The sequence below is a fragment of the Saccopteryx bilineata genome, chromosome 3 (genome assembly GCF_036850765.1).
Source record: "Saccopteryx bilineata isolate mSacBil1 chromosome 3, mSacBil1_pri_phased_curated, whole genome shotgun sequence".
In the NCBI taxonomy this organism is placed as follows: domain Eukaryota; kingdom Metazoa; phylum Chordata; class Mammalia; order Chiroptera; family Emballonuridae; genus Saccopteryx; species Saccopteryx bilineata.
Window position 1 is genome coordinate 234,208,506 of NC_089492.1, and position 475,941 is coordinate 234,684,446.

At 38.5% G+C, this 475,941-nt stretch overlaps 6 protein-coding genes and 4 pseudogenes across 18 annotated transcripts; 8 read left to right on the forward strand and 2 right to left on the reverse strand.

Moving 5' to 3' along the window:
• The first annotated feature begins 14,742 nt into the window (after positions 1-14,742).
• Positions 14,743-55,890, forward strand: C3H1orf141 (chromosome 3 C1orf141 homolog). Its single transcript, XM_066266542.1, is given in 5 exon segments — positions 14,743-14,845; positions 48,519-48,588; positions 50,587-50,776; positions 55,316-55,505; positions 55,508-55,890. Coding segments are annotated over 5 exon segments (936 nt in total).
• On the forward strand, positions 51,241-52,973 carry LOC136329024 (ornithine decarboxylase-like; annotated as a pseudogene).
• A 57,931-nt stretch (positions 55,891-113,821) lies between the features above and the next one.
• On the forward strand, positions 113,822-204,595 carry SLC35D1 (solute carrier family 35 member D1). Of its 3 annotated transcripts, XR_010730440.1 has the most exons (14): positions 113,960-114,202; positions 114,947-114,980; positions 115,078-115,164; positions 115,865-115,932; positions 118,427-118,498; positions 119,113-119,181; positions 126,909-127,011; positions 132,715-132,807; positions 160,501-160,568; positions 161,734-161,812; positions 165,590-165,672; positions 178,931-180,628; positions 187,185-187,266; positions 204,506-204,595. XR_010730440.1 is itself a non-coding variant. In XM_066268937.1 (12 exons), exons 1-12 carry the CDS (start codon positions 114,000-114,002, stop codon positions 179,037-179,039), a joined length of 1,068 nt encoding a protein of 355 aa, XP_066125034.1. In that variant the 5' UTR covers positions 113,822-113,999; the 3' UTR covers positions 179,040-184,453. The 3 variants fall into 3 exon arrangements, 2 of the variants coding, with proteins under 2 accessions (XP_066125034.1, XP_066125035.1); XM_066268937.1 differs by lacking the exons at positions 187,185-187,266; positions 204,506-204,595 and having other exon boundaries at positions 113,822-114,202; positions 178,931-184,453; XM_066268938.1 differs by lacking the exons at positions 178,931-180,628; positions 187,185-187,266; positions 204,506-204,595 and adding an exon at positions 166,426-167,279 and having other exon boundaries at positions 113,822-114,202.
• On the forward strand, positions 193,019-193,700 carry LOC136331066 (large ribosomal subunit protein uL13 pseudogene; annotated as a pseudogene).
• Positions 200,017-258,947, reverse strand: MIER1 (MIER1 transcriptional regulator). Of its 11 annotated transcripts, none has more exons than XM_066268926.1 (16): positions 258,608-258,947; positions 257,363-257,463; positions 254,599-254,633; positions 243,006-243,030; positions 242,836-242,872; positions 237,770-237,915; positions 224,791-224,949; positions 223,229-223,361; positions 221,290-221,354; positions 219,068-219,140; positions 215,599-215,750; positions 214,151-214,232; positions 212,478-212,572; positions 209,276-209,403; positions 203,930-204,069; positions 200,017-201,543 (listed from the first exon to the last, which is right to left on the reverse strand). In XM_066268926.1, the coding sequence occupies exons 1-16, from the start codon at positions 258,900-258,902 to the stop codon at positions 201,239-201,241; spliced, it is 1,971 nt and encodes a 656-aa protein (XP_066125023.1). In that variant the 5' UTR covers positions 258,903-258,947; the 3' UTR covers positions 200,017-201,238. The 11 variants fall into 11 exon arrangements, with proteins under 11 accessions (XP_066125023.1, XP_066125022.1, XP_066125025.1 ...); XM_066268925.1 differs by having other exon boundaries at positions 254,599-254,672; XM_066268928.1 differs by lacking the exon at positions 258,608-258,947 and adding an exon at positions 258,154-258,253 and having other exon boundaries at positions 254,599-254,675.
• On the forward strand, positions 258,829-423,065 carry DNAI4 (dynein axonemal intermediate chain 4). Its single transcript, XM_066268924.1, is given in 18 exon segments — positions 258,829-258,926; positions 258,929-259,040; positions 277,236-277,416; positions 301,208-301,392; positions 302,718-302,830; positions 322,776-322,932; positions 326,375-326,514; positions 336,842-336,997; positions 343,193-343,387; positions 351,580-351,785; positions 377,365-377,451; positions 378,857-379,008; positions 388,633-388,790; positions 389,089-389,210; positions 404,707-404,805; positions 405,442-405,668; positions 407,986-408,142; positions 422,187-423,065. Coding segments are annotated over 18 exon segments (2,553 nt in total). The 5' UTR covers positions 258,829-258,871; the 3' UTR covers positions 422,238-423,065.
• LOC136332480 (U1 spliceosomal RNA) lies at positions 300,737-300,890 on the forward strand (annotated as a pseudogene).
• LOC136329025 (actin-related protein 3 pseudogene) lies at positions 395,284-396,948 on the forward strand (annotated as a pseudogene).
• Positions 423,066-427,727: 4,662 nt separating the features above from the next.
• Positions 427,728-433,701, forward strand: INSL5 (insulin like 5). Its single transcript, XM_066266544.1, is given in 4 exon segments — positions 427,728-427,788; positions 430,341-430,451; positions 430,454-430,534; positions 433,511-433,701. Coding segments are annotated over 4 exon segments (444 nt in total).
• Positions 433,702-444,700: 10,999 nt separating this feature from the next.
• Positions 444,701-466,242, reverse strand: DYNLT5 (dynein light chain Tctex-type family member 5). Its single transcript, XM_066264985.1, has 4 exons — positions 466,124-466,242; positions 455,671-455,762; positions 446,595-446,719; positions 444,701-444,904 (listed from the first exon to the last, which is right to left on the reverse strand). The coding sequence occupies exons 1-4, from the start codon at positions 466,240-466,242 to the stop codon at positions 444,701-444,703; spliced, it is 540 nt and encodes a 179-aa protein (XP_066121082.1).
• Positions 466,243-475,941: the final 9,699 nt, after the last annotated feature.

Consider the following 475,941-nt stretch of genomic DNA (forward strand, 5'->3'; position numbering starts at 1 on the left):
AGTTAGGAAGAGAATAAAGAAGAGACCACATCAGAACAATCAAATCAGCAGGAGAAAACAGCAGGAAGTAAAAGGGGAGTTTGAGAGAGTATCAATCCCTTTAGAATTAATAACAATTTATTAATATTTACTTTTACATGAAGTTCAGAGATAATAGTATTTGATACAAACTTTAAATCTAGTAAAAAAGATTTTAAGTAAATCATTAAAAGTAGCTTAAGAGGAAATGTTTAGAACCATGGATATTCGTGTTTAGAATGCATAAACATGGTTATACTTATCAGCATATAATAATTTTTGTCAGTATTTTGGTTAGGAAAACAGCAACTCTCTTAATAAAAAGAAAAAACTTGCTGTTTCTATAGGGAATGCCATGTAAAAAAAAATCAGACCTCAGGGTCTGCAAAAAGTAAAGAGACATACAAAGTACAAAAGTGGCTTAAGTATTAATTCAGTAGTTTTACTGCACTGTAATAGTATTCATGAATCTGTAAGAGATGAAAAGATGGGCAGAAGTTGGGGACAAGGAAACATTAGAGAAAGAATCTTTCTGAAAACTTACAATATAGTAACAGTAATTTAATCTCCAACTGGAAAAGGACACATTTTGAGGAACCTATTTTGCAGTCATTATCATGAAATATGTGTTGTCATTCCAAGTCATCATTATTGTAATTATTTTTTTCAACCACCTGAACATTAATATACTGCCATCAAGTGGTAGCCCGTTTATAAAAGTAAGAGAATATATTTTTCTCTACCTTTACTCTTTTGAAACTACAGTACTTTTTTCTGAAACTTCATTTTATTCTACTGAAGTTACACGCACACACATTCCCACATACACATACACAAGATTATTTATTGGTTCCAGTTATGTCCGACCTGTATCCCCTCAGTACACTCTTGAAGTCACTTGCAGCTTCATGGAATTTCTTTTTATGCCAAGGGCACTTTACCTCAAGCACTTGTGTCTCTCTCTGTCTGGAGAGTTTCTCTGGTCTCAGAATTGTGCTCAGCCCATTTGTGCAGCAGGATTATAATGGCCCAGAATAACCAAATAATAAGGAATGAGAGCTGTGGATAAATATTCTTGCATCCTCACCATTGAAGGGACAATTTTACAGTGAGTTCTATGTCAATTCTATCAACTCTCAGAGTGACCCAGGGGAACTGAGCCCCCGTTGTCCACAGCAGTAACCCACTCGCGAATGCATCGACTCTCCTGTTTTCCTTGCTTCAATTCATCACACTGCCTGCGATTGCCTACTTACTAAATTTCTTGTGCCAAACTCCTTGTTTTTGCTTGGTCTGCTTTTGGGAGAAGTCAAATAAGAGAGTAGAAGCCTTTATAATGATCTTTATATTTTCATTATCAATTCACTTTTATTTTTACTTTTAATGCAAATAGCCTTCCCTGTATTATATTGTAAGTCATGCTACATTTCCAAACAATCTGAGCATTATTATTTATCTCTTAGCAGACTGAAAAATTTGTCTTGGTCACAAATAGGATATTCACTCTGCCTAGGTATAGTCTTTGATTTTGTTATGCTGTGAGTGGGCTGTAGAAAGATCCTGACTTTTAAATGAAAAAAAAATTAACCTCCCACTACCTAAGTTACTTCCTAAGTGTCAGTTTCTTCATCTATAACATAGGGATAATCATGCCTACCTCTTAAGCCTATGGGAAGAATTAAATGAGGTTATGCCATGAACACAGAGTCTAGTCAAAAGTAGTTCATTTTTAAATAAAATAACATATATAAAATCTAGCAAAATACCTCACATGTGTCTTAGTTCTTTTCTCCTATACTTTCTTTTGAAGTTTTACCTTCTTCCTCCAAATAAAACCAAAATATAAAAAAAGAAAGGAAGAAAAAAAAAGAAATAAAATAAGAAAAAGACACATTCGTTATTTTGTTTGATTTTTTTTGTTGTTAAGCTATATTATTTGTACCATAAAACCCTTCATAACCATTTTTCCTTATTTATAAATAAATTACTTATTTGCTTCTTAATACTTTCTCCAATCTATTCAATTTATTTTTATTTATTTATTTCTCTCCTTCTTTTTTTCCTCCTACCTTTCCAGAAACACTTTTCCACCCAATTTTGCCTGTTTTTTCACTAATCCAATCCGACTATAATATTTTTCTAATTTAGTTTTAGAGTACTTATGAACAGTTTAAAATAATAAGACAGATTTCTTAAAATTTTTCTTTAAAGTAACAGAATCCCTTGCTAAATATTTTTGAATAAAAGATCATATATGTTAAAAGCATGCTAAACTGGTTTTCTTTAGTGGTTTTAGAAAAGATGACAAAATGAATTTGGAATTATAATAATATTTCCAACTCTAAGTAAATCTAAGCAGGAATTCTATGTTCAGTTCAGCATTAAAGATCCTACTTTGATTCAGCTAAAAGTATCCTCACTAGTTTTGAACAATAAAAATGTTTACATCTGATTTTATGAATAAGTGTCTATTATTTTCACTCTAAGATATAATCTAGATTTCGAAGTCTTGAGGTCAAAGTTAGTATGTTTTACTCATTTCAGATTTTTCTTACTTTAAAATGAAAACAGAGTGCTGTTATATTTATAAAATATCTTCAAGAGAAGACCAGATGGAAAGGTTCTAGCTCTTTTTTTTTTTTTTTTTTTTTTTTTTTTTTTTTTACAGAGGCAGAGATAGACAGGGACAGACAGACAGGAATGGAGAGAGATGAGAAGCATCAATCATCAGTTTCTCGTTGCGCGTTGCAACTTCTTAGTTGTTCATTGATTGCTTTCTCACATGTGCCTTGACCGTGGGCCTTCAGCAGACCGAGTAACCCCCTGCTGGAGCCAGCGACCTTGGGTCCAAGCTGGTGAGCTCTTTGCTCAAGCCAGATGAGTCTGCGCTCAAGCTGGCGACCTCGGGGTCTCGAATCTGGGTCCTTCCGCATCCCAGTCCGACGCTCTATTCACTGCGCCACCACCTGGTCAGGCGGAAAGGTTCTAGCTCTTATTCACACTAAAGTCCAGCTGGAGGTCAATATTACCTTATTGTTTATAGAATTATGAGAAAGACTGTTGATCCATTCCGAACTCCAGATTCTATGACTTAGTCTTCTCTGACCACAGAAGAACCCTACATTCTAGAAGAGAGCATTTTCCTGCAACTGTAAGTACATATATGAGTGCTTCAGACATTTCTCTCCTACCCCAGTTATTGTAACAGTTGAAAAGAGAATAATGAGATCTATTGTATTTACTTGAGCATAAACTAATATTTTGGATGAGTTTCCAGTATGGAAACATAGTAATGTTTACCAGGGTAGTCTCCCTAAATAGGAAGTCTACACTTGTAGGGTTTATAGGACAATGAGTTTTAGTTTATGTACACCGAACTCAGAATAAGAATTTAATAAAAAATTGAGAAAAACTATGAGAAAATTAGAGAAGGAAAGGAAAGAAGAAAATCAAATACATGGTGCAGAAGATACTGAATTGTATTAAAATAAAAGACACTAACTTGCTGAATAAATTCTCATTGTTTCTCAAGTTCCAAGGATTTAGAGTAATTGAAGAACCAGACTGTGAAAGAAGAAAGTAAGCCATCAGATATATGGGCACCACTGGTGATGGCATGGTGGCAAGTATGGCAGAATAAAAAGAAATGATACACAGATGACAAACGTGCATTTTGCAACACTTATAATCTCACATATCTTATCCCTAACTGGTAAGTATATCATTACTTATACTGTATTTATTTCTTTTATTTACCAAACATTTATATGTCATTTACATTCACTTAATTAAGCCTCATAACAACCCCATGAAGTACTTTTATTATTCTCATTTTATAGATTGAGCAACAAAAATGTTCAGCAATTAGCTCATGGTCACACAGCTGATAAGTAGCAGACTCAAGGAATCATACCCAGGTATCCTGACTTCAGAGGTTATGTTCTTAATATATAGAAACAAATAAAAAGAGGCAGCCAAAATGGGGGGACTAAAAAACATGCCCCACCCTGGGCAGTTGGCTCAGTAGTAGAGCATCAGACTGGCCTGTGGATGTCCCAGGTTCGATTCCTGGTCAGAGCACACAGGAGAAGCAACCATCTGCTCCTCCACCCTTCTCCTTCCCTCTTCTCCCTCTCCCTCTCTCTTCTCCTCCCACAGGCATGGCTCGATTGGTTTGAGCATATCAGCCCTGGGCACTGAGGATGGCTCCATGGAGCCTCTGCCTCAGGTGCTAAAAATAGCTGGGTTGTGAGCATGGCCCAAGATGGGCATAGCATTAGCCCCAGACAGGGGTTGCTAGGTGGATCCCAGTGGGGGTGCATGCGGGAGCCTGTCTATCTCCCCTCCTCTCATTTGGAAAAGAAGTAAAAGGGAAAACTCAACAGGATCAAGAACATAGATTTGGTTTGAGTTCTTCCTCCCTGTGCCTCAGCCTAGAAAGTGCCTCCTCACTTGTTTCCCTTTTTTCAAGGATTGCAGTCCAGCTCTGCTTGTTTTCTAATGCCTGTTTAAACTATTTTCATTTATTTTGTCTGGTTTTCTGGTTGTTTGAAGCAGGAAGGCAGTTCCAATAGTGTTTAATCTAATATCATTGGCAAAAGAAAAAGTTCCCACATCCTTTGACTTGCTTTCAAATTTTTTATCTCTTTATTCCTCTGTGCTGTGCTCTGAGAGAATTTTTTAGAGAAAGTTTTTGGCTCCTTAACTCGCTTTTCAGCTATATCCTTTCCCCTCTCCAGTCTATTTATCCAAATATTTGAACAAAATTTTCTTTTGATTGCTTTTTTAACTCGAGTACTGGCTCATGCTACTAGACAAATGGTATGTTTCATCATATATGTGGTGACAGGAAAAGGAATAAGTTGTAGAAATTGGTCTTCCATGGTTCCAGTAACTCTATGTATTAATAATGTCTTTGCTAAATATACAGGTTGTTCTTAAATTCTGAATTTTAGAATTAGGAGGGAGCCTTCATCATTATCTAGTCCAATATCATCATTTCATAAGTAGGAAAAGAGTATCTGGGTCACACAGCAATGGCATAAACAAGTTGGTATATAACAAGGCCCCCAACTTATAATCTGTATTATTTTACCATTATTGACTACCACATAAATTGTGTGTGTGTGTGTGCATGTGTGTGTATAAAGTGAGTTAATTTTGTCCTTTCCACACAGGATTTTCTTATATGGAAAGTACTTTTTCACAATGTTATACTTTGGCTTTGTTGCAGAAAAACAGTCTTCAGTGTTACGTGAAGGAAAAGACTTTTTTACGCCCCTTACATTTGATTTTCAGTCGGAATCTGAAAAGGCTTTTACTGTTACACCCACATCTATACAGCATCAAAGAGCACAAAAGACAAGTCACATGGTATTAAGAAAACAAAAAGGTAACCATCATAACTACTTCAACTTTCAACATGGAGTTTTAAAAAATTAGTTTAAATTTGTCTTGGATTATGCAGTTTATAATAAATGTCAGCTTTGTCAAACATAGGTATATTTTATAATGGTTGTGAGTTATAACCTATTAAATAAGCATTCAGAATATTCCAGGTTTATAAAATATTTTTTATAATATTTCACTTTCACACACGTTAATTGCAGATAGTGATTACAGTTTTGAACTTTTTAAGAAAATCCTTTTTTTGAGCTATATTGTATATTGCTGCAAATTAATGTCAAGATTTATTTCAAACTTTAACCAATGTACTGCTGTCAACTGATGGTTGTTGGCACCAATTCAATACCAACAGGAATCCCCGATTTGGGGTGCAGTGAAGAAGAAGATTTTATTCAGTGCAACCAACTCAATTGTGATACAGCACAGCTGTGAGAATAGCAAGACTATGGAACAGTTCCATAGTGTTACAGCTCAATTCTGGTCCTTTGAGACATCTTCAGTGATTCAGCTCCAGCTGGGGAAACACAGTCTTTAGATTTTGGTGAAATGGGAAAGTACACTCTGGGAGCCAGGGGCGAGCTGACTTACATAGAGAGAAGTGCCCATCCCTGGTCCTGATTGGTCTTTGTTCATGCAAATAAAGGCTCCAAATCCTCAAAGTTTGATTGGCCCAAAAGCACTGTCTTGAATAGTCAAAAAGGAACCACTCCGACTAGCTGGTGAGAATGCTAATGGAAATCTAACTGTGCAGCTCTGATAGGACAGAGAAAGTCTCAGTCCTATTGGTTGAAATACAATTCCAGGAACTTCTTTATGAAAGCTGATTCAGATGGCAGGAGCACAGTGCCGGTAGGCAGGCGGTTCAGTGCAGGCTCTCCCTGAAGTACAGTTTGTGTGAGAGGCCCCTGTACAGAAAGAGCTGCTAGGTTCTGTTCTTTTAAATCTGAGCCCAGTCAGCCACTGAGAGCTTTTCTTAGTAGATATCCTTTTTCTCAGGGTGATACTGAAAAAAAAGAAGCCCACCTAGAAAATTAAGTAAGTTTTCTTGTGTATTTGCAAGGAATAGTCTGAATATGTCTCACTTGGCCTTTCTCTGGCATTGTATACATATGTAGTGCTATATAATTTTTCTGGGCATCAGAAATGTAGAGGAGAGCTCAGACAAAAGTAATACTAAAATGTAGAACCAATAGAACCTCTTTGAGCTTCTCTTTTCTCTTTGTTCTTGGCCTCTTAATTTCTTACTGCTTTTAGGGAGCTCTCAGATGTCTTCTAGCAAATGTTTAACATTTTGTCCACCTTTTGTATATAGTTGCTCTCAGGAGGTCAGCTGGTCCAAACCACTTCATCTTCTATTCTCAGAAGTGGAACATAGATTGCTATTTAATATTATACTAGATTTCACTCATACTTGAATAATTCTCATTCTGATACAACTTATTGTATTTTCTAGGACTCTAAACCAAGTTTAAACAAAAAATCCTTGCAGATAATATTTGTTTATCTTTGTTACACTAACTCTGCTATCATATACTACTGTAATTTTCATTTATTGATTTTCTTCTGTAAATGTGTACCGACTGACAATTGTACCTAGGAGATACGACAGCAATAGTGAAATATATTTGTGGTATTTAGATAAGTAAACAAGCAAACACTAGTTACTACAGAAAGATTCCTAATGGGAGGATCAGCAAAATTTCCTAGAGGATTTGGCACCTCAGGTGAGACCTAGAGAGTTAGTGGAGAGGCAACAGTATTTAAAAAAGGGAAATCTGTTCCGGGCCAAGGCAGCACTATAAACAAAGAGCCAGACAGAGGCAAAAGAAAGTCCAGCTAATTTAAGGAATCTAAAATAGTTCAGTGTTGCTAGACTTGAATGGGATATGAAGTAGAGACTGGAGAGGGAGCTAACGATGTGAGGCTAAAGAAGGAAGTAAAGATCAGATTGCCAAAGGCCCTATGAACCAAGGAAGGAACTTTAGACAATCTCCTAAACCAGTCAGGAGCCACTGAAAGGTTTAAACAGGGCAATGCTTTTTCAGATTTAGATTTTAGAAATATCATTAAGCAGCAAAAGAGGTCATTAAAAATTATGAGGGCTCCTCAGAAAACCTGACCCTTTACTAAATTCATATTATCTCCAAAAACTGCCTGTTCCAGGAAGCACCCCATCTTGCAGTGTGTCCTTTTCTAGTCATAACCAAATGACTGCTTAAATAACATAAGACAAAAAGTTTCTATCTTTATGTCAAGAATAATATGCTGGTTATTTGTCAAGTCCAAGTCCAGAGGCAAGGGACAGAAGGCTGGAAAGGGCTGGAAGCTGGAAAAATATGTGCAGAGCTTTAGGCAAATAGGACATCCTTTATTGGCAGCTGCAGCCAGTGCAACATGGAGATGGCAACAGCAGCAGCCTGACACAGTGCACAGGCGTTTTATAGTAAAGTCACACAAAAGTAGCACCAAGCCATGATTACAAAAAGTGGGAGTAACATTATCTGTTATATAAGGCAGGTGCACATGCGTACCCCTCCCGACCTGCTTCCCTTAGTCATGCATGTCTGGATCTTATGTAGAGGACCTGTCCATGCTGACTACATCTTATGCAGGCTGTTTACCAATTCTGGGGCGACCAGTTTCCCACACTCCACCCTTAAACAGTCTGCACTTGGGAGGGTACGTGGGCCCAGAGTGCTGCTCTTTGAGCCCATAGGCCACAGCAGCAGTATAGGGAGCAGCAGTCTACTACTTGGAGGCCAGTCACAAGAGCCAGGAAGACTGTCAACATTAGGTTATTCCACCACAACTGAAGATGGTCGTGGGAAAGGTACTGCATAGCTTGTATCTCAGTATCTATTTCTTGCAGAGCTTCAGTTACATTTCTTTGATTATCTGGTATATTTATATAACACTCTACATGGAGGATAGCACACTTACCTCCTTGGGCAGCTTCAGCATATCCAAGGTCACCCTATTTTCCAATACCACCTTACACATCTGAGTGGTCTCATACATCATCAGAGTGAGGACCAGTCGGTTTGGGCTGTGTGCTCAGCTAAGGCCGTCACCTCTAAATCTACTTTAATAGCCCCCACTCTGGGGAAGAAGACAGCTAGGATAAAACCACCAAGCAGTATTTTTCTCTATATGCCAGCAGTGGTACACCATGTTCCAACTGAGTGGGATTTCTGTCAAGGCCTCCAGGACATGCCCTGCAAAACAGGGTCTTCCCCAAGTACACCTCGCAGTCCAACTGGCAGGGAGATATGGCCATCCGTGCCCTCCATAAACCCACGTGTAACCTGGGGGTACCATGTTCACTGGTTCGTGCTGGTGTGCTTTCAACCATTCCACCACTGGCCAGTTTTTGTTACAAGGGTGATATTAGCACATAGCTCTTTGGGAATCCATCCAGCCATGCGGTATCCTGCCTCCCATTACTGCTCTATGCAATGGGGAGCCTTTGCATGGAGTTCTATTCACTCTCCCAGAAGCCAACCACCCCCGTTCCAGATTGCATATCCTAAAAACAGCGCATAATGTGGTAGTCGCACTGTAGCATTGTTTCAATGGCGTGCCGCGTCTCGAGCCACTTGGACGGGTCTTGAGCAGCTAGCCAGGACCAGATGTCCATGGTTGCTGGTTGGATAAGCCATGGGAATCCACCGATGGCACCAGTAGGCAGTTCAGTGCACACTCAGCAATTAGACACATTGTACACTTGCACATAGATGTGCTCGCAAGTCATGATGCTTTTAACAAAATCATTTTGGCCAGAAAGACAATAAGGAAACAGATACCATTCCAGGCAGATTGTGCCCCTCAGGCAGGATGCAAGCTACTTTCTCATCATGAGATAAGATGGTAGGAGGCAGGGGAGGATGTCCTGGTTGGTGATACCACACCAGCTTCCCCTCAGGGATTCCTGTTGTGGAAGCAGGGAACAAAACTGGTGTACAGGGGATGGGCCAAACAGTGGCAGTGACCATGCTCTTCAGTAAGGTACCCTTCCTGTGCTGTGAGGCAGAAACTGTCAGCATCAGAGGCCAAGTGACAAGAGTGGGGAAGACTTGTTACTGATACTGTAGCCCCATCCCGCAGGGAGTTACTAGGCAATCCAAGGAGCATCAGACTCAATGTCTATCTATGGCCATGACTATAGGGCAGGGGTCGGGAACCTATGGCTCACGAGCCAGATGTAGCTTTTCTGATGGCTGCATCTGGCTCGCAGACAAATCTTTAATTTAAAAAATAACGTTAAAAATATAAAACATTCTCATGTATTGCAATCCATTCATTTCCTACCACTCATGTTCATGGTTGCTGGTAGCTGGAGCAAATCACAGCTGTCCTCCGGGACAACACCAAATTTTTATTGGATAATGCGTAACGTATACAGGTCGTTGTGAGGTCAGGAAGTAAACTTCCCCCCTTTTAATCAAGCAGTCAGCTAGATAATTGCAGAAACCCTTTTGACGAAGAAGATGGCTAAAAGAAAAAAAGATGAGGAGTATCATACTTTTCAGCAGGAATGGACAGAGGAATTCGCCTTTGTGGAGAGAGCAGTTTCTGCAGTGTCTAATATGCAATGATAAAATTGCATCAATGAAACAGTCAAATATAAAGTGGCACTTCGACACACACCATACTACATTTGCATCGAAATATCCAGCGGGGACAGCAGGAAGAAAGTATGTCAAGAGCTACTGTGCAGAGTGCAAGCTAGTCAGCAGCAACTCTGTGTTTGGACCCAACAAGGTGACTGGAATTTGGCTAGTTTTGCTGGTGCTTTAGCAATTGTGAGAAATGGAAAGCCATTCATAGATGGGGAGTATGCCAAAACATTCATGCTTGATGTTGCCAATGAACTTTTTGATGACTTTTCGGATAAAGACAGGATAATCAAATGAATAAAAGACATGCCTCTGTTGGCAAGAACTGTTTACAATCGTATCATCATGATGGAAAACCAAATTGAGGCAACACAAGTGAGGGACATAAATGCAGCACCATTCTTTTCTCTTGCTTTAAGTGAGTCAACAGACATAAGCCATTTATCCCAGTTCAGCGTGATTGCAAGGTATGCTGTCAGTGACACACTACATTAGGAAAGTCTTGCTGTTTTGCCTATGAAAGAGACAACAAGAGGGGAGGATTTATTCAAGTCTTTCACTGAGCTCGCTAAATAAAAAAAATCTACCAATGGATAAACTTATTTCGGTGTGTACTGATGGTGCTCCGAGCATGGTGGGGAAAAGCAGAAGATTCATAGTGCTTATTCCTGAACATGAAAAGAGACCCATCCTAAGTTTTCACTGCATCCTACATCAGGAGGCGCTTTGTGCTCAGATGTGTGGCAAGCAGCTTGGTGAGGTGATGTCTCTGGTCATTCGGGTGGTCAACTTTATTGTTGCCCGAGCTTTAAATGATCATCAGTTTAAAACACTGCTGGATGAATTTGGGAATAATTATCCTGGTTTACTTCTGCACAGTAATGTGCATTGGTTGTCAAGAGGGAAGGTGCTCAGCCGTTTCGTGGCTTGTCTGAGCAAAATCCAGACTTTTTTTGAAATGAAAAACGTCAAGCATCCTGAGTTAGCTAACACTGAGTGGCTCCTGAAGTTCTACTATCTCGTGGATGCCACTGAACATCTGAACCAGCTCAATGTGAAAATGCAAGATGTTGGAAATACAGTCTTATCCCTTCAACAAGCAGTGTTTGCATTTGAAAACAAGCTGGAACTCTTCATTAAAACAAGTTGTTTACTACACTTTAAAAAACTGGGAGAGTTTAAAGATGCATGTACAGCAAGTGACCCTGCTCAACATCTTGATCTCCAGCAGCTAGCGGGCTTCACATCTAATCTCCTGCAGTCATTCAAAGCGTGCTTTGGAGAATTTCATGAGTGCACTCATCTTTTTAAGTTCATCACCCATCCACATGAGTGTGCAGTGGATAGCGCTGACCTGAGTTACATCCCTGGTGTCTCTGTCAGAGATTTTGAGCTATAAGCTGCTAACCTGAAGGCCTCAGACATGTGGGTGAATAAGTTCAAGTCACTGAATGAAGATTTGGAAAGACTTGCACGACAGCAAGCAGAGTTGGTGAGCAAACACAAGTGGGGAGAAATGAAAAAACTTCAACCCCCCGACCAGCTGATTGTCAAAACTTGGAACGCGCTTCCTGTCACATACCACACACTGCAGAATGTAAGTATTGCTGTACTGACAATGTTTGGCTCTACGTATGCATGTGAGCAGTCTTTCTCATATCTAAAGAATGTTAATACCAACCTACGATCACATTTAATGGATGGAAGTCTCAACGTCTGCATGAAGCTTAACCTCACCATGTATCAACCAGACTACAAAGCCATCAGCAAAACCATGCAGAACCAGAAGTCACATTAGTGGTAAGAAGTACTTTATTAGCACTGGTTAGCAACAGCATAACAACATTATTAAAAAGAATTCAGAGATTTATTGTACTTTAAAAGTGTCGGTCTTACATAAAATGCACACATTTACTTGTATTTAGTGTTAAACATATTGTATGGCTCTCACGGAATTACATTTTAAAATATGTGGCGTTCATGGCTCTCTCAGCCAAAAAGGTTCCCGACCCCTGCTATAGGGCCTCCCCTCCCTCTTCCAAAGGGAAGGGGGCTGGCTGAAGCAGGGCACCTACAGGGCCGTTTCTTGACTTTAACAATTCATCCTCTGTACTTACTTTCAAATGCAGAGCTTGGGGTTGCCAAGCATCCTGTCTATTGGGAACAATCCTGTATGTCTGGGCTGCTTGTTGAGGAGGTGCACAGTGGAAATCTAAGCACTGTGCCACACTTTCAGGCTGGGGAGATCATGCCCCAATTGTAACTTTTCCTTCAACAATCCATTATACCGTTCAATCATTTCTGCTGCTTGGGGCATATAGGGGACATGGAGCTGCAAGGTCACATCTATCTCCTCAGCCCAGGCTCATACCAAACACCCATCATAGTGGGTTCCTTGGTCATTAGCAATGCTCAAGAGACATTCAGGGCACACAGGTGTACCAAAGCCCATATAGTTGTCTCCTGTATGGCCTTCTTGGCAGGGTACACAAATAGGAAGCCAGTGGCAGTGTCTATGGCTGTCAAGGCATAAACATGGCCTTCTTCTGTGGGCAGGTATCTTATAAAATTTACCTGCCAATGTTACAAAGGCATTACCCCCACAGGCTACTTGCCTCCTCTTGGGCCACAACCCAAACCTCTTGGGGTGTATCCATGCACAGGCTGGGCACTGTCGTGCTGCCTGCGGCACACCCAAAGGGGCCACCTCGAGTCCCCAAAGGTGGGTTACATTCAATATGGTTCTGGGACCAGCATGCCCCAGGCACCAATGCAACCGCATGGAGTGTCTGTTGTGGGGAAGCAGAGACTAAGTACCTGTGCTGGGGCATCGGCTTCATCGTTTCCTCGTTTTAGGAGGGGACGATGCCCACTCAAGTGGTAAATAAACACCTGTTTTGTGGGGCCCAGAGCCCACAATTCCAGCCATATAGCCTGTCCCCAGACTGGGAAGTGCCCCACAAGTCACTCCTATTGCTCCCACTGTAGTAGCCACAATGTAAGATCCTGGTACACAGCCCAGCAGTCCATACCAGTATGCAGGAGCCCACTTTCCTTAGTGATAACTATCCACACTGCTCGTAGCTCATCCCACTGGCTGCTTTGCCCTGCCCCTGATTTGATCCACATTTCATCCATGTCCAAGTGGACAGCCACTTTGGTCCAGCTGCCAGGATTCCCATGGCTAGATCCATCTGTATACCAGGCATCTGGTGATAAGGGAGACATCCCTTCATGATAGGGACTGGGGGTGACATCACCTTACACAGCTTGCAACAATTCTGCAAAGGTAATGGGGCCCAACACTTGTTGTAGCTCCCAAGTAAGAAGGTTAGTATTCAGGACAGCAATTTGTTTCAGACAAGCACCCTACTTAGCCAGAGTAGGGGCTTGTGCTATGCCCGACTTGGGCGTGGACAGCCATGAGCATACCCATCCGGCTATGGGGTAGGCAGTGCAGACTTGCCTCTGCCCCAGCAGAGGATTCATAGGCCTGGATTCATAGGCCTGCAAGGTGCACAGACAGCTGTTAGCTGTTTCTCCACCAAGGAGTAGCGAATCTCAGCACCTTTCCATAACTGGGACCAGAAGCCTATCAGGGTGTGCCATTGCCCGGTCTTCTGCCATAGGCGTCATCCAAACCCGTAAGGCAGGGGTCCCCAAACTTTTTACACAGGGGGCCAGTTCACTTTTTCACAGGGGGTGTCTTATAAAACACCCAGAGGCAGTGGTGGGCTTCTCACAGTAGGCCCACTGCTGATGTCACAGGCCAGATCACCACTATCCGATGCCTGTATACAGCACTGGAGGCGGTGCTGGGCCTGTGACACTGTATACCGCTGTCTGGGATATCAGAGGCTGCAGCGCTGGCTGTGATGGGCCTGTCACACCTTGCACAGGCCCATCACCGCCACCACTATGCCGGGCAGCAGTATACACAGTGCAGAATCCCCTCCCCCAGATCGCTGCTCACCGTGCTGACGTCTTCCATTGTGCAGCCACATAATCCTTTGCGCGGCGCCTCGTTCTCGTTCAGTTACTCTCAGAACAAGGTGCCACGCAGAGGATTATGTGGCTGTACAATAAAAGATGTCAGCATGGTGAGCAGCTATCTGGGAAGTGGAGGGAGGAGGTTCTGTACTGTATATACTGCTGCCTGTATAGCGATGGTGGTGATGGGCCTGTGCAAGGTGTGACACTGTTCACAGCCAGCGCTGCTGCCTCCACTATCCCAGACAGCGGTATACAGTGTCACAGACCCAGCACCGCCTCCAGTGCTGTATTCAGGGATGGCGGTGATCAGCCTGTGACACTGTGTATACAGTGTCCTGGACATCTGCAGCTTCAGCGGTGGGCCTCTTCTGTGGGAAGCCCACAGCTGCATGTTTCCCTATTATAAAACACCTCCTAAAAATAAGACAGCCCCTGTCTTTTGGGGGTAAAATTAATATAAGACAGGGTCTTATAATAGGGGAAACATGGAGTGTAGTAATGTGGGGGGAGACTTTTGGGCAAAGGGAGGTTATAGGGGCCATTATGTTGTTGTACATTTGGGGGAGTATGGGGGCCATTATACTGTGTAGTAATGGTTATAGTGCTTTGCCTGCCTTCCTACTTCTGTTGTTATTTCACACTGCTTCGGGTGATGTGGGGCGCCGCAGCCGCAGACCTTATGTGCGTCATATGATGCACTTCCGAAGCCATGAGGCGTGCATCCCACGTCACCGGAAGTAGTATTGTATGCGACCGATGCCGGGCTTTGCTCCTCTCACTGACCACCAATGAAAGAGGTGCCCCTTCCAAAAGTGCGGCGGGGGCGTATAAATGGCCTCAGGGGGCTGCATGCGGCCTGCAGGCCGCAGTTTGGGGACCCCTGCCTTAGGGGTTACAGTAGGCCAGATGGATATGCTGCCCAGGTTTACTTGTAGCTGAGATTTCCTTTCACAGTAGAAATTTTCAGTCCACCTGCACATTAGTATCACCTGGGGAGCTTTAAAATAATTGGATTCTACTTCAATCAGTTTGGAGTAAGGCCCAGGCTTTACTATTTTTAAGATATCCCACATGATTCTTATATAAAGCTATGGCTGAACACCATTAAAATTCATAGGGCTTCTTTGTCAGTTACTCTCAGAGACATCTTGTCTATGTTATTATTAGTATTAGCTCAGAATTTCTGCATTTTTCTTGGATAAATGGAACTTGATCAAGGTGATGGCCTTTACCACCTGGAAATACCTTCCTAGGATAATTTTTCTGATAAGCAGAGTTTTATAATCATTCAAAAAAATCTCTCAATCCTTTGCCTTTAATTTGTATATAGTCTTTAAGATTTCTCAATAAACATCAAACCTACTCTTCTCTGCAACTGCTTTTAATTGGACCTTTTACAAAAGAACTATTTTCTTTTAACAAAAGTTTCTTTTAAAATTACCTGTAATAAGGAATTTTAAAAAGAGAGATGAAGTACCTCATCAGTGATGGAGAAGGGATAAAGCGTCCACCTAGGACACTAAGGTCCCAGGTTCGAAACCCCAAGGTCACCAGCTTGAGTAGGGGATCATTAACATGATCCCAAAGTCACTGACGAGAGTCCAGGGTCACTGTCTTGAGCAAGGGGTCACTGGCTTGGTTTGAGTCCCCAATCAAGGCACCTATGAGAAGCAATCAATGAACAACTAAGGTGATGCAACTATGAGTTAATGCTTCTCATATCCCTTCCTGTCTCTCTTTTTCTCTTGCTCTCTCTGCAAAAAAATAAAATTAAATTAAAAATTAAAAAACAGCCCTGGCCGGTTGGCTCAGTGGTAGAGTGTCGGCCTGGCGTGCGGAAGTCCCGGGTTCGATTCCCAGCCAGGGCACACAGAAGAAGCGCCCATCTGCTTCTCCACCCCTCCTCCTCTCCTTCCTCTCTGTCTCTCTCTTCCCCTCCCGCAGCCAAGGCTCCATTGGAGCAAAGATAGCCCGGGCGCTGGGGATGGCTCCTTGGCCTCTGCCCCAGGCGCTAGAGTGGCTCTGGTCACGACAAAGCGACATCCCGGAGGGGCAGAGCATCGCCCCCTGGTGGGCAGAGCGTTGCCCCTGGTGGGCGTGCCGGGTGGATCCCGGTCAGGCGCATGCAGGAGTCTGTCTGACTGTCTCTCCCTGTTTCCAGCTTCAGAAAAATACAAAAAAAAAAAAAAAATTAGGCCCTGGCCGGTTGGCTCAGCGGTAGAGCGTCGGCCTGGCGTGTGGGGGACCGGGTTTGATTCCCGGCCAGGGCACATAGGAGAGGCACCCATTTGCTTCTCCGCCCCTACCCCCTCTTTCCTCTCTGTCTCTCTCTTCCCCTCCCGCAGCCAAGGCTCCATTGGAGCAAAGATGGCCCGGGCGCTGGGGATGGCTCCTTGGCCTCTGCCCCAGGAGCTAGAGTGGCTCTGGTCATGGCAGAGCGACCCCCCCAGAGGGGCAGAGCATCGCCCCCTGGTGGGCAGAGCTTCGCCTCTGGTGGGCGTGCCGGGTGGATCCCGGTCGGGCACATGCAGGAGTCTGACTGTCTCTCCCCGTTTCCAGCTTCAAAAAGAAAAAAAAAAAAATTAAAAAACAAAAAGAGAGATGAAGTGATTGCATTCAGTACTGGATTATCATGTGAAAATGGCAATTAATATTTTTTTAGATTAATAGAAGCTTCTCATTAGAGAAATTTTTTTCTAAAGATATATTCACACTGAGACCTGTCAAAAGACTATTCCTTTTAGAAAAATTTTTATGGCAGAAGGATAAACTTACATACAAAAAAGATAATTAAATACAAATAGAGAACACAGTTGCAGCCTATAGTGAAATCTAATTGGCCAAATTCCTTCTCCCTTTAGTTCAATACATGTCTTATACTTTGTGTGACATTATCCTGGGTTAGATTAAGAGAGTGGTGTTTACAAAGAAGTTGCAGGTTTGTATACTAGCTTTGCTTCCCAGTAGCTGTGTCCTTGGACAAGTTGTATAGCTTCTTTGTACCTTGGTCTCTTCATCTTTATAGTGGAAATAATAATAATATGTATCCCATAAAGTTATTGTGAGAGTTAAATGAATTAATATTATATATGTGAAAAGTTTAAAAATTGCCCATAGAAGTAGGCACTCAAAACAATGACAAATCCCAACACCAAAAAAATATAAGCTGATTCTTGCAAGATACAATCATATATCTAATCATTAAAAACAAGATAGTAGTGAGATACTTTTGTGCCATGTTTAGATATGACAATCATTTTTAAAATCTTAGGTAAAGTGTAACTTTTGGGAACAGAAAAGATAGAGAAGAGATTTATGTTAGTGGACAAAGAGATTCATGCCTTTCCTGCCACCACCCACACAATTTCTGTTACATGGACACAGGCTCCTTTAAGGCCCCATGAGGATTCGGGGAAAGTAACAGCCTCATCTCCAACTCTCTGGGGTGAGTTTCACTATTGAACTAACTACTTCCTCTTCTCTGCAGCTAGAACAGGACTCCTATTTATTGCTCATACCTGGAGAAATCTGAGACTCTAGGGCAGGGCTTCTGAGCAGTGCCTGCTCACTTGAGAGCTTTTGAAAAATGTGCTAAACCTCACCCTAGAGATCATGATTGAACTTGTGGGGTGGGGGCACTCTGGGATTAGACATCTTCCAAAGCACTCCCAGATAATTTAGAATTATACAGTTAGACATTTTGAGAACCATCTCTAGAATCCTCTTCATTTTCACCCCCTCACTCAAGAACCTTCCTATTATAGCTTGTTTGCCACTGGTCCATGGCAGAAACATCTCATCTCTCATTATCTGTTACTTGAGTCTCAAATTGCTTGACTTTAAAGTGCTGAAGGAACACACACTCACTGAAATGACTAGTCAAGAAGAAATCACAGGGGGACTCGTGTGAAGGTGGAAGATAAACACAATCAGGAGAGATGAAGTGGGGAAAACAGCTGTGTTAGTCTTGCTCGCTTGTACTTGGCCTGATTAGCGCATGAGCACATGGCCGCGCCATGTATGTATAGTCTATGTAAGGCTACGGGTGCTTGCCCTCAGGGTGGATGGCAGATGAAGGATTGCCTGCCTGCCTCTGTGTGGGGCCATTTTGTTGTTTGTTTACCTAAAAAGCAATTTCCCCCTGCCCGTTTGCTCGTCCACCTTCGTGAGACTTTATTAAATGGGAATGGCCTAACGCTTTCCAGCTCCACAGTTTCTCTACCATCTGCCCAAACCCAATGTGAACCTGCCTGGCCTCAGCCACTGGCATTACAGATGTCTCCTAAAGAGACACATTTATGAGAAAACAGAAGAGAAGTTTAGAAAATATGTATCTTGAAGACAGAAATAATGAGGGGGAAAGGGACTTAAAAAGCATTTCTGAATCTAAAACTGAGTTGGGATATTAAAAATAGAATAGAGTTGTAAACTGGATTGATAATCTAGAAGGTCAAATAAAGGCACAGTCTTACAAAAATACCTCCAAAAAAGAAGATCAGATTGAAAAGACACATAGTTTTCAGAATAGTCAATATACAGTGTGTCCATAAAGTCACAGTGCACTTTTGATCGGTCACAGGAAAGCAACAAAAGGCGATAAAAATGGGAAATCTGCACCAAGTAAAAGGAAAACCCTCCCAGTTTCTGTAGGATGATCTGGCAGCATGTGCGCATGCGCAGATGATGACGTAACACCGTGTATGCAGCGGAGCAGCCCACGGCCATGCCAGTCGAGATGTGGACGGTAAAGAGGAAAGTTCAGTGTGTTCTGTGGCTCGCTAAATTCAAATCTGTGACCAAAGTGCAACGTGAATATCAGCACGTTTATGACGAAGCACCACCACATAGGAATAACATTACTCGGTGGGATAAGCAGTTGAAGGAAACCAGCAGTTTGGTGGAGAAACCCCGTACTGGTAGGCCATCAGTCAGTGACGAGTCTGTAGAGGCTATACGGGATAGCTACCTAAGGAGCCCTAAAAAATCTGTGCGTGAGCCCACATCGAACTGCACTGAATAGGTATGAAACTGGGAGAATTTTCCTTTTATTTGGTGCAGATTTCACATTTCTATCATCTTTTGTTGCTTTCCTGTGACCGATCAAAAGTGCATCATGACTTTATGGACACACTGTATAAATATATAATTCATAACTCAGGAGAGCCTGAAGCAGATGTAAAAATAAAATCAAAGAAATATTAGAAAAAACACTCTTTTTTGTAGACAGACATAAATATTCAGATCAAAAGTGTTACCAGGCCCTGGCCGGTTGGCTCAGTGGTAGAGCGTCGGCCTGGCGTGGGGGGGACCCAGGTTCGATTCCCGGCCAGGGCACATGGGAGAAGCGCCCATTTGCTTCTCCACCCCCCACTCCCTCCTTCCTCTCTGTCTCGCTCTTCCCCTCCCGCAGCCAAGGCTCCATTGGAGCAGAGATGGCCTGGGCGCTGAGGATGGCTCCTTGGCCTCTGCCCCAGGCGCTAGAGTGGCTCTGGTCGCGGCAGAGCGTCGCCCCGGAGGGGCAGAGCATCGCCCCTGGTGGGCGTGCCGGGTGGATCCCGGTCAGGTGCATGCGGGAGTCTGTCTGACTGTCTCTCCCCGTTTCCAGCTTCAGAAAAAAAAAAAAAAAAAAAAGTGTTACCAAGTGCTAGACTTATGGCAAAATTAATGCCAAAGGCAGGAAAAAAAAAACATTGGTTGATTACAAAGGAAAAAAATCAAGTGAGTTTTATACGTCTTACCTTTATCTTTAAGGCAAGAAAACAGCAAACTATTTTCAACTTTCAAACAGGAATTCTCTATTTGGATGAATCATTATTTATATACAAAAATAATTTTTTGGACATGAAAGACTTTAGAATGTAATCTGTCTACGTATTCTTTCTGTGGTGCTTACTTGAAGAAATATTTTATCCAAATTAAAATTAAATATGAATAATGTAAAGATACAAACTAGTTATCTTTATTACACAACGAATGTATTTGAAATGCTCTATGTTGCCATAAGAAAGCTCAGGACTTCCATCTCGTTGTGGCTGCCCTATGAAAACATAAAACATTCCAGAGAATTACCAGGAAGGAATTCAGCAGATCTCCAGTTAGGAAGAGATAGCAGCCGCCACGTTTCCATCTGAGCTGTACCTTTATCTTGAGTCCCTTCCTTTTGTGTGCTGGAGCCAGTTAATGGTCCACCCCAGGAGCATGCAGCAGCTTCTCTTTCATTCCAGCACATGCCATTTCAAAACTAGAGCCTTTACCTATATTTCCTTTATCTCAACTACAATAGGATATTATTTCACAGGGATTTTTTTCAAAATATCAGACCAAAAATGGGGAAGTTGCTGAGGAATGAACCACAGTAACTTTTACCACTCAGTTCACAAGGAGGGAAATGAATTTTATAAAATATAAGTAGTACAAAATTAATATAATTTATTTAAAAAACAGATTTATAAATTTATGCTAGTGAATTAACCCACAAAATTAATAATTTTAAGTTTTGTTTCTCATATTTTATAAGAACCTTGTGCTAGGAACACAATTTTTATTCCTAGGCTCTTATCCTTCTCATTCGCTCTTTCTACTGTTGGGAGAAAATTCTCCATAGGTCTCTTGCGGTTCTGTACATCTTGGGAGCAGAAGCACTGGTTTCCTTTTCTTCTGTCTTTTCAAGGACTTTTGTGTAGCAGTCTTGGAATTCAGAAATAGTGCCATCCTCTGAGCAAGAGCAAACATATTACCATTCATTTAAAAAATCTGAGTTCCCTAAACTTAGAATTCCATTCCTTTAATATAACCCATTGTGTGTGCAGGTGTAATCTGGCCCCAGGTTTATTGCTTTGAGGAATAGAGGCTCAGAGAATGAGCATAGAAGGTGTTGCTGCTATTGCTGTGAATAATAAATAGTCCCCGGTCTCTGACCCAGGAGTCTCATATCATCTGCCAGCATTGATGAAACTTTGACAGGCTAACTTGTAAGCTTATAAGTAAGGTCAAATCTCAGACCTTTCACAATTCTTTATTCCTACTTTTAGGGAAGAAGCCTGAGGATAGAATAACAGAAACTCGGACCCTCCTTGTGAACTGAGTGGTAAAAGTTACTGTGGTTCATTCCTCAGTGAGTAATAGAACACCCTCATTCAGCTCCCTGTGTGCTTTGGAATCTATATACCTATTTTATCTATCCTCTAAATCTATCTGCTTCTAGGCTTCAGGAATTAAAGTTTAGTTAGATCTCAACTAAGTTCACAAAAATTAATTCACACAATAAATATTTTTTTAAAAGAAAGCAACATGACAAGAGACTATGTGAACTAAGAATATCATAATCAAATGAGAAAAGAGTTTATCCTCAATCTTGTAAAACAAATATCTGGCACTTAATTCAATTTACTTCCTATAAATCATGTTAAAAGTGTATTTATTGAAGGACCAAAAAAAAAAACACCCAAAACTTGTCACTTCTTAGTACCTTCACCAAGCTTTGGCTGTTCTTCCATAAGCATACTGAGTCTGTAAAACCATTTTTGCAAAATTAGTATGTCTGACACTTCCCAGAAGAATGTCAAAATGATCATAATTTGAGAAACTGAAGAGAAAAAACAAGCCACATAAAGGCACCACATTAGTAATGAGGAAGAAGCTATAACTATGGTATAGAAGAAATTAAAATAGTCATAATGAGTATTTTGTATAACTATGCTGTTTGAAAAATGAGTGGGAAAACATAAAAGGGAAAAAATGTCTCAACAGGAAAAGAAAGCTTTAAAGATCAATAACTAAAAAATTTTGAGAAAGTAGACAAAGAACTGTCTTTTATAAAAGTACCACATTGAAGCCATGTCAGATGCATTTCTTTAAAAATTTAAAGAAATTTTTAAATGGTTTCTGAGCATAGACAAAGATAAAATAGTTCCAATTTTTTTAAATTAGAACAAACATTTCTCCCAAGAAGACATACAAATGACCAACAAATATATGAAAAAATGCACATCTTCACAAGCTATTTGAGAAATGCAAATCAAAACTACAATGAGATACCACCTCATACCTGTTAGATTGGTTGTTATCAACAATAACAACTGTTAAACTGTGGAGAACAAGGAACCCTCATTTACTGCTGGTGGGAATGCAAATTAGTACAACCATTATGGAAGAAAGTATAGTAGTTCCTCAAAATATTAAGAATAGAATTACCATATGACCCAGCAACCCCTCTACTGGGTATCTACCCCAAACACTCGAAAACAGTGGTACATAAAGACACATGCACCCCCATGTTCAATAAACATGTGGTACATATATACTGTGGAATACTACTCAGCCATAAGAAATGATGATGTGGTACATATATACTGTGGAATACTACTCAGCCATAAGAAATGATGACATAGGATCATTTACAACATGAATTGACCTTGAGAACATTACACTAAGTGAAATAGGTAAACCAGAAAAAGCTAAAAACTGTATGATTTCACACATAGGTGGGATACAAAACTGAGACTCATGGACATAGATAGATAAGAGTGCAGTGGTCACCAGGGGGAGGGAGGGAGAGAGTTGGAGGAAGGGTATAAAGAGGGACAAATGTAAGGTGACAGGAAATGATTTGACTTTGGGTGATGGGTATACAACATAATCAACTGTTCAAATGCTGTAATCTTGTTGATCAATGTCATCCTGTTAAATTTAATTTCCTAAAAAAAAAAAAAAAAAAAAGATACATTTGATTCTCAAGTCTGATATCAAGAATTATAAAACCACCTGACCAGGCAGTGGCACAGTGAATAGAGCATCAACCTGGGATGCTGAGGACCCAGGTCCAAAACCCTGAGGTTGCTGGCTTGAGTCCAAAGGTTATTGGCTTGAAGCCCAAGGTCGCTGGCTCAAGCAAGGGGTCACTGGCTCAGCTGGAGCCCACCCACCCCCTCAGTCAAAGCATGTATGAGAAAGCAGTCAATAAACAACTAAGGTGGCTCAACTACAAGTTGATGTTTCTCATCTCTCTCCCTTACTATCTGTATGTCCCTGTCTCTGTCTGTCTCCTTCACTAAAAATAAATAAATAAATAAATAAACAAATAAATAAAACCAATGATGAATCTCACTTATAAATACAAAGTTTTTAAAAATCTATAATAAAATATTAGCTTAACTGTTTCATTTGCCTATTCTTAACTTAGAAACATATAACATAAAATAGTTCTATATTTCTCTAATCTCTTTTTTTTTTTTTACAGAGACAGAGAGAGAGTCAGAGAGAGGGATAGACAGGGACAGACAGACAGGAACGGAGAGATGAGAAGCATCAATCATCAGTTTTTTGTTGTGACACCTTAGTTGTTCATTGATTGCCCTCTCACATGTTCCCTGCCCGCAGCCTTCAGCAGACTGAGTAACCCCTTGCTCTAGCCAGTGACTTTGGGTCCAAGCTGGTGAGCTTTGCTCAAACCAGATGAGCCCGCGCTCAAGCTGGCGACCTCGGGGTCTCGAACCTGGGTCCTTTGCATCACAATCCGATGCTCTATCCACTGCGCCACTGCCTGGTCAGGCTATTTCTCTAATTTCAATGATAATTTTTGGTTATTAAAAGTCTGTCCAATTTAGTATTCTGATCTCACATACTAGTCAAGGCTTTCCCTTCTCCCATCAAACCAGGATAGTGACATTGTAAAAGCTGAAATGGAAAAGGCATATGGCCAGCAATTTTCTTCTTCCTGTGCCCCCAAGAAAGGTGGTTGTCGTCTTCCTCTGGCATGCCTTCTCCTCCTCCATCTTCTAATCTTTTCCCCCATGGTATGGGAACAGTGGTGTGCTAGAGTCAGCACCTACCAAATCTTTGGAGCCAATTGTTGAATATTCAGGAATTTTTTGAGATGGTTATTAAACACAGTTATTAAAAATTAAATTTTGTAGGGTTCGATTCCCGGCCAGGGCACACAGGAGAAGTGCCCATTTGCTTCTCCACCCCTCCGCCGCGCCTTCCTCTCTGTCTCTCTCTTCCCCTCCCGCAGCCAAGGCTCCATTGGAGCAAAGATGGCCCGGGCGCTGGGGATGGCTCTGTGGCCTCTGCCTCAGGCGCTAGAGTGGCTCTGGTCACAACATGGCGACGCCCAGGATGGGCAGAGCATCACCCCCTGGTGGACAGAGTGTCGCCCGTGGTGGGTGTGCCGGGTGGATCCCGGTCAGGCGCATGCAGGAGTCTGTCTGACTGTCTCTCCCTGTTTCCAGCTTCAGAAAAATGCAAAAAAAAAAAAAAAAAATTAAATTGTGTAAACTAAAAATTCAATGACATATAGAAAACAAAAACGATATTCAAAACTTATTACTTCCTAATTATTTTATTACATTTGACTGTCATCTATGGTCTTGAAATTACTTACATCTAAAGTACCCATGTGGTGGAACTATTTATGTAATTACATGCTATTCCACGTTTCATCCCAGTGTTATATTCATTGGTAGCTTGAAATCAACCTTGAGAATATATTCAACACAGAAATTGGAAAATACTACAAATCAATTTTGTATGTGTTGTTTGTCTAGATTTAAGAAAGTTAAGGAGAAAATGTTAGTGATGAAGATTAAACCTAAAAGTATGTCTCTTGCCTATAGCCACTATACTGTAAATAGCAAAAAAGAAAACTCAAGAAATACTCTTCTTATATTCAAAATTATTATCTGGTTCAGCAGGAAGTGGCTTATGTCATGAATGAATATGTGAAGGTCCAGCATATGTCTTCATTGTTTAGTTTCATGTTGTTCCTTATTGTAAATGAAAATACCAACCAACATTGGAGAAAGGTTATTAAATATTTACCTGCACTCTCAGTGGTGGGATTCAAATAATTTAAAGTAGTTCCCTGCCCTAATGACAATTTTAAGTATAAAAAAAGATATACTAAAAGGTAGTTTATTATTTCATGAATTTAATACTTAAATAAGAACAAAGAAGAGGTACACAAAACTAGATTATGTTATAAGAAAAAGTTTTAAAATATTAATGAAAAAATATTAAATAATATCTGGCAAAAAAAAACAATAAAACTGTTACTTAAGATATTTCCATATTGTTTCTTGATTGGCACCCTCACTTCCTACTGAAGTAACAAACGCAAGGAAATTAAAATGTATTTCATCAAAGGTATAATGAGTTTTATGAAATGAATAAATAAATATCACAAGCATAGGTCCATCAAACTTTTTTCACCTATGGATGGAATGAACATTATTAGGGGCGCTTAGAATACGCTGTTGCACAGATGAATGTTAAAAAAAGAGTAAGGAATGTAAATTTGTGATTTCCATGTGGAACTGGTGTGAACCAGCTAAATCCCAGCACTGAGCACTCCCTCTTATTGTGGACCGTTAATGGCAAAAAGCCATTATAGATTCAAGGCTTAGCAAAAGGCTAAGTTCTCCCCCCTCCATTTCCATATTTGGCTTTGATGCTGAGTATTTGCACCCACTCCACTTGCTTCCTTGGGTTGCAGGAAGCAATATACATGCCCTTCCTCTGACTCTTTGTTTGTTTCAGATGTTTGTAAATTTCACTAATGTATCCTGTTTTTGCCTTGGGAGAGTTCCTGTCTTAGCCTTTGATGTGAAACTTTGTATCAGGGTCCTTGATTTGCATAGGTCTATATAATAAAGTGAACTGGGGCTATGAGGCACTCAGATACTGCCAGGCAGTTTGAGGAGTCCTCCCGGTCCCATCGGTTTTGTTCTGACAAAGTGTGTTTCCTTAATTCCGCACCGTTATTTGGAGCTGCACTGGTCCGCGGCACCCTCTCCCCATAGGGATAAGAGAGGAGGAAGAGGAAGAAACAAAATTATTTATCTGGCTCCTATTACCATCCTCGCTCCCATTGTCATTTTCAGGCCAACTCTAGTCGTAAAGAACCTAGTTGGTGAAATGAGTGAAGGTGGTCAAAAGATACAAACTTCCAGTTATAGAATAAATATCCTGGGAACGTAAAACACAATGTGGTGACTATGGTTAAAAATACTCTATTTCATCAGAAATTATAAGATTATAAGAACGTTCAAGAAAAATATTTCATAACAATTTGTTCATTCAACAAATATTTATGGCAAATGTACTATGTGCTGATCATGGTTCTAGGTGCTGGGAAATACCACAGAGAACAGAACAAAGACCACCCTCAATTTACACTGCTCACAAAAATTAGGGGAACGTGCAGATACACCAGTACTTTCAGCCTTTTGTACGGTGCATCTTCACCAATGAAATAAAAGTTGGTTTTGCATCTCATTAGCATAATTGAACAACTTTCTTTGACTTGTCCTTTGCTTTTCTGATGTTTTTGTTTAATAAAAAATAATTAAATGCTTTTTTTTATCACTTCATACTCATTTTTGAAATATCCCCTAATTTTTGTGAGTAGTATACATTCTAAGATAAGGTGGGGAAATAGATAATAAACTAAATGAAAAAGAATACATAATATAAATCCACTAGTTATAAATGCTATGAAGAAAAATATAATAAACTAAAGAAATTAAGACCAATGCAGGGGATGGAGGTGGAGTGAAACTACCTTTCTGAATAGGTGGACATTTAAGCAGAGACTGATGTCTCTCTGACTTAAGGGAGTAAAACTTGTCAGTACCTGGGGAAGAGCATTACAGGCAGAGGTAAGAGCAAGGGCCAAAGTCCTTAAGTTGGAATTTAAGTTCCTTTCCTTCAACCAAACAGTCAGAAAATTTACTGTACTTCCACAGGGAGGTGAGAGGTGAATGGGGTTGCACAGAGAGAGGCCGGAGGGACAGTCGATGGAAGTTCCTTCTCTTAGAAATATGAGGTATGGGGGATTTTTTATCTTGCAGTGAGCATTTTACATTTTATTTCAGATTGACAGAAAACAATTGAAGAAAAATTACAATCACATTTCCATTTCACAGGTATCACCATAGTTGCATTGAAAATAGACTGCTAAGGGCAAGAGTGATAGCAGAAAGAGCAGACAGAGGTTAGAGGCATACAGTAGTTCAGATGACAGATGAAGGCGGCTTGGACTAGGGTGGAAATAATGAAAAAAGAAGTGGTTGAATTTGGAATGTACAAGTGGAACCTCGTCTATCGGGGGTTAGGTTCCAGAACCCCCATGATAGGAGAAAATCTGTGAAATAGAGACCTTATATTTATTTAATTATATATATATATATATATAATAAGGCTTTATAAACCGTCCCCACACTCTTATAAACACTTCCTAACCTCTTAAACACTTTTTACAATCTTAAACCTATGTAATTTTGACAACATATAAAATTCTATATGGGTGCTCACCAGTGACTATACTACACGTATTTTATTTTGATTTAATATTTTTAATATGTTTTAATTAATATTTTTATATTGTTTTTAATTATTTAGGCTAGAAAATGCTTATATTACCTCAAAAATAATTAAAATAATAAATATATAAAAATACCTATATACGGCCTGACCTGTGATGGCACAGTGGATAAAGCGTCGACCTGGAAATGCTGAGGTCACCGGTTCGAAACCCTGGGCTTGCCTAGTCAAGGCACATATGGGAGTTGATGCTTCCAGCTCCTCCCCACCTTCTCTCTCTGTCTCTCTCTCCTCTCTCTCCCCCTTTCTGTCTCTCTCTCTCCCTTTCTCCTCTCTAAAATGAATAAATAAAAAAATTTAAAAAAATGCCTATATACTGCAAAATCCTGCAATATAGCAAAAAATCTGAGATACAAAATTAGATATATACAATTTACAAATCCGCAATACAGTGAGACCGTGAAAAGTGAACTGCAATATGGTGAGGGGTGACTGTATTTCAAAGAAAGATCTAGTGAGGTTTGCTGAAAGATTGGGAATGAAAATGAGAGAAAGACATCAAAGATGACTGCAATTTTTGGCCCAAGTCTCCAGTTGAATGGCGAAAAAGAAGCCTGGGTGAGGAGCAGATTGGTAAAGAGGTGGAAGCAGAAATTTGGTTTTAAATATGTAAAGTTCGAGATGGCTATAATACATCTAAGCAGAAGTCAGTAGTGGTGTTTGGGTATATAAATCTGGAACTTAAGGAAGAGTTTGGGTCTAGACTATAGAGCTGGGGACCCATTAATATTTAAAGGTGTGAAACTGAGTGATATCAAATAAAGGTGAGTGAGCACCAAATTATGGGTTAAATTCATTTAGAGGTCAGAAATATTATAAATTATATACCATTAACTTTCTTACATACTATCAATAGTCAGTAAGAACTTAGTAGAGAAAATTTTCTGATTACAATAACTAAAGCAGGTCACTGTGACCTGGTATCTGAATTCACCCTAACTGAACCCATTCCATCACTGTGACTCAAGTCTGGCAATGTTCTCAGCATCTCATTTAACAATTTTCCAGCATAGTTCTCTAAAAGAGTTCATCAACTCTTGAACAAAAGTTTCCTGAAGTGCCCTCAATTTTATGACAAGAGCTGTTTCCTGTCTCTCTATTCTTCAAGTGAATATCACTAATATTTTCATCTCCTGCTTATTCAGTCCCAATCTTTTACACTTTCTGCTATAATATCTGAATGCAACAATTTCCAAATTTATATAACTGGGACTTTACCACATTTCTTCAAATTTATTTTTTAGGTAGTTTTTAAATTTTTCTGATTATATTAATTACATTAATTTTATTTCTTCCAGCTATACCTTCTTCAAAAGTGAGCTTGAACCTAGAAAGAATGATTTTGAAAAGTTAAATTTAAGACCACACTCTGTGCCAAAAAATATAAAAAATCAAGAAAGTAAGTCAAAAGGTAATGCTTTGTGTAATATAGTTATTTCTCCTTTGATTTATTAAAGTGCTTTATTATATACTTTAGTTCGTATTAATTTGTATCTTAAAGGTTCTTGATAAATTGAAGTCTCTGTTGAAAACATTTGCTTGAAATTACATGGGTTATAACTTAAGTCTGAAAGATTTTAGTGAGCTATAGGAAGAATTTCTTAAGAGGAAAAGATGTTAAGTATCAGAATGGATAATTTATACAATTCATAAATTAAGAATATATTTTTGTTTATTTATTTTTCTAGTAAGAAAATCTCTGAGTTTCCTTTCAGTTCAACCCTAAGAGTTTCCTTGTTATTATTCTTTTTTTAATCAATCAAGTGAGGACATCTTGCTTTATAGATACTTACTTTACAAGAACATTAATTTCTGTAGTTTAAGTAACCATTGATATCTGGTAGAGCAAGTTTTCCCACTGTGTTCTTCAAGAATATTGTGTTTATTTTTTATTTTTCATTATGATTTCTTCTTTGACCCATTGGTTATTTAGAAACGTATGTCTTAATTCAAAACATATAAGGCTTTTCTAATTATCTTTTCATTACTGCTTTTTAGCACAATTACACTGTGGTTTGAAGATACACTCTATATGATTTTGGTCCTATAATTAGTTAACATTTGCATTATTATCCATTACATGGTCAACTGTTATAAATGCTCTATATGTGCTTCAAAATAGTATATATTCTATAGTTGTTGTGTGCAGTATTCTATACATGTCTTTTAGATCAAATCTGTTCATTGTGTTTTTCAACTCTTCTATATCCTTACTGATTTTTCTGCTCACTTATATGTCAGTTACTGAGAAATTTTAGACTTACTTATTCTTATTTGTAGTGTTGTCAAATTTTGTTTTACAGATTCTTAGTATAGTTTAGGCCATGTTACTAATTGCATAAAATTTCAGAATTATTATATATCTAGTGAACTGAACCCTTTTCATTATGAAGTCATTTTCATCTTATCCAATATTAAGATAGTTTGTAGTTACACAGCTTTCTTTTGGCTAACATTTTTATAATATATCTTTCTCCATCATTTTACTACAACCTTTCTATAATATTATGATCTAGGCCCTGGCCAGTTGGCTCAGCGGTAGAGCGTCGGCCTGGCGTGCAGGGGTCCCGGGTTTGATTCCCGGCCAGGGCACACAGGAGAGGTGCCCATCTGCTTCTCCACCCCTCCCCCTCTCCTTCCTCTCTGTCTCTCTCTTCCTCTCCTGCAGCGAGGCTCCATTGGAGCAGAGATGGCCCGGGCGCTGGGGATGGCTCCTTGGCCTCTGACCCAGACAGTAGAGTGGCTCTGGTCACGACAGAGCGACGCCCCAGAGGGGCAGAGCATCGCCCCCTGGTGGGCAGAGCGTCGCCCCTGGTGGGCGTGCCGGGTGGATCCCAGTTGGGCGCATGCGGGAGTCTGTCTAACTGTCTCTCCCTGTTTCCAGTTTCGGAGAGGTACAAAAAAAAAAATTATGATCTAGATTTATCTCATAAAAATCAAGTTGCTAAATTTTAATATCTACTCAGATAATCTTTGTCTTTGAAGTGGAACATTTGGTCCATTTATACTTAATGTAATTAGTGAAGACTTTAGATTTATATCTTCCATCTTATTTTGTTCTTTCTTTCTCTCCTGTCGATTCTCTGCTTCTTTTTCTGTCCTTGTGTGTCTTCTTTAAGATTGGAAAATTTCAGACTTTTTTCCTTTAGTAATTTGGAAGTTATATTCTACCTTAGAAATGAAATTACAATATGTATCCCAAAATCTAATGTTACCTTCCTCTGGGCAATAAAAGGATATTAGAATGCTTTATTTTACTCTCATACTGAGTTTTATATTATTACCAAGTCTAAAGTCTCATTTAATATCATCTAAATTGAATATAGGTGAGTCTCAATGTATGGTTCATACTGAAGCAAAATTTGTCTCCAGCTGTGAACTTGTGAAATCAAACAAATTATGTGCTTCCAAAATGCAAAAATGAGACAGGCATAGGATAAACATTCCCATTCCACAAATGAAAATAGGAACAAAAGAATGGGTGATGGATTCCAAGCAAGTCTAAAACCTAGTAAGGCAAACTTCATGGGATCTTAAGGCTCAAGAATAATCCTCTTTGGCTAGATGCTGTCTTCTGGGTCCACTGGGGTAGAGATCTTGCCACCACAGCTCTGTAGGGGTAGAGTCAAAACCTCACCCCTAGAACTCTGCTGGGCAGGGGTCCCATTCCTACAACTATTATGCCCAATAATAGTCATGCCCCCAAGGCTTCAGGCTGTCCACCCTAAGATTTTAGGTAGAAGCTATCAGGATATTTGAAACTGAGACAATGGCCTCAACTTTTGAAACTAAAAAGGCAGGCCCTGGCCAGTTGGCTCAGTGGTAGAGTGTCAGCCTGGCGTGCGGGAGTCCCAGGTTCGATTCCCGGCCAGGGCACACAGGAGAGGCGCCCATCTGCTTCTCCACCCCTCCCCCTCTCCTTTCTCTCTGTCTCTCTCTTCCCCTCCCGTAGCCAAGGCTCCATTGGAGCAAAGTTGGCCCTGGGCACTGAGAATGGCTCCATGGCCTCTGCCTCAGGCACTAGAACGGCCCTGGTTGCAACAGAGCATCGCCCCCTGGTGGGCATGCCAGGTGGGTCCCAGTCAGGTGCGTGCATCTGTCTGACTGCCTCCCCGTTTCCAACTTCAGAAAAATACAAAAAAAATAAAAATTAAAAATAAAAAGGCAGTCCTAATAGTCTCAAAACTGCCTTCACAGTCATTCTTCCCTTGTCTTGAATGATGGCACTTGTTTGCAACAAAAGTTCTACAGTTCCATTCTATAAAACCCAAAAAGTCCAATAGCCTTCCTTCATTTTATCCCATCTCCATCCTCTTCTGTTCAAACTGGCAGTAGCTGAGGTGGCTGATTAGGTCTGTGGTTCACACCCACACCAGTCTTCTTGTCAAATGGTCAGCCCATCATACCCCTAGTGTTCTCTTTTGAACATACTTTCTAATCTTTTGTATAATGGACAGGCTGAGAACTTTCCAAATTTTAAGAGAACTTTCTGGTTCTTTTTTATTAGCAATTTTGTCTTCAATCCATTTCTTACTTCTCACATTTATAATCAATAAAGAATGACCAAACAGCTCCTTTAATACTTTGTTTGAAAATCTTAGCTAAATATCCACTTTTATTGCTCATGAGTCCTACCTTTCAAAAAATAGTAGTAAACAAACACAATTCAGTCAAGTTCTTTGTTGCTTTATAACAAACATAGCCTTTTCTCCATTGTCCGATAGCATGTTCCTCATTTCAGACTGAGACCTCATCAGAATGGACTTTATCATTCATATTTCTACCAACATTTCTGCACATAATTATTTATGTATCCTCTAAGGAGATGAAAGCTTTCTCAATAGCTCTCGTCTTTCTTTCTTAGTTCTCACTAGAATTGCCTTTAAAATCCCTTTATGGCGGCCCTGGCTGGTTGGCTCAGCGGTAGAGCGTCAGCCTAGCATGCAGGAGTCCCGGGTTCGATTCCCGGCCAGGGCACACAGGAAAAGCACCCATCTGCTTCTCCACCCCTCCCCCTCTCCTTCCCCCTCTCCTTCCTCTCTGTCTCTCTCTTCCCCTCCCGCAGCCGAGGCTCCATTGGAGCAAAGATGGCCCGGGCGCTGGGGATGGCTCTGTGGCCTCTGCCTCAGGCACTAGAATGGCTCTGGATGCAACAGAGCAACCCCCCAGAGGGGCAGAACATCGCCCCCTGGTAGGCATGCCGGTGGATCCTGGTCGGGCGCATGCAGGAGTCTGTCTGACTGCCTCCCCGTTTCCAGCTTCGGAAAAATGAAAAAAAAAAAATCCCTTTATGGCCATACTAACCTTTTCTAGCACACACATCAAAACTCTTCCAGCCTCTACCTATTACCCAGTTCCAAAGTTACTTCCATATTTTCGGGTATTTGTCCAAACAGCACCCCACTTCTTGGTACCAATTTCTTTCTTAGTGCATGCTGCTATAACAATCTACTAGAGCCTGGGTGGCTTAAACAACAAATATTTATTCCTCACAGTTCCAGAGCCTGGTAGTCAGAACTCAGGGTGCCAGTATGATCAGGTTCTGGTGAAGGCCATCTTCCTGGTTAGCAGACAGCCACCTTTCCTGCTGTGCCCTCCTCACAGAGCAAGGAGAGAGAAATAGGCTCTTTCCTGTCTCTTCTTATTAAGAGCATTACTCCCATCTTGGGGGGCTCCACCCTCATGACCTCGTCTAAACCTAGTTGCCTCCCAAAGGCCAACTTCCAAATACTATCACATTGAGGATTAGAGCTTCAACATATAAATTTGGGAGGGACAAGAACATTCAGTACATAGCAGCTATCTCATCTAAATTATACCTCCCTGTTTTGTTCTCACTCACCAAAATCTGTTTATTCTGTCATAGCATGTATCTTGATCTATAATTAGTCACTCCTTTGTTTCTTGTTTATTTTCTCTATTACCCACTAAAATGTAAGCATCATTGGGCAGGAATTACAATTGCAGAGTCTAACACCAGTGCCTGGCATATTGTAGGTGATCAACAAATAACTATTAATTGAATGAATACCACACACAGTATTAAATTTGCTACATTTCTTTTTTCTTTTTATTTAATTTCATTAAATTCTCATAGCATCTTTATTAAGATAAGTACTATCATTTCCACTTAACAAATGAGAAAACTAGGCTCAGAGGGGTGAAATAATTTTGCTAAGGCTACATAATTCACACACACACAAAGTAGGTTTTGGTCCCAGGCTCTCTAAAAATCCAAAGTCTGTGTGCCTGACCCTACATTTTGCCTACTTTAAGAAAATACATTAAATGATAATCCAGATGAATAAAACTCATAATTGGAAAATGGAGTTTTAATCAGGTTGAGGGAACTATATCTCTTTTAAAGGAATTCATGAAAAGATTTCTTTGACTATCAACTATGATTCTATTTTATTTAGAAATTTATTATTTCCCAACATACAGCTTTCTCGTAAGTAATTGAAAGTTATATTCTGTTAATAGAAATTCACTTTTAAAGCAAATTATTCTAGAATATACTTAGTTCTCAAAATGCAAAAGCAATTTTATGTAAGCAAATAAGATTATCAGACTACATGTCTAAAAAGTTTACTTCATGTAGAGAAAATAATCCATTGAGTTGTTAAAAGTAGTCTAATAATATGATAATATTATTTATGTTTGGATTTTTTTCTTTAGAACCAGTAGAAGTAAATCTAAAATCAAGATCTAAAATATCTTTTCTTTATCTTAAGGATACAGATGAGGTAGGTTTAATTTGTACACTTATAATTACTTACTAGTCATTCAGATTAACCCAAATCATTTTATATATGCTTCTACTAATTCCAAATTACAATGAATTTTAGGATTCAAAGCATAAGGTTTTAAAGTGATTTCCTCTCTGTTGTTATGGAAAATTTTATGTATGGAGAGAATAATATATTATTTGTTGGACAGTTCACACAATAGAAATTATTTTTCAAATTTGATAAGGACTAGCAATTTTCATAAAGTTAATTAAGTCAAGGCATCATAAACTATACATGCATAAGTTAAATATTTTATTTTAATATAAAATATGAAAATATACATCTATTTCTCAATCTTTTGATGTGTAGCCAAGACCATTTTTGAGCATGCTATAGTTATTTAAATTCTATAATTACAATAACAACTACCATAACAGACCATTTAGGACCAACACTATTGAGTCTTGAATCACCTGAGCACAGGTTCATGGGCATACTGAAAAGTAGCTGACTAGCCTTGAACATTGAGCATGCCTTTATATTATTCACTGGGTTTTATCTAGGAGCCCAGAGACAAAAATTAATTCAGAGAATCAGCAAAATAAAGTCATTTAAGAAAATCTCTTAAGAATTAATTTGTTATTAACCTGAATTATTGCCAATATGAATCATGAAACATAAAGAAATACATATTTTGGACCATAATTAATAACATGCTATAATTTTTGTTGCATATTCTGGCTTTTACACATTTTTTTTTCAAAATTATTTTTGTATTTTTTTTTTTGTATTTTTCTGAAGCTGGAAACGGGGAGAGACAGTCAGACAGACTCCCGCATGCGCCCAACCGGGATCCACCCGGCACGCCCACCAGGGGCGCGCTCTGCCCACCAGGGGGCAATGCTCTGCCCCGCCACAACCAGAGCCACTCTAGCGCCTGGGGCAGAGGCCAAGGAGCCATCCCCAGTGCCGGGGCCATCTTTGCTCCAATGGAGCCTTGGCTGCGGGAGGAGAAGAGAGAGACAGAGAGGAAGGGGGGCGGGGTGGAGAAGCAAATGGGCGCTTCTCCTATGTGCCCTGGCCGGGAATCGAACCCGGATCCCCCACACGCCAGGACGACGCTCTACCGCTGAGCCAACCGGCCAGGGCCCTTTTACACTTTTTAAAAATATTGACAGGATCCACTGTCCAGGGTATTAGTTTTGTCCTCATCTACATGGTTTATTTGGATTAATGTTTAATAAAAATCTCCCAAGAAATATTAAAACATCACATTAAGTTTACTCATCACAATAAATTTACTAGCATCTTATATTTAACATATAACATTTTAAATTGTAAAAAGTAATTTATAAAAAGTAAATTAAAATATGCATATGATTTTAAAAATTAAATAATACAGAAAGACTAATAAGGGCACAAAGTCCTTCCATTCTATACTTTCTATTTCAATTTTTCCTGCAGCAACCATGCTTAACCTTTTGAATTTTAATTCCTCTTATGAGTGACTTTATAATTCTAAAAATATGAACTTCTACTACTGTTTCTTATTTATCATTTTAAACATTAAATACTAAGGAATCAATAACAGAGATTTGAATTAGCTTATTTACATTGCTTTACATCTCACTTCTCTCCCTTTTTTATCTACTGGATAGCTACTTTTTTTGTTCTATTGTTAACATTTGTACCTTGAAAAAATATATCTTTGTTTTTTTTATCAACTTGATCACTAACTCCTGATTCCTGATGAAGATCTTAGCAGTCTTATTCTTTCTTCCAGTCTTTTTTCATAGATCAAGCATATCTTTACTTTCACTTTATTTTTAGGTCGATGATTATAGTCAGTTTGTAACTCTAGTAAGCCTTTTTGTTACATCTGCAGGTTTATTCTAAAACTTAAATTCTACAGAGACCATTTATGTTATTACAACAGTATAAATATTTATTGTAGAACAAAGTGATATGCTAGAATTATGTTTCTTTTCAATGAGTACAACGTAAAAAAAAAGACTCTCTTTTCTTATTCTTCATCAGTTACTCAAAAATAATGCCATATATTAATTCTCCTCATATTTAGATACTGTCTTGTATATGTACTTTTCTGGAATTTCTAATTGCCTTTTTGTTATTGTAGTGAATGGTAATAATGGTAAACATTTATATAGTACTTAGGTGTGCCAAGCAAATACATACATATATATGTACAGACATTGCACCGCTGTTCTGTACCATTCAGTGTTGCCAATGAAAAGTTCTCAGTCTTTTGTAAGTAAACTTATTTTTTTCTCTGGCAAGTTTTAGCATCTTCTCTTATGTCATTTTGAAATATTTTGAGGATATGACTAAATGGTAATTTTACTTCTATTCATTCTGTTCAGTGCTCATTAGACTATACCCTAAAGCTAAATATCTTTCTTTAGATCTAAAACATATTGTTATATTATTTCTCTTCACACTGATTACTAATAGTCAGATATTAAACTTCTTGAATTGTTTCTCTATATTGCTTTTCTCTATTTTTTGTCTCTTTAAAATTTTTCTCCTTATGGAAAATTTTCTTAACTTTTTTCTTCTGGCATTTTGCTGCATTTTTGTTCAATAATCATAATTTAAATTTCCAATTTTCTTTCTTGTTCTAGCTTAGTTTTTATTTCTTTCCATAAAATCCTGTTACTTTTTTTTTTTTTATTCTTCCGAAGTGAGAAGCGGGGTAGAGGCAGACAGACAGATTCCTGCATGTGCCTGACAGGGATTCACCCCACATCCCCACCAGGGGGCAGTGCTAGGCCCATCTGGGGCATTGCTCCGCTGCAATTGGAGCCATTCTAGCACCTGAGGCGGAGGCCAACCTTGCTCCAATGGAGCCTTGGCTGCGGGAGGGGAAGAGAGAGATAGAGAGAAAGGAGAGCGGAAAGGGTGGAGAAGCAGATGGGTGCTTCTCCTGTGTGCCCTGGCTGGGAATCCAACCCAGAACTTCCACATGCTGGGCTGACACTCTACTGCTGAGCCAACCAACCAGAGCCATCAATTTTTTTCTGAGGATATTAGAGTTCATTTTTTTAAGTTACTTTCTGTTTTTTGAATTATCTGTTTCTTCTGGTATACATGTTATTTTGTCTGTCATGAGATGCATCTTTGAACTGGCTGATTTTTTTTAATCATATTTGATAATTCTTCATTTGTTCATAGTTAAGAATGAAGACATAGCTTAATTTTTCTATGAAACTGCCATTAATTTTACAAACCAGTCTTTTTTCACAATTGAAAGCTGTCTTGTGTCTATGGCAGAATTCTTAACCAGGAAGCTTTACGATAGGGTAAGAACATAGAGGCAGCAGCTTGCCTGTCAGTCATCTATCTATTCAGATGTTAACATGAGAAGAGTTTCACTCTGAGAAGCTAAACCCACACTAGCAGGAAGTTTATTAAGAGAAGGGTACCTCTCTTAGCCTGGGATTAATTAAATACCATTTCCTATAACCCCATGGCATAGGGTAACTAGGAGATGGGAGAAGTGGCAATGGTTCAGAAATTCCATAGACAGAATTTCAATTAATCTATCTCTTGACTTTTGTTCTCATTCCTATGATCAGTATCTGCCAATTCTAAGCCTGGAGTTTTACCAGAAAGATAGAAAGATAACATGATATATTTTTGGTTGCTACACTGCAGTATTTAAAGCTTCAATTAACTTCCCATCTTTTCGAAATCTGAAACTGCTCATGGACTATCCTTTTTCTATTTCTTTCTCTATCTCTCTCTCTACTGTAGCCCTATCTTCTATATATAAACCTTGTTCAAGGCTCTCACTGACCCCTCAACAATGAATATTTAGGAAAAACTGTAGGTAGTCAAGCTAAGGATAAATGAACTTAACTAAAATTTGAGCTGCTGCTCAAGAGACGGAGTTTGTATTTTGAGCCCAAATTAATTGACTGCTAAAAACTAAACAATTAAGTATGCACTCTTTGTACAAATACAGTAATTCCAGAATCTCCATATTATAACAGTGTTAATGTTCAGGATAACTCCAACTTGACAAAGAACCAAGAAAATTAAATCTCATCTCAAAAGAGTAGACAAATGAGAACAAATTTGAAATGACCCAAATGTTAGAATTAATAGATTTTTAAGGCAGCTATTATAACTATGCTCAATTAAAAAATATGTTCACAGTGAATAAAAAGGGTGTTGATCTTATCAGAGAAATAGAAACTATATTTTAATACAAGGGTCCCCAAACTACAGCCCGCGGGCCACATGCGGCCCCCTGAGGCCATTTATCCGCCCCCCCGCCGCACTTCCGGAAGGGGCACCTCTTTCATTGGTGGTCAGTAAGAGGAAAGCGCGGTGTGGCTCATGTACAGTACTTGTTACGGCTAGCAGTGACAAATATGGAACTGGACATTGACCATCTCATTAGCCAAAAGCAGGCCCATAGTTCCCATTGAAATCCTGGTCAGTTTGTTTATTTAAATTTACTTATTCTTTATTTTAAATATTGTATTTGTTCCCATTTTGTTTTTTTACCTTAAAATAAGATATGTGCAGTGTGCAAAAGGATTTGTTCATAGTTTTTTTTTTATAGTCCGGCCCTCCAACGGTCTGAGGGACAGTGAACTGGGCCCCTGTGTAAAAAGTTTGGGAACCCCTGGTTTAATATATAGAAGTTCTAGAACTGAACGTATACTATACCTGAAATAAAAAACCTTCACTTGTTGAGCTTAAAGCAAGATGGAGATAAAGTGTCAGGGAACTTTAAGATAGATCATTAAAAATTAACTAATATAAAAAAATGCAAAATATTTTTTAAATTAAAAGGGATACAAACTGTATAAGTTTATTAACCAATCTCACCCCAATAAATTCAATAATTTTTTAATGTATTAAAAGTGGTGAACACAAAATGCAATATACAGATGATGTATCATAGAATCGTATACCTGAAACTTGTATATTTTGTTAACCAACGTCATCCCAATAAATTCTATAAAAATTTAAAAAATAAAGGTCTGCCGTGTGTATGAGTCTCCCCAAAAGAGAGGTAGAGTAATTTAGAAAAACAGTGTTCAGAAGTTTCCTTCTTTGAGGAAAGACATAAATTTATAAATTCCAGAAGCTTAGTGAACCCTAAGCAGTATAAATATGAAGAGAACCATACTTAGGCAAATAGTCAAACTACTGAAAACCAAAGGTAAGAACATCTTGAAAGCAAGCTGAGGAAAACAAGTTACATAAAGAACAATTAAAAATAGCCCTCACAGTTTATCAGAAACTATGAGGTCAGACCAATGAATTCCAGTAGGCATTGTAACATTTTAATACTATTTTGAAAGCAAAAAAAAAAAAATTTTTTTTTTAATTATCAGCCATAATTTTGTGTCACAATATTATTATTAAAATATTTTCAGGTAAAAATAAGCTGAGATAATTTGTTGCCAGCAGACCTCTGTTACAAAATATACTTAAGAAAGTTCTTTGGGCCTGACCAGGCAGTGGCACGGTGGATAGAGCATTGGACTGATATGCAGAGCACCCAGGTTCGAGACCCTGAGGTCGCCAGCTTGAGCGCGGGCTCATCTGGTTTGAGCAAAAATCCCACCAGCTTGAACCCAAGGTCGCTGGCTCCAGCAAGGGGTTACTCGGTCTGCTGAAGGCCCCCGGTCAAGGCACATATGAGAAAGCAATCAATGAACAACTAAGGTGTTGCAACGCGCAGTGAAAAAAGCTAATGATTGATGCTTCTCATCTCTCTCTGTTCCTGTCTGTCCCTGTCTATCCCTCTCTCTCTCTCTGAAAAAAAAAAAAAAAAAGTTCTTTGGGCCCAAGGAAAATGATAGAGATTCTTATCAATGGTAGTTGTTGAATTTATCAAATGTATTTTAAATGTTGCAGCTATGGAAATAATACTTTTCTTTTTTAACCTATTGAGTGATGAATTATAATAACTTCTCTGTTAGGAACCTTTAATTTATTGATAATTTTATTTGGCCATTATGAATTGTTTGCATAGTGTTGAACAGTAATATATTTTGAATTTGTGAAAACTTATCACTTTCTGTTACATCATCATTTCATACTTTGATGTCAAGATTATGCAGACTTATAAAAAGAACTGAAAAGTTGTTTATTTTTTCATTTAATTAATGTTACATTGCATAAGAAATATTTGTTGCAAAAATGTTTGAGCCTGACCCGGCAGTGGTGCAGTGGATAGAGCATCGAACTGGGATGCGGAGGACCCAGATTCGAGACCCCGAGGTCACCAGCTTGAGCATGGGTTCATCTGGTTTGAGCAAAGCTCACCAGCTTGAGCCCAAGGTCATTGGCTTGAGCAAAGGGTCACTCAGTCTGCTGTAGTCCCCTGGTCAAGGCACATATGAGAAAGCAATCAGCAAACAACTAAGTTGCCGCAACAAAGAATTGATGTTTCTCATCTCTCTCCCTTCCTAGGTTTGAAAGAAAGAAAGAAAAGAAAAATTAGTAAAAGTATGAGCATAGACAAATTTTAAAATTTCTATAGGGATAAATCATTGGCCTAATGCAGGGGTTGGGAACCTATGGCTCGCAAGCCAGATGTGGCTCTTTTGATGGCTGCATCTGGCTCACAGACAAATCTTTAATTAAAAAAATAATAACGTTAAAAATATAAAACATTCTCATGTATCACAATCCATTCATTTCCTACCACTTGTGTTCATGGTTGCAGGTGGCTGGAGCCAATCACAGCTGACCTCTGGGACAACACCAAATTTTTATTGGATAATGCATAACGTACACGGGTCGTTGTATGGCTCTCAAGGAATTACATTTTAAAATATGTGGTGTTCATGGTTCTCTCAGCCAAAAAGGTTCCCGACCGCTGGACTAATGTATGGACATCCCCTTTTGATCCCCAGTCAGGGCACACAAAAGAAGCAACTATCTGCTATCTGCTTCTCTTTCCCTCCTTCTCTCCCCTTCTCTCTCTCTTCCCCGTCCATAACCAGTGGCTTGATTTTTGAACGTGGCCCCAGCCACTGAGGATAGTTCGGTTAGTTTCAGCTTCGGCCCCAGGCAGGGGTTGCCAGGTGGATCCTGGTCAGGGCGCATGTGGGAGTCTGTCTCTTTATTTCCCCTCCTCTAACTTAAAAAAAATTTCTATAGAATTGTTTCCTTATCTATAAATTGGTAATAACACCAATCTCATAGGATTTTTTTAGAATTAAATAAACATTATATTTTAAAGTATTTAAAGAATTACACAGGTATTAATTATCATAATTAGATATTCCAAGTGTGAATTATCAAGTATAAATGATCAATACACACATGGAAAGAAATGACTTCTAAAATATTTTTCCATTTTTTTCCTGATGTTTAGGCAGAATATGCAAAGCCCTTACATGATCCATATTCACAGCACAGACAAGTATGTAGAAGAACATTGGGTTTGGGTTCTACAATCTCATATCCTATACCCAGTATTCAATCTAAAGCTTATCAAGAGGAAAAAGATACTACTTCATTTACAGGTATACACACTGTGTGTTTATGTTGAAATAACTGAAAATTAACTGCATTTAGACATAAGCATTAAGAAAATCTTTAACCAAGGCGTATCAGAACCTGATCATATTATCATATTATTCCACTACTTAATAACAACTGAAGACTCGCTATTTTAAAAATTGTAAACAGGTAGTGACACGGTGGATAGAGTGTCAGACTGGGATGCAGAGAACCCAGGTTCAAAATCCCGAGGTCCTCGACTTGAGGGCGGGCTCACCAGATTGAGTGTGGGGTTGCTGGCTTGAGCATGGGATCATAGACATGACCCCATGGTTACTGGCTTGAACCCAAAGGTCACTGGCTTGAAGCCCAAGGTAGCTGGCTTGAGCAAGGGGTCACTCGCTGTGCTATAGTTTCCGGTCAAGGCACATATGAGAAAGCAATGGATACACATATGAGAAAGCTAAGAAGCTGCAACAATGAATCGATGCTTGTCATCTCTTTCCCTTCCTGCCTGTCTGTCCCTCTCTCTGTCCCTGTTACTAAAAAAAAAAAAAAAAAAAGTCCAGATTGCTTAGTATGATATATAAGACCTTTACAGTCTTCCATTATGTCTTTACCCATACTGATTCTAGTTATAGTGAACCGTCTGTTCCAACTACCCTATGATTTGAACCATTCTGTTCTCTATGTTCAAAACATATTTCTCCACTTGATAGATTCTTATTCATCTTTAATAGTTGGAGCACTTGTAGTAGCAATTAAAAGAAAATATGATTACATGTGGCTTAAACAATAAAGATATTTATAATCTCAAATGAGACGTATCTCAGTAAAGCAATTTTATGGCTGGTTATTTCAGAAGTTTAATGATGCCATCAGATATTTACTTCCTCCATCTTCCTCAGTTGTCCCTTTACCAAGTAGCTTATCCTCCCAGCCCTGCTGTAAGATACATTGACTACTAGTTAAGCTAACTTGTATGGGTAACAACAGCCACTGAAAAAGAGAAAAGCTCTTTGGTTCCTTTGTAAAAATGAAGAAAAGTTTCCCTAAAGCCCTTTGTGTCTCCTTGGGTAGAATAGTTTCATGCACTCATATCTAAACCAATAAATCTTTATTGGCTTAGATCAGTTTTTCCAACTTTTAACATGACTCACAGTAAGAACTACTTTTTATATTACAATCTAATATATATTTGGAGCAGAAGATTTAGATTCATGGAGCCCTAATTATTTGTCATTCTCTCTGTAAGTTGAACTTGATTGTAGTATTTTAACTTTTGGTATAGTTATTACTAAAGATCCATGTGATACACTCTATTCTATTTCACTGTTTAAAATGTTGGTCAGGAGATGCTAAGTTGATGTAATGTCTAAACTGATGAGTTGTAGCTCACATTTTGATAAGTATAGTCTTAGATCATTCAAGATTCACTTCATTGAGTTAGGAAAGAGCCCAGAATCACCTGAAGGACATAGTTGCTTGGAGAAAGATGAACTGTGCAGAGTCATGTTAGCAAAGCAAGGGGGAAAAGGACTCTTAAATAGGCAATTCTTTTTTTAACACATTATTCTTTAAGATTCCACTTAAGGGCCCTGGCCGGTTGGCTCAGTGGTGGAGCGTCGGCCTGGCGTGCAGAAGTCCCAGGTTCGATTCCCGGCCAGGGCACACAGGAGAAGCGCCCATCTGCTTCTCCACCCCTCCCCCTCTCCTTCCTCTCTGTCTCTCTCTTCCCCTCCCGCAGCCAAGGCTCCATTGGAGCAAAGATGGCCCGGGCGCTGGGGATGGCTCCTTGGCCTCTGCCCCAGGCGATGGAGTGGCTCTGGTCGCAATGAAGCGACGACCCGGAGGGGCAGAGCATCGCCCCCTGGTGGGCAGAGCGTCGCCCCCTGGTGGGCGTGCCGGGTGGATCCCGGTCAGGCGCATGTGGGGGTCTGTCTGTCTCTCCCCGTTTCCAGCTTCAGAAAAATACAAAAAAAAAAAAAGATTCCACTTAAGTGTCACATCTTCTTTAAGGTATTCCCTGTTAGCAGTGACAGACTTGTCTACCCTTTAGGCAAAGCAAAATTCCCTTTATAAAATTTCTTGAGTCCCTCTATATATGAGGCATTATAATTCTTTTCTCAAAGTCCCAAACTAAGACTTTTGGGAAAGTTGGCAATATAAACACAAAAATGAGAAAAATAAAGAAGAAAAGTTTATTAAATTAAAATTAGAACATTTTATCCCAAACTCAGAGAACATCTGTTTTGTATCATGATATGAAGTAGAGAAGTCAGTGCACAATTCCATTTCCTAGGAGAAAGAAAAAATATTCAAAAAGTCAGTAGAAGATATTCTAAAAACAGCTCCCCCCACACACATATTTGAAGGAAAGGGGCTTGTTATCAGTGATGGGTCTCAGAAAGATGTGAAATCGTCCCTTTGGGATTCCTTTTCTTATTGCAAATCAACAACATTCCAAGTCGTGTGTTTTGTCCAAACCAGTGTTTGGAGAGTGAAATAATGACCTAGTGATTTTTCCCACCTGGTTTCCTAGTATTGCTTGAGCTGTACTCAGGGGGAAAGACCTAACTCGGAGGAGCAAGGTCTTGAAAAGATGGTTAACATAGAAGAGACAAGATACAATTTCGTAGAAACCATCTTTCCAAGTGCAAATAGCCACAAAGATAACTATGTAAAGAGAAACGTATGACGCCATCCAACAGCCCAAGAGTTATGAGACCTTTCTTTTACTACATTTCTCCTCAAATTGAATCACTGGAACCCAAGTGACACCTCATATGTAAATGGACAGAGTATGTACCATCATCACCACGTTAGAGTCATGAAGAGGTTTCACAAAACATACAGTGCAGGGAAACAAATTTCCCCACGATTTTTCGTGGCTCCAGCTCCCTCACCAGCCTACTCAGTCAGGCAGCTGAATGCTTGAACCCAAAGCATAAGCTAACACCTGAGTTTACGTGTTAATTTACAAGGGAGAATTTAACACTTTTCAGGTAAACAGGGAGATCATCCAAAGAAAATTTACCCTTTTTTTTGGACTAATATCAGGCCTAGTTTTTAAGTCATAAATTGTTATAATTAAATATGTCACATGATTTATCAAATTCTGTGCTCATTGTCTCCTGAATTCTGTCATCTGGGTTTACTTTTATTTTTCCTACATGACAACCTTTAATAGTTTTTTTTTAATTAACATTTTTAGAGAGAGAAACATTGATTTCTTATTCCACTTTTTTATGCATTGATTGGTTGATTCTTTAAAAAAAAAATTTTTTTTAAGAGAAAGAAACATCAATTTGCTGACCCACCCATCTAAGCATCCATTGGTTGATTCTTGTATTTGGCCTGATGAGAATTGAACCTGTAGCTTTTGCTGTAGGGACGATAGCCTAGCCACCTGAGCTACCTCGCCAGGGCCTAATAGTTCTTTTAATAATGATCTGTTAGTCGTTAACTTTTTTTTTCTTTTTTTCTTTTTTTCTTTTTTTTTTTTTTTTTGTATTTTTCTGAAGCTGGAAACGAGGAGAGACAGTCAGACAGACTCCCACATGCGCCCTACCGGGATCCACCGGGCATGCGCTCCAGGGGCGATGCTCTGCCCCTCCGTGGCGTCGGTCTGCCGGGACCAGAGCCACTCTAGCGCCTGGGGCAGAGGCCAAGGAGCCATCTCCAGCGCCCGGCCATCTTTGCTCCAATGGAGCCTCAGCTGCGGGAGGGGAAGAGAGAGACAGAGAGGAAGGGGGGGGGGGATGGAGAAGCAAATGGGCGCTTCTCCTATGTGCCCTGGCCGGGAATAGAACCCGGGTGCCCCGCACGCCAGGCCGACGCTCTACCGCTGAGCCAACCGGCCAGGGCCAGTCGTTAACTCTTTTGATTCTTGTATATCTGGAAGTGTCTTGTCACTTTTGAATGATAGTTAAGTTGATGCTAATTTCTAGGTTGAAAATTATTTTCTCTTAACACTTTAAAGATAAACTCATTATCTTCTGGACTCATTTATAGATTAGCACTTTGCTCTGGTCTAATTCTCATTCCTTTATAGAATGACAAAGTCATCCCTTTTCTTTCTGGTAGTTTAAGTATTTTCCTGCTCATTCTTTATTATCTGCACTTCTACTCTAATATATCTGAGTATAGATTTATTCTTATCAATGATCCTTAATTTGTGAAATAGACTTCTATTAATTAAAATTATTATTACTATCTCCTCAAATATAGGTTCTTCACCATTTCTTTTATTTTTTTCTTCCAGAACTATTAAACAAATGTTGAAGCCCTTCAGTCTGTCTTTCATGTTCTCTAACTATTCTTTCACATTTTTAAATTTATTTATCTGTGCATTCTTAGTGAATTCCTTGGTTTTCTTCCAATTCATTAAGTCTCCCTTGGCTATGTAATCTAGAGATATTTTTTATTTCCAAGATTTTTGGCTTTTATATTGAACTTTTTTTTTCCTTTTGCCTGTTTTTCACATCCTCTTTTATATAAATAATTTTTATTTATGTCTTTGAAGTTTCTAAACATACCATACTTTATCAAATTTAAGATGTCACCAATTGACACTGTTAATTAAGCTATGACAGAGAATGCTTTAGGATTGAGATGTGGAAGGAATTTTAGAGTTGTTTTAGATTCTTCAGTTTAATTTTATTGCTGAATTTACCTTGTACTTGTTGACTTTGTTGGCTATTTTTCTTAGTTTTATATTTTTATGTTTTTTAGAATTTTATAAGGTTCTCTCTTCACCCAACACTTACTGCACCCTACTCCTTTCTTACCGGAACTTTTGTAGTTGCTGCCACTCAGACCTGATGACCCTCAAGCCAAACCATATTTTAGAATTGCAAATGGGCCCATCTGTTAGAGAAGTACCGGGATATGGCAGATTCAGTTATGATGCTTTGGTGTGATTTGACTTAATGCCTGGATACCCAGTTGGCAGTCGAAGGATTGATTTTTAATTTCTTATCACAATCAGGTTACTGCAACCCAGCCCCTTGTTTTAAGTAGTGGCCCTGTCTTTCTGCCACTTACCTTTTCTATTTGTATAAATAGCATCTCTCCAGTTTCCAAGGCCAAAAACCTAGAAGTCAATCATTGCTTTCTCTTTTTCCCCTTATACTCCATATTCAATCCACCAGTCAATGCACCTGGCTCTTCCTCCAAAATATAACCTGAAGCCCACTGCTTCCTCTGCTAAGTCCTGGTCTAAGCCACCAACATGTCTTATCCTCTCATTAATTACTCCATTGCTACTCTTGTCATCCATAATCCCCCTTCCTTCCACAGACTACCCATCTTTGAGCAGTGACCTTTCTAAAGAATAATTTAAACTACTTTGTTATTCAATTTAATACTCTTCAAATAATCTCAATTATAACCAGAATAATATAATATCTTAACTCTTCACTATGGCTTATGTGGTCTTAGATGATTTGGTCCCTGCTATCTGCCTCATCTCATCTTACTCAACCCTCCCCTCCTTCACTACACTCCAGCAGCACTGACCTTCCCATTCCTTCCACATTCCAAGCTGGTTTCACAGAGACCTTTACACATGCTGTTTCCTCTGCCTAGTAGGCCGCTCCTCGGATGGCTGTTCATCTGGCTGCCTCCATCTCTTTCTCAGACTCCTTAGAGAGGTCTTTTATAGCCACCCTAGGTGAAGACCATGTTTATGTTTTCATAATACCTACAAATAGTTGAAATTATTTTAGATAATTATGTATGTATTGATTGATTTACTTGCCAGATTTCCCCATGTTTAAGATGTTCCCATGTATAAGATGCACTTTAATTTTGGGGCCCAGAATTTGAGAGAAAAAAAAAGTATTACATAAAGTTATTGAAATCAAGTTTTATTTGTCATAAAATTCATACAACTCCTCATCACTGTCAAAACTCCCATCCATTAGCTTGTCCTCATCTGTGTCTGATATCACTGTCTTCATATATTGCTTCATCCTCAGTTCCATCTATGGCATTTGAAATGCCACACTTCTCAAATTATTTGACAACCACTGTATAAGATGCATACAGTTTTTAGACCCCCAAGTTTTTTTTTTAAAGTGTATCTTGTACATGGCTAAACACAGTATTTATTAACTATCTCCTCCCTGTAGAACAGAGTTTCCCACCCAATACACTGTGGTAACCTGCTCAACTCGAAGGGGATATAGGTGTGCTATAGGTGTGCTGAAATGCTGATCCTTTAGCCTTCAAGACTGCTGGGTTGGCCACATGGTAGCCTAACTACCGGTGCACTCAAGTGATTATCCTGGTGCCTTATACAAAGGATATTAGTTAAACTGTTTGTCATGATGTGGAAATGGTTGTGAAGCACTATATTTACTACTTGAGGACAGGAAAAAAAGCTGAATTTATTGCTAAGAACATGTATGACTGGGGACATTTTTAGGGAGGCAAAGAAATGGTGGATTGGCTATCAAGCATATTTGAAAGAGTTACCTTGAACACCTTCTTTTTGCCAGTTAGCCAGCTCTGTTTGACATTTGCTAACTAACCTCCCTCTATACCAACATGGTTTAACTATCAGAGGCTTCCTACTGGCTGATAAGACTTTACATGTTGGAGATATTTGCAAATTTGGGAATGCCTTCCACAAAAATCTTCAGGACCAGTTTTATGTTTATCTGTCTTAGGTAAACATTAGATTGTTGATCATGTGATTGGATCCAAGATAGCCTTTCTCCAGTTCTATCTTGTTCACTTAAGAAGTTTTTACTGAGTAGCTACTACAGATTAGATACTATACCAGGTTATTTTATATTATAAAATATTTTATATAAGATATTTTTTAATGCCATGATATATATGTGCCTTTTATAATAATCTTTTATAATTTCAGCTCAAACTGAAAAAAAGCTTAAGGACTCATTTGATATGATTGGTGACTTAGAAGATTATGTAAATAAAAGGTAATTTATTTAAAAAGTTTAAATATTTTATTCTGGCCTGACCTGTGGTGGCGCAGTGGATAAAGCATCGACCTGGAAATGCTGAGGTCGCTGGTTTGAAACCCTGGGTTGCCTGGTCAAGGCACATATGGGAGTTGATGCTTCCTGCTCCTCCCCCCTTCTCTCTCTCTGTCTCTCCTCCCTCTCTGTCTCTCCCTCTCCTCTCTAAAATGAATAAATAAAAAAAAATAAATAAATAAAAATAAATATTTTATTCTGGCCTGACCACTGGTGGTGGCATAGTAGATAAAGTGTCAAACTGAGACACTGAGGTCCCAGGTTCAAAACCCTGAGGTCTCCAGATTCAGTGCGAGCTCATCCAGCTTGAGTGCAGACTCACCAGCTAGAGCATGGAGTTGCTGGCTTGAGCATAGGATTATAGACATGACCCCATGGTCACTGGCTTGAGCTCAAAGGTTGCTGGCCCTAAGGTCACTGGCTTGAGCTCAAAGATTACTGTCTTGAAGACTGAGGTCGCTGGCTTGATCCCAAGGTCGCTAGCTTGAGCAAGGGGTCACTGACTCAGCATGAGCCCCCCGTCAAGGCATATATGAAAAGCAATCAATGAACAACTAAGAGTGCTGTAGCAACGAGTTGATGCTTCTCATCTCTCTCCCTTCCTGTCTGTCTCTGTCTCTCTGTCTCGCTCACAAGTCAAAAAAAAAAATTCTGCACAATGAATTTTTCTAATAGAGAGAGTTTTGTCTTTTATTTTCTAGCAGACCAGAATGAATTTATTCTGGCTTATTACTTTTTAAATCCATATTATAATACAATGGCTGATCCTAGACTTCTCAGCTACTCAGCATTATATTCGGACCTTAAACATATGTTCTGTTTGTTGCAAGTTTACAGTCAAATGTAGAGAAAGATATAGAAACATGAATGGAGAGAATACAATTGTGTTTTTTTAGTAGAGACATAAATTTCATTACACTACAGTGGGGTTTTGTAGATTTTTATTTTTTGTATAAAGATTTTTATTTTTTGTATAAAGTTATGATCTTTCTCATGAGATCCTTAAACTCTGTGTAATGAAAAAAAATCATATTAATCCAGGATGTTTTAAAATGTGTTTGAAGCAATAATATTTAGTCCTTTTAGATTTATCTCATTCCTTATATTTCTTTCTGAGATAGTATCTGAATAGATGAGCGAAGGGCTCACTATACTTTGTGACATTAAGGAAAGGTACTTGACCAAGGTTTTTTTGTCAATATCCTTGTACTGCTCGTCTCATTCTCCTTCTGTGACTGCTGCTATTTGTGGTTTGTGTACATTTGGTCTATACTCTCTGAATTTAGATAGGGTCCACTCTTAACTCTCATTAGTATGGTAAGGCTCTCTGAGTCTCTGCCATGCCTCCATATGCCCTTAGACTGTCCATCACTTATGCCAAGCCTATGCTATGGCTTACCTCCCCCTTGCGATGGCAGGCCTCTTGGCAAGCCTAAACTCAGTGTCCACACTGCATGTGATCCAAGGGAGATCTGGAAAGAAAATAATATATCTCTGCCTAACCACACCATTCCATCCTGTTAACAAAGTTGTGGCCACCCCCTGTTGACAGGAAGCTGCCCTGCAAAGTACTTTTCTCCCAGAATCTCAACAAAGGATATGAAAATACCTCTCCACCTTTGGTGGTCTCCTCAACCTACAAATAGTCCTTCTCCCCACTCAAAAACCAAAGAGTCATACAGATTACTGTCTTGCTTCCACCACCACCTTCGCTGTTTCCTGCTCCCAATGCCACTCCCCTACACGCCCCACAACCCTGCCCTCTTCCTCCCTCCACTCTCCAAACAAAGCAGGAAGGCTTGTCTTGTCAGGTTGAAAGTTTATGGTAGAGGGTTTAGGGGAGATGTTGGCAGTGACTTTAAGAAATGGAGAGGCAGACAAAAATTGATGAGCTGAAATCAGCCCCATAGACATTTATGCTGAACTTGTGTTCATTTTCAGAAGAAAAACTCCTCCACAGGTGAATGATATTCATACAAAAGAAAATAAATCGGTCAGAAATGATCAAGGACGTGAGCATTGTTCAGTAGGAAAGAGAAGCTTGCTCCCTTTATGCTTTGAGGATGAACTGAAAAAGCCAAATGCCAAGATAATCAGCATTAGTTCAACAAAGACAGAAACTTCTCACACGGTAATAAGAATATCTACTACTGTTCAGTAAATATTGTGGGAATATCATATTCCAGTGACCAGAATCTTTGATAAATCTTTCTTTTGGTTTCACACACTTAAAGTTTTAATGCTCTTTTTAGAACCGCCACCCCCAAACTGGGGATTTCTTTGCATCAGTTGAACACTTTGTGTTTTCTTTATGAAGAAGGCTTTATCAAATTTTGTTGATTATTAATAAATATAAAATAAAACTGGTATTTTAGAAAATAGATCCTGTATCACTTTTCTATCAATCTACTTTATCTATTTCAACCAGAAAATACAATTATTAAAAGCTATTTTGGGTCAGTCCGTTCAGCCTCTGCCATCGCCCTGTGCCAGCGCTGCGGTGCCACCTCGGGCCGGCGGTCCTGCGCGCTCGGCTGCGGCGGCGTCCTCATGGGGTCTGCGTGAGGCGCCCTCACGCGCGGAGGACAGACACTTCTGCTGCCCGGAGACAGCAAGCACCCATCTTCCACAGGACTTGGAATTCTTAGAGGACTGCCTTTGTGAAAAGCTGGCAATCATTTCTTTAAATTCCATCTTAGTTTTCCTGCCAGAAACCATGAACAGCTTCAGTAATGAAGAGTTTGACTGCCTTTTCCTTGATGAGGGCTCTACTGCCAAGGACAATTTAGACCAAAAAATTAACGAAGTTTCTTCTTCCGATGCCTTCTATGTTACGGACCTGGGAGACATTCTAAAAAAACATCTGAAATGGTTAAAAGCTCTTCCTCAGATCACCCCCTTTTATGCGGTCAAATGCAATGACAGCAGGACCATAGTGAAGACCCTCGCTGGCATCGGGACAGGGTTCGACTGTGCCAGCAAGACTGAAATACAGTCTGACCTGTGGTGGCGCAGTGGATAAAGCGTCGACCTGGAAACACTGAGGTCGCCGGTTCGAAACCCTGGGCTTGCCTGGTCAAGGCACATATGGGAGTTAATGCTTCCTGCTCCTCCCCCTTCTCTCTCTCTCTCTCTCTCCCCCTCTCTCTCTCCTCTCTAAAATGAATAAATAAATAAATAAAAGAATATATATATATATATAAGTCTTAAAAAAAAAAGACTGAAATACAATAGGTGCAGAGTCTTGGGGTGCCTCCAGAGAGGATTATCTATGCAAATCCATGTAAACAAGTGTCTCGGATTAAATATGCTGCCAATAATGGAGTCCGGATGATGACTTTTGATAGTGAAGTCGAGCTGATGAAAGTTGCCAGGGCACATCCAAAGGCAAAGTTGGTTTTGCGGATTGCCACCGATGATTCCAAAGCAGTCTGTCGTCTCAGTGTTTAATTTGGTGCCACACTCAAAACTAGCAGGCTTCTTTTGGAATGGGCAAAAGAGCTAAATATTGATGTCATCGGTGTCAGCTTCCACGTGGAAGGGGCTGTACTGACCCCGAGACCTTTGTGCAGGCCGTCTCGGATGCCCGCTGCGTCTTTGACATGGGAGCTGAGGTTGGTTTCAACATGTATCTGCTTGATATCGGTGGTGGCTTTCCTGGATCTGAGGATGTAAAGCTTAAATTTGAAGAGATCACCAGTGTCATCAACCCAACCTTGGACAAGTACTTTCCGTCAGACTCAGGAGTGACAGTCATTGCCGAGCCAGGCAGATACTATGTCACATCAGCCTTCACGCTTGCAGTTAACATCATTGCCAAAAAGTTGATGTTAAAGGAGCAAACAGGCTCTGATGATGAGGAAGAGTCGAACAAGAAAACCTTTATGTATTACGTGAATGATGGCGTGTATGGGTCGTTTAATTGCATCCTCTATGATCATGCCCACGTGAAACCCCTTCTGCAGAAGAGGCCCAAACCGGATGAGAGGTACTACTAGTCCAGCATATGGGGACCGACCTGTGACGGCCTGGACCGCATCGTCGAGCGCTGTGGCTTGCCTGAGATGCACGTGGGGGACTGGATGCTCTTTGAGAACATGGGGGCTTACACCGTGACTGCCGCTTCCACCTTCAATGGCTTCCAGAGGCCGACCATCCACTACGTGATGTCGGGACCCATGTAGCAACTGATGCAGCAAGTCCAGAAGCAGGACGGCGGCCCCGGTGTGGAGGAGCAGAACATCGGTGCTCTGCCAGTGTCCTGCACCTGGGAGAGTGGGATCAAGCGCCACCCGGCGGCCTGTGCCTCAGCCCGCATCTATGTGTAGAGGCTATTCCCGTAGCTGTCACTGTGTGTGGAGCTTAAATTAAAGGATACGGGGGCACCATTTAACTTAATTATTGCTAGTTTTGAAATGGCATAAGTAGGGTGGGCACAGATGGAACAGTATGGAAGGCTAGGACACCGGGGTCACACTTATCCGTGTTCCTATGGAAACTATTTAAATATTTGTTTTATATGGATTTTTATTCAATTTTCAAACATGCTACTAAAGAGTGCCCCTCAGCTGCCGAGCAAGCATTTGTAGCTTGTACGTGGGCAGAATGGGCCAGAAGCTCCGTGTTGTGACCTGTTTTAAAAATAAAGTACCTTGAAAATTTAAAAAAAAAAAAAAAAAAAAAAGCTATTTTGTAGCCCACAGAGTATCTTAGAAGGCTGGAAAGATAATTAAGCTTAATAGTTATTCAAATTATAGCCTCACCTCCACTGGGGCCTGTATTATTGTCACAGAGAGCAGTTAACAACTCTGATTCTGGGCAGGGGACACTATTTCTAAGACCATTGCCACTGCTGCCCTTCAAAGCTAGACATACCTACCACCGTCCTCACTAGAATAGTTTCACAGTGCCTGTTGTTTCACAGTGCTTGCTTTTTCTGAACTAAAGTCTTGTCTTAGGTCAGGGGTCCCCAAACTATGGCCCCCTGAGGCCATTTATCCGCCCCCGCCGCACTTCCGGAAAGGGCACCTCTTTCATTGGTGGACATTGACCATCTCATTAGCCAAAAGCAGGCCCATAGTTCCTATTGAAATACTGGTCAGTTTGTTGATTTAAATTTACTTGTTCTTTATTTTAAATATTGTATTTGTTCCCATTTTGTTTTTTTACTTTAAAATAAGATATGTGCAGTGTGCATAGGGATTTGTTCATAGTTTTTTTTATAGTCTGGCCCTCCAATGGTCTGAGGGACAGTGAACTGGCCCCCTGTGTAAAAAGTTTGGGGACATCTGTCTTAGGTAGTTTATCTTATTAGCAGAATCCCAGGTCACATGCCTATGCCCTAACCTCAAGGGAGGCTGATAAAACCAGTTTCTGTGTCTCCCTAAGGGTGCATAGACTTGAAGGATGAAAAATTCCCTAATGTATTGGACAAACCAAAAATATGACAAATCTCCACTACTGTGGCTAAGTGGATAACTTTGGCATTGTCAATGGATTGCAAAACTAGATCTTTTGTCATTTGGGGGGGAAATCATAGGCATTAATATGTCTTTCAAACTAAGCACACTACTATACAATTAGATGGATCCTGTTTCTTATTATATTAATTGTATTTTTAAAGGAAAAGTATCAATCATTGAGTCAAAGTTTACAAACTAAATATTTGACAGCTGTTTTGTTTGTTAGTTTTTTTGAAGTGAGAGGAGGGGAGATAATGAGACAGACTCCTGCATGTGCCATGACCAGCAACCCTGTCTGTGGCCAATGCTTGAATCAACTGAGCTATTTTTAGTGCCTTAGACTGATGCTTGGACCAACTAAGCTATCTTCAGTGCCCAGGGCTCAAACAAATTGAACCACTGACTATGGGAGGGGAAGAGGGAAAAAGAGGCAGAGAGGGAGAGAGAAGCAGATGGTCACTTCTCTTATGTGCCCTGACTATGAATCAAACTGGGAATATGTCAGGCCCACACTCTACCCACTGAGCCAACCAGCTAGGGCCCAGTTTTTTTTTGGGGGGGGGGTTAGTTGTTTTTTTTTTATCTAGAATGGAAATGTGAAGAAGAGTTTGATGAATAGGTTACACATACAGATTTTGCTACTACTGTGATAAAAAATAATCTATTTTTAAGTCAATCTACTTTGGCTACTTTATTTTGCAAATATATGTTAAGCACTTTTTATATGCTAAGTGTTGGGACACAATAACAAATATATTCATTATACAGACAATTTTAGATTTTTTGAATTATGTATTAGGACATCCAGATTTTGTAATTTGGGTTTGTACTCAGGTCTCTTCTGACCTTTGACTTAATCCATATTTTGTTATGCTTCCTATTTCTGGACATGTAAACCTAAAAAATGTCAGAAAGATGTTTTATTCTACCAATATCCAACTTTATTTCTAAAAGAATTTTAGCCAAATTTCAGATTTTAACCCTAATATCTTGATAGAATATTGAAAAGAGAAGGAAGTATATCATATACAAGTATTTGCTTTGTGTGTGTGTGTGTGTGTGTGTTTGAATACCACTATTGTTCATAGTAAAAACTTCTATGTAATCACTTTTATAACACTTTATTATTTTATGTTTGTGTTTTAAAATATATGTAGCCTTCTTGCCTCAATAGATTAATGACTAAGTGCTCTTTTTTTAATCCATAGAAACAAAATGACACAAATCCCATCATTTTCCATGATACTGGATATGTACAAATGTTACTTTTGACAAAATATAGACTTCCTGCCCAACCGATGGAAAACAGAAACATTTACCCGTATAAAAAAACAAATTTTGTTTTAGAAAAAAATTGTGAAATTCTCAAATCTTTAATTAGTGGTCAATTTATTACTTCTTCCAAAGAACTATCCCTGTAGCATGGAGGAAAGATATACAAGCAATATCTTTTGAAATGGGTCATAGAGTTCTGGAGGATAAACTAAAGAAGAAAACTAGTATGAAGACATCCCAAAACATATCTTGGAATAAAGTCTATCATTTCTCAGAGCCTTTTTCCAGACTAACAAAAAAATTTGTAGATTTCCTTGATAAAACTGAGATTCAAGAAGTGAGTGCTCAAACCAGTAAATTTGAAAGAATGTGGTCTACAGTAAAGCCAACAAGCAAATTCACCACCTCACCTGTCAAATATTGTTCAAAGTCTTTAAAAAACTGTACTGAAAGTCCGTACATTACATACTGTGATACCACTGGAAGATTTGTTACATTTTCCGCATGAAAATTAAATGCCGCCCAAAATGTTGTTTACAGAAATACTTGGGTAACAAGAGCAAATAACAAAATTTCAAGATCATAGAAGAAATTATCTAAATAGCAATGTTCTGATGAGTAGTATAAGAAAGCAAAGCACATAAAAATATAGAAATTGGAATTACAAGTCAATAGTACTCTATTTAAGAAAAAAACAAAGTTTTTATAAAATAAGAAGACAAATTAGGAAGTAATTATCAACAAGAGGAACTAGTTTCTGAATTTCTATTATCTCAATTAGATTTCTCAATCACCAGCATTCTTACCGTTAAGTTTGCTTCAGATCAAGAATGTCATAGACTGATTCTGGAAATTCACTATTGAAAGTCAAATTACATCAATAACCTTGCTCTAGAATTGAATATAAAATAAGACAAATGTACCATTACCCTAATACATGTGGAATTAAAAGTATCAGCATTTTGGATAATCATTGAAAAATAGTATTTTACATTAACAATTCATGCAATTAAAAAGGCTTTGAAAAATTTCATGTAGTTTTTTGGTATTATATATTAGAATTTCATTACTATAAAATACCTTTTTTCATCTATAACTTTGACTTTTTTTTAAATTGTTAAATAATTGAAAAGAATAACTTATCCTTCATAAGCTAAATAACTCTGGTAGTATAAAGCCAGTAACCATGGCCACCATCACAGCTGCCTGGCCCATGCAGGTTCGCATTTGATTCGGACAGATGGTAATGAAACAATGGAGCCAAGAACTGGTGGGCCATTACCTTTAATCCTAGCTTGCACGTGATGGGCAAGTAAAACACACAATGGGCTCCAAAACCCACTCATTCAGTGCTCACAAAGCTACTGACTTATCTGAGTTTCCTAGAATCAAAGGTTTCTAGCTCACCAGCCTTATTCACCTCTGTTTCCCATCTCCTCTTTGCACAAACTCTGCACAAACTGGCTTCTCCTTTAGCATTCTGCCATCTTGACTGCTTCTCTGGGCCTCCTCCATGTGGCCCTTTTTCTGCTCTTTTTTCTCTGCTAATCTCAGGAACCAAGAGTGAAAGCAAGCTCCTGGTCTGCCCCCATTTTATAGTGTAGAAATCAAAACTTTTAATCCAATATACAAACAAGGAAGTCTCTGATGCAAAGTCACTTATCTGAGGCATAATGGGATTCCTCATGAGAGTGCACCATCCCACATCATGGAATCAGTCAAGGGTGTGGGGAAAAGCTTAGTCTTAAAACTAAGCCTTAAGCTATAACCACCCTGCCTGCTTACAGTCTGTCCCCCACACCCAATGCAAACTATAAGCGAGCAAACATATATCATAGTTAAAAACTTATTTGACCAACAGGTAGCAAATTCTATTAAGCATTGACCATTTTAAGTATTTTATTACAATGCTATTTCACTCTTTCTCATTAACTTTTTATTAACCCTAACAGTATAAAGGCAGAACTCAACATAGAAACAAGTTCATTTTAGGCCCTGGCCAGTTGGCTTAGTGGTAGAGCGTCGGCCTGGCGTGCAGAAGTCCCGGGTTCGATTCCCAGCCAGGGCACACAGGAGAGGCGCCCATCTGCTTCTCCACCCCTCCCCCTCTCCTTCCTCTCTGTCTCTCTCTTCCCCTCCCACAGCCGAGGCTCCATTGGAGCAAAGATGGCCCGGGCGCTGGGGATGGCTCCTTGGCCTCTCTGCCCCAGGCGCTAGAGTGGCTCTGGTCGCAACAGAGCGATGCCCTGGAGGGGCAGAGCATTGCCCCCTGGTGGGCAGAGTGTCGCCCCCTGGTGGGCGTGCTGGGTGGATCCCGGTCGGGTGCATGCGGGAGACTGTCTGACTGTCTCTCCCCGTTTCCAGCTTCAGAAAAATACAAAAAAATAAAAATAAAAAAATAAATTAAAAAAAAAAGAACAAGTTCATTTTAAAAGTTTACTTGTGATCCATTTTTTAAAGGATTTTTAAAATCTTAACTGTTAGTGCTTGAGGAGAAGTGGGTGTAATGAAAAGTATTTTAGTTAGGGGTGTAATAAGGTACAAAAAAAGCTGCAAAATTAATATTGATATTTTAAGAGGAAAGGTCAGGCTTTCCTGTCCCATCCTTCCTTTAGGGAGGGGAGGGAGAAGGATGTAGAAGTTTCTGGCTTGGAAGAACAATGGACCATTTAGGGGTTTTTTTGTTTTTTTAATTTTATTTTATTTATTTTATTTTTTTTTAATAAATTTTTATTTTAATGGGGTGACATCAATAAATCAGGGTACATACATTCAAAGAAAACATTTCCAGGTTATCTTGTCATTTAGTTCTGTTGCATACCCATCACCCGAAGAGAGATCGTCCTCCGCCACCCTCCATCCAGTTCTCTCTGTACCCCTCCCCCTCCCCCTCTCCCTCCTTCCCTTCCCCCACCCCCATAGCCACCACACTCCTGTCCATGCCTCTTAGTCTCGCTTTTATGTCCCACCAATGTATGAAATCCTGCAATTCCTGTTTTTTTCTGATTCGCTTATTTCACCCCGCACAATGCTACCAAGACTCCACCATTCCTCTATAAGAGATCCAATGTCACCATTTCTCCTAGCTGAATAATATACCATGGTGTATATGTGCCCCATCTTCTTCATCCAGTCCTCAATTTTTTTTTTTACAGTGATTAAAAGCCTTTAAGCAAACTCTTGGCCAATACAGCAAGAATCCCTAAAAGAGTAGTGTCCTTAACATGTTCCCCAAGTCCAAGTTGGCCCCATCACCATGCCAAATCCCTGAAAAATGCAACCCAACCACAGTTCAGTCTGTTAGGAGCTGTCACAGGGAGCAGGAGTCCAGGAAATTTCCCCACAGGAAAAGTCCACATGGCACTGGAATTGTCACCATTCTATACTTTGCAGCTCATGTCCAAGTCCCAATGACCACTGCTTCTAGCTGGTAATGATTCAGGTAGACTGGAAAAAGCCATTTGCAGCAAGCGTGGATATGGAGCTTCTGTTCTCCTCTGCCTGGAGAGTTGAGACCAGGTTGCTTTTCCCTGGAGCTCTGCGACTGTGGCCTGGTAAAGAGAACCTTGGGATACACTAAGCAGTCTCTGTGTGGCTTCTTCAGTGTTCCTTGGTTGAAGAGTCCTTTTAGTTTAGTCCAAAGTTGGTTTTTCCAGCTGATAGTTCATAAAATTAGTTTGTAATCCACTTTGGTTCTGGGAGGTAGATGCTGGTACGTCTGCCTACTCCAGCGCCATCTTGTCTCTCCTGGACCATTTAGTTTTAAATCTAAAATAAAGATTATTGAGCAACTTTCTCTCTTTCAATGGGAGACAGAATTTATATACCACCCTACATTGATTGTAGTTCCTCCCCCTTTCCTGGAACCTTGAGAGTAACATATCTCTGAGCAAAGGAAAGAAGATGAACCCTAAAAGATTGTAAACATCTTTAATTGTGTTACCTTGAAAGTCTTAATGTTTCTATGTATCCTCTAAACAAATGTTGTAAGCTTGTGCCATGATGTCATGCTCTCCCAGCCCGTGTGTGATCAAGGGTATATAATCAGCCCTGAGATATTTTTGGCGCATATGATTTGGGTCTGCAACTGCCCCGTGTCAGCCATATGCAGCTGGCATATTTAATAAATCTCCTTTAATAAAACTTCAAAATTCATCTGGACTTGGTGCCTCTACGAAAACCCGTGGAATTGAGGTATGGGTACTTTACAATAGGGGGAGGTTTTGGGGGTCACCTGAAACTTTCAAAGGTGAGGGGATAAACATGTCCAGGTTCCTTTGTTTCTACTTCAGACTGGAGGTTTTTTCCCTTATTGTGGGTCATCAATGCTACTCTTGGGTGTCCCTTCAGGAGCAGAGACAACTTTTGGCTCTCAACTAGAATAACAAGGAGAGAAAATGGGAGATAGGAGGGGGTGAGGGGTGTAACTGGAGATTCTAAAGGAAGCAAGAGCAAGAGAAAAGGGCTTCAAGACAAGGCAGGGGCTCAGGTATATTGGAGGTAGGGGAGAGAATACAAGCTTTCCTGGCTGTTTATGTTTTCCTGGTTAGTGGCTGGGGAGAAGCAACAGTAGCTCCAAGTCAGAAAGTCATCTTTCTCTTTGTCCAACAAACAGGGATCAACCCTCTTGTCTCTTTACCTGCTGTAATTTCTTCTCCCTTTATCTGCACCCCACCCCCATTTTCCTTCTCTCTAGCTCTCTACAAAGCAAGACAGTTTCCCTAGCTATCCTGCTGGCTCAGAAGATGGTGGAGTGCTGAGTGAGAAGCCAATTTGTGCAGAGTTTGTGCAGGGAGAAGGAAGGAGATGGGGAACAGAGATGAATAAGGCTGGTGAGCTAGAAACCTTTGATTCTAGGAAACTCGGATAAGTCAGTAGCTTTGTGAGCACTGAATGAGTGGGTTTTGGAGCCCAGTGTGTGTTTTTACTTGCCCGCCAGGCACAAGCTAAGATTAAAGATGATGGCTCACCAGTTCTTGGCTCCATTGTTTCTTTATGTAAAGCCAGTAGCCACAGCCACCATCACAGCTGCCTGGCCCATGCAGGTTCACATTGGTTTCGGACAGTCGGTAAAGAAACAACAGAGCCAAGAACTGATGGGCCATCATTTTTAATCCTAGCTTGCACCCGGCAGGCAAGTAAAAACACACACTGGGCTCTAAAACCCACTCATTCAGTGCTCACAAAGCTACTGACCTATCCAAGTTTCCTAGAATCAAAGGTTTCTAGCTCACCAGACTTATTCACCTCTGTTCCCCATCTCCTTCCTTCTCCCTGCACAAACTCTGCACAAACTGGCTTCTCACTTAGCACTCCACCATCTTGGCTGCATCTCCTGGTCTCTTCCACATGGCCTTTCTCTGCTCTCCTCTCTGCTCTCTAACGCTAATCTCAGGAACCAAGAGAGAGAGCAAGCTCCCGGTCTGCCCCACTTATAGTGGAGAAACCAAAACCTTTAATCCAATATGCAAACAAGGAAGTCTCTGATACAAAGTCACTTATCTGAGGCATAATGGGATTCCTCATGAGAGTGCACCACCCCACATCAAAAAGGGTGGGAAAGGCTTAGTCCTAAAACCAAGCCCCAGGCTACAAGGATCCTGCCTGCTCACAGCCTGCCCCCAACACACATTAATATAATCACGCCCATCTCAAGAAGGACAACTAATATCACCTGGGCGACGGGTTTTCACGTGGGCAGTGCCATCTTTAACAAAGTGAGCATAATATACTTTATCTGCCCAACAGCACTTAAAGAGATTCAAGTGTAACTCCCCCCTAACACACACATACACACACACACACACTATGCTATTTTCTATAAAACACTGGTTATTTTATTTTTATTTTGTGACAGAGACAGAGAGAGAGACAGATAGGGACACACAGGAAGGAAGAGGGATGAGAAGCATCAATTCTTTATTGCAGCACCTTAGTTGTTCATTGACTGCTTTCTCATATGTGCCTTGACTGTGGGGGAGGGGCTACAGCAGACTGAGTGACAACTTACTCAAGCCAGTGACCTTGGGCTCAAGCTGGTGAGCCTTGCTCAAACCAAATGAGCCTGTGTTCAAGCCAGCAACCTCGGGGTTTCAAACCTGGATCCTCCATATCCTAATCTGATGCTCTATCCACTGCGCCACTGGCTGGTCAGTCTGTTTGGTTATTTTTGTTATTACTCTCAAGCATAATCTTAATTGATAGAAGAAATAACTACTAATTTAATAGAAAAATATTAAAAATTCCAAATTAAAAGGGAAATGAGATTAATAAGAAAAGATAAAGAAAATGAAAAAACAAAATAATTCATAAAAATATTTAAATCAAGTATGTATTGTTATACTATATTTGAATTGGTTGAATTTTCCCATTAAGGGATAGAGACTCCCAGACTGAGTTAAAAAATAACACTTTGACTATATTCAGTTTATAAGAAACATAATTAAAGCAATAAAGGAAGATTGAATATAAAGGAGTGGGGAAGGAGATATCAAACTAATAAAACCAAAAGAAATTGGAGTGGCATTGCTAATGTCAGATAACCTAAAATTTAGTGTTAGAAACAATAAATAAGACAAAGAATACCTGACCTGTGGTGGCGCAGTGGATAAAGCATCAACCTCTAATGCTGAGATTGCCAGTTCAAAACCCTGGGCTTGCCTGGTCAAGGCACATATGGGAGTTGATGCTTCCTGCTCCTCCCCCACTTCTCTCTCTCTCTCCTGTTTCTAAAATGAATAAATAAAATCTAAAAAAATAACTAAAAAAAAAGACTTTAAAAAAAGACAAAGAATTATTTATGCTTTATCTAATAATGAAAGTACAATTTATGAAAAAGATACAACATCTTTGGTGTACTATTCATTTACCAAACAAAGTGGCTAATTAAAAAAAGCAGATTATTGGAAATCCCAGAAGAATGTAATAGAAATAAATTATAATGAAAAACCTCAATTCATCTCTTTCAAAGTTAAACAGGTAAAATAAAACAAAAGGATGGATATAGAATAATTATATAATGCAATTAATGAAGTTTATATAATGGATATAAACCCTTGTTTCTTTGAAACAGAGGTAATATATTTTGGGGTTTGTCTACAAAAATTGATTATGTTTGAAGCTACCCCAAAACAATTATTAAACAAATAAATGTAGAGATTTTTTAAATAACCTAATAAAATTAAAAATAAAAACAAAGCAAAATCCTAATATGTTTACTATTTGAAAATGAAAGGATGAAGAAGAAATTAACTTTGCCTGGCACGGGTCCCATGTGGGGATTTTAGTATTTTATTATTTTTCTCACTTAAAGTACGGTTATAGTAAAATGTGCTTTCATTAAAACACACATACCTTCTAGTTTTCAAAAATATTTTTTGTCTCAATATTGCCTAACCTGTAAAAGTATTTGACATATAAATGTATAACTTGTGAGGTAAAATGTCGTTTTAATGTTTACGTTGTTTTATATCAAACTTTGGGTTGTTGGGTTTTTTTGCTTTTTTGGGGCAGGCTTGTGTGTGAGACTGTTAACACATCCCTTTAGTTGATAGCACAATAATATGTAAATCCATATAATACCTATTATAAAAGATATACTATAAAATGCTTTGTTTCCCATTTCGAGCTCATGGAATATGATATGTTAAAATTGATAATATTTAGGTACTTTAGTAATCCGTAGTTTTTTTTTACTTCTGCAGTTTTGGGGGCAGTATGGCTGCTAGAGAATTTCTCAGTGTTAGAGATATAGAAGAACTACTCGGAAATGACGAACTTTTTGACAAATTAGAACAAGAAACCATTGATATAGTTGAACTGCTTCCCAATGTGGATGCAGTATCAGATTGTGAAGAACTTGATGAAAATATTTTAGAAGACACTCTCCTGCAAGATGTTCCCAGTCAATTAGAAGTACATTCTAGTGCCTTTGAAGACATTCCATCATCTACGCAATAATCAAAATGTAAAATATTGCCAAAGAGTGACTAGAAAAAAACAAGACATAAGCTTTTCCAGCAGAACATTACAGTACAATAATGTATCTGAACTGAAATAAAAAATGAACATTTGAAAAATAAACCACCTGTTGACATATTTGAAGAACTTTTTGATGAAGAGTTGTTAAACTACATAGTAACTCAAAGTATAAGGTACGCAAGACAAAACAATAGACATAATTTTGACCTTTCCACAAATTGTCTTAGAAGGTTTATTGGAATACTTTTGTTTTCTGGATACCATTCCTTACCAGAGGAACAATTATACTGGTGTGAGAATGAAGATCTGAATCTTACCTGTGTTAGAAACTGTATGCCAAAGCACAGGTTTTTGGAAATAAAAAGAAATTTGCATTTCTACGACAATAGTTCCGTAATTGTCATGGTAAAGAAAGATAAGCTATTTAAAATTTGACCTGTAATTAGCAAATTAAATTTAATTTTTTTTAACCTTATTTTTTTTTTTGACAGAGACAGAGAGATAGTCAGAGAGAGGGACAGACAGGGACAGACAGACAGGAATGGAGAGATGATAAGCATCAATCATTAGTTTTTCATTCTGCATTGCAACACCTTAGTTGTTCATTGATTGCTTTCTCATATGTGCCTTGACTGCGGGCCTTCAGCAGACCAAGTAACCCCTTGCTTGAGCCAGCGACCCTGGTTCCAAGCTGGTGAGCTTTTTTGCTCAAACCAGATGAGCCCGCGCTTAAGCTGGAGACCTCGGGGTCTCAAACCTGGGTCCTTGGCATCCCAGTCCAATGCTCTATCCACTGCGCCACCGCCCGGTCAGGCTAAATTTAAATTTTAAAATGTTTGGAATATTTGCTCAAAAGTTTTCAGTTGATGAGCAAATTGTAAGATACATATTATGGGCACCACTTTTTGAAACAATTTATAAGAGAAAAGACAATCAGGTTTGGTTTCAAACAATGGGCCATGTGCTGCTCTGAATCTGGGTATTGCTTTCATATGAATATTTGTGAAGGAAAATGTGAAAAAAAATAAGTTGTGAGTGGTGTAGAAGCCTCTGTAATAATGAAGATGACTTCTTTTCTGCAGTATCCATCAGAATATGAAGTATTTTTTGATAACTTCTTTACCAGTTTTGAATATTGAGATTGAAAGAACATAATATAAAGGCGACTGGAACAACATGGCCTAATAGGATGAATAAGTGTCCCTTGAAATCTGATAGCATTATGAAAAAAGAACATGGAGCATACGATTGCTGTTATGATAAAAATAATGACATTTTTGCATTGATTTGGAATGACAATAACTGTGTCAAAGTTATGTCAAATTATTTAGGAGTACAACCTTTAGAAAAAGTGAAAAGATATTATAAGAAAGAAAAGAAAGAATGTTGAGTGGATAGACCACACATTGTAAGGCAATATAACAAATATATGGATGGTGTTGACAAGCTGGACTGGAATGTCCAAAAGTATCACATTAAACTGAGGACAGAAGTGGTATTTTCCTCTTTTTACAAATGCCATTGACATTGCTGTTGTTACCGCCATGCTCTTTATAATGCTTTGAATGAAAACATCTCATTATTAGACTTCAGATGCAATATTGCAAGAACACGTATAAAAAGACTCATTGCATTCAATCCTAAAGTCACCAGAAGACCCAGTTCAAGCATGACAAAGAGAAGCCGTGTACCTGAAGGTGTTAGATTTCATCCCGATGGACATGCATTGGCAAGGACCAGTGAGGGAAAGCAAAGGAAATGTGCCATATGTGGCACAAATGTGCACAAGCAGTGTAGAAAATGTGACGTAGGACTACCTGTCGAATGCTTTCCTGTTTGGCATAGAGCCTGAGTTTGTCTTGTGTGTGTAATACTGGTTCTGCTTTCAAAAATTTGTGACCAGGCATTTCATGAGCCTCAAATGGGTATCAATAAAAATGTTGACAACCAATTGATTTTTTTTTTCAAATACAGACCCTAAATTCCGTTACCTACTTCCATTTTCAAACAAAATACACCAAAAAAATCAGAAATATAAATTTGGCAGTTAACTCAAAATATAAAGTGGGCCACTGTCTATTTTCTGTTCCTGAGTCCAAGTCCTTATGCTGTCTCACTATAAGCAACACAGCTGGAAGCTTATCCTTATGTCATGTGGACAAAAAAAGGGGCCAAGTGCTAAAGCTGACAAGCTGAGGGAGGCCTGCATGGCAGAACTTACAAACTCAGAGACTTAAACTAACCACATAGGATGATCTGAAATTAAAACCTCAACTAGGCCCTGGCCGGTTGGCTCAGTGGTAGAGCATCGGCCTGGCATGCAGAAGTCCCGGGTTCAATTCCCGGCCAGGGCACACAGGAGAAGCGCCCATCTGCTTCTCCACCCCTCCCCCTCTCCTTCCTCTCTGTCTCTCTCTTCCCCTCCCGCAGCCAAGGCTCCATTGGAGCAAAGATGGCCTTGCGCTGGGGATGGCTCCTGGGCCTCTGCCCCAGGCGCTAGAGTGGCTCTGGTCGCAACAGAGCCACGCCCCGGAGGGGCAGAGCATTGCCCCCTGGTGGGCAGAGCGTCACCCCCTGGTGGGCGTGCCGGGTGGATCCCGGTCGGGCGCATGCGGGAGTCTGTCTGACTGTCTCTCCCTGTTTCCAGCTTCAGAAAAATACAAAAAAAAAAACAAAAACCAACAAACCTCAACTAAAAGCAAGTCATGGTGAGTAGTCAGTCCTAGGCCAATATCTTCCTTGAGAAAGGTTCATCTTTACCTTAACTAAACCTGTCTGTTGTCTTTTTGTATGTATGACAAACCTTTGGAATGTCAAAGCAATCTCCTTTTATTCAGACATAATCTCTCACCAGAACAGGAGGCCGCAGAACCTGATTGTTATCTTGTTCTCTTGCATACCATCTCTATGTGTTCTAAATGTTAATTGTTAATTGTTGGGCCAATGAGTTTGTAAATTTTGTATTTTTTGAGCTTGCTCACTTTTATTGTTAAAAATGGTGCTGGGCAGCGCCAGGTATGTAATCTGTGAAATTGCAAATTACCTTACTGCTTGGGAAGGGCCATTGTTTTGCTAATGTTTGCTGGGAGAGGAGGAAGCCATGTTTTTGCAGTTTGTGCAGAGAGAAGGAGATGGGGAACAGGGTGAGGGTTTTTGTGAGCTCTGCTGAGACTGGTGGGGCCTTTGATTCTAGGAAAAACCGGAGAAGATTCTCCTGGTTGTGGAACTGGAGACTGTCAGTAGCTTTGTGAGCTCTGAGTAAAAGGGAAGTGCACTTGTGTGTTTGCTCATTGGCCAGTACGAGACTTGAATAAAGGAATGGCCCACCATTTTTTGGCTCCACTGTTCCTTTACCATCTGCCCGAATCCAGTGTGAACCTGCATCATGAGGGCAGTGACTACTGGCCATACATTAACTATCCTGTACCCATCAATGTAAAATAAGTATGTGTTTATCCGATATCATTTTTTATCCAATCTCAGAGATTTCCCTGCTTTGCTTTTTCCCATCTCTCTAATCTGTCACCAATGGATTTCATGTAACCACCTTTCATCTTCCCCTTTCATTCTGATGTATAAAATAAGTGGTAAACTGCCATCTTCCGAAGCATTTACTCAATCCATTGAGATTTTGCTTTCCAGAAATTGTTGTCAGTTTGGCTCAATTAAACTCATAAAAATTCTTACAGGTTTGGACATTTCTTAGATTGTCAGTTATGCTAGCACACCTGATTTAAATCTATACCTGAGTACCACAAGATGTGGATATGCCTACCAGGAGTCTACAGCCAGGTAATCACATTTTAAAAGAGCAAACCTAAATTTCTCCTAATTTTTGGCACATATGACCCAGCAAAATCTCTCCTTTAACTCCACTACTCTTAGTAACTGAGGTGTCCCTTCCAAGTACCACCACCAGGTCTCCCATTTACTACATATTTGTATCAGCATTCCGCTATCTTGGCTGCCTCTCTTCTGCAATGCTGATGGCAGGAACTGAGAGAGAAAGCCCCTGGTCTGCTTTATTTTATAGTGTAGAAAATTAAAGCCTTTAAGCCAATATACAAATAAGAAAGTCTCCTATACAAAGTCACTTATCTGAGGCATAAATGGAATTCCTTATAAGAGTGCACCACCCCACTCTTGCTGGCTTACAGCCTGTCTCCTACACCCAATGCAAACTATAAGCAAGCAAACATATATATCATATTTACAAACTTATTTGACCGGCATGTGCCTTGAACAGGGGACTCCAACCAAGCCAGTGACCCCTTGCTCAAGTCAGCCACCTTGGGCTCAAGCCAGCGACCATGGGGTCATGTCTATGATCCCACACTCAAGTTGGTGACCCCACACTCAAGCTGGTGAGCCTGTGCTCAAGCCAGTAACCTTGGGGTTTCACACCTGGGACCTCAGCATCCCAGGTAAACACTTTATCCACTGTGCCACCACTAGTCAGTCAGAACTTATTTTTAAAACATCCTGAGCCATTTTCATGTCTTGCTAATTGTCTAAGTTAGTCCAGTAATGATCCTGGATCAAGTGTAATAAAATCAAGTAAGAAGTTACAGGTTTTTAAATTACTGTAATGAAGAACTTCCTGATAATGTGTGCTGAATATCTGCCAAATGATTCTCAAGTTTACTCCTCAACCCAGTTGATTTCTGTAAATTACATGAATGGACTCTGTAAAGCCAGTAGCCAGGGCCACCATCACAGCTGCCTGGCCCATGCAGGTTCGCATTGGATTCAGACAGTCGGCAAAGAAACAGAGCCAAAAACTGGTGGGCCATCATTTTTAATTATAGCTTGCACCCGGCAGGCAAGTAAAAACACACACTGGGCTCTAAAACCCACTCACATTCAGTGCTCACAAAGCTACTGACTTATCCGAGTTTCCCAGAATCAAAGGTTTCTAGCTCACCAGACTTATTCACCTCTGTTCCCCATCTCCTTCCTTCTCTCTGCACAAACTCTGCACAAACTGGCTTCTCACTCAGCACTCCACCATCTTGGTTGCTTCTCCTGGCCTCCTCCACATGGCCTTTCTCTGCTCTCCTCTCTGCTCTCTAACGCTAATCTCAGGAACCAAGAGAGAGAGCAAGCTCCCAGTCTGCCCCACTTTATAGTGCAGAAACTAAAACCTTTAATACAATATACAAAATAGAGAAGTCTCTAATACAAAGTCACTTATCTGAGGCATAATGGGATTCCTCATGAGAGTGCACCACCCCACATCAAAAAGGGTGGGAAAGGCTTAGTCCTAGAACCAAGCCCCAGGCTACAAGGATCCTGCCTGCCCACAGCCCGCCCCCAACACACATTAATATCACCTGGGCGACAGGCTTCCACGTGGGCAACACCATCTTTAACAAAGTGAGCATAATATATTTTTTCTGCCCAACAGACTCTCCTAAACCAAGGTTGAGAGTAGAGTGAGGCCAGAGAGGCACATAGGGCCTGACATTCCAGGAGGCACTCACTCTCGGGCACACCCTGCACTGCAGGCCTCTGACACTGCCTCCTCATGTATTATGCCCTAGGCACCCATCTTGCCTCACTGTTATCCCAGCTGTGTTAACCCTGGACTTTTCATTGACTTTAGCCAATGGAAGGCACTATAGGAAAAACAGGGCAAAAGAAAAGTGAAGTTCCAGGGTATTTATTAACATCCCAGCTTCCTCCCTACAGTGTCACCATGGACTGGCATGCTCCTCTCTCCATCACCATCCCTCTGTGAAAGATCAGAATGAGCCACCCTAAGATGTGCTTCTGTGGTATTAGAATTGTTTTGAGGTACATAAAGGCAATTTTAGCTTCAGGCTTAAGAGACACTTCTGCCCCTCCTTTGACTTCCTGAAAGAACTTGAACCAGGGGCCTTGCCCATAATAAGAGATTATCACAGATAACTTCCTAAACCTTTGACCTATCTAGAGAGTAGGTTAAACTTCTCTTTACTAAATGTCTGTTTTTATTGTCCTGCAATGACCCTTTGAAGACCCCAGGGCACCGTACTTCATCCTTAGCTCAGGATGTTTTATATACCTTAATCCCCCTTTCTGTTTCTGAACCTCTTCCAGCATGTGGGATCTCTTGACTCTCTTATGTATGCAGGTTCCCATTCATATGTATATATGTATTAAATCTGGTTACTTTCTCTTGCTAATCTGTCTCATGGCTGTTTGATTTTTAGACTAGCCAAAGGAAACTTGAGGGTAAAGCTTGTTCTTCCCCATTACCTCTAATCCCTTCTTCCCTTTAGCCCTATAGGCCTAGTGAGGTGTTGGGCAGATAAAATGTATTATGCTCACTTTGTTAAAGATGCCGTTGCCCAGGTGATATTAATGTGTGTCTTTGTGGGCAGTTAGAATCCTTGTAGCCTGGGGCTTGGTTTTGGGATTAAGCCTTTCCCACCCGTTTTGATGTGGGGCAGTACAATCCAATCATGCCTCAGAGAAGTGTCTGTATTAGAGACTTCCCTATTTTGTATATTGGATTAAGAGTTTGGATTGCTACACTATAAAATGGGGACGAGGCGGAGACTTGCGCTCTTGGTTCCTGAGATTATCATTAGAAGAGAGAGCAGAGGAGAGCAGAGAAAGGCCACGTGGAGGAGGCCAGGAGAAGCAGCCAAGATGGCGGAGTGCTGAGTGAGATGCCAGTTTGTGTAGAGTTTGTATCTGGCATAAGGAAGGAGATGGGGAACAGAGGTGAATAAGGCTGGTGAGCTAGAAACCTTTGATTCTAGGAAACTCAGATAAGTCAGTGGCTTTGTGAGCACTGAATGTGACTGGGTTTTGGAGCCCAGTGTATGTTTTTACTTGCCCGCCGGGTGCAAGCTAGAATTAAAGACTATGGCCCATCAGTTTGTGGCTCCGTTGTTTCTTTGCCGACTGTCCGAATCCAATGCGAACCTGCATGGGCCGGCTGCTCTGATGGTGGCCCTGGCCCTGCCTTCTGGTTTTACATGAGGTTACTGGTTCTGAGGCATTACATTATCCCTTGTGGTTTCCTTACACTGAGCTGTTACTTATAGCCACCTATTGTTACCAGACCAAGCCAGGTTCAGGGCAGCTCACCGCATTCAGCCAATCAAAAGAGACAAACTGGACTGAGTATATAAATAAGAGTGTCTTTAATTCAGAAATACTGGTAACCTGGAAGGCAGGGGAGTCCTGTACACAAAGCTGCCTTAACACTCTCCTGGTCCTGGCAGCTTTTACATGGTTCAGGGGGAAAAAAGTAAAAGTCCATGCAGTTAGTCACTACCTGTAAGGTATTTTCCTTTCCGAGGAAGAAAGTGTTGGAATCTATGGAGTCCGAGAAGACCAGAGTAACAGGCTTTATTGAAAGGAAGAAAGGAACCCTGCCGGGCACTTCTCCCGAGGAGAAGAGTGCTGGTTACAGACTAGGGGCGAGTTATATAGTGTTTGGGAGTGCCTGAGGGGATACTGAGGCAAAAGTTCTGGTATGTTCCCTTTTTTTTTTTTTTTGTATTTTCTGAAGCTGGAAACAGGGAGAGACAGTCAGACAGACTCCCGCATGCGCCCGACCGGGATCCACCTGGCACGCCCACCAGGGGTGAAGCTCTGCCCACCAGGGGGCGATGCTCTGCCCCTCCGGGGCGTCACTCTGCTACGACCAGAGCCACTCTAGCGCCTGGGGCAGAGGCCAAGGAGCCATCCCCAGCGCCCGGGCCATCTTTGCTCCAATGGAGCCTTGGCTGCGGGAGGGGAAGAGAGAGACAGAGAGGAAGGGGGGGTGGAGAAGCAAATGGGCGCTTCTCCTGTATGCCCTGGCCGGGAATCGAACCCGGGTCCCCCGCACGCCAGGCCGACGCTCTACCACTGAGCCAACCGGCCAGGGCCTGTTCCCTTTTACGGTTTGAGGATTTTGGCTTTCTGGAATGCTCCTTCTTGGGGCAGATTGACCAGTTTCTTGGAATTCCTCTGTCTCAGGGGCGATAGTCTAGTAAGGGTGAGGTTTGACAGATAAGCGAAACATCAAGAGGGCACTTTGGAATTCCTGTATGTAAAGCCAGAAGCCACGGCCAGGGCCAGCATCACAGCAGCCCAGCCCATGCAGGTTCGCATTGGATTTGGACAGTCAGTAAAGAAACAACGGAGCCAAAAACTGATGGGCTGTCATCTTTAATTATAGCTTGCACCCAGCGGGCAAGTAAAAACACACACTGGGCTCCAAAACCCAGTCACATTCAGTGCTCACAAAGCCACTGACTTATCTGAGTTTCCTAGAATCAAAGGTTTCTAGCTCACCAGCCTTATTCTCCTCAGTTCTCCATCTCCTTCCTTATCCCAGATATAAACTCTGCACAAACTGGCATCTCACTCAGCACTCCGCCATCTTGGCTGCTTCTCCTGGCCATATGGTCTCTTTCTGCTCTCTGCTCTGCTCCCTCTGCTCTCTCATGCTAATCATCCCAGGAACCAAGAGCGCAAGTTCCCGCTTCGTGCCCATTTTATAGTGTAGAAATCCAAACCCTTAATCCATTATACAAAATAGGGAAGTCTCTAATACAAAGTCACTTCTCTGAGGCATAATTGGATTGTACCACCCCACATCAAAACGGGTGGGAAAGGCTTAATCCCAAAACCAAGCCCCAGGCTACAAGGATTCTGCCTGCCCACAGAGACACACATTAATATCATCTGGGCAACGGCCTCCACGTGGGCAGTGCCACTTTAACAAAGTGAGCATAATACATTTTATCTGCCCAACACTGTATCTATCATTTCTCAACTCTGTGGTTACATATAAAAGAAAGGCAGTTATTAATTTTATAATATATGGTGAGGGGTGGCAAAGAGAAAGAGGAGAAAAAATTGGAAAATTATTGCTTCTTCTGGAGAGAACTCAAGAAGGGAACCTTGCCAAGTTCCCCATCCAGTTCAGAAGGTCATCAATTTCCATGCTGTAAGGTCTGAGCCAGGCAATGTCCTCGAAAACGTGAGTGAGGAAGTAAAAAAATTTTGCGAGGTAATAATTGTGAATTGCTTGCTGCAAGTGCCAAATGGACAGAGTGACATGGTGATAAATGGTCTCCTGGATGAGCCTCATGAGACGTGCTGGTCTGGTTCCTCTCGAATGGGAGGACATGTGGAGATTTTTAGAGACAGGAAACCTGTTGGTGTAAGTTTTAGAAGGACTGAATATGTGTGGTTTAAAAGGAAGGGGGTTTGGAGAACATTCAGGAGGGAACTTCTCGGGCTGAGGGGCAGCTTCTTCCTGCTGTCATCTCTACCTATTTGATATTTCCTTCGTGAAGTTCTCCTTAAGGTATTGGGGAATAGGAGTGTAGGAGCATTTGATTGTAGGTAATTCTAGAGATTTCTCTCATTCGAGCCTGTAGGAACTTGATAAAGAAGGGGGCAAGTATTTGTAGATCAGGAATGCAGAGATAAGGAGGGTGGTATAGCGGGGGGTGAAAGGTCTTCCATGGTAAAGTTAGAAATATTCTTTCCTGGCAGCCCTGGAGAGAGCAGTTAGTTTGAGCTAAAGAAAATATTTCATGTCTGTTTGTAGGCTCTTCTTCAGCCAAGAAGACCCAGCGATCTTGTCCCCTTACTATGTGAAGGGTAAAAAGACTGAGAAGCATTAAGAGGTGAATGCTATTCATTTTCCTAGTCTTCAAGGATACGGGAGAGCTTTAGTGTTAGGGGACCTGTAGGGGTTGAAAGATAGGAGTTAGGAGGTTTGCTGATATAGGGTTTCAGGTTTTTCTGTTTCGTGAGAGCAAGTTTCCGGGTTGGTGTGTAGGGTTAGGTAGATTTTTCCACTTTTCTGATTGGCAAAGGTCTGCAGGCGGTTCTGTAAGAAACTAGTGAACAAACATGAGAGGCAGGGTCCAAAAGTTAGAAAAATAAATAGGAGAGTGAGTGGACTAATGAAAGGCAATAGTCAAGACACCCAGTTTGTGTGAAACCACTAATTTTATTACTCGGTTTGTTTCTTATGAATTCGCTGGGCTTCAGTGAGAGAGAGAGAGAGAATAAGATAGGGCAGTGGCCATTCCCCCTGCCCCTAGACCTACTTCTGTAAAGATTCCTAAGGCAACAAGAAGAAGGATTCCCTGTACAGCTCGTTTGGTCCTGAGATTGACGGATAGTGTACTAGGAACTGGAAGAGGCTCATGGGGGTTAGGTTGATATTTGGGGTGAGATAGATTAGGGTACAGGTTTCTGTCCAGTTAGTAGGGAGACATATATAGGTGTTGGTTGCACACAAGTACAAAGCCCCTGATTGGGTGAGGCAGGTTGAGAGGTGAATAGAGAATAGAAGGACAAGGGGTCAGTTTTGTTTCTTTGTTTCTGAGCTCCAGGTGGTCAGGGTGGAGGAAAGAGTCATCCCAATAAGTGGGGAGATTAGAGGATTGTTAGGGTGACTGATTAAACATTCTTTGAAAGCCAGTTTTCTGACTGTACAAATTCTTTTTTCTCTGTACAAACTTCCTACAATCTGGACAAACCTTCTACAACTTATATAAACCTTCAGCTTTCATGCATTTTCTTACCCAGAAATACCTGGCCTTCATAACAACTTGCTTTTCCCTTTTTCTTTCAAAAGCATTTCCAAACCTTATACCTTCTATTATCAAAACCATACAATTCCTTTTAGTCAGAACTCTTGATTTAAAAATCTTTAACTTTTAGTGACAGGTAAGTTGACTTTCTTTTTCCCTATTTTCTCTTTTCCCAAAGTATGATTAAAAGACTTCTTAGTTTCTTTATGTATTCACCACACATAAACCAACCAGCTTCAGGTTTGTGGTTGGAGTAAGGCATGCTATTTTTCTACTTTAGCAGCAGTGGAAGTTGTCAGGATCACGTTGTGGTGACCTGTCCATGTGATAGTCAGTCCTTGGGTGATGTAATGCTGGGAGTGCCTCTTGGACAGTCTTTGAACAGTTTGCTGAGTGATCTGTAAATCCTGAAAGTATGTAGGAAAAGGGTGGTTACATTTCTACACTTTGCAGTTAGAGTTTAAGTCCTAGTGGCCACTGCTTCTAGCTGGAATTAGCAGCAGGTCCCGGCCTACAATAGGTATGGGGCATTGAAACAGAATAAATAAAGGAGATGCTATACATTAAATAAAGTAACAAAATCAGACTGTCAATACCCACAGTAGAGATCTTCGAAGGATAGATAAAACTCAAATATTCAAGCGAGGCATAGTAGATGGCCCTTGTGTCTACAAGAAACGAGATCAGTTTATCTGCTACTTGGAAGAAATACCTTAGGCTCCTGAACAATGTCCTTGGGTCTTCGGTGGCAATTCCCAGCATGCTGAGCAGGGTCAGGTCACAGGTAGCTGGAGCAGGGCTAGAAGAGACTGAACCCTCCCTCCATGGAGCAAGGGGGCAGCTTACCTTCTCGTGTCCCTCTTTGCACAGCAGAAGTGTGTCCCTTGATGGGGTCAGGAAGCCTGAAAGGCTTCAACTCAATGACCTTTCTTTCCACTCTGGAGCAGGGCCCTGATGGAATCCTATGAAGCCCTTTAGGGTGCTGGAGCCTTTAGAGCAGTGTTTCCCAACCCTTTTTGTGCCACGCCCCACCTTAACCTTTCTAAAATTTTTATGTCCCCCCCTATGTAACATACATAATTTTTAACATTAAAAAATTGATTTGTTGGCCCTGGCCAGTTGGCTCAGTGGTAGAGCGTCGGCCTGGCGTGCGGGGGACCTGGGTTCGATTCCCGGCCAGGGCACACAGGAGAAGCGCCCATTTGCTTCTCCACCCCCCCCTTCCTCTCTGTCTCTCTCTTCCCCTCCCGCAGCCAAGGCTCCATTGGAGCAAAGATGGCCCGGGCGCTGGGGATGGCTCCTTGGCCTCTGCCCCAGGCGCTAGAGTGGCTCTAGTCACGGCAGAGCGACGCCCCGGAGGGGCAGAGCATCGCCCCCTGGTGGGCAGAGCGTCGCCCCCTGGTGGGCGTGCCGGGTGGATCCCGGTCGGGTGCATGCGGGAGTCTGTCTGACTGTCTCTCCCCGTTTCCAGCTTCAGAAAAATACAAAAAAAAAATTGATTTGTTCACTTAATAAACATAAATGATAGGTTCTAGGAAGAAATCACTATGAAATTGTTAACAAAACACAGTAAGTAAAATTTCAAAACATATAATGAAAAACAGAAATTTAAATTCCAAATAATTTTAATACAGATTTTTCTCTATTAATTTATTATTTTAATTTAGTGTAATCCTTGTGCTTGATGCTTGCTACACAGAAATTTTATATTAGGTTCCAATTTGGTTAGCTTTTGTCTCAAGTCTCCACGTTGTGTTATATCCAGCCGATTTCTTTTTTTTACCAGTAAATTATTTACAGCACTAAATCCACATTCAGTGTGGATGGAAATGAAGATGGAAACGGTAGCAATAGTTTTCTTGCACATTTGGTTGAATTTGGGTATTTGATTTCTGTTTCCTCACAAAGCCATGCCATCGCTCCTTTGATATTAAATAAAGCTTTAACTGACTCATCATTTTGCAATTCTGCGAGTTCTTCTTGATACTGCATATTTGATATATCAGACAAATCCACCAACATTGGCTGCATCATCCATGTTGGGAAATCAATTTGTTTTAAATCAGAAAATCTTTCTTTTAAATCAGCCAGTAGAATATTCAAATGATTGACAATAACAAGTAAAGCGGTATCAGTTACTTCACATTTTTGGAGCCAATGAAACTGTTTAAAGTTTTTGTTGTTAATATGTTTCTAACATAACTCAATATTGGTAATGAAACCAAATATCTTTTCTTTTGCATCGACAAGAGTTTTATTTGTTCCTTGAAGTTGCTTATTTAATATATTTAGTTTTTCAAAGATATCGGCTAAATAACTCACAAATGCTTTACCATCTATTGTTAACAGATACTTCATTTCAGGTTTGTCACTTAAAAAATCACTAAGAGTATCAAACAGTTCCATAAATCTTTTCAAACAGTTTCCTTTAGATAGCCATCTTACTTCAGTATGAAGTAAAAGTCTCACATGGTCTTCATTTTGTTCTTCACAAAATAGCTTGAAAAGACACTCACATTTGGCACTAGCTTTAATAGCATTAACACACTTTATTACTGTATGTAATACTTCATTCAGAACAGGCGAGATGTTTTTAGCTACCAAGTTTTCCCTATGAATAACACAATGCACAAGAATCATTTCTGGATTCGCATCTTTCATCAATTTTAAGCAGCCATTTTTCTTGCCCATCATATTGGGAGCACCATCTGCAGCACAAGATGTTATATTTTTCATTGGTATATCATTGACATCTAAGTAGTTTTTTAGCTTATTATATATATCTTTGGAGGTAGTAGTGCTTTCTAATCTTTTACAGAACAATATTTCTTCAGCAAAATGTCCTTTATCAATATATCTTACGTAAGTTATCAATACTGCCTCACTGTCTCTCAAAGTTGATTCATCCATTTGCAAGGAAAATTGATTCATCCATTTGCAAGGAAAATTGATTCATCCATTCGCAAGGAGAATTTTCTTGTTTTCAGCTTTTCAATAAGTTGTTTTTCAATATCCTCACTCATTTCGTCTATTCTTCTGCTAACAGTATTGTCACTGAGTGGCATAGCTTTTACATCTTTGTCATCTTTTTCAAGAATCGTTTTAAGAAATGCTGATATTGATGGTTTTATTAAATTCTCTCCTATAGTGTGATTTTCTCCAGTTTTAGTGATGAATAAAGAAATTTGATAATTAGCCTCAAGAACACGATTATTAGTTGAAGTATGAGCAGTATATAGAGACTTTAATGTTCTTTTTTCAAAATTTTTCTTTAAAGTTTTAAAGTAACTCAAATCTGAATTAATATGAGCACTATGTTTCGCCTTCAAATGCGCCTCAAGACGACCTCATTTCATTGATTCGTTGGTCAAGCATTGCTGGCATAAAAGGCAAAAAGGAATCTGCTCATCGTGAACAGCGGGTATGAACCCAAATTTTAAATATTCCTCCGAATATTGACGAGTTTTTTTCTTGCTTGCACCACTCATTTTACTATGGGCTATAAGAAATAAAAATAAGATCAATTAAAAACTAATATTAAAATATGTGTTAAAATATGTTCAATGTGACATAGAGTAAACGTATACTAAAAATTCATATTTATTTAAATGTATATAACACATTTACTACACTACCGCCGCAAATCAAAAGGTATCTATATTTTTTCCACTTGACAAAATTTTCTGGAAAGTTATGCTTCTAAAATTAAAATTGTCGTGCATGCACTATTATAGCCCCAATAATATTTATAAAATATTAGTGCTTTCTAGCCCCGATGCAAGAAGTACTTAATAAAGAGTTTAATATTGATAAAATAAAATCAAATACTTACCAATTATATCTATACAATATATATGTATATTTATTAAATCAACGAGCTTTTACAACAGTTTTGACTGACACATTTCAAATTAACACCAACTGAATGATGTGAAACACTACAGAAGTTGTGATGGGCCAATTAGGTGAGAATAACTGCGTTGTTTAGCGAGTTTTTAAAACATCCGGGGTTCCCCGTGGCAGATGGCATGCTCCACGGTGAACCCAGGACGAAGTTTACTTGAGGACGCCAATCACCCAGTTGATATTTTGGTCTTGTCAAACGAAATTATACTTAATAATTATTTACCGCAATTATTTAAGAATTGCATTTTTTGTTAAATTTGGCACCGATATCTAGCATTGCATTTAAATGGCCCGGGGCGAAATAGTTAAAGTCGTGTCGAGTCCATTTTCAAATTGCCCCCCTTAACTATCGAATTGCCCCCCTGTGGGGCGTGGGCCCCACGTTGGGAAACACCACTTTAGGGCATATGCCAAAAGCTGGTATTTCCTGACTTCTTTTGGGCCTTATTTGCCTTTTCTGTTATTTCCTTGGTCATTATAGACCTTAAAAGCCATGCTCAGAAGATCTCACTGAGGGGCTTGACTAAGAGTAAAATTGGGAATTCAGTGTTTAAAGAAACCTATTAGACCAAGGAAAGAAAAGATTTGATCTGTGGTGGAAGGTGGTTGGAGACTTTGGAAGGTCTGAGTTTGATCTAGGGTGAGAATTCATGTGTTGGGGGTTAAGGCGATGCCTAGACAGACTACGGACTGAGAATGAAGTTGAGCCTTAGCAGAAAAGCATGATATCCCTTCATGGTGAGGAAGTTAAGAAGGGTGGCGGTCTGTCTCCTCGAGGCAGACAGGGAGGGGCTGTAGAGGAGTAGGTTATTTACATATTGTTAGAGAGTACTAGTTTTGAGATTGCATGCTGCTAAATCCTGAGCTAGTGCCTGCCCAAACAGGTGTGGGCTGTTTTGATCCCCTGGGGTAAGACAGTCCATGTAAATTGCTGGGCTGCATTAGTGTCCAGGTCAGTTTAAATAAAGGTAAACAGAAAGTAATAGTCAGGGTGTAGAGGAATGGTAAAGAAGGCATTCTTGAGGTCTAGCATTGTGAAATGAGTGGTGTTTGAGGGAATGTGTGACAGTAACTTGTAGAGATTAGGGACTACTGGATGGAGGAGAACTATCGCCTCATTGACTAGATGTAAGGCTTGTAAGAGGCCATAAGCCCCTGAAGGTTTTTGAACAGGAAGGGTGGGGGTATTGCAGGGAGAGTCCGTGGGGATGAGTAAGCCTGGTTTAAGAGGTGGGTAATTATTGGTTTAAGGCAGGGGTCCCCAAAATTTTTACACAGGGGGCCAGTTCACTGTCCCTCAGACCATTGGAGGGCCAGACTATAAAAAAAACTATGAACAAATCCCTATGCACACTGCACAGATCTTATTTTAAAGTAAAAAAAACAAAACGGGAACAAATACAATATTTAAAATAAAGAACAAGTAAATTTAAATCAACCAACTGACCAGTATTTCAATGGGAACTATGCTCCTCTCACTGACCACCAATGAAAGAGGTGCCCCTTCGGGAAGTGTGGCGAGGGCCAGATAAATGGCCTCAGGGGGCCGCATGTGGCCCGCGGGCCGTAGTTTGGGGACCCCTGATTTAAGGCCTTAGAAACAGACACAGACAAAGAGACAAAACAGATTACTTACTCCAGGGGTCCCCAAACTTTTTACACAGGGGACCAGTTCACTGTCTCTCAGACCGTTGAAGGGCCGGACTATAAAAAAAACTATGAACAAATCCCTATGCACACTGCACATATCTTATTTTAAAGTAAAAAACAAAACAAAATGGGAACAAATACAATATTTAAAATAAAGAACAAGTAAATTTAAATCAACCAACTGACCAGTATTTCAATGGGAACTATGCTCCTCTCACTGACCACCAATGAAAGAGGTGCCCCTTCGGGAAGTGCGGCGAGGGCCAGATAAATGGCCTCAGGGGACCTCATGCAGCCTGTGGGCCATAGTTTGGGGACCCCTGACTTACTCACACAGCTTAATAGACAATTCTGGTTTTATAAGTTTTTCAAGATGGCAGGGAGTTGCGAGCATAGAGGAGAGGAAGAGAGAAAGCAGACGGATGGACAGCATAAGTAGCTAGATGGAAAAGAAGGAGGGTCAGAATCTGCAAGAGGCCTGATGAGGCGGTGGCGCAGTAGATAGAGTGTTGGACTGGGATGCAGAGGACCCAGGTTCAAGACCCCGAGGTTGCTACCTTGAGCATGGGCTCATCTGGTTTGAGCAAAAACCCCACCAGCTTGAACCAAAGGTCGCTGGCTCCAGCAAGGGGTTACTCGGTCTCCTGAAGGCCCGGAGTCAAGGCACACATGAGAAAGCAATCAATGAACAGCTAAGGTGTTGCAATGTACAATGAAAAACTAATGATTGATGCTTCTCATCTAGCTCTGTTCCTGTCTGTCTGTCCCTGTCTATCCCTCTCTCTGACTCACTCTCTGTCTCTGTAAAAAAAAAAAAAAAAAAAAGAATCTGCAAGAGGAGGAGGAGAAAAAGGACAGTAAAGAACTGGTATGGCACCACGTGGTCAGAGGAGTCAAAAAAGATTTAGAACTCTGAGGAGAATGGAGGGGGTGAGGAGGAAAGAGGCACAGTCACAGTTTGTAAGGAGGGAGGAGGGGTCAGAGAAGAGACAGGCACCACAGCCAGAGCCACAGCTTCTAAGGAGGGGTTTAAGAACACAGTGGAGAAGGGAGGGGACCCTGGCCAGCAGGGGAGGAGTAAGAGAGAATGGTATTTGAACAGGATTTTGCGAAGAGGGGGGAGGAGGCTTTTGGAGGGAAAAGACCTGAGCAAAAGAGATTTGCAGAGGGACCAGAGAATGGTCCCAAGAGAGGGGTGCCCCGGGGGTCAGGCACGAGGGAGAGAGAGTTGAGAGTCCGTGGAGAAGGAAAGATTAGAGCGGAGGTTTCAGGTGAGGTTTCTTTAGCCAAAAATGGCCTGCATGTAGAACAGAAGGCACAGAAATTAAGAACAGGAGAGAAGGAAGAAGAAAAGCCCACACATAAGGAATCTCTGATGCCCTCCCCATCCAGTGGCAGAAATTATCAAGATCTCTTAGGATATTGTAATCGAATGTCCCATTTTCAGGCCAATGGGAGTCATTGTCTAGTCTGTACTGATGCCATGCTGTGTTACAGAAGAAGATTAATTTCTTCAGTTTGAGGTCTGAGAGACCGAGTTTGATGAGGTTTTTTATGAAATATCCTAGAGGGGTCTGGTCAGAAGGCTTAGACTCTGAAGAGCCATGGAGACAGGTGAGCAAGAGGGGGCATCCCGCCTTTTGTCACTGTCCCAAGAGGAGAGAATCTCTATGTGGGGGAGTCGTCCCTGATAGAGGTCGTCACCACCTGTCAGGGAGCTCCGAGGACGAGAAGTCCGAGAGAGTGGAGACGTTTGGCTAGGCGCCTAATCTTCCGTGCAGTCCACTGAGACTGAAAGTCAAACCCCTCAAAATGTGAGGCGTGTCAGAGAAAATCGTCTGACCAGGAAGGGGTGTTTTTAGAGAGAAATTTAGAGGCCAACTGGGGAAGGGGAAGGGAGAAACTCCTTACCTATTTCTGGTCCAGCAGGGGCTCAGGACAGGGTTAGACTGCCGGCCAATCAACCTACAATTACACATCCAAACAGAATCAGGGAGTAAGCCCGGGACGAGCTGCCATTGCCCATTGCTTCCCTGGTTGTAAGTTTGAATGGCAAAGAGGGATCATCCAGGCAGTTAGTACCCTGTCCGGGGTTTTGGCACCAAATGTTAGAATTCATGGAAGTCCGAGAAGACCAGAGTAACAGGCTTTATTGAAAGGAACAAAGGAACCCTGTCAGGCACTTCTCCAGGGAGAAGAGTACCAGTTACAGACTAGGGGCGAATTATATAGAGTTTGGGAGAGCCTGAGCGGATACTGAGGCAAAAGTTCTGGTATGTTCCCTTTTACAGTTTGAGGATTTCAGCTTTCTGGAATGCTCCTTCTTGGGGCAGGTTGACCAGCTTCTTGGAATTCCTCTGTCTCAGAGGCAATAGTCCAGTAAGGGTGAGGTCTGACAGATAGGCGGAACATCAAGAGGGCAGTTTGGAATTCCTGTATCTATCAGAAAGAAAGGCACAGCCACAAAATGTAGAATAGCAAAAGCTTTATTTAGTAGAGCACATCCCAGACGCAGTTCTCTGATCTGCAAGACAGGCCAGAGAAGTCACACAGATTCTCCCATTTGGGGGTAATTTATAAGGTTGGTAGGGTGAAGGTGAGTTGATATGACATGGCGAAATTTCATTGGCTGACAGACAGTCATTCCTTTTTAAAGGGCTTCTGGGAAGTTTCTTTTGGTGCGCATGGGTGTGGGCAGTTCCCTCTGGAGTTCTAGTTCCCTCACAGGTCTCAATTATAGGAGTGGATGGGCCCCCTTTTTTCTCCTCCTCATACCACTCCTGACATGCAGTTTGGATGGAGTCCCTTTTTCACACTACTTCACATTCTTTCTTTCCTTGGTCTAATAGGCTTCTTTAGATGCTGGATTCCCAATTTTGCTCTCTTAGCCAAACCCCTCTACGAGGCTGCAACACAGACTCCCATGGGACATCTTACATCCCCAACACTGTCAAAAGGGCTTTCTCTACCCTTCGAGACACCTTCATCTCCTCTCCCCCTCCAACCAGGAGACAGGGCTCTTCTGAGGGAGCTCTAGCCTGGCTCCCTACAGCCCAGGGAGATGGGACCCTATACAGCAGTACTGACTACTCCCACTGCAGCCAAGCTCCTTGGTACCATGTCTCTTGCCTCAAGCTTGCCCCCATACAGGACTGCTGGCAGTCGGAACCACTGGCCCCACCTGTCTCTGGTTCACCAAAGGTTGGGCCCTGCAGATCCTTCGGTTGCTCCTATCCCTCCCACTGGGAACCTGCCACCAGAGTGAGTTAAAATTAAATCAGGGAGCAATGCTGTTCAATGAGACTGGCCTGATGGAAGAAAACATCAATGTCCTCAACCGTCCACAAGAGAAACTGCGCAAGGACCTCTCCTCCTACAACCTGCTTAACTCCTGGTGGCAGCCACCCATCCTCACCTGGGCTGCCCCTGTCCTAGGTCCTCTTCTAATTATCAGCATATTACTCATATTTGCTCCTCTTTTTTAGATTCTTACAGGGCCACATCTGCGAGGTTTCTCGAGTCACGGTCAAACAGATGTTCCTACACCCATATACACGACTCCCCTCAGAGCCACTACTTTCAGACTTTCCCTCTCCATGACACCCCTAACCAGCAGGAAGTAGCCAGTTGAATAGCAGCGCCCCTATCTAACATAAAAGGTCAGAATGTGAGGTCAGTTGGCAATGGGGGAAGGTCACGTGGGGAACTAGGCCTGTGAACTTTGGCTGGAACAGCCCATACCCATGTGCACCAAAAGAAACTTCCTGGAAGCCCTTTGAAAAGGAATGACTTTCTGTCAGCCAGTGAAATTTTGCCACATTATATCAACTTGCCTTCACCCTACCAACTCTATAATTACCTCCAAATGGGAGAATCTGTTCGACTTCTCTGGCCTGTCTTGTGGACCATGATAGATATGTAAATTCCAAACTGCCCTCTTGATGTTCCACTTCTCTGTCAGACCTCACCCTTACTGGACTATCGCCCCTGGGACAGAGGAATTCCAAAAAGCTGAGAAGCTGCCCCAAGGAGGGGCTCCGGACACACCAGGACTTTTGATTCAACACCCACATGCTCCAAGCCTCTAAGGAGGAGCATTCCGGACATACCAGAACTTTTGCCTCAGTATCCCCTCAGGCTCTCCCAAACACTATATAACTTGCCCATAGTCTGTAACTGGTACTCTTCTCCCCAGGAGAAGTGCCCAGCGGGGTTCCTTTCTTCCTTTCAATAAAGCCTGTTACTCTGGTCTTTCGGACTCCCATGGATTCCAACATTTGGTGCTGAAACCTGGGACAGGGTACTAACTGCCTGGACGATCCCTCTTTGCCTTCCAAACTTACAACCAGGGAAGCAATGGGCTTACTCCCTGATTCTGTTTGAACATGTAATTGTAGGTTGATTGGCTGGCAGTCTAACCCTGTCCTGAACCCCTGCTGGACCAGAAAGGTAAGGAGTTTCTCCCTTCCCCTTCCCCGGTTGGCCTCTAAATTTCTCTCTAAAAACACCCCTTCCTGGTTGGACAGTTTTCTCTGACACGCCTCACATTTTGAGGGGTTTGACTTTCAGTCTCAGTGGACTGCATGGAAGACTAGGCACCTAGCCAAACCTCTCCACTCTCTTGGACTTCTCGTCCTCGAAGCTCCCTGACAGGTGGTGACGACCTCTATCAGGGATGACTCCTGTTGGGCAGATAAAATGTATTATGCTCACTTTGTTAAAGATGACGCTGCCCACGTGGAGGTCGTTGCCCAGGTGATATTAATGTGTGTCTCTGTGGGCTGTGGGCAGGCAGGATCCTTGTAGCCTGGGGCTTGGTTTTAGGATTAAGCCTTTCCCACCTGTTTTGATGTGGGGTGGTACAATCCCATCATGCCCCAGACAAGTGACTCTGTATTAGAAACTTCCCTATTTTGTATATTGGATTAAAGGTTATGAATCTACACTATAACATGGGGGCAGAACAGGAGCTTGCTCTCTTGGTTCCTGAGATTAGCATTAGAGGAGAGAGCAGAGAGGAGAGCAGAGAAAGGCCACCTGGAAGAAGCCAGGAGAAGCAGCCAAGATGGTGGAGTGTTGAGTGAGAAGCCAGTTTGTGCAGAGTTTGTGCAGAGAGAAGAAAGGAGATGGGGAACAGAGGTGAATAAGTCTGGTGAGCTAGAAACCTTTGATTCTAGGAAACTTGGATAAGTCAGTAGCTTTGTGAGCACTGAATGTGAGTGGGTTTTGGAGCCCAGTGTGTGTTTTTACTTGCCTGCTGGGTGCAAGCTAGGATTAAAAATGATGGCTCATCAGTTTTTGGCTCCATTACCAAACTCCATTCAGACAGTTACCGACTGTCTGAATCCAATGTGAACCTGCATGGGCCAGGCTGCTGTGATGGTGGCCCTGGCCACTGGCTTTACAACTCCCCCACACAGAGATTCTCTCCTCTTGGGACAGTGACAAAAGGCGGGGACGCCCCCTCTTGCACACCTGCCTCCACTATGGGCTCTTCAGAGTCTAAGCCTTCCGACCAGACACCTCTAGGATGTCTCATAAAAAACCTCACCAAACTCGGTCTCTCAGACCTCAAACCGAAGAAATTAATCTTCTTCTGTAACACGGCATGGCCTCCGTACAGACTAGACAATGACTCCCATTAGCCTGAAAACGGGACATTTGATTACAATATCCTAAGAGATCTTGACAATTTCTGCCACCAGATGGGGAGGGCATCAGAGATTCCTTATGTGCAGGTTTTCTTTTCCCTTCGCTCCTGTCCTTAACTTCTGTGCCTTCTGTTCTACACACAGGCTGTTTTTGGCCAAAGAAACCTCACCTAAAACTTCTGCTCCTAATCTTTCCTTCTCTGCAAACTCTCAACTCTCTCCCTCATGCCTGACCCCCGGGGCACCCCTCTCTCAGGACCCCTCTCTACTCCCTCAGCAAATCTTTTTTGCTGGAGTCTCTTCACTCCAGAAAGCCCTTCCCTTCACTAAATCCTGTTTTCTCATTCACCAGTCTCTCTTTCTCTCCCCCTGCCGGCTGGGGGCCTCTCCCTTCTCCACTGTTTTCTTCGTCACCTCCCCCCTCCTTAGAAGCTGTGGCTCTGGCTGCAGTGCCTGTCTCATCTCTGACCTCTCTTCCCTCCTTACAAACTGCAGTAATGTCTGTCTCCTCTCCAACCCTTCCTTTCTCCTTACAAACTGTGACTGTGCCTCTTACCTCCTCGCCCTCTTCTCTCTCCTCAGAGCTCTAAATCCTTTTGACTCCTCTGACCATGTGGTGCCACACCAATACTTTAACCTCCTTCTCCTCCTCCTCCTGCAGATTCTGACCCTCCTTCTTTCCATCCAGCTGCTCACACTGTCCATCCGTCTGCTTTCTCTCTTCCTCCCCTCTATGCTGGCAACTCCCTGCCATCTTGAAAAAAGCAGAATTGTATATTAAGCTATGTGAGTAAGTAATCCGTCTTGTCTCTTTGTTTGTTAGAAAATATCTCTAGTATAATTTGAATTGAAACAAGTAAAGCACGCTCATTTAAATTTCTTAATTTATAATATGTGAAGTCTTTGTTTAATGTGTAACTGTGTCTGTTTCTAAGGCCTTAAACCAATAATTACCCACCTCTTAAACCAGGCTTACTCATACCCATGGACTCTCCCTGCAATACCCCCACCCTTCCTGTTCAAAAACCTTCAGGGGCTTATCACCTCCTACAAGCCTTACACCTAATCAATGAGGCAGTAATTCCCCTCCATTCAGTAGTCCCTAAACTCTACAAGTTACTGTCACACATTTTCTCAAACACAACTCACTTCAGCATTCTAGACCTCAAGAATGCCTTCTTTACCATTCCTCTACACCCTGACTCTTACTTTTTGTTTGCATTTACCTTTATTTAAACTGACCCGGACACTAAAGCAGCCCAGCAACTTACATGGACTATTTTATCCCAAGAGATCAGAAACAGCCCACACCTGTTTGGGCAGGCACTAGCTCAGGATTTAACAGCATGCAATCTCAAAACTAGTACTCTCTTACAATATGTAGATAATCTACTCCTCTGCAGCCCCTCCCTGCCTGCCTCAAGGAGAAACATTACCACCCTTCTTAACTTCCTCGCTATGAAGTGATATTGTGTCTTCTCTCCTAAGGTTCAACTTCATTCTCAGTCCCTAGTCTATCTAGGCATCGCCTTAACCCCCAACATGTGTAGCCTCACCCTAGATCAGCAGTTCTCAACCTGTGGGTCGCCACCCTGGCAGGGGTCGAACGACTAAAACACAGGGGTCGCTTAAAGCCATCGGAAAATACATATTTATTATACAATACATTTTAAAATAAAATATGTATTTCTGATGGCTTTAGGCGACCCCTGTGTTTTGGTGGTTCGACCCCCTCCGGGGTCATGACCCACAGGTTGAGAACCACTGCCCTAGATCAAACTCAGACCCTCCACAGTCTCCAACCACCTACCACCACAGATCAAATCTTTTCTTTCCTTGGTCTAATAGGCTTCTTTTTTTTTTTTTTTTTTACCTTTTCTTTTTTTAATTTAATTAATTGTGTTTGCATAGATTCCAGGGTTGCCCCGAATGCATCCCCCCCTACTTATTCCCCTCAACGTCTCCCTTGTCCCTCTCCCTACAGCGCCCTCCCCCTTCCCTTCAGGTTTATCCCATCCTCTCACCCCCTTTCCCTCTGTCCTCTTTTCCTCTGGTCCCTTTGATTCCTCCTCTGTCTCAATTCTGTTCCTCAGTTCTCATTATTCCTTGGATTCCTTAAATGAGTGAGGTCATATGATATTTTTCTTTCTCTGCCTGGCTTATTTCACTCAACAAAATAGTTTCCTGGTCCATCCATGTTGTTGCAAAAGGTAGTATTTCCTTTTTTTTCATGGCCCCATAGTATTCCATTGTATATATGTACCACTGCTTTTTAATCCACTCGTCCACTGATGGACACTTGAGCTGTTTCCAGATCTTTGCTATTGTGAACAATGCTGCTATAAACATGGGGGTGCATATCTTTCTTTCAGTCACTTATATGGTGTCCTTGGGATATATTCCTATAAGTGGGTTGGCTGGGTCAAAGGGCAGTTCCATTTCTAATTTTTTGAGGAATCTCCATACTGTTTGCCACAGAGACTGCACCAGTCTGCATTCCCACCAGCAGTGCAGGAGGGTTCCCCTTTCTCCACATCCTTGACAGCACTTATTCTGTGTTGTTTTATTAATGAGCGCCATTCTGACTGGTGTGAGGTGGTATCTCATTGTGGTTTTAATTTGCATTTCTCTAATGATTAGTGATGTTGAATATTTTTTCATTTGTCTATTGGCCATCTGTATGTCCTCTTTGGAGAAGTGTCTATTCATTTCTTGTGCCCATTTTTTGATTGGATTGTTTGTCTTCCTGGTGTTGAGTTTTACAAGTTCTTTATAAATTTTGGTTATTAATCTTTTATCAGATGTATCATCGAATATGTTCTCCCATTGTGTGGTTTGTCTTTTTATTCTGTTCATATTGTCTTTAGCTGTGCAAAAGTTTTTTAGTTTGATATAGTCCCATTTGTTTATCCTGTCTTTTATTTCATTTGCCTGTGGAGATAATTCAGCAAAGATATTGCTGTGATAGATGTTGGTGAGCTTACTGCCTAAGTTTTCTTCTAGAATACTTATGGTTTCACGATTTACATTTAAGTCCTTTATGCATTTTGAGTTTATTTTTGTGCATGGTGTAAGTTGGTGGTCTAGTTTCATTTTTTTGCAGGTAGCTGTCCAGTTTTCCCAACATCATTTGTTAAACAGACTGTCTTTACTCCACTGTATGCTCTTACCTCCTTTGTCAAATATCAATTGTCCATAAAGATGTGAGTTTATTTCTGGGTTCTCTGTTCTGTTCCATTGATCTATATGCCTGTTCTTATGCCAGTACCAGGCTGTATTGAGTACAATGGCCTTGTAGCATAACTTGGTATCAGGAAGTGTGATACCTCCCGCTTTATATTTCTTTTTCAAGATTGCTGAGGCTATTTGTGTTCTTTTTTGGTTCCATATAAATTTTTGGAATATATGATCTATATCTTTGAAGTATGTCATTGGTATTTTAATTGGTATTGCATTGAATTTATAAATTGCTTTGGGTAATGATGTTTATTCTTCCTAACCCTGAGCATGGTATATGCTTCCACTTGTTTGTGTCTTCCTTGATTTCTTTCTTTCTTTTTATAAATAAATTTTTATTTTATTGGTGTGACATCAATAAATCAGGGTACATATATTCAAAGAAAACATGTCCAGGTTATCTTGTCATTCAATTCTGTTGCATACCCATCGCCCATAGTCAGATTGTCCTCAGTCACCTTCTATCTAGTTTTCTTTGTGCCCCAATTTTATTCTTTTAACTATGTTCCACTGCTTTTTTTTTTTTCTTTCTTTCTTCTTGAGGCAGGTCCTTTAACATTTTTTTTCTTTTTCCTTTTTTTTTTTTTTTAATTAAATTTAATGCAGTGACATTGATAAATTATGGTACATATGTTGAGAGAAAATATCTCTAGATTATTTTGACATTTGATTGTGCTGTATACCCCTCCCGCAAAGTTAAATTGTCTTCTGTCACCTTCTATCTGGTTTTCTTTGTGCCCCTCCCCTCCCCTAACCCCTCTCTCCTTCTTCACCCCATCCCCCTCTCCCAACCCCCCGCCCCTGTTGCCATCACATTCTTGTTCATGTCTCTGAGTCTCATTTTTATGTCCCTTCTATGTATGGATTCATCTTAGTTTTTTTTCTGATTTACTTATTTCACTCCGTATAATGTTGTCAAGGTCCATCCATGTTATTGTAAATGATCCGATGTCATCATTTCTTATGGCTGAGTAGTATTCCATAGTATATATGTACCAAAGTTTTTTAATCCACTCGTCCTCTGACGGACACTTGGGCTGTTTCCAGATCTTCGCTATTGTGAACAATGCTGCCACAAACATGCGGGTGCATTTCTCCTTGTCGAGCCATTCTATGGTGTCCTTGGGGTATATTCCTAAAAGTGGGATAGCTGGGTCAAAAGGCAGTTCGATTTTCAGTTTTTTGAGGAATCTCCATACTGTTTTCCACAGTGGCTGCACCAGTCTGCATTCCCACCAGCAGTGCAGGAGGGTTCCCTTTTCTCCACATCCTCGCCAGCACTTATTCTGTGTTGTTTTGTTGATAAGCGCCATTCTGACTGGTGTAAGGTGATATCTCATTGTGGTTTTAATTTGCGTTTCTCTAATGATTAGTGATGTTGAGCATTTTTTCATATGCCTATTGGCCATCTGTATGTCCTCTTTGGAGAAGTGTCTATTCATCTCTTTTGCCCATTTTTGGAATGGGTTGTTTGTCTTCCTGGTGTTGAGTTTTACAAGTTCTTTATAAATTTTGGTTATTAACCCCTTATCAGACGTATTGTCAAATGTGTTCTCCCATTGTGTAGTTTGTCTTTTTATTCTGTTCTTGTTGTCTTTAGCTGTGCAAAAGCTTTTTAGTTTGATATAGTCCCATTTGTTTATCCTGTCTTTTATTTCACTTCCCTGTGGAGATAAATCAGCAAATATATTGCTGCGAGAGATGTCCGGGAGCTTACTGCCTATGTTTTCTTCTAAGATGCTTATGGTTTCACGGCCTACATTCAAGTCTTTTATTCATTTTGAGTTTATTTTTGTGAGTGGTGTAAGCTGGTGATCTAGTTTCATTTTTTTGCAGGTAGCTGTCCAATTTTCCCAACACCATTTGTTAAAGAGGCTGTCTTTACTCCATTGTATTTCCTTACCTCCTTTGTCAAATATCAGTTGTCCATAGAACTGTGGGTTTATTTCTGGGTTCTCTGTTCTGTTCCATTGATCTATATGCCTGTTCTTATGCCAGTACCAGGCTGTTTTGAGTACAATGGCCTTGTAGTATAACTTGATATCAGGAAGTGTGATACCTCCCACTTTATTCTTCTTTTTTAAGATTGCTGAGGCTATTCGTGTCCTCTTTTGGTTCCATATAAATTTTTGGAATATGTGTTCTATATCTTTGAAGTATGTCATTGGTATTTTAATTGGTATTGCATTGAATTTATAGATTGCTTTGGGTAATATAGACATTTTAATGATGTTTATTCTTCCTAACCATGAGCACGGTATATGCTTCCACTTGTTTGTATCTTCCTTGATTTCTTTTATCAATGTTTTGTAATTTTCCGAGTACAAGTCTTTAGTCTCCTTGGTTAAGTTTACTCCTAGGTACTTTATTTTTTTGGTTGTAATTGTGAAGGGGATTGTTTCCTTAATTTCTCTTTCTGACTGTTCATTGTTGGTGTATAAAAATGCTTCTGATTTCTGAGTATTGATTTTATATCCTGCCACTTTGCTGAATTTACTTATCAGGTCCAGTAGTTTTTTGACTGAGACTTTAGGGTTTTCTATGTACAATATCATATCATCTGCAAATAATGATAGTTTTACTTTTTCTTTTCCAACTTGAATGCCTTTTATTTCTTCTTCTTGTCTGATTGCTGTGGCTAGGACTTCCAGGACTATGTTAAATAAGAGTGGTGAAAGGGGGCACCCCTGCCTTGTTCCTGATCTTAAGGGTATTGCTTTTAATTTTTTCCCATTGAGTATGATGTTGGCTGTGGGTTTCTCATAGATGGCTTTTATCATGTTGAGGTATGTTCCCTGTATTCCCACTTTGGTGAGAGTTTTGATCATGAATGGGTGCTGGATTTTATCAAATGCTTTTTCTGCATCTATTGAAATTATCATATGGTTTTTCTCCTTCTTTTTGTTTATGTGATGAATCACATTGATTGATTTACGAATATTGTACCAGCCTTGCCTCCCCAGAATAAATCCCACTTGATCATGGTGTATGATTTTTTCTATATATTGTTGGATCCGGTTTGCTAATATTCTGTTGAGGATTTTAGCATCTGTATTCATCAGAGATATTGGCCTATAATTTTCTTTCTTTGTATTGTCTTTGCCTGGTTTTGGAATCAGAATTATGCTCGCCTCATAAAAGGAGCTTGGAAGTCTTCCTTCCTCTTGAATTTTTTGAAATAGTTTGAGAAGGATAGGAGTTAGTTCTTCTTTGAATATTTGGTAGAATTCCGTTGTGAAGCCATCGGGCCCCGGACTTTTCTTTGTTGGGAGTTTTTTGATAACCGTTTCGATCTCATTTGTTGTAATCGGTCTGTTTAGGTTTTCTGATTCTTCCAGATTGATTTTTGGAAGATTGTATGTTTCAAGGAATTTGTCCATTTCATCTAGGTTGTCTAGTTTTTTGGCATACAGTTCTTCATAGTATTTTCTTACAATATTTTGTATTTCTGTTGTGTCAGTTGTTATTTCTCCTCTCTCATTTCTAATTTTATTTATTTGAGTCCTCTCTCTCTTTTTCTTGGTGAGTCTACTTAAAGGTTCATCAATCTTGTTTACCTTTTCAAAGAACCAGCTCCTAGTTTCATTGATCCTCTGTATTGTTTCTTTAGCCTCTATGTCATTTATTTCTGCTCTGATCTTTATTATTTCCTTCCTTCTACTACATTTGGGTTTTACTTGCTGTTCTTTTTCTAATTCTTTTAGATGCAGGGTTAAGTTGTTTATTTGAATTTTTTCTAGCTTCTGAAAGTGTGCCTGTAGTGCTATGAACTTCCCTCTCAGCACTGCTTTTGCTGTGTCCCATAAATTTTGAGTTGTTGTATGCTCATTGTCATTCGTTTCTAGGAATTTCTTTATTTCTTCTTTGATCTCATTCTTAATCCATTCATTATTTAACACCCTGCTATTTAGTTTCCATGTGTTTGAGAATTTTTGAGCTTTTCTGCTGTGATTCATTTCTAGTTTCATGCCGTTGTGATCGGAGAAAGTGCTTGATATGATTTCAGTCTTCTTAAATTTGTTGAGAGCACTTTTGTGCCCTAACATGTGGTCTATCCTAGAGAATGTACCATGAGCACTTGAAAAGAATGTATATTCTGCTGCTTTAGGGTGAAAGGTTCTGAAGATATCTATTAAATCGAGTTGATCTAGTGTTTCCAATAAGTCTGCTGTTTCTTTGTTAATTTTCTTTCTTGAGGATCTATCTAGTGATGTTAGTGGGGTATTGAAATCCCCTACTATTATAGTATTGCTATTGATCTCGCCCTTTAAATCCATCAAAGTCTGTTTTATATATTTGGGTGCTCCTATATTAGGTGCATAGATATTTATAATAGTTATATCTTCCTGTTGGATTACTCCCTTTATCATTATGTAGTGGCCTTCTTTATCTCTTACTATATCCTTTGTTTTAAAGTCCAATTTGTCTGATATAAGTACTGGTACCCCAGCTTTTTTCTCATTTCCGTTTGCATGAAACGTTTTTTTCCATCCTTTTACCTTCAATCTGTGTGTGTCTTTTGTTCTAAGGTGTGTCTCTTGTAGACAACATATGTATGAGTCCTGTTTTCTTATCCACGCAGCTACCCTATGTCTTTTGATTGGATCATTTAATCCATTTACATTTAAGGTTATTATTGATATGTAGTTGTTTATTGCCATTTTCTTCTTTAAAGGTGTATTCCTTTTTTTTTTTTTCTTTCTGTATTCTTTTCCCACTTTATCTGTTTACACCAGGCCCCTTAATATTTCCTGCAGCATTGGTTTGGTTGTAATGAATTCCTTGAGTTGTTTTTTGTCTGGGAAGCTTTTTATTTCTCCTTCGAATTTAAACAATAGCCTTGCTGGATAAAGTAGTCTTGGTTGTAGGTTCTTGTTCTGCATTACTTTGAATATTTCTTGCCATTCCCTTCTGGCCTCAAGTGTTTCTGTTGAGAAGTCAGATGTCATCCTTATGGGGGCTCCTTTGTAGGTGATAACTTTTCTTTCTCTTGCAGCTTTTAATATTTTCTCTTTATCGCTTAGCTTTGGTATTTTAATTATGATGTGTCTTGGTGTAGGTTTCTTTGAGTTTCTCTTTAATGGAGTCCTTTGTGCTTCTTGGATTTGTGAGAGTTTCTCTTGCATTAATTTAGGGAAGTTTTCAGCTATGATATGATTGAACAAAGTCTCTATCCCTTTTTCTTTTTCTTCTTTTTCAGGAACCCCTATGATGCGGATGTTATTTCTCTTCATGTTGTCACAGAGCTCTCTAAGAGTTTCCTCTGACTTTTTGAGTCTTTTTTCTCTTTTCTTCTCTGTTTTCATGCCTTCATTCCAGTTGTCCTCTAACTCGCTGATTCGATCCTCTGCTCTATCTATCCTGTTTTTAATTCCTTCCATTGTGGTCTTTATTTCTGATATTGTATTTGTCATCTCCAACTGATTCTTTTTTATACTTGCTTTTTCTTTGTTTAGGTTTTCAAACTGTCCCTCCATTGTTGTTCTAAGATCCCTAAGCATCCTTACAATCATTATTTTGAACTCCGCATCTGGAAGTTTGATTATTTCCATATCACTCAGTTCATCTCTCAAAGGTGTCTCTTGTGGTTTCATTTGGATTGCACTCCTTTGTCTTCTCATTTTCTTTTTTTTTTCTTTTTTATTTTTTTATTTTATTTGTAGAGTTGGTTGAATCTAGGCTTGGTGTTGTCTGCCTCCAGTTTTCAGTTGTGTTATTTTTAGGTCTTTGTGGGTTGGTATCAGCTATTACTTGTAATCCACTTTCGGATTTGGGCAGCTTTGAAGTCTTGATTTGTTTGTTTTCTTAACAGGTGATAGTCTTGTTAACTGATCTCAGCAGGGGGCTTCCTTGAAACTGTAACCAGGAATGCTGTGGGTGTAACCTGAGATGCTGAAGGTCTCTTCCACCAACTAATCTCACTGGGGGCAGGGTTTTTTCTCAGCTTCAGTAGGGGGAGGTGTATCTCAGATCTCCATGGAGACCTGAGTTACTGCCCCTCCTCCCCACTTCTTGTTTTCAGCTGTGTCTTGTTGCGCTGATTGGAGCTGGATAGATGTCCGGAGATCTCTGATCCGGAAGCACTTCAGCTCTGTTTTGTGAAAGGTTCAGTCCCTCCCCCAGCTATGGCCGCCTCCAGCACGAAGAGTCAGCTTTTTTATTTCGTTTCTTGCATACCTTAGCCCCTCACAGTCTGTCCCTCTCCCTGTCCTTTCCACTTCGGAGATAAGCTGGTCTTTTCAACCCACCTTGCTCCCTGGTCGCCAGGTAAGTGGCTGTGAGCAGTAGTTTCTGCTCTTTTTCCTCTGTGAAATCCTCTCTGGGCTCTCAGCCTCACCCCCCCCTTCCGTTCCTGTAAGCAGAGGAGATTCAGGCACTCCTTACCAGGATTATTGTGGCTTCCTCTTTGCTCCTTGGTTTTTGAGAGCTGTTCTTGCAGTTCAGTGTTGGTTTTTCATGCTGATTTTTTCTAAATTGATTTGTATTCCAGTTTGGTGTTGAGAGCTGGGTGTCTGGGCATCCGCCTACTCCGCTGCCATCTCTCTTTTCTCTAATAGGCTTCTTTAAACACTGAATTCCCAATTTTGCTCTTAGTCAAGCCCCTCAGTGAGATCTTCTGAGCATGGCTTTTAAGATCTATAATGACCAAGGAAGTAACAGAAAAGGCAAATAAGGCCCAAAAGAAGTCAGGAAATACCAGCTTTTGGCATATGCTCTAAAGGCTCCAGCACCCTAAAGGGCTTCATAGGATTCCATCAGGGCCCTGCTCCAGAGTGGAAAGAAAGGTCATTGAGTTGAAGCCTTTCAGGCTTCCCGACCCCATCCAGGGACACACTTCTGCTGTGGAAAGAGGGACACGAGAAGGTAAGCTGCCCCCTTACTCCATGGAGGGAGGTTCAGTCTCTTCTAGCCCTGCTCCAGCTACCTGTGACCTGACCCTGTCCAGCTTGCTGGGAATTGCCACTGAAGGTCCAAGGACATTGTTCACAAGCCTAAAGTATTTCTTCCAAGTAGCAGATAAACTAATCTCATTTCTTGTAAACACAAGGGCCATCTACCATGCCTCACTTGAATATTTCAGTTTTGTTTATCCCTTGAAGATCTCTACTGTGGGTATTGACAGTCTGATTTTATTGCTTTATTTAATGTATAGCATCTCCTTTGTTCCTCTTGTCTCAATGCCCATGCCTATTGTAGGCTGGGACCTGCTGCTAATTCCAGCTAGAAGCAGTGGCCACTAGGACTTAAACTTTAACTGCAAAGTGTAGAAATGTAACCACCCTTTTCCTAAGTACTTGCAGGATTTACAGGTCACTCAGCAAACTGTTCAAAGTCTGTCCAAGAGGCGTTTACAGCATTACATCACCCAAGGACTGACTTTCACATGGACAGGTCCACACACCATGATCCTGACAACTCCCACTGCTGCTAAAATAGAAAAACCGCATGCCTTACTCCAACCACAAACCTGAATCTGGTTTGTCTACATATGGCAAATATATGAAAAAACTAAGGACTCTTTTAGTCAGGCTTTGGAAAAGGAAAACTAGGGGAAAAATGTCAACTTAAGTTTCACTAAAGGTTGAAAAATTTTAAATCAAGAGTTCTGTCTAGAAAGGAATTGTATGTTTTTGATAATAGAAGGTATAAGGTATGAAAATACTTTTGAAAGAAAAAGGAAAAGCAAGTTGTTATGAAGGCCAGTTATTTCTGGATAAAAAAGTGCATGAAAGCTGAAGGTTTATGTAGGTTGTAGAAGGTTTGTGCAGGTTTTAGGAAGTTTGTACAGAGAAAAAAGAATTTGTACAGTCAGAAAACTGGCTTTCAAAGAATGTTTAATCAGTCACCCTAGCTAACAATCCTCTACTCTCCCCACTTATTGGGATGACTCTTTCCTCCACCCTGACCATCTGGAGCTCAGAAACAAAGAAACAAAACTGACCCCTTGTCCTTCTATTCTCTATTCACCTCTCAGCCTGCCTCACCCAGTCAGGTGCTTTCTACTCGTGTGGGACCATGAGTATATGTATCTCCCTACTAATTGGACAGAAACTTGTACCCTAATCTATCTCACCCCAAATATCAACCTAATCCCACCCCATGAGCCTCTTTCAATTCCTAGTACACTACCCGTCAATTTAAGGACCAAACGAGCTGTACAGGGAATCCTTCTTCTTGTTGCCTTATGAATCTCTACAGAAGTAGGTCTAGGGGCAGGGGGACTGGCCGCTTCCCTGTCTTATTTCTCTCTCTCTCTCTCTCTCTCTCTCTCTGAAGCCTAGCAAATTTGTATACATGGACTCAGTAGTTGCACACAAACTGGGCATCTTGACTATTACCCTTCATTAGTCCACTCACTCTCCTATTTATTTTTCTAACTTTTGGACACTGCCTCTTTGTTCACTAGTTTCTTACAGAACTGCATGCAGACCATCGCAAATCAGAAAATTGGAAAAGTCTACCTAACCCTACACACTAACCCAGAAACCTGCCCTCGTGAAACAGAAAAATCTGAAACCCTATATCAGCAAACCTCCTAACTCCTATCTTTCAACCCCTACAGATCCCCTAACCCTAAAGCTCTCCCGTGTTCCTGAAGAACTAGGAGAATGAATAACATTCACCTCTTAATGCTTCTCAGTCTTTTTACCCTTCACATAGTAAGGGGACAAGATCGCTGGGTCTTCTTGGCTGAAGAAGAGCCTACAAATGGACATGAAAACATTTCTTTTAGCTCAAGCTAACTGCTCTCTCCAGGGCTGCCAGGAAAAAATATTTCTAACTTTACCATGAAAGACCTTTCATCCTCCGCTATACAACCCTCCTTATCTCTGCATTCCTGATCTCCAAATACTTGCCTCTTTCTTTATTAAGTTTCTACAGGCTTGAATGAGAGAAATCGCTAGAAATACCTACAATCAAATGCTCCTACACTCCTATTCCCCAATACTCCAAGGAGAACTTCACGAGGGAAATATCAAATAGGTAGGGATGACAGCAGGAAGAAACCGCCCCTCAGCCCAAGAAGTTCCCTCCTGAATGTTCTCCAAACCCCCTTCCTTTTAAACCACACGTATTCAGTCCTTCTAAAAACTTATACCAACAGGTTTCCTGTCTCTAATAATCTCCACATGTCCCCCCATTCGAGAGGAACCAGACCAGCATGTCTCATGAGGCTCATCCAGGAGACCATGTATATCACCATGTCACCCTGTTCAATCAGCACTTGCAGCAAGCAATTCAAAATTATTACCTCACAAAATTTTTTTACTTCCTCAGGTTTTCGGAGACATCGCCTGGTTCAAACCTTACAGCATGGATATTGACGACCTCCTTTACTGGATGAGGGACTTGGTTTGCCAAGATTCCCTTCTTGAGTTCTCTTCAGAAGAAGCAATAATTTTCCAATTTTTTCTCCTCTTTCTCCTTACCCCTTACCATATATTATAAAATTAATAACTGCCTTTCTTTTATATGTAACCACAGAGTTGAGAAATGATAGATATGTAAATTCCAAACTGCCCTTTTGATGTTCTGCTTATCTGTCAGACTTCACCCTTACTGGACTATCGCCCCTGGGACAGAGGAATTCCAAAAAGCTGTAAGCCACCCCAAGGAGGGGCTCCGGACATACCAGGACTTTTGATTCAACACCCACATGCTCCAAGCCCCCAAGGAAGAGCATTCCAGATATACCAGGACTTTTGCCTCAGTATCCCCTCAGGCTCTCCCAAACACTATATAACTCACCCCTAGTCTGCAACCAGAGCTCTTCTCCCCCAGGAGAAGTGCCCAGCAGGGTTCCTTTCTTCCTTTCAATAAATCCTGTGTTACTCTGGTCTTTCAGACTCCCATGGATTCCAACAGACCAGAGAACCTCCTCTGGGATGCACTCTACTAAATAAAGCTTTTGTCATTCCACACTTCGTGGCTATGCCCTTCTTTCTTCCTAGGCAGAGAAAAATACCTTACACTAACAATGTACAGGAAGTGGGGATTCAGCTGTAGAAACATCTCCTCTGCAAATTCTTCTGATGTAGCACAGGCCTAATCAGCGTGGTCCTATCTGGTGTCCTTAGTAGGTCTTCAAGACAGCCAGGGTCAGGTATGTAGGTCATGTCAGGAATTGCTGGGACCTGACCTTTCTAGACCATCTATCTGCCTCTAGAAATTATCTGTGAAAAAACAACAACAAAAGAAACTCCCTATTTACTGGGTTTTAATTCATTTATAGGCCTTCACTTTTCACAGTAAATCCTGTGGTTAGGCTTTTACAACAACTATTGTCATTTAAACTCCCCTAATTGTCAGGTCCCTCCCCAATGTAAGCTTTCCTCAACATTCTTGCAAAGGTAAACTTTTTGTTCACATTTCAAAGAAAGGCCAGAAAACCATTAAGAGAGACTAGCAAGCAGATTAACTATTTCTTTACCCTTACATATCTCCTATTCATTATAACTAAAAGGCTACTTATTACTGAAGCCAAATTTCTCACTTTTGAGCTCTCCATCACTATTAAATTCTCCTCAAATTATCCAGCCAAAAGAATATTAAGTGAATTTGCCAATAAATGTAAAACTGGTGAATATATTATAGGGCAAATTGAAAAATTTAGGAGTATCTTTTCTACCAAAATAAAATAAATTTATTTTCATTTCTAGGGACAAGGGTCATTTACATTACAATCAGTTTTCTATAAGGTAACCTCTTCTAAATAAGAAGTCAATCAAAAGTATACATCCCTATAGAATTCATCAGTGCATCAGAGATTCATTCAATAATTCCTAGCATTCTACTCAAAGAACATCCAGTAGTCATCTTTCTTATTTCTACCACTGGATTATTTATTTATTTATTTATTTATTTATTTATTTATTGTGACAGATGAAGAGAGGGATAGATAAGCACAGGCAGACAGAAAGGGAGAGAGATGAGAAGCATTAATTCTTCGTTGCTCATTGGTTGTTTGTTCAATGATTGCTTTCTTATATGTGCCTTAACCAGGGGATGCAGCCAGCAACCTTGGGCTCAAGCCAGCGACCTTTGGGCTCAAGCCAGTGACCATGGGTTCATTCATGTCTATGATCCCATGGTCAAGCTAGCGACCTCACACTCAAGCTGGATGAGCCCATGCTCAAGCTGGCAACTTCTGGGTTTCAAACCTGGGTCCTCTGTGTCCCAGTCTGATGCTCTATCCACTGTGCTACTGCCTGGTCAGGCTGGATAATTTATTATTATTATTATTATTATTATTATTATTATGTATTGGTTTCAGGTGTACAGCTTAGTGGTTACATAGCATTCCCCTTGATATTTCCAGTACCTCAACTGGCACAACACACAGTTATCACAATATTATTGACTATATTTCTTATGTTTTACTTACTTCCCTCTGACTATTTTGTAGTGATCAATTTTGGGTTTTTGGTATCTTCACCTCTTCCACCCCATCCTCCAACCCCACCTACCCTCTGGCAACAACCAGTTCTCTCTCCATATCTGTGAGTCTATTCCAATTCTGTTTGTTCATTATTTTGTTCTTTAGATATAAAGTGAAATCATGTGGTATTTGTCTTTCTCTGACATTTCACTGAGCAAAATACACTCTAGTTTCATTCATGCTGTTGCAAATGGTGAGATTTTATTCCTTTTTATGGCAAAGTAATATTCCATTGTATTTATATGCCACAACTTTTCTCTTCTTTATAAGAGAAAGTCTATTTAGAAAGTTACACAAGTAGTAGAAGTGAGCCAACTGTGTTGTGTAGGCTCAGAAAACAAGTTACAGAAGCAAAAGAAGGGCCCTTGGAGCTTAGGAGAGAGTGAAGGTAATGCATCAGGAGGAAGAAGAAGAGGAAGGGATAGGCATGATGAGCATGCTCCTGAGAGATAGAGTGTTGAACCACAACATTTTTATTCACTCACCTATTGGTGGGCACTCAGGGAGCTTCCATAACTTGGCTATTGTAAATAATGTTGCAATAAACACAGGGGTGAATGTATTCTTTGTGTGTGGGGTGTGTGTGTGTGTGTTTGTGTGTGTGTGTGTGTGTGTGTGTGTGTGTGTGTGTGTGTGTGAGAGAGAGAGAGAGAGAGAGTAAGACAGGCAGGGAGAGAGATGAGAAGCATCAACTTGTAGTTGCATCGCTTTTTAGCTTGTTTCTTTGATTGTTTCTCATACATGCCTTGACCAGGAGACTCTCGCCAAACTAGCAATCCCTTGCTCAAGCCAGTGTCCTTGAGCTGCTCCAGCCAGTGACCATGAGTTTATGTCAATGATCCCATGCTCAAGCCAGTGACCTTGGGGTTTTGAACCTGGGACCTCAGCATCCCAGGTTGACACTCTATCCATTGTACTATCACCAGTCAGGTGCATATATTCTTTTGAATTAGTGTCTTTGGTTTCTTTGGATAAATCCCCAGAAGTAGAATCACTGGATCATAAGGCAGCTCCATTTTTAATCTTTTTTTTTTTTTTTATTTTTTTTTTTATTTTTTTCATTTTTCTGAAGCTGGAAACGGGGAGAGACAGTCAGACAGACTCCCGCATGCGCCCGACCGGGATCCACCCGGCACGCCCACCAGGGGCGACGCTCTGCCCAGCAGGGGGCGACGCTCTGCCCATCCTGGGCGTCGCCATGCTGCGACCAGAGCCACTCCAGCGCCTGAGGCAGAGGCCACAGAGCCATCCCCAGCGCCCGGGCCATCTTTGCTCCAATGGAGCCTCGGCTGCGGGAGGGGAAGAGAGAGACAGAGAGGAAAGCGCGGCGGAGGGGTGGAGAAGCAAATGGGCGCCTCCCCCGTGTGCCCTGGCCGGGAATCGAACCCGGGTCCCCCGCACGCCAGGCCGACGCTCCACCGCTGAGCCAACCGGCCAGGGCCCATTTTTAATCTTTTGAGGAAACTCCATACTGTTTCCATAGAAGTTGCACTAATCTGCACTTTCCACCAACAGTACACTAGAGTTCTCTTTTCTCCACATCCTTGCCAACATTGGCATTTGTGGATTTATTGAAAAATCCTAGAAGTTGCCCTGGCTGAATAGCTCAATTGATTAGAACATTGTTCAGAAGTGTGGAGGTTGCAGGTTTGATCCCCAGTCAGGGCACACACAGGGGCAGGTTGATGTTCCTATCTTTCTCTCTCCCTCTTTCCTTTCCTCTCTCTCTAAGTCAATACAACAAACATTAAAACATTTTTAAAGAAAAATAAAAATTCTAGAAGAAAACATAGGCAGTAAAATCTTGGACTTCCTCCTAGCAATAATTCTGATATATCTCCTCAAGCAAGGGAAACAAAAGAAAAAGTAAACAAACAGGATTACACCAAACTAAGAAGTTTTTGATAGAAGGTGATGAAAGACAATTTGACTTTGGGTGAGAGGTATGCAACATAATCAAATATCAAAATAATCTGGATATGTTTTCTCTGAACATATGTACCCTGATTTATCAATGTCACTGCATTAAAATTAATAAAAATAAGATAAAAAAGAAAAATATCAATACTTGTTTGATTGAACCTAATTAAATTCCACCCTAAAGGTAAAAATAAATAAATTCCCCTTCCTGATTTCTTCATTTTTGTCTCTGCTTCTAGTTGTATCAATAAATACCCGTAAGGACTGGGGATCAGGGCCGTCTCATGAAACCTGGATAGGGGTTTGTGAGGCGGTCTCCCCCAGGTTCCTCAGTGCACTCCATATGGTCTCCAAGTAGTTACTGTCTCTGTGACAAGAGATTAATAGCCAAAATTTATAAAGAACTCTTACTATTCAACACCAAAACACAAACAATCCAATATGAAAATGGGAAGAGATTTTAAAAAAATTTTATTGAATTTACTGAGGTGACATTAGTTAATAAAATCATATAGGTTTCAGGTGTACAATTCTATAATACATTATCTGTATATTATATTGTGTGTTCACCACCCCAAGTCAAGTCTCCTTCCATCACCATGTACTTAACTTTATCTCTTCTACGTCTCCGCAACCCCCTTTTCCTCTGGTAATTACCATACTGTTGTCTGTCTCTATGAGGTTTTTTCTTTTGCTTAATCCCTCAACTTTTTCATCTAGACCCCCAAAACTCCTCCCCTCTGACAGCTGCCAGTCTGTTCTCTGTATTTATAAGTCTGTTTCTATTTTGTTTGTAGAGGATCTGAACAGACACTTTTCCAAAGAGGACATACATGTGGCCATTAGACATATGAAATGAAGCTGAATGTCACTAATTATTAGAGAAATGCAAATTAAAACCACAATGAGTTATTACCTCACACCTGTCAGAATGGCTACTGAATAATTTTTAAAAACATTTCTCTCTTCCTGGAAGCCATTCAGATACTTCAAGATATCAGAGAAGTCTCATTTTTCTCTAGGAGTCCGGTGTCCAGGACTAAACACAGGTGTGGTATGAGCAGGAAGGTATTTTATTTCAGAGCCAAAAGAGAAAATCAAAACCAGTCATTATTAAACCTAAGGGGATATTATTAAATGTAAATCCTACTTACTACTGATTTCACTCTAAAGAAAACCTTCACTGTGTATGATCTCTGCTCAGAAAAGAGGTAAGACACTGCATTTATAGCTATAGCAGTGGGATCACAATAAGAAAGAGACAAAGAGCAGATCAGACCAGTGGTCACAATGTGGATTCCAAAGTGGCATTTAGTTTGTCAACATACCTAATTTATTTTATTTTATCCCAACTTAAGTGCAGACTTCTATGTCAACCAGAAACTAAACAGGATTCTCTGTTTCAGAGATGAACTACACGTCCTTAGTGGTAATAATTGGTAATTAATGCTTCTAAAGACAATTCTATTTCATTCTCTTGTCTTATTTTTTTCTCTCTCAACATCCTTACTAGCTTGCTTTTCTCCTCTTTTCTTTCATTGATTTGTTTAGGATCTCATAGTTAAAAAGGATCTTGAAAATCTTCTAGGCCAGAGCTGTCAAGTAAAATGCTCAACAATGATAGAAAGTTCTATATTTGTGTTGTTCAACATAGTAACTGCTAGCTACATATGGTTATTAAAACACGTAAGCCTGACCAGGCGGTGGTGCAGGGGATAGAGCATCGGACTGGGATGCAGAGGACCCAGGTTCAAGACTCCAAGGTCGCTAGCTTGAGCACAGGCTCATCTGGTTTGAGCAAAGCTCACCAGCTTGGACCCAAGGTCGCTGGCTCAGGCAAGGGGTTACTTGGTCTGCTGAAGCTGTACAGTCAAGGCACATATGAGAAAGCACTCAATGAACAACTAAAGTGCCACAATGAAAAACTGATGATTGATGATGCTGCATCTTTCTCCTTTCCTGTCTGTCAGTCTGTCTGTCTCTCTCTCTCTCTCTCTCTCTCTCTGTCTCTGTAAAAAAACAAAACAAAACAAAACAAAAAAACAAAAAAAAACCCAAAACACTTAAAATGTTTCTAGGACAGTATTTCTCAGACTCAGCACTATTGATATTTTGGGGCTGGATAGTCTTTATTGTTGTCAACATTGCTGAGAAAATTCGTCCACCATGCTGAGTAGGTCCATGCACAGTCATTCCATTGTACTTTGACCTCATCCTCTCAGCTCCCCACAATCTTCTTACTCAACTCCTGTTCGCTTCCCTCCACACATTCCATGGTGGCTGTTCCAAACTCTCCCATTATGCTCAAACTTATGACTTCACCCTGCCCGCCATTTCCAAGAATAAGAGGAAAGCAAAACCAGTTGCAGCTATAATGTGATTATTTCATGTAATCCTGGAGTTTACTTAAAATTTCCCGTTGCTATGTGGGTGACAATACTGATTATCTCTAAATTCCTCCATTCTGTGAGAAATTCAAAGTGGGTTACTTATATCTGGATATAATAGAGGGAATTCAGTGTAATGAAAAGAACATTGGGTGGAATTATGAGAGGCCAGGGTTCTATAATCAGTTCAATGAATAATAACACATATGGTTCATTTGGTAAGACTTGCAACCTGGCTAGTCTTAGATTCCTCATCTGCATATCACAGAAAACTTCTAATAATTTTTTTCTTAATATTTTAACATTTTTTAAAAGATTTTATTTATTCATTATAGAGAGGGGAGAGAGAGAGAGAGAAGGGGGGAGGAGCAGGAAGCATCAACTCCCATATGTGCCTTGACCAGGCAAGTCCAGGGTTTTGAACCGGCAACCTCAGCGTTTCCAGGTTGACGCTTTATCCACTGTGCCACCACAGGTCAGGCTTTTTCTTAATATTTTAGATAATCTTTCCAGGTCTAGACTTTTAAGGTTCTACCTTCCTCTTTATGGTTCAACTTTTAATCAAAAAATATTTGAGTACCAACTATGTGCCATCATTGTGCTAGTTGCTGGTAGTGTAACAGTGACTAGAACAGACTTAGCTTATGCCCATGTTTGATTTTTTTTTTTTAGATTTTTAAAGAATTTATTCATTTTAGAGAGGAAAGAGAGAGAGAGAGAGAGAGAGAGAGAGAGAGAAGGGGGGAGGAGCAGGAAACATCAACTTCAATATGTGCCTTGACCAGGCAAGCCCAGAGTTTTGAACCAGCTACCTCAGCATTCCAGGTTGAAGCTTTATCCAGTGCACCACCACAGGTCAGGCCCCCTAATTTAATTTGATTGAGAAGCTGACTATCAATGCTCCATCTTGGGAAAGCTCAGCTTTAGGGAGAGCAATCAATCTAAGTAATAAGGTTGTATTATTCTTTACTTAGGCTAACCCATAGGGCAGTGGTTCTCAAAGTTCACCAGGGCATACTGGTGTACCCCAGAAGATTTCCAGGTGCACCCTATGGTATTCCAGAGAAATATGTGCCTATTGGGGACCAAAAAACCAACAGGGTTCTTAGAGTTTAGATTTTTGCAGGACAGAGATGTGGGGAATTGGCTCTAAGCTGACAGTCTGCCCAACCCCCCACCTCACTTGCCTGATTAGGTTGCAAAAGGCTGTTAAGCTGTGGTGCTGGATTGTTTACACTACCCCCCATGTTCCCTGGAAAGACTGGAGGCAAGTTTCTTCTATCCTTTGTTTGGTGTAAAGTTAAGATGATTTGTATGGTGGGGATTTTCTGCATTCAACACAATTAAGAGTAAAAAGAGAGGAATTCTTCAATGTATTGACAAGGAAATGAGAGTTTGCCTTTCAAATATTGATATATGCCTAAACATTGAAGAAATCGCTAGGACACATCAGGCTCATGTTTCTCATAAACACAAGAATGAAAAATCTTAACACATTTGCCCCGGGACCTGCCAAATTTACTAAATCTTACCAAGAATGTATCTCTATATATAAAAAGATAACTTTTTTGTCATTTTTTAATTTTTTAACCCCCCTTTTTTTTTACGAATTCTAAAAAGCGTAACTCAAAAAATGTGACATAAAAATGTTTTTAATGTCAGAATAAATTTAATTTTGTAGTATTTATTTCATTTAATTACCATAAAAGCATGCTTGGGCTTTATATATTTTTTCTTTAATATTTAACTTTTATAACATATTTCTCAGAAATTTATATATACTGCATCTACAATTATTTGTAGAATTTTAAATGTGCCCCAACTTCAAACTATTTGAGAACCCCTGCCATAGGGTATCAGGAGGGTGAGCCTAGGCTTTCTCCCAGTTCATGATTTCTCTCATGTAGCTATGTTGACTGCTTAGTAGAACCAGAGATTGTATGCAAAAAATTTAGTAACAAGCACAGTACAGCACGTAACTGAAGCAGGATATTACTCCTACATTTACTTCTTTGGTTTCTGGTTTGTGTGGGGATTCCAGAGGAGGGGTTAGGGTGACCATGGCAGTAGGTTGAGTCTTAGAGGACCACGGAATGTACTGTTTACCAGCATTTATAGAAATATTCCTTTTAAAAAGAATCACCAGACAAATACAATTATTAGCAGAGAATTTGCGTCTCATCAATACTTAGTCAAAACAGAAGATGTCTCTAATTTGCAAATAATATAACATATACTATTATAAATGAAATCTACATTATTTTATGTTTTGATGGTAATAAAGTAGAACTTATCAGAATTTATGTGTTTTTATGGCACATTTGTAGCAGGACTACAGTGAGTTTGGGTGTGAGGATGCATGTTTTATAAATCCCACTTATTAACAATAAAAGCAAACTGGTCAAACCATTCTAGAAGAAAGACTGAGTTATTTTTCTACTACTTCTATCAAAAATATATTATAATCCCTCTGGTGATGTGATGGTGTTGCTCTTATATCAGTCAAGGGCAAAGCAGACATGCAGTCCTTAGTTCATCCTACCTTGATGCCTGTGTTGTTGGCCAGAGCTGTGTCATTCCTGGGGTATATATATATAAATATATATACCCCAGGCATGACATATAAATTAATATGGGTAATATATATAATAAAGTTATCACATACAGAAGCTGTAAAAAATATGCAGCCAGAAATATAAAAAAATTGTAACAATGACTGACACTTAATAAAAATATATCAATTTTCTGTTATTAGATTTCAAATATTTGTTATTTCTATTTCTTTTTTTATATTAAATAGATATCCATTTTTGTGCCTCATTTTACATTCTTAATTTTGCACTTTTTAAAAGAGGGGTCACAAAAGTTTCATAAAACTTGGATCCACTCTTGCTTATGGAGCTAATATAGACTAGAAGAGGAGGTGCCAGCAAAGCGGAATGAAAAGGGGCATCCAGAGAACCAGGAGAGGTTCAAGAGAGTGTGGTGTCCGAGGACTGAAGGGAAGAGCATGCAGCTAAGGGAAGGGAGAGGATGAGCAAGCAAGGGAAGGACTGAGAGTATCTTCTGGGTTTATTTCCATGAAGGCTGTTAGTGATTTAGGGCTTTGCAGCTTCAGTGTAGCAGAGGCGATAAAATTACTGTAGTTTGGTGTAAGCTGAAGAGTGATTGAGGGGTGGTTACAGAGAGGGAAGAGCTATGGTGAATAGGTAGATGGTAAGGCCATCTGAGATAGAAGATTCAAAGCAGTTGTGTTAGGATGAAGTTCAATTGTAAATATACTGAGTTTAAAATGTCTTTGTATTTTCAAAATGCCTAATTTGATGCCTGGTATGGTAATATTTGTGAATGGGTTATGATTGACTATGATTTTAATAGATTGCTGTTCCTACATCCTGGTTATTCTTTTTCCCAGGGTTGATAAACACCGAAATTGGTGACTGAAGGAGGCAATGGCATTGCAAAAATATCTCTTAAGAGAAAGTATGTCTACCTAACCCAAATGAGGAACACAGACCAGGGCTAAATCTATTCAGTCATTAGAGCTGTAGGACTCAGGTTATGCCCATACTCCCTCTTGGATCTTGTTTACCTGCTTATTAGTTGCTTCACTATACATACTTCCTATATAGGTAAGGATGAAATGGGATAATACATTTCAGTTGTAGCACATTGCCAGATTCACCATCAGTGATCAATATGTTCATTCCTTCCAGCCTACCACAGGGAAGTGTGAGGCACTGCAAAAAAGCTCCAAGTTCCTTTCATGCTTTTTGCTTCTCTTTTCAGGTTTTTTTTTTTTTTGACAGAGACAGAGAGTCAGAGAGAAGGGCAGATAGGGACAGACAGGAAGAGAGAGATAAAAGGCATCAATTCTTCGTTGCAGCACCTTCGTTGTTCATTGATTGCTTTCTCATATGTGCCTTGACAAGGGGGCTACAGCAGACCGAGTGACCCCTTGCTTAATCCAGTGACCTTTGGCTTCAAGCCAGCGACCATGGAATCATGTCTATAAACCCACGCTCAAGCCAGCGACCCCGCGCTCAAGCTGGTGAGCCCATGCTCAAGCCAGATGAGCCGATGCTCAAGATGGCAACCTCGGAGTTTCACACCTGGGTCCTCCGTGTCCTAGTCCAATGTTCTATCCACTGCATCACAGCCTGCTCAGGCTCTTTTCAGACTCTTTATAGCCTTGTTCAAATAGAAAACACAGAGAATCTTTGTTCCCTGGCTATGATGTAATCAGTGATGCAACACAGCAGACAGTTGGGGGTATGATATAGCCTGGTAGTGAAACAGAAATTAGTGAATGAAGGTGAACACTCAAAAAGGCCTACATTAATTCCAGTATAAGAAGATCAAATGAGCCAAGGGAAAGTGAGTAGTATAGGGAAAAGAAATGTCATGTTAACAAAAGTGCAGAATCCATTTCCCTCACAGAGAAACATGATAGCTAAAGCAATGTTTTGATAAAAGGACATGATTTTTCTGCTAATAATTTTTCCACCTAGTAAAATGTACAATATATAGCAACATTTCCAAATAGATTTGTGAAGCAACGAGAACATTTAAATCCAGTCTTTACAATTTTATACAACTTTTTAAGATATGGTTCAATCTTTATTCAATTTTATCAAATTATATATAAATCCCCCACATATAATTCTGTGATCAATAACACTGAGGTTAAGAAACAGGTCTGAGTACTTAAAATACCTAAAAGTCTAAATACCTAAATAAATACCCTAGTAGGGTATGGGTACTTATTGAGAATGCTTGACTGTTAGACTTAGCATTTTACTGAAGGTCCACAAATTATTACTGTATTGAGAAAATCCAATACAGTTCTTGGCCTATGGTAGATCTTAAATATTTGTTAACCAGTAATGTAATCATGCTGAGAAAAACAGTGGTTGCTTGGATTAGTACTTTTAGGAGATTTATTTTCATTTTATTTTTGCATGATTACAATTGATATATCACAGAAATCTATACCTAGCAGTTAATACTCCCCAGGGCAGCACTTGAACTATTATCTGGCCTCTCCTAAGTCATCTCCATTGTTGCCATGTGACTTTATAAAAGGTTTTATGTTCATAGTGTTAGTGGGAAAATAAAATTGGTACAACTTCCTTGGAGATCAATTTGTTAATTTTATTAATTAAAAAATGTAGCCTTTAATTAAGTAATTCCACTTCTAGAAACTTATACCTGTACAAAGTTGAATGGACAAGATAATCAAGGCTGTACTGTTTATGAACTGAAAAACTGGCAACAACCTAAATGTCCATAGAAAGGGTTACATGAATTATGGTGCATGTGGCTGAGAGAAGTCTCTGCAGCCTTTTTTAAAAAGAATGAGGTAGAGTTTCTATATTGCCACAGAAAGGCCTTCAAGGAATACTAAGTGAAAAAAGGTTGAATGATAATACTTAATAGTAATTATTATTAACACTTGTAAAGTGCGTACTATGTTTTAAGTCCTTTACCATTACTAAAGCCCATTTAATTCTCACCACCACCCCCAAGTGCATACTATTGTTGTCCCCATTTTACAGATGAAGAAACTGAAGTACAGTAATATCAAGTAACTTGCCCAAGGTCACAAAATTAGTGTAAGAGGTAGTGTCTAGTTCGAGAATCAGTGTTCTTATCTAGTTCTTTCCATGTCTGTTAAAAAAATATATAAATTATATGTGTAAATATTTATGTGTATATGTATATATTCATATATGCTTAGAAAACAGCTCTAAGCAGAGCCTCCAAACTATTAGCAATTGCTTTCTCTGAGAGGGGTTTAGAGTGAGAGAGGAAGAGGGGAAGATGCTTATGTCATATGTCTTTTTAACTTGTTTGCTTTTGATATAAGGGACATTAGTATTTTCTTCACAAAGGATGTTGCCCAAGATACAACTTTCTAGATATTTTTCTTCTACTGCTAGCAGTTAAGAAAGAAATATGGCCTGACCAGGCAGTGGTGCAGTGGATAGAGCATTGGACTGCGATGCCAAGGACCCAGGTTCAAGACCCAGAGGTCGTCAGCTTGAGTGCGGGCTCATCTGGTTTGAGCAAAAGCTCACCAGCTTGGACCCAAGGTTGCTGGCTCCAGCAAAGGGTTATTCGGTCTGCTGAAGGCCCGCGGTCAAGGCACATATGAGAAAGCAATCAATGAACAAGTAAGGTGTTGCAACAAAAAACTAAGATTGATGCTTCTCACCTCTCTCTATTCTTGTCTGTCTGTCTCTATCTATTCCTCTCTGACTCTCTCTCTGTCCCTGTAAAAAAAAAAAAAAAGGAAAGAAATATGGCCACTTTCCTGTTAAAAAGTAATACCATTCATGGGTTCACTTAATGAAAACCTCTAAACTGTCCTAGGTGTCCCTGCCTCCCCCAGTTCTCAAGAAGTTCACTGTCTAGTGGAACAGACTGATATGTAAACATGCAATTTCAGAGCCTCTATAAAGGGGATGCACAAAGATCCCTGAGGTGCAAGGGGCACAAAGGAGACCTGCCAGTTCTGTGGAGAGCAGTGTGAAGGAAGGAACCCAGAGAGGAGGTAATGTTTGGCCTAAATACTGATAGGAAAGTTAAGAGTTCTTCAAGACACAGGGTAGTGGGGAGAGAGAAAAAGCAAGCATCCCAGATGGAAGGACTAATGGGACTAAATACACAGAAGTAAAAACAGTGGAGCCCTCACTGTTCTCAGAGGATGGACATAGTTTGACACAGCTGCAGCTTAGGAAGAGAAATACGAGGGGTGCCTCTGGAGAACTGGGCAGGAGCCACACCACCTAAGCCCTGTGAGTCATGCTAAGAAATTCATCCTGTGTGCCAACTGTTCCTAAGGAAAATTAGAAGAAACAGAATAAGTCAAAAGATGCATGGAAGAACGTTCTGACATATGACACATGTGGAAGAACTTGAAAAGATGCTAAATGAAATAAGTTAGATACAAAAGGACAAATACTGTTGGATTTCACTTATATGAGGTTACCTAGAATAGTCGAATTCATAGACACTGAAAGAAGAGTAGTTTCTAGATGATGGGGGGAAGTTACTGTTTAGTGGTTACATAATTTCAGTTTGAGGTGATGAAAAAGTTCCAGAGATAGGCAATGGCGAGAGTTGCACAATAATGTCAGTGTACTTAATGCTACTGAACTGTACATTCAAAAAATCTTAAAATAATAAATTTTATATTTTACCATAATAAAAACAGGTTAAAATGGTAAATTTATGTTATGTATATTTTTACCATATTTGGAAAAATAGGTAAAACGATATAGACAGCCTGGCCTGTGGTGGTGCAGTGGATAGAGCATTGACTTGGAATGCTGAGGCCGCTGGTTCTAAATCCTGGGCTTGCCGGGTCAAGGCATATACGAGAAAAAAAAATCAATGAAAAACTAAAGTTAAGCAACTATGAGTTGATGCCTCTCTCTCTCTCTCTCTCTTTCTTTCCTCTCTATAAAAGTCAATAAATAAAATCTTTTAAAAAGATATAAAATAGTTACAGAAATAATTCGAAGTTCTTTTTCTTTCTTTTATTTTTTTTTAGAGACAGAGAGAGAGTCAGAGTGAGGGATAAACAGGGGCAGACAGACAGGAAAGGAGATGAGAAGCATCAATCATTAGTTTTTCGTTGCGACACCTTAGTTGTTCATTGATTGCTTTCTCATATGTGCCTTGACCATAGGCCTTCAGCAGACCGAGTAACCCCTTGCTTGAGCCAGGGACCTTGGGTCCAAGCTGGTGAATTTTTGCTCAAACCAGATGAGCCCGCGCTCAAGTTGGCAACCTCGGGGTCTAGAACCTGGGTCTTCCGCATCCCAGTCTGACGCTTTATCCACTGCGCCACTGCCTGGTCAGGCTCCTTTTCTTTCTTGACATTAAAATTAGATATGTGTAAGGCCAGTGGTTGTGGCCACGCAGGTTCACACTGGATTCAGGTGGATGGTTAAGGAACCGTGGAGCTGGAGGATGGTGGGCCATTCTGCTTATTTAAGTCACACAAGCCAACGAGCAAGCAGGCAAGGAAAACTGCTTCTTTCTCTCTCTCTAAACTCACAAGCCAGACGGGAGGTGGGGGGGGGGGGCTTGCAGGGCAAAAAATAGCAAACAATGACCCCTCCCAAGAAGACAGGCAATTGGCAAATCAAAATTTGCCACCCTGAAGGCAAGCACCTGCAGCCTTACATAGACTATACACACACGCACTGCCCTGTGCTTATGTACAAATTTAGGCAAAGTGCAAGTGAGCAAACCTAACACGCTGGTTTGCCCAACATGTCATTTCTTTGCTTAAGCTGATAATGATGATAATAATGATTTGTTTCTGTTATATAATAATGACTACCGCCCTGGCCGGTTGGCTCAGCGGTAGAGCGTCGGCCTAGCGTGCGGAGGACCTGGGTTCGATTCCTGGCCAGGGCACACAGGAGAAGCGCCCATTTGCTTCTCCACCCCTCCGCCGCGCCTTACTCTCTGTCTCTCTCTTCCCCTTCCGCAGCCAAGGCTCCATTGGAGCAAAAGATGGCCCGGGCGCTGGGGATGGCTCTGTGGCCTCTGCCTCAGGCGCTAGAGTGGCTCTGGTCGCAACATGGCGACGCCCAGGATGGGCAGAGCATCGCCCCCTGGTGGGCAGAGCGTCGCCCCATGGTGGGCGTGCCGGGTGGATCCCGGTCGGGCGCATGCGGGAGTCTGTCTCTCCCTGTTTCCAGCTTCAGAAAAATGCAAATAAATAAATAAATAAATAAATAAATATAATAATGACTACCATTTCCTGAAAACTAGCTTTGTGCCAACTTTACATTCACAGAGATGAGGAGATGCAAACTCAGAGAGCTCAATTCACTGGCCCAAGAGAACACCGGCAGGAGAGAGGGGGACATTTCTAGGAAACCCGAATTGGAAGTCAGCTCCCAACACCTTGCTCTCTCACCAGTCCACAAGATACTTGATTATCTTGCTACATTTTTGGACATATCAATGTATTTCTTTAAATGTCCTCCCTTGATTGGCAAAGAATGTATGGTTGATGTTTTCTGAATTCAGAAAACATAAAAAGTCTGAGGTATAGTTGATAAAGCGACCTGGAATGCTGAGGTTGTGGGTTCAAAACCCTCTGGGCTACTGGTCAAGGCACATAAGAGAAGCAACTACATAAGCTGATGCTTCCCTCTCCTCTCTGTAAAATCAATACATAAAAATCTTAAAAAAAAAAAAAAAGCCTGAGGTAATGCAGAATGAAAAGATGAGTATTTACTTTTTATCCACACCTGATACCTTTGAGGGGCACTGACCTTCTGCAAGAGACCAAAAGAGCCTTCAAAATGAGTCTAGACGCACACAACACAACCTGTGAACTACTCGGCCAGCCACTTGTTACTAGCGGTGGGGAGTCTGCATTGTGGTGGTGGCAGCTGAACCGGCTGCTAGCGGGGCCACCGCCAGCCTCCCCGAGCCCAGGTGCACGGCCGCGGGGGCGACCCCGCGCGGGGTGGCGGTGCAGCCTGGCGTTCCGGTGTCCCCGAGTGGCTCCCCCTCGGTTTGCTCGCCCTGTCGCCCCGCACCCCGGGTTGCTGCTGCTACCGTTCCTCCCGGCCCTCTCCAAGCCTCCCCCAGGCCTCCCCCCGCACCGCCCGAGCCTCTGACTCCGCGTTACACAATGCGGGAGCAAAGTCCCAGGGGTGTGAACCCGGCGTTCCTGCCCCTGGGCGGGGACGGGCGGCGGCCGTGCGGGGAGCCGAGGCGGAGAGGGCGCAGCCATTCCAGTCCGTCAGCCGAGGCCCCGCGAGTCCCCACGAGTCCCCGCAGCTGCTCCCGCAAGACTCCTGCGCCGCTTGGCCCCGCCGCCAGCCCGCCCGCCGCTCCCCTCCCAGGCCGCCGCCGCCGCCGCCGCCGCCATGGCGGAAGTTCATAGACGTCAGCATGCCCGGGTTAAAGGAGAAACCCCAGCGAAATCCTCCACACACAGACATGAGGAGGAGCTGGGGATGGCGTCGGCCGAAACGCTGACCGTGTTCCTGAAGCTGCTGGCCGCTGGCTTTTACGGCGTGAGCTCCTTCCTCATCGTGGTGGTCAACAAGAGCGTGCTCACCAACTATAGGTAGGGCCGCGGCGGCGGCGACCGAGGCCCCGAGCGGAGCGGGCGGCGGCGGCGGCAGCGCGGGGCGCCGGCTCCCTGAACTTTGGCTGCCAAAGTTCAAGCTGAACAAAGTTGCCGGTTTTCGGGAAGGGCGGGCGGCCGGCCTGCGGGGTGGGTCCCGCTCCCGCGCGCGCTCGGGCCGCGTTGGGAAAGCGCCTGCCTGCCGTGCACGGGCTGCAGCGCCCTGGAACCCCTGCCCACGCGAGCGTGGAGCGGAGTTGCTTCGTGACTTGTTGGTCCCCGTGCGTGCCTGGCCGGGGGCAGAGCGAGGGCTGTCCTCCCTCCGCCGCTGGGCCAGGGGCCGGGGCTTCAGGGTGCCCCGAATTCGCTGACAGCCTCCCATTTAAAATGAGCCCAGTGCTGTCACTGGAACCCCAAGACAGAAGTATTTCTGCTTTAAAGGTGTGAAACCGTTGAAGAGACCGATGTCTTTATTTCCTTCAAAAACAAACCCAAAAAATCCGTTGCAAGCAGCGGACGAAATTGTGGAAACGGGCAAGATGAGGCAAGTGGCCGCCCGAGGCTACAGAATCAGCGGTGTTGTCTGACCACCCTCGCGTTTTTCTCACACGGGTCACCACTTGGATTAAGGGCTGACGTTGGTGTGCTTTTGTATCAGGTTGCCGATATGCACATTGAAATCACAGGAGCTAAGTTTGTTTTTCTCTGACCCTGTTTATATTTTTCTCTCTACCGTTCTTGTAGATTTCCTTCCTCGCTCTGTGTTGGACTTGGCCAGGTCAGTTGGAATCTTCAGCATTACGTGGTTTATGTCGTTTGAACATCTGAGTGTGTCTTTATATATAGAACAGTGATTCTGTGTTCTCTGTTTACAGATGGTGGCTACAGTGGCAGTTCTCTGGGTGGGAAAGACCCTCAGAGTAGTCAAGTTTCCTGACCTTGACAGTAATGTACCTCGAAAGGTAAATAAATAAATAAAGTAATACTTTATTTTCTGAAAAGAATTCATTGTATATTTTTATAAGAGCCTTGCATATTTAAAAATTGCTGCCTTGATGTCACCCAATCCAAAGTGGATATAGTGAAGGTAAAGAATAAATGTTGTAATATGTATTTTTCTTAAAAGTTCTACAATATCTTTAAAATTAAGGTGAAAGGGCCCCAGAAATAAAATGTTTTGTTTTAATTAATGAATACTTTTGGGGGAAGTACTACAGTTTTGCATTTTCTATATTTGTCTATTCTAGCCAGTGTGTTCTTCATTCATTATTCTTCAGGTTTATTTTCTTATTCTTCTCTGCATTTGCTTGATTCCATGTGAAGATAAAATGTATTTCCTTTTTCTGCTGACATTAGAGCTGTGGGCTAATACATTATCATATTTTAAAGTAAATGAAGTGTATGTCCCAAATGTTTGATCATATTCATCTTTGTTTCTTTCCCCCAACTCCATGCTTCCTTCTCTCTTTCTGCCATAGTAGTGCTGTTTATGCAGGAATAATGTTTGGGCACTATTTGGGGGCCAAAATTGTTTATGAGAACTAATCTTATGTTTCAAAAGAAAAGAATTTAATCATATAAACAAAAACTGTTTCTGTTTGAAAGGCCCTATTTTAGCTATCTTTATTATTGAGTTTTGTTATCCCTTTTTAAATTTTCTAGACGTTTCCACTACCTCTACTATATTTTGGGAACCAAATCACGGGACTGTTCAGCACAAAGAAACTGAAGTATGGATAACTTTATTTTACTAGTGAGGTTAATATAATGTATTCTTAAAGTTGTATTTGAATGTCAAATAATTAACACATTGTTATTGATTTTTGAAGTAAATGGAAGGACCAGAAAGCTTCTGATACTAAATAATGAAGATTACACTAAAGGTTTTTAATTTAGTTTAAATTCTTTAAAGAAAAAGAGAATTTTTATGTATTTTGGGGTTTTTCTCAGTTTGATGAGTCTTAAAATATTATAAATACTGTGATAGGAGATTTTCATTTTTTTCCAGATATATAGTAGTGAAGGATATAGGCTAGGCTTTTGGGATTTATATTCTTAATATAATTAATTAATATTATATTTTTTGGCAAATTCACAAGCAGCATTAGAGGGTGGGTATGAGAACTATTGTAGTTTTTCTTTTAACGTGAGGTAGTTAAAATAACATCAGATGGAACCCTGAATTAAATAAGATTAATATTTTACTCATGGGTATATGTAAAGCCAGTAGCCACGGCCACCATCAAAGCTGCCTGGCCCATGTAGGTTTAGGTTAACATTTAATTTGGACAGATTGTGAAGAAACAGTGGAGCCAAAACCTGGTGGTCTATTTTCCTTTATTCTAGACTCACACTCCGCAAGCGAGTAAAAACACAGCGGGAAGACACTTCCCTATCCATTCAGGGCTCCCAAAGCCACTGACTCATCCGAGTTTTCCTAGAATCAAAGGCCCTCACCAGTCTTATTCACCTCTGTTCCCCATCTCCTTTTCCTGCACAAACTGGCTTCTCCTTCACCATTCCGCCATTTTAGCTGCCTCCTCCATGTGGCCTCCCTGCCCTGCCTCCATGGGCTCTTCCTCTCTACAAGAACCTGGTCACTCTCTCAAAATGGCCTCCTAGCTCCACCTTTTAAAACCTTTTGGCGTGAAAGCCCCTCCCCCAACACACATTAGCATAACCAAGCCCCTTCCCAAGCAAGAAGGACAATGAGCTGTATCACTTGAGAGCATCACCACGTGCGTGAGAGCAGCAGCCATCTTTAACAGAGTGAGCAAAAAAAAACTTATCTGCCTGACAGTATATAACTGTAGAGGTAGCATATTCACTTGTATTTATTTATTTATCTATTTTAGAGAGAGAGAGAGAGAGAGATAGGAAGAGAAAGAGATGAGAAGCAACAACTCATAGTTGCATCATTTTAGTTGTTCATTGATTGCTTCTCATACGTATCTTGACTGAGGGCTCAAGCTGAGCTAGTGACCCCTTGCTCAAGCCAGTGATCTTGGGCTCACATCAGCAACCTTGGCTCAAGCCAGCGATCATAGAACATGTCAGTGATCCCATGTTGCAGCTGGCAACCCTGTGCTCAAGCTAGTGGCCTTGGGGTTTCTAACCTGGGATCTCAGCATCCCAGGTATGTGCTCTAGCCTCTGTGCAACCACTGGTCAGGCAGTATATTTGCTTTTAGAAAGAAGTGATAACTCTCTACTCCATGACAACACTGTCTTATTATCCTCTAATCTCCCAATTTTAGCTTCTCCTCTTAAGGAATATAGTACGTATTAGGTGTGATATTAAAATCATACACACAAGGAGACCATTTAACAGAAACCCTTGGCTTCACCATTTCCACATGAGCTAACCCTCTGGCACACTTATTGGATGATTGTAAAACAGAATGGGGAGAGCTCTGAGAATCAAAATGTTTTTCATTTCATCTTTTCTTGAGACTCAAGAAACTTGACAGAATGACAATGACGATATCTGGAGAGGGTTCCATGAAAGGCAGATTTATCATGGGTGGGACATTCTTTTCCATCTCATTACCTACTTGGAAGGAAATGCAGACCTGCTGCAAAAACTGCTTAACAGAGTTTGCTCTTTCATTTGTTGTCATTCAGCCATTCATTCATTAACACCCTGTCTTTGCTGTGCAGCTAATCATAAGGTACTTTGCAGTGTGATGAATATATTTAGAAATAACTATATTACAAGAGGCTATACATTTGATCAGTGCAGGCAAAGTACTCTGGGAATTTAAAGGAAGACAAAATTACTTCCACAGAAGGACAATTAAGGAATGTCTCATGGAGTAAGATTATTGTAGAGGCCAGTAAAGAAAGGAGAAAGAGGTCTTTTTCTCTTAAATACTAACATGGTTACTCTTCAGGGTGTATGTATACGTTGTAAGTAAAATTTTAAAAGTGGCTGTTAGTAGTCTTTGATAATAATAGATGTGTGAGCTCTACCATTTTAGAGTTAGTTTGGTGTTTCTCACTTCTAGTAGTTTTGGAAAAACAACTCTTTCAGGCTTTCAAATAAGAATTATTTCTATAGAGAAATAAGTGCTTAATTCAATCATGGCTAAATCATACAATTTTCATAATGGAAGGAAAAGAATTAGCATTATTTTAAAATACTAATTTGGAGAATCTTTTAAAACAGTTAAATAAATTGTTAAACCTTATTTTACGTAATTATCTTTTTTTGTTTGTTTTGCAGCTTGCCAATGTTTACAGTTTTGAGAAGGTTCTCCATCCTGTTTACAATGTTTGCTGAAGGAGTTTTACTCAAGTGAGCTAAATTTATATTTAGTCTTTAACAAACTTTAATCACTTTGAAAAGGTACCCAGTATAATAATTATTTAATAAAAATATTAAAATTGTCTTGCTTCTACTTTATCTTTTGGAAAGTTCAAGCAACTTTATCCCTTTGCTATCGGAATTGATTGTATACGGGAGTAGTAGTGGGGAAGATTATGAATTGGAATTAGAAACCCGTTTAAACAAGAGATATACTTTTAAGAATTCTTGTGTCTACTGCTGCCACTGGGTGAAGCCAGGTCAGAAACATCAGTCTAGGTTTTAAATAATGGTTCTGTCTTGGCTACCTTTACTACAATGTGTGTGACCTTTTTCTATTAAAAGAAATTTCGATTTGCTGAAATTCAGACTCAATAATAACAAATAATAAAGAAAAAAAGTGAGTGTACTTATTTATGTAACAAAGTAAGTTTTTGCATCATCAAAGGAGTCTTTTAAGTATCCAGTTCCTTAGAAACATTTGAAATATGACCATAGCTGCTTTCAAAGAAAAAAATCTCATTTTTGCCTGTTACTCATTTATAAAATAAATCTTTGTGAATAAAGCCACATGTATATATTTAAATTTTTTTTTTTTTTTGTAGGAAGACTTTTTCTTGGAGTATTAAGATGACTGTATTCGCAATGATTATTGGAGCCTTTGTAGCTGCCAGGTAAGACATGGGCCTACATAAACCTATGAGCACTTTAGAAATTACCAATAATTATTGATAATGATTAATTACCAATAAAGATATTTTTATAGGCTAAATAAGAATCATATCTCTTTCTTCCTTTCTATTTTATTTTATTTTTTTTATTAAATTTAATGCAGTGACATTGATAAATCAGGGTACATATGTTGAGAGAAAATATCTCTAGATTATTTTGACATTTGATTGTGCTGTATACCCCTCCCGCAAAGTTAAATTGTCTTCTGTCACCTTCTGTCTGGTTTTCTTTGTGCCCCTCCCCTCCCCTACCCCCTCTCTCCTTCTTCACCCCATCCCCGCTCCCCCAACCCCCCCCTGCCCCTGTTGCCATCACATTCTTGTTCATGTCTCTGAGTCTCATTTTTATGTCCCTTCTATGTATGGATTCATCTTAGTTTTTTTTCTGATTTACTTATTTCACTCCGTATAATGTTGTCAAGGTCCATCCGTGTTATTGTAAATGATCCGATGTCATCATTTCTTATGGCTGAGTAGTACTCCATAGTATATATGTACCAAAGCTTTTTAATCCACTCGTCCTCTGACGGACACTTGGGCTGTTTCCAGATCTTCGCTATTGTGAACAATGCTGCCACAAACATGCGGGTGCATTTCTCCTTGTCGAGCCGTTCTATGGTGTCCTTGGGGTATATTCCTAAAAGTAGGATAGCTGGGTCAAAAGGCAGTTCGATTTTCAGTTTTTTGAGGAATCTCCATACTGTTTTCCACAATGGCTGCACCAGTCTGCATTCCCACCAGCAGTGCAGGAGGGTTCCCTTTTCTCCACATCCTCGCCAGCACTTATTCTGTGTTGTTTTGTTGATAAGTGCCATTCTGACTGGTGTGAGGTGATATCTCATTGTGGTTTTAATTTGCATTTCTCTAATGATTAATGATGTTGAGCATTTCTTTATATGCCTATTGGCCATCTGTATGTCCTCTTTGGAGAAGTGTCTATTCATCTCTTTTGCCCATTTTTGGATTGGGTTGTTTGTCTTCCTGGTGTTGAGTTTTACAAGTTCTTTATAAATTTTGGTTATTAACCCCTTATCAGACGTATTGTCAAATATGTTCTCCCATTGTGTAGTTTGTCTTTTTATTCTGTTCTTGTTGTCTTTAGCTGTGCAAAAGCTTTTTAGTTTGATATAGTCCCATTTGTTTATCCTGTCTTTTATTTCACTTCCCTGTGGAGATAAATCAGCAAATATATTGCTGCGAGAGATGTCCGGGAGCTTACTGCCTATGTTTTCTTCTAAGATGCTTATGGTTTCACGGCCTACATTCAAGTCTTTTATTCATTTTGAGTTTATTTTTGTGAGTGGTGTAAGCTGGTGATCTAGTTTCATTTTTTTGCAGGTAGCTGTCCAGTTTTCCCAACACCATTTGTTGAAGAGGCTGTCTTTACTCCATTGTATTTCCTTACCTCCTTTGTCAAATATCAGTTGTCCATAGAACTGTGGGTTTATTTCTGGGTTCTCTGTTCTGTTCCATTGATCTATATGCCTGTTCTTATGTCAGTACCAGGCTGTTTTGAGTACAATGGCCTTGTAGTATAACTTGATATCAGGAAGTGTGATACCTCCCACTTTATTCTTCTTTTTTAAGATTGCTGAGGCTATTCGTGTCCTCTTTTGGTTCCATATAAATTTTTGGAATATGTGTTCTATATCTTTGAAGTATATCATTGGTATTTTAATTGCTATTGCATTGAATTTATAGATTGCTTTGGGTAATATAGACATTTTAATGATGTTTATTCTTCCTAACCATGAGCACGGTATATGCTTCCACTTGTTTGTATCTTCCTTGATTTCTTTTATCAATGCTTTGTAATTTTCCAAGTACAAGTCTTTAGTCTCCTTGGTTAAGTTTACTCCTAGGTACTTTATTTTTTTGGTTGTAATTGTGAAGGGGATTGTTTCCTTAATTTCTCTTTCTGACTGTTCATTGTTGGTGTATAAAAATGCTTCTGATTTCTGAGTATTGAGTTTATATCCTGCCACTTTGCTGAATTTATTTATCAGGTCCAGTAGTTTTCTGACTGAGACTTTAGGGTTTTCTATATACAATAGCATATCATCTGCAAATAATGATAGTTTTACTTTTTCTTTTTCAACTTGAATGCCTTTTTTTTCTTCTTCTTGTCTGATTGCTGTGGCTAGGACTTCCAGGACTATGTTAAATAAGAGTGGTGAAAGGGGGCACCCCTGCCTTGTTCCTGATCTTAAGGGTATTGCTTTTAATTTTTTCCCATTGAGTATGATGTTGGCTGTGGGTTTCTCATAGATGGCTTTTATCATGTTGAGGTATGTTCCCTGTATTCCCACTTTGGTGAGAGTTTTGATCATGAATGGGTGCTGGATTTTATCAAATGCTTTTTCTGCATCTATTGAAATTATCATATGGTTTTTCTCCTTCTTTTTGTTTATGTGATGAATCACATTGATTGATTTACGAATATTGTACCAGCCTTGCCTCCCCAGAATAAATCCCACTTGATCATGGTGTATGATTTTTTCCATATATTGTTGGATCCGGTTTGCTAATATTCTGTTGAGGATTTTAGCATCTATATTCATCAGAGATATTGGCCTATAATTTTCTTTCTTTGTGTTGTCTTTGCCTGGTTTTGGAATCAGAATTATGCTCGCCTCATAAAAGGAGCTTGGAAGTCTTCCTTCCTCTTGAATTTTTTGAAATAGTTTGAGAAGGATAGGAGTTAATTCTTCTTTAAATATTTGGTAGAATTCCGTTGTGAAGCCGTCGGGCCTCAGACTTTTCTTTGTTGGGAGTTTTTTGATAACCGTTTCAATCTCATTTGTTGTAATCGGTCTGTTTAGGTTTTCTGATTCTTCCAGATTGATTTTTGGAAGATTGTATGTTTCAAGGAATTTGTCCATTTCATCTAGGTTGTCTAGTTTTTTGGCATACAGTTCTTCATAGTATTTTCTTACGATATTTTGTATTTCTGTTGTGTCAGTTGTTATTTCTCCTCTCTCATTTCTAATTTTATTTATTTGAGTCCTCTCTCTCTTTTTCTTGGTGAGTCTACTTAAAGGTTCATCAATCTTGTTTACCTTTTCAAAGAACCAGCTCCTAGTTTCATTGATCCTCTGTATTGTTTCTTTAGCCTCTATGTCATTTATTTCTGCTCTGATCTTTATTATTTCCTTCCTTGTACTACATTTGGGCTTTACTTGCTGTTCTTTTTCTAATTCTTTTAGATGCAGGGTTAAGTTGTTTATTTGAGCTTTTTCTAGCTTCTGAAAGTGTGCCTGTAGTGCTATGAACTTCCCTCTCAGCACTGCTTTCGCTGTGTCCCATAAATTTTGAGTTGTTGTATGCTCATTGTCATTCGTTTCTAGGAATTTTTAAATTTCTTCTTTGATTTCATTCTTAATCTATTCATTATTTAACACCCTGCTATTTAGTTTCCATGTGTTTGAGAATTTTTGAGCTTTTCTGCTGTGATTCATTTCTAGTTTCATGCCGTTGTGATCGGAGAAAGTGCTTGATATGATTTCAGTCTTCTTAAATTTGTTGAGAGCACTTTTGTGCCCTAACATGTGGTCTATCCTAGAGAATGTACCATGAGCACTTGAAAAGAATGTATATTCTGCTGCTTTAGGGTGAAAGGTTCTGAAGATATCTATTAAATCGAGTTGATCTAGTGTTTCCAATAAGTCTGCTGTTTCTTTGTTAATTTTCTTTCTTGAGGATCTATCTAGTGATGTTAGTGGGGTATTGAAATCCCCTACTATTATAGTATTGCTGTTGATCTCGCCCTTTAAATCCATCAAAGTCTGTTTTATATATTTGGGTGCTCCTATATTAGGTGCATAGATATTTATAATAGTTATATCTTCCTGTTGGATTACTCCCTTTATCATTATGTAGTGGCCTTCTTTATCTCTTACTATATCCTTTGTTTTAAAGTCCAATTTGTCTGATATAAGTATTGGTACCCCAGCTTTTTTTTCATTTCCGTTTGCATGAAACGTTTTTTTCCATCCTTTTACCTTCAATCTATGTGTGTCTTTTGTTCTAAGGTGTGTCTCTTGTAGACAACATATGTATGGGTCCTGTTTTCTTATCCACGCAGCTACCCTATGTCTTTTGATTGGATCATTTAATCCATTTACATTTAAGGTTATTATTGATATGTAGTTGTTTATTGCCATTTTCTTCTTTAAAGGTGTATTCCTTTTTTTTTTTTTCTGTATTCTTTTCCCACTTTATCTGTTTACACCAGGCCCCTTAATATTTCCTGCAGCATTGGTTTGGTTGTAATGAATTCCTTGAGTTGTTTTTTGTCTGGGAAGCTTTTTATTTCTCCTTCGATTTTAAATGATAGCCTTGCTGGATAAAGTAGTCTTGGTTGTAGGTTCTTGTTCTGCATTACTTTGAATATTTCTTGCCATTCCCTTCTGGCCTCAAGTGTTTCTGTTGAGAATCAGATGTCATCCTTATAGGGGCTCCTTTGTAGGTGCTAACTTTTTTTTCTCTTGCAGCTTTTAATATTTTCTCTTTATCGCTTAGCTTTGGTATTTTAATTATGATGTGTCTTGGTGTAGGTTTCTTTGAGTTTCTCTTTAATGGAGTCCTCTGTGCTTCTTGGATTTGTGAGAGTTTCTCTTGCATTAATTTAGGGAAGTTTTCAGCTATGATATGATTGAACAAAGTCTCTATCCCTTTTTCTTTTTCTTCTTTTTCAGGATCCCCTGTGATGCGGATGTTATTTCTCTTCATGTTGTCACAGAGCTCTCTAAGAGTTTCCTCTGACTTTTTGAGTCTTTTTTCTCTTTTCTTCTCTGCTTTTATGCCTTCATTCCAGTTGTCCTCTAACTCGCTGATTCGATCCTCTGCTCTATCTATCCTGTTTTTAATTCCTTCCATTGTGGTCTTTATTTCTGATATTGTATTTGTCATCTCCAACTGATTCTTTTTTATACTTGCTATTTCTTTATTTAGGTTTTCAAACTCCCCTCCATTGTTGTTCTAAGATCCCTAAGCATCCTTACAATCATTATTTTGAACTCCGCATCTCGAAGTTTGATTATTTCCATATCACTCAGTTCATCTCTCGAAGGTGTCTCTTGTGGTTTCATTTGGATTGCACTCCTTTGTCTTCTCATCTTCTTTTGTTTTGTTTGTTTTATTTGTAGAGTTGGTTGAGTCTAGGCTTGGTGCTGTCTGCCTCCAGTTTTCAGTTGTGTTATTTCTAGGTCTTCTTGGGTTGGTATCAGCTATTATTTGTCCCTTTCTATTTTTTTTAAGCAAGAGTGGGGGGGGAGAGAAAGAGACAGGAAGGGAGAGAGATGATAAGCAACGATTTGTAGTTGCATCACTTTAGTTGTGCACTGATCACTTCTCATACATGCCTTGACTGGGGTGTTCCAGATGAGGCTCTGACCTCTGGGCTCAAGATGGCAACCCTGCACTCAAGCTGGTAAGACTATGCTCGAGCTGGATGAGCCCGCACTCAAGCCAGTGACCTTGGTGTTTTGAACTTGGGACCTCAGCATCCCAGGTCAATGCTCTATCCACTGTGCCATCACCAGATAGGCAAGAATTATATCTTTGAAAAGTATCCAAAAGTTAAATCTTTTTGGGGTTGTTAAGATCAAGTCTGGCAAAAGCAGATTCTTGGGATTCTTAAATGTTAAATTCATATAATTTAGGATTAAAATACTATCTTCTGATTGAGCACATACCTTGTGCTACACAGTGTTTGAAATTTTATAAATATTGGTTATGTATTCACAAGTCTGAAAGGTATGGATATAATTTTTCTATTTTATAGTTGAAGAAACCAAAACCTAAATCCAGTAACTTGTTCAAGGCTACACTGCTAGCAAAGAGCAGAGCTGGCTAGATTTGAATCTGTGTCTGACTCCAGAGCGAATAGACTCTGAACAGGCAAATGATAATGAATTATTTGCTTTGTGGAATAATAAGTAATAGAACTGCTTTATTTGGCCTCATTTAAGATATTTCACAAATGCCATAACTTAGATGGTCTATTAAATTATTAAAGCTTTTCTCATTGTTTTTAAGTTTTAGTTTTCAAGTAGATGAAGAAACTATATGTCCAAAGACTCAGGAAATTAAAATGATGGCTAGGAGCTTTCTATAACATATTACTTAGCCCAGGGCATGAATGAATATATGGGCTTGCTAATACCACAAATTTTGCCTGACATATATTTTTCATGTGGGAGTTACAGTGTACTTCTTGGATTGGCTCATTTACCTTTATCATACACCTGTGGTATAAATGGGGGGTAGGGAGGGGAATATATATCAAATTCTATTCTACTCTGAATCTCCAAATGAAATTTTATTGTTAAAAAGGGGAGGGACAATAAAACAATTGGTTACTAGAATCTTAATAGCTGGCTGCTTTTCCCTCTAGATATTGCCTCCTTGGAGAAAAATTCCACATGAAAATCCTGCCTCTTTTTTTTACCCTGAGCTGCCCTGCTGGTCTCTGAAGCATTTTTTTGAGGCTGGTGGGATCCAAAATTGAACCAAACAATAGGGGTTCCTCAGGGCTAACTCTGGCCTGCAAAGTTCCTGAGGAGGCTTGTTATCTGGATCATCCTTGTCTAATTAGAACCTTTACTTGGGAAAGAGATTGGGAGGAAGGGAGTCTGAAGGGGGGGGTTATCAGATTGCTTGAAAGAGGGTGTGTGCATTAGGCTAGTTCTGCCTGACATTGCAGTGGCATAGAGCTCCTCAGTAGTCTTGTTCCATGTAGTAGTAGTTTAGATGCAGATATGTAGCATCTTTGCATAATGTAGGACTACTGTTTAGCTATGGTGCTCAAATACGAAGGCATACTGTTTTATTTATTCTGCTTAATAAATTCTTATCTTGCCTGACCTGTGGTGGCGCAGTGGATAAAGCGTTGACCTGGAATGCTGAGTTTGCCGGTTCAAAACAAAACCCTGGGCTTGCCCGGTCAAGGCACATATGGGAGTTGATGCTTCCTGCTTCTCTCCCCTTCTCTCTCCTCTTCTCTCTCTCTCACACACACTCTCTCTGCTCTTGAAAATAAATAAATAAAAACTCAAAAATAAATTCTTATCTCTGTTAAATACTGGAAAACTTCAGTTTCTCTAATGCCACTAGTTATTACCACATAAGTGCATTAAGCAATCCTTTCAGTGTTTGAGTTCCTCCTGTGTGTTTTTGGACACTGTTGTAGCTTGATCTCAGTTAGAACTAATCATGATCCACAATCCACACTCCAGAAATTCCACCTAGTGGCCCAACCACCTGTGCAAGATAGTCCTACGTTGTGCATGAACCTTTGGACAATGACATGTTAACAACTCATCCATTTGTTTTCCTTACCTTGAAATTGAGCTCTGATGTCATCTGCCTGCTTCAGATGTATTATAATAGTGAATTTGGTTTTTTGTGTTGTTATCTGACTTTGAATTCAGAACAGTTTATTGCTAATGAACTTAAGTGTTAGTGGGTCTCATTCCTGAAGACTCTGTTGAATATAAAATTGCAATTTGTAACTAAAAATCAAGAAATACTAGTCATTGATAAAATGCCTAGTAGTCATATACCTGGACAAGATATGTTCTTGCAAATACTGTATTCAGATCTATTTAAAATTAAATGCATGTTCTTTAAATGTAAGTTGTTATTTAAGTGTTGTTTATGTTTTGCAGCTCTGACTTGGCATTTGATCTGGAAGGATATGTTTTTATTTTGATAAATGATGTCCTGACAGCAGCAAATGGTGCATACGTAAAACAAAAATTAGATTCAAAGGTAGGTAGCAATCTAAAGTTTCTTTAAGAGATATTGACCAATGTTGGGAATGATAAAGTCAGTTCATCAGGGAAAAAGTGGGGAATAAAGAAAAATACTTAGGGGATGGGAAACAAATGGGATCTCTGAGGGTAGAGAAAAGTGTCATAAATGTTCATGGCTTATCTAGAGGACTTGTTGAGGGACCTGGACAAGAAATATCTGGAATCCTTTCAGCAGATTTGAAAAGTGTTGTTGGAAGATGCTACAGAAGAATGGACTTTGTGTATTTGACCTAAAAATAATGGGAAACTTGAGTGATGGACTTTGTGTATTTGACGTACAAATAATGGGAAACTTGAGTGAACATTAGGATCTGTCTCTCTCAGGGGCAACACTGAGTTCCCTGGCCTAGATCTCATTCACGTGAACATACCTAGCTCCTTTCTCTTAACTTGCAGCATGTGCACAAAGGCTTTAAAGATATTTGTTGTTAGTTTGTTTACTATATAGTTTGAATATAGACACTCTGAATTTTATTTTTAGATCAAGTCAGATCATTAGAAGACTGAGTATTTGAGCTACATCGCTTTACTGCATTATGGTATATGATTCCATTATGATAAGAAGCTATATGGAACTGAGCTTTGCATATCATAGGGTTGTTATTGAAGGAGTTGTCCTTTCTTTCACAGTATATCCTATATGAGGACCCACATGAGATATTTATAATAGATGTCATCATAGTTTTTCCTGAGTAGCCAGGGTATTTTATCTCATTGTAACTGACCATGGCTTTATCTTATTTCCCTATCCATGTTTTCTCTTTAGTCAGATGATTTTATCTGCTTAATTTGTAGTCTTCTCTTTATATGTACAGTGTTTCTGAAATTATTTCAGCTCCTTTTTTGGAGTTCAGATTTTAAATACCAGTGCCCTACCTACCCTATAGTAGGATATATACTCAACCCTATAGTGTTGAGTTTGTATTGGGGCTTTGCCTTCTCCAGAAAGAACCATAAAACATGTGGCCATCCCAATAGCTCTCTTTTTCAGAGAATGTTTATTTTTAAATTTCTTGAAGAACTGGGAAGAGTGTATATCTGTTTCCAACAAATTTTCTTTTTATTTTTTTATTTTTTTTATTTTTTTATTTATTTATTTTTTCCAACAAATTTTCTTTAAACATACCTTTTCTGTCTGTTCTCCATGTACTTGCCTTGACAAATCCATGTGATGAGTGCTTTTTTGTGTGTGTGGCAGAGACAAAGAAAGTCAGAGAGAGGGACAGATAGGGACAGACAGATAGGAAGGGAGAGAGATGAGAAATATCAGTTCTTCACTGTGGCTCCTTAGTTGTTCATTGATTGATTTCTTGTATGTGCCTTAACGGGAAGGGAGCTACAGCAGACCGAGTGACCACTTGCTCGAGCCAGTGACCTTAGGCTCAAGCTGGTTAGCCTTGCTCAAACCAGATGAGCCCACGCTCAAGCTGACGACCTTGTGGTCTCGAACCTGGGTCCTCTGCATCCCAGTCTGACACTCTATCCACTGCGCCACCGCCTGGTCAGGCTATGATGAGTGCATTTTAATGGAAGCTACTATTTAAAATTTTTATCTTTTTGAAATAGCTCAAGAAAAGGGGGTAGTTAGAGATTTAGTTTTTGCTTTATTTCCTTCAGCCTATTTGCTATTCTGGAAAATAGGTACATGGGAATAATAACATTTCATTTGTCCAGCAGCTTAGCTGTCTATAACAGTACTAATAGAGTTTTTCTGTGAGGATGAAAATTGTCTATATTTCTGCTGTGTATTAACTAGCCACATGTGGCTTTCTGGCATTTAATAAGCGGCTGGTACAAGTGAAGAACTGAATGAGTAGTTTAGTGTACAGGGGTCCTCGAGTTACGACACAATTCCTATGACAGTGATGTAACCTGAATTTTGGTGTAAGTCAAAACACTCTAGCCTAAGCCACTTACATATTCTAACACAGTTTTAAAATCATAGTCTAGAACATAAAACACAACTAAGCCACAGAAAAAGGAAAAGGACATAAATATACTGTACTGTACTGTAGTAACAAAAAATGAGTGTTAAAAAATTCCTGTGGTTGGCTTGCGCACTGGAAGGGGCATTGCAATGTGGGAGAGAGTGACCTATTGGGAGGAGGAAGCTGGAGAGGCAGGAGAACCTGCAGAAGGTGCTGGAGATACTGGGTCAGGTGAATCAGGATTGCCTAAGGAACAGGCAGGAAATGATGGAGATGATTCTACCTGTACTACAGGTGTTTCATCTCGAGAAGCAGCTGACGTAGAGGGTACAGGATCTGTTGCAGACCTCTCTACCTTCTTGAAGAGTTAGTTGTTCCAGGCTAGTCTGGAAGGTTGATGACTTTTTCTAACCAAACTAGTTTGCCCATGTAGTCCATAAGTACGACACTAATGGCATGAGCCGAAACACGTCTCAATTTTTTTAAAGTTTTTTTAGGAGTGTTGTAAACTTGTAACATCGTATGTCAAGACTGTCAAAACCCGAGGATCCCCTGTAATTATAATTAAATTGAAATAGTCTAGAGTATAATCCTAGTACCTAAAAAAAAGCAAAAAGGGCCCTGGCCAGTTGGCTAAGTGGTAGAGCATCGGCCCGGTGTGCAGGAGTCCTGGGTTCAATTCCCAGCCAGGGCACACAAGAGAAATGCCCATCTGCTTCTCCACCCCTCCCCTCTCCTTCCTGTCTCTCTCTTCCCCTCCCGCAGCCAAGGCTCCATTGGAGCAAAGGTGGCCCAGGTGCTGAGGATGGCTCCATGGCCTCTGCCTCAGGAGCTAGTATGGCTCTGGATGCAACAGAGCATCGCCCCCTGGTGGGCGTGCCGGGTGGATCCCGGTCGAGCACATGTGGGAGTCTGTCTGACTGCCTCCCCGTTTCCAACTTCAGAAAAATACAACCCCCCCCCCAAAAAAAAGCAAAAAGGATTTCTGAGTATTTTATTCCCAGGAAAACCCTTTAGTTTCTTACTCAGAAATGACGTGACTTATTTGTATGAGACCTTTAAGCATATTGATCTGATTTTCATAATTCAAGAATTAGGAGCAACAAACTATATAGAAGATGGAATTCTATTTAGAGGCAGAGAGAGGCCTACCAGCAGTATAAAACGTCAGCTAACAACAAGAGAAATAAACAGGAAAACTATAAAATTTAGATGGAATTACTCAGAAGTGATTTAGGGGCTATTAAGTGGCATTAAGGGAAACACTGTATAAGAACACAATACAAATAATGCATGTTTACGATGATGTCCTAAATAAAAGTTTAGTTGATGTACTCTCTAAGAAGGCAGGGAAAAAGATACTCAAAACAGTTAAAATGTGACAAGAAAAACAACATTTTGGCACTTAAGTTTTTGGCGTTTGTCACTTGTCTGGATGGGTGTGTGTGTGTGTTGTGTGGTGTATAGGCATTCTCTTTAAGAGATGAGTAATGCTCATGTCTCTGGCTGACTGGGTACCTGTTGTATAAGGTTGTTTTGTCCTATGGCTTTTTAAATTGAATTTATTGGGGTTTCATTGGTTAATACAATTATGTAGGTTTCAGTCTACAGTTCTATAATATTGTACTGTGTGTTCACCCCAAGTCAGGTCTCCTTCTATCACCATTTATCCCTGCTTTGTTCTCTTCTATATTCCCCAACACCTTTTCCCTCTTGTAGCCCTGTTGTCTGTGTCTGAGTTTTTATTTTTCTTTGCTTAACCTGTTCCTGTGGCTTTTTTCTTGTTTCCTTAGAAATGAGATGTACCTTTTCATGGATGCTTGTGGTAGCCATAAACAATCAGTTTTTTGGTTTACCCGAGAGGCAATATAGTCACCCTGAGAAGCTTTTATTTATTTGATTAGTTAGTTTTTCAAATACAAGCAGAAGTTTATTTGGAAAGTCACAGAGGTAGAAAAAGTGAACCACGCAAAGACTGAGCCAGCTGGGCTGCGTGGGCTCAGGAAACAAGTTACAGAGGCAAAAGAAGGGCCCTTGGAGGTTAGGAGAGAGAACGCAAGGACATATGCGCCTGAGGGCTGGGGTGGGGGGGGGCTTGGGTGTGCTAGAGAGCAAGAGAAAAAGAGAGAAAGACCAACACTGAGAAGCCTTTAATAAATCAGGAGTTTTATTACCTATAATTTCAGGACTGCTTGTAATAATGGTCCTTTGAGCATGAGTCATGTGGCATAAAACTTAGTGTGACATTTCAGACATGAATGCAGCTATTGAATTTAACTTTAAAGAAATCATACAACTAATACATATTTATAATAGAAGGAGTAGAAAACAGATAAGCAAGAGGAAAAATATAAAACTTCCTTAAATCCATCATCAAGCACTATTTTGATAGATCTCCTTTAGTGTTTGTCAGACTTAACTAGGTGTAAAATTTTAAAAGAGCAGTGATACGTACTGTTATAACCTATATTTTTCATCTGGTACTGTTTTATGAACACCTTTCAATATTATTAAACATTTTTAATGGCTGCATACTATTTCATTGTATGATTGTATTGTGGTCTAATCAACTAGTTTTCTACTGTTGGATATTTGTTTCGAGTTTTTCAAAGCTTCTTTTGAGAAGGTAGTTTGTCTTTTTACATAATTCTGTGATCTTTCAATCTCAGAAGTTAGGTAAATATCATGTTCTTATCCTCGCTTCTCCTTCATCCCTGTCTCCCCTGCGCCCCCAAACTCTGGCCTACTTTTTCAGGTGACCCTGCTTCCTGATGAATAATGCCCCAGCAGTGTGTGAGTCAAACATAGGCCCAGAGTTCTCATAGGGTCTCTGTGTTTTGAAGATATATGTGATCCTTCATTGCTCCCCAGTTGCTAAGGTTACAACTAGTCATACTATGTTTTGGGAATTTTAGATGTAGTAATCCTTATTTTTAATATACTACGCATGTCCATTTTCAGAAATGCTTCACTTGGAAATTGTCTGTGTTGATGTAGGTGTGAGTCTCTGTGTCTGGATTTGTCTGTCCATCTCTCTTAAATAGCACTCTTGTTCTGAAAATCCCAGGGCCCTGACCGGTGGGCTCAGTGGATAGAGTGTCAGCCCAGAGTATGGACATCCCAGGTTCGATTCCCAGTCAGGGCACACAGCAGAAGGGACCATCCTCTCTCCTCCTACCTCTCCCCCTTCTCTCTTCTCCTCCTGTAGCCAGTGGCTCGATTGGTTTGAGCCCCAGACCTGGGTGCTAAAAATAGCTTGTTTTGTTCAAGCATTGTCCCTAGAAAGGGATTGCCAGTGGATCCCGGTCAGGGTGCATGCTGGAATCTATCTCACTATTTCCCCTCCTCTCATTTAAAAAGAAAAGAAAAAAGAAAAGAAAAGCCCAAGACTAGATGACTTGATACAATTCTGGAAAGGAGGGGCTTTAGGAATGTATTTCTATAGAGATGTATTTGTTCAAAATGAACAGTTGATGTCATTTTTATTTCTGTGATCTTAAACACTCAAGGAATTTATTTTGGATAAATTAAAAACCTTACAACTGTTTTTGTTTTTCTTTTGAAAGCTTAGGCTATTTCTTTGTTTGAAAACTTCTGACCTGCCTAGTTTTCTGGGTACACTGTGGGGTGGTATGTGTGTGAGTGTGTATAATGGAGGTTATACTTTGCATAGGGTGTTGTATATCTCTTTGCTAACACCAAATGAAACACTTAATTATTTACTCTCCTAGGAGCTGGGGAAATATGGTCTGCTCTATTACAATGCACTGTTCATGATTCTGCCCACCCTGGCCATTGCATATTTTACAGGAGATGCACAAAAGGTAGGACTTTCTGCCTATGGTTTAATGGCTTATGTTTTTTAATTGTGTTGTTATTTATAACCAAGATAAACTGAGGAGTTGTTAAGTAATATGCTTATTAAGTGACCAAAAACTGAGGGTCACTCAGTTTTAGTTTGCTAATGTCACGCTAACCTTTTTTTCTTGGCGTAAGTATTGGATAGTACTAATGTGGCTCAAAATAGCTCTGGCTGTCAACAGAAAAATAGTGTTTCTTATGGGTCAGAAGGATAGAGGAAGGGGATTTTACATTCCTACTAAACTACAAAATAGGAATAGTAGCAAACTATCCATGGAAAACAAAAAATCTTGAAATACGTAGTGGAATTCCTTAAGCTTAAACAAAATTCTAGGCATCTCTAGAAGCTCTCTGTTTTGATGTAAAATTTGTCATCCTTTTTTTTTTTGAAGTTTTTATTTTTATTTTTTTTTCAGAGACAGAGAGAGAGTCAGAGAGAGGGATAGATAAGGACAGACAGACAGGACAGACAATCAATGAACAACTAAGGTGTCGCATCAATCATTAATTTTTTTTTTTTTTTTTTTTGTATTCTTCTGAAGCTGGAAACGGGGAGAGACAGACAGACTCCCGCATGTGCCTGAACGGGATCCACCCGGCACGCCCACCAGGGGCAACGCTCTGCCCACCAGGGGGCGGTGCTCTGCCCCTCCGGGGCGTCGCTTTGTTGCGACCAGAGCCACTCTAGCACCTGGGGCAGAGGCCAAGGAGCCATCCACAGCGCCTGGGCCATCTTTGCTCCAATGGAGCCTCGGCTGCGGGAGGGGAAAAGAGAGACAGAGAGGAAGGAGAGGAGGAGGGGTGGAGAAGCAGATGGGCGCTTCTCCTGTGTGCCCTGGCCGGGAATTGAACCCGGGACCTCTGCACGCCAGGCCGACGCTCTACCACTGAGCCAATGCCAGGGCCTCAATCATCAATTTTTCGTTGTGACACCTTAACCGTTCATTGATTGCTTTCTCATATGTGCCTTAACCGTGGGCCTCCGGCAGACCGACTAACCTCTTGCTCAAGTCAGTGACCTTGGGTCCAAGCTGGTGAGCTTTTCGCTCATACCAGATAAGCCCACGCTCAAGCTGGACCTCGGGGTCTCGAACCTGGGTCCTCCATATCCCAGTCCGACGCTGTATCCACTGCGCCACTGCCTGGTCAGGCAAAAAAAAAAAATTGTCATCCTGGCTTAAATCCCCAGCTGTTTTTTCCCCCCAGGAGATATTTAACATTAGCTGGTGATTTAACCATATAAATAACAAGTAATATAATAGTTGACTCATTTTCTGTGAATGTTTACCTAAATAAATCCAGAATAGAGTAACAAAATAAATCCGGACAAGAATTTTTCTCTAAACAAGCCCATCTTCATAGTCAAAAAAATTGATAACATCTTGTTAGAATTCACAACATTTTGCAAAGTACGTAAGTGGAAATCTAGAATTCTGCTAAGGTTTTCTGTACCAGGATCCCTCCTAATGATTCCCTAGCCAGTAGTTTTTTACAATAAATGTGTTGGTTGTTTAATAGCAGTGACAATTCCCACAGATCAGTGAGAGCTGAAATAAAGAAAAGGTTTTTGAAAGTAATTACACTTAAAAAATTATTCTGAAATAAAAGGTAGACTACTGCCTGCTTATAAAGCTATTTTTATATTTTTTTTCATCAAGAACATTCTTAAAAAAAGAAAACTGGCATAGACATCTTGCACATGTGTGACCTGGCTGCCAGCAATCCTATAAATGACACCAGAGAAGAAAATGGAGCTAATGTTCTGACTAATAAAGAGTGTTGAGTATTTTGTGACTGTGAAAAAAATGGGAAGAAAAACCAGCATTTATTGAGTCCTTATTATGTGCTTGTCACTTTACTTATGTGATACAATGTCCTCCTAACAGCTTTAGGAAGTTTGAATTATCTCCATTTTGCCAATGTGAAAATGAAGACTCAGAGAGACTGAGTAACTAGCTCAGTGTCACATTTTTTGTGGGTCAGAGTCAGGATTTAAACCCAAGCTTAATTCCAAATGCCACGGTCCCTCCACAATGTTCTGCCTTCCTCTAGCAGCCTGGCAGATGCAACCCTCAATCTTCAGCTTTGGGGCAAGAATGTAATGTAAAATAACCAGGCCCCTCTTGGCAACACAGACAATTCCAAATCTTGGGGCCAACCTGTGCATGAGAAAGTTGGAAGGATTAATGTGGCCAGGTTATTCTACAGACTTGGCAAAGATGGAATTTTCATTAACTTAAAACTTGGACTAGTAGCTACTTGAAAGGAGAAGCTTCTTTCTAGAGTGATTATCATTTAACTGGAAGTTATATGCATAACTCACGCATATTTCATAGTTCAGTATCACATTTAATTTGAAATGCTTCAGTATAATTAAGAATGTTAGCTCATTGTGGAAAAATTACTTTGCCACCTATATTAAAATATAGTTTAAATTTTCTTTTATTCTTTTTTAAGCACAAGAGTGGAATTTGAGTAATGTTTCATTCCCCTAAAGAAAATGCCAGGCAAAAGTCAAGAAAGGTTTATTTTAGAAGAATAATGTTTTTAAGAATGACAGAGTTCATCTAAGTACTTCCAAGTTGTGATGATAAGCTAATTATGGAAGCAGAACTCATTGTTTTATAATCAGATCCCATCTGTATTTTGGGTCTGACATGCTTGTTAATTCTCATTATTAAAGCAATGTGGTTCTTATAACACATTTATTGGGGTATAGGTGGACACACTAGCTGGCAGTCCTACAGTCTTGTGATCTTTTTGTTAACACCTCTCCTTAACCTGTTTTCCCTCTAATTTCTCAAATACTTAAGTGTTTTTGTGTCTCACAGTGTTAGGTTCAGGTGATAAGAAAAAACATGAATTATGTGGTATTCTTGTCTTTTTTTTTTGTATTCTTGTCTTTGAAGACTGACTCTTTAGTCACCTTGTGGAACAGACCTATCTTCTTCATCAGAGCAATAAACTATTACAGGTTTTGTGGGAGAAGTGTTTTCAGTGCATTGTGGGGTATACAATGGAAGAATTTCAAGTCTGTCTACTTTTTGGGGATGGAATGCCTCATGGAGTTTTGCCTACACACAAAATTAAAATATAAGTGATACGAATAATCAGTGTTGTTTTAGTAGGTGATGAGTTGAATTTGAAACTTATAAAGCGAGAATTCTAAGTTTGATTCTGTTCCTGAATTTCTGAGACAAGTCATTACAATTTCATTTTAAGTTCAATTCAGATTCGTATTTCTGAGTATCTTCTTTGTGCTATTAGGACTGTATAAGAAATTAACATACACAAGGAAGACATTTTTTATGGCTACAGAGGTGTTGTAATATCTAGCACCAAAGTGCATGCCCATCAGTCAGTACTATAAGTTTTCAGATTAGGAAGAAATTTATGTGGGTTGAATACCAAGATTGGCTGTTTAAAGGAGATAGGGCTTGGTTTTCTTATCTACCAAAAGCAACAATTAATGCTAACCTTTTAGGGGTTGTTGTTGAGATATAACTTAGAAAGGTGGTTGAATGGTTTGCTTTTATTAACCAGCAAAGAAACTAGGTGGAAAACATAGACAGCATAATATGTCTTAGAGGCTCATAGTATTCACAAACATAGACAGCGTAATATGTATAAGAGGCTCATAGTATTGACAAGTGGGTGCAATTTATTTCTTCTACTGGAAAATTCAGCTTCACAGTAGTCAGTGGGCTGTTAGAAGTCTGGCAGAAAGAGTTCACATTATAGAGTGTGATATGGGGCAGGATTTCTGTTAAGTTTTCTAGTAAGTCGGGTTGCTTTTCAGTGTGTATCTTTTAGACTTGTGTTTTTTCTCCAAAATATGTATACCTGTAAGTGGAAAGACATTCATTGATGTGCATATATATTTCAAAGAGTAGGTATTTTTTTATGTGACGGTTTATATTTAAGTAAAGCTGTTTCTATATTAACAATTTGGGCCTACTTCTGGCCTTTAGTAATAATTTACCTATAAAGGTGTGATGCTTTGTACCTGACAAGATGCTCCCAATAAATTATTTTCCCTTATCCTCGTATATCTGTGAGGTAGGTTCTTATCTGATTTATAGGTTAAAGACATGCTTAAGATTTCACAGTGGCAGAGCTTAGAACTAAAACCTGTCTGTCTGACTCCAAACGAACCCCTTGCTGTTTGCCTGCCCTTATCTGTGCTCCCTCCCTGACTTAGTGTTTTCCCCCATTTGGGACTTTATTACAGAATAAGCTACTGAATGTGAGAAACACCTCAGAGTAGTATTAGAAGTGGAGTCTCTGCAGCTTGGCCTTGTTGTTTATAAATAATTATATTTCTTTTATTCACCAAATATTTATTGAGTACTTATTATATGTCAGGGGTTGCTCTTTTTTTTTTTTTTTTTAGTGAATGGAGGGGGGGACAGACAGGGACAGACAGGAAGGGAGAGAGATGAGAAGCATCAACACATAGTTGGGGTACTTTAGTTGTTCATTGATTGCTTTCTCATATATGCCTTGACCAGGGCGGGGGGGGGGGAGTGGGAGGACTCCAGCTTAGTCAGTAACCCCTTGTGCAAGCCAGCGACCTTGGGCTTCAAGCCAGAGACCTTGGCTCAAGCCAGCGACCATGGGATCATGTTTATGATCCCATGCTGAAGCCAGCAACCCCATGCTCAAGCTGATGATGTCGAGTTTTGAATCTGGGTCCTCAGTGTCCCAGTTTGACACTCTATTCACTGTGCCACCGCCTGGTCAGGCTCAGTTTGTTTGTTTTTTAAAGGACATGTTGCTGTTTTAAAGGAACTTACATTCCAGTGCAGTGAGAAAGACTAAGCATAATTGTATAAAGAGCTGTGAAGAGAAATAAAATGAGGAGAGTGATTGGAGTCCTGTTTTGGATAAGAGTTTGGGAATGCATCTCCATATGTTTCATTTGAGCAGACACACAATAGGATGGAGAGACCAATTTTTGTGGCTCTTTGGAAGGAATAATCTAAATCAAGGGAAGAGCAGGTTCTAAGTGCTGAGGTGGGAATGCTTAGCTTTTCACACGACATTTTCTGAATAAGTAAACATCAGGAAAAGTCAAGGTGGGCCTTGAAAGGTGGAGGAAGAGAAACAAAAGGTGCATTCCACATGTAATACTGTAGATGAGCTTAGGCACCAAACTCTTCAGTATGGTTAGAAGGAAGAAATCAAAGACTGGAGACTTTATTTATTTATTTAATTTTTTTTTTTTAAGTTTATTGTGTTAACTTGGTTTCAAGTTTCCCACTAAACATAATACCCTCACCCTACATCATGCCCCCCTTACCCCATGCAAAGTCTTTTCCTATTCCCCCTTTGCCCCCTTTGCTACCCCACCTCTGGTACTTGCTACCCTGTTTCCTGTATTTATATGTTATGTATATATTTTCACTAATCCCTTCACCTTCTTTGATCCCCCTCATCCCCCTTCCCTCTGACAGCTGTCCCTCTGCTCCCTGTGACCCTGCCTCTGTTTCTGTTTTGTTCCTCAGTTTATTGTGTTCATTAAATTCCACATATATGTGAGGTCATATGATATTTGTCTTTCTCCCTGGCTTATTTTACTTAGCATAATAATCTTCAGGTCTATCCATTGCCATTGCAAAAAGTAAGATTTCCTTCTTTTTCATGGCCACCTAGTATTACATTGCATATATGTACCACAGCTTTTTTATCCACTAGTCCACTCTTGGACACTTGGGCTGTTTCCAGATCTTAGCCACTGTAAACTATGCTGCAGTAAACATGGGGGTGCATTTCTTCTTTTGAATCAGTGATTTGGTATTCTAAGGATATATTCCTAAAAGTGGGATAGCTGGGTCAAAAGGCAGCTCCACTTTTAATTTTTGAGGAAATGCTATATTGTTTTCCACAGTGGCTACACAAGTCTGCATTTCCACCACCAGTGCAGTAGGGTTTTTCTTTCTCCACACTCTCGCCAGTACTTATTGTGTGTTGATTTGATTTGTTAATTAGAGACATTCTGACAGATGTGAGGTGGTATCTCATTGTGGTTTTAATTTGCATTTCTCTTATGATTAGTGACATTGAACATTTTTTCATATGCCTGTTGGACCACTGTATGTCCTCTTTGGAGAAGTGTCTATTCAGGTCCTTTGCCCATTTTTTTAATTGGCTTGTTTACCTTCCTGGTGTTGAGTTTTAGAAGTACTTTATAAATTTTGGTTATTAACCCCTTATCAGACTTACCAGTGAATATATTCTCTCATTGAGTGGGTTGTAAAACTGGAGACTTTAGAAGAGACCATAGCATCTGGGTCAAGCCTCTTATTTCACATATGGCGAAACTGGAGCCAGAGAGGTCCTGGGACTAGAATCCAGGTTTCCTGACTCTGTGACTGACGAGAGCTCTCACTCTTCCCACCAAACTGCACCCTGCTTCCTTGGGTGCAGGGTTAAATACAGGAATTTGAATTTTACTCTGCAGATAGTGACATTCCTAAAAGTAAGTGGTAGAGGGGAGAGAATTTGGGGCCAGAAGGCAGAAGACCAGCAATCTCTTAATTCTTTCCCTGACCATGGTTTGACTTTGGATAAGACCCTTCTTTTTTCTTGTTCTACTTTGTTATGTGTAAACTGACTAGGTCAGATAAAATAAGTTGGTTGGTTCTCTAGATAGGAACCTTTCCTGGACTGAGAGAGTTTCTGAGAAGTAGGATGCTTGCTTGCCAGTGTGAAGATGAGACTGCTACTCTGAGAGCAGGTGTGAGCCCAGCTGCTACCTGACTCCCTATAACCAGCGCTTGTAAACTGTTCTTGCCTGTTGGGCTCTTTCCTGTCTTTCCTTACCCAGATCTATTTGCATGGAAGCTCTTTGTGTATTGAATTGGAAAATCTCCAAGATAAGTTGTTAAATTAAAAGCATGGCATAGCCTGACCGGGCGGTGGTGCAGTGGATAGAGCATCAGAATGGGATGTGGAAGACCCAGGTTCGAGACCCCGAGGTCGCCAGCTTGAGTGAGGGCTCATCTGGTTTGAGCAAAAGCTCACCAGCTTGAGCCCAAGGTCGCTGGCTCAAGCAAAGGGTTACTTGGTCTGCTGAAGGCCCACAGTCAAGGCATGTATGAGAAAGCAATCAATGAACAATTAAAGTGTTGCAGTGCGCAACGAAAAACTAATAATTGATGCTTCTCATCTCTCCATTCCTGTCTGTCTGTCCCTGTCTATCCCTCCCTCTGGCTCTTTCTCTGTCTCTGTTAAAAAAAAAAAAAGCAAAAAAAAAAAAAGCATGGCATAAAACAGTGTATGTGATATGCTACCTTTTGACTAGAATAAAAAGGGAACAGTAAGGATATATATACACATACATTTTATTTTCTATTTAAGTAAAGAAACTGAGAGGATACACATGAAACCAATAAGATAACCACTGGTAGTGTGTGTGTATGAGAGAGAGAGAGAGAAAGAGAAAAATAAAGAGAAAGAGAAAGAGAATACAAATCGATTCCAAGATGGCAGTGGTATAGGCAGACACATGGACTGCCACCTCCCGGGATCAAACTGGATTACAAATTAATTTATGAACAATCATCATGAAAACCAACTTTGGACTAAAAGAACTGGACTCAAAAAACAAGGAGCACAGAAGAAATCACACTGAGCCTAGTAGGAAGTGCGGGGACATGATCGGAGCTCCCCCGCTCCCAGGAGTGAGTGGAGGCTGAAGGTCCAGAGAGTTTCTTATTGAGAGGAGAGAGACCCTGAGAGGTGGGGGTCCTCAGTCCCAGAACCGGAGCCCCAGCCTAGAAACCCAGGGACAGAAGGAGACATCTTGACAGCATTGAGTGAGGAAAAAAAGCGGGATTTCTTTCTGTGAGAAATGGCTGGCAAAGAAGTTGCAGCCTTAAAGGGCCAGCACAGAAAATATTGCTCACTGCCACTTGCCTGGGGCTCCAAGGTTGAGAGAACTGGTCTTGCATGAGGAGAGTGGGGAGATCAAGGCATGGGGACTCAAACAGTGACAGGGAGAAGAATATCTGGGCTGAGTCATTCTCCAGTGCATAAGCAGCCATAGCTGGGGGGTGGCGTCACTCCTTCTGTCCAGCACAAACCTAGTATGGAACCAGTTGACCCACCTCCAAGCTCTCCAATTAGCATGATAGGCCATTTGAAAATGAGAAAGTAAAGGGGAGGAGCAATGACTCAGGTTCTCAGGGAGACCTGAGCTACACCTCTCCCTTCTGATATGGAGAATGCTCTCCGCCCCCAGAGAGAAACTGGGCTGACCACACCTTCTGGTTCTCAGAGGTCACACCCACCGCATTCCTGGATAGAGTTTTAACTGGGGCCTCAGAACAAGATACACCCAATACCCCCATCCTAAATACAGAAGCTCTCAGCTGGGCTCAGCAAACACAGAAGCTCCCTACTGGGCTCAGCAAACAAACAGCAGGGAAATTAAGACTTTTAAGCAACTCTACTAGTTAAGGAGAATTAAAATCTGAGCAACCAGCAGAGGCTGAGGGGAAAAGACCTGGAGGATAAGCTGCATTCCGTATACCAACCTCAGACCCACAACCCTAACAAGCTTGCAAACCGCACACAGAAAAAATGGGAAGACAGAGGAATGTAATACATATGAATCAACAAGAAAAATCCCCAGGAAAAGAACTGAATGAGATGGAAGTAACCAAATTACTGGATGCAGAGTTTAAAATAATGATTGTTAAGATAATTAAGGATCTCAGAGCTACAATGGATTAACTTAATGAGCACCTAAATAAAGAAATTGCAAGCATCAAAAAGGACACTGAAATCATAATAAAAGAATCAATCAGAAATGACAATTACAAGGTCAGAAATGAAGACTATGCTAGAAGAAATCAATAGCAGGCTGGATGAAGAAGAGGAGCGAATCAGTGAATTAGAGGACAAGATAAATAAAAACACAGAGGACTACCACCGAGTTAAGAAAACTGAGAAGAAAACAAACAAATCAAGACTTCAAAGAGGCTCTACTACAAAAGCTAAATCTGACAGTGGATTACAAACAACAGCTGATGACAACCCAAGAAGATCTAGAAATAACACAACTGAAAATTGGCGGCACACAACACCAAACCTAGACTCAGCTAGCTCTACAGACAACACACCCAAACAATAAGGGTATACACAGAAATAATGGGAAGACAGAGAAGTGCAATCCAAATGAATCAACAAGAGAAACCCCCAGAAAATGAACTGAGTGATATGGAAATAAGTAAACTACTGGATGCAGAGTTTAAAATAATGATTATTAGAATGCTGAAAGATCTTAGAACAACAATGGGATGGACACAGTGAGCACATAAATAAAGAGATTATAAGCATCATAAAAGACATTGAAATAATAAAGAAGAACCAATTATAAATTACAATTACAATATCAGAAATGAAGACTACACTAGAAGCAATTAAAAGCAGGCTAGATGAAGCAGAGGATTGAATCAGTGAGTTAGAAGACAAGATAAACAAAAACACAGAAGCAGAGCAGCAAAAAGAAAAGAGGCTCAAAGTCTGAGGAAACTATAAAAAAAACTCTGTGACAATATGGAGAGAAATAACTTCCACATCATAGGGGTTCCTGAAGGAGAAGAGAAAGAACAAGGGATAGAGAACCTGTTTGAAGAGATCATAGCTGAAAACTTTCCTAAATTAATGAAAGAAAAAGTCACACAAGTTCAAGAAGCACAGAGAATCTTGGTAAAGAGAAACCCAATGAGGCCTGCATCAACACACATCATAATTAAAATACCAAAGTTAAGAGATAAAGAAAAAATTCTAAAAGCAGCAAGAGAAAAGAAGTCAATTAACCTATGGAGGAGCCCCCATAAGGATGACATCACATCTGACTTTTCGATCTTTTTTTTTTTTTTAATTTTATTTATTCATTTTTAGAGAGGAGAGAGAGAGACAGAGAGAAGGGAGGAGGAGCTGGAAGCATCAACTCCCATATGTGCCTTGACCAGGCAAGCCCAGGGTTTTGAACCAGCGACCTCAGCATTTCCAGGTCGATGCTTTATCCACTGCGCCACCACAGGTCAGCATCTGACTTTTCAACAGAAACACTTAAGACTGGAAAGGAATGGCAAGAAATATTCAAAAAAATGCAAAAGAAGAGCCTACAACCAATATTTATTTATCCAGCAAGATTATCATTTAAAATAGAAGGAGAAATAAAAAGCTTCCTAGAGGAAAAAAAAACAACCTCAAAAGAATTCATTATAACCAAACCAACACTGCAGGAAATGTTAAGGGGCTTGCTGTAAAAAGAGGATTATAGACTTAAACAATAAAATGGCAATAAACAGCTACATATCAATAATAACCTTAAATGTAAATGGACTAAATGCTCCAATCAAAAGATATAGGGTAGCTGCATGGATAAGAAAACAGGACCCATATATATGCTGTCTACAAGAGATCCACCTCACAACAAAAGACTCACATAGGCTGAAAGTGAAGGGATGGAAAAAAATCTTCCAAGCAAACAGAAAGGAAAAAAAAGCTGGGGTAGCAATACTCATATCTGAAAAAATAAACTTTAAAACAAAGGCCATAGTAAGAGATGAAGAAGGTCACTACATAATGATAAAAGGAGCATTACAGCAGGAAGATATAACTATTATAAATATATGTGTGCCTAATATAGGAGCACCTAAATATCTAAAACCATTTTTGATGGACAAAAAGGGCGAGATCAACAGCAATACTATAATAGTAGAGAATTTTAATATCCCACTAACATCAATGGATAGAACCTTCAGACAGAAAATTAACAAAAGAAACAGTGGTTTTAAATGACACACTAGATCAACTGGATTAATAAATATCTTCAGAACCTTTCACCCTAAAGAAGCAGAATATACATTCTTTTCAAGTGCTCACGATACATTCTCTAGGATAGACCACATGTTAGAACACAAAACAAGTTTTAATAAATTTAAGAAGATTAAAATCATATGAATAACCTTCTCTAATCACAACAGCATGAAACTAGAAATCAACTACAATAGAAAAACTGAAAAACACATGTTTTTCAGTGTCATATGTTCACATGTCAATGTGAACATGTCTATTCACATGTCAATCAGTGTGATTTATCACATAAAAGGAAGGATAAAAACCACATGATAATATCAATAGATGATAATATCAAAGGAAATATCATGATAATATCAAAGGAAAAAGCCTTTGATAAAGTCCAGCACCCATTTATGATCAAAACTCTCAACAAAGTGGGAATACAGGGAACATACCTCAAACACTTGGAGACTAAATAGCATGCTATGAAATAATGAGTGGGTTAACAATGAGAGTAAGGAAGAAATCAAATACTTCCTTGAAACAAATGAAAATGAATATACAATAGCTCAATCTATGGGATACAGCAAAAGCAGTCCTGAGAAGGAAGTTAATAGCAGTACAGGCATACTTCAAGAAGCAAGAAAAGTTCAAATTAACAACTTAACTCTGCACCTAAAAGAACTAGAAAAAGAATAGCAAGAAAAGCCCAGAGGAAGAAGGCAAAAAAACAAAAACAAAACCCAAACAAAACAAAAAAACCCCAATACAGAAGATTAGCGAAACCAAGAGCTGGTTCTTTGAAAAGGTAAACAAAATTGATGAACCTTTAACCAGATTCACCAAGAAAAGAAGAGAGAGGGCTCAAATAAATAAAATTAGAAATGAGAGTGGAGAAGTAACAACTGACACAGCACAAATTCAAAGGATTGTAAGAAAATACTATGAAAAGTTATATGCCCCAAAATGGGACAATCTAGATGAAATGGATAAATTCCTTGAAAAATATGATCATTCAAAAATTAATCTGGAGGAATCAGAAAACCAAAACAGACCAATTACACCAATAGAGATGGAAACAGTTATAAAGAAACTCCCAACAAACAAAAGTCCTGTGCCAGATGGCTTCACAGGTGTATTTTACCAAGTATTCAAAGAAGAATTAACTCCTATCCTTCCAAGCTATTTCAAAAAATTCAAGAGGAGGGAAAACTGCCAAACTCCTTTTATGAGGCAAACATAATCCTCATTCCAAAACCAGGCAAAGACAGTATAAAGAAAGAAAACTATAGGCCAATATTCCTGATGAACTTAGATGCTGAAATTCTCAACAAAATATTAGCAAATCGGATATAGCAATACATGAAAAAAATCACACATTATAATCGTGGGATTTATTCTAGGGAGACAAGGCTGGTACAATATTCACATGTCAATCAATGTGATTTATCACATAAACAAAAGGAAGGATAAAAACCACATGATAATATCAATACATGCAGAAAAAGCCTTTGATAAAGTCCAGCACCCATTTATGATCAAAACTCTCAACAAAGTGGAAATAAAGGGAATATACCTCAACATAATAAAGGCCATCTATGCAGACCTACAGCCAACATCATACTTAATGGGCAAAAATTAAAAGCAATCCCCTTAAGATCAGGAACAAGGCAGGGGTGCCCCCTTTCACCACTCTTATTCAACATAGTTCTGGAAATTCTAGCTACAGCAATCAGACAAGAAGAAGAAATAAAAGGCATCCAAATTGGAAAAGAAGTAGTAAAACTTTCATTATTTGCTCATGACTTGATACTGTACATAGAAAATTCTAAAGTCTCAGTCAAAAAACTACTGGAACTGATAAATGAATTCAGCAAGGTGGCAGGATATAAAATCCATATTCAGAAATCCGTGGCATTTATATACATCAACAATGAACTGTCAGAAAGAGAAATTAAGAAAACAATCCCCTTCACTATTGCAACCAAAAAAATAAAGTACCTAGGAGTACATTTAACCAAGGAGGTTAAAGACCTGTACTCGGAAGATTGTAAAATATTGATAAAAGAAATCAAGGAAGATACAAACAAGTGGAAGCATATAACGTGTTCATGGATAGGAAGAATAAATATCATTAAAATGTCTATGCTACCCAAAGCAATGTATAGATTCAAAGCAGTTCTTATTAAAATACCAATGCCATACTTTAAAGATATAGAACAAATATTCCAAAAATTTATATGGAACCAAAAAAGACCACGAATAGCCTCAGCAATCCTGAAAAAGAAAAATAAAGTGGGAGGTATCACACTTCCTGACATCAAGTTATACTACAAGGCCATTGTACTCAAAACAGCCTGGTACTGGCAGAAGAACAGGCATATAGATCAATGGAACAGAACAGAGAACCCAGAAATAAACCCACACCTTTATGGTCAAATGATATTTGACAAAGGAGGTAAGAGCATACAGTGGAGTAAAGACAGACTCTTTAACAAATAGTGCTGGGAAAATTGGACTAATATATTGAAAAAAATGAAACTAAATGAATGTAAGTCGTGAAACCATGAACATCTTGGAAGAAAACGTAGGCCATAAGCTCTCCGACATCTCTCGCAGCAATATAATTGCTGATATAACTCCACGGGCAAGTGAAATAAGGACAGAATGAACAAATGGGACTGTATCAAAGTAAAAAGCTTTTGTACAGTGAAAGACAACATGAACTAAATAAAAAGACAACTCACACAATGGAGAGCATTATTGCCAACACATCCAATAAGGGGTTAGTAACCAAAATCTACAAAGAACTTGTAAAACTCAACACCAGGAAAGTAAACAATCCAATGAAAAATTAGGCAAAGGAACTGAATAGACACTTCTCCAAAGAGGACATAGGTATGGCCAATAGGCATATGAAAAAATGTTCAACATTACTAATCATTAGAGAAATGCAAATTAAAACCACAATGAGATATCACCTCACACCAGTCAGAATGGTGCTCATCAACAAAACAACACATAATAAGTGCTGACAAGGGTGTGGAGAAAAGGGAACCCTCCTGCACTGCTGGTGGGAATGCAGACTGGTGCAGCCACTGTGGAAAACAGTATGGAGATACCTCAAAAAATTAAAAATGGAACTAACTGGCTTTTGACCCAGCTATCCCACTTTTAGGAATATATCCTAAGAATAACAAATCACTGATTCAAAAGAAGAAATGCACCCCCATGTTTATTGCAGCATTGTTTACAATAGCCAAGATCTGGAAATAGCCCAAGTGTCCATCAGTGGACTAGTGGAGTAAAAAGCTGTGGTACATATACACAAGGGAAGACTACACAGCCGTGAAAAAGAAGGAAATCTTACCCTTTGTGACAACATGGGTGGACCTGGAGTCTATTATACTAAGTGTAATAAGCCTGGCAGCGAAAGAAAAATATCATATGACCTCACTCATATGAGGAATCCAATGAACAGTGAACTGCAAAATGGAAGAGAGGCAGAGAAGGGGTCAAAGAGTCCAGAGGGAAAGCGGGCAGAGGGAAAGGGAATGAAAGAAGGGGAACGAAGAAAAGAATGACATTAGTGAAAGTATATACACATAACACAGAGAGATAGAGGGCAGGATTGTAAATCGGGGAGGGAAGGAGGAAGGCGGTGGGGGGAGGGGGCAAAGGGGGTATCAAGGAGAACAAGGGGGGGAGGGAGGAAGATATATTCAGGGGGTACACTTGTAATTATGTAAACACAACAAATTAAAATCAATAAAAACAAAAACAAAAAGAATACAAGGTGGTGTGGGGGAGTGTGAAACTTTCCTCTACCCTGCAAGCTTCTTTCAGTTAGTCTCATAATTAAATCTATATGAGACATTAACAAGAGAAAACAACCTATTTAATTGTATATGTACTTATGGGAACCCCACATACATGTGAGGTTCAGGGACAGAAAGATAATATGAGATATATATGACATTCTGATCCAAGGATGAGAAAAGGCACTTTGGGGCTTCAGAGGAAGGTTATTGCAGGGTGATAAGAACAGATGTTTAGTAATTAGAAGTTTGACTTACATTATAGATAAGTCAAAAAGGTTGTCTCTGATAAGCTCGTATTATGGGCAAGGCCCTTAATTTAAATTCTTCCAGGTAGTTGGGGGTGGGGGGCAGAAGTTTCTCTTGAGCTTGCTGGGTATCAGTTACCTTTAGTGTGAGATAAACTGTATACCACAGAGGTACATCTTTGCGTGACTGTTCTGACCCCCTACAGATGTAACAGGAATGGGAGGGAGACTTTATTATTTATTCTTTATATATATTTTATTGTAGAACCATATAGATATATTTTAAATTTTATTTTAGAAGAGTAACAATAGAGCTTGACCAGGTGGTGGCACAGTGGAAAGAGGATTGGACTGGGATGCAGAGAACCCGGGTTTGAAACCCTGAGGTTGCTGGCTTGAGTGCGGTGTCACTGGCTTGAGCCCAAAGGTCGCTGGCTTGAGCCCAAGGTCGCTGGCTTGAGCAAGGGGTTACTTGCTCTGCTATAGCCCCCCAGTCAAGGCACATATGAGAAAGCAATTAATGAACAACTAAGGAGCCTCAATGAAGAATTGATGCTTTTCATCTTTCTCCCTTCCTGTCTATCCCTCTCTCTCTCTCTGTGTTTGTTTCTGTCACACAAAAAAAGTAATAGAAAAGGATAAAGTTTTTTTCTTTTTATAAATAATGACTATCCAGTAATGAATCCTAAATTTTAAAATAACTGGGAGAAGTGGGAGAAATTAACTTATTATTCAGAGTTGCAGACTCAACCTGGGATGCAAATTGAAGCAAAATCAGATCCAAAATATTTTTCTCCAAATCCCGCTGTTAACCTTACTTAGGCAGAGGAAGGAAAACTTCTGTTAGGACAGGAATCCAATAAGAGGGCTCTGAAACGTCAGCTCCCAGGGAAGCAGGAGATATACAGAGCAGTTGATGGGCTGACATAGCCTTTAAGCAAGAATTAAAGGCCAAGGAAGAAAAAAATCACCATAAAACCAAAAGGGAAGATCCAATTGCACAGCTCATCTCAGTGAGCAAATAAGTCATTGGCAAAGCATTCTGAGAAACCAGACTCATGTGTGTGTGTGTGTGTGTGTGTGTGTGTGTGTGTGTGTGAGAGAGAGAGAGAGAGAGAGAGAGAGAGAGAGAGAGAGAGAGAGAGCGCGCGCGCGAAAGAGTTTATTTAAGATTCTCAAAGTCCTGGTTTTACCAGAAACCAAGGAACCAACATTTCAGCACTTAGTTTTTTAAAACAAATGTTTTCTAACTTGAAAAGATTCTTCTTAAAAAACAAACAGAGTTTGTGTTTGTGTATCATGCAAAAGCCAGCTTACTGTTAATAAAAGATATCTAGTTAACTAGATACAGGCAGAGCAAGCAATTGACTCATGGTTTTCCAAAGTGTCAGAACAGACTGACTGTGTTTAAACTTGTTAGTTGCTTTCTCCGAAAGGGAGCGTCTGCTGCACAAAGCCAGTGATTCACAGCGTCCCAGGAATTGGAGCCTGGCCTTCTGACAGCACACCCTGCTAGGTGTTCTCATGCAGGGATGAAGGAACAGACCTCTTGCTGTAGACCTCACAAGGCCAGTACTGTAGGCACTGGTACATTGTATAATGTCTTCATTTATATCACTGGTTAAATTACATGGCTTAGATGAGTTTTACGGAAAAACTTGCTGCACAGATTGTCTACCTAGAGGTGTCTCTGAATAAGCATTGCTAACTAAATAATGAAGGATTTTAGGCTCTTGGTTTAACCTCTCCAGAGTTCGTCTTTCCTGTGTCACTCTGTGGACCACAAAGACTGATTTTTAAACTCTGAATTTTGCTTTCCACATGGAGACAGTTTCCTTCTGCTTTCTGGACCTTAGTATTCCCATGCATGAACCAAGAAGGTTGGATCAGTAATTTTTTAGTTGTGAATGACTAGATCTTTCTCTTTGTCTGTGTATTGTTTGATTGGCAAAGTAATGTTTTTAGCCACTCCTACCCTTGAGGGTGTTCCCTTTTCAAATAAAAGTGAGTCGTTGGTAAGGTGGAGTGTGCAGCTTCGGCCTGATACGTAGGTTTTCCATAGGTGGTAGAGTCTAGTGAGTGGAGGTAGTGAAGATACCTGGGTTCCGAGTCCTTTCTGAGCTAGGAGCAGGAGGTGAGCAGAAGTATGGCAAACGTTTCAATAGTAGAGAACCCGGTAAGTAACCTAGGCCCCCTTTCCCGAGGTGGGGAGGGAACTGTGCGGGTCATTTCTACCACTGACATTATCTTCTGTCCTATCAGTTTACGTTCTAGGATAAAGATTCAGTTTTTTTTCTACAGTGTTTTGGGAAAAGAATTTGCAGTATCATTCACCTACCTTTTTTCTTTACTATGAAGTTCAAAGACTAAGTGGTGTGTTTGTTTTTAGACTTTATCCTAAGTAGGGATGTATCCAACATATAAGAAAATGTCTCAGTCATGATTTGGAGTTTATTTCACATCTCAGATAAATTGACCACTCTTTGCTTAACAGGTTTTCCTGGGAGTGAGAATAGGTGCATCTGTGACTGAAGCACACATTGAAATTATTTCATGCTTTCCTCTAGATTGAGAGTGGTGAACTGGTGCTGTTATCCATGCTCTTTGCAGATATTGCCACATAGTCATAGCACTTTTGGCTAAGCCTGCACATAGCCTCAGAGTTCACCATACAGTGATTCAGACAGTCAGAATCAGTCCATTAGAGCTGGTTCATCAAACAAATCTGAGTGTACCCCTGGACTAAATTTTATTGTTACTCATTATGTAGTGTTAGTGCCTAATCTTACTTAGATACTGTATCCTTTTCTTTCTTAATTTTCTTAACTGAAACAACTAAAGAACACATCATTTTTCATTAAACATTTTTCCAAATATTTTTATTTAAGAGTTTCATTAAAACCGAATGCCTTCCTTAAAGGCTTTAATCACTGTAAAAAAAAATGGAGGACTGGATGGAGAAGATGTGGCACATGTACACTGTGGTGTACTACTCAGCCATAAGAAATGGTGACATCGGATCATTTGTGGCAAAATGGTGGGATCTTGATGGCATTGTATGGAGTGAGATGAGTGAATCGGAAGGGACCAAGGACTGCATGGTTCCATACATTGATGGGACATAAAAACGAGACTAAGAGACATGGACGGGAGTGTGGTGGTTAGGGGGGGAGGGGAGGAGGGAGAAGGGAAAGAGGAGGAGGAGGGGCACAAAGAAAACTAGATAAAAGGTGACGGAGGACACTCTGACTTTGGGTGATGGGTATGCAACATAATTGAATGACAAGATAACCTGGAGATGTTTTCTTTGAATATATGTACCTTGATTTATTGATGTCACCCCATTAAAATTAATAAAAATTTAATAATAAAAAAACCAAATAAACAAAAAACCGAATGCCTAGTTTTAGGAAATCCATATAATCCCTTTGCTCATTGGTTATGCTACATTCTTTTCATGCCTGTGGTGGGTATTGGCCTGTGCTATTACATTACACCACCAGTACCTAGAACCAGAGACTTGGTTCAAAACAGAAGGAAAGCCTAAGAAAGCATCCTTGTGTATTCAGTCTGTAATCACAGACACCACAGCCAGTCCTGAGGATTGCAGGCCTTGTGGCAGAGAGCCCATCTAGTTCTACGGCCCACAGAATGAACAAGCAGGTTGTTTTCATCAGTCTTCCCTAGAGGCAGAAATTTTGTTTTAAATGTCTTTTTTTTTTTTTTCCTGATTAACAATGTACATGCTCACTGTGTCTTCTGTCTTCAGGAGAAGAAAAATTCGCTTGCACATCTCTCACTGAGAAATAATAATGGTGGAAGTTAAAGTCAATAATAATCTTTTCTCCCATCCAAGTACTAACCAGGCCCAACCCTGCTTAGCTTCCAAGATCAGACGAGATCGGGTGCGTTCAGGGTGGTATGGCCATAGACAATAATTTCTGTATGTAAATTTTGTATACATTTAAAGTGTCTGCATTTCATTTTTTCACTTGATTCTTATAAGAGGCAGATAGAACAGACTGATTTCTATATTTGTAATATAGGTAGTGGCTTAGAGAGGTTAAAATGACTTTATAATGGCCTTGCAGAAAATTAATGGCAGAGTTAGAATTAGAACTCCCACCTTTTGGCTGAGTGATCCAATAGCAATAGCCATCTGGGAGAAAAAATTCAGAGCATAGTGCCTCACCTTTGGTTTCCCTGGTAGTGTGCAGGGGGAAGGATGATAGGTATAAGCTGTGCAGGCACTTATTAGCTGGATAATTTCAGGAAAGTTACTGAGACATAATAGGCGCTTAATAGACAATAGCTTTTACTGTTTTTTTTTAAATGATATTTCTACATAGGGAGAGTAGACTCCATTGTACTGTTAGCATCATATTTATTCTACAGCTGCACTTTCAAATGGCTGTTGCTTGCTCCATTGTGGCCAGAGAGCCTTTCCTGTGGCAAAGCAGAGGATGCAGTGGGCTGCTTGTGCCATAGATTGGCTTTCTCCAGACTGGCTGAGTTTTGGGGTTTTTTTTGTTTTTTGTTTTTTGTATTTCTCTGAAGCTAGAAACGGGGAGAGACAGTCAGACAGACTCCCACATGCGCCCGACCGGGATCCACCTGGCATGCCCACCAGGGGGCGATGCTCTGCCCCTCCGGGGCATCGCTCTGTTGCGACTAGAGCCACTCTAGCGCCTGGGGCAGAGGTCAAGGAGCCATCCCCAGCACCCGGGCCATCTTTGCTCTAATGGAGCCTCGCTGCAGGAGGGGAAGAGAGAGACAGAGAGGAAGAAGAAGGGGAGGGATGGAGAAGCAGGTGGGCGCTTCTCCTGTGTGCCCTGGCCGGGAATCGAACCCGGGACTTCTGCACACCCGGCCGACGCTCTACCACTGAGCCAACTGGCCAGGGCCCAGACTGGCTGAGTTTTTAGGGAAGAAAAAAATCCCATGAGAATTATTTTTCTATTTTTGTATTTTACATAAATGGAATCATGTCCATGAGATTTATTTTAATATTCTGTAGATGTAGTTATTATGTTCCCAAAGAGGACTGTGCAGTGCATATTCGGGGCATGTTTCTGAATAAAATGTAATGCTCAGTGTAGAGAACCGTGGGCTTGGAGCATACAGACCAGGTCCACCGTGTATTAGCTGTACTACCTAAAAGAATCACTTGTCGGCCCTGGCCGGTTGGCTCAGTGGTGGAGCGTCAGCCTGGCGTGCAGGAGTCCCGGTTCGATTCCCAGCCAGGGCACACAGGAGAAGCGCCCATCTGCTTCTCCACCCCTCCCCCTCTCCTTCCTCTCTGTCTCTCTATTGGAGCAGCGTTTGCCCGGGCACTGAGGATGGCTCTGTGGCCCCTGCCTCAGGCACTAAAATGGCTCTGATTGCGGCAGAGCGACGCCCCAAGATGAGAAGAGCATCACCCCCTGGTGGGCGTGCCGGGTGGATCCCGGTCGGGCGCATGCGGGAGTCTGTCTGACTGCCTCCCTGTTTCCAACTTCAGAGAAATACAAAAAAGAAAAAAAAAAAAAGAATCACTTGTCTTCTGGGTATGATAAGACTTGGCCTTTTTACCTGACAGGGTTGTCATGGGAATTAGATGACATGATGTATGCAGAAGCACTTTGTAAACTATAAAGCTCTCCACAAATACAAGGCATTATGTTTTTATTGCCACAGTTTGTTCCTTTATTATCAGCAAACCTGACTAAATCATCCTCAGCCTAGTGCTCCAGGGCCTACCGTGGGGCCTGGCACATGGTTAGTACTTAGTAGATATCAAATTGAACATTTAGATTAAAGGAGATACTTAGAGCTAAAGGAGAAGAGCTCAGAGGTATGAAGAGATTTATTTGAGGTCTTTGCTAAGTAACCGATCACTTTCCACTCCTAGGTCACTGATAGAAATAAAATAAAAGTAATGTTATATATGATAACTGGCATCATTTATTAAACTGGACTGCCTTCATGTAAGGCATCAAATCCATATTGTTTTTAATTCTGATAACTCTGCAAGATAGGCCTTATTCTTCTTTTCTCTGTATAGAAACTAAGATTCGGAGTCATCATGGTCCAGCACACCAACTTATTCTTTACTGACTTTGGGGTAAAAGAGTAGCTTATCCAGGAAGGGGAGGATAATTTAGAGTTGTGGAAAGTTATTAGGACTGAGATTTCCCTTATGTGATTCACCTTGTGTGTAATATGGTCTCTGCTTACCAAGCTGATCTAACACTCATGTTAGAACTGGAAGAAGCCTTTATGTGCCCCCAGTTTAACCCCCCTCACAAGCTGAGTGAGCTGTGATGAAGCAGTACCCACAAGCTACTGGGTTCCTGAATCCTGTGTGCTGCTTTTTTAGGTACAGTAACTTTTCCTGCAAGATGCTTATAATCCTCCCAAGATACTTCCAATGCCTACTTGATGGTTGCTAGGTTATTCCTTTTCTAAGAAAAAAAATATTAAACTTAGTGGAAAATATAATGAGTTCTATGCCAGTAAAATGACATTTTACCATTATAAGAAAACTTAAAATTGTATAGATTTAAATGAAGCTTGAAATTTATTTAGTAGCATGTACAAGTAGGTATGAAGGTATATTAAAAAGCAAAATTCAGTTCATCTGCCTGTAAAAAATGATGCTGAGTCACAGCTCATTTTCTCAAATATACATGAACTACCGTAGTATTTGTGCCTAATACTTACAGATGCTTGGAGCTATGCAGAAATGTTTTCAAGGAATTAATAGTCTTGCTTTCAATTTTTCAGTTGCTATCAATTTTTGAAATTGATAGACTTGTTGATAGAGGCTGATTTCCCGAGTCCTAGGCTGTGCTTTATTGTGCTTTAATGGTTGCGTTTACAGGTAAGAAAGAGCCTAGTATGAGACTGTATATATGAATTCTTTCATTTAGTCTTCATTCATCCAAAATAGTTACTGAATCCTTACCATTTGCTGAGTGCTTTGTTAAGCACTGTGATACAGAGATAAAACATCAAGGCATTTATGGCATCTGGAAAGTCATGTATATACAGATTGTCAAATACAAACACATGTATAATCATGCGGTGATAAAAGAAGCTCACAGTGTTCTGGACAGTTTGGCAGGAAAGACATTAATGTAAAATTTAGGTTTTGTGCTGAGCTTCCCAGTGGAAGCATCATTTGAGATAGATCTATAATTTAAATAAATAATGAAACGTGCTCTTATGTTTTAGCTAATAACAGGGACAGGATTTACCTTGCTACCTTAACCTACTAAAAAACCAAACATTTGAAAAATGTTTTTCAGACATTGAACAACAGGTAATGAAGGATTGTTGAGGGACAAAGAATGAGAAAAGAAAGATTTTTAAAAAAGACCCAAATGGAACATTTAGTGGTGAAAAATATAATGATCTAAATTGAAAAATAAAACAAAAGGTATTAAGCAGCAGATTAGGCACAACAGAAGAAATTTATCAATGAATTATAGAAATAGCAATAGAAACTTTCCAAGATAGATAAAACACATTAACTTTTATAGTTATGAATGTTTATGAATCGAAAGATGTTATATTGTTAATTTGCCAATTCTCCTCAGACTGATCTATAGATTCAATACAGCCCCAATCCCATAGAAGTTTTTGTAGATATTGATAAGCCCATTTTAAAATTTATGTGGAATTTCAAAGGACTTAGAATAGTCAGATCAAGTTTGAAAAAGAAAAAATGTTGGTGGATTTATTCTACTTATTTCAAGATTTCTTGTAAAGCTATAGTAATCAAGACAGTGCGGTATTGGATTATGGGTAGATATAGATTGATGAAACAGAATAAAGAATCAGGAAATAGAATATTTCTATTTGATCAATTGTTTTTGTGCCATGTACCAAAATAAATCTATAAAGAAAAGATAATCTTTTCAAAAATGTTGCTGGACCAGCTTGACATCTATATACCAGAAAAATTAACCTTGACCCTTACCTCAAGAAATACACAAAATTAACTTGAAAGTATTGTGAGTTGCAATGTGACCTTTCTCCCCCCACTTCATATCCTGTAGTCTTATCTCCAGTACCTCACAATGTGATCTTATTTGGAAATAGGATCATTGCAGATTTAAATAGTTAAGATGAAATCATACTGGAGTAGGATGGATTCCTAATTCAGTGTCACTCGTGTCCTTATAAAAAAGGCAAATTTGGATCCAAACAGTCACATAGGGAGAATGCCATGTGAACATTGAAGGCAGACGTCAGAGTGATGCCTCTCCAAGCTAAGGAACATCAAAGATGACCAGCAAATCACTGACACTAGGGGTGAGAGATGGGGCAGATTCTCTTGCTGCTTTCAGAAGAAACCAACCCAAGGCATCTAACATGTAGATTGCTAGTTTTTTGTTTTTTGTATTTTTCTGAAGTGAGAAGTGGGAAGGCAGACAGACTCCCACATGTGGCTGACCAGGATCCAGCCAGCATACCCACCAGGGGGCGATTCTTTGGCCATCTGGGGCGTTGCTCCATTGCAACTGGAGCCATTCTAGTGCCTGAGGTAGAGGCCATGGAGCCATCCTCAGTGCCTGGGACCAACTTTGCTCCAATGGAGCCTTGGCTGCGGGAGGGGAAGAGAGAGACAGAGAGAGGAGAGGGAGAAGGGTGGAGAAGTAGATGGGCACTTCTCCTGTGTGCCCTGGTCAGGAATCGAACCCAGGACTTCCACACGCCAGGCTGGCACTCTGCCACTGAGCCAACTGGCCAGGGCCTAACATATAAAATTGTAAGAAAATACATTTCTGTTGTTCAAGTCCCTCCGTTTGTGGTACTTTGTTACAACAGCCTTAGCCAATTACTACAAAAAGGATCATAGACTTAAATATAGAGCTAAAATAATAAAACTAGAAGAATATGTAGGAGAAAATCTATGTGACTGGATTAAACTCAGATTTAGTTAAAAAAAGTGATAAAAAGCAGGAATTATGAAAGACAAAATTGATGTTAAACTATAATCAAAGTTAATTTTTTTTCTAAAGGATACTATGAAGAAAATGAAAAAGCAGGCTACAAACTGTGAGAAAATATTTGTATAATCATATATGTTTAAGGACTTATATCCAGAATATATTTTTAAAAACTTCTTACAACTCAATAAAAAGAAGGCAAATAAGCCTGATATCTGGTGGCGCAGTAGATGAAGCCTTGACCTGGAACACTGAGGTCATTGGTTTGAAACCCTGGCTTCCCTGGTCAAGGCACAAATGGAAGTTGATGCTTCCTGCTCCTCCCCCCTTCTATCTCTCTCTCTTTCTCTTTCTCTTTTCCTCTTTCTCTCACCTCTCTAAAATGAATTTTTAAAAAGGCAAATAACTTGAATAAAATTTGGAAAAGATTTGAACAGACACTGTAGAGAATCAGTAATGTTGGCAAATAGGGGTATTAAAAGATGTTCAACCCCATCAGTCATTAGGGAAATACAAATTAAAATGACAAGATACTATTTACTTACTAAACTCGGCTCAAGCAGTTCCAAATGTTGGTGAGAATACAGAACAATGGGAACTCATACAGTGCTTGTAGGAATACAGAATGGTGTATCTACTCTGGAAAACAGTTTGTCAGTTCCTTATAAAGTAAAAGATATATTTACTGTAAGAAACAGCCATTCCATTTTTAGATGTTTACCCAAGAGAAATAAAAACATGTCCACAGAGACTTGTATTCAAAGGTTCATTACAGCTTTATTCAAAACAAGTAGTCATGGAAACAACCCAAATAAATGTCCATTGACTGGATAAACAAACTGTGGTATAGCCATAAGATGGAATACTAATCAGGAATACAAACAAATGAATTACTGTTACACTTAACAGTGTGAATGAATCTCTGAAGCATTATGGTATATGAAAGAAACCACACATAAAAGAGTAGATACATACTGTACAGTCCCATCTATATGAAATTGTTGAACAGCAAAGCTCTGGTAACAGAAGGCAGATCTGAGGCTGCCAGAACCTGTAAGTGGGGGAAGGGATTGACTGTAAAGGGGCAGGAGAGATCTTTCTAGGGTGGTAAATATTTCTTTTTCCAGCTTCATTGAGATATAATTGACATGTCGATTTAAGGTGTGCAGCATATTGATTTGATACACTTCTATATTGCAAAATGATTACTATGGTAGCAGGAGTTAGTACTTCTATCACTTATCACTTCTCATAATTAACATTTCTTTTTGTGGTGTGAACATTTAAGAGCTCTCTTGGCAGTTTTCAGGTATACAATACAGTGTTGTTAACTCTAATACCACTCTGTACATTCGATCCTCAGAACCTATATATCTTACAACTGGAAGTTCATACTCCTTGACCAACATCTATTCCCATACCCCAGTCCCTGGCAATTCTGCTCTGTGTTTCTCTGAGTTTGGCTTTTTCAGATTCCACATATGAGTGAGATCTGACTTAAATTTCACTTTGCATAATGCAAAATGGCAGGATTTCCTTTTTATCATGGTTAAATAATATTCCTCTGTGTGTGTGTGTGTGTGTACACATCTTTATCCATTCATCTGTAGATGTATACTTTCGTTTCCATATTTTAGCTATTGTGAATAATGCTGCAGTGAACATGGGAGTGTAGGTATCTCTTCAAAAATCCTAATTTCATTTCCTTTGGATAAATACCCAGAGTGGAATTGCTAGATCACATGGTCATTGTAGTTTTAATTTTTTGAGGAACCTCCGTACTGTTTTCCATCAAGGCTGTACAATTTACATTCCTACCAACCATGCACAGGGATTCCTTTTTTTCACCCTTGCCAGCAGGTATGAGGTGACAATCTTACTGTGATTTTGGTTTGCATTTTCCTGATGATTAGTGATATGGAACACCTTTTCGTCTCTATCTGTTGTCCATTTATATGTCTTCTTTGGAAAAATGTCTATTTAGTTTCTCTGATCATTTTTTTTTCTTCTTTTTTTTTTTCTGAAGCTGGAAACGGGGAGAGACAGTCAGACAGACTCCCGCATGCGCCCGACCGGGATCCACCTGGCACGCCCACCAGGGGCGATGCTCTGCCCCTCCGGGGCGTCGCTCTGCCGCGACCAGAGCCACTCTAGCGCCTGGGGCAGAGGCCAAGGAGCCATCCCCAGCGCCCGGGCCATCTTTGCTCCAATGGAGCCTTGGCTGCAGGAGGGGAAGAGAGAGACAGAGAGGAAGGAGGGGGGAGTGGAGAAGCAAATGGACGCTTCTCCTATGTGCCCTGGCCGGGAATCGAACCCTGGTCCCCCGCACGCCAGGCCGACGCTCTACCGCTGAGCCAACCGGCCAGGGCTCTCTGATCATTTTTTAATTGGGTTATTTTTTGGTTCTTGAGTTGTATGAGTTACTTATAGATTTTGTATATTAACCCCTTGTTAGATATGTGGTTTTCAAATATTTTTTTCACATTCAGTAGGTTGCCTTCTCATTTTGTTGATTATTTCTTTAACTGTGCAGCAGCTGTTTAATTTGATGCGTTTCTTTTTTATTTCTGTTTTTGTCATATTCAAAATATTATTATCAAGACCAGTGTCATGGACCTTTTCTTCCTATGTTCTCCTCTAAGAGTTTTATAGTTTGGGGATAAAATTTCTTTATCAAAATTGTAATAGTGGTTACATGAGTATATATGTTTTTCAAGACTCATTTAACTTTACATTTAAAATTGGTGAATTTTATATTTGTATATCATGCCTCAACAAAGAAAGAGACATAGACTAACTGAATGCCTACTATCTGTCCAAATGCTGTGTGAGGAATATGATCAGATGAATATGATGGGGTCCTCTTTCCAGGCAGCTCACAGTTGGTAGAGTTGCTGTAAAGACACAGTTCAGAGAATAAGAGCCCTATTGAAAAGTGTATCTGCTGAGGCACAAAGGAAATTCTTGATTAGGAAAAGTCCCACAAAGGAGGTACTTGACTTCGGTGGGATGGGTGAACAGAAGCCATATAAGTGTTAAGGGCAAGGGCATTCCAGGCAAGGTCATGTGAGTGTGAAACTACCTGTTATATTTTGTAACCACATGGAGCCTGGTATTGCTGGAGCCTTGGAGCTGTGAGATATATATATCAAAGTCGCAAGAGGTGATGCTGGACAGGTTGGCAAAGAGGTAAAAGATGAAATGTTTCTCATATTAGCTTATCAAATTCATGTTGCAAGAGAAATTATGTACTCGAGAGAGAAACCCACCCTCTTAGATGAAAGATGAGATGATCATTGCACCCATTCATATCTCTGTTTTCCATTGCTTTTGGCTTAAAATCTAAACAAGAACCTTGCTTTTACAATTAACTTTAAAATAGTAATTCTCTCTGGACAGAACTCAGTGGAATTTGTGTAACTAAGGCTGTGTACCTGAGCTTTCCCATATTATAAGGAAGAAATATGTATTAATGTTTGAGAAAGCCTTTAATACTAGCCATCTAGGAGAACTGCTGAGATTTGCTTCACATGGCTTGTGCCTTCAACCAAATACCACTTTCTTTGTACCAACAGAGAGATTTACAAAATCTCCCTCACATTTTGGAAAGGAAAAAAACCTCTGAAACTGCTTATTGGTTCAACTCTCTCTCTCTATATATATGAAATTCTTGATCATCATTCTCTGTCTTTGGAAGGATGTAGGGAAATTGTGTGTGTGTGTGTGTGTGTGTGTGTGTGTGTGTGTGTGTGGTGGGCACAAGTGCACAGGATTTTGATTAACAAATGGTACAACTGATTTTACTCTAAAATCTACTGCCTTGTCCTTTATTACAGGCAATGGACTTTGAAGGCTGGGCCGACATGCTCTTTCTTCTGCAGTTCACCCTCTCCTGTGTGATGGGGTAAGCCTTTGCTGCCTTGTGAGCAGATAGTTTCCCTAGAGAAATGTGTTCAGGGGTCCTTCTGCATCATCCCTCAGTGTCCTGTTCTGTCTCTTGAGTGTGTCAGCCTGGGTCTAGGATAATGACACCTCCAGATTCAGGTGATTTCACAGCCCTTGGGAATGTGCCCTCAGGGCTACTAAATTGATCCTAAAGTCATGCTTGGAAGTCTGGAGAAAAACTAATATTTACCCTAGAACATAGTATGTGATAAGCACCATTGTATTTCAGCATTATTTTTCACCTTATATTTCATGCATTAATTTTATTTCTACATTGACCATTTGGGAGATATTGTTGTCCCTTTACCTATTGGAAAGCAGGCTCAGAACTCAGGTAGATTGTCTAAGTTTGAACAATTAGTCGATGGCTGTAGCAATCCTTGAATTTGCGACTGTTTGACTCCTCGCTACCAGGTTGTCTTCCTCTGAAAAGACTATGTGGAAGGCTAGAGGGTATCTCCGAATGTGCCCCTTCTCTTCACCTCCATATTTTCCTAATGTATATTTTCCCTTAACTAATTGGTTCAGTTGATATTTGTCACTGGTTCTGGAACAGGCTGGGTACATAGTGAGCTCCAAAATAAAGTTGACATGGTATCTTAGTACTGAATATTTTGTACACAACTCAGAAGCCTCATTTTAAGTCTGGGAGTTCCACCTGCTGCCATTTAGTTGTTAGTGAACCTATTATATCCCCCCACCCCACCTAAATAGTTTCTATTTGATTTTCTTCCATCCTGAAGAATCCCTGTTGCCTTCACCCTGGTCCAGAAATTGTATTGCCGTAATGGGAGGTGCACATCTGAGCCAGAGTCCGTGAATCTGGATTAAGTGAATTAGTAGGAATATGATCTAAACAGAATACTCATGGTTATGAACGATGGCTTCAAGGTTTTAGTGAAGATAGCTGGAGAACATACCTGGTCAGTAAATTGACATTTATTTTTAATGAAATTTTTTAAAATCTGAAGGGATAGTTTAAGCAGCAGTGAAGTAGGGACAGTTCAGTCAGTGACTAGAATGTACTAGAATGGCCACCACTAACTGTTGTTCTTGGCTAGTGATTATCATAAAATAAACAACAGGATCTTATTTATAAGACATCTCTTCCTGCTTCATTACAGGTTTATCTTGATGTACGCCACAGTACTCTGCACTCAGTATAATTCTGCTCTTACAACTACAATAGTTGGCTGTATTAAGGTGAGTTGAAAAACAACTGTTACCTTTTGGGTATCTGCTTTACTTGAAGATTGTTCCTCTAAAATAAGTCTGGCTATGGCCTTAAACCAAACCCCATAATACATGTTTCCTCACATATGTATGTATATGTGTATGTATACATACTGCTCACAAAAATTAGGGGATATTTCAAAATGAATATGAAGCCTGACCAGGCAATGGCACAGTGGATAGAGTGTTGGACTGGGATGCGGTCGACACAGATTCGAAACACCGAGGTCGCTGTGTTGAGCGTGGGCTCATCTGGTTTGAGCAAGGTTTACCAGCTTGAGTACAGGGTCACCGGCTTGAGCAAGGGGTCACTTGGTCTGCTGTAACCCCCGGTCAAGGCACATATGAGAGGGAGTTTTCCTATGAGTGAGCCAAACCATAAATGGCCCACTTTTAAAAGCTGGGTCTGACAATTCCAGTGATGTCATTTCCTCCTAGTTCATTTTATTTGAGGGAGCCTCATTTGTCTTTAGCCAGGAGAGCCAAGTTGACTCGAATATTGAGCTGAAGTTGGTGGCTTGAAGCCTGAGGCCATTTTGGTCTGATTTTGTAATTTTGATGCCTTAAGATCCAGAGGCCACAGCATGCCTGAATTCCAAATGAATTAGCAAGGTAGACTTTCTTTCTAGAAAAGCTAAAAGAGAGAGGAAGATCTTAGATCACCTGGGGAGGGAGTACAGTTGCCTTTGGGATGTTCCTTATGGTGCCCCATTTGTCAAAAAGCGAGGGAAGTGGTTGCAGAGATGAAGTTTTTACTGCTGGGCTATGTTTCTCTCTGTAGCCCCAATGGAGTAGTGTCCGTGTTCTTTATTTTAGAAACTAGATTTGGGTTAAAACTTAAGAAGATCTGTGACTTCAGATCATGGAATTGGAGAGTTTGGTGTGAATAGAATTCTAAATTAAGCTATAACAATCAGTTGTGTGAGTTCCCATGAAGTCTAGAGACAGTTAATCTACATCCTAAGGTCTAGTTGGCTGACATGGATTTAGCCCCACAAATTAGCTCTCAGTTCTGGTTCAGTTTTGTAAAGTAAGTGCTTTAAGAGCGAAGTGGAGGGCTTGCACCTTCAGAATAAGAAGAGCAGGATCAGGACAGTTGGCACCATGTTTTAAGCCAAGGAGAAGGATGGTACAGGAAAGGCTATGTTTAATTTTAATAATGAAACCCACTTGCTTAGAATTTCTTAGCATATGTTATCATTATCAGCATAGAGTACAAATGCAGTCATGCTCCCAGCATAGAGTACAGGACTTTTCTTTTGATATTTCCTTCTGTGGACTCATCCAAAGGGATGAGCTGTTAGAGTGTGTGATTAGTTCACAGTTGCTGTTGCTTCTTTCTGCCCTGTGGTACCTCTGGTGCAGGACGAGAGGGCACAAATGCCCTTGCTTTCTCGGATTCTCACGTGTGACATGGAGCTTCTGTCCTTAGCCTCTCAGTTCATACCCTTTTAGCTCAGTCATTGTTTGTCAGGGGCTTTTAGCTGTCTTTTGTGCTTGAGGATCCTAAAGCCATAAACCTTTGTCAGCATCCCTTGTTTCATTTAACTATGGTGGGAAAATTGCTTAGAATAACTAATTAAAAATGGAAATTCCTAGGGCCCACCTCAGATATACTGAACCAGAATGTTTAAAGTAGAGCCTGGAAATTTTTAACAAGGTATCCAGATGATTCTCAGGTGTGACTAAATTTTGAAAATTACTTTTGAGCTACCATACTCTTCTGTGCTTCCTGGCTAGTTCCACTTTGGGGACATTGGTGAAACCTTTTTTCAGTTGCTCTATTGTATGCTTACAGTTTTTTTGACTTTTGGTTGGTTTTGCACAATGAGGCTTGGGTTCTGTTTTTTTCCCTTCCTGAAGTTTCTTGGGTAGTTTATGCAAATGAGTCTACCTTCTCCCTGGATCTCTGAGTCTCTGCATTCTAAGAGAGGTCCTGTTACACATTTTTCCAAGTTACTTACCCCTACATGGTATTTCATTCCCCTCCACCCCCAACCAAATATAGTAATTAAAAATATCTGGTCTAAGGTAACTTGCTCTCTCCATCCTTAGACTGAGAAGAGGCTGACAGACATTACTCTGAATGCTCAAACTGCAGTTCATTATAAAAGTAATTTTGAAGTTTTTTTTGGGCCTCTTAAAACACTCTATCACTTTACTTTCTGCTTCAGAGGCCTAACCTAGGGGAGCCCTGTTACTAAAAATACTTGTGGCATCAACAATTTACAGCAGTTGTAAAGGCAGAAAGGGAGGCCACGACTGATAAATGTGAAAGAATGGAAGTTAGGGAAGAACTGAATAATAACTTCGGAAAATTTTATTTCACTTTTGTGGTCTGAGTTTAATGAAAGGGGAGCCACATAAACAGAAGCTGTTTAAGGGAATTAGGAGAGGTGATTTTAGGTATAGTACTTTGAGATCACTTTGTGTGTGTGTGTAAGATTTTATTTATTGATATCCAGAGAGAGGAGTAGGGAAGGAGTGGGAAGCATCAACTCATAGTAGTTGCTTCTCGAATGTACCTTGACCCAGAAAGGCCAGGGTTTCCGACCTGGCGACCTCAGCATTCCAGGTGTACGTGGTCAGGCTACCATGTGTTTATTGAAGACACTGAGGAAGGTTCCTTTAAAAACTGCCATGTTGGTGAACTCCCCATCATTCCCTTTATCCTTTTCAAAAAGGAGGGAAAGATTCTTGCATGTAAGCAGGCTTTTCTTCTCTACTCTCCCCTCACAACTCAATAGTTATCTCAATGGGAAGAAAACCATTTTTTTCTGAGATTGTTAAATGTGCCCTAGTGTTTTCTACCCTTAGTAACAGCAGTGTTCCTTTATTCACATTTATAATGTCAACCCAGACCACAGAGCAGAGAAAATGTGATAATCTTGTTAGTACAGTATGTCCATAAAGTCATGGTGCACTTTTGACCGGTCACAGGAAAGCAACAAAAGACGATAGAAATGTGAAATCTGCACCAAATAAAGAAAAACCCTCCCAGTTTCTGTAGGATGATGTGGCAGCATGTGCACATGTGCAGATGATGACATAACACCGTGTATACAGCGGAGCAGCCCACGGCCATGCCAGTTGAGATGTGGACGGTACAGAGGAAAGTTCAGTGTGTTCTGTGGCTCGCTAAATTCGAATCCGTGACCAAAGTGCAACATGAATATCGGCGCATTTATAACGAAGCGCCACCACATAGGGATAACATTACTCGGTGGGATAAGCAGTTGAAGGAAACCGGCAGTTTGGTGGGGAAACCCCGTTCTGGTAGACCATCAGTCAGTGACGAGTCTGTAGAGGCTATACGGGATAGCTACCTAAGGAGCCCTAAAGAATCTGTGCGTGAGCCCACATCGAACTGCATTGAATATGTATGAAACTGGGAAAGTTTTCCTTTTATTTGGTGCAGATTTCACATTTCTATCGTCTTTTGTTGCTTTCCTGTGACCGGTCAAAAGTGCAACATGATTTTACGGGCACAGTGTATTTTTCAGTATTGTTGAGAATCTTTAGCTTCTGGAGAGATAGATTGGGAAGAGTCTAATGTCATTCATTGTTTCCTTCTTAGTGTTCTCATACTAAAAGCATTTTAAGATTGGTGGATTGTTGTTATTGTTTGTTTATTCATTTTTGCATTTTAAGGATAGATATTTGGGTCATAGCATAAATGAATTTATATGAATATTTAAAAGGCTCTTTTAAACCTATATAACAGTGTATTCCCTTTTTGGTTTTTAGAATATATTAATAACTTATATTGGAATGGTCTTTGGTGGAGATTATATTTTCACATGGACAAACTTCATTGGCTTAAATATCAGGTAGGTAAAAATATTTAAATGTAACCATTTGACAAATGGGATTTGGATAATTAAATAGTGTCACAGTAAGGTTGGGCTATTTAATGGTGAATTTTTCATTTATTATATAATCTTTAATGGAGTGCCTACAATATATTATGTATTTAACATCTTTAGATAGTGTGTTTTAAGAAAGGGGTAGTATGCTCAGTTAAACAAGTATTAGATTGTTTTAAGATGATTCTCTGTCTCAGCCATATTCAAGTAAAGTATTTTTGTGGACTTTTAAGCAATTACAGAATAAAAGTTGTCTCAATGATTTTTTTATACTGCTTTCCCAAGAAATCATCTGTGATAAAAGTTAATGCTTCTGTTTTCTGAATAAAAAAGTAAAATTGAGTGTCTTTCCTAAAGAAAAAAGAAGGGGAGAGAAAATGGTTCCATGGTTCCATATCTTATGCATAATAGTTGAGGAATCTTCTCTGGAAGTTGAACTCCTTTTACTTAGCTCTTCAAAGAATAGACCTTTACTTAGTCTGGTAGATGGCATTGCGGTGTTCTCCAGAAAATGCAGGGCTGACGAATACCAGCTCTGTTAGAAATGCCTTATGTGTATCTGACTTTGGCCATATCACTGCAGTTCTTTAGACTTTATCTTCATCAATAATGAGGGTGACTTGTATGAAAGATCTTTTTTCAGCTCAAGAATTTTGAATCTTAGGGTTTTAAATCTATTTATATTCTTAAAAATTCTCAAATTTGTATTTTTGCCAGACCTCTGTCCTGAACTCAGACTTGTATATCTAACAGCCCACTTGACATCTCCAGCTGACGTGTCCAAACAACTCCCTGTAGTTTCTCCAGAGTATGTTCCACCCCGAGCCTCTGCATCTCAGTTGATATAGATGCCATCTTTCTAGCCTTTCACTTCACTTAGAAATCTTGGAGTCATCTTTGACTCTCCAATCTTATACCCAGTGACTAGTATGTTAGCATATTTTGTTGGCTTTACTTTCAGAATATATTCAGAAAAGGATTACTTCTCACCATCTGCATTCTCCCATCATCTAAGCCACCAATATCTCTTGCCTAGATTACTGCCTAGTCTCGTCCCTGGTTTGACTCTACCTGCAACACTGTACCACCAGATATTGCATTTCTTAACTCCTTTATACCTACACATTTTTGCTCAAGTGTTACCTCCTTAAAATGTCCACCCTATTTTTTTAAACAGGGACATTCAATATATGAACCACCCTCCACCCCCAAACTCCCCGTGTCCCTTTGCAGTGAACCTCTGCACTGACAAATGTCTGTTTTCTATCCCTGTAGTCCAGAATGTCATACAGTGATACATAACACATAGCTTTTGGTCTGACTTCTTTTGTTTAACATTTTCTGTGCTACAGTTGAGATTTTGTTATTGCATTTATCAGTGGTTTGTACCTTTTAATTGTTGAGTAGTATTCTATTATGAATATAATCACAGTTTATCCCTTCACCAACTGAAAGACAAGTTCCAATTTTTAGCTGGTTTTTATTAGCTGCTAATACATTTGCTTATTAGTTTGTGTGTAAATAAAATTTTTTATTTTACCTGGGGTAAATACCAAGGAATGGATGGAATTCCTGGGTTAAATGTAAGTGGATGGGATGACATCAGAGTAATGGGGCTAGGGAGCGATACCGATAAATCTCCCCAAAAACTCAACAAGATCTTCAACCAGAAACAGAAAAACCTATCCTTGAAGCCTCCAGATGTTCCGCAATACACCCGAAGGTATGGTCGAGCGAAAAATTGGCTAAATAATCAAACCCCGAAGGAAATAGGGAGTAAGAAATGCTCCGCCTTCCTCACTAACCTAAATAGGGCTGTTTTCACTGGGAACTGAGAGTATAGGAACTAAGGCGGGCAAAGGGGGTGAATAGATCCAGGCCGCGACACAAACGGCCAAACTAGGCTGTGGCATGGAGATCCAAGCTGAGGAAAAACTGTGCTTGTGGCAACTCAGTCAATATAAGCTAGCGCTCGCGCCAAACCCATACAAAGAAAGACAAGTGGGGCAGCCATTCGCCCTGATCTCCTGGTCGGCGCGCGCAGATAGTGGGTGAGAGATTCCTCCTAGAGCCCCGGGAGTGGGCGCCCGTGTTACCCCCACAGAGAGGCAGAGTCAGAGGCCTTTGTGTGGGTCAAAAGCAGAATCTCCAGACCACCCCAGTGCCCTGAAAAAGCCGCGCATGGGGAGGGAACAAGAGCTAATTCCAACACTGGAACTTTTCCGTGCGGGAGGGGGTCTCACTCGAGTGAGAGATGGCCGGCCTGATATCCTGGTCTGCGCTCATGGAGAGTGGGCAAGAGATTCCTCCTAGAGCCCCGGGAGTGGGCGCCCGTATTACCTGACAGAGAGGCAGAGTTAGGGGCCTTTGTGTGGGCCGAAAGCAGAATCTCAGGCCACCCCAGTGCCCTGAAAAAGCCATGCACTGGGAGGGAGCAAGAGCTAATTCCAGTGCTGGAACTTTTCTGTGTGGGCGGGGGTCTCATTCAGAGTAAGAGACGGCCTGCTCCATATCCCGGACTGCATGCACAGATAGTGAGTGAGAGATTCCTCCGAGTGCCCCAGGAATGGGCACCCGCCCGGGTTACCAGACAGAGGGGCAGAGTCAGAGGTCTTTGTGTGGGCGGAAGCCCCGCCTGATTATGCTAGCAACTCTGACTGATTGAGCCTTACCCAGAGCCCTGTGCTGAGTGGGAATAGAGTGGGGATTTGCCAGCTCTTTGAGCCTCTTACTATCCAGGCAGAGGCAGCAGCAACCCCATAGCTGGATTATCAGGCTACTAATTCAGGAAGGAAAGACTAGGAGAGAGGCTCCGGGAACACGGACTCTCTCACTGTCGGAGCCCACAAATGCTAATGAGCCTCAACTGCCAACGAGACTGAAGCCCAATATGTGACATCACCATAGAGCAGCGGTTCTCAACCTGTGGGTCGCGGCCCCAGCAGGGGTCCAACAACCAAAACACAGGGGTTGCCTAAAGCCATTGGAAAATACATATTTATTATACAATACATTTTTAAATAAAACATGTATTTTCTGATGGCTTTAGGCGACCCCTGTGTTTTGGTCGTTCAACCCCGCCGGGGCTGCGACCCACAGGTTGAGTACCGCTGCCATAGAGACTTATCAACTGCACACCTCTATCTGAGCGTGCCACAGGGGCAGAACCAAGGTACAGAGTCACCAACCAGGAAGAGGGAGAGGAAAGAAAAAGCAAGAAGGTAACCTCTCAAAATCAAGAATAATCCACAGACTTTATAACCTATCCCATTTTATTATATTTGTTCGTTTGTTTCTCTTATCTTCATGTCTTATTTTTTTCCTCTTCCAATTTGGTTGTTTAATTCTCTGCCGGTCTTACTCTCTCCTCTCCTACCCATAAGTGTTACATCTCCCATTATCTTTTCTTTCTTCTTCCTTTCTCTCTATGAGGGTTGCACTCCAAAACCCATAACTCTCTCTCTCTCCTTTTTTTCTTTTTTCTTCTTTTAGTGGTTCCCTCCTTTTTCTCTCTTTCTTTTCTCCCTCTATATTAGTTTCTTCCTTTCTCCTTTACGTCTCCTCTCATTCAATCCTCAATAATGAACAAATTATCTTATCTGGGACTCAAACTTATGTTTGTGGCGTTTTGGGGGGCTTTTACTTCGCTTTTTTAACTCACTAGCAGTGCTCCCAACCCTGACTCTCCATTTTATCTAGTTTTTGTTCCACTAAATACAATAGTAATTTTTTAATTCCTCCCCCATTTTCCTGTTTCCCTCTTATTCCTCTTATCATATCTCTTAGTCAGCCAACACCTAAAAGCAAATCATTTTATTCTTGACCCAAATTTTTTCCTTATTTGCATTTTGTGGGTCCATACCCCCTTCTTTTACCCCTTTATTACTTCTCCCCAACTCAGGCCCTCCATTATAGGCATTGTTTGTTCTATTTAGCACAATATAATTCACAGTTCACCACAAGATTTTCTCAAGAAGGAGGGAAGATGAGAGGAGAGGAAAAAAGGAGGGAGGGGGAAATAATTTTTTTTAAAAATTTTTTAAAAAATTCTTTTCCATTTTTTATTTTTATTTTTTAACTTTTTATTCCTTATTAAATCTCATTAATACTATCAACAAAACCACCACCCTCAGATGCCATTAAGGAAGAGAAAATCGAATATCATGGATACAAAAGAAAGAGAGGTAACACAGATAGATGAGGAAAAATCTATGGAGAAAAAATTTAATATATTGGAAACCTTGGAGCTAAATGACAGAGAATTTAAAATAGATATCCTAAAAATACTTAAGAGATATACAAGAAAATACAGAAAGGCAATTTAGGGAGCTCAGAAAACAACTCAATGAACACAAAGAATATATTACCAAGGAAATTGAAACTATAAAAACAAATCAAACAGAGATGAAAAACTCGATTCATGAGCTGAAAAACGAGGTAACAAGCTTAGCTAATAGAACAGGCCAGATTGAAGGTAGAATTAGTGAAATAGAAGACAAGCAACTTGAGGCACAACAGAGAGAAGAAGAAAGAGACTCAAAAATTAAAAAAAATGAGATAGCCCTACAGGAATTATCTGACTCCATCAAAAAGAATAACATAAGAATAATAGGTATATCAGAGGGAGAAGATAGAGAAAATGGAATGGAGAACATATTCAAACAAATAATAGATGAGAACTTCCCAAGCCTATGGAAAGAATTAAAGCCTCAAATTCAAGAAGCAAACAGAACTCTGACTTTTCTTAACCCCAACAAACCTACTCCAAGGCACATCATAATGAAATTGGCACAAACCAATGACAAAGAAAAAATTCTCAAGGCAGCCAGGGAAAAGAAGAATACAGCATATAAAGGAAGGCCCATTAGATTACCATCAGATTTCTCAACAGAAACTCTACAAGCTAGAAGAGAGTGGACCCTATATTTAAAGTCCTGAAAGAGAGGAACTTTAAGGCATGAATACTATACCCATCAAAGCTATCCTTCAAATAGGAAGGAGAAATAAAAACATTCACAGATACAGAAAAGATGAGGGAATTTATCATCAGAAAACCTCCACTCCAGGAATTACTAAAGAGGGTTCTCCAATCAGATACAAAGAAAAAAAACAACAACAAAACCACAAGTAAAAGCCCCAGGAAGAACACAATAAAACCAAATTTAAACTGTGACAACAACAAAAAAAAAGGGGGGGGGAGAGGATGCAGATTAACAATAGCAAAAGTACTCACAAGATAGTGCACTACAATGAACAGGGTAGGAACCCTTTTCATTACTTAATGGTAACCACCATTGAAAAAAACCACTACAGAAGCACATGATTTAAAAAAGATAGCAACAGAGGAAAGATGTATGGAATACAACCAAATAAAAACAAAAGATAGAAAAACGAAAGAGAAGGATCAAACAAGACACAAAACTAACAGAAAGCAATCTATAAAATGTCAATAGGGAACTCACAAGTGTCAATAATTACACTAAATGTAAATGGATTAAACTCACCAATAAAAAGGCACAGAGTAGCAGAACGGATTAAAAAAGAAAATCCAACTGTATGCTGCCTACAAGAAACTCATCTAAGCAACAAGGATAGAAACAAATTCAAAGTGAAAGGCTGGAAAACAATACTCCAAGCAAATAACATCCAAAAAAAAGCAGGCGTAGCAATACTCATATCTGTAATGCTGACTACAAGACAGCAAAAGTACTCAGAGACAAAAATGCCCATTTCATAATGGCTAAGGGGACACTGAATCAAGAAGACATAACAATTGTTAATATATATGCACCAAACCAAGGAGCACCAAAATATATAAGACAGCTACTTATTGACCTTAAAACAAAAACTGACAAAAATACAATCATACTTGGAGACCTCAATACACTGTTGACGGCTCTAGATCGGTCATCCAAAGAGAGAATCAACAAAGATATAGTGGCCTTAAAGAAAACACTAGAGCACCTGAGATATGATAGACATCTACAGGACATTTCATCCCAAAGTGACTGAGTATACATTTTTCTCCAGTGTACATGGAACATATGTACCCTGATTTATTGATGTCACCCTAGTAAAATTAATAAAAAAATATAAAAAGAAAAAGAAAAGTAAATTTAAAAAATGTAAGGGGATGTTTATAAGAAATTTCCAAACTATTTATGAACGTGTTTGTACCATTTAGGTTATCATAAGACTCCTAGGCAGATAGAATGGTTCACATCCTGGCCAGAATTCTGTGACTAACGAACTTCTATTTTTAAAGTATGTGTACAGACTAACACTTATCTTAGTATAGAAAAGACATAAATAAATACCTGGGAAGGCAACATATAGGGAGCTAGCAGAGGATGGCCACCTTTATAGTGTCATCTCATTTACTCTTCCCTTAGTTTACATGATAATGATATAGAGGTTCAGAGACAAAATAACTTGCCCAAAGTCACACAGCTACCATAGTAAGAGTCAGGCCTGAGATTCTAACCCTGATCAGATATTAAAAATATGCCTCATAATTTAACCATGTGAGGGCACATAGCATAAGAGATTAAAATGGCCCCTCATTGTTTTGAGCATTTCCAGAATTTTCTTACTTCCTGCCTGGTCTTCCTTTATTTTCCTCTCTTCCTCTTCAGGCATGGTAAGAATCAGAATCGTTGAACCCTTTCTGTACATATATTAACGGAAGTGATTACTTAGTGCATGCAAAGCCATAGACTAATTTTTGTCTTCTGACAATTTGTAATCTTAGCTGGGAAGATTTATTCATAAACAAATGTACGGTAGGTACCATTGTTTTAGACAGTGGAGATAAAGCTGCTGTCAACACTGATCAAAACCCTTGCCCTTCATGGAGTTTTCCTTCTAGTGGAAGAGAAAATGAATGAAGAGATAAATGAGTAAACTATTTGCTGATGATAAATGTTAGCTGTGACAAATAGTACTGTAGACAAATAAAGCAGGGAAGGGGGGACAGGAGTTATTTCAGGGGGTGGGGACACTTACTGAGGAAGTTATGTTTTGTGTAAAGACCTGAAAAATGGAGGGAGGGAGCCACATTGATTTCTGGAGGGAAGAGCAAGTGACAAAGCCCTGAAGTGGGAGAGTGTCTGGTGTGTTCAAGGAGCAACGAGGAGGACAGTGTGGCAGAATGTAATGAATGAAATGAGTTGGAGGGAGGGGCATGTTAGGGACTACTTTTAAGAGATATGAAGATGTTGGAGGATTTTGAATAGAGACACATGTGTGGTTTAGTTGTAATAAGATTTGATTATTCTGGCCACTGTATTGAGATTAGACTGAAAAAGGAGGAAAAGTGTGAAATGATTATGTTACTAGTAATGGCTTTCATTTATATAAGAATCATATGGCAGTTATAATATTAAGCATTTATATAGCAATGATGAGGCACTTTTTACATTCTTTCAAAAGAGTTTTAACAGCTATAAACAGTAATAAAGATTGTGGTAGTCTCATAATCTAAAGTCAAACAGAGAATTGCTTGGGAAACTTCATAGAGGAAAGCATACTTATGCTAGGCCTTGACCAATAGGTAGGATTTAGAGAGCTGGAAAAAAAGAAGGGTGGGTATTCCAGCCATTAAGTTGGTATGAGCAAAAGCATGGAGCTGGAATTACAGATGTTAGATGGGAGCTGGGGAGGATGGACAGTAGGTACTCTGGGATGGTTAGAGTAAGAGGGATTTCACGAGGGAATTTTGGGAAAGCAAATTGGTGCCTGAGTGTGAGGTGTCTTGAATATCTCATAAGACTAACCATGAATACCTAACTAGAAAACACAGAGTTACTAACAAACTACATATAGTAGAGGGTAGGTCAAGGCTTGCTTACTCACAGTACAGTTAAGACCTAGTTGGGATGACCCTTACTATACTTGGGACTCCTTGATTTTCTGGGTGAATGAGTGTGCAGCAATGAAGATGAGAAGGAGCAACAGCCAAAACTCCTTGCTTTTTGTCAGGTTTAGCCCCTGGTGTGCCTTGGCATTTGATTTTTTATCCCTGTTGAATGTCTAATGTATGCTAATTAAGTGATTTGTTGTCCTATTATATAATTTCAAGTATATAATTTAGTTACAGTATATCATTTAACATATATAATGTGTATGTGTATATATAGCATTCTTATATAAATTATATAATTTAATTCTCACTTTAATCCTCTTAAGAGTGGTATTCTAGTCACCATTTTACACACGAGGGAACTTAGGCTCTGAGAGGTTAAGGAACTTGTCCTGCACCACAGAGTTTTGAAAGTCCACAGTTATATGCTTTTACTCAACACTGTGTCACCTTGTGTTTCTGTCCAGATGAGAAAGCTCTGGCTGGGGATAAATACAGAGGCAGCACAGCTGTGCCTTATTTGGCTGGTGAGAAAGATGAGGGAAGACTCTTCAAGCAGCTGCTGTGTGGGAATCAGGATGGTGTGTCTCTGGCTTCTGCAGGAAGAATGTACCCAGAGGTTGCAGGTGGCAGGAAGTATGTGTGTCAGAAAATAGCAGTAGAAGTCAAACTGTCTTGGTTCATAGGGTTGGAAGTAGATTGACATTTTACACATAGAAGGCAGAGTCTGAGAGGCAGAGCTACCTGGCTGGACATATGAACACACATGTTAGCTCTTAGGAGAGATAGAGACAGCCTGGACCTTAAGACCCTTGTCCCCTGTCCATGAAATTGCTTTATTAAAGGCATTTTTCGTAGACTGTCTGTGGCTGGTGAGTACGTGCATGGTTACAGATCTAGGAGAGGCAGGTTGTTTGTGTGGCTTTGGGAGATCAGAAGTGGATCAGAGCAGATGCGGGGCACTGTCCAGCCCTCTCCAGTCATTGTGCTGTCCTAACTGGGCCCTGTCGGCAGGGCAACTGTCCCCTTGTCTTCCTCGTCTCGTTACCTCCTGGCTGTGTCTGCTACAGCACGTCTCAGTGATCAATAGTTGGTAGTACTGTATGATCTGAGTGTTAGGTGGATGGAGAATGGCTTGAGGTTTTAAAAAATGAATGTGTAGAAATATCGAATATATAAATACCAATTCCAAAGTACCAGCAGTTATCCAATTTCATGTGAATGTTAATGGAGTCAGTAGCTTAATGAGAAGTTCTTGTTTGAAGTAGTAGAAGATCTAGTTCACCATTATTTGATAATGATGTATAAACATTTAGATATAGGTCCCCCCCAAAACAGATATCTGGCCTTTTCCTTTCTGTTCTCCATCCTCCTCCCCCTCCTCCCAGATCCCCTCCATTCCCAAAGCCGCTAGGCAGCAGCTTCACAGTGTTCCCTGAATGGCACAGGTTTGACTGTGTGGGTCCACTTATATGCAGATTTTTTCAATAAATATGTACAGTACCATAAATGTACTGGCTTTGCCTTTTCCTTTTTTTAAAAGAGATTTTATTTTTATCAACTTTAAAGAGAGGAGAGAGAAAGGGTGGAGGGAGAGGGAAACTTCAGTTCGTAGTAGTTACTTCTCGTATGTGCCTTGACCGAGCAAGCTGGGCGTTTCCAACCAGCGACCTCAGTGTTCCAGGTCGACACTTTATCTGCCGAGCCACTACCGGTCAGGTACCTTATTTTCTTACTAATATTTTTTCCCTCTAGCTTACTTTATTGTAAGAATATAGTGTAATGTATGTAACACAAAGAATACGTGTTCATCGACTGTGTATGTTATCGTAAGGCTGCCAATCAACACCAGTAGGCTGTCAGTAATGCCTTCAGCCGTGTGGGTGTTGGTGCCCACCCTCACATTTTTCAAGGGCCAGGGTAGATTCCTTTCCAAATCAACTCATCGCTGCTCAGCACAGTATCCTTGTTGATAGATATTCACTTCTCAAGTGATTCAGGAAAGACCATGTCTGAAAACTCAAATACCTAATAATGATCAAGTTAGGAATAACAACGAGATGAAAACTCTTGTATTGCCTCTTGTTGGACTTATGAGAATCTGAACAGCCTGTGCTCTTTATTTTCCAGAGTTTAGAACAGTAATCTTCTGTGTTTAGTTTTGCTCTGGTTATATGGTGACAGTGTGTCCTCTTACATCAGGTTAAATCTTACTGTAGCACCCTGTCTTTTGTTAACAATGCCTTTCACCTCTGGTTGGTGGGTGCGTATCAGAGCTAACAGTAGGGAGTATTTCCTGATTACTTAACTATATGTGTGCCAGGGTTAGGGCTTTGTTCTTTAGGCATGCTAGCTCACTTTAGCCTCACACAAGCCTAGATAGATAGTATTATTCTTATTTTATTAATACAGAAATAGAATCTCAGAGAAACTAACAAATTTGCCCAGGGGTACAGAGCTAAACAGTTTATTCAAGATTTAAACCAAGTCCTACCTCCAGAGCCCATGTTTTTCATTACAGTAACCGCACAGTGTAGAGTAGGGCTCGGGAACCTATGGCTCGCGAGCCAGATGTGGCTCTTTTGATAGCTGCATCTGGCTCACAGACAAATCTTTAATACAAAAATAATAACATTAAAAATGTATTACAATCCATTCATTTCCTACCGCTCATGTTCATGGTTGCAGGTGGCTGGAGCCAATCACAGCTGTCCTTCGGCACATCACCAAATTTTTATTGGATAATGCATAACATACGTGGGTCATTGTATGGCTCTCATGGAATTACATTTTAAAATATGTGGTGTTTATGGCTCTCTCAGCCAAAAAGGTTCCCGACCCCTGGTGTAGAGTCTAGGATCATCATAAGAACTAAGCCTGGAGTAAATTTCAGGACATTCCTTGTTTTTATCCTGCATTGCTCCATTAATATGAGCATCAAAGATTATCTTGATGGGAAAGATGATGAGAGCATTGTTATGTTTTAGGTTGTTGCGGGAATGGGAAACTGGAGGAGGATAGGATGACAGAAAGATGGAGCAGCCCTTCCACTTTGCTGGGATTGAGGCAAAGGATATTTGACTATTGTGTAGATGTACAGTGAGCCTCAAGGGTATCTAGCTTTAGTCCAGAAGGCTGCAGTAAGCCATCTCCTCGGGTCTTAGCCCAGCTGCCAGGGAAAATCATCTACTTGATGCTTGAGAAAAATAAGAAAAGTTTCCAGAAGAGTCAATGAGATCAAATTCTTTAAAAAAAAAAGAAGCAACAAAAAAGCCACCAGCTGAAGAAGATGAAACTCTGAATCCTGGCCCAAGGATTGGTACAATGAGGTTTCTTACTTTGTATGAGGCCATAACTGATACTCTGTTCATCAATTATTTCCTGTGCACTACAAAGTACCAGGACTATACAGGGGGCTCTGTAACTAAGAGTGAGGCCTTGGGAAATTTATAGGCTGATAGAAACAAAATAAGGACAGGCACCTGCAATATCAAGTGGAGCAGGGGCCATGAGGGAGTAAGCCGTTTCAGTAGAAGATATCAGACTGACCTCGGTTTTATTCTGGCTCACCATTAGGATGATGAACAGGTCATCTTTTTTACTCTGGAACTCAGTGTTTTTCATCTACAGAGATACTGTAGCTCGCAGGAATATTGTAACAGCAGATGTATGTAAAATACTCGACAAGTATTGGTAGACTTTAATAAATGGCCACCACTTGAAGATTAAGTCTGCAAGTGCCTGATCTTCCTTATTTGCAGGAGCTAGGTATCTCGCACCTTGCTGTAGCTGGTCTGGGGCTTGGGCTGAGACACCAAAGCCCAGGGAAAATGGAACTCATTTCAAATAAGCAGCAAGTTTATGAGTCAAGTGGTCAAGCAGAAGGTAGGGGCCCAGGGCAGGGACATCTGATGGTAGAACCCAGGCCAGGCTCCAGCTTAGTATCCAAGGGAGTCATGGTAGCGGGCTCGGGAGGAGCAGGTCAGGGCAGTCTGGAGTATCCGCTCTCTGAGCTCCTCCACCTTCCTTTCAGGTCAGCAGTTAGGGCAGGAAGTGGTATATCCGTGTGGCTTTGAGGTCCCCACAGAGACTAGACAAGAGTAATCACTGTCCCAAAAGAGTGGCCCTTCTGGTAGTAGGTGTGTGAAGGGCACCCGCCAGGGAAGCAGAGGCTCAGAGCTCAGGTCGTGGGTTTTTCACTGTGAGCATCGAGAGAAACCAGCTTGTACATCTTCCAGATCTGCATGCTCACTTATTAATTGGGATGGTTTTCATTTTTATTAGAGATAACATTTGTTTTGAATGATTATTTTTAGAAATGTAGAAAATACAAATAAATCACCTATAATCTTACCATCCAGATGTAACCATTGTTAATATTCTTGTTGTGTTACTTCGAGACTTTATTCTGGTGCATATCAATATACATATTCTTGTTCATTTGAATAAAATGGGATTAGATAATACTTAATGCTTTGTGAGATTGTTTTTTCATTTAAGATGTCATTGCCTGTTTTTAGCTTCTATCATTTTAATGGATGCATGGTATTGTATTGCATGGAATTTATACAATTCCTCACTGTGGGACATTTACCCTTTAATTTTTGGCTCTTATAAATTTTGTGGGAAACAATTTGTCAGTAAGTCTAAGAAGATATGCACAATTCATCAATGAAGTAGATTACTAGGTCAAAAGATAAGCAGAATTCTAAAGGTTTTTTTTTGTATTTTTCTGAAGTTGGAAACGGGGAGGCAGTCAGATTCCCGCATGAACCTGACCAAGATCCAGCCGGCATGCCCACCAGGGGGCGATGCTCTGCCCATCCGGAGTGTCGCTTTGCCACAATCAGAGCCACTCTAGAGCCTCAGGCAGAGGCCACAGAGCCATCCTCAGCGCCCAGGCAAACTTTGCTCCAATGGAGCCTTGGCTGCGGGAGGGGAAGAGAGAGAGAGGAAGGAGAGGAAGGAGAGGGGTGGAGAAGCAGATGGGCACTTCTCCTGTGTGCCCTGACCGGGAATCGAACCCGGGACCCCCATACGCCAGGCCGATGCTCTACCACTTAGCTAACTGGCCAGGGCCAGATTCTAAAGGTTTTTTATTTCAACAAATTGCCCTTCAGAAAACTTGTGTAAAATTGGCACTCCTACTGACAAGTATGTGCAAACATTCATTTTCCCAAAGCGTCAACAGCAGTGGATAATCCCATGAGAGGGGATTGTCACTAGTTCTGTAGATGAAATTGCTATAGCTGTTCTAATTTTATGTGCCGTTGATTTATACAGGTAGCCTCATCCTCACACCAGTCCCCTTAGGTTTGCCATTCGTTCCTTCCTCCCTGATGGTGGTTTTCTGTTGTGCAGCATTGCTGGGAGCCTGGTGTATTCCTACATCACTTTCTCTGAAGAGCAGCTGAGCAAACAGTCGGAGGCTAGTAACAAGCTGGACATTAAGGGAAAAGGAGCAGTATGACCAGAGGATTGCTTCGACGACGTAGACCCAAGATTTTGATCAACTTGGAACACTGGCAATTCTTACACAGATACTGAGGTATCTTGATTATGGAGAAAATACCATTACTTTGCACTTATACAATCTAAGGATTGATTGCTGCCTTTTAAAATTTTATGAAAGAAACTTATAATTGACTTTATTTTAAATATGCCATTGGAATTAATTTATATCAAACTGGAAAACGCACCGGGCTTTTTAATTTATTTTTCTTCTGTGCCGACAGTGAAACATCAGTGTTTTGAAAACATTCTACTCCGTAGTTTGATATCCAGGTGTCCCTGAGAGCTGCATCTGTCCGTGCTTCCACCGGAGCCTCCTCATTCAAGTCACTGCTTCATCCAGAGGCAGTGTTAGCCTGCCTTCTGCTGGAAGTGCAGCAGAGTGTCTGAAACTTCTCTCCGTAGAGTGTTAGTTTGTAACAATTGCATTTTCTTTATAAAGTTGTCATCACTGCATTTGTCAAACACGACGACTTTGGCACTAAAAACAAATAAGCGGGGCTTTGAAGTGCATTGCTTTCCATGTTGGCCTTCCTGAGAACTCATGGGCCAGTGGAGGGCATTCCCTGAGTATGTGCTGTGCCCTCTTTGCTGTGTAGGATGGGGGTAGTGCCCTGAGGGAGGAAGTCGGCCTTTTACTCATGGACTTATCTGTCTGACCCATTTATTCAACTAAAATGTATTTAGTATGTTAACATGTGCCAGGCATTGTGTGGTACAGAGATGTTTTTTTGGAAGTAGCTGAACGATCTTACTGCTGCCCTGGTGACAGAGTGAGACAAAGAACTTCTATTGGTCCATTCAGAAGAGGTATCAACACGTCTCAGAACTTTTTCACTTTTCAGCAACTGCAAACCTGTAAATGGGGGTAGAAGCACCTGCCCTGCCTAATCCACAAGTGTGAAACCAGGTGCTCAGTGTGACGTCAGACGTATGTGAAGCGCTGCATTTTGTGAACCATGCGGCTCAGCCCTTCCCTGAGTGAGAATGGCAGGCAGGACATGTGACTGCTGTGTATTTCCACGTACTTCCCCTTTCTGGGTCTGATACTCCTTTACCCCTCTGAATCATGACAATATATGACTTGGTCTTATTTTTCTGAATGTGTTGGCATGAGGGGAAGGGCTGGTTAGCTGTTTCTGTGTCATCAAGGTTTGGCCTTCCTCTGGCCTCAGTGTCAGTGTCGGCGTCACCTTCCTTTCTCTGTGAGGGCGTAGGCATACCTCTCTCCTGTGCTCACTCCCGCCTACGTTCTATGTCCTTTGGCTCAATTGGTGAGGACTCCAGCTCCTCCCAAGACCAGTGCTGCATCCTGGAAGAGCATCTCTGAATGGGCATTGTCTGAATTGCCTCTTTGGGTGGGACAGGGTGTGAAATTAAACACAGTCCTTGACTGGGCTTAGACATATCCATTGACTTTGGGGAGGAGTGCTCGCTCAGAGCAGCTGTGCAATGGGTGTACAGGAGGCTGGGAACCTTTGCACTGGCACATACACTACCTTCTAGTTCATGGAGTTTAGAATCCACTGGGCTCCTCTGACCTAAACAGTGAGTATTTCTGGGCCTCAACAGGGGACCTGGAAGGGTTTGATTTGTTTGTAATTTTGAAGAATTATATTGAAATTATTTTCATATTTATGCTTTTCTGTTATTTTGCTTTGCCTTTATTAAAGCCTGGCCAGTGGTGCTGGGTCCCAAGAATTAGCCTCACAGCCAACTTTTAAGTTATAAGCTCCATGTAAGAGGTCCTAAGGCTCACGTTTTTACAGTATCAGCTGATCTGAGGAAGTTCAGTGGGAGAATAGGACATTATCTTGTGTAAGATGGTTCTATTGTCTGTCTTTACTGATGAGAAAACAAGATTCAAAGAAAGCAGGTGATTTGCTAGTAAGTCTAATTTATGTTCTTTCCATTAAACCATGCTGCCCTTAACAGCCCTTCTCGGGGAGTAAGGGAATGGGAATGCTAGCTGGGGCAGCTTGAGCTCTTTCAGGGAGGCAAATGGCTGGTTGAACTTGGAGTCAGAGAGGAATAGGCTGTGCAAATCGGGGAGAATGATGGATCATTCTATAAGCCACAGCTTTTCTCTGCCTTCCCGCTGGCCTCGGTGGATATGCACACCTGGCTGTGACTGTTGCCTGCCGCTGCTTGGATATGCCCGTGTACAGTGGAGAGCATTGTGAGAGCTGATTGCAGCAGTTCCGTTCCATTAGCTTCACGAAGGAAGGAATTTTGACATTAGAAATAAATTGTGTTGTAGAATTTCTCATCATGAAAGGTCTTTGGATGTGTTTAGAGGTGTTGAACTAGCACTCTGCCAGGAGTTGAACTGCTTCTTGGGGTCAGGTTCCCTTGAAGGTCTATCCTCTCTCCAGATTTATCTGAGAAACTCATGTAGAGTTAGAGCTTCACTAAGTGCACATGATCTCAGGGCCCACAGCTTATGCTGAACTTTGATCGACTAGACGTACTATGACAACTTAGAGCTTCTGCCCTGTGCATGTTGATTCCTGGGTGCCCCCCTTTGACGCCACCAACATTCCAAGAGAAGAGGAAACAGCCTGGGGAAGCTGGAGATTGAATAAACTTGCCAACCATTTTTTGAGTTTGTTTTATGTTCAGGCTTGTACATTAGAAATTTAGTAACACTAGAAATCTACCTATCCTATAGCATCACCCAGAATGTCTGGATTTTGCCCCAAGGTTGATCTCTTACAAGGTCCAAAGTTCTTTGACGTATTTATTACCTCCTGGGAGGAAAAAGAGGCAAGAGAGAGTTAAATCCTTAATTTGACTTGTGATACAGACGAGCTGTGGCTGGCGAGAATTCTGAAAGCCAAATTCTATGACTTATGGCTTCTCTTTTTGAGTTAATGAGAACTGGTTTACTTTTAGTCAGTGCTAGATTGATTCGGATAATCCTGATTGACGAGCCTACACCTTGTCAACATGTCAGGTAATTTTTCATCACCTCCAATGACTGTTGATTATGAGTCAACCATTTGTAGGATCCAACTTGCATGTAGATTAAGTTTTCTGTAGTCCTGTTGTATGAGGAATCTGTGGAAAGTTTAGGTCAGTAAAGCTGATACAAGATCTCATGGAAGGAATAATAATTTTACATTTGACAGGTTTGGAATCATACCTAGGAATTTGGGCCTGCCTTTGATTTTATTTTCATGGCCTCATTCAGTGAGCAAAGATTTACTGAGCATCTCTATTGTGCCAGGCATTATGCTAAGTGTTTTGTTTTAGGTGGCAAAATTATACTCAAACTGAGATTGTTTTGCTTGTATTTTACTCACTCATATATTCACTGTGGGAATTATAATAATTTCCTAAGCCAGTAACAATATAACATATTCTAAAGCAATGACAGATTAATTACATTATTGTTCCAGGCATGGGAAGATGAAAGAAATAAAGTCACATTTGGTTGAGCTGTACCTTTTCTACAAGTTTGGTTCTTGGGAGAGACAGCTTAATCCACAGGGAGCTAGCTGCCTCCCAGCGGCCAGCACGGAGCAGGAACTCACCTGTTGCTAGAGCAGTTTGCTAGGGAATGATGGCACTGCTATTGGTGGGCAAGATGTCCTTCTCAGAGAGGCTGCTGCAGCCTTTTGTCACTTCTGTAAGAGTCACCATTACCATGGCGGGGCTACTGTTCAAAGGGCTTGGGAGAGCTGTTTAGGTCAGCAAAGGGTCGCCTTGCCCAGATAGAACTCAGAGACCTCGTTAACCTCTTCACAAACATTTAGATAGTCTAAATGTCCCCTTGCCACAGTTATTTCCTGGTTGGATTTTTTTTATTGATAAGCTTCTAGGAACACCCCTCAGCCACTGAGGTGATGTCATCACAATACATTTTACTTCACTTTTATATCAAAACAACTTGATTGTTGTCATACACAAGTAGATTTGAAATCGTATCAAACCGATGCACAACACTAAGCTCTGGGGAGACTGAGATGAAGAGGAGGATATGGTTCTCATAGTTCTTTACAAGACCTAACTGAAAACAGGTGAAAGGAGTCTGGGATTTGAGTGACAGCTGCCAGCAGTTACCAGTATTCCCAATTAGGGCTGCCCCACCAATAAAGCTGAGCTTTTTTGTTGTTGTTGTTAACCTAAGAGGACTTCTATAATTCACACTAATCTTTTGGTTCTGAGATGTGCCAGGCCATTAGAATTCCAGGACTGCCCGGAGTTCCTCCTCCCTCTACTGTAGGGATTTTTGCTTCCCCATAACTGTGTATTATCCGTTCCTCCTTATCAGCAAAGTTGTAATTTTCAAAATAAATGAGGTATTGGGTGCTAAACTAGCAAAATGCCTAACAGGCATCCCCAAACTACGGCCCCGCTGGCCGCATGAGGCCCCCTGAGGCCATTTATCCGGCCCCCGCCGCACTTCTGGAAGGGGCACCTCTTTCATTGGTGGTCAGTGAGAGGAGCACTGTATGTGGTGGCCCTCCATCGGTCTGAGGGACAGTGAACTGACCCTCTGTGTAAAAAGTTTGGGGACCATACTAGTCACGTGGCAGGTTTTGTTACTGTCATTTTATGGTGAGGCTTTAGGCGAAACAAGTTGCTTAATATACGCTTCTCAAGTGCTAGAGGCCTGGACAGTGCACATTTCTTGAAAGCTGGGCCCCTGTACTTTGCTTCCCGAATGTTTAAATAACAGTTTTGTTCAGTCTTCTTTTAATACCTACTGGATATAATTGTGGCATTGTGTGATGCTGGTGAGCTACCTGCTTTTAAAAAAGGATGAAATCACTCGTATTATGATGGTAAATTTAAAAAAACAAAAATTATTTTATCTTAAAGGATGATAATTGCACTTCGGGATGGTGATTCAGTTAAAATTTTCCCTTTCTGTCACCTAAGGGAGCTTCTGTGTGGGCCCGTCAGTCCCCTCCCCTTCTCGGAAATGCGTCGACAGCATGCTGCCTCTGTCTGGGTTCTCAGCTGGTGTCTGTGAACCTCTGGCTCCATCACTGACCTTGCCTTCTAGTTCTAGTTAGGGTGCCACCGCATCATGGGAGGAGGAGATAGTCTATGGTGGGTTTTTTGGTTTGTTTTTAAACTTTCTTTTTTGAAAATCTACTGGTTAGATTTACTGTCTCACAAAAATGTTTGTAGAGATGATTTTGTTCATAAATGTTGCTTTCTCATGCTGATGATCAACTGATTTTTGTCTACAAATGTTGGCCTATTATAGTATTTTTTTAATATAGATTCTATTTACCAAATGACCATTTTAGTGTTTTTAAGAGGTATTGAGGATTGAGATATGTAAATCAGGTGACATAAACATGATAATTATGTACCTAAATATTTTTGTAAAGTTGTCAAATAAATGGTTTTTCCTGACACATGTATCTCCCACATTATGTTTTTCCTTTCATCCATTGATGGGTGCTTGGGTTGGTTCTACCTTTTGGCTGTTGTGAATAATGCTGCTAAATGTGGGTGTCTTAGTCAATCTGTAATCGTGCAGAAACCTTATTTTCCTTAATCTGGCCTTTTGATTTTTCTCCTTTGACTCAAACTGGCCTCACCTAGCACCCTGACTCACCCACCTCCTTCTCCCTCGCTTATTAAACCCTTAGGACAGTGAGGTTCTGGTCAGCATCCTTGTCTTAGAGACAAGGTCCTGGGCCTATTGACTTTTGACAGTTTTCAATCAAACTAAACATAATATCTTGGCCTCAGTTGTGTTTTAGCTCTGGATCCAGGAAAGCAGAACAATCCCAGAGAATAAATCCTTGCAAAACTGGGCAGAACAACTCCATGGCTGACATCAGGACTAATACAGTGATCTGACCTCCTACCTTATCACCAACTAGTCAGTAGAGACCACGACCCTGACTCTATTAGTCATCATCCTCATTACCTAGTTACCTCTCAAAGGCCCCATTTCCAAATACCATCACATTGAGGGTTAGGGTTTTAACATACGAATTTGGAGGGGATACAAAATCCATAGTACAATGATACCTTGAGATACAAATTTAATTCGTTCTGTAACCAAGCTCGTAAGTCAGTCAACACGTATCTCACACTGCCCATACTGGACCTGTACTCCTGCATCACGATTGGTATCTCGGAATTTCGCTTGGATCTCCAACAAAAATACGGACTGAATCGCAGCTCATATCTTAAAAAAAAATTTGTATGTCAGTCCATTCTTATCTCAAGGAACCACTATAAAAGCTATGCAAATATGCTTTGAATTCTTTTGGAATTGCCGGGCCATATGGTAAGTCTATTTTTAATTTTTTGAGGAACTGCCATACTGTCTTCTATTGTGGCTGTACCAGTTTACATTCCCATCAGTGGTGCACAAGTGTGTTCGTTTCTCCACATCCTTGTCACCACTTGTTTTATTAATAATAATCATACTAGCCTGACCAGGTGGTGGTGCAGTGGATAGAGCGTTGGACTGGGATGCGGAGGACCCAGGTTCGAGACGCCGAAGGTCACCAGCTTGAGCGTGGGCTCATCTAGTTTGAGCAGAGCTCACCAGCTGGGCCCAAGATCGCTGGCTCGAGTAAGGGGTTACTCAGTCTGCTGTAGCCCCTGGTCAAGGCACATATGAGAAAGCAATCAATGAACAACTTAGGTGTCACAACAAAAAAATTGATGATTGATGCTTCTCATCTCTCTCCGTTCCTGTCTGTCTGTCCCTATCTATCCCTCTCTCTGTCTCTGTAAATAAAAAAAAAAAAAAAGAAATGGACGTGTTTAAAAAAAATAATAATCATACTGGTGGGTGTGAGGTGATATCTCAGTGTGATTTTGATTTGTATTTCCTTAATGATTTGTGGTGTTGAACATCTTTTCATGTGCTCATTGTCCATTGATATTGTTTCTTTGGAGAAATGTCTATTTGAGTTCATTTTTTAAAATGGATTTTTTGTTGTTGTGAGAGTTCTTTATATATTCTGAGTTTTAGCCCCTTTTCAAAGATATTATTTGCAAATATTTCTTCCCATTCTGAAGGTTTCCTTTGCACTCATATTATGTCCTTTGATGCACAGTTTAACATTTTAATGTAGGGCAGTTTATCAGTTTTTATTTTTGTTGACAATGCTTTTGGTATCATATCCAAAAGATAATTGTCAAATCCATTGAGGTTTTATTCTACCAAATTTTATAATTTTAGGTCTTACATTTAGGTCCTGCAGCCATTTTCAGTTAGTTTTTGTATGTGGTGTGAGGTAAGGGCCCAACTCCATTCATTTGCATGTGAATATCCAGTTTTCCTGACACCAGCTGTTGAAGAGACTGCCCTTAAGGTATGTGTTTTAATCAGCTTTTAATGCTTTCATTTAGCTCTTTGCTGGTTTCTTGTCTTGCTTGGCTTTTGCACTCAGGGTTGTTGTACTGAGGACACCACAAAAGAGGCACTTTTGAGAGAGGCAGAGCACAGAGCTAGTTTGTATGTCCACGGCAGGGGAGCCAGACTTCATTCCTGCAGCTCTCCTCACATGTATTGCTCATCCCTCCAGCCAGCCAGCCAGCCAGCCAGCCAGACTGAGCTAAGTCTGCTGGCAGGGCCAGCACCCTGCCTGGGTCAGAGGCCCAGGCACAGCCATGTTTTACACATGAAGCTCAGTGAAATAGTTGTCCAATGTGGCTGTGAAACCCACATTCAAATCCTAATCCGTAAAAGACCTTTGCTCTTCGCCACCATACAAGATTCTTGTTTCTTCTGGTCTGCTTATAATAGACTTGGTGGTATCAAGGTCACCACAATATGACTGTCAAATGGATTTAAAACTTAGGGCTGAACTGTTTGGTGGCTGATTAGATCTGAGGAGGCAAAGCAGCCAGGCTTTTCCAGCTGTGCTGATAGTGCCCTCTCTTGTGGTAACAGCTGCCACTGGAGGTAAACAATGGAAAGCAGTTTGCTTTCCAAGAAAGAAAAGCGCTGTTACTTCCTGAGGGCTACTATGTGCTTACATAGTTAGACCTTTTCATGCCTTTTCACCGTACAATACTTTAAATGGTGGCTTAAGCAAGTCTAAGAGATTCTTCCAGCTTGCCCTAATAATAAATTTAAATGTGTACTGATTCCCAAATGCTTTTTTTCCCAAAGAATTCCAGCTAACATGCTTATAATTAGAAGAATGCAGTCTGAGATCATCAGGAATGCCTCCTCACATCTGCTTATCCTTAAGGTAATTTGTTAAATGAATATTTTTTGAGGACAGTATCTACAAATGATGAGAGATTCATGAAACTATCTGAGATGTATATAAAGAATGTATGGGAGGAAGTCTTAATCTGCCTGTGAAAAGTAGTGGAAAAATTCTCTTGGAAAAATGGCATTTGAGCTGATTCTTTTTTTTAAATTTATTTTTATTGACTTTTTAGAGAGGGGAAGATGGGTGAGAGAAAAGTCAGAGAGGGAAAGAGAGATTTATTGTTCTACTTATTTATGCATTCAGTAGTTGATTCTTGTATGTGCCCTGGCTGAGGATTGAAACCACAGCCTTGTCCCTTGGAATACTGGGATGATGCTCTTACCAACTGAGCTAACCAGCCAGGGTTGAGCTGATTCTTTAAGGACAATTGGGATTCAATTAAGATATTGGAGCCCTGGAATGCTACAGGGCTGTTATATCTGCTTCTGTCTGGAATTCACTCCCCCTTCATGCCTCTGTAAGTTCACACCCTCATCTCTGTGGGCCTTCCCTGAGCAGCCTGGCTGAAATGACCCCACCACATTGTTCCCTGCCCATGCTTTGTCTCCATCGTACTAGTCTCCTCTGATCAGATTTAAGCTTTAGGAAGGCAGAGATGTTGGTCAGTTTTGTTTACTCTCGTATCCCTGGGTACATTGTAGGTACACAACAAATACTTCCTGAATGAATAGTGAGTAGCCGATTAATAGCTACATTTTTTTAGTACAGCAAGGCAGAAACATGGCCTCGTCCTCATTTTAGAGCACGCCAGCTGCTGATTTGAATTGTATCCTGTATGTTTGGTGTTGACAAATTCAAACCTTACAGATTTGACCATGCAGGGGCCAGGCAGGTCAAAAATATGAATCTGAATGAAAGTAATCAATATATACAATAGTAACTGGTAGGACTTGTGGTACTAACCTACTTAAGTATTCAACTTAAAAGATATCTGCCAGCTAGATTTGATCCGCTGGCTACAAGTATGCCTAAATCGAGGACCGGCTATGGAGCAGATTTGCATTATAGCAAGACCACTGAGGATGCCATGCAGATTACAGTCGGGTGGGGGTTGGAGCAGAGTAGGACTGTCCAGAGAACTATATCAGCTAGAGAAGGCAGTTGGACAGTCCTGGTGAGAAATACTGGGGTTCTAAATGGTGGTTGTGAAAACAACCGAGAAACAAGATTTGAATTATTTGAAGAGATAGAATTAACAGGATATAATAAAATGTTTCTACTTATTTATAAGTAAAGCTGTGATGAATTATTATAAAAAAATAAATGTAATATCTTCAGAAGGCCATTTGAACCTCAGAAAACCAAATATGAACATTTTAAGGTATTTAATTTAGGTTTCCAAGTGTTTTCCAAAAATACTGGAAGTGTAGCAGTGCGATGCACTGCCTGCTCTGCCACAGTACAAATGATCTGCAGAGCGTCTGCTACATGCTAGATGGACACTTCTTAGCACCCCACATATGGATTGGAACCCTCTAAACCAGGGGTCCCCAAACTACGGCCTGCGGGCCGCATGCAGCCCCCTGAGGCCATTTATCCGGCCCCCACCGCACTTCCAGAAGAGGCACCTCTTTCACTGGTGGTCAGTGAGAGGAGCATAGTTCCCATTGAAATACTGGTCAGTTTGTTGATTTAAATTTACTTGTTCTTTATTTTAAATATTGTATTTGTTCCCGTTTTGTTTTTTTTCTTTAAAATAAGATATGTGCAATGTGCATAGGGATTTGTTCATAGTTTTTTTTATAGTCTGGCCCTCCAATGGTATGAGGGACAGTGAACTGGCCCCCTGTGTAAAAAGTTTGGGGACCCCTGCTCTAAACAATCCTTTAAAGTAAGGCCTGTTATTATCCTTATTTTAGTGATAAGGAGACAGGCACAGGAAGGCTCCATTCTTGGACAGTGGTAACTATGAGACAGTCTTTGCTTTACAGAATATATAAGGCCTACCTTTTCCTCGAGTTCATGGAGCTGCCTAGAACTGGCACTACGGTGTAATGTCTAAGTACAGAAGAAATGCCAAATTACTGTTATTCTTTTAGATCAAATTAGAGTAGTCTCCATCCTGCCACCTAGCAGGAAATTCATTCCCAGTCCTCAAGTTACACAAGATTCAAGGGAATTGACTGTAGCCTGAGAACACAAGGTTACCTTCTTGTGCTCAGCCCCTTCCAGTCATTTCCGGACATCTGAGTAACTCGGGAATTCTTTGAAGGCAGATGGCACAGTGACAGTTTCTCCTACTGGGAAGTTCCAGCACCTGGAGTCCAGCCTGTCTACACCTGCGCAGGCTTTCCTCTGATGTCTGGCTCGAGACTTGCATTCAGCTTTTCTCAGAACCTACCGACTTGACCCCTGACTCCCAGAGTTTAGGGGGCTTTTCTCCTTTCTAGAACTCAGACTTGTGGAAAACGCTAGCATTGGTTGTTTATAAGTAGCATCCGTGCCCTGGCCGGTTGGCTCAGCGGTAGAGCGTCGGCCTGGCGTGCGGGGGACCCGGGTTCAATTCCCGGCCAGGGCACATAGGAGAGGCGCCCATTTGCTTCTCCACCCCCACCCCCTCCTTCCTCTCTGTCTCTCTCTTCCCCTCCCGCAGCCAAGGCTCCACTGGAGCAAAGATGGCCCGGGCGCTAGAGTGGCTCTCTGGTCTCTGCAGAGCGACGCCCTGGAGGGGTAGAGCATCGCCCCCTGGTGGGCAGAGCGTCCCCCCTCCCTGGTGGGCAGAGCGTCTCAGGGGCGTGCCGGGTGGATCCCGGTCGGGCGCATGCGGGAGTCTGTCTGACTGTCTCTCCCCGTTTCCAGCTTCAGAAAAAAAAAAAAAAAAAAAGAAACAAACTACCAGCAAGAATATATCCAATAAAGTTATCCTTTAGCTATGAGCAAGAAATAAAGCCTTTCCCAGCCAAAAGCTCGGAGAATTTACCACCACAGGACCTGCACTTCAAGCATTTTTGAAAAGAACTCTTCTACCTGACACAAAAGACAAAAGTATACAGAACTTTAAGGAAGGTGATACATAAGAGGACAAAAGCAGGAAATTGCAACTCTATTTAAAGAGGATATTAAACAATTGTAATATAAAGGTTAAAGGGAAAAAGCATTAACGATAACAGCTACTAAAATTTGGTAAAAATTGCACAGCATGTAAAAGGATTAATTTGTAACAACAAAAAATATAAAAGGGAAGAAAATGACTGAACTTGTTTACGGAAATGAAAATAAGATGCCATCAAAATAAAAATTACTGTTATCTATGAAACATACCAACATCATGGTAATCACAAAACAAGTCTAAAGCTGAGGAGCTGAGGCATGAAATAAAAAAAGAGGAAATGAGAGGAAAGAAAGCATAGAAAAACTATAAAATAGCACAAAAGAACACAAGGATAAATAATAAAATACACAGCAACCAGTAAATAAAAGATGAAATGGCTGCAGTAAGTCCTTATATGATACAAATCATCCTAAATGTACAGGAATGGAACACATCAATCAACAGGCAGAGTTGTTGTATGGATAAAAATAAGACCCAAATACATGCTTCCTTCAGGAGACCCATCTTTGCTCCAAAGAGGCATATCACCTCAAAGTGAAGTATCAATAGATGATATTCCAAGCAAATGATATACAGAGAAAAGCGGTATAACCATACTTACGTAAGACAAAATAGATTTCAATACAAAAAAGGTAACTAGAGACAAAGACGAACATTTTGTTAATGATTCAGGGAACAATTCCAGTTCATTCAAAAGACATACATTAATTAATATATATGCACCCAACCTAAGGGCACCAAAAAACATAGCTATTAACAGACCTAAAGTAAGAAACCAACAGTATTACAATACAATAATAGTAGGAGACTTTAATAGCCTGCTTGTACCAATGCTTCTATCATCTATATGGAAAGTCAGCAAGGAAACATCAGCCTTAAATGACACACATGGACATAATTATAAAACTTCACATCCCAAAATGACAGACTACACATTCTTCTCAAGTGCACATGGAACATTCAAGGATAGACCCACATGTTGGGATATAAAACAACTCTCAATAAATTTAAGATTAAAATCATACCAAGCAAATTTTCTGATAACAGCATAAAACTGGAAATCAACTACAAGAAGTTGAAAAAGAATCACAAGTACGTGTCTAAACAACATGCTAAAACAAGCAAGTACTGAGCCAAAGAAGAAATGGCTAAAAAAGATCAGATATAGAGAGACGTATATACAAATAAGACATACCAAAATTTGGGGGATACAGCAACATAGGCCTACCTCAAAAAACCAAAAATCTCAAAATGACTATCATTACACCTTAACTAGAAAAAGAACAAATGAAGCCCAAAGTCAGTGGAAGGAAAAAATAAAAATCAGAAGTGAAATAAATGAAATAGAAAATAAATAAAAATTAATAAAAGAGCTGGGTTCTTGAAAAAGATAAAATTGAGAAACCTCTAGCTAGTCTCACTAAAGAGAGAGATTCAAAATCATAAATAAGTTATAACAGATACCACAGAAATGCAAAGGATTATACAAGAATACTATGAAAGACTATACTCCACAAAATTAACACAGAAGAAATGGACAAATCCTGAAATATATAACCTTCCTAAACAGAATCACAAAAAACCCCGGGAAAACCTGAATTGACCAATCCCTAGTAAGGCACTTAAAACAGTCAAACTAACAAAATATCAGAATGGGAAATGAAAAAAATCCATTTATAATCTCAACAAAAAGAATAAAACACCTATGAATAAACTTAAAGGAAATAAAGGACCCATACACTGAAAAATAGAAGACATTGTTGAAAGAAACTAAGAAGACACAAAGAAATGGAGAGATATTCTATGTTCATGAATTGCAAGAATTAGTATTATTAAAATGTCCCTATCCAAATTCTAATGCCATTTTTCACAAATAGAAAAATTCTGAAATTTGTATGGAACCACAGAAGACCCTGAGTAGCCTAACCAATCCCGAGAAATAAAGAAAAATGCCAAGGTAACACACTCCTTGATACCTAACTGCACTACACAGCTATAGTAATTAACAGTATGGTATTGGCAGAAAAACAGACACAGACCAGTGAAACAGAATCGAGAGCCCAATAATAAGCCAATACACTACACCTATGGGCAGCTAATTTATGACAAAGAAGCTATGAATATACAATAAAGGAAAGTCTCTTCAATACATAACTGAAAATACTCCTAATCCAGGAAGGAAACAAACATCCAGGTCCAGGAAGCGCAGAGTTCCAAACAGATGAAACCAGAGGCCCACACAAGATGTAATGTAATTAAAATGACAAGAGTTAATGATAATAAGACAATCCTGAAGACAGAAGTCACAAAGAAGGGAAACCCCGTTAAGGCTATGAGCTATAATTTCTCAATAACTTTGCAGACTAGCAGAGTGGCAGGAAGTATGTTAAGTGCAGAAAGAAAGGAACCTACAACACAGAATACTGTATCAGGCAAGGTTTATCATTCAGAATTGAAGGAGAGATTAAGTTTCCCAGGAAAATAAAAATTAAAGGAGTTCACCACCACTAAACTGTCTTTATAAGAAATATTAAAGGGCCCTCCTTATACAAAAAAAGAGTATAACCAGAAATAACAGAGGAAGAAAAAAAAAATCTCATTGCTAAAGGCAAAGAGAAAATATACAATAAACAGTGAAGAAAGCACTTAAAAAGCTAACATGAAGGTTAAAAGACAAAAGTAGGAAAATGAGCTTTTCCAGGTGGCTGCCGAAGATGGCGGAGGGTCAGGTCCTGGTGCTTGATGGCCGAGGCCATCTGCTGGGCCGCCTGGCGGCCATCGTGGCCAAGCAGGTACTGCTGGGCCGAAAGGTGGTGGTTGTACGCTGTGAGGGCATCAACATTTCTGGCAATTTCTACAGAAACAAGTTAAAGTACCTGGCCTTCCTCCGCAAGCGGATGAACACCAACCCCGCCCGCGGGCCCTACCACTTCCGAGCCCCCAGCCGCATCTTCTGGCGGACCGTGCGAGGCATGCTGCCCCACAAGACCAAGCGAGGCCAGGCTGCCCTGGACCGCCTCAAGGTGTTCGATGGGATCCCTCCACCCTATGACAAGAAAAAGCGAATGGTGGTGCCTGCAGCTCTCAAAGTTGTGCGTCTGAAGCCTACACGGAAGTTTGCCTATCTAGGGCGCCTGGCTCACGAGGTTGGTTGGAAATACCAGGCAGTCACAGCCACTCTGGAGGAGAAGAGGAAGGAGAAGGCCAAAATCCATTACCGGAAGAAAAAGCAGCTTACGAGACTACGGAAACAGGCTGAAAAAAACGTAGAGAAAAAAATTGACAGATACACAGAGGTCCTCAAGACTCATGGACTCCTGGTCTGAGCCCAATAAAATTGACTGTTAATTCCTCATGCTTGGCCTGGCCTGCCCTTCCTCCATCGCCGCCTTAGGATGTGGGGGGCCCCCAGGGGCTGTCCCGGGGCCACAGGAATCCCGGGCCTTAGAAGACTGGGAACACAGGAGGGGCTTTAGTCACTGCTGTTTGAGAAAGGCCTTTTAAAAAGTTTCAGTGCCTCATAAGAGCTGCACGGTGTAATCTGCCTGCCACCCTACTCTTTCATGAGGGTTTTAGGAAATCAGCAATTGGAACAGGTCATTCTGTTTTAGTATTTACAAATAAGCTGGAAAACTTGGATTAACTCCCCACATGATCAGACACTATTCTCTGCAGCTGTTAGAATGGGAGCAAACATGGGGAGACACAATGACCCTGGTGTTTGTTGTGCAGGGGTGTTCACAGATGCATACTGGGACACAGCCAGTGAGTCACAGGCATTGCACTTACAAGTTCCTGTACCTTGTGATCAGAAATGAATAAATTATTTTTAAAGAAAAAAAAAAAAAAAAAGTAGGAAAATGAACTATAACTACAATAAATAGTCTGGGGACATACAAAATTAAGAGATATAAACAAGATAGCTTAAAACAGGCTGCTATTGATAAATATAAATGAACCTCATGAAACCACAAACTTAAAACTAAAAAAAGGGGGGGAGGAGAGAGAAAGGAACCCAATCAAAACACTGAAGAAAACCAGGAAATCAAGAGAATTCCACATATAAGTAAAATCATGTGGTATCTGTCTTTCTCTGACTGGCTTTAGTTCACTTAGCATAATGATCTCCATGTCCATCCATGCTGTTGCACAAGGTAAGTGTAAAAATAAATGTACCACTGCTTTTTTTTTCATTCACTCACCTAATGATGGGCATTTGGACTGCTTTCAAATCTTGGCTATTGTAAATAATGCTGTAATAGGGGAACTCAAGAGTTAGAAATTCAACTTTAGTAATATAATAGTAGCTTTTACGGTAGTTATAATCGATAGGATTAATGCAAGTAAAGAGCTTTGTTCCGGGAGCTGGACACATGTCCGGCCTACATGACCTCACGAGGCTGCAAGCAATCCAGCTTTGCGCCCCAGGCTCAGGAGATCCACAAACAAGATGGTATCTAAGCACCAGTGCTCCCAGGACAGAATGTCTGCTGACAAGGACACAGATAAAGTATTGGTCAACAGATGAAGAAACATTAGAACAGGGGTGGGGAAACTTTTTGGCTGAGAGAGCCATGAACGCCACCTTATTTTAAAATGTAATTCCGTGAGAGCCATACGACCCCATGTACGTTAGGCATTACTCAATAAAAATTTGTTGTTGTCCTGGAGGACAGCTGTGATTGGCTCCAGCCACCCGCAACCATGAACTTGAGCAGTAAGAAATGAATGGATTGTAATACATGAGAATGTTTTATAACGTTTTTTTTAATTAAAGATTTGTCTGCGAGACAGATGCAGCCATCAAAAGAGCCACATCTGGCTTGCGAGCCATAAGTTCCCAACCCCTACACTAGAAGAATCCCTGGACTGCAAATTTTATCTAACTTTTCCCTAAATTCCGAACCCCTTACCTGCTCCTTTCTTCCTTGTATAAAAAAGGTTGGCTGAGGTGTTAAGGCGGTTTTTAGATACAGAACCTCATCTTTACAGATCACCAGCCCTTTGAATAAAGGAACTGTAGAGTCAATCCTCTCTACTTATGTGGCTGAGTGGTGACAGGTAGCACAAATATGGATATTTCCAGTTTCACAATGAGCATGGGGTACATATATTCTTTCAAATTAGTGTTTAGGATTTCTTTGGATATATTCCCAAAAGTGGGAATTGTTAGGTCATAAGGTAGTTCCATTTTTAATATTTTTGTGGAATCTAATGAACAAAATTAACAAAACAGAAACAGAGGCCCTGGCCGGTTGGCTCAGTGGTAGAGCGTTGGCCTGGCGTGCAGAAGTCCCAGGTTCGATTCCCAGCCAGGGCACACAGGAGAAGCACCCATCTACTTCTCCACCCCTCCCCTTCTCCTTCCTCTCTGTCTCTCTCTTCCCCTCCCACAGCTGAGGCTCCATTGGAGCAAAGATGGCCCGGGCACTGGGGATGGCTCCTTGGCCTCTGCCCCAGGTGCTGGAGTGGCTCTGGTTGCAACAGAGCGACACCCAGGAGGGGCAGAGCATCGCCCCCTGGTGGGCAGAGCGTCGCCCCCTGGTGGGCGTGCCGGGTGGATCCCGGTTGGGCGCATGCGAAGAGTCTGTCTCTCCCTGTTTCTAGCTTCAGAAAAATACAAAAAAAAAAAAAAAACAAACACAAAAAACAGAAACAGACTCATAGCTACAAAGAACAGACCGACAGCTGACAGAGAAGATGGGATTGTGGGGCTGAGTGAAAAAGGTGAAGGGATTAAGCAAAGGAAAAAAAACTCAGACAACAGTATGGGAATTACTAAAGAAGGGATAGTCATGAAAGGAGACTTGACTTGGGGTGTGAAACAAACAATACAATACACAGGTGACGTATTATAGGATTGTGCACCTGAAACCTATATAATTTTATTAACCAATGTCGCCCCAATAAATTCTATACAAAAATAAGAGATCAAGAGAAGGATCAGAAGGGGGAAAAAAACAAAAAACAATTAGCAAAATGGCAATAAGCACACCTATCAATAATCACTTTAAATGTCAAAGGACTAAATGCTCCAATCAAAACACGTGGGGTAGAAGGACAGATTAAAAAAGAAAATGAACAAACAAAAAGAACAAGACTTATCTATATACTGCCTACAAGAGACTCACTTAGGTTGAAAGACATACACAGACTGAAAATGAAGGGATGGAAAAAGATATTTCAAGCAAAAAGAAATGAAATGGTGGGGTAGCAATACATATATTAGACAAAATAGACTTTTATACAAAGAATGTAGAGACAAAAGGATATTCCATAAAGGGGCCAATCCAAGATTTAACAACTGTAATGATCTATATACCTAATACACATACACACACACATATCTCTAAAGAAAACAAAAACATTCATTTGAAAAGATATCTACACTCATGTTCACTGTAGCAGTATTTACAATAGCAAGACGTAGAATCAACCTAGACGTCCATCAATAGATGAATGGATCAGTATGTATATACAGTATATTATACAATAGGAAAAATACAATCTTGCCTTTTGTGACATGGATGGACCTAGAGGGTATTATGCTAAGTGAAATAAGTCACTGAGAAACACATGAACTGTACGATTTTACTTGTATGCAGAATCTAAAAAAACCAAAACACAAACAAAAAACAAATCTGATGCCCTTCTTTGATCTCTTTCCATAATGAAAAAACCCACCCCTGATCCAGGGTCTAGGTTTGCCTTTTTCTATTTAAAAAGTTTATGTATATTCCTATTAATCCAAAGTCCATTTTCTTTCAGAGGGAAAAGAGCAAAACCATTTATTTTAGAACTACCTGAATTCACTCGACAAATTCTAGTTGGTATGCAGAAAGACACAGCCAATTCTCCAGTCAGCCATTCATGTTAAGGATAATGAGAATAGCAAAAAGTTAATTTAAAAACCACACTAAATCTGCATTAAGCCTCACCTCTCCCAAACTTAAGGAAATCAGGCGACTCCCTGACCAGGCAGACTGACAAGAGAAAAAGGGCAAGTCCTGAATCCAACAGCTGTTATGTATAATCAGCCCTGCAGTACATGTGAAAAATAAATAAATGGTCTTTCTTAGGGAAAACGTGTATTTATTTCATGGTTTAACAACAGCAATATTAAGTTAAAAGAAAATCTTACCTGGAATTGTATGGCAAAAAGTCTAGTGACTTCCCCGTGACTGGTGCCTTTTGCCTCTCTACATTGAGCCTTCACTTCAACCATAGCGCTTACCTTCTTGGAGAGAACATGCCACATGTCCGAGGCCACAGGCCAAGCACAACAGCTAGCACAAGTATACTTGTATAAGGTATATGCAAACATGATGAAAACTTGTCACCACTGACATTAAATGTGAAGAAGCCTTTAGCATGAATTTGGACAAAGGAGAATTAGTTAAGCTTACTCAGAGCAAGCAAAATGACGTTTTAAGTGTAATATACATCCTATATAGAAGCTAATATAAAACATCCTTGTTCAGAAAAGGAAAGTTTCACACATGTTAAAAATCACCAGCACAGTACTAAAGGTATATATAATAAATGAGGTTACAGAAAATTGGTATTAGAAAATAAAGAGGCTAAGCCAAATACATTAAATTGGCCCATAACTTGGAGGGATGACCCTTTAACATTTTGCAAAGGATAAATTTGAGTATTAAAGGTCTGTGCTGATTTTATTATGAAAATTTGAAATAATCTGTAGAGTCAAGTGATACAGAAAGGTCATTTTTAGGAAGACAGAATAAAAGGTTAAAATTTGGAAATTCCTTTCTCTCCCCATAATATCATATGGTTCTCCACACTGCCACTTTTCATGAGTATGGTGTAACCCTCATTTCTGATTTGGTTTTAACAGTGATATAGAGCCCTTGGGGTCACTAGCACATATTTTGCCTACTGAAATTCACACACTTATTCAGAGTACCCACTCTTAATTTTTCATTAAGAGCAAAGCAAATAAAATATTTTATTTGCAGTGATTATCTGCACTGCAAAAGAAGGGAACACATTTTTAATTATATAGTTCAAAGAGAAACAGGTGAATAGAGAGGTCCACAACCTCTAAAAAAAAAGACAAGAACACATCCTCCAAGATGAGGTAGAAGGGACCAGGAGCCACTGATACACTACTTCATGGACTATGTCTAGGAGTAGACAGAACAGATTGTATATACAGTATTTTGTATTGTAAACAAAGTGCATCACACAAACTTAAGACCTACAATTAAAACCTAGTGAATCAATCTAATGAAAATCATTCACACAGCATTATATAGGCACATATGTTTAAAAAATATTTTAATAAGCATATTCAGAATGGCAGACGGAATTATTTTACAGTGCAAAATTACTATGCATAAATTTAAAAACATCTAACTCATAATTTTAAATGCCTATTTAAATATTATTTCAAATACATTTTAAAGCTCAACAGATTTATGTTGAACTGAGTTACAGATTCTGAACTCTATTTGAAAACACATCATAGAACAGAATACCATTCCAAATGAAAATCATAGTGCTTTGCTGGGGGTGGGAGACACTAAGTAACTATTAACAAAGGCTTCTTTTCCCAATGCAATTTGTCAAGAGTTCAAGAGTTATGAAATGTACTAAATATTAAGCAAATTAAATTCATGATATTACTTAAAAATTTTATAGTGCAATGACTTAACAAGTTATAATTGCTGCATTATGAAGAGCAAAGTACTGGGTGAAATACCTGTATAAACACAAAATATAATTAAATATTTCTTTATGAAAAGCTGAGCATTATGTATTATAATAGTGGAATGACATTCATTAGGCATACTTTAAAAAGATAAGATTAAGAAAAGATTTCCTAATATGTATACACATGCTGTATCTGCAAATGTGCCTGAGAATTTACTAAAATTGCTCCTGCAATATTAGTATGCAAGAACTTTCACAAACCTGCAAATAAAATGTATCTTTTATATAAGGTGAAAATGGTGTCTCAAAAACTGTAACAATTTAAAAAAGTAAAGCATTACTATTCTAGTCTTTGACAAAGAGCTAGGATACTTTGGATTTATTTTAATAACATCTGATTTAGAAAATGGATTGTGACCATCTGTTAAAGCTGCCATTCTGGATAAATTAATGTTCTAGGTAAAACAAACAAACAAACAAAATTCATGCTTCTCAACACTTCCACCATAAACTTGTATTTACTTGGATTTGTATGTAACAGTGAATGTACATTATATGAAGTCAAGTGTTGTAAAGTGGCTTATAACACTGTTCAGGGGAAAATTTGTTCACACTGGTGGAGGAAGCAGTCTGAACATATGTTAATAGTAATACTTCATGGGAATAAGGCCTAAACCATATTATCTCATTGCAAACCTCTACTCAATTGCATTAGACAGTTGAGCCATTAAAAACAAGATCACAGAAGATTTCAAAAAGGCATCGGCTCTTGAACTGATGGCTGAAAAGAAATTGGTAGAAGTATCTGGGGTATGCCTGTGATAAAAACAATAGTTAATAACCTTTTATAAAAGTTTGGATATAGGATGGTCTATCAGCTGTATAAAACTACATTTTTTTAAACAATTTTGCACTAAAAATAAAATGACACTCTTGCAAGGCTATGCAAATGGATGATCCTATTTATAATCACAGAACAATAGTTACTGTATATCTTTTCTTTTTCATTTTGGAAATACACTATTAAATCTGGGACACTAGATTTTAACTGGAAAAGTCTAAAAACTTATCTAATTTCATCAATTTTCAATATTGTTGCCTGCCAACTCCTTGTGTGTACCAATTACCTAAATATCACTTGACCTTTTCCCCAGTTTATTTAATGAAAAAATGGGAAATTTCATAATGCATATAAAAATAACTGAACAGGATTCTGGTCAGCATGATACATTTATGCATTTAAGCCAACATTAAACTTTTGTCTTGCTTCAAAAATAATTTTGAAAATTATAGCAAATACAAACTATGCAATCTAAGTATCATGCTTAATTTCAGAATTCTCACACCATTTGTCCATAAGTAGAAATTTGAAAAAAAAAATTTTTTTCACAATCCTTCATGAATGCTTTTACCACCTGGATAAGAAACATGACTTAGTAACTACACAACACTTAAAAATTCATTAGAAAAACCATAGCAAAATAAAATGAAAGCTGACAGACTCAGAATATCAATTCCTCTCATAAAAGTTTACCAACTGTACAAGTTAAGAAAATTATACAAGCTTTTGTATTAAGAAAAGGACAGCTCAGTCAAGACATATGTACTGTAAAAATCTTTCAAAGGCTACAAAGAATCTGGAAAAATACAGAATGTATTTCTTAAGCCCAGATAAGAATATGGAAAGACATCATTGATGTCAACAATTTTACATATACAAACCTGACTTGGTTTATTTTTAAACTTCTATATATAAAAAAATCATGCTAGCATAACTTTCAGGATTCATAAGGGTTTCCTTAATAATAATACTCAATTTGTATGGAGAGAAAAATGTCTGAAAGATATTTTAATAAATTTGAAAAAAAAATGGTGTGCAACAGAAAACTAAGGTTTTCTTCTCTGCCATGAAACTAAGCAAAAAGTACCCTGTAGTAAAATTTTTGAATACATCCAATTAGAAGGTACAGGTATATCTTAAGTTCACGTAAATATACTAAACTATGTGTTATATATCTTTAAAAGGGTCTTTATAGTTTAAAGTAAAAATTCTGCAAAAGGCAGAATTATGAAATTTTATTTACTAAAGTTAGAACTCAATTCGACTTTCAAATTTGGCCAATTGTTTTAAGAAAATCAAGTTTTAAGGTAACCCATCAATCCTGAAAATTTTAGTCACACCAGGATTACTCCAAAGAAAGTAAAATAAGTTTAAGTTCAGTCATCTGTGTTTTCAAGTTCTTCAAATTTTCCATGTGAGATTGTTTCTTGGAAAAATTCAGAAGAACCTGGACTTTCTTTTCCATTGCTGTTTATCCTTCGCCTTTTGGCAGGTCTCTCACTTTTTTCATCAATATGGGCAAGTTTTGGATCATTGGCAAGGTTATCTGTTTCATAACCATTACTATCCATATCTGTATGAAGTGGTTTCTTAGTTCCACCTGTTGGTCCATTAACATGTAACCCTTCAACTTTTACTTCTTCTTTGTTTAATACTTCACCTGGTCCATTAGATGACACCCCTAAGTTGGAAGAAACATAAACTGCTAATATTAAAGAGTTATATTTGTAAACTATTACAAGACAGCATATCATCAAGGAAGTGAGGTATCGAATCTGTGTATGGTCTAAATTCTGGCTCTATTTACCTAGAAGTTGTGTGACCTTAGGTAAGTTAGTTACATTGTCTGTATCTCAGTTTCATCACATATACAATGAGAGTAATAATTTACCTTACAGGGCTATTGTGAACATTAAATAAGCTAATAAATGTAAAAAAGTGAAGAACAGAATTTGGCATATATTAAGAGCATGTTGATACTATGTGATAACAACTAAGCACTGGATCCCGCAGTCAAACTAAGTTTAATGGAAGCAAAGATATGCATAAGTTATTCAGATTTAGCAAACAGCTATAACTTTCTAAAACCATATAAAAAATTATATTTTTTTCTTTAAGAGTTTGAGCTTTATACCACCATACAAACTTAAGATGACATGACTTTTTTATTCTTAAGGGAAAAATCTCTGGCTATTACTGTGCTTTAAGGGTAAAGATCATATACTACATTTACCTAAATGGATTTTTAAATACTCTCTCATGTTAAAAATTAATGCTTGTACTGTCTTAAGTGTACACTTAAAAATGCTGAGAGTAAACATAAATTCCTCCATAATAGGTGAGAAAACAACAATTAGTCTAATAAAAGTAACAGTAAAAAGGTCATGTTCAACTTAACTGCAAACTGAAGGAGAAATTTTTGGGATACTAAATGTGCCACTAAAGATAAATATTCAATCTAAAGGATGAGCCTTAGATATTACATTCTGGTCCAAGAAAATATTCTATTTTCCCCAATTCAAAAGTACATTCAAATCATGAATGCACATGGTGATTATTATCACAATACTGAAGAAATGGTTTTGCTGTAGTAAGCCCAAAGAATTGGTGAAACTGTGACTAGGTCAAAAATAACCGTAAGATTTCAAGAAAACTAATCAAGTCTCATTACAAAAGAAATAAGATTGGGTTGGAAAGTTCCTTCCTTTCTTTGAGAAACCCGAGAAACTTGATTTTCAGGTAGCTGATGTCAATGGCTTCTGGGCTACTGAGTAATTTATAGGTAACTTATGAAACTCTTCTAGGCTAACTGCATGTTCTCATCAAACGGTTCAAGACAAGAAAGGAAATAATTTGGTATTATGAGCAAACAGGAAAAGACAGGACAGAAACAGAACCAAGTAGGTTTCTATACCTAGTCTCAAGGCCAGTTTCAGCTGTTTATTGCACTTCAGAATGGATGTGGCTAGCTAGCATTAGACATCGTGTTAATGAAACATTCTGGACCAGGAAATGGCTACTGGGCCCTAATTTTTGTTAGGCTTGTTCTTAGAAAGAAAGTAGTGAGGGAATAGAAAGGGGTCAACAGATGAACAAAGTACAGTATATTCATTACAGCAGTGCCAGTGTGAGGTCAAAGGTCAGAACAAAGGTAAAATTTTCCTTAGTATTTCTCTTCTAGTTTCTGGCATGAGGAGGTTAGCTCTCCACTGGCCCTCCCATAATGTTGTTACATCAGAATGTAGGTGGGTGGACAGAGCTTATTTCTAATTCACCAGTTTTTTCCTAGAGGAGTTAAGAACTTACTACTTTCTCCCTGGCAATTGTCTAAGGAAAATCACTTTTGTTAATTAGACGTCAAAATAATTCTCTAATTAGGTCTTTCTGATCAGCACAATGATCTTTGATCCACTGTATATCTTAAATAAAAACATAATCTGAACCTCAATCATACTGATATGCCTTTGTTTTTTTCATGGATAAAAATAGAAAATGTTTCTATAGAATATAAATGCCTTTGCATTAATAGAACAGGCATCAATATTCTGATATCTGCTGTATCTTTTCTTATCCTTCAAGGTTATTATGCTATCAGAGAGAAAAATATTCAAAACTGTGCCTTTATTATCTACTTTTTATCTATATGTATATGATTAATATACCTTCCTGATTAAGTGTTATAAGCGCCCAAAGTATTTAAAAAATATCTGTATTTCTGATGTAAAATGGCTAGAGTTTTGGTCTAAGAGTTAATAAGAATACTTATGTTCAGGCATCACAACGATAAGAAAATAGATGCTACTCAAGAATAAATTCTTACAAGAAATGGTCACTGTTGACAGTACAATTTATTAAACTTACTTTTGAGTGGGAATTCAATGGGAAGTCTTCCCAATTAATTTGATTTCTGTGTGTATTATAGTATGTATGTATATATGCATGCTGATATGTTTGCTTCATCCGGTATTTAAATTATTACTTTAACTTCTGCTTTGGAAGTTTAATAGACACCAAACTGAAGACTCCAGGCTACAGAAGGAAACAGAAGTGCTTCTCTGGTTGCTTACCATTTTGATTAGTATTGCTTAGAGTACCATCTTCTTTCTCAGACTGGCTATTGCTACTGTTTGAAGCAGTTGGGGGAGGGGATGGTGCTCGACTGGAAGCAGCACTTTCACTTTCATCTAGAAGCCGATCCATGTAATCCCTTAAAATTAAGTAAAATTATAATTATTTTCTCATTAAAAAAGCTGAACATTAGTATTAAGTGAGGTTAAATTTAGAAGGCTTTATTAATATCAAGTATCCTAATTTTCACTTATAGTCATTCCAGTGCCTTATCTGACACACCAGGATCTGAACATTTACATGCAAAGCTTCTTTTGGTTACATGTTTGTAGGAAGAATGCATAAGAGCTTTAAATTAGCTAACTTTAGAGACCTATTGGCAGTTTTAAAACTTTTAAAATTGTAGGCAAGTGCTCAGAGTTGCCCAACTAAAACCAGAGGATCTACAAGTGAAGAGACAAAGATTATGTCAGTCAGGAGTACAAAAGAATTTCTGGTCAGACTGACATTTTTAAGCTCCTAAATATGGCCCTGGTCCGGCGGCTCAGTGAATAATGGTGTCCTGATGTACACAGGTTGCAGGTCTGATCGCCAGTCAGGGCGCATATGAGAAGCAACTAAATGGAACAAGCACAACTAAATGGAACAAGTTCAAGCTTCTCTGTCTTCTCAAATCAATGGAAAATTTTAAATAAATAAATAAATCTCCTAAAGACTATTTGATGACTATGGCAAAACCTGAAAAGACAGACTAGGTCCTAACAATAAATCACCTCCCTAAATCTTCCTGGATACCTTCTATATTTCCTTTCTGCTAGATCTGAGCTATTAAGCTCACTAAATTTCTGGGCTTCTCTGCCAGATTTATCTGCCCGTATATCCTGAGATGTGAGTTCACTTCTTCCTGCAAGTCACTCCTGAACTTTATGGCACGGGAAGATAGTTGTGTAAGTGACACTGGTTTGGGGTTAGATAGATGATCTGGGCTAAATACTTATCTCTCTCAGGTATAGTGTCTTTATCTATAAAATGCATGTAATCATACACGACTTATCTAACTTAGTGTTCTTGTATAAGATATGTACAGGAAAGTACTTTGTAAACTCTAAAGTGCCATTAAGGCATAAGAATGAAGGGCAGCAAACTATGGCCTGTGGGTGGGCCACCGGTTTTTGTGAATATTATTTTACTGGGAACATAGCAATAACCAACCGTTTCCATAATGTATATGACTGTTTTTGCACACCATCAACAGAGCTGAGTAGTTGCTACAAAACCTAAAGCCCACAAAGCCTAAACTATTTATTTACTCTCTAGCTGTTTTACATAAAAAGTCTGCCAACACCTGCACTGGAATAATAACTCCATGAAGCAGGGACTTTTGTTTGTTTTGTTTACCACTGCACTTCTGGTGCCTAAGCTGTGCACAGCACAGAGTAGAAGCTTAATAAAAACTTAAATACGCCTGACCAGGTGGTGGTGCAGTGGATAGAGCGTCAGACTGGGATGTGGAGGACCCAGGTTCGAGACCCTGAGGTCACCAGCTTGAGCGCGGGCTCATCTGGTTTGAGGAAAAGCTCATCAGCTTGGACCCAAGGTCACTGCCTCAAGCAAGGGGTCACTCAGTCTGCTGAAGGCCTGCAGTCAAGGCATATATGAGAAAGCAATCAATGAACAACTAAGGTGTCGCAATGTGCAACAAAAAACTAATGATTGATGTTTCTCATCCCTCCATTCCTGTCTGTCTGTCCCTGTCTATTCCTTTCTGACTCTCTTGTCTCTGTAAAAACAAAAACAAAACAAAGAAAAACTTAAATACATATTTTAAAATTCCCTCAGAGTAAGTATAATAGAAATATTAAGTCAAATGTTTTAGAACTTTGTGAATAGGATAAAGAAGGTGGATAAACAGAAATCAGAGTAAGGGCTCAGGACTTTGTACAGAGTCTGTGTTAAAAGTCCATAAAAAGATGATCAACTATAGCTGTAATCTCAAACTTCATGATCACACTGTCCCTTGGGTGACATGGATATAAAAATATGGAGATGTGTATACCTGACCTCAAGAAGCTTCCAACAATCTGAGGTATAAAACTAATACTTATCACAGAAACATATGATAATAAGCTAATCAATTTAACATTCTAGGTCTATTTTCCTCATCTTTAAATGAAAGGAGTTAAATTTAATGACCTTTTAAGACCTCTTCATTTTTATGCCATTCATCATAATTACAGAACAATTATGAAACAAATTTGATGCACACAGAAACAGAAATGCACATGTTGAATGCCAAAGGGAATTCAGAAGCTAAGGCTAACAGAAAAAGATGATGCATAATGAGGAATTGTTGAAAATGTTTGGTATAGTGGGAACTGATAATGGAGGATGCTAAAATCTAAGCAAATGAAACTAGAGTTGACTAGATAGCAAAATTATTTTAAATTTCTGAATACATGGGTGATATTGTGAAAGAATTATTGTTATTATTACTTCTTTTTTTTTATTTATTTATTCATTTTAGAGAGGAGAGAGAGAGAGAGAGAGGAGAGAGAGACAGGGGGGAGGAGCTGGAAGCATCAACTCCCATATGTGCCTGACCAAGCAAGCCCAGGGTTTCGAACCGGCGACCTCAGCATTTCCAGGTTGACGCTTTATCCACTGCGCCACCACAGGTCAGGCCTATTATTACTTCTTAATGATTAATGGCATCCAGAACGCTGAAGGAAAAAAAGTCAAACAATCCAGGAGGGTGAAGCAGCATTCAGGTAACTGAAGTTATGCTGAGTTAATTTTTACTTAAAAAAAAATAATAAATGCAGAACTGTTACAGCAAAATCTCCAATTTGCATATGGCTATGAAATATTCTAGGTAGTGAAGAATCCGTATTAGATAAAACCTTTGAAAGGCTATTTATAGGCAGAAAGCAGCAAATGTAGTTCATTCTACTGAACAAATGCAAGATAACAATGTAACAAAAATGAACAAATAATAGAAAAATGGGCTTTAACTATGGATTTTGACTAAAAAGAAAGATAAAAATTTAAATTTTTGTCTAAAGGCATTAACTTAATGTTTTGTGCAGTCACTCAGAATGCAACCATTAACAGAATGTAAACTAGAAAATAAGTTTGGAAGCAAACTACAAAAATATCTCCATGCTCACAAAAAAGCACAATTTCCCCCTATCTGGAAAATAATGTACAATTAGGCCATGGCTTTTAAAGAAGATGTAACACAGGTAAAAAGAGATAAGTATGAGTAAAAAATCATACTTGTTTAAAAAAAAAACTTTATGAAAGACTCAAAAGGGACATAACTGAAGCTTACAAAACTGTATCCTGCCTTGTGGGGGGTGTGGGTGGAGGACACACATTTGTTCACCTCATACCATTATACCAGGGACCACTGTTAACTCTTAAAGCCTAAGAAAAGAGAAGGTCTCTTTCCCTTCCTGTCTGTTACTGTCTGTCCCTCTGTCTCTGTTCAAAAAAAAACAAAAAAAACTGTTTTTCCCTACAGAATAGCTTGAGACCATTTTAAGATACATTCTGAAAACTACACAGCTATACCTAGTTTTACATCATTATGCCTCAACACAGTGTATAATCCAGAAAAAACTTATTAATGTGTAACATTAAACAATTAGATAAAATCTGGAATACTGTTATTATGAAATTCCACTCTAGCTATTGTGAGCTTTAAATAATGGAGGATGAGGCACAGTCCAAGGTATCCATGACTTGCAGGGGAAATCAAAGTACAATCAAATATACATACAAACACATCTTTCAAAGGCAGTTATTTGGCCAGCCTTAAGAACTTTCCTGGGGTCTGACCAAGTGGTGGCGCAATGGATAGAGCATTGGCCTGGGATGCTAAAGACTCAGTTTGAAACCTTGAGGTCGCTGGCCTGAGCACAGGGCTCAGAGATATGATCCCATGGTCACTGGCTCAAGCCTAAAAGTCACTGGCTTGAAGCCCAAGGTCGCTGCTTGGCTAGAGCTCCTTGGTCAAGACACATATGAGAAAGTAATCATTGAACAACTAAGGTGCTGTAACTACAAGTTGATGATTCTCATCTCTCCTGTTCCGTCTGTCTGTCTCACGTAAAAAGACAAAAAAAACAAAAAAACTTTACTGGTGAACACTGACCAAATGATGTCATATTTTACGTTATTTTTATTCCATAAATATTAGGGAATAATCAGGAATAGTATATTAAAATTAAGTCCACTATACCAAGTCCTCAATATTTTAGAGCAACTCATGTGAGAGGACAGACTCCATACTCCATGTCAGTGATTTTCAACTAGAGTGCAACAGTAATTTTTAAAACATGCAAAACATGACTATTTAGTCAGGGACACTAACCTCTTTTCCCTTAGCTTGTCAAATAAAAAAATGACAACAGCCAAAACAATAAAAATTCAGTGTGAATGACTCAAAATTACACATTAATTTTCTGGTCAGATCAGCAAGAAGTATTTCTTGGTATGTTGCAGAATTTTAGTAATTAGTTTATATGTGCCATGAAATAAAAAAGGTTGAAAATCACTGTTCTATGTACTTAAATAATGAATTACTAGTGGCAGTAGGGACAGTTTTTTATTCTAAAGCTAGAATAACTAAGGGCTAAGAGAATTTGGTGCACAAAAACTGAAGTAGACACATAAGGCACTGTGCATAAAGAGTGGCTATAATACCTATACTCCCTCTATTACTGGTAATAAGCTAAAATTGCATTACTAATTATTAAAATTATTTCTGTTAAAGAAAAGGTGTCAGGATATCTAGAAAATAGTAAGTCACCATGCACATTTTCTTTCCTCTATAAAAAAAACTTTGTAACAAAAAGAAAATGCAATTTGACCTGTTGTATTATATCCCAATTGCATTCCCTTTTATATCATCTATACTCAAATCTTATTTTGGTTGAAAAGTAGATTAGACAAGGAAAAATATTAATTTCCCTTCCTCTTTATAAGACCCTATAGTTTTAGGAAAGATAGTCTCTCTTTTCTATTCTCACTGCTCTCAGAGTTATTAAACTGTGTATACTTATACTGATGAAACAGAATTTAACACAAACATGCTTTCACAGTTGTTCTGATCCATTTTCTCTCAGGAATCTTACTGAAAACATATACTCTAACATTTGCTTTGATATATCTGATGCCTCAAATAATATGAACTGTAGTTTACAATGTTTTATAAGAAAATGAAAAGTGTAAATGTCTTATAGATATGTTAATGGATAAATTTAAACTAAACTCAATTTATTTTCTCAACAAAATTTAGAAAAGCTTAGTAAAAACAAGACCCAAAGAAAATATAAACTCACGTTACACCAGGATGAAGATTATATTTCTTTTTTCCAAATCGTGTTTGCTGAGCAAAGAAATCGTAACGTTCAGATTTTTTCCACATATAATAGAATGCTACACATTCACCAACGGACCTTGTTCGAACCTATAAGAAACAAATGTTTTTAAGAATTATCTCCTCCTTAAAGGAGTTATTTCATAAAAATATCTATCTGAAGTCTGAAAACAAATTTAGGTGGTGTGTAAGTAATATATAATATATAATACTACGTATAAAATACAACACTGCAACAGCTGTGTTAATAATTCCTTCTAAAGTCCCCTTAAGAGAAATAAAACACTGGCAAAGGGTCTTCAGATAATTAACATTATGCTCTTAAAAGATATCGTCTTAATACTATAAAAATAAGTACTTCCTTTATTGAAAGTATCTGTAAGTGGCATTTCAATTAAAATTAATGTTATATATATAAACAGTTTGTAAACACTTTCCCAACAGTAATCCAGACTCAATTATTTTACTTTCTAGAAAGGCTGAGAACAGTCCACAGTGAGTTAAAAGCTATCATAATAATGCTAATGCTTTGTTTACTAAGTTACTCTAGTGATGACTGTGTTTGTTAACCTACTTGTGTAACTGAATGGGTTCCCCCTTACATAATGTTCAACACCTGTGGGATTGGCAAATGATGTTGAGACAAAATTTCGTTTTGCTACTTGCCTTAGAAAGCTGCAGGGTTGATGTACAGAACAAAACACTGGGAGTTTAAAATTTTAAAAAAAAGGTAATTGCAGGAGTGTATGGGCTGCAAAACAATGTTACTTGAACACATAAATTTCTACCTTGAAGTAGGTATCTTGTGGGATTGATTGCATACACCTAAGGTCACCTGACACATTTTTGTCTTCCCCCACTGCTTCACTTTACAACTTTGGCCTATGTTGCTCTAAGACTGAAAGCTATCAAGATACAAAAATATAAATCATCTTTCATGGTATTTTTTTCCTCCTTTAGAATTTTATTTCAAACAGATATAAGCCAAGTCAATTGTACTTCTTCTGATAGAAAAACTGACAAGACATTTTGTGGCATGCAAAGTTAACAATATTATGAAAAATCCTCACTAAAATAAATCTGCATAACTGATTATGATCCAAACTTCAATTCCAGGTGTAAAAACAAAGTCTTAATATTATCACTGGACCATTCAGCTCCTTCTTAAAGAATACTGTCTTTCTTCCCTTTGTGTTCACTAGAGTAACCAGTACATATAAGTCAGCTGACTTCCATACACTGAAATACCACCGCCCCAAATATTTATATAAATAAAGGTCTTATAGTCAATACTATCGTAAGACATTTTTTGCTAATAGTTTCAAATCACCTAATAACTTCTTATACCTTAAAAATGGGGGGGGGGGGTTCTGGAACTGTGCTGCTGCTTCTAGTTATACCAGCTTATCATTCCAGGGTTCTCCTCCACATGTATCAAGCATGGTTTGGTCAAGAGAATTTAAGCAGGAATAATAGAAAACTGTTATCCAAAATGCTGCCCCTTCAACCACAAAGCTATTATTTTTTACAATCAAGAGACATACGTGACCATTCATTAGCCTAATGTATTCCTTTCATAGAGTATTATTCATTATATTAAAGGTATCAATTTGAACAAAACATTAATGGATATAAATTTAATTTTGAAAATAATGCTAAGAGACTCAAAATTTTTCTTAGTTCTGTCTGATGTCGTATTACCAAAATACAAGATAATTATGAGCAAATTAAGAAAAATGAACTCAGGATTTGTAAGCAACTATTTACGAAACATAAAATAGCTCTTGTTAAACGTGTTAAAATCAAGCAGACACCATCCAATCACAGCCAAAGGTATATATGATATATAATATATAAAAGGAGGATGTAGTGACAGACTATTTAGAGCCTCAGACATAAGCCCAGATACTTTTAACATCATTCTAGAAACTATCACACTCAACTCAGCTACCATCTTTAAGGAAACATGTAAAGCCAAGTTTTGTCATTTATAAAAGTGTAATATTTAAAAGCCTGGAAATTACTTAATTTCCTACATTTAAACTCTCCTTTTGCCTGTCCTAGTTCCCCTTAGGAACAACACGTTTTCCTAATTTATATAAATGTGTAGTTACTATTATAAGTCTTACCTGATTTCGGTTGCAAGAGAATTAAACCTAAAGATAAATCAGCAAGTAATTATAAACTTCTTTTGGGTATACACTGATATTGTATGATTGATATTACCAATATGAAATAATGATCATGTAAAATAAAACTGTCGGCCCTGGCTGGTTGGCTCAGTGATAGAGTGTTGGCCGAGCGCGCAGGAGTCCCGGGTTCGATTCCCAGCCAGGGCACACAGGAGAAGCGCCCAACTGCTTCTCCACCCCTCCCCCTCTCCTTCCTCTCTCTCTCTCTTCCCCTCCCGCAGCCAAAGCTCCACTGGAGCAAAGTTGGCCCGGGCGCTGAGGATGGCTTTATGGCCTCTGCCTCAGGCGCTAGAATGACTCTGGTCGCAAAAGAGCGACGCCCCAGATGGCAGAGCATCGCCCCCTGGTGGGCGTGCCGGGTGGATCCCGGTTGGGCGCATGCGGGAGTCTGTCTGACTGCCTCTGTTTCCAACTTCAGAAAAATACAAAAAAATAAAAATAAATAAAACTGTCAAATTATAAAATTATAATAATGTATGATAAAGCTGAGTTGTTGAGATATTCTTATGGAAAATTAAATCCTAATTAAAACTAAATTAAATGCTAAGTATGATTTTAGACCACTCAGGAATTAAGCAAATGTAAAAAATATTTTAGTTGTAAATAATGTCATGTTAAAAATAGATTAAAGTTTCAAAATTATTTTAAAGACTTTTCTAAAAAAATCTGTCACAGGTTGTGGAAAACAGCTTTAAATAATTACACTGTACACTCACATTCTACCTAGGAGTTGATGAACATAATTGCAACTGAGTCCAATACAATAAGGCTTCTAGTATGTACTGAAAACAGTCACTTGGCAAATAAATGTCAGGAAGTCTAGGCATGCTTATTATATATAATAACTCCCTAAATACTGATATATTAAAATCTCATTATAAAACTTCACATTAAAAAATAATTAAGATATAAGATGATCTGGGTTATTAACTAAATTTCTTTTTGTAAGAGAGAGAATGTGTCATTACTTACTTTATTAGCCTGAATCAAATGAAAATCCTTTCCATAGGCCTTCAGCCCTTGTTCAAAATTTCTACACTCTTCCTCTGTCCAAATAGATAATTCCTCTGACAAAATGGGGGAAAAAAACCTGTTAAGCAATATTCCCCTAAATGTTGTATATAGCAAACAAAACTATGAAAAAATTTAACTTTCCAGTCACAATGAAGGAAGTATTTCACCCCCAAACTCTATTACAGAAGGCTGCAAACGTAAAGTGGTAAAAACTTTATTAATAAAATTCTGGATACCTTCTCTCTCCAGCCTTAACTTGAGCCATTCTCTCCTTATTCTTCATGATCTAACTAAACTAGCCACTTTTCAATTCTTTAAATTTATGCTCGTTCTTCAGAATTTGTGCATACTGTTCCTTTTGCCTAGATTTCCTGCCACCTACATCCCAGCAAAAATATCACTTCGTTCTTTTTTTTAATTCAGTGAGAGGAGGGGAGGCAGAGACAGATTCCTGTATACGCCCTGACCAGGATCTACCCTATTAGCCCACTAGGGGGAGATGCTCTGCCCATCTGGGGTGTTGTTCTGTTGCTCAGCAACTGAGTTCTTCTTAGCCCCTGAGGCAGAGGCTGCAGGGCCATCCTCAGCACTCAGGGCCAATTCGCTCCAATGGAGCCATGGCTGCAAGGGAGGTGGGGGGAGAAGTGAGAGGAGGAGGGATGGAGAAGCAGATGGTAGCTTCTCCTGTGTTCCCTGACCTGGAATTGATCCCAGGACATCCACCTGCCGGCCGACACTCTACCGCTAAGCCAGCTGGCCAGGGCCATCACTTCATTCTAAAAGCTTTCCTTAACAGCCTCACCCTGTTAAGTCCTACTTGAATTAAGTTTGAAATGTACCCTCTAATTCTCCATTAAGAACTCATAACTATTTTTTAGCTCCCCTACCTAATCTCATAAGTACTATGAGGGCCGAGACTTTGTTTATAGTAGAACTTAGTAGACCTTCCAATTTTTGTTGAATAATTGACTCTCTTATTTGTTACATAATATAGACAGCACTTGTACTGAAGAAGGGGGCAGTTTAGAGTAAAAAAAACACCCAAAACCCAGATTTTATTTATGATTATTTATGAATAATGTTTGCCTTGACTAAATTACTTCACTTCAGAGACCTCAGTCTTATCAATTTTAAAATGAAGGTAGCATCCATTATATAAATATATATTACTTAGCTCATAGGGTTATCACCACCAAGATCAAATAAGAAAATATTTATAAAAATGCATTGAAATTCAAAGATATTATGCATTTTTACTTAAATGGCCTTATTTTCCCTAAAATAGAAAAGGACAGCTTTAATCCTACTTTCCCATAATGCTTTGTATAAGGGTTGGCAAAAGTAAATTTACAGTTATATGTGAAGGTTTTCTTATATTATCATAACCTACATTTCTTTTTCCATACAAACAGCTGTAAACTACTTTTTGCTCACCCCTGTATAACGCCTGTGTTATACATAAGTTATTAAACAAGTTATTTGTTTTTCAACCAAATTTACAGAATTCAGAAACTTCAGTACTATTAAATGTAGAATATAGTTGGTAGACTGGTAAGTTTACCTAGCTATATTCTGCTAGGTAAATTTCTGCTATATCATGAAAACAAATAAAATTTAGTATTTATGCTTACCTCTAGCTGCTTTTACATTAAATCTTAATCTTCTCAATGCTTCTTCTGTGTCAAAATTGCATTTAACCAATTCATATAATGCCTAGAAAAATAAAAGGCTTCAATATGTGACCTGGACTATGAACAGTTTAAAGTACAATTTTTCTTTTTTTTTTTTTTTTTTTCCATTTTTCTGAAGCTGGAAACAGGGAGAGACAGACTCCCGCATGCGCCCGACCGGGATCCACCCGGCACGCCCACCAGGGGCGACGCTCTGCCCACCAGGGGGCGATGCTCTGCCCATTCTGGGCGTCGCCATGTTGTGACCAGAGCCACTCTAGCGCCTGGGGCAGAGGCCACAGAGCCATCCCGAGCGCCCGGGCCATCTTTGCTCCAATGGAGCCTTGGCTGCGGGAGGGGAAGAGAGAGACAGAGAAGAAAGCGCGGCGGAGGGGTGGAGAAGCAAATGGGCGCTTCTCCTGTGTGCCCTGGCCAGGAATCGAACCCGGGTCCTCCGCACGCTAGGCCAACGCTCTACCGCTGAGCCAACCAGCCAGGGCCTAAAGTACAATTTCTTTTTTTTTTTTTTTTTTTTTTAAAGTACAATTTCTTAAGAGTAAAAGTTTTTCCAGAATTCAGTGTTTTCCTCCTCCTGGAGGACAAATAATTCTAGTGAATGCAGCATATAGAAACAAGCAAAAACTCAATCCTGATAATTAACTGCTCCTCTGTAGAAACAGGATAAACAAACACTCTAACTTGGTAGCCACAATATCACAGAAATTTAGAAATAAAAAATTATTTTACAAAGACCACAAAAATTCCTTCTTGTTAACCTTGGGGTTCCTCTTCTAAAATAATTTTAGGTGCTGGCCAGGCAGCTCATTTGGTTCAACGTTAGAGCATCATCTTCATACACCAAAATTGTAGGTTTGATTCCAAGTTGAGGCATACACAAGAATCAACCAATGAATGTGTAAATGTGTAAATAAGAGGAACAACAAATCAACATGTCTATCTCCTTCAAACAATCGATAAATAAATGATAAAAAAATAAGGTAACTTTAAACAAATTAGAAAAGAAAAACATTGATTAAAAAAGTAAAAAAAAAATGTTATCATTAGGGTCTTGGTAGGAACTGGTCTACCATGTACATAATAACATTAAAACAGAGGTGTATTCCCAACAAAATGACATCCAGATTCTCAGGGATATCCAAAGGAATATTTTTCAAAAAGCCTAATAAATATATACAGGCAAACTAAAATATCAAGATTCTTGTTAGTCTGAGCTGCAGTCATACCCATGTAAGTATGCTAACACTGGGTAACTTATGCTGACTATAATAGCAGAGTCCGCTGATAACTATAGGAATTTTAGTGGACAGAAGAACAACATTGAATCTGACATCAACAATAAGATTAATTTATTTTGGGGAAATTATAACAGTTATTTCTCATTCTTGTACCTGTTCATTGTCTTTTATGTGAGATCCTTCAGGAATTGCTTCTACACCTTTCTCATCACCTGTTCTTCTAGATGCATCCTTAAGAAATACAATGACTTTATCTTCTGGTAAATACTCAGGGTCCCACAGGAGCTGATCATCATTTTCATATGCTAAATTAGTAAAACACAATATTTTTAAATGCCAAAATTTGATAGAATTTATGTTAAAACATATCATTAAACAAATAACTCATACTTCTGAGCTAAAATGTTAAAAACTGAAAGGTCAATTGGTCCTACTACTTGCCTGACTTTGGCAGTATTCATAGCCTGAGTAAGCAATCTGACCAGAGAAGCACCACTTATGCCCCTTTCAAACCCTGTCTGACTTAGCTAGTTTACCAGATTTGAGGCTGGCTTGGTTTGAACAGCACCACCACCACTTACTACCTGTAACGACTTTGGGCAAATTGCTTGCCTTTTCTCTGCCTCACCTGTGAAATGGCAATAGCAGCCCTGTCACATAGGGTTATAAGGACTTAAATTACTTTAAAACAATTCTACAGATTTTAACATTCAACAGATATTCAATATTTTTGGAAAGGGGTGTCTAAAAAATTGCTTACCCAAATGTTAACACTGCTTATTTCTTGGTGGTGAGATTTAGGGCAATATTTTTTCTTAAGTCTTTATATTTTTCTATGATGCTTGAAAATGTATTATAATGAACATAATTTTATTATAATAAATATAATTTTCATAACAAGTCACTTTTTTTTTTTTTTTGTATTTTTCTGAAGCTGGAAACAGGGAGAGACAGACAGACTCCCGCATGCACCCGACCGGGATCCACCTGGCACGCCCACCAGGAGGCGTCGCTTTGCTGCGACCAGAGCCACTCTAGCGCCTGGGGCAGTGGCCAAGGAGCCATCCCCAGCGTCTGGGCCATCTTTGCTCCAATGGAGCCTCGCTGCGGGAGGGGTAGAGAGAGACAGAGAGGAAAGAGAGGGGGAGAGGGGGAGGGGTGGAGAAGCAGATGGGCGCTTCTCCTGTGTGCCCTGGCCGGGAATCGAACCCAGGACCGCTGCACGCCAGGCGACGCTCTACCACTGAGCCAACCGGCCAGGGCCAACAAGTCACTCTTTTTTAAAAAAGCATTTAGGTTTTATCAGAATTTCCATTATAGTAAGATTAAAGCCTTAGATCTCATCAAAATTAAAGAAGTGAAAGGAAAGGAAGAGCACCTACGATGAGAGAGCCATGCAGAATTCTCAATGACAGGAAGATGAAAACCCAGACAAAATTAGAACCAACAGTCATAAGATAAACTATCACGTGTGTGGCATCACAGTAGCTAGGGGAAGAAAACTGTTTCAAGGAGTGACAGACTGGTTAAATGCTGTTAAGTGACTAGGTTGAACACTAAGAAAAAGATATGCTGGATTAACTAATAAGGAGGGAGACGGTTCAAGAACATTCTATGCTGAAGCCCATACTACAGAGGACTGAAGAGTAAATGGAAGGTGAAGAAATAAAGGGGAAACTCTTGGATAGTTTGGTTGTGAGCAAGGACAGGGCAGTAGCTAAAGAGAAAGAATAGCTGAAGAAGATTTATGGTTTGTTTTGATTTTAGAGACCTATGAGATCTTATCTTTTTTTTGAAGATTTTATTTATTTTACAGAGAGGAGAGAGATAGACAGAGAGGGGAGGAGGAGGAGGAGCAGAAAGCATCAACTCCCATATGTGCCTTGACCAGGCGAGCTCAGGGTTCTGAACCAGTGACCTCAATGTTCCAGGTTGATGCTTTATCCACTGCACCATCACAGGTTAGGCAAGACTTTATCATTTTAATGATAACTAACATTGTCAAAGTTCCTTTTGTTAGGAAAAAGAAATTAACAACTAATTAAATATTTCCTATGTACCACGTAATGTTTCCCTATATTTATATATTTTAATATAAAGGATAATTTTTAGAAACTCTTTCTTCATAAATCTCATTTCTTTTTAAATTTGCTAGTAGAATCCTAGTCAAACTAAATTGTAAATACTTGAATCCCGTGTTCTCCCAGTTAGCTAACCCCATATAAAGCCTATGAAACCAGCACAAACTTCCTGGGAGATAACTTCTGAAATCACTCTAGAAGTCCCAGCTAGCCATAGGATACAAAAATATCCTTATTTAAGCTGAGTACACAAGTATCTCCACATGGCACCAAATGACAAGCCAGACCCCTAGAACTCTTCCTTCCCCTCTTTCTCTTTCAAATCAACAAGAAAATTAAAAAAAATTAATAAAATGGAATAAATGTCTAACTTTCAACTGTTTATTTGGAGAGAAAAAAACTCAATGGTGAATATATTGATATACTAACCAATATATAACCTATCTAAAGCATAACATTGAAAATTCCATTACATTCAGTAAGAACTTTTTTTAAAAATTACAAAAATTCAGTACAAAAGCTAGTGAATCATTTACTTTTGCATACAATTATAATGTATTCACAAAACATATGCATAGAACTTCAACATATAACGAGGTCACTCCATACTGATACCTTTAATTTCCTATATGTTGCAGTTATCAGTTATTAACTTGAAAGTGAGTGAAAGCAGTTACAAGTGTGTTAAAACATTTTTACTGTCACTAGAAGCTACCAGCCTGTAGTGTTCCTTTAATTGTGTCTACCTACTGCTTGCTCACAAAGCAGGTGCACAATAAGATTATAAAGTAAATTTCTGGAGGGAATGCTTAAAAGAAAACAAACAAAAGATACCTACAACTCCAAATGGACCTGCATAAGTAAGCTGAAATGTGAAGAAGAAAACTGAAATAGAAGATTTCTAGCACTGAATGTCGTCACATTACACCCACATATTCTTTCCAGAACTCACCTAAAGTGAGTAATCTGAAATAGACTTTCAAAAATATAATTCTCAAGTATTTTATGTTATTGAAAATTTAAGCATTTATGACTTACTTTAGGACTTTAAGTTAAAATGATGAAAAAAAATCATGTAAAATGTAAGTACAAGTTGTTTTCTGAAATTATTTTAAATATACAAATATCAAAGTAATCAATTTTAAGAATGTTAAGTTTCAGAAGCAAAAAAGTTTTTTATATTAGTTGTTTACTCAAGTTTTTTTTTTGGATTTGTCCAACAGCTTCCACTGACATAACTTTCAAATTCTAAATTATACAGGCTCTGAAAGGTTATATTCAGCATATTTAAAATATGAAAACAAAATAAAAGGTTGGGATGGTTTAAGTCACTTAATACCAAAATAAGAATTCACTTTTTTTACTTGACTTGTATAAACAAAACTGGAAAACAGAAAACATATATCTTCTTATAGAAAAAATGCAGGCCCTCTTTCATAATTCAATAGAGTAACAAACTGTCATGTTCTTATCCTATTACAAAATAGCAGTTTATCACTTCAGAAGAATGAATTCAGCTATTAACTTTATTAAGAACCCACCTTTTTCGTTTTCTTTGTATCTACAAATACCAACTGGAATCTCTGCTTGAAACATGGAGCCCACCATAATCTCCTATTTTAAAAATAATGTAAAACATTAGTAAGATCTAGTAACAGATTTTATACCCATTTTCTAGCATTACCATCTTCTTGGGTACACTGTTCGTAGTCTCTGTCACACAATTCAGATGCAATAATTACCTACCTCAGAGAAGTATTGTGAGAATGAATGAGTTAATAATAGATAGGAGCTTGGTTATGATTGGATGAAAATATTAGTAATAACAATGGGGTGAAATGAAACACAATGAATATAAACTCCACTTCAAAATATGGAGAAAAAGAATTCTTACTATTCAGTTAGTAAGATAATCGCAAACACTAAAAAAACAGGAAGTCAAACAATAAGTAAGCAATGAACAGCTGAAGTGAAGCAACTATGAGTTGATACTTCTCTCTCTACACCCTCCTCACTCTGTAAAATCAATAAATTCTTTTAAAAAAGTCTATGTGGTATAAAAATCAGAAAAAAACTGGATTAAGAACCCTTTCCTCAAACAGGTCACACAAATATATAGTAACTTCTATGATCCTTGTTTTTTGTCTTCAGACCCATCCATCACTTATTCACCACTCACTCAAGTTAATTAACACATATGCTGTACTGGGCTAACCTTCCTAATCCAAGCTGATGTCTCTCCTTTTTTTTTCTTCTTTTCCAAGTGAGAGGAGGGAAGATAGAGAGACAGACCCCCACATATGCCCCAACCGCGATCCACCAGGTAACCCTCATCTGAGGCCAATGCTTTGCCAATCTGGGGCCATGCACACAATCAAGCTATTATTAGCTCCTGATGTAGAGGCTCCATGGAACCATCCTCAGTGCCTGGGGCCAATGCACTCAAACCAATCAAGCCATGGCTATGGGAGAGGAAGAGAGGAAGAGGGGAAGAGAGTGAGAGAGAGGAAGAGATGAGAGAAAGAGAGAGAGAGAAGAGAGAGAAGGAGGGGGAGGGAGGAAGGGTAGAGAAGCAGATGGTTGCTTCTCCTGTGTGCCCTAACCAGGAATTGAATGCAGGAAATCTATACACCAGGACAACACTGTACCACTGAGCTAACAGGCCAGGGCTGATGTCTTTCTTTTCTAAACATCTTTTTGGAAACCCTTAACAGATTGCTCTGGCTAAAACTCAAAATTCTTGGGTAGCACAGTCTAAGTTTACATGAATACTTCACTCTTCCTAATAGAAACTAAATATAATGTTCCCTTATTTTAATCAGCAAGGGGGTCAGCTCCTTTTTAAGGTTTCCCAGGCACCCCAGACCAAACAACTTTAAACAAACAAAAAGAACCCATGGGGAAAGCGCAACAGTATTAACTAAAAAAATTAAACAATTATGACTTTAGTGCAGAAAACCCACTCAATTTGATGTTCTGGGCTATTCTGTTTTAAAAGAAATGATTGTTTATGCACTAAATTTAAAATCAAATGTAGAAGAAACAACAGCAAAAACTCAATGACGTTTTTAAGAGGAAAATCAGGTGACCTAAGAAGAATGACATTATTTTTGATTCACTCTGAACAATTTTACATATTTTGATACATTTCCAACAGTCAACTGCTTTGCAATAGCTTAAAATTAATTCAATTTAACAGTATGATTAAACAATGTTAAACAATTCTATAATTTAAAACTTATGTCAATATATTATCTTTAGATTCATTTTAGAAATTAACTTATTTAATTATGCAGTTTTAGAGAAGCCAAATCCATTTCTTAACACATTATATTTGGAGTTGTAAATATCAACATTAATATAGGATGAAAAATTTATAATTAAACAGAATTTACTTAAAATATACCAAAAGCCTCCACAACTGCTTCTCTAAGGTTTTTCTGATTTGATTTGTTTGTTTTTTAAGTCACATGTGATACTTTGTACCAAACAAATCTAATTTAGGATTAGTTCAGGAATTTGGATTTCCAATTTGGTGAGTGCCAGCTTACACAAGAAGGCCAATTCTTTCTATACCATTATTTTATTTAATAAAAAGATAAACACCTGAATATATGAGTAAATCTGAACATCTATGCAACATTTAAACATCACAAAGACTTACTTAAACTTTATCAACTTACGTAGTTAGTAAAAAAATAATTATACTTAGCTTTTTAAATATTATTTTATCTAAGTTTTTGGAAAATATGGCTCTAACTACCTTTTTCCAGTCTTCTGATGGAATATAATCTTCATCTTCTTCAGATTCTTCTTCTATTTCACTATCTAGAATAAGTAAGACAATACTATAAAATGATTGCTTATACTGTTCATATCTGTGAATTATTTTTATATCTGCCATCATAATAGTTAAATATGCCCAAAGGTATTTCCAGAGTTAGTCCAAGATATTTCTAATCAACTACTACTCTATCAGTTAAAAAACAAAAAAAGCCCATAAATCTAGGATAATCCTAATCTGACAACTGTATTCTCATAAAATGTCTACAAAAACTTCAGAAACAAAATTTAGACTCAAAATAATCTTTTTCTAAACCTAATTCTTCTACCAACAGCCTTGTGATAAAATATATGATCTCATTTCTTCCTTTTAAAACAAGAATCCAGACAAACAGTGGTTTCTGAACTGTGCTTGTTGGAATACAGAATCTTATAGCATCACTTTTGATGGAATCACATGAAGAAAGGGTATAATGAAAGCCCAACCTGTTTCATTAAGAGCTGGCAAGCTAATATGTTTACATTTTGGAGCATGAACATATTTATGGAAAGGGGTGGGAAATCTGAAAAGTTTTAGATTCTCAGCATCTTCTCAACTCTAAAATGGCACACAAATAGGGTAACATTACATATAGAAATTAATTCTTCCTATAGAGAAACTAAGGTAGGCAGTATATGTATAGATTCTATGCATCCATCACCACTGAAATACCAGATTCGATACTATTTCAAAAGGCACACTTTTAGCACCCCACTTTGACAATGGATCTGCTCTCTGTTTAACTAATTAAGGTATTAATATTACATTTCCCCAAACTTAAAATTAACACTATTATTTCAGTAACAAACCTCTTCTTGCATTGATACATTTTCCAATTGGACCGTATCTTAGATCAAAAGTCAATAAAATTATTATTAACAGTAATACGTTCATTGATAAACTGTGTAACAAAAATCATTCATAAAAGCAATAGCCATGTTCAATCAAACATTTCCAAGAGGTTATCGTTATTCAAAGCGTTTTTCTTCCTTTTAAAGTATAGAAATTTAGACCAAAAATTTAAACTAATAACACTAATGGTTGACTTTTTATCAAAAAGCTGACTTCTAGACTAAAAATACTGTTTAGAATGAAACACAGTGGAGCAGATGAAGCATGCAATATTCAAGCTAGGATACATTAAATGTTGTTCCAACTACTGGTCATCTCTGACTAGATCATAATTATAGAAAAGTTAGGAGACTGCTTTCTGTATATAATGTTTTCCTATCTCAAGAGTCAACCACTTCTTCAAACCCAGGAGGCATTGATTACAGAAAGCAATGCTTATCAATATATCTAAAAAAGGCTAAGAGGCAAACAAAGTAGAAAATGAAAACTGAGAAAAAGACTAGGAGAAATTCAAAATAGGTGACCATGAAACAAACTAAATTTAAGAAAGAGTCAGAAAGAAAAAAAAAGCAACACATTCAAAATCAAGTAGTATAGTGTGACATAATTACTGTAGAATACTCATGTACAACAGGGCTCAGCTTTGCTAACCTAATAACCTAGAATTATGGTCGGCAAACTCATTAGTCAACAGAGCCAAATACCAACAGTACAACGATTGAAATTTCTTTTGAGAGCCAAATTTTTTACACGTAAACTTTATAGGTAGGTACATTCCTTATCGAGGCAGCGTCCGCATGTGGTATTTTGTGGAAGAGCCACACTCAAGGGGTCAAACAGCTGCATGTGGCTTGCAAGCCACAGTTTGCAGACCAGGGATCCTAGAACAATAGCCCATTACTGTTGAGTGAGATTTCAGAGTAAATAAATTGAAACAGAGCAATAGAAAAAAAAAAAGATTAGAATTTTAAGCCAGGTATTAAATAGTAAAAATTATACTCAAATTATAGCAACCAGTAATACTTACTTGTATCAAAATATTTACATCGACGTGGACGGATTATTTCTTGTGCATCTTGAGAAGCCACAGATTGTGATGGATCCTCATTGGAAGACTGAGTTTCATCCTCTTGACCTGATGAATCCTTTATATTCTCTTCCTGTAAAATCATAAATTAAATTGCTTTAAAATGTAAAAAGGATTGTTGGAGATAAAAGATATTCCAAATACAACTAGAAGACTAAAATAAACACACTAACTGTAGCATGGTCAAATCCTAGAACAGGAAAATGAACATTATTGAAAAAACTGATGAAATCTGAATGTACTGTCATTTAATTAGACAGTATAGTACCAGTGTTGATTTCTTATTTTTGACAAATATACCATGGTTATGTAAGATGTTAACGGAAAAGTTTTCAGTGAAGAGCACACAGGAAGTTTCTGTACTATATTAGAACTTCTTTTGTAAATCTAAAATTATTTCAAAACAAATAAAAATAAATAACTGCTGACTAGTCTTTATTACTTAAAAACACAGAGCTTTTTAAAAGCTGATACAAATTTAGAATAGCCACTCAAAAAAAAATCTGAATGACATAGATGAAACTATCTTCCTTCAAGAGTAAATTACAGGGGACTTCCAATTTTTATTATATATAATCTGTATCTTAATTTTAATTTTTTAATTATTATTATTTTTAAAGTGAGAGGAGGGGTGATAGTGAGACCAACTCCCATATGCACCCCAACTGGGATTCACTAGGCAAGCTGTCTGGGGCCAATGCTCAAGTCAATAGAGCTATTTTTAGCACCTGAGGCTGACAGGCTCAGACCAACCATGTTATCCTCAGCACCTGGGGCCAACGCTCAAATCAGTTGAGCCACTGGTTGCCAGAGGGGAATAGGGTGAGGAGTGGGAGAAGAAAGGGTGAAAGAAGGTGGAGAGAGGGAGAGGAAAAGAGCATGGTTGCTTCTTTTGTGTGCCCTGACCAGGAATTAGACCTGGGACATCCATATGCCAGGCCAATGTTCTAACCACTGATCAAACCAGCCAGGGAAATATCTTATTTTTTATCATTTAAATGTATTACTCTTAAAATAAAAAAGAATAAGTCCTGGCCGTCTGGCTCAACAGTAAAGCATCAGCCTGGCATGTGGATCTGCCAGGTTTGATTCCTGGTCAGGGCACACAGGAGAAGTAACCATCTGCTTCTCCACCTCTCACCCTCCTTTTTCTCTCTCTTCCCCTCTTGCAGCCATAGCTTGATTAATTCGAGTGCATTGGCCCCAGGCACTGAGGATGACTCTGTGGAGCCTCCACCTCAGGCACTAAAAATAGCTCAGTTGTAAGCATGGCTCCAAACGGGCAAAGCATCGCCCCCACATGGGCATTGCCAGGTGGATTCTGGTCCGGAGCATGAGGGAGTCTGTCTCTCTATCTCCCTCCTCTCCTTTGGAAAAGAAGAAAAAAAATCAAAAAGAATAAAGACAGATTATAAAAAAAAAGTCAAAATGAAAATATTCAAAAATTATAACTGACAATAAAGACTGTAATTATAATTTTAAAAATATATGTATAAGCTTACTTTATTTTCTCCACTACAGCCACTGTTATCATCGTTATCAGCATCTTCATCATCTTCACCTTCTTCTTCTTCCTCCTCTTCCTCATCTTCTTCAGGTAGTCGACTAGTACTATCATAACCATAAAGGCTAAGAAGTTCATGAATTGGCATGTCGCCCTCCTAAATAAACCAAAATAAAAAAGTTAATTTCGGAATATTTTATATTACTATATTTCAAATATCTGTCATTCCACACAGCATTCTTAGACCTGTATCAAGAATTCTCAAATCAAAGAATGTGAAACTGAAAATAATTTTGAAAGCTTGAAGAAATTTTTAGTCTTTTAAGAATATAGGAGATTGATCAATTGAAATTGCTAACAGATAATGTACACCATCAGTTAAAACTATGTATGGATGTTCACACTTAAGAGTACCATACAGCCTGACCTGTGGTGGCACAATGGATAAAGCATCGACTTAGAAATGCTGAGGTCGCCGGCTCGAAACCCTGGGCTTGCCTGGTCAAGGCACATATGGGAGTTGATGCTTCCAGCTCCTCCCCCACTTCTCTCTCTGTCTCTCCTCTCTCTCTCTCCCTCTCCTCTCTAAAATGAATTAAAAAAAAAAAAAAGAGTACCATACATAATTTGGGAATAGGGAAATAGAATAATTAGAAAAGAAACAGACTAAGTTAACACTCAGAAGAGAGATAAAATTTATAGCCCACCCAGCCCAGATACATTATAACAGCAATGATATAATACAGGGAATGACACTGAATTGCATTACTCATATATTCTTTTCTGGGGTTATCTATAACTATAAATAAAGCCATCTTATGCAATCCTTACTATCTACCTTACAAAACTGGTAATATCCCCGTTTTACAGGTAAGAAAACTAAGGATGACAAATTAAGCCATTTCTCCAAAAATCACGTAAGTTACAACTAATGTAGCTATATTTCAAGATTAGTTCCAAAAGTCTATACCCTTATCAGTATACCATGCTGTCTTAGCCAGGGACCTCCCCCGAAACCAGAAAAACGTATCTTGGAGGTGAAATGAAAAATATATCCATATGTAGTGAACAATTTCCTGCAGAAGGTCCTCAATCTAATCAGTAATCTACATGAATGATTACTGGCATGAAGTATCAGGGAAACATGACAGAATTCTTATTACAAAAAGAAAATTTAATCCAATCACCTGATCTCTCTCTCTCTCTCTCTCTCTCTCTCACACACACACACCTCAACAGAGTCAGTTTAGAAAGTAGCGAAAGGGCAATCCTGAAACAAGGCATGTTTTATATTTCTCCAGCAGTCTAGCCCATGTGTTAAATACATTGTTGTAGAGGAGATGAGTACAATGAATTGAATGAGATAACCTGATGACACTAACCACTTAGATCATACAATTAACTCCCACCACTCCAAATTCATGTGCAAGAACTGAATTTTAAAGTCTTCCTATAGAAAGAAATACAAAGAGCCTGGTCTGCTGGCACAATGGATAAATCAACAACCTGGAATGCGAAGTCACAGGTTTGAAACCCTGGGCTTGCCTGGTCAAGTCACATATGAGAAGCAACTATTATAAGTTGCTCTACCCACTCCCCCTTCTCTCTCTCTTTCCTCTAAAATTCAATAAATAAAATCTTAAAAAAAAAAAATAGCAAGAAAATGCTTCTTGCCTGACCAGGTGGTGGCACAGTGGATAGCGTCAGACTGGGATGCAGAGGACCCAGGTTTGAGACCCCGAGGTCACCAACTTGAGCATGGGTTCATCTGGTTTGAGCAAAAGCTCACCAGCTTGGACCCAAAGTCGCTGGCTCGAGCAAGGGGTTACTCGGTCTGCTGAAGGCCCGCGGTCAAGGCACATATGAGAAAGCAATCAATGAACAACTAAGGTGTTGCAATGAAAAACTGATGATTGATGCTTCTCAGCTCTCCGTTCCTGTCTGTCTGTCCCTATCTATCCCTCTCTCTGATTCTCTCTCTGTCCCTGTAAAAAAAAAAAAGAAAATGCTACTTAACACTCCCACTTCATATTATAAATGTATGTTTTAGTTGTAAGTTAGTTTGTTAATGTCTCTGAAAGAGAACAGACACTGAAAGCCCTAAGACCTGCAGCAGCCACAGCTTGAGAAGTGGTAACTATGTCAGGTAAGGTATATTATCCTCCTCAGCTGAATGACCAGCTGGCATATTTAACTGTCATCTCATATTGCATACTCATAGTGTAATATATCAGTGTTTGAGGAGTTTGAGGATTTAGTCTTTGCAACATGCAAGGTCCATGTACACAGGGTGTGGTACGAGACAGAAACTGGAAAAATTTGGAGCCAAGATTTGAGCAGTAAAACAGAACTTCAAAATCAATAAAAAAGTAGAATAAGAAAAAGACAAAGAAAAGATGGATTTTATACAAAATAACAACAAACGGATGCCATAAAGTATCTTTGATGTGCCAGGCATTTCAGAGAGAAAACAAAAAAGCACAGTGAAAATACCACACAATCTTATTAGATTTTTAAAAGTACTGGATGGGAGAGTTTGCTACTTTTATTTATAGAAAAAATTTCAGAAAAACAAGCAAGAGACATCTGTACCTAAAGACACTTTACTATAATACCCAGGCCTCCTAAGCCCAGCTCACCCTTTCCATAAACTCATTTTGCACCACACATCAGAAGCAGGTTTTAACAAATGAAGTCACTACTACCAACAAGAGCCACTGAAGTCATTTGTATGAATAATGGCCAAATCAGGAAAAACACTTTAGTGTAAGTTTGTGACTAACATTTACATGGACTTTAAAAATTAATGAAAAGCTTGCCTGACCTGTGGTGACATAGTAGATAAAGCCCCGACCTGGACTATTGAGGTTGCTGGTTCGGAACCCTGGGCTTGCCTGGTGAAGGCATATGGGAGTTTGATGCTTCCTGCTCCTCCCCCCTTCTGTCTCTTTCCTCTCTCTAAAATCAATAAAATAAATACATTTAAAAAAAATTAATGATAAATTTGTTTCCTATTTCTTTCATCTTTAAAATTATCCTAATATATGTTAGTATGGCTTCTGCTTTTTTACAACCAAGTTAACTGATACTTTGTGTGAGAGATCTCACAAAACATGCAAAGTACCAAATAAATGTCCTCAAGCTCTCTACTCCTTGGTCTGTCAATTCAAGGGCAACAGAATCACCTTGAGAGTTTATGTCAACAGACTGTTGAGTCTATCGTTTCTGATCTTGGAATGCTGAGATACGGGCCTGAGTATGTGCATTCTTTTTTTCTTTTTTGTAAGTGCCAGGTGATACAGATACAGCTGGTATAAGGTCATCTTAAGAACCACTTATCACACAGTTCTAAGATAAAATACCTGCAAATCAGCCTTTCTAGTGTGAGGTAATAAAGCTCGATCATTATCTCTGATAAAGTTTATCACTGCCATCTAGCTCAGTTATGTGTTAAAAGAATAGGTATCATACTATCTGCACAGAAAAAATTTTTATTTTTTATACCACTGTCAGGAATGTGGAATGTCTGACATCCTCGGTTAGGTTAAGATTTTTCCCTCTTGGATACATATTTGAGAAGTGTGACTCACTATATTTATTTCTTAAAAGAAAAAGAATTAGCAAAACCCTCAATATTCACTAGGCAGAGAACAGAGGAGAGTCAAAAGTGATTGATCACAGTGCATGTGGAGAGCTGCTTTAATTTGAAAAAACAGCAATAGAACTGGCGACAGAAAAAAGTCAAATAAGTCAGAAAAAACTATACAAGGACAGTAACAAAAATGAATAAGTAGGATACTGTCGTTAGAGCAGAGGATATTGGAAATAACTAAAAAGGAATGTTAGGGCTGGTATTTATAACTGTTTTCCCTAGTTTTACTTAATTTCTAATAAAAAAAGAAAACATTCTGTCATATTCTACTTTGGACTCAGTTTGAGAGTAGCTGTTGAGCAGTGACTGACATTACAGCAGGGCTGAGGGAAAATCATTCATACAACAAAATGTTCAAGATGGACTTAAGCAGGGAGTGATTTAGTTTGCCAGGGAAGAAGATCTAAGTTGGAATCCACTGCTGTAAGTGATGCATAGTATAATCAAAACCTAAACTAGGTAAATGAGTGGCTGTGATAAAGAAAAAACTCAGAGTCCTTGCAGATTCCCGATCAGGACACACAGGAGAAGCAACCATCAGCTTCTCTACCCCTACCCATCTGCCTCTCTCTCTCTCTCTCTCTCTCTCTTTCTGTCCTCCTCCCCTCCCATAGCCATGGCTCGATAGGATAGGAGCGGTTTGGCCCTGGGTGCTGAGGATGACTCCAAGGCCTCCACCTCAGGTGCTAAAAAATGGCTCCACTTGCAAAGGAGCAAGGGCCCCAGATCGTCACTCCTTAGTGTGCAGAGCATCGCCCCCTAGTGGGCTTACTGGGTGGATCCTGGTCTGGACACGTGGGAGTCTGGCTCTGCCTCCGTCCTCTCACTTAAAAAAAAGGAAAAAAGAGCCTGACTAGGCGGTGGTGCAGTGGATAGAGCATCGGACTTGGATGCAGAGGACCCAGGTTCAAGACCCTGAGGTCGCCAGCTTAAGCGCAGGCTCATCTGGTTTGAGCAGAGCTCACCAGCTTGGACCCAAGGTCGCTGGCTCGAGCAAGGGGTTCCTTGGTCTGCTGAAGGCCCGTGGTCAAGGCACATATGAGAAAGCAATCAATGAACAACTAAGATGTTGCAACAAAAAACTGATGATTGATGCTTCTCATCTCTCTCCTTTCCTGTCTGTCCTTATCTATCCCTCTCTCTGACTCTCTCTGAATCTGTCAAAAAAAAAAAAGAAAAGAAAAGAAAAAGAGTCCTTCTAGAAAGAATCAACAGGATTTAACCATGGGTGAATCAAGAAGTCCTGGAGACACTTAATCCATGGTTCTAGACATATCTTGAATCCAGATACATATTCATATGACATTTTTTAATTAAGTGAGAGGTGGGAGGCAGGAGGCAGACTCCCGCATGCACCCCAACTGGGATCCACTTGGCAATCCCCTTTCAGAGCGATGCTCTGCCCATCAGGGGCCGCTGCTCCACTGCTTGGCATCCGAGTTATTTCAGCACCTGAGGCAAGGCCATAGAGCTATCCTCAGTGCCAGGGGACAAATTGCTCAAACCATTCCAGCCATGGCTGCAGGAGAGAAGAAGGGAAGAAGGGAAAGAGAAAGAGAGGGAGTGATAGAGGGAGAGAGGGAGGGAGAAAAAGAGAAAGAGAAAGAGAGAGAAGGGAGAGGTGAAGGGGTAGAGAAGCAGATGGTCGCTTCTCCTGTGTGCCCTGACTGGAAATCAAACCTCGGACATACACATAATGGGCCAACACTCTACCAGTGAACCAACTGGCCAGGGCCTATATGACTACCAAAAAATAATAAAAACAAGTTCTTTAAAAAGTTCTAATAAATGTCTTAAATGTTTATTCTCAATGTTAGTTCTAGGTGGGTTCTATCATGTATAAATAAAATAATCCTAGCCTATTCCATAAAGAAAATGCTTAATATAAAAACAAAGCATACAGTGGCATTATGCTTCTGTTTAGATATTAACTTTTCCCTTAATTATATCTATCTATCTATCTATCTATCTATATATATATATATATATTTTTTTTTTTTTTTGATGACAGAGAGGGACAGATAGGGACATAAAGACAGGAAGGGAGAGAGATAAGAAGCATCAAGTCTTCTCTGTGGTACCTTAGTTGTTCACTGATTGCTTTCTCTTATGTGCCTTGACTGGGGGGCTACAGCAGAGCGAGTGACCCCTTGCTGAAGCCAGTGACCTTGGGTTTCAACCCAGCAACCCCACACTCAAGCTGGCGAGCTGGCGCTTAAGCCAGAAACGCCAGGGTTTCGAACCTTGGTTCTCTGCATCCCAGTCCGATGCTCTATGCACTACACCACCACTTTGTCAGGTGACTTTTCCCTTAACTTCTGTCATCCAATATCAAGTTAGTAAGCAAGAGTCAAAGCAACAACTAAGTAAGCAATAATCATGACCCACTATGTAATACAACATTCTGTTTGAAAGTAGTATAAAAAGTATCTTATTCGATCTAAAGTGTAAAGTAAAGATCTTACAGCAACCACTGGGCTAAAACTACAATCAAAATCAAAATCAATCTTGCAGAGGAATCCTCTTTTTCAAATTCAAATAAGTGTTCCTACTGTGTACTAACTGAAATACTTAAAGATTTAGCAAGTAGTATGTAAGAATCGTTTATTGTCTGCTCCCATCCTTTCTATTTTTATATTCTTCTCACAGTAATATTCTTTTCTCCATTCCAAGCATGTACTTTGATTGAAAGCTCGCCTCCTAGATCACATAGCACCTGATCCAACTGAAATCACTGCATTCTCTAATATAGGTTTGGAATGGGAACATGACCCAAGGTTGGCTATAGTTTGTTTCCAGGTTTTTACCAACAACAAAGAAATAAATAGACTATCTCAAGCAGTAAATCTGGGAGACCTGGGATTTGACAGCATATTAAGAAAACTAGTCTAAAAAAAAGCCATCACCATGTAGAAAAGCAGAGACATAAAACATATTTTGATGGCACCCGAGTTCCAGAGGCCTAGATATTCCCCTGTAAAACTATGAGTTTTAAGAGTGCATTTGAAAATCAGAAGTAACCTGCGTAGTCCTATTCCCAGCAAGCAAAAGCCTATTTACTATGGAAGTAACTCTGACACCCTTATTAAGATCACCACAACAAATTCTAACCTGTATAACTAATTCTAACAAAACATTTAAATGCTAAACTTATATAACTAAAATATAAATACGTTTTATATTGGTAAGCTTCATGCAAATAAATGCAGAAGCACATATCAGTGCTTTCTTTATGAAAAGCTAGTTTTCACTTCAAATTTTAGAATTCAAATTCTATGAACTTGGCCCTGGCCGGTTGGCTCAGCAGATCATCAGCTCAGTGTGTGGACATCCTGAATTCGATTACCAGCCAGGGCACACAGGAGAAGTGACCTCCACACCCAGTCTTCCTCTCCCGCAGCCATGGCTCAAATGGTTAGAACAAGCTGGCCCTGGGCACTGGAGGTGGCTCCATAACTACGCTTCAAGTGCTAAAATAGTTTGGTTGCCAAGCAACAGAGCAGCAGCCCTGGATGGGCAAAGCATCTCTAGGTAGGGGGTTTGCCTAGTGGATCCTGGTCAGAGCACATGTGGGAGTCTGTCTCTGCCTCCTGTCCTTTTACTTAAAAAAAAAAATCCAACAAACTTAAAACCACAGGCTAAAAAAAAAAAAAAAACACAGGCTATGCAGTTACTGATTACTAATAAATGAATCAACTGTTAGAATTCTGCCACAATTACATCAAAAGTCCATTGTTTTATGCAACAAAAGTGCCAGGAAAAACCACTTATCAATTCCTAACATATCTTTTGCTTCTATAAAAGCAAATCAGGACAAAATCTTGCTCAATTTTTTAACTTTTTTTTAAACTTATTGATCTTAGAGAGAAGGAGAGACACACAGAAACCTCTGTTTCTGTATGTGACCTGACTGAGGATTGAACTGGCAACCTTTGCATATTGAGACTACGCTCTAACCAACTGAGCTATCCAGCCAGGGCTTGCTTTACTTTTTAAATAAAAACAGAAACCAATTTGGTTTGGTTCATACCTGAAGAGTTTATAACTACAGTAAATCCAACACACTGGCCCTGAACTAGATTAGCTATAGGTTACAGATGAACACACTGCTAATTCTGTGCTACATAACCCTATCTGTTCTGAGAAAAGTTAGTATCTGAGAAGGTATAAGACTATATTGTTGAAAAGAATGAGAAAAGATTGTCTGTCTCTTCCCTTCTATGTCCCCTATAGATAATTCTATTTTAATTATTTTTTCCCTAAGGAATGGTCATTTGAAAGCAAACTTGGGGGGCTGTTAGGAAATGGGGAAGGAGGAAGAATAAAGGAGAAACAGGAAAAGACAATCACACGCCCAAAATTTTTAGCAAAGACTATTAATAACTTTGCACTAAATTAAATGTAGCCTATTTTCTGAAATAGAAAATAATAACTATTCCATCTCATAATCTGTTATAACCTGTACTTATCTCCTCTTGAGCAATTACTTAGTTACTTGGGTAATACAGAATGTGAAATGATAGAAATGATAAAATTTCCTCCTTCTATCTAATGGATGGGTTATTCAGAAATAAGAAAATATACCTAAAGTGATAGAAATTTTTGTATATAGAGGCAAATAACTAGAAATAACTGCCTTTCCATTTCATGAATATATGAAGTGACTGTGATTACTAAGTCATTTGTTTCTTTTGATAAGCAAATTATCTATGTCTTTTGAATGGCTTTCCAGCCTCTTCCATAGTTATGACTTCAGGTTCTTTTTTTTTTCTTTTTTTGTATTTTTCTGAAGCTGGAAATGGGGAGAGACAGTCAGACAGACTCCCGCATGCGCCCGACCCGGGATCCACCTGGCACGCCCACCAGGGGCGATGCTCTGCCCACCAGGGGGCGATGCTCTGCCCCTCCAGGGCGTCACTCTGTTACGACCAGAGCCACTCTAGCGCCTGGGGCAGAGGCCAAGGAGCCATCCCCAGCGCCCGGGTCATCTTTGCTCCAATGGAGCCTCAGCTGCGGGAGGGGAAGAGAGAGACAGAGAGGAAGGAGAGGGGGAGGGGTGGAGAAGCAGATGGGCGCTTCTCCTGTGTGCCCTGGCTGGGAATCGAACCCGGGACTTCTACACACCAGGCCGACGCTCTACCACTGAGCCAACTGGCCAGGGCCTGACTTCAGGTTCTTAATATGCTTTTTAACCTATTCTTGAAAAGTTTTCAAAACTATAGTCATAATAATGTTTCGGTCAATGGTGGACCACACACGCAATGGTAATACACCACATAGCCTAGGTGTGTGCTAGGTTATACCCTCTAGGTTTGTGTAAGTGTACTAATTGTGTTCACATACGACCAAAATGCCAAATGACACATTTCTCAGAGCATGTATCTGTTGCTAAGTGGTACATGACCATATACATCACTGCCACTAAGACTAACTATGTTCTTTGGTTTAAATAATATATTGAATTGCTTTGGCACTGTGGAATAAGCCAGCTTTAATCACTAAATAATCTAAAGTGAAACCATCTGACCAGATTTCACTAAATATTAATATGACTTCTTTTCCAGCTCTTTACATGTATATTTTAAAAGTTTCAAACTAAAATTCTGAAACACAGATTAGTCTTCATTACTATAAATACATAAGAATTCACTTTTTTCTATTATATTATGTATCCAAATGCTTCAAGACTGGCACTATGTCTTATTTATTTCTTATGTTCTTTTTACCATGGACCACAGCAGATCATATATGGAATAATTTTAACTTGACCATACCTGATTGATTTATCTATTCATTCAAAACTTTGAGTGACCACTCTTGCTAAGTAATATAAAGTACATTGATTGGTGAATAAAACAGACATGGTCTGTCCTCTCATGGAACTAAAATAGGAGATAGACAATAAATTAAATAAATATAATTACAAATAGTATTAAAAAGCACTGAAATAAGTACAGTGGTTAAAAAAAAAAACAACTAATCAAGGGGCAGGTAAGACCATTTTGAAGAGACAACATTAAGTTCAGACTTAAAAGAATAAGGAGCCAAGGTGGATAGCATATTCCAGAATGGGAATAAGCTGAAAGCCTTGAAGCAGGAAGAAACCAGCACATCAAAAAAAGCACTTAGTGGCTATGGAGTAGCCTGACAGGGGCAGTGTAATACAGGGACGAAGAACCGTACTATGTAGGTGGCCTTGCTGGCCAGGTCAAGGAGCCTGGATTTTCTTCTGGAATAATAGGAAGCCATTGAAAAGTTTTAAACTGGAGGTTAAAATAAACTAATATTTTGAAGAAAAAGACCAGTGTGGCTGCTGTGTAAATATACTGGCGAAGAGTGGCAAGAGGGGAAATGGAGAAAGTAGTTAGGAGGCTACTGCAACAGTCTAGGCTAGAAATAATGGTGACTTGGGTTAGAAAGTGGCAGCAGAAATGAAGAGTTAATTAAGAGATATTTTTGTAGATAGAAATGATAGGCTTATTTGTTTAGGATGGGTATCCAGAATGAAGATGTTCTCTGGTTTCTGACTTAGGCAACAAGGTATACAGTAATACCATTTTTTTTACTGAGACGAAGAAAGGGAAGAAACAGTAGAGAAGGAGAACATCAATCAACAGTCCTATTTTGGACATGTAAAATTTAAAGATGTTTATTGAGATACTGAACCAGAAATATCAAATAGATGGTTATACAAAACTGAAGCAGAGAATATGTTAATATTAGAAAAATAAACTAAGAAACTCAGCCTACAAAGACCATGAGAATAGATCAGACCCTGTAATAGTTTTGGTAACTTCCAAATTTTATGTGCATATAGATTTAAGCCCCAAACACTCTCCCCTTCCCCACAAGATTCTGCCTCAGTATGCCTAGGGCAGTGGTTCTCAAAGTGTGCGCCAAGGGTATACTGGTGCACCATAGAAAATATCCAGGTGCGCCCTATGGTATTCCAGAGAAATATGTGCCTGTTGAGGCCCAAAAAACCAACAGGGTTTTTGGAGTTGAGATTTTTTGGGGACAGAGCTGGGGAAAATTGGCTGTAAGCTAACAGTCTGCCCAACACCCCCACCTCATTTGCCTGATTAGGTTGCAAAAGGCTGTTAAGCTGTGGTGCTAGATTGTTTACACCAGTGGTCCAACCTTTATTGGGCCACAGACCGGTTTAGTGTCAGAAAATATTTTCACGGACTGGCCTTTAGGGTGTGACAAATAAATGCACAAAATAAAATTATGTGACCGGCATAAAAACTGTGGTATTTTTAAATATAATTGTCGAACTTATGAGACAAGCATCAAAGAGTGAGTCTTAGACGGATGTAACAGAGGGAATCTGGTCATTTTAAAAAATAAAACATGGTTCAGACTTAAATATAAATAAAACGGAAATAATGTAAGTTATTTATTCTTTCTCTGTGGACCAGCACCGGTCTGTGGCCTGGGGATTAGGGACCACTGGTTTACACTACCCCCATGTTCCCCGGAAAGACTGGAGGCAAGTTTCTTCTATCCTTTGTTTGGTATAAAGTTAAGATGATATGTATGGTGAGGGTTTTGAATTGATGATTAAACATAAGGAATTGTCTTTTGAAGCCTTTTGGATTTCGATAAAAGAAGAATATTTGGCAATATCTAAAAAAGCTTTGAACATTTTACTACAATTTTCAAGATCCTATTTACATGAATTAGAATTTTCTACCCTCAACACAATAAAGAGTAAAAAGAGAGGAATTCTTCAATGTATTGACAAGGAAATGAGAGTTTGCCTTTCAAATATATGCCCAAACATTGAAGAAATTGCTAGGACACATCAGGCTCATGTTTCTCATAAACACAAGAATAAAAAAACTTAACACATTCACACTGGGACTCGCCAATTTACTAAATCTTACTAAGAATGTATCTATATATATATATAAAAAAATAACTTTTTTTTACCCCTTTTTTACAAATTCTAAAAAGCATAACTCAAAAAATGTAACATAAAAATGATTTTTAATGTCAGAGAAATTTAATTTTGTCATATTTATTTCATTTAATTACCATAAAAGCACACTTGGACTTTATATATTTTTTCTTTAATATTTGACTTAATTATTATAGCATATTTCTCAGAAATTTGTATATAGTGCGCCTACAATTATTTGTAGGATTTTAAATGCATCTCTACTTCAAGAAGTTTGAGAACCACTGGCCTAGGGAGAGGCAAAGAAATCCACATTTTCCAGTTAAGTCCAAGAGTGATTGTGAAGCAGCTGACCCTCACCCTACATTCTGAAAGGCACTTATCTAGAAACGAAAGAAAAGAAAGTCCAGAACTAAAAATTGGAAAATTACAAATTTAAACCCTGGATAAAGGAAGATGAGTCTACAGAGGATACTGAATAGAAAGAAATAGGAAAAACTGGACAGTAGGTTATTTCAGAATTTAAGTACAAGAAAGGAGTGGTAAATTGGGTCAAACACCACTGACAACAGAGAGAAAACTGACCAATGGAAATAATAAAATTATTGGTCCTCTGGATAGGAAGGGGCAGAGACAATCTACAGCACTTTATGGCATAAACAAGAAATGAGAAAGATGACAACTCTTTAATTTTGGCTGTGATGGGGAGTAAAAATAAAAAGTACAGTAACTGGGAGGACATATGGTATGTAAGAAGAAAATTAGGATCCTTACCATCCATTTTGACCCGATACATGGGGTGTCTTAAAAAACTATTTGAGGCCCTGGCCGGTTAGCTCAGTGGTAGAGCATTGGCCTGGCGTGCGGGAGTCCCGGGTTCGATTCCTGGCCAGGGCACACAGGAGAAGCGCCCATCTGCTTCTCCACCCCTCCCCCTCTCCTTCCTCTCTGTCTCTCTCTTCCCCTCCCGCAGCCAAGGCTCCATTGAAGCAAAGTTTGCCCGGGCGCTGAGGATGGCTCTGTGGCCTCTGCCTCAGGCGCTAGAATGGCTCTGATTGCGGCAGATCGGCGCCCCAGATGGGCAGAGCGTCGCCCCCTGGTGGGCGTGCCAGGTGGATCCCAGTCGGGCGCATGCGGGAGTCTGTCTGACAGCCTCCCCATTTCCAACTTCAGAAAAATACAAAAACAAAACAAAACAAAAACTATTTGAACTTTTTTACATAATAAAGTTACCTTAAAAAAAAAAAGGCCATTCATTTCAAACTTTAAACATCCCACCTATGACCACACAGAATTTTCAGTATCATTTGTATATACCATCCCCTTTCTCCCAAACACAGGTAGAGAACCAAAATTTCAAGTATTTCTTCTCTCCACAATAAACTTACAAAAGCTCATCCTCTAGTTCTTACTGTTATTTACCCTTGCAAGATCCTCTATTTCAGAACTGAAGTTTGTTTCTCCTTCCATCATTTCCTCTTCTTCTAATGTTCGTTCATCATCAAAATCATGAACCAGCATGTCAGCTGATGGATCAAATTCATGGTCATCGGATGTTGCTGAACCTCCTGGTAAAGAATATTTTTAAAAGTTTGGTAAATCAAATTAAGTGTATCTTAATACTAATATACTATATATGCTATATGAAGCACCAAAGCTATGCAAATCAATTACTGTTTATTGTTTTTAGAAATTCTTGCCCTTACACATAACCCGCTCCCCAAATCTTCTCTAAGGGATTTAAGGGATTATTTTTTGCCTGTCTCATCTCTATACAGTTACAACTACAAAACTGGGGAGTGGGAGGTACAGATTTTAAAAGGTATATACAGCATTTAAAACATTAAAACATCTAAACATAAAACTTGAGTTGTGAAAAATCAATGGACATATCAAATAAAAATTATCTTTTGTGGGGAAAAAGTCACAATTCTTAATCATTTGATTGATATTTAATAGAACCAATGAGTATGAACCCTTATGGCCTCTGAGGAAAATATAGTCTTATGAAATAGTCATTTGAATATATAGTCTAATGAAAATAAAGCCACAGCTGAACATTATTCTTCTATTAACATTTCCATGAAAATTTATTCTTATAGGTAACTGTCCTTAAGTTACTTAGATGACTTTTATATGAAATAACACAAAATATAAAAACAAAATGTATTAAAATTGTATACAGAACTCATCAGCAGAATTAAAAATAAACTAGTAGGTAACTGATGTGTAAGCAAATCTATTTTTAGCCTGGTGGTTGAGGAATACTGCTGTACTCAATAGGTCAGCCCTTTAATAATAGACTACAAATGCTGGGCATACATATTGTGAAAACTAATTCCACATCTGGCTATTGTCAAACATGGATTTGTGTTAGCAGAAGCATTGTTTACTAATAAACAAATGAATTAATTATTTAACATTAAAAGGTCAATTTAAGTTTAAACTCCTAAAAGTATTAATAGATGCACCTACCCTTCCATTTCACTCCAATATAAATACCAATAAGTAAAACAAGGTGATATACATTGCTCATTTGTTGAAATACAGATTAGAGGGGGAAGGAAATGCCAAAAGCTCTGGGTTAATGTTACCTCCCACAATTTTTAGAATAAGAACCATATTTTGAATGCTTACTATGTACCAAATACTATGCACTGCACATAAATTATTTCAGTTAATCTTCAAAAAATTCTATGAAGAACAAAAAGGAAAACTTGAGGCTCAGAGAGTTAAGTAGCTTGTTTAAACTCCTAGAGCCAGTAGGTGGCAAGGTGGAATTTGAATCCTGGGCCTGCTAATTCCAATGCAGTGTACTCTTACTGCCCTTTGTTGAGTCACAGCCTCAGAAAGAGTAGGTATCCTGCCTCAAAGAATACTTGAAGAGAGCCTATATTTACTATGATGAGTGAAACAGCAAGTCAGGTCAGAGGGCAAAGCACTTAGAAGTTATTGTATTCTCTGAGAAACAATAACATTGATATTAAACATAAAATAATTAAGTATTTAATTGCTAAATTAGGTATCCTACAGTATAATACAAAGGAGTTAACAAATTATCAAAGTTTTAGAATGACTTACAAAATAAAACCATTAAGAAAAGTATACTATCTTGATTTCTTTTGGGAATTAAGAAAACCATAGCATGATTTACCAGGACATTAATACTGACTGAGGGACTTGCAGTTTGAGAACCACAAATTTAGTTGTAGTTTTGTCCCAATCGTCATCCCTTCTGAATGTTTCATGAAAAAATGCTCCCAAAACTTTTCAGTTTGCCTAGCAATCTTCTATGACACTTAATAATTATGTATTCCTATAAATGATACTATACTTTTCTTATTCCTGATATACAGAAAGATCCTAACACACCTTGAATGACCACTTTGTATTACTATTATCCTAATTATAATATAATTCCTATTGGATGCAAATATTGTCAAAATAACCATACTTAATTCCTACATACCCTCTTTTACCAATTAAAAAAAAATCAAACTCACATAATTATAAAGACCAAATCATGACTCTTATATGACTTAACTGAAGTCCCCAATTTTGTCATTATATGCAAAGCCAATTACATTTAAAGCCTTGTCAATTCCCCCTCCCTACATGAAATAATGTGAACTATTTTTCCTTTTTCACTCTAATTCCTTTCCCCACAGACACTGTACTGTTTTTTTTGTGTGTGTTTTTTTTTTTTACAGAGACAGAGATAGACAGGATAGAGATATCCCTCAGAGAGAGGGATAGACAGGAGCAGACAGACAGGAACGGAGAGAGATGAGAAGCATCAATCATTAGTTTTTCGTTGTGCACTGCGATACCTTAGCTGTTCATGGATTGCTTTCTCATATGTGCCTTGACCGTGGGCCTTCAGCAGACAGAGTAACCCCTTGCTCGAGCCAGCGACCTTGGGTCCAAGCTGGCGAGCTTTTCCTCAAACCAGATGAGCCTGTGCTCAAGCTAGTGACCTCGGGGTCTCGAACCTGGTCCTCGGCATCCCAGTCCGACGCTCTATCCACTGCGCCACCGCCTGGTCAGGCCACTGCACTGTTTTTATAAACTTTCAATTTTCTTGCCTTAATCTGACTTCTTTGTTTTACCTGGTTTCTTTTTATTTTGTTCTTTGGGATTAAATAATCATTCTATTTTTTTATTTTAGTTACTAAGGCCCATCATTAGGCTGCCTCCTACAAGGAAAAAGTCTCAAAAATAAAGTGATTTGGCATAGGAAGTCTGATGCTTTGTGTAAATAAATAGTATCTCTCAGTTAAAGCCAGTTATCAGCACTTTGTCATAAAATTACATCCTACTGCAAAACTATTAAAAGGTACTTTACATTATTTCAAACATTCAAAATATAAATTCAGTTTATATCATGTGCACTCATTAAATTATTACCTTCCCTCTCTAAACCCCCAGTTCTAATGGCTACTAATCTTATAGGTTAAACCTTGTATCATGCCACCACACTGGTTTAGAATGATGGAGTCTATCGACAAACTACTTAACCTAGGTCATGTGACTGTTACTAGAATAAATTCCGAAGTGTAAATGTTACAAAGGACAGAGCCTTTCACAAGAAAAAACAGAATCATATATTTTTTTACATGAAGCCTCCATTCCTTATTTTGCCCAACTTTTTATTATATGTTAACATCTTTTATATTAATATCTTTTAAGAACAATAAACATTCCCTTGGGCTGAAGCCTAATATTAAAAACACTATCTCCAAAGATCTTCCTTAGTCTCAAAACAATTAAAAAAAACACACCCCAAGATTCAATCTGTTTGTATAAGCATTCAGCAAGTAGTAAAGGGCATCAAAGACATTTGTATTCTCCAAGCTCTACTATTCTTCCAGTTCAGCCTAGACTGATTCAAATGCAAAGGCAACTGAGAAAGCTGTTTGTTAATATCATTTTTGGAGAAATTATTTTTATGTACCTATGTATTACCTGATGAATGCCTCAAAAATTTATGTAACATTATCTAAAACTCAGTCTATCTGCAAAGTCACAATATTAATAAAACCAACTAGAGCCTATTTTTTTCAATGAAAGTGATTTCTATGTTTAAAAGAAAAGAAATTAAGAACAATTCCAAGTCCTATGCTTGAAAGAAAAAGAAATTAGGAACAATTTCAAGCCCTACAAAGGATATGGTAATCTATCAATATTTTTATCTGAGGTCAAACTAATTTCAACCTCAACTATCCATAACATATTTATAAACCAGGAAGTTGAAATAAATAGGACAAAATCAACTGTCAATTTAGCATACTAGTCATTTAGAAGGAATTTGGAAGTATTCTAATCCAAACCCCCTACTTAATGCATTACCCTACACAGAGTGCAACGATATGTGTTCATGAAAGAACCTCGATCAATTAAAATAAACCTAACATTACGCAAGCATTTTTATAAACTTTCTAAAATTTAAAACACAAAAAGGTTACTGCTTCAATAATCTGGAAAATTCAGTAATACATCATAACTAAATATTATGCGAGACGCTTTCAAATAAAGTATAACAATGCCTCAGAAAGCTCTCTCTCTCTCTTCTTTGTAGTGGGTTGTCCCTTAATTCAAGTACTCCAATGACTTGGACACCAAGTCAGAAATACTGGTACCAAATTCTTTCCTGCCTGCTGTTTAGCTCCAACCAATTGTTGCCACACAGAAATGCTATACTCAGTGGAGCTGGAACCTGTGATTGGTCAGGAGAAGCCTAAATATAAATTTTTATATAAAACATTCAAAATTTTAAGATCACTATATTGGCCAAACAAAAACATTTATTTGTGGCCCAGATTTGGTCCAAAGATCACAACTCATTAGTTAGGAAAAAATATATATGTATTGTATTGGAAGAATACAAAAATCCAGAGATATATGGTCAGTGGATAAAAACTGATCCTATTCAAATGTAAAAATAACCTCCTTAATTTACAGTATTAAATATTCATTTGTTGAATGTTTTCCTTATTTTATTTTTCCTTCCTTCACAAAATGTTTAAACAATTTCTCTCTCAAATACAATGCTTTCAATGTCCTGTACAAGAAAATATTTCTAAGCTATTAGAATTCCTTTTTTAACTAAGAGACATTGATAAGAGTGTGGTGGTTAAGGGGGGGAGGGGGGAATGGGAGAGGGAAAGGGGGAGGGGGAGGGGCACAAAGAAAACAAGATAGAAGGTGACAGAGGACAATCTGACTTTGGGTGATGGGTATGCATCATAATTGAACGACAAGATACCCTGGACTTGTTATCTTTGAATATATGTATCCTGATTTATTGATGTCACCCCATTAAAAAAATAAAATTATTTAAAAAAAAAAAAAAAAAAGAATTCCTTTTTTAAAAACTTCATATATACTTCAAGTCTAATAACAATTAAGAACTATAAGAGATACACGTAGAAATTAAAAAAACAGAGAACCCACAAACAGTCACGAGGTTGAACTCATAGCAGCCTCACCTGTACTTTCATGGGCAGTCAAATATTTCATCCATTTCTTTTTCCCCAGAGAAAAGAAGCATTCAGAAGAAAAGTAAGTCAGATGATAGTCTAAGGCCTCTACCCTTGATGCAACTAATAGAACAAATGTTAGTCAAATAGAGATTATAAAAAATATAGAAAATACTTACCTGGACTTGAAGACTCAACAGATGGCTAAGGAGGGGAGAAAAGAAGAAAAATTAGCATTTTTGTGTAGTAATCTTTACAAACATTACAGAAATTATTCAATTACTAATGACACCAAAAATTAGTGTTTTAATATCTGAATTGTATAAAACAAAACTTCCCATAGAATCCTTTCTCTATTTGTTTAAACATATAAGAAAATTCAAAACACTCCTGAGTCTAGAAACAAAGACAACAATATAGAATTGAATCAGATTTTTAAAGGCAAATAGAGGTCTAATAACATGTTGTCGAAGAGATATATTTTAATTTTGAAATTTTCTGAAATAGGCTCGCCTATCAATAATGGAAGCTATGTACAAGGTTTTTTATCAAGCTGATCTCTGTCTTAAAATGTGTATGAGAATGGAGGCGGAAACAATTTAAGACATTATTTTAGCTAAAAATTAGACTGCAAGCAAGCAAAAGGAAAAATTAAAATGTTACATAAGCATCAAACAGTATATTAAGGTTAACTTTACTAACCAACAATACACTTGTAATTTATCACAAAATTAGCAACCTTTCATGCTAAGTCTAGAGAGGTTATTTATCTGATAGAAAACCACAAAGACTCTAAATTATAACACTCCTATTGTACCATTCAACCTGTCATAAATTTAATCACATATATCTGGAAAACTTAAAGATAAAACTGTTAGCAACTTATTTCAGTAGTATCACCACTTGAGAGTTTGTGGCTGTGTTCTATCTCACCTCAATTATAATCAAGTCATGTATAAACATAAAATCCTGCAAGATAAATTCAGTAACAAATTCAAAAGATGCTTCAAATGACAAACTTTACAACTAAAACCTTGCCTATTCATTCAGAGCTATTTCATGCCCAGTAGATGGCAGAGACACTGCAAGGGCAAAAGCACTTGCAAAGAGAAAGCATATATTCTAGTATTTTCTTTCCTTCTTTCTTTTAGGTAATAGCACTGAAACGCAAGAACAAAATAGAAATGAGGAATGTGCCCAATACTTCAAAAGCTGGGCATCTAAGACAAATTTTTGTAAGGTGTTAAAACTCGATTTTGAAAACTGTCCAGCGTATGTTATTGTAAAGTATACACTCCAAATTCCATGTGGTGACTTGGATTCTTTTGAGGCACACTTTTTAAACGGTCTTATTTTTTTCCTTTTAATTCTTACAAGAGAATGGTTCTTGCCTACAGTATTGTCTTGTTCTAACAAAAGACTGACACTATTTAGCATTGTATATTTTCAAGTGCCACCATCTTTAAGTCACTCTATCACAACCATCAGAACAGTGCTACTTATTGAGTTCCTCTAATGGGAAGCTGAAGAATAGAATGAGAGAATAGAATTGAGGTAGCCATAAAAAGGGTGTCTAGTTTACTTAGCATCTTTCAGACAGAGCTACACATTTCTGGCTGAAAATGAATTTAACCACTACACAAATTATTACTCAGCAAATCAATATTTAAAAGAATTAACCTGCTTTTATGTCATGTAATTATACTTTATTTCCCAAGTGTAAGCTCAACCTCTGTCCAAGGCTACAGCAATGTTCACGACTATCTTCATCTGGTCCCAGGTTCACTATCCATAGAGTAAGTAGCCTTACAATGCTGTTTTTCCTTTTAAGTAAACTTTTGAAACAGGTATATATTGCATAAAAAAGAAAAATCAGCATTTCTTTCAATTAGGAGCTTAAAATAAATGGTTTTCTGAGAATTTAATTTCTTTTGAGCATTCCAATAATTATTCCACTGAATGGTCTTCCATTAAAAAGACTTTCTGATTAAAAATGTTATTCTGAATAATAAATGGTACATTTTCACTGATGTTAGATATTGGTAATAACAGAGATATACTGAATTGTGAATAGTGTCTGTACACTTCAGTTTGTAAAAGGCCTCAAATAGCACTAAATGCCAATAAATACCATACTGATTGTTGTCTTTATTAGTAAATGGTTATCAGTTCAAGGTTCTGAAAAAGGCCACAAGTTATTTCCCATTCACTAAGATATCAAATGTCTCAAGGACTGGTAGCATTTGTGAGTATAGCTGGCATAAAGTAGAAAACCTAGTATTCAAAGACAGCATTAATGATTGTATTATGTCAGACGTATGGAATGTTTCAAAACCATAACTTGACTGATGGTATATCTAGATTAGGACAGGGGGAAGGGAAGTAGGGATGGTTTGTCTACATACACATTTTTAGTGTTCTATATTCAAAATGAAATTCCACTGTATTGGTGTGGGGAGTGTGGGAATGACATCAGTTTCTTGAAAGTAATCATATCTAATTGAATAAAACAGGATCAATAACCAATGTCAACCAAATAAATTTAATTTTTTTAAAAAAAGAAACTGTGATTGATTATTCTAAAAAATAAATAAAGAGGAGCTGCTAGAAAACTGGCATTTTGGGAACAGTTTATATTGTAAAACATTACTTTTGCCCAACCAACAAACAAAATGATTACCCTTCAAAACATGAGTTTAATATCATAATACACGATATTTCAGTATGGAATGCAGGCATTCTTTAGGCATTCAAAACAGCAAAACTAGTTTACATTTACAATATATATGGTAGTATATATTTTCAAGTGCATAAAGTTACTTGATCATTACCATAAACCTGGCAATAACACCTTCCCTGCCTACCTCATTTTATTACATTAGCAAACCCAGGGAGACAAAGTGAATTTGATCAAGGTTCTGTGGTAAGTGAAGAAGGTGGAACCCCTCCCACTCTCGCCTCTCACTATTCTCCTACAGCCATGGCTCGATTGGAGCAAGTTGGCCCCAGAAACTGAGGATGGCTCCATGGCCTCAGCCTCAGGCAGTAAGAGTTCAGTTGCTGAGCAATGGAGCAACACCCCAGGTGGGCAGAGCATTGCCTCCCTAGTGGGCTTGCCAGGTGGATTCCAGTTCGGGGTGCATGCGGAGGTCTGTCTCTGACTCTCCTCCTCTCACTGAATAAAAAGAAAAAAAATTCTCTTCATTTCCTTTCTTCTTTACCCTTACTTTCTTTTTCTTTTTAAAATGGTTTTCATCTGTTCAAAGAAGGTTAAAATGTGACTATAAATTGTCATTTGTTATGTCAGACTATTATCTAGTCTTCTTAGGAACTGGAACCTGTACCTCTAACCAATACCCTCTAGAAAAACTGCAACAATCTATCATTAATGACTACAGTGAACTGGAAAGGGGAAATGTGGAAAAAATAAAATAAAACTAAAGCCGTATAGCCGGGATCGGGAACCTATGGCTCATGAGCCAGATGTGGCTCTTTTGATGGCTGCTTCTGGCTCACAGACAAATCTTTAATTAAAAAAGTAATAAGGCCCTGGCCGGTTGGCTCAGTGGTAGAGCGTCGGCCTGGCATGCAGAAGTCCCGGGTTCAATTCCCGGCCAGGGCACACAGGAGAAGCGCCCATTTGCTTCTCCTCCCCTCCCCCTCTCCTTCCTCTCTGTCTCTCTCTTCCCCTCCCGCAGCCAAGGCTCCACTGGAGCAAAGATGGCCCAGGCGCCGGGGATGGCTCCTTGGCCTCTGCCCCAGGTGCTAGAGTGGCTCTGGTCTCGACAGAGCGACGCCCGGAGGGGCAGAGCATTGCCCCCTGGTGGGCGTGCCGGGTGGATCCCGGTCGGGCGCATGAGGGAGTCTGTCTGACTGTCTCTCCCGTTTCCAGCTTCAGAAAAATACAAAAAAAAAAAGTAATAACGTTAAAAATATAAAACATTCTCATGTATTACAATCCATTCATTTCCTACCACTCATGTTCATGGTTGCAGGTGGCTGGAGCCAATCACAGCTGTCCTCCGGGACAACACCAAATTTTTATTGGATAAAGCCTAATGTACATGGGTCGTTGTATGGCTCTCACGGAATTACATTTTAAAATATGTGGCGTTTATGGCTCTCTCAGCCAAAAATGTTTCCAACCCCTGCGGGAGTTACAGGTACTCACTTGTAACAATATTTTAGAAAAAGCTCAAATTATAAAATGTAAGCAGTAAAGTTTTTACATTGGGGATTAAAATGTATTTTAAAATACACTCATATATTATGGTAAAAATGAGTTAGTTTAACTCCTATGGAAATCATGTTGGCAAAATAAACTTACCTACTGATATACTTAATAAAAAACACCAAGATGTATAATAATGGTCATTACCACATAGTTGTTCATAGCAAGCTGAGAAATTTTTTTTAATAAAGTCCATCATTTAGTTAGAAATGGAAATACAGTTCTTCCAAGTAATGAAACACTATTACTCCATTAATAAGAATGAGACAGATGTGTTTGTATTGATTGAATACATACATACAAACAAAAGTGTAGAGGAAGAGAGTAAATTGGGCTAGATAGAATACACATAAATTTTCCCCCCCAAAAGGATACACAAGAATCTATTAACAATAGTTGCCAGTAGGGAATGGGTTGGGGAGAAAAGGCTCCCCCCCCTCACACTTCGTAACCTTTCTGTACTGTTGGAATTTCTAACTACTTGCAAGCATTACTACTAGTTTAATAAAGTCAGTAGGAGATCATCTTCTGGAATTATGAGACAGTTTCACTTTCTTTCTTTACTCTTCGATTAAAAAAAAACTCATAGTTCTTGCCACTATTTTTTCCTGTACAAGTCTATAAATTTGAAAAATAACCTCATTTTCATTTAGGTACAAATACAATTGTTTGAGATGGAAAACAACACCAGACATACACATATACCATACTATGAGTAGGCTAAATAGAATTTAAAAAATAAACTCTATTAACTTTTACAGCAATTTTTATACCTTGACCTGCACAATTTAGTCAATCAAGTTGTTAATAGTTATAACAAGTATTCAATGTCTCAGATCTGTTAACATATTTTTTTATTTTTCTAGAACACGGTGAGAAATATCCCATACACCAGAAAACTATCAACTGGAAGAGAGTAAAAAATCAATTATGTAGAATGTTACCATTATTAATAAATAAGATAGTAAAACTACAAAGTAATCATTAGATTCTTTAATTCTAGGCAATCAAAAGCATGTTTTCATTGAGTATAACTATCTAAATTAATTTTCCCCCTCAAACCAAGTCCACCACTACCATCACCTACTTAGTAATGTAAACACTAAATCAATAAATCGGAGAATCTTACACAGATGGGCATGAGGATAGGAGCCAACGAGCTAAGGGCTCTATTCCACAGTGGAAAAGGCAGGGAGGACTATCTATGCCCAGGGCTCATCCATCCTTCTTCCTCCATACAAAACAAATCACTTAACTTTGCTGTAACCCTGAGGAATTCTAGAGCATAAAAAGGTTAAGTAATTCTTGGAGTAAAAATTAGCAAATTTACTACAGTAGTAATAATTTAGAGGATGAAGTGCTATGAATTTAGAAGCCTATGCTCCAGTCTTAACTATGTCACAAACTGGTTCTAGCCTTAATTGTGCCACAGACTAACTGCATGACCTATGACAAATTACATAAACTCTTTCCTTAGTTTCATTTTCTCTAAGATTTACATTTCTTCAAGTTTAGTTCAAATTCCTTTGTGATCTACGCTCTTTAACTTTTATTATGAATTTCTCAGAAGACATACTACTACTTAAGGAGCACTTAACTAAATAAATGGGATATGTTTAACAGACTCTTCTAAATGTATTTTTTTTTTATCTAGGACTACCGGATCTCAATTTGCAAAAAAGCTTTCTGGGGGTGCTTCTTTATGAATTTCACATCTACATAAGTATAATTATAACAGTCATTCTTCTAAGCCATAGAATAAGTCAAACAGAATGGGTCCCAAGCAAAAAATGATACTTTAACTAAAATGAATTTAGGGACTTAATCTGAACTTCAAACAAGAAATTTCTATATAGCTAATTACTTTTCATAAAGGCATGCTAAGTTTCAATGGCAATGTTTTATTTCAGAAAATTAGTCTCACAAGAATCCCCTAAAACTTATTCACTCTATATGTTCCCAACCAACCTTTCCTATCTCATCAAGGACTTTGACTATTACTTCTTCTAAATTAAGCTTTTAAGACATCTCATGCATTGGTACTCTTGATTACTTTTGATAAATCCTTACTAGCTCTGAAGTATATAAATACTAAAAATAAATTTCATTACCAGTATGGAGATTTAAAACCTAAACTCACTGTAGTGAAACAAGTTTTGTTTACAATAGGAATTAATACTATCAAGTATAGCGTCAAGATGATGAATCCCCTTTACTTAAAAACCAAAACCCCTGGCCTGACCAGACGGTGGCGCAGTGGACAGAGCCTTGGACTGGGATGCGGAGGACCCAGGTTTGAGACCCCAAGGTCGCCAGCTTGAGCGTGGGCTCATTTGGTTTGAGCAAAAATTCACCAGCTTGGACCCAAGGTTGCTGGCTTGAGCAAGAAGTTACTCGGTCTGCTGAAAGCCCATGGTCAAGGCACATATGAGAAAGCAATCGATGTACAACTAAGGCGTCGCAATGAAAAACTGATGATTGATGCTTCTCATCTCTCCGTTCCTGTCTGTCTGTCCCTGTCTATCCCTCTCTCTGACTCTGTAAAAAACAAAAAAAAACAAAAAAAAACAAAATATACCCAAAAGATGTTAAGCAAGAAGTTTTTATTATTTTCAAGATTTTACTTATTAATTTTGGAGAGAATAGAGAGAAAGAAAGGTGGAGGGAGAAGGAAGCATCAACTCATAATTGCTTCTCATAATGTGCCTTGACAAGGCAAGTCCTGGGTTTGAAACCAGTGACCTCAGCATTCCAGGTCCACACTCTATCCCCTGTGCCACTACAGGTCAGGCACAAGTAGTATGTTTTTAAAAGAAACGAATGGATAGACGCGATAGTGAATATACAGATCATGTGTAATTTTTAGATATATTAGAATAAACACAGAAAGGAAAGTCCATTCAATTTTCTTCTCTTTATATAACAGCAATATTGCCGAGGTGAAAAGATAAAGCCACAGTGTAGCGCAAGACCTTTTTTTCCTCCCTAAAGAAAAAGTACCTTTTGTGTTTACAAATTCTGAAATAAAAGACAAAATTCCTTCCCAAAGGTCTCTATACCACATTCCTGATAAAATCCAAAGAATTAACTATAGTATTTCTTTCTTATTCTTTCTCACCGCTTTTGAAAAACTGTGACTGCCCGGTAATTTCCTTCCTTAAGTGTGACTAGAAGAGCCTCCTTTTATAAAGTTGATAAATAACTTTAAGGGCAATGAAAAATATTACCAAAAAGTATTTAAAAAGGTAGCATGTGTCATTTCTTCCAAGCATATTAAATGTTTTTAATGTTAACACAATTTGAAGAATCATTAAATAAATACTTCCTATTATGGATTGAGATGATCAAACCAAGTACCAAAAAGGGTATATTTTATTTATATCTAAAGTAATTTGTATTCAAGAATTAAATATTTTTTCCAGAAAAATAAATAAATATATAAATAAAAAGCCCAGAGTCATTCTACTATGTAGGAAATAAGAACAAAAAAATCCCAGGAAGCACAATACTTACATTTTTCTATGGAGACATACTATACTTTTTCAATAACCGGTTTTCCCTCAGATTTATCGAATAAATGCATACTGTTGCCTTGTGCTGTTATTTTACCAGTTAGCTTCAATCCCCTAGTCTTCTTAACTAGAGGTATAAATTAGGTAGCATTTGAACTATATATTTTACCAACTGTACCATAAATGAATCTCCTGAAAGCTCACACAAAAGCAAGGAAAAGTAATTTAAAAACCAAGCATTTCTCCTTCATCTAATTTCTTAAAATCATCTTAATTATTAAAATATTGAAATCAGAAAAGTTATAAATTAATTTTACTTTTCACCTCTTCACCTGTTTTAGATTTCTTTTTGTAGGACACAGATGAAGGTCACTCCACTCTTCTTTCAAATTCATATAAAGAAAACCATCTACAAGTAATTGAAGAATATAAAAGATAAATTTTTAAAACTACCACATCACTAAATAAATGTGCTGGGGAAAAAATTAAAGGTTTTTCTTTTTGATATTGAACCATACATGCATTCCTACAGAACTAGAGTTCCATTCTTCAAGTGATGCAATTTTTAAGAAAGCTAAAATATACAACTGAAAATACTAGGCAAGAATTAGTGACTCAAAACACAGCTCTTTCTCTCTTACATTAATGCAACCATTTTAATTTCTGAAACAATAAAATGTTAATGTATTTCCATTTACACAGTGAGTTTTCATTGTGCTGGGCAATTACAATTTCTGGGTGAAGTTTTGTTAAACTTAAGTTTCACCATATTAAGCTATTGTCCTTCAACAATACTTGCTTTCAAGTATGACAACAGAACTTGAAGCTAAAACCACTGTGAGCTGCACCAGTAGGGAAGAAATCACACCACCTCTGACAGACCCATTGCTGCTTATCCAGTAGATGTATTCACTGAAAGGGTGATCCGCTAAAGACTATTTGATAAACTATATGTAAAGCCAGCTACATACAGCCTCTTCCCCTTCTTATACATGACAGAAAGAAACACTTAAGACTCACCAGGACTAAAATTCCTTCGGCTGAATGGAATAAATCCAATCATATTTAAGTAAAAATAGAAAGTACTATGTTTTCTCCAATTCATGTAAAATTGAAATACAATTCTTTAACCACAAAGAGCAAAGAAATGAAGGAAATAATCTAAGACTAAATTTAGTTTTAGATCAGAAATATTAAATGTTTAAAAAAAGAATATTGGCAGCCAACAGTCTTGCTACAGTAAAATTTCATCTTCTTTTAATAGCAATACTCCAGAACATATATATAAGGCCAATTTCCAAAAGGCAAGCAGAAGGAGGACCCAAAGAGCCACTTCACAAAACATTTAACCGTTAAATCCCTCCACGCAACAGGTACACAAAAAGGCCCCTAAATAAATATTTTCTATAATTTAATCATGTTTCTGTATCCCAAGGTTTAAAAAGAAGATATTATGGTTTTAATGATAGTACTCACCACTGACTTCATTTAGCAAATAAGGACAAAAATGCTGAAGGTAAAAAGAATTACCTACTTCCTGAATCTGTTTTTGGGTGCTCTGAAACCGCCAAAATGGTAATTCACACAAGAGAAACGTTTATCATTCATTAAGGGCGGCTCTACTCAAAGAAAACATAAATATCTAAAGTTGTCCAGTCTTAAACCCTAAAAGCTAAAGACTAACAAAATTCTTTTGAGGGTTTAAATCAGACGCCAAAATTTATCTTCAGTTCATACACTAAATTCAAATTAATCAAAAGTGTTGCTTGCCCACCAACTTGGGGCGCAAACATGTAATAAATATCACTGAAAGAGACTTTGGAAACTCGTTTAATTAAAAAAGTGTAAAGTAAAATTCTTCCCCAAGGAAGGAAAAAAAATTAGAAGACAAGGATAGGCTAGATTTGGAAAGGGGGAATAGGGGAGGGAATGCCAGGAAAGTGGAGGGGGAGGGAAGGGGATGGGGGTAGAAAGTAACTCTGTTGAAATGTAGAGAGAAAAACAGGTTCTACCCTGGGGGCAGGGGACAGAGCAGTTCGGAGAAATGGTGACACTCCCGCAACCTAAGGGGCTGGATTGCGAAAGGCCAGGCTCAGTCCTCTAAGTTCATTTTATCACATCATCAGGCAAATTACAGAGTTACTCAAAGGCCATCCTGCCCCTTACGTTCTCCCCACCAGCACAGACTGGATGTCAGCAGCGAGCGGGTAGGGGGTGGACGGCGGGCGCAACAGCATTTCGTTAGGGAGAAGAAACTTCGCAAGAGCAAGCAGCGGCTCCTCTCCCGGCCCCGACACCGGGCCGGTGAAGTTGCGCCACGGGCGCCCCTGCTCGGTGGCCGCCCCGAACCCTGTCCCTCTCCGCACGGCCCCTGTCCCTCCCCGCACGCAGCACTCGACCCTTCAAACTGTCCCCGAAGTCCAACTACGCCTCCGCTCCTTCCTACTCCCGCACCCATCCCAACTAAGTTCCAGGAGAAGCTTCCGCCCGGAGCGCGGCCTGTTCCGGACAACAGGTGGGCAGCGGCGCCGGCAGGGCTGGGCCTCTCCTAGCCAGGCCCACTCCACTCCTCCCTGGCCCGGGCCGTGGGCACCCGGCTCCCGGACGGGGAGGGGAGCTCGCTCCCTTACCTCCGCCATATTTGTCGTACTGATGGGTCACATCTCCACGGCGGCCGCAGCTGGGTCACGGCCAGAACCCGGATGTGAGACTCGGCAACGGGACTCCAGTCGCCGCTGCCGCCACCGCCTATCTGCTCCTGCCTCTGCTGCCTCGGCGAGAACGCGCAGGAGCCGCCCCAGCGCGCCCACCACACCCCGCTCCGCCCCCTCGCGGCGACCCGACTGAGTCGGACTGGAGGGAAAAGGCCGGTGCGTGCGCGCGCTGGAACAGGGACAGCACACTGCCCGTGGGGCCCTACCCCGGTGCAGCGCGAGCGGGGAGGAGTCAAGGTGGGCGTGGAGGGAGGTAGGCTGGGCAGCCAGGCGAGCCTCCCCGGCCCTAGGAGATCTACGACTCCAGCCCGGAGAGAGGGCTCCTCTAGGGACTAGAGAAGTCAAAGAAGAGTGCCAAACCGCGGCTTGCATTCACATCGCAGGGCAAAAGATATGTTATATTTTACATGTAGGCCTTTTTAAAAGTGCATTTGCTGGAAAACAGATGTTGCTGTGATGCGATACGACAAGTAGTCCGCTTTGAAAGCAGTTATCCCTTGATAAAATATTCCTCTCTCGGTTGATTTGTGATGGGAAATGTAAAATTCGGGATCTCAAAACTTTAGCGGTCTGGGCAGAGAATGAGAAAAGGGATTGTGTTAGGTAGTCTACCATCCTCCAATCTCGTTTGCTTTTCCTCACACACCTGAGATGCTAGTAGCAACATAAGTGTGTAATGGTTGAATATTGCACTAGCGAAAAATTTTAAATGTGAAATATTCAAAAGCTGCGCTCTGACAGACATAATCTCTGATTTGACTGCATGGAGGGAGAACTTGCTTATTTGCAATGCCTGCAATTGGAAAGTTTATTGTAATGTATTCGTTTAGAACTGTCAAATGGGCCTTAATGCCAACTCTGATGATTGCCAGAGCCAATGACTGCAAAATAACAAACATGTTTACCTCCATTACCAAGGCAGATACTGGCTAATGCAAAGGTGATATTAAAACATGTATTAACATATTTTACTAAACCAGGAGTTTAAACGTCTTATTTCAAAAAGACAGTTTTTCTCTCAAATGTTCAAGGGTTCCTCTAGATGCAATTTTAAAAATAAGTACCAAAATCAACCAGTTAATACGAAAATTCATTCTCTCCAAATAATGTAATGGCAGCACTACAATATATTGCATAAATGTGCACACATAAAATTTTTCATTAATACTTAAAATGTAGTATGGGGAAGGCTGTTTTCTTAATAGTCTAGAGACTTTGTTAAGCAGTTCCCTGTTACTAAAGATTCAACATTAACATGTCCAATAATTGTGCATTTACAGGTATATGAAGTAGCTGCTAAGTGAAAGGACATTACCTGGTAATCTGACAGGAAAAGAGTCCACAGACAGTCTGTAAACCAATTAAACATAAACATCTGATGCACATTTTCTACTGAAAGAAAAGCAAGGGAAAGAAGAGAAAGGAAAACTTTAAGGTTCCCAAATCTACAAACAATTTTTACCATTAACTATACTGTACAGTATTTTCATTTTACTTTTTAGAATACTTATATAAAAGTGTTCTTCAGGATTCCTTGGAGGAATACATATTTTAGCATACTTATATAGCTTCTAAGTTACCCTGTTGAATTACCTTAGTCCTTAGGACTCAAAATAAAAATGGATTTTTAAAGTCAGTTCATATTCACATAATTTTCACTTTGAGATGCTTGATGGAAACAGCTAAAGGTAAAGACAATGGATGTGCAAAGACTTAAAATGGGTAAAGATAAAAATATTGTAATAAGGGGCCTCGAGGTAGAAACTCAGGCTTTATAATACTGTGGGTATAAAGGAGAATTTTTCATTTAAATATGAAAGCTAATATATGAAATTTATGAGGCTGGTTACCAAAAGGAAAACTTTAAAGTGTTGTCAAAAATGCAAGGTTCAGAAATAATTTGCTTAAGCCCACTCAATCTTTGATTCTTCAGTTAAACCATCAACAGAAATCTCAACTGTGATAAAAAAAAAAAAAAAAGTGGGGATCACAGCCTCCTACCAAATGGATTCTGAAATTGTCAGGAAAATCAAAGTCTGAATCCATCTGACTGATAAATGATCTTTATTAATACTGTGTATTAATTTTACTAATTTTAAGTGGCTTTATGGGTACAGAGGAAAAAAACTGCCTCTACATTTTTCTACTTCCCATTTTATAAAGATAGATTCAGTGAATTTTTTTAGAGAGTCTAAAAGTAAAGAGAAACAGCTCCAATATTGTAAGTCATCAGTAATACATGACTACTGAATTCAGTACAGTTCTACTCCCATTTTATTCTAGTTATATACTCATTTTTACAAATTTTAGGAGCCACCTTAAATAAAGTGAAATCTTTTTCAAAACTTTTGCTTATTTCATTGGTATCAAATATGTAAAAATTTAAGTTTTCATTAGCCAAAGAATCTTACCTTAGAGGCCTTTTGTCAATATCTCCTCTATCTAGGTAGGAATCCCTCACTATGTTTCCCCACTCAGTACCAGGCTTTTCTGCCTATGTTTAAACACCTCCAGTGACTCACTGTGTCATGAAGAAGCTGCTCTTTTCAAAAAAATTAAAGCTCTAATCTTTGGAACATCCTTTTTATTAAACAAGTGTCTACCTCCTTGTACTTTCATCCATTACCCTGAGTTCTTAGCCCTTTGGATTAATACAACATGTCTTCTTGGTATTCAAATGCAAAGTCAATATTTATATTTGGATTAAGAAAAAAGTAATATTGAAAGCCTACTGATACTAGAAGAGCTAAAAGCAGGACATGACAGAGTTAAAGGCATGAAAAAAATTCACCATTATCTATGAATTGTGTAACATTATGGTTTATAATGTTTATTACTGTGATATTCAAAATGGTAGTTAATGTTATTTGTAGAATTATGTTTAAAGTTAAACTAAAAAGTGTGGTTAATTCCAATTTTATGTGAGGTTTGTGGCTAATATCCCAAAACAAACAAATGAATCACTATACAAAGCCTGAATAAATGCCTCTTTAGCTCCCATTCCTCACCTAAAGGCTTCCTTATTTTTAGTGAAACTAACATTAAATTTTACCACATTAAGCTACTCAAAACTGCTATTGGAAAATTATTTTCAAGGAATTTACTGACTGCTCCATTAAAAAGTAATTAAACAATTTTATGGAAGCTAAAATACACATGCACAAGAACCACTCAGAGTAATTATTGTGTTGTTAACAAAAGCATTTGAAGGTCACAATTTTACTTTAGCCAATACCTTAAACTAACCAATAAGTAAACGTCTTTGGCAATCTACATATCCTAACATATTCAGTACCAACACCTGATTCAATATAAGTAATATATATCCATACCGTATAATGTACTGTTATGCAACTAAAAAAGGTACCTCTCAAAATGCACAAAGAAAACGCTTGTAACAGCTTAGACTCTGGGGCTGTTTGAATGAAACAGATTAATACAGCACATTCAAAACCTAAAAACATTCTATGTCTAACAATTTTCAGAGTCCCTGAGCCCCTTGGAAATTTTTGTACTATTTCCTAAAATTTCTGTTTAAAAGTGACAGCTTACACACAATGTGCAGGTCAAGATTTATGGATAACTACTAATTTGGTTGAAAATACTTCAATACCAAAAAAGTTCACCTATTTAAAAATGACACTTAAGATAAATTGAGAGTTTACCTTTACTTTAGTAGGCAGGATGCAGGTTACAAAGCAGTAATGCATTATATCTGAAACCCTTTCAACTATACGACAATCAGCATCATTATCTTTACGTTAGTTTGATTTTTATTGTTAACGCCATTCCAAAACACTCATGTAGCCTTTTAGTTCTTCAAAGAACAGTTTAGGTTTTCCTTTTCGTAACTTTTGCATAAAGAATTTTATCCAGTGGCCCTATTTTATCACATTAGCACACTGATATTTTTATACTTCTTATATTGTTGACATGTTATTTTTATCTCACCCAAACTTTGGAAATTATTGGCCCATGAGCAGTTCTCAAACACTGGAACATGTAAGAACAGTATATTTATATTACTTGAGGGAGTTTGGATTTTCCCTCCCTTAATGTCCAAGTGTGCCCCTGCCTACCAGCATCACATCCGTCTTGTCTGCATTGAACCTCAACCAGTTGGTTCTTAACCACGTCCGAAACTCAGCCAGGCACTGGGAGAATCGAGCCACCACACCATCTGGATCAAAGAAAGAGAGCCTCAGTAGTTAACTAGACCAAAGGTGATTATACCACAAGCTCACCATTCATCCTGTCTCTATTTAAAAAAAAAAAAAAAAAAAAAAAAGCCAGGAATTAGGACAAGGATCCCATGACAATTTTTGAAAACATTAACGAATTTGACTCATGCGATTTTTAACCAATAGAAAAGAATAAAAGCGACCTAGTGAATAGGTCAACTCATTCCACCCATGAATGAAGAAAGAGGGTTCAGTCAACTCCAGGTCATCTTGGCTAAACGGCCTCAGGAGACCAGTCAGTTTTGTACCTGCATAAGTTTTTCTGCAAAATTAAGAATTTTAGCGTTGAGAAAGCTTAGGGATGACTGGGCCCAGAGAGGGATAGTGATACGCTCAAGGTCACAGAGCAAGCAATGGTTTTCAACCGCGGGTTGGCTGACAGGTGCAAGTACACCAGAAATTTCGTACCCGTCCGCGGACTGGCTGTTGAAAAACACTGAGCTACAACAGGCCGCAGATCTTGACACTAAAGCTGGAAGAACAAGGCCATTCAAAGGGAGACATCTGTCCCCAAGAATCCTCCCACCAGCTGAGGGGACCTTGTTCCCTCACAATAATGCCCTCTTCGAATTTCTTTTCCCTCCTATACTCCCTCCAAAAACAGCCGGTTTGCCCAGGACCCTGCTCACCACAAGGGCTGCAGTGCGAGCAGGGGGCTCCCCAGGGCTAGGACAGAACCCCGAGAATCAGGGCGAAAGAGGCGGAGCCACAAGGGGCAGGTCAGCTGAGCTCCACCCCGACCGGGATCCGAGGCCGACAGAAAAAAGGGGCGGAGGCTAAAAAGACTAGGCGAACTCACTCCGCAAAGGATTCCGAGAGCGCCGCAGCCAACGCCAAAGCAAAACGGGGGGGGGGGGGGGGGGGGGGGGCTGCGCAGGCGCCTTGGGTGGCCGGCGCCACTCTGGGAGGGGAAGCCAGCCCAGAGCGTTCTCTCGCGGCCCCTCCCCGGAAGTTAAGGATTTTCCGGGCGGTGCTCAGGGTGGGGGAGGGGAAGGAGAGGAAAGGGGACCGAGGACACCTCGAGAGCCCCTCATCCCGAAGAGGACTAGGAGAGGATAGGTGGTCTACGGACGCTGCACTTACAGCCGCTGCCGCTGCTGCCGCCGCCACCTTCGCTGCTGCCGCCACCGCCTGAAGAAGCCCCATCCATCCGCCTGCAGCCGGGGAGACTCGGAGCCTGGGAGGGGCCTGGGGCCGGGGCCGCCCGCCCCCTTCTTCTAGTCGTCTCCCCAAGCTTCCTCTTGCTCCACCAACCCTCTGCCCTCCCCTCCGCCTCCGCCCTCCTCCTGTGCCGCCAGCCGCCAGCCAACCGCGCGGCCGCTTGTTGAGCCTGGGCTCCCCGTCTCCATGACGCCCGGCAAACATTCCGGTGCTTCATCCCTAGCCGCTAACGCCTGGGATTGGGGTACAGGGACTCCAGAAGCAGGCAGGGAAAGAGGTGGTCGACCACTTCCCAGCCAGTCGCCACCATGCCCATCTCTCCATTAGGCAGCCGCAAGCAGCCGAACCTCGGAATGTAAGTTCCGGCGCTAAAACCTTAATCTTACACCCTTGGGTTGGGAAGGGAACCCTATGGGAGCCTATCTCTTGGTGCTTCTGGGTTCAGTCAGCGGTCCTCGAAGCTTCCAGGCAGTAGTGTTTCTCCTTCCTTAGCGTCCTACAGCCTTTTCAACCCCCTGCTGTGCTTGCTCTATGAGAAGACCCACTGCGTTGAAAACCAGCTCCCTAGCACTCCTTCGTTCTTTTTTTTCGGTCTGCAATCTCAAGCTAGTTGCGTCCATGCTATGCTATATGTTCGATCCTCTCAACTTCTGTGAACCCCAAACTAAACATTACTTCGCTCTGCAGTGGCAGTTATTTTTATGCCTCCTCCTCATACTATCTTGCCTTAAAACTTTCCTGCTTACAACCTTCCACTCCGTGATGGGATTAAAGTAATTTAACAACCGGTTCTCTGCCCTAATGACCATTTTAAGTATAAAAAACCTGACAAAACCAATAAAACCGTTGTTTAAAGTATTTCTGTATTGCTTCTTGATTGGCGTCCTCACTTGTAGTTTTCTTCGCTCTTACCGGACGGAGAATCACGGCTGTGTGATTTATCCTTAACCATCTTTTCACTGTAGGAGTAGGATCCCATTCTTTTACCTGTGGACGGAATGAACATTGCTATGGGTGATTAGAATATCCTGTTGCTCAGATGAACTTTAAAAAAGAGTGAGGAATGTAAATTTGTGATTTCCACATTGTGTGGCTGCCCAGGCTCCCTTGGAGAGAACCCTAATTACAAGTGCCATTTTAATAACTAGTCTCACATATAACCTAAAGTGTTCCTTTAGTGCTGCCCCAGCAATGCTGCTGAAGTTCCCTAATTAGATCACTCTCCCATACCGCCAGACCATTTTTCTTCTCTCTTCTCAAACTTTGACATCTCTCCAATCTCTTCCAGCTAAGCTAATTTTTCTTTAGCAGAACTTGTTGAAAGTTCTTGGGAGAGAAACTTTCGTCATCTTTTGATGGCCCCCAAATTAATGGGCTTTCTTGTCTACCTTTCTGCAGCATTTGACAACATTGATTTTTCAACCTCCTTAATCCTAACTTGACTGGCTTAATTACTACTGGTCTAAATCCCTCTTTTTATCTCCATTATTTTGTCTTTGGCCCTTACTAGTTTCACTAGGTTTGTCTCTCTAGGTTTTTATTTTGGGACTCAGTTCATTTATTATTATCCCCATGCAAAGATTCTCAGATCAGAATCTCCAGCTCTCACTTTGGTTCCTTGGAAATTCTCATTACTCCTGCATTTTGAACTACTACCAGACAACTCTACCAGGATCACTGGTATTTAAGTTGAGCAAGTCTACAATTTACTTATTGTGCTTTAGAAGTAAAGGCTAATTTAATCATCACCCTAACTCTATGGGGTAGATACTATTATTAACTTTAATTTAGAAAGAAGCACATTAAGACATGTGTCCAAGAACGCATAGCTTTTGAGTTATTAGAGTGTTTGGACATTTAAATTGACCTCTTTGAATTTAAGTTTTCTCAGTTGTAAAACATGGCTATGAAAGTATCACAAGTTATTATAAGATTTGAATTAGAAAATATAGGTGGAAGTTATTTGACGTTTAAATTTTGAGTGGCATTATCAGTTACCAAGTCCTTTCAGTTCTGTATCTATTGTTTTAAGGGTTCCTTGGATGTTTTAGTCAGCCATAATAAGACACATAGGGCAAGGAAATGACTGTTATGAAGGAAGAATTTTTTTTAAATACTCTAAATCCCTAGAGACAGGAGTTCTGCCATGCCATGCCACATAGGGAACCACACAGGGATGCACCAGGGCCAGTCAGGACATTAACAAGCAAAGGGGAATCATGGCAGGAAACTTTACTGTGGGTTCTATGGGGAGAAACAGGCCAAACAGAATAATCAAGTTTAGGATTGTGGTGTTTGAATAATTTCAAAACGCTCTGGACATAGGATAGGGGCTATTCCTAGTAGTCTGGTTTCTGTCCTTGGGGTGATTAGAGCAGGTGGGCAGTGGCCCAGAGAGTGAGTGATATTAAAAGAGGTGGTTGAGGGTATGGGCTCTGGATGATTGGTTTGTGTTAAGAAAAGTGTGCTGTGGGTGAGCCCCTTACTATGTATAGGAGTTGATTAGCCTTGGGAGGGGCAGTCCTTGTAGGGTCAACCAGTCCCTAGATGTCCAAGAATCAAAATACAAGATACACTTAATAAATGTCACACCTTACATTTGTTTTACATTTCTTTTTTAACATTTTTTAAATTTTTATTTTATTTTTATTTATTCATTTTTTAGAAAGGAGAGGGAGAGAGAGAGAAGAGAGAGAGAGAAGGGGGGAGGAGCAGGAAGCATCAACTCGCATATGTGCCTTGACCAGGCAAGCCCAAGGTTTCGAACCGGCGACCTCAGCATTTTCAGGTCGACACTTTATCCACTGCGCCACCACAGGTCAGGCCTGTTTTACATTTCTAGATTTGCCACCCCAGGTTAATTAAACCTTGTTTATTTTTCACCTGGACTACTATTCCCATAGCATCTTAACTAATGGCCTTCTTGCTTCTAGTGTGTTCTATATACAGCAAAATATTTCTGAAACATAGTTTTGATTGCTTTTCAGCTCAGAAACCTCTTTCTTGTGTAATAAATTTCAAAGACAGCCTGGCTATTTCATTTTTTCAAAGCTTAACTTTTTTCTCAGGCATTTAATTGAATCATTAAGGATTCCCTATATATACCACATGCTTTTCTACCTTTATTGTTCACAGTGACCTTTGCTCAGGGTGCATTTCCTCTCCTGCTTCAATATGCCTGTCCTCCCTTCCCTCCATGTGCACCAAACACAAACGCGCATAAACATTCACATCCTATTTATTCACTTCTTTTGGATTCACCCTACATTCAATCAAGGCCTAACTTAGATGTCACCTTCATGATTTCTCTGCTCACTCTTCTCACCCAAAGTAATCTTTATCACAACTCTCCTGTGTACCTCTTTTGAGGCAAATGTAATTTTGTACTTGCATTATAATCATATTAATGTTTTATCTTTTTTATTAGATGATAAACTCTTTAGGGACCATATCTGATTTATATTCTATGTCAGCATGTAGCACAGAGCCTGCATACAGTAAGTGTTTTATAACTGTTGAATGAATGGAAGGAAATGATTTGGTTTAGATTGGAATTCTCTTTATCCTTTTAAAATGAGAAGAGGCTAATAGAGAATTTTTTTCAGCCACTTCTACTTTTCTTCTTGTAGTTATTTATTTTATAGTGAGATTTATGTATATATAGGATGCTTTTAATGTCATTTGATTTTTTTCATAGAGATGATCATCAGGTATTCATTCTACAGATACCGATTGAATGCCTTATATTTCTGTTACTACCCTAGATGCTGAAGACATGAAAATAAACAAAAAAGCCTGACCTGTGGTGGCGCAGTGGATAAAGCGTCAACCCAGAATGCTGAGGTTGGCCTGGGTTTACCTGGTCAAGGCACATATGGGAGTTGATACTTCTTGCTCCTCCCCCCCATCTTTCTCTCTCTCTTTCTCTCACCCTCCCTTTCTCTCTCTTTCTCTGCTCTCTCTCTCCTTTCTAAAATAAATAAGTAAGAAAGAAAAAAAAGAGCAAACAAAAAAAATTAGGTCCCTCTTTAGGAAACTAGAATGTAGAGCTATTGACTTCTGTATGTTAATTTTGTATCCTGCGACCTTACTGTATTGGCTTATTGTTTCTAATAGTCTTTTTGTGGATTCTTTGGGGTTTTCGATGTATAGGATCATATCATCTGCAAAAAGTGATACCTTTACTTCTTCTTTTCCGATATGGATGCCTTTTATTTGTTTGTCTTGTCTGATTGCTCTGGCTAGAACCTCTAGTACCACATTAAATAAGAGTGGAGAGAGTGGACAATCCTGTCTTGTTCCTGATTTAAGGGGGAAAGCCTTCAGTTTAGTGCCATTTAATATGATGTTAGCTGATGGTTTATCATATATGGCCTTTATCATGTTGAGATATTTTCCTTCTATACCCATTTTGTTGAGAGTCTTAAACATAAAATTGTGTTGTATTTTATCGAAAGCCTTTTCTGCATCTATTGAAAAGATCATGTGGTTTTAGTTCTTTGTTTTGTTGATATGGTGTATTACGTTAACCGTTTTACGTATGTTGAACCATCCTTGAGATTCTGGGATGAATCCCACTTGATCATGATGTGTTATTTTTTTAATATGTTGTTGTATTCGATTTGCTAGTATTTTGTTTAGTATTTTAGCATCTGTATTCATTAGAGATATTGGTCTGTAGTTTTCTTTTTTTGTGCCATCCTTGCCTGGTTTTGGTATGAGGGTTATGTTGGCCTCATAAAATGTGTTTGGAAGTATTGCTTCTTCTTCAATTTTTTGGAAGACTTTCAGTAGAATAGGAACCAAGTCTTCTTTGAATGTTTGATAAAATTCGCTGGTATAGCCGTCAGGCCTGGACTTTTATTTTTGGGGAGGTTTTTAATGGTTTTTTCTATTTCTTCTCTACTGATAGGTCTGTTTAGGCTTTCTGCTTCTTCGTGACTCAGTCTAGGAAGGTTGTATTGTTCTAGGAATTTATCCATTTCTTCTAGGTTGTTGAATTTAGTGGCATAAAGTTTTTCATAGTATTCTACAATAATTCTTTGTATATCTACGGTGTCCGTGGTGATTTCTCCTCTTTCATTTTGGATTTTGTTTATATGAGTTCTTTCTCTTTTTTCCTTGGTAAGTCTTGCCAAGGGTTTGTCAATTTTGTTGATCTTTTCAAAGAACCAGCTCCTTGTTCTATTAATTTTTTCTATAGTTTTTCTGTTCTCTAATTCATTTATTTCTGCTCTGATTTTTATTATCTCCTTTCTTCGGCTGGTTTTGGGTTGTCTTTGTTCTTCTTTTTCTAGTTCCTTAAGGTGGGAAGTTAAGTGGTTCACTTGGGCTCTCTCTTGTTTGTTCATATATGCCTGAAGTGATATGAACTTCCCTCTTATCACTGCTTTTGCTGCATCCCATAGATTCTGATATGTCGTATTGTCATTTTCATTAGTCTGTATATATCTTTTGATCTCTGCACTTATTTCTTCTTTGACCCATTCATTTTTTAAAAGTATGTTGTTTAGTTTCCACATTTTTGTGGGATTTTTTTCCTCTTTTTTGCAGTTGAATTCTAGTTTCAAGGCTTTATGATCAGAAAATATGCTTGGTACTTCAATTTTTCTGAATTTGCTGATGTTGTTTTTGTGGCCCAACATATGGTCAATTCTTGAGAATGATCCATGTACACTGGAGAAAAATGTATACTCAGTCACTTTGGGATGAAATGTCCTGTAGATGTCTATTATATCCAGGTGCTCTAGTGTTTTCTTTAAGGCCACTATATCTTTGTTGATTCTCTGTTTGGATGACCGATCTAGAGCCGTCAGTGGTGTATTGAGGTCTCCAAGTATGATTGTATTTTTGTCAGTTTTTATTTTAAGATCAATAAGTAGCTGTCTTATATATTTTGGTGCTCCTTGGTTTGGTGCATATATATTACGAATTGTTATGTCTTCTTGATTCAGTGTCCCCTTAGACATTATGAAATGGCCATTTTTGTCTCTGAGTACTTTTCCTGTCTTGTAGTCAGCATTATCCGATATGAGTATTGCTACACCTGCTTTTTTTTGGATGTTATTTGCTTGGAGTATTGTTTTCCAGCCTTTCACTTTGAATTTGTTTTTATCCTTGTTACTTAGATGAGTTTCCTGTAGGCAGCATACAGTTGGATTTTCTTTTCTAATCCATTCTGTGACTCTGTGCCTTTTTATTGGTGAGTTTAATCCGTTTACATTTAGTGTAATTATTGACACTTGTGAGTTCCCTATTGCCATTTTATATCTTGCTTTCGGTTAGTTTTGTGTCTTGTTTGATCCTTCTCTTTCATTTTTCTATCTTTAGTTTTTATTTGGTTGTATTCCATACATCTTTACTCTGTTGCTATCTCTTTTATCTCATGTGCTTCTGTGGTGGTTTTTTCAATGGTGGTTACCTTTGAGTAATGAAAAGGGTCCCTACCCTGTCCATTGTAGTGAACTATTTTGTGAGTACTTTTGCACTCCATCGTCCTTTGCTACTGTTAATCTCCATCTTCTCCCCCTCTTTCTTTTTGTTGTTGTCACAGTTTAAATTTGGTTTTATTGTGTTCTTCTTGGAGCTTTTACTTGTGGCTCTGTTTTTTTTTTTTTTGTTCTTTGTATCTGATTGGAGAACCCCCTTTAGTAATTCCTGGAGTGGGGGTTTTCTGATTATAAATTCCCTCATCTTTTCTGTATCTGTGAATGTTTTTATTTCTCCTTCATATTTGAAGGATAGCTTTGATGGGTATAGTATTCGTGGCTGAAAGTTCCTCTCTTTCAGGACTTTAAATATTGGGGTCCACTCTCTTCTAGCTTGTAGAGTTTCTGCTGAGAAATCTGATGGTAATCTAATGGGCCTTCCTTTATATGTTGTATTATTCTTTTCCCTGGCTGCCTTGAGAATTTTTTCTTTGCTGTTGGTTTGTGTCAATTTCATTATGATATGCCTTGGAGTAGGTTTGTTGGGGTTAAGAAAACTCGGAATTCTGTTTGCTTCTTGAATTTGAGGCTTTAATTCTTTCCACAGGCTTGGGAAGTTCTCATCTATTATTTGTTTGAGTATGTTCTCCATTCCATTTTCTCTCTCTTCTCCCTCTGATATACCTATTATTCTTATGTTATTCTTTTTGATGGAGTCAGATAATTCTTGTAGGGCTATCTCATTTTTTTTAATTTTTGAGTCTCTTTCTTCTTCTCTCTGTTGTGCCTCAAGTTGCTTGTCTTCTATTTCACTAATCCTCTCTTCTATCTGACCTGTTCTATTAGCTAAGCTTGTTACTTCGTTTTTCAGCTCGTGAATTGAGTTTTTCATTTCTGTTTGATTTGTTTTTATAGTTTCAATTTCCTTGGACATATATTCTTTGTGTTATTGAGTTGTTTTCTGAGCTCCCTAAATTGCCTTTCTGTGTTTTCTTGTATATCTCGGAGGAATTTTAGGATTTCTATCTTGAATTCTCTGTCATTTAGCTCAAAGGTTTCCAATATATTAAATTTTTTCTCCATAGATTTTTCCTCATCTAGCTGTGTTACCTCTCTTTCTTTTGTATCCATGATATTCGATTTTCTCTTCCTTAATGGCATCTGAGGGTGGTTTTGTTGATAGTATTAATGAGATCTAATAAAGAATAAAAAGTTAAAAGAATAAAAAATCAAAAAGTTGTTTTTTTAAAAAAAAATAATGAAATAAAGAAAAATAAAATAAAATAAAAATTTTTAAAAAAGGAAATTATTCCCCCTCTCCTTTTTTCCTCTCCTCTCCTCTCCCCTCTTTCTTGAGAAAATCTTGTGGTGAACTGTGAATTATAACAAACAATGCCTGTAATGGAGGGCCTGAATTGGGGAAAAGTAATAAAGGGGCAAAAAAAAGAAAAAAAAAAAGAAAAAAGAAGGGAGTATGGACCCACAAAAATCAAATAAGGAAAAAATTTGGGTCAAGAATAAAATGATTTGCTTTTAGGTGTTGGTTGTCTAAGAGTTATGATGAGAGGAATAAGAGGAAAACAAAAATGGGGGGACAAATAAAAAAATTACTATTGTATTTAGTGGAACAAGAACTAGATAAAATGGAGAGCCAGGGATGGGAGCACTGCTAGTGGTTTAAAAGGTGAAGTAAAAAACCCCCAAAATGCCACAAACATAAGTTTGAGTCCCAGATAAGATAATTTGTTCATTATTGAGGTTTGAATGAGAGGAGATGTAAAGGAGAAAGGAAGAAACTAATATAGAGGGAGAAAAGAAAGAGAGAGAGAGAAAAAAAGAGGGAACCACTAAAAGAAGAAAAAAGTAAAAAGAGGAGAGAGAGAGAGAGAGAGTTAAGGGTTTTGGAGTTCAACCCTCATAGAGAGAAAGGAAGAGGAGAGAAAAGATAATGGGAGATGTAACACTTATGGGTAGTGTAGTTCAAGGAGAGGAGAGAGTAATACCGGCAGAGAGTTAATCGGCCAAATTGGAGGAGGAAAAAAAAATATCAAGAATGAAGATAAGAGAAACAAATGAACAAATATAATAAAATGGGATAGGTTATAAAGTCTGCAGATTATTCTTGATTTTGAGAGGTTATCTTCTTGCTTATTCTTTTCTCTCCCTCTTCCTGGTCGGTGACTCTGTACCCCGGGTTCTGCCCCTTTGGCACGCTCAGGTAGAGGTTTGCAGTTGATAAGTCTCTATGGCAATGTCATGTATTGTGCTTTAGTCTCGTTGGCAGTCGAGGTTCATTAGCATTTATAGGCTCTGACAGTGAGAGAGTCCGTGTTCCTGGAGCCTTTCTCCTAGTCTTTCCTTCCTCAATTAGTAGCCTGATAATCCAGCTATGGGGTTGCTGTTGCCTCTGCCTGGATAGTAAGAGGCTCAAAGAGCTGGCAACTCCCCACTCTATTTCCACTCAGCACAGGGCTCTGGGTAAGGCTCAGTCAGTCAGAGCTGCTAGCATAATCAGGCGGGGTTTCCGCCCTCTCAAAGACCTCTGGCTCTGCCACTCTGTCCGGTAACACAGGCGGGCGCCCACTTCTGGGGCACTTGGAGGAAACTCTCGCTCACTATCTGCGCGTGCAGACCAGGATATCCGGCCAGCAGTCTCACGCTCTGAGTGAAACCCCCAACTGCATGGAAAAGTTGCAGCGTTGGAATTGGCTCTCGCTCCGTCCCCGTGCGCGGCTTTTTCAAGGTGCTGGGGCGGCCCGAGGTTCCGCTTTGGCCCACACAAAGGCCCCTGACTCTGCCCCTCTGTGCGATAACACGGGCGCGCACTGCCGAGGCACTCGGAGGAATCTCTCGCTCACTATCTGCGTGCACAGACCAGGATATGAGGCTGGCCGCGTTTCCCTCTGAGTGCAACCCCCACCAGCATGGAAAATTTCCACCATTGGAATTAGTTCTTGCTCCCTCCCGTGCGCAGCTTTCCTAGGGCGCTGGGGCTGCCCAGAGATTCTGCTTTCGGGCCACAGAAAGGCCTCTGACTCTGCCTCTCTGTGGGGTAACATGGGCACCCACTCCCAGGGCTTAGGAAGAAATCTCTCGCCCACTAACTGCGCGTGCGCCGACCAGGAGATCGGGTAAAATGGCTGCCCCGCTTGTATTTCTTTGGGTTTGGCTCGAGTGTTAGCTTGTATTGCCTGGGTTGCCACAGGATCAGTTTTTCCTCGGCTTGGATCTCCGTGCCACAGCCTGGTTCGGCCGTTTGTGCCACGGCCTGGATCTATTCACCCCCTTTGCCCGCCTCAGTTTCTATATTCACAGTTACCAGAGAAAGCCGCCCTGTTTAGGTTAGTGAGGAAGGCGGAGCATTTCTTACTCCCTTTTTCCTTCGGGGTTTGGTTATATATTTAGCCAATTTTTCGCTCGACCATACCTTCGGGTGTATTGCGAAGCATCTGGAGGCTCCAAGTATAGGTTTTTCTGTTTCTGGTTGAAGATCTTGTTGAGTTTTGGGGGAGATTTATCGGTATCGCTTCCTACCCCGCCATTACTCTGACGTCCATGTAATATCATTTAATAATTCATTTCTGTTTAGGTTCCTATAGGGAATAAAAGATGAAGAACTACTTTATGAGTAAATGTAAAATGTTTTCATTATGCATCTGTTCAGTTTGAGGTATCTAGTAGACATTTACCTAAGGCTACCAGTAGGCTGGTAAATATTTGAGTATTAAGATTGAGAGAATATTTTGAGTTGGATATGATGATTTGGGGATTATTCATTTGTTGAATACATATTTATTAAGTAGGTACAATGTATTGGGTACTATTTTAGGCATTAGGGATATAGCAAGGAACAAAATAGCCCAACTCACTAACTACAACCATGGAAATTTGATTCTAAAGGTGGGGGAGGGTAGCAAATTCATAAGATAAATAAAAGGTACATTAGAAAGAAGTACTAAGGTAGAAAAATAAAGCATAGGGATATAAAATATTTGAGAGGATTGTTTGACATTTTAGATAGGGGAACACTAAGAATGTAGTTTACGTAAAGGCCTGAAGAAGGTGATTATGCTAAGTATGTACATGTATGGGAAAGAGAATTTCAGGCAAAGGAATAGCAAATGTCAAGGCTCTGATAGGGAAATGTCAAGGATGCCAATGTGGCTGGAGCAGAGTAAACAAGAGAAAAAGTACAGAACATGAAATCATACTTAACTGGATGCATGTAGGACTTTTTAGGTAAGATTAAGAACTTGGGCTTTTACTCTAAATGCTATGAGAAATGAATAGAGGATTTTAAGCAGAGTAGTGATATGATTGAACTTGTGTTTTAAAGCATTGCTCTGGTTGTGTGGAGAAAAGACGTCAGGGAATTGAGGTTAAGTAACAAGATATATTAGAAGGCTACTGAAATATTCTAAGAAAAGTAGGATAATGTTTGGGCCAAGATGTTGGCAAAAAGTGGGTGACAAATGGGTGGATTCTGGATCTACTTTGAAGTCTTTTTCACCAGAGCAACTAGAAAAATAGTATCTTTAACAAAAATGGGAATACTGCAACAAGAGTATATTTGCTGCACAGGGTGAGGGTAAGATAATGAAGAGCTCGGTTGTGGACATGCTAATTTTTAGTCAGAGATGTTAAGACAGATGAATATATTTGCCTAGTGGTCTAGATATATATTTGGGAGGCATATAGACGGCAATTAAATCATGGCCTTGAAATGAGTTCCTATGCTATGAATGTGGATAGAAATGAAAAAAATCCAAGGATGAAAAAAAGAGAAGGAAAACCAGATAAGGAACATATCCTGCAATCAAAGTAAAAGGAATGAACAGATGGATAAATTCTGCTGATAAGAAGGAGACATTGAACTGACCGTTGGAATTAATAATGTGGAGGTAGGTGACTCCACCTTGGTAAGAATCTTTTTGGTGGAATAAGGGCAAAAACCTAATCAGATCAGGTTCAAGAGAGTAGATAAAGAGAGATTCGAAACAATAAGCATAGACATTTTTACCCCACTGAGTTGTTGTAATTAAAGGAAAGATGAAATGAGATGGTAGCTGCAGAGGTAGATGCAGTCAAGAGAAGTTTTTTGTTTGTTTAGGACAGGAAAAATAACATCATGTTTAGCTGCTGAAAGGAATAATCCAGTAGAGAAAGAAAAGCTTATAGAGAAAATTACTAGAACAATGTCCTTGTAAGTGCAAAAAGAATGTGGAATCTAGTGCACTTGTAAAGGAATTAACCTAAGCTAGATTCATAGATAATTCTTTCAGCCTAACAAGGAGAGGAACAGAGACAATAGGTACAGATACATGTAGTTACATAGATGTGAAACTGGGAGTACTTAGAAATTACCTGATTGCTTCGATTTTCTCTTAATAAGCTGAAGGAAAAAATGGGAGAGGAGATGTTGATCTTCAAAGAGGGAGAAGTATAAAATAGTAACCTTAGAAGGTGTAAAAAATGAATCCCCAAAATGCAATATGATCACTGACACATTAAGGACTCATTTTAAATTAATCCATAATTTAAAGTGAGGCCTATTATAATGTTTGGATATTTTATCTCTGGCTTCATTTAGCTGCTCAGGATGAGTTAAAATATGATATGTCAATAGAAAATTTGAGGTATAATAAGGCAGCAAGTCAGGAGACATCACAATTGAAAAAATAGTGTTTTGGTTTTTTTTTTGTGTGTGTGTGTTTTTATGAATCACACTAAGAATATTAAAACCATCATATATACAATGTACAAATTTATAATCACCCAAAATGAATCTGTTAAGCTTATGAACATTTGGTATCTCTAACAGCAAGAGTTAAAATATTCAAATTGTGAAAAAATAGTTTTAGACTCGGAGTTCCCAGAGGAGGGGCATCTCAATACCACAGAAGCCCAATTAGAGAAACACTGGGGTCGGCCACCTGACAGGGAGAGACGGGTGAGCTGTGGGCAATAGTTTTTATTATGGTTTTGGTGAAATATGTGATGTAGGGTAAGCAGATTTAGTATTGGCTACCTTTAATAATTTCAGTGGATTCTAAGAATAGGGTCCAGTCTTAATTATCTGGTGCCTGCTTATAGAGTGATTAGGGAAAGTGTATAGTGGAATAGAGTGTGAGAGCCTGATAAAGGAAGTAGTTGAGGATGTGGACTTTGGATCAGTTGGTCTGTATTAGAGAATTCTGGCCCTGGGGTGAGGGGCAACAAGGGAGACAGGAAGCCAAAGCAAGATGACTTGGGTATATCAGGTTATTCAGAACAAGGCATGTTGGGCCAGTGCATATAGGGAGATGTTAAAACATTAAGTTTATAGATGCTAGAAACATGGTTAATATACAGGTGCATGCTCAAAGTAAGCAAATAATTGGAATCAAAGGTTTTGTCAGAAATTAGTGTATTTAAAGAAGAGAAGGTGGGATGAGAGTAGTATAATATAAGTAAGGAATGATTATAATTAACTATGGATTATGTTAATTAAAGAAGCTTAAGAGAGAAGAGATTGCATGAGAGGGATGGGTAAGAGTAAAACATGGTACATTCAAGGGTTTGAAGGTCATAATAGAGTTAAAGGATGTTTGAAGTTGGGGTTTAAGAGGGTGTATGAGCTGGAAAAATAGGAAGTGTTGACCTTGCTATGACCATAGGAATAAGTAGCTTAATAGCAAGTAGGATAATATCATTTATGTGAAAAGACTTTAGAAGCCATAGTATTAGGATTACCTTCATAGATATTGAAATATTCAAGAATTATGTCAAGAACAGTATTGGAGTCAGTAATTCAGGAACTAAAGGGGATGCCCTAACCCAGTGGTTCTCAAACTTTTGAAGTCGGGGCGCATTTAAAAATCCTACACATAATTGTAGGTGCACTATATACAAATGTCTGAGAAATATGTTATAATAATTAAGTCAAATATTAAAGAAAAAATATGAAGTCCAAGCGTGCTTTTATGGTAAATGAAATAAATACGACAAAATTACATTTATTCTGACATTAAAAAACATTTTTATGTTACATTTTTTGAGTTATGCTTCTTAGAATTTGTAAAAAAGAGGGGCTAAAAAATAAAAAAAGACAAAAAAGTTATCTTTATATATATCTATATCTATATAGATACATTCTTAATAAGATTTAGTAAATTTGGCAGGTCCTGGCACGAATGTGTTAAATTTTTTCATTCTTGTGTTTATGAGAAACATGAGCCTGATGTGTCCTAGTGGTTTCTTCAATGTTTGGGCATATATTTGAAAGGCAAACTCTCAGTTCCTCATTAATACATTGAAGAATTCCTGTCTTTTTACTTTTAATTGTGTTGAGGGTAGAAAATCCTAATTCACATAAATAGGAGGTTGAAAATTGTAGTAAAATGTTCAAAGATTTTTTAGATATTGCCACATATTCTTGTATCAAAATCCAAAAGGCTTCAAGAGACAATTCCTTATGTTTAATCATCAATCCATGATCAGTGGATACAGCTGCCAGTTCTTCTTCTGTTAATGTTAAACCAAAATCACTTGAAGCTTCCATGAATGGGTTTGTAATGCAATCATATTGTTCAGTGTTAAGTGATGGAAAATTCTATAAATTAAATTCTTCCCATCAACCTTCAAGTCCTAATTTATTTACACTTAACTTTTGCTCACTTCCAGAATCAGATTCTTCAATATCATACTTCTTTTTGAGAAATCTATCCATTTTATTTGGGTGTATTTATCTAAAAATAATATAATGATACATTGATAATAAATATAATAATGATGTGTTAACAAAAAGCGATATTTCCGTAATGAAATGGTATAATAGAGTAACTATATTTTTATGTCTGAGCACATGCCGCAAACCAGCGCTGCTAGTAATTCCAGGTCCCAAGTGGGAATGGAGCGGAATTAAGAAAATACGCAAAATTAAGAAAATAAGGGGTCAGGAGGGCCCTGTAATTGCTGCTGGAAAGAACAAAGTGCGCCCAAAAACCACATTTTGCTTTATTTATAGGGCAAAGTGGGCCATTAGCAAATCAATGAGATCTTTGATGATCGTTTCCAAGGCAACCCGAGAATTTTACCAAGTGCAGAAAACCCCCACCATACATATCATCTTAACTTTACACCAAACAAAGGATAGAAGAAACTTTCCTCCAGTCTTTCTGGGGAACATGGGGAGTAGTATAAACAATCTAGCATCACAGCTTAACAGCCTTTTGCAACCTAATCAGGCAAGTGAGGTGGGGGGGTTGGGCAGACTGTCATCTTACAGCCAATTCCCCACACCTCTGTCCCCCAAAAATCTAAACTCCAAAAACCCTGTTGGTTTTTTGGTCCCCAACAGGCACATATTTCTCTGGAATACCATAGGGCACACCAGTGCGCCCTGGAGTACACTTTGAGAACCACTGCCCTAGCCAGTTGCTAGTTTGATCCCTGGCTGTGGAACAACAAATCTCTCTCTCTTTTTCTTTTTCTGTTTTTCTCTCCCTTTCTCTAAAAATCAATAAGTTAAAAACGTACAAAAAAAATCTTTAAGGAATGGGAGAAGGAAATAGTGCTGGTAAATTACTGTAAGAAAGTGGAATATAAGTAATCATTGAATCCATGGGTTTTGTTACATTTACTCAGAAATAGTGTTTATAGCGTGAAAAGAGATAACTGATGCTTGAGCCTAAGTGTAATCCTCAAAAGAGGAAACTAATGAAGGAAAAATAGAATGGGAAATCTGGATTTTGTAAGGATGGGAAGACAAGTGTCAAAGAGAAAGAAAGTAAGAGTTGAAGATAATGTTAAAAGAGTGATTCCATTGATGAATTGTATATTCTGGGTTAAGTAGAGGATGAAATCTAAAAGGTACTAGTTGGTAGAAAATGGGTCAAGTGATTGGAGGTTGAAGATTAAGAGACAGTGATCTCCAGAAACCAATTTGAGAAGTTAATGTTAAAAAGGGGGAATGGTCAGCTGTCAGATGCTGTGAGATAAGTATTAAAAAGAGTCCCTTGGATTTGACAATTTGAAGGAATAGGCAATTTTAATGAAAATAGTTTCTATGCATTAAGAAAGGAAAGGGTGGAACTGGATTGTAGTGAATAATAAATAAGAGGAGTAAGGAATTAGTATTATTGTCTGATTTTTTATATTTTTTTTTGTATTTTTCTGAAGCTGGAAACGGGGAGAGACAGTCAGACAGACTCCCGCATGCGCCCGACCGGGATCCACCCGGCACGCCCACCAGGGGCGAGGCTCTGCCCACCAGGGGGCTATGCTCTGCCCCTCTGGGGGGTCGCTCTGCCACGACCAGAGCCACTCTAGCGCCTGGGGCAGAGGCCAAGGAGCCATCCCCAGCGCCCGGGCCATCTTTGCTCCAATGGAGCCTTGGCTGTGGGAGGGGAAGAGAGAGACAGAGAGGAAGGAGGGGGGGGGGGGGAATGGAGAAGCAAATGGGCGCTTCTCCTATGTGCCCTGGCCGGGAATTGAACCCGGGTCCCCCGCACGCCAGGCCGACGCTCTACGGCTGAGCCAACCGGCCAGGGCTTGTCTGATATTTTTAAGAAGTTTGACTGTGAAAGGAAGGAAAAATAATAATCTACAGTGGAAAACAGCAAAAGGAAAGATTTTTAGAGGATGACTGGAACTTACGATAATTATATGCTCAAGAGGAAAAGATAGGAAATAAGATGTAGGTGGTGCAATTATTGATGGAAAAGTATAGTAAGAGAAAATAGTACATATAAAGTACTAGAAAAGTTTCAAAGCATGGGTAGAAAGATAGTGTTAGATAAGATTGGCAACTATTTAACTAAAAGAGAAGGAGATAAAGATAGGTTTATATGAGTTTGTAGGATGTGGAATAAGAATATTATGAAGTGAGAAATAATGTAAGGAGTCTACCTGATTGATCTTTTTTATTTTCTTAGAGATGTTAGAGGTAAAGTCATTTAGAGACTGAAGGGGAGAGCATAAGGTAGAATACTTAAAAGGAATGTCACATGAATGGAATTCACTTATTCATTTACTTAACAAATACTTATTTTGTGCCTACAATGTGCTGGGCACTGCCCTGGGTACTAGGCAGTTGTGGGATGCAGCCAGTTCGCACTGGTTAGGCAGAACCAATACCTAAGTTTTGTTGAGTTCATGAACCAGTTGTTAAAATGGCACTTGTAATCAGGGTTCTCTCTAAGGTGGACGCCTGGCAGCCAAACAATGTGGAAATCACAAATTTACATTCCTTACTGTTTTTAACATTCATCTGTGCAACAGCGTATTCTAAGTACCCGTAGTAATGTTCAGTCCATCGATGGTGAAAAAAGTTTGATGGAATATTTATTTATTCATTTCGTAAAACTCATTACACCTTTGATGAAATACTACATTTTAATTCTCTTGCGTTTGTTACTTCAGTAAACAAACATGATATAAAGAGAAAAAGTGCTAAACAACCAGGGTGTGACAAGCTGTCACTGGAAATATCTTAAATAACAGTTTTATTGTGTTTTGTCAAGTATTATTTATATTTTTTCATTGATATTTTAAAACTCTTTCTTATAACAATCTAGTTTTATGTACCTGTTTTATTCTTATTTAAGTATTAAATGCATGAAATAATAAACTACTTTTCGGTGTATCTTTTTTTATACTTAAAACTGTCATTAGAGCAGAGAACTGGTTGTTAAATTATTTGAATCCCACCACTGGTATTAGGGATATAGCAGTGAACAAGACAAAATTCTTGCCCTAGACATGCTCATATTTTAGTAGAGGAGTCAACAAGCGTCATGTAGTAATAAATGCTATGAATGAAATAAGAAAATTAGATTGATGTCATTTAAAAATATTTTATTCTTGCCTGACCAGGCGGTGGTGCAGTGGATAGAGCCTCGGACTGGGATGCGGAGGACTCAGGTTCAAGACCACGAGGTCACCAGCTTGAGCGTGGGCTCATCTAGTTTGAGCAAAGCTCACCAGCTTGGACCCAAGGTCACTGGCTCAAGCAAGGGGTTACTCGGTCTGCTGAAGGCCCAAGGTCAAGGCACATATGAGAAAGCAATCAATGAACAACTAAGGTGTTGCAATGTGCAACGAAAAACTGATTGATGCTTCTCATCTCTCCGTTCCTGTCTGTCTGTCCCTGTCTGTCCCTCTCTCTGACTCTCTCTGTCTCTGTGAAAAAAATAAATAAAAAAAATAAAAATATTTTATTCTTGTCAGATCTTTTATAATTTGAAAGTAAAACTTTTAAAAAGTATTTTCTTTGGAAATACAATGGCAGATCATTCTTTTATAGGTATGCACAGTACAATCAGAGTACTGTGAATGGATAGGTAGGTTTTTGTCTTAAGGAATTTACAGAGTAGGTCCAAAAGGAAAATCTTATATTTTCTTCAGGATATAAACATTTTGATTATAAAATGTTTATAAAAATTATGACACAGTGGGTAAAGTGTCAACCCGGAACACTGAGATTGCTGGTTTGAAACCCTGGGCTTGCCTGGTCAAAGCACTAATGAGAAGCAACTACTACAGAAGATATTTCCCACTCCTCTCTTTCTCTCTAAAAGAAAAAAAAAAAAATTATGTAATTGTTCAGAAAATGATAGTCTTTCCCAGGTTTATACTCATGCTTCAATCTGCCTGTGTGACTGCATTCTACACTCATTTGTACTTACTACATACATGCCAGGCACTTCCTAACCATATATAAGTTAATTCTTTTAATCTTCAAATAACCTATGACTTAGATACTATTATTATCCTCATTATATAGGTAAGTAAACAGACCCAGAGAAAACAGCATAGACTTGGATCTGACTGCCTGGGTTTCAATTTCAGCTCCAGTGGAAATATTTTCCTTTAAACTTCTGTGATTTCATATAAGTAATAGTAATAGAACTTATTAGAGTAAGTAATAGTAACCTCTTAGAGTTGTGTGGAAAAGTTGATATAATGCATGTAAACATACTAGAACTACGCTTACACATAATGAGCTCTTAAGTGGCTATTATTATTTATTATTTATATGTTTAGATTGTTTCCATGTTTCTAAATAAAAGCCTGTTTTCATATTGTTGGTTAGTTTTTCTTCAGTTGTGGATCCTCTGTATTGTTTTCTTTTCCTGGTATAGGAACACGGGCGTACTGCCAAGGAAGTCTGTTAGCTTTACTGGCCCACCAAGAGGGATTCAAGTGAAAGGATATGCTGGTGCAAACCAGAGTAGAATGGGGATGTCAAGAAACATGGTGATTCTACCAGAGATGAAAACAACAGAGAAAATGAATAGTCCCATCACAAAGTCAGTCATACAGGTAGTATTCTTTAGAATTCTGAGTTTATTTGAAAATGACACTTTGAAGAACTTGATGAGATGTTAAAAATAGAAAATATAATGCTTTGAAATAATCATTTCTAATATCGATATATTAATTTTATTACTCTACCACATAACATATCTTATAGCATAATACTGACAGTTGGCTCCTATAATTCATTATTGGTAACTATAGTAGAGTGGAATGAGAAAAGTCTACTCATGACCTTAAGAACTAGTTGGTTATAATATTAATTATAACTAATCTAGCTGTAATAGGTATAGTATAGCTATCATCCCCTCTTTGTAGTGTGTTCTAGAAAATTTAAAATCGCCCAGCCAGGTAGCTCAGTTGGTTAGAGCATTGTACCAAAGCACAAAGCTTGCCAGTTCAAACCCTGGTCAGGGCACATACAGAACAGCTCCATGTTTTTGTCTGTCTCTTCCCTGCCTCTCTCACTGAAATTAATAAATAATTTTTTTTAAAGAAAATATTATAAAATGAATTGTTAGCCCTGGCCAGTGGCTCAGTGGATAGAGCATTGGCCTGGCTTATGGACATCTTGGGTTTGATTCCTGGTCAGGGCATAAAGGAAGAGCGACCATCTGCTTCTCTTTCCCTCCTCTCACCCTTCTCTTCCTCTTTCTCTGCCGCAGCCAGGGGCTGGATTTGAGCATGGCCCTGAGTGCTGAGGATAACTCAGTTGGCCTGAGCACATCAGCCTCAGGTGCTAAAAATAGCTTGGTATTTGGTACTCAATCATTGGACCTAGACAGGGTTGCCAGGTGGATTCTGGTCAGGGTGCATGTGGAAGTCTGTCTCACTATCTCCCCTCATCTCACACACACACAAAAAAATTGTCATAAAATTACCTTATCTCATTAATGAACTTATAATTAAGAATTAACTTTTTGGATGTTGAGAGTATTATGCTAAGCGAAATAAGTAAATGAGAAAAAGCTAAGAACTATATGATTTCACACATAAGTGGGATATAAAACTGAATCTCATGAACATAGACAAGGTGAAGTAGTTACCAGAAGGAGGGGGGTAGGGAGAGGGGAGCAAAGGGTGCCAAGTATATGGTGACGGAAGGTGTTTTGACTTTGATGGGCACACAATGCAATGAATAATTTACATGCTATGGAGATGTTTACCTAAAACCTATGTGTTCCTAATGGACTAATGTCACCCCATTAATTTCTTCCAAAAAACAAAAAAGAAAGCTAAAAACAAAAAAGATAAGTTTAAAAAAAGAATTGACTTTTTAAAACTTTTAAAGTATAACATATACTTTGTTATAAAAGCCTATTATACAGAAAAGTTTATAGAATATAAATTTGAATGGGCTAGGCAATGATTTTTTTGATATACCAAAAACACAGTCTATTAAACATAAAACTGGTAAACTGGACTTTATCAAAATTGAAACTTCTGGTCTTTCAAAGACACAGCTAAGAAAATGGACAGAAAAGCCACTTTATGGGAAAAGTTATTTACAAAGCATATATCTGATAAAGTACTTGTATCCAAAAAATATAAACAGTGGTGCGAAAACTATATTAAGACTACCCAATTTTGAAAACAAGTGAATCATTTGAACAAACTTCACTAAAGTACATATTCCCATGGCAAATGAGCACATTAAAGAGGATTAGTATTTGTCATTTGGGAAATGTAAAACTGTGAGATACTGCTACACACTTATTGGAATGGCTAAAATTAAAAGTCTGATCATGCCAAATGTTGGCACATATGTGAAGGAACTAGAACTCTTATATACTGCAAAATGAAAAGCAATATGGCAGTTTATTTAATGTTAAATATTGATATATAGCTCCTGTAGCATCCAGCCATTCCACTTCTAGGTATTTACCCAAGAGAAAAAAAAGTATAGGTTTATACAAAGACCACTACATGAATGTTCATAGCAATTTTACTTATACTATCCAAAAATGGAAATACTTCTCTATAGTTTTAGTAAATGACTATATTAATATTTGCATGTGTATTACATGTACTGTTAGCTAGCTCAGGCTTCTATGACAATGTACCATGGAGTGGGTGGCTTATAAAAAAAATTATATCTCTGTTCTAGAGGCTAAAAGTCTCAAATTAGGGTGCCAACATGATCTGGTTCAAAGAGGATCCTCTTTCAGGTTGCATACTGCCAACTTCTCATTGTATCTTCGTATAGAAGAAAGAGATTTAGCTAGTTCTCTTGGCCTCTTCTTACAAGGGCACTAATGTCATTCATGAGAGCTCCAACTTTATTTCCGAATTGCCTCTCAAAGGTTCTATATTCTAATACCATCTCATTGAGATTAGGGTTCCAATATGTGAATTTTGGGAGTATACAGATACTCAGCTCATAACAATTATATACATATTATATAAACATTTATATACATTATGTATATATTATACCTACATATATATATATGACCTATATATATATATATGACACATACCTATTACATAGTATTTGCAACACTATGAGAAAGGGATAATCATGACCGAGTAGGGATAATGCATGCAAGGTTATTCCAACATCTAAAAATTATTACCATCTGCCATATTAATAGCCTGGAAAGAAAAGAGAGGAAAAACCTAAAAAATAAGCATTTAGAAAAAAATTGCACATCAAAATTACAACTAAACTACAGACTAACCATTATTTAGAACTGCCTGAAATCTAGCTGAATGAAAGTCCTACAGCTAGGGATTTAAAGAAGCCACATCAAGACTGGTAGGAGGGAGTGGAATCACAAAATAGGCTGATTCACACACCCACATGTGGCAATTTAAAATAAGGAGGATATCTTGGCTACAGAGGTCCCCCTTGAAGAGTAAGAGGTCCCAGCCCAGGGTTCCAGTGCCAGGAAGAGAAATCCCTATAACTTCTGGCAGTAAAAACCAGTGGGATTGGCCTGACCTGTGGTGGCACAGTGGATAAAGTGTCGACCTGGAATGCTGAGGTCACCGGTTCAAAACCCTGCACTTCTCTGGTCAAGGCACATATGGGAGTTGATGCTTCCTGCTCCTCCCCCCTTTCTCTCTCTCTCTCTCCTCTCTAAAAATGAATAAATAAATAAAAATTAAAAAAAAAAACCAGTGGGATTGTGGCTGAATGAGACAGCTGGGGGAGTCCTAGGCAGATCCTCTTAAAGGGCCCATACACAGACTTACTCAGACTCACTCTCTCTGAGCTTCAGCACTGGGGCAGCAGCTTAAAAGGAACCAGGGACATATGGGAAGTTACTAGATTGTCTGACATTAGAGCGAGAACTAGGGTGGTTGCTTTGCTTTTTGCCTAATAAAAGTGATGGCAGAGGCCATTGTTTTACTTCTGAGCCACTGCCCCCACACACAGAGCCAGCAGACAGGGGCCATATCTGAGTTTCCATTTGACTGGCTTACCTGTTTGCCCCACCCTCGTGATTCCCTGAAACTCCACTTCACACAATTTGCAGGCCCACCCAATCCATTTCCAAGGGCTTTTCCTTACAAATGGCTTCTCTCGCTCCATGCTTTGGACTTTCCTAAAATCTCTCGAGCATGCAGCACCTGGCCTCAGGTTACTCTGTACCTCTTACTAAGTGGCCCAAGTCCTATCAATAGCAGCAACCGGCCTTGGTTCACTGCTTGGCCTTGCCTAGTGTAAAGCCAGAATACATGGCCACTATCATAGCTGCCTGGCCCGTGCAGGTTCGCATTGGATTCGGACAGTTGGTAAAGAAACAATGAAGCCAAAAAGATGATGGTGGGCCATCATCTTTAATCCTAGCTGGCACCTGGCAGGCAAGTATAACACACTGAGCTCCAAAATCCGCTTATTCAATGCTCACAAAGCTACTGACTTATCTGAGTTTCCTAGAATCAAAGGTTTCTAGCTCATCGGACTTATTGACCTCTGTTCCCCATCTCCTTCCTTCTCCCTGCACAAACTCTGCACAAACTGGCTTTTCACTCAACATTCTGCCATCTTGGCTGCATTTCCTGGCCTCCTCCACGTGGCCTCTCTCTGCTCTCCTCTCTGCTCTCTCCTCTAATGTTAATCTTAGGAACCAAGAGAGAGCAAGCTCCCAGTCTGCCCCACTTTACAGTGCAGAAATCAAAACCTTTAATCCAATATACAAACAAGAAAGTCTCTGATACAGAGTCACTTATCTGAGGCATGATGGGATTGTACCACCCCACATCAAAAAGGGTGGGAAAGGCTTAGTCCTAAAACCAAGCCCCAGGCTACAAGTATCCTGCCTGCCCACAGCCCACCCCCAACACACATTAATATCACCTGAGCGAGGGTTTTAACGTGGGCAGTGTTATCTTTAACAAAGTGAGCATAATATATTTTATTTGCCCAACACCTGGGCACCTCCAAGCCTAGCACAGGTGGACACCATCTGCATATTGCTTTGTAACTCATGCTGGGTGGCCCCAGGCAGAACACAGGTTACAGCTAACCTTGGCCTGCACCTCCCAGGAAGCCCCAGAGTCAAAGCATCACCATCCAACCACCTCAAGTGACACATTCAAAAGACTGGTTCAACAGGCACCAGAACCCTGCTGAAGTAAGTCCTGTTGTGTGGCTTCTGCATAGCTGATCCTCCATGGTAGTTGGAGGTCAGTGATCACTGTCAGACATTGAAGCTGATTGGCCTGGGAATAAATCCCTCATTTTGATGTGCTAACAGCAGTCAAGACTCAACTACAAGAGGAGGGTGTACATAGATAGCTCAAAGGGGAGAGTGCACCTTGAGTGCCTCACTCATATATGTCTCTAGACACATAAGTCCAGGAAGGGCAGAGAGTCCCAAACAAGAGGAACCCAAAGAGAGACACGCTAAGACACATCATGAATGAAAGGCAGAAACCATGGGTTGAACCAGAAACACAAGGCTAGTGTGTTCCAAAAGAAAAGCTTATTTTAAAAACACCTGGGTGCAGGCAGGCAAAGGGTGTCAGCCCTGAAGGAGGGATGGGGCAGGGGTTACATGGATTTGTCTAAGGGCCTTGGGCAAAGGCGGCTGCAAGATTGCTTCTTCTGTTTGTGGTTGGGAGTGGCACCACAGTTCCTCAAAATAGTCTTCACCCTATTCCAATTGTCCCTTATAAACATCTAGGTACAAGGGAGATCTGAGCCGGATTACTGAGTAGGCAAGTCCTTTCTCCTTCAGGCCTGCATTGTTCTTAAGAATATTGGTGGCTGAGTAGCCATTTTTCTATCATTAATGAAAATGCCAAGGGCTAAAAACAAAGAATCTGCAAAAGAAAAACAGGTATCTACAAAGGAGCTCCCATAAGACTATCAGTGATTTCTCAACAGAAACTTTGCAGGCCAGAAGGAAGTGGCAAGAAATATTCAAAGTGATGAAAAGCAAGGACTTAGAGCAGCGGTTCTCAACCTGTGGGTCGTGACCCCGGCAGGGGTCAAACGACCAAAACACAGGAGTCGCCTAAAGCCATCAGAAAATACATATTTATTATACAATACATTTTTAAATATGTATTTCTGATGGCTTTAGGTGACCCCTGTGTTTTGGTCGTTTGATCCCCGCCGGGGTCGGGACCCACAGGTTGAGAACTGCTGACTTAGAGCTTCCCAGAAAAGAAAAAGGCAGAGAGTTTATCAGCACCAAACCAGTTTTACATAAAATGTTAAAGGGTCTTGTTGCTCAAATATAAATTGGTTGTTACTGAATAGTTATGGGGATATAAAGTACGGAACATGGAATATAGTCAATAATATTCTAATAATTATGTATAGTGTCAGATGAATGCAAGAATTATTGGTATGATCATTTAGTTATGTGATGTCTAATCAGTGGGGTGTACACCTGAATCTAATATTGTATGTCAACTGTAATTTAAAAATAAAAAGTGAGCCTTACCAGGCGGTGGCGCAGTTGATAGAGCGTCCGACTGGGATGCAGAGAACCCAGGTTCGAGTCTCCGAGGTTGCCAGCTTGATCTCGGGCTCATCTGGCTTGAGCAAAAAGCTCACCAGCTTGAACCCAAGGTTTCTGTCTGAAGCAAGGGGTTACTCAGTCTGCTTAAGGCCTGCAGTCAAGGCACATATGAAAAAGCAATCAATGAACAACTAAGGTGTTGCAACAAAAAACTGATGATTTTTTTTTGTATTTTCTGAAGTTGGAAATGGGGAGGCAGTCAGACAGACTCCCGCATGCGCCCGACTGGGATCTACCTGGCATGCCCACCAGAGGGCGATGCTCTGCCCATCTGGGGCGTCACTCTGTTGCAACCAGAGCCGTTCTAGCACCTGAGGGAAAGGCCATGGAGCCATCCTCAGCAACCGGGCCAATTTGCTCCAATGGAGCTTTGGCTGTGGGAGGGGAAGAGAGAGACAGAGAGGAAGGAGAGGGGGAGGGGTGGAGAAGCAGATGGGCACTTCTCTTGTGTGCCCTGGCCGGGAATTGAACCCAGGACTCCTGCACACCAGGCCGATGCTCTACCACTGAGCCAACCAGCCAGGGCCTGAAAAACTGATGATTGATGCTTCTCATCTCTCTTCGTTCCTGTCTGTCTGTCCCTATCTATCCCTCTCTATCACTCTCTCTCTGTCTCCGTAAAAATAAATAAATAAATCAATAAATAAAGTAAAAAGTAATTAAATTCTAAAAAAAGAAAAATTCAGTATCTTTTAATGATTTTTAAAAATGCTTAATGTTTGGAACGGCAAGATGGCGATGGAGTAGGTGGACATACAAAATTCCACCTCCCAAAACCAAAGTGAATTACAACTTAATTTTAAGAACCATCATCTGGAAAAAACAACTTTGGACTAAACTAACAGTACTCTTTAACCTAGGAACACCAAAGAAACCACACTGAGACTGGTAGGAAAAGTGGAAACGTGGAGAGGGCTGCCCAGCTTCTGGGAGTGAATGGCGGCCTGGACAGACTCTCATGGCGGGAAGTGAGTTTAGCGGAGAGGGGACAGACTTGAGTCCCAGGAAAAAAGCCTTAGCCTGCAGCCCAAGAGCTTGGAAGAAGCGTATGAACAGTATTTATCTGCGAAACAAGTCAGGATACTGTTTGAGAGAAAGACAGATTTCTCAGACCCAGGATTCTTCTTAAATGGACCGTGCAGAAAACCTCTCTCACAACTCCCACCAGGGGTTCTGGGGGACGGGAGAGAGGAGAGGACCAGAGCAGAGGGAACAGAGTGTAATCTAGAAGGTACAGGGAGAAACACTTTGAGGGACATCAACCTTAACCCCTGGGCTGAGTCATTCCCCAAATCTGAAGTGATATTTCACCTGGAAATAGCAATACCAGCAAAGGGAAGCAGGACACCAACCAAACAACCTCTCCCACGGCTTTCAGAGCAGAGTCTCATAGAAGGAGGGAGCTTTCGGGACTACAGTATGGAGTGTTAGGGTCTGAGCTGCAGCGCTTCCCCCCACATGGCTGAGGGCTCACTGGAGGGTGGGCAGTGGCGGGACGCGGAAGCGCAGTTCCATTGGCAAGAGCAGAAGCCAGCTGCCCATGACTGAGGCCCAGGTGTGAGCTCAATTGTGGCCAGTGGGGGTGGAGGGCACATGCAAAAGTGGTCAGGCCCAACTGCAGGCCCACCTGCAATCCCATCTGTGGGGGAAGGGCGGGAGCCCTGGAAAGGGCGGAGACTTGCCACTGAGCAAAGGTGCTCACCTCTGCCTGTGGTGCCAAGGCTTGCGGCCCAGGTGCAATGCACAAAACCCACCCGCGGGGGTGCGGCGAAGGCCGAGGCCAACGAGGCTTGTAGACCTGGGCACGTGATCACAGCCCCTCTGTGGAGGAAAGGTGGAAACCACAGCAACAGCCACAGTGGGCTGGCACCAGTAACACCCATACCAGAATGCCTTAGGCAGCATCAGAACAGAGGGTGGTGGGCCTGCAGACAGACCACACCTAGGGAACACAGAGGCCACACCATTGGACTCCAGTGGCCAAAATCTTCTTATACACAGACAAAATGAGAAGGCAGAGAAATGCAACACAAATGAATCAAGAGAAATCCCCAGAGAAAGACCTGAATGAGTCAGATATAACCAAATTACCAGATGCAGAGTTTAAAATAATGATTGTTAGGATGCCGAAAGATCTTAGAACAACAATAGATGGTCATTACGAACACCTAAATAAAGACATAGCAAATATAAAAAAAGGACATTGAAATAATAAGAAAGAATCAGTCAGAAATGACTAATATAATATCAGAACTGAGGACCACAATGGAAGGAATCAAAAGCAGGATGGATGAAGGTAAGGATCGAATCAGCAAGTTTGAGGACAGGATAAATGAAGGCACAGAAACAGCAGGGGAAAAAAAGAGACTCAAAAAGTCTGAGGAAACTCTAAGAGAGCTCTGTGACAACATGAATAGAAATGACATCGCATCAGAGGGGTTTCTGAAGAAGAACAGAAAGAACAAGAAATAGAGACTTTGTTCAAGCATATCATAGCTGAAAACTTTCCTAAATTAATTCAGGAAAAAGTCTCACAAGTTCAAGAAGCCAGAGAACTCCATTAAAGAGAAAACCCAAAGAAATCTATACCAAGACACATCATAATTAAAATACCAAAGCTAAGTGATAAAGAGAAAATATTAAAAGCTGCTAGAGAAAAAAAGGCTATCACTTACAAGGGAGCCCCCATAAGGATGACTTCCAACTTCTCAACAGAAACACTTGAGGCCAGAAGGGAATGGCAAGAAATATTTAAAGTATTGCAGAACAAAAGCCTACAACCAAGACTACTTTATCCAGAAGGCTATAATTTAAAATTGAAGGAGAAATAAAAACTTCCCAGAAAAAAATAACTCAAGGAATTCACTACAACCAAACCAATGCTGTAAGAAATACTAAAGGGCCTGTTGTAAACATATCATAGAGGAAAAAGAATATAGCAAAAGAGGAATACAGTTTTAAAGAATAAAATGGCAATAAACAACTACATATCAATAATAACCTTAAATGTAAATGGAATAAATCAGTGATAGTCAACCTGGTCCCTACCACCCACTAGTGGGCATTCCAGCTTTAATGGTGGGTGGTAGTGGAGCAATCAAAGTATAAATAAAAAGATAAATTTAAGTATACTAAATTGTTTTGTAAAAATTTATTCTGCCAAACTTAGCGAAAATCCAACATAAAGTACTTGGTAGGTAATTATTATTATATGCTTTAACTTGCTGTAACTCTGCTTTATAAATTTTATAAAGTTACTTCCCTACTTTATAAATCACCATTACTGGAGAACCAGTGAGCAGTTAGAAAATTTTACTACTAACAGAGATACAAAAGTGGGCAGTAGGTATAAAAAGTATGACTACCCTTGGATTAAATGATCCAATCAAAAGACATAGGGTAGCTGCATGGATGAGAAAACAGGATCCACACATATGCTGTCTGCAAGAGACACACCTTAAAACAAAAGATGCACATAGACTGAAGGTAAAAGGATGCCAAAAATATTTTATGAAAATGAAAAAAAAGCTAGGGTAGCAATACTTATATTAGAAAAAATATACTTTAAAACAAAGGCTATAGTAAGAGATAAAGAAAGTCACTACATAATGATAAAGGGAGCAGTCCAACAGGAAGATATAACCATTAAAAATATCTATGCACCTAATATAGGAGCACATATATATAAAGCAGACTTTGATGGATACAAAAGGTGAGATCAACAGCAATACTATAATAGTAGGGGATTTCAATACCCCACTAACATCATGAGATAGATCCTCAAGAAAGAAAATTAACAAAGAAACAGGAGACTTAAAGGACACATTAGATCAACTGGATTTAATAGATATCTTCAGAACCTTTCACCCTAAAGCAGCAGAATATACGTTCTTTTCAAGTGCACATGGTACATTTTCTAGGATAGACCACATGTTAGAGCACAAAAGCGGTCTCAACAAATTTAAGAAGATTGAAATCATATCAAGCATTTTCTCTAATCACAAGGGCATGAAACTAGAAATCAACCACAACAGAAAAACTGAAAAATACTCTAACACTTGGAAACTAAATAGCATGTTATTAAATAACGAATGGGTTGTCAATGAGATAAAAAAGGAAATAAAAAATTACTAGAAATGAATGATAATGAGCATACATTAACTGAAAATTAATGGGACAGAGCAAAAGCAGTCTTGAGAGGGAAGTTAATAGCTTTACAAGCATACTGAAAGAAGCTAGAAAAAGCTCAAATAAACAACTTGACCTTGCATCTAAAAGAACTAGAAAAAAAACCAGTAAGTAATGCCCAGAGGTAGTAGAAGAAAGGAAATAATAAAGATCAGAGCAGAAATAAATGACATAGAGGCTAAGGAAACAATACAGAGGATCAATGAAACCAGGAGCTGGTTCTTTGAAAAGGTAAACAAGATCAATGAACCATTAACCACTCACCAAGAAAAAAGGAGAGAGGACTCAAATAAATAAATAAAATTAGAAATGAGAGTGGAGAAATAACTGACACAAGAGAAATACAAAATATTGTAAGAAAATACTATGTATATTGTAAGAAAATACTGTATGTCAAAAAATTAGACAACCTAGATGAGATGGACAAATTCCATGAAACATATAATCTTCCAAAAGTTAATCTGGAAGAATCAGAAAACCTAAACAGACTGATTACAACAAATGAGATTGAAACAGTTATCAAAAACTCCCAAAAAAGAAAAGTCCTGGGCCTGATGGCTTCACAGGTGAATTCTACCAAATATTCAAAGAAGAACTAACTCCTATCCTTCTCAAGCTATTTCAAAAAATTCAAGAGGAAGGAAGACACTCAAGTTCCTTTTCTGAGGTGAGCATATTCTGATTCCAAAACCAAGCAAAGACAACATAAAGAATGAAAATTATAGGCCAATATTCCTTATGAATTTAGATGCTAAAATTCTCAACAAAATATTAGCAAACTGCATCCAGCAATATATGAAAAAAAAATCATACATCATGATCAAGTGGGATTTATTCTTGGGAGGCAAGGCTGGTGCAATATCTGCAAATCAATGTGATTCATCACATAAACAAAAGGAAGAAGAAAAACTAGATGATAATTTCAATAGATGCAGAAAGAGCATTTGATAAAATCCAGCACCCACTCATGATCAAAACTCTCAGCAAAGTAGGAATACAGGGAACATATGTCAACATGATAAAGGCCATCTATGACAAACCCACAGCCAACATCATACTCAATGGGCAAAAATTAAAAGCAATCCCCTTAATATCAGGAACAAGGCAGGGGTCCCCCCTTTCACCACGCTTATTCAACATAGTTCTGGAAGTTCTAGCTTCAGCAGTCAGACAAGAAGAAAAAATAAAAGGCATCCAAAATGGAAAGGAGGAAGTCAAACTGTCATTATTTGCAGATGATATGATAGTGTACATACAAAACCCCAAAGTCTCAGTCAAAAACTACTGAACCTGATAAATGAATTCAGCAAGATGGCAGAATATAAAATTAATACTCAGAAATCAGAGGCATTTTATACACCAACAATGAACTGTCAGAAAGAGAAATTAAGGAACAATCTCCTTCACTATTGCAACCAAAAAAATAAAGTACCTAGGAGTAAATTTAACCAAGGAGATTAAAGACTTGTACTCGGAAAATTATAAAACATTGATCAAAGAAATCAAGGAAGATACAAACAAATGGAAGCATATACCGTGCTCATGGTTAGGAAGAATAAACATTAAAATGTCTATATTACCCAAAGCAATTTATAAATTCAATGCAATACCAATTAAAATACTGATGACATACTTCAAAGATATAGAACACATATTCAAAAAATTTATATGGAACCAAAAAAGAACATGAATAGTCTCAGCAGTCTTGAAAAGGAAGAATAAAGTGGGAGGTATCACACTTCCTGATATCAAGTTATACTACATGGCCATTGTACTCAAAACAGCCTAGTACTGGCATAATAATGGGCATGATCAATGGAACAGAACAGAGAACCCAGAAATAAACCCATACCTTTATGGACAACTGATATTTGACAAAGGAGGTAAGAGCATACAATGAAGTAAAGACAGTCTCTTTAACAAATGGCGTTGGGAAAATGGAACAGGTACTTGCAAAAAAAAAGAAACTAGACCACCAATTTACACCAGTCACAGAAATAAACTCAAAATGGATAAAAGATTTAAATGTAAGCCGTGAAACCATAAACATCATAGAAGAAAACATAGGCAGTAAGCTCACTGACATCTCTCTCAGCTATACATATGCTGATTTATCTCCATGGACAAGTGAAATAAAAGACAGGATAAACAAATCAGACTATATCAAACTAAAAAACTTTTGCACAGCTAAAGACAAGAAGAACAGAATAAAAAGACAAACTGCACAATGGGAGAACATATTTGACAATACATCTGATAAGGGGTCAATAACCAAAATTTATAAAGAACTTGTAAAACTCAATACCAGGAAGACAAACAATCCAATCAAAAAATGGATAAAAGAGGCCCTGGCCGGTTGGCTCAGCGGTAGAGCGTTGGCCTGGCGTGTAGGGGACCCGGGTTCAATTCCCGACCAAGGCACATAGGAGAAGCGCTCATTTGCTTCTCCACCCCCCCCCCCCTCCTTCCTCTCTGTCTCTCTCTTCCCCTCCTGCAGCCAAGGCTCCATTGGAGCAAAGATGGCCCAGGCGCTAGAGTGGCTCTGGTCATGGCAGAGTGACGCCCCAGAGGGGCAGAGTGTTGCCCCTGGTGGGCGTGCCGGGTGGATTCCGGTCGGGCGCATGCGGGAGTCTGTCTGACTGTCTCTCCCCGTTTCCAGCTTCAGAAAAATCCAAAAAAAAAAAAATGGATAAAAGAAATGAATAGACACTTCTCCAAAGAGGACATACAGATGGCCAATAGGCATATGAAAAAATGCTCAACATCACTAATCATTAGAGAAATGCAAATTAAAACCACAATGAGATATCACCTCACACCAGTCAGAATGGTGGTCATCAACAAAACAACACAGAGTAAGTGCTGGCGAGGATGTGGAGAAAAGGGAACCCTCCTGCACTGCTGGTGGGAATGCAGACTGGTGTAGCCACTATGGAAAACAGTATGGAGACTTCCTCAAAAAATTAAAAATCGAACTGCCTTTGACTCAGCTATCCCACTTTTAGGAATATACCCCAAGAACACCATAGCACTGTTTCAAAAGGAGAAATGCACCCCCATGTTTATGGCAGCATTGTTCACAATAGGAAAGATCTGGAAACAGACCAAGTGTCCATCAGTGATTGAGTGGATTAAAAAGCTTTGGTACATATATACTATGGAATACTACTCAGCTATAATAAATGATGACATCAGATCATTTACAACAACATGGATCGACCTTGAGAACATTATACTGAGTGAAATAAGTAAATCAGAAAAAACTAAGAACTATATAATTCCATCCATAGGTGGGACATAAAAATGAGACTCAGAGACATGGACAAGAGGGTGATGGTTACCAAGGGTGGGGGAAGGAGGGGGGAGGGACACAAAGAAAACCAGAGAGTAGGTGACAGAAGACAATTTGACTTTGGGTGATGTGTATGCAACATAATCGAATGTCAAAATAACCTGGAGAGGTTTTCTCTGAACATATGTACCCTGACTTATCAATGTCACCTAATTAAAATTAATAATAATAATTAATTAATTAAATTAAAATATATATACACATTTGTTTCAAGTAAAGGCCTTTAAATGCCCATGTTATTAGTGTAAAAGTGATAAGTTGAAAAAAAACATAATTATAAGGAACACAATAGAGAATCAGAAAAATGTTATATACATTTTAACCAATGGCCTCTATCATTTTTAACATTAACAAATCAAAGGAAATGTTTTATGAACAAGCATGAAGATAAATAAATCTTGTGAACCTGAAATGAATGAAAAAAAAGTTTAATATTTTAACTAACTTGAAAGAGAAAAGATTTCCTCCAGCAACATTCTGTAAAACATACAGCTAATATCATGCACAATGATGAAATATAGAAACAGGGTATGGATGCTCACTTTTGCTACTTCTAGTTAACATAATAATGGATATTTTATCCAGAGTAGTTAGGCAAGAAAAAGACACAAAAATCATTTAAAGTGGAAAGGAAGAAGTAAACTTACCTCAGTTCACAGATGACATGATCTTATATGAAGAAAACCTGAAAAATTTCACATTAACAAAATTCAGAAATGTAGGTGTAGGGCCAGTAGTGACGGCCACCATGACATCTGCCTGGCCAATGCAGGTTCACATTTGATTCACACCGATCATAAAGAAACAACAGAGCCAAGAACTGGTTGGCCATTTTCCTTTATTCTAGACTCCTACCGGCTACCAAGTAAAAACAAACACACAGGTACCAAAAGCCATTCTTTCAGTTTTTTTCCTAGAATCAAAGCCTCATTCACCTCTGCAGCATTCCACCATTTTGGCTGGCTCCTTTTCTCCACATGGCCTCTCTGCCCTGCTACAACATGGGCTCCTTCTCTTTACAAGAATGTGGTCACTCTCCTCAAAATGCCCTCCTAGCTCCTCCTTTTAAAACTTTTCAGTGCGAAAGCCCTCCCCAATACATTAGCATAACCGAGCAAGAAGGGCAATTAGATGTATCATGTGAAAGCATCACCATGTGAGAGCAGCGGCCATCTTTAACAGAGTGAGCATAAAAGAACTTATCTGCCCATCAGTAGGATAGGAAATTTTTTTAACATTTTTTAGAAGATTTTATTTATTCATTTTGGAGGAGGCAGAGATAGAGAAGAAGGGGAGGAGCAGGAAGCATCAACTCCCATATGTGCCTTGACCAGGTAAGCCCAGGGTTTCAAACTGGCAACCTCAACATTCCAGATCTACACTTTATCCACTGTACCACCCAGGTTAGGCCCTAGGATAGAAAATTAACATTCAAAAATCAGTTACATTTCTTTACACTGAGCAATGAACACTCTAAAAAGAAAATTAAGAAAAAGATTTCCATTTACAATAACATCAAAAAGAATAAAATACTAAGGATGTGGAAGCCTTGTACACTGATAACTACAGTAATTGCAAAAAGAAATAAAAGAATAATAGATAAGAAGAAAATTCCTTTTTCATAGATTGGAAGACCAAATATTATTAAGATGCCAATACTACCCAAAGAAATCCACAGATTCAATGCAATCCCTATCAAAATTTCAATGAAATCTTTTGCAGAAATTCAAAAAAATGCATCCTAAATTTTAAATGAAATATCAAGAGACCCCCAAACAGCCAGAACAATCTTGAAAAGGAGAATGAAGTTAGAAGTCTCATAGTTCCCAATTTTAAAAACTGCAGTAATCAACACTTTTTATAGTAGTAGCATAAAAAAGTGAATTTGGCCAATTGAATAGAATATAAGGTCCAAGAATAAACCCTCAATATATGTCAAATGATTTTCAACAAGAACACCAAGACTATGCAATGCAGAAAGTACAGTCCTTTCCATGAAGGTGTTAAGAAAAGTGGATATCTATGTGAGAACAATGAAGTAGGAATTCTTTTTCTTCTTTTTCTTTCATAATTGAAATATTATTTGTTGTTTTGGGGATAAGTACACAGACATTTCAATTTGTACACAATCCTTAAAGTATGAACCAAAAATGTAAACTCATGTAGTTGTAATTTTTTTAAACAGTTATTCTGATGACTTTTATACCACATTTTTACTCCACCTTTTCTGTGTAGATATATTTACATACACAAATACTTACCATTGTGTTATAATTACCTACAGTATTCAGTACAGTAACATGCTCTTTAGGTTTGTAACCTAGGGTCAGTAGGCAATACCATGTAACCTAGGTGTGTAGTCTACTCTACACAATCTAGGTTTGTGTAATTGTACTCTTTGGGGTTTACCCCATGGTGAAATTGCCTAACAATGTATTTCTCAGAATATCCCTGAAAGGAGACATATTTGATTGGATTACTGTATAGAGAATTTATGCCCCACACACTTTTTTTTTTTTTTTTTTTTTACTTTTCCGAAGCTGGAAACGGGGAGTCAGTCAGACAGACTCCCGCATGCACCCGACCGGGAACAACCCAGCACGCCCACCAGGGGGCGATGCTCTGCCCATCTGGGGTGTCGCTCTGTCGTGACCAGAGACACTCTAGCGCCTGGGGCAGAGGCCAAGGAGCCATCCCCAGCACCCGGGCCATCTTTTTGCTCCAATGGAGCCTCGGCTGCAGGAGGGGAAGAGAGAGACAGAGAGGAAGGAGGGGGGGTGGAGAAGCAGATGGGCGCCTCTCCTGTGTGCCCTGGCTGGGAATCGAACCTGGGACTCCTGCATGCCAGGCCGATGCTCTACCACTGAGCCAACCGGCCAGGGCCCCCAGAGCATTTTTGAAAAACAAAACAATACAGCAATCAACTGGCATTTAGTGAAATTTAACAGCTGAGTGTGGTCAGGGTAAGAATAGACAGCTCCACTATCATTCCAGAATGGGTGTGGGCATACCCAGAACTGCATAACCCTCTGAGGTGCAACATCAGAGGGCTAATGGCATGTGAGGGTAGATGTTGGGAGGAGGCCTTATTAGTTTCCCAGGGCTGCCTTAGCAAAGTACTACAAAGTCTATTGGATGACTTAATAGGTATTATTGTCTCATAGTTCTGGAAGCCAGAAATCTGAAATGAAGGTGTTAGTGAGGACATGAACCCTCTGAATATGTTAGGGTATGATCTGTTATTCTCCTAGTTTCTGGTAGTGCCAGACATTTATTGACTTATAGATTCATCACTTCAATTCTCTGTCCTCACATTGGGTTTTCTCCTTGTGTCTTCATGATTTCTTCTCTCTGTGTCTGTGTCCAATTTTTTTCATTTATAAGGACATCAGTCATATTAGAGCTGATTTTAATTATCTCATCTTTATTAAAATTTTTTATTTATTGATTTTAGAGTGAGAGGAAGAGAGAGAGAAACATCGATCTGTTGTTCCACCTATTTATGCATTTATTAGTTCATTAGTAATTCTTGTATGTGCTCTGACTGGGGATCAAACCAACAACCTTGGTGCACTGGGATGATGCTCTAACCAACTGAGCTACCCAGTCAGGGCAATGATCTCATCTTTACTTGGTTAAATCTGCAGGGACATTTTTTCCAGAATCTGAGATACTGGAAGTTAAGACTTTATTCTAGCTTATTTGGGGGACACAGTTCAACCTGTGTTGGGAGAATAGACTTCACTGATATAATCTGTTATCACTAAAAAAATAAGTAAATTGTAGTAACAAGCTCTAGAAAAGAGGGTTTTCCCCAAGCTTGCTACAATATATTGTATAAAAATCTCTGGCTTCCAATGCCTGTCAGAATGGCATTATCAATAAAGCAACAAATAAGTGCTGGCAAGGATACGGGGAAAAGGAAACCTTGTATACTGTTGGTGGGATTGTAAACTAGTGCATTTGCTATGGAAAACAGTATGGAGATTCTTCAAAAATAATAATAAATAAACAAACAAATAAATAGGTTAATAAAGCTGACTTATGATCCAGCAGTTTTATTTCTGGGTAGTTATCTGATGAAAATAAAACACTAATTAAAAAAGATATATGCAACTTTATATTTTTTGCAGCATTAAGAGACAACCTAGATGTCCATCAATAGATAAATTGATAAATATGTCAGATATTATATATAAAATATCCATATATAATCATTATTCAGAAATGAAAATGAATGGAATCTTGCCATTTGTGACAACATGGGTGGGCCTAGAGGGTATTATCTAAGTAAAATAAATCAGAGAAAAACAAATACTGTATGATTTCACTTATATGTGGAATTAAAAACAAAATGTGAATAAACAAAACAGGAAGAAAATTATAAATCAATAATAGGAAAAAAAATTGGGAAAATCATAAGTGTATGTAAATTAGGCAACACACTCCTAAATATCTAATGGGTCAAAGGAAAAATCAGAAGGAAATAGAAAATATTCTGAGGTGATTGATAATTAAGACACAATATAACAAAGCTTATGGGATGCAGCTAAAGCAGTTCTTAGAGAAAAACTTATACCTGTAAATACCAACATTAGAAAGAAAAAAAATCTAGAATTAATAGCATAAATTTTCACTTGAAGAAACTGAGAAGAGTCTGACCAGGTGGTGGTACAGTGGATAGAGTGTCAGACTGGGACGCAGAGGACCCAGATTTGAAACCTTGAGGTCACTGGCTTGAGCACGGGCTCATCCAGCTTGAGTGAAGGCTCACCAGCTTGAGTGTGGGGTCTCTGGCTTGAGCGTGAGATTATAGACATGACTCCCTGGTTGCAAGCTAAAGCCCAAAGGTGGCTGGCTTGAAGCCCAAGGTGGCTGGCTTGAGCTCAAGGTCACTGGCTTGAGCAAGGGGTCACTCGCTCTGCTATAGCCTCCTGGTTGAGGCACATATGAGAAAGCAATCAATGAACAACTAAGACGCTGCAACAGAGTTGATCCTTCTCATCTCCCTTTCTGTCTGTCCCTCTCTCTGTCTCTGTCAAAGGAAAAGAAAAGAATAGAAACTGAGAGGATAAAAAAAAAAGAACAAACAGCATGAAACAGAAAGAAGGAAATAATATAGATTAGAAATGAATGAAATATTGAATAGGAAAACAATAGAGAAAATCAATGAAACCATAATCTGGTTCTTTGAAAATATCAACAAAATTGACAAACATTTATCTAGTTTGAATAAGAAAAAAAAGACTCAAAGTACTAAAATCAGAAATGAAAAAGAAAAAGAGTTCATTACTACCAACTTTAGAGAAATGAAAAGATTATAAAAGAATACTATAATGACTTGTATACCAAAAAAACAAAATTACTTAATAAGATAGACACATTCCTAAAAAATGCAAACTACCACAGAAAATGACCGTAGAAAAAAATAGACAGTCTGAGTAAACCTATATATACATGAGAGATTAAATGAGTAATAAGTAAATAGATTGATAGATAAATAAATACTCCCGACAATGAAAAAAGCCCAGGGCCAGGTTGCTCTCCTCAACCTGTTCTATGAGGCCATTATTACCCTACTATCAAAATCAGACAGAGATACCAGGAAAAAAGCAATCTATAGGCCAATACCTCTTATGAGTATGCATACAAACATCCTCAACAAAATTCTGGCAAACCTAATCTCACATGATGTAAAAAGAACTATAGCTCATAATTGCGTGGTTTGGTAAGCATGCCATAACAAAATATGACAGACTTATGTTATATGGCTTAAACAACAGAAATTTATTAATCCCAAGATCAGGGTGTGAGCAGGTTTGCTTACTTCTCAAGGCATCTCTTCCTAGTGTGCACAGGAGCATCTTCTTGCTGTGTGTTTATCTGATCTTTCCTTTGTGTGTGTTTATCTCTGTTGTCTCTCTGTCCTAATCTACTGTTCCTTTAATGACACTAGTCAGATTGGATTAGAATTCACCCTAATGGTTTTATTTTAACTTAATTGTTTGTTTTTTTATTTTATTTATTTATTTTTACAGAGACAGAGAGAGAGTCAGAGAGAGGGATAGATAGGGACAGACAGACAGGAACAGAGAGAGATGAGAAGTATCAATCATCAGTTTTTCGTTGCGACACCTTAGTTGTTCATTGATTGCTTTCTCATATGTGCCTTGACCGTGGGCTTTCAGCAGACTGAATAACCCCTTGCTCAAGCCAGCAACCTTGGGTCCAAGCTGGTGAGCTTTGCTCAAACCAGATTCTCCCACACTCAAGTTGGCGACCTCGGGGTCTCGAACCTGGGTCCTTCTGCATCCCAGTCTGATGCTCTATCCACTGTGCCACCACCTGGTCAGGCAACTTAATTGTTTCTTTAATGGTCTTATCACCACATACAGTCACACTTTGAAGTACTGGGGGTTAGGGCTACAACCTAAGAATTTGGGAGAGACCATTTATCCCATAGTAATGATCAAGTGGGAATTATCCCAGGTATACAAAGCGGTTTAAACATCTAAAAATCTATTAATATAAAACATCATATTGGTAGAATAAAAAGCAAAATTCACATGATTATCCAATAGATGCATTAAAGAACTTGTCAAATTTTAACATTCTTTTATGTTAAAAAACAGCAATTACAAAAACAAAACACTTAACAAACTAGGAATAAAAATGAATTTCCCTTAACCTGATAAAAGACATTTATGAAAAGCCCACTGACACCTAATTGTCAAAGACTGGATGCTTTCTCTCTGAGATCAGAAACAAGACAGATTCTTCTTGTCACTTCTAGTCAACATTGTACTGGAGAGACAGAGAGAAATCAGAGAGAGGGATGGATAATAGATAGGGACAAACACACAAAGAGAGAGAGAGAGATGAGAAGCATCAATTCTTCGTTGTGACACCTTAGTTGTTCATTGATTGCTTTCTCATATGTACCTTGACCAGGGGTACAGCAGACTGAGTAACCCCTTGCTTAAGCCAGTGACCTTGGGCCCAAGCTGGTGAGCTTTGCTCAAACCAGATGAACCCATGCTCAAGCTGGCAACCTCGGGCCTCAAACCTGGGATCTCCGCGTCCCAGCCTGATGCTCTATCCACTGCACCACTGCCTGGTTAAGCTGTACTGGAGGTTTTTGATAGGGCAGTTAGGCAAGATAAAGAAATAAAAGGCTTCTAGATAGAAAGTGAAGAAGTAAAAGTTATCCCTGTTTTCCAAGGACATAATGTTGTGTGTAGAAACACCTAAGAAATCCACTTAAAAATTATTAAAACTAATAAATGAGTTCTGTTAGGTTTCAGGATTCATGATCAATAAATAAATTATATTTCTATTACACTTGGAATAAACAGTTTGAAAATTAAATTAAGAAAACATTTTCTTTCAAAATAACATCAAAAACAATAAAATACTTAGGAATAAATTCAAAAACAGAAGTAAAATCTTATGCTCTGGAAACTATAAAAACATTATTGAACAAAAAGAAGGTCTAAAGTAAATAAGAAAACATTACAAATTTATAGATTGGAAGATTTACCACTGTTAAGATGGTAATCCTTCCCTATCTAATCTATAGATTCAACACAATCCTATCAGAATTCTGGTAGTTTCTTTGTAAAAATTGACAACTAATTCTAAAATACACATGAAATTGTAAGGAACCCAGAATAGCCAAAATTGTAAAAGATTAAAGTAGGCCAACTCACACTTCCTAATTTCAAATTTACTACAAAGCAATAGTAAACAAGATAGTGTGGTACTGGCACAAAGATAGACATACAGATCAATAGAATAGAATTGAGAGTCCATAAATAAACCCATCTATCAATGTTTAACTGATTTTTGATAAGGGTATTAATAGAAAAAAGATAGGCTTTTCAATGAATGGTGCTAGGATGATTGGCTAGCCACATACAAAAGAATGAAGTTGGACTTTTATCTCACTTCATACAAGAAAAATTAACATTGAATCAAAGATCTATATTTAAAAGTAAAATAAAAGAACTCTTAGAAGAAAACATAGGGGTAAATTTTCATGACATTGGATTTTGCCAAGAATTTTTAAGTATGACACTTAAAATATGAACAGCAAAAGAAAAAAATAGACTACAAATATTGATTGACTTACAACCTATGCAATTTACGACCATTCGACTTTACCACAATCGCTAGCCACGACTGCTCCACGTCTGGCAGCACAAGCATTGCCCAGCTGGGCGTACGACAGTGTGGACCAGCTTCCGGCAGCACTACCATCTCCATGTGCACCATTTCAGCTGTTATCCTAGACACGGTACAGCAATTTGTGTTTTCTGTCTTGGATATTTTTCATCAAAACCCTCCCAAGATGTCTACCAAGAGGAAATTGTCTTTGCAAATATTAAACCAGTTGTATTGGTAATGCAGCGTTTTACTTAAATCTGATGAATATAAAAATAAGAAACAAAATGGTGTAGAGATGATGCAAATGGCATAAAATGAACAAAGAAAATTATGATATATTACAATAATGAAAGAAAATTATGATAGAATATGACTTAAAGATTTTTATAACATCATTTCACAGTACTGTACATATAGCCTACTCAACTTACGACCAAATCATGTAATGACCGGTTTTTGGAACCAATTGTGGTCGTAAGTTGAGTACTAGCTAAAATGGGAAAATGACAGAATTTTCAAGAAATTTTATTGAGACAATTGAATATTTATTTGGAATAAAAAGATATTTCTTTCCTCATCCTATGCACAAAACTCAGTTTCAGGTATATTGTAAATCTAATCATGAAAAGCAACAGATAGAAAAATAACTTCAAGATTGAGAAGCAGACAGCTAAACTATAAAATAAAATATGATTAATTTGACTGCACTAAAACTAAGAACTTCTGTTCATTAAAAAATATCACACACAAAAATGAAGCCACAGAGTGAAAGAAGACGTCTGCAACACATAACACTGAAAGGATTCATATTTGGAGTACTTAATGAACTGCATTATTAATAAAAGAAAATAAGAAAGTATGCAAAGGGCTTGAATTGGACATTCTCCTCTACAAAAAGGAATAAAGTTGGGAATAATTAAATGAAAAGAAACTCAACATTATGGAAATTGAAATTAATATGAGATATCTGTATACCTAAACCAGACTGGCTTATTAAATTTATAAATCTGACAGTGGTAGTTGTTGATGAGAATGTGGAGTAACAGCAATTATTTTGCAATGCTGGTAATCGTAAAAACTTTTACAACCAATTTGGAGAACTGTTTGGTGTATCTAATCAAGTTGACCCATTAAATGCAGATTTAGACATCCCCTACAGAATTGCATTCTCATGTATACCAGCTGGTAGAAAACTGTTTTAAGCTGTATACTTTCTGTATGCATATTTTACTTCAATACAATACATAAAAGTAAATGATATCATTTAGGAATACATTCATACTAAAACTATAAAATGAAAAATGAAAATGATTATCAAAATTACGTAAGTTAATAATTACCAATGAGAGGAGTGAGAGGCTGTAATCTAGAAGCCACAAAGGTTAGAAGCTCTGTCTGTGATCCAGAGAGGAAAGTCTTTTAGAGGTGCTATCACATGTTCTGATTTTTTAGTCGTGATTATTAGAATACTTGCCTTCTATTATTTAACCATATGGGTTTGCTTTAATTGTATTTCTTTTATGTTAAATTTCTAATTTAAAGATAAAAAGTTAGCCAAAAACAAACAAAGAATATGGATCTGGAAATGTTTATTAATAAAATGTTAATTGAAAAGTAAGGTTTTAAAAAGCTTATAAATATACTTACCTGGCAGGGGAGATACCATGATCACGAAGGTGGTTTTCTCAGGGCGAGGCTTATCCATTGCACTTCAGATGTGCTGACCCCTGCGATTTCCCCAAATGTGGGAAACTCGACTGCATAATTTGTGGTAGTGGGGGACTGCATCCGCGTATTAAAAAAAATTTTTTTAAAGCTTATAAACAAATTGTAAGTATACAAAAATAATAATGTGGGTGAATAATACTTTTCTATCTTTCTAAATTTTTTCAAAATTAATATATATTACTTATGTATAGGTAAAACAGACTTAAAAATATATGCCTAGATGAAAAACTTTTTAAGCATAAAATCTTATCATTGAATTTTTCATGTTCATCCTATTCTAGAAACATCTTTTTTCTACTACTTATATTTCTATTTTATAGGACTTATTATTTAGAAACTTCATCTTTTTTACTTATTTTATTTTATATACCATTTTCGACAGGTGTTTGACTCCCAGGGAGTTGATGTTACTCCTCAACCTCTTTACCATCCAGATCCACATATTGGTACAGCAAAACCAAGTAAACTATTGACATCACAAGAAGGATCATTTACATCAGAATATGTAGCTTCCCGTAACCTTTATCAAAATACACTAAATCCTAGTATGTTCGGGCAATTTACACGGTAAAGTATACTATTCTATACTTTTTTATATTGTATATATTATCTTTTCATTTAGGTTGCATATATGTAATTTAGATGTCTGTCGTCACCAGTCTCCCAGCTCAACTCTCTCATGCTAATGTGTTATCTCTATGCTCCTCTCATAACTAATTTTAATTAGATGTAGAGCTTTGCATGTCTTAAGTTCCCCTGCACTTATATCAAAACATTTGTGAAAAAATATTTAAATTTTACTCAATATTTTTCGAAAAAACAAAAGAGGGGGCTAGTATTACATAGCCACAGACATTCTTCAAGTTCTTTCATGCTGCAATTTATAAGAAAGAATGGCTCTTCCTTTTTTCTCCCTATTTTCCCATACAAACTCCTGTTCTCCTAGGGTTGATTTTTCTCTTGTTTTGTAATCTTTTTTGTAAATGAGATGTGATATATTTATTATGTAGATACTAATATACTTGAAATTTTATGAATGCTTATAATAAAGAAGTTCAGTCTTTCCAGTAATAAAATAGTACATCCTAAAATAATATAAGATTATGGGGAAATATTTGAGTGTGCAATTTTCAACCTGACAAATTAAAATTTCTAGACATTAGGTAGGCATGAGATTTAGGGGAAAACATGCTACTCTAAAGTCTCCATGGAAGTACTCAGCAAAACAGAATATTTTGGTAAACTACACGCACCCTTTTGGAGGGCAGTTGGGTCTATAAATAGAAAATGGGGGGAAAAAGCATTTAATATTATGGAATAATTTTAACTTCATATATTGTATTTAAGGGAATTATTTTAGGACTCTTTAATGTGTTGGAGAGTACATAGATTTTCTTTTAAGTAAATCTTGAGAGGACCTTCAAGTTGAAGAAGTCATATTTAATATGGAACTTTAATAGAAACCTGGTGAAAAATGAAAGAACGAGTGTTCTAGGATGAGGCCCTGAAGTAAGAAAGCTCTATAAGACTGAGGAATTTAAAAAAAAGAAAGAAAAGAAGGGAAAAAAAGTAAAAAAGGAAAGAAAGAGTGATACTGAAGATGGAGAGTCTAGGTTGCTAGACTGTATTTTGTGTTTTTACCCTAAATATATTGGAAACCCATTGAAGGACTTTAGGCATACTTTTGATATATCTTATCTCTAAAATATATTTAAAATGACTTTTTACTTAAAGAATATTAAAAATCAACTTGATATTTGAAGAACTAATGAATTTTATCAATTTTGCTTATGATTATAGCATAATTGATTTCTCAATCTGATGTTTTCATTTATATATTGAATTATCCATAAGGACATCAAAATAAATGAATAATGTTGTTGTGATTAAAGGTCAGTTTTAGGAGGCAGTTCACTTTCTAAGTCAAGTGTATCAACTACGGAATCAATAGCAGAAGACCTAGAAGAACCGTCTTATAAACGAGAAGGATTGACTAGTTTTACAGGTAATGAAAATACAACTGTTTATTTCAATAACAGACTATTATTTCTTTAGCAAATATGCTCATTATTTCTTGGATACTTGAAAGAAAAGAACTATGGTAATAATTCCCAAATGCTGGTTTGTGCAGTAGCCACATTAAAATTACCAGAGTAGTAACTCCATATAATTTTATAAGTTCCCAAGGTCACTGTCTTATACCACCGGCCTCAGCAATTACAGACCATGTTTTAAAAGCTCACCTTCTTAGTTGGGAGACAAATTATTCTGATACTTTGTAATCAGTGCCATAAAAAGACATATGCAGAATGTGAAGGGAGCACTTAGAAAGGACAGATTGCCCTTGCCAATTGGCTCAGTGGATAGAGTGTAGGTCTGGCATGCAGATATCCCTGTTTCAGTCCTCAGTTAGGGCACACATGAGAAGCGACCATCTGCTTCTCTTCTCCCTCTCCCCCTTCTCTCTCTGTTCCCTTCTCACAGCCAGTGGCTCAATTGGTCTGAGTGTTGGCCTCAGGCACTGAGAATAGCTCTGTTGGTCTGAGCATCAGCTCTGGGCACTGGGGATAGCTTGGTTGATTCAAGCATTGGCCCTAGATGGCATTTGCCAGGTGGACCCTGGTTGGAGCTCATGCAGGAGTCTGTCTCTCTATTTCCCCTTCTCACACTTAAAAAAAAGCTCAGAATCACAAAACCTCATCAAGCACGGAGGTTATAATCCTTACATTTAATAGATACAGACAGGTAATCTCTGGTCACTGCTTGGTTTACTAAGTGGGAAAGATGGAACCAAAGCCACATTCTTATGACTCAATACCGTAACTACTCATATTTCTAAGACTATATTGCAAAATTAAACTTAATTTCTATAACTGTTAGTACTTCTCACCTGCAATAACTTGTATAGGTTGAAATTGAGAAGGTTAACTCTATTCCGTAATACTTTATGCCTCAACAGTGATCAAAAAGCCTTCATTCAGTTTTAGGCTACAATAATAAAAATATAGTATCTCTTAAAAGGAATATAAAAGTTATTCTATTTACAAATATGGAATAGCCCTGGCTGGTTGGCTCAGTGGTAGAGCGTCGGCCTGGCGTGCAGAAGTCCCAGGTTCAATTCCCGGCCAGGGCACATAGGAGAGGCGCCCATCTGCTTCTCCAACCCTCCCCCTCTCCTTCCTCTCTGTCTCTCTCTTCCCCTCCCACAGCGAGGCTCCATTGGAGTAAAGATGGCCCGGGCGCTGGGGATGGCTCCTTGGCCTCTGCCCCAGGTGCTAGAGTGGCTCTGGTCGCAACAGAGCGATGCCCCAGAGGGGCAGAGCATTGCCCCCTGGTGGGCAGAGCGTCGCCCCCTAGTGGGTGTGCTGGGTGGATCCCAGTGGGGCGCATGCGGGAGTCTGTCTGACTGTCTCTCCCCATTTCCGGCTTCAGGAAAAAAAAAAAAAAAAAGAACAAATATGGAATAGACTCTAATGTTATTATGAGCATCACATTTTATGAGTAAACTGGTGCACAGGGGGAAACTGGACGATAATAAATTTGAAGTCTGATCTAGATTTAAATCATACCACCAATATCTATAAAAGTATTGTTTTGGGCAACTTTTCTACAGTTCACATTTCTTTTCTGTAAAATATGGCTAATAAGTCCTACTGCATTGGGATATTAAACAATTTAGTAGTATAATATATGTAAAATACATAGCACAATTTAGTAATAGTTGAATGGCAGCATATGAGCCTACAAAATTTAAAGTCATTTCATTTTCAGAAAACAGCTTTACAGACAGCATTGCTGTTTATTTAACCAAAAAGTCAGTGTTCATGAGGCAAAGTCTAAAGAGCTATATTAAAAAATTTATGTCTCAGCATTGACCAACAAGGACATAAAGAACTTCAAAAGTGGAATGAAATCATTAGTGTTGTAAGAAAAAACTGACATACTATAATACTACTTCAGAAAAATTATACTTCAAAAGTGAAAGTGAAATAAAGACTTTGTTAGACAAAGTCTGAGGGAATTCATTGCCACTAGACTTGCTCTGAAAAAAATGTTAAAAGAACCTCAAGCAGAAGGAAAATTATAATATATAGGTCAGAAACTTAGACCTACATAAAGAAAGGTTGTACATTGGAGAAAAAAAATAAATGAAGGTTAAATAAAATCTTTCTCTTTTGTTGTTCTTATTCTTAGTTTACTTTACAAGATAGCGATTTGTTCAAAACTATAACAGGAAAACTGTATTAGATGTATGTAACATGGATAAGTTAAATGAATGAGAATATGACACAAGGATGGGAGAAAGAAATTGGGAATACTCTGTTATAATGTAGCTGTGCTACATGTGAAGGTTTATAATGTTATTTAGGTAGATGAAGTGATTTTTAAATGTGTATTGTAAATCCTAAGGTGAACCACTAATTTTTTCAAATAAATATAAATATTATTCCAATAACGATTAAAATGAATTTACCAAAAATGAATTTAAACCAGAGAAGTAAGAGAAGGAAAGAAACAAAGAACAAAAGAAATAAAGAGAACACAAATATGTACATGCTAGATTTTAGTCTAAGGCAGAAATCATGTAATGATAAAGGGGTCAATTTTATAAACATATATAACATTTTAAAACATTTATATATCTAGTAACAAAGCATGAGGATATGGGTAAAATTGATACAACTGAAAAGAGAAAGAGACAAACCTATTATTATGGTTGGAGACTTCAACATTCTATGTCATTAACTGATAGATGAAGCAGGCAGAAAATCAATAAGGATAACCTGGATAGCACTAACAACCAACTTGATATAGTTGACATTTATAGAATACTACATTCAATGTCAATATACACATTCTTTTCAAGCTCACATAGAGGATTCACCAAGATAGACCTCAAATCTAGACCATAAGACACCCTCAGCAAATCTAAAAGAATAGAATACATGGCCCTGGCCAGTTGGCTAAGTGGTAGAGCGTCGGCCTGGCGTGCAGGAGTTCCGGGTTCGATACCCAGCCAGGGCACACAGGAGATGCGCCCATCTACTTCTCCATTCCTCCCCCTCTCCTTCCTCTCTGTCTCTTTCTTCCCCTCCCACAGCCAAGGCTCCATTGGAGCAAAGTTGGCCCGGGTGCTGAGTATGGCTCTGTGGCCTCTGCCTCAGGTGCTAGAATGGCTCTGGTTGCAACAGAGCGACGCCCCAGATAGGCAGAGCATCGCCCCCTGGTGGCCGTGCCGGGTGGATCCCAGTTGAGCGCATGTGGGAGTCTGTCTGACTGCCTCCCCATTTCCAACTTCAGAAAAATACAAAAAAAGAAAAAAAAAAGAAGAATAGAATATAAAGTATGTGCTCAGGCTACATCAGAAAGAAATCAGAAATCAGCAATAGACAACTGGAAAATTTTCAAACACTTTAAAATTAAACAACACAATTCTGAATAACCAAAAGTTAAAAGAAGTCTAATGAAAAATGTAAAAATATTTTGAATTAAATGACAATAAAAATGTAATTTATCAAAACATTGGGGATGCAGGAAAATCACTGCTTACAGGGAACTTTATAGCACTAAAACATACATTAGAAGAGAGATATAAAATTAATAATTTAGACATTTATTTTAGAAAACAGAAGAAAGAACCTGACCAGGCAGTGGCGCAGTGGAGAGAGCGTCGGACTGGGATGCAGAGAACCCAGGTTTGAAACCCCGAGGTTACCAGCTTGAGCATGGGCTCATCTGGTTTGAGCAAAGCTCACCAGCTTGAGCCCAAGGTCACTGGCTTGAGCAAGGGGTCACTCGGTCGGCTGTAGCTCCTCCCCCACCCCATTCAAAACACATATGAGAAAGTAATCAATGAACAACTAAGGCACCGCAACAAAAAATTGATGTTTCTCATCTCTCTCCCTTCCTGTCTGTCTATCCCTATCTGTCCCTCTCTCTCTGTCCCTGTCACACACACACACACAAAAAGAAAACAGAAGAAAGAAGAGCACATCAAACCTGAAGCAAGCAGAAGAAATAGTCTTAGAGCAGAAATCAGTGAAATTGGAAACAAACAATAAGGAAAAATCAATAAAACCAAAACCTGGTTTGTATTTTAAAAATTGATTTTAGAGGCCCTGGCCCGTTGGTTCAGTGGTAGAGTGTTGGCCTGGCGTGCAGAAGTTCAATTCCCAGCCAGGGCACACAGGAGAAGCGCCCATCTGCTTCTCCACCCCTCCCCCTTTCCTTCCTCTCTGTCTCTCTCTTCCCCTCCTGCAGCCGAGGCTCCATTGGAGCAAAGATGGCCCGGGCGCTGGGGATGGCTCCTTGGCCTCTGCCCCAGGCACTAGAGTGGCTCTGGTAGCGACAGAGCGACTCCCCGGAGGTGCAGAGCATCGCCCCCTGGTGGGCAGAGCGTTGCACCCTGGTGGGCGTGCCGGGTGGATCCCGGTCGGGCGCATGCGGGAGTCTGTCTGACTGTCTCTCCCCGTTTCCAGCTTCAGAAAGATACAAAAAAAAAAATTTGATTTTAGAGAGAGTGGAAGGGGGGTTGAGTGAACTCAATTTGTTCCACTTATTTATGCATTTCTTGGTTGATTCTTGTATGTGCCCTAATGGAAATCGAACCAGCAATCTTGGTGTATTGGGACTATGCCCTAACCAACTGAACTACCTATCCAGGACCAAAACCTGGTCCACTGAAAATATCTATAAAATTGGTAAACTTTTACCTACCCTAACAAAGAAATAAAAAAAAAAGAAAACATGCCAATAGCCAATATGAGAAATAAAGAGTTGTCATCGCTACTAGTCCCTGGACCAAGAAGGATATTAAGGAAATAGTACGAACAATTCTGTATCCACAAGTTTTTAACTTAGATAAAATGAAACAGTTTTTTAAAAGACTCAGACCATCAAAACTCACTTGAAAAATATGTAATCTTAGTAGCTTTATATCTATTTTAGAAATTGAAGTAGTAGTTAAAAACATCCTGTCCCCCTTCAAATACCAGGTCAAATGATTTCTGTGGTCAACTCTACCAAACATTTAAGGAAGAAATACTTTTGTAGTCCAGCAATTTTCAACTATTTTCATCTTGTGGCACACATAAACTAATTACTAATAAGGTGTGGCATGCCAAAAATGCATTTTTTGCCAATCTGACAAAAAAATAGGTATAATTCTTATTCACAATGGATGCTATTGTTGTGTTAGCTGTCATTTTTTCATTTGACAGTCTAAGAGAAAAGAGGTCAGTGCACCTGAATAAGAAGTCAAGTATTGCATGTTTTTTTTTTGTTTTTGTTTTTGTTTTTGTTTTTTAATAAATTTTTATTAATGGTAATGGGATGACATTAATAAATCAGGGTACATATATTCAAAGAAAACATGTCTAGGTTATTTTGTCATCAAATTATGTTGCAAACCCCTCGCCCAAAGTCAGATTGTCCTCCGTCACCCTCTATCTAGTTCTCTGTGCCCCTCCCCCTCCCCCTAACTCTCTCCCTCCCTCCCTCCCTCCCTCCCATGTCCTCCCTCCCCCCCCACCCTTGGTAACCACCACACTCTTGTCCATGTCTCTTAGTCTCATTTTTATGTTCCACCAATGTATGGAATCATGTAGTTCTTGTTTTTTTCTGATTTACTTATTTCACTCCTTATAATGTTATCAAGATCCCACCATTTTGCTGTAAATGATCTGATGTCATCATTTCTTATGGCTGAGTAGTATTCCATAGTGTATATGTGCCACATCTTCTTTATCCAGTCTTCTATTGAAGGGCTTTTTGGTTGTTTCCATGTCTTGGCCACTGTGAACAGTGCTGCAATGAACATGGGCTACATGTGTCTTCACGTATCAATGTTTCTGAGGTTTTGGGGTATATACCCAGTAGAGGGATTGCTGGGTCATAAGGTAGTTCTATTTGCAGTTTTTTGAGGAACCACCATACTTTCCTCCATAATGGTTGTACTACTTTACAGTCCAACCAACAGTGAATGAGGGTTCCTTTTTCTCCACAGCCTCTCCAACATTTGCTATTACCCGTCTTGTTGATAATAGCTAATCTAACAGGAGTGAGGTGGTATCTCATTGTAGTTTTGATTTGCATTTCTCTAATAACTAATGAAGCTGAGAATCTTTTCATATATCTGTTGGCCATTTGTATCTCTTCCTGGGAGAAGTGTCTGTTCATGTCCTCTTCCCATTTTTTTATTGGATTGTTTGTTTGTTTGTTGTTGAGTTTTATGAGTTCTTTGTAAATTTTGGATATTAGGCCCTTATCTGAGCTGTCGTTTGAAAATATCAGTTCCCATATAGTTGGCTGTCTGTTTATTTTGATATCAGTTTCTCTTGCTGAGCAAAAACTTTTAATTCTGATGTAGTCCCATTCATTTATCTTTGCCTTCACTTCTCTTGCCATTGGAGTCAAGTTCATAAAATGTTCTTTAAAACCCAGGTCCATGATTTTAGTACCTATGTCTTCTTCTATGTACTTTATTGTTTCAGGTCTTATATTTAGGTCTTTGACCCATTTTGAATTAATTTTAGTACACGGGGACAGGCTGTAGTTGAGTTTCATTCTTTTGCATGTGGATTTCCAGTTTTCCCAACACCATTTGTTGAAGAGGCTTTCTTTTCTCCATTGTGTGTTGTTGTCCCCTTTATCAAAGATTATTTGACCATATATATGTGGTTTTATTTCTGGGCTTTCTATTCTGTTCCATTGGTCTGAGTGTCTATTTTTCTGCCAATACCATGCTGTTTTGATTATCGTGGCCCTATAATATAGTTTAAAGTCAGGTATTGTAATGCCCCCAGCTTCATTCTTTTTCCTTAGGATTGTTTTGGCTATTCGGGGTTTTTTATAGTTCCATATAAATCTGATGATTTTTTGTTCCATTTCTTTAAAAAATCTCATAGGGATTTTGATGGGAATTGCATTAAATTTGTATATTGCTTTGGGTAATATGGCCATTTTGATTATATTTATTCTTCCTATCCAAGAACAAGGAATATTTTTCCATCTCATTGTATCTTTTTCGATTTCCCTTAACAATGCTTTGTAATTTTCATTATATAGGTCCTTTACGTTCTTTGTTATGTTTATTCCTAGGTATTTTATTTTTTTTGTTGCAATCGTGAAGGGGATTATTTTTTTGAGTTCGTTTTCTAATATTTCATTGTTGGCATATAGAAAGGCTATGGACTTTTGTATGTTAATTTTGTATCCTGCAACCTTACTGTATTGGTTTATTGTTTCTAATAATCTTTTTGTGGAGTCCTTCGGGTTTTTGATGTATAGGATCATATCATCAGCAAAAAGTGATAGCTTTATTTCTTCTTTTCTGATATGGATGCCTTTTATTTCTTTGTCTTATCTGATTGCTCTGGCCAGAACTTCTAGCACCACATTGAATAAAAGTGGAGAGAGTGGACAACCCTGTCTTGTTCCTGATTTAAGGTAGAAAGTCCTCAGTTTTATGCCGTTTAATAGGATGTTGGCTGATGGTTTATCATATATGGCCTTTATCATGTTGAGATATTTTCCTTCTATACCCATTTTGTTGAGAGTCTTAAACATAAAATTGTGTTGTATTTTATCAAAAGCCTTTTCTGCATCTATTGATAAGATCATGTGGTTTTTGTTCTTTGTTTTGTTGATATGGTGTATTACGTTGACTGTTTTGCGTATGTTGAACCATCCTTGAGATTCTGGGATGAATCCCACTTGATCATGATGTATTATTTTTTTAATATGTTGTTGTATTCGGTTTGCCAGTATTTTGTTTAGTATTTTAGCATCTGTATTCATTAGAGATATTGGTCTGTAGTTTTCTTTCTTTGTGCCATCCTTGCCAGGTTTTGGTATGAGGGTTATGTTGGCCTCATAAAATGTGTTTGGAAGTATTGCTTCTTCTTCAATTTTTTGGAAGACTTTGAGTAGAATAGGAACCAAGTCTTCTTTGAATGTTTGATAGAATTCACTAGTATAACCGTCTGGGCCTGGACTTTTATTTTTGGGGAGATTTTTAATAGTTTTTTCTATTTCCTCCCTGCTGATTGGTCTGTTTAGGCTTTCTGCTTCTTCATGACTCAGTCTAGGAAGGTTGTATTGTTCTAGGAATTTATCCATTTCTTCTAGATTGTTGTATTTGGTGGCATATAATTTTTCATAGTATTCTATAATAATTCTTTGTATATCTATGATGTCTGTGGTGATCTCTCCTCTTTCATTTTGGATTTTATTTATTTGAGTCCTGTGTCTTTTTTCCTTGGTGAGTCTTGCCAAGGGTTTGTCAATTTTGTTGATCTTTTCAAAGAACCAGCTCCTTGTTTTATTGATTTTTTCTATAGTTTTTCTGTTCTCTATTTCATTTATTTCTGCTCTGATTTTTATTATCTCCTTTCTTCGGCTGGTTTTGGGTTGTCTTTGTTCTTCTTTTTCTAGTTCCTTAAGGTGTGAAGTTAAGTGGTTTACTTCGGCTCTCTCTTGTTTGTTCATATAGGCCTGAAGTGATATGAACTTTCCTCTTATTACTGCTTTTGCTGCATCCCAGAGATTCTGATATGTCGTATTTTCATTTTCATTTGTCTGTATATATCTTTTGATTTCTGCGCTTATTTCTTCTTTGACCCATTCATTTTTTAGAAGTATGTTGTTTAGTTTCCACATTTTTGTGGGTTTTTCCCCCTCTTTTTTGCAGTTGAATTCTAGTTTCAAGGCTTTATGATCAGAAAATATGCTTGGTACAATTTCAGTTTTTCTAAATTTGCTGATATTGTCTTTGTGGCCCAACATATGGTCAATTCTTGAGAATGTTCCATGTACACTAGAGAAAAATGTATACTCTGTCGCTTTGGGATGAAGTGTCCTGTAGATGTCTATCATATCCAGGTGTTCTAGTATTTCGTTTAAGGCCACTATATCTTTATTGATTCTCTGTTTGGATGACCGATCTAGAGCCGTCAGCGGTGTATTGAGGTCTCCAAGTATGATTGTATTTTTGTTAGTTTTTTTTTAAGGTCAAGAAGTAGCTGTCTTGTATATTTTGGTGCTCCTTGGTTTGGTGCATATATATTAAGGATTGTTATGTCTTCTTGATTCAACTTCCCCTTAATCATTATGAAATGACCATTTTTGTCTCTGAGTACTTTTTCTGTCTTGTAGTCAGCATTATTAGATATGAGTATTGCTACGCCTGCTTTTTTTGGGGTGTTGTTTGCTTGGAGTATTGTTTTCCAGCCTTTCACTTTGAATTTGTTTTTATCCTTGTTGCTTAGATGTGTTTCTTGTAGGCAGCATATAGTTGGATTTTCTTTTTTAATCCATTCTGCTACTCTGTGTCTTTGTATTGGTAAGTTTAATCCATTTACATTTAGTGTAATTATTGACACTTGTGGGTTCCATACTGCCATTTTATAAATTGCTTTCTGTTAGTTTTGTATCTAGTTTGATTCTTCTCTTTTGTTTTTCTATCATTTGTTTTTGTTTGTTTGTGTTCCATACTTCTTTCCTCTGTTGCTACCTTTTTTAAGTCAAGTGTTTTTGTGGTGGTTTTTTTAAGGGTGGTTACCATTAAGTAATGAAAGGGGTACCTACCATATTCATTGTAGTACCCTATCTTATAAGTATTTCTGCACTTCATCATCCTTTGCTACTGTTAATCTCCATCCTCTCCCCCCTTTTTTTCCTTTGTTGTCACAGTTTAAGTTTGGTTTTATTGTGTTCTTGGTGGAGCTGTTACTTGTGGTGTTGTTTTCTTTTGTTCTTTGAATCTGGTTGGAAAACCCCCTTTAGTATTTCCTGGAGTGGGGGCTTTCTGTTGATAAATTCTCTCATCTTTTTTGTATTTGTGAATGTTTTTATATCTCCTTCATACTTGAAGGATAGCTTTGATGGGTATAGTATTCTTGGCTGAAAGTTCCTCTCTTTCAGGGCTTTAAATATTGGGGTCCACTCTCTTCTAGCTTGTAGAGTTTCTGCTGAGAAATCTGATGATAATCTAATAGGCCTTCCTTTATATGTTGTACTCTTCTTTTCCCTGGCTGCCTTGAGAATTTTTTCTTTGTCATTGGTTTGTGTCATCTTTATTATGATGTGCCTTGGAGTGGGTTTGTTGGGGTTAAGAAAACTTGGTGTTCTGTTTGCTTCTTGAATTTGAGGCTTTAGTTCCTTCCACAGGCTTGGGAAGTTCTCATCTATTATTTGTTTGAGTATATTCTCCATTCCATTTTCTTTCTCTTCTCCCTCTGATATACCTATTATTCTTATGTTATTCTTTCTGATGGAGTCAGACAATTCCTGTAGGGCTTTCTCGTTTTTTATTATTTTTGAGTCTCTTTCTTCTTCTCTCTGTTGTACCTCAAGTTGTTTGTCTTCTATTTCACTAATCCTATCTTCAATCTGGGCTGTTCTGTTAGCTAAGCTTGTTACCTCGTTTTTCAGCTCGTGAATTGAGTTTTTCATTTCTGTTTGATTTGTTTTTATAGTTTCAATTTCCTTGGTAATATATTCTTTGTGTTCATTGAGTTGTTTTCTGATCTCCCTATATTGCCTTTCTGTGTTTTCTTGTATATCTCTGAGTATTTTTAAGATTTCTATTTTAAATTCTCTGTCATTTAGCTCCAAGGCTTCCAATATGTTAAGTCTTTTCTCCATAGATTTTTCCACATCTATTTGTGTTACCTCTCTTTCTTTTGTATCCATAATATTCTATTTCCTCTTTCTTATCGGCATCTGAGGGTGGTCTTATTGATAGCACTAATTAGAATTAATAAAGAGTAAAAAGTAAAAAAAAAAAAAAAAAGGGTAAAACACCCCACAAAAAAAAAAAACAGTAATAATTTATTATTTCACCCTTTTTTTCTCTCTCTTCTCTTTCCCTCCTCTCCCCTCCTCAGGGAAATATCGTGCCTATAATGGAGGGCCTGATTTGGGGTGAAGAGTTCAAGGGGCAAAAAAAAGGGATTAGGGACCTACTAAATACAAAAAAAAAAAAAGGGAAGAAAATCTTAGACAAGCATAAGATGATTTGCTTGTAAGTGACGGTCAACTAAGAGATATAATGAGAGGGGTAAGAGGGAACCAGAAAAAAGGACCAAAAAAGAATAATAAAGAAGAAAAAATAAAAATAATAAGTAAAAATCTGTTGTATTAAGTGGAGCGAAGACTAAATACAATGGAGACCTTGGGTTGGGAGGACCCAAAATGCCACAAAAATAAACAAACAAGAAAAAAAAATAAAAACAAAAGCAAAAAAGAGAAATAAAGCCAAAAAAAAGCCTTGAGTCCCAAATTAACTAATTAGTTCATGATTGAGGATTATATGAGAGGAAAGTAAAATGAGAAAAGAAAAAACGAATAGAAAGGAAAAAATAAGAAAAAGAGAAAAACGAAGGAAGAAATAAAATAGGAAGAGAAAAAAACAAAATAAAGCAAGACAAAAAAAAAACAAACAAAAAACAAAAGAGTGAGAGTTAAGTGTTTTGGAGTATAACCTTAAAGGAGGGTGAGGATGAAGAAGAAAAGTAAAATGCAACACTCATGAGTAGTGCAGTTCAAGAAAGGGGAAGCATAAGATGGGCAGAGAATAGAAGTACCGAGGTGGAGGAAATAAAGGCAAAAAGATAGAAGAAACAAACAACAACAACAACAAAAAAATTAGTGGATCAAGTTGTAAAGTCTGTGGGTTTTTCTTGATTTTGAGAGGTTAACTTCTTCCTTTTTCTTTTCTCTCCCTCTTCCTGGTCGGTGACTCTGTACCCCAGGCTCTGCCCCTGTGTCACTCTTAGGTAGGAATTTGCAGTTGATGGGATTCTATAGCAATGTTATATAATTGGCTTTAGTCTTGCTGGAAGTAAAGGCTTGTTGGCGTTTGCAGGGTCCAACGATGAGAGAGTTTGCTTTCCTGGATTCTCTCTCCTAGTCCCCCCTTTCTGAATTAGCAGCCTGGTGATGCAGCTATAAGGCTGCAACTGCTTCTGCCTGGGGAGTAAGAGGCTCAAAGAGCTGGGAAATCCCCACTCTATCCCCACTCAGTGCAAGGCTTTGGGAAAGGCTCTGACAGTCAGGGCCTCCAGTGTAATCAGGCGGGGGTGGGAGTCAATTGTTGTCAAGGTCACTGTTCAGCGCCTATCATTTAGTTGGACCTCTCAACCCAGGCTTTCCACACTTTGTAGCCTGTTTTTGCAGGGAAGAAGAGGCACTAGTCTCTGCTTACGACTAGTGTAGTATAGACCTTATTATCTGCCAAGTCCTTCTTGTTAGCATTTATCCCTGAATATGGAGGCTCTATCAATCATTAGTTGCCCCCGCCCCTTTAGCGAGAGGCACTAAAAAATATCACGCCTCTTGTCTTGGATCGCTGAACTGAGAGAGATCTTATCAATTAGAACTGAGGGTGCGCAGATTTCATGGGTTAAGCTGATTTCAGTGATTGGGTGGCAGCTGTGTTTCCGAAGGTATTTTAGGCTGCCTGCGCGCGCCCCTCCCCCAACGCTTGATTGTTAACTTGAATGGCTGGGTGAGGTGCCCCGCCCACGGAGAGAATCTCCCAAGCCTCTCCCGCTCGCCCCGCCGCTGGCGGCTGGACCGCACCAGGCGCAGGATAATGGAGCCCCCTGGGTGTGCGGGTCAGCAGGGCGCCCTGGGCGAGTGGAATGCCCAAGGCACGCACGAGAATGGGGCGCTCCGGGCACCGGTGGCCGGCGACCCCCACTCGCAGTGTGCGGGCCGCTGGGAACGTCAGCGGTGCTCAACCTGACCGGGCGCGCGCACGGCTGCTTGCGGTGGCTCGCAGCGGCGGCTCGTGGAGGCCGCTGGCGGCGGCTCGCAGTGGCGGCTCGCAGCGGCAGTTCCCTGCGGCCGCTCGCGGCAGCGGCGGCTGGTGGGGGCTCCCGGCGGCTCGCGGTGGCGGCTCGCGTCAGCCGCTCGCGGCGGCTCGCGGTTCCCAAGTATATGGGCTGACTCACCACAGGCGCACTTCCTTGCGGTTTGAAAGAACGTCCCTTTGGTAGATTCCTCCACACCCTCGTCTCTCAGATTCAAGTGATAACAGTCCTTTCGCTATCAGTTTGTGTGGAACTCCGGAATGCTCCGAGGATAAATTTTTCTGTTTCCAGTTGATAAATTTGTTGTGATTTAGGGGAGAGCTGTCGGATGCGCTGCTCACGGCGCCATTTCCGTGACGTCACCCAAGTATTGCATGTTTTAAAAATTCTTAAGGCACGCAAATATACCATGGCACACCAGTTGAAAATTTTTGATACAGTCCCAGCAAGATTTTTTGTACATATCAACTAATTGATTTTATAAATTATAAAGACAGAAAGGCAAAAGACCTAAGAATCTAAAATAGCCAACACAACCCTGAAAAAAATTTTGAGAGACTAATGTTACCTGATTTCAAGAGTTAGTGTAAAGCTACCATAGTCAAGACATTCTATTGATTAAACAATAAACACTGAGCCTGACCAGGCGGTGGCGCAGTGGATAGAGCGTCGGACTGGGATGCAGAAGACCCAGGTTCGAGACCCTGAGGTCGCCAGCTTGAGTACGGGCTCATCTGGTTTGAGCAAAAGCTCACCAGCTTGAGCCCAAGGTCGCTGGCTCGATCAAGAGGTTACTCGGTCTGCTGAAGGCCTGCGGTCAAGGCACATATGAGAAAGCAATCAATGAACAACTAATGTGTTGCAACGTGCAACGAAAAACTAATGATTGATGCTTCTCATCTCTCCGTTCCTGTCTGTCTGTCCCTGTCTATCCCTCTCTCTGACTCTCTCTCTCTGTCTATGTAAAGAAAAATCAAACAAAACAAACAAACAAACAAAAAGAAAAACCAATAAACACTGATTAATGGAACAGAATAGAGATCCCAAAAAAAGACCCACAGAAGTATAATTAACTGCTTTTTGATAAAGGCACAAAACAATTTAATGGTGAAAGGATTATCTTTTCAGGACTGTGATGGAACAATTGTATGGCAAAAGGCAAAATAAACAACAATAACTATATTAGAAAACATTAGAAAATTACATATATGGTAAAGAACATTATACAGAATATATAAAGAACTGTTAAAACTCAACAATAAAAAAACAGCCAATAAAAAAAGAGCAAAAGAGTGAAACAAAAACTTCACCAAAAAAATATACTATGGTAAGTAGGCCTATGTAAATATATTCTGCTTTATTTGTAGTTAGGGAAATGCAAATTAAACAATAAGATATAAATACACATTCATTAAAATGGCTAAAATCCAGAAAAACTGACAATACCAATTGCTAGCAAGGAAATGAAGCAATAGGAACATCACTGATGTTGCTGATTGGAATGTACAACAAATTTGAAAGGCAATTTGGTGGCTTCTTATAAAGCTAACTATAGTATTAACTTATAATCAAGCAACTCCATTCCCAAGTATTCAACTGATTTGAAAACATCCAAATGAAAACCTGCACTCAAATGTTTCTAGCCACTTAATCATAATCTGAAAAAACGGGAATCAATCTAGATGTTCTTCAGTAGGTGAATGGATAAATGAACAAGGGTATATCTATATAATGGAATATTATTTAGCACTTAAAATAAAAAAGCTATAAATCTGCACAACATGGATGAATCTTAAATACTTATTGCTAAGTCAAATAAGCCATTCTGACAAGACTAGTGAATAGCATTGCATCATTCCATGTATGATGTCCTGGAAAACACAAAGAACAGAAAATAGATCAGTGGTTGCCAGGGGCTTGGAAGAGGGCAAAGGGTTGAATAGGTGAAACTGGATTTTTTAGGAGGGTGAAACTATTCTGTATGATGTGGTGGACACATGAAACTACACATTTATAAATCCTAGAATCTTATAGCACAAAAAGTGACCTGAATATGTCTGTATTAAAAAAAAATCCTAAGCCTCACCAGGCTGTGTTGCAGTGGATAGAGCATCAGCCTGGGATAGTGAAGACCCAGGTTTGAAACCCCGAGGTCGCAGGGTTGAGTGCAGGTTCACCAGCTTGAGTGCAGGGTCACTGGCTTGAGCGTGGGATCATAGACATGACCCCATGGTCACTGGCTTTAGCCCAAAGATCACTGTCTTGAATCCAAGGTTGCTGGCTTGAGCAAGGGGTCACTCACTTTGCTGGAGACCCCCAGTCAAGGCACATATTAGAAAGCAGTCAGTGAACAACAAAGGAACTGCAACAAAGAATTGACACTTCTCATCTCTCCTTCCTTGTCTGTCCCTGCCTGTCTATCTGTCTAACTCTCTCTCTCTCTTTCTCTTGCTGAAAAAAAAAGGAAAGACTACAATGAAGAGACTGAAGGACCCTTGAATAGACTATAGACTGTGACATCAGAATTAACTTTTTACAAATGTATGACATCACCTCACTGAAAGAGTGCTGGTGGTGGAGGGGGAAATGAATAGACCTAAATGATGTTGAAACTGAGTAGAGAGTGTAAGATTTAAAACATAGAACTGCATATAAAACTGTGCTCTAGTTGATACAGTCATTTTTCATGGGGGTATAGGTAAACAATTCTGAACCATTGTACATTTATACTAGATTTGAACATGTAAATAAGTGGAAAGCAGATTGTGGGAAGCACATTTTACACTATTGTCAGAGTGGGAGATGACCAACAAACAAGGGTAGAAGGTTAGAATTATACATGTGAAACTGGATGAGAACAGAAACGTTAAATGAACTCATGTGTAGCTTAATATAGGTACAGATTAATATATGTATATTGATATAGATATAGATGTATATATGGCTTAGTATAGAAACAAATATTTCCTAGCGCTGTCTGCTAGGAACAATGGAGGCCTAGAAACAATGGCATCTCCGTGGCAATAGCTACCCAGTACCCAGATCTTGGTTTCTAATACCATTCTCCAATAAAAGAAACCAGGGATCTTTGGAGAAATGATACATTCTAAGACTGCAGATGAATCAGTAAAGAAACTCAACTTGGGGTGGTGAACACACAGTGCAATATACAAATGATGCATTATAGAATTATACACCTGAAACTTATGTAATTTTATTAACCAATGTCACTCCAATAAGTCCAACTAAAAATATATAGAAAGTAAACAAGTATAAACAAAAAAACTACAGTAACAAAAAATGGTGTGGAATATAGTGAAAGGGACACAGCAGCCAGCAGAAAGAGCTTCCAATGGTCAAATGTAGAAAATTTAAACAACAAAATAAATAGTATAATATTGGATTATACCCCAAAATGTAAAGCAAATAACTGTGAGTCCATACTGATATAAAGAAATGATTGAACAAGTAAATAGATAAGGGAGACTAGACAAATCTGTACAAAAGAATTCCAAATAATTTATATACATATTCTGTCCTCAAGAAGGCAGAAATTAACTCTCCATTCTGTATAAATGTGAGTTTTGCATATTGATTGCTTTCTAAAGCGTATTGGATATAGAAGAGAGAAAAGTAAGTTGACAGCAGAGAAACCTGACAAACACTACCTCAGTTCAAGATTAACATCATCAATGGTACGTAATGTTGACAGCATGTACCCTTGATATATGCTATGATCACAATGACACTTTAACTCTGTAGTTGTCCTTGCAGAAATCCATAACCTCTCTCTCCTATCAGACAAACCCAAATTGAAGGACATTCTACAAAATACATGACCAGTACTCCTCAAAACTGAAGGTCATCAAAAACAGGAGAAGTCTAAGAGACTGTCACAGTCTCAAGAAGCCTAAGGAGATATGATAATTAAATGTAATGCATCTTGGATGAGATCCTGGAAAAGAAAAAAGATATTAGTTAAAAACTAAGAAAAGTGGGATCAAGTATGGCTTTTGATGAATGAAGTTATCAATATTGGTTTATTTGTAGTAATAAATGTTAACAATAGGAAAAGCTGGGTAGGAAGATACAGGAAGGAAGTCTTTGTAATAGTGTTGCCAATTTTCTGTATATCTAAAACTATTCTAAAATAAAATGTTTATTAAATGCTTAAAAAATGTCTAGCAATGAGTTCCAGAAATCTTTACTATGCCCTTCAGGTGATTCTGGTGCATGCTAAAATTTGGGAACCAATGCTTTACTGTATAATCAAAAGAAAGCTTATGATTAGAAAAGCTTGTGATTGTATTGCCAGGGAGAGACCAAACAGCATCTTACACACAGATTTTCTCTGAATGGTCTTGGTGAATAAATGAATAAGAAATAGATATCTATTTCTTAAACTCATAAAGAAAGTATCTTGATTTGCATATAATCCATTCGTGAGCAGAGGTAAGAATAAAACACTTTTGTGACTCAATTGTATTTTTTTTTTTTTATTAAGTGAGAGGCAGGGGAGGTGCAGAGACAGACTCCCATGTGCACCTTACCCTACCTGGGATCCACCTGGCAAGCCTCCTACCAGGCTATGCTCTGCCTGGTTGGGCCGCAGCTTCTTTGCTCTATTGCTTCCCAAGTAGCTATTTGTTAGTGCCTGAGACTGAGGCCATGGAGCCATCCTCAGCTTTGGGGACCAACTTTGCTGGAACCATTCGAGCTATGACTACAGGAGGGGGAGAGAGAGAGAGAGAGAGAGAGGGTCGGGGTGAAGACGCAGATGGTCACTTCTCCTGTGTGTACTGACCGGAATCAAACCCAGGACTACTACATGTTGGGCCAACGCTCTACCACTGAGCCAACCAGCCAGGACCTCAATTGCATTGTATTGATAATTGTATGTATCACACCAGTTCTAGCCTAAATAAGAACAAAAGAAGGCTTCACAGATTGCTGTTTATCGTGGTCATTGAAAGTGGCCAAATAATGATATCCCTTTCCCCACACAATTCTAAATTAATTGAAAAACATAGTAAGGGTAGCTATGATAGATTGAAGCCAAAATATAACATTACAGATAAAGGCTTGCTGTGGAACTCCCAAATTTGACAGACCTACTCATCCATTTATTAAAGGATCTAGACCACTTCAGGCCCACTCCAACCCTCTTAAGGGACATCATGAGTAAAGGTATGGAGAAGAGCCAAGATTGTCATACTGTAGCTCCCTCCTTCTGTAACTATGAGGGGTGTAGAAGACTTGTTCTCTCCAACACTGACAGTAAATAGAAGCCAGCAAGGCAAATTGATAAATATGTGATGCTTTTCCAGGTGGAGAAAGATCTGTAGTCAAGATCTAAATTGTAAGGCCATTTTAGTTAGGGGATCTGACCTATGAAATATATAGGTATATGGGGGAGTTTCAGGAAATTTTTCAATATATACCAACTTTAGCATTCGAGCAATGATAATACAGAGATCCAGGCAAATATCCTTTTTGCCAACCTAAGGCTTGGTTTATAAATGGTAGTTACTCTGCCATTAAATAAAAGATTGACTAGACTATTATTTTCTTGGAATTAGTGGAATTAGTAACATTTTTTTTTAAGTTATGTGGAAGTGATGGGGGAACTCCTGAATTTAAATTTTTAGCTTTAGTCAATAGGCTTAGTGTTTAATGATTTAAGTCTTAACTGATGGGTTTAAGGATTAACGCATGTAAATATTTGTTGTTTCAGGAGGCCTGGAAGCAATTAACCATTTGTGTGTATTTATTTGTTTGATCAGAGTACTGCAATCCCAAGCAATTAACCATGTGTTTGTCGGGAGAGCTACAGTCAATCAATGTAGTGTCTGAAATGCTGACAGGACAGGACCCTGTCTCCAGGAGGCCTAGGAACAAACCTTTTCCCTGTATTTCAAACCTCTTATCCACCCCTTACCTCTCCTTATAAAAAGGCTGGCCTGAGACAAAAATGTTAAGATGGTTTTTGTTGGGAAAAAAACACTGCCATCTTCTCAGATCCCCGGCCATCTGAATAAAGCACCTGTAAGGATTCAATCCCTGTCTCTATGTATTGGATTTGTAATGACAGGCAGCATGGGCTGAATATTCCAGTTTTAGAAGGAGAATGAGCCTTAGTCTCTGGAGAGTGTATACCCTTAAGTTTTTTGGTTACTTTTTAAAACTATTCAAGCTTTGCCTTCCCAAAGACTCATGAATTCCTGCCTCACACCTTGTTTTTAATACAAAACATTGAACTCTGTCTGATCTACTGCTCACAAAAATTAGGGGATCAGGGAACGTGCAGATACTCCAGTACTTTCAGGCTTTGTATAGGGCATTTTTACCAATGAAATAAAAGTTGGTTTTGCATCATTTGCATAACTGAACAACTTTTTTTGACTTGTTTGCTTTTCTGATGTTCTTGGTAATAAAAAAATATAAAATACTTCTTTTTTTTTATCATTTCATATTCGTTTTTAAATATCCCCTAATTTTTGTGAGCAGTATATATACCCTGTCACGGTTCTTTGATACGCACACAACCAAGTCCAAATTCCCCCAGCCTTGAATCAAATTCTTCAAGGAACTTAGGCCTCTGACTAGTCTAAAGATTTGAGGCTAACCCTTTTCAATGTGTTATTTGCATGGGTATTGACCCTATTTGAATCCTATACCAGAATTTCCACTGGAGAGTCTTCAGCTCCTGATGAAGATGATTGAAGGTGGGCTGTATTCTAATTCAAAAGACAACTGATAAAAAGGCCAAATAAAGAACAAAGGTTGTTGTAAATATAGACCAAAACTTAGCTTAGGCTCAAAGAAGGGTTGCATACTGTGTTCCCAAAAAATGGTTGTCCATATTCTTGAGTAGTATCAACAGTTACCCCATTTCCCTGCGATGTAATGGAAAGTTCTTGGAGTTACGACTAAGTATGAGACTGGGGTAGGTTTGTTTTATTAAGAACAGATACCGTGTGTGGGCTGTAAGATCCAGTGTGGCTTCAGAGGGATTAAATAGACTACATCTCACAATATGGCTTGTTCTTTGACTTGTAATATATGACCCATCATAACTTATGAAATGAAAATGTAAAATAACAATTAGTAAATAATTTTTATTGTGTATTTTAGATTTACAAGTTATGAGGAGAACACCTGGAGAAACTCTAACAAAAGAAGACCTGAACAAGACTATAGAGATAATACTCACAGAGACAGAAACACTGACATTATTTAACCTACCGACAGTCATGATTTCTGTAGAAGCTGATGAAGCGGAGAAAGTGCTGTATGTATGAATCAACTGTCTACAGTGCTTCTGCAATTTAAATGCTAAGACAGAGTTTCTTATTCTTGTGTGTGTTCTTGGGGATTCTGGCATAAATACTGTGTTGTATGTGTCTGGCAAAATTATATATAAGTTATATATGTACCCTGTGAAATTATACTTAAAGTGTTTATGTTGTATGTATTTTTTTCTAGAGGCAAAACACATAGCTTTACCATATATTTTTTTAACTAGGAGAACTACTAAGTTAAATCAGAAAAGAAATAAAGGAAACTTCCAAGTCTAAATATAGGTTTTAATGATTTTATGCATATATAAATTATTTTCAATTTAAAAAGAAAGTATTGACATGTTTATATTTAGAACTTAAGAGAATATGTGTTATGAGAAAATAATTGATTTCACTATATTAAAGTAGATATTTTCCATTTCTCTTTATTAATATAAATAGTTACTAGTTTTTGCCTTGTGTATTTTGAAACTCTGTTAGGATTATTGTATTTGAAGAATTGACCCCTTTATGTAATGCCACTTTGTGTGTGTGTGTGTGTGTGTGTGTGTGTGTGACAGAGATTGAGAGAGACAGATGAACCACACAACCTCTATCCCAGGCTGATGCTCTGTCTACTGCGCCATCGCCTGGTCAAGCTATTTGTGAAATATTTAAATAAAAGAGAGTTAATACATCATTAAGAAACTATCTCAATGATGATTTATATTTGGGAAAACATCTAAAAAACTTTAAAGTATGTTTACATAATTGTTAAAATTAAAATTTCAGTAAACACTGACTTAATTCTTGAAATTAAAAAGTAAATACTAAATTTAAATAAGACATAATTGAATAAAGATAATAAATTGGATCTGAATACTAAAGAAACATAAATCTAGATAACTTATACAAAAAGAAGTTTGGAGATAAGAATAGGATATAGCCTAACCTGTGGTGGCGCAGTGGATAAAGTGTCAACCTGGAAACGCTGAGGTTGCCGGTTCAAAAAACCCTGGGCTTGCCTGGTCAAGGCACATATGGGAGTTGATGCTTTCTGATCCTCCCCCCCCTTCTCTCTCTCTCTCTCTCTCTCCCCCCTTTCTATAATGAATAAATAAAATCTTTAAAAAAAAAAGAATAGGATATAAAGTGTGAAAATTTTTAAAAGATATTGACAATAGAATAAAGATCTGTTTTGCATATAGTCAGCTCCAAAAGAACAGACTAAAAAGAATGGAGGAAATGTACTATGCAAAGAAAGAGAGTAAGGACTTTCAAAAACCTATTTAAAAACAGCATTCTACAGAAGAAGAAAGAAACAAAAAGAAATATACAAAAATAAATATATAAAAAGAACTCAGTGCATTGTACTAATACTGTATTGAATATCAAATATTAAAAGAAGGTTTTTAAAACAGAAAAAAAAGAGAAAGATCGTATCATCTACAGCAGGGGTAGTCAACCTTTCTGTACCTACTGCCCACTTTTATATCTCTGTTAGTAGTAAAATTTTCTAACCACCCACCAGTTCCACAGTAATGGTGATTTATAAAGTAGGGAAGTAACTTTACTTTATAAAATTTATAAAGCAGAGTTACAGCAAGTTAAAGCATATAATAATAATTACTTACCAAGTACTTTATGTCGGATTTTCGCTAAGTTTGGCAGAATAAATCTCTATAAAACAACTTACTATAGTTAAATCTATCTTTTTATTTATACTTTGGTTGCTCCACTACCGTCTACCATGAAATCTGGAACGCCCACTAATGGGCGGTAGGGACCAGGTTGACTACCACTGGTCTACAGAGAAATAAACTGACAGCATTAGTAGGTCCCTTCTTATAGGAAGGTTTAATAATTCTAAACTTGAATTTTTCTAGTAAAATAACCAATAAATATGTGAAGCAAAAATTGGAAATTTAATGTTTTCAATATTTAAACATGTCTCACAATTATAATAGGTTTACCAGATAAAAATTAGTATAGATGTAGAAAATTTGAACCAAAAATGTAACTTAATGGTTATACAAAGAACTTGACATTGCATAATTTGAGAACACATGCTGTTTTCAGGTACACATGGGACATTTATAAAAATCATCTCTGCACAAAACCAGTAAACAGTTTAAAATTTTTTTGTTTTTTTTTAGTTTAAAAACTTTTAGCCCTGGCCGGTTGGCTCAGCAGTAGAGCGTTGGCCTAGCGTGCGGAGGACCCAGGTTCGATTCCTGGCCAGGGCACATAGGGGAAGCGCCCATTTGCTTCTCCACCCCTCTGCCGCGCTTTCCTCTCTGTCTCTCTCTTCCCCTCCCGCAGCCGAGGCTCCATTGGAGCAAAGATGGCCCGGGCGCTGGGGATGACTCGGTGGCCTCTGCCTCAGGCGCTAGAGTGGCTCTGGTCGCAACATGGCGACGCCCAGGATGGGCAGAGCATCGCCCCCTGGTGGGCAGAGCGTCGCCCCTGGTGGGCGTGCCGGGTGGATCCCGGTCGGGCGCATGCGGGAGTCTGACTGTCTCTCCCTGTTTCCAGCTTCAGAAAAAAAAAAAAACTTTTAAAGAAATGGTATACAAGATAAATTCTCTACAATGGAATAAAGATAAAAACTAATGCCTAGCCAGGCAGTGGCACAGTGGATAGAGCATCAGACTGGGATGCAGAGGACCCCAGGTTTGAATCCCCAAGGTTGCTGGCTTGAGTGTGGGTTCACCACCTTGAGCACGGGGTTGCTGGCTTCAGCCCAAATGTCACTGACTTGAAGCTCAAGGTCGCTGGCTTGAGCCCAACATTGATGGCTTGAGCAAGGGATCACTCACTCTGCTATAGCCCCCCAGTCAAGGCACATATGAGAGGGCAATCAATGAACAACTGAGATGCCACACATTCTCATCTCTCTCCCTTCCTGTCTGTCCCTATCTGTCCTTCTCTCTGTCTCTCTCTGTCTCTGTCACACAAAAAAAATTAACATAAATCTCAACTAGAACATAGATACACATTCACATACACGTTTGGATGTTCACATTCACAAACATTCTAAATTCTTCATGACTCTAAAGAAAAGTCATAATAGAAATTTAAGAACTACTCAGAACTAAACAATTATGAAAATAACATTTACAGGATGATACAAAAGTAAGTAGTACTTTGAGGGAAATTTATAGCTTTAAGTGTTTATATCAAAGTTCATAAAATTCTATGTAGAGATAGTGCTAGCATAATGTTGGTCAGAATTGAAAGTATAGTAGTAGTGAAGTTGGGAGGCTCAACATAAAGAATTCTTTTGGTGGTGGTTTAATGCAGTTTCTTCCTAAGGCGTTTTTTGATATCTCACCTTTTAGTGCAATCCATATTAGAAATGCAATTTTAAGAAAATACATGATATAAAGAGATGATATGTGTGGTAATAATGAGTTTGTTTTAATGAGTTGAGTATACTTTATTTTTTTATAGCCAGAGAAACAAGGATTATGAAAACCTTTGTAAAAATAGATTAGGCAATGACTTGTATGTTGAAAGAATGATGCAAACTGTAAACGGAGCACCAAAGAATAAAGATATTCAATGTGACAAGATTATAAAGGAAGACAAAGGTAATTTATGATTTAATTTGCTTGATAAACTATCATGTTTTAAAATTGACATTTTATGAGTCTGTCAATTAACAAGTAAATGTTAAAGTATATAAAGCAAAAAATAGAAATAATTTGGCCAAATAACAATAGAAACTAGAATCTGTGATATACAGCTTTCAGGATTTGACAAATTATATATACTAATAAGTAATAAACATAAAATATTTGAATAATATAATTATCAATTTTGATTTTTATACAAGCTGTATCATAGAACTTTGTACTCTTCAAATGTTTATGAAAATGTATAGAAACTAATTCTTATGTTACTAAGAATATCAACTATAACTAATAACATTTAAAATGTGCCAGATACTATTCTAGGCCTTTCACATTATTCTAGGCCTTTAAGTGGTTTAATTCTCACAACTCTACAACGTAGGTACTATTATTATTCTCCATTTTATAAAAGAAGAAACAGGCAAAGAGAAGTTAGCTGACTTGCGCAAGGTCACTCAGCTAGTATTACCGACAATGCTAACCAGTCTAGTTCTAAAGGCTGTTCTCTTAACTACTAACTTTCAATGTTTATAAATTAACAACTCTGAGAACACTACATAGCCAAAACTCTGTGAAGTGTGGCCAAAGGGGCAATTAGAAGAAAAGTTATAATCTTCCTTTTTTTCTGTGACAGAGACAAGGAGAGACAGAGAGAAGAAGAAACAGACAGGGCCTGACCTGTGGTGGCACAGTGGATAAAGCGTCGACCTGGAAATGCTGAGGTCGCCGGTTCGAAACCCTGGGTTTGCCTGGTCAAGGCACATGTGGGAGTTGATGCTTCCAGCTCCTCCCCACCTTCTCTCTCTGTCTCTCTCTCTCCCTTTCTCTCTCCTCTCTAAAATGAATAAATAAAAAAAAAAACCCAAAAAGAAAAAAAAAAAAAAAAGAAGAAACAGACAGGAAGGGAGAGAGATGAGAAGCATCAATTCTTTGTTGTGACACCTTAGTTGTTGACCAGGGGGCTACAGCAGACCAAGTGTTCCCTTGCTCAAGCCAGCAACCTTGAGTCAAACTGGTGAGCCTTGCTCAAACCAGATGAGCCCATGCTCAAGCTGGCGAACTCATGGTTTCAAACCTGGGTCCTCCGCATCCCAGTTGGACGCTCTATCCACTGTGCCACTGCCTGGTCAGGCGAAAAGTTATAATCTTAATGGCCTTTGTCACTCAGCAAAACCATAAGCTAGTTGTTGTAAAAGATGAACTTCTAAGCAAGTGCTAAATCAGGAGAACAACCTATTATTAACAAGAAAAGTTTGTGGCATCTTTACTTGCTCTTGAACCATTTTCCTCCCCAGTGTGGTGGTGGTCTTAAGACAGCAGCCTGCCTTCCCAGTATGAGACCCTTGCTCCTGGTTCCAGATGGAGCAGACAGACCTGATTCTTGAGGAATTTGGTTTGTCTGTTTTACCATGTCTGGGAGTTACCTGAAGGACTAACACAAGCACTTGTCTGTTGTTGTTGTTGTTGTTGCTGTTGCCTAACTCATAATTCTCAAGTGGTAAAGCAGCTGTGCATATTGAATTTTCCAAGAATGTTGTAAGGAAAATGAACAGTTCATCTTTATTGGAGGCAAGAAAATACAACTGAGTCAAAGAAGAGATACACTGAAAACCTGGGAGAAAAAGCTGGGGAGAGAGTTTCTTCAGGAAGTTAAGGTTTGAAAAAGGCTTGTATATACAGAGGAATTTAGGAAGTCGTGTGTGTGCCTAGAGCAAAAAAGACCTAAAATATCCCAAACTTTCACCTCTGATTTCTAGACTCAGTTCAAGCAGGAAGTGAAGGCATCATTGTAAACAGCCTGTCAGAGCATGGAAGGAATACCTTGACACAGACCCAATCTGTAAAGAACAGTAGAGGTCTTTCTCTTTTTCTTTGTTTGCCCCCCCTTTTTCCCTTTCTTTTCCTTTCCTTTCTTTTCCTCTCTTCTCTTTTATTTTCTCTCTTTTTTTATTTGAGGGGAGAGGAATCCAGGTATTCAAGGAAATCTCTGTCAGAACACCAGCTGACCAAAAGCTAAAAAACAAGCACTTCTGAATTGGTACCTGACAAAGAATACAGACTTAATAAAAATAGATTTGAAAAAATTATTTAACAACTATCACTCACTGCAAACTACAAAACAAATCTTGAGGAGCAGGAAGAATCTGATTTCCAGAGTTACATATTATCATGTTCAATTCAACAAAAAATACAAAGAAATAAGAAAGTAGAGTCCAATGGAAAAAATTAACAGAAACTCTCCCTGCAGAGGTATTGACATTGGGCTTACTAGACAAAGACTTTAGATCAATTATATTAAATATATTTATAAAACTAAAGGAAACTATAGACAAAGAGCTAAAGTGAACCAGTAGAATGATGTATAAACAAATAAAGAATATCAATAAAAAGATAGAAATTATAAAAAAGAATTATATAAATTCTGGAGATTAAAAGTACAATGGAAAAACTCACTAGAGTTTGACTGGTGGTGGCACAGTGGATAGAGCATCAACCTGGGATGGGTTCAAAACCCTGAGGTCACCAGCTAGAGTGTGGGCTCATCCAGCTTGAATGCAGGGTCACTGGCTTGAGTCCAAAGGTCACTGGCTGAGCAAAGGGTCATAAGCTTGGCTGGAGCACCATCTCCACCACAGGTCAAGGCACATATGAGAAGCAATCAATGAACAACTAAAGTGCTGCAACTACAAGTTGATGCTTCTTATCTCTCTCTTCTTGTCTCTCTCTTGCACATGAGTGTACTAAAAAAAAACTAACAAAATACAATAACAACAACAAAACTCACTAGAGTATTCAATGGCAGATTTGAGCAGGCAGAAGAAAGAATCAGTAATTCTTTTATTTTTATTCAGTGAGAAGAAAGGAGGAAGAGAGACAGACTCCCACATGGGCCACACCTGGGATCCACCTGGCAAGCCCACTAGGGGGCAATGCTCTGCCCATCTGGGGCATTGCTCCATTGCTCAGCAATCAAGCTCTTCTTAGTGCCTGAGGCAGGGGCTGTGGAGCCATCCTCAGTGCCAGGGGCCAACTTGCTTCAATCGAGGCATGGCTTCAGGATAAGAGAGAGAGAGAGAAGTGAGAGGGGTAGGGGTGGAGAAACAGATGGGCACTTCTCCTGTGAGTCCTATTGGGAGTCGAACCCAGGATATCCACACACTGGGCCAACACTCTACCACTGATCCAACTGGCCTGGGCTGCAAGGGAATTAAAATCTAGTATTTTATTAAAAGTATAATGAATTTTATGAAACAAATAAAAAAATATTACAAGTATAGTTCCATCAATTTTTTTTCACTTATGGATGAAATGAACATTACTATGGGTGCTTAGAATATGCTGTTGCTCAGATGGATATTAAAAAACAGTAAGGAGAGAAGAGAAAATGGTGACAGAGTAGGCAGATGTTGCAACTCCCACCTCCCAGAACCAAAGTGGATTACAACTTAATTTAGGAGCAATCATCTTGAAAAACCAACCTTGGACTAAACTAAGAGGAATGTATAACCAATCATCACTGAAGAAACCACACTGAGCTGGTAGGAATGGTGGAGATGCAGAAAGGGATGCCCTGTTTCCAGGAGCAAGAGGCAGCCTGGATGGTCTCTCACGGCAAAGTGGGTAGCCTGGAGAGTTGTGTGTCCTCAGCTCCAGGGCCAGAACTCCATCCTGGAGCCCCAGAGACTAGAGGAGGTGTACAGACAGTATTTAGCTGAAAGAAGAGCCAGTTACTGTTTGCAAGAGGGAGATAGAACTCTCAGACACAGGCTCCATCTTAAAGGGGCCGTGCAGAAAACTTCTTTCACAACCACTTACCCAGGGCTCCAGGAGTGGGGACCTCCAAGAGGACTGTAATTGCAAGAGGAGAGTGTAGTCCTAGGGGCACAGGGAGAGACTGGGGGGGGCACAGCCACCCTGACCCCTGTACTGGATCACTCCCCAAACCAAAAGTGTCCATTTTTCCTGGGAGAACCTATGCCAGCAAAGGGAAGCAATTACCTCACCCATCAGAGGCTCTCCTGCTCCAGTCAGTGCAAAGAAGCAGGGGACACATCAGGGACACAGGTTTTAAGTGCTGAGTCTGGGCTACAGTGCCCCCCCAAACTGCTGAGTAACCTCCAAAGGGCAGGAGGGCCAGCTATGGTGGCAGCTGAGGTGGTCGGCCTGCACGGTAGTGGGGTTGGAGCCAGGCAAAGCAGCCCCCATGGCTGCAGCAGGGGGCAGAGCCCAGCAGCCCATGCAGCAGCAGCAGTGAGGAGCAGAGCATGGAGAGGCCACCTGTGCACCTATGGGGGGAAGAGCCAGTTGGGGCGAGGCATCACCCACGCTGCACCCATGGGGAGCAGGGACAGCAAGGAGGCCTAGGCACCTGCGGGATGCTGAGCCTGGAGTCCCATGTGGCAGCAGTGAGGGGCTGAGACTGGAGAGGCATCCCATACATTGGCGGGGCAGAGCCCTACAAGGCGGCCTGTGTACCCGTAGGGGCATCCTGATCTGTGATCCACAAGCCCACGCACCTGGAAGTGCTGGGGCCAGACTGTCCAAGGAGTCAGCAGCAGCAGGGGGTCAGCAGAAAGACCACACCTTGGGAATGGAGAGGCCACACACACTGGCCAAGAGTAGTTAAAAGCCAGCCTAGGAGTGCAGCTGATATTACAATGGCATCAAGGCCCCACAGAGGCAGCCACAAAGTCTGGATTGCCTATAGCCCCAAGAAGGTTGCTAAGGGCCATCATAAGCAGTGACTCCCACTGGTCTGCATCACGTACCAGCCAGGGAGAAAAAAATATCTACTAAAAGAGGAATGTAGATTTAAAGAATAAAATGGCAATAAACAACTACATATCAATAATCTTAAATGTAAATAGATTAAATGCTCCAAACAAAAGACATAGGGTAGCTGCGTGGATAAGAAAATGGGACCCACCTCAAAACAAAAGATACACATAGACTGAAAGTAAAGGGCTAGAAAAAAATATTTCATGCAAATGAAAATTTAAAAAAAGCTGGGGTAGCAATACTTATATTTGACAAAATAGACTTTCAAACAAAGGCTATAGTAAGAGATAAAGAAGGTCACTACATAATGATAAAGGGAGCAATCCAACAGGAAGATATAACCATTATAAATATATATATCTATGCACCTAATATGGGAGCACCTAAACATATAAAGCAGATTTTGATGGATATAAAGGGCAAGATCAACAGGAATACTATAATAGTAGGGGATTTCAATACCCCACTTACAACAATGGGTAGATCCTCAAGTAAGAAAATTAACAAAGAATAGCAGCCTTAAAGCACACACTAGATCCATGATGGCGAACCTATTTATAGAAACCACCCACTTTTGCAGTGCTGGTCAACCTGGTCCCTTGGTGAGAGGGACCAGGTTGACCAGCACTGCAAATGTGGGCAGTTTTTATAAAAAGGTTCACCATCACGGCACTAGCTCAACTGGATTTAATAGATAACTTCACAACCTTTCACTCTAAAGCAGCAGAATATACATTCTTTTCAAGTGGTCATGGTACCTTCTCTAGGATAGATAGACCACATGTTAGGACACAAAATGAGTTTCAATAAATTTAAGAAGATTGAAATCATATCAAGCATCTTCGCTGATCACAATGGCATGAAACTTGAAATGAACTACAATAGAAAAACTGAAAAACATTCAAACACTTGGAGACTAAATAGCATGTTATTAAATAACAAATGGGTTAATAATGAGATCAAGGAAGAAATAAAATATTTCCTTGAAACAAATGAAAATGAACATACAACAACTCAAAATTAATGGGACAGAGCAAAAGCAGTCCTGAGAGGAAAGTTTATAGTATTACAGGTGTACCTTAAGAAGCAAGAAAAAGCTCAAATAAACAACTTAACCCTGCATCTAAATGAACTAGAAAAAGAACAGCAAGTAAAACCCAGAGGAAATAGAAGGAAGGAAATAATAAAGATCAGAGGGGAAATAAATGACATAGAGGTTAAAAACAATACAGAAGATCAATGAAACCAAGAGTTGGTTCTTTGAAAAGGTAAATAAGATTGATAAACCTTCAACTAGACCCACCAGGAAAAAAAGAGAGAGGGCTCAAATAAATAAAATTAGAAATGAGAGTGGAGAAGTAACAATTGACACAGCAGAAATACAAAGGATTGTAAGAAAATACTATGAAGCACTATATGCCAAAAAAGTAGGCAACTTATTGAAATGGACAGATTCCTTGAAACATAATCTTTCAGAAACCAATCTGGAAGAAACAGAAAACCTAAACAGACTGATTATAACAAATGAGATTGAAACAATTATCAAAAAAACTCCCTACAAACAAAAGCCCTAAGCCAGATGGCTTCACAGGTGAATTCTACCAAATATTCAAAGAAGAACTAGCTCCAATTCTTCTCAAGCTATTTCAAAAAAATTCAAGAGGAGGGAAGACTTCCAAACTCTTTTTGTGAGGCAAGCATAATCCTCATCCCAAAACAAGGCAAAGACACTACGAAGAAAGAAAACTAAAGACCAATATCCCTGATGAATTTAGATGCTAAAATTCTCAACAAAATATTAGCAAACCAGATCCAGCAATACATGAAAAAAATCATACATCATAATCAAGTGGAATTTATTCTGAGGAGGCAAGGCTGGTACAATATTGCAAATCAATCAATGTGATTCATCATATAAACAAAAGGAAGGAGAAAAATCATACGATAATATCAATAGATGCAGAAAAAGCATTTGATAAAATCTAGCTCCCATTTATGACCAAAACTCTCAGCAAACTGGGAATACAAGGAACATACATCAACATGATAAATGCCATTTATGACAAACCCACAGCCAACATCATACTCAATGGGCAAAAATTAAAAGCAATCCCCTTAAGATCAGGAACAAGGCAGGGGTGCCCCCTTTCACCACTCTTATTCAACATAGTTCTGGAAGTCCTAGCTACAGCAATCAGACAAGAAGAAGAAATAAAAGGCATCCAAGTTGGAAAAGAAGAAAACTAACATTATTTGCTGATGATATGATACTGTACATAGAAAACCCTAAAGTCTCAGTCAAAAAACTACTAGACCTGATAAATGAATTCAGCAAGGTGGCAGGATATAAAATTAATATTCAGAAATCAGAGGCATTTTTATACACAAATAATGAACTATTTGAAAAAAGTTAAGAAAACAATTCCCTTCATTATTGCAACAACCAAAAAAATAAAGTACCTAGGAGTAAATTTAACTAAGGAGGTTAAAGACTTGTACTTGGAAAATTATAAAACATTGATAAAAGAAATCAAGGAAGATACAAACAAGTGGAAGCATATACCGTGTTCATAGATAGGAAAAATAAACGTCATTAAAATGTCTATATTACCCAAAGTAATTTATAAATTCCATGCAATTCCTGTTAAAATACCAATGACATACTTCAAAGATATAGAACAAATATTTCAAAAGTTTATATGAAACCAAAAAAGAACACGAATAGCCTCCGCAATCTTGAAAAAGAAGAATAAAGTGGAAGGTATCACACTTCCTGACATCAAGTTATAGGCCATTGTACTCAAAACAGCTTGGTACTGGCATAAAAACAGGCATATAAATCAATGGAACAGAACAGAGAACCCAGAAATAAACTCACACTTTTATGGACAATTGATATTTGACAAAGGAGGTAAGAGCATACAATGGAGTAAAGACAGTCTCTTCAACAAATGGTGTTAGGAAAATTGGACAGCTACTTGCAATAAAATAAAACTAGACCACCAACTTACACCAGTCACAAAAATAAACTCAAAATGGATAAAAGACTTGAATGTAAGTCATGAAATCATGACATCTTGGAAGAAAACATAGGCAGTAAGCTCTCTGACATCTCTTGCAGCAATGTATTTGCTTATTTAACTCTATGGGCAAGTGAAACAAAGAAGAGGATGAACAAATGGGACTATATCAAACTAAAAAGCTTTTGCACAGCTAAAGACAACATGAACAGAATAAAAAGACAACCCACACAATGGGAAAACATATTTGCCAACACATCCGAATTAAACTAGTAGAAATAACTATTAAGACTTCTTAAGATTCAAAATTGTTCAAAACATAGGTATAGGTAGGAATTTTTTTCTGATACTAGTTAACATAGATTTCTTTAATACTATTATATATAACAGTATAAAATTGGAAGGCTACAATCATTCATTATTTATTGTTCCATTTTGTACATTATAATATGACATATGGTTTGAGATTTTTCTATTTCTTAGGGTTAATTTATTTAAATAAGCAAATGTAACAGTAGAACCTAAAGTATAATTATCAATGTTATTATCTTTAAAGAAGAAAGAACTGTAAATCACTCTAACATTTTACTTTACCTATTTATAATGTGCATATTTATTTATGTAGCAATTATCTTATTAGTGGCCATGTAACCATATATTTCTATATGCTCAACTTTGCAAACTTTCAGTTAAAGGAAAAAAAAAGAGGGTTAGGCAATTCAATATTCAAAGACAATTTCTTTTTAAGGTCTTTTACTTAATGAATATGGAAATTATACCCTTTTCTATTCAGCAACATATTCTAGGTATTTATTCTGTGTACGACTTTGCTAGATACTAATAAAATAAGTTCAATAAGATAAAATGTTATTGTGAAATGTGAATTAACATTCCTACAAATTGAAAACCTTGTTAAACACCAAAGGAAATATTATGAAAAGAAAGCTTTTCTTTTTAAAATTTAGAAATTAAATTTAATGGAGTGACATTGATCAATAAGAATACATAGGTTTCGGCCCTGGCAGGTTGGCTCAGTGGTAGAATGTAGGCCTGGCGTGCAGAAGTCCCGGGTTCGATTCCCGGCCAGGGCACACAGGAGAAGGGCCCATCTGCTTCTCCACCCCTCCCCCTCTCCTTCCTCTCTGTCTCTCTCTTCCCCTCCCTCAGCGAGGCTCCATTACAGCAAAGATGGCCCGGGCGCTGGGGATGGCTCCTTGGCCTCTGCCCCAGGCGCTAGAGTGGCTCTGGTCGCGACAAAGCGACGCCCCGGAGGGGCAGAGCATGCCCCCTGGTGGGCGTGCCGGGTGGATCCCGGTCAGGCGCATGCGGGAGTCTGACTGTCTCTCCCTGTTTCCAGCTTCAGAAAAATACAAAAAAAAAAAAAAAAAAAAAAAAGAATACATAGGTTTCAATAAACATCTTTATAGCATTTGAACTGTTGATTGCGCTGTTGTGTGCCCATCACCCAAAGTCAAATTCTTTTCCTTCTGTATGTGTTTGTTCCTCTTTACTACCAAGCCCTAACCCCCTTCCCCGGTAACCACTTCACTTTTATCTATGTCCATGAGTCTCAGTTTTATATCCCACCTATGTATGAAATCATATAGTTCTTAGCTTCTTCTGGAAAATAAAGCTTCTAATGATGAGGTAGTTACATTTATTTGATCCAGATTCTGTTTTTATTTTCAGGGAAAAACATATTAAAGCATTGTACTTTAACTGAAAGTTTGCTAAGTTTAGCATGTAGGACCATATTGTGATGTCACTGATAAACTAATTGGTATATAATCCTTTCATGGTTATTTCAGTAATGAAAAGTTGAGAGCTTTATTTTATTTTATTTTTTGAGACATTGTTATGTTTGATCAATTAAATAAAAATAGATAAATGAAAAATTTAAAAAGGAAGTTAAAAACCATACCACTATACCAGTTTTTTGAGAATGGAGTCTGTCATTTTCCCAATATATACAATCTTTTCAGATAAGTATATAGGAAATTTTCTTGATTAAAGTAATTAGATAATTATAAATAAAAAGCTCTAAAGTTCTGTGGAATATAACATATTGTTATATGTTAACCATAGCAAAGGAACAATAAAACCTTATTATAACATGATTGTCTGGGTTCCCATCAAGACATTTGATATCAACTGATGGACTGATGAGATTATGCTGCACCAGCTTGGATAAAGGGGAGGGAGGTGTGTGGTCAGAAAGGGTGGTGAGGTTTATTTGAAGCTGTCACTGAAGCACTAAGGTATTTATTTGTAGAGGCTAAAAGTGTGGTGGCTAAGGATCTCTTAAGTATCTTTATGATTTATTTCTTTTTTATTTTTATCTACTTCCTGCCATTTTGGTTAAACAGTAGTATTTTTTCCTAGACAATAGATATTCTTATCTTAGATTGTGCTAATGACTAATGATATAAGCTAAAATATTAGAATTTTGCTTACAGTAATTTTTACCTTTCTGCCTCTTTATTTAGGTGTAATGTCTACTGCTTGGGATTTGTATGATTCTTATAAAGCTCTGGAGCTTTCATCTTTACCAGTAAAACAATCTGTAATTGATTCAAGTAGTAAAGCAAGTGTACCTTCCAAGGACCGGGACCAAAGGCGGCCAGGAGATGCTGCAGATAAAAGTAAGATTTCAGTTTTTTGAATGATGTTTTCGCATGATATCATTAATAAATTATTATTTTTATTAGCAGTTACAATATTTGCTTTCTGGAACAACATAGAAAGTATTTTTATATCTATATTCATGAAGAATATAGATTTATATCTTTTATGCTTTCTTTGTCTGGATTTGGGAATATTAACTTTGTAAATGGAATTAGAAAGTTTTCCTTCACCTTCTATTTTCTGGAAGAGATTGTATAGAATTGGTGTTAATTTTTTTTGTTGTTGTTGTTGCAACACCTTAGTTGCTCATTGATTGCTCTCTCATATGTGCCTTGACCATGGGCCTTCAGCAGACTGAGTAACCCCTTGCTAGAGCTAGCAACCTTGGGTCCAAGCTGGTGAGCTTTGCTCAAACCAGACGAGCCCGCGCTCAAGCTGGTGACCTTGAGGTCTCGAACCTGAGTCCTCCACATCCCAGTCCGACGCACTATCCACTGCGCCACCACCTGGTCAGGCAGTGTTAATTATTTTTTAAATGCCTGGTAGAATTCTCCAGTAAAGTAATCTGTGCCTGGAGATTGGGGGTGGGGGTGATTTTTTACATTGCAAATTTAATTTTATTAAATTTGAAATTACATTGAATAAGTTACAATAGTTTGTGTTTTGGTATTTTTTTCTTTGACAGAGACAGAGAGACAGAGAGGGACAGATAGGGACAGACAGACCGGAAGGGAGAGACAGAGAAGCATCAGTTCTTCTTTGTAGCACCTTAATTGTTCATTGATTGCTTTTTCATATGTGCCCTGACCAGGGGCTACAGCAGACCGAGTAACCCCTTGCCTGAGCCAGGGGTTCAAGCTGGTGAGCTTTGCTCAAACCAGATGAGCCCACTGCTCAAGCTGGCGACCTCAGTGTTTCGAACCTGAGTCCTCTGTGTCCCAGTTCGACGCTCTATCCACTGCTCCACTGCCTGGTCAGGTAGTAGTTTGTGTTTTTGGCATAATTGCTTCATTTTATCTGTTATCAATTTTATGTATTTAGAGTTGTTTGTAGTGTTCTTTTATTATCCTTTTGATTTCTGCATGGTTTGTAGTGTCTCCTACTTCTTTCCTAAATATAGTATTTTGTCTTTTCTCTTTTTGGCTTTCTCTATTTAATGGAGGTTTGTCAATTTTATTGATCTTCTCAAAGAACTAGTTATATGTTTCACTGATTTTTTCCTTGTATTTTGTTTCCAGTTTCATTGATTTCTGTTCATATCTTTTCTATTTTTTCCCTTCTAATAGCATTAAGTGTATTTATTATTTTTTTTGAAGAGACAGAGGGTCAAAGAGAGGGACAGATAGGGACAGACACAGAGGAAGGGAGAGAGATGAGAAGCATCAATTCTTTGTTGCAGCACTTTAGTTGCTCATTGATTGCTTTCTCATATGTGCCTTGATCAGGGAGCTACAGCAGAGTGACCTCTTGCTCAAGCCAGCGATCTTGGCCTTAAGCCAGCATTCAGGGTTTCAAGCCAGCAACCTCTGGGTTCAAGACCACGCTCAAGACAGCACCCCCACGCTCAAGCTGGTGAGCCTGTGCTCAAGCCAGGTGAGCCAGCGCTCAAGCCAGAGACCTCAGGGTTTCAAACCTGGGTCCTCTGTGTCACAGTCTGACCCTCTGTCCACTGTGCCACTGCCTGGTTAGGCTAGCATTAAGTTTATTTTGTTTAGGTTCTTGAGTTAGGAGCTTATGTTATTGATTTGATATTTTTCATTTTTTTCAAATATAACTTTAGTGGTATAAATTTGCTTCTTAGCACTGCTTTAGCTGTGTCTCAAAATTTTAATATATTGTGTTTTTATTTTCATTAACTTAAATACACATTTTTATATATTTCTCTTGAGACTTCCTCTTTGACCCAGGCATTATTTAGAAGTGCATTTTGTAGATCCTAAATGTTTGGAGATTTTCTTGTTATATTTTCATCATTGATTTCTAGTTTAATTCCATTGTAGTTGAAAAGCACATTCTGATTTTCCTTTTTTAAAATGTGTTGAGGTTTGCTTTATGGTCCAGGATATGGTCTCTCATGGTATATGTCCCAAGTATACTTGAAGAGAATACATATTTGGCTTTCATTGGATGTCAGAGGTTTTGGTTGGTGTTGATTTCTTTTATATCTTTGCCATTTTCTGTCTACCTATTCTATCTAATATTGGATATGTCTGTTTCCCCTTTCAGTTCTATCAGTTTATGCTTTCCATATGGTGCAGTCTTGTTTTTTTGCTGAAGAAACATTTAGGATTGCAATGTCTTTTTGGTGCAATAGGTACATAAAGCTGCTGTATGACTTTGATAGTTTTCTTTACTCTGAATCCAGATTTTTATGTAGCTACTTCTGTTTACCTTTGATTAATGTTTGCCTACTACATCTTTTACCTCCTTTTATTTTAAACCTACATATATTGTGTATTTCAAATAGGTTTCTTGGAGACATTACATATTTGGGTTATGATTTTAATCTAATCTCTACTAATTTATGATTTTAATTGGTATATTTAGACCACTCATATTTAATATAGTTATTAATAAAGTAAGGCTGAAGTCTGCCAATATATGTTTTCTGTTTGTTCTGCCTGGTTTTGTTTCTCTCTTTTTTTCTCCATTGTTGCTGTTAGTAATTCAAACTTCTTTTTTTTACAACTTCACTTTGACTTATTTATAATATTTTTTTAGTTCATTTCTTTGTCTAGCTTATTTTAGTGGTTACTCTACATATGGTATTATACATACAAAACATTTTAATTCATGGGTTTTGAAATTTTGGCATTTCAAGTAAAGTATAGAAATCCTAGCCACCTTTATATCCTTTTACTCTTCCTTACTTATATGTTTGCCTTAAATACTTTCTCTACCATATTTTTCGCTCCCTAAGATGCATCTGACCATAAGACACACCTAAGATTTTAAGGAGGAAAATAAGAAAAAAAATATTCTGAACCAAATAGTGTGTTAAAATACTTAATAAAATACCGTATTTTTTACTCCATAAGACGCATGGGCATTTTCACCTCCACTTTTGGGGGGAAAAAGTGCAACTTATGGAGTAAAAAATATGGTATGTAGTAGAAATATTTTTCCATTTAGAACTACATCAGATAGTGGTTGACAGTGTCAACCATCAAACATAATTAGGAAAACTCAAGAGAAGAAGGAGAGTGTATTGTATTTATTCATATTTTTACCCACTGTTCTAAAATTTCTTCTTTTGTAATTTTCTTCCGGTTTATAGAACTTCCTTTCGCCATTTTTAGGGAATATCTGCTGACAGCAAAATCTCTTAGTGATCCTTCATCTGATAATACCTTAATTTCTTCTTCTAATCCCATGGAATGTTTTCAGTGGGTATAAAATCCTGGGTTGAACAGTTCTTTTTTTCCCAATGATTAATAATCTGTATTAATTCTTTCTGGCCTCCATGATTTATTATGAGACATCTGCTATTATTCAATGTATTTACTCTTTATATAAGATGTTATTTCTCTCTCATTGTTTTCTAGATATCTGTGGGGGCTTTTTTTAAATTTTTTAAAAAATTTTATTTATTCATTTTAGAGAGGAGAGAGAGAGGGAGAGAGGGGAGAGAGAGAGAGAGAGAGAGAGAGAGAGAGAGAGAGAAAGAAAGAGAGAGAGATGGGGGGAGGAGCTGGAAGCATCAACTCCCATATGTGCCTTGACCAGGCAAGCCCAGGGTTTCAAACCGGTGACCTCAGCATTTCCAGGTCGATGCTTTATCCACTGCGCCACCAAGGTCAGGCTGTGGGGGCTTTTTTGAATATGATGTGTTGTGCTCTGCCTTCTTTTTCCAAAGGCTTTTAAAGTCTTCTTATGTTTTATATATATATACTAATATATATAAGGTCTACTGGAAAGTTCTGTCCGTTTCTATCACAACAAGTTTCGACACATAAGCACGTTTATTTGGCGCATGTGTGCCTCTCTATTTTTATCACTTAATGTATACATACTGACGTAGCAAATTAACTAAAACAAAGTTGATTCACGTTAGTCTTATGTGTGAAGCCATAGTGTACCCATGGCTACTGATAAAGTTCATTTACGCCACTGTAATTTTTACGAATTTCAACAAGGAGGAAATGCTACAGAAGCTTGTCTGTCGCATCCACCATATTCCCTGGACTTAGCACCCTCCGACTATCACTTGTTTTTGTTCTTACAAATTTTTTTTTTTTTGCATTTTTCCAAAGCTGGAAACGGGGAGGCAGTCAGACAGACTCCCGCATGTGCCTGACTGGAATCCACCCGGCATGCCCACCAGGGGGCGATGCTCTGCCCCTCTGGGGCATCGCTCTGTTGCATCCAGAGCTATTCTAGCGCCTGAGGCAGAGGCCACAGAGCCATCCTCAGCGCCCAGGCCATCTTTGCTCCAATGGAGCCTCGGCTGCGGGAGGGGAAGAGAGAGACAGTGAGGAAGGAGAGGGGGAAGGATGGACAAGCAGATGGGTGCTTCTCTTATGTGCCAGGAATCGAACCCGGGACTCTGCATGCCAGGCTGATGCTCTACCACTGAGCCAACCGGCCAGGGCTTACAAAATTTTTTGAAGGGCAAAAAATTCAAAAATGAAGAAGATATCAAACAAGCACTAGTTCAATTTTTCGCATCAAAAGATAAAAAACATTTTTCAAAAATGGGATATACGGCCCTGGCCGGTTGGCTCAGCGGTAGAGCGTCGGCCTAGCGTGCGGAGGACCCGGGTTCGATTCCCGGCCAGGGCACACAGGAGAAGCGCCCATTTGCTTCTCCACCCCTCCGCCGCGCTTTCCTCTCTGTCTCTCTCTTCCCCTCCCGCAGCCGAGGCTCCATTGGAGCAAAGATGGCCCGGGCGCTGGGGATGACTCGGTGGCCTCTGCCTCAGGCGCTAGAGTGGCTCTGGTCGCAACATGGCGACGCCCAGGATGGGCAGAGCATCGCCCCCTGGTGGGCAGAGCGTCGCCCCCGGTGGGCGTGCCGGGTGGATCCTGGTCGGGCACATGCGGGAGTCTGTCTGACTGTCTCTCCCTGTTTCCAGCTTCAGAAAAATGCAAAAAAAAAAAAAAAAAGGGATATAGAAATTGCCCTCACGCTGGCAAGAAATCATTAATAATAATGGCAATTATATTATTTAATAAAGTTTATTGATGGTAAGAAAAATTTGTATTTTGTTTTATTCCAAAAATGGACAGAACTTTCCAGTAGACCTTATATAATATGTAATATATAATATAGATATAATATATAATATAATATATGATGTATATATAATGTCCAGGGTTTTTAGTTGTATTTAGCAGGAAGAACAGGCAAAAATGTGTCTATGTCATCTTCATGGAAGCAGGACATCCCTTTATTTGGTTTTAAAAATAAGAGTGTAGTAGGCAAATAATTTTTTCCCCAAAATGTACACCTCCTAATCCCTGGAATCTGTAAATATCTTACCTTACATGGCAAAAAGAAAACTTTCCAGATGTGACTAAATAAAGGTCTTAAAAGGAGATTATTTTACAATATCTGAGTAGGCCCCATCTAATGTGCACTTAAATGTGAAAGACCTTTTCCAGCTGTGGTCAGAGAGAGATGCAATGACAGCAGGTCAGATAGATGTACTAGATGTAGAAGGCCTCTAGAAGCTGGAAAAGACAAGGAAATGAATTCTACTCTATAACCTCTACAAAGGAGCATAACCTCATTGACTTCTTGGTTTTAGCCCAGTGAGAACTGCATCCAGACCTCTAACCCTATATAAATTGGCATGGGTTTCTAATCCACTAATTTTTTGATAATTTATTATAGCATCAACAAAAATTAACATAGTATAATATTCTTATAAAGCAATACTCAGATCAGACCTTTATTTGAAGACTGATCATCTCATTTTAATTGAAATAAAAATGTATAGAGATAAAAATTACCTCATGAGGTTATCATTTTTCAAAAGACAGTACATTTTTGAGTGGTTGAGAATTCCAAAATGAGGTGATATATGTATATCTTCTTTGTGCTTGTTATATAAAAGTTATTCACTAAATGTCTATTGAAGTTGTTGAGTACCAGAAGAAAACAAATAGTAATGACAAAATGTCATTTGTAAAATATTTATTGTAGAATGCGTAAATCATCTAATATTATTTGGTTTATTTTATTATTACATTATGTTTGTATTTTACAGATAGTGAAGCTAGTTCTATAATGGAAATAGAAAATGCAATTCTGTCTAAAATTCATGATGACGAAGAAGACCACTCAGATGCAATATTCAAATCTGAGAAGTTTCATCAGGACTTATTTTTTATGGAACGAGTTTTAATGGAAAATATATTTCAGCCCAAACTCGCAGCTTATCGTCAGCTTCCTAGTTTAAAAGGTATTTAAAAAATAATAATCACACTTAAACAAACTCAAATAATTTTAAAAATTAAATGGTGGTATTATATCCACGTGTACTCTCAACTGGGTTATCACTTATCAGAAATATGTTTAGATAGTTTTTAGCACTAAATATGTGATTAACAGTGGAGTTCAAACTAGAGAGCCGACAGCAAGTTGTAGTCCCTTAGATTCAAAATTTCATAAGCATCGATGGCACCCTTATCCCTGTGTTAAATTATTTTCCTAGATTCAAACTTTCTTTTCTATTGCCATAGACATGTCTCAGGTTATAACTTTTATTACCTCTTCCTAATTTTATGGCAGGGTCATTCTTCCTGTTCTCATTGCTACAAATCCCATCTCATGTTCTCAGAATGTTTCAAGGATTTCAGAGATTATCTAATTTAAACTTTCAATATTTAAAGAAAGTTTAAATGAAGAAATGAAGGCTATCAAATGAAGAAAATAAGGGCTATCAAAACTTTCTAAGAGTACATGGTCCATAGCAAAGCTTGGCATTCAACCAAGGTCTTTTGATTCCATTCCAATTCTCTTTCCACTCTACCATCCTGACTTGCTGATGTATCATAAACACAGGTCTGGACATGGCATTTAACTGTTAAAAAGCCTTCAGTACCTCCACATTACCTAGAACAAATTACAAACTTCATATGTATCATACAAAGATACTTGCAGTCTGGCCACAGACTACCTTATCTCATTGTATGACTTTGGAGACCCAGGAAGTTAGTTTTATTAGACTTTCCTGATAATCCCCAAACAAAACCTAAACATTCATGCCTTACCTTTAGTTAGAATATGCCTGACAGCCCACCCTAGTTCCCATCTCATCTTTGCCTATTGTTCCATCTTTCATGTATGCATCAGGGCAAACTGCTTCATGAAATCTTTCTTGGTTCTTCAAGTCAAAATCAAACTTCTACATGCTTACATCAAAAAATTAGGTTATAAAATAGCATGTATGACAAATGCTTGCAAACCTTTTGCTTATATACATCCAAGAATATTGAAAAATTATGTTCCTTCTCTCATATTAAGTCGATATTTAACATTTTTCATCATATACAATATGTAAACTTTTAATCCTATATTTAGAGTTATATGTTTGAAATTCACTTAATACTGTGCATTTTGACATTTTAAAAACAAAACTGTTGATAGAACACTTCTTTAAATGTATCTTAAGATAGAGACCCTGATTGAGTAGCTCAGTTGGTTAAAGCATTGACCCCATATGCCAAGGTTGCAGGTTTGATTCCTGGTTAGGGCACATACAACAATCAACCAATGAATGTGTAAAAAAGTGGAACAACAAATCAATGTCTCTCTCTCTTTCTCTTCCTTTCTCTTTAAAAATCAGCCAATAAATACAAATTTAAAAGACATATCTAAAATATGGCAATACCATATAAAAACTAATACTTGTATATAAATTTTAGATACAAGCTCTTTGAAAAATACATGTATTGCAACTACCTTCTCTAATTCTTTGGCCTGCCAATATACACTGCTCACAAAAATTATGGAATCAGGGAACATGCAAATACTCCAGTACTTTCAGCTTTTGGATAGTGCATTTTTACCAATGAAATAAAAGTTGGTTTTGCATCTCATTTGCATAATCAAACAACTTTCTTTGACTTGTTTGCTTTTCTGATATTCTTGTTTAATAAAACAATTCAAATGCTTCTTTTTTTATTGCTTCATAGTCCTTTGGAAATATCCTTCAATTTTTTTGAGCAGTATATTTGTCTTTTCATGAACAGAAGTTTTTAATTTTTTATGAGGTCTTCTCTTTCAACTTTATCTTATGTAGTTAATATTTTCCATGTCCTCTCTATGAAATCTTTGCTTGCCCCAAGGTTGCAAATATTTTTGTCTTTTTCCTGAATTTAGAGTGTAAGATTCAATATTTAACTTTGAAGTATGATATTAGATATAGTTTTTTATAAGATGTCTTTTATTGATTTGAGGAAATTTATTTATTTTTCTAGATTGCTAGATAGTTTAAAAAGATAAATAGCTTTTGAAATTTGTCCAAAACTTTTTCTATATTCATTAAAACGATCAAATAAATTGTTTTCTTTAATTTGTCAATGTGACCATTCACGTTGCTTGATTTTCAAATGTTAAAACAAACTGAATCCTGTGGTTAAACCTCACTTGGTTATGTTATATTATTCTTTTTTATATTGGTGAATTCAATTTTCTAATATTCAGTTAAGAATTTTTGCAACTGAGTTCATGCAGCGTATTTTCTGTAATTTTTTTTCCTGTAAAGCCCATGATAGGTTTTGTATCATTGTTATTATAGACATATAAAATGAGTTTTGGAAGTTTTCTCTCCTTTCATATTTTCTAAAACATGTGTTTATTTATTTTTATTTATTTATTTATTTTTAATTTAATTTTTTTTTTTTTTTTTTTGCATTTTTCTGAAGCTGGAAACAGGGAGAGACAGTCAGACAGACTCCCGCATGCACCCGACCGGGATCCACCCGGCACGCCCACCGGGGGCAACGCTCTGCCCACCAGGGGGCGATGCTCTGCCCATCCTGGGCGTCGCCATGTTGCGACCAGAGCCACTCTAGCGCCTGAGGCAGAGGCCACAGAGCCATCCCCAGCGCCCGGGCCATCTTTGCTCCAATGGAGCCTTGGCTGCAGGAGGGGAAGAGAGAGACAGAGAGGAAGGCGCGGCGGAGGGGTGGAGAAGCAAATGGGCGCTTCTCCTGTGTGCCCTGGCCGGGAATCGAACCCGGGTCCTCCGCACGCTAGGCCAACGCTCTACCGCTGAGCCAACCGGCCAGGGCTCTTGTTTATTTATTTTAAAAATTTACCAGTGGATCATCTAGAACTGAGTTTTCTTTATAAGAAGTTTTCAAATTGCAAATTTAATTTTTTTGACAAATATAGAGTTATTTAGATATTCTGTTTTTAACTGTGTCAGTTTTGGTAATTTGTAAGGAATTTACCCATTTTGCTTATGTTACTGAATTATTTTCATAAAGCTGTTCATAATATCATATACTTAAATTCTATTTTATAGTATCTGTAGGCTCTATAGTGATATCTTCTACTCATTCTTGATATTGGTTATTTGTGAATTTTTTTTATTAGTCTAATTGTGCTTTCTTTCAATTGTATTAATTCTTCAGAAACATCATCTGACTTTTTTGACTTTCTCAATTATTTATCTGTTCTTTTTAAAAAATTTAAATTATTTTATGTTTTTTTTCTACATTGTGTTTAATTTAGTCTTTTTTCAAGTTGTTTTTTTTAAGGTAGAAGGTTGGTCATTGATTTAATATTTTTTCTTGTCTGAAATAGGCATTTAATACTATAACTTTACCTTGAGAATGGTGATGACTTTTAAAAAAAATTTAAAACCAAAAGCATGATCCATTGAAATAAATAATTGATAACTGGTACTTCATTAAAGTAAAAAAAAAAAAGCTCTGTGAAAGATATTTTCAAGCGAATGATAAGTCAATCAGAAACTGGAGAATATTTGCAGAAGACATTTATCGCTTCATATTCATTTTGAAATATCCCTTAATTTTTGTTAAGCAATATATTTGATAAAGGAGTCATCCAAAATATCCAAACTCTCTTAAAATACCTTAACAAACACACCTCACAAAGAAATATATAGATGACAAACATATAAGAAAGATATCAGCCCTGGCCAGTTTGCTCAGTGGATAGAGCGTTGGCCCGGCATGTAGACGTCCCAGGTTCAATCTTCAGTCAGGGCACACATGAAAAGCAACCATCATCTTCTCTTCCCTTCCCATTCTACCTTCTCTCTCTCTTCCCCTTTTGCAGCCAGTGGCTTGATTGGTTTGAGCGTCAGCCCCTGGTGCTGAGGATAGCTCGGGTGGTCTGAGCATCAGCCCAAGATGGATTATCATGTAAACGGAACACACTGACTGGGAGAACATATTTGCCAGTAATACATCTGATAAGGGGCTAATTTCCAAAATATATAAGGCACTTATACAACTGAACACCTAAAAGACAAACAACCCAACTAAAAAGTGGGAAAAATTGAAGGCATTAAACAAAAAACAAAACAAAACAAAATCTCACAGACACAGCCAATGGTACGGTGATCACGAGAGAAAGGTGGTGGGGGAGAAGTAGGAGAGAGTAGGACAAAGTTGGAATAAATACTGATGGAAGGAGACTTGATTTTAGGTGGTGAACACACAATACAATATATGTAGTGTGTATTATAGAATTGTACACTGAAACCTATATAATTTTATTAACTGTTGTTATCCCAGATGTAAGGCCAGTGGCCATGGCTATACAGGTTCATATAGGATTCTGGCAGATGGTAAAGGAACCGTGGAGCCAGAAAATGGTGGACCATTTCATTTAGTAGAGTCTTGCAATGGCAGATAGACTAGCAAACAGGGGAAACCACTTCCCTCTCTCTCAGGGTTCCCAAGCCCCGACCTCCTCTCCAGACTCCCCGGACTCACTCTCCAGACTCACTGGACCCTATTTCTGGACTCCCCAGACTCACAGGCCTCCACCAGCAAAACAGGCCAGGTAGGAAATACCCCTTCTCCGGCAAACAATAGCAAACAATAGCAAACAATTGCTCCTCCCCTTGGAGGCAGGTAATCTGCAATTTGCAATCTGCCCCCCTGAGGGAAGGCACCCGCAGCCTTCCATAGACCACACACACATGGCTCTGCCTGGCGCCAATGCAAAATACAAGTGAGCAAACCTAACTCCCTTGTTTCACACTTGTTTGCCCAACACCAATAAATTCAATTAAAAAATAAAATTAAAAAATTAAAATAACAAATGGGTTAAGATCCTGAAAAAAACTTCTCCAAAGAAGACATACAAATGGCCAAAAGACATGAAAAATGGTTGTCACTAATTAGACAGATAAAAACCACAGTGAGATTTTTGTCACCTCATGCCTGTCAGAATGGCTATCATCAATAAGTCAACAAACAAGTGCTGACAAGGATGTAGAGAAAAGAGAACCCTCATTCACTATTGGTGGGAATGTAGACTGGTGCAACCACTGTGGAAAAACAGTATGGAGTTTCCTCATAAAATTAAAAAATGAAATTGCCTTTTAACCAAGCAATCCCACTTCTAGAAATATATATATGAGGAAACCCAAAACACTATTTCAGTAAAATATATGCACCCCTATATCCATTGCAGCATTATTTACAATAACCAAGATTTGTAAACAGCCCAAGTGCCCAACAGTAGATGAGTGGATAAAAAAAGCTTTGGTAAGTTTACATAATGGTATACTACTTAGCTGTAAAAAAAGTAAGGAAACTCACATTTGTGACAGACAGCATGTATGGACCTGGAGATCATTACGCTAAGTGAACTAAGTCAGTCAGAGAAAGATAAATAACGTATGAGCACATTTATATGTGGAATTTAATGAACAAAGTAAACTGATGAACAAAATAGAAACAGAGGCATGGACACATGGAACAGACTGACAGTTATAGAGGGGAACAGGTTTGGGGAGCTGGATAAAAGAAAATGAAGGGCCCTGGCCGATTGGCTCAGTGGTAGAGCATCGGCCTGGCGTGCAGAAGTCCCGGGTTCGATTCCCGGCCAGGGCACACAGGAGAAGCACCCATCTGCTTCTCCACCCCTGCCCCTCTCCTTCCTCTCTGTATCTCTCTTCCCCTCCTGCAGCAGAGGCTCCACTGGAGCAAAGATGGCCCGGGCGCTGGGGATGGCTCCTTGGCCTCTGCCCCAGGCGCTAGAGTGGTCCTCTGGTTGCAACAGAGCAACGCCCTGGAGGGGCAGAGCATCGCCCCCTGGTGGGCGTGCCGGGTGGATCCCGGTCGGGCGCATGCGGAAGTCTGTCTGACTGTCTCTCCCCGTTTCCAGCTTCAGAAAAATACAGAAAAAGAAAAAAAAAGAAAATGAAGGAATTAAGCAAAAAAAAAAAAAAAAATATATATATATATATATATATATATATATATATATATATATATATATATATATATATAAAACACATAGACAGAGACAACAGTGTAACAGGAAAGGGAGGTTAGAGTAGGTGGAGGAGACCAAAGTGGGGACAACAGGAATGGAAAGAGAATTTGCTTGGGGTGCTGGGTACATGATGCATTGTGCAGATGATGTTTTATTGAGTTGTGCACTTGAAACCTGTATGGTTTTGCAAATCAACATCACCCCAATAAATTCAATTATAAAAAAGAAAGAAAAGATTATTTAATAACCCAAATTTCAAGACATAAAAAAAATTGGTAAGATTTTTGAGATAACTTAAATGTCTTCCCTTTGAGTAACACTGTTGAAGAAAAAATATGTAAGCAACAGAGTAGAAAAATATGTTTACAACACATTCTTCTGACCAAAGATTTAAATTTGGAATATGTAAATGACACAGCTTAATAAAAAGAAAATAAACAATTTAATAAAAATAGGTAAAAGGTTTGAACAGAAACTTCACCCAAATACAGTGTGTCCGTAAAGTCATGGTGCACTTTTGACCGGTCACAGGAAAGCAGCAAAAAATGATAGAAATGTGAAATCTGTGCCTGACCTGTGGTGGCGCAGTGGATAAAGTGTCAACCTGGAATGCTGAGGTCGCCGGTTCAAAACCCTGGGCTTGCCTGGTCAAGGCACATATGGGAGTTGATGCTTCCTGCTCCTCCCTCCCCCTTCTCTCTCTCTCATTCTCTCTCCTCTCTAAAAATTAATAAAAAAAAGTAAAAACAAAAAAAATTTTAAGAAATGTGAAATCTGCACCAAATAAAAGGAAAACCCTCCCAGTTTCTGCAGGATGATGTGGCAGCATGTGTGTGTGTGCAGATGATGACGTAACACCGTGTATACAGCGGAGCAGCCCATGGCCATGCCAGTTGAGATGTGGAGGGTACAGAGGAAAGTTCAGTGTATTCTGTGGCTTGCTGAATTCGAATCTGTGATTAAAGTGCAACATGAATATCGGCATGTTTATAATGAAGCGCCACCACATAGGAATAACATTACTCAGTGGGATAAGCAGTTGAAGGAAACCGGCAGTTCGGTGGAGAAACCCCGTTCTGGTAGGCCATCAGTCAGTGACGAGTCTGTAGAGGCTATACGGGATAGCTACCTAAGGAGCCCTAAAAAAATCTGTCATGAGCCCACATCGAACTGCACTGAATAGGTATGAAACTGGGAGAGTTTTCCTTTTATTTGGTGCAGATTTCACATTTCTATCGTCTTTTGTTGCTTTCCTGTGACTGGTCAAAAGTGCACCATGACTTTACGGATACACTGTAGATACCTAAAAAGGTACTAAACATAATTAGTCATTAAAGAAATGCAAGTTAAAACCATAATAAAATGCCACCTTACACCAATGAATGGCTATCTATCCCTCTCTCTGTCTCTGTGAAAAATAAATAAATAAATAACGAAGCCTGTAAGTGCAACACATACGTGTCTCTGCACATGTGTTTCATATAAAAAAATATAGTTAACATTTATTTTTATTTTCCTTGTCTCTTTTTTTTAAGGGGCTCAATATTTTCTTCTGCACCCAGGGCCTCAACCAACCTTAATCTGCCTCTGACCAGCAGGGCATATCAACTGTTTAGCTTTATGTCATAATTTAGTCTGCAGGAACCTTTCTCTTCAACAATACATCACACTAGCCTATATATTGATGGCTTTATGCTGACTGGACCGAGTGAACAAGAAGTAGACTTATTGTTAAGTATTTGATGTCAGTGTGAGAAATAAATCCCACAAAATTTCAGGAGTCTTTTACCTCAGTTACATTTCCAGTAGTATAGAGTATATCAAGATACATTTTCATCTAGCCCCACTTAAAACCAAAAAAAGAGGCACAATGCCTTATGGACTGCTTTGCATTTAGGAAGCGATATATTTGTCATTTAGATGTGCTACTGAGACCCATTTGTTGAGTGACCTGAGAAGCTGCTAGCTTTGAGGAGCTCCAGAACAATAGAAGATTCTTCAATAGGGCCAGACAGCTATTCAGGGTGTCCTATCACTTGGGCCATGTGACCCAGCAGATCCTATGGTACTTGTAGTGGCAGTGGTAGACAGAGAGCTGTTTGGAGCCTTTGACAGGCTCCTATAGGTATAGAGATAATAACCTTTTTTTATTTTACTTAATTTTAGAGCCAGAACCTGAAGAATATGAAGTCTTCTTAGAAGGTGAAAAACCTGAAGATGTAGAAGAGGTTAAGAAGGAAGAGGAAGAGGAATTAGAAATAGATGCAGAACAATCAACAATACCAGCCAATTTGGAACGACTTTGGTCCTTTTCCTGTGACTTAACCAAAGGCCTTAATGTGAGCAGCCTTGCCTGGAATAAAATAAATACAGTAAGCTATTAAATATTTTAACAGTTCTCTAGCATTTCAGGGCAATTGCCAAGTCCTTAAACTCTAGTTTTAAAATGCCTCTAAAGCAAGGTCATGTTTCAAGAAGAGGGCAATGCACATAGTTACAAAAAATGGATTTCTTCTTTCCTATAAAAACATTACCATTTTTATTTTAGGAGATGTACTTGGGACATGACATTTTCTAAATTTATATCAGACATTGAGAAATTAAATAAATATAGTATATAATTGGTTTATTTTACCATTTACCAAACTCAAGTACACCCAGTTTGTATCCTTAAATTAATCATATTCAGAAGTACATACTTTATCCAGTAAGAGTAAAAATGTTCTTTAACATACTGTCACTACTAATAATAACAAATACTTAAATAGTACTTACTATGTACAAGACATATAAAAAAGTGTTTTACTTGTATTAACACAAAAACTCTGTGAGTTAGGTATTAATTTCCCTATTATATTGATGAGGAAATTGAAGCACAGAAAGGTTAAATAACTTGCCCAAAGTTATGCAACATGAGTGAATCAGCCAGAGCTCAAACCCACACATCTGCCTCCCAGTTTCTTGCTATTAACTACTACACTGCTCAACATCATCTTGAGACAAATTAGATGAATCATCAAGCTCAGGAATAGTATGTTTGCTTGTACAAAAAGAGATGATTATAGAGTAATGGGACTTATTTCGACTGGGGTTTATAAACTGCTTCTGAAGACATGATCCTCAACTAGTTATTCCAAACCCTTTAATGCAAAGGCAATACCTTTAAAATAAATATTTAGTGTGTTTTTAAAGTGTTCAGAACTAATTTATTTGTTTAAATTGTAATGTATTGAGACCTGAAGATGGCAACAGAGTAGGCAGATGCACAGACTCCCAGCTCACACCACTGAACTGGATTATAAACTAATTTCTGAACAATCAGCATGAAAAACCAAATCTGGACTTCAAGAACAGCTTTCAAAAACCAAGGAGCAAAGAAGAAGCCACAAAAAACCTGGTAGGGAGCGCCTGAATCTCCCCTGCTTACAGGAACAGAGGGGGGATGAGGCTGGGCTCTCACTCCAAGGAAAAGAGCAGTAAATACTGCTCACTGACACTTGCCTGGTGACCAGGGAATGAGGTGTGTTGAAAAGGCCTGCTTGTCTTCCTAAAAGAAAGGAGAGAGAGAGAGACGGATAGTGAGGGGGAGATGAATATAGGTGATGACATGAAAAGCTGACTCATTCAGTGCTGGAGGTGGCCACAACTGGGGGAGGGGCTGATACTTCCAGAAAGCAAAATACAAGAGTACTTCCAGGTCACAGAGATACAGACATCTCTCCAACTCCAATCAGCACAATAAGACACAGCTGAAAACAAGAAGTGGGGAGGAGGGGCAGTAACTTAGGTCTCCATGGAGATCTAAGATACACCTCCCACTACTGAAGCTGGGAAAGCAACCCGCCCCCAGAGAGATTAACTGGCAGAAGAGGACTTCAGAGCCTCAGGTCACACCCACCGCATTCCTGGATACAGTTTCAAATAAGCCCCCTGCTGAGATCAGCAAACAAGACAATCACCTGTTAAGAAAACAAACAAATCAAGACTTCAAAGTGGTCCAAATCCTAAAGTGGATTACAAATAATAGCTGATGTCAACCCAAGAAGACCTAGAAACAACACACGTAAAAACTGGAGGCAGACAACACCAAGCCTAGACTCAACCAGCTCAACAAACACCCAAACACCCAGACACAATGAGAAGACAAAGAAGTGCAATCCAAATGAAACCACAAGAAAAACCTTCAGGAGATGAACTGAGTGATATGGAAATAATCAAACTTTTGGATGCAGAGATTAAAATAATGATTGTAAGGATGCTTAGGGATCTTAGAACAACAATGGATAGTAATCACGACACCTAAATAAAGAAATAGCAAGTACAATATAAAAAAGGATATTGAAATATTAAAAAAGAATCAGTCGGAGGCCCTGGCCAGTTGGCTCAGTGGTAGAGCGTTGGCCTGGCGTGCAGAAGTCCTGGGTTCAATTCCTGGCCAGGACACACATGAGAAGCGCCCATCTGCTTTTCCACCCCTCCCTCTCTCCTTCCTCTCTGTCTCTTTCCCTCCCACAGCCAAGGCTCCATTGGAGCAAATATGGCCCGGGCGGTGGGGATGGCTCCATGGCCTCTGCCTCAGACGCTAGACTGGCTCTGGTTGCAACAGAGCGACGCCCCGAATGGGCAGAGCATTGCCCCCTGGTGAGCGTATTAGGTAGATCCCGGTCAGGCGCATGCAGGAGTCTGTCTGACTGCCTCACTGTTTCCAGCTTCAGAAAAATAAAAAAAAAAAAAAAAAAAAAAAAAAGAATAAGTCGGAGATGACAAATACAATATCAGCAATGAAAACCATAATGGAAGGAATTAAAAACAGGATGGATAGAGCTGAGGATCGAATCAGTGAATTGGAGGACAACTGCAATGAAGGCATGAAAGCAGAAAAGAAAAAAGAAAAGAGACTCAAAAAGTCTGATGAAACTCTTAGAGACCTCTCTGACAACATAAAGAGAAATAACACCTGCATCATAGGGGTTCCTGAAGAAGAGAAAGAACAAGGGATAGAGGCTTTGTTCAATCATATCATAGCTGAAAACTTCCCTAAATTAACGCAGGAGAAACTCTCACAATTTCAAGAAGCACAGAGAACTCCACTAAAAAGAAACCCAAAGAAACCTACAGCAAGAGACATCATAATTAAAATACCAAAGCTAAGTGATAAAGAGAAAATATTAAAAGCTGCAAGAGAAAAAAAGGCTATCACCTACAAAGGAGCCCCCATAAGGATGACATCAGACTTCTCAACAGAAATACTTGAGGCCAGATGGGAATTGCAAGAAATATTCAAATTAATGCAGAACAAGAACCTACAACCAAGAATACTTTATCCAGCAAGGTTATCATTTAAAATTGAAGGAGAAATAAAAGCTTTTCCAGACAAAAAAAACAAAAAAAAAAACCTCAAGGAATTCATTGCGACCAAACCAATGCTGCAGGAAATGTTAAGGGGCATGGTGTAAACAGATCAAAGTGGGAAAAGAATATAGCAAAAGAGGAATATAGCTTTAAAGAATAAAATGGCAATAAACAACTACTTATCAATAATAACCTTAAATGTAAATGGATTAAATGATCCAATCAAAAGACAAAGGTAGCTGCATGGATAAGAAAACAGGACCCGTACATATGCTATCTACAAGAGACACACCTTAAAACAAAAGATGCACATACGTTGAAGGTAAAAGAATGGAAAAAAACATTTCATGCGAATGGAAAACAAAAAAAATCTGGGGTAGCAATACTTATATCAGACAAAATGGACTTTAAAACAAAGAATATAGTAAGACATAAAGAGGGCCACTACATAATGATAAAGGGAGCAATCCAACAGGAAGATATAACTATTATAAATGTCTACGCACCTAATATGGGAGCACCTAAATATATAAAGAAGACTTTGATGGATATAAAGAGCGAGACCAACAGAAACACTATAATAGTAGGGGATTTTAATACCCCACTAACATCACTAGATAGATCCTCAAGAAAGAAAATTAACAAAGAAACAGCAGACTTAAAGGACACACCAGATCAACTCGATTTAATAGATATCTACAGAACCTTTCACCCTAAAGCAGCAGAATATACATTCCTTTCAAGTGCTCATGGTACATTCTCTAGGATAGACCACATGTTAGGTCACAAAAGTGGTCTCAACAAATTTAAGAATATTGAAATCATATCAAGCACTTTCTCTGATCACAATGGCATGAAACTAGAAATCAACCACAATGGAAAAGCTCAAAAATTCTCAAACACATGGAAACTATTGATAAATAGCAGGTTGTTAAATAACGAATGGATTAAGAATGAGATCAAAGATGAAATAAAAAAATTCCTAGAAACGAATGACAATGAGCATACATCAACTCAAAATTTATGGGACACAACAAAAGCAGTACTGAAAGGGAAGTTCATAGCACTACAGGGACACCTTAAGAAGCTAGAAAAAGCTCAAATAAACAACTTAACCCTGCATCTAAAAGAACTAGAAAAAGAACAGCAAGTAAAGCCCAGAGTTAGTAGAAGGAAGGAAATAATAAAGATCAGAGCAGAAATAAATGACATAGAGGCTAAAGAAACAATACAGAGGATCAATGAAACTAGGAGCTGGTTCTTTGAAAAGGTAAACAAGATTGATGAACCTTTAACTAGACTCACCAAGAAAAAGAGAGAGAGGACTCAAATAAATAAAATTAGAAATGAGAGAGGAGAAATAACAACTGACACAACAGAAATACAAAATATTGTGAGAAAATACTATGAAGAACTGTATGCCAAAAAACTAGACAACTTAGATGAAATGGACAAATTCCTTGAAACATACAATCTTCCAAAAATCAATCTGGAAGAATCAGAAAACCTAAACAGACCGATTACAACAAATGAGATTGAAACAGTTATCAAAAAACCACCAACAAAGAAAAGTCCTGGGCCAGATAGCTTCACAAGTGAATTCTACCAAATATTCAAAGAAGAACTAACTCCTATCCTTCTCAAGCTATTTCAAAAAATTCAAGAGGAAGGAAGACTTCCAAGCTCCTTTTATGAGGCGAACATAATTCTGATTCTAAAACCAGGCAAAGACAACACAAAGAAAGAAAATTATAGGCCAATATTCCTGATGAGTATAGATGCTAAAATCCTCAGCAAAATATTAGCAAACTGGATCCAACAATATATGGAAAAATTCATACACCATGATCAAGTGAGATTTATTCTGGGGAGGCAAGGCTGGTACAATATTCGCTAATCTATCAATGTTATTCATCACATAAACAAAAGGAAGGAGAAAAACCACATGATAATTTCAATAGATGCAGAAAAAGCATTTGATAAAATCCAGCACCCATGCATGATCAAAACTCTCAGCAAAGTGGGAATCCAGGGAACATACCTCAACATGATAAAAGCCATCTATGACAAACTCACAGCCAACATCATACTCAATGGGCAAAAATTAAAAGCAATCTCCTTAAGATTAGGAACAAGGCAGAGGTGTCCCATTTCACCACTCTTATTCAACATAGTCCTGGAAGTCCTAGCCACAGCAATCAGACAAGAAGAAGAAATAAAAGGCATTCAAGTTGGAAAAGAAGAAGTAAACTATCATTATTTGCAGATGATATGATATTGTATATAGAAAACCCTAAAGTCTCAGTCAAAAAACTACTGGACCTGATAAATGAATTCAGCAAAGTGGCAGGATATAAAATTAATACTCAGAAATCAGAGGCATTTTTATACACCTACAATGAACAGTCAGAAAGAGAAATTAAGGAAACAATCCCCTTCACTATTACAACCAAAAAAATAAAGTACCTAGGAGTAAATTTAACCAAGGAGACTAAAGACTTGTACTTGGAAAATTATAAAGCATTGATAAAAGGAATCAAGGAAGATACAAACAAGTGGAAGCATATACCATGCTCATGGTTAGGAAGAATAAACATCATTAAAATGTCTATATTACCCAAAGTAATTTATAAATTCAATGCAATACCAATTAAAATACCAATGACATACTTTAAAGATATAGATCACATATTCCAAAAATTTATATAAAACCAAAAGAGAACACGAATAGCCTCAGCAATCTTAAAAAAGAAGAATAAAGGGGGAGGTATCACACTTCCTGATATCAAGCTATACTACAAGGCCATTGTACTCAAAACAGCCTGGTACTGGCATAAGAACAGGCACATAGATCAATGGAACAGAACAGAGAACCCAGAAATAAACCCACAGCTCTATGGACAACTGATATTTGACAAAGGAGGTAAGGAAATACAATGGAGTAAAGACAGCCTCTTCAACAAATGGTGTTGGGAAAATTGGACAGCTATCTGCAAAAACATGAAACTGGACCACCAGCTTACACCATTCACAAAAATAAACTCAAAATGGATAAAAGACTTAAATGTAAGGCATGAAACCATAAGTATCTTAGAAGAAAACATAGGCAGTAAGCTCTCTGACATCTCTTGGAGCAATACATTTGCTGATTTATCTCCACGGGCAAGTGAAATAAAAGACAGGATAAACAAATGACACTATATCAAACCAAAAAGCTTTTGCACAGCTAAAGACAGTAAAAACAGAATAAAAAGACAAACTACACAATGGGAGAACATATTTGACCGTACATTTGATAAGGGGTTAATAACCAAAATTTATAAAGAACTTGTAAATCTCAATACCAGGAAGACAAACAATCCAATCAAAAAATGGGAAAAAGAAATGAATAGACACTTCTCCAAAGAGGACATACAGATGGCCAATAGGCATATGAAAAAATATTCAACATCACTAATCATTAGAGAAATGCAAATTAAAACCACAATGAGATGTCACCTCACACCAGTCAGAATGGCGCTCATCAACAAAACAACACAGAATAAGTGCTGGCGAGGATGTGGAGAAAAGGGAACCCTCCCGCACTGCTGGTGGGAATGCAGACTGGTGCAGCCACTGTGGAAAACAGTATGGAGATTCCTCAAAAAATTGAAAATCAAACTGCCTTTTGACCCAGCCATCCCACTTTTAGGAATATACCCCAAGAACACCATAGAACTGCTCCAAAAGGAGAAATGCACCCCCATGTTTGTGGCAGCATTGTTCACAATAGCGAAGATCTGGAAACAGCACAAGTGTCTGTCAGAGGACAAGTGGATTAAAAAGCTTAATACTACTCAGCCATAAGAAATGATGACATCGGATCATTTACAATAACATGGATGGACCTTGATAACATTATACGGAGTGAAATAAGTAAATCACAAAAAACTAAGAACTATATGAACCCATGCATAGATGGGACATAAAAATGAGACTCAGAGATATGGACAAAATGTGATGGTAATAGGGAGTGGGGAGTGGGAGGGGTTGGGGGAGGGTAGGGGCACAAAGAAAACCAGATAGAAGGTGACGGAGGAGATTTGACTTTGAATGAGGGGTATGCAACATAATCAAAGTTCAAAATTATCTGGAGATGTCTTCTCAGAACATATGTACCCTGATTTATCAACATCACTGCATTAAAATTAATAAAAATAAGATTAAAAAATTATAATGTATTATGTATGTTTAAGAATTACCTATATTTTTGTACATCTTTTAAGATACTATGTGCAAATATGATAGTTGTTATCTTATTAAAAATAGGTCTATAATCATTTTTGTTCAAACCTAAGTAATACATTACTTAGATTACATATATTATTATTTTTTTTCTTTTTTTAATAAATTTTTATTAATGGTAATGGGATGACATTAATAAATCAGGGTACATATATTCAAAGAAAACATGTCTAGGTTATTTTGTCATTAAATTATGTTGCATACCCCTCGCACAAAGTCAGATTGTCCCCCGTCACCCTCTATCTAGTTCTCTGTGCCCCTCCCCCTCCCCCTAACTCTCTCTCTCCCTCCCTCCCTCCCATGTCCTCCCTCCCCCCACCCCAGGTAACCACCACACTCTTGTCCATGTCTCTTAGTCTTGTTTTTATGTTCCACCAATGTATGGAATCATGTAGTTCTTGTTTTTTTCTGATTTACTTATTTCACTCCGTATAATGTTATCAAGATCCCACCATTTTGCTGTAAATGATCTAATGTCATCATTTCTTATGGCTGAGTAGTATTCCATAGTGTATATGTGCCACATCTTCTTTATCCAGTCTTCTATTGAAGGGCTTTTTGGTTGTTTCCATGTCTTGGCCACTGTGAACAGTGCTGCAATGAACATGGGGCTACATGTGTCTTTACGTATCAATGTTTCTGAGGTTTTGGGGTATATACCCAGTAGAGGGATTGCTGGGTCATAAGGTAGTTCTGTTTGCAGTTTTTTGAGGAACCACCATACTTTCCTCCATAATGGTTGTACTACTTTACAGTCCCACCAACAGTGGATGAGAGTTCCCTTTTCTCCGCAGCCTCTCCAACATTTGCTATTACCTGTCTTGTTGATAATAGCTAATCTAACAGGGGTGAGGTGGTATCTCATTGTAGTTTTGATTTGCATTTCTCTAATAACTAATGAAGCTGAGCATCTTTTCATATATCTGTTGGCCATTTGTATCTCTTCTTGGGAGAAGTGTCTGTTCATGTCCTCTTCCCATTTTTTTATTGGATTGTTTGTTTGTTTGTTGTTGAGTTTTATGAGTTCTTTGTAAATTTTGGATATTAGGCCCTTATCTGAGCTGTTGTTTGAAAATATCATTTCCCATTTAGTTGGCTTTCTGTTTATTTTGTTATCAGTTTCTCTTGCTGAGCAAAAACTTTTAATTCTGATGTAGTCCCATTCATTTATCTTTGCCTTCACTTCTCTTGCCATTGGAGTCAAGTTCATAAAATGTTCTTTAAAACCCAGGTCCATGATTTTAGTACCTATGTCTTCTTCTATGTACTTTATTGTTTCAGGTCTTATATTTAGGTCTTCGATCCATTTTGAATTAATTTTAGTACACAGGGACAGGCTGTAGTCGAGTTTCATTCTTTTGCATGTGGCTTTCCAGTTTTCCCAACACCATTTGTTGAAGAGGCTTTCTTTTCTCCATTGTGTGTTGTTGTCCCCTTTATCAAAGATTATTTGACCATATATATGTGGTTTTATTTCTGGGCTTTCTATTCTGTTCCATTGGTCTGAGTGTCTATTTTTCTGCCAATACCATGCTGTTTTGATTATCGTGGCCCTATAATATAGTTTAAAGTCAGGTATTGTAATGCCCCCAGCTTCATTCCTTTTCCTTAGGATTGTTTTGGCTATTCGGGGTTTTTTATAGTTCCATATAAATCTGATGATTTTTTGTTCCATTTCTTTAAAAAATCTCATAGGGATTTTGATGGGAATTGCATTAAATTTGTATATTGCTTTGGGTAATATGGCCATTTTGATTATATTTATTCTTCCTATCCAAGAACAAGGAATATTTTTCCATCTCATTGTGTCTTTTTCTATTTCTCTTAATACTGCCTTGTAGTTTTCGTTATATAGGTCCTTTACATTCTTTGTTATGTTTATTCCTAGGTATTTTATTTTTTTTGTTGCAATCGTGAAGGGGATTATTTTTTTGAGTTCGTTTTCTAATATTTCATTGTTGGCATATAGAAAGGCTATGGACTTTTGTATGTTAATTTTGTATCCTGTGACCTTACTGTATTGGTTTATTGTTTCTAATAATCTTTTTGTGGAGTCCTTCGGGTTTTTGATGTATAGGATCATATCATCAGCAAAAAGTGATAGCTTTACTTCTTCTTTTCCGATATGGATGCCTTTTATTTCTTTGTCTTGTCTGATTGCTCTGGCCAGAACTTCTAGCACCACGTTAAATAAGAGTGGAGAGAGTGGACAACCCTGTCTTTTTCCTGATTTAAGGTAGAAAGTCCTCAGTTTTATGCCGTTTAATAGGATGTTGGCTGATGGTTTATCATATATGGCCTTTATCATGTTGAGATATTTTCCTTCTATACCCATTTTGTTGAGAGTCTTAAACATAAAATTGTGTTGTATTTTATCAAAAGCCTTTTCTGCATCTATTGATAAGATCATGTGGTCTTTGTTCTTTGTTTTGTTGATATGATGTATTACGTTAACCGTTTTACGTATGTTGAACCATCCTTGAGATTCTGGGATGAATCCCACTTGATCATGATGTATTAGTTTTTTAATATGTTGTATTCGGTTTGCCAGTATTTTGTTTAGTATTTTAGCATCTGTATTCATTAGAGATATTGGTCTGTAGTTTTCTTTTTTTGTGCCATCCTTGCCTGGTTTTGGTATGAGAGTTATGTTGGCCTCATAAAATGTGTTTGGAAGTATTGCTTCTTCTTCAATTTTTTGGAAGACTTTGAGTAGAATAGGAACCAAGTCTTCTTTGAATGTTTGATAGAATTCACTAGTATAACCGTCTGGGCCTGGACTTTTATTTTTGGGGAGGTTTTTAATAGTTTTTTCTATTTCCTCCCTGCTGATTGGTCTGTTTAGGCTTTCTGCTTCTTCATGACTCAGTCTAGGAAGGTTGTATTGTTCTAGGAATTTATCCATTTCTTCTAGATTGTTGTATTTGGTGGCATATAATTTTTCATACTATTCTACAATAATTCTTTGTATATCTATGATGTCTGTGGTGATCTCTCCTCTTTCATTTTGGATTTTATTTATTTGAGTCCTGTGCCTTTTTTCCTTGGTGAGTCTTGCCAAGGGTTTGTCAATTTTGTTGATCTTTTCAAAGAACCAGCTCCTTGTTTTATTGATTTTTTCTATAGTTTTTCTGTTCTCTATTTCATTTATTTCTGCTCTGATTTTTATTATCTCCTTTCTTCGGCTGGTTTTGGGTTGTCTTTGTTCTTCTTTTTCTAGTTCCTTAAGGTGTGAAGTTAAGTGGTTTACTTCGGCTCTCTCTTGTTTGTTCATATAGGCCTTAAGTGATATGAACTTTCCTCTTATTACTGCTTTTGCTGCATCCCAGAGATTCTGATATGTCGTATTTTCATTTTCATTTGTCTGTATATATCTTTTGATTTCTGCGCTTATTTCTTCTTTGACCCATTCATTTTTTAGAAGTATGTTGTTTAGTTTCCACATTTTTGTGGGTTTTTCCCCCTCTTTTTTGCAGTTGAATTCTAGTTTCAAGGCTTTATGATCAGAGAATATGCTTGGTACAATTTCAATTTTTCTAAATTTGCTGATATTGTCTTTGTGGCCCAACATATGGTCAATTCTTGAGAATGTTCCATGTACACTAGAGAAAAATGTATACTCTGTCTCTTTGGGATGAAGTGTCCTGTAGATGTCTATCATATCCAGGTGTTCTAGTATTTCATTTAAGGCCACTATATCTTTATTGATTCTCTGTTTGGATGACCGATCTAGAGCCGTCAGCGGTGTATTGAGGTCTCCAAGTATGATTGTATTTTTGTTAGTTTTTGTTTTAAGGTCAAGAAGTAGCTGTCTTATATATTTTGGTGCTCCTTGGTTTGGTGCATATATATTAAGGATTGTTATGTCTTCTTGATTCAACTTTCCCTTAATCATTATGAAATGACCATTTTTGTCTCTGAGTACTTTTTCTGTCTTGTAGTCAGCATTATTAGATATGAGTATTGCTACACCTGCTTTTTTTTGGGTGTTGTTTGCTTGGAGTATTGTTTTCCAGCCTTTCACTTTGAATTTGTTTTTATCCTTGTTGCTTAGATGTGTTTCTTGTAGGCAGCATATAGTTGGATTTTCTTTTTTAATCCATTCTGCTACTCTGTGTCTTTTTATTGGTAAGTTTAATCCATTTACATTTAGTGTAATTATTGACACTTGTGGATTCCCTACTGCCAGTTTATAAATTGTTTTCTGTTAGTTTTGTATCTTGTTTGATTCTTCTCTTTTGTTTTTCTATCATTTGTTTTTGTTTGTTTGTATTCCATACTTCTTTCCTCTGTTACTACCTTTTTTAAGTCAAGTGTTTTTGTGGTGGTTTTTTCAAGGGTGGTTACCATTAAGTAATGAAAAGGGTACCTACCATATTCATTGTAGTACCCTATCTTATGAGTATTTCTGCACTTCATCGTCCTTTGCTACTGTTAATCTCCATCCTCTCCCCCCTTTTTTTTCTTTTGTTTTCACAGTTTAAGTTTGGTTTTATTGTGTTCTTGGTGGAGCTGTTACTTGTGGTTTTGTTTTCTTTTGTTCTTTGAATCTGGTTGGAAAACCCCCCTTAGTATTTCCTGGAGTGGGGCTTTCTGCTGATAAGTTCTCTCATCTTTTCTGTATTTGTGAATGTTTTTATATCTCCTTTGTACTTGAAGGATAGCTTTGATGTGTATAGTATTCTTGGCTGAAAGTTCCTCTCTTTCAGGGCTTTAAATATTGGGTTCCACTCTCTTCTAGCTTGTAGAGTTTCTGCTGAGAAATCTGATGATAATCTAATAGGCCTTCCTTTATATGTTGTACTCTTCTTTTCCCTGGCTGCCTTGAGAATTTTTTCTTTGTCATTGGTTTGTGTCATCTTTATTATGATGTGCCTTGGAGTGGGTTTGTTGGGGTTAAGAAAACTCGGTGTTCTATTTGCTTTTTGAATTTGAGGCTTTAGTTCTTTCCACAGGCTTGGGAAGTTCTCGTCTATTATTTGTTTGAGTATATTCTCCATTCCATTTTCTCTGTCTTTTCTCTCTGATATACCTATTATTCTTATGTTATTCTTTCTGATGGAGTCAGATAATTCCTGTAGGGCTTTCTCGTTTTTTATTATTTTTGAGTCTCTTTTTTCTTCTCTCTGTTGTGCCTCAAGTTGCTTGTCTTCTATTTCACTAATCCTATCTTCTATCTGGGCTGTTCTGTTAGCGAAGCTTGTTACCTCGTTTTTCAGCTCGTGAATTGAGTTTTTCATTTCTATTTGATTTGTTTTTATAGTTTCAATTTCCTTGGTAATATATTCTTTGTGTTCATTGAGTTGTTTTCTGATCTCCCTAAATTGCCTTTCTGTGTTTTCTTGTATATCTCTGAGTATTTTTAAGATTTCTATTTTAAATTCTCTGTCATTTAGCTCCAAGGCTTCCAATATGTTAAGTCTTTTCTGCATAGATTTTTCCACATCTATTTATGTTACCTCTCTATCTTTTGTATCCATAATATTCGATTTCCTCTTTCTTATTGGCATCTGAGTGTGGTCTTGTTGATAGCACTAATTAGAATTAATAAAGAGTAAAAAGTAAAAAAAAGAAAAAAAATGTAAAACACCCCACAAAAAAAAACAGTAATAATTTATTATTTCCCCTTTTTTTCTTTCTTCTCTTTCCCTCCTCTCCCCTCCTCAGGGATATATCGTGACGACCTGTGAATTATATTATGCTAAATGGAACAAAAACTGCCTATAATGGAGGGCCTGATTTGGGGTGAAGAGTTCAAGGGGCAAAAAAAGGGAGTAGGGACCTACTAAATGCAAAAAAAAAAAAAAAAAAAAAAAAAAAAAGAAAATCTTAGACAAGCATAAGATGATTTGCTTGTAAGTGATGGTCATATAAGAGATATAATGAGAGGGATAAGAGGGAACCAGAAAAAAGGAGAAAAAAAAAGAATAATAAAAAAGAAGAAAATAAAAATAATAAGTAAATATCTGTTGTATTAAGTGGAGTGAAGACTAAATACAATGGAGACCTTGGGTTGGGAGGAATGCTAGTGAGTTAAAAAGCAACGTAAAAAGTACCCAAAATGCCACAAAAATAAATAAACAAACAAACAAAAAACAAAAACAAAAGCGAAAAAGAAAAATAAAACCAAAAAAAAACCTTGAGTCCCAAATTAACTAATTTGTTCGTGATTGAGGATTAAATGGGAGGAAAAGTAAAACGATAAAAGAAAAAATGAATAGAAAGGAAAACATAAGAAAAAGAGAAAAACGAAGGAAGAAAAAAAAGGAAGAGAAAAAAATAAAATAAAGCATAACAAAAAAAACAAAAGAGGAGAGAGTGAGAGTTAAGTGTTTTGGAGTGTAACCTTAAAGGAGGGTGAGGATGAAGAAAAGAAATAAAATGTAACACTCATGGGTAGTGTAGTTCAAGAAAAGGGAAGCATAAGATGGGCAGAGAATAAAAGGACCGAGGTGGAGGAAATAGAAATAATAATAATAAAGGCAATAAGATAGAAGAAACAACAACAACAAAAAAAATTAGTGCAACAAGTTGTAAAGTCTGTGGATTTTTCTTGATTTTGAGAGGTTAACTTCTTCCTTTTTCTTTTCTCTCCCTCTTCCTGGTTGGTGACTCTGTACCCCAGGCTCTGCCCCTGTGTCACACTTAGGTAGGGATTTGCAGTTGATGGGATTCTATGGCAATGTCACATAATTGGCTTTAGTCTTGCTGGTAGTCAAGGCTTGTTGGCGTTTGCAGGGTCCAACAATGAGAGAGTTTGCTTTCCTGGAGTCTCTCTCCTAGTCCCCCCTTCCTGAATTAGCAGCCTGGTGATCCAGGTATAAGGCTGCTACTACTTCTGCCTGGGGAGTAAGAGGCTCAAAGAGCTAGGAAATCCCCACTCTATCCCCACTCAGCGCAAGTCTTTGGGAAAGGCTCTGGCAGTCAGAGCCTCCAGTGTAATCAGGCGGGGGTGGGAGTCAATTGTTGTCAAGGTGACTGTTCAGCACCTAGCATTCAGTTGGACCACTCAACCCAGGCTTTCCACACTTTGTAACCTGTTTTGGCTGGGAAGAAGAGGCACTAGTCTCTGCTTGCGACTAGTGTAGTATAGAACTTATTATCTGCCAAGTCCTTCTTGTTAGCGTTTATCCCTGAATATGGAGGCTCTATCAATCAGAAGTTGCCCCCACCCCTTTAGCGAGAGGCACTAAAAAATATCACGCCTCTTGTCTTGGATCGCTGAACTGAGAGAGATCTTATCAATTAGAGCCCCGTGAGTGCGCAGATTTCATGGGTTAAGCTAATTTCAGTGATTGGGTCCGCAGCTGTGCTCCCGAAGGTATTTCAGGCTGCCTGCCTACCCCTCCCCCAACGCTTGATTGTTAGCTTGAATGGCTGGGTGAGGTGCCCTGCCCATGAAGAGAATCTCCCAAGCAGGAAAGACCGCCCTGGCGCCTCTCCTGCTCACCCCGCCGCTGGCGGCTGGGGCGCACCGGGCGCAGGATAATGGGGCACCCTGGGTGTGCGGGCCAGTAGGGTGCTCTGGTTGCGTGGGACGCCCAAGGCACGCGCGTGAATGTGGTGCTCCGGACACCGGTGGCTGGGGACTCTCACTCGCAGTGCGCGGGCTGCTGGGAATGCTAGCGGTGCTCACTCTGCGACCGGACCACGGCCCCAGGTGGTGCGGCGGCTGCTTCCTGAGTGTGGGTCAACTCACCACAGGCGTACTCCCTCCTCGGCTTGAGTGAACGTCCCTGCGGTAGTTAGCTTCCTCCACACCCTCGTCTCTCAGATTCAAGTGATAACAGTCCTTTCGCTTTCAGTTTGTGTGGAACTCCGGAATGCTCTGAGGATAAATTTTTCTGTTTCTAGTTGATAAATTTGTTGTGATTTTGGGGAGATCTGTCGGATGCGCTGCTCACGGTGCCATTTCCATGACGTCACTCCTATTTTTCAATAAAATAAAATATTTATACTTGCCAGTGTCCAGCCCCGCGGGGAATCCAGGGGTTCCACAGGAAGAGACCATGTCGGCACGAATCGAGTGAGAGAGCCAAATTCTTTTTTCTCTCTTTAGCATTTACTGCCAGGCATCTCTGCCAAATGCTGGTCTAGCTTTATTTTTATACACACACACTAAGTTACAATCACATGGTAATCAGAATACATTGATCAATCATTGTTTTTGTTTCACTATGGTTACATATTTCTAGGTAACAGTTAATTCATTTCTATAAGCTATAAATCAGGTGGTAAGTCATTCAAAGTACAGTTATACAATAACTTGAATAGCAATAACAATACTGGTACAAACTTCTAAAAGGTCAGTACTGATTAATAACTCTACCTTACCTAAGATTCTATTTTCTAGTCAAATTTTATTTATCTACTATATTCATACACTAGTTAAGTTCTAACTATATTCTTCTCAGAGTGTTCTACCACCTGCAGGTCAGGTATGCAAGAAGAAAGGAAAGTTTCTCTACTCTACCACATGAAAACGCTAGGGAGGTAAAGTAATGAATTAAGTGAAGGCTGAAAGGTGCTTCTGTGTATAGTTACTGTTTCCTACCTATTCATAAGTCACAATCTATTTTTTCTAACATGATTAATAAGAAGAAATTCTCCTACAAACTTAACCCTTTACGAGGGATATCATAGCCAGCCTCTTATTTCTATGAGCCCAGGCCAAGGGGCTTACAAGCTTTTCTGAGACAGACACCCTCTGTCTCATTTACAAAGAAATTACTACAAATCTACAGGGAAAGCACGGTACTATTATCCCTGTGCCATAAATGATAGCACACACCCGGAAAGGGGCGATATAAGACCAGATTAATTCAAAAGGTCAAAGGGGGAAGTATCGTTGTGCCTTTACTCTGCGGTGACTTTGTCAACCAGCAGCCATTGATCTTCACTGCGGTGACTTTATCAACCAGCAGCCATCGGTCTTCTCTGCTATGACTTTGTCAATCAGCAGTTTTTGATCTTCTTCTGCTGTGACTTTGTCAGCCAGCAGTTGTTGATCGTCTCCCGACATATACTTTTAATATGGATTTGTCTTTATAATACTATACTTGAGAACATCTTGTAGATAAATCAGTAATAACTGTAATAAACATGAATCCTATTTAGAAACTGAATATACTAGCATTTTATATTATTTTTATTGAATTTATTGGGATAACATTGGTTAATAAAATTATATAGGTTTCAAGTGTACAAGCTATATATCACATTATCTGTATTGTATTGTGTGTTCACCACTCAAAGTCAAGTCTCTCTCCATCACCATTTATCTCCTCTTTATCCTCTTCTACCTCCCCCACATCCCTTTCCCTCTGGTAATCACCACACTATTGTCTGTGCCTATGAGTTACTTTTTTGTTTGTTTGTTCAATCCCTTTACTTTTTTCATCTAACCCCCCATCACTCCTCTACTCTGACAGCATTTAATCTGTTCTCTGTATTTATGAGTTTATTTCTATTATGTTTTTTAGTTTATTCATTAGATTCCACATGTAAATAAAATCTATGGTATTTGTCTTTTTTTTGCTGGTTTATTTCACTTAAGATAATGCTCTCCAGATCAATCCATGTTATAACAAAGGTTAAGATTTCTTTATTTTTTACAACCAAGTAGTATTCCATCATGTAAATGTACCACAGCTTTCTATAAATATATTTAAAAATTTTTTATTTATTGATCAATTTTAAAGAGAAAGGGAGAGAGAAATAGAGAGAGAATCAATTTGTTGTTCCACTTATTTATGCATTCATTAATTGATTCTTGTATGTGCCTTGACCAGGGACTGAATCTGCAAACCTTGGCTTAGCAGGATGATGCTCTAAGCAATTGAGCTGCCCCGCCAAGGCCTCCGTGGCTTTTTTATCCACTCATCTATTGATGGACACTTGGGCTGCTTCCAAACTTGGCTATTGTAAATAATGCTGAGTGAACAGAGAGGTGTATATATTTTTTGAATTAGTGTTTTGGATCTCTTCAGAAATATTCCCAGAAGACTTTTTAGTTTGATGTAGTCCTATTTGTTTATTTTTCTTTTATTTCCCTTGCCTGAGGAGCCATATCATAAAAAGTAATTGCTACAAGAAATGTCCAAGATTTTACTGCCTGTGTTTTTCTCTAGGATTTTTATGGTTTTAATCTTTCATTGAAGCCTTTAATCCATTTTTTTGTGTATAATGTACATTTTTTGCATGTATTTGTTCAATTTTTCCAAGACTCTATTGATTAGACAGTCTTTACCTCATTGTTTGTTTTTTCTTCTTTTGTCAAATGTTACTTGACTGTAAAGAGGTGGGTTTATTTCTGTGCTCTCAATTCTGTTCTGTTGATCTATATATGTCTCTTTTTATGCCAATACCATGCTGTTTTTATTATTATGGCCTTGTAGTATAATTTGATATCATAGTGTGATCTTTACAGCTTTGTTCTTCTTTCTCAAGATTGTTGTGGCTATGTCTCGGCCTTGGTAGGATGGCCTTATACAGTAAGTTTTCTGTGGGGCCTAGTGACACTGCTTCCTTGATTACCTGAGTTGGGTACTCCAGCAATGTCACTTCTGTGGGTTATTTTATTTATTCCTCATGTTGTAAATAGAGTCTTGATTGCTATCCACAGGAAAGTGATTGAAATGGCCCATGCCCCACAGCCACACAACTCAGTCGCTGTCACCACCTGAGTCTTCCTGAAAAGAAGAATTTTGCTTGAAAGTAGGGGGATGTCAAGAAAATATAACAATATATATATATTTATATTTAAGTCTGAATGATGTTTTATTTTTAAAAAATGACCATATTCTCTCTGTTACATCTGTCTAAGACTCACTCTTTTTTTTTAGGGTTTTTTTTGTTTGTTTTTATTAAATTTAATGCTGTGACATTGATAAATCAGGGTACATATGTTGAGAGAAAACATTTTCAGATTATTTTGACATTTGATTATGCTGTATACCCCTCACCCAAAGTCAAATTGTTTTTGTCACCTTCTAGCTGGGTTTTTTTTGTGCCTTTCCCCTCCCCCACACCTTCTCTCCTTCCTCGCCCAATCCCCTCCAACCCCCATTACCAATACATTCTTGTTCATGTCTCTGAGTCTCATTTTTATGTCCCATCTATGCATGGATTCATATAGTTCTTAGTTTTTTCTGATTTACTTATTTCACTTCATATAATGTTATCAAGGTCCATCCATGTTATTATAAATGATCCGATATCATCATTTCTTATGGCTGAGTAGTATTCCATAGTATATATGTAACAAAGCTTTTTAATCCACTTGTCCTCTGACAGACACTTGCGCTGTTTCCAGATCTTCGCTATTGTGAACAATGCTGCCACAAACATGGGGGTGCATTTCTCCTTTTGGAGCAGTTATATGGTGTCCTTGGGGTATATTCCTAAAAGTGGGATAGCTGGGTCAAAAGGCAGTTTGATTTTCAATTTTTTGAGGAATCTCCATACTGTTTTCCACAGTGGCTGCACCAGTCTGCATTCCCACCAGCAGTGTAGGAAGGTTCCCTTTTCTTCACATCCTCGCCAGCACTTATGTGTTGTTTTGTTGATGAGCACCATTCTGACTGGTGTGAGGTGACATCTTATTGTGGTTTTAATTTGCATTTCTCTAATGATTAGTGGTGTTGAGCATTTTTTCATATGCCTATTGGCCATCTGTATGTCCTCTTTGGAGAAGTGTCTATTCATTTCTTTTTCCCATTTTTTGATTGAATTGTTTGTCTTCCTGGTGTTGAGATTTACAAGTTCTTTATAAATTTTGTTTATTAACCCCTTATCAAATGTACTGTCAAATATGTTCTCCCATTGTGTAGTTTGTCTTTTTATTCTGTTCTTATTGCCTTTAGCTGTGCAAAAGCTTTTTAGTTTGATATAGTGTCATTTGTTTATCCTGTCTTTTATTTCACTTGCCCGTGGAGATAAATCAGCAAATGTATTGCTCCAAGAGATGTCAGAGAGCTTACTGCCTATGTTTTCTTCTAAGATACTTATGGTTTCATGCCTTACATTTAAGTCTTTTATCCATTTTGAGTTTATTTTTGTGAATGGTGTAAGCTGGTAGTCTAGTTTCATTTTTTTGCAGGTAGCTGTCCAATTTTCCCAACACCATTTGTTGAAGAGGCTGTCTTTACTCCATTGTATTTCCTTACCTCCTTTGTCAAATATCAGTTGTCCATAGAGCTGTGGGTTTATTTCTGGGTTCTCTGTTCTGTTCCATTGATCTATATGCCTGTTCTTATGCCAGTGCCACCAGGCTGTTTTGAGTACAATGGCCTTGTAGTATAGCTTGATATCAGGAAGTGTAATACCTCCCCCTTTATTCTTCTTTTTTAAAATTGCTGAGGCTATTTGTGTTCTTTTTGGTTCCATATAAATTTTTGGAATACGTGATTTATATCTTTGAAGTATGTCATTGGTATTTTAATTGGTATTTCATTGAATTTATAGATTGCTTTGGTTAATATAGACATTTTAATGATGTTTACTCTTCCTATCTATGAACACGGTATATGCCTCCACTTGTTTGTATCTTCCTTGATTTCTTTTATCAATGTTTTATAATTTTCCGAGTACAAGTCTTTAGTCTCCTTGGTTAAATTTACTCCTAGGTACTTTATTTTTTTGGTTGTAATAGTGAAGGGGATTGTTTCCTTAATTTCTCTTTCTGACTGTTCATTGTAGGTGTATAAAAATGCCTCTGATTTCTGAGTATTAATTTTATATCCTGCCACTTTGCTGAATTCATTTATCAGGTCCAGTAGTTTTTTGACTGAGACTTTAGGGTTTTCTATATACAATATCGTATCATCTGCAAATAATGATAGTTTTACTTCTTCTTTTCCAACTTGAATGCCTTTTATTTCTTCTTCTTGTCTGATTGCTGTGGCTAGGACTTCTAGGACTATGTTGAATAAGAGTGGTGAAAGGGGGCACCCCTGCCTTGTTCCTGATCTTAGGGGGATTGCTTTTAATTTTTGCCTATTGAGTATGATGTTGGCTTTTATCATGTTGAGGTATGTTCTCTGTATTCCCACTTTGCTGAGAGTTTTGACCATGAATGGGTGCTGGATTTTATCAAATGCTTTTTCTGCATCTATTGAAATTATCGTATGGTTTTTCTCCTTCTTTTTGTTTATGTAATGAATCACATTGATTGATTTATGAATATTGTACCAGTCTTGCCTCCCCAGAATAAATCCCACTTGATCATGGTGTATGATTTTTTCCATATATTGTTGGATCTGGTTTGCTAATATTTTGTTGATTTTTTTCATATATTGTTGGATCTGGTTTGCTAATATTTTGTTGAGGATTTTAGCATCTATACTCATCAGAGATATTGGCCTATAATTTTCTTTCTTTGTATTGTCGTTGCCTGGATTTGGAATCAGGATATTGCTCACCTCATAAAAGGAGCTTAGAAGTCTTCCTTCCTCTTGAATTTTTTGATATAGCTTGAGAAGGATAGGAGTTAGTTCTTCTTTGAATATTTGGTAGAATTCACTTGTGAAGCCATCAGGCCCCGGACTTTTCTTTGTTGGGAGTTTTTTGATAAGTGTTTCAATCTCATTTGTTGTAATCGGTCTGTTTAGGTTTTCTGATTCTTCCAGATTGACTTTTGGAAGATTGTATGTTTCAAGGAATTTGTCCATTTCATCTAGGTTGTCTAGATTTTTGGCATACAGTTCTTCATAGTATTTTCTTACAATATTTTGTATTTCTGTTGTGTCAGTTGTTATTTCTCCACTCTCGTTTCTAATTTTATTTATTTGAGTCCTCTCTCTCTTTTTCTTGGTGAGTCTAGTTAAAGGTTCATCAATCTTGTTTACCTTTTCAAAGAACCAGCTCCTAGTTTCATTGATCCTCTGTATTGTTTCTTTAGCCTCTATGTCATTTATTTCTGCTCTGATCTTTATTATTTCCTTTTTTCTACTAACTCTGGGCTTTACTTGCTGTTCTTTTTCTAGATCTTTTAGATGCAGGGTTAAGTTGTTTATTTGAGCTTTTTCTAGCTTCTTAAGGTGTGCCTGTAGTGCTATGAACTTCCCTTTCAGTACTGCTTTTGCTGTGTCCCATAAATTTTGAGTTGATGTATGCTCATTGTCATTCGTTTCTAGGAATTTTTTTTTCATCTTTGATCTCTGTCTTAATCCATTTGTTATTTAACAACCTGCTATTTAGTTTCCATGTGTTTGAGAATTTTTCAGCTTTTCTGTTGTGATTCATTTCTAGTTTCATGCCATTGTGATCAAAGAAAGTGCTTAATATGATTTCAATCTTCTTAAATTTGTAGAGACCACTTTTGTGACTTAACATGTGGTCTATCCTAGGGAATGTACCATGAGCACTTGAAAGGAATGTATATTCTGCTGCTTTAGCGTGAAAGGTTCTAAAGATATCTATTAAATCGAGTTGATCTAGTGTGTCCTTTAAGTCTGCTGTTTCTTTGTTAATTTTCTTTCTTGAGGATCTATCTAGTGATGTTAGTAGGGTATTGAAATCCCCTACTATTATAGTATTGCTGTTGATCTTGCCCTTTAAATCTATCAAAGTCTGCTTTATATATTTAGGTGCTCCTATATTAGGTGCATCAATATTTATAATAGTTATATCTTCCTGTTGGATTGCTCCCTTTATCATTATGTAGTGGCCTTCTTTATGTCTTACTATATTCTTTGTTTTAAAGTCTATTTTGTCTGATATAAGTATTGCTACCCCAGATTTTTTTTCTTTTCCATTTGCATGAAATGTTTTTTTCCATTCTTTTACCTTCAACCTATGTGCATCTTTTGTTTTAAGGTATGTCTCTTGTAGACAGCATATGTACGGGTCCTGTTTTCCTATCCATGCAGCTACCCTATGTCTTTTGATTGGATCATTTAATCCATTTACATTTAAGGTTATTATTGATAAGTAGTTGTTTATTGCCATTTTATTCTTTAAGCTGTATTCCTCTTTTGCTATATCCTTTTTCCACTTTGATCTGTTTACACCAGGCCCCTTAACATTTCCTGCAGCATTGGTTTGGTTGTGATGAATTCCTTGAGTTGTTTTTTGTCTGGGAAGCTTTTTATTTCTCCTTTGATTTTAAATGATTGCCTTGCTGGATAAAGTAGTCTTGGTTGTAGGTTCTTGTTCTGCATTACTTTGAATATTTCTTGCCATTTCCTTCTGGCCTCAAGTGTTTCTGTTGAGAAGTCGGATGTCATCCTTATGTGTGCTCCTTTGTAGGTGATAACTTTTTTTTCTCTAACAGCTTTTAATATTTTCTCTTTATCACTTAGCCTTGGTATTTTAATTATAATGTGTCTTGGTGTAGGTTTCTTTGGGTTTCTCTTTAATGGAGTTCTCTGTGCTTCTTGAACTTTGAGAGTTTCTCCTGTATTATTAATTTAGGGAAGTTTTCAGCTATGATATGATTGAACAAAATCTGTATTTGTTGTTCTTTCTCTTCTTCTTCAGGAACCCCTATGATGTGATGTTATTTCTCTTTATGTTGTCATAGAGCTCTGTAAGAGTTTCCTCGGACTTTTTGAGTCTCTTTCCTTTTTTCTTCTCTGCTTTCTTGCCTTCATTGAAGTTGTCCTCCAATTTACTAATTCAATCCTCAGCTCTATCTATCCTGTTTTTAATTCCTTCCATTGTGGTCTTCATTTCTGATATTGTGTTTGTCATCTCCAACTGATTCTTTTTTAATATTTCAATATCCTTTTTTGTACTTGCTATTTCTTCATTTAGGTGCTCATAATGACCATCCATTGTTGTTCTAGGATCCCTAAGCATCCTTACAATCATTATTTTGAACTCTGCATCTGGAAGTTTGATTATTTCCATATCACTCAGTTCATCTCCTGAAGGTTTCTCTTGTGGTTTCATTTGGATTGTACTTTCTTGTCTTCTCATTATCTGTGATTGGGTGTTTTGTTTGTAGAGTTGGTTGGGTCTAGGCTTGGTGTTGTCTGCCTCCAGTTTTCAATTGTGTTATTTCTAGGTTTTCTTGCATTGGTATCAGCTATTACTTGTAATCCACTTTCGGATTTGGGCGGCTTTGAAGTCTTGATTTGTTTGTTTTCTTAACAGGTGATAGTCTTGTTTACTAATCTCAGCAGGGGGCTTCCTTGAAACTGTATCCAGGAATGCAATGGGTGTAACCTGAGATTCTGAAAGCCTCTTCCACCAACTAATCTCTTTGGGGGCAGGGTGTTTTCTCAGCTTCAGTAGGGGGAGGTGTATCTCTGATCTCCATGGATACCTGAGTTACTGCCCCTCCTCCCCCACTTTTGTTTTCAGCTGTGTCTTGTTGCACTGATTGGAGCTGGAGAGATGTCCGGAGATCTGTGATCTGGAATCAATTCAGTCTTCTGTTTTGTGGAAGGTTCAGTCCCTCCCCCAGCTATGGCCACCTCCAGCACGGATGAGTCAGCTTTTTAGGTTGTCTCCTGCATTCCTTTCCCCCTCACAGTCTGTCCCTCTCTCTCTCCTTTCCACTTGGGAGATAAGCCAATCCTTTCAACACCCCTCGCTCCCTGATCACTAGGCAAGTGGCTGTGAGCAGTATTTTCTGCTCTTTTCCCTGGAATGAGAGTCCCTCTGGGCTCTTAGCCTCACTCCCCCCTCCACTCCTATAATCACGGGAGATTCAGGAACTCCCTACCAGGTTTGTTGTGGCTTCTTCTTTGCTTTTTGGTTTTTGAGAGGTGTTCTTGTAGTCCAGAGTTGGTTTTTCATGCTGATTTTTCCTAAATTGATTTGTATTCTAGTTTGGTGGTGAGAGCTGGGCATCTGTGCATCTTCTTACTCCGCTGCCATCTTCCTCCCTCTCTATAACAATATATTTTTGATAAAGTTATTCTGATTACAAGAAAAGACTGGGTTTGGTAAATCATTAACTTTTGCCTATATATACATGTACATAAGTATTTATTAAAATGACCTGCTATACTAATCTGCTCAGGCTGCTATAATAAAATACAATAGACTGGGTGGCTTCAATGACAGAAATTTATTTTCTCAGTTATGGTTGCTAGGAAGTCCAGAATCAAGGAGCTAGCTGATTTGGTTCCTGGTAAAGTCTCTCTTCCTGGCTGGCAGGTGGTTGTGTCCTCATATAGTGAACTGGTGTCTCTTTCCCTCTTTTTTTTTTATTTAAAAGAGATAGTGGAGGCCCTGGCTGGTTGGCTCAGTGATAAAGCATTGGCCCAGCATGTGGAAGTCCCAGGTTCGATTCCCTGCCAGGGCGCACACAGGAGAAGCACCCATCTGCTTCTCCACCCTTCTCCCTCTCCTTTTTCTCTGTCTCTCTCTTCTCCTCCCACAGCCAAGGCTTTATTGGAGCAAAGTTTGCCCAGGCGCTAAGGATGGCTCCATGGCCTCTGCCTCAGGTGCTAGAATGGCTCCAGTTGCAGCAGAGAAATGCCTCAGAGGGGCTGAGAATCGCCTCCTGGTGGGCATGCTGGGTGGATCCCGGTCAGGCACATGGGAAGTCTGTCTGTCTGCCACTCCCCACTTCTCACTTCGGGGGTGGGGGAAGAGAGATAGTGGAAGGAATAGGAGGAGAGAGAGAAGCGTCAACTCATTGTTACTCTTAGTTGTGCCATTGATTGCTTAATGTTACCTGACTAGGGTTTGAACTGATGACCTTGGAATCAGTGATTCCATGATGGAGCCACTAACCCTGAGCTTAAGCCAGTAACCCCAGGCTGGAACTGGCAACCGCAGTGCTCCAGGATGGTGCTCTATCCACTGTGCAACTGGCCAGGGCTCTCTTTTTTTTTTTTATAAAGCCATCAATCCTATCAGATTAGGACCCCACCCTTATGATCTCATTTAACCTTAATTATCTTCTAAAATACCTATCCTCAAATATATTTACATTGGGTATTATTACTTTTACATATGAATTTTGAGGGAAGAAATAAAATTCAGTTCATAGTGCCTTTCTTTACCTTAAATGTCTTTTACTTTACATTTGAAATGATCAGGTCATTCTCCAAAACTCATAGGATATTATAATGTAATATTGCAATCTTGGAAGATTATCTCCATATCTAAAATAACTTGTTAGCAAGCAATTCATTCTTTTGGAGTAGTTATTCTTCAATTTGAGAATTTGATTATTATTATAATTTTGCTTATGAAGATAAAGGTATAAAGTAAAATAGATGGTATACTGGTATGTTTTATTTCAATTGAAATCTTATCACTATTTTAAACAGTTCATTAATATACATCTTTGTACATTTTCCAATGTTTGTATGCCACCTTTTCTTATATTAAATGTATATTTCTAATTTTCAGGACCTTTTGGCTGTTGGCTATGGGCATTTTGGATTTAAAGAACAAAAAAAAGGATTGGCTTGCTGCTGGTCAATAAAGAATCCCATGGTAACCCAAACAGGAATAAGACCTATTTTGTATTTAGTTAAATGTTTATACAATTTCCATAAAGTAGATAGTCGTGTTTGATCATTTTTAAAAGGTGTTATTTATTGATTTCAGAGAGAGGAGAGAGAGAGAGAGAGAAGGGGGAGGAGGAGGAAGCATCATCTCATAGTAGTTGCTTCTTGTATGTGCCTTGACCTGTCAAGGCTGGGTTTTCCAACCGGCCATCTCGGCATTCCAGGTTGATACTTTGTCCACTTTGCTGTGGACAGTTTATCCACAAGTCAGGCTGTATGTGATAATTAAACAATCAAGAAAAATTTTCAAGTAAAGCTTTTCTTTTTATTTGGTTTAAAACATAACAATTAAAATCTGTGTGTTTTTTTGGATAGGATCAAGTAAATTTATTTACAAATTCATTCAATATTTATTGAGCATCTACTATGTGCTCTGATGATTCAGAGTGAACCATTATTGTTTATCACTGCTAACTACAAAGAATGAATTTACAAATGAAAATCTTTTGAAAATTATGTTTCATTAAATACTAGGTTGTTTCTTAATATATGAATAACTCCTTATCACCTTATTAGATAGATTTCTGCTATCCTCAATTGATATAAAATAAGAAGAAAGAAGAATCAGTCATGTTTTTTTACCCAAGAACCCCAATTTGTTACTTTATAGCTTTACACTTAGTTTTAATTCACAACTGAAATATAAAGTGAAAAACTTAGAAAAGGAAGAGCACATAAAAATAGTTTTTATAAATATTTTCAGTCTATTAGGAAGATGGGTTTATATAGCCTAAAAGTAAGGAAGAAGCACTTTTAAACACATGTAAGGATTGATATAAGATTTATCATCCGTAGGTTGTCTTCTTCTCCATATAGAATGTTAAAAACAAAAAAGATTCAGATTAGACATTAAAACTAAACAATAAAACTCTTGACAGAGTTGTAGAAAAGAATATCTTTAGAGAGTTTTGGAGCTTCTTCCATCTATTGTTTATAAATGATTAGGTAACCCAAACATCTGAAACAGATAATAGAAGATAGGAATATGTGCTAGATAATTTATTTGGAGCTCATTTTTTTTTTTTTTTTAAGAATGAAAACCTGTGATGATTATACAAATCCTGTTGAAAGATTGCCCAAATATAATAATTACTGTAAGAGCCAATCCTGTATTTCTTAAAATTTATTGTGTTTGAGGATTCATCACAGGAAAGGAAAGGAGGTTTTGTTCTCACGTATACTGACTGTTAAGAAGAGATGAATACCTAAACGTAGACTAACTCTTCTCACATCCTCATTACCACAGGACTAGAGTCAGCCATCACATAGCCTACCCACTGTCATCTACAAAACCAAGTTTAACATGTAATATAATAACTTTTTTTATTCAGTGGCCAGAACGTATTTATCATAGTTCACATGGAGTTACAGCTGTGGATTTTTCAATTGGATCACCTAATCTTTTAGCAGTTGGCTATTACAATGGCACCATTGCAGTTTATAATGTACAGAACCACAGTAACATTCCAGTTCTGGATAGCAGGTGAGAATCCAAGAAGTAGATAAATGTATATATAATACATGCTTATTTATGGAGAATTAAAAATTTATTCTAATTGTTATTTGGTTTAAAGTGAATGTTTACATTGTTATTGAGAGTGATACATTATTTTTCAAACATTTAATAAACAATCCTACTGACTTTCCAGCTGGATGCTTTGTCCTAATACCTCTTCCTTCCTTTCTGCCCACCTCACAAACAAACTTAATTTGATTTGATAGTTTATACTTATTCTTTTTTAAATTTTCTTTTAATAAATTTTTATTAATGGTAATGGGATGACATTAATAAATCAGGGTACATATATTCAAAGAAAACATGTCTAGGTTATTTTGTCATCAAATTATGTTGCAAACCCCTCGCCCAAAGTCAGATTGTCCTCCGTCACCCTCTATCTAGTTCTCTGTGCCCCTCCCCCTCCCCCTAACTCTCTCCCTCCCTCCCTCCCATGTCCTCCCTCCCCGCCCACCCCAGGTAACCACCACACTCTTGTCCATGTCTCTTAGTCTCATTTTTATGTTCCACCAATGTATGGAATCATGTAGTTCTTGTTTTTTTCTGATTTGCTTATTTCACTCCGTATAATGTTATCAAGATCCCACCATTTTGCTGTAAATGATCTGATGTCATCATTTCTTATGGCTGAGTAGTATTCCATAGTGTATATGTGCCACATCTTCTTTATCCAGTCTTCTATTGAAGGGCTTTTTGGTTGTTTCCATGTCTTGGCCACTGTGAACAGTGCTGCAATGAACATGGGGCTACATGTGTCTTTACGTATCAATGTTTCTGAGGTTTTGGGGTATATACCCAGTAGAGGGATTGCTGGGTCATAAGGTAGTTCTATTTGCAGTTTTTTGAGGAACCACCATACTTTCCTCCATAATGGTTGTACTACTTTACAGTCCCACCAACAGTGAATGAGGGTTCCTTTTTCTCCACAGCCTCTCCAACATTTGCTATTACCCGTCTTGTTGATAATAGCTAATCTAACAGGAGTGAGGTGGTATCTCATTGTAGTTTTGATTTGCATTTGTCTAATAACTAATGAAGCTGAGCATCTTTCCATATATCTGTTGGCCATTTGTATCTCTTCCTGGGAGAAGTGTCTGTTCATGTCCTCTTCCCATTTTTTTATTGGATTGTTTGTTTGTTTGTTGTTGAGTTTTATGAGTTCTTTGTAAATTTTGGCTATTAGGCCCTTATCTGAGCTGTTGTTTGAAAATATCAGTTCCCATATAGTTGGCTGTCTGTTTATTTTGTTATCAGTTTCTCTTGCTGAGCAAAAACTTTTAATTCTGATGTAGTCCCATTCATTTATCTTTGCCTTCACTTCTCTTGCCATTGGAGTCAAGTTCATAAAATGTTCTTTAAAACCCAGGTCCATGATTTTAGTACCTATGTCTTCTTCTATGTACTTTATTGTTTCAGGTCTTATATTTAGGTCTTTGATCCATTTTGAATTAATTTTAGTACATGGGGACAGGCTGTAGTCGAGTTTCATTCTTTTGCATGTGGCTTTCCAGTTTTCCCAACACCATTTGTTGAAGAGGCTTTCTTTTCTCCATTGTGTGTTGTTGGCCCCTTTATCAAAGATTATTTGACCATATATATGTGGTTTTATTTCTGGGCTTTCTATTCTGTACCATTGGTCTGAGTGTCTATTTTTTTGCCAATACCATGCTGTTTTGATTATCGTGGCCCTATAATATAGTTTAAAGTCAGGTATTGTAATGCCCCCAGCTTCATTCTTTTTCCTTAGGATTGTTTTGGCTATTCAGGGTTTTTTATAGTTCCATATAAATCTGATGATTTTTTGTTCCATTTCTTTAAAAAATCTCATAGGGATTTTGATGGGAATTGCATTAAATTTGTATATTGCTTTGGGTAATATGGCCATTTTGATTATATTTATTCTTCCTATCCAAGAACAAGGAATATTTTTCCATCTCATTGTGTCTTTTTCGATTTCCCTTAACAATGCTTTGTAATTTTCATTATATAGGTCCTTTACGTTCTTTGTTATGTTTATTCCTAGGTATTTTATTTTTTTTGTTGCAATCGTGAAGGGGATTATTTTTTTGAGTTTGTTTTCTAATATTTCATTGTTGGCATATAGAAAGGCTATGGACTTTTGTATGTTAATTTTGTATCCTGCGACCTTACTGTATTGGTTTATTGTTTCTAATAATCTTTTTGTGGAGTCCTTCGGGTTTTTGATGTATAGGATCATATCATCAGCAAAAAGTGATAGCTTTACTTCTTCTTTTCCGATATGGATGCCTTTTATTTCTTTGTCTTGTCTGATTGCTCTGGCCAGAACTTCTAGCACCACGTTGAATAAGAGTGGAGAGAGTGGACAATCCTGTCTTGTTCCTGATTTAAGGTAGAAAGTCCTCAGTTTTATGCCGTTTAATAGGATGTTGGCTGATGGTTTATCATATATGGCCTTTATCATGTTGAGATATTTTCCTTCTATACCCATTTTGTTGAGAGTCTTAAACATAAAATTGTGTTGTATTTTATCAAAAGCCTTTTCTGCATCTATTGATAAGATCATGTGGTTTTTGTTCTTTGTTTTGTTGATATGGTGTATTACGTTAACCGTTTTGCGTATGTTGAACCATCCTTGAGATTCTGGGATGAATCCCACTTGATCATGATGTATTATTTTTTTAATATGTTGTTGTATTCGGTTTGCCAGTATTTTGTTTAGTATTTTAGCATCTGTATTCATTAGAGATATTGGTCTGTAGTTTTCTTTCTTTGTGCCATCCTTGCCAGGTTTTGGTATGAGGGTTATGTTGGCCTCATAAAATGTGTTTGGAAGTATTGCTTCTTCTTCAATTTTTTGGAAGACTTTGAGTAGAATAGGAACCAAGTCTTCTTTGAATGTTTGATAGAATTCACTAGTATAACCGTCTGGGCCTGGACTTTTATTTTTGGGGAGATTTTTAATAGTTTTTTCTATTTCCTCCCTGCTGATTGGTCTGTTTAGGCTTTCTGCTTCTTCATGACTCAGTCTAGGAAGGTTGTATTGTTCTAGGAATTTATCCATTTCTTCTAGATTGTTGTATTTGGTGGCATATAATTTTTCATAGTATTCTACAATAATTCTTTGTATTTCTATGATGTCTGTGGTGATCTCTCCTCTTTCATTTTGGATTTTATTTATTTGAGTCCTGTGTCTTTTTTCCTTGGTGAGTCTTGCCAAGGGTTTGTCAATTTTGTTGATCTTTTCAAAGAACCAGCTCCTTGTTTTATTGATTTTTTCTATAGTTTTTCTGTTCTCTATTTCATTTACTTCTGCTCTGATTTTTATTATCTCCTTTCTTCGGCTGGTTTTGAGTTGTCCTTGTTCTTCTTTTTCTAGTTCCTTAAGGTGTGAAGTTAAGTGGTTTACTTCGGCTCTCTCTTGTTTGTTCATATAGGCCTGAAGTGATATGAACTTTCCTCTTATTACTGCTTTTGCTGCATCCCAGAGATTCTGATATGTCGTATTTTCATTTTCATTTGTCTGTATATATCTTTTGATTTCTGCGCTTATTTCTTCTTTGACCCATTCATTTTTTAGAAGTATGTTGTTTAGTTTCCACATTTTTGTGGGGTTTTCCCCCTCTTTTTCGCAGTTGAATTCTAGTTTCAAGGCTTTATGATCAGAAAATATGCTTGGTACAATTTCAATTTTTCTAAATTTGCTGATATTGTCTTTGTGGCCCAACATATGGTCAATTCTTGAGAATGTTCCATGTACACTAGAGAAAAATGTATACTCTGTCGCTTTGGGATGAAGTGTCCTGTAGATGTCTATCATATCCAGGTGTTCTAGTATTTCATTTAAGGCCACTATATCTTTATTGATTCTCTGTTTGGATGACCGATCTAGAGCCGTCAGCGGTGTATTGAGGTCTCCAAGTATGATTGTATTTTTGTTAGTTTTTGTTTTAAGGTCAAGAAGTAGCTGTCTTATATATTTTGGTGCTCCTTGGTTTGGTGCATATATATTAAGGATTGTTATGTCTTCTTGATTCAACTTCCCCTTAATCATTATGAAATGACCATTTTTGTCTCTGAGTACTTTTTCTGTCTTGTAGTCAGCATTATTAGATATGAGTATTGCTACACCTGCTTTTTTTTGGGTGTTGTTTGCTTGGAGTATTGTTTTCCAGCCTTTCACTTTGAATTTGTTTTTATCCTTGTTGCTTAGATGTGTTTCTTGTAGGCAGCATATAGTTGGATTTTCTTTTTTAATCTATTCTGCTACTCTGTGTCTTTTTATTGGTAAGTTTAATCCATTTACATTTAGTGTAATTATTGACACTTGTGGGTTCCCTACTGCCATTTTATAAATTGCTTTCTGTTAGTTTTGTATCTTGTTTGATTCTTCTCTTTTGTTTTTCTAACATTTGTTTTTGTTTGTTTGTGTTCCATACTTCTTTCCTCTGTTGCTACCTTTTTTAAGTCAAGTGTTTTTGTGGTGGTTTTTTCAAGGGTGGTTACCATTAAGTAATGAAAAGGGTACCTACCATATTCATTGTAGTACCCTATCTTATAAGTATTTCTGCACTTCATCATCCTTTGCTACTGTTAATCTCCATCCTCTCCCCCCTTTTTTTCCTTTGTTGTCACAGTTTAAGTTTGGTTTTATTGTGTTCTTGGTGGAGCTGTTACTTGTGGTGTTGTTTTCTTTTGTTCTTTGAATCTGGTTGGAAAACCCCCCTTAGTATTTCCTGGAGTGGGGGCTTTCTGTTGATAAATTCTCTCATCTTTTCTGTATTTGTGAATGTTTTTATATCTCCTTCATACTTGAAGGATAGCTTTGATGGGTATAGTATTCTTGGCTGAAAGTTCCTCTCTTTCAGGGCTTTAAATATTGGGGTCCACTCTCTTCTAGCTTGTAGAGTTTCTGCTGAGAAATCTGATGATAATCTAATAGGCCTTCCTTTATATGTTGTACTCTTCTTTTCCCTGGCTGCCTTGAGAATTTTTTCTTTGTCATTGGTTTGTGTCATCTTTATTATGATGTGCCTTGGAGTGGGTTTGTTGGGGTTAAGAAAACTTGGTGTTCTGTTTGCTTCTTGAATTTGAGGCTTTAGTTCCTTCCACAGGCTTGGGAAGTTCTCGTCTATTATTTGTTTGAGTATATTCTCCATTCCATTTTCTTTCTCTTCTCCCTCTGATATACCTATTATTCTTATGTTATTCTTTCTGATGGAGTCAGACAATTCCTGTAGGGCTTTCTCATTTTTTATTATTTTTGAGTCTCTTTCTTCTTCTCTCTGTTGTGCCTCAAGTTGTTTGTCTTCTATTTCACTAATCCTATCTTCAATCTGGGCTGTTCTGTTAGCTAAACTTGTTACCTCGTTTTTCAGCTCGTGAATTGAGTTTTTCATTTCTGTTTGATTTGTTTTTATAGTTTCAATTTCCTTGGTAATATATTCTTTGTGTTCATTGAGTTGTTTTCTGATCTCCCTATATTGCCTTTCTGTGTTTTCTTGTATATCTCTGAGTATTTTTAAGATTTCTATTTTAAATTCTCTGTCATTTAGCTCCAAGGCTTCCAATATGTTGTCTTTTCTCCATAGATTTTTCCACATCTATTTGTGTTACCTCTCTTTCTTTTGTATCCATAATATTCTATTTCCTCTTTCTTATCGGCATCTGAGGGTGGTCTTATTGATAGCACTAATTAGAATTAATAAAGAGTAAAAAGAAAAAAAAAAGGGTAAAACAACCCACAAAAAAAAACAGTAATAATTTATTATTTCCCCCTTTTTTTCTCTCTTCTCTTTCCCTCCTCTCCCCTCCTCAGGGAAATATCGTGCCTATAATGGAGGGCCTGATTTGGGGTGAAGAGTTCAAGGGGCAAAAAAAAGGGAGTAGGGACCTACTAAATGCAAAAAAAAAAAAAAAAAAAAGGAAGAAAATCTTAGACAAGCATAAGATGATTTGCTTGTAAGTGATGGTCAACTAAGAGATATAATGAGAGGGGTAAGAGGGAACCAGAAAAAAGGACCAAAAAAGAATAATAAAGAAGAAAAAATAAAAATAATAAGTAAAAATCTGTTGTATTAAGTGGAGCGAAGACTAAATACAATGGAGACCTTGGGTTGGGAGGACCCAAAATGCCACAAAAATAAACAAACAAGAGAAAAAAAAAATAAAAACAAAAGCAAAAAAGAGAAATAAAGCCAAAAAAAAGCCTTGAGTCCCAAATTAACTAATTTGTTCGTGATTGAGGATTATATGGGAGGAAAGGAAAATGAGAAAAGAAAAAATGAGTAGAAAGGAAAAAATAAGAAAAAGAGAAAAACGAAGGAAGAAATAAAATAGGAGAAAAAAACTAAATAAAGCAAGACAAAAAAAAACCAAAAAAAACAAAAGAGGAGAGAGTGAAAGTTAAGTGTTTTGGAGTATAACCTTAAAGGAGGGTGAGGATGAAGAAGAAAAATAAAATGCAACACTCATGGGTAGTGTAGTTCAAGAAAGGGGAAGCATAAGATGGGCCGAGAATAGAAGGACCGAGGTGGAGGAAATAAAGGCAAAAAGATAAAAGAAACAAACAACAACAACAACAACAAAAAATTAGTGGATCAAGTTGTAAAGTCTGTGGGTTTTTCTTGATTTTGAGAGGTTAACTTCTTCCTTTTTCTTTTCTCTCCCTCTTCCTAGTCGGTGACTCTGTACCCCAGGCTCTGCCCCTGTGTCACTCTTAGGTAGGGATTTGCAGTTGATGGGATTCTATGGCAATGTCATATAATTGGCTTTAGTCTTGCTGGAAGTAAAGGCTTGTTGGCGTTTGCAGGGTCCAACGATGAGAGAGTTTGCTTTCCTGGATTCTCTCTCCTAGTCCCCCCTTTCTGAATTAGCAGCCTGGTGATCCAGCTATAAGGCTGCAACTGCTTCTGCCTGGGGAGTAAGAGGCTCAAAGAGCTGGGAAATCCCCACTCTATCCCCACTCAGTGCAAGGCTTTGGGAAAGGCTCTGACAGTCAGGGCCTCCAGTGTAATCAGGCGGGGGTGGGAGTCACTTGTTGTCAAGGTGACTGTTCAGCGCCTATCATTTAGTTGGACCTCTGAACCCAGGCTTTCCACACTTTGTAGCCTGTTTTTGCAGGGAAGAAGAGGCACTAGTCTCTGCTTACGACTAGTGTAGTATAGACCTTATTATCTGCCAAGTCCTTCTTGTTAGCGTTTATCCCTGAATATGGAGGCTCTATCAATCAGAAGTTGCCCCCGCCCCTTTAGCGAGAGGCACTAAAAAATATCACGCCTCTTGTCTTGGATCGCTGAACTGAGAGAGATCTTATCAATTAGAACCGAGGGTGCGCAGATTTCATGGGTTAAGCTGATTTCAGTGATTGGGTCGCAGCTGTGTTTCCGAATGTATTTTAGGCTGCCTGCGCGCGCCCCTCCCCCAACGCTTGATTGTTAGCTTGAATGGCTGGGTGAGGTGCCCCGCCCACGGAGAGAATCTCCCAAGCCTCTCCCACTGGCCCCGCCGCTGACGGCTGGACCGCACCAGGCACAGGATAATGGAGCCCCCTGGGTGTGCGGGCCAGTAGGGTGCCCTGGGCGCGTGGAATGCCCAAGGCATGCGCGCGAATGGGGCGCTCCGGGCACCGGTGGCCGGCGACCCCCACTCGCAGTGTGCGGGCCGCTGGGAACGTCAGCGGTGCTCAACCGGACCGGGCGCGCGCGCGGCGGCTCGTGGCGGCCACTCGCGGTGGCGGTTCGCGGCGGCCGCTCGCAGCGGCTCGCGGTTCCCAAGTATATGGGCTGACTCACCGCAGGCGCACTCCCTCGCGGCTTGAATGAGCGTCGCTGCTGCGGTAGCTTCCTCCACACCCTCGTCTCTCAGATTCAAGTGATAACAGTCCTTTTGCTTTCAGTTTGTGTGGAACTCCGGAATGCTCCGAGGATAAATTTTTCTGTTTCTAGTTGATAAATTTGTTGTGATTTAGGGGAGAGCTGTCGGACGCGCTTCTCACGGCGCCATTTCCGTCTTATTCTTTTTTTAAAAAACTATTTTTTCTCAGCTTTATTGACATTTAGTTCTAAAAATTGTATATATTTGGGTTGTACAATGTCATTTTTAAGGCTGTACAATGTGATGATTGAATATATGTATACATTGTGAAATGATGAACACAATGAAATGAACACATCCATCACCTCACATAGTTACCTTTTTTGTATGTATGGTTAGAATACTTAACATCTGCTTTCTTAGCAAACTTCAAGCATGCAATACAGTATCATTAACTATAATTACCATGCTGTACGTTAGATCTCCAGAACTTATGATTGAAAGTTTGTACCCTTGACTGCCACAGTGACCTTTCCTCAAGGAAACATTCCCATTCCTTTCTTTTGTGCATCCTACACGCACCTTTGTCACAGCACATATCATAATGTATATAAACTGTTTACGTATACATCATTTTCTTGAAGAGGCTGTAAGCTCTTTGAAGTCAAGAATTAAGTCTTACTTATCTTTCCATGCTCAGTACATCTGTCACATGATATCAGATATGTAACAGGATTACAGCATTTAAGAATAAAGGAATATAAACATACAATGCAATATGCAGATAACTCATTATACAATTGTACACTTGAAAACTATATAATTTTATTAACCAATGTTCCCCCAATAAATTTAATAAAAAAGAAATATAGAAATTAAAAAAAAATGAATATATGAATGGGTCATATAAAGAAAAAAAATGTTAAAGGGGAAAGATATTGACTATGTTAGGCTTTTGTAACAGACCAGATATCAATAGAGCAAAAATGAGGTAGAATATTTATGTTAGTGTTTGAGTAAACTTAGAACTGGATAAAAATAGGCACTAAAGCAGGAGTTCTTAAGCTTAACTTTGAAATTATTTGCATACTTTGGTAAGTGCAGGCCTTTCTGCTTATTTCCAGGAAGAGGGTCCATAAGTTTTACCAAATAATCAAAGATATCTATTCTTTTTAAAAGATTCAGAACATTTGTTTTAGAGAATTTGCATTAAAAGAAAATCAAAGGATTTAGTACTAGGAACAGAGCAATCTATTAATCTGATAGGAATACTATCAGTAAACTGATGAATTTTAAATCTTGTGAATTTTAAAATTCACAATTTTAAAATTCAAAAAGAAGTGAATAAAAGTGAATAAAACTTAAACAACTATTTTATTTAAGCTATGAAAAAATGCTTATAAAGATGAAGATACTTATAGTCAATATGTTCAACATAAATGAAATTTAGACAATTTAATTCAAAAAAACTAAAAAGAATAGAGTAAGTAAAATAGATTTTGAAAAGAAAAAAAATAATTTGCTTTTGTTTTTGTTATGACAGCCAATATAATTTAAGGTAATAAAATTTTTATTTTTTAAGAAATGGGAGAAACAGTGTGAATATTAGGTGCCAAAGTGATTATTTTTCCCATTTTTCAAAATATTTAAAGTAAAAATTCAGTTTTGAACAATAAAAGCATCATTCTCTAAGTAGGTCATGGTGCTCTATAGAGCTGTTTTTATCACTTATATTCTGAGTCTTTTAAAAAAAAATTACTATAATGATTCTATCTTTAGTATTTTTCCCTGTTTCAGTGAATCACCTCAAAAACATTTGGGACCTGTATGGCAACTACAATGGATAGAACAAGACCGGGGGACAACAGGTGATGACAAAAGAGAAATATTAGTTTCTATATCAGCAGATGGAAGAATCTCCAAATGGGTTATACGGAAAGGACTAGACTGTCATGGTAAAAATATATATATTATTTATAAGTATATATATCAAATAATTTTTCTTTTATTATGTACTGAATTAAGAATTTCTCAAAACCATATGTAAAAGTTGACAAATTTTGGTTTTGCTAAATAAGAAAATAAAATTGGGCTTGGCCATTGTTTTTCTAAGCCTTTAGTTCTTGTGTTTGACAATTTTAATCTAATTACATGCAAAAGATGCTGGAAATCATTCGCAGAAGGGACATGTATTACATCTACAATACTTTTTCATGTAGTAAATAAGGTATATATTTTTTTCTTTAAATAAAGATTTAATGCGTTTGAAGCGAACTCCTGCTGGAAGCCACAAAAAAGGAGGGGAAAAGGAAAAGAAAGGTGAAGCTTTGATATCTCGACAGGCTCCTGGAATGTGTTTTGCTTTCAATCCCAAGGTAAATTATTTCAAGCTATTATTTCCTATTGCATATAATAACTCCCAATAATTGAAATGTATTAGAATATAAAGGAAGACAAAAGGTTAGCATGTTAATTAATATAGTGACTTGTAAGTAAAAAATAACAAACATAGCTGCCCACCTATGGTAGAATGGCACCTTCCAGTTGATTATACTATGGCTTTATCTACTTTCCAGAGGAAAGGTTTATATTTCTGAGGAACTGTGTTAGGATCTTCTTTATGTTTAACTTGAGTGCCCCTCCTTGCCTTTCTTGTGTGCTCTGCTGCTCTATCACACTGCTAGACACCAAATATAGTCTATTGTCCTCTAGATTCTCAATATGAGTGGTAACCCTTATGATTCTGGGGATCAGGAAGACCACATAAGTTCATGCTTATCAAGACCAGTGTCAAATAAAAGCACAGTTAATGAAGTTCTACTTTTTCAAATTTTTTTTATCTGAAAATTCTTTGGAGTCAGAAAATCCAGCCATTATAACATCCTTTTAAGAAAACATATCCTGTATGTTTTCTGGTATGCACTATGGACATCTCATTAGTGAGGCTGTCATCTCCCTAATTATGCAAACCAAAACTTAAACTCCTACTCTATTCTATCCTATCATCCAAATGTATTTGTCTTACTGCATCACTTCTTCCAGCCCAACCTTACTACTTTCTAATGTAGTTCAGGCCTTTATTATGATTTACTTTTATTACACTTTTGTTGTATTCTAGCTGCCTTCATTCTCAAATTCCTATAATCTGCTTTTTACCTTAACTCTAGAAAAGTGATTCTGAATGTGGGAAGCGTGGTGGGTGTCTCACCAGGGGACATTTCACAATATCTTAATTATTATGACATATCTCCTGCAGCTGTAGCAGGGGGGACATGGGGAGGAGTGCTATTGCCATCTAATAAACAGAGTCCAGGGAAGCTGCTCAACATCCTCTAATGCATAGTGCCAGCACCATCGCTGTCTACCACCACCAAAACAAAGAATTAGCTAGCCAAAAATGTTAATAGGGTTGGGTTGAGAAGCCTTAATATGGTGTCCTAAATATATACTTGGTGGAAGGAATTCAAGATAACCATGGTAGTGTCTGTAAGTAAAGAGTTTAATGTCTTCTTTTCCATCAGAATACCTTTTATTTGTAGTTATTGCCTAATTACATTGGTTAAAATCTATAGCACAAGGATGAATAGAAGTGGTGAAAACAGACATCCTGTCTTGTTTCTGATCTTAAGAATTAGGGATGATTAAGTATAATGTAATCTGAAACTTTTTGTAGATATAATTAATCAAGTTGAAGAGGGCCCATTACATTACTATTTCTTGAGGGTTATTTTTATTAAGAATAGGTGTTGGGATTCTTTCAAGAGATGACATTCGAGTAATGGCAGCATGAGAGATAATCCTTATTTCTCCCCTTGCAATTTCAACAAATTGAACAAATATAATGCAGCAAAGGAATCCCAGCTGGGCTTGCAGGCATGCCTAAAAGATTCATGCATCAAATGGACTAAAGCCTGCACTCAGCAGAGATAGAGAAAGCTAAAGTGTGGGCCCACAGCCTCCCTGGTCCTGCCTCCCTCAACTCATGGTATGGAGAGTAGCAGAGACAAACCCCACAGCTAGCTCTCCAGAGCCACTCTCTCCCCTGAAGAACAGAAGTGCTCCACATCTGGTGCCCAGGTCTGTTGAGATGTGAGGAGTGTCTAGAAGCCTGACATCACTATTGCTAGAGCTGTAAAGCAGGAAAGTTGAAGCTGTAAAGCTGAAGCTCTAAAGCCATCACAACAAACCCCACCCACCAATGTGACTGCAGGCCTGCCTACATCATTGGGACAGCAACATCTCAGTAGATGACAGCCCAGGAACTTCACAGAGCTAAAAGCTGTATTATAGTGATACTTACTGGAAGAAACCACTCAAAAACCAAAATTTATTTTTTCTTTATTCCCCCCTTGTCCCTTTTTATTATTCTTATTTTTTTTTCTTTTTTAATTTCAGTTTTTAAATTTTTATTCTTATATTTTTGGGTGTTTTAAAATTTTTTTTGTTTGCTTTTGATCTTCTTTCAGTAAATTTTCTGTCCTATTATATATTTTTTTTTAAAAATTCTAGTTTTTATTGTATTTATTTTTAATTTTTAATTTTCTTAGTTTTCTTTTTTTTAAATTTAGAGAGAGGAAGGGAAGCAGAAAGACAGACTTTGGCATGCACCCTGACCAGGATCCACCTGGCAAGCCTACTAGGGGGTCATGCCCTTGCTCCATTTTTTACTACCTGAAATGTAAGTAATGGAACCATCTTCAGCTCCCAGGGCTAACTCATTCTAATTGAACAATGGCTGCAGGAGGGCAGAAGAGAGAGAAACAAGTGAAGAGGGAGGGATGGAGAAGCAGATGGGCCCTTCTCCTATGTGCCCTGACCGGGAATTGAACCTGGCACATCCACATGCTGGGCTGATGCTCTACCACTGAGCCAACTGGCCAGGGCCTAGTTTTCTTTTTGTTGTTGTTGTTGTTAGGGTTCTTAACAATACTACTCTCAATTGCATTAAAGAAGAAGAAGTCAAATACTATGGCTACACAAGACAGAGATGTAGTTCAAAAAGAAAATGAAAAATCTCCAGAAAAAAATCTGAATCACATGAAAACCTTGGAGTTAAATGACAGAAAATTCAAAATTGAAGTTCTTGAAAGACTCAGTGAGATGTGAGAAGACACCAATAGGCAACTTAATAAGCTCAGAAAAATTAATGAACAAAACAAATACCTCATCAAGGAGACTGAAACTTTAAAAACAGAGATAAAGAACTTAAAATATGACTTGAAGACTGAGGTAGCAAGTTCAGCTAATAGAACAAGCCAGAGAGAGGAAAGACTCAGTGACACCAAAGACAGGCAACTAGAGATGCTACAGAGAGAAGCAGAAAGAGATTCACAAATTAAAAAAAAAAAACTGAGAGAGTTCTGAAAGAATTGTCTGACTCCATCAGAAAGGGCAATATAAGAATAATAGGTATATTAGAAGAAGGAGAGAGGGAGAAGGAAATGAAGAGCCTATTAAATCACTGATGAGAATTATCCAAGCCTATGGAAAGAGTCAGAACCTTGAATCAAAGAAGCAAACAGAACATTGAGTTACTATAACCAAAAAAACCCTACTCCAAGACACATCATAATACAATTGGCAAAGATCAATGACAAAAAAAGAATCATTAAGGCAGCTAGGGAAAAGAACATAATATATAAAGAAAAACCCATTAGGTTATTATCAGACTTCTCAGCAGAAACTCTACAAGCCAGAAGAGAGTGAACCCAAACATTCAAAGTACCGAAAGAGAGGATTTACCAGCCAAGAATACTATATCCATCAAAGTTATCCTTCAAATATGAAGGAAAAAATAAAAACTTTTACAGACATACAGAAGCTGAGGGAATTTTATCACCAGAAAACCTCCACTGCAGGAAATAAGGGGGTTATTTGATCACATACAAAGAACAAAACAAATCAAAACTACAAGTAAAAGCTCCAATAAAAGGTCACAATAAAAACAAGGATAATCTGTGACGACAATAACATAAAAGGGGAGAGGATAAAGATCTGCAGTAGCAAAGGAGGATGGAGTGCAGAGGCACTCATAAGACAAAGGACTCTTGTACATATGAACATTTTTCTCTTAATTACCTATTGGTAACCACCCACAAAAAAAAGCCACTATTGAAACACACAGCTTAAAAAAGAAGAAACAGGAGAAAGAAGTATGAAATACCACCAAACAAAAACAACTGACAGAAACAAAAAAGAGAAGAACTAGAGAAGACACAGAGCTACCAGAAAACCAAACATAAAATGGCTATAGGGAATCCTCAAGTGTTAATAATTACCCTAAATATAAATGGACTGAACTCACCAATAAAGAGGCACAGAATTGCAGATTGGATCAAAAGGCAAAACCTAACTATATGCTGCCTTCAAGAGACACATCTAAGCTGCAAGGACAAAAGTAGATTCAAAATGAAAGGTTAGAAAATGATTCTCCAAGCAAATAATATACAAAGTAAAGCAGGTATAGCCATACTCATATCTGACAATGCTGACTTCAAGACAACAAAAGTAGAGACAAAGATGGACATTTCAATATGATAAAGGGGAATTGTATCAAGAAGACATAACATTTTTTAATATATATGTACCAAACCAGGGAGCACCAAAATATATAAGACATCTACTAACTGATCTAAAAATAGAAGCAGACAAAAACACAATCATACATAAAGATTTCAACACACCATTGACGGCTTTAGATATATCATCCAAACAGAAAATCAATAAAGAAATAATGGCCTTAAATGACATTCTGGACCAAATGGACATTTTATAGGACATTTCATACCAAAACATCAGATTATACATTCTTCACCAGTGTACATGGAACATTCTCAAGGATAGACCATATATTGGGCCACAAAATTAACATCAACAAATTCAGGAAGATTAAAATTATACCAAGCATATTTTCTGATCATAAAGCTTTGAAATTAGAATACAACTGTAAAAAGGGAATTAAGAAACCCAAGAAATGTGGAAATTTAACAATATACTTCTAAAAAATGACTGGGCCAAGAAGAAATAAAAGCAGAGTTCAGAAGATATATATATATATATATATATATATATATATATATATATATATACACACACACACACATACACACACACACACACACACACACACATGAAAATGACATGACATATCAAAATTTCTGAGATGCAGCAAAAACAGTAATAAGAGGGAAATTTATATCACTACAGGCTTTTATCAAGAAACAAGAGAACCTGATCAGGCAGTGTGGTACAGTGGATGGGGCATTGGACTAGGATGTGGAGGACCCAGGTTTGAAACCCCGAGGTCACCAGCTTGAGTATGAGCTCATCTGGTTTGAGCAAGGCTCACCAGCTAGAGTCCAGGGTCGTTGGTTTGAGCAAGGGGTCACTTGGTCTGGTGTCCCCCCCCCCCATCAGAGCACATATGAGAAAGCTGTCAAATGATAAACTGGGGTGCCTCAATGAGGAATTGATGCTTCTCATCTCTCTCCCTTTTGGTCTGTCTGTCATCATCTTTTCTGTCCCTCTGTCTGTCTCTCTTTGTCTCTGTCAAAATAAAAGGTAATTTTCCCAAGTCTTAAAAAAGAAACAAGAGTGATCCCAAGTAAACAACCTAACAACCTAACATCACACCTTAAGGAACTAGAAAAAGAAGAACAAAGGCAACCCAAAGTCAGCAGAAGAAAGGAAATTGTAAAATTTAGAGAAGAACAAAATGAAATAGAGAACAAAAAAATATAGAAAAAATTAATAGAACAAAGAACTAGTTCTTTGAGAAGATTAGTAAAATTAACAAACCACTCACTAGACTCACTAAGGAAAAAAGAGGAAGGACTCATATAAACAAAATCCTAAATGAAAGAGGAGAAATTACCACAGATATTATAGATATACAAAGGTTCATAGTAGAATATTATGAAAAATTATATACCCTAAAATTCAACAACCTAGAGGAAATGAATAAATTTCTAGAACTATACAATCTTCCTAGACTGAGTCACAAAAAAAAGTGGAATACCTAAACAGACCTATAAGCAGGGAGGAAATAGAAACAACTATCAAAAACCTCCCCCAAAACAAAAGTACAGGACCAGATGGCTACACTAGTCAATTCTACTAAACATTCAAAGGTTTGGTTTTGGCTTTCCCGGGAAAGGCAGCGTGAGGGGAAGAAGTTGTAGGGTGGGGGCAGGAGTGAGGAGGAGGGGAGAAGGAGGGGAAGGAGGCCGCGGTGGGGCAGGGCGGGGACAGCCTGCCCGCCCAGGTTGCGGAAGTGGTAGCCGCTGACCGAGCTTGCCGCTTTTTCGCTACTGCTTCGGCTTCCCAGCTCCCCCACGGACAGAGAGGGCTGCCTGGCTATGGATGGTCAGATAGCTCCTCTCTCCTGCAGCCAATCCCTGGCCATGAGCAGTACGGAGCAGACAGCGGCAGCGGCAGCGGCAGCAGCAGGCGAGGAGGAAGATGGCAGGACGGCTGCTGGCCTGTGTGGTGGACTGTGGCATGGGGTATACAAAACTAGGATATGCTGGAAATACAGAACCACAGTTTATCATTCCTTCCTGTATTGCTATTAAGGAGTCAATAAAAGTAGGCGATCAAGCTCAAAGGAGCGTGATGAAAGGTGTTGATGACCTAGACTTCTTCATTGGTGATGAAGCAATAGAAAAACCTACATATGCAACAAAGTGGCCAATCCGTCATGGTATTCTTGAAGATTGGGATTTGATGGAAAGGTTTATGGAACTAGTGATCTTTAAATATTTAAGGGCAGAACCTGAAGATCATTATTTTCTTTTGACGGAACCTCCTCTGAATACTCCAGAAAACAGGGAATATACTGCTGAAATAATGTTTGAGTCTTTCAGTGTTCCCGGCTTGTACATTGCTGTGCAGGCTGTTCTTGCCTTAGCTGCATCCTGGACCTCAAGACAAGTAGGAGAACGGACATTGACCGGTACGGTAATAGACAGTGGAGACGGTGTCACTCATGTCATTCCTGTGGCTGAAGGGTATGTGATTGGCAGCTGTATCAAGCACATTCCCATCGCAGGACGAGATATAACATATTTCATTCAGCAATTGCTGAGAGATCAAGAAGTAGGAATCCCTCCAGAGCAATCCCTGGAAACTGCTAAGGCAGTAAAGGAGCGCTATAGTTATGTCTGCCCAGATTTAGTAAAAGAATTTAACAAGTATGATACAGATGGGTCAAAGTGGATTAAACAGTATACTGGAATCAATGCTATCTCAAAGAAAGAATTTTCCATTGATGTTGGTTATGAGAGATTCTTGGGACCTGAAATGTTCTTTCATCCAGAGTTTGCTAATCCAGACTTTACTCAACCTATCTCAGAAGTTGTAGATGAAGTAATTCAGAATTGTCCTATTGATGTTAGACGTCCTCTCTACAAGAATATTGTCCTCTCTGGAGGGTCAACCATGTTCAGGGACTTTGGACATCGCTTGCAAAGAGATTTGAAAAGAACTGTAGATGCCAGGCTGAAATTAAGGGAGGAATTGAGTGATGGTAGATTGAAGCCAAAACCTATTGATGTACAAGTCATTACACACCATATGCAGCGATACGCAGTTTGGTTTGGAGGATCAATGCTAGCTTCCACGCCCGAGTTCTACCAAGTATGCCACACCAAAAAGGATTATGAAGAAATTGGACCTAGCATTTGTCGTCACAATCCAGTGTTTGGAGTCATGTCATAAAATTGACTTCATAGTTATTGGGGTTAGGGAGGTGGGAAAGAAATAATCTTTCTGATTACTTGTTTTGTCTGGATGGCTGGTTTTCAGGTTTTAAACCTGACTTGAAATAAAAAGACCAAACATAATTAATTATACAGGAATATTTTAATAAATATATCAACATGCAAATGTAGAGGAGAGCCAAAATTAAGTGTTTTTCTTTAAATTGAATATTTGAATATTATGTGTAACAAAAAGAAGTGGGTTTTAGTTCTTTCTGTGTCCTGATATTTTGTATATTATTGAATTATTCAAGATTTAATGGGATTTATTGGTATGTAGATAGCTCTATAATGCTTGAATTGTACACTTACAAGTGTACAATACAAGAGCTTGTTTATATTTCATACTTTTATACTTTGAAGAAAAAAGTCAAAGAAAAACTAGTATTTGAGTACAAAAAAGTGACCAAGTAAAGGATAAATTAAAAAAATAGCCTCATGAGACTTATCATGCACACATGCTCATGGGATTCCACTTATTATGAATTGTTGCCATTCCCCATGCTGCCAGGTGATTTTCTTTGCAAGTGCATTTGAAACTAAGAAGCTAGGATCTTGGATTAACTGATGCCTGCTTGTGCTTTCTGATTACTCACATTCTGTTTGTTGCTTTAAAGGAAAAGTAAAGACAAGACTGTTGGACCAGTATTGCAGATCTGTAGTGTCCTTTCATATTTAAAAAAAATTAATAATTTGGTTATCAAAATTCATATATGTAAAGCCTAAATCATTCTAATGAAGGCACAAATTTCTTTTTAATACTTGTTTCAAGCTCTAATCTTTATAAGTTAACTAACCTATTTTCTTCAAATTTCTGCAATAATTCTTTAAAATCACAACAGTTGGTTAGCAAGCCAAATTTTTTATGTGCTCTAAACAAATAATTGTGAACTTTTAATATGTTGAGTGCTTTCATTTTGATAACTGGATATCCATTTGATATTTCATCTGTATAACTCATTTGCAGTCTGAAATTTTTTTAGTGCCAGCCCCTGACATATCATGGAAAGTTAATTTTCTTTGCATTTTAAAATATCTGGATCATGAAGAAAACGTGATGAAAATAAATTAAAACTGAAAAAACAAAACAAAGGTTTGATTTCTATTCTTCTCAAAGTCTTCCAAAAAATAAGAGAAGAAGCAATACTTCCCAAAACATTTTATGAGGCCAGCATAAACCTTATACCAAAAGCTGGCAAGAACAACACAAAAATAGAAAACTACAGTCTAATATCTCTAATGAATATAGATGCAAAAATTCTAAACAAAATTCTAGCAAATCAAATACAACAACGCTTAAAAAATAATACATCATAATCAAGTGGATTTCATTCCAGGAGAACAAGGATCAATGTAATACACTGCATCAACAAAACAAATACAAAAATTTTGATCCTATCAATAGATGCAGAAAAAGCATTCAATAAGATACAGTATCCCTTTATGTATAAAATACTCAATAAAATTGGAATAGAAGGAAAGTACCTCAACATAATAAAGGTCATATATGATAAATCATCAGCTAATATCATACTAAATGATGAAAAATGAATGACTTTTTTCTAAAACCAAGAACAAGACAAGGCTGTCCACTCTCTCCACTCTTATTTAATATAGTTCTGAAAGTTTTAGCCAGAGCAATCTGGAAAGAGACAGAAATAAAAGGCATCCATATCAGGAAAGAAGAAGTAAAGGTATCATTTTTTTTGCAGATGACATGGTCCTGTATATAGAAAACTCCAAAGACTCAACCAGAAATTATTAGAAACAATAAATCAATACAGTAAAGTCACAGAATACAAAATCAATATACAAAAGCCCACTGATTTTCTATATGCCAAGGATGAGACATCAGAAAATAAACTAAAAAAAAAAATTCCTTTTACAATTGCAAAAATAACAACAAAAATACGTAGGAATAAACTTAACAAAGGCTGTGAAGGGCCTATATACTGAAAACTACAAAACATTATTGAAAGAAATTGAAAAAGACACAATGAAATGGAAAAATAATTGAAGTTCATGGATTGGAAGAATCAACATAGTTAAAATGGCCATATTACCCAAAGCAATACACAAATTTAATGCAATCCTCATCAAAATTTCAATGCCATTTTTTTTGCCTCTGTGTGTGTGTGTGTGTGTGTGTGTGTGTGTGTGTGTGTGTCTGAAGATAGTAGCAGGGAGGCAGAGAGACAGACGCCTGCATGTGCCCATCTGGGATCTACCTGGCAAAGCCACTAGGGGGTGATGCTCTGCCCATCTGGGGCATTGCTTGCCCGTTAAGGGCACTGTTCCATTACAACCAGAACCATTCTAACATCTGAGGCGGAGGCCATGGAGCCATCCTCAGTGCTTAGGGCAACTTTGCTCCAATGGAGCCTTGGCTGTGGGAGGGGAAGAGAGAGAAAGGAGAGGGTTAAGGGTGGAGAAGCAGATGGGCACTTCTTGTGTGTCCTGGCCAGGAATTGAACCTGGGACATCCACACACTGGGCCAATGCTCCCAATGCCATGTTTTTATTTTTTTAAAAGATAGAACAAAAAATTTACCAGGTTTGCATGGAACCATAAAACCCCCCGAATAGCCAAAGAAATCCTGAAGAAAAAGAATGAAACTGGAGGTATCACACTATCTGGCTTCAAATTATACTATAGAGTAGGGGTAGTCAACCTTTTTATACCTACCGCCCACTTTTGTATCTCTGTTAGTAGTAAAATTTTCTAACCGCCCACTGGTTCCACAGTAATGGTGATTTATAAAGTAGGGAAGTAACTTTATTTTATAAAATTTATGAAGCAGAGTTACAGCAAGTTAAAGCATATAATAATAATAATTACTTACCAAGTACTTTATGTTGGATTTTTGCTAAGTTTGGCAGAATAAGTCTTTATAAAACAACTTACTATAGTTAAATCTATCTTTTCATTTATACTTTGGTTGCTCCACTACCGCCCATCATGAAAGCTGGAACGCCCACTAGTGGGTGGTAGGGACCAGGTTGACTACTACTGCTATAGAGTCACGATAATCAAAACAACATGGTATTGGCAGAAAAATAGACATATAGACCAATGGAACAGAATCGAGAGCCCAGAAATAAAATGTATATGGACAGATCATCTTCAAAAAAGGAGGCAAAAACACACAATGGAGAAAAGAAAACCTCTTCAATAAATGGTGCTGGGAAAATTGGAAACCACATGCAAAAGAATGAAACTTGATTATATTTTGTCCACTTGCATGAAAATTAATTCAAAATGGATCAAAGACCAAAATACAAGATCTGAAACAATAAATTACGTAGAAGAAATAGTAGGCACTAAACTCATGGACCTTGGCCATAGAGAACAATTTATGAATTTAACTGAAAAGCAACAGGAAGTATTACCAGTCAAAAGTAAATGAATGGGATGATATCAAACTACAAAGCTTTTACATAGCAAAAGAAACTGAGAACAAAACAAATAAGCAGCCAACTAAATGGGAGAGGATATTTGCAAGCAACAGCTCTGATAAGGGGTTAATATCCAAAATATATAAAGAACTCACAAAGCTCAGCAAGAAACAAGCAAACAGTCCAATTAAAAGATGGGGAGAGGACCTGAACAAACACTTCTCCCAAGAGGACATACAAATGACCAACAGATATATGAAAAGATGCTCATCTTCACTAGCTATTTATGAAATGCAAATCAGAACTACAATGAGATACCACCTCACACCTGTTAGATTGGCTGTTATTAACAAGACAGGTACTGTATAATAAGTGTTGGAAAGGCTGGGGAGAAAAAACTCCCTTCATTCACTGCTGGTGGGAATGCAAATTAGTACAGGCATTATGGAAGAAAATATGGTGGTTCCTCAAAAAATTAAGAATAGAATTACCATATAACCTAGCAACCCCTCTACTGGGTATCTACTCATAAAACTCAAAAACATTGGTATGTAAGGACATATGCACCCCCGTGTTCATCGCAGCATTATTCACAGTGGCCAAGACATGGAAACAACCAAAGTGTGTGTCCCTCAATAGATGATTGGATAAAGAAGATTTGGTACATATATACAATGGGATACTACTCAGCCATAAGAAATAATGACAGTGACATTTACAACAACATGGGTGGACCTTGAGAACATTATATTGAGTGAAATAAGTAAATCAGAAAAAACTAAGAACTATATGAATTTATATATAGGTGGGCTATAAAACTGAGACTCATGGACATAGATCAAGTGAAGTGGTTACCAGGGGGAAAGAGAGAGATGTGGGGGAAGGGGATGTGGGGCATGATGATGGGGGAGGGAGAACAGGAAGGGGAAGGGTGTAAAACAGGACAATATAAGGTGATAAAAAATGATTTGACTTTGGGTGATGGATATACAATGTAATCAACAGTTCAAATGCTATAGAAATGTTTACCTGAAACCTATGTACTCTTATTGATCAATGTCAAGGTGTTAAAGTTAATTCTCTAAATAAAATGAAAATAAAAATGGTTGTGTTTATATCAAATGCTTTTTCTTCATCTCTTGATTTGATTATATAGTTTTCTTTTGAAGTTTATTAATGTGGTGAATTATGTTGGTTGATTTTTTTAAATGTTATTTCCTGGAATAAACTCCACTTGATCATGGTTTATTCTTTTAGTATGCTGTAGGATTTAATATGTTAAAATTTTGTTTAGAATTTTTACATCTTTGTAAAAGATATTGGTCTACAGTTTTCTATTCTTGTAATGTCTTTGTCTGCCTTTGGTATCAAGGTAACCCTGGCCTCAGAATGAATTGAAAAGCATTCCCTCTTCTTTACTTTTTGGCAAGAATTTTTATACTATTAGTGTTGTTTTCATTACATGTTTGATAGAATTAATAAATCATTTGGGCCTGGGGTTTTCTTATGGAAAGATATTTAACTTTTAACTGAAAATTCAAATTTTTAATAGATATAAAGCTACTATAGTATCTATTTCTTCTCGAGAGAGGTAATTTGTATCTTCTCTTTTGTTTTCTAATTAGCCTGACCTGAAGTGTATCAATTTTATTGATCTCAAAGAATCAGCTTTTGATTTCTCTGATTTTCATTGTTTTTTTTATGCTTTCTATATCATTAATTCATATTTTGATATTTATGGTATCATTTCTTCTACTTTGGTTTTATTTGCTCTTCTTTTCCTAGTTTCTTAATTTGGAAGCTGAGATAATTGATTTGTTACCTTTCTTATTTTCTAAGATAGGCAATTGTGCTATAACTTTGTTCCTAAGTACTGTTTTAGTAGCACCCCACAAACTGATATGCTATATTTTCATTTTCATTCTGTTCAAAATACTTCCTAATTTTTCCTTTGATTTCTTCTTTGATCAACAGGTTATTTAGAAACATGTTACTTAGTTTCAAAATATATGTGGGCTTCCAAGGATCTTTCTGTTGTTGATTTTTTATTCAATTTCATCATTATCAGAAAACAAACTTTATAAAAACTCAATCTTTTTTAATTTTTTGAGATTTGTTTTAAAGCCCAAAATGTAATCTTTACTGGTAAATGTTCCCTGAGCAGTTGAGAAAAATATATATTCTGCTTTCGTTGGGTGGAGTGCTCTATCAATGTCAGTCAGGTTAAGTTGATTGATGGCATGGTTCAAATTTACCATATCCTAGATGATTTTTTACCTATTGCTTCCATTAATTATTGAGAAAGAGGTATTGAAATCTCTGACCATAATTGTAGATTTTTCTTTTTTTTTATTGTAATTCTATCATTTTTTGCTTTAGATATTTTGAAGCTTTATTTTAGGTACATAAATGTTTAGAATTATTAGGTTCTCTTGATAAATCAACTCTCTTATTATGAAATAATATTATTTATAACTTATAATGTTCTTTATTGGAAATCAACTCAGTCTAATATTAATGTAGCTACTACAGCTTTCTTTTAACTAGTGATATAATGGTTTACCATTTTCCATTATTTTACATTTAACCTATTTGTATCTTTATATTTAAAGTACATTTTTTACAGCTGGGTCTTGCTTTTTTATCCAACCATACAATCTCTGCCTTTTAATTGTGATGTTTAGACCATTTACATTTAGCTTGATTATTAATATGGTTTGGTTTGAGTCTATTATCTTGCTTGACTAGTTTATTTGTATACGTATGGGAGGTGTAATATGTCTGGCTTCCTTGTCTAGAAGCAGGATTCTAAAAAGCTGTCTCAGCTATAGAACTTCTTATAGGTTGTGCTGAGCCTTTTGTTACAACTGCACTATAATTCAACTTAAATCTTTGCCTATTCCTATTTCCCTCAAAGAGCTGGTTTCTGAGAGAATGCCCAAATACATCTCTCACATGGAAATTTCAGAGTCGCAGTTTGTATACTGAGGAACCCAACTTTAGACAGTAACCTCTAGGGAAAGATGACCTACTTATAAAGGTGTTGGGATAATGATTATTCATATAAAAAATAAAATGAAATCCCTACTCCATCATACACAAAAAAGTTTTAGAAGGAAATATAGGAGAATATATCTATGACCTCAAAGTTGATAAAACTTTTTAAACAAGTCATAAAAAGAGGTATATATATAAAATCAAGAGATATGAACAGAAATAAAAATGTGCTCAACATTGTTAGTATTCATGTAAATGGCACTCAAAACAATTAGGTATAATTTTATACCTAATAGATGGCAAAATTTAAGATTTTTGATATAACCAACTGTTGAAGAGAATGTAGGTCAAAGGGAACTTATATTTACTGCTGAATATAAATTAGTAATACTACTTTGGGGAAATAATTGTACTTTTTGTATAATTTAAAATGCATATATCCTATGATTTAGTAGTTGTATTCTTAAGTACTGATATACACTAAAGCAGTGTGTCTCAAAATTTAATGTACATATAAATTACTTGGAAATCTTGTGAAAATGCAGATTTTTATTCAGGAGTTCTGGCCTAAGGCCTGAGATTCTGCAGCTCTGAAAAGCTCCCAGGAGCTCTGGCCAGTTGACTCAGTGGTAGAGTGTCAACCTGGCATGTGGATGTCTTAGGTATGATTCAGATCAGGGCACCCAGGAGAAGTGACCATCTGCTTCTCCACGCCTCCCCCTTCTCTTAACTTTCTCTTCCCCTCCCACAGCCATGGTTCAATTGGTTCTAGCACTTCGGCCCCAGGTACTGAGGATGGTTCCAAGGAGCCTCTGCCTCAGGTGCTAAAATTAGCTTGATTGCAAGCATGGCCCCAGGTAGGCAGAGCATTGGCCCTAGAAGGAGTTTGCTGGGTGGATTCCGGTTGGGGCACATGAAGAAGTTTGTCTCTCTCTCCTCTCCTCTCACTTGGAAAAGAGGAAGAAGAAAAAATAATAAATAAGAAAAATGCTTTCAGGTGATGCTGACCCCACATAGTTAGGACATAGAACACTTATTTTCAGACTTTTTGACTACGACTTCACTATAGGAAATACATTTAAAACCCTCATTTAATATATACATTAAAGCTATACATTTCTGATACATTATCTAGTTTAATTTCTCATTCCCAGTAAGAATCATTTCTTCAGCATTATATACATAAATAGTTATTATTAAGTAATCTGTCTTCTCCTTGACTAGTTCTAATGAAAAAATATTTACTATTTCCCCAGACTGCTAGTTCCATTGTCAGACTGCTCTAAGTGTTAAAAAGTTTCTTCTTTATTTTGAGCCAGGGTTTGTCCAGGTAATTTCTAGATAGGATGCCAAGCTCAGGTACCGTATTTCCCCATGTATAAGATGCACCCTTTTTCAAAAAATTTGGGGTCTAAAAACTGGGTGCGTCTTATACAGTGGTTGTAGTTTTTTTACTTGCACTTTCCACTTTTTCACACTTGTTGTCTTTTTTCAAAATTTTGGCTCCCAAAATTAAGATGCATCTTATACATGGGGAAATATAGTAGTTTAATTATTGTAAAATCATGATAGAGAAAAAAAGACAACAATTATCTTTAAGATAGTATTTCTATTTTTGGTTTTTGAATTGATTTTAATATATATTGAATGGTGCCATTTTCTATTTAGCATATTTATTACTGTATCAAACACCAGTGCATTTTGAGTTTTTATGTTGTAGGACACAAATATCTATTTGGCTGGAACTGAAGAAGGTCATATTCACAAATGTTCTTGCTCATACAATGAACAATACCTAGATACCTACAGAGGACATAAGGTTAGTTTAATTATAGTGAGTATGGAAAATTTCTTTTAATATTTCTGAAACAATATCATTATACACAAACATGCAGTAAAATTTACAACTTTGGAGTTATAAATACAAACTGAAATTAGTGCTTTCTTACATGGAAACTACCAGTAATGTGTGGGGCATTTTATTTGGCTTCCAGATTTCCTTGATACTTTTGCACATTATGAAAGTCACAATCCTTGATACTTTTACACATTATGAAAGTCACAATTTTTATTTGTTTCTGAAATATTTCACTTATAATAACATGTTGATCCCAAAGTAATATTATCTCTTGCATATATCTATTCTCCATATCTTTTATATTTGTTCCATCTTTGTTCCTCATTTATTCTTTTCTCAATACTCCTTATATTTTTAAGTAAATATGTATAATATGTATTAATATTTATTATATCAACAATATGTTTTTTCATGACATGATTTAGAGAAAAACTCAGTTTATGACTTTACTCCCAGATAAAATAATACCCACACAATAAGGCATGCTGGATAAATCTTCTAGAAATCTTAGCATTTTTAATTTGTTGGTGAAGTTTAGAGTATTAGATATTATATGCTATTCACTTATGTGCTCTAATTTATTTATTTTTATTTCAGGGTCCAGTGTATAAAATAGTATGGAATCCATTTTGTCATGATGTATTCTTAAGTTGTTCTGCAGATTGGGGTGTTATTATATGGCAACAGGAGAATCCCAAACCATTTTTGAGTTTTTATCCAACTACTCATGTTGTTTTTGATGTTGCCTGGTCTCCGAAATCATCCTATATATTTGCAGCTGCAAATGAGAGCAGAGTGGAAATTTGGGACCTTCGAATCAGCACGTAAGTGTTAATATTTTTCTTAGGTATGTTTCTAGTAGAAGTAGTTCAAACTGAATAATACCTGATAGTTTAGACATTGGTTAGAGAGAACTGAATGTATTTACTTTTAAACAAGTAACAGTTTATACTGTGAGAGTCCTTTATACTGTGAGAGTACTTTAAAAATAAAGATGTATGCCAGGGTGCTTTGTTAATATTAATCACTTATATGTAGTTTTAAAATATTTGAATAAAAATAGGTTATAATATTCATCTTCTCAAAGGATTACAGGATATATGATTTATAACTACCTTTAATTCTTTTTAATTGCCTGGTTTACAGAAGAATGCATAGAGGCAGATAATTTTTTTAAGTAAATATTTTCTCCAATAAGATAAAGGAACAAAATAATTGTTTTTTACAATAGTTACTCATTCTCTTAACTTGTTTCAAAACATACATATGCAAAGGGGCATGCATTTAATTAAGAATTTTGATTTAAGATGTTACACCAAAGTTATTAGAGTGTCATCTACACCCATCTATTATTTTTTTTTAGATTTTTTTATTTATTGATTTTTGGAGGGGAGAAAGAGAGAGATAAAGAAAGGAAGGAAGAGTAAGAAAGAGGGGGGAGAAGTGGGAGCATCTACTCATAGTAGTTGCTTCCTGTATGTGCTTTGACGAGGCAAACCAAGGGATTTGAACTGGTGACCTCAGCGTTCCAGATCAATACTTTTATCCACTGCACCACCACAGTTCAGGCTATTCTTTTAATATGTAAGTTTACATAATGCTGCAGTGAGGTGTATAATGATTCCACTCCAACTGGGAAATATTGTAGATCTTCATGCTAGTTTTTAGCAGAAGGAGCAGGGAAAAACATTCTTGTTTAAAATAAAGTGATGTAAAATTCAATGAATTTATTCTTAATGGAAATTTTTTTTCTAGAAGTTAATAATTTATCAACAATAAAATTTTGTCATGGCTTATTCTATAAAACAATTTGAACCAAAAATCAAAGATTATATCACAAAGTAATTTATTTTTGAGTATGAGATGACTAATGTATAGAGTGGCTTCTTAAATGATCCTACCTCTGATTTTAACTTTTCAGGTAAAACTGTAACTCTTTTCTTTTTTTTTTACAGAGACAGAGAGAGAGTCAGAGAGAGGCATAGATAGGGACAGACAGACAGGAACGAAGAGAGATGAGAAGCATTAATTATTAGTTTGTCATTGTGACAGCTTAGTTGTTCATTGATTGCTTTCTCATATGTGCCTTGACCATGGGGCTACTGCAGACTGAATAACCCCTTGCTCAAGCAAGCGACCTTGGGTTCAAGCTGGTGAGCTTTTTGCTTAAACCAGATGAGCCCGCGCTCAAGCTGGTGACCTCGGGGTCTCAAACTTGGGTCCTCCGCATCCCAGTCTAACGCTCTATCCACTGCGCCACCGCCTGGTCAGGCTAAAACTGTAACTCTTAAAACCACATTTCTTCAGAAGAAAATATTCAAGTTGTCACTTCTATTTTTTTTAAAGAGCATCAGTGGATGACCAAGATAGGAAAAATTCTTGCTTAAAATACTATTTATGTTTTGAAGGTTCAATTGGACCAGAATATCCTCTTATGAAACAAAATTTATTATTTAAGAAGTGAATTAGTCAGGGAAACAGAACCAATAAAGAGGCAGAGGGAAGAAGGAAAAGAGAAAGTGAGAGAGAGAGAGAGAGAGAGAGAGAGAGAGAGGTATTTTAAGTAGTTGGCTCACATCACTGTGGTGCCTGGCAAGTCCCAAATCCACATGACTGACTGCCAAGCTGGCATATTTGTCAGGAGTCCATATTGCAGTCTAGAGTCCAAAGGGGATCAGGAGGCAGAATTTTATTTCATTTCAAGGAACTTGGTCTTTTCTCTTAAGGTGTTCAACAGGTTGGATGAGCTCTACCCACATTATGTAAGCTAATCTGCTCTAATCAAATTCTACTGATTTAAATGTCAATCATATAAAAAAATTCTTTCACCAGTCAACTGGTGTTTGACTAAACAACTGAGTATCACAACCTAGCCCGGTCAATACATAAAATTAAACACTACAGGGGTTTAAATTTATAAGTTCACACCTTAATTGTGAATTGGTTTACTTTATCTAGATGAAATTGAATGTTTGGATTGAATAAGGAGTAAGAAGCAGTTATTTTGATTTTGAAATCATTTAAAGAAATTTTTATTTTTTGCAAATGAAATCATAAAAGTATTTTAGACTTTTCTTAGTCTGTATATATAAAGAACATATTAACAACAACTGACTTTACAAATAAAATATTTTATTACAGTTTGGATCCTCTAATTGTGAATGTTGCTAACCCTGGAATCAAGTTCACAACTGTTCTCTTCGCTAAACAAACAGATTGTCTTCTAGTGGGAGACAGTGATGGACAGGTTGCTGTTTATGAGCTAAGAAATATGCCCACTGCCTTGGATTCTGGTCGGGTAAGACTCAAAATTATGTGATATTATGAACTTACTTAGTTGAAATTGTGTGTCATGCAAGGGGTTTACATTTCTTATATCTTGAGTATGGTGCAATGGAAATACATGTCTCAAGAGTTGTTACCTCCTAGGCATGGTTCTTAGACTTATTTTCTCTGAGCTTCACGTTTTGATCTGTAAAATGAGTATAATAATGTTGTTGAGCATAATAATTATAAATGTTATATGGAAGAACTTAAAAGTGTGCCTAGTATATACTTAGGGCTTGATAATTATTACATATAGCTGAAGAAGTTTATCACAAATATTCAAAGTATTTTATAAAAAATAATATTTTTAGATATTGTCTAATGTTTCTAAAATAGGCATTTGTTTCTATGGGTTTAGCATTATCCTTATTTCCTTTCTCTGATTTTCAAATACCAAAACTTTGTTGTAAAATTTTGACAAGCAAAGCAGTGTCAATATTTGTCCATTATTTTTAAGGTAGCTTTTCAAATTTCTCATCTTTAAATTTCTAAGTTAAGGACTGATCTGGCAGATCTTACAGTAAATGTAATAAATGTAATAAATGTGTTAAAATATACACAGATGAATAAAAAACAACACTGAGACTCCAGTAGAAGAGTGGGCAATGATTAGAAACTTTATTCACACACACACAAAAATGACAAGTAAATTATATATTAAAATTAAACCTTACAAATAAAGTAATAAAAATTTATCATTATGTAATACAATTTCATATATCAAATTAACAAAATCTTTTTCTATTTTTTATGGGACTGCTCAGTACTGGAAAACAATGTGATAAGATAGGTCTTCCATACTGATGATTGAAATAGAAATCGGTATAACTTCTTTGGAAGCAATTAGCAATATGAACCAAGACTGTCCATCCAAGACTGGGACTCCATCCTGTAGAAATATTCATAAAGGCTACCAAAGAAATTAATTATAGCATTATTTGTGCTAGGATAAAAGAAGAAAAAAATGAAAAAGAAGAAGGAAACAACTTAAGTATCCAACTGGAATAAAATGTGGCCAGGGAAGTCAGATGTATTGATTAGATTTGGGTCACATGTAGAAGGAGTTCTACCCCAATCATAACCATTTATTTCACTTTAAATGTTAAACAAATAAATAAACAAATAGAAAATAAATTTAAAAATAAATTTAAATTAAAATCACAAATTTATTTGTTAGACAATATAATATGACAAATTCTCTTATGAATAATAAATATTTAAAATATAAATATGTACAAATTTTTAAATACAAAATAGTAAAATTATCTGTTTGACTTGCTGATTATTTCCATATATAATTCTTATTCTTTTTTTAAAATTTAATTAATTGTGTTTACATAGATTCTAATGTCGCCCCGAATACATCTCCCCTCCCCCCATATTCCACTCAACATCTCCTTTGCCTCCCTCCCCATAGTGTCCTCCCCCCTTCCCTCCAGGATTATCCCATCCTATCATCCCCTTTCCCTCTGTACTCTTTTCCTCTGGTCCCTTTGATCCATCCTCTGTCTCAATTCCGTTCCTCAGTTCACATTGTTCCTTGGATTCCTCAAAGGAGTGAGGTCATATAATATTTTTCTTTTTCTGCCTGGCTTATTTCACTTAACATAATAGTTTCCAGGTCCATCTATGTTGTTGCAAAAGGTAAGATTTCCTTCTTTTTCATGGCCTCATAGTATTCCATTGTGTATATGTACCACTGCTTTTTAGTCCACTCATCCACTGACGAACACTTGGGCTGTTTCCAGATCTTTGCTATTGTGAACAATGCTGCCATAAACATGGGGGTGCATTTTGTTTTTTGAGTCAGTGATATGGTGTTCTTGGGATATATTCCTAAAAGTGGGATGGTTGGGTCAAAAGGCAGTTTAATTTTTAATTTTTTGAGGAATCTCCATACTGTTTTCCACAGTGGCTGAACCATTCTGCATTCCCACCAGCAGTGCAGGAGGGTTCTCCTTTCTCCACATCCTCACCAGCATCTATCATGTGTTGTTTTGTTGATGAGCGCCATCCTGACTGGTGTGAGGCGGTATCTCATTGTGGTTTTAGTTTGCATTTCTCTCTAATGATTAGTGATGTTGAGTGTTTTTTCATATGCCTGTTGGCCATCTATATGTCCTCTTTGGAGAAGTATCTGTTCATTTCTTTTTTCCCATTTATTGATTGGATTGTTTGTCTTCCTGGTATTGAGTTTTACAAGTTCTTTATAAATTTTGGTTATTAACCTCTTATCAGATGTATTGTCCAATAGGTTTTCCCATTTTGTTGTTTGTCTTTTTATTCTGTTCATATTGTCTTTAGCTGTATAAAAGCTCTTTATTTTGATATAGTCCCATTTGTTTATCCTGTCTTTTATTTCACTTGCCCATGGAGATAAATCAGCAAATATATTGCTGCGAGAGATGTTGGAGAGCTTACTGCTTATGTTATCTTCTAAGATGCTTATGGTTTCACTGCTTACATTTAAGTCTTTTATCCATTTTGAGTTTATTTTTGTGAATGGTGTAAGTTGGTGCTCTAGTTTCATTCTTTTGCAGGTAGCTGTCCAATTTTCCCAAAACCATTTGTTAAAGAGACTGTCTTTACTCCATTATATGCTCTTACCTCCTTTGTCAAATACCAGTTGTCCATAAAGCTGTGGGTTTATTTCTGGGTTCTCTGTTCTGTTCCATTGACTTATATGCCTGTTTTTATGCCAGTACCAGGCTGTTTTGAGTATAATGGCTTTGTAGTATAACTTGATATCAGGAAGTATGATACCTCCCACTTTATTCTTCTTTTTCAAGATTGCTGGGGCTATTTCTGGTTGTTTGTTTTTTGTTTTTTTTTTGGTTCCATATAAATTTTTGGAATATTTAGTCTATATTTTTGAAGTATGTAATTGGTACTTTATTTTATTTTTTTACTTTAATGTGGTAACATTGATAAATCAGAGTATATATATTCAGAGAAAACATCTCCAGATTATTTTGACATTTGATTATGTTTCATACCCCTCACCCAAAATCAAATTGTCTTCCGTCACCTTCTATCTGGTTTTCTTTGTGCCCCTCCCCTCCCCCCACCCCCTCTCTCTTCTTCCTCGCCACCCCACCACCACCATTACCATCACACTCTTGTCCATGTCTCTGAGACTCATTTTTATGTCCCATCTATGTATGGATTCATATAGTTCTTAGTTTTTTCTGATTTACTTATTTCACTCCGTATAATGTTATCAAAGTCCATACATGTTATTGTAAATGATCTGATGTCATCATTTCTTATGGCTGAGTAGTATTCCATAGTATATATGTACCAAAGCTTTTTGGTACACTCATCCACTGATGAACACTTGGGCTGTTTCCAGATCTTCACTATTGTGAACAATGCTGCTCCTGCACTGCTGGTGGGAATGCAGACTGGTGCAGCCACTGTGGAAAACAGTACAGAGATTCCTCAAAAAATTAAAAATCAAACTGCTTTTTGACCCAGCTCTCCCACTTTTAGGAATATACCTTAAGAACACCATAGCACTGTTCCAAAAGGAGAAATGCACCCCCACGTCATTGGAATTTTAATTGATATTGCTTGAATTTATAAATTGCTTTGGGTAATATAGACATTTTAATGATGTTTATTCTTCCTAAACATGAACATGGGATATGCTTTTACTTGTTTGTATCTTCCTTGATTTCTTTTATCAATGTTTTATAGTTTTCCGAGAACAAGTCTTTAACCTCTTTGGTTAAATTTACTTCTAGGTACTTTATTTTTTTGGTTGCAATAGTGAATGGGATTATATCCTTAATTTCTCTTTCTAACAATTCATTTTTGGTGTATAAAAATGCCTCTGATTCCTGTGTATTAATTTTATACCCTGCCACCTTGCTGAATTCATTTATCAGGTCCAGTAGTTTTTTGACTGAGACTTTGGGGTTTTCTATATACAGTATCATATCATCTGCAAATAATGATAGTTTTACTACTTCTTTTCTAATTTGGATGCCTTTTATTTCTTCTTTTTGTCTGATTGCTGTAGCTAGGACTTCCAGTACTATATGAATAAGAGTGGTGAAAGGGGGCACGCCTGCCTTGTTCCTGATCGTAAGGGGATTGCTTTTAATTTTTGCCCATTGAATATGATGTTGGCAGTGGGTTTGTCATAGATGGCCTTTATCATGTTGAGGTATGTTCCCTGTATTCCCACTTTGATGAGCGTTTTGATCGTAAATGGGTGCTGGATTTTATGAAATGTTTTTCTGCATCTATTGAAATTATCATGTGGTTTTTATTTTTCCTTTTGTTTATGTGATGAATCACATTGATTAATTTACAAATATTGTACCATCCTTGCCTCCCCAGAATAAATCCCACTTGATCATGATGTATGAATTTTTTCATGTATTGCTAGATCCAGTTTGCTAATATTTTGTTGAGGATTTTAGCATCTAAGTTCATCAGGAATATTGGCTTATACTTTTTTTCTGTGTGTTGTTTTGCCTGGTATTGGAATCAGAATTATGCTCGCCTCATAAAAGGAGCTTGGGAGTCTTCTTTCCTCTTGAATTTTTTGAAATAGCTTGAGAAGGATAGGAGTTAGTTCTTTGAATATTTGGTAGAATTCACTTGTGAAACCATCAGGCCCAGAGCTTTTGTTTGTTGGGAGATTTTTGATAACTGTTTTGATCTCATTTGTTGTAATCGGTCTGTTTAGGTTTTCTGATTCTTCCAGATTGATTTTTGAAAGATTATATGTTTCAAGGAATTTGTCCATTTCACCTAGGTTGTCTAATTTTTTGGCATACAGTCCTTCATAGTATTTTTTTTACAATATTTCATATATCTGTTGTTATTTCTCCACTCTCGTTTCTAATTTTATTTATTTGAGTCCTCTCTCTTTTTTCTTGGTGAGTCTGGTTACAGGTTCATTGATCTTGGGTACTTTTTCAAAGAACCAGCTCCTGGTTTCATTGATTCACTGTATTGTTTCTTTAGCCTCTATGTCATTTATTTCGGCTCTGGTCTTTATTATTTCCTTCCTTCTACTAGCTCTGGGCTTTACTTGCTGTTCTTTTTCTAGTTCTTTTAGATGTAGGGTCAAGTTGTTTATTTGAGCTTTTTCTAGCTTCTCGAGGTATGCCTGTAATGCTATGAACTTCCTTCTCAGGACTGCTTTTGCTGTGTCCCATAAATTTTGAGTTGATGTATGCTCGTTATCATTTGTTTCTAGGAATTTTTAAATTTCTTCTTAGATCTCATTGTTAACCCATTCATTATTTAATAACATGCTATTTAATTTCCAAGTGTTTGAGTATTTTTGAATTTTTCTGTTGTGGTTGATTTTTAGTTTAATGCCATTGTGATTAGAGAAAGTGCTCGATATGATTTCAATTTTTAAAATTTGTTGAACTGCTTTTGTGCCCTAACATGTGGTCTATCCTAGAGAATATACCATGAGCACTTGAAAAGAATGTATATTCTGCTGCTTTAGGGTGAAAGGTTCTGAAGATATCTATTAAATCAAGTTGATCTAGTATGTCCTTTAAGTCTGCTAATTTCCTTTATTGAAGATCTATCTAGTGATGTTAGTGGGGTATTGAAATCCCCTACTACTGTAGTACTGCCCTTGATCTCGTCCTAAATATCCATCAAAGTCTACTTTATATATTTAGGTGCTCCTATATTAAGTGCGTAGATATTTATTTATTTATTTATTTTTTTGTATTTTTCTGAAGCTGGAAACGGGGAGAGACAGTCAGACAGACTCCTGCATGCGCCCGACCGGGATCCACCCGGCACGCCCACCAGGGGGCGACGCTCTGCCCACCAGGGGGCGATGCTCTGCCCCTCCGGGGCGTCGCTCTGTTGTGACTAGAGCCACTCTAGCGCCTGGGGCAGAGGCCAAGGAGCCATCCCCAGCGCCCGGGCCATCTTTGCTCCAATGGAGCCTCATTGTGGGAGAGGAAGAGAGAGACAGAGAGGAAGGAGAGGGGCAGGGGTGGAGAAGCAGATGGGCGCTTCTCCTGTGTGCCCTGGCCGGGAATCAAACCTGGGACTTCTGCACACCAGGCCGACGCTCTACCACTGAGCCAACCGGCCAGGGCGTGTGTAGATATTTATAATGGTTATATCTTTCTGTTGGGTTGCTCCCTATATCATTATATAGTGACCTTCTTTATCTCTTACTATAGCCTTTGTTTTAAAGTCCCTTTTGTCTGATATAAGTATTGCTATCCCTGCTTTTTTAAAATTTTCATTTGCATGAAATATTTTTTCCATTCTTTTACCTTCAGTCTATGTGTACCTTTTTTTTGAAGTATGTCTCTTGTAGACAGCATATGTATGGGTCCGGTTTTCTTATCCATGCAGCTACCCTATGTCTTTTGATTGGATCATTTAATCCATTTACATGTAGTTGTTTATTGCCATTTTATTCTTTAAAACTTTATTCCTCTTTTACTTTATTATTTTCTTTTTTTTGTTCTATTTACAAGAGGCTCCTAACATTTCTTGCAGCATTGGTTTGGTTGTAATGAATTCACTGAGTTGTTGTGTTTTTTTTTCTGTTTAGGAAGCTTTTTATTTCTCCAATTTTAAATGATAGCCTTGCTGGATAAAGAAGTCTTGGTTGTAGCCTCTTGTTCTGCATTACTTTGAATATTTCTTGCCATTCCCTTCCAGCCTCAAGTGGGTCTGTTGAGAAGTCAGATGTCATCCTTATGGGAACTTCTTTGGAGGTGATAGCCTTTTTTTCTATAGCAGCTTTTTTTTTTTTTTTTTTGCATTTTTTTTCCTGAAGCTGGAAACAGGGAGAGACAGTCAGTCAGACTCCCACATGCGCCCGACCGGGATCCACCTGGCATGCCCACCATGGGGCGATGCTCTGCCCATCCTGGGCGTCGCCATGTTGCGACCAGAGCCACTCTAGTGCCTGGGGCAGAGGCCACAGAGCCATCCCCAGTGCCCGGGCCATCTTTTCTCCAATGGAGCCTTGGCTGTGGGAGGGGAAGAGAGAGACAGAGAGGAAGGCACGGCGGAGGGGTGGAGAAGCAAATGGGTGCTTCTCTTGTGTGCCCTGGCCAGGAATCGAACCGGGTCTTCCGCACGCTAGGCCGATGCTCTACCGCTGAGCCAACCGGCCAGGGCCTATAGCAGCTTTTAATATTTTCTCTTTATCTCTTAGCTTTGATATTTTAATTATGATGTGTCTTGGTGTAGATTTCTTTAGGTTTCTCTTTAATGGAGTTCTCTGTGCTTCTTGAACTTGTGTGACTTTTTCCTGAATCAATTTAAGGAAGTTTTCAGCTATAATTTTATTGAACAAGGTCTCTATCCCTTGTTCTTTCTCTTCTTCTTCAGGAACCCCTATGCTGTGAATGTTGTTTCTCTTTAGGTTGTCACAGAGCTCTCTTAGAGTTTCCTCTAATTTTTTTAGCCTCTTTTCTTTTTGCTGCTCTGCTTCCATGTTTTCATTTATCTTGTCTTCTAAATTGTTGATTCGATCCTCTGCTTCATCCAGCCTGCTTTTCTGCATCCCAGTCCGACACTCTATGTACTGCACCACCGCCTGGTCAGTCCAGCCTGCTTTTAATTGCTTCTAGTGTAGTCTTCATTTCTGATATTGTATTTGTCATTTCTGACTGGTTCTTCATTATTATTTCAATGTCGTTTTTGATGCGTTTTATTTATGTGCTCATTGTGTCCATCTATTGTTGTTCTAAGATCTTTCAGCATTCTAATAATCATTATTTTAAACTCTGCATCCAGTAGTTTGCTTATTTCCATCTCACTCAATTCATTTTCTGGGGTATTTTGTTGTTGATTCATTTGGATTGCACATCTCTGTCTTTCCATTATGTCTTTGTATACTCTTGTTGTTTGGGTGTGTTGTTTGTAGAGCTGTCTGAGTCTAAGGTTGGTTGTCTGCCTCCAAGTTTCAGTTGTGTTATTTCTAGGTCTTCTTGGATTGGCATCAACTGTTGTTTGTAATCTGCTGTCAGATTTGGTTTTTCTAGTAGAGCCACTTTCAAGTCTTGATTTGTTTGTTTTCTTCTCAGTTTTCTTAACTAGGTGGTAGTCTTGTTTACTGATCTCAGAAGAGGCTTATTTGAAACTGTATCCAGGAATGCAGTCAGTGTAACCTGAGACTCTGAAGGCCTGATCTGCCAGCTTCTCTCTGGGAGTGGGGTGCTTTTTCCACTTCAGTAGGGGGAGGTGTATCTCAGATCTCCATGGAGACCTAAGTTTCTGCCCCTCCTCCCCACTTCCTGTTTTCAGCTGTGTCTTGTTGTGCTGATTGGAGATGGAGAGCTTTCTGAGGTAGGTCACCTGGAACCACTTTAGGCTTGTGCTGTGTGGAGGGATCAACCCCTCCCCAGCTATTGCCACCTCCGCACAGAATGAATCAGCTTCTCAGGTCATCCCATGCATTCCTTTGCTCGTCACTATCTGTCTCTCTCTCCCACTTCCTTTTGGAAGACAAGCCAGCCTTCTCAGCACATCTCATTCCCAGGTCCCCAGGCAAGTGCCCGTGAGCAATATTTTCTGCTCTTCTCCTTGGAATGAGAGCCCTTCTAGGCTCTTACCCTTACCCCCCTTTTGCTCCTGGAAGCAGGGGATACCCACGGCACCTTGGCACTCCCTACCAGGCTTGATGTGGCTTCTTCTTTGCTCCTTGATTTTTGAGACCTGTTTTTGTATTCCAAAGTTGGTTTTTCACGCTGATTGTTCCTAAATTAATTTGTAATTCAGTTTGGTGGTGTGAGCTGGGAGTGTGTCTGCCTTTTCCACTGCCATCTTGGTATCTCTATAATTCTTATTCTTATGAGGGAAAAATATGTTTTTCCAATAAACAAATGAAATATTTTAAGTAGTTTTGGAGATTATTTTCTCAAATGGCTGAAATTCATATTGGCTGTGAACATTTAGGGAGATATTCCTAACTGTCTTAGCTGCCAAGCCAAGCCTTATTTTATAGTTGATTTGTTAGTGTCCTCTATATGGAGTGGTCTCAAAGCCCATGGCTAAAGTCTAGTTACATATTACTTACATTCTCTATTTTTTCATGGAGGTCTGCAACCCTTCATGTGTTACTGCATCACTTGATTTCTATTTATTTACTATGTAATTGGCCCTAAATTATTATAGTTTTCCTATCTGGTAGGACTGCTATCATTATAGATGTTTCACCCAGGGCTTTGTTTAAATTGTGGGCAGTCTGTTTCATTAGACATGCTAATGAAAAAAGAATGTTTATAACAGCCTTGTTTATATATTGATAAATTGGAAACAACCTAAATAACCATCAGTGGTAAAATGGATAAATAAAATATGGCATATTCACATGAGTGACTATAATACAAAAGATTAAATGATGTATATTTCGTGTATCAATATGACAAATGTTGAGTAAATCTTTTTTTTTTTTTTTGTATTTTTCTGAAGCTGGAAACGGAGAGAGACAGTCAGACAGACTCCTGCATGCGCCCGACCAGGATCCACCTGGCACGCCCACCAGGGGCGACGCTCTGCCCACCAGGGGGCGATGCTCTGCCCCTCTGGGGCGTCGCTCTGCCGCGTCCAGAGCCACTCTAGCACCTGGGGCAGAGGCCAAGGAGCCATCCCCAGCGCCCAGGCCATCTTTGCTCCAATGGAGCCTCGGCTGCGGGAGGGGAAGAGAGAGACAGAGAGGAAGGAGGGGGGGTGGAGAAGCAGATGGGCGCTTCTCCTATGTGCCCTGGCCGGGAATCAAACCCAGGTCCCCCACACGCCAGGCTGACACTCTACCACTGAGCCAATCAGCCAGGGTAAATAAATCTTAAACACAGTGTTGAATGATAAAAGAAAATATCTAGAAAATTAATACAATATGTTATGATTTATTTAATATTATTTAAATATTAAAACTGTGCTCAGCGGTAGAGCATCGGCCTAGCGTGCGGAGGACCCGGGTTCGATTCCCGGCCAGGGCACATAGGAGAAGCGCCCATCTGCTTCTCCACCCCTCTGCCACGCTTTCCTCTCTGTCTCTCTCTTCCCCTCCTGCAGCCAAGGCTCCATTGGAGCAAAGATGGCCCGGGTGCTGGGGATGGCTCTGTGGCCTCTGCCTCAGGCGCTAGAGTGGCTCTGGTCGCAATATGGCGACGCCCAGGATGGGCAGAGCATCGCCCCCTGGTGGGCAGAGCATCGCTCCTGGTGGGCATGCCGGGTGGATCCCGGTCGGGCGCATGCAGGAGTCTGTCTGACTGTCTCTCCCTGTTTCCAGCTTCAGAAAAATGAAAAAATAAAAAAATAATAAAATAAAATAAAATAAATAAAATTAAAACTGTGTTCTTTCTAGGCATACTTACAGTTAGTAAATGTATAGACTGGAATATTGAAAAAAGTTTCATTTTTGTGTTTGGATTTGAATCAATTGGAGACATCTTTTATTTTGAACAGTATGCCATGCAAGCAGAAAGAAGGCTAAAACTTAAGTCTGAACACACTGAACAAACTAGTGTGTGTCTGTGTATGTATGTTAATGATTTCAATGATGGCGAGCAAAATTTTCTTTTAAAAAATATATTCCATGCATTAGTAAATAAATACAGTTTCCTAATACAAGTAAGATTTTTTTTTATGCTTTTGGTTACAGTATTTTAATGATTAAGGTTTATTTTTCTAGAAGATTAAAGTATTAATTAGTTTTTATATTAATTATAGCCAAAGATAAGCTTAACTCACATACCTTTTTCTTTTGCTTTTCAGAGAATTAAAATCATTATAGTAATAGTGTGCTGAAGCAGGGTTTGTTTGGGAAAGCCCATAGAGAAAGGATCAATAGCAGTTTTAAGGTCACAATTCCCCTGCATCTCTTTGTTGCCCATCACCCTTGTGTCCTTGCACAGCAGGAGAAGGATATGGATCCTGGGCGGTGGGAGTTTTGACGGACAAGATTTCTGAAACTCTGTTCCCACCTTGATAAGATCAAATACCAGAACATGACTGTGCTGTGACGTGGCAGAACATTGGCTCCAGCACTATCTTATCAAGTCAGAGTTCATGGCTAGGGATAACATCAGCCTAGTGCCTGTCATAAATAGGGGCCTGGGTCCAAGCCTTGTGATTAGAGCAGGTGATCTAGCTAGATGTCAACAAGATTTACCACCACATAAGCATTTTTGTTTGTTGAAACACCAACTCCTCTCCTGGCATGATGGGGGTTGGTTTCTGGGCTCTTAAGTCTTGCATTATACATAATTATGGTTTAAACACTTGGCAGAAGCCAGTTTCAATGGGGCATTGTACAAAAAAAAGTTCTTTCCTGGAGGCAGCCTGTAAGAATTACTCCTGGATATTATTTCTACTCTTATGTTTCAGTGTACAAATATTTGTCATCTTATTCTTTAAACTTTGGGCATTTACCATTTTTCCCCCCAAATTAAAGGAAAAATAAAAGATGAGTAAAATCTTCAAAATGGGGTTTTAGAAACACAAAACACACACACACACACACACACACACACATAATAAATTAATGCCAAGAGACATGGAAGGCAGAAAAAATAGATTTCTAGATATAAGTGATTTTCTCAACATTCTTGACCAAGTGATCAAGAAATCTCCAGGCCTCTTCCAATTCCCATCTTTCACTCTATCCTTTTTAAAAACTCACCTTCTGTCTTTGGTTTCATCCTCTTACATATGATCATTTTACCTCCTTAGTACAAAGGTTGTTATTATCAATGTAGTTAAAATGGTCATCTGATCCAAAGCATTATACAGATTTAATGTAATCCCCATCAATATCCAATTCACTTTTTGAAGAAATAGAACTAAAAATTACCAGGTTTGTATGGAACCATAAAAATCCCTGAATAGCCAAAGCAATCCTGAGGAAAACGATTGAAGCCGGAGGTATCACACTACCTGACTTCAAATTATACTATAGAGCCACGATAATCAAAACAGCATGGTATTGGCAGAAAAACAGACATATAGACCAATGGAACAAAATCAAGAGCTCAGACAAAAATCCAAATGTATATGGACAGATCATCTTCAAAAAAAAGGCGCCAAAAATACACAATGGAGAAAAGGAAAGCCCTTCAATAAATGGTGCTGGAAAAATTGGAAAGCAACATGCAAAAGAATGAAATTTGACTACAGTTTTTTCCCCTGTACAAAAGTTAACTCAAAAATCTATCAAAGACCTAAATATAAGATCTGAAACAATAAATTACATGGAAGAAAACATAGGTACTAAACTTATGGATGTCATGAATATGACCCCAAATGCAAGGGAAGTAAAGGCAAAAATAAATGAATGGGACAATAGCAAACTAAAAAGCTTCTGCACAGCAAAAGAAACCAACAACAATACAAATAAGCAGCCAACTAAATAGGAGGAGATATTTGCTAGCAACAGCTCTGATAAGGGTTTAATATTCAAAATATATAAAGAACTCACAAAGCTCAGCAACAAACAGGCAAACAATCCAATTAAAAGATGGGGAGAGGACCTGAATAAACACTTCTCCCAAGAGGACATACAAATGGCCAACAGATATATGAAAAAATGCTCATCTTCATTAGCTATTTACGAAATACAGATCAGAACTACAATGAGATATCACCTCGTACCTGTTAGATTGGCTATTATCAACAAGACAGGTAATAACAAGTGTTGGAGAGGCTGTGGAGAAAAAGGAACCCTCGCCCTGGCTGGTTGGCTCAGTGGTAGAGTGTCGGCCTGGCGTGCAGAAGTCCCGGGTTTGATTCCCGGCCAGGGCAGACAGGAGAGGCGCCCATCTGCTTCTCCACCCCTCCCCCTCTCCTTCCTCTCTGTCTCTCTCTTCCCCTCCTGCAGCAAGGCTCCATTGGAGCAAAGATGGCCCGGGCGCTGGGGATGGCTCCTTGGCCTCTGCCCCAGGCACTAGAGTGGCTCTGGTCACAACAGAGTGATGCCCCGGAGGGGCAGAGCATCGCCCCCTGGTGGGCAGAGCATCGCCCCCTGGTGGGCATGCAGGGTGGATCCCGGTCGGGCGCATGCAGGAGTCTGTCTGACTGTCTCTCCCCGTTTCCAGCTTCAGAAAAATTAAAAAAAAAAAAAAAAAAAAAAAGGAACCCTCATTCACTGCTGATGGGAATGCAAATTAGTTCAACCATTATGGAAGAAAGTATGGTAGTTCCTCAAAAAATTAAGAATAGAACTACCATATGACCCAGCAATCCGTCTAATCCCTCTACTGGGAATCTACTCCCAAAACTCGAAAGCATTGGTACATAAGGACACATGTACCCCCATGATCATCACATTATTCACAGTAGCCAAGACGTGGAAACAACCAAAGCATGTGTCCCTTGTTAGAGGATTGGATAAAGAAGATGTGATACATATATACAATGGAATACTACTCAGCCATAAGAAATGATGACATCGTATCATTATGAAAACATGGATGGACCTTGAGAACATTGTACTGAGTGAAATAATTAAATCAGAAAAAGTTAAGAACTGTATGATTTCACACATAGATGGGATATCAAACTGAGACTCATAGACATAGATACAAGTATAGTAGTTACCAGAGGGAAGGGGATATGAGGGAAAGGGATGTGGAGTAGGGGGAGGGGGGAAGGGGTGGCGAGAAAAACAAACAAATATAAGGTGATGGAAAATGATTTGACTTTGGGTGATGAGTATACAACATAATCAACAGTCCAAATGCTATAGAAACATTCATCTGAATCCTGTGTACTCTTATTGAGCAAGTCATCCTGTTAAATTTAATTTTCTAAATAAAATAAAAAAGAAACAAAAAAATCTTGAGTAAAAGAGTCTTTCATAAGAAAGAGTAGGTTTATACTAGGAAATAACTGTTATTATTTATTCTTACCTTGGTGTTTTTTCTTTGTACAATCTTATCAGTCACCCTTTATATTTGTATCACTAACATAAATTTTAAATGGTACTTCAAAGACTACTTTACCTCTTAATTTGTATTTCATTGCATTGTAATTGTGTGACTTTTTTTTTTTCTTTTCAGAGAGATATGATAGATACTTTGCTTGGACCCAGGTCAAACCAACCAGGATAATTCATCATTACTGATATATTTTCTTGTTATTGTTTCTTAAAAGAAGGAACTAAGTTTAAAATCCAGTAGAAGAATTTGGATATAGTAAGCTGGGATTTTGATTTAAGAAAAAAATATTTAATGTACAACTTGTTTAAATTTAGTATAAATTTAATCAACTTTTATTTCAGAGAACGGTAATTAGTATTTTATCTAAGCTAATTCCAGGGTATTGGGATTTCCTTAATTTTTGAAAGATACTTCTACTATTGCAAATATATATACATACTTATAAAATGTCTAAATATGTTAGGAAATTATTATTCCTTTAGAGGAAAAGCTTGGGGATTATTAGAATTACTTTAAAATCTTTATTAAGAAAAGTGTTATACACTTTTAAATCTACTTTCCAAGCTCAGTTTCCCAAGGCTTGTGAATTATACAGGTGCTAGTATTATGAGAATATTGGATGCCAGTAACTCCTCCAGATATTAATGACTAACAGTCTGTTTCATGCTGTTTGTTTTAACAAGCCCTGGATTTTGTTAACTGAGGCTGTAGGACAGAATGGCCTATAAAGCATGTTAAGTGAAGAGGACAGGATAAGGCATTTAAAACACAGTAATCTCTGAAATATATATATATGTTAAAAACTGAGAATGCAATGAGTGCAACGGTGGGAACTACCTTTTACAAGTATCAGTTTCTTCAAAACCTCCATTACTTTGAAGCCATCCTTTAGCAACAGCAAAGCAACTTTTAGGCGGACTGAGAGCTTAAGTCATGAATGTAAATTTTCTACTGGTATAAGTCATTGTGATGCCTCCATTTGTCTTTCTGAAAGGTTAAACTTTCTCTAACACTTTGTGCAACAAAATAAAAACTTAATTTCATTGAAAAAAATATGTTTTTTTATTATGTATTTTTGATTAAAAAAAATTTCACATATTTTACTCTCATTGCTCATCAGGCCTAAATGAAATAATAAAGCTGTTTTATTCTTAGATCCTGTGCAATGACCCTGAAGTACTGACTTTATTCCATTCTACCTTTCTCAACCCTGATCTTGTAGACTCTACCATAATTTTAGATTAGCACTAAATTTTTTCTTTAAGATTTTCACCTCAGAGTTACAGAAATTATGGAAGACATTATTTGCTGGATTTCTAGGCTGGCTTTGGAATTTCACTAGCATATTCTAGTTGCCATAAAATTTTTAAAAAGTAAGACTTTTTTTTTTTTTTTAGCAGTTTTCGGTTTATAACACAATTGAATAGGAGGCACAGAGATTTCCCGTATACCACCTGCTCCAACAAATGCATAACTTCTCCAATTATCAACATCTTTTACCAGAGTAGTTCATTTGCTATAACTGATAAACTTATAATTATCACCCAAAGTCCATAGTTTACATTAGGGTTCACTCTTAGTGTTGTACATTACATGGTTTGGGGCAAATGTTTAACGACATACCCATCATTACAGTATTATGCTGAGTATTTTCATGGCCCTAAAAATCATCTGGGTTCTGCTTATTCACCCCTCCTCTCCCTTATCCTGCAACCACTGATCTTTTCCTGTATTGAGAGTTTTGCCTTTTCCAAAATGTCATTACGTTTTAGTGCTGAATAATATTCCATTGTCTGGATGTACCTAAGTGTCATTCACCCATGAAAGACATCTTGGTTGTCTCCAATTTTTGGCAATTATGAATAAAGTTGCTATAAGCTTCTATGTACAGGTTATTTTATGGAATGTTTTCAACTTCTTTTAGAAAATACCAACATGATTGCTGGATCATATAGTAGGAGTGTTTTTTGTTATTGTAAGAAACCCCAAACTGTATTCCATAGTAGCTGTACCACTTTTCATTTCCACTGGCAGTAAGTGAGAGTTTCTCTTGCTCCATATCCTTGTCAGCTTTGGTATTGTCAGTGTTCCGAATTCTGCCCATTCTAACAGATATGTAAGTAGTATCTCATGTTGTTTTAACTTGCATTTCTTTGATGACATATCATGTGAAGTTTGCCATAAAGTTTTAAGAACTAAATGAGAATTCTGCTCAGCTGTTAGCTATCTCACTTTTATCCTAAACACACACACACACACACACACACACACACACACACACACACACAATATCAATGGGCTGGTTAGAGTTCTAAGGAAGGAGTGGTGACTGGGCTAACTTTAGGCTTCTATTTTGTGGTAGGTAGTCATTACTTCATTGGGTTATTCCATACCAGGTTATCTCTCATACAGATCTTAAGTTGTTATTGTCTGAGAGTAAATTGTTAGCTGCTCTTCCAACTACTGTAGGGAAGAAAAATTGTATTCACTACTATATAATTGTGTATCATATTTAGTGTGTTCATTTAGTTCTCCTGTATGTATATACATACAATTATAAGTGAGAAGTAGAACACTTAGTATTTGCCATTTGTCTCAATAAGAGTCTCTCTAAAAGAAAATGCTGAATTATACTGTGGATGGATTTAGTTATCAATATACTAATAGTAATGTATATGTTACAATTCTTTACAGTTTGTAAAACATTTCCATGTCCATTATCCTATTATACCTTTAGAACAATCCTATAAGACAGGTGGGGCAAGTAGTTGTAATATTATCATAATCTGTATCTTCCAGATGATATAATTAAGGCTTAAAGAGGCACTACAATTTACCAAAGACCATACATACATCTGGTACTGGTCAGGCTCAAACTCAAATTCAAGGCTTTAAGTTTTAATACATTTTCTACTACTGGGTAGTAAATGGTTAATGCTTATAAAGATTGCTGGGGTGCCACACAGTGAAACAGACACACACAAATGTCATGATCTAGCATGACTCATAATTGTGCAGGTCTTGAGTGGGAATGGTGGAGGATTAGAAAATAAACACAGAGAAAAAGGATGGGATGGGGATTGGGATGGGATTGCAAGCTGATAGCTTGCAAGAGCAGCCTGCACCCCCAGAACACTTTATTTATAGTGCGGAGAGCAAAGTCATTTGCAAAACAAAGAGATCTCTGATACAAAGTCATATTTCTGAGGCAAACCAAGGATTCTCCCAAGAGCCCCAAAACCGTCCACCATGCATAACATTTTAACTTCACAAAACAAAGGGAAAAAAGAAAACTGCCTCCAGCCTCTTCTTCAAGGGCCATGAGGGATGGGATGAGTAGAAACAGTCAGCATCACAGCTAACGTGGAGGTGTGGGGAAGCGCGTGTAAATTGCTTTTACCAACTTAATGAAACAATCAGAGGCTGTGGGGAAGAGTTTAGCCTTTGGCTTAACCCTTAAACTGCTAGGATCTTTATCAATTTATAGTCTCCCACAGCCTCTAGCAACTTAATCAGGCAAGTGAGGTGGGAGGATGGGCAGCAAGGGGCCCTGTCAGCTTACTGCCAGTCCCTCACACCTCTGTCCCCCCAAAATCTAAACTGCAAAGACTCTGTCAGCTTGCAGCATGTTTCCCACACACAAACACAACAAGTATATATTCTTCTATAATTAAGGTTTTATTCTTAAACGATAATGCTTGTAACTTAGATTTTCTCAGGGTTTTCCTACTATCAAACTGGCCTCATGTATCCCTTCTGTTGGGAACACTCTCTTCCACTCCTCCCTCCTTTTCAACATGTTAACTCCTCACTCACTCCTTGGATCTCAGTTCCTATCCCATCTCAAGAAAGCCCTTTCTGAGCTCCCTCTTATAGGACCTATTCCCCTGCCAGTCTAAATTTACTCCCAGTATCTTAAACATGAAGGGAATGTGAAGTTTTTGCAGGCTGGAGAGGGTGGAGGCCTGAGGATCCACAGAGTAGATTTATGTCCTGCTTCTAAACAGCATTATTCAGGAAGTAGTAAGATGTAGGAGGGACCATAGTCAACCTCAAAAAAGTAATTTGCTATGCAGTGAATGCTGTGTAGAGTCACCACTGGAACTGAAAAGGCCAGGCAGCTGAGGAGGAGGATGACTCAGCCAGAAACAACTTTTGTTTATTTATTTATTTAAAACATTTTTTTAAATTAGTGTTACTATTTCATATTATATTAGTTTCATGGATACAACATAGTGTTTAGACTTTTATATAACTTACAAGGTGGTCCTTGCAGAAAGTCTGGTACTCACCTGACACCATACATTATTATTAAAATACTATTGACTGCTTTCCCTATGCTGTATTTTACATCTCAGTGACTACTTTGTAACTGCCAATTTGAACTTCTTAATCCCTTCACCTTTTTTTACCCAGTCCTCCAACTCTTCTCCCATCTGGCAACCTTCAGTTTGAAGAAGCAACTTTTTTTTTCCTTTATCATTAATTTTAATGGGGAGACAATCAATTAGGGTACATAGATTCAGAGAAAACATCTCCAGGTTATTTTGACATTTGATTATGTTGCATTCCCATCACTCAAAGTCAAATTGTCTTCTGTCACCTTCTATCTGGTTTTCTTTGAAGAAGCAACTTTCAATGATAGAGTAAAATACTAGAATTATATCCTGGGGAAAGGAAAACAATTCTGAGAGAGACTGACATTAACTTGTTTTGCATGTTGCCTGCTTCTGCCAGCTGGGTGGAATGAAGACTTCGACTTAGAAATTGAACTTTAGAAGATATAAAAAGTCTTGGATACCTGACTTTTTGAATTTAGATTCATACTTACTGTGCAAATATTTGTGTGATTATTTGCTTAGTGTCAGCCTCATCCCCTACACTGTAAGGGACCATGTGTTTTGTTCGCTACTGTATCTCTAACACCTAGAACAGTACCCTCATGGAGAATCTATTGCAACAAGTGTTTGTTGACTGAATGAATTATCAAATTAATAAAAGAATACATGTCTTTGGGCTTGCCCATATTGTAACATGATCTAATATTTAAAAATGATTTCCTCAATATCCTAACAAAATAATATTATAGAGGGTAAAATGTTTTAACTATGAAAAACATACAGAACATACAGTTAGCTTTTAAAATTGCTAAAATAGGCTATAGTTTCCTTTGGTTTTTTAACAGTATAAAAATAAACTCCTCTCTCAAAATAAAAACTAAACACAAATCTATGATCACTTTCTTTCGGTGAGTATTTTTGCCATTTATGATCATTTGGGGCACAATTTACCTCTACTGGAAAGCATTTGGCAAAATGTCTGGCATGAGGTAGGTGCTTGGGCATGGTAGTTCTTATTCTCATTACCCAGACCATATCACCACTTCTCCTCTGAGAACTCTGCCCTTTGCAGCTGGCTGGGTCTTTGCCAAGTCCCCACTCCTCCTGCAGGAGATACAGACTGTGCTAATGACTGCATTTGTTCCTTTAGACAAATATTTGGGCTTTGCATTGTGTTTGTTCAGCATTTAGTACAACATTCAAATCCACCCTTAAATCCAGATAACTGGATTTGCTCAGGTCAGCATACTCAGGTGATGATAAAACTGAAAGATTAACAGTTTATGTGAAACTAATTCCTGGATTAAAAAAAAAGCAGGACATGTCCATTAAGTTGGAACATATAACAAATGGTTATGAATCTTTTGAAATTGATGAGACATGTATGTAACATCCAGAAAAATTCATAAAAAATGTACTCGAATAAGTCAACTATTAAAAGATGTGGTGTCATCATACCAGAAAGAACAAAGCATCCCAGGATATTGTAGGAATCTTACATCATAACTCATTGATAAAAATTGTATAGAATGTTCCAAATGATTATATGTATTTTGATTTTGTTTTTATCAATTTTTAAAAGCAGAAAATAATAATGAAAGTATAAAAAGAAAACAGCTTCTCTGTCCATACCAATATCAAGCTGTAAATATGGTTACTCTTTTCTAAGAATAAGAAAAAATTCACTTGACCAGGTAGTGGCTCAGTGAATAGAGCATTGAACTGGGATGCAGAGGACCAAGGTTTGAAACCCAGAGGTTGCTGGCTTGAGTGCAGGCTCACCAGCTTGAGCACAGGAACGCTGGCTTCAGTGCGGGATCATAGCCATGACCCCATGATTGCTGGTTTGAGCCCAAAGGTTGCTGCTGGCTTAAAGCCCAAGGTCACTTGCTTGAGCAAGGGATCACTTGCTCTGCTGTAGCCCCCCAGTCAAGGCACATATGAGAAAGTAATCAATGAACAACTAAGGAGCCACAATGAAGAATTGATGTTTCTCATCTCTCTCCCTTCCTGTCTGTCTGTCCCTCTCTCTGTTTCTTTCTCTGTCTCTCTCTCTCTCTCTCTCTCTCTCTCTCACACACACACACACACACGAAAGAAAAAAGAAAAAACAGAAGAAGAAAATAAATTTAGCTGTTTCAATTTAATTCTTACTGATAGGACATTCTAGAAAAATCACTAAAGTGAGTGGTAAGAAAGTTTTACCTGTAAAATGATACAAAATGTTACCTGGATAAGTGATCTTTTAATACCCATTCTACAGATATTGGTAAACTAAAAGTTAACTAGTTTCAAAGAGGAGAGGAAAAGGAGTTTGAAGTGAAGAAAACAGCATGTACACAGGCCTAGAGAGAAAGAACAAACTTTCAACAACCTGTGAGGTGTTTATTAGAGTTCAACCTTTTAAAGTTTGAAAGCATCTAAAACCTGTACAAGGCTTCCCTACAGAAAAACAGCAATGTCACAAGAAGTATAATCATCTATTACATATATATTATATATAATATGTATATAATTTCAACCATAGCTCACAGACAAAGAATCAATAGAATCAGCTAAATAAGAATTTGTTCAATTTGCTAAAAAAGTGAGTCAACACTTCTTTAAGATTTCAAACTCCAGCATTCACAGTTTGGGTGAGAACTCTGCAAGAACTAGTGCTTCAGAATGTTTATCAGAGAGCCTGACCAGGCGGTGGCGCAGTGGATAGAGCGTCGGAGTGGGATGCCGAGGACCCAGGTTTGAGACCCCGAGGTTGCCAGTTTGAGCGCAGGCTCATCTGGTTTGAGCAAAAGCTCACCAGCTTGGACCCAAGGTCACTGGCTCGAGCAAGGGGTTACTCGGTCTGCTGAAGGCCCGTGGTCAAGGCACATATGAGAAAGCAATCAATGAACAACTAAGGTGTCACAATGAAAGAATGTTTATCAGAGAGAAATATTATTATTTAGCATTTGGGGAATTATGAATTCATCTTTCCATTATAATAATGTGTGTTGATAAAGCCAGGCTTGTCACAGAGTGAAAGATAATAAGGAAGATTCTAGTCAGAGAAATTCTCCTATATTCTAGGGGAAAGTTATTTTTTCTAGTTCACACCAATCACGAGGGAAGAAGATAATCAACAATTAATTGACTTTATTTTGTCAAGCAGGACACACATTAACTCATTATTAGCTCTAGGAAGTAGTGAAGTATCCTGAGCACAATTTTACACAGAAGGATTCTTGGGAAAGTTATATAATTTGATTAAGATTCTAGATCTGGCAAGTGGAGAACCAAAATTCAAATGCAAAAATGAGAACCTACGTTAAAATTTTTTAAATTAATTAATTCATTTTAGAGAGGAGAGAGAGAGAAAGAGAAAGGGGAGAGCAGGAAGCACCAACTCCCATATATGCCTTGACCAGACAATTGTGGGGTTTCAAACCAGCGACCTTAATCCACTGCGCCACCACAGGTCAGGCCAAGAACTTTCATTTTTAAGTTTGCTTTCTCATTGCTTTGGCATAAATGTAGCTCTCAATACTCACAAAACCCTTTTGAGATAGGTTTTCATTCTAGAGATATCATTATTGAGGTTTAGAGTTTAAAACTTGCTGTATGCCACTTAGTAAGTGGCAAGACTGACAATGAAACTCATACTTGGCTACTTTCAAAGCCTAAGTGTTCTCCCTAGTCTTCCAAAACACTGTGCTGTTTACTGTCTCATGGATGCAGCCAATGTTAAGTGACGATGTTCAGAAGTGACAGAATAACTAGCAATAATCATAAAAACACATTATTAAAACTTCCTGGTGTAACCTACATGCTTAGCAAATATTCTTAAAATGATATTCTGACCAATAAAATGTCCGGAAAGTAGGTATAAGAAATAGGACAAGAGTATGAGGTTAACTTCAAAACTTGATTTGGCCATACTCACTATATGTATTAGGGTCTCGTTTGATCCTCAGCGGAACGAAGGGCTCCATTTTCGCTTTATTTCTATTCTTTGTCCTACTCGCCACCTCATAAATGATGAGTGCGAAGTCTGTGCAGCTCCATGGGTGAGTGCTAAGACTGTCATCTACGTCTGCGCTAGCTCCAGGCGGAGGAGGCACCTGGACAGAATTCCTCAAGTTCGGCCAGGTAACATTAACTCACATGACTCCTTCATTTATTTTTTTTTTCAAGCTGGTTTTAGTACCTAATTACTACCAACTCACTCCTATATCAATTTAGGGGATTAATTTAAAAAAATAAGCTGAATTTATCTTGAGAAAGAAGATCTTGCTACCTTTCAAACAATAAAGACCTTGTTTTCTTTTTTCTCCAACTTGACATCATTTCATCGCATAAACTACTTTGATGAGCCCAGCATCGATGGCAGGTGCTATGGGGGACAAAGAGAAGCACTTGATTTCAAGGGGGCATGTCGGAGTAGCAAGATTTTACACATGGATTATTATAGAATATAATAAGTTGGAATTTAGGCAGGTCTAAGTATAGCTAGAAGAAAGGAATCTGTTATTGAGCAATAATGAAGTACCAGAGAGTTTCACAGACAACATCTCATTCAGCCTTCTGATCATAGTACTTACTGCCAAGAAAATACTGTTACCACCATTTACCATTTTACCGAGGACAAAAGCGTTCACCCAGGTAGTAAGCGTGTGGCTAGGGAGCAAACCAAGTCTGTCCGACTATAAGCACTGAGGTCTTTGTATATTCTACACTGTGTCTCAGGTAGGTAAAAGAAGATGGTGAGCTGTTGTAACGACAGTATGTGGAGTTGGTAGTGTGACCGAGGCTCTAATGCAGGGGTCCCCAAACTACGGCCTGCGGGCCGCATGCGGCCCCCTGAGGCCATTTATCCGGCCCCAACCGCACTTCTGGAAGGGGCACCTCTTTCATTGGTGGTCAGTGAGAGGAGCATAGTTCCCCTTGAAATACTGGTCAGTTTGTTGATTTAAATTTATTCGTTCTTTATTTTAAATATTGTATTTGTTCCCGTTTTGTTTTTTTTACTTTAAAATAAGATATGTGCAATGTGCACAGGGATTTGTTCATATTTTTTTATAGTCTGGTCCTCCAACAGTCTGAGGGACAGTGAACTGGCCCCCTGTGTAAAAAGTTTGGGGACCCCTGCTCTAACGGATGTGTGGGATTTGGGGAGACATGAGGAGTGCAGTGAATTGGAAGTCTAGTGGGAATTCCAGCAGCAGGAATCACCTGATCAGATTTTTGAAGGTGGGAATGAACCTAATGTGTTTTAGAAATGGTGAGGGGCAGCCTTTTCTGCATTTCTTCATTTATCAATTCAAGTAATTTAGAAGTGTGACTGGAATTCTTTCTGCTGATCTTATTTGAAGTGTGAGGCAGAATTTATTTAAGATTTTATTTTAATAATTGTGTCTGTTATGTTTTATCATAAAAGGTTAAAAAACAAATCATGATTACATAATAAGGTTGCAACCAAATATGATTATAAGGGTTTCCATTTGGTTTAAAATTACTTTGGTAAGCAAATATACTTTTAAAATAACCCAAAATTTTCATAATTTGGTAGGTCAATTTCTTGAAAAATTATGAACTTACACCCTCTACATTAACATTGAGAGGTTTGGAATTACTAGATGTTAACAGAAATAATAAGGGTTTTTAATCACAAGATAGTAAATATAATTTATCAGATTTACTATAATGTGCCAATGTCTGGATTAGAAAATCAAAATATAATAAAAAAACACACACATTTTGAATATCTATGAAACACAGGGCAGTGGAATGGGTGTCTATATATAAGACTAACTTTTTAACACAACAGACATAATACTTATTTATTGAGCTTTCACAGATTTTCAGAATATTTTCATATATTATTTATTTGATCAATTACTGTTTTAACAATCAGCATTCATTTAAATATGTTTTCTTGGTGTTTGCCAGTATGTGAAGGTACTCATAAGTAAGTCTGAATGAAATTAAAAGGAGAGAGGTCTTTGGGAACAACACCCTGATAAAAGCAGTGAGCCCCACTTTGTGTGTGTGTGTGTGTGTGTGTGTGTGTGACAGCGACACAGAGAGTGGACAGAAAGAGGGACAGATAAACAGGAAGGAGAGAGATAAGAAGCATCAATTAATTGTTGTGACTCCTTAGTCTCCTTAGTTGTTCATTGATTTCTTTCTCATATGTGCCTTGATGGGGGGGGGGGAGCTGCAGCAGAGTGACTGACCCCTTGCTCAAACCAGTGACCTTGAGCTTCAAGCCAGCGACCTCTGTGCTCAAGCCAGTGACCATGGGGTCATGTCTATGATTCCACGCTCAAGCCAGGGACTCCGCGCTCAAGTTGGTGAGCCCGTGCTCAAGCCCCTGGCCTCAGGGTTTTAAACCTGGGTCCTCTGTGTCCCAGTTCGATGTGTTATCCACTGTGCCTGGTCAGGTATGAGTGCCATTTTTATTTTCAGACATAGAGGTTTAAATCTCCATTTCCTTCCTTACTGAGCAGTTTTGTAGGGCATACACAGGGTTGTTTGGTATCTCTGTGATTTTGTTGATAGCATGTAACTAATTTCTTTGGAAGTTGCTGGTCATGGAGCAGAGACGGCCAATACAATCAGAAATTAAGTCTTGCCTTGGCTACTATGTTGCTGAGTGACACTGTTATGTCACTCCTCCTCCTCCTCTTCTGTAAAATAAGCAGGCTGGAAATGATTGAGTTCTTCCCAAAATGTCTAAGCTCTCTGAAACCAGACCAACATTGAAAAAAAGGTGATGTGTAAGGTTCTATTTCTTTTTAGAAATCCAGTGTATTTTCCCAAGAGCAGGACTTGGTTGCTGCCTTCTTTGCCAGGGCCCACCAAGGAAGTTTTTGTTTGTTCGTTTGTTTTTTCTTTTTTTTTTTTTTTTTTTTTTTAATTTTATTTATTCATTTTTTTTAGAGAGGAGAGAGAGAGAGAAGGGGGGAGGAGCTGGAAGCATCAACTCCCATATGTGCCTTGACCGGGCAAGCCCAGGGTTTCGAACCAGCGACCTCAGCATTTCCAGGTCGATGCTTTATCCACTGCGCCACCACAGGTCAGGCACGTTTGTTTTTTCTTTCTTGTTTTCTCTCTTCCATACAGCTGAGAGAGGAATCTGCTTCCAGCTTTCAAATGAATTTGAGGTTTCTGAGGAAAGCATAGTGCAAAATCTTCAGAAGGCGGATTGTTCAGGGGAGGGAAGTCTTCAGCACGGACAGCTGCCCACTGAACGGCTTTGGGGCTCAAAGAAGCATTCAGTGATGTCCAGATGAGACTTACAAACTTTGTGCTGACCTCGTGGCCATTCCAAAGCTGATCTGAGTGCTCTGTTAGGACATGAGCAGAGACCCAATGGGTGACAGAGCTTTACAATATACTTAATCACAAATTTCACTGCCCAGTGCACTTACACTATGCAATTTAAATAATGATTTTTGAGTAGGCAATTGTCCTTTCCTAGGAGTTCTGTATGAATGGTTAAAACCAGAATGAAGTCTATGTTATTCCTTTGTAAAAAATGACTGTACTTTTCTCAAATTTTAACTAATCTTTTGACGTTTCAAATGCTGTGCAAAACTGCAATAAAGATGTCATAAAACAAGTTTGCTGTGATTTTTTTACCTCTTTGAAAATTTTAAAATAACTTTAAAACAATAAGCAGAAAGTGCTGATGGTAGAACAACCCCCAAAATAAGAATAATCTGTTATTTCATCAACCAGAAATAACTATCTATGCATAACTTTTGGGTTGCTGTATATTATTACTGAAAATTGAAACATTGATTTATTGTCAGGTATAAGAATATAAACAAAGTATTTTTCTCAAAGACCCTTGGAGGGCTCCATAAATGTATCTTAGTATTATGCAGCCCTTTGACATTCTACTTGAGAATAGCTGGGGCATATATTTATCAATTGAGTCCCATAAACAACTAAAACCCAGAAAACGTTTGAGTAATATGCTCCTTCTTATAGTCAGGGACTCCTCGTTTTGCTTCCCTTTTGCTGAGATAAAAGGACATTCTAGTCTCATTGTGGGAGTAGAGAAACTAAGACCCAGATAGTTAAGACATTGTGACACAACTGGATACTTTCAAAGATAAAATAAAAAGACAAGGTTTTCACAAAACTGTTTTCCTTTTTAACTCTGACAGTCAACTCCTCAGTGGGTTGCTCCAATAGTCAGACTCCGTTCATCTGAAGTCCTAGTCTTATCAATACTATAGTTTGTATATTTAAAATCCAGTTACTACATATTGGGCACTTAAATTGTGTCAAGGCATTGTGCATGGTATTTGAACATTTTACTTCCTGCATTTGTTTCAGGAAACTTATGAGGGTGGGATAATTTATTTTATTTATTTTTATTTACTTATTTATTTATTTCTTTTATCAAGTGAGAGGCAGGGAGGCAGAGAAACAGATTCTCACATGTGCCCTGACCAGGATCCACCCAGTAACCCCCCTCTGGGGCTGATGCTCTGCCCATCTAGGTCCGTTGTTCTGCTGCTTGGCAACCGAGCTATTTTAGCGCCTGACGTGAATCCATGGAGCCATCCTCAGTGCCTGGGCCAACTTGTTCATTTGAGCCATTGCTGCAAGAGGGAATGAGAGAGAGAGAGAGAGAGAGAGAGAGAGAGAGAGAGAGAGAGAGAGAGAGAGAAGGAGGGAGGGAGAGAGAGGGGGAGGGGGGTGAAGCAGATGGTCACTTCTCCTGTGTGCCCTGACCTGTATTGAACTCAGGACTTCCATATGTCACACCAATGCTTATCACTAAGCCAACTGGCCAGGGCCTCCCCACTGTTTTAAATTGTTTTTATTATTATTGATTTTAGAAAGAGAGGAAGGGAGAGAGAAACATCGATCTGTTATTCCAACTATTTATACATTTATTGGTTGATTCTTGTATATACCCTGACCAGAGATCAAGTCCCCAAATTAGATGTATTGAGGTGATGATCTAACCAACTGAGCTACCCTGTCAGGCACTTCACCACCGTTTTATAGATAAGGAGACAGGCATAGTGGAATTAAGTAAACATGTCCTAAGTCACACAGCTAGGAGGTGATATACTGGATCCAAATTCAGGCTGCTTTTCATAAATGGAGGCAGTCACATCAAGTTGTGCTAGTAGCCAATGTATTTGTTACCACCAGGCTCTCCCCCTCCCCCCTTTTTAAGTCAGTTTCACTGAAGAATGTGCTTTGATGAAGCAGTAAAATTAATTATATTAAATCTCAACCCTTGTGTACACGCCTTTCACTATTCTTGGTGGTGAAATGGGAAGACTGCAGGAAGCACTTTAGCAGCATACTGAAGTATTTGTCTCAAGGCAAAGCTTTGTGTGCTTGGGTTGTGAACTTCAAACTAGCTGCTCTTCCCATGAAGCACCATTTTATTTTCTTTAAAGAAAGACTGAAAAATTGTGCATAATCAGATTTAGGTATTTGAAATGAAAAGAAACAAGATTTGAAAATGAACAAAGTGATCTTGTAACGACCACAGGAACAGCTAGTAGTATTTGTTGCTGATGATAAAATTCAAGCTTACAAGCAATTTTGGAAAACTTTTATTCAACAACAGGAGCATTGGTAATGTTATTAATGAATTTTATTTTTTGATATCATGTGATAAAATGTGTCAACATGTGTAAGATCTGCATAATTCAATAAACCAATATTTCCCAAATGATCAATGCATGATATTGCAAAACCATGAATGGGTACTCTATAATATTTACTGGTGAAAATATAAATAGATAAAATAATAAAATGATCTTTATATTATATATGTATATAATATTCTTGATCATCTAAAGAGTTTTATTCTATTACATATTGCTTAAGAACTTATTTTGTTATAAATGGCTTCTAAACTTATCAAATATACATTTTACTTCATCATATGGCACTTTTTTCTTTTGTTAAAGAATTATGTTGATAGCTTCCCTTATGTTGAAATTTCTCTACATTCTCAGAATAAATCTATTTGATCATGGTGTAATATTTTTTAACACTCAGAATGACTGAACTGTTCATATTTTATTTGGATATTTTGTGTCTGTGTTCATAGGAAAAATTTATCTCTTTAGGTTTGGCTATAAAGGTTCATCTAATTTCATAAAATGAGGACATTATATCCTCTTTAGAAATTTTGAAGAAAAAGCTATAATAGTGTCTTTTACTTAGTGACTTGAAAAAATATTCATGGTAGTATAATACATGCACGAGCAAGTGCCGAACTTCTCAGTTTTGCTGGAACACGGCCACACTTATTTGGTTCCTTCCTGTCCGTGGCTGCTTTTGTGCTTCTCGCCAGAGCTGAGAGTTTGTGACAGAGACCTTGTGGTCTACAGAGCTGGAAACAGTACCTAACTGGTCCTTCACGTTTTGCTGACCTGTGCTTGGGACCATTCTAATTTCCTCAGGTTGACCCAGCTCTCTAGAGTGGGTCCTTAAATGGCTTTTACTTGTGTTTATGAAAGGGAATGCAAATTGGCTGTTTTTTTAAATTTTTAACTGTCTTGCCAAAGTAAATTTCTTGTTATACAATAAATTTTCTTAAAAGAAAATATGGATAGAGTGTATTTTTATAATTAACGACAGTTCATTTTTTTTTTCAGTTTTAAAATAAAATCATGACTTTTTATACATATTATTTCTTATAAGCATTTAAAAAATGATTTCCCAGCACCCCTTGCACAAATCAGGCTGGATGTTCTTTCCTTCTGATAGATGATTCACCTTCATCTCTGTGGGAAGCAACTACTTTCATTTTTTTTTATTTCAAATGGAAAGTGAAGCTTAGTGCTCTCATACTGGTTATACTGGTTTCTTGCCTTGTTAAGTAGGAAAAAAAACTTAATGGGTGGGTGGGGAACTACAAGTTTCAAGTTATATCTTGTACTAAAATAAAAAAAAATTGCCTACCATCATTAAACTAGCAAGGAAACTTCAATCAGATATTTAACATATTTAATCCTCAATCAACTTTTTCTTTTCTTTTTTTGAGAGGAGTGGAGGTGTAACTACCGCATGTGCCCACCTGGCAAGCCCCTGTCAGGGGGCAATGTTCTAATCAACCAAGCTATCCTCAGCGTATGAGGCTGACGCTGGAACCAGCTGAGCTATCCTCAGTGCATTTTTTTCTTTTGTTAAAGAATTACGTTGACAGCTTTCCTTATGTTGAAATTTCTCTACATTCTTAGAATAAATCTATTTGATCATGGTGTAATATTTTTTAACACAATGACTGAACTGTTCATATTTTATTTGGATATTTTGTGTCTGTGTTCATAGGAAAAATTTATCTCTATATGTTTGGCTGAAATTTATCTAATTTCATAAAATTAAGCCACCTTCGAACCAACCGAGGCACTGGCTGCAAGAGAGGAAGAGGGAGAGAAGGGGGAGAGGGAGAGGAGAGAAGCAGATGGTCGCTTCTCCTGTGTTTCCTGACTACAAATCAAACCCAGGACATCCATATGCTGGGTCGATTCTGTCTACTGAGCCAACCGGCCAGGGCCTCAACTTTCTTTTTATTTTTAATTTTTATTTATTTATTCATTTTAGAGAGGAGAGAGAATGAGAGAGAGAGAAAAAGAGAGAGAGAAAGGGGGGAGGAGCAGGAAGCATCAACTCCCATATGTGACTTGACCAGACAAGTGCAGGGCCTCAAACCAGCAACCTCAGTGTTCCAGGTCGACGCTTTATCCACTGCGCCACTACACGTCAGGCCAGGCCTCAACTTTCTAATAGCATGTGTTCATGCATATGAAGAAGGAAGAGAACGTATAAATTCAAATGGACACTAGGACAGAAAAAGTGGCAGTAAGCAAATGCATTGAAAGGAACTAAGACAGTATTGAAGTGGGTGGCAAGACATCAGATTGGGAAAATGTAAACACTGGCAGAAATTAGTGAAAAAAGGTTAAATTTGAAAATGAAAAAGATTTTATAATAAAAGTTGATTTAAGGAGAAATTATTTGTCAAGGTGGCAATAGCAGATAATTAAAACTTTGAAAAGAAAAGAAACAAATAATTGAGGATGTGAACATTATGGTGGTGAGCAGAAATTGCTAACATGTGCTCAATTCTTTAGGAAAATAGGTTCTGCAGGACGAAATTGGAAATTGAGAGTAAGCTTCTACAATGGGTCAGACATTTTCCGTATTCCCTTCCACCCTTCACGGCAAGAACGTTAGTAGTAATCACTGATCATTGATCAGTGATAAGTAGTGATCACTGTTATAATCAGTTTTACTTTGAGAAAATTGAGGTTCAGGACACTAGGCACTTTGCCTAAAGTCACAAAGCCAGTAAGGATTCAAAGCTAAACTTGATAAGGAAACTCAAGAGTTAGAAATTTAGCTTTAGTAATAGTAGATTTTTAGTTAATAGGATTAATACTTAATGCAAGTAAAGAGCTTTGTTCCGGGAGCTGGACACATGTCCGGGCCTACGTGACTTCACGAGGCTGCAAGCAATCCAGCTTTGCGCCCCAGGCTCAGGAGATCCACAAACAAGATGGTATCTAAGCACCAGTGCTCCCAGGACAGAATGTCCGCTGACAAGGACACAGATAAAGAAGTACTGGTCAACAGATGAAGAAACACTAGAAGAATCCCTGGATTGCAACTTTTATCTAATTAACTTTTCCCTAAATTTCAAACCCTTTACTTACTCCCTTTTCCCCTTTATAAAAAGGTAACCCTGACGAGGCGGTAAGATGGTTTTTGGTACAAAATCCTCATCTTCTCGGTTGCCAGCCATCTGAATCAAGTGCCTATAAACATTCAATCCTCGCCTCTACTTATTTGACTGGATGGTTACAGGCAGCATGAACATGGATGGATATGTTTCCGGTTTCAAAATGAGATGATGGTCAACTCTGCGTTTAAAACAAACAAACACAAAACCCAGAAACCTAGGTCACACGGCTGCTCAGAGGACATGACTTCAGAAGAGAGCTGAGGTGAAATGCACCCGGAGGAATGTCTGGCAGATGTGGCCTGAGGGAGCACGTGTGCTGTTGCATAAATAACACATGGGTGGGGATGAAGAGCAGATTGTAGGAGATGTGTGTGAGAGTAGCAAAGCACCAGGCAGTGGATGCAGACCACTTCCTTAAGAATTTGGGAGCAAAAATAAAAGAAAAAGGCATAGTAAATTATCAATAACTATTTGATATTGAATTTTCTTAATGCATTTTAAAATAATATCTAGAAAGACAGGTCAGCTAATGGTCCCAACAAAGAGTTTGTTCTCTAAAATGCTGGATTTAAAAGTTCTAATTTCTCAAATTAAAAAAAAATTTACTGCCGTATATTGGGTAATTCTCAAGAGTTAAAAAAAAAATCAGTGAACTAAAGCAGTGCTTAATTTCCCAGCACATAATCTCCTGGGCTCTGCTGAAAGGGCCTCCTAGTATGCTTTCTTTACAGTTGTTCTATTAACCATGACAACAGCGAATAGCATTGCTACTTCCATTCAAGATGCTAATGTATTTTTGAGAGGACCTTTACATTTCAGATATCTGAGGACAGAAATTGATCATCTAGAATTTTTTTTACAGTGGAGATAAAAAGAAAGGTATTATTTAATTTGGTTTGGGGTGGGGGAACTTCCCTATTGATTTTGGGGGAGGGTTTCCTGCTGATAGTCCAGAGTTAACTGAATTTTCCATAATTTGCTAGTAGTACTGACTATACTGCTGCCCCTGCTGCTAATGAACATTTTATAAAGGAGGGGGAGACGGTCGGTTTCTATTTGGATGACTGCCAAGTCTCAGTCTCTCACCTTGATGCAGTAGCTCAGCTCCGGTTTCACTTTTTCAGCTACCTGAGTATATCTGAGTGTCCAGTGAGTCACTTAAATTCAACAAGGACAAAATCAAACAGTATTTCAGTCCTCAAATTCTTCCTGCTGACTTCCTTATTTTTGCTAACAGGACCATTGATCTGGTTGCCAAGACTCAAACTTTCAACTGAATACATAGGAGCTAATCTTGATTGAGGGCTTCCTATCAAATATTGTACTTTTAAGAGCTCAGCATACATTTATTTATCTATCAATATTTATTTATTTATTTATTTTGTGACAGAGACAAAAAGAGAGACAGAGAGAGAGAGAGACAGAGACGGACAGACAGACAGGAAGGGAGAGAGATGAGAAGCATCAATTCTTCGTTGTGGCTCCTTAGTCTCCTTAGTTGTTCATTGATTGCTTTCTCATATGTGCCTTGACAGGGGCGAGGGGGGGGGCTACAGCAGAGCGAGTGAACCCTTGCTCAAGCCAGCGAGCTTGGGCTCAAGCCAGTGACCATGGGGTCATGTCTATGATCCCACGCTCAAGCCAGTGACCCTGCACTCAAGCTGGTGAGCCCCCACTTAAGCCAGATGAGTCTGTGCTCAAGCTGGTGACCTAGGGGCTTCAAACCTGGGTCCTCCCCATCCCAGTCCGACACTCTATCCACTGCAATACTACCTGGTCAGGCAGCATACATGTATTTTTAGCAAGCAGAGGCTATATCCCCCCATGCCTCTCCTAACTCTCCCTTTGAGCAAGTGTTCTGCCTCATGGAGCTGGCTCTGATAACAGCCACCCCACCATCCTCAGCTTGACTCCCAAACCCTGTGAGGTAGCACCAGCATTATTATTACTTTAAGATAAGGAAGCTGTGTCTTAGTGAGGTTAGTAATTTATTTAAGGCAACTTAACTAGTGACTGCCACAGCAGGACTCAGACCTGAGTCAGCAAACATCCAGAACTCAAAATTTTCCATAGCCTTGTCCTGTTCCTTTAAAGCACCTCTGACTTCTCTTTCCTCTGTGCTTGATCATGAAGACTTTGTCCCTACAATGTCCCACACAACTGTCCTGTTTTCCATTTCAGTGTCACCCTTAGTTCAGCCTCTCATTACCTCCCACTTCTCCTAAGTGGTTTTTCTGCTCTCCACTGACAGATTTATTTTAAGGAGTCACATCATGTATATATTATTAGCTGAATGAAAAGGCATCTATGTCTAGCCATGGTTTGAGTGTCATTTTCTAACCCAGACATCCGGGTTAGCATTCATAAATGCTATCAATCTTAGTTCTGACCACTTACCTTTATGAACACTGGTTTTCACCCAGTCTAGACTTCTTCCTGTATTCTGACTTCCTGCATCTACTAAAATTCTATTTATCACTTTCATAGCCTAGATAAGTGCTACCTTCTTCATGAATCCCTCCCTGATTTCCTTATTTAGATAAAGGTATTGTGGGGCAGCTGTGTTCGTCTCGCTCGCTAGTTTACCGGCTGCAAGCACTTTGCCCGAGTGCTGCGTGAGTGTGCGGCTGCACCGTGTGTGTATGGCCTATGTAAGGCTACGGGCGCTTGCGCTCCGGGGGACGGCCTGCCCACCGCTGCGAGGGGCCGTTTTGCTGTTTCTTTATTTTCCCTGTCTGTGTGCTTGTCCGCCATTGCAAGCCTCCAATAAACGGGAATAGCCAAATGCTTTCTGGCTCCGCCGCAGCTTCTCTACAGTCTGCCTGAATCCAGTGTGGGCCTGCCTGGCCTCAGCCGCCATCATTACAGGTATTTTGGAATTTTCTTATAAAAAACATTGCAGTTCTATACTGTGGTCACTTGCGTACTATTTATCCCTATAAGATCCTAGTTCCTCTAGGATTAAACTGTGTGTTACTAGTATCTTTGTAGTTAGTAGTTAGGTAGGATAGGGCAATCAATGCACATGATTCTTAGAGAGTTAAGACATATTAAATTTTATTGTTAGTTGCTGTTAGGTTGTGTGGTCTGTGTCTTCAAGATGTTTTCAAGCTAGTAAGGGAAATAAAACTATTATTCAAAAATTAGCTAGAGAATAATCAGGAGCTCACCTGTGAGAGTGATGCAAAAAAAGAGAACGGGAGGAAAGGAATGCATGGAGAAGAATTTAGAGAAAAGGTGTGACCTGTGTTTAATGCTGAAAAGTGAAGAAAGTTGCTGTAAGTGGAAGGGAAAGGCATGAGTAAAGGCAGGGACTGTGTGGCAAGTCTGGGAGGAAGGCTGGCACTTCAGGAACACCCGCGGAGAAGGAAAAGTGCCAGGGAAATACAGGATGTTTCAAAGCAATATAATCTCAGATTTCCATATCATTTATTTTAAAAAAAGTTTAATATTTTAAATTGATAAATAATTGATTTCACATTGTGTAAGTTTAAAGTGTATGACATGTTGATTTGATACATTTGTGTATTGCAATGTGCTGATCGCCATGGTGTGAGCAAACATATCCATCAAAATTTCCTACCACAAGGCTTCTTGTGATAACCAGCACTCTTCCAAGTTAGTCACAATTAGTGAGTTTTTACTGTATATTTTTATACTGTTATATAATTGCTAAAATTCATCACTGACTATCTGAATTACACAGAGTGCGGCAACATGCTGGTAAACTGCTTCCTTTTTTTCCTTTTTAACATCCATCATGTTTCAAGGTTTGATTCCAAATATAGCTTGGGACAGATTGTAAGAATATATCATGGATTAGGTTTTAGAATTCTAAAAAAAGAAAAGTCATTTTTGTAATGGGCTTTGTATATACTAAAGAATTTTCATCATTTCTATTTGGTCATGCAAAATCACGCTATGATCCCCTTGCTCTTGCTTCAAGAGGGGAAATGTTTGCAAACGTGTAATGAAAATATAAAGTTTATTTATTTACTGTATCAATGATATAATTCAAATTAAAAACCAGCCTATGGAGACTGAAAAATACTGGTTGTGATAAACTATTACATAGACATAGTCCCACTCACAGGAAAAATAATAAAAATTGACTAGTTTGTTCTGAAAAGCTACCTTAAATGCCAGAGCAAGCAAAAGAAAAGGGATTTAAAGAGTGTACGTGTTTTTACTACATGTCATTTTGGGGAAAAATAAGACATCAATACATTTTAAAACTATAAAGCACTGACTGTTGACCCACTTGTTAAATTCTTTTCGCTATGAATCACACATCACTTTTTTCCTTAGGACTAGAGTGTTGCTAATTTTATCCATATGTGTATAATTTGTCTTTGACCTTTAATAAATGTTCTCTAGGCAGTCCACTTGCCATCCAAGAGCAGTGCCACAACACCATTTTACATGCACACAAAGGGCTGAAAGCTCCATAAAAATAAATGATCCACAGTATAAGCTACATTAACCCGTGGAATAGTAAGCTACTTCAGTCCTGTAAACTTTAGTGCCATCCATTCAAAACCACATTGGGTCACTTTAGTGCTAAATTTATAAGAACAAAATAGTAAATACACATGTTTTATTTGTTAAGCTGCCAGCTGTATATTTTGTGTAAAAGTTGGTTAGCCTAGGAAAACCTATTTGAAGGCACATCAGGCAATGCACATTTAAAAGCAGTGTCTCTTTTGGATACACAGTTTTATGTGTTGCAAATATATTTACTATTAAGCATCATGTATGTTTAATATCACGATTACTTCAGTACCCTAAAAAGGCTTTGTTCACTTTATAGTTTCCATTATTGAAGAGTCAACATTCAGTTCTCCCACAATTTTGTAAAGTGCAGGCAACCCACAAGAGCTTCTAGTTTTAGCGAGCAGCCTCGTGGGACTACAATAATTGTTATGAAATCATTATTTCTACTTCAGCAGTTTCAACTGTCAGATACACGTAACAATAATTGCAGTTAATGAATGTGGCTCAATTTATTAAGTAGAAAATGAAAGTCATTTTTCTCTTATATGCAGCACTGAAACATATTAACATTTATCATTTGTGTATTCCATGTCAAATATTCTACTGTCATTTATTGGTCAGTATATATATTTATATATATATATTTTAAAACTTATCTTCATTATATTTTTAAATATATATTTATACATTTAAATATATATATTATTAAATATATTTAAAGATATTTAAAATAATATATATTGATATTTTTAAAACTTCTCTTCATTAAAAACCAATGCAGGAAATTCTAACTCTTTAATTGAAAATTAATTAAAATAATTAGTATCAAAAGTAATATTTAACAAGAACCTATGTCTATGAAAAAAATCCAATAGAAGCAAATCTTAATTCTTTCTTGAGATAAACAAGATTCTTTCTTGTGTCACCCTCCCCTCCCCTAACCTTTATGAGTACAAAAAATCCAAAACGTCCAGTTGTTTAAAGTATTAATGTTTTCTTCTCAAACATTTAGTTAGTAAAATTTTTGTGTACATAGATACAGCCTATTTCTCTATTTTAAAAAGTAATACTAGATTTATTTTCAATCACTCAAAGTAAACTGCATAGACATTTGCAAGAGCAAAGAGTGAAGAATTTCTAAAAACGTAAGATGAAAAGTTATCACTTTTCGTATTCCAGAGGCATCTGCCTCCAATAAGTATACATTGACCATTCAGTGGTCCAATGTGAACAATCACAATTAGCTTAAACCGTGGAATCATCAAGTCCTTGACTTGGCCTTTAATAACCTAGAATTTAAAAGGAAAAAAAAGAAGGTTCTCAGTCACACTGAAACTTGAGAGTATTGATCTTTGTCTTAAATATAGTGTATTTAATTGAATAAAACAGCACAATCCATGTAGATATCATCAGTAATTGTTGTATAGCCACAACTATGATTTGCTTCAAGCTCTCTCCTCATGAGATAGGACCATTAGGACTAAAATAATAGCACCAGCAAAAATTTGCATTTTATAAGGCACATGAAGAAACTATAAACATGAAAATAGAATAGACTTATTAACTTCTTTGAAAATCTATGTTTAAATGGCTTCCCTTTAAAGAATGTTGACATTAGAATTACACCATCTTGTTTATGTCTAATTGAGAGACCATACATCTAGAGCAGGGGTCCCCAAACTACGGCCCGCGGGCCACATGCAGCCCCCTGAGGCCATTTATCCGGCCCCCGCCGCACTTCTGGAAGGGGAACCTCTTTCATTGGTGGTCAGTGAGAGATGCAAAGCATGGCATCGCTTACATACAGTACTACTTCCAGTGACGTGGGATGCATGCCTCACGGCTCCGGAAGCACGTCACATCACTTGTTACATCTGGCAGTGACAAATATGGAACCGGACATTGACCATCTCATTAGCCAAAAGCAGGCCCATAGTTTCCATTGAAATACTGGTCAGTTTATTGATTTAAATTTACTTGTTCTTTACTTTAAATATTGTATTTGTTCCTGTTTTGTTTTTTTACTTTAAAATAAGATATGTGCAGTGTGCATAGGGATTTGTTCATAGTTTTTTTTATAGTCTGTCCCTCCAATGGTCTGAGGGACAGTGAACTGGCCCCCTGTGTAAAAAGTTTGGGGACTCCTGATCTAGAGTCTCCTGTGACATGACTAATCATACATGTTTATTAAAGAATTTGTTATAAAAAGGCAAGTAGAGAAAACCTAATCCCAGTACTTTAGTTGATAAAAATAGAAATGTATTTAAAGCCCGACCAGGCGGTGGGACAATGGATAAAGTGTCGACCTAGGATGCTGAGGACCCAGGTTTGAAATCCTGAAGTCACCAGCTTGAGTGCGAGCTCATTTGTTTGAATGCGGGCTCACCAGCTTGAGTGCAGGGTCACCGGCTTGCGTGTGGGATCATAGATATGGCTTCATGGTCACTTAGAACCCAAAGTTACTGGCTTGGACAAGGGGTCAATAGCTCGGCTGAAGCCCCCCAGTCAAAGCACATATGAGAAAGCAATCAATGAACAACTAGAGTGCCACAACAATGAGTTGATGCTTCTTATTTCTTTCCCTTCCTGTCTGTCTGTCCCTGTCTGTCTCTCTCTCTCTCTAAAAAAAAAAATGTGTTTAAAGGCCACAATGTCTGTTTTTGATGATCATTAAAGCTGTCTTGGGAAGAGAAATGATCATTACAATATTTTATTTTTTACAACAATCAAAAAAATAAATGGGCAGTTTTATACATTTTTAAAACAAAATTCATGCAAATGATGTACATAATGATTATTTTAGACAAAGGCTTTTACACACACATGTAATATGACCTAATAAATATTTTAATAAAATAAAATATAAATAAGCATTTTTACTGCTACTGCAAATTAATTGCCTTCTTCAAAAAGGAGGGGGGTTGTGCTTTCAGCAAATATTCTAGTTATACTTAACACTTTAGGCAAATCACACATTACCTCAGCAATCGTTTTAGTCAGCTGTTTACAGAGCTCTGGTTCATATTGTTCTTCTTGTAGATAGCTAGTTAACACATCTTTCAGAATACGATTGATAGTAATCACAGGAAAATGTTTGGTAGGACCTGAAAATACAGACAAAATTTCTTTCTAAGAAGTCATTTCATATCATACCTGCCCACCTCATAGGCTACATAAGAGTACTGAAACATGGAGGACATTTAATCTTCTGTGTGGCCTCTATTTAAGGAAAAAAGTAGTCTTACTTAGGCTTCCAGTCAGGTTCTCTGGCAGAGGATCAGGCAACGGACTCATTCATTTACCAGACCACCTGGAGTGTGTTCAGCCATCAAGCTTTGACACTGAAAAGTATTCTCCTTCCCAGTTCCCACTATTAATGACTTACTTCCAAGTCTCAAAACCTTTCTCCCAGTTCAATCTGTCCAGCGCTCTGCAATGGACAGATTGCTCGAAATTTCAGATCTTACTGCAGTCTTTCCCTCAGAAAGCTCTAATGTTCAGTTCCCACCCAACCTAGAGCCTCTTCTCCCACCATCACAGCTTTCTACATGGATGCTGCTCTCTCTCTCATGGACTTCATCTGTCTTGTAATGGATGCTTGTACATTTGCTCTTGCTCTTCTTCTTTTTTTTTTAAAGGATTTATTTATTCATTTTAGAGAAGAGAGAGAAAGAGAAGGGGAGGAGGAGCAGGAAGCATCAACTTCCATTCGTGCCTTGACTGGGCAAGCCCGGGGTTTCTAACCGGCGACCTCAGCATTCCAGGTCGACGCTTTATCCACTGCGTCACCACAGGTCAGGCCACTTCTTTTTAAATGGAACATGTTTTCCTATTTTGTTCATCTGAGAAACAGTCATGTTTCAGGGCCAGCTATCCCAGCTCCTTGTGGTAAGGCACGCCTGCCTTCCTCTCTGGTGAAGTATATAATAAGCTAGGTCACATTTTATCCTCTTCAGAGTCTAATACAAGGCTAAAGACATTAGAAATATTATAATATGATTTCTGAAATAAAACAGAATCAAACATATATAAATAATAATCATGGTACAGATCTAGGCTACTTATATTGAGCATTTTCTACAAGTCAGGCACTATGATAAGAATTTTTTATTTATAACCTTATATAACCTAATAAATCTCTGGGTGAAGCTTACTGTTATCTCCATTTCACAGATGGAAAAACAGGTTTAAATGCATGGTGGAACTTGCCCAGAATCACACAGTGGCAGAGCTGGGTTTATCTGACTCAAAAGCTCATATTTTTAACTACATTTAGTCCATGTTCAGATAAGAAGCTTCAGAACAGTCTTTTTAATCCTGCACACCAAGCATCTTACCTGTACCTCCTGGGAATATTAACCTCATCATCTTTCTATTAGTGTATGACATGCACATATGCCCTGGGCCTGGAGTACAGAGGCTCAATCATTATTTGCTGAACTGGTATGGATAAAAGAATGAGATCAAGAATTATATCCAATTATACTTTAACGGTCATCACTATCTTTTGTGTTTATTTTCTAAAAGTTTTATGTATTGATTGATTCCAGAGAGAGAGAAGGAGAGTGAGAGAGAGAAAAACATTGATTTGCTATTCCACCCATCCATGCATCCATTGGTTGATTTCTGTATGTGCACACTGACTAGGGATCAAAGCCACAACCTTGGCAATTGGGATGACACTCTAACCAAACTGAGCTATCCAACCAGGATTAAGTGTTTATTCTTTTTTTTTTTTTTATTTTATTTTTTTTTATAATTTTATTTTTTTAATGGGGTGACATCAATAAATCAGGATACATATATTCAAAGATAACAAGTCCAGGTTATCTTGTCGTTCAATTATGTTGCATACCCACCACCCAAAGTCAGATTGTCCTCTGTCACCTTCTATCTTGTTTTCTTTGTGCCCCTCCCCACCCCCTATCCCTCTCCCATTCCCCCCTCCCCCCCGTAACCACCACACTCTTATCAATGTCTCTTAGTTTCACTATTATGTCCCACCTATGTATGGAATAATACAGTTCCTGTTTTTTTCTGATTTACTTATTTCGCTTCGTATCATGTTATCAAGATCCCACCATTTTGCTGTAAATGTTCCGATGTCATCATTTCTTATGGCTGAGTAGTATTCCATAGTGTATATGTGCCACATCTTCTTTATCCAGTCATCTGTTGATGGGCTTTTTGGTTGTTTCCATGTCCTGGCCACTGTGAACAATGCTGCAATAAACATGGGGCTGCATGTGTCTTTATTCTTAGCGACTGTATCAGTCAGTGCCTAAGGGAATATTCGACACATTCAAGTTGAGACAATTCTGGGAGGACTTCATAATGAGATTCCTAAGAGAGGCCTGAACAGGAAGGATGTAGGACATCATGAAGAAAACTACCATTCAACTAGTGAAAGTGAGAGTGTTAACCACCATCGGACCCTTGAGGGATATGAGATAGGAACTCTTACTAGATCCTAGAAGAGGCACATGAAGCAGGCTCCCCTGAAAGCAGTTTATGACCTTCTGTTGATGGATGTAAACAGTTGGACATAAATACCCAGCTCACAGTTCTTTCACCCTGTGACTTTCTACTGAAGTTTCCCACTGGCTGAACTTAACCAGGTGATAGCCCATGCTTATGGTTGAGTTGGGTCAGCCTCCTGAGGCTCAATAAACAGTATTTTTATTTTGATGATTAATAGAAATTATTCAATTAAATTTATATTCGTGCGGGGAATGAATCTGGACATACAAAACAAAGACACCTGATACAATCAATGAGTGTGGTATTTAAACCCAATAGTTAGTCAGCAGGAATCTCTGTTCTAAACGACAGAGATAAGCAGTTATAAACCTGTAGAAGGTTGGTCCTCCCTTTTCTTGCTTCATGGGGTCAGAGGGAGGGCACTAGCCCCCTTAGGCAAGCTTGCCTGTGCCTATGGGCCTTGGTGTCAAGTTCTGTGGGTCTTTTTGATTTCTATTCAACTCTTCTAGTGAAATAAGACTAAATTTGAGGATGATTTCCCTTTTTTATTTAATAAATTTAAAGTGATACTACCAGTGTGGACGAAATTAAATAGATTATGTCCTTTCAACTGATGCCTCTCTCTTTTTCACTCCGTCCTACCAAGCACTTAAATCACATATACCTTACTTGACCTACACCACTTACCTGAAACTTAATTTAGCCACGTGTTATGGTGACCATATGCATTTTTTCCTTCAGAAAATAGTAAATCCTTCAGTGCAGATGTCTGCCTCTAGTACACCTCCCTGTCATCTCGGAGCCGCAACTCCCTTTCCAGGAAGTGGTCTTCCTACACTAACCACGTGGCTGTTTAGGATCGACCATTGCCTCTTATGAGACTATGTCCATGATTGATTTGTTCAGATATGGCACTTGCTCAAGCCAGACCCATGGTGACCTTAAGTGGAATTTTTATTTCAAACTGGAACTGGGATCAGATGACTGGGAAGTCAGGCTCTCTCTGTGGCGAGGTTATGACGGGTGAGGTTAGGAACTGCCGGAGGCCATGTGACGCAGTGAGAGGAGGTCACGCAGTAAAATGCTGGGAAGAGAATCCTAGGCGCACCACGTCCCTGTTTGCAGTAGCTCCTGTTGTCCAGTTGTACCATTGCCTTTATGCACTTTGCTTAGAATTTTTTTTTTCGATCTCATTAACCAGATTCTATACTGAAAATATTTTGCAAAAACAGTAATGAACTTTTCTCACTTCTTTGTGGACTTTCCCCCAATACAGCTAGAGTTGTGCACTGACTCGCAGGCAGGGAGCCTGAGAGGCAAAGAGAGAAAAAGTTTAGCTTTGATTTCCAAAATAAGCTCCTAAAGCTACTTTCAGAGTCATCTGTTGTGCACGCCAAAGGTTTCTTTCTTTTCTTCTTCCTTTTCTTTTTCTTGAGAGAATTATTTTGTTTATGAGAAAAATTTTTTCTAGAAATCAAAAATCAAGGACCTGAGAAGATCAGATGGATTAAAAAAAAACGTCCATAAAAATAGATTTAAGAGAGAATAGATAAAAAATTTGGTTATTTAATATACAATATCTGTGTTCTCAGCTTCCCCAAATTGAGATAAGAACAACCAGATACTGTTGTTAAGATGAAATGAATTGAACTATTTAAAGTGCTTAGAACAGTGCCTGCTGCACAAAAGAAACCCACTCATTAGATAGGTATTATCATTGTTGTTGCTACTTCATTCTGAGGGAGGAGATAGGGAGGGCTCTTGCTGTAAGGAGGAAGGGAGGGCGGGAGGGAGGAGAGAAAGGAGCGAGGCCTCCACGGGTGGGGTGAAGTGAACACTGAGAAACTCACAGACTCTGTGCGAGTAAGCGGCTGATGACAGGGCCGGATCACCTCATGGAAGTTGAGCCCAAATGATGCCTCTCTGTCTCTCTCCATCTTAAAATTCTACTTTCTGTTATGTTGGTTTCATTCTCAGGCAGTCTGTCACAACACGGCCACAAATATGGCCACCTGTAACTCGTTTGACTTGATGCTCACAGTCAATGTTTTTCAAGAATGAAGAACCTCTTTACTCACTGCTCAAAAAAAAGAGACTTGTGGAGAACTCATTTTATAATAGGATTATATTGGATATCATAGAAGGCTTTCCTTTGCAGTGATCCAAGGTGAAGTTTTAGTCATTTTGAGAAGCAGTAACATAATAAATGGAGAAGCAATTTAAATACATTATTTCACTTAATTCTCACAGTATCCCTATGATGTGTAGAGTATAATCCCTATTTACAGGTGAAGAAACTGAGATTCAAGGGTGCTAAATACCTTGCTTGAACATTATTTATTTATTTATGATTTAGAATTCGAATTCAGATACATTGGATCTTATAGTGTGTATTTTTTTCTATATGCATGTTACAGTAATTAATGAGCAAATGTAAATGGTATTATATTATAAAAAATATACTTTCATTTTTTCATTTTCTTTTTTTCTTTCATTAATTTACATTCTTGTTTTCTCTCATTTTTGGTGGCTGTAATTACTCAGATAACAGGAGGACAAACATGCTAAACATTTTTTTAAGTTTTAAATTTAATTTTTTTAAGTGAGTAAGTGAGACAGAAAGCCAGATTCCTGCATGTGCCCCAATGGAGTTCCCCCCCACAAGTCCTCTAGGGGCAATGCTGTGCCCATCTGGGGCCATCCATTGCTTGGCAACAGAGCTATTTTTAGCATCCTAAGGGAGGCTCCAGGAAGCCATCCTCAGCACTTGGGGCAAACTCACTTGAACCAATCTAGCCATGGCTGTGGGAGGGGAAGAGAGAGAGAGAGAAAGAGAGAGAGAAGGGGGAGAGGGGGAGGTGGAGAAGCAGATGGTCGCTTCTCCTGTGTGCCCTGACCAGGAATCTAACCTGGGACATCCACATGCCAGGCTGATGCTCTACCCCTGAGCCAACGGGCCAGGGCCTAAGATATGTTCAGATGATACAAATATTATTAGATAGAATGTGAAAATTAAACACTATAATGTTAGTAATTAATTGATCCCCCCCTCCCCCCCACACACTATTCTTGCAAATATTGCATTTTGTACATATGAGAACATCCTTACCAAAGGCCCACAGAGTACCTTTCAGGAGCAAAATAAATCCAGAAATAGGTAGAAGTAGAAATACATTTTTGATTTTAACAAAGTGGCTAGTTGAATGCTTAAAAAAATGGATTAAGCATAAAAGATTTTAATTAAAAGAATAATTCACCCTAGGTGGATAGCTCAGTTGGTTAGAGCCTTGTCCTGATGTGCCAAGGTTGTGGGTTTGATCCTTGGTCAGGATACATTCAAAAATCAACAACTAAATGCATAAATAAGTGGAACAACATATCAGTGTTTCTCACTCTCTCTGGCTCCCTGCTCTCTCTTTAAATCTCTTTCTCTCTCTCTCTCAAATCAATAAGTTAAAATTTTAAAAAAGAATGTCACATATTTCATGAGAAATATATAAAATATTATATATAATATATATAAATATTTATACATATATACACACTAAGGTATTTGGAAATACATGTATACACCCTAAGGTATTTGGGAAATTACTTTTCTAATGTAGTTCAACATCCAGTACTTCTAAAACTGGTAGGATGATTTAGCTTGTTTATTTGAGGAAATGAGTTATAAAATATATCCTATAAAGAAGAAACACAGGGCTTCATATTTCAAGTCCCTTAACTTGTTGAAATCTGATTTCAACCCTTTCAGTATGCAGATCCCTAAGTCATAGGCCCCAATTGGCTAAGATCTTTTAGTTATAGGTGGGTGAAAACCTAACCCTAACTAAAAAGTCAGAATACTTTGGATTTAGGACTAGAATGGTGACAGTAGGCTTTAGTTCTCTCTTGGTCTTAGGTTCCATGTGAGGGCAAGATAGCAAAAGCTGCTATAACCCCTACATCAGTGGTAGTCAACCTGGTCCCTATCGCCCACTAGTGGGCATTCCAGCTTTCATGGTGGGCGGTAGCAGAGCAATCAAAGTATAAATAAAAGGATAGATTTAACTATAGTAAGTTGTTTTATAAAGATTTATTCTGCCAAACTTAGTGAAAATCCGACATAAAGTACTTGGTAAGTAATTATTATTATATGCTTTAACTTGCTGTAACTCTGCTTTATAAATTTTATAAAGTAAAGTTACTTCCCTACTTTATAAAGCACCATTACTGTGGAACCAGTGGGCGGTTAGAAAATTTTACTACTAACAGAGATACAAAAGTGGGCAGTAGGTATAAAAAGTTTGACTACCCCTGGGCTACATCCTTTCAGGTTTCAGCGCCTAATCTGCTTCTTCAAAAGCTCAAACAACATTTTCTGAATTGAATATCAAGACCTGACCAATCAAAGGGTTCTATATCATCCAAGAATGTCCTGTTACATTTCTGAGGCTAGTGTCAGCTTTGGCAGAATGTTATGGACCCCAAGTGGTAACAATGGCTTTGCCCCAGAAAACTGCATTAGGTTACCAGAAGAAGTATAGAAGTGTATTGGATGGCAGAAATATTAGTTGTCTACTACAGCACTATGAAAATAGCAGTAGATTGACTAATTATGGAACCTTGTAATCCATGTAGTTTGGGGGATTACTGTAGAAAATTGGCTGCAAGGCCTAATGGGATGTGCTGATGGTCTATAATTTTATCGAGGTTAACTGGCACAGATGGAACCACTCTGGCCCATAGAGTCTTCCCTTGGTCATTGTTAAGTCTCTGTGGAATTTCTATACAGCAGTAATTATATATGGATTCAGATAATAGTGAGCAGGTTTACATTTAGAGAAAACAAGTAGGTCTATGAGGGAACATGAATGGGAACAAATCTTCACTTTGAATTCCAAGGGGAGTTCAGAGGCAGGTGCAAAATCTTTGTTTTCAAAAATCTAAAACCTCAGTGTAAAGGGATAAACATCTCTGTCAACAGGGGACCAGAAATCATTTACCTTTGCCTTGAAGGCTTTTTTCTCTACCTGTCAACAGCATTGGTTGGTTTTGTTGGATAAAACTTTAATGCATATCTTTTTTATTTCATATTTTATATATATACATACATATATATACATACATATATATATATATACACACTTTATGTCAAGTATGTGTAAAATAACTCCACAAGCTGATCCCCCAAATTCTCAATCAACTGAATTCAGTAATACACAGTACACATCAGTGGTGCCCAGTGAATTGCTTGGTGTTTAGGAAACACTGATGAAGAAAAGTAGGTAATGGGTCCCACTTTGCAGAGGAAGAAATTAAAGCAGCATCATGTGTCAAGTGTCTAAAGACCAGTGCAGGGCCAGGCAGCAGGTGGGCCACTCTTGGGTAAAGGGGGGCCCACTACCCCTTGCCTGGCCTTGCCTGGTCATTGAACCCCTTTTAGATCTAGGAACTCTTCAGACAGAATCTGGGAGGGCGGGATGCCTGACATCGGAAAGTCTCCCTGGGAGAATGCACCACACCCTTCCGAGGTGTTGCAACATAGGTCCAGCACTTAACTCAGCCTCAGCCAAGGACCAAGGAAGGTTTTTAAGTGATAGGGTTCTCAGTCCCCAAGCATGTGCCATTTTGCTGCTGGCCACCAGTCTTTCCAAGACTGCTGAGCCCCAACTGCAGGCCCAGTGCTGCCTGTGACTGGCTGGCACTCAAGTTTCCTCTTCTGTAAGTGTGAAGTGTCAGAGACTTGGGACCTTCCTGAGAGGAACTGTCTCAGGATAAGGATGACAGATGGAAAAGGAAGCAGCAGATGGCGGTGCTGCTGCTGCCTGAGACATGGCTATCAATATCTGGCATGCCAGCTTTCTGAGACCAAGTGCAGGCCTCAGGCCCACACTGCCCCTGCCCGGCCCTTGGTCATGGGGTCACTGCCAGCTGCACTTTGCACTCTGATGACCTCAAAGCACTTTCATGGCTGCCATCCAGAAGAGCAGGTCAGTGGTTCTGCAGGTGCACAGGCAGACTCAAAGATGGGGTAAAGGGATCAATCTTGACCTGTCTCCATGCGTGACCCCTTCAAAACTCCACATTATTTAGGATGACCCCACCCCCCATCCCTCTCCTTTACCCAGCCCAGCCTCTGTGGGAGCGGGAGAAGCTGATTAGGAGGCACGTAGCATCAATCAACTGTGAACTGCTGAGGGCTGAAAGGCCTGTTAGCCTCAGCCCCCTGGGGTGTGGGGTGTCCCCTGAGATTCTTCCTTGGGAAAAGCTTGTCCTCATGACTTGCCCAGGTATGCTCTGTCCACATGGAGCCAGGCCGCTCCCCCGGGAGAGACCTGCCCCAGCACACGCACCGCCGCCTGGGCACCACAGAGCTGCAGTTGTAGCAGACTCTTTGTCAGCAATCAAATGTGGAGTGAAGACATGTAAAAAATAAAAAAATGAAAGCAGCATCAAATATCTCAATTAATTAAGATCCCTATTATTGTACGAGCATTGAAGATAATGCCAGTTTATCAGATATTGATTAAGTAAATATTGTTCACAAAGTCAGATGTTTAAAATAGAAGCAAATGATAAAATAACACACCCAGCTGGTACGTGTTTTCCATCTGAACTGTAAGGCAGGAGGCAAGGTCACGCTGGCTAGGTTCATCCATATAAGACACAGTACTCATACGGCTAAAAGTAAGGGAGGAAACAAATTTCAATAGTTATTATGACAATAACAAAACACAGTGTTTTTTGTTATAAAATGTTACAAAGGCAAATTTTTCTCTAAAAAAATTCAAGCAACTCCCGTGTAAATATCCTAGTAACATATTTAAAACAATTGAGAAATGGAAACATTAAGGCGTAAGAAGTTACTTGGTGCAGGTCTCAATTTAGTGTCTGAAGCCCAGTGCAGTGCCGGGCATCTGATTAGTAAGAGTTCGTGGTCGGTTGGTCTGCAGGGGAACAGAATGCATGTTTCAAAAGCCATTGTCGATAGCATCTTTACACAGATGCAAAGCTCTGCTCACAGCGAACAAAGCTCACAAAAGGGATTGGGGAATATGTGAGAAAGCTTAAAATGTTGGGAAACAACTCTGTATATACATTGGGGTTATTAGAGTGCACATTATAGATACCTCACAAATCCCTTTAGTCAAAAAAAGAAAAATGAGAAACTCCTCTACATGATGAGAGAAACCACAATTCCCCCAAATGATCATAAATCAATAAGCACCAATCACCCTTTTCAACATTAAGAAAGGGTTTAGGCTTGGTTACCAAGGCAATATAAGTTTATCCAGGTGCAGAACAGGAGACCAAATTCAGGAGGAGCCCCTAATGTCCCTCAGGTACTATTTAATTCAACTTAATCCAGAGGAAATCCAATTGTCAGTAATGGCTCTCTCAGAATGCTCTACCCCCAATACTCTACACCTGTGAAAATGGAGGTTAAGCCAGATGTCATTTCAAAGGAAATGATATAATAGTGTGTGTGTGTGTGTGTGTGTGTGTGTGTGTGTGTGTGTGTGTGTTTTCAGAGCGGCCACTTTTATAAGCAGGCTTTGCTTTTGCTTTAATTAAATGAGAAAGAGATATTTGTTCTTGATCTTTTGGAATTTTTCTTCTGTGAATAGTTTAAACCATTTAGTTCTCAGCCATTGGAAATTGGTGAGCTTTTGCAGAGCGATACTTTAAAAAAAATCATGGATAATCTCTTTTAATACAATAGAATTTACACAATAAATTAAGGTTTACTCACCCAGCCCAAGAAGGTGAAACAAAAAGCTTATGGCTGCTTTTTCATGATGCATTTCTGGACTAGTGATTTAGTCTTTATTCTTGTAACACCTGCTGTACTCAATTTTTTGCTGCTCTTTGAAGCAGCAACCAACCTGTTTGGCTCCATTGACTGCAGGTGTTGTGGGCAGTACCAAAAAGAATAGCTTCTGTTTAGAAAACCCAACACTGCATAAACCCCTTGATTCTAAGATAAGACTGCCTGTCCCAATATTCGAAATGCTACTTTCAACTTTGAAAAATATTTTCTATAATAATCTTACCTTCACAATACTCTTAAGTAAGTAAAAGAGTTATTGTTCTACCCATTTCAGAGATACAGGGAACAACACAAAAGGTTTACTTTCATACATACAGGAAAAGCAGACTTATTTCAAATATCTTTTTTATTTTTCACTGACAAAGTCTCACATAGGACAGAATAAAAATAGGGGTAATGACTCTGAAAAAGTCAGTAACTGCAATGAAAACTTGCACAAACATGAGAAGGTATTAAAAAACTCGATTTTTTTTTTACTGAATACCATACTAAAAACTTGTAGAAAGAGAAGTGAAGTTGGTAAAAACTCAAATTAGTAGAAGTTAGAATTCTAAGAAAAAAAGCAAATAAGGATTTTTACAGTCATCACTATTGCGTTTCTATTGCCATGTTACTTAAAAATTGATATTCAGCACAGTTTATAATATTTTCAGCATAAAATGAGTGTCGTAGGGCAGCTTAAAAACCCAACTGGCTGATGATTATGTGCAAATAGAAAGTTTTGCAGTGACTTTCTGATTTACTGAAGATAATTTCACTCAATGTCTTTTTATGTCCACAGTAATCATATGTATGGTTATTGTAAAAAGTTCAAAACATATAGAAAAGTATAAAAAACAAAGTAAAATTAACCATTGTTAACATTTAAAAAAATCTTTTCAGATATATGAGACCATATTACAGGTACAGAGTTGTTATTTTCCCACTCAGAACATATCATGAATAACTTTCTACACTAATAAACAGTAATCTACATCAATATTTTAAACACAAAAGAGTAATATATTAACATACTGCATTTTATTTAACTCCTTATTCTTTAGGCCATTTAATATTTCCATTATTCCACTATTATAAAGAAAATCATAATGATCATTGTGTCAGGGACTGCCATGTGCTTTCCAGCGTTCTTCCTTTCTTCCTTGGTAACACAACCTGAAGTTTGTGGAAATGTTTCTCTCTAAATCGAAAACAAATTTTTGGGCTTCTTTGGTGTTATTGTGGCCATGTGGCTTGTGATGTCTGTGGAAGTTTGGGGTGGAAATTCTGAAAGAACTTTCTTAAAAGAACTAATAAAACCAAGAGGAGCCTATTCATGCGCTCCGTGATGACTGAATATGGATATGATGGCAAGAGCTCAGCACCTATGTTGGGTCTTGAGATGATCTTATGGAATACAGGTCAGAAAAACAGATGACTTGGTCCCTGAACTGCTTTCCTCCATACTTCTTATGTAGGAGAAAAGTATATTTCAAGCCACTGTTGTTTCTTTGTTTGTTTTTGCAATTATTATTATAAGAAGCACTAGGTATAACTGATTCAAATTCTAACTGATACAGAGTTTGTTTCTTGGACATGAATGCTGCAAATATTGGAGCACACAACTTTGAGTTCGTTTTGTGGAGAAGACAGGGCTTTGGAGAGGGAGATTTCAGATATTTTGCTAGAAACCTGGCATCCCTTATCATGCAGAAGGAAAATATTTGGTTACCCTATCAATTCCTATACTTTGGATGGCTGACCATGTATGAACCAAGACTATCATCACTTCATGGAAAATGATAGGAAAATCATACTTCTTAAAATACCTGGTATTTTTTTGGAACTGAAACATGATAGTTCCAACACTTGAATGAGATGGGTTGAAAAGGGAGAAAAAGAATAAAGTGAACAGAAATAAATTAAAAAAAATAAGATAGTTATTCCTTGAAGAAAAGACAAAATATTAAAAATCCTTGCAATCTGGGCAATCAACATTAGACCAGAACATGAATTCAGGAAATTTTTAGAAATAAAAGAGATCCTATATTTGAAAATTGGAGATTACCAATATCAATTTATAAAATTGACTTAGAAAAACATACATTTTTTATTGCTAAACAGCTTTACTCAAGCCCTTGAAAAATTTTAAAAATAAAAATGTGAGATGCTCGAAGGGAAAACTTATTTTAATTACCAGTTCTGTATACACAGTACAGTAAGTTTATTGAGTAGATGTCACAGCATTGTGAATGAGTAAAGTTCATTGTCTATGACCAGACTTTCCCTAGTTTATAACACTAACTTTTCTAGAGTCATGATCTCATTGTAAAGGGAATGCGATAGTTGATTTTAATCTTTAAATTCTTATGAAAAGTGTTCTTATGATCTGTTTGTCATCAGCTTCTTGGCATCAATGAACAAAAAATTTTCAATTTGAAAAATGTACACATAGTGAGCTGTAAAGTTTTAGAAAGAATGGTCCTGTTAAGTCAACGCAGTAAAATGGTAAATGGTATAAATTGGTGAAAACACTGAACTAATTAGTTAACATTATTCTAGAGAGAAGAGCAATAATTTTGAACCCAGTGCAAATTCAGTTGATACTTGGAATCACATTTACTATTGTGAGGACAGACTTGAAAGTAATCTGGGTGCAGAAATATCTGCATAAAATTGGTCCACAATAGCAAAAGAAACCCTTCTATATCATACTTGATTGATTGGAAACATTTCATGCTGACTAACCCAACAGCTGTCTCTGATTACACAGAGAAGGGGCACAGAATAGCTAAATAAGTAAATATCTGATGACACAGAGAAGGGGCACAGAAAAGCTAAATAAATAAATATTAATATTTATTATCTATATCATACTTGATTGATTGGAAACATCCCATGCTAACTAACCCAACAGCTGTCTCTGATTACACAGAGATTGCACAGAAAAGCTAAATAAATAAATAAATAAATAAATGGCTAGGGAGCTGGAATATATTTATTCTTCCATGAAATTCAATTTTCCTGAAAACATCTTACAAATTCGCTTGCTGACCATTCCCTGAATTACACAGCACAAATACAAGGCATGTCTTATTGTTTTGACTGTTAGAGATAGAAGCAATTATTTCAATTAAATCTCACCAGCCACAGATACCATGTTATTATCACTGAGAATTCATTCCCAAACATTTCACTACCGTGTTATTTCGATATTTTGGAACTGCAGTAAGAGATAATATTTGAATGCACAGGAGGCCTTGGAGCCATTGCTTTAGTAGATTAAGAAAGTCAGAATATCATCTATTTCTTTGTTATCTTGAAATACTTGGAACTACCATATTTTGAATGTTATTATTTAAGCATGACTTTAACCTTAAATTCATTATTAAAGTCATGTGCTGCCTCCCAGTGGAAATATTTCAGAGTGCACAGAGAAAAAGAAGGCTCCAGGGTATATACATTTGCACATTTTTGCTGTTGTTTCTTCATTTTTTTTTTCAAAAAAAATTTCTTGCCCAGAATGTGGCAAGCAAAAAAGGAATTACCAGTAACACAAAGAAAAATTCGAGTCCCTGTGCCTGAGAAACATGACATAGAAAACAAGATAAAATATACATTGCAATGCACTTACTTGGAAATTTCCACCTCAAGGCGTCTATGAATAATTTTATGTATGTTCTGCTTAAAAGCAAAAGCATACCTACTCTTACTACATCAGGAGAAGGTGTAAGTTGCTTGGCAAGGTAATTTTGTTTTATGGCTGTAGTGCCGCTTGTCGAGGCCAGGCAGATTCATATTAAATTCGAGCAGATGGTAGAGGAACAGCAGAGTTGGAAAGCGTTGGGCCATTCCCATTTAACAGATTCTCACAATGGTGGATGAGCAAACAGGCAGGGGAAAACTGCTTCTCACAGCAGCAGGTGGACAAACAGCAAAATGGCCCCTCACAATGGCCGGCAGGCGACCTGCCATCCGCCCAAGCCCCCATAGCCCTACATGGATGACGCACATATGGCTCTGCCACAGGCTCACGCACTAGTCATGCAAAGTGCAAGTGAGCAAGCCTAACACAGCTGTTTTCTCTACAGTGGCCATTTAATTTTATCAAGTTGGCTGGATTTTATGTAGTTTAAGATATTTTCTTTGTATTATTGGCCCCATCTTACTAGTGAAAGAAAAGTTATAATGTAAACAAAAATCAAGATATAGTTTCAAAAATGAAAGAGGAGAGAAAAATGACATATGTGTCCTTGAAAAAATACATTTTTTAAGAAGAAAAATGCTTCAAAAGGACCAAGGATGAACCATGAGACCTGTGAAAAAGTATACCTTCGATGTGATTGAAGACAATCTAGGAAAGGCAATTGACAAAAGAGAACAATTTTTAGTGTACTGATAGAATATTAGAACTTCCAAAGTCCATTGAGTAATATTCATCTAAGAAAAGGTAAGGTTAAGGTCAAAGGCAGCTGATCAAACTTCTATGGCAGCTCCTGGATGAATGCAAGTTTCAATGTTGGATCACCCCTGGCAATCACCAGAGAGGTGAGGCAGAGAGTGTCAGTGACACAGTCACCTCTATAATGCCATGGAGAACATCAAAAAGAAGCACAATCTATCTAAAGTGGTTTTTTTTAACTTAAATGAAAGTGTTCTTTTATTATAATTTTTAAACAGATGCACAATGGATTTTTAACAAAGAGGTAAAAGTGAAGAGATTAACTGAAAAACATATATAGATATAGATCAGTGGTCCCCAACCTTTTTTGGGCCATGGACCAGTTTAATGTCAGAAAATATTTTCACGGACTGACCTTTAGGGTGGGACGGATAAATGTATCACGTGACCAAGACAAACGTCAAGAGTGAGCCTTAGATGGATGTAACAGAGGGAATATGGTCATTTTCTAAAAATAAAACGTTGTTCAGACTTCAATATAAATAAAACGGAAATAATGTAAGTTATTTATTCTTTCTCTGCGGACCAGTACCAAATGGCCCATGGACCGGTACTGGTCCGTGGCCCGGGGGTTGGGGACCGCTGATATAGATACATATATTATATATATAGATATATATAGATATATATAGATATAGCTATAACACATAGACACAGACAATAGTGTGGTGATAGCCAGAGGGAAGAGGAATGGGAGGTGTATAGAAGTAGATGAAAGAAGAGAAAATGAGGATGGAAAGAGAGTTTGCTTGGTGTGATGGGTGCACAATGCAGTGTACACCTGATGTTTTATTGAGTTGTACACTTTAATCCTGTATGGTTTTGCAAACCAATATCACCCCGATAAATTCAATTAAAAAAGAAGACATGAGGTTGGAAAACCTGCAGATATTGATGCTATAAATATCTGTTTTTTGTTTTTTAGAAGTTGAGAAAATACTAAGCATCCAACTGGGAATAAGATAGTTATTAGACTCTTTTGCAAACATTAGCTCCTGTTAGATATGTAGTAAAATGCAAAAAATTTGGTGCCAAGCTGCCTGGGTTCAAACTGTGGCCCTACCATTTCTTGTATAAGTTACTAAATCTTTCTAAGGCTTAGTGTCCATATCTATAAAATGGAGAAAGTAACATTTACCACACCAGGTGGTTATGAGAATTAGAGTGAATGAATATACAATCTAAATATAATGATCAGCAAATAATAAACACAAGTAATGTTCGCTGCTGTTGTCATCCACAGTGGCATCGTTATAAAAAGAAATAGCTGTCTGGTGTGAATGAATCAAGATTATATCATTTTGGCCCTGGCCGGTTGGCTCAGCAGTAGAGCGTTGGCCTGGCGTGCGGGGGATCTGGGTTCGATTCCCGGCCAGGGCACATAGGAGAAGCACCCATTTGCTTCTCCACCCCCACCCCCTCCTTCCTCTCTGTCTCTCTCTTCCCCTCCCGCAGCCAAGGCTCCATTGGAGCAAAGATGGCCCGGGCGCTGGAGATGGCTCCTTGACCTCTGCCCCAGGCGCTAGAGTGGCTCTGGTCGCGGCAGAGCATCGCCCCCTGGTGGGCAGAGCGTCGCCCCTGGTGGGCGTACTGGGTGGATCCCGGTCGGGCGCATGCGGGAGTCTGCCTGACTGTCTCTCCCCGTTTCCAGCTTCAGAAAAAAAAAAAATTATATCATTTATTTGTCATGTTGGTAAAAAATAACATATTTTTTGGTGTGCTGCAGAATATTAGTACTTAGTTGATGTGTGTCATGAGATGAAAAAGGTTGAACACTGCTGCTATATGCCATACTCATGGTTTAGAATTGTATTTTAGTCATTAAATTGTCACTTGACTAGTAAGCTGCAATTATTCCACAATAATGTAGAAAAAATGATGTTCACCTAGCAGAATTAATGGTGAGGAGATTTAAAAAGATAGTGTATTAGATCCACAGTATACTTCAGGATGTACTTTATACTACTGAAATAGATCTATAAAAAATTGTTCAGAAATAGCCTTATTTATTTTAATCTCTTTAAAAAATATTTTTAAGACTTTATTCATTTTAGAGAGAGAGAAAAAGCAAGAGAGAGAGAGAGAGAGAAAGAGAGAAAGAGAAATGCTGAAAACAGCAAATCCTATATGTGCTTTGACCAGGCAAGCCCAGGGTTTCGAACCGGTGACCTAAGCATTCCAGGTCAACTCTTTATTCACTGTACCACCACAGGTCAGGCCTGAAAGTAACTTTAAAATGAAAGAAAGATATATACTTTTCCATAAAACACTGCAATTAACAAAACAATGGCTGCATTTTTTAGCTTCTAAGCTTTCAGAATTTTTCTATTAGCTGACGACAGATTTCATGAAGGAGAGTCAGCCGTGTAGTCATCACTAAGATAGTGATGGGACCATGAAAAGTAAGCAGGACTTAGAGTTGCTGAGGCAGCCTTCCAACTGGTCTCTGCATTGCAAGGGTATGTGGAAGTTGTTCATTTGCTATTTAATAAAAAGTAGCCTTGGCCAGATAGCTTGGTTGTTTAGAGCTTCATTCAGGAGCACAGAGGTGGCCAGTTTGGTCCCAGCCAGGGGACAAACAGGAACAAATTGGTGTTCCTGACTCTCTCTCCCTTCTCCTCTAAAATAAATAAATTAAAAAAAGAAAAAGAAAAAGTGCAAACAGAGGATCAATTGTGAAAATTTTCTTTGACAGTTCAAATTTCAACTTTGAAATAATATCAAAATAATTATCGCTTAAATGTATTTATTAGTGAGACATCTATCCTAATGTGTTGATAAAACTATTTTCGTATTTGTGTTGCTTTTAGTTTGTGTTTATATTTCATTAGTAAAAAGATAAATCTCTAATTCTTCAAATTCGGCCATGTTCTGATTCTTTAGGCTTTTTAATTTGCTTTGAAAAGGAAAGAAGTAAATGAAAATTACCTGAATGAGAGAAGTTGCTTTTTATTATTCATGGGAATATAATTTATGTCAGATTATTATAATAAATATTTTCTTGAAACAAATTTAATTTAAGCTAACAATTATTTTAAAATGAATTTTAAAAGGACTCTTATGAACTCTACTTAAATGTTGGAAATAGCAGCCCAAATGGCTAGGGTCAGAAACAAACGTTACAGAGCTTTATTATTCTCCCAGTTTTACTTCTAACATGCTTAGGATTGCTATTCCTTTATAATTCTTATCTGTAAAAAAGAGACTGTACTTGTAATCCATAAACATCCAGGGTTGGAAAGTGGAATTTTAAATAAGTGCATTAATACATTCTGAGAGTAGGAAGATTCGGTTTCAGAATTCTAATGCTAATCTATTCCAGTTCGTGCGGTGTCAGTTCTACAGGACACACTAGCTCCTGTTTCCCAGCCACGGGGTTTAACACACTACATCCTTCCATCCTGTGGAGACTGTTAAGGAAGAAAGTCTGTTATATAAGATTAACCTCTGCACTGAATAATTTATTTTGTCTTCCCAATGGCAGTTTAGTAGAAATCCTATGAAAATATTAAAAATTGATTTATCTGTTTAGGAGACCAAATGTAATATGCATCAAGAACCAAAAAAGTATTTATTACTCTTTGACCCACCAATTCTACTTCTGGGAAGAAAACAAACAGAGACATTATACAGTCAAAAAGAAAAACAATGGAAACAAACTTGAAATGACCAATAATTGGAGAAAGCTTAGCTCAAGCCAGACTTATAAACTGACAAAATATTATGTAGCCATTTAAAAGGACACCAACAATGGCTATGAAAATACATTACAAAATTTGTATAAAATAATGCTAAGTGCACTGAATATGTATAAATACATACTGACTGCAAAAATGCAATAAATAAAAACTATGCCTGGGCTTGCCTGGTCAAGGCACATATGGGAGTTGATGCTTCCAGCTCCTCCCCCTTCTCTCTCTCTCTCTCTCTCTCTCTCTCTCTCTCTCTCCTCTCTCTCTCTCTCTCTCCTCTCTAAAAATGAATAAATAAAATAAATAAAATAAAAAAACCCCAAAAAACTATGTACTTATATGATATTGAAGATCAGAATTCAGGAGATACATAAGAAGTAGCCACTCTACATTGCATATGGTGTTTCCTTTGAGTAGATGACTTTTTTGGGTAGGCTTTGAAATAGTTAAAGGTGCTCCTGGGAACAACATATCTGAAAGGCAGAAACCAGAAGCAGAACCAAAAACATGAGTGTGTTCCAAAAGGAAAGTTCATTTTATAAGCACCTGGATGCAAGCAGGCGGAGACCAGCAAAGGGTGTCATCCCTGAGCTGCTGGAGAGAGCGTTAGATGTACGGGTTACTGCAGGCATTTATGATCATGGGGTTGCCTGCACTTGGACATGCCCAGAGAGCATATCCTGGTTTGTGGCCTTGATTACAGACTGTCTCCCTTTCTCAACCCTCAGGTCCCTCATGATGGCCTTGTCCCAAGGATATTTCTCAGAACCTTCCTAGGATGGGGGGAAGTTGCTTAGCAGGAGGGGGAGGTTGGGCAAGGGAGATGCTTGCTGAAGAAGCTGCCCTAGTCGGAGGTTGGGTGAGGGGAATTTGAGTTTTAAAGGGGCTCTGGATTTAAAGAAGCCCTGAACCTAGACCTAACAATATCACTTATGTCTTTTTACTTTCTTTCTCTTTCTTTTTAAAAATATGGCTCTAAAAGATGACCTGAACCTTGTACATTATCTTTCTTTTTAGTTACCAAAGGAAATGTTTATTCAACAATTGAACTGAAGTTATTAGACATTCAGTTACTCACTCTTTGATGCGCCCATGAAGTACCCTCCGTTGGAATTCATGACTACTTAGGGAAGACACACTTCCCCTTTTCTTCAATGTATGAGCAGTTCTGTCTTTAGCAATGCCTGACATCATCATAGCCTATAGAAGAAAACTTCTTTTAAAACAGCAGACAAAAGATCTGAAAAACATTTTAGTATAACACAGATTTATTCTAAATAAAGTGCACAGATACTTTTTCTACCATTTTTGAATAGGGAAATGGGCTTTCCTTAAGAGTAATTTTTAATGTACGCTATTGTTCTGGTCAGTACAACTGAAAATTTGGTAACCCTGATAACTTTTACTTATGCAATATTATACTTACTCCATGTAAGAAGATATTAAGCTGCAGCAAAATGTTTAACTGCAGAAGGGGCTAAGGTTACTGAGAAAAAGAAAGACATGTAGAAGAAAGATATTGTCCCATATCAAAAAAGTAATATTTTTATTGCCCCTATTTATTCTTTTTTTTTTTTTTTTTTTTTTTTACAGAGACAGAGAGAGAGTCAGAGAGAGGGATAGATAGGGACAGACAGACAGGAATGGAGAGAGGTGAGAAGCAGCAATCATTAGTTTTTCGTTGTGACATCTTAGTTGTTCGTTGATTACTTTCTTATATGTGCCTTGACAATGGGCCTTCAGCAGACCGAGTGACCCCTTGCTTGAGCCAGCGACCTTGGGTCCAAGCTGGTGAGCTTTTGCTCAAACCAGATGAGCCCGCACTCAAGCGGGCGACCTCGGAGTCTCAAACCTGGGTTTTCCGCGTCCCAGTAGATGCTCTATCTACTGCACCACCGCCTGGTCAGGCGCCCCTATTTATTCCTGATAAACGTTAGCCAGTTAATAGTTGTTGTTGTTGCTGTTGCTTTAAAAATTAAAATGATCTTCCCCAAGCACTGCAATTTACTTTGTAAAGAGCAAAAAGAACTTAAATTTAATTCAGTAATTTATTGAAACACCTACCTCTTTCTTACAAATGCTTCTTTAAAAGCTGATATTAGGAATGGACCTCCCAGAACTCAGATTATAACTTAACTGCCCTATTGCCTACATACAAATTTAGATATTTATTTAAATTATAATCTGTATATCTGAGAGCCCTAAAGAGGAGACACTGTGCTAGACACTAAAACAGAACATAAAGCTTCTGCCTTCTAGGAGCTGGCAGTTGGGTGGGTAGGGCAGTCAAGAGCACAACCTATACCCCAGTGTGATCAGTGTCAGGGCGGAGAGAGACAGAGGGTACTGAGGGCACACAAATGCGGCAGAGGTGTATTGTATACGCATATTGACCAGGAAAGAAGTGTTGTATGTATGTGTGATTGTGTGTGTATGAGAGTGTGTACATGAGTGTGAACATCTTTGTGGGTGTGCCTGTGAGTATGTGTCTCTGTGGGCACATGCCTGTCTGTGTGTGAGTGTAGGGCCAGTGGCCGCTGCTGTGGCCATGCAGATTCACATTGGATTCAGGCAGCCTGGAAAGGAACCGTGGAGCCAGAAAATGGTGGGCCCTTCCTTTTATTAACGTCTCCTAACCGCAGAGGAGCAAACAGGCAGGGGATACTGCTTCTCTTTCTCTCAGGGCTCCCAAGACCCCACTCGGTCTCTGGTCTCTGGTTTCACAACCCAGTCTCATTCTCTGAACTCACCCTCCAGACTCACAGGTCCCCACACTCCCCCTTTCTCTCTGCACTCTCCCTGCACTCTCCAGCCAAAACTGGCTTGGGGAAAAAAAAATCCTTTTCCAGCAAAAACGGCCCCACTCATGCAGGAAGGCAGTCCACAATTTGCCATCTGCCGCCCTGAGGGCAAGCACCTCCAGCTTTCCATAGACTCTATACACGTGGCGCTGAGGCAGTACAAGCGGGCAAACCTAAAAACATTTGTTTACCCAACAGTGAGCTTGAGCTCCCTTGAGTGCGTCAGGCTGTGTGTATCAGCGAGTGTCTGTGTACACAAATGCGTGTGCCTTTCTGTACCCGTGTGCATCTCTACACATCTGTGTGAATGAGTGATTGTATATCAATGTGTGTCTTCGTGTGAATCTTTGTGTGTGATGTGTCTCTGTACTGAATGTATGTGTGAACCTGTGTGTGAGCATATGTGTGTGTATAAGTGTTAGCATCTATATATGGCGTGTGAGTGTGTATATGAGTATGAGCTTTTGTATGTGCGCATGTCTATGTGTGTGGACAGAGAACACTGAGATTGATTCAGGCTCCTCTCCAAGGGGACACAGGCTGGGCAGTGACGATGACATCCTTCGTGCAGCTCAGAAGACCATGCAGCAGCTATGTTCCCTGGGAGCCGGCGGAGGGCTCTGTTTGGACGAGGTCACCCTGGATACCTGGATACAGGCTGCGGAGTATCCACGGTTGCTCACCTGTCTCCAAATTGGAGTTGGAACTTAGAGGTCCGGAGGGGTTTTGCCTGGAGTCGCCAGGTGGGGTCAGGAAGACTGCTCAGGACTCAGGCTGCTCCAGGAACAGACCGGGCTGGCCCGCTCTGCACGGGCATCACCGGAAAGCCCAGATAGACAGGTGGGCGGGTATCCAAAGACCAGAACCCACTTCCAGTTCCCAAAGTTGGGGCCACTTTTCTTTATTTGTTGGAGAGAAGGAAGAGTAAGGGGTCAGAGTGATCGTGGCCAACATATTCAGGCTAATTTTCAGCATGGAGACCATCCTCCTCAGTCCCTGCGGCGCCCGAATTTGCAATCGTCTTTCCCTTCTCGGCTCCCCGGATGCGCTTCGGGGAGGGCGCACTTACCTGCAGTGGAGCTGGAGCTGCAGCCGGCTCGGCCGGGCCTCCCGGATCTCTTGCTGGTCCGCTGCCCGGGCACCCTGCGAGGCGATACCCCTTCCCAGGCTTCCCTCGACCCGAGGCCCCTCTCGCATTCCCCTGGACTCCGAGGCCTGTATCCAGAGTGACCTCTTCCAAACAGAGCCCTCCGCCCGCCCCCGGCAGACACAGCAGCTGCGTGGTACTCTGAGCTGCCCTAGGATGCCATTGTCACCGCCCAGAGGGGGGCGCCCGGAGCCCGGCTGCTCCCTGGAGTGGCCGCAAGTTGAAGGGAAACTGGTTCATGCTATACTGAAGAGGACATCTGAAATTCACGATGCAGCCCTGAGGAGTCCCCATCCAGGTCTTTTGTCCGCAGGTATCAGGGGCAGGAGTGGGCAGTGCTGCGGTTTTCTAGGACCGAAAACCCGAGGCACAGAGAGAAAGTAAAGCAACCCTGTCCAGTCCCTTCCCTTCCCCCGATTCCTGCCCCTTTCCACCACCCTCTTCCAACGCACAGCTGGTTGATAAATAGGGATAATTTATTGCGAGATTCCATTTACCAGATACTGGCAAACAGTTTGCTTTATTTAGTCTTCCCAACAACTCTGTCAAAAAGGGTTGTTCTCCCTTTACAGATTTAGAAAATTGAGATTCTAAGATATTAAACAATATGCCCAGGGCCACCTGGAACTCATGGGCTTACCCTCCTGTACTTTACAAACAGAGCTTCTCCACACCACTCCCCCCCGCCCCCGGCCCCTTAAAGTTTCAGAAGCTTTGGTATGGAGAAGATCTGGGTTTGAGGACCTACCTAATAAGTAAAGGACCCCTTCTCCTTAATAACTTTCCCTTTCAGAACCCAGAGCCCCTTCCCCAACCATGAGCAAACAAAACTGAACTCGGCAGAGATCCTCCCATAGGGGGCAATCATTGGAGGTAGAAATATGGTAATGCTTCTAAGTACATATCTAGCCTAGCACATGTTCCCTATTGAGTGCTTAATGCAGCTGGTATTATCTGAAAATAGCAATTCATTGAGATAACAGCAGAGTCCCTGAGGGCTATGATAGTGTTTGAGAAAGAGTATTAAAGTTTTCTGGCCTATTTACGTCCCTATTCACAGAAAGATAACAACAGGAAAAGATTGTGTATTGAATGTCTACTATGCACTAGGCAAAAAGAGAGTGGATTGATAAATATTATCTAATTTAATCTGTTCAATGACCAGGGGACATTTGTAACTCCAATTTTTTTTTTTTTTTGTCAGAGAGAGGGATAGATAGGGACAGACAGACAGGAATGGAGAGATGAGAAGCATCAATCATTAGTTTTTCAATGCGTATTGCGACACCTTAGTTGTTCATTGATTGCTTTCTCATATGTGCCTTGACCGCAGGCCTTCAGTAGACCGAGTAACCCCTTGCTGGAGCCAGCGACCTTTGGCCCAAGCTGGTGAGCTTTTGCTCAAGCCAGATGAGCCCACATTCAAGCTGGCGACCTCGGGGTCTCGAACCTGGGTCCTCTGCATCCCAGTCTGAGGCTCTATCCACTGCACCACCGCCTGGTCAGGCTTAAGATAAGGAAATGAGGAATCATTGAGTAATATGCTGAAGTTTATCATTAGATTATGAGCAAAGATATGTTCCACTCCGAAGCCCTTAGACTATGCCAGACCCTTTCCCCACCTTGCCCACCCTAAGCCTGCAGTAATGTATTCCAGAAATGTGGGCAAATTTTTAAGAGGCTGGTAATGAAAGAGATTCACAACTGAATTTATTTTTACATTTTAAATTTATTTTTCAGGGGAAAAAAAATCTCATTTAAATAACCACTTATATATTTCATTTTGTTCTCAAGTATAATTAAACTTTGTTCTGAAATAGAAACCCTAGTTGCAGTAATGATAAATAGTTGCATATTCAGGATTTTGTGAAATGGGTGATTGGGAAAATAATGAAGGAAAAAAATTTGTAAAAATTATGATTTACAAAAAAATTATATGCACACCTTTTCTAACTTATAATGTTAAAATGTTCTCATGATCACCTTCAATAAGTCAATACTACCCCTTCATATCAATCACCATTGCTCAACAGAGAACTTTGCTGCAGTTCTGTGAAGAAACAAGTAGTTGCTTCTTTTGCTGATTCTGCACACAGAACAGGAGTAAAGCTTTCATTACAGACAAAGCAGTAACAGCTATGAGAAGCAAGTATTTGCTGCTGAATACGAGGAGGAAAGAGAGCCAGACATCAATATTTTAACCAAATTAGAAAAGTATACTTGAGTATTTTAACCCACAATTCCTTTTATAAATATTTTATGCCCAAGGCATTTTGTGAAATTATATACCCCATAACAAAGTCATAGGTTCAGTTTATGTTTGCTTCAAAGATCATGGAGAACTATGAGAAGGCCACCACCAAGTCCAAGTATAATATACACTAATAGCATTTTCCTTAAGAAAGACAGCTGACTGAATTTTATTACTTTACAAACACAGCAAAATTTCTCTGAGATTCTTTTTCTAGTTTCTCTCTTTTTTTTTTTTTTAAAGTCATGCCTTACATTGCCACTGTGTAGACATGAAAATTAAAATTTGACCATTTCATTCATATGGAGCTTTTCCTATACAAAGTAAAAATATTTTTTTTTAATTTTATATTGAAACCCAATAATATTTAAACAGTTTTTAAAGCCAGCTCTAAAAATTACTGCTTGTCCTGTAGTGATGACATGCTCATAGACATGATTAGTTATATCATACCAACACTTGGCTTTTTCAAGAAAAATTACTCAGCAGCAGTTTTCTGACTCCCTTAGATTGAGAGAGGGAGATTAGACAGGAGCCAATCTCTCATGTATAATCAGTTAATAATGCAAGACTAGAAACTGACCTGCAAAAGCAACAGAGCTATAAGAATGATCATTCTAGCATTTCATAGGAAAAGAAAAAAATCTGGCTTTGGACTTTGGGACATTGATCCCAAATGATAGTCATTTGGTGTGTTATCTAAAATATTTTCAAGTAATGATATATGAACAATACTAAGCATTTGTTTTGCCAAAAAAAAAAAAAAGAAAACCCCCCTGAAAATGTTAATAAAATAATATACAACTGAACAAATGAGATGGAATTAACATTTGCATGCTATGCTCACTCATTCAATGAAATATTTTAAAATAATAGCTTGTGACCTATCAAGCTGAGTTATAAACTCTGAATGAATGAACTATAATTAGAGAAATGTAGATATTCAGCTTTACTCTTTTCTGTCTGAAAACATTGTACTCAGGATTTTTTAAAAAGAAACTTTGTTGATTGGTTTGTGTAAAAACAATTGATTTGAAAAATAAAGCAAAGAAAAAATGAATTGTGAGATGCTTATTAATAGAAAGTAGAGTCCTGCAAAATTTATGCGAGGTAGTGCATTCCTCTTAGCTTTAACTAAAATGTGTCATATAATTTCTGACAAGATCATATAAAAATTCTGTCAGCATTACTCTATCATAATTCAATTTTAAACTTGTATAATATTACCAAAGATTGCTCACAAGCTTAATTCTACTCTGCAAAAATTTGGACTATCTTTACCAGATGGTAGTCTGATATGGTCATAGGTGCGAATCTTAAAAATAATATTGAAAATATTAAAACCATTTTATTGTTTTATTTTGAACGTTTTGGGTGATAAAGTTAAATTCAGTATGATGTACTAATACAATTTAAATTCATTTGAAATGGCAGTATTTCCTTTCAAGTTGAAACAAAAAAACCAGAGTATCTACTCAAAGCATTACTGATTATATTATTTGCAGTTGTTGAAAACTATGTAAACTAGTGTTGAAAAAAAAAAAACTTTTCTAAATTTCTTCACAGTGTGTTTAGGGGGGAGAAAGTGTTTCCTGATCCAATAACTTTCTTAAGCTTCATCAAAACACTAACATTTATTATCAGTGTCCAAGAAGAGGGGATAATGTGTAGAATCATTTGTTCTCAGACCACAATGAACACTTGTCAGTACCAGTGGAACTGAACATGATTTGGAAAATGTTGGAATGCAGGTGAATGTAGTAGAAGTATCCTTTACTTATTTTCTTTTAGACATTAAGGAACACATAAAAATATGTTTGTTTTTCATTGAAACATCTTTTCTTTTAAGGTCAGACAATGTATTTAGAACAGACGATGTATTACTCTAGGGATGGAAAGAGGCAGTCAGAAATTCTATAAATCAAAGGAAAAATAACCTTGGAAGTTAAACCTAAAGAATAAATTATTATACCCATGGTGAATATCAACAAGAAAATGCCTTTCTCTTATAAGAATACTATTTAGGATATAAATCAGCTATTAAACACAAGGGACAGACAAGAGGTCTGTTTGTCCATGGTCAACTCAGTGGATACTAAATTTCAACATTCCTTCAAGAAGGATATTTCTATTTCAATTAGATATTAAAATTGCAACTCTTATCTACAAAACATCAAAGCAATGACAAAAGAGAGAAGCTAGTGGGTTTTTTGTTATTGTTTGTTTTTAATATTTGGAGACTTAAACATTGTACTCCTTTATTTTTCCTCCATACATTTCATGCACCAAAAATAGTGTAATGGTATCCATGTTTAATTTATAAGTGAGTGAATGTCATTTAAGTGTTATTTGCTCAATAAAAAAAAAAGAGCAGGAAAATGCAATAAAGCTTCAATAGAGAAGTACACGCAGTAAAAGGGGGGTGGGTGGGTCATCAGAACAGTCCCTTTATTCAACGTAATATAAGTTGATTTGTTCACTCATATCAATTTAATCTGATATAAAAATTATGCTTCCACTTAAAAAATAGCTAATCTGAAAATCATGTATGATTTTATTAGGATTGAATGGGTTTTTGCTCAAATGCATAACTTTTGAGACAAAGAAATCTTAATAAAAAACCAGCTCAAAGACTTATTTCCTAAGTAGATATCTACACATTTTATGGTGTCATTCAACTTTCATTGATAGCCTATGAATATTTTGAAAAAAAGATCAATGCAATTCTTTTGGAATGACACTAGTCTATGTTTATAAAGCATCCAATTCAAAGGTCTATAAGATAAATAGGCCAACTTACAGGTTAGATGGCTGAGTTTCCCTTGCAAGAAGGGAGACATTTATGAGGACTTCGTGTTTGGGATGAACCACACCTTGCAACCTTCTGTTTCTTTTAATTTTTCAAAACATTGAGGAAAAGGACAGAAACATGAAAACGAGAGAATGCATTCTAGGCCACTCTGAGACTGAGAAAGCATCATAGAAGCTCTCTCAGGAAAAGTAGGAATTTTCTTAGAAAAAACACTTTTTACCTTTCTCTCTCTTTTTTAAGATTAGAGGAAGTTAAATGGACTGAACAAAAACTAAATTCACTAGAAAAATGGTATTCAACTTGCAATTTAATGTTTAAAATCTGATACAATGTCAGAACTAGAAAGGACCTGAAAGATCTACTAGGGCAGTGATTCTCAAAGTTTGGGGCTTGTCAAAATACATATTCCTAGACCCCATTTCTAGAGATTTACTTATTCAATATAAATTTATGAATGTCTACTATCTTCTAGGCTCTGAGGATATAGCTGTTACTAAGCCAAAATCATTGCCCTTTTGAAATAAATGATAATACAAGAGGTCCACATATCATATTTTGAGAAATATACTTTTCCTAACAATTTTGCTACTGTAATTATCTTGATTTAAAATTTATTTATTTATTTATTCATTTTAGAGATGGGGGAGAGAGAGGGGGAGTGAAAGAAGGGGGGAAGAGCAGGAAGCATCAACTCTCATATGTGCTGTGATGAGGCAAACCAGGGGTTTCGAACTGGTGACCTTAGCGTTGCAGATTGACACTTTATCCACTGCACCACCACAGGTCAGGCTTGAATTATCCTGATTTTAATACTAACTTTTCATAGCACCTTTACCTTGGCATTCAAATAAAGTATGTATAGTAAAATAAAACAGAAGTGTTTATGTCTTATAATGAACAAGCAAAACAGATTAGGGTCTCCCTCTGCAGTCGAGATAACTGGGTTACATCCAGCTGCTGTGTCATTTTGGGCAAATTAATTACTCTGTCTAAGCATTAATGTCACCAGTTGTAAAAATAAGAATTAAAAAGAGTGCCTACAACTTTGGGGTTAATGTAAGGGTCAGATAAGCTAATACCTATAGTGACTGGCACATGGTTAGCACTCACATGTCAATTTTTATTATATATCAGTTAATTAACTGTGATTGTACAGGTGTCCTTGTAAAGTCCCTAAAGGTGGGTCTATCTGGGTCAAGTCAAATCATGAAACGTCAGAGGTGAAAGAAACTTTATAGATCACTGAGGTGTTGTTATGGTGCTGCCAACAGTGCTCTGGGGGTTGGGGGGACCCAGATTTAAACTGCCGGAGGATCTCCTTCATTGTTTTGCTTAACAGGATTCTAAGTGCAATTCTAGTAGAAAAAAAGTCTTGCTTAAGAAAAGCTTGAAAACCACTAGTCCCAACCCGTCACTCTAAAGATGAGAAACTGAAAAGGGCAGTGATTCATCCAAGGTCACATGGCAGAATTAGTGTTAGTGCTAATGTACTTCCCAGGCTTCTTTGAAAAGAAGAAATGAAAATATATTGAATTATGGCCTCAGACACTTTGAAGATGGAGATAGAGTTAAAACACATAAAACATTTGTGGTTTGACTTTCTGGGCTGTTTTCTCTTCATTTGAAACCATTTGGAATGTGGGCATTCTTCCTTTACAGGTGAAATTAATTCCCAAATACCATGCAGTGAATGTTCATTTTGGCCATAGGTATAGAGAAGAATAGATCTTTAAAAATAATTAAAACTTAAAAATTATCAGGAATTATAAATTCTAATTATGATAAAATTCAGAATAATTTGTAATAAAAATTTATTTTTAAAAATATGAAAATATGGAATTTATTTGAAAAGAAAAATATACTCTCCATTTTGCTAAAATAAAGC

Bases quoted from the DNA above. Each gene is read 5' to 3' on its own strand.
- SLC35D1 (XM_066268937.1), top strand. From the start codon at position 114,000: ATGGCGGAAGTTCATAGACGTCAGCATGCCCGGGTTAAAGGAGAAACC. The intron at 119,182-126,908 runs GTAAGACATGGG...TATGTTTTGCAG, and splicing joins GGAGCCTTTGTAGCTGCCAG to CTCTGACTTGGCATTTGATC. The intron at 127,012-132,714 runs GTAGGTAGCAAT...TTACTCTCCTAG, and splicing joins AACAAAAATTAGATTCAAAG to GAGCTGGGGAAATATGGTCT.
- MIER1 (XM_066268925.1), bottom strand. From the start codon at position 258,902: ATGAAGCACCGGAATGTTTGCCGGGCGTCATGGAGACGGGGAGCCCAG. The intron at 254,673-257,362 runs GTAGGCAGGGGC...TTCTTTCAGTAG, and splicing joins ACAAGACGGATGTGATGCTG to AAAATGTGCATCAGATGTTT. The intron at 223,362-224,790 runs GTAAGCTTATAC...ATGATTTTACAG, and splicing joins GCTGTAGTGGAGAAAATAAA to GAAGAGAATATAAAGGATTC.
- DYNLT5 (XM_066264985.1), bottom strand. From the start codon at position 466,242: ATGATGATGTCAGGCATTGCTAAAGACAGAACTGCTCATACATTGAAG. The intron at 455,763-466,123 runs GTGAGTAACTGA...CCTTACTTTTAG, and splicing joins CTTCATGGGCGCATCAAAGA to CCGTATGAGTACTGTGTCTT. The intron at 446,720-455,670 runs GTGTGTTATTTT...CTGTATTTTCAG, and splicing joins GGAAAACACGTACCAGCTGG to GTCCTACCAAACATTTTCCT.